This window comes from Camelus dromedarius, chromosome 32, assembly GCF_036321535.1.
Source record: "Camelus dromedarius isolate mCamDro1 chromosome 32, mCamDro1.pat, whole genome shotgun sequence".
Classification (NCBI taxonomy): domain Eukaryota; kingdom Metazoa; phylum Chordata; class Mammalia; order Artiodactyla; family Camelidae; genus Camelus; species Camelus dromedarius.
Window position 1 is genome coordinate 18,320,706 of NC_087467.1, and position 576,716 is coordinate 18,897,421.

General features: G+C 42.8%; 1 protein-coding gene across 14 annotated transcripts; it reads right to left on the reverse strand.

Annotated features, from left to right (window-relative positions):
• Window positions 1-24,961: 24,961 nt before the first annotated feature.
• Window positions 24,962-367,652, reverse strand: DLGAP1 (DLG associated protein 1). 14 transcript variants are annotated; one of them, XM_064481562.1, is made up of 14 exons: window positions 367,422-367,652; window positions 329,920-330,129; window positions 329,122-329,334; window positions 247,428-248,456; window positions 189,834-190,048; window positions 149,962-150,139; window positions 146,321-146,561; window positions 108,437-108,466; window positions 66,002-66,375; window positions 59,331-59,422; window positions 43,240-43,661; window positions 30,845-30,936; window positions 27,941-28,093; window positions 24,962-25,171 (listed from the first exon to the last, which is right to left on the reverse strand). In XM_064481562.1, exons 4-14 carry the CDS (start codon window positions 248,382-248,384, stop codon window positions 24,962-24,964), a joined length of 2,964 nt encoding a protein of 987 aa, XP_064337632.1. In that variant the 5' UTR covers window positions 248,385-248,456; window positions 329,122-329,334; window positions 329,920-330,129; window positions 367,422-367,652. The 14 variants fall into 14 exon arrangements, with proteins under 14 accessions (XP_064337632.1, XP_064337631.1, XP_010974681.3 ...); XM_064481561.1 differs by lacking the exon at window positions 367,422-367,652 and having other exon boundaries at window positions 329,920-330,219; XM_010976379.3 differs by lacking the exons at window positions 329,920-330,129; window positions 367,422-367,652 and having other exon boundaries at window positions 329,122-329,338.
• Window positions 367,653-576,716: the final 209,064 nt, after the last annotated feature.

Consider the following 576,716-nt stretch of genomic DNA (forward strand, 5'->3'; position numbering starts at 1 on the left):
ACCGCTGAATCCCTTGGTGAGCTGTCCTGCATATTTTAAGACACGACCGGTGTTGGAAAGGAAGTTCTCGGGCACCTGAGGATGGCTCAGGTTTGCAGGAGTAAGCAGTCCTCCTAGTGCTCCCGTGCATGTGACCCTCAAAATAATTTTTGTTTAGATGTACAGTTGGCCTTTACATTCAAAACCGTCTTTCAAAACACTTTCTAAAGTGATGAAAATAGTAGGGTTCTGTCTCCTGTGGGATTGTCGGCATCTTAGGTTTATTTTCTGAGGTTACCGTGTGTGAGAAGTGGTGCCACACACACATGTTGTCTGCCGGCTCGGACGATTTGCTGTGAAGCCGGGAATGCCGGGAGGGAACTGGTGGTGTTCCTTTCACTTACGTGGTTGAGCCAACATGTCACATGCCACAAAACCATTCTTTGTAGTCATGCTTAGTATGAGGTTTCGGTGTTATTACAGCCATGTTCTTTCCAGCCCTGCCCCAGCTACGATTTGTCTAAGTCTGAGGGAGCGTTAGAGCGTCACTATTGTTTAAAGAATATAGAAAAATTCTTCCAAACTTCAGTTTGTCTAATTTTGAAATCCTGTTTAGAAAGTCCCTGCTGTAGAAACAGCTAAACTCAAAAGATGTTTTAAATTGAAGAGAAAAACTGCTGAGGACAACCAAGAGGTGGAAGAAAGGCAAGGGAGGAGAATGTGGTGCTCTGGCCTGTGATGGGGCAACTTTGAAGGACCCGTCAGCCCCCGGTGGACTGGCCCCCCCTCAGAGTCACAGAAACAGACAAAACCAAAAATGAAATAAGGTGTATAAAAGGGCTAAAACAAAAATGAAAAAAAAAAGGTGATTAAGAATCATTACTTGCTTTAATAGCTGGATCAAAGGCTGGGGTTCTTTGAGGACAGATAAGGGAGGCCAGCAAACCCTGAAAGGCTTCGCTTGATACGACATTTCATTAATCATACTAGAAGTGGGGAGGAGGGAGCCATGAGTGATTTAAAAGAAAAATGTCAAGGATCGATGAAACCCAGAGGTTAAAAAAATAAAACACCTCAAATACATCCTGCTTGATGAATAACTGGTGTGTAATGAATATAATTGGAAAAGCGCATGTAAAATGTATTCAAATTGAAGTCAAATAGAAATAATTTTTATACTTAGTATTTGCACAGTGTATCTTTTTTCGTTTGTTTATTTTTAACTTAATTGGTGTTTAAAGTTCATCTCTTTAAGACAGCATGTAGTTGGGTCTTAAATTTTTATCTGGCCTAACAATCTCTGCCTTTTACTTGGTGTGTGACTTTCATTTAATGTAACTATTGATATGTTTGGATTCAGTTTACCGTTTGGGATTTTTCCTCCCTCGGTTCCTCTTTTCCTGCCTTCTTTCTGGTAAGTAGACTTTTTTAAATATTTAAAAAACTTTTTTCTATTGGCTTATAAACTATTGTTTTTAATGGTTGTTCTAGGGGATTAAAATATAGCCTCATACAAAATACAGAACCTTGCAACAGTATAGTATAGTTCCATTTACTCTCCTTTTTTTGTTTTTCGTATATAACAGCTATATACCTGATAAATCCAGCAGTACAATGTTAAAATTTTTGTTTTAAACAGGAATGTGTCTTTTTTTTAATCAAGAGAAAAGAAAATGTAAACAGGCATACCTTGGAGATACTGTGGATTTGGTTCCAGACCACCACAATGGAGTGAACATCGCAATAAAGTGAGTCACAAGTTTTTTGGTTTCACAGTGCATATAAAAATTATGTTTACATCATACTGTGTATATTAAGTGTACAAAAACCTGTACATACCTTAATTTAAAAATACTTTATTTGCAAAAAAAAATGCTACCCATCATCTGAGCCTTCAGCAAGTCATAATCTTTTTGCAATACTTAATAACATCAAAGATCACTGATTACAGATCACTGTAACAAATAAAAATAAAACAGACTGAAATACTGTGAGGATGTGACACGGAGACACGAAGTGAGCACGTGCTGTGACACAGGGCGGCCACAAACCTTCAATTTGTAAAAAACACATTTGCATAAAACAAAGTGCAATAAAACAAGATGCGCCTGCAGACAGTCTTTTACATTTGCTAGACATTTACCATTTCTGATGCTCTTCTTTCCCTGTGCATCCAAGAGGCAAGTCATTTCAGCTTGAATTTTCTTGAGCACTGTGCAGGCCTGCTGGGGACTACTCTATTCTGGGTCATTGAAAATGACTTATTTTACTTTCATCTCTGAAGGATAGTTTCACTAAAAATAGAATTCTGGGTTTTTCCTATCACTTGAAAGGCGTTCATTTATTGCCTGGCTTCCACTGTTCCTGATGAGACACCAGCGGTCACTTGCGTCACTGTTTTCCTACGTGCAGTGGCTTTCTCTGGCTCTTTCGTCTCTGTATTTCAGCAGTCTGGCTACGATGTGCCGAGGTAGACTTGTATTTATCCTGCCCGGGGTTTGTTGAGCTTGGATCTGTGGGTTTATGTTTTGTTTTGTTTTATACCAAGTTTGGGGAATTTTGGCCATTATTTCTTCAAAAAAATTTTTTTTCTGTTTTCTCCTCTCCCAGAACTCCAGTAGATTTATAGTACGTTACCTGAGATTGTCCTGCGTGTCTCTGAGGCCCTGTTTTTCTTTCATCTTGTTCCTTTCCTTCAGATTGGATAATTTGTCTTAATTTTTAATTCCCTAACTCTTGCTGTTTCTAAGGTGCCCTTGAGGCCATCTGGTGAATTTTGATATCAGTTAGAATATTTTTCATATGCAGAATTCCCAATTGGTTCTTTTTATATCATTGCTATTTCTCTGCTGAGATTCCCCTTCAGTTTAATAATTATGAGTATGTTTCCTTCTAAGCTATTTATAATAGCTTCCTTAAAGTATCTGACTGCATTTTGCTGCAACAGGCGTCACATATTGCCACTATTTTGCTTGTCTGGTGATTTTTTTACTATATGTTGGACATCATGGATGACACATTAATAAGGATCCTGGATTCTGCTACATTCCTCTGGAGAATGTTCATTTTTGTTCTGGCAGCCAGTTCATTCGGCCGGATTGGCCTCAGTTCCTGTCTCCGCTGAAGCAGAGAGGAGCTCAGATCTCTAGTCAGTTCTTCCCACCGCTGCCTTTCTGTGGACGCCCTGGGATCTCCCTGCGCAAGCTGACCAAGGATTTGGACAGAGTTTCAATTCTGAGTTTGAGGTTTGTTCCTTGTGCAGCTCCTTCCTTTCCAGGATTCCTCTCCTAACTTTCCATCTGCTCTGCCAGCCCCAACTCTGTCCTTGACATCTCAAGCCACTGAGCCTGTAGCTCTCTGCCACCCTTAGCCTTCCGAAGGATGAGAAGTGCTCCCAGGCATCAAGGCACAAACTTGCACATCTCACCCCCTTGAAGTTCCCTTCTTTTAGGCATGGATGACCAGCCCTCTAGTTACTTCTAAACTCTCAACCAGGAGTTCTCAGACATATCTGTACATTGGAATCACCTGGAAAGCATTACAAACAACAACTGTGGCTTGGGTTTAGGAATTTTTCTAAAGATCCCTTGGTGATTCTAACACACAAATTTGGGAACCACTGCTCTAAATTATTCTTTAAATTAACCATTGTTTCTCTTGTAAGTAGAACATCAGGAGTTGACAATTCATTCTCTTTCCAGACCTTAAAAAGTTTGTTTTGTAGCCTTTTTTGGAGGCATTCAACAATTTTTGTAAAAGAAGTGCAATTTGTCATAGAATTATCACCCAGTGCAACTTCGCCCATGAGAGTGTAATTTGGCACCGGGCTCATACTGTAGTAGACGAAGGGCTCGTACAACGGGTAAAAACCAAGCCACTCACAAACGACCTAACACTGCAGGAAGGCAAACATGCATTTGTATCAAGCCAAAAAAAAAAAAAAGAAGAAAAAAGTTTACCTCTGGAAACTGACCAGAGAGTGAAAAGCAGTGTCAGAGATCAAATTTTAAAGGTCTCATTAAGGGGAGAATGTGTCAGGTTTTGATCTCAAACTAAAAACAGACTGCCATCTGAGATGAGTTTTATTTATGATGCAAAGACTGAAAACAGAAAATATTCAACCTTGTGGCTGAAGGAAGAGCAGTAACCTAAGGTTGACAGTCACAATAGGACAGCTGACGATAAGGCGAACGTGATGAAGTGATGAAGACAGCAGCAGGGACCACAGGGGTTTCACCAAAAGTCAAGGAAGCAGGTTTTGAATGAAATGTTTTCTAGACACCAATAGAATGTACAACCTTCGAAGCACTGAGTCAGTGACTTACAAATGGAATGAAACCCCGTACTGGGAATTTACTCAGACTTGACGAGAACAGACATTTAACCAATAGCACACAGATAAGGAAAATGAAACCACAGAGAGGTTTTTCTAGAAGATAAGTTATTATCCTAGGAAGTTTGCTAGCTTCATTTTTTTGTTTTTTAATATTCCAAACTTGTCTTTATAAATAAAGTTACTGAAACTTGAACATGTTCGCATTTGATTGGATCACTTAAATGTATGATCTTAGGACAAATTCAGCTGTTCTATCTTGTTTCAAATTATATATATACTTAATACTCTAAAGGCATGTATTTTTCATATAAGTTTTAATATTAGAATAGGGCTTTTAGAGACTATAAATAGATTGAAATAATCATCTAACTTTTAACATAACCAATTAAGTAAGATTTTGTTACCTTTTGACTTGTTACCTAATCTGATCACTAATGTTTTGTTGCTTGAAAGTTCTTTCCAGTGATTTTCATTTTGAAATTTCATTTCTTCAGATGAGTCTGTGAAAAGCCGATGTGCACATTTACATGAGTTAACTTTTCTTTCCCCCCAGCACACTTGTGTAGTAAATCTCCACAACCTGGAACATCACTTATTTTAGATTCTCTCATCAACAGGTCTTCCAACTGTAACGTTTCTGGTAGCGTCTGTAAATTGTTAGCATTATCTGGAAAAGAAACAAGATAATTATTGAACACTGTTGTTTGTTATATCATGACTACAACAGTCATTGGACACTGTGGGTGCGTGTCTCACCCTGTCCCCACCACCCTGGTGAGAGACGTTATTCCCATTGTGTGGCTGAGGAAACTGGGCTCCTCCGAGTTCAGCCTGTGTGTGTCACCGGTCGGGACAGAGCCCACATTCCCTGCGTGATTTGGCAAGTTCACACTTTGCACACACTATGCCTGAAATGAAGCAACTTGGAACCGTCCCATTTTTATCAGACTGTTCGGTAAAGATTTGATGGTTGCTCTGGCAGATGATCACGCACACGTTTTATCTTTCAAGTACCTCCACTTAATTTTCTGCCATCAGTTCCTCCCCCTGCTTTTCTCTTCAGCCACATCTGCTTCTCAGGGAGACTGGCACAATTTGACACAACCTCCTGATTTCCTAAATCGTATGACCAGCCAGGTCCTGAAATAATGAGCTCTCCAATGCCAAGAACTCTGTGGTGTATCTTCTCTGTGTCTTAACACCTAATCTGTTCCTCAGTGCGTTTCACTCCCCTTTCTAAGTATCTGCTTTCCGAACCTGCGACCTTGGGCTGCTACCTTTTTTCAGGAAGTTTCTGTTTTTCATTTTGACTGTGAGCATCTTTAGACTTATTCTAGTGGCTACAGTTACTCCTTGTTGCTCCTTTCAATTTCCTCTGTATAAAATTTTGTTGAAATATGTCTTTTAAGCTCTATTTCCCCAAATAGAGATGAAGGACTGCTCTGGGATGAAGGTATAGCTTCAGCGAATAACACTTGAAGTTTTAAAAGACAAGCGAGGATTTATGCGATGCCTCCCCATTCCTCTCCTCCAGCCCCCAAAACGTCCACCTTTTGTGAAATGAGGCAGGCATGTTGATTAGAGCCAGAGGTTTTAATGGTATACACCGTGGGTCAAAGATCAGCTTTAAAATAAATGAATACCTCCATGGGAAGAAAATAAAGCAGAGCATGGTTTTCCCTTCAGAGACCTAAGATACAGCAAGAATAAACTTGGCCTGTGTACGTTTTCTAAAAGGACTGCCACCTCCGAGCTTGACTCAAAGATTAACTTGACTTGGTGAGATTTGCTGCTGCTGGCAGGCAGGTGCTGCCCTGATTCGCCAACACCCTGTAAATTGGAACCTGCAGAGGTACCTTTGATCAGCAATCAGAGCCTCACCGGCTTGGCTCGGGGAACATCAAAAGAACTGGAAAGCAGACTCTAATCTTAGCCTTCCTGATTCTACGGCTGTCCTCTGGGTTCTCACAGCTGCGTGTTTTCTTCCATTGAAGGGCGTGTTCCATGATAATACCTGGTGTCACAAACTCACAGGGACAGGTCGGGGTGTCCCTCTTCGTAACTCAGATCTCTGTGAATGGAAGGTCAGGGCTGTTAAGGCGCGTTTGGGAGGACATGTACACGAGTATGTAAATTAATGTCTCTGGCCTGATGCTGAAGGTAACCGGGAGAAACAGTTCAGTTTGGGGGAACTCTTGGCATGCAAAGCAGCTACCAAGTGCACTACATTCTGTTCATCACTCCGATAATAGGTATGAATGAGGTTAACTGGGAATCCAGCAATGGACTGGGAATTCTGAGTTACAGACGTGGCAATGTTCCTTACCAAGGCACACTTATATTGAAGGATGATACATTACATAACAGCCAGTCTTTTAAAGAATTTTTAATTAAAACAATTTTTTTATTGGCGTCTCATCCTCTCTACACTCAGTTACAAGTCAGTACTAGTCCTTGCGCTTTGTTTCCCTTTGAAGGCCCATACAGTTTTGGCCTCCAGGATATTAGGCATCTGTGTCCAGATTTTTTAAAAAATGCTTTATTTTATAACATTGCATCAGGAAGTATTGTAGAACTAGGGGCACAGATAAAAGTGATTTGAATTTATGGAGCCTCAAGCAAGTTATTTGATATCTCTATGCCTGGCTTTTTCGTCTCTAAGTTTGGTAAAGGTAAACCCTAAGTCTCAAGGTTGTTGAGAGGATTAAATAAAGTGACAAAGTGGAAACACTTTACAAGTTTTAGAGCAAAGCAGACGGAGCTGCAAATTGCTGCACCTTGGAATGAACCTGCCTGCACACACCCACCGTCACCTGGCCAGGTGCAGAGTCCTGCCTGGCATGGCCACCCAGCAGGTGAATGTCCCTAATCCAGGTTCAGCCTTTGATCTTGCCCTGCCGGGCCCTGGCCCTGTCTGTCCTTCCCTCGCTGCAGCCTGCCTTCAGGACAGCGGCTGTTCAGTGCCCTTCCCTGTCCTGAAGGCTGCCTCGGCTGCCTTCCCTCTGAGCGTGTTACACACAAAAAGGGAAGTGAAGGCTTCAGAAACGGGTTGTGGGTGGGAGAGGGTGGTGGCCATTAAGCTGAAGACTAGGTAATCATCATCTCAAATTAGCTGTTTGAATTTTTACCACTGGCATCATTCCTGCAAAGTGCAAAGTAACAGTGGTTCGTAGTTACTCCGGGGCCTCTGATGTGCTTTCTCCTCCGCCCTCTGGGCTCCCTTAAGAGGAATACTCTGAAGAGATCTCATTTTGCCTTTTGTGATATGTTTTTTCCCCTAGTTCTTCTGAAAGATGCTAACTTTATTATGACTGTGGAAATATTTTCATTTCTTCTTGGAGGTAGAAGGACTTTTAGGGGTCATTTAGATGGGAAGAGAAAACTGGATTTGTCTCTTAACATCTTCAAGGTACTTCTCCAAGCCTCAGTGTCCTCATCTGTCTTGTACTCCAGAGAATATTTATCGCATATCTCGTCTTTTACCAGAAACAATACCTGGTTGGCTAGAATCTCTTTGGTCTGTTCTTGGATATTTTGCTTCTGCTTCCTTCCTCAGCTACGCAAGGAAAATTCTTCTCCTTCAGCTTTCCTCTTCTGTCATGCTTTATTCTCCTCTTTTCTTTCTTTATCCTTTTGTATTCTTTTACCAGTTTATTATAAAGGAGATTATAAAGGATACAAATAAATAGCCAGATGAAGAAGTATGCTGGGCGAGGTCTGGGAGGGTCCCCGGGACAGCAGTGTCTGTCTCCGTGGAACTGGGGTGTTCCTCCCTCCCGCACGTGGATGCATTCCTGAACCCAGAAGCTTCCTGCCTTCTGTGATTTTGAGACACAGTCGAGCCCCCGAATCCCCAGATGCGAACCCCGCATGAGGAGGGCGCTCTCTACTCAGGGTACTATGGCCATTTTCCATAAGGGACTCGAGCATCCACAGGGTCCTGAAACCAATGCCCCCAAGTCCCCCAAGGACCCTGAGGGGTGACGGTGGGGGTCATTTAGTCTGTTTCACCTGCAACCTGCTTTCACTAGTCAAGTTTGCTTTGATTGTTGCTGCAAAAACCTTGCATGTCCCCTGAGGCCTGTGTAGCCCAAACAATGAGACGCATGCCCGAGTTGTTTTCCAGGAACCTGGAGTCAGCTGTGCCTAGTTGGAGCTGAACCAGTTATGACTGGATAGGACCACCGATCCTCCAAGTGGGCATGTGCTCCAGTGACCTTTTGACGTCAGAGGGCCAAAAACTCCACCCTCAGATCCATTTTGCAAGTGCAGAGGCCCGTGGCAGAGCTGCGCCTGCGCAGAAGGACCGTGACACACCTGTTTCCAATCGCCTTTCCGGCACTCGCCTCGCTCCCCTCGCCTGGGCCTCCAGCTCATCCCATAAATACCCCATCCCCTGCCTTCTGGGAGGGGGGCCTGTTTCTCTTTCTTTCTTTGTGTTTGATTGCTTTGTGCATAAACCCTCTCTCTGCTGTGGATTTTGGCATCTAGGCGTTTGGCTGGCTGGGTGTGGGGCAAAATAAACCTGGCTGGGTAGCAACTGTACAACCGAAGCTGGGGCCTGATGCGAGAGGGTAAGCTTTGAGCTTAATTTGGGAAGAACTGAGAGTGATACCCAGGCCAGCATCACACTAGCTTCTCCAAGCTGGTGTTCTCCCCTGTAAAGCTGGAGGGTTGGGGTAGATGATCTGTTCTGCCTCTAAAAGCTCTAACTTTCTAAGGACATAAATACTCATACCTATAGGTCTGATAGTGGTGTAGGTTGTTTGAAAGTCTCCTAAAATACTGATTGTCATAAGCCCAAGTTAAAAGTTTACTGAGTGACAGAATGCAAGTCAAAAGTTTAATATAGCAGTCTCAAAGTGATGAAATGACCCCTTTCTTTGGGCAAAACTTTCCAAAGAATGATTATAAACTTTAGGAATGATGCTTCAGCTCAGGGAAGAGTAGTCTGTGTTAAAATATTCAACTGGAGGGTGCAAGTGTTCTGTTTCAAGTAGAAGTAATGAGAGTTGAGAAGAGGTTGCAGGGTCAGGGAGGGGAAGGGGGAAGACGGATGAGTGGGCTCCAGGAGGAGACGGAGGCAGGAGGGGGTGCCAGCCAGTCCTGCCAGAGCCAAGTGTGATGTTCTTTGGAGACAAAACAGGGGAGCCCCTCAAGGGCCTCAGGGACTTGTTGAGGACAAACCCCTCCAGGAAAACCTGTCGGTGATCAGAAGTTGATTAGGAAATTGACTAATTGTAGATTTAGACGTCAGAGGGACGTTTAGAAAGCAATTAGGAAAGAAACTTCCAAAGAATAAGAATGTGGAGCCTCTGAAGTCAGGACATAGTGCTTTTAAAACTGCCCTTCTGAATAGCTGGGCAACTGTATGCCTAACACTGACGCCGCCGCCTGAAGAATAGCTGAAGTCTTCTTTGAGGGAGAAAGGCTATGCAAAGCAGATAACTTGTGCTCAGAGAATCTTTGTGCTCAGGACTCTGCTGGCAAAAGGGGAGAAGGGCAGGCTGGGGAGAGCCCTGGGCAGCCTTGTTGTCACTGTAACTCCTGGAGAGAGGCTTTCAAACTTGGGTGTCTAGGCTCTGCAATTCGAAGTCAGGGCTGCCTCTGACATTTTCAGAGCCTCATGCCAAGTAACACGGCGGGGGTTGGAGGGGGTGCTTCACAAACCAGGGGGAAAATCACTGCGAAAGACACTAAAACGGGAAGCCTTTTCCCTTCTGTTGAATGTCATGGTGTTTTCTACTTATTTACTGTTTAAAGGAAAACTACAATTTAAAATGAATAGCATGAATTTTTAGCATCCATCTTTGTACTGTGCAGTGCCAGTTTTAAACATCACAGCGTGGAACATGTACAAAACCACGCAAATCACACACTTTCTACCCCATGGCTTGTGCACGCACGCGTGTTTTGTTCTTCCTAGAGCAGTGGAAACACTGCATGAAAGTAAAATGTTTCCTTGCTTTTTTTCACTTCTTAGCGTGCCCACATCCTACCTACGTGCTCTGCCTTTAGCTCACCGAGTAGGGAGGGAGGGCCTGGAAGGAGGCGGGACCGTGGGCCGCCTTTCTGTCCCTTTCCTTCTGTCATCCTCGTCAGCATAAGCAGTTGGCTAATAGCGGGAAATAGCGAACAGCAGGAGAGAACCTGACGGGTTCCTTGTTCCTGTTTCTTAGAATGTCATTGCTTTCCTTCTGTTTCGGATGGAAAGCGGGGCTTCTCGGCGCGGTCAGCCCCTCTGATGACCGGTGGCCGGCCTCGCACGCCGCGTGGCGCGCGCTCAGGCTCGCTGATCCCCGGGGCGGCCCAGCGCGCGGGGCCCGGGGCCCGCCGACAGAGCGCAGGTTCCAAGGTGCAGTTGTTACAGTTGTCGGACGGCTCCCGCAGTGTTAGACCAAGCACGGGGCCCTTCTGGGCTTGGAGCCCTTGGGACCTCAGGTGACCCGTCCACGAACGGCCCTGGCCCGTCAGTATTTCCCAGCCCAGACTTGACTTCCCACCAGTAAATTCTCCCGGTATGTGCGCTTCGCCCCCACCTCCCCGCCACCAGGGCCTGGGAAATGGAGGCCGAGGGGTGAGGGAGAGCCAGGCCCCATCACTGCTGCCGGAAGGGCCGGGTGAAGAGACGGGAGGAAACGGAACCCTGGGTCGCCCTTTCTGTCCCCGCTGTCGCTGTCAGCCACGTCTGCGTGCTCACCACCGCCACGCTGCGCGCCCGCGCGGGACAAACCCCGACAGCTGCCCCGCGCTGTAACCCTGAGAGCAGGCGCCGGCTCCTGCGGCTCTGCTCGGCGCGCATCCTCCCTCCAAGGCGCCAGGACAGGAGCCAGGCTGAGGCTGGGGCTCGCCTACCAGAGCCCCCATGGGAACCCTGTCCTTTCCAGTCAGACCCAGCAGATAGGTCCCAACCCCCCTGGGGAGGCCGGGAGAACACTCCAGCCCTTCCTGCCGTCAAAGCTGGTGCGCACTGCAGCCTAGATTCAGACCCAGATGTGGGTTAGGTGGCGTCCGGACTAGTTTTTCCATAACCTTTTCTGAAAATGGAAATTTAAGATAGGAGAGTGGTTCACAGAAGTAGTACTGTCTGGAGAGGACGGCCTGCGGATGCTAACGGTTAACAAATGGCTTCCAGGGATGAGAGCATCGCATGGCTGGGGGACAAGGTCGGGGCGGGAACGCTTCCCTACCCTCTCCTGCTCCACAGACGTGGAAAGCGGTCACGTTTGTGCAGGGGATGGTGGCAGCTCGCGGCTGGAGAGCCGGCCTGGCCCTCAGCACACCTTGACCCCATAGCCCAGGGGCCGGTGCCCTGGGGGAAGCTCAGCAGTGCTCATACGTATCGCCCCCTCTCCACAGCCATCTCCCCCTCCCTCCTTTCCCATGGAGAATGTATTTTCCATTCCGGGAACTGTATGATGCTACCCCTGGTGCAGAGGTGACCACAGGACTTGGCTAAGCCAGTTGGTGCATCAACTTTGTTGTAAAACAAGTTCCGAAAAAATAGTCATAAGAAAAGAAAAGAAACAAAGACACTTTAAAAAATATGAAATGGAGAAAATCCTAAAACATGGCTATGAAGTTTGGGAGCATCACTCAAAACTAATGCCCCTTCCGGAAAATGCATGTACTGGTCAGTTTCCACATCTGTGAAACAAGAAGGGAGCTGGACTAAATGGTCCCCAATGTACCTTTTAGATCGAAATTCAGGGATTAAAAAATGTAAACAAACATTCAACTAATTAGTGACAGGTACGCTGAAGGAGTCAGAGGTGAATGCCTACAACTTTGAAATGCACAACAAAACAAGAAAGAAGGATGGTGGGAGGGAGGGATGGAGAACGAACTGGTAGGTGTTACGGCAAGTCCAGTAACATGTTGATGGTGGGAGCTGGGGTGGATCTATGTTGGGGTGTTCACTGTAGAAGACTTTCGATTTGGCCACAGGGTTGAAATTTTACAATGAGAAATGCTGGGGAAAAGAATGAGTGCTTTGACATCCACTCTTCATTGACTAATGCAGAAAAAATGAACAACACAAAGTAACCCGTTCAACTGGTTAAAAAGCTGTTAGATTTAATAGATAATCTAAGATGTTGTAACAGAACAATTTCAAGCCTTTGTGTAAGAAACAAAAATTCAAAACTTCTGCGATTGCAAAAATGTTAAGGTACCAATTATTGGGTGCTTGCTGCACATCAGGACTCTGCTAAGTGTTTTCAATGAAATGTCATCCAGTTGAATCCTCACAAGCATCTATGAAGCAGGTAAAAATAGGTATTGTCCTATGTCTTTGACAGACGGGAATCTGAGACTGGACGAGCTTCTTCAAGGCCATGGAGCTGGGACCTGACAGCTGGGATTTGAATTCTGGGCTGAAGCACCTCCCCGACGGCTCTTCACTGGTACTTGATCTGCTCCGCCTGCTGCTTCAGTCTTCCTGACAGTTAGACCTCAGGTCGACGGGAGAGGTAGGCTCATACACACGGCGGTGTACTAGCCAGTCTTGGCACCTGACGGAGCAAAAACTGCGGGTGGGGACCCAGTTCAGCCCCGAGTCCTGGGCTTGGCAGCGACCTTGCCCAAGACACTTGGCAATTCTGCACCTCAGCGTCTTCGTATGTAAATAGAAGTGAACTTCAGGCAGATTGCTCCATGAAGCACTTGCTAACATTTTGGCCACGTGGACAGGTTTGCTTTCTGCCTCGTGACATTTCTATCATCCTGTGCATTCTGCATACATCAGTTCTGGGTGCTTGGGGTGTGTCCCCCTTTCTGTGCAACCTCTAATTCCACATCTTCCTGCTTCAGTTATCTTTCTTTTAAAAGCTTTCTAAGAGTACGGTAGCCCCCATCTCATCCTGTGTGGGCAGTTTCGTACCCACCCCCGCCACTGCCCAATCCTTCTGAGAATTTCAGGGCACAGACTGACAGTCTCATCACTGTTTCTTATTCTGAATCAGCGATTTGACCCCACTGCCTCCTCATCTCCTGCAGTAAATGTCCTCTCTCCATCATGAGTCACCCCAGGCCCTTTTGATTTAATTCCTCTGTATCTAAACTACCAGGAAAACATGAACAACTGCAATGACTTTTCATAGAAGAAATGAGACTAGTGAGCGATTATTACAGAACAGGCGAGAGATAACTTCAAATGTCCTTCATCCATTCAGCTAAGATCTGTTGATGCCTTCTGGATGCCAGGCATTGTGCTGGTGCTGGAAATACCAAAATGCGTAAAACATTCAAGGAAAAAATAATCCTTCCCATCCTCAGGTTTACCTTCTAGTTGGGAGATGAGATGACGTTCTATTCGTGCATTTTGTTGGTTGTAGGTTAGTCAGTGATCAGAGGTGTGGAGAAAAACGAGGGGAGAGGGAGGAGTGTCTGTGGGCCAGGTGCGCGTGGGAGTGCGCGATTTTAAGTAGGAGGATGGGAAGGGACCCACTGAGAGGAGACCTGACGCCAGAGGAGCTGGTGCTGTGGGAATCTGTGGGAGGAAGGCTCAGCTCAGACAGACGCTTCTATCATTACAGAAATCTGTTAGTGCTGGGTGGAGAATATGAAGTGTAGAGTATCGTTATGAACTGGATTTTACATATTTGATGTGTTTTCATCCCTTGCAGTTATTTTCTTATTGGTGCTCATATTGTCTGTTTTTGGGCCAGTGAGAGCCTCTTCAGTATTTAGCGTGAGTGAGGAAGGAAAGTCAGTGCCACGACGCTGTCCCAGGCTCTCGGAGGAGGCGGGGTGGCTGAAGCAGGCACTGAGCAACCTGCTGCGCCTGAGGAACCATTTCATGCTGCGTGCTTTTTTGTGTGCGTGCTTTTGACAGCCACTCTGTCTCCTTGCACCCCACATCCTGAATTTATGAAGACTTTAGGATTTAGTGTATGTATAGAAATAGAAAGAGGGACTGAGTCTGAGGCCAGGTTATCATGATGTAGAATATAAGCACCACGTAGCAGGAACCCGAAGATCTAAAAAGAGCACAGAATTTAAGCTCCTACGTGAGCATTGGTAGACATCCTGGACAGCTACCTGGAACTCCCGTAGACAGGCAACTGGACTGGGGAGGAGGGGAAACTGAACGGATGGCTCAGTTGTTGAATTTCCAGGCCAGGGAAAGCCATGCAATCTCCATATTTATCTACATATTTAATAAACCCGACCAACAGGCTTGAGAGCTCTTTTAAAAGCAGGGAGGGAGCCGGGTGGATGACTCTGGAATCCAGTTAGATTTGCAAATTATCATCTGTAGAAAAGCCTGCCTAGGTTTCTGGGTGAGGGAGAAGGGCCCCTCAGTGATCTGCTGAAGGGGAGAACAGGATGCTTCTGGACCAAGTGTGAGGTGCACTTGGTCTTGCAAAGGACTTTATTTCTGATTTGTATATGCATCAGAGACATCCAGAGACAAAAATCTACAACATCCAAATTGTCCTGGAAAGTCCAGGCTCTGGGCTTTCGTCCTTGTAGCTCAAGTCTCATTCTTACATAAAACATCCAGAGAGAATTTCACCTTTACAGGAAATTCACTGCAGTAACGGTCGATTAAAATAAGGCTTCTGTTCACAGAGCGAAGCTTTGAGGATCTTTTTGTGGCACACATTGTCACTGTCTTCTTGTTGTGTAGGACCCTCACCAGACACTGAATTTACTGGTGCCTTGATTTTCAACTTCCCAGCATCCAAAAGTGTGAGAAGGAAATGTTTAAGCTGCAAAAACCTGTGGTTATTTTTGTTATAGCAGCTCAAATGGACTGAAACAGAAGGGAAAACTATCATTTGAAGTGATTCCTTATAAGATGCGATTGTCTTTGCTCGGTGACTTTGTGGGAAGGTCTCAGGTGCGTAGTAATTGATTCACATTTTATTACAATGTTTTGGAAGATAAACTGATGTGAGCTAGTCACTTCATAGAAATATGAATTATGATGTTGAACCTTCTGCCTTCTGTGTTCTAATTCTCGGAATAAGAGCCGGACTGACAGGTGTTTAACCTCAATGGGAAACCTCATGCTGGACGGCCGTAGTCCCTTATGCCCCATGCTCCCCTTAGATACAAATGGAGAAATTATTTGTGCTCCATTACCAAGTGGGTTATAAAATTCCTAGTAATAATTTAGGTAACGGTAGATTTTTCCCTCGTGCATAGCACACTAACTCTCGCTGGTCCTCACCCGGGCAGAGGAGGTAAGGTAAGGAACAACCCCCACGACATACCTGTCATCCTGGCCTTACCTGTGTACTTAGGTGGTGGACTCCTTGGCCATCACTGCTCCGCCGCTCCTCAGTGCCCTTGGGTCAACCCAACCATTCTGCTTAAAATGCCTGCTCGATGGGGGTGCTCAGCCTCTGCCGCACCAGAGCGCAGACGCCCTGGCCTCCCCTGCCTCCCTCAGTTCGCACGGAACAGATTTGCTGTGCTGATTCCTCAAAGCTCCCCAGGTTGAGGCTGCCGGACCTGCCTGTGGACTCTGGCGTTAAACTCACCTGGTGAGTTTGTGAGACGTGCAGAATGGCTCTCAGAGCAGACTACCAAGTCAGAATCTGCTTGGGGTGGGGTGGGGGGTCTTGGGGAGAGCTAAATGAATCCAACTTTAAGGCAGCCTTTTTCGGTATGGGGCTGAAACACTAACCAGGCCTTAGGACTCTGCTGTGTGAAGTCCTCCGTGTGTCCCCACACTGAGGAAGGGACAGCCACAGCCTTCCGGCCGCCGAGCCCACTGGGCTGAAAGGGCTGCAGCCTTTAGCGTGACAAAGGGTGGCGCTTGGGAAACGAGGAGTTCCTGCTGGCAAGCAGATAGGTCCCGACAGTCACACGCTCTGATATGGGCCTGTCTGAACAGGAAAAGGAGGACTTTTTACTTGTCAGGAGGTCTACTTGAAAAGAAAAGAGGGAAAAAACAAAGCAAAACAAAACACTGAAATATTGCTTACTTCCTCAAGGGGAGGACACGGGTTTTGGATTGGACTCCAAAGGATGTCGAGCTCAACACAGATGTCAGTTAACTCTGTCTCATTCTGGGGCCATTTGTTTGCCGAGAACCCAAAGTCGCTCAAACCACTTGAATGAAAAGAGGGTTGATTTTAAAGACACGGTCGTGATACTTCACCCTCTGGTCATTTGTCAGCGCTGTGATCTGCGGGGCAGCTGTGCCTCACACATTGGGTTTGCAATGTCTACACAATTGGTGTGAGCGTAGAAGGGAGGTTTTCAAGGTTTGTGTGGGTCTCTCCACACGGACCGAAGACGAACTGTAACAAAACGCTGAGCGCTCAGCCCTAACTGTCAGGAAGCCCAGAAGGGACTTCGGTGTTCGCGACTCAGGACCGTGGGAGTTTGTTTATCTAGCAAGTTTCTTCTTCTTTTTTCTTTTTTCTGTTTTTTAATTTTTAAAATTGTTCAGTGCTTTATGTTGGAGTTCCGCGGGTCATCTTAAAGCCTTTTGAGAAGTGGAAACGAGTTTAAAAAACGAGTAATTGAAACCCAGGACTACCACGCATAGGCGTTGGCATCCTGCTATGAACCTTCTGCCGCCAAGGTGCTTCCAGGGCCGAGCCCGGACCTGCCGCCGACCCGGCTGGGTTCTTAGGGGGCCGTCATCGGGGTAGGCACGCGGCCCCAGTTCCCGAAGGAGTCCATGCCCCGGGGCTGAGGTATGCTTCCTCCTTCCTTGAGCTCTGGCAGCTTTGTTCTGTGAGTTATAGAAAAGCCTGCGTTAAATCTGCCTCCAGACTTCTGGAGACTTTCTTTCCCTTCCTTGCTGCAAGTTGGAAGAGGCCTGATTTTGTTGTTGTCGCTTTAAGCCTGCCTCTGAATTTACCTTCTGAATGCTTTGTTTCCCTGTTTGCAAAGGTAGGTGTAAAACTGCTACATGTTTGAAGTGGACACCGAGGCAGCCTTTTGGGAGAGCAATATTTAAAACCAAAAGTTCACGTCCATTTGCCTAGGAATACAACCCTTAGATCCACTTCTACATGCACTACAGATCCGTTGTAAAACGATTTTCACCACAGATTTTGTCGTAGCAAATGGTGGAAACAGCCTAAATGTCCATCAATAGAAGGACTAAATAATATGTCATGGTTCATCCATGAATCAGAATGTTATGGAGCCATTAGAGAGAATGGGTGGATCAGAATGTTCTGAAATGGAACGTACGTTACTAAATGAAAAAAAAGCGAACAGGAAAGGAATGTGTGTAGTATGCACCCAGTTTGTGGGAAAAGAAAAAAAAACATTCTTGAAGGTGCATAGTTAAGTTTTGGAAGGACATACAAAAAAACTTTTCAAAGATATTGAACATTGAAGGAAAGAACTGCAGGGAGCAGTGGACTTACTTCATTATACACCCCTAGTTCTGTTTGAAATTTTCTTATGTGTACACTCTTCACCAGAAAAAAAAAAGACATAAGTTGCACAGATCTCACACATATGAACAAAGGATCTATAGTTAGACTGAATTCAAATATTAGCTGTCACTTAACCTGTGACCTTTGAGGTACTCTCATCGCTCTGTAATTTACTTGTAGTGACCGTCACGTGTGGCAACTGTGAGGTTTAAGTTACAGAATGCACATCAGATAGAGTTGGGGTGCAAGGTACTTTCTCTGTAAACATAAATATGTAGTAATGATGACAGTGAACGTTTGCTGGGTGCTCACCACATGCCAGGCTTTACGCTGTGTTAAGAGCTTTACATGCATTCATTCTTTGAATCTGTAGAACAACCCTAGGAAGTAGGTATAATTTTCATCCTGATTGTACAGATGGGGAAATGGAGGCACAGAGAGGCCAAGTAACTTGCCCAGGCAAACACAGCTAGTAAGTGGGAGAGCTAAGGATTCAAACCCAGGCTTCTGGCGCCATAGCCCAAGCTCTTTGCCATGTACACACCGGCCCTGTCCATGCTGGGCTGACAGGTCTACTCATGGCACAGTTTTGCGGCTCAGAAGAGGGTCCGTCCAAGTTTCTCAGGGGACTGCTAAGAATGTTCATAATGTCTTCTAACCACAGGGCGTGCTTTCCCGCCCACCCCACATCTGGATGCGACCATCAAAATGCCCCTGGGTGTTTTTGTGGGGACTTCTCCCTCTGCCTCTCTCTCCTCCCAGCTGGGCCCTCTCTGCCTGTGCTTCTGGAGTCACTCGCAAGAGCCCTGCTGGGAAACCTCTACTTCCAGGTGAAGCCAACAGGGACCCCACCTGTGGCAGGGGTGGGGACAGCAGTTTCTCCTGCATCTCTTATCCAGCAGGTGCCCTGAGATACTAGGAGCCGTGGAGGACCTGCTGTCTTCCGCAAGGACCATCAGGCGACACAGTTCGTCAGAATGACTTGTCTTGGGGTGGTACACCAAGTGTCTCAGGGCGTCGGTGTTTCCTTGATGTTTAACCCATGTTCTCTCAGTTGAATATTTAACCCGGCTGTCATGTGCTGCCTTTGCTAGAGGAATGGCCGGTCTTTGGCTTCCTCACCACCCGTCTTAAAACAAAGTGCCCTTAGGAATAAAAACATGATGACGTCAGCCACTGACAGATGTGTATCGTCTTAATACCAAAGCATCTTAGATCCCCATTAGTAGGGTGTTTTTCTTTCTTTGCCTCCAGAATTACTCAGAATCACCTGAGTAATCATTCCTCACTTCGCCACTATTTCCGCAGTGCTTAGCACGCGCACGTGTCCCGTTTGGAAATCCCCGCCGTCTTGTGCCAACATCCCTCCACTGTTCCGATTTTCCAAACCAGGGATCGATTTTTCACTCTCGATGTGAGATTTCTTTCTCTCTTTAAGATTTCATTTTGAACAACTGTCTAGTCAAGGGCTCCTTGGGGCACCAGTGCAAGATGGGAGCAAAGACCCCAGCTTCTTGGAAAGGATCACCCTGCGGTCATTGCAGACGCATCACCTTGCTTGACTAACCTGAGAAACAATTCAGGAGCCCTTGCGCTGCCTTTTCAAGTTTGTCGAGCTCACCGTTGGCGGTACCAGGCGCACCCTGAACTCCCAGGTCCTGCTCCTGCCGAGGGCCAGGCTGCTGCCTTGGAAGGCAGTAAAGGCAGCGAGGTTCCCTGGAAAGGAGTCTAAATTGTCCGACTTACCTCTGTCTCACCTTTATTCAGGCTCTGCCCTTGCAATCTGCCTCTTCGCACACGTAGGAATTACAAACAGACACTGGGTTTGCTAAGGTTGCAAAGTGCACCAGGTCTGATTCTAGAAAGGAAATGCTGTGACAAAGCTGGCATTGTAGAAACCGTCACTTACAGAAGCACACATTTTCTACAGCAAGAGGCTATTCCCTAAGACCAAAATCCCTCTAAAATAGACCCTCCCTTCTTCGGTGAGTAGAATATTTTCGTTTTAATCTGCAGAGATGCTTCCTTTATGGAGCCATCCACAGTATTATCTGACTCCTTAGATGTTCCTCCTCATTCTTCATAATAAAAATTGCTGGTAGGCATTGGACTTGGATGCCCTAGGAAGAAGGAAGGGTTCAGCAACTGATCACTATGTGCAGAGAGGTCAGAAGGCTGGCTCTGCAGGAACGTTTTCTGCCTGTAGAGCACTGGTCTTCAGAAGCAGTGAAAGCACCAGGATTTAAGGCTACAAAACCCATAATTGTTTACAGCCTCCTGTACTAGAGTTAATGGGAAGAATGCATAACAGGAGAGGAAACTTACTCTGTTTGCTTTCCCCTTCCTCCTGTCCGAAGTGAAAAGGGGAGTTTTTCTATGGAAGAAGCTCTTTATTGAGATCTTGATGGATGCTCCCTCCTGACGACACTGGTTTACCTCTCAGGTAATCTGGAAAGAGGACATTGGCACCTGCTTCTCCTAGAAGGCAGACTGGAAGCATGAGGTGGAAGCACGGCATCCTTCATCCACTTCATGGAAACACTAGGTGGATGGCACCAGCTCAGTCAGCAGTGTGGCGGAGCTTGACTGTGGGTGTTCAGTACAGTGTTTTCTTGTTTTCAGCCATGGTCTATAAATTCACGCTTGTACTCATTGACATGGGAGACGTAACGAAATAATCTGTTGACTGTTGCAGTGGGACTTCCCATTCCTATGAGTGTCTGACGATGCCCCCCTGGGCTAGCAGGAGACCCAGAGGGAAGCAAACGGGCCAGGAAGCACCACACTATTTCCTCTGTCGGCTTCAGGGGAGATACGTGACTTGCAGAGGAACTGAAGACCTATTCTGTGCACTGACACTAGTAGGTGAGTTAGGACCAGAGAGGGTTTTCAGACAAGGCCACTAGTTTCTGTTTGCAAAAGGAGTCAATCTGATCTTGGTTTAGGAGCTAAAAGTCCAGCAGCCTATTGAAGAAACCCAGGGTAGATTTTTGGCATCCTTTGGTAAAGGTGACATTGGAAAATGAACGCATTCAGACACTGGGATTTTCATATGTCATTTATTTAAACCAAAATCACTTTATATTTTCAAGGGGTGGATTTCAAAGATACAAAAGTAAATTCAAACCCTTTTGTTCAATATCTGTTAAAAAAAAAAGATTACAATTTTGTATGGGAGTGGACCCTGTTACGCGGGCAATTGCTTCAAATTTCTGCATGCAAAAACTGACTCATCTTGTTTTGGGATCGGCTAAAATGTTTAAGGAGCCCCAATGAAATACAAGAATTACTCTGATAAAAGACGAGAAGCATAATCACGGCTCAGTTAAGGTAAATGGATGGCGCGTGAGCCAAAGTAATGAGATCTTTGCAACCTCGCTGGGGTTCAGCAACTTGGAGCGCTGCTCTTTTGAAGCACTTTCAAAAGTACATTGTTTTATTTTAGTGACTGACACAGGTCTTGCTTATGTGTAAAAATCAGAAAAAGTGGCTTATCTGCTTAAAAATGTCCAAATTTGTTGCGTATACTTGGGCTTTGCCCAAGAACTTTGTAGGACAAAGTACTGTTGGATGCAGGTGTCGGAGTTGCAGGCGTTTTCAGATACGGCAAGTCTACTTCATAAAACATTCTAACTTACCTTTTTTTTGGGTAAGTCTATTTTGCTATATCAAGTAAGGGTTATGGATATGACCTAGATGAAAACCAGGGGGAATCAACAGTGGCAAATAAATACCAATTCTAAATGTGCGAAGAATTAGATAAAGACCTCACTGCAGACAAAGCTAAACGCAGTCTTGGATTTTGGACTCAAATCTGTCACTTAATGATTGTGTCACACTGAGCAGATTACTGAACGTCGAGGAGCAGTTTTTCATTAATGCGAGGGTGAAATGAAAACCATAAAGCATTATTCTGATTTTTCTTGCCCTGGAGGACCATGTAGGAAACAAAATTGAAATGTTTGTGAAGAAATCCAAGTGGGTAGAAATATATACAGATTTGCACATGTGTGAGAAGCTAATAACTTCTTTCATAAAACATACAGCTCCTGACATGAAACTTTCAGGTGTGTGTGATCATCACAGTAAAAGGACTTTTAGTTGTTGGCATTTAAATCCCTTGGATCGGGTACAAGTTCTACCCACCAGCTCACAGGGACTAGCCATATACGTTACAATGAAAGTTAGAATGACATACTTCTTAATTGCTTAATAATTGCCCCCAAAGACAATCACTTATATTTTGGAAGAAGCAGGACTCTAGTGAAAACACACAGACCTGAAAGCAGTGCATTAATTATTTTATTAATTTCTTCTTTTTACATTATGGGAAACATTCATCTATTTACAATTTTTTTTCCACACACAATCTAGGTAAATAAGCCTATGAAATTCCAATTCATAAAGCCATAAAAATGTTCCCCACCCCTCCATCTGAAGGCTTTCAAATGAATCTTTTTTTTTCCAAACCAAAATAATTTTTAAAAATTACATTTGGGAATTCAGATATGCTGGATTTACATTCCAGTTATTTAAAATATGCATCTAGACATGTTTTAAAAAAGAAATGGTAAATTCACAAGGATAAGGCTTAAATTAAAGTGGTAATGCACAGTAAAACATTAAGGAAACATCTATAAATAACAGAAATATATTACAAATAAATTAGTTCTATTTACCATTTCAAATATTAAAAATCTGTAATCCATTTCTTCATCTCTCTTTACAAAAAGGTTATGTGAATTGTATGGAAACATCTGCAAAAAATATAATAAAACTTAATTTCTTTGAATGTTTTTTGATGTGGGAGACAAGCTTCTCTTGTAATCCCCCCACCCCAAGAAAATGCCCAAACACCTTTATACCAAAGTTAAACAAAATAAGTAATTTTCAGGGTACATACATTTTCCATTATGAACTTAAAAAACATTTCTACAAATTACATCAAAAAGAACAATGTAACAAAGGTTATACTCATGGATGTCAGTTTAAGGGGGCAGGTGGTTAACAAGCAGCTTTATGTAGGGTCATGTCTTAACATCAATAATTAGCTTTCTATAAAGTGTTTGTACAATTTGTGTTTTGAAGGAAGGCAAAGGTCATGGTGCCTGTAGGCATTCAGCTAAAAGATTTAAAATTCTTACCAAAAATAGCTTATGAATATACAAATACCATTCACATAGACAAGATAAATAGGCCGTCTCTTGTCTCTCTTTAAAATATCCTGGGCTAAACCAGTTTCCAAAGACAATATTGTAGGATGATCTTGAACCGTATTAGAAATCTATTTCTTAATCCAAATCAGGGCACAGAGCTGTGGTTGGGAACATGGGTCTTCAAATAGATGCTGCCGCCTTCAGGTTAACCTGTGAGTTCCAAGCCATTTTCAGGACTGAATGGGACCATAGTCTACCCAACGTGGCAGTCGGCCTTACTTGTTGCCAACTCTGTGTGGCCTTCCTTGGCTGCTACAAAGTAAAGAAAAGGTGGATTCTTTTTAAAACCACCAAATACGTGAGCTCAAATTCTCTGCTCCAATTTTACAAAGCACTTGAGGCGCCTTGTTCTCCCTAGCTAAAAGTTGGTTGGTTGGTTTTTAAATAAGTTAGTAGCCCTTTTCTAGTAAACCACAGCAGTAAACGTTTGTGCCCTGTTTGTAAAGATAGCTCAAAGCATCAATGGCTCTGAGAGGTAGCGAATTCTCTAGTGGTTTTAGAATATGTCCACGAACCTAGTTGTTGCCAGAACCCATCACCTCTCTTAATTTCTTAAATTAAATTAAATTAGCACCTGGCTATGAGAGTGGTTTTTTTTTTGTTTTTTTTTTTTTGTTTTTAAAAGCTTCTCTGGTGCAAGTATACTTGATGTATGTTTTTAAAAGCCTGTCATTTTTCAATGGTAATTTCTAATGCTTTAGGGAGCTGGATAAAATGCCAGTGATCCTTTAAGATCACCTCACTCCAAATGTTTAAACTGCTTCGAGTAAGGGCATTTAAAGGTAACTTTAGCTGGATGCAAAAGTCATACTGCCCATCCAAAAAGACAGAAAAGTTAAATCAACATTCTTGGCCAAAAGCCTGGGTTTCTTTCAATGTTTAGGAATCCTCCCCCTCCACGTGGCTGCTGAAACTGGCAGGTCAAATGTCTTCTCGCTCTACCTGGGGCCTCAAGAGGATTGGCAGCTCTTTGGAATGAGACTACATGTCTGTTGGGACAAAAAGCCTATTTGATCAGTTGGACACGGGACAAGATCCTTATTCCGGGGTATATGATAGGACTCTGTGTAGCAGTGAGAGAAGACTGATGGAGAAAAACGTATGCCATGTGAACTACGGGGTTAAAAGAGACAGATGTGTAGCATTCAAAGGGATGATGGGAAAATCCAAACTCTTCTCAGAAAACAGCCCGGCTGCCATTTACAGCACTTTGTAAGCAGAGATGTACTTGTGTATGTGGAATTAGGTAGGCCCCCCGGGATGAACACGAACAAATTAATAGAACCAACACTTTCCCCTTTAAAGACCCGCCCCCCACCCCACCCCCCACCACAACAACAATATAATATACATAGTACAATAAAAGTTGATAAAACACTTCAGGTCTAAGTTTTCTTAGTACTAGGACCAAAAAAAAAAAAAAAAAATCCCTTATGTAGTATCTTAAACTCTCAGTGCTTCCTTTGCCTTGCCTATTCGTGTTATTGCCTTTCGGAATAGATTGATGTCCCTGAAAGATCGAATTGACAATCTTCTGCTGATTGAGACGTTTGAAGCCGTGACTGATGACGGACAGTGAGGCAGTTTGTGCAGCTGTGAGGGATGCAGCTACCCCCAGCACCCGCGATGTTGCTCCTCTTCCTCCCCCCACTACACGTCCTGGTCCCCCAGCCCCAGCCCATCTCCGTCCCCTCCCGGTGTGTCACTCGTGGCCTCCGCTGACAGGGTGTGACCTCTGAGGGTGGAGAGAAAGTGCTCCGTCGGCTCGTGTCGGGGACACGGAGGGGGTCGGAGCCCTCGTTCCTTTCCCGTGGAAGACCGCGAGGGCCCCGAGGGTCCCCCTGGGAGACTGGATTTCTGAAATACCCTATGGATTGATATTGCTGAACTCTAGGGACAGACTAGCTCGAGAGAACTGAGGATGGCGGGGACCTACAGGGGCCGCTGCTACGCGGATGGGCGGGCGGGCGAGCCGAGAACGGAAAGGGGGGCGCTCGGGAGGAGGCGGGGCGGCGGGGCGCGCGCGGGGGCGCGGGCGGGGCGGCGCGGCGCGGCGGCGGCGGCGGCGGCTGCGCTCAGAGCCGGGTCTGCGCCTCGGGGATGTAGATCTCGATGCTCTCGGCGCTCTCGGTGGCCGAGTTCTGGCGGACGGACGCGGCGCGCTTGGCGGCCATCAGGCGCTTGCGGGCCTCCTGGCGCTGCGAGCTCTCCAGCGAGCGCTCCCGGATCAGCGGCGCGGGGCCCTTCGCCGGCTTCTTTGGCACTGGAGGAGGGGCCCTTCTCTCCTGATCAAAGCAGAAGGTTCAGGACATTACACAGCTTCTCAGGACAAGCTTGGGAAAAACTGGGATAGGTCAGTAGTTAGCACACAGGTTTTGTTTTGTTTTGTTTTGTTTTTAACCTAATAGGTTAGTTCTGATCTGCACACTGTCTATTTTTATATATCATAGGTATATTTTCTTCTTCATTATTCTGGCTTAGGTATGCAAAAGATGCAGGAAATAAAAAACACCGATAAGCTTAAGGCCAAGGGTAAGGCTGGAAGGCAGAACTAGGTCTCTCCAAGGCAAGGATGTGGGTATTCAAAATGCCCCCTGCTGAAAGGCTGCCGCCCCCAGCACATTTAGTGTGCTTTCTCCCTGGAGGCTCCAGACTCTTCCGGCTGCCAGAGATGGGGCAGAGTGGAAGGGGCAGCCTCTTAGAACTGCATCCCCTCTAAGGAGGGAGGCAGCGGGTGCCAGCTGGTTCAGTTTAAAAGCATCACCGCCCGCTCCCTGGGCCCACCCAACCTTAAACAACCAAACGAGGAAGAAGAGATGATAAGACTGTGTTCGTTTAGCTTTGTTGATGCCACAGTGAGTTACACCCGTTTGCACATCACACACAGACACACAGCAATATACTCGGCAGGGTCACCCCGGAGGGAGGACTTGGACGGTTCCTACCCTCGGGGGTGGCGTCAGCTCCAAGATGGCCCCTAAAACATCCTGCTGGGACTGTACTCTTTAAGGGCCTTGGGGTGACTGGTGGCCCAAAAGGCAATTCCATCACAGGGACAGACACCGTGCCGTGAAAATTTACAACAAGACACAAAGAATTCACCCCCCCCCCCCAACAGCAGCAGCAAACTAGAAAACGGCTGGATATTTTTAAAAGCCACTGCAAACACAAAAGCCATTCATCAGTCGGGTGGGGAAAAAAGTATAGCGGGGGAAAAAAGGGAATCACACCACAAAGGAGTTTCAGGGAAAAGACGGTGAGTTTTCAGGCTACAAAAAGGTCCACGTGAATCTGATGTTTTCATTTTTAAAAATAAAATACCCTAAATTCTCATAAAACTAAAGGTGAGAAGTATCTTAAAATATGGATTCCATGATTCACCAAAGGGCATTCTTAACACTCAGGTTCTTCACAGCAGTTCGTCTTTGCCCAGGTGGGTGCAGTGCATCGTTAAACTTACCACCTTGGAGTTGCCCACGGGCTGTTTAAGGTGGAGTCTTGTGAGCACAGGGTGCAAACGCTATTCCACCAACTCTGATTGTGTTTGTTCATTTTTCCCCTCTAGTTCGTGGGGTGATGAAGACATAAAGTGAGTGAAGACTTTGAAATCAAGTTACCTAATGATTTACTGTGTAACTGTCACTGGGTTACAGATATCAATTCTTAGCTTCACTGCTTTTGGACATCTAAAATCTTCATTGTTGAGCAACTCAGTGGATACTTTTAAAAGTATGACTATTGGAAACATTTTAGTCATATTTTCCTTTCCTTGCACATTTTATTTTTTTTAAATAATTTTTTAAAAAATCAATGAATGAGAAATTAGATGGATCAGCTCCAAAATCTAAATAACCAGTATGTGTGCACATCTTAGTGTCTTCTTAAAATAAGACCAATTTAAGAGCTTATTTAGCAGAGAGTTTAAGACACAGATTAAATAAAAGTAGATTGAGTGCAAATGTCTGACTTCCCAAGTGAGAGGCCACCCAGACATCACTGGTACTTTGATGCTTAACACTAAACCCCCCAGGGTTGACGGTGATAGAACTGGAGATGAGGGACCCTGATGGTGACAGTGGTGGCCTCTTCGATTATGCACCGTCCCTTGGCACTGGGATTCTCCTGGCAGCCCACTGAGTCTGAGAACCCTTATATTATGATGGGTGGCGACAGAGTGGATTGGACCGCCCTTCGCTCTCTGGTAGGTGAAGGTATCAGAAAAGGGCATCACAGGAATAGCTGTGCCTAATTTTTAGAAGCTGAATCTCTTAGAAACATTTGACCTCAGGCCATAGGATAGCAAATCATTTTTTTAAAAAAAAGTCATGCATGCCAGGGCAGCCTGCGGAAGTGGACATTGGATACCTGTGAGAGCCTGCTGGAGCCACCATGATCAAGTGTAAAAACTGCAGTTTATTAATTCAAGTCAAAGAATTTGAGTCTTTATTTCTAAGCTCTTGCACGAGGAACTCAGGGAGCAATATTCCCCAAGGCAAATCCACCAAAAGTAAAACTCTTTAAAAAAAAAAAAAAACCCAACATTTATGATTACTGTGAAACTTTATGGTGTGTATATTTTTAGACTTGAACAGCAGTGGTTTCTTTATTACTATATTTATGAAATGATTATCAAAGTCGGTTAGTTTTTCAGGCTTCCTATTTTCTCGGAAACACATCCTAGGGTGTAAGGAAGTTGAACTCTTGCTCTATGTAATCATGCACTGAAGATGTCATTTATTTTAGTTTAAAAAGCAAAAGGGAGGCAGTTCCTTCCAGTGACTAAAATGGTTTAACTTAAAGTTTAATTAACAAAAAAGCCACATTCCCATTTTCCAATTCACAAAGACAAGTTTTTCTTTAAAAATATGCCTGAAACATATTACAGATAATATCCCAAATGATTACTATGTAAACATTGTCATTACAATGAAATTAATATGATATCAGCTCCATTTCACATTGTAAACAGCAAGACTGAAAGCAGAAGCCTATTTAGACTGTCCAGGGTTTGTGCAGGTTTTTAAATGAACCATACAAAATCTACATTGTTCTACCTTCTTGTCAAGAGGATCCATCTGTTTCCAATTATTGGCCTTTAACTGATGAAGTTCATCAAATTTCATACTAATATTTTCTATGGACAACTGCAGCATGTCCCAGAACCCCGCCAAATCCTGGTAGGTGGGCCTTGGATGAGCATTGAGATTCTGCACAAGAGAAAAAAAAAAAAAAATTCATGCTCTAGAGGTGATCTGTGACAACAAGCAGAGGACCAAAGTGGCATTCTCAAATATTTCAAATAACGTAAGGACGCTGAGTTCCTTTTGGTTTGCAGACAGGAGATAAAAGCAGGGCTACAAATGGTACTTTATTTAAAACGCTCTAGGTACATATGTTTTATGTGATATATATATTCACTTTTATTAAGGAATAACTGACGAAGAAAATTATAAGTCTAACTTGTGATGGTACAAATGGTACACTTGTAATTTAAAGTGTACAATGTGATGGTCTGATGGACACATACATTGTCTCCCATCGAGTTAACACATCATCACTTGACATATTTATCTTTCTGTGTGTGTGAGAACCTTTAGGTTCTACTGTCTTAGCAAAGTTCAATTATACGATACACCATTATCTGCTGCAGTTACCACGCTGTACGTTAGAGCCTCAGACCTTACTCATCTTAATCCTGAAACTCTGTACCATCTTACCAACCTCTCCCTATTCCCCTGGCCCTGAGCCCCAGGCAACCACTTTTATACTCTCTGTGAGTTTGACTTTTAAAAAGATTACACTTCAAATGATCATTTTACACATGTCTGACTCAGTGATTCTCAATGTCAAGGTTGTAAAACATTTCTTCTGTAAAACAACACCTATGGATAAGGGCTGGTGGGAGAGGCTAACCATGTGAAAAATCCCAGAATGTATGATCTGTGACAAAATGCATTTAAAACTAGATTTAAATGAAAATGCCATCTTAGAAAAAAAAGACAGTAGATTATTATTCAGTCAGTGTTTGACTCCATGACATCCAACATATTCCAGAGAACAGATAAGGAATCTGAAATAAGATTCATTTTAATACTCGTGTTGCATGAATTAGTAGGGCAAACAAATAAGTAATAAAAGAACTGGATTTTTCAAAGTACTATGTGTTTAACAATTAAGACATTACTAATAGAGGAAGTCACGTTATCATAAGCACTTGGACAAAATCATTTGGAAATGAATTAGCTTTAAATCAATTATAACACAATAGGACAAATGTGAGAACACATCTGAACATGCACATAGACGTCTGTAGTGATGCATCTGATAGATAATACGAGCTTTTCTTTGGTGGTTAAGGACTGACTCTCTTTGCCCTCATCCACACACCACCGTGTGGCTCCCCCTCAGCCCACCTCCAACCTGCTTGTCACACTTCACACCTCCGTTCCCTGGCGGCCAAGGAACGGGAGCCCAGCGGGAACTAGGAAACTTCAAAGCTGGCTTGAACGACGCTGACCTTCCCTAGAAAGTCTGCCAACTTTTCAAAACATTTTGCCTGCAGTTTCATCTCCCAAATCTGCATGGTGTTTGCCTTCTATTTCCTAATGTACCTGCTCCTTAGATAATTCCTTTAAAAGTGTGCTGTGTTTGCTCTGTAGCATGTACTTATTGGCCTCCACGTGCATATTTTGGCCAGTTTGAGAAATATAGCTTTATATGAACTTTCTGACATTTAAAGAGCAAAGAATCATTAGTTAAGATCAGTGACACATGAGCGAGTTTACAAATTAGCAAGAATTCTGTACCCGACACATAGCGAAGTTCAGTAAACTATTGGTTGAATCACATATCAATACACTTACTAATATATATTATCTCATGATCCACACTAGATTTTCTGAGAAGGTGAAAGAAAGGTCAATTAAGTTTTGCCAAAGGAGGGGCAGTGAACTCTAGATGTGGGAGGTGGGGATAAGGAGGAGGGAAAGGATAGCCCCAAAGGGAGGTTTCCAAAAGAAAAGCCTGGGAAGAGGGGTGGAAGGCACCACCTTTGTATACTTTATATTTTCTCTAGGGTGAGCCTCATCTAGATGAACCCCATTCTGTCTGTATTTGTCCTTGGTAACAAGACGATGTGGTTGAGACGCTAAAACCTTAGTTTGGGTTGGTTAGATTGCAAGTGATTATGGTTTCACCTTCCACAAGAAAAGCAAGTTGCTTTTTATTTTCTGTATTTTAGTTCCAGCTGGACCATTAATTAACTAAGAAAAGCCTTTTTTTTTTTTTTTTTGGTGGAATAGCACTTGTGGAGATGGTAGCATTAAAAAAAATTATGCGAGGAAGCTCTTGCCGTTGTGTTTTGCTGTCAGTGTTTTAAAATGTCTTTGATGCTGGGTTTTTTTGTTTTTGTTTTTGTTTTTTGTCTCTTTGTTCTGCTTTATTTAGTTTTCTGTATGTTCAAGAAGGATGAACAATTCATTTCTCTCATCTATATTTTTTGATGCCCTCCACCTCTGACTCTTAAATTAAAACAGAGACTCTGATAAGGGATTCAGATGGCTGAACCTGATGACTATTTCAGAAAGAAACTCATTATCCAAAATGATTTTTTCTGTAATATTGTTTTTGAAATATCAGGTTGTTCCATATTTTGGTAAGAATAATGAAATCAGAGATGTCTGTGCAGGCCAGGAAAATGGTAAGTTTTCAATTACAAAAAAAAAAAGGCAGGAAATGGAGTTTTAACTTGATTGAATTTTTCTTCCTAGATTAAGTATAAAATAAATAATTTTGAGAAAAGCAGGAAATACAATTCATCAGAAAATTCTCCATTCCAGGTAAGAGAGTCTGATGAGCTCTGACTTGGTTCAAGATCAGTTTTACTTTAGTTGGACCAAGCTTGCTGACATGTTTCTTCTCGTGATATGACCAGGGAAATGATGCGAAATGTTACCTACCAGGTTTTCTTCACACAGTTCTCTGAACTGGTAGAATTTCTGGGCCATAAGAAGTTGGGCACTGCCCACTGCAGTTCGGATTTTCCCTAGAACTGAAAAAAGCAAACATACAAAAGTTTACACACGATATCTCACTGCTGAGATTTAGTCTGGTAAAGCAAAGAGGAAGTTAAGCTGTAGTCATTAGGGGGCACCGTCATGCACGCTGCACGCGCAGGCGCACACTGCGCCGGCGGGGCGTCACTCCGCGGCTCTGTGTAACCGAGGCTCCCAGGTGAAAGCACAAAACCGACTTGGAAGAAAACACGTGGTCATCATGCATCTTAGGAATAACGGAGTTTTCCATCACAGCCCTGGATGTTACTAAGAGAGGAAGCAGTTTCTTTTTGTTTTGTTTCCCTTTTACTGCAGGATGAATCTCAAGTGTTTACCAGGATAGTTATGGATTTATTTGTGTTGGCAGTCACGAACTGCTAGCTTATTTTTCTAATTCTAATCCAAGCATAAGGAAAGCAGCCCTAACTTGGAGGGGGGTCTCTTGGCACTCACCATGTCCCATCCATAGCCTTCATTATTTTCCCGGAGCTCAGTCACTGGTACTGTCAGGAAAAAGCCATGGCCGGTTGAGAGATTTTCTAAGGAGTGAACATTTTCAGCCTGTTGCCTAGGGAACACCAGCACCGTCCCAGCTTTTCCACTCCACAGACGCACTTTATTGTTCATTTGGGTTTAATTCCCTATGCACTGTGCAGACATTCTTCCCCTTTGCGAACCTTTCAGCTGACTGACGTGCGGAGACGGGGCGGGGTCCTCCGCACAAAGTGGTCCCCAGCTCGGCATCGTCCCCGAGGCTCCCCCTCCTCCCGGTGGGGACGTGGCCCTGCTGCCACCGGGCAGGCCTCCGCACGCCCTCCAGGTCAGGAAGGATGGGGAGAAGGCGCCCACGGAGAAAGCCAGAGGGGAGGCTCCTCCGCGGGCGCCTGCCGGGTTGGAGATCTTGGGAAGGATTTTATGGGACTGAAGCAACATTTCTGCTGCTGCCGTTTTGTCCTGAATTCACCGAGTCTGAGAGTGGAACTAGGTCTCCCTTTCTTGACCTCATTCCCCACAAAGAAGAAAACAAAACGAAAAGCAACTTCATGTTGGCCCAGGGTTTCCCAGTCATCTGCTTCCCTGCTTAAAACTGCCAGGCTGGAGAGTCGTTTCGGATGTGCCCTCTACCCGGGCACTGCGCAAATGCTTCAGCTTTCCCGCGCTGGTAACGCAGGGCATCGCTTCGCTTTGTTTCGTTGGAGGAAGGGGGAGTAATTAGGTTTATTTATTACGATTATTTTTTTAATGGAGGTACACTAGGGATTGAACCCAGGACCTCGTGCGTGCTAAGCATGCGCTCTACCACTGAGCTCGCCCCTCGGGCAGGACCGCCCGTCACAGCACCCAGCTGAAGGGCAGAGACCTGCCTCCCCGCCGGTGGCCAGGGGCTCCCCCTTGAGAGCCGTCCGGCAGCAATTCTTCAGGCCTAGGTGTTTACATTTTTTCAATCTGCTTTTATGATCTTTCGGGATGGTTACCCTTTTCCTCTTTAACTGATCAGTCACGTGTGGGAGGCCTCCTCTCCCTTCCTCAACCCCCCAAAGCAGAAAGGACAGCATGTTGAGACACAGGGCACCATGGAAGTTAAGGGTTCAGGCCCTCAGCTGGCCAAAGGTCAACTGGAACACTGACCCTGGGCAGGTCACCTAATCTGGTTTTTTCCCCTTAACAGAGGCACTGGGGACTGAACCCAGGACCTGTGCGAGCTGAGCACTGCTCTACCGCTGAGCTGTACCCCTCTAATCTGTTTTCTTATATGTAAAATGGGGCTGAGGGTCGCTATTGGTAGGGTTGTTGTAAAGGTTAAAAGCGGCAACGCATGTGAATAGCTTAGACTGTATCTGATTATACAGCAAGCACTCAATAAGTGTCTGTTAATATCGAGGACCAAGACACCACACCATGGGTATGCGATCGTGGACCCCATGTTTGCTCTGCCCAGAAGAGGAAAAACCCCAAAGTCTGGATTATATTCAAGGGTGACCAGCATCCTTGGCTGTCTAGGACAGGTACGAGCTTTGGAAGACCTGTCCCAGACCAGAGACGGATCGGAGAAGGCACTTCCTAAGTGAACACTTGGCTTTAGGCAAACCCTGAGGTTTCTGGAAACCTCTCTAAATGATCTTGTCAAAGGGCAGGATGGACATCAGCAAATCTCAGAATGATCCCTGAAAGTTTAGACATAGAACCCAGGTCTCCAGCCTGGGTTTGCCTAGCTCCTGGGTTCTGTAGAGAAACTCAGGGTATCTGGGTAGACCTCAAGACTTTGAGCGGATGGTTCTCATTTACATCCAAATACCCAAGCTACATAATAGAACGTCAGAGCAAGACCAGCTGAGTAAGACAGTGATTCTCAAATGAGGAGGAAGCCCCGCTCTAAGCGTTCAGGGGCCAGCCAACCACTCAGGTAGGGGCTAGCTTGGAGGGCTTCCTGGAAGAAAAACAGGGGACTTCTGTCTTCCTTCAGCTTGGTCGGGTGGGAGTGAAAACACCGGGGGTGGAGTCGTGGTCCTTCTGTTTCCCGGGTTTTTACCATCTTGTTCTTTGAATGGAAATTCCCTGCTGGCTCCGGGATTCCTGGAATTTCCAGTGTCCACCCAGGTGAGCAGCTTCCCTAGGCCCAGGGTCGGGGAGATGAGGGTTTGGATTCAAGAGGGAAAGCATGAGACAGGAGGGCCTGGGACCCGCAGACAGTAACTCCCACCTCTGCGCCCTTCACGCTTGCTGTTCTGGAGAACTAAAAACTCCCTGCAGGAAAGAAACTCTGATAGCTCTTGTTTTGTTTTGTTTTTCCTTAGACACTCCCTTGGTGAGTGAAAGAACTCTTTCCTCCTGAAAGTAAATTTCATATTTGTCACACAGGCCTGGAGGAAGGTTAGTTCAAAACACAAAGCCAGGAAAGTCGGTTGGAAGGCCATCGCCATTTGGTTTTTGCAAAAATCTGCCTAGTTGTAATATTATTACCTTGTATTTCAAAGCACTTTCACATACACATTGAATCTGAGCTTCACAAGACCCTGGGAAGCAGGGCAGATAGCATCATTTCACTTGAAAAAAGTTGCCTTCCCTGGGGACCGGGTCCAGCTGTGCCCTTCCCTCCCAACATTTACTGAAAATCGGGTCTGAAACTACTTAACTGATGGCATGTCAGGGTGATGTCCTTCCTTTATCCACACTCTGTAGCCAGTGCCCATGGATAGGGAGGGGGGCAGCTGTACCAAGTCACTGGGGGAATCTGAAGAAGTTCAGCAAACCTGATCCCTGTCCTACATGGGGCTGGAGGGCGGAGCATATCTACAAGAAGTCATTGTCGCACGAAGACATCTCAGTCAGTTAAAGAACAGAGGAGCCGGGATCCCATGAAATAGACGGCGGGTGTAAGGTCCAAGTTTTGGTTTTTCTTTCAAAGACTGCATTGTAGTGAGAAGCAGAGAAAGACAAAATAGTCCTTTATGAAAACTGTGATTTCACAGCTCCTGGCCACAGTCAATCAAAACCCCAGACATCTAGAAAGGAGCACACCCCTTGCCTCCCATTGACCCCCACGGGGCATCATTTTTATCTGGGGAACAAGGAGGTGATATAAAAGGCATAGGGGTGAAGAGAAGGAACAATTTCTCTGAAGTGCTGTGGCTGCGAAGGAAAACAAAGGCCGTTTCCTTTGGGGATATGAATGAATTTTTGCTGAGTCAAAACCAGTGTTCCACATCTTGTGAGGAATTTGCTAAGGATCAAGCGACTCCTGGCTAAGAAACCAAAGCAGAATCATCCCATTCCCCGGTGGATCTGGATAAAAACTGGTAATAAAATCAGGTCCAGCTCCAGTCGGAGCCCCTGGAGAAGTCAGAGCCGATGTTACAAGGCACTCCACGGGAGATGGCGCACACAGGGATGCGGCCTCCCGGTCGCCAGCATCTCAGCGTATCGAGCTGGAAACATCACTATCTGGTCAGCTGGACATGTCTTACTGGGAAAACGACTTTTCTCTTTGTTTCTATGTTTCTGTGCCAGTAGGTTGGTTCGGTGACAAATATGTGTGGCCCTTTGGCTGAAAAAATCCGTAAGCATAACTAACACAAGCATTTAATGTTCCAAGAAGGGCTAGGGCCCCCGAGCTGAAAAGTCAGAAGCACTGGTTTCTTTGCTTCCAACTCTACCGCCTGAGCCAGCTCCATGGTCACCAGGCCCCCGTGGTGATCAAAGAGAAGAACTGGCACATTTCTTATATCCCCAGTGGCGCGTCCCTGAAACCTAGACACGGCATATCAACACAGCCAGTCCGTCTGGCTGTCCCACCACAGGTGAGGCTTCTACGGTGGACATGCTCGGTGGACACCTCCCAGGCCCCGCCTCCTACCGTAATTCACCTAGTATGCTCCCTCTCCTCTCTAGCTTTCTGCTTAACACACCGGAAAGAGTGCAGGCACTGGAGTCAGAAAAGCCACCTAGCAGCTGCGGATCTTGGGGAAATTTACTGTGTCACAGACTCTGTTTTCTTTATCTGTCCTGTGATCATCATATCTTCTTCATAAGATTGCCGATTATTTAATGAAATAATATATGGTTGGAGGCAGCAGGAATTGTAACTCCTCTGCCCTATCAACATTCTTTGGTTCTGGGTTTAGCTGGGAAGCTCAAAGGTAACATGATCCCACACGGGGAATTACTTCTCCTGCTCTCTCCCCTACAGTGTGCACTGAATGTCCTCTTTTTTGGTGGCTTTCATTCAGGCAGATTTAGACAAGCGTCAATGAGTGAGTGAATAATTTCCGGGGTCTGTATGGAGAAGGTATCCATAACACTGATTCAAGGCCCCAGATCCTCCTGCCTATCTGTACAGTCTGGCATAGTTCCCCCGCCTATCAGAGCTGGAACAGTGGCCAACAAACTGCTGGATGACCGGTACGCAGAGGAGGCAGGACCTTCTCCAAGGCTGGACACTTAGACCACCCGCCAGAGCCTGTGCGGAAAACAGACTCACTGCAAAGTGAGGGGTCAGACCCATCCCAGGAGCCGCCGCGGCCACGGCTACAGCACCGCTCGACAGGCCCCCTGTCTCCCCAAATCCCAGTTAGGCTATAAGGCCCCGTCACCCCACCCACAGTGTGAATGGTCTCTTTCCCTTGCTAATTTGGAGGTATGGTCTTATTAAGGGAACCGGAGGGTTTTCTGATCTCATATAATCCCCATGCTTAGATCTTTTCCACGATCCCTTACCATCCCAGGGATAAGCAGGGAAATGCGCTTCAGGGCCTGGCAAACGAGGCCCACCTGTCCAGCCTTACCTCCGCCTGCTCTCTCAGGACCCTGGGCCCCCAGTTTCCCAAATCCAGAAGCAGTCTCTCCTCAGTGAATTTGCTCAGGCTCAGCACTAAGCCGGGGGTGCCTCTCAACTTGGCGCCCACACGGCCCCACCCCTTGTGCTAGATGAGCCTCCTCCAGGAAGCCCTCCTGCCTTCCACCCCTCCCTCATGTGGCTCCTCAAATTCCCATGCACAGCTCTGTCTCTGCCCTCTCCACACTCTTTCCAGCACTATCTGTTCATATGTCTGACTTTCTAACCAGATCAGAGGCCCATTCGATAGCACAGACCATGACTATGTAACTCCTGACACCCCGCTGAAGGAATAGATTTTAAAATGCATTGACTCATCTACAAACTGTAAGGTAACCAGAAAACTAAATTAACCGCGACATTCCAGGCTTGAAGCATTCTGATTCTTTAAGGTTTGACCATGTTTAGCACCACTTTTTCCGTTACAGTTTTGATTAATTAATTAGCTAATAGAGTTTTGGTGGGGCTATTACTCCTCTGTCTTCTGTTTGTAATCCTAGTTCTGCTGACTCAGGCCGGAAGAGCCAAGCCATTTGGGATAAGTTGAACATGTTCGTGGGTGAATTAAACCTCCTTATTCTCAACTTTGGATTGCTTTTTACTCACTTGGCTTTTTTTTTTCTTCCGTTTTTCAATGTTATAGACTTTAGGAATGAGGAGGGGAAAGGAATTTTTAAAAATTGGATCCACTCACTTAGTCCAAAGGCATGTGGATTTGTGAGACCAAATCTGTGTGATTTCAAGTCAGGATTATCCATGTGGAGGCATTTTTATTTACGAGTGTGTTCTCATGGAAAAGAATTTCTCCAACCAACTGCCCCGCTGCTTCTCAAACACATTTGTGATCCAGGACTGTTGTCAATAAAAGTTCTCCCCAGAAAACACGGATGTGTTTCATTCCTGGCTGACAGTGGCTATTCTGAATTTAGTAAGAGTTTTTTTTTTTTTTTTAAAGAAGCTGAAGCTTACATGAATAAAGAATAATGAATTGATGAATATATTAAAGGCTAATGAATAAAGAATGTAATTTTCTGTAGAAATCATCCCATGGACTAAAACCAGAGCTTCCAAAGGGCTCAGCCGTGGGGGAAAATATGATTTTGTTTGTAAAAGAGTTTTCAAAAACTCAGCTGATTTTGGTTTTTTCCCCAGTCCATACTCCAAGAGTCTTACTTGTAAGAGGTGGTTCTGTTCCCAACCATATCTCCACTTACATCAGCCATGAGACAGTAACAGCATCGACATCACAGAGATAAATCTAGTGTCGGAGCCTTTGAAAGCTGAATGAGACGAAATGAGTTAACACTGCCCCTGGCAACATGGAAGGACTAAACGCCTCGTTTGAAGCCCATTGCAATGATCTTCTACAGAAACAGTTATTGTTAGAGAAAGCGAGCGGGGATCCTGCTCCACAAATGGGTCCCTCTCTGCAGTCTCTGCATCTCCACAGACGTGTCTGGAATGAGGGAACAGCACTGGCCCGGGGACCAGGAGAGATGCCTCCTTCCTGGCGTGGCTGTGCCTTCCCTCTGCCCCGTCTTCGCCCCTCTGTGCCTCCGTGCCCCCCCCCCCAGCCCCCGGCCACACCCAGGGAAACACACCTCCAAAAAGATGCTGGGGAATGTCCCTCTGGCCCCAACGCCTTCCTCCTAATGCCCAGTGCTGTGCAACACTGAGCCTTCTAGAAGGTTAAACGCAAGGCACGTTGCAGTTTTCATTACTGCCACTTCCTCTGTGGTCACTAATTTCAGGTTGGCCAGACCTTAAAAAGAGACTATGCACTGTGTGTGTGTAGGGGAGGTGCGGAGGGACCTTTTAAAGGTCACTTCAAAGGGAAGATGAGAATAAAACAGGGAGGAGCTCAGATGCACCCAACTCCCCGAGCTTAGAAATACAACAGGCTTGTGGCAGATGCGCTGCCAAAATCCCAGAGCGCTCCCTGGCCCGCTACCCACCGGTCCACAGGCTGTGGAGGCAGCACGGGCCACACAGAGCCGAGCACGCCTGGAGATGGCACCGATCGGCGGTCCCAGCAATGAGGGGGCGCGGCACCCGTAACCAGCCTGAAAGCAGGCAAACCCTGTACGGAGTTCTGTTACCCGCCCCACATTCGCTGCCAAGGCTCACAGGCCTTCTGGGGACTCCAGGCCAAGTCCCCCGACCATGGCTGCCGCTGTCACCAGGCAAAGTTAAAGTGGAACCAATCTGCGTACAGCATGCTCTTTGGGTTTTATCCGTTCGTTTCAGATCAAGCCTGAAAATGCCACACATCCGTTGTCCACAGTTCAGGAGGCAAAGATAGATATGCAAGGACAATCAACTAGGATTTTGTCCTGGGGCCGCTGAAACCCGAGCCCCTGTCTTTAGCCTGCATCCCAGTTAGAAGCACTCAGTTCCATCTGGGCTTTTGGTCTCAGTCAGATAACACCAGACGGATCTCTGTAACATGCAAGCCCCTGTCAGACAGCAGCGAGCACCTCCCCGAGACAGCTGTTTCACACAAGGCCCCATTGTCTGAGCAAAGCCTGGGTCGTCTTACTGTGGGAGCTGCGGGAACATTCTGTCAGCTGCCACGGCTGGGGAAGGGGGTGGGGGAGCCTTGCTCACTGCAGATTTCCCTCATTTTGTGATCGAGCCCTAACCCTACCATCCGTTCACAGCTAGGGAGGAAGTTTTAACACAAGAACTAAAGTCCTCGCTCTGTTTCATTTTAGCAGGGGAGAGAGCAGCGCCACACACCCAAAGAATCTGTAGTCTGACTTTTCTTGGGCAGCGGATTGGGGGCAGCCCTAAGGGCCTGTTTTCCCTCTGCCCTCCCATAAGCACGTTTCTCCAGTTTGAGGGACAGCAAGAAAGCGTTTTCCAGCCCTGGAAGGCTGAAAACAAGGTCCCTAGGAAGCAGTGGGTCAGAATTAGGATGATGGCATCATAACATAATTGATAACTGAATAATTATGAAATAAAATCAGACAGCTCCTTTTTCGTTCAACTCTCATAGAGAAAGGTGAACGCAGCCATCCCACACTCCAAATCTGTCCCCCAGGTTCCCATTGAGCAAACAGGTTCGTTTCCCAACTTCTTTTTAACCCCTTCCTGGACATGCTGTATTTTGAATTCAGGAAGATATTTCACAAAGTATCTTCTTAGAAGCAAGGCGGGCGACCATGGCTGTGATGATACCAAGCTTGACCCACTGCCGCTTTCAGCTGCTGCAGACTTTCTTGGGGGTTGGGAGGAGGAATCTCTTGTGCATGGTAAAATACGCATAAGTTCTATCACTTTAACCATTTTTAAGTGGACTGTTCAGAGGCATCAAGCTCATTCAGCAAACATTTAAAACTGTTTAAAATCTGGAATGATGTCGGTGGCCCACAAACTTAAATCAAGCAGGTGTGGTCAGCATCTTCCTTCCTGTTGCTCTGTCCTTTCTGTGCTGACGACAAAGACCCGCTCTCTTGGGAACCACCGCGACATGGAGCCACCTTTGTCATGACCTCTGAAGAGAGGCCCCCCCTGGTCTGGGACCCACGCAACACATAAGGCCGCTTGGCCAAGAAATAGATAGATCTGTGCTTGGCCCATTTATCAAAGCTATCTTTCTGGGTGCACAGAGATTGTTTTTAAGCTGGTTACTCAGACATTGGCTCTGCTGGCCAAATGGGATTGGCCCCTCTCCCTTACCACCCCTCTTATTAAAAAAAAAAAAGAAAAAAGAAAAGGTTAAATTAGAGAATTAGTAAAAACAAAGGCCCTCTGCAACCCCAGGCCCACTTATCGGAACAGAATTGTGGTTGCCAAGGAGTCAGGGACAGATACGGAGGGAGAGCACCGAGCAGCACAGAGCATCATTATCTCGTCAACTGTTATTCATGTTGTATCTCTTCCATCAGACAGTGCTGTGTTCTGTGACCTCAGACAAGACACTGCCCGAGAGCTGGTTTGAGGGCAAATAAAACAACACCTGTCAGAGCCCGAAGCCCACGGCCGGAGGGGCTGTGAGGACGAGATGCGTATTTTTCACCTTATATTCTCTCTTCCTCCCTGCTGGCTGGTCAGAACCTCACAGATTTCCATTTGCATCATTTTAAATTGGTGACCCTCTTGCCTGGGTGCGTGGGTGCACCTCTGTGCCGTTCAGAACTCTGGAATGCTAGCAGAGGGGTGCTCCTGTTCTGTTCCTCTCAGGGCATGAAAGTCAGAGCCTTCATGTCGGTGTGGCATGGAATCGCGTCCCAGGAGCTGGGGGGGACACAGGGGTTCATCTCGCCCATGCAGCTGTCCGCTGCACGAGTCCTTCCACCCCTTCTGTGGCAGGTGCTCCAGTCTCTCTGCAAATCCCCCCCCATCAGAGGGCTGAATGCCTTCCTCACAAGAAAGCTCCCCTTGCTGCGCTCGGCAACAATAGCCGCTACTTGTTGAGGATTTTGTAGCTGCTCAGGAAGAAGGCCTTTGCTAAGGAGAACAGAATTTCCAAAATATTTCCAGGACTCAAATACACATGCACTGATCACCTGCTGTTACCGAGTCCAAGCTCACCCTGCTGGCCGCACACCAGGCCAGTGAACCACGAGACCAGAAGTTGGGCCGGGGAATAGTGGCTTTACTCAGAAGGCCAGCAGGCCCAGAAGGTGGTGGGCTAGGGTCCCAAAGAACCGTCTCCCCTGAGTTAGCATTCAGACTTCGGTTATACTAAAAGGGGCTGGGGGGAGAGTGCTGGTTCCGGTCAGACTCCGGAGGGCACATTTTAATTTCTTCTTCCTGCAGCCATTCACAGGGCCTGGTCGGGGGGTTCCCGTGAGCCAAGCAACGGTATTTTAGCTGAAGGCTTATTACCTGGGAGGCAGGGCTCCCAGAGATGGGCTATTATGTATGATTTAAGTTTACAGGCCACATCCCTTTAGCAATTAACCTGTAACAGAATACGAAGTTTCTTCCTTACTCCACTACTGTGTGCCAGGAACCATCAGAGGGGCAGCGAATATGAAGACGGATGAGACAATAATAATTTCTGGCCTCAGACCTCACTTCTTGGTGAAGGAGAGAGTGTGCATTGATGCACTGAATGACTGAAATTTCCAAGACAGTCTGCCTAGGTGAGCAGCGCACAGAACAGAGGCCACGGCTCCTTAGACACTAGCATTTCCCCAGGGAAATCTGGAACTTGGGGTATGCCCACAGGGGGAAGGGGAAGTAGAAGGTGCGCCCGCTAAGACCTCACCGAAACCTCCCCGCCCCACGTTGCCGCCAGACAGTGCCGTCACCAGGGCACAAAGGGACCCTGCTTGTGAACCCACACCCAGGTGAGCACGCCGGGACACCAACCGTTGGGGCAAGTGTCGGGAGGTTTACTTTTCCACTGCTAAGCTGTTTGCACTCATGTTGAAAGAACAAAAGGAACGTTACAGGAACCCGTCAATGGATTTTCTAACTTGCTCAGAAAGGCAACAAATGAGCTAGTGAGCCAGTGGACCGGGGTCAGGAGGAGGAAAGAGCACAGAAAAGACACAGAGAGGAAATCCCACAACCTGCTAGCTGGGATTTTCCAGCCTCAGTTCTCACAGAAATACTTCCTTTACGGACAACCCGCTGCTCCCTGACACAATTACTTTGGTTCACTTAGTAAGTCAACTGAACATGACTTACAGTAAGCTCTAGGTCTAATTATTAAGAAATTATTACTGTTTTTTTGTAGGGGTGATAATGCACGATGGTTATATATTTTTAAAAAGTCTTGATCAGAGATACCTAGTGAAGTGACGTGATGCCTAAGATTTTAAGATCCTCTGGCAAAAATGATGACACCTGGGGGAAGGTGAGACTGGCTGGTGGTTGAGCTGGGTGATGGGTATGTGGGGGTTCATCACAGTAAACTCTCTACTTCTGCACATGTTTAAAATTTTTCATGATAAAAAAATTAAATGACAATTTAAAAAAAATAGGTCATGTCACAAGACTCTTCCAGGTGGTTCCCACACAAAAGTGAAGGCAGGTTTTAATATCTACCCCTAAATCTCTCTGACTCAAAATTATCATTGGCTGGAAGACCCACCATTCATTTACTAAGTGGTTTTCAGAGGGAAATAAGCATGCAACATTGAAACACACACTGATTATCACCTATATTCCACTTTCAGAGTGGTTGAAAATGCTAAAACGTGCCTCAGGACTGAGGTAATCTGGCAATTTCTTTGTGAATTGTTAGCAGGAATCGTTGCTAAGAGGGCAAGTTTGAAAATAACGGTGTGCAAGGCCCCCATTATTTAACTCATCCATCAGTTATTTGATCATCTATTTTAACCCGTTATGCTGGCATAAAGAGCATGATTTTTTGGAGAGGGGAGGTGATTAGGCCTCTACCTGCTTACCTGCTTTAGAGGAGGTGCTGGGGATTGAACCCAGGACCTTGTGCATGCTAAGCCTGTGCTCTGCCGCTGAGCTGGACCCTCCCCTCCGTTAACCCATTGAACTGGAGTTTGTGTTCATTGATTTAGCGGCTGAGGGTTTGCCTCCCTAAACCCTAAGAGGGAAAGTGTGTGCTCAACAGGTGTAAGAGTGTCAAGAGATCCTCCGGCCTCGACGTGCTCTAATCTTGTATGTTAAGGAAAGCGCTGTCAGGTTTTTTACACGCTCAGAGCACGGGTACCTGGGGGCCGTGGAACCAGCTAGAAGCCCTGGGGATTCCCTGAGGAGCAGCACCGCTGGCGGGACATCTTGGGGGAGAGGAAGCAGCTTAGGGGCGTAAGTCCGCCTCGCGTGGGTCTGGAGCTGGACACGCGGGCGCAGAGTTGCGGGGGGCGCGTGGACTCAGCCGGGGCGGCCCGGCTCTCCCGCGCGCTCTGGCCCGGGGTGGGGACGCGCCGCGCTGCAGCCCGCGCAGCCGCAGGAAGAAAGCACGCACGCGAGTCTCGGCCCGGGGACGCCGGGGACCCCGGGGACCCGACCCCGGGCGCGCGGCCGCCGTACTTACTGTCCTCGGGCAGGCTGTTCTCGCGCTCCTCTCTCTCCATCTGCTGGCACCAGCCTTCCATGCGGTCTCGCTCCGCCTGGAGAAGCTTCAGAAACCAGTGGCCGTCCCGGTGGCACACTGACCTTTGAACGGCCTCCAGCGGGTCTTCGGTGATGGAGTCGATCCAGGGATCCGGGGGAGGCAGAATCGAAGGGTCGAAATCCGCGTCGAAGTCCTCGTCGGCCGCGCAGGCGTGGTAGTGGTTTCCTGAGCCCTGGATGCTGACGGTGGAGGTGCTGGCGTCCCGGGAGAACTGTCTGGCCACCGGGCCCGGGCACGAAGTGTCCTCTAGAGACTCCAGGGAGTTTTCCAGGTTGTCGTGGAAGTCCAGGTCGGCCTGCACTGCCGTCGTCACGCTGTTGGATCGAGTGAACCTGCGGAAGCTTGGAGGGACAGAGAGACGGTTTAGCTCAAGGACATTTCTTGAAGCAGAGCCACAGTCTACTGCTCTTCGTGAGCGTCTAAGGGGGTCGCGTCTTCGCGGTCTGCGGAGGTGGCCCCTGACGCAAGCACGTGGATGGCCGGGGCTCTAAAACAGAGGACATAGGTCCCTCGTCTTTGTTCAAGACGGAATATTAGAGCACATCCAGAGGAATTTTAGAACTGGAGCAACAGGCACAGCTATGAAAGCCAGTGTGATGTCCAGTGTCCAGCCTCCTGCCCAGGTCAGGGGCGGCTTCAACCCTGAAACTCATGTTGATGAGGGGCAGGGAAACGGCTCAGTTACCTCTCAGTCTGTGTAATTTGCTTAGAAATAGGGACGTGGGGAAGGACCGACTCATCCTGGGTCAAGACGACCGACCGTGAGTCCTGCATAACCACATTTTTCCAGGGACAGCTTCTACCTGTAAACTAAAATGTCACTAGGCTCCTCCTAAAATGAAAGCTCCTCTCCTTGGTAAGGATTCACCTGTCTCTTGGTCTTACAGGTCACCGTTATAATTTGTTACAAAGTGTTTGGGGCAAAATGGGCTCCTGGTTCTAGAGTTCTCCAGCACAATCCTTCCCTGCACCTTTAATTTCCTTCCCCCCTAGTCCTCGTACCAAAGTGATAAAAGACACCTTGTTAACAGATTCTACTGGAGCATTTTATGTGAATATCCATGGGATCAGTGTTTCTCAAATGCCTCTGGACATCTCTGCTTGACCCCTACCGCAAGGGTGAGGTGGGGGCAGGGAGTGGAGGGTGGGTGAGAGCAGAGGACCAGTGAATTCCTTCTCAGACAAAAGGCAAGGGAAGGCGTGGGCCTGAGGTAATCTAACACACACCCCACAAAGCTTTGCTGGCTCCTGGAGCAGACAGGAAGCAGTGACATAAGAGGGTAAGTCCACTGAAGGCAGCATCAGGTGTCCGTTCCCCTGCTTCGTACTTATTTTTTTAAGATAACTTCTTGATCTAATATTTTATTTTTTTATTGTGAAAAAATATACATTACATAAAATTTACGATTGTAACCGTTTTTAAGTGTAGGGTTCAGCAGCATGAAGCACATTCACAGTGTTGTGCCACTGCCACCAGCATCCAGCGTTAGAACTTTCTCATCTTTCCCAGCTGAAACTCGGGACCCATTAAAAACTCCCCGTTCCCTCTTCCCTCCAGCCTCTGGCACTCACGGTGCCACTTGCTGTTTCTATGAATTTGACTATTTTGGGTCCCTCATGGAAGATGAATCAAGTATCTGTCCTTCCGTGACTGGCCTGTGTCACTTAGCATCATCCATATTGTGGCAGGGGTCAGAATCCCTTCCTATTTAGGGCTGAATAATATCCCATTGCACTGTACACTACATTTTGTTTATTTTTTTCATCCATCAATAGACACTTGGGTCGGTTCTACCTTTTGTCTATTGTGAATAATTCTACTCTGAACATGGGTGTACAAATATCTCTTCAAGACCCTGCTTTCAGTTCTTCTGGGTGTATACCCAGAAGGAGCATTGTTGAATTGTATGGTAATTTTGTTTTAATTTTATGAGGAATCTTTTTTGTCTCCTTAGCAGCTGTACCATTTTCTGTTCCTACCAACAATGCATGAGGTTTCCAGTTTCTCTACATCCTCGCCAACACTCATTTTCTGAGTTTTCCGATAGTAGCCATCCTGTGGGAGTGAGGTGGTGTATCTTCTTGACTGGCTCATGACGATGCCATGGTAAAGTGATTTATTGGCCGGCTGGTTTTCAATTAATGTTTCACATTCAGTAGCGCACCAAATGGTGTCCATGCAGCGTTGGATAAGCCAGATTATATGTTTTTTCCTTAACTCTTCTGGAACACTCTGTTAAAGCCAATTAGTACTAATACTCTGGTCCATCAAAAATAAAAAATGAGCAGAATATGGGTAAGTAGTTATTTTTAAGACTATAGAGACCAGAAGTCACAAAAAGGAGAGGGTACAATCATCTCAATCGGTCCATTTTTTTCCCCCCGGAGAATAAATGTCAAGGGAAAAACAGCAGCAGCACTGAACTGTGTTAATTATTAGGAAGATCAAAATTTTTTAAATGTTGCGGTTCTCGCCATGCATTTTATGAAGAGAAGCCAGCCAAAAAAAAAAAAAGCTGGCCCATCTCACTGTTTGCTGTTTTCAAGAAGTTATTTCTGCTTGAGGTATTGTATATATGTAGTCATTTTATAAGTTCTTTAACTCTCAAACGGGCCGGAGAAAAAAATCGCATGGTGTGAAAGTCTGAAAGAATGTTCCAGACCCCTCATCCTAGCAGTGAACGGAAGAGCAATTCTGCTAACGTGGTGCTTCCAACAGCTGCCCGCTTCCTGGCTGCAGGAAGCCTTTCCCGCTTTCTCGTTCACCCGCCAAAATGCTGCATGCCATCTGCAGCCGCGCTCTCCCTCCAGCGGCACATGTGTGGACCAGATGACTCTCCTTCAACAGTTGCCATTCTGGCTGTTCTACTAACACAAAATCCCCGCTATGGAAACACCAGGCTCCCCTGTCCAAGGCCATGGTTGCCAGAGGCGTAGCATTTCCAGTCTTAAAGAAGGACTAGCGCCTCATTGTTCCCACCGGAGCAAACGGGCCAGAGACGGAGCCCGAGCCGCGTCCTAAACACAATGGCCTGCTGCCCTGGTGCCTCGGCCCTCATCTGCACGCAGCTGTGCCACCGGCACTCCTGACAGACGGCCCTGGCCCTGCGTCTTCTAAAGCATCCACCTTCTTCAGAAAAACTACTTGGCAGTAGATTAGTAGAAGTTTGCAGTGTAATCACCCAGAAAGAAAGAAAAGTTAAGTAAAATTTGAAATGGTTTGGGATTAACAGCGGCGCCTTTGAACTCAGGCAGCCCTGCCCAGGCTGCACGCTCTCAGTTAAGTTCCTTAAGCAAGGGCTTTCTTCCACCCAGAGCTTTCAAAGAATGTTCTGCCCTCCAAACCGTTTTATGTCTCTCATGGGCAGAGTTCCTTCTGGGTGAAGGGCGCAATCAAGTTGTTACTGTTGTTTTAAAGTTTTGATAGAGACCCAGAAGGAGGCACTGGATTAATTTCTGTGTTTTCGAAAAGAATAGATCAGTGGCCGGTGGACAGTATAAACCTCAAAGCGAAACCCAGTGGCTTCTGTCTCCAAACCCACAATTTCCAGTCTGGAAGCTTCTTCGGTCCTTCATGCCCTAAAGGTGAAATGTGTAATAATTACAACTTCTGAAAAGGACTGGCCAGGATTCTGGCCTAAGGTGTAGAAAATCATGAAACCGAAAACTGGACCAACCAGCACGGGCCACAACACCTCGTCTGCTCCGAAGGCAAGTGGAAGGTCCCTTGGGAGCACTTGCCCCTGCTGTGGCTCTGTGCTCTTCCCGTGAAATAAGTTTATATTTCCAACGAGAGGGTTTTCTGCCCCCGTCCCACCACTTTTCTGTACATAGATGGTAAATCATGGAGGCCCTTTCTCGTCTCCCCAACCCCTGGCTGGTGGGGCTGTATTTGAACAAAATAAATTGCAAACAAAAACTAAGCACAGTGTGTAACTTTAGAAGGCACGTGCTTCGTTCCTGCGGGTTCAAATGAGACTCGAGTCACAGACTCCTCTCAGAAAGGCTCATGCAAGTCACACCCCTGACAGAGTCACCCGGCCCCTGGTTCTCATCCTCATCGCTCCCCTCCACCAGTGGCTGCTCTCCAGGGCTAACTCTAGTTGCACAGAGAGAAATGCTAGTCCTGTGTTGTCCTTTCCTTCTTGGGACGTTTTTCACTAAGCCTGCTGTCAAGGCTGAGTATGTGTGGAGTTTGAAAACGCCCTTCTTCAAAAGTGCACCGTATTGTTTTTTAATTAAATGGCACCTTTAACTGATGTTCAAAACCCAAGATGCCTCATTGTATTAAATAAAAAATAGATTAAAAAAAAAAAGGTGAGGGGGTGAGGAGATTGAGATTCACAATTGAAACTTCTAACAAAGAGGTTCATTCACTCTTTCTTGTCGAATCAGCTTCCTGGTTGGAGCAGAGCATGGAGGAGCCGATTCGTGATGCAACCCCTCTTCACCAGCTCAGCAGGACGGAACTCGCCTGTGCCCCACGTGGATGCCCTTAGCACTGTCCTATCGACAGATTTTAAAACTACCTCAACACAAGCACCCGCAGGTTGATTGAAATCCTCCATGTTCATCATTCTTTTGCCTGAAGCTGTGTTCAGGCAAAGGAAAACAAAGAGGTTTTCTACAAAAAGACTCTCTCTACTCCAAATGATTGTAATGCATTTGTCAAATAAGAGAAGCGGGGCAACCTGGAGGTAATGAGAGTGGGCTTGGTACCACCTGGCCGCTTCCGTGAGGGCCCAGCATGGTGCAACACTCCTTCCAGCATCAGCCGGGCAGGTGCTGGTACCCGTGATGGGCTGTCACTATAGGAACCTTGGTTGGGAGCCTCAACAGAACACCCTTGAGCCTACTGTGCCCCAGATGGAACTGCTTTCCCTCAGCAACCAGAACATGAGGTCACTCCTTGGCTACGGAGCCCAGGTAACAAACAAAGGCCCAGGAAATCTCAGTTACAAGTCTTTCTTACTATGTTTTGGTTTAGGGTCAAGTGGAGGCCTCAGGCTTGTGAGTCAGGTGTCATTTTTCTTTCTGCAAACTGAATTCTCTTGAAAAGCACGTAAGAAAGAAGAAAGAAAGGGAGGGAGGGAGAGAAAACAAAGACAAAAGGAAGAAAGGGAAAAGAGAGAAGGAGAGAGGGAGGGGAGGCGGGGAGAGAGAAAGTGAAGGAAAGAAAGAGAAGAAAGAGGGAGAGAAAGGAAAATGTATGAGGCATATCAGGAATGATGCCAAGTTCTGGGCTTTTGAAATTTGAAATGCATGAATGCCCCACCTTTAAAACTCTGGCGTACTGGAAGGAACTATGTGGCTAGGTCATGGTATTGTTAACTTGGCAAAGAAAAGAGATTGTTTGCCAAACGTACTGTTGAGGGTGGGTGCTAGGCCATGTACTACTCCCAGGGAGCTGTGAGGAGTGGGGACTGATCCAAAATTCCTGGGTTGGCAAAGGACGGATGCTTTTGACTGCCCAAGGTCTTGCCAAGTCTGTGGTCCCTGAACTGGCTGTCAGAAGATGCTGTCTCGATTTTGGCTTTTTGTTTTCACATCCTGTTTAGTTGAAAAGGCACAAATCACTACAAGCCCAAATGTTTACATATTTAAGTCACTCACGATCAAAGGGGACCTTTTGCAGCAGCTGACATTGTGCTAAAAGAGAAAACAATGCCCCTCCCACAGTCCGTGCTGCCCAGGGATGGGGCCGTGAGCTTTCTGTGCGAAGCAAGGGAGGCTTTTAAAACGCAGAATTTTGTGGAAATAGAAGGAATTTTGGTGAAAAAAGATTAATTAGGCACTTGTCTCTCTTAATGGATTGCTGGTGCTTCAACACCTGCGACTCAGTCTGCGTGTCCACAGACCCACTGGAATGGTGGCTGCCACTCACAAGCATATTTTGATGCCACCATTTCCCCCACTTGGCATTAAGAGCGTCCTGGAGGTCTGATATTGTTGTGTAACATAGTAGAACCATCTCCTTCTCTCCTGGCCGGGGATAAGAAAGGCCAGAGGCTATTATGCGAATCACCAGAATATCCGTCTGCTGAAGACTGATTAAAGAAATAGAGACGAAAAGATCTTGGCTTTCCCTTTGTGAACACACACCTCCAAATACACAGATCTGGCTCTAGACATTCACTGTTATCCAACTTCACCTGTTTGACAAAGGACGGGGTGGGGGTGGGGAAGCTGATGAGGAAGGAAAAGGCCAAAAAGGGACTTTCTACCCATTTACTCTAGGACAAGTTTTCTCCTCTAATTCCTTGGACGCTGAAGGTAAACTGTCCTAGCAGGAACAGTGACTCTCACTGGTACCGTCTCTGAATAAAGGTGCCAGCCAGTGAAGAAGTAGTTACTTAAGAAGAAGACACAGATGGAAATGTGAAAAACACACACACCGGGAAAATATCATTCTGGAGTTTTCTTGCCAGAAAACTGCTGTCAAACCAGTACCTTCTCTCTCTTATAACCACTAAAGACATATTGATTTGTCAATTTGACAATGTTAATAAATAACAGAAAAGGAGACAGTTTCAAAGCTTCCAGCTCTCCTTAATGCTTGCATTTGTGAAGACCAAAGACGATCGCTTTATAAATTGTTCCAAAATACAGCATGAATATCTACCTTTATGAAAGGCGGCTGAGTCGGGATGGGGACAGGAGGCCAGAACCTGTGTCCCACACACTTACCCACACTTATCTCTTGTTTCTGAACCCGAGATTATGACGGCAATATCGCAACCTGGAAAATATGGCGACAAGCAGAAAGGCAGGACCCAGGAGACTGGGACTACCCTTCAACTAAATGTTTCTGTCTACGCGTAATGCTACCTTAAAATTGAGGGAAGAGCTGGAATGTTGAATCAGAAAAACGTATACGTAGAAGAGGTTATTGGTGTTAATTATACCCAGCTCTCAAATTAAAAAAGTTTTTTTTTGGTGGGGGAGGTAATTAAAAGACTGATACAATTAATAATCCTCTAGCCAGAAAAAAAAAAAAAAAAAAAAAAAAGAGGAGACATATTACCAATATCCAAAATTAGAGAGGGGACATCACTACAGAGTCTATAGATATTAAAATGATATCAAAGGAATATTATGAATAACTTTTTACCAATAAATTGGATAACATGAAATAGACAAATTCCTTGAAAGACACAAAGCACCAAGGCTCAAGCAGGAAAAAAAATCAATGACCTGAATAGCCCTGAGTCTATTACAGACATTGAATTTGTCGTTTAAAACTTTCCCACAAAGTCAACTCCAGATCCAGTTTCACTAGTTAATTCAATTAAATATTTAATGAAAAGAATTCTGCCAATTCTACACAAACACTTTCAGAAAATTAAAGAGGGAAAAAATACCTCCCAACTCCTGTGAGGCTAGCATTACTCTGAGACCAAAGACAACGGAGACGTTATAAGAAAGCTGCACAGTAGCCCTGTGAATATAGATACAAAAGTATGAACTAAGCCTTGATCTTGGACTTCTCAGCCTCTAGGACTAAATTTTGCTTTTGCTTTGTTTTCTTCTCTTATTCTCTTCGTCCTTCACAGTTTTTCTCAAAACAAACAAACAAAAAAGTCCTTTGACTGCCACTTAGTTTCAGACGGTCTCAAATACAGATGTGTGTATTTTTCACCACCTTTAATCAAAAGCCAATGATGTGGATACTCAACAGGGGAAGAAAGGGGAAGCCAGTTATGGTCCACCCATATTCTTGAACACTGAGTAAGCATTAAAAGAAGTATTTGCCATGAGTTTTTAATAATGAGAAAGTTTTTGTTGTAACACTAGTTGATTTTTTAAATATTACTGTAGGTTATACACAGGATGATTTCAACAACTTTCAAGACATTCATGGAAAAAACATGGGTAAAAATATACCCCTTTATTAGTGCATGATTAATGGAAGGGATTATGGCAAATTTTATCTTCTTTCTGTAATTTATAAATTTCATTATGTATAAATACTATCTTACTTTTTAATTGTTAATTAGATTATTTAATAATACACAATTATTATAGGAAACTTAGAAAACAGTAAGTTATCTCTCTTACCTATCTATACACGCATATAATCATGGTTTTTTCAATTGCTCCGAAATCCATCAGAGAGTTATCAGTTGCCAACATGCTGCTGCTGTATCTTGTCCTCCAAGTAAATCTGCGTGCTATTTTTATAATGAAAAGAAGAATGTTCTTCCTCTTTGTGTCCACTGTTAAGAGTCTCAGAGTCACTAGTGGGCTAAGGTAAGAAAGTCTAGGTTGAACTACTGCTGAAATACAATTGTTCCTTGGGAAGAAAGGGAGGATCCCTTAGCTACCTCGCCTTAGCCAGTAGAAAGGGTTGGTTTACTAGATTTGCTATTTCTCAGCTTCAAAGGCAAGAAGACCTCATGCAAATTCCCGGGGAGCCGCCAAAAGGATGGGCGAGACTGGGGCAGGGAGCTCGAGGCCCTGGGGTGGGGCAGCAGCTGAGGCGAGCGTTCCTGGGGGAGGAGCCGGCAAGACTGGCCCGCTTCACTTAGGATCTGTCCTGCATAGCAGCAAAAATGTGCCACACGGAGCCTATCGAAGGATCCCACGAGGCAAGCTGGGAAACAGGAACTGGGGACAGAGAACTAATGTTTGATGGAGAGGAGGGGTGTCTTCATTGGCGTAAGAAAGCAACCTTGCTTCAAAACCATATGTATTCGTTGTCCCTGGCTTGATGCTGCTGTGGCATTTAAACTAGTGACCTTCAGACAGCATTCCTCTGTGCACAGTCCGCACCAGGAGGCAGCTCTGGAGAAGGGACCTGCCACATCCACCACCGATGGCTTTTTCAGGATGTGACAGCTGCTTGCAGGAAGACTGGTACCCCTCCATTCCCATTCCTTTTCTTGGAGTTGATGGGTTATCCAGGGCATTTTAGTTTTTTATTAACGAGCTATTAACTTTTCCTTTTGTTTGGAGAGGGAACACAGAAGAGCACCCTGAATTTACCAGTCTCCCTCTTAATACACGAACCCGCCAGATGGACTTTGCTATGTTAGATCTGGTTCCTAAACTGTGATGGTTCCAGAAGGTGACAATGAATCCCTTGGCCTCTTATAAAGTCTTTTCATCTTCCTCTCTCTGCTCTGTCTCTTGCTTTCTCTGGCTCTGTTTACTTTCTTTTTCTCACTTTTTGTTAGATTAATGTTGTTTATCAGTCTGTTTATTTGGGGAAGGAAGAGATGGATGGTAACGGCCATTCAATGTGAAAACAGCAATCTTGTCTTTATCGCTAGAAAATTAAAAAAAAAAAATCCTCCAGCTGTCCTTAGGAAGTCTTGTCTGCCCAATTTTATGTTTTAAGATCCTATCTAAATGAATAGCACCAGCAAAATTATAAAAATAATTATAATTAGAGACAGAAGATACAAGCAATCTTGGCCTGACAGTGGATCTCTTTTGGAAAGGTTGAAAACAATCCTTAACATCAATTTTAGTTGCTTGTTTACTTTATAGCGGTTAGCTACAAAGTGATCTTTGAAGATGGGTATGTTTTGGAAGGTTAATCACCAAAATTGGGTCTGCCAGCCTTTTGCGGGGATGAATTTAAAATAAATTACTCAGTTTACTAAAGAACTAAGCATCCTACAAACTTCAGTAATTTATTAAATGTTCAACTTTTTAACAACAGGATAAAAGTAGCTCATTTGAAGTGTGGGGGTTGCTCTTAGGTATGTCCAAATAATGTAATATTTACCATTCCTGTAGATAGACCTGTGTCAGGGTTATTACTTTGGTATATAGAGTAGTTGACTGCAGGGGAAACATTTGAAGTAAATTTGAAAAAATTAAGATGGTATTATCTTATTTTTTTTAAAAGATAACATTCTCTTTGGGGGGGGGGTAATTAGGTGTATTTATTTATTATTATTTTTAATGGAGGGACTGGGGATTGAACCCAGGACCTCATGCATGCTAGGCATGCACTCTACCACTGAGCTATATCCTCCCCTCAATATTCTCTTATTGCTTTCTTGGGACATCAATATTTAGAGAGATTCTATTTAGGTACCTAATAGAATAGGAAACACTTATATAGTGCTCCTATGTGTCAAGTATTACTAAAAGTTTTATTAATTAAACAAGGGTTTATTTACTCCTCTCTCCCTCCAAACACTTTTTTACTGTCTCTATAGTTCTGCCTTTTCCAGAATGTTGTATAGTTGGAATCATACAGTCTGTAGCCCTTTTAGAACGGCTTCTTTTACTTAGTAACATACATTCAAGTTTCCTCCATGTCTTTTTGTAGCTTGATAGCTTATTTCCTTTTTAACACTGAATAAAATTCCATTATCTGGATGTACCACAGTTGATTTATCCATTTGCCTACTAAAGGACATCTTGGTTGCTTCCAAGTTTCGGCAACTAGGAATAAAGCTGCTGCGAACATCTGTGTGCGTGTTTTTGCGTGGACTTAAGCTTTAACTCCTTTGGGTCAACACCAAGGAGCGCAGCTTCTGGATCGTATGGTAGGAGAATGTCTAGTTTTGTAAGAAACCGCCAAACTGTCTTTGAAAGCAGCTGTACCATTTTGCATCCCCACCAAAAATAAATGACAGTTAACGATGCTCCACATTCCGGGCAGCATTTGATGCTGTCACCGTTTTAGATTTTTGCTCATTTTGTGTGAGTAGCGGTATCTCATTGTTTCAATTGGCAGTTCCCAAATGACATATGACGTCGAGCATCTTTCCATGTATTTACTTGCCAGCTGCATCATCTTTGGTGAGGTGTATGTTAAGGTCATTTAGCCTTTTCTTAATCAGGTTGTTCATTTTTTTGTTGTTGAGTTTTAAGAGTTCTTTGTGTATTTTGCATAACAGTTCTTTATGAGATATGGCTTTGCAGGTATTTTCTTTCAATATGTGGCTTGTCTTCTCATTGTTGTGACATTGTCTTTTGCAGGAGTTTTCAGTTTTAATGAAATCCATCTTACCAATGATTTTTTTCATGGATCATGCCTTTGGCATTATATCTAAAAAGTCATCTCTATACCCAAGGTTACCTAGATTCTTCTTTGTTACCTTCAAGGAGTGTTATAGTTTTGTTTTTTACACTTAGGTCTGTGATCCATTTTGAGTTAATTTTTGTGAAGGGTATACAGTCTGTGTAGGTGCATATTTTGCATGTGAATGTCCAAGTGTTTCAACACCATTTGCTGGAAAGACCATCTTTTCTTCATTGTATTGTCTTTGCTCCTTTGTCCAAGATCAGTGGACTATTTTATGGGGTCTATTTCTGGGCTGTCTGTTTTGTTCCATTGATCTATTTGTTTAGTCTTTCACCAGCACCGCGTTGTTTTAATCGCCGTAGCATTATAGGAAGTGTAGACGTTGGGAGTGTTAGTCTGACTTTTCTTCTTCTTCAAAATTGTGTTAGCTATGCTGAGTCTTTTCTATCATCATGTAAACTTTAGAATCAATTTGTTAATATTCAAAAAATAACTTTCTGGGGTTTTGATTGGGATTACATTGAATCTATAAACCAAGTTAGCATTTGCTGTTTTCAGTTTCACTGATCTCTGCTCTAATTTTTATTGTTTCTTTTCTTCTGCTTACTTTGGATTTAATCGCTTTTCTTTTTTCTAGTTTGGTAAGGTGGAAACCTAGGTAATTGACTTTAGATCTTTCTTCCTTTCTAATATGTGTATTCAATACTATAAATTCCCCTCTAAGTACTATTTTTGCTGCATTCCACAGGTTTTGAGAAGTTCTATATTCATTCAGTTTAAAGTATTTTAGACTTTTTATGGAGAGATCATCTTTGTCATTTGGAAATGTGTTGTTTAACCTCCAAGTATTTTGGGGGAATTTCCAGCCATCTTTCTGTTATTGATTTCCAGTTTAATTCCAGTGTGGTCTGAGAGTAGACATTGTATAATTTTTATTCTTTAAAATTTATCAAGGTATGTTTCATAGCCCAGAATATGGTCAATTTTGGTGAACATTCCATGTGAATTTAAGAAGAAAGTGTCATCTGCTGTTGTTAGATGAAGTAGCTGAGAGATGCTGATTATACCCAGCGGACTGATGGTGCTGTTGAGTTCATTTATGTCTTTACTGATTTTTGGCTTTCTGGATCTGTCCATTTTTGACAGAGGGGGGTTGAACTCTTCCACCATTGTAGTGGCTTCATCTATTTTTCCTTGGAATTCTATCAGTTTTTGCCTCATGTATTTTGATACTCTTGTTAGGCACATAAACATTAAGGATTGCTATGTCTTTCTGGAGAACTGGCCCATTTATCATTATGTAATAGTGCTCTTTATCTCTGATAACTTTCCTTACTCTGAAATGTGCTCTGTCTGAAATTAACATAGCCATTCCTGCTTTCTTTTGATTAGTGTTATATGCTGTTATCTTTCTCCATTCCCTTACTTTTAATCTGTATGTGTCTTTATATTTAACATGGGTTTCTCGTAAAAACATATAGTTGGGTAATGTTCTTTATCTGCTCTGACAACCTCTGTCTTCTAACTGGGGTATTTAGACCATTGACTTTTACCATGATTATTGATATAGTTGGATTAGCATCTCCCATATTTGCTGCTGTTTTCTATTTGTTGCCCATATCCTTTGTTCCTACTTTTGTCTCCCACACATTACCCTCTTCTCTTGGCCTATGAGTTATACTTCCTTTTTAAAATCTTTTTAGTGGTTGCCCTGGAGTTCACACTATTCATGTTACAACTAATCCAAGTTCATTTTCAAATAAAGCTATACCACTTCAGGAGTGGTACAAATACCTTATAATAATTGAATAGCCCTAATTCTTACCTCTCATCTTTTGTATTATTGCTGTTTCTCAATTCACTTATACTCAAACGTTTAATATATTCATGTATATTGTTCCCATTATTATTTCAAATGTTAGATCCATTGAGAATAAGATAAATAAATGTTTTGATTTTATCTTCACTTATTCTTTCTCTGATGCTCTTTTTTCATGTTGATCCGAGTTTCTGACCAATATCGCTTTCCTTCTCTTTGAAGAACTTCTTTTAACATTTCTCACAAGTTGGGTCTACTGGCTACAAATCCCCTCAGTTTTTGTTTGTCTGAGGAAGTATTTTTCCCTTCTCTTTTGAAGGATAATTTCACAGAGGATAGTATTCTAGGTTGGTGTTTGTTTGTTTTTCTCTCTCAAATACTAAACATTTCACTCTATTCTTACTTGCCTGGTTCCTGAGAAAAAGTCACATGTAATTCTTATGTTTGCCCTTCAATAGGAAAGCTGTCTCTCCTTTCAAGATTTTTCTTTGGTTTTCTTTGACTATGACATGCCTAGTGTATTCCATTGGGCATTTATCCTGCTCGGTCTTCTATGAGCTTCCTGGATCTGTGGTTTGGTGTCTGACATTAATCTGGGGGCAATTCTCAGTCACTGTATCTTCAAATATTGCTTTTGTTCCTTTCTCTTTCTTTTCCTCCTGCTACTCTCATTGTACATATGTTATGCCTTCTATAATTGTCCTACAGGTTTTGGATATTCTGTTCTTTTTTTTCCAGGTTTTTTTTTTCTTAGCTTCCAGGTGTGGAAGTTCTATTGTTATATTCTTAAGCTCAGAGATTCCTTCCTCGGCCATGGCTCATCTGCTAATGAGCCCCTCAAATACATTCTTCATTTCTGGTACTGTTTTAGATCCCTAGCATTTTCTCCTTTATTCTTTTTTAGAATTTCCATCTCTCTGCTTACGTTATTCATCTATTTTTGTATGCTTTCTATGTTTTCCATTAAGGTCCTTAACATTTTAATCATAGTTTAAAAAATTCCCGATCTGGTACTGCCAGCATTCTTGTCATAGATGACTCTGGGTCGGATGCTTGTTCCATGTCTTCGAGCTGTGTTTTTACCTTTCAGAGTGCCTCATGAGTTATTGCCGAAAGATGGACATGATGTCTGGGTAAAGGGGACTGTGGTGAGTAGGGGTTTAGTACATGTGGTGGTGAGGTGGTGGGGAGGGAAGCATTCTGTGGTCCCTGATTAGGTCTCAGTCTTTCAGTGAGTCTGTGCCTTTGGACTGTGAACTTCAAGTGTTTCTCAGTTTCTCCCCGTGTGGGACAGAAGAGCTAAAGGGGCCTGGGATTGGGTATTTCCCTTCTGTCTGGTAGGCTAGGCTCTGATTAAAAACCCAGCAGATGAAGCTCTGGTAGGCAGACTGTGTTAAGAATAGGATGCTCTGGCATATTTCAGAATAGTTCCTTCCCCTCTCTCTCTGCCAGAAATACAGGGGAATTTTTCTCTGATATTCCCTGTGAGGACCTGGTAGAGCTTCTGCAGGGAAAACTCATGGAAGTGTGGAGACTCCCTTTAACTGGGCCCCCCTAAAAATTACAGCTCGTCCTCACTGAGTGGCCAGCTCAGTTTTTCAACCCTGGTGCTGGGTCCCTTGGGGGTTTCTCTTGGGGGTGTCTGCTCCAGGAAGTTGTGGTTCTCTGTGTCTGCCTGTCTATCCAGTATGGGGGGCAGTGATTTGCCCTGTGACCTCACTTCTCTGACTGACGTAGGAAAAGTTGCTGATTTTTCGGTTTGAACAGCTTTTTACTTGTTGTTAAAGACAGAGGAGTGACTTCTAAGCTCCCTACCTGCAGGGCCAGAGTCAGGACGATCTCCTTTTTACACATAAAGAAACCAAGGCACAAAGATATTTAGTAGTTTGATCAAGGCCAACCAGCCAGTACAGGGGCAGAGCCAGGATTTGAATCTAGGAGCGTTGGCCCAAGAGTCTGTGCTCTTAACCAAGACATCACTGAGGAAAATAAGGTGGGTTGGTGGGGGTACCACTATCAGTAAAATACAGTGCCATCCATCATGGTCCTCATAGTTTGGCTGGGAAACTCACATACCTCTCTGGATGAGATCCTCACTTGTAAAATAAATGTGCTGATCTCAGAAGTCCCTTCCAACTTCTGGATTCTGTGATCTTCTCAAATGCTAAATTTCCCACTTCTAGATACTAAGACTCTAAAGTAAGCTTATGTTGAAAAGCAATCTAAAGAAACCGGTGATTCGGGATGACGACGTGGAATCTTCTCTTCCTCCTACTCCTCATTCATTCATCGCTCACCAAACACATACTCAACATGAAACACTATTAAGTTCTAGAAATAAAGACAGGAATAAGTCCTCTTCTCTTAAAAAGTCTCTGGTCTAAAATAGGAAGGCGTTTTGAAGAGGAATAATTTGGCCGTACAACAGCGCTTCACACAGTGGTTTGCACGTGTGCACGTGACGGCTTCTTCCACCGTCAGGACGGGGAAACGCCCCTCCTCTCCTCTTGTGTTCTTGTGTCTGGGCCAGGAATACAACTGACACAAGACAGATTAACAAGAGAAAAAGCAGCGCATTTAATTTGTGTGCACAGAGGTCTCATAGAGACGGGACCTGAGAAGTGGCCAAAGCAGGTAGCGTTTATGCTTCTTAGACAAAGAAGCAATAAATTTGGGAGGAATTGACAGGACAAGGAAACTTAGGCGTGGGTGGTTAATTAGTAAGGGATTCAAGCAAACTTTGGGCTTGGGGAGTAAGTTAGTAAAGAAGTAACAAGTGTACAGGCTTCCTAGCCCTGAATTCCCTGCCTCTGGTGATAAGGATGCCCGCCTACCCCGCAGTACAAGGAGGGCACTTTTCTTTTGGGAGATTAATTTCCTGCTTTCAGGGAGAAGGAAAGGAGGGTAAAAGTGTCCCTCTTGCATTGACTGTTCCTTAAATAATTTTAATTCAAAGCAATCGACATGCCACTGAGGCATCTTTTGGGCCCCAGTACTACTATTCTAGCTGAAATTTAAATGGAGTGCTCTCCAGCATTAAAGTAGAGGAAGGTGTCTGCTAACACTGACACAGGCTTACGCTCTAAATGCTCCTAACAGTTAATGGAAAATATCAGGGAACCTTGAAGGTTTATTACGGGGGAAAGTGCTCGCACCATACTTGCCACCATCAAGACGGCAGAGGATGAGTGCCTGTGGACTCACCATTTCTCCTCTTCTACTTGAACTCCTACGGACTGGAACTTACTGGGCGCCTTATTTTCCCCTGGTTTGTCAGGTTCCTCAGCGTCATCCACCTGAAGAAATAAAAGCAGAGGTGCTCTGTTCTAGTTCTCCTGCTTGAAAAACAAAGTCACGTTTCATTACAAACATCTCTGGTATTACTGGAATGTTTGTGATGTGTAACCTTTCTGTTCACTATTTGTGTATTTGATGAGCCCCTCACTACATTGTTAGCATGCGTTTTGACCCTGATTCCAGTGAAGTGCAGTTTTGTTCACTCCCAAGCTGCCTGGTCAATGTCCATGGTTCCTCCGTAGACGTGTGAGGACGTACTTACCTGTGAGTGCTGTACTAGAAGGGAGCACCTCGTGGGATTGTGTTTTTGAAAGATTTGATTTTGCAGATAACAAAATACAAAAAAAGGAAGAAATTTCACTTTATCATAGTTAGAATTGTTGACATCAGGAGATTTAGCTATTAACCTTATTAAGATAAACTATAGAGTATCTTCATTTTGTTCCCCTTAAGTTAAGGAATTGGCTTGGATATCACTCCATCGCTTCTAAACAGCTTTGTAAATCTTATGGTTTACATGGAAAATGTGTTTATATATAACTGAGAGCTTATGTGACACATGAGGCCCAAACCCAAATTTAAAATAAATCTCAAGGGGGCAGGGGGTGGGAAGAGATAGACTGGGATTTCAAAATTATAGAACAGATAAACAAGATTATACTGTAGAGCACAGGGAAATATATACAAGATCTTATGGTAGCTCACAGAGAAAAAAATGTGACAATGAATATATATATGTTCATGTATAATTGAAAAATTGTGCTCTATACTGGAATTTGACACATTGTAAAATGATTACAAATCAATAAAAAATGTTGAAAAAATAAATAAATCTCATGACTCTTCAGAGCAATTAGATTTATTCCTCTTTTTCCTCTATGTTTTTAATAAATTATTTTTTTAAATATGAAAGCAATTTAATGTAAGTTTTATCATTTGTCTTTTAAATTTTGTCCTTCATTGCAGAGGATCTGAAATTACTCTGCAGTCAATCTAGCTTTGATAGTTTGGAAAGGCCTTCTTTTCCCTGAGCATATTTTTATTTAGTTTTTAAATTTCAGCTTTATTCCCCAAGGGGGTGCAAGGTCCACCTGCAATATCAAGTGGATGCGTGGAGTGAACGGAGCAGACTCCTGCTCCGATTCCCTGCTCCAAAAGTCCGTTTAATAGACTGTCCTCGGACAGAGAACGCGGAAAACTACTGACCACGCTTGCTAGAGAACGGGAAGGCAGCCTTGAGCCGGGGCACTGGCAGAGCGGGCACGGACACCACTGCAGCGAGGTTTTGGTGGCAGCAGAGAGACGGGCTCCCTCCCAAACACACCAGGGGCAAGCGGGCATTTACATCCGGGGGGCGAGGTAGGGGTCAGTGGGTAAAAAGCACTAAGAAAACACATCAAGATTAAGAGGGGGTTCTGGCTGGCCTGATGTAACATTTAGGTTAGGTCTGAAGGCAGGCCAGGGGGCTCAGACGTCACCTGAGGATGGTGGGGGAGTGAAGAACCCATCAGGTGCCGAGGGAGATGCGGTATCAGGGGCTGGGGATTCGGGTAAACTCAGTAAGACTCTCACTAAAACCAGGCGATGCAGGAGGGACACATAAACACACAAGCGGAGGTCTGGCTTGGAAGAGAATTTGGGAGCATGACTAGAGTGTGCTTAAGGAGAAACTCTGACAATACGATCTTCACAGTTTTTCTTTACTGTAAGTCAGCTGACTGTGAATCAGAGATGATGCGACCTTTTTATTTCTCAGATCCCTCTTTCAAATCATACTAACGATTCATTTTGTTTGCATCGTTCTAATTAGTTCACTCAGCTTGGCCGAGGCAAGTTTTGCCATTTGCAGCTGGACTTCTCTCTTCAGACAGGACATAGAATGTACCTCAGCATACCTGGGCATGTAGTAAAGGAAGTGCAGTCTCAAAGAGGTTTATCTTTAGCTCAGAGAATGCGGAAGCAATGGCATGCTACACGATATGAAAGAGTGAGCTTAAAGCTCTTTGCGGTTGTTTCGCAACGTGAATTAAATGGAAATAGATGGACGCCACAATCTAACATCTGGAGGAGTTATGGTCTGAAGCTGGTATGTGAAACTCATTTGTAGTTGAAATTACTCTTGAGAGACTAAAAGTTGGTGTAACCGACTGCTGCCACGGGCCACGGCGGGGGAGGGGGACAGGAGTCAGAGGTAGGAAGAAGGGGGAATTCATTCTTTGCTCTATGTACTTTTGTACTGTGTGAATCCTTTACAGCAATACTGTATGCATGTAACTTTAAGAAAAAAACCAAAAAAATTTACCATGAATGTTACCCTTGACTTTTTAGAAGACATAAAGCTTCGCTCTAAATCCAAAGCAGCTAGTTACCTGCACCATCCCAGGACTAGAACACCAGAAAAAAACACCAGATAAAGTAGTTGACTTGAGTTTTGGAGACATCTTCTTTAAAAATACATATTTTAAAATATTCTAGAATCATCTTTAGTGCTGTGAGAGGCTCCCACTAAAAGACCATGGTCGAGGAGAGCATAGCTTAGCATGCATGAGGTCCTGGGTTCAATCCCCAGTACCTCCATTAAATAAATAAAATAAAATAAAATAAAATAAAATAAAATAAAATAAAATAAAATAAAATAAAATAAAATAAAATAAAATAACTAAATCTAATTACCCCACCACCACCACCACCAAAAAAAGGAAAAAAAGGAACATGGGAGCCAAGACTTCACACCCACCACACCCATCTTGGGCTATTTACCGCACATGCTCAGTGGGGGAAATAGCACAGTATTTATTATTTGGATAAAGTGCCTTGTTCTGGTGACTTCCCCGTTGTCCAGAGGCTCCAGGCCCATCTTCTAGACCCAGCTGCTCTGTGGCACAGGGGCCGGGACTCTGCACACTGCCCTCCCCAGCCTTTCCTGCCGGCCCCCCTCCGGTTAGGGTCTAACAAAGGAGGGTAGGACGAGGGGCTTCCTTCCTGCTTCCACCCCCTGCTGGCAGCTGTGGCTCAGCTCGGCCCCCCGGACAGCCCGACAGCCGGTGCGCCAGCTGCTCCCTTGGACGTCCCGGCACCAGCTGGCCACGCTCATCTCAGCGGTGGGAGGCCACCACGGGTCTCTCCTCGGTGTTCCTGAATTCTGGTCACCCTGCCTTTCCCCTTCTGCTCCGTAGTCCGAGGCGGGTGACTGCGTACTGCGCACCTCCACGGCTCTCTCAGCCTTCCCATCCCTGGAGAACCAATTTTGTGCATTAAGCCACTTCTGTTTGAGAAACAAGTGTAGCTTCTGTTTTCTGGAATGGGATTCTAACCGATTCCATACGGCTTACATTCATGCAAGTTAAAAATGCTTGGGATGTCAACCAAAGGAGGAGGCTGACGCCTTCCACTCTGTGGTTTCAGAATTACCCAGGGAAGCTCTTTTTGAAAGCATGCCAGCTATTTCCCTTAAGAACTGCGATGCTCAAGGCACGGACAAAGGGAGAGAGAAAGGAAGTGGGGGTCACCAGGATGAGACTGGAGGGTGTTGTACTCTGTGCCAGGCCTGCCCCACACACCCAAACTCACAGTTTATTTGCATCAAGGTGTTGTCATCTTCTTAAGCTTTAGTCACTGCATGTAAATTTATCTCTGTGACTTTAACCTCCTGGTTAGACCCAAATAGTGACGAATGTCACCTCTCCTACATAGTAACGTAGGCTCATCTACTTAACTTTATGAAGAGGCATTCAAAAATTTTAAAGACGTTGCAGGGTTAATTCAATCTCTGTCCTGAAAACAATGGAGAAAGCCCTTGGCAGATGATACAGTTTTGGAGGTTTTGGCTAATCAGAATTTTAAAGGAGGCTAATGCTGACAGTAATAACGAAGCCCAATAGTTACGGGGCCCTCAGTGTGCCAGGCACTGTGCTTCGAAGCTCACACGCACTGCACCAGTCAGTTTTCATTACCGCCTCTAACGCACCCACTGAACAACAACTGTTATTGCTCCCATTTTCCAGGCGAGGAAACCAAGAACTACTAAGGACTTGGTCTAAGTTCACACAGGTTGGAAATCATTATCATATAAACTTTAGGTATGGGCTTAATTTTAAATGTTGGGAAAGACTTGGAAACTCTGACCCTAAAGAGGGAACGTGTGAGAAGGATTCCAGGGCCCTAGTATCACATATTTGGTGGATTAGGATCTAAATTAGATTATAGTGTAATGAATTTGATGACTATTTTGTATTCTAAATTTTAATTTACTTGTTATTTTCCATTGAAGAAGTAGCATAATGTGGTCACATTAGCTGTCAAAGTACAATCTGAGCTCTGTCAGCATAAGCTGTGTGACCTTGGGCAAGCTACCTAACTTCTCTGTGTCCTCATTTCTAGGGCAGGGATAATAACACCACCTATGAGGGTTGCTACGGGGACTGAATGAGTTAACAATAAGGCGTGCAGTGCGCTCATATAATTTCTGTAGCTGTGAACACTGATGGGAGGAGGATTAAGAACAATTCTTTTGCTCAGTAAAATAGCCAAATATCCAGAGAGTAGGGTGGTCTCTGAAACAAAGGCATTCTCCCCAGCTTGATTTGTGAATTTCAGAGTAGTTCCATCTTCCTGGGCGAAAATAATGATCATAAAAGTCGGACAGCACATAGTTTATGGATGCTTCATTCTAAGCACTATTTGGAGAGTAACCTGTAAGACCAACCAGCAGAGCTGGGAGGTGATTAAGGTAGATTCACAAAAGCTTTTAAATAAAACAAACAGTAAGACTGATAAATAATTACCTTGAAAATACATTGTTGAGTGGAAAAAGGCAAGATATAGAATATGTGAGTTATATGCTGCTAAAAAGGAAATAAATAAAATATATATTTGCTTGAATAGACACAAAATGTCCATGCTGGGAAATGCAAATATTGGTTACACAGATTCTTCTCCGGAAAGAGAACTAACTGGTTATTGACTAGCGAGTCACTGTCTACCTTTTTATAACTTTTGAATTTTGACCCATAGGAATATACATCCATTGAAAAAAATAACATACAGAAAAAATCCCAAATTGAATGTTAAGGAAATAGAAACTAACATGACTGGGTGCCAGGTAGGAAGGCGGATTTTTTGTGTAGGGGCGGGTAAAACAGACATAATATAAAATTCTCCACTTTAACCCTTTTAAAGTGTATGGTCCGAGGGGATTTAAGTACATCCACATTCTTGTGCTACCATCATCACTCTCCATCCCCAGAATTTTTTCATCTTCCCAAATTGAAACCCTACAGGAAGCTGGGTTATGAAAACTCAGTCTTCAAAACAATCCCGCGTAGGTTACACGAGAACACAGGCTCAGAAGGTTCAGTAATTTGCCAGGACAGCACAGAGGATCAACCTCTGCTCTTCCCCACTCCTCAAAGTCCTCTGGGAGGTGGGTGGGAATTAGCTTCTGGGAGAGGGGTCGGGGTGAGCGTGGGTGGGGGCTGGCTTCAGGCCCGTGCCTCCTGCTGGGTCACTTGGTCCCAAGTACCAGTGCTACAAGGTTTTAGGAAACTTTACAATTCATGCCGTGTTAACCCGTAGGTTATAAAAAAGCATTTGACTCATTGCTACTAGAGAAAGTTTAATTGCCTTTCAAAGTGGACTCCGCAGAGTGGACGGGGAACATAAATCATCGCTGTGAAAACGTACCCCGCACCTGGCTCTTAGCTGTGCCTCAGAGTTGGTTCAGCGTGGAGATATTTATTGGATGTCACATCAGGGAGTTATTATTCAAAGGGCACTGCAGGATGGTACAGCACAGCAAAGACGGGGGGTAAGAATGACTTCCCCACTCACGGAAGGAGGTTTGTGGCAGGGGAAGCCAAGCCGACCCGATGGAAAAACAAGCATCAGTTTGATCTTAGCTCCAGGCAGCAGAAAACAGGGTCCTGAACTGAGAAGCCTGCAGAATTATCTACCTCTTTTATGAAACGCACGATTAAATAGCCCACAGTTACGCAGAACCCGGTGCCCAGTCCTTGCTCAGGTTGCTGTGATGTGAGTTACTGCTCTCCACGCGGTCCGTCCCTCTGGTCTCACTCGCCCTCACTCCCACGTCCGTGAGAAGTGGTTCGCATTTTTGTTCTCATAAGATAACTCAATAGCGATGAACACACTATCATGCAACCCCAAACCCAGGCTATGCTTGGATGTCCACTCCTTTTGTGGGAATCAAAATGTGCTGTAGGAATTGAGAGCACTTTGTTTGATTGTGTCCACGTTTAATTACCCTCACCTTGTCTCACACATTCAGTTTTGAAAACAAAACTAAAAGCTGCTAATCAACTATACTTCAATTTTTAAAAAATGGAATCTTTGGGAAGAAAAAAGAGGCCAATAATGTCGATCGATAAAACACCTTCATAATTTTAAAAAATGACATGTAACAACATAGAGGAGTCCAGAGCCAGTAATCTGAGGATCTGGTCCTACAGTACCCACATTATCCAAAATGGCAAGATGACGAATCTTCCAGAAAAAACAAAAAAAGGTCCTGTTTCTTTGTTTGGGTTGCTATTTCAAATGGCAGAAAAGGAGGCTGTTACCTGTATCCCGATGGACAGGCATCGATTTTTCTTAAAGTGATCCTTCTTCCTGTCGTCTGTAGTGACGGTGGTGATGGCGGTCGTGGTGGTGACGGTGGCAGAGTTGTTGCCCACGTGTTGACTCGCAGGGCCATGGATCTGGGCGTTGGCGGCCTCGATGGCGGCTGTCAGAGCCTTCATACTGTCCAGGCTCTCCGTGGAGTTGCTCAGTCCAGACTGGCTGATAATATCGCCCCGCGGGCCCTGTCCGTCCATGTAAGCATCCTGGGCCGACTCTGTGCTACTCTGGGCTGTGATAGAAATGAAAGGTTTCGTGGTAGTTCTGGGTGGGACTGGAGGTGGTGTCTTCTTATATGTTGTAATGCAAGATGACACTGGAAGACAGCGAAAACAAAGACACTGATTTCTGCATGGGTTTTACCTTCCGATACCATAACTGACATCCACGGGAAATCAGGGCCCATGAAACACACCGAGACATTGAACGTGGAGACGGGTCTGTTGATAGACTCAGTGAGATCCCCGCCTGGGGGGAGGTTTGGGCCTTCTATCAGGTGACACCCCCCCAAGATTGAGGGGGAAGGAGACTGGGAAACACCAGTCTCTGAGATGGAATGTTCTGAAATGGAGATTAACGTGAAACGACTTAAGACAGGCGTGACCAGCCATGTGTGGGAAACTTCCCAGGCCATAGTGCACCCTGAGAGATAGTGTCTGACACGGATGAGCCCGGGGCGGGGCTCTCTGCCTTCTCAGGAAAATATTAACCATAGCTAATGTTGGACAAACTAACACACTGGAGAAGATTCTGGTGGTTGATAAAGAACATTGGAAAAAGAAGGACAGCAAAGAGGTGAGCTGTGTGTTATCATCCTAAGAGCAGCACAGAGTGCCTGGGGGGCGGGGCAGGGGGTCCTGCAGGGCAACTGGACCAGCCCGAGGGTCTGAATCTGCTCAGTGGGGCGTCCCTCTTGGGGACACCAGCTGGGGCAGCCTCCAGCCCCTCTCTCCAGCCTTCTGAGGATAACCCTAGGGTCTTGAAGAAGCTTTTACACACTGGTTTTCAGCTTTCCATTTGTGGAGCAAGACGTAGGAAAATACAGATCAAAAAGAATTAAGTTTCCAAGTGGGAACAGCTGGCTGGTAAAGAACAATTCCTTAACCAGCTTTCTAAAGACTCGTCTAGGGGAGGAGGGTATAGCTCAGTGGCGGAGTGCCTTGGTGTACACCAGGTCCTGAGTTCAACCCCCAGTGCCTCAGGTCATAAAAAATAATAATAATAAAGACTTTTGTTTAGTCCCCTTAAAATAATTCAAACTATTGTGTTTCCATCACTTTCTCCTCCGCCTCATTCCCCTCCCCATCCCCACCCCGTTCCCACTCACAGCTGCTGGGACTGTTAACACGGAACTAGCTAGTCCCGACCACGCGAGTCCAACTAGTTATCTACGGTTGGTTCTAGCTGCCACTGGGGCCATCTCGCTGAAGGAAATACTCGCTTCAATATTTAGGATGTTTCCTGAGGCCACTCTATAATGAACAATAAACAGGAGGGTCCTGTTTCACCGTCCTGTGATTTGGAGTGATTTCCTTAACCACAAAAGATACGAAACAGAAATGGACAGAAACGTCTGGCTGCTTCCCAGGGACTGGCGCAGACTTGGAGGAACAGAAAGGCACAGATGTCACAGGACAGTATCATAGGAGCTCCGGAGCTGGGGGCGCCGTAAACCACAGAAAAGTAGCCAACTCTCAGTTACCTGGGCTGGCCGAGGGCCGCCCCAGGAAAAACCTCCATCTCAGCTGTGTACGAATCACACATCTCTCAGCGTGAACAGAGCTCAGTCATACACACTCCAGCCTCCGCAGTTTTTAGCTCAGGCGCCTGAGAGTGGAGGCTCAAGGCTCCCATGGGAACAGAGCTGGGAGAGCGCCTGGCTCGGATTCTCCTACCAGCCACCGGGAAGCCTCTGGCTGAGGATGCAGACACGCTCAGGGGTGCTGCTTCACCTCACTCGACTGAGTTTCATGCACCGTAACCACTGCGGAGCTGCCCTCTGCTTCCCAGGAAGTTGTAAGGGGTGATGCCAGCCAGAGTGGGCGGGAGGCGGAGGGACCATCATTCGCATAGAATCAGTCTGTCTATTCAAATCTAAGAAACGAGGACATTTTAGGACTTGTCTCCTAAGACAAGTCTTTGTAGAGTGAACTCATTATTTTGTTCTAAATGGATTCTCAGGACGTTCGGCCCAACCATATTCCGAAGAACTTAATATTCTTCGTCAAACGCCTGATCTTTGGGGTTATTTACTGCTTGTTGTTAGCCACCCCTGAATTCCCCTTTCGGTGTGGAGAATCAAAGCTGGACAATATAGCCAAATATAGTATCATTCATTTGCTGTGATTTAGTTAAAATCCTGCCACGGTGAGATATATGTGGTATAGGCGGTAAGGACGAGGTTGTGGGGAGGAGGGGGTGTCACCATTATTTCCAGTGAAATGGCAGGATTGGCTACACACACCCCCTGGGGGCCAAGTGCAATTTGGCGCCATCTGGTGGCTGTTACCGCCTCTTCATTGTCAATAGGGATCATTCTGGGGACTGGGATCAGTGGGGACTTGGGAGACAGTAGCGCAATGCTAGGTTAGTCTGGGCAGGGAGGAGCCTGGGGACATGGCTTTCCCACTGGGCTGGCCCAGTCCCATGCCCAAAGGAGGTAAGAATTTGAGATGGCTCCAAATACAGGACAGGAACCACCTCCTTGTGGTTACATCACAGGGGCTTCACTCTGAGATTTTCCTGCTGTGTGGAGGGAGAGTGGCACAAGTTTGCCGGAGTCCTTGGAGTCAGACTCACAGCAGCACCCTTGTCAGTCATCAAACAAAATTTAAAAGGAATTCAGATCGTTAAGCTTGCCCTTTGGAGAAGAGAGGAGACCCAGCACACCGCGCACACTGCTCCCCACCCCTGCCGCCTCGCGCCCCAGGCCCCCGCCCCGGGGCCTGCGCAGAAACCCAGACAGCCCGGGCCCCCGGGCTCTCCCGGCACCACTTGTTCTAAGCTCAGAACACTTCCTTCTCTCTTAAAAAACATTTTTTTGAAGAAATTTCTACTCTCATGGTTCAGCACCATGACTGATTTAGAATCCACTAAGGATGGAGCCAGGAAGCATGGGGCAGGGTGAGGCCCAAGGTCAGCGAAACACGAGTTAATAAATCTTGTCTGGTCAAGACAGAAAGAGAAAACGAGGGCCTTCCATGCAGTAAGTGAAACACTTCACTTGTTCAAGAGGAACATTCTCCAAAAAGCTGATTTAAAAACACAAGTGCTCCTTTTATTCAAGTGGAAACTTGAAAAAGAAATGTTGTTTTAATCATGATAATCGCTTTCCTTTGTCTGATATGTTTATTTGTTCATTTCAAATACATTGATTTTTTTTTTTTCTCCTTCTTTGGGTCCTGGGCATGTGCCACCCCAGCTCAAAGTCGGCAGAAAAGACGCCTATCCATTTATAAAAAGAGTCAGCAAGCGCATGTTCCCAGATTTCAGTGTCATTACTTCCGTTCAGATAATACCGTCATGCATAGAGAGACCAGAGACCGGGCTTTTACGTTGGAGTTAAGACGTTATTTAAAAAGAGAAGACGAATGCATAGAGAAAAAAAATGAGAACAAGTTCCTAGCCTATTTCAGCTTCTAGCTGATGCTGCAATATTTTTTCTATTTGCATAGGAAGATAATGCTAGCGCTGAAAGCTCAGGAAACACTGGGCCAGGAGTTATTTTTTTCTGGAGTGCTGAAGACTTACTGGAAAAGCATCTAGACTCTCCTACTCTGGTTAGCCTTGGTATGTCAGGTGACATGCAGCAGATGTCGGTTCAAACCTACTTTTTATATCTTCTCATTAATATGCACTCCCTGGCTGAGCTGATGGGTCACGTACTATAAAGCTATGTTAAGGAGTACTTAGCAGTTCCTGGTTACTGAACTTTAGAAACGCTTTCAAATACGAGAACGAGCCTGTAAGGAACTACAAATAAAACCACGAAAGGACAATGAAAGAATTCCAAAATAGACACATCCACGGAGTCACGCAGTAGTCAAACACCGCCTTGCTGATGTAAACAAGTTGTCCTAGGTTGTTCTTAACCGCAAAGCAGGCTGTGATTTGATCCGCCTTCACTAGTGGCAGGAGTCTACACGGAAGTCACGGTCAGAGCAACCTTGGATTTGCAGTGAGTTGTAGCAGACGGTTTGCTCTCAGTCCAGACCACCAGAGACACAAGGGCTGCCTGCAATCATAGTCTAGTTTCTGTGAGGGTCAGAGGTCTCCTGATTTGAGTGAACTAGTCCAGCCGAACAGCAGTGTAACAAGCCCTCAAAAGGAAGTGCTTTACTCAAAAAGAGATTTAAAAGATGGACCGGGGTTAACAGTAGGATGCTGGAACTAGCTCTTATCAGCTTTCTGGAGTCAACTGTGCAAATCCCTTCCCAAGTCTGTGTTGGGTGACATTTCCTTGATAGCTTGAAACTGACCTCAACGTGTTTACACCATGGAAACTGGCAAATGCTGTGACTTAGTAGGGATCCCCTAGAAAGCGGTTGTTAAGCATTTCCAGCACACCCCTGCACAGAGACTGGTGCCATTCAAAACGTAATCCACAGACATGTGTCGATTCACAAAGTATCTGATGAGTGCATGTTGAGATATGCCATGATCACTCAGAGTTCGCTTTTAGAAACTATCACAATTCTACAGAGGTTCTGCTGGGTGGAAGGCAATAAAAAAGAAAACCATGGGCTTGTTTCTTACATGCCTCTGTTTTTTTAATTTCCTTCTAGTAATTCCTTTTTATTGCATTTTACCAAAATATTGATCCTCAACAGATTGGACATCAAATAAGCAAACAGAACTGGTCCACCACCAGAGGTAGTTTGAGAAGCACAGATACGGAACACTGGCGAATTAGGGGAAATGGGCAGAAAGGTATTGGACATAAAATTAAGGACAGATTAGAGAGGTAACTTGAAACTACAGGCAAAATGATGTGAAGAGGGCAAAATTTAAAAAAAAAAATGTGGAAGGACCTAAACTTGGGACCTAAAGGACATCAATACAGAATGGGAAGAGCGGACTTGTGGTTGTAGCACCAGCTAAGCTGTCTGCTTCCATGAAGGCATGTTTGTGTGGATGCATGATACCCAGAATGACCGACAGTCAGGCTGCCTTTCCTGCCCTCTCTGTGAGGGGAAATCGCAGGTCCTCCGTGGGGAGAAAAACCATGACTAATTAGGGATGGTTTAAGGAAGAGGATGTTTCGATTGCGAGAGAAGGAAGGCAGAAGGGTTTCCAATTATTTCGAAGACTATTGTGTACAGGATGGCATGGACTTGGGCCGTAAGAGCCTCCCCCCCCCCCGCCCCCCCACCACGGGAAACCATAAAAAGAAAAGCTCAGAGAGGCTCAAAGAATACTTTCCTAGGAGTCAATTGTCCAAAGATGGACTCGGCAGCCCTCCCTGGGGAGCGAGTTCTCAGTCCCTGGAGATGTGCAAGCACAGACAAGCTCATCTTTTTGGCTGGGAAGTCACTGCAACTGTACCACCATCTTACGGGGGCCTGAAGCAGGTGACAAGACTTCTTTCAAACTGGAGCTCTGGTGGCTTCATGAATATGAATAAAATCTAGAAAAGAATCAGAGTTGAGTTCAAAAAGGAGACGATAAAAGCACTGAAGAAAATCAGAGAGGCTGTCGACAGAAGTGCAGAATGCTGTAAAAAGAAACAGAAACTCTGAACAGGAGCGAACTAAAATCAGAAAACTCAACTGCCGAGATAAAAGCTGAGCTAAGGGCAATCAGTAGCAGACCAAATGATGCAGAGGGACAAGTAAGTGACTTAGAATAATGGAAATCACCCAATCAGAACAGTAGACAGAAAAACAAATGGAAAAAAAAAAATGAAAGCGGTATCAGAGACCTATGGGATAATATAAAGTGGGCCAATCTACGCAGAACGGAGGTCCCAGAAGGAGAAGAAGATAGAAATGGTGTTTGAAGAAATGATGACTGAAAGCTTCCCAAACCTAAAGAAGAAAACGGATATCCAAGTACAGGGAGCCACTGAGAGAGGTGCGAAAAAGCCTAAGAAGGAGGTCAGGAGAGGAGGCCAGGAGAGCTACCAACAGGCTCTTGGGAGCAGAGAGGAAAGTTCTGGCATCCTGGGAACGCATTTTGGCACAAGACAATGAAGACAAAAATCGCTCATGGAGAAGTTTGCGGCTGCTGCTTCCAGGCAAGCAGACCCCAACGTGCTGAATTTACCCTGACTTGTGGGGTCACGCTCCCCACAGCGATGTGCTCCCCAGGCTGGACTCCCCCAAAACGCCAGACAAATCGGTGGTCTGGCTGGAGCCCTTCGCAGGACACAAAAGCACAAGCCCAGGTGAAAACAGAGGATGAGATGGAGAGTGAGTCCCGACTCCTCGCCTGATCACCAAGGCGTCCATCCCTGTAACACACTGTGCTAGGAATTTAATAGACATGGTCACAGGACCCAGGAAGATCTCACTAAACCCATTTGTTTGATGGTACGACTGAGGCTCAGGACACGTAATTGACTTCTCTAAGTCATACAGCAATCAAGTGGTACAGTTCGTGTTCACACGGCTCCAAGTCCTAGCCGTTTCCCTCCCCCAAACGACCTGTATTCATCCGCCTAGAAAACCTTCCATTGAACACCTTGTCCAGTAAAGCGTGATGCCGTCCCTAAGAAACTCCAGGAAACCGCTCCGAGCGCAGTCCTCCGCACCCTGAAGGAACTCCTAAGACGTTTGGAGAATGAATGCATTGGCGTGGTCAGGAAGGAGAGGCGCACCAGCTGCAACTTTAAAAATGCTGCAAAAAAGGGAGAAACTCCACAAAGCAAAATACACATGGAAAAATCGCTCCCTTGTTTCCAAATATTTGCAGCTTAACATTCACAGGCCACCCAAAGTGCGGTGGTCAGCGGTCCGGCCCTGCGGGCCCCCCGATGAGAAGGCGGAGATCAGAGGGCCGTGGGGGCGGCGCGGGGCTGCGGGGAGGCCCAGGGCTTGGGGAGGGGGGCTGCTTCTCTCCCGCTTCGTTTTGGCTCCAGGGATGAGAGCGATTTTCACTAGAGCCATCCTCCACGGAAACCACAAAAACGAGCTAAACTTTCCTCCATGCAAGAAGAAAAAAGCACGCTTGTGTGAGCGCGTAGGGGAGGAGAGGGAATGTGGGCAGAGAGGGAGGGAGGGAGGGAGGGGTGGTGTCATAACTCTTGTAGTCATAAGACTTGCCAGTTGGTAGTTACCAGTATTCCAGACACTTCCTAATGCCAGACAAACGCCCCAAGTCTCGGCTTGTCTGGCTCAGAGATCTGTTCAACTGATAGCAGCCGGCTGGGGGTGGGGGTGGGGGGGGAGACACATCTTGCAGGGAGCAGCCCTCCGACGACGCACATCAAGCACAACATTGTTCTCGGAAGGAAGAATGGAAAGGTTTGTTTCAGAGTCACAACTTTTTTTTTTTAAGGCACCCGAGTTGTTTTAACAAGTTGCTACAAAACTTGGGTTTCCTGAGGCGAGGCTGTCAGGCACAGAGCAGATACTGTACCGAACTCCAGAGAGGGAGGGATCAGAAGGTTAGTCATTAAAAAAGAAAGAAAAAAAAAAAAAAAGCCCCAGGCACTTCATGCCTGGAAATGATGTAAGACGCGGCCGCTCCTCTGTTAGAACTACAAGCAAACAATGCTCCGGCAGCTGCTCTCCAAATGTCAGCGCCAACCCCGGCCAAAGGGCTGCAAAGCCACCCAGCGCAGGACTTTGTGCTCTACCTTTTTCGCCCACATTTTCCCCAGGCACTCGCAGGAACCTGGCAACACGTAACGGGGCAACCTTTGCCTTCTGAAATGGCGAGCGGCAGCATTTCAGAGAACAAAAGGATTTTTTGAAAGTCAGCTGCATCTCCATCCCCACCCCCACCCCACCCCCGACACCCCCGCCCCCTCCTTCCCTCCCAACTCCGAGTCTGAGAAAATAAAGTGGTGCTGCTGGCAGCCCCGCTCTCGAGTGCCCCCTTGTGACCAAGCCCGGAACATCACTGATGTACCTTGAAATCCGAGGCTCCGCTCCCAGGTAAGTCACGCTGGGGGAGGGGGACTTCTGGGCTACATTTGTCTTCTCCAAAAAACATGCGCAGAGTGGAAGTCAAGACTCAGAAGGTCTTGCTTTTTAACTTATCCCGTTAACAAAAATTTTACCCTTGCAGCAGGAGAAGATCTCTGGGTTGAGGTTGCTGATACATTATTTTCCTCCTAAGCAGACGCTAGGGCAATATTTTCTGTTTTGGCAAGCTGTAAAGCAAAAACTCTGGGGCTTAGGTGTATGGCAGTGAGCACGCATAGACAAGAAACTGAGGATTCCTGCTGGGTGGGACTTGCATTTTCCATTTTTATCTGAATTTGTTGGTTGTTTGTAGAAAACTTTCTCCCAGGTAAGAAGCATTTCCAATCCCCACTGCTGGTTTATTTGCAAGGATGACTTGGGATTTCCAAACTGCAATCCAGGCTTCCCAGAGCCTGCCTGGCGGCGCCACCTTAGCTGTTTTATCTCTGTGTGGGGCAGACACCCACGAAAATGCCACAAGCAGTATTTTTAACCAGTCTTCTTCCTCTCAGGGACTCCTCCCTCCAAGCTGTCTCTGATTTGAAGGACCGACTACAGTCGTGAGCTGCTGGTAGCTCCAGCCAGCAGTGAGGGCATCCGTCCTGGTTTGTCCCTCTCTGGAAATGTTAACTGGAAACTAAGAAGGAAGTTCAGATCAAAGTAACTGTTCTCTTCAGAAAGTTCCATTAATTAACTAAATTAAAGGAAGTTAAATGATGTTTGGAGGAAAGTCATTTTAGAAAGCCCAGGTCCAAGGGACCGAAGTCCAAAGCCTCTAATGTGAACCTTTAATGAAGCTTGGCAACAAGTTAAACAATATGAGAAATTGAGGGTTACCATATGTAAGACCAGTCGTTGCCTGAAATCAGTCATTTCAAAGGAACATGTTGAAAGTAGACAGACATTTCGCTCGTAGTTGCCTAGATCATTTAATGTTAAAGATGAAAAACCCAGGGCTCTGAGTAACAGTCATTTGACCTGCAGCTAAGGTGAGTCATGGCCTTCATAGAACTAGGCACAAAGGTGCACGTCAGGCTGTGGCGATCACCCGGCTTGCTCATTTGCAAGGCAGGGCTGTTGCTTCCAGTAGGGAATGCCACCAGGATTTCATGGCTCATTCTCGCAGCCTCTCCAACAGGTGCTGTTGAGTCATCCATGCACACAAGTGACTGCCCTGGCAGTTTCATCAGTTAGGATTAAATTTCCATTTGTTCCATGACTTTATGAAGTGATTTCTACCATTGAATCATATCTACCATTTCCTCTGGGACATAGGGATTTTTTTTTTTAATGTTTGTAACATTGTGTGTATTTTTCAAAATTTGTCCCAGCTGGGTCAGCAGGTCTTCCTGGGTTGAATGGACTATTTACGGGAGGGGAAAATTCAGGGCCCAAGGTCAGTGGTACAGAGTTAAATAAGGTTTCCTGTTTGGGCAGCTGGTCTACCACCTCCTCAGCCCAGGGCTGACTGGGTCTTTTAGAAGACAACATGGGGGTGGAATGATGCCAGGAGCGGGCAAGGAAATTTTTCTTTTAAGCTTCTCATCAACCAGCTTTCATTTCTTGTCAGATGTCACTTCTCAGCAATACTTGCCTATGTTCCCTGTTAGGTGATTTTTTTTTTTCTTCTCCTGACCAGACTGAGAGAAAGGAGTCAGTTAAGGATGTAGGAATCACAAGGTCAGGCATTGTTGTCCATTGTATTCACGATGACCACAGTACTTAGAACACGCATGACACACAGGAGAACCACGGTAAACACTGGTTACGTGAAGAGAGGAACAGAGATGAAAAGAGACTTCCTGGAGAAACAGAAGAAGGCACTAACCATCAGGAAGGAAAGGTCACCAGGGTAGAAGTAAAATGACTGCTCAGCAAAGCCCTTCTCTGCGACCTTGGATGTTGCAACTCAGGCTTCTGTCACCAATGCCCACTTCTGTTTGTCGTTGATAAAGTGCTGACCCAGTGCAGTTGTGGTCAGCCAGCTTCCGACGTGGAGCTGGTCTGTGAAGGTGCTACCTAGTGTCTGCCTGGGCCGGCGAGTCCTCTGGATTACCCACCTGACCTCCCCAGCGCCTCCGCTGGGCTGTGCCCATGGGCACCGAGCCCGTGGCTGGGTAGGGGCCCGCGGTGCTAACTGCCCTTTCCCCAGGCAGCTGCCTTTCTTGTCCTCGGTTCCTTTCACTCCTCCTCATCTGAATTCCTATGATTCCTGCAGAAGATGGGTATCTGAGAGCCCAGAACTTTCTTTACCTCCTGGTCCATTTTGTGAGAACTGGTGTCACCTGTGCCATGGGACCTGGAGCCTGGAAAGGGAGGGGGACCTGGGCTGAGATCACACCACCCAGCAGGACTCTCCTGCCACGTCTGGCGCCGTGTGTGGTTCACACGGCGGACCTCAGGGATCCCACCCCGAGGCTGTGTGGAGTGGCTGACAGTCTCCAGACGGGAGCTGGGTATCCTCGGGCACACACTGCCCACTGGTCTCCCTGGGGACAGTGAGATGGCCATGCCGAGTGAGCGGCCTGTGTTCAAATCTGGGGAGGTCACATCTCCTGAGGGTCCCTTGGGCTGAGTCCTCCCTGAATCTTCCAGCTGGATTGATCAGTGACCTCTGCTCACTGGCAAACTCTCTGGGCTTTGGAGAGAAGGTGGACCTTCACTCAAGCTGGCCTGGGTCTGCCCTGTGGACAGAGGGCCTGGCGGGAGGGCTCCGCCTGGAGCAGAAGCTATTGCTCCAGGAAAACCTGGGAAAACAGGACGTGTAGGAAGCAGAGAAGAAAGCCAAGGCATCCAGCATGCCTTCCTGTTGGAGCATGATGAGGAATAATTACCTGCTTCTGGAGCGCAGGGGTGTGGAGTCTACGGGGGTGGAGGGCCTGGTCCATGTAGTTGGGCAGTTAATTATCCATCTGTCTCCTTTCCTCTTTCTTCCCTGAAACCCTCCTCTTCAAAGGAAGAACTCTGGGGCGGGCGTTGACCTGTGGAATGCTGTCTGACAGCCCACCAGGCCCAGGGAGGACACCAGTCCCTACGATCTCAAGTGACAGAATCAGCGCTTTCAAATGACACCTTGTTATCCAGCTGTGTCCCTGACAGGTGAGGACACAGATCCAGAGAAGAACTTGGCTGGGGCCCGTGGGGCTCTTTGTGTCCACGCCATATCACAGACTCCATCAGTCTTTACAGTTAATTTGGAAAGAGCCACTTAAAGACCACACTGACAGTGCCACTTGGCAGTTAGGATTTTTTGTCGTTTTCCAAAATCAAATCGTCACCGAGGAAACGAGTGAAGCCGGCACTGAAATCTATCACTCTCCCTACCCCCGACCTTCATCCTGATTCACACTGTTTACGGATCCAGGCGCCTGTTCCTAGAATCCCAGTTCCACAAGGAGGCTGGAGAGTTTGGGTTGCCCACGTTCTCCAGCGTGGGGGCCTGTCGGAACCTGGATTCTCTCCATCTAAGCCTCCTTTCTCCTTTTTTAAACAGCTGCCTTCTGTTTCTGTCCTTAAGGTTCTCCTTTGAATCCTGTAAGAGCAACGTCCACGTCCAGAAACCCTTTTCTGAATCTCTTGATCAAACGTGCTTGGAATTCAGAACTTCTGCAGTTGTAGAAAGCCCGTGTGCGTGACACACCTGGGGGTCCGGGTGCTCTAAACTGTCTGTCTGCAGGACGGTGTGCAATGGCCACTCTGCAAGTGGTCACAAGGTCTGACTTTGGCCAATGGCTTTCAGGATAGCAGCTTCAGGTGCCTTGGGACCAGCACAGCTGCCATCCTGGGCTGCCTCCTCCAGAGCATCTCAGGTCCTGGGCGGGGCTCTGTCCCAGCCCAGCTCACAAAGAGGGTGGCAGATGGGTGGTGGACTTGGCATGGTGGGTGGACGAGGTTTCTGTATCTTTGAGGGAAAGAGGAATCCAAGATCAAATTCAGTAAAACTTAGGACTTTGTCTCTCTTTCCCTGACCGCGTTGGAGTTCTGGGTGTTCACGTGTTTATCGCGATGTGTGTTTCACAGGCTGTCCTCAGAAACATCTTTTTCTGGTTTTTGTTACAATGGTAATGGAGGTGCTTTTAAAAGTAGGGGCTTTTAACTGGCTTCTTCCCACAATATAGAAAGCTGTCTGTCAGAATTACAGCATGGAGTACTCTGGTGCGTCCTTGGAGATAAACACTTCATACGTGCAAGGCTGTGTGTGTGTGTGTGGTGTGTGCTTTAAGTCACCCCTTCCACCCTTCTCTTCCCCTTTCTTATTACCTACCCTCAAGCTATGGTCTGACCTCACAGCAGATAAAAGCAACATTATTCTCCGTGGCCCACAGTCATGTGTGCTGACGGGAGGGTGGTTCCCTGTGAGGTCCAGGCTGGGTGCCCTGCTCACGTGATGCAGTTCAGGACACTGGCCTAACAGTGTATCTGCAGGGACATTCTTAATTCATTAAAGCTCTGCTCAGCACACACTGAAAATAATTTTCAGAATGAAAGTTGTTATCCCACATTTCCTAAGAGTTAACTGAGGTTCTGTCAAACAGCTTGAGTTAAAGAGTAAACCATGTCGGTTAGACATAGGTGTCTGTGAACTGCAGACAGAAATGGATCAAGCAGTGGGAATTCTGTTTTGTTGTGCTTTTTGGGGGGGAGGGTAATTAGGTTTATTTACTTATTTATTTATTTCAATGGGGTGCTGGGGATTGAACCCAGGACCTCATGCATGCTAAGCACGCACTCTACCACCCAGCTATACCCTCCACACTAAATTTTTTTCTAAGACAAGCACAGCACTGCCTCCTGGTGTGGATTACATTTTATTTTTCAAAAGGAACCATGGATAGTAAAGGCAATACATTTTGATTATTTCAGATTTCTGCTGTCATCAATGAAAGATTTTATTAATCAGTTCTTTGAAAAAGCAGCTCTACCCACTGCCAACCTCGCAAGTGAGAGGATATTAAACTATCGGGTGGGTTGTCTGTCTGGCGCCCTGGTTGGAATTTCAGGCTGTTATGGGATTGGCTGCAGGTTGCCATTGACACCGCTCAGCGCAGGGATCGCTGAAGTGCGAAGGCGCAGGAAAGCGGGGCCACTGGCGGGAACCAGCGCTGCTCTTTGGATCAAAATTAACTTCCAATAAAGAGTTGGGCAATGGGTCGTCTGGAAGGGAAGCATCTTAATGGCCACCGCTCAAAGGTTCAGCTTGCTTCAGTTGCTGATAACCTTGTCAGGTCTCAGATAAAGGCAAGTCTTGTCACCCTCGGGCACCTGGCTGAGAGGTAATAAAACAGTTGCCTTATCTTCTAGGGGCGGAGTTAGTCCAACCTCAGCCTGCGGTAATTACAGTAAACTGAAGTTGCCTGTCGTTGAAAAAAGGGGGAGAGGGGAGGGAGGCAGGAGATGATGTTTGTTTCTCTCCTGGGATTGAAAAAAGAAGTGAGCAGAAAGAGCAGCCAGGAGTTTCCAGGGCCGACACCGCCAGCCCGGCTCTGCTGCCCTCTCCTGGGAGTGACGGCTGCTGACGGCTCGGGTCCGCGTGAGGATCCGAGGAAGAGGCTCAAGCAGATGGAAATCCCAGCGATCTTCTCAGGAGCTGTCCTTTCCAAATGTAAATGACCGCGTCGGAGCTCGGCTAGGGAGGGAAGGAGGTTGCAGGCGGGCCCAGTGCCTCACCCAGCGCTGTTAGCTCAGGCCATCGGATAAAAAGTTTTCGCCAAAGCAGCAGCAAATCTACTTTAAATACTAGCACAGTAAGGAAATTCCTCTCTTTCAGGCTGAATGCCATCCGCACAAAAGGGCGCCTGTTGACATCTCATTTACAATCTCCCCCGGGACCCAGACGGGTCCATTTCAATAAACCCGACTCAGAAACACCTATTGTTCAAAATCTTCCCCTAGCCACAGGCTACCACCCCGCCTGATTGTCTTGTAAAATAAAAGATTTGGAAGGAGCCGGATTGAGACTGGGGAAGCTATGAAAGAGGAAGCAGATAAGTTCCTTGACCCAATGCTGTCCGAGAGTGTGCGCTCACAATAAAGTTAATGGATTCTCATTTTTACGAGAAGTGTCTCTGAAATGCCCGCTGCCTTCCTGAACTGGTGGTTGGGAATTCTAAAAGTGGTGCCAACTTTGTTGCTAAAGAAGTTAACTCCTGCCAATGGGTTTGCTATGTGAAAAGGCAAAGGCTATACTTACCCGGCTCTCAGCCTTACAAAAGCCCTGTCGCAGCCGCAGCAAACACCAGGTGAGTCTGTGATCTGAGCCGTTTCCTCAGGATTTATAGCTTAACTGTCCTCTCTAAGGAGGATTGTGAGGCGCAGGGCAGAGCGCCCCAACCTCCGTGGATGGGTTCCTCCTTTCCAGCACCACTGTTTTTGCTCCCTCTTTTAGTAAAACTTGAACACTTTCTGGAATCAACTCATGTCGCCTTTAGATGGTTTTTCTTCAGAAAGGCCTCAAATTAAGGGCTACATTGGAACAAAATAGGCATTTCACAAACACGCAGTATCTTTCCCTTCCTATTATTAGATCTTCCAGTCAAGAATGTTGACTTAGCAAATGACTCCTTTTTCTAACCACAGTTCAAGCCAAAACTCTGGATGGTACCCCTCATTCCTTTGGGCCCTTCTCTTCTATCTTTTAAATCCTTCTGGAATCCTTCTGCCGCCTACAAGCCACCTTTCCACTTCCCCAGCCCCTCTCATGTCTTGAGGATGACAACGACTTCCTAATTCACGGTTCACCAGCTACCGCTTGGACTTATGAACGGGTCATGAACTCAGCTGAGGTGGTCCATGCAGCTTTGCTCTTTAAAAAAAAATGAAATGGATTAGAAAACATCAGAGTGCATCAAGCAAAAGAAAAGTAAGTTTGGTTTTGTGACACTGGTTTCGGTGCGTTCGTGTGCGTCCGGATCTGTGTTCATTCAAGGTAACTGGTCAAACGCATCTTGTTTGTCCGAACAGTTTGAGAGATACTTCTCTAACTGGTCTCACTGGGGCTGTCGTGTCCCTGCCTCCAAACTGTTGGACACACTCAGAGCAAGAAGGGAAGGTTCTGAATGGATCCACCTGACAGATCTGCCCTCCAGATAAAGACCTGCACTGGGGCTTCCGAGTCGACTTACCCAGCCCCTGCCCCTCTCTCAGGTCTCAGAACTCCTTGTCCTCCCGACCACCTTGACTTTTAGTGCTTCAAGCCATCAAGTTCCCTGGCCTGTGCAGATGGAATTCCCTTTAGGAACATTCTGTCCTCTTTCTCCTTTGGGTATCAGCTCAGGTGTCACCTCTTCCAGGAAGTCTTCCGGAAGTGCTTCTAAATGCCTCCTCTGAGTTCTCAAGAAAACACCTCACTTTTTATCTGACAGACCACTTACTACTTCCTTGCTTTGAAAACTCCTGTTCCTGCTTCAAGATTCACGTTTGTGTTCCGTTAGTGCCTCCTACTTATTTTTACTGTGGAACTCAGGACACTTGGTTTGTTCCGGTCCTACGCTGATCCTTTTGAGTGAAAGCAGAGGGAAATTTGTGATCGAGTAGATCTTTGTTTTCTACTTGTTTCCTTGTTGGATTAAGTGATTTTGTATGGCAAATGCTATTATACAAGATATCACCAAACCAGGTTGTCTCTCTCTCTCTCTTTTTTTTTTTTTAATGATGGCACTGGGGATTGAACCTGGGACCTCATGCCTGCTAAGCATGCGCTCTACCACTGAGCTACCCCCCCTACCCCCCCAACCCCGTCTCTATTTCAAAGAGATTCTCAGCCTTGGTGGCCCAGCTTCCTCCAGTGGTGACTAGAAAAGGCAGTGCCTTGAAGACAGACAGACCTGGTGCAAATCCTCAGCTGCCAATCACAGGCCGCATGAGCTCAGATGACTCAACTCTCTTATCTCCTGTTTTCTCCTCTGTTAAGTTAGGGTAACAGCACTGATGACCTACCAGTATAATGAGACAAGTGGCAAATACTGAGCCAAGTGACACGGTGAGTGGCACTTGCATCTGACACACAGGAAGGAGGCTCTTTAATGCTGCTTTCCTTGCTACGTTATCTGATACAACAAAACTCAGACATTACAAAAGCCGTCTTGAAAACTCCCAGGGGAGGTTTTCCTGGAGGCGGGGAGGTCCTGTCCTTTTCAGATGTTGGGGTTCGTGCAGCGTGCAGAGCCCACGTTCTGTGTGGGAGAGCACGTTTGAAGATGCCTGTCCTGAATGTTCAATATGAAAACTTCAGCTCATCCCTCTGGTCTCAATTCGTAGATCCTCTCCTTGGAGAGGCTCTTCTTGGCCATGCACCCGTCTTTGAGCCATCCCACACTGGGCCATCCCAGCCCTGAAGCCACCTTCCGAATGAGATGTGGAAAGAAAAGAAAATGCCCTGTGAAGGCTAGCGACGGCCCTTACCGTGGGTGGGGCGGTGTGGCTGTCTGCTCCGCTCTCCAGCTGCAGCCTTACCAGCTTTGGACCACTGTACCCCATCCCAGCCCTCTGCAGCCCCACCCCCTTCAGTCACACAGCATGACTGGCCCCAGCCTCTACTGTCTTGTACCTTGGAAGATGCAGAAACTGTCTTGAATTTCTGAGGTCCTGCAGGATGACTCCCTGTGGGTGATTTCAAACTTTTTTCATACTTTCTGTGTTACCATTCAGTACAGAAAAGACAAAAACAACCCAAAAAACCTCCCAAATATTTTCAAGTATGTTTTCCTTTGCCTTCATGGTCAGCACTAATGATGTCCAGCTAGAGAGGGTTGGAGGGCCGGGTGTGAACCGGATAAGCTCACTCTAAGTTCACGGACTTGAGAATTTAAAAGCACAGACCCTCTCCAAGCTCTGTTTAAGGCCTGTCAACAAAATCTCCCTAGCTTGCCAGAGTAACTAGGTAGGACACTAGCCCTAAAACGATCCAATTAAATTACTAAAACTCTCTCAAACTAACAGCAGTAACTTCGCTTTCTGTACCTGAGGGGCAATATTGCATGATGTTTCAGAATACAAGTTTTGGAGGCAGACCTAGAGAAGGCTGTTTAATTTCTTTAAACATCAGGGTGTTTTTCTGTTTGTTTGTTTGTTTGTTTTTAACTGTGTAAAATGAGGATTATAACCCTCACAGGACTGTTGGGAGGATAAAATGAAATAACATCTGAGAAATGCTCAGAATAGTACCTGACACATAGTAAGTGCTCAATAAATAGTACATGGTCACAAGCACAAGGATATCAACCCTTCCGAAAGGGCAATGCCTTGGTTTTGTTTCAGCAGCGACACCGCCGGGTACACCCGTGATCCTGTGCAAAAGGCCTGTGAAACTGAGGCTATGCTCGTACACAGACGTGGTCCGATGATGTCATCTCATCTCATCTCCACGGCAACCAGACATCTCAGTTATCTAGTCTGGTTGCCAGGTAGGTGATTGGTGATGAAACAATCTCGGGCCAACACTGTGTGGTTCAGTGCATCCTCTGGCAATGCTCCTGTTACAGACACACTCAAAATTCTGATTTCATGTGACTGATAAATTAACAAGTTTAGTCATAAAAGTACTGCTGAAACATTGACCATCCCTGACACGTTTTCATTTTTAATTATTCCCCATGTGTTTACCTGAGATAAAAATAAGCAAAACAGAGCAAGAGCAACTTTAAAAAATAGCTCGACTAAGACCTGAAGAGGTTTAAAAAATGTCAAAGTCACGCAAGAAGAAAGTGAACCTGTCAAGGTTCCAGTCCAGGTCTTTAACTCAAAGGTGAATACCGCTTACCAGAGGGAGGTTTCTGAGATCCTGGTAATGTTTTATATTTTGCTCTGGGTGGTGGTTAATTTTGTTTGTTTTGCAATTTATGCTTTTGTAAAAACTAATCAAGCTGCACATGTAAGTTGTGTAACTTTACAGGATATATATTTTATTTCATTAAAAAAAATTTTAAGGACCTGAAAAATAAGCAAAACAACCAAAGCTTTTCTACTAAACATATCTCAGAATCTGTCACTTTAGTTCATTTTCTATTGCTAACCTAAGAGGGGTTAGATTAGGAAGTCTGTTGTCAAAGAAACTTTTTTTGAGCTTAAGAGAAGTTGGCAGCACTTTATTTTATAAGTGATATTGGACATGAACAAACGCTTTCTGGAGAAAGGAGTAAAGGAAGCAACATTGGTAGAGAGGGCCCAGTGCCTGGTACACTTAGGAAGTATGAATTTATAAATGAATGGAGTGCCTGGATGAGCCAAAAGTCTTTGGAATTCCAGGTCCGTAAGTTAGTAGGTCTGTGACCTAGGGCAATGCATTAACTATTTGACGCTTCATTTTACAACAATCTGTAGAATGGGACAATAAGGATAAAATGGTCGTAACAGTGAACACTAAGGAGGTATGACGTGTGACAGCCCTTTGTAAACTGCAAAGTGCTGGGCACATGTCACAGGACTCGCCGAGCCCATGTAGTGGTAACTGTTGTTACTTTTTTGAGAGCCAGCTGGGTAATTTTTCCAAACCGCAATTCTTCCTGGAGCAGCATAAATTGAGTTGGCCTTTGGCTGAAACTGAGCCCGGGCTCTAGGGATACCACAAGATGTTTTATAAAATCTGCATAAAGTTGCAAATTTAAGCAAAATAGGAGGGGAAAATGCTGTAAAATTTAATAGGGCCAAAGGGAATGGTCTCTAATCAACCAGTTGCACACGTCCCCTCCCAACTGCCCCCAAAGCACTCATAATATTATTATAAAAATAATATGGTGACGGGGTGGGGGTGAGGGGGTGGGGGGTAGAGCTCAGTGGGAGAGCACATTCTTAGCATGCAGGAGGTCCTGGGTTCAATCCCCAGTACCTCCATTAAAATAAATAAATGCACTTAATTACCCTCCCCCTCTAAATAGATTTTAAAAGTGGTCAAAGTCAAACATAACTTGGAGAGGAGACAAAATAATTTTTGTTAAATGATGCTCAAATACAGTTGTTAATTTTGGTGGTTTTTGAGTAAATGAGTAGAAATGTTGGGACTGGCCGGTCTGACAGTAACCATAGCGAGTGCCTGTTGGGGGCCTCTATTTTCTTGGATGGAAGCGTGCTTCTAGGGAGAAAAGGTTCTGAATCACTGAAGACAGGCTCCAGGGGGGCCCTGTTTGAATTTGGAGCAGGGAGGAAAGCTGGTCACAAGCAGATTATCTCTCAGGGAGCTGCTGGAGGGTGGGCCTTGGAAACACCAGGGAGGGGTGAAAAAATCCAAGGGGGATCTTGGCAAGTGGAGGAGGCCCAGGCGGAGAGAGCGAGTCCGGGCAACGGAAAGGGAGGTGACGGGGAACGGGAGGCCCAGGAAGCATTTTTCATTGCTTTGTCTGAGGCTGAGGCGTCCCTGCGCACAACTGTGAAGTGGGTCAGATTTCATGAGTCTCTCTAGGAAACAGGAGAGCTGCAGGGCCCGTGCTGTACCCCCCACCCCCACCGCGCTCATTCCAGAGTTCCCAGATCCTCTTCAGTCCCTTAAGTACTTGCTCTTTGAAAGGTAAAAATCTAGCTAATCTGATAGAGGAATGCATTGGGAGATGGGGGTGGGGTGCATTTTTTAAAGAATTCTTGCAAACATTTCCTTCCTCCAGAGTAATAAATATTTAAAAAGGTCTGGCTGCGGGGAGGGGATAGCTCAGTGGTAGAGTGAGTGCTTAGCATGCCACAAGGTCCTCGGTTCAAACCTCAGTACCTCCATTAAAATAAATAAGTAAATAAACCTAATTACCTCCCCCCACCCCAAATAAAACTAAAATGACGGTCTGAACAACAAGGTCCTACTGTACAGCACAGGGAACTACATTCAATGTCTTGTAATAGCCTATAATGGAAAAGAATACGAAAAGGGATATGTATGTATAACTGAGTCACTGTGCTGTACAGCAGAAATTAACACAACACTGTAAACAGACTATACTTCAATTAAAAAACAAAACCAAAAAGAGAAGGTCTCTGTAAAATCTGCCTTAATTCCAAGGAACGTCTAAAACTGGGAATTTCCAGCTGCTGGTAGACCTGCAGTGGCAGTAAACACTTTTCTGTGACTCTCAAAGCATAACTAAGCCTGGAAAGGGAAGAACTAAATTGTATATTTTACCTGTTGTAGGCATGCAATTGCACTAAATACTTTTTACACATGATCGTCATTTTATTTTACAGACTCGGAGATGCAGGTAAAGTTCAGGGAGGCTTGTAGCCTGCTGTGGCCATGGCATATTCCAAAGGTGGCTAAAACAACATCTTCCGTGTTCCTCTAGAGCAGGGGTCAGGAAGCTTTTCTATAAAAAGCTGCATGGTAAATATTTGTGGCTTTGCAGACCACGCAGTCTCTGTCCCAAATGCTCGATTTTGATACTGCGACAAAGCCAAAACCGATATGTAACCAAACGGGCAGAGCTGTCTTGGAGAGGGGAGGCCGATTTGGTCCAGGGGCCATAATTTGCCAACCCTGCTCTAGAACTTTGCCACTTCCCACCTTGAGGTGGAGTTGAATTCCCCTCCCCTTGAATTTGCGGAAGTGTCTTATTTGCTTGTGACCAAGAGTGCGAAGGAGCTGGCCCTGCAGACCTGCGAGGCTCCTCAGAACAGGCGGTGCCCTTTACCCCCTTGTCCCCGGGACCGCTGCCTGCCTGGAGCCCTGGCCACCACAGAAGCACCCAGCTGCCCCGTGGCCGCCGTGCAGTAGGGGAGCCCAAGTCTGCTGCGGGGGAAGATCACACGCAGAGGCCTGGAGGCTCTAAGGGGGGAGAGAGCCCCTCAGCCAGCCCCCAGTGTCCCAGCCCCCCACCCAACTGCAGACTCGGGAGGGACGCTGAGCCAGAACTACCCAAATTCCTGCCCCGTAGAAACGGAGAAATAATAGCACGCTTGCTGGGTTTTTAAGACACTAAGCAAAAAACTTAGAACACTGTCCCGACACTAGTGAGTGGCCCATGTGGGACTCAAACCTGGGTTGGCCTGACCGCAGCCCTGTGCTTGTTCTATTACATGACTGCTTCCAGCAGCCTTAAAAAAAAATTGCTGCTAAAATACACGTAACATGAAACTCACCATGTTAATCCTTTTTGAGTACAGTTCAGTGAGTACTGTTGTGCATCCGTCTCCAGACCCTTTTCATCATGTAAAACTGAAATTCTCTCCTCATTAAACAAGAACTTCCCCAGCCCCTGGCAATCACCTTTCTACTTTCTGTCTCTATGGATTTGATGTGCGTGGAATCCTACAGCGTTTGTCCTTTTTGTGACTGGCTTATTTCACTAGTGTACACATGTGTGTATATACACGTTAAAGCCCACATCAGGTACAGTCAGACCAATGAGGAGCAAAGTTTTGTCAAGGAAAAATATCAGAGATTCCAGGCCTCCTGAGTCACAGATGCAAGGTCCCGAGCAGGACCTTGCAACCACAGTCACTCCAATGACAGCTCACAGCATCCTACCTCTAAAAGGCTTTGAAGAAAGAGGAACCCATGAATCAAGACTAAGATAAGGCTGTTTGGTTTGTTTCAACTTGTGGGCTGTTTGACTTCTTTCTTGGAGCCATGCCTTGAGAATGAAATCATTTTCCACCACACAGCCCCCTCCAAGGGCAGCGAACACCAGCCCTCACTGTCTGTTCCTTTATTTCCTCTGTGTCCAGGGTGAGTGTTGACTTGGTGGAATTTCTGTGACTCTCTGTGAATTGTGTATCAAGCAAAAAACCTTCTGCAGGGAATCAACTCTAGGGAGGGTGAGGCTTAAATGTTGCTTCTTGCTTAACACAGATTAGACTCAGCCTGGGGGCGTGTCACTGAACTACTTCGCCTTCCCCGCATCCCCCCAAACCCCCACATCCCTGACCGAAAGCACACACTTTGCTAGTCAATGGCTTGGCCTTCCCCTCCCCGCACACGCCCCAGTTCCACCAAGAGAGGACAGAAGCCTTCTGGGGTCCCAGCCCACTGTGATGAGTTGTGTGTGTCCCCTCCTCAGATTCACATATTCAAATCATCACTCTCAGTTCTTCCAGATGCAACTTCACTTGGAGATAAGGTCTTTAAAGAGGTGATTAATTTAAGCTGAGGTAAAATGAAGGTGGGCTGGAATGCAATATGACTGGGTTCTTAATAGAAGAGAGACACACCAGGAGGTGTGCAGACGCAGGGAAGACGGCCGCCTGCAAGGCAAGGGGAGAACTGGCCTTCCCCCACTGTGACCTTGGACGTCCAGGCCCCAGACTGTGAGAACATAGATTTCCAGATTTTGCGCTTGTCTGCAGCCCGAGCACATGAACACACTTGCCGACAGCAAGTTCACAGCCCAGAGGCTGGGATTTCAGCCCAGAAAAGTTCTGAAGGTCATAATCGGAAACTGAAAAGTCAGGCAAGCTTTTCTCACAGTTCCTCTTTCCTCGTCTGTGACCAGCGGCCCTCCGGCAGGTCTGGAAGGTGGGGCTGGTGGCAGAGTCTGGGGTGAGGGCTGACCTTCATGAGCCCAGTAGGGACACGGAGGCTCCCGGCTCAGAAGAGGAGGGACCCAGGCTCTAGGTTCTAGAAAGTCCAGCAAGTGCGGGGAGATTAGGAGGTGTTGTGGGCCTGGTCTAAGAGCCTCGCCTTGCAGGCCCTGCATGAGTGCCTCCTCTCTTCCCCTGGGCTCCCGAGGCCTGCCTTCCTCCGCTCCTGTTCCTCTGTCTCTGCAAGACTGCTTCATTTCCAGAAGAGTCTGAAGAAGGGGCTGCATCATGCATATCCTGGTACAGTTTCGGTTTCCCTTTGGTGGGAAGGGCACCAGGGGACAGGAGGGACCTCTGTGGGAGGGTGAGCAGCTGTCGGACAGCTGGGGTGGTAGATGGAACGAAGGCCCCTAAAGATGCCCACCTCCTGACCCTCAGAATCTGGTGCGATTAAGTCAAGGATCTTAAAATGGAAGGATTAGCCTGGATTACCCAGGCGGGCTCAGTTGGCGTGGGCCAGTGCCGTCACAAGGGTTCTCATAAGAGGGAAACAGTCAGAGGAGAGGTGACTCCAGAGACGGAGGAGTGTGTGAGAGGGAGGGAGGGAGAGGTTTGAAGATTCTCTGCCGCTGCTGTTTTGGAGGAGGGAGGAAGAGGCCACCGGGCAAGGAGATAGGCGTCCTCTAGAAGCTGGGAAAGCTGAGGAGCTGGACTCCCCCCAGCGCCTCCATCGCGGAGGGCAGCCCTTGCAGACCCATTTTCGACTCCTGATTTCCATAGAAAATGAAATAACAGACACAGCAAAAGCTCCCATGCCCTAAAATGGTGGTTCTCAAACGTGGTCCCCCAGCCAGCTGTGTCAGTAGCCCCGGGAACTTGTGGGTCGGATTCTCAGGCCGCACCTATAGTTCGGAAGCTCTGGGGGTGGGGCTGGGCCAGCTGCAGTTTAAAAAGCCCTTCAGGTGGTTCTGAGGCACATTAAGGTTTACCTTAAAAATCAGTGTCCTGGGTTGGTTCTTCAGGAATGAAAGGTACTTGTGGCCCCTTGGATATATGTGTGTGTTCCCGCTGAATCTACAGTTAAACCAGTTGTCTCATGGTTTATGCTCGGCTTGGAGTCTGGGACTGATTTGCTTAATAATCCCCACAGGATGAACTCTGCAGGGGAAATGGGGGAGAAAGGGGCCCAGAATCCAGTCTTCCCGTGTCTACAGGTCCCACCCCCCTCACAGCCTGTGCTAGAAGAGACCAGGAACAAGGCTAGACGGTGGTCACAGAGCCCCGCGCAGTCACGTGCGCTGGGGCCAGAAGGGGTGGCTATTTCCTCTCCCCTCTTCCTAACTCCTTTCCTGTCTGAGGCCGTCCTCAACATGCTAGTTGGAAAGATACTCACTGAAAACATGAGTGAGTCACCCCTTCCAGCCAGAGCCTCACGTTACGGAGTCACACGGCTGTAGATTTCAGTCCTGGCTCAGCCTCCTATGAGCCGGGCAATCTTGGGCGCTTAATTTCTCTGAGCCTCAGTGTCCTTGTCTGTCAAATGGGCATGCTCAAAGTACTTCTCTGATAGAGTTGTTGAGAGGTTAAGTGAGATAATACAGGTAAAGGTTGCAGTGCAGGACCGAGAACAAAGTAAACGCTTAATGCTGTTGTGATTAACTGTAGTTAATGCTGTTCATTGCATTAATAGCCGTTATTTCTGGCAGACCTAATAATAATCTCTTATTTTCACGTATATAGTGGCTTCACGTATATATAGCATATATAGTGGATCTAATACACAAGTTCACCTACATAAGGGGTTCAATCCATTTTAAATTCTGAGAGATAACCTCTCCTTGAGATTCTTCAAAAGGTTGTGAAAAGGAAGGTCTTCCTCTCCTATGAAATGAGGTGTCTCTCCCGCCTTGCCAACTGATGGAGCCGCTCCCACCGCCTGCGTCTCCAGCCCCGGGGTGCGGGTGGGGCGTCTGGGTGGATGTTCCCGCTTCCCTGCCCTGCTAGCTCTCCTCTGACCCGTTCAGTTCCATCTGGTACTTTTCCTCCGTCGTCCTCAGACCCAGTCTTCATCTGTCCCAGACAGCTGCTGCCACATCCCTCTGCTTCAGAAGCAGAAGCAAAGGGCGTTTTAGGACCTTTCCGGGTGAGTGACAGCATCTGAGATGAGACTGATAAAATCCCAGTGCTTAGGGCTACCGGACTCTCCCCCAGTCACCTCCGCCCAACCTCTCTCGCGACACCGAAACCTGGGTTGTCTGATGTTCCTCTGAGCAATCCCATTACATCAGCCTCTGCTGTGAGACTGGGGACGTTGGTGATCTAAGTGTAAACTGTCCCCTCGGAAGAGTGGGTCTGGGACACCCAGCACGCGCCCGGCCACTGTGGGACGAGCTCGGGCTCCATGGGGGCCACCCCGGGTATCTGTCCCTGATGGCAGACAGGGTATTATTCCAGCTCCCTGTGGATGCTGCAGGGTTTTTCCTCAGCCACCGCAGGGCACCGAGGGAAAGCACTCCAGGAAACCAGAAGGGCTGGGCTGGCCTCTGGAATTATGGAGGAAGCAGCTTGGTGTGCTGGCGACTGCTCCTTTCTGCTGATTTCTGCCGTGTCACTGTCTCTGAGCTGCAGGCGCATTGGAGCGCACTCACTAACCATCCAAATCCCACAAACGTTGAGCTCTACCTTTCTTAGAAGGGAAGAGCCTATTAATTTCTCCTTTACAGAAACAGTGCATGATAAGCAGGTCATGAAAAACACTATTCACAAGGACGGGGCAAACTAACAGATGGGAACACCCCACTCCCTTTTCATTCAGATATTTTCTGTTTATTCTGTTTAAAGGGAGGGATTTGTCTTAATATCACACCTGATCTAGACCTTATGCACCTGAGGGTACCTGTTAGGGACTGAATGTTTGTGTAAGCTCCCCCCTCCCCCAATTCATCTGTTGAAGCCTTAACGCCATCGTGCTGGGGGCTGGAGAGGTAATTAGGTTTAGAGTGGGGCCCCCTTGATGGGATCAGTGCCCTGATGGGAAGAGACACCCACGAGATTTCTCCCTGTCTGTCTTTCTCCGTCTTCACATGGAAAGGCCACGTGAAGACTCTGCAAGAAGGCAGCCCTCTGCCACCCAGGGTGAGACCTCCCACCAGACACCCACCCAGCTGGTGCTCTGAGCTTGGACTTTCCAGCCTCCAGAACACTGAGAAAACACATGCCTCTTGTTTAAGCCTCCCCGCCTGTGACGCTTTGTTAGGGCAACCCCATAAGACTAAGGTAGGACCTCAAGAGCAAAAGGATCTAAACTCCAAGAAACAGACCACAAAGGCCCAGACAAAATAGAGAATGGTCCCCCACAGGTGCTCCCAGAAGCAAAGTCTCCTCACCACTCACAGAACATGCAGAAGAGGAGAACCAAAGTGATGGGCCCTGAACCTGCCACCCGAGCCTCTGCCTTACCCAGTCGGGGGTCCTGGCGGAGATTTCCCCCAGCCTGCTTCCCAGAGGAGATGGCTCTTCATTCTTCTCTCCCAAGCAGGCTTCACCTCCCTCTTCATGGAAACCTTTACATCCCTTGCCTACTGATTTTGCGATGGTCAAATCCTACAACGATTCTCAGGTTAGACAAGGATTTGGGCACGCCCCACATACTAGCTTTGGTGGCCAAGACCTATGCGCAGTTCTGGTTACTGGGTCATCACACCTCTCAGAGGTTGTGTGTATATTTTTGGGGTGAGGGGGGTCACAGGGAAGAGGAGAGACCAACGGGTCAAGCACGTTGCCTTGGCGACGCTTGGCGGGTATAGTGCTACTTAAACAGCGCCCCAAACAGAACGGTCACAGGCTGAATTAGTGATTGTTTTCAGATTAGATCTGGGGCAATTTCAAGCATTCCTAATAGAAAATCGTTTGCTTCCAGGCAGTTAAACCAAAAGCATATATTTTCATTCTGAGGGACAGAAAGTAGATTCGTGGTTGTTTAGGTTTGGGGTTAGAGGGTGAAGAGCAGCTAACTGGGGTGACGACAGTGTTCCAAACGTAGATGTGGGTGATGGTTGCACAGCACTGTGAATATACTAAAATAAATAAATAAATAATTTTTAAAATCTATGTACTTTACATGGGTGAATTTCATGGTATGTGAATTCTATCTTCAAAGCTGTTAAAAATTTAATTCTGAAACAATGTCACAGCCTCATAAAAATAGCCCTCATATTTTATTAGTTTTTTTTTTTAACTGATTTCTGATGTGTGATTGATAAAACTTGAGGTTACATGTGTTCTTGAGAAGAACAGATGGGAGAAGTTACAGGGCTTCTGAGCTCAGGGAAGACACTGACCGAGTCCCAAGCACGCGAATGCGGGGAGCGGATTGGTTCTGTCTGAGTGATCCGCCCCGCCCCCGCCCGGACAGAGGGGACTGCTAAAGCATGCGCAGCTGCTCACACCCAGTCCCTACAGCCCTTCCTCTGCGCTCTACCGCCCTAAATGTCATCCAGCTGATTCTCCAACAGGAGGGCTTATCAGAATTTTGGGGGGCAGGGGGGCGCAGAATGTGGAGGGGGATGTAATTTGAAAAAGCATGGTTTGCCTTATAGTATTCTGTTAAAGGGCTCCCTTCTCTCTGTGTATATAATACGCTTAAAGCATTATTACAAAATGAACATCCTGTAACCACCATCCAGGGCAAGTTATGGAATGCTGTCAGCACCCCAGAAGCCCCCAGTTCACACCCCGTCTACATCTTTCCCCCGTTATAAACCCCTGCCCACCCTAGGAGTAACCACTTTTTCAAATCTCCTAGTCATTTTAAAACAGTTTTTGTTCCCTGCAGATCTTCTAAAGCTTATCTTTTATTTCTTTAAATGCAGAATGTCTCTTTGTAACAATTCTAATAATCTAAACATCTTAATCCTGGGAGGGTCTGTTCTTTTCTGGCTCATGGTGCCTTGTTTCCTTGTGTGCTTGATTCTTTTTGACAGTGAGCAGATCATTTTCCTTGGAAAATTATTTTGGAAAGCTGTATGTGGCCTAGAAAAATATTCCTTTTTCTTTAGAGGATCAGCATTTGAACTATTCATGGATCGAGTGAGGTCCTTTGAACCACCCAGTTGATGTGAATTCTGGCCAAGGACGTGACAGTACATGTAATGAATGGATTACAACTTGTAATGAATGGATAATCCCCTACCTTAGTACCAAGACAGAAATTTCTTTGTGTGTGTGTGTGTGTGTGTGTGTGTGTGTGTGTGTGTGTGTGTGTGTCTTGTTTTGTTTGGAGCTGAGGATGGGGAGTGGCTCATATAGGGATGATTACCTTCAGGTTCATCCTTACCTGTAGGGGATAATCTTTCGGGTTGCTAGTTTTCTGGGATGGGGTTTTTCTATTAGACTTCTTGGGCAGGCTCTGGGTTTTCATATCTGCCTGCTTCTTCCACCTCTAGGGGACAACCAAAATTACTGATTGATTATGAACCTGTGATCAACCTGATTCAGCAAATGCCCTCAGGGCAGAATCGTCACTATTTTGGTTACTCTTCAACTTTCTGCTTTGCAATAACTCGTTATTAACTCATTAGATCTTTGATTTAAAAAAAAAGTGTATGTATATATCCTGTTGTATTACTGGAAGTGAAACCCTATCAAAAGATAATTTGAAGTTTGGAAAATGAAATATCTGTCGGTTTTTATATTACAATGACTGCAAGTAGAACCTGACCAGGTCTTCTTGGCTCGAGGTGTTACTGCAAAGGGCTCTCAGTGTGACGGAGCGTGGAGGGGAGAGGGCAGAGAGGGACGGGGGTTGCTTTCCACATTTCCCTCAGGAGGATTTGTCCGAATTTCAGAGTGGAAGGAGGTCATTTATAGCAGGGATGACTATGTGTATGTATCTATAGCATATCAACAGGTGGTTTGGATCCTTTAAAAGCTTGGGAACACTGTTCCATAACTGTATTCAATCCTGTTCTCTAAAACTTCATTGAAATTGCAATTCCAGAAATTCTATAACGAAGAGGTTCTTTTACATCTTGGGTCATTGACTCCTTAGATTATCTGTTGTAAGCTACAGACCCTCTTCTCCAGAAATAATTCACCTATGCACACTCACACAGATTGTGATTATAACTTCAGATGGTGGAAGGGGCTCTCTAAGGTCCATTCATTGATCCAGATTAAGATCTTCAGCTCTAAAAATAGTGAATACTACTTGAATTTCCGTAAATAAAGGGATACTTAAGTAAACTAACACAGACATTAAAAAGGTGATTCTCTCTATATTAATATAGACAGATGCTAAAGCTACATCAAATGAAAAAAGCAAGTTGTAGAACAGATTGGAATGATTTTGTCTGTGTGTCTGTTGCGTAACTATGATTCCATTTGTGCACATGCATAGGAAATATGTGGAGGGGTATTCAAGAAATTTGTATGATGTGTTACGTATCGTGGACACTTTCTCTAAATCAAGTAATATTTGGACCTTCCTCCCTCCATAAACTGGTATTTTCTGTATATATTAAGACAAACTAAGTGGATTAAAAGACAAATCATTTTTCTACAATACAATGTTTATAATCTACTCCAAAAGCCCCAGACACTATGTATTTATTGCTCTCTAAATGAGATCTCTTCCTGTAACTGAGAACTTTGATCTCCTTTTCCTTCCTTGTTTTCCTAAAGGTTAAAAGACATCTTTGGACTTCCTTTCTTGACTCAACTCATCACGTCCAATGGTCTGGCTTTGCTTCTCAAGTTTTCACTTTCTTGTTTGTGTATAATGCCCTGGCCATCGCTTGAGTAAAATCCAGACCTATATAAGTTACATTGAGAATATTGCCTGAATTAATACACAGATCCCCTTATTTCATGACCTATTGTTACACATTATAATTTCTATACAGAATATTTCATGGATTATTAACTCAAATTCTGCTGTTAGAGTCAACCACGTGAGATGGGGTCATTACAAAGCTACCACCTTCTAACATAATGATCTCCGTCTCAAATCCTGAGAAACTTGCTCTGTCAGATATTTGCACAGATGGATTTCTTTGGGAGTGAATAAAAGGATTCTAATCTGTGCCCTCTATTAAATTTCTCACCTGCTATTTTGATTTAATTATATCCTTTGTTTGTTTTAAGCAGAGCACATTTTCTAACTTTATTATCTGATATAAGGCATTTGGGGTAACACTTTTCCTGGCTTCCATAAAAGCCAGGTTTGGAATGAAGAAGAGAAATGTGTATAATAATCACAGAAATCCTACAATACAAAATCTGACTATTTTAGCCAGTTGACCACAGAAAGTTTCATTTATGAACTAGTCAAGAGTCTGGTTGTCTGTCCCGTTTTTGTCAGTAAATAGAGACTCCACCTTCTTGGAAGTTTGCAGAGGTTTACCTCACTGATGAAGCCAACTCATTCAGTCACACCTGAGCTGTGGGCGTGGCCTCTCCCGTGTAGATGATTGGCTGAAGACAAACCCCCGTCCTCCCCCCTCCCACCAAGAGAAGCTGCTGGGATGTACCTTAACGGGGATTCCCTCCAGCAGATGGCCGCCCTCTTCATCTTGCAATTGGCTATTTGCTAACAATTTTCTTATGCTCCACACAACTCTTTCTTGCTTAATTGAACTCCCTTAAGCTTGATTCTAACATTCAAAAATAAAGAAGTTGGCAGTATCCAATTTGTAACCCCATGTTCCCTCCCTCATATGTATGTCTGCATAGGCATCAGGTCCATGAATCCAGTCGCCTTCATCCCACTGATTGCCTTGGTCTTAACAGGCCTTAGTAATAATTATGGGATTTTCTTCCTCCAGTCAAGACCTTTATTAATTCATTCCCTACACGGTCCTCTGAGTTATCGTTTGGAGAGACAAACCTCATTATTGCATCCCCTGGCTTTAAGCCCTTCAATGGCTCTTCCTCCCTGAAGGATGAAGTCCAAACTCCTTGCTGGGATTCTTATAACTTAGCCCCGTCTCTCCTGCTTCTTCCTTTTCCCTCCTCACACAGCTTTTGCTCCTTTCTCAGACATACAGATGTATGATATATATTTGAAATATATACATAGCATCTTAAATTCCCTGTCTGCCGTCACATCTCCTGTGAAAATCTCCTGAATTATCCACACTGTCCCTGTGCCCTCTTAACCCGTAGACGCTTCCTCACACACTTCTGATCACTGTGCCATAATTACAGATTTCTGTCTTCTCAAGAGATCAGACCCCTGTCTTGACCATCTGTAACCTAGTACCTTCACAGTATCTGGCTTCGTACGATTTTTTAAAAATTATACTCTTACATACCTTAAGCTAGTTCACGTGTCTTTCTAAGGACATATGATCTTTCCATAGAACAAAACTGGATTATCACAAAAAGAACCCCAGAATGAGCCTAATTACCTACTGGGCAGCTGGGTCCTTATTATTGTTTTGAATGTGTTTAGGTTTATGGATATGAAACAGCAACAAAGAGGCAAAGGCTAATCAAGGAATTTTGCGTCCTAATTTTAAGTGCCCCCTCCAGTAATGTAAGCATGGATGAGCTGCAGTTGCTAGCAAGGCCTCCAGCTGAGCCTCCCCGCCGTCCGCCTTACAGAAGTGGGCTGAGTGTACTGGGTAGAGGTAGCCGCACTTTGCTTCTGGGGCCACTTTCCTTTGTCTGTGATTTTGATTTTTCTTAAAAATGTGCACATAACGATAAAGCATCAGTTTGATGAATATAAGAAATATATCATTTGACTTAACTGCATAATTGCTGTTCATAGACTTGCCTTTTAAGTTAATTAGCCTAGTGAGATAGGTTTACAATGATTTTTTTTTTTTACTATATCTCTCACAGCTTCTAAGATAATGTCTTGTATGCAATAGACGCTTAGTAAGTATTTGTTGAGGGAAAAAACGGTATAGACAAAGAGAAACAGGGTAATTTGGCGTGAACTCCTGTTACAGGCCTGCTCTGGGCTAAAAGCCAGGCCATCCTGTTCTCAAAGCCACAAGCTCTTACTCCAAACCTCAAGCTGAAGTCCTTGATTTCTGGGCCAAGCAATGCAAAATAGCCCACTCCTAGGATCAAAACCAGAATTCTTTGTCACGTGCAGTAATAGAGTGTGATCTGCGAAAGCACTTCAAAGCATCCAGGAAAGTTAGGGCATGCCGTGGCAAGAAACAGAACGGCAGGCCCCTCAGCTCGGGGCTGAAACGAATCCTTGTTTGAACAAATTGTGGAAACTGACAAGGTTCCCAACCCAGCACATGGAGAGGCTGGTTGTTCAGCCGCCAGTCACGTCCCTGTCCTCCCTCCCCTGAGGACACAGGTGATGGAAGCTGGACCCTTGTCCACGCCACGTGTGGAAGTAAAAGACCTCTCCTAGTGGAGCCAAAAAGTGACTGCCGTTCACAGCTGAGCAGCCTTTACAGCAAGGCCTTCTGTCCAGAGTCGTTCTCAGCCCCCTCTTTTTCTCTAGGGCTCCTGTCACTACGCCGAGTGCTGTCCTCATTTACCGAGCGCGCACCATGGGACATGCAGTGTTCCACGGTCTGATCACATATCACACAACTGAATCATCAACTATTATGGTCATTCCAGTTTTGAGTGTGGCAGGAGAGGCCCAGAGAAGGTAGTTCACTTGCCCACCGTCACACAGCTAGTAAGCAGGAGAGCCAGGATTCAAACCTAGGCAGTCAGATCCTGGAACTGAACTGTTAACAGCTATGCTATAGTGAAACACAGCCTTCGTGAGGACCACAAACAGGACTACGGAGGTTTTCCAAAAAAGTAAGGTGATGTATTCCTGTATGATACTACTCTGTCTATATATACATATATATTTTACTAATTATATATAATAAGCATATTAATAAATAATGGTTAATTAATGTATATTACCAAAGATGCTAGGGGCAGGTAGTCCATAAAAATACATACACACTGTCCTCCACGGTATCAACACTGAATTGATTTTTCCATGCACAACAATACATTCATGATAACAAATAGTTATATTTCACTCTGGACTCAGAAGTGCTTTCGTTCCCCCACCCCCTTAACCCCACAGCCATCCCATGAGGGCAGGAACAGGTTACCATGACTGCATCCTAGGAGGTGCCAGGCCTCAGTTTATGAGCCTTTCAAGAGGATATAAAATATCTGAGGCTTGACAAAAGTTACTGGCGCTAAACTATGAATAAAAAACCTGCAAAGTCACAACTAATAAAAATTTAATTAAGTGCTGTGATAAACTAACATTCCCCTGGCATCACTAATTGTTAAACTGGCCTTTACAAAATTCTATTACATTTGAAAACACCTTCAGCCATACTAAATTTGTACGATTAGCAAGAAATCATAGCTGATCATAAACTGAATGAGTTTTACATACTTAATTGGAAACAAAATATGATAAAAGTTCTTAAAAAGTTTTTTTACAGAAAGCCAATGTATTTAAAGGGACTGTAGATCATTGTCATAGATTTGAAAGGATATAGGGTGAATTTTCTAAAGGAAGCTGAGCCCCAGGCCTGTCACCTGATTACCCCTGTGGCAGGATGAGGACAAGAGGTGCAGGGGACGTGATTTGCCCCAGGCCAGCCCTCAAGGGCGCAGGGGAGACCCGGCCTCGCCGCCAGGGCACAGGGCTGCTCTGTTCAGGGTCCTCCGGGAGCCGGTCCCGCTGACACCTAGTTCCCCTTCTTTAGTGGGAACATGTGGCCCGGAGCCCCTAACTGGAACACACATCCGGGGTGTGTTCACTTATGTGGGCTCTGTTGTAATTATCCACAGAAACTCACCGGCCGCTGCCTCCCGCAACCTCACGAGACCGTGCCTGGAAGCAGCCTCCACATCTGGTTCCCAGAGGCGCCGGGCGGCCTGTCTGCATGTGGGTTTGGTCCACCCGCAGTGAGCCGCACCTCCCTTCCGCTTGGTTTCTTTGTGTCTTTCAAGACCCAGATGTCTTCACAGGGGCTGCCTTCTGATCCCCAGACAGAGTTCCTAGGCCGCCTTCTATGTTAACATAACTCCTTTTCTATACGCCTACTTCTGCATGTTTATTCTCTCAAATTATAATGACCTGTTTGCCCAGATGCCGCCTTGCCCAGATAGCAGAACTGGGTCTGGTTCAGCTTTCTGTCCTCGGGGCCAGGTACAGGCCTGGGCATAACGCAGTATTTAATAGCTTCATCTATTAATTTTTTCTTAAATAGATTAAGAACAATAAAGCAATAAAATACATTTGGATATAAAGTCTTTCTCCGCCAGCTGCCACAGGCCTCCAGCAGGCTGAATTCTTTCCCTCGGTGTGCCTTGTAAGTACAATATTCTACATGTGCTAGGGTACTGAAAAGGCTCGTATGTTCTAAATCACGCTGGGGTGGTAGTTTTGAAAATGTTCTATTTTTAATTTGAGGAACATTTGCTAGAGTCATGTTATTTCCACAGCAGTATTAAAACAAAAGAAGTGAAAAATACTCCAAGCTTACACCAAATTAATAACCAGATAAAGAAAGGGGAACAGTTGAGTAAAGGATCTTTGGAGACATACATTTCTCTTAAGTACCGTGTGATTTTTGATTGTATCAATCCTCTTGGTTAGATTTCCATTAGGTTACATGGAATAAAGTTATATTCGATTTAGTTAAAAAAATTCATAATTACTCAGGCACATGATCATTATTCTTAAAAACTTACAACATCAAATCAAAAGGAGAAGCATCAATTTTGATAGTTTCATTTTTGAGCCAATGTGATAAAAATAAAAACAGTAACGAAACAATATAAATAAACCTCTAAAATATATCGAACGCCTACATGCCAAACACTTTACTAGGCGCTCCACTATGATCTCCTTTTGTGTAGGCCTCTTGATCACTCGGAGTGCCAAGTAGTTTTAACCCCATTTTACAGATGGAGAAAGTGTGGTCCAGAGGGAGTAACTTGCTTCAGATTACAACACAGCCAAGAAGGGATGGGGACAAAGTTTGAACCTAGGGAATGTCCTTTCTTCCAATAGAGTGTGTTCCCAACTCAGTGTTAGGAGTTTATATTTGAGGAAGCCATCTATAAGATCAACAGTGAGATACGGAAGACTGAAAAGGAAATTAAACTTGCCTCTATCTCCTAACAGGCATATGCTCGAGAAACGCTGTACTCAAGAGAGCTGTATCCAGTTGCTTTCTGTTTTCCCCTAAGCACACATGTTGGTTAAAACTAGGAAATACTTGAAAATCCATACATCTCTCTAAAACCATTTCAGATCCATAGAGCTTTTGGGAATGGTATCTGATGTTGCATTCCACTGATGTATAACTGTAAAAATGCTTTGGCTTTTTCCTCGGTGAAACCAAACTGAAGCCGCAGTGTCTGTTCTTCCAGTTTAAAGCGTCGATGGCTTCAACAAGCCTGTTGTACACACAGCTGTGGCAAGATTTAGGTAGGTCAGCATCTCGGCTGGATATCAAAGGCACACAGCACCAACATCAAGCTGATTTTACAGTTAACTTGAATGGTTGTGATGGATAATTTAAGAGGGTGTGGTTTCCAGGTTCAAACTCCAAACCACAGCATTAAGCGATTTTGGCAGTTGCCGAAATTATGGTGCGTTCCAAAACTAAGAGTAAGGTCAGACTACGATTTTGGATTGGAAATATCAAGCCTGCTTTCTAAGCTTGGAAGGAAACGCCAGAAGTGGCTTTGATATCCCTATTGAATTGGCGTCAGAGACTGTTAATCAGACTACGTCCTTAAAAGCTGCCTTCTTATGCAGCCTAATAGAGTTGGTTATTCTTTTAATGTAAGAGCTTTGTTTACGTTGAAAACTTCCAGAAGACTGTTAAAAATAATAAAAAACTAACACACAGGCATGGAAACTTACACCTTTGGAAAACAAAGAGAAAAGAAAGAAAATAAATCAGGGACGAAAGCTGGCAGGTTTTCTTTGACAACTTGCCTTTTGTTTGTGAATGTCCATTTCCTGCCCCAGGGAGGATGGCGCAGGGCAGGTCGTGGCGCTTTGGGTGCAGACTGTCTCCTGGTAGGCAAGTTTCATGCCAGGTGCTCCAGGCTGCTTATTCAGCACAGACTTTAGGAGTTTTTGGCTACAGACGGTCAGAGATTTCTAGGAGGCTGCTCTTTGGATACTGTGGTTGTCAGTACTTCCTTTTCCCTTATTCAGAAAGGTCCATATTCTTGATGAGTGTTGACAAATGGCTCACTCAGCAACGTCTGAACTTATGAACTAGTCAATGAGCAGATGACTGGATAAAGAAGATATGGCATATAGAGAGAGAGAATAGCGTACTACTCAGCCATAAAAAAGAAAGAAAGAATGCCATTTGCAGCAACATGAATGGACCTAGACATTATCATACTAAGTGAAGTAAGTCAGACAGAGGAAGACAAATATCACAGAATGTCGCTTATATGTGGAATCTAAACTAGTTCATAAGGAAACATTTTTAATATTGATAAAATCAGTGTTTATCTAATACTTTGTTTGCTGGACCAGCCTGAAACCTTTCCTCTTTTCCCCACCCCCCAGAACTGGAAGAGCAGGTAAGGGAAGGACCCCACCTCGTGGGAGTACCTCCATCTGGGGTTGCCTTTGGCCCGCAGCCCTGTTCACTTGGGCACAGAGCCGGCATGGCTCCCCCGAGGCGGTCAGGGGGCTCTGTTTCCATATGAGGAGCTGCATCCCTGTACATTGTCTCAAAGCAGGGAAGCAGGGGTTTCCCCTGGCTCTGTGTCTATGGCTTTGCCATAATGAACTCTCAGCGGTGTGCCTCCCTATAACCTAGTGGAAGTGACCACTTGTTGGTTGAACCTTTGGACACTGGAAAGAGGGGCTGCAGGGAGGCTCAGGAAGCTGGCAGACAGAGAAGGGGAGCCTGCAGACGGAGCACCTACTCTGTTCCACGCTCTGTGTTACATCCTTTCCCCATATCAGCTTGTTTGCTCTGTACAGCTGCCCCGGCCAATAGGGATCTCCGTCTTACTGGACAACAAGGCAAGTAGTTATTTGCCAAACCCATCCAGTTAATGGTTGGCTTTTCTTTGCCTGAAGAGGCTGTCCCCTTTGCTTTCTGTGACGCTGCAGAAATAGAGGTGCAGCTGCAGTAGAGGAGGGGGGAGAGGGAAGAAGAGAAGGGGAAAAAGAAAAGCAACACAAAACAAAAAGCTGACCATGGCAGAGCTCTGGAATGCTGCCAGTGGTCATTGGAGGTCGACTCTTCCAGAAGTGAGGGTCGTCCCACCAAAGACTGCACATCTGGCCAACCTCGTCTTCCAGCGGGGACACAAGGTGCCATCTCGGCCATTTCACTGGCAGCGGGGTCAGTCTGGGAGGGTTGTGGGGGCAGGTCCTAGTTTTTGGAAGCTCTTTGGTAAATTCTCAGCTCAATGCTCACCCATCCCACAGACATTGTTATCTAATAGTACAGTTTCACCCAAAGAGTAATAAGTCTCTGCAAAGTACATCTGAGAAGAGAGCACTGGTGCTCAGCAGGGCGCTCCGGCTTCAGGTGAGCCTGGCAGGCAGGAGGTCTGGGCTTCTTTGCAGAAACAGAAACAGTGCCCTTGAGGCTTGTTTTAGCTTCCTACTGTGTCCTGTTTTTAGACCCCTGCCGCCCTGCCGCCTTGCACTCTGGGAGAAGGGGGAGGAATTCTTTTCCCGAAGGCTGCCCTCCCCTAAATCTGTAGCTCTCCAACTCGAAAGTCTGCGAAGACGGTTTGACTTGATTTCCAGCAGTAAACACGTTGAATCTTCATTCTGGACTTGTTACTTGGCTATCCATCTGTTAATGGGTCTACCAAGGTCTGACCTGTGTGTGTGTGTGTGCTCAAAAAATAGAAAGTTACAGTGACAAGGACAAAATTCACCTAGGGAGGGAAGGCCATCATCAATACCTTTGGAATATTTTTTAAATGTTAAATTTGGGGTTGCTACAGACTTAACATTTGTGTCCCCCCAGAATTCATATGTTGAAATCTTAACCACCAAGGGGTTAACAAGTGGGGTCTTGGGGGGTGAAGAGGTTACGAAGGAGGAGCCCTCCTGAATGGGATTAGTGCCCTTGTAACAGGGACTGGGGAGAGCTCCTGCACCCCTGGCCCTGTGAGGACGGGGCAAGAAGCCTGCAGTCTGCAACCCAGAGGAGGGCCCTCAGCAGACACCACGTCTGCCAGTGACTGGGTCTTGGACTTCCGGCCTCCAGAACCGGGAGAAATAAATTGCTGTCGTTAACCACCCAATTTACGGTAACTTGTTAATACTATCAGCCCGAACATTCTGAGACGGGTATTTTTTGGAAACATTGCCTGTCATATTGTGGAAAATAGAATTTCTTAAGCAAAAGTATTTCGGTTCTCAGCACATATGTAAGGTCAGATTGGCCCTTCATAACGAAAAGCGGCTCTAATTTTTACAAATTCATGATACAGACGTGAAGCCTTGGGTGTTGTGAATTTTGAAAATGGGAACAAAGGTCAAGTTTTTCCTTATTTTATTTTTACCTGTTCTTGGGGCATCTTTCCATTTGCTGGGTCTGAGGCCTTGAGGCCACAGAGAACAGCACCTTGGGTATGACAGCAGTCCCACGTCCTCTGCTCTGTGAGGATTCTGACTGATGAGTCATTACCATGAAGAAATAAGACATTTATTTCTTAATAAGTATCTAGTGGTGACCGTTCTGTAAAGGGTAGAAATTTCGAATCACTATGTTGTGCACCAAGAATGAATACAGTAGGTCAATACAGTTGTAGGTCAACTCTACTTCAAAAACAAACAACAAGCTCATAGAAAAAGAGACCAGGTTTGTGGTTACCAGAGGCAGGAGCCTGGAGGGGTGGGGGTGTGGGGAGAGGGGGGAGGAGGGGTAAAGGATGAAGGTGGTCAAAAGGTACAAACTTCCGCTTGTAAGGTAAGTAAGTCCTAGAGAGGGCATGCAGAATGTGATGAATATAATGAATGCTGCTCTATGTTATAAATAAAAGTTAAGAGAGGAAGTCCTAAGAATTCTTGTCATAAGAAACATATTTTTTTTCCTTTATTATCTTACTCTATGAGTTGATGGACGTTCATTAAACTTACTGTGATCATTTCATGCTGTCTACCTGAAACTCACACAGAGCTATATGTCAATTATATCTCAAACTGGAAGGAAAAAAAAATTATCTAAATGAAATGAAGTGACAAGGAAAAAGGAAAACAAACGCTCCCCAAGCCCAGGAGAAGCTTTTGTGTAGGAGATCGAAGCTATTCACGGGGACACATGAGGTTGTGCCGTTCGCACCCCGCCTCAGCTCCAGTGTTAACGAGAACTCCAGCATCCCCTTGAAAGCAGCCCTTGAACGTGGGTGAGTGCTTGCAGCATCATCTCACCTCCTAGGTTTCTGCCCAGGGGCTCATCGGTTGCCATTTTTAAAGACACAGAACTTTCCTAAAGAAGCCAAATTTCATTCCCTCATCTGGGCTTTCAAAAGAACTTGACTTCATTTTGAAATTTCACATTGTCACCTACCTACAAGCGATAAACAAATCTCCTTTGAGGCAAGCCTCCCCACACAACAGGTATCAGTTGCAAAGGCCTGTCTTTCGCCTCCAGGCTCGTGGTCCCCGCATTGGAACACACTGTGTGAGTCTGAGTCGGATAAGGAGCATCGGCTGCAGATGCGGCCAGACCCTCCCTCCCCGGAAAGGACAGCTACTCCTGACACCAGGGCAGCTGGAACTCCGGCAAGACCCAGCTCTTCCATGACCTCTCTTCTCACTTCGCTGGGATGGGCTGGTGGAAACAGCTGCCCCTTCCTGCTCTGCCCGCTCCGATTTCCAGAGGGGAAAATCCCTTTTAAGAGGCATGTTTAGAGGATTCTGTAATGGATTTCCACCGTTGCCCCAACTGTCTCTCTTTCCCCCGTCTGCTGTCTGGATGTTTCTCTCTCAACCCAATTTTCTAACTTTGGGGTAATCAATCTAAAATTCGAGCCCAGACTTCATCAGTGTTATCCACAAAATTTTGCAATGATTTCTTTCAAACCTAAGGTTTTTTCCCCCATTCAAATATTTTTTCATTGTAAAATATTAATGTGTCTTTCCGTTTCAATATAATTTTAAGTCTTAAAAATGTGAAAGGACAATTCGCTGCAAACCTTACCATTTATGTGATGGAAAAACCTTTTTTTCTTTCTGCTGATTTTAAAAGCTTACACGAAGCTGCCAAATGCTGAAGAGGGCACCCCTGCTTCAGAAAAAGAGAACGAACACAGCTGTTGTGACAAAAATACTTGGTAGGAAGGAGCACATGGATCCTGGTTAATTTTCTCTTACGACTTTGACAATTGTTTTTCCTTTAAAAGAAGAGAAAAGAATAATCTACCTAAAACGTTAGTGCCACCTTCAGAGTTCTCGGATCGGCCAGAACAGAGGCACTGTCATTTTTTTAAATCTACTTGTTTTAATGGAGGAACTGGGACTTGAACCCAGGACCTTGTGCATGCTAAGCATGTGCTCTACCACTGAGCTATTACCCTCTCCCCACCAGAGTCATTTTTAAAGTAAAGGAAACAGGTTTCATTTCTGGCAGTGGATCTCCTCCACTGAGTTGCCTGTTTCTTCACACGAGAAGCTGTAGAAGCTGCCTTGAGTTCATCCCACAGACGGAAAAGAACAATTAAAGAGCCAAGCTTTCCCAAGGACCCCCACCTTGAGGTCTGGCTCCGCATCGAGTGTGTCCACCACCACATTCCCCAGAGCATGCTTGTCAAACTCTCCCGTTCCAGATGCACTGAGAACACGTGCGTGGAGCACACACCTCGCCCCCTCAACCCCAACGGCTGCACCCTGGGGGCCCCCTGGGCACACAGGTTCTAACACAGTCACAGCACAGCATGCTCCCAAGCCTTCAAGCTACTCCAGCCCCAGCCAATAAGCTGCCAAAAGGATGCTCAAGCAGCGGTTGAAGTAAACCTGATCTGTGGTGCCCGTGCCACTCCCCGTGAGCCCCAGCAACTCAGAGGAGCCGAGCGATGAGGAGGCTGCCTCTCAGGGTTACGTTCTGGGGGCTCAGATAGGCCGTGCTACCAGTAGTAGCCAGACTCACAGTGATGACCAGAGCAATACTTCTAGCAGAACAATGGTTTTTAAATTATCTAATGTTCTCTTGGCACTCTGGCTTTTTAAACAATTGATTTTGTTTTTCTATCCCTTTGTTGCAAGTGGAACACTGTGATTAAGCCAAGCAGGCAACATAAACTTGGACTTCAAAGCCATCCCTTGATAAAACATCAAAACAGCCCAGGGTGGACCAAGAGTTATCTGGAATTCTACAGATGATGAACTGAAACTCCAGTGTGACTCGCCGCTGGGAGTTTCTGCAGGCAGTCATTCTCGTGGTCCTTCGTGGTTTTGTTCTGTGTCCTCCATGTTTTTTTAGGCAGGGAGAGGTTTGGATGGCCTCTCAAGAAAATTCCATGTTACCTTGCAGAGGGAGCTCGAATTCCTGCTTGGCCTTGCAGAGGCCTGAGACATGTGCCTCGTTCCTTGAGGGGACGTCATTTTGCTCCTCTGTGACCCTGGAACACCGCTCCTGGTCCCTTTCTTACTGGAGGGCAGCAGCCCACACCCTGCCATGAATGTCAGAGTCACGCCCTTTCAACTGTGTTTTGCAAAATGTGATGGTACTAAGATCCACCAAAAGGACAGAGTCCCTCCCTTTGGATGTGTTAGTCCCACAGGGACATTCCCGAGTCCCCTTCATCTCCCAGCCTACAAACTGCAGCGCCCCCAGTCCCCGGGCTTGAGCCACGCCCACAGTCTCACCACCCCAAGCCCGCAGTCCGCGTCTCCATGCGTTGCCCATTCATCAAGCCACATCTCTTTTTAAGTTTGAAAACTCACCTTCGAGCCCACCACCTCTTCCAAGGAGCCCCCCTTGATTACGTGGGGAGGAGGCACCTTCCAAAGCACGACCGACAAACTCCCAGTAAACGAGAACGCACGCACACACACCCCAAAGCGAACACAGACGCTCACGAAGAGAGAAAACGGCACGTTCTCGACGTGGGAAGCGAATGCGCCGAGGAGGCAAGGGCGATCGATTTCATACCAATAACCAAGGAGTCACCACAGACCATGGGGTGTTTTTTAACATTCCTGGGGGTTACTCAGCAAAACACGGCTGTGCTTCTCATCCCCACAGACCCTCCTCTCTCTTTAAACCCCTCTTCCTTTTCTTCTCAGTGTCCTGAAGGCACAGTGACAGGGGCCTGGGTGAGAAGGATGCCACTAAGGGAGGCTGGTTCTCCCAGTAGCTCCTGGCGGTGCGTTGTGCTTTGAGGCTGGCCAATGCCGTAACCACTGAATTTTCTCATCAGGGGGCTTTAAGTACTCCATGCCTGCGTACCTCCTGGGCAGACATGTCTGCTACGTTGAGATAAGGGACCAAAACCCTCTAGAAAAGGTCCTACTGAGAAAAGGGAGGCAAGGTTCCTGACAAGACTCAAGGCCCAGCCTCGGACAAGGCATAGCCAGGGGTTCTCATAGGAGCCCCGGGTCTGAGGCCATCCCATCAGGAGACAGAACCAGACACGTGGGCTCCGTCAGGGCTGCCCCTCTGGGGTCAGTGTTAACGCCGCTCGTGGAGGGCTGAGAGACACGTGGCCTGAAAGGACCAGAACGAGGAGAAACACAGATGGGACGGCAGGAGCTGGCGATCCGGACAGGGCGTCAGACACCACAGCCACAGAAGCGGTCTAGCTATAAAGCCACGCTGCGCAACCTTGAAGCAAAACGTTACCGATGGTGTGGTTGTAAAAACGTACCTTCAACTGCAGAGCTCAGTTTTATGACACCTTGAATAAAAACAAAAAGTGGCAGTTATATAATGGACCCAAATTACCTTGGCCAGGCTTCTCACAACACACACATGCTTCAGGTCTGGAACTTTTTTTTTTAGGGGGGCTAGCATTCTGAGAATTTAACTAAACAAATATCAACTTCAAAAACTGAGTAATTTTCAGTCCTTGATTAAACTGCAGGAGTGTCTTTGTCTCCCCAAGAGAACCCTTTGGGAGAGTTTTTCACTATTTCACTTTGGGATGAAACAGGCCAAGTCACAACAGTGTGAAGCCTATTTCTGTGCATAAATCCGGCTGGATAATGGGCTGGTAAAACTTCTCACCAAAGGACACCGGTGCCTGCTGCTTCTGCTTAAACCGTGTATCGAGGTCGTGTGATGCATGTTGGGACAGGGCCGCGGCTGACATGTGTAACAGGTGGTTAAAAGCCGTGGTGTGACCTGGCAGCTTCCCTCTCTGGGGTCACTGGGCCAGAGGGTGTTTCTGGTCTGTTGTGTTCAGAGTTCCCGTTCCCTGGAGGTCAGGGAAAGGGCCAAGCTGGTCAAATCGTTCATGAGGCAAAGAGACGCTGCCCTTGGCTGGACATTCACGTGCCTTTTTGGTGAACTGAAAGGTGAAAATACTAAACTAAGGTAAGTTAGCCCTTGTCCAGTGATTTAATTAGAAGTATTTTTGTGTTTTGTTTTGGTAAGTCATAGTTATCTAAATAAACATTGTTCCCCAAAACTACATGATACTTTACAATGAGAAAAAAAAATGTCTACAGTTCCACTGGGTTGAGATTCTGGTTCTTATTCAGCCGAGAGGAGTTTCAAATGAAAAATGGGAACAAAACCTTTTTCAGTACTCACAAAGCAGACTGGTATCAGCACGAACACACATCGATCTTAGCAGATTATGTTCACGAAGAGACAAGCTCGCTCTTCTTTGCAACTTTCTGAAAAAGCTGCTTTTAAGTTACCAGTTGAATTTCATCTTTCCTGCTGAACCAGTGCTGTCTGGTCAATGTTTAACAAGGGACCCTCCAGAGGAAAAAGTGTGTCTGTCCGTGTGTGTGTGTGTGTGTGTGTGTGTGTTTGTGTGTGTGTGTGTGTGTGTGTGTGTATCAGGACTCTTACTGATATGAGTGATGTGTGGGGGACAATGCGCACGTAGTAACAAACTTGCAGCCTCCTTTACGGCAAGTTCCATTTAGTCCGTAGGTTCTTACAGAATACTCTGGTTGATTTGGGCCAAACCCTTGTATCCATAGCCAGCAAATCCATCGTGATTTGACAAAATCATGCACTGAATCCTCAGCTCTGCTCTTTTCCCAACAATTTCATTATCATTCTATCTTTTATTTGATCTCTACTCAACAGTTTTTCACTTTCACATAAATTATTTTCATTAAATTAAAAGTCTGTTAACTTTAATACTGTCAATACTCCCACCCTGGCCTGTTTCAAGCGGCAGCTTTGATGTCAGTGAACGTGGTGTTGGGAAGGGATGGCAAAACTACTGAGTCATATTTTAGCATAAAAGTGTAATAGACATAACCTCCGGGGTCTGGAGAGTAAAACGTAGTCAAATGATTAGGCGATGAAGAGCTTTAGGTGTTTAGCACCTTTGTTTTTAACATGATTATTTAATTGTGAGTTTATATAATTTAACTTGTAATAATGACTGGGTTCGTGATGGACTTGCAAAATGTAACGGATTGGCTCTTGCATGCTGGTAGGAACCAGATCGGACACACCATGGCTGTAACTCATGTTTCTTTCTACTCAGGCCCAGAAAAGAAAATCTTGACCTTCAGAATACTTCCTGAGATACTCACCAAAGGGGTTCTAATGTAACCAAACAAGACACACGTGCATAAGCTGAGCACTGACTATCATTTTGCCAGTAATTTCAAAAGCTCTGAAACCCGTCATGCCCCAGAACATACTGTATGTAGATCACCCTGGAAACAACAGTCAGTGACAATCAGCTAAGAATGCCGTCTAAATGGATTTGGCATTCTTGGGGCAGGCAACCATGCCAAGGGGTCTGAGCCATTGGCTTAATAAGCAATGATCCTGTCTTTTTTAAACTGTAGAATCTTTATGTGGGAAACCAGGTCAGAATATTGATGTTTTTTCCAGCCGTATTAATTTTTGTGCATAACCATGGAGTCACTCAGATGAAGGGACAGTAATATGCTCTAATCAGTGTGTAGAAACAGGCTCGATGCAAGGAAAGCAAGGGAGTTTAAAGACATTCTTACGGGGGATGTGGGCGGCGGTGGGTGGGAGCCCAGTAATTCACAGAGAGTCAGGGGGAAAAGATCAGTTTAAGAGAAAAAATCTGGCTTGAGAGCTCTGCTTATAAATGTGATTTTAACAAAAACACTGGTGATTTGTTACTCCATATGAACTCCTCCTATTTCTTTAAACCTCAAATCGAGGTTTTCCCTGCAGTGGGATAGGGTTTTACACTGCAAAGTAACGACGTTATAGTGAAAATCTAGCATTGGCTACCTCTGGTTACATAGCTAATGTTAACGTTATAGAAAAGTTTGTCGACTGAGAAGACATTGCTTTTATCTTAAGATAGAAATATTTTAAAAATTGAAATCTTTAAGCAATGATTGATGTTGATGCTGAAAAGCTACACGGAGCGCTGCTGACTTTTGGGACACACGAAAGACATTATCTGGTGACTGCTGACAGTGACATTGCCTGGAATTCGGGGTGAGCTGTAACACATACAGATATGTAGATATACACACAATGGCTCCTACCACTCCCCACGCCCCATTCAATGCGTCATCATCTGCCAAAATGTTTTTTCCACTGAATGACTCATTTCAAGTCATCTAAAATAATTCTTAGGAGAAAGGGTCAGGTTAAAATAATTCATGCTAAAGTGTGAATGACTAGAGCTCACTAATGCTCTCCAGTGACATCTCATTGTTTTTGAAATACTAATCACATTTTCAACCACGGCCATCAAGTCCCTAGGTGATGTATTACTGATTGTTTTCTTATTTCTTTTACTTCATTTCAGGTGACTTTCTCCCTTATTCAGAGGCTTTGGCCACTGCAGGTTTTATCTCTGTGCTTGGCGATGCTAATTCCTTTTTGCCTTCTCTCCCCGCAAAGCACTAGCTACTCCCTCTGGTTTGAATGCTTTCCCCCAACCTGCCCCGTCTTCCTCCAGCTAGCTCTTTGTATTCGTTCAGCTTGTGCTTCAAATGTCACTTCCTCTGAGAGGCCTTCCTTGATTACTCTATTTAGAGCAGCCCCAGTAATAACTCTCTAGCCCATTTCTCTTATTTATTTATTTTTTCAATAGCACTTCTCACCACTTGAAATTATCTCACTGATTTATCATTTGGTTCCTTGTTTAGGTCTGTCTTCTTCATTAGGACATAAGCATAATGAGAACAGGGACCTGGTCTGTCTTGCTGGCTGCTGGGACTCCCTAGATGAGAGCAGTGCCTGGCAGAGAGTAAATCCATGGAGAGTTAATCCACATTTATCGAACGAAGATAGGATCATTCCCAAGTGTTTCCAGGTGTCCTCAAAGAAAATCTGAGCAGTCCCAGAAAGTGTAATTCAAATGTGCTGTCTTAATTGTGGGTATCACTGAGCAGAGTCCTACATTGTTATTTTGACCACTATTTCTATTCAAAGGCTGGTCTTCAGGGAGCTTAATGAATGTTAACATGTAGAGTGAACATACATAAGTTACAGCAAAGATGTCGGGTTCAGGATAATAATGTAAACAGGTCCCAAGAAGCAAGTTTATTGATTAGTTGGAAACAAGATTATGCCCTAAGTGGACTTCAAGGAATATTAGCTAATTGAGTTTATATCCAAATAGCTCTAGAATCTGCAGTTTTCTCGCCTCTGCTGTCATTACCCCAGATCAAGCTATCAGAGCAATGTTCACATGAATCTGTGTGATACGATATGGATAGACAAAGAGGAACTAAGATGTTTTGACGAGAACTGTGTGTTTTGCCTAACACAGTGAATTCTAATAAGATTCAGAGGAAGCTCACAAAGATTTCAAAAGGAGTATATTAGTGGACACATTATCAGCTTGGACAAAAATGGGCAGAGGTAGTTCAAAGTGGAAGAGTCTTTAAAGTCCCCAACATCAATGGGCTGGAAATAGGCTGAGATTATTCAGTGGCAAATGCTATTTCTTACGTGCAATGGACTAAATTGCGTCCCCCTCCTCCTTGCCCCAAATTCATATGTTGAATTCCTAACTAATCCCCAACGTGACAGTATTGGAGATGGGGCCTTTGCCAGGTAATTAGGTTTAGAAGAGGTCATGAGGGTGGGGCCCCCATGATGGGATTAGTGCCTTAAAAGAAGAGGAAGAGGCATACATGGCTCCCTCTGTGCATATACACACCGAGGAACGGCCATGAGAACACACAGCAGAAAGACGTTCATCTGCCAGACAGGAACAGAGGCCTCACCAGAGCTTTCCTGTGCTGGCGCTCTGATCTCAGACCTCCAGCCTTCAGAACTGTCAGAAATAAATATCTGTTGTTTGAATCATCCAGTCTATGGTAGTTTGTTATGGCAGCTGGAGCTAAGACAGCATGGAAACAGGGTAACATAGAAGGTGTGACCGAGAGTTTTCAGGGTGGGTGACCAGAGCGGCAGAGAATCGTTCTCAGGGAGCAGAACTGGGCCCTCCAGTCAGGGCGCTGGGAACATGTGGACTTCAGGATTGCTGGGGCCAGTGACTGCTCTTGCCTCTCGTTCCTCCACGCTGTGAACGACAGCGCCCACTGCCTTGAGCTCACCTCTGTAGCGTCAGCATATGCTGAGTGTGTGTGTGGCGGTGGTGGTGGTGGTGGTGGCGGTGGCGGTGGCGGTGGCAGGGGGTGGAGGAGTACTTTTCATTTCAGTTTTCACAAGTCTTCGTGTTGAGAGCAACCGTACCAGAGAACTACATCAAAAGAGCATCATCAGCACCTGACCCTTATTTACCTGGACCTTGAACTTGAACTTAATGCCCTAGTGAGATGACATTTCTGGAGGGCTTTGGGAGTGAGTATATTTTGCCTTACAGAGGAATATAAACACTTCTGTGTACACATAATGAAAAATGGGCAGAACAGTGAGGACTGATATTTCCTTAAGTCTGCTCTGTTCAATTCAGCTGCCTCTCCTCTGCAGGGCTGCGTCTCTAACTGTACACAGCTCTGTGATGTCTAGGAGTCTGAAGTCTTTGCCCACTAATAAAAGTCACAAAGTTGGTTAAAAAAAAGGGTTTCTTTCTAAATGATTTTTTTGTTTTTGTTTTTTAAATCTTTTAATTTTTTATTTTACATATAGATACAAAATTTTAGCCTATGCAATTTATGTGAAGGATTTATAAAAATACCATGTGCTTTTTTATGGGGAAAGGGGAGAAATGATTGGCTCCATTTTAATCTGATTTTGCCTTGATCATACCAAATTTCAGATCAAGGTTCGAAGTATTATGGGTGGGAAGTCACACAGGCTGGTGTCCCTGGATAGAGCCACATGCCTGCAGCTCACAGAGGACTTAGTAAGAACTGGGATTCCTGCCTAGAGTTGTTCTTCTCCCAGATAAGGACCAAATGAGGTTGCCAGAGGGTGAATCGTGGCTAAGGATGGCCGTTCCCATTGAGAAGTGGCGTCTCTGTTGCTCTCCTTGACCTGGGTGGGCTCCGTGACTGCTTTGACCAGTAGAATGTGGTGGAAATGATGCTACCTGGGCCCAACCTTAACACTTCCTGTCTTCTGGGCACTCTCTCTGGGAGCTCTGATCTGCTACGTAAGAAGTCTTGAAGCTGCAATGCTGGGGTCACTTACTGGTGCTCCGTCCCACAGCCTCAGCTGAGCACACACTCCCGGACACTGAAACCAAGGTACCATGTGAATAACACCATCCTGGGTCTCCTAGACCTGCCCAGCCTCCCACTGAATGTGAAACAGAAGAGTCTCCCAGGGGAACCCTATCTATATTCATGACCCATAAGATCATAGGATGTAATAAAGTGGTTGTTCTTAAGTTCCTATTCTACACTTTGGAGTAATATGTTATCCGGCAACAGATAACTGAACAGCGCCCTGTGCCTGAATTCTCTGGCCCTACCTCGCGCCTCACCCCTTGGCATCTGTAACTCTGGTTAAATTAGCCGTCTGCTTCCCTGAATATCGCTTTGTGCCCTCCCCTCCCCTTCTTGATGTTTCAGCTGTTCGTTTATGGGGATTTTCCCAGTGAAGTTCTCCCTGACCTTCTAAACTAGCTCCTTTGTTGTAGTAGCTTCTCCTGCAAGAACTGTATTTCTTTCAGAGCAATGATCTCTGTGATTATCTCTCTAATGTCGGTCTCCACCTCCAGACTGTGAGCAAGACTCTTTGATCATCGGTGATTTTCAGAGTCAAGTAGTGCATCTGGATGTAGTTAGTGCCGGATAAACACTGAAGGAGCTGAATGGGAATGTCTGATGCAGCGGATAAGGGCTCCCTCCTCACCAGAGCCTTCAATAACTGTGCCCTGTGCTTCTCTCTCATGCGCTGTGAACATCTGGATTCAAAGCCCGCAAAACTGGGGAAAGACAGTGTGACTTAATGTCTGTCTGTGTGGGCAGCTCAGCACAGCTGAAGTTGCCGAAGTTCCTATTTGTCATCGCTGTGCAGAGTCGAGGAAGCTGCTGGTTGCTTCCGGGTGTGTGTGGACACAGAACGGAGAGGAAAAACAAAAACCAGTCAGTGTTCCCCCACATTTTTGTCTTTGCAGGAAATTAGGGAGCTCTCCTGAGAATCTAAAGAAAGTGGTGTGTGCTCAACTTTCTAAATGATTTCTAAATTTAAGTTTAGAAAAAATTTCTTACTAGATTTTGAGCTCTTTCCTAACTGACTCCTTCATCCAGAGCTGCAGCGGGAGAGAGTTGCAGCTCTCAGGAGGGCTGATGTGGAGGTAAAGAGTCCATCCCTTCTGTTACCACTGCTTCCAAAATGATTTTCTTAATATCTAATTTGCAGTCTACCATTTAAAAAAAATGTATTTCCCTACTTATTTAGTCCTCTGGGTGTGGAAAATAGGTAAACCATCAGAAATTGTCTTAAAATTTTCTGCTCTGTTTCTTTAAGTCCTTAGTCTGTCATTTTTGCTGTAAGTGAAATAAGTCCAAGTCTCTATAAAAGTCCTTAAAATTTCCATTTCATAATTTCAGAAGGATTTTCCTTTGCCTCGTTGTATTTCTCCCCCCAGTCTCCAAACGGGTCTGTGCACAGTATTTCCGTAAGAGGGCTTAGTGGGACCCCAGTTGGAGAAAAGGGGACCTCCATTTACCCATAGCATTCTCGTTCCTTTTAAGAGAAGACGGTCCCCGAGTGGCAGGGCTGCTTTGTGGACAGACATACTCCACGTCATTTTGGCGCGTTCACGCCCTCCGGGACGTTGCCCATTTCTCTCTCTCTGATGTGTGCCCGCTCCCGAAGTGCACAGCACTGCACTTGTCCCTTCTGAACGTGTAACAGATTAAAGAGCTGGGCAGGAGGCAGATGGAGACACACCTTTGATCCCTCATCCTTGAGGGTGAAGGGAGGGCAGACACCTGGCGGCTGCTGAGCCAGAAACAAAACACAGTTGGGCTTGGAATTACCCGAAAGGGAGGCGCAGTTCCGCCTGAGAGGCAGCTGGGTGCGGGGCACCTGCATGAAGGGCAGAGGACGCAGCAGAGTCCCAGCGATGTGAAATCGGGCTAGCGGGGGCGATTTAGATTTCTTAGGCAGAAGTTGGGAAAGATCGGGCACTTAGCTGCACTGAGAACGAATTTAAAGTCATTCTTCTGCAAATAGTATTGCAAAGCGTTCAGCTGTGAGCAAACGCACAAAGGCAGTTTTGCTGGCAATTCAGGAAGCTTTCCAAGAAAGGATTTTTAAACATTTCTTTTTCCTTGGCAGAACTCTCGTTTTTTTTAAGGATTTCACCTTTGCACCAGGATGCTGTAAATGGTCTTGGTCAAAACAGGATCTGGAGCGTTTCCCGTGATTTTTGGTGAACCCGCATTGCCCCCTGGCGTTTGCGTGCTGTTTTACACCATGGCACAGAAAGCCCCGAGATTGCCGGTCAAGCTGTGTAGGATGCCGCTTCCCGCCTTATCTGGGGAGTATGGTCGTGGTTTGACAATGCAGGGAATGACATTTTGAAATTAAGATTCTTTCCTTCTCCACCCTCCGCAGGATCTTCTACGATTTTCCGGTAGCTCGTAAAAGAAACTGATCAGATTCTCATCTGCCAATTTTTAACACAGAAAAGGTCCTGTGAGTGGCTGCCACACACTAACCCATTTTTCAGAACCGACTCAAATACCTGCTGTGTTTCACACTTCCCGACTTCTCCTTGGCATTTTGTACATACAGCCCTGGACTGTCCAGTGCTCTCTCTGATGGAAACATGAAAGCGAGGATTGTACCTGATTTATATTTGTATCCACCTTGACTAGCATGATGCCTGGCAGAGAGTCCGCGTACAACAAAAATTTATGGCTTTGCTGTTTGCATATAATGATGCTGTTCACAAAAGGATCAAGAACATTTACCAATCAGCAGCAGCTGAAAAGTCAACATCGCGACAGAATTGGAGGTGCGAGGACATGGTCCTTGGATGGGACTCGAGGGTCCTTAGGTACCTGAAACTCTCTGCAGGTACCATGCCCAATGATGGGGGAGAATGGTTAGAATCACCTAAAATTAGAATAGTTAACAAGCTAGGAATCTATAAAATTATCTGTTTCTTCCCCCAAATGAACCTCTTCTCTAGAGAGATGACGAGTCTATTCCTTACCACCAGTTCATTCACGAGTCCCTTTGGGGCAGACGTTTCTGGGAGTGAGTGTGAAGCGTCAAATGATGCTACGGAAGATACTGCGGCGCACGGCTCGAGGCCGTCGTCCCCGAGCTGAGTGACAATGCGTGTGAACCCTGGCGTCGAGCGTAGGTCGTGAGTTTCGTGGCAGAGTCTACAAAGGAAATGATGCTGTGACTCAAGAGTCAGGCTCGCCCGTGTGCAACGTGGACAGCGCTGCCCTGCTTTAGAGATTGTCTTAGGGCAGAAGAAATGACCAGATCCCAAGAAGTGACTGCATTACGGAGGGTCGGGAGGTTGCTATGATTAGCAAGACTGCTTTTTAGGTTATAATATTGTCACATTAATACTATCGATAAAAGCTCCTTGAAGCCATTTATTATGCTTTTATTTAGTTAAAATGAAACATTTCAAGGAAGAAGGCCCTTGGACTCAAAGACCGATTCATGATTGCTAAGGAGCTTACATTTTGGAGTCAAACTGAACTGGGACGAATATTGACTGGGTCACTGATCAGCCGTTTGACCTTGGAAAAGTCACTAAACTTTTCTGTGTCTCAGTTTCCTCGATGGTCAAAATGAGGATGCCACTGCTGGCGTCTACTGCTGGGCGCTGTATTCGCTGACGAGCCGTACCATGTGAGCTTCCCACTAGGCAAGACTAGGGGAGATTTTAAAAATCTGTCCTGTTGAAGGAGCCAGGCTCCTGGGCAGGTCCATTCTATGAGACATTATTAAAACTCCCCAATTACAAAGGAATGTTCTCAGTGGTGGGGCTTCTCCAGTGCCGATCTTGTCCCTGAGGGTGGCCTCAGTGCAAACCTGGACTTAAGCACATCTCTGATGCTTCCAGACCGGCATGTCTGGACCTCTGGGGGGTGCGGTGGGGGCTTGAGGAGGTCCATTCTTGTCTTATTCCAGTGCAGAGCTCCGCCTGCAGGGCTAGCCCAGAGCCTGAATGGCTGCTAGCAGTGGGGTCAAGGGCAGTCTTCTTTGGCCCCGGTTCCTTTAGAAGGCATCCAGAGTATGCCACTGTGATGTAAAGTTATTTTGAGCTGCTGGCATTTGAGAATGGGCTTTTTTTCTGAGCTCCTTTGTCTGTCTCAAAGCGGAGCCTCCCCACGGAAGAGCTCAATTTTCATACAGTCACTCCCCGGGGGTTTCTGCAACCAGGTATGATTGAGTCATCACCAGAGAGGAGAAATGTCACTACATTTAAACAGACATTGTCACAGAACTATCATGTCTCTCATCTGTCCTCCTGAGGGTCTGTTTACCTTTCCTGAGTCATTCGTTAAGTGCCTTTTCCTGCTCTTTCTCTATGAAAGTGGATATAAGCCTCAGATTCTACCTACCTCCGTGAGTCATGTTTTTCTGTGAATTCCCATATGTACATGAATTAAAATCTGCGTTTTCTCCTGCTAATCTGCCTTTTCTCAGTTTAATTCGCAGGCCCCTAAGACAGGAACATAGGAGGACAGAGGAAAAACATTTCCTCCCCAGCACATTCCTCTATGGCTTTGGCCAAATATTGGCCTCCACTATGCTAAATCTCTACTCGGGCCCTCAGAAGTGGCCTGGCACCTCGCATCAGGACAGCCTCAGTTTGAGGAGCTGTGGCAAACTGAAGTCCACCGTAAATAAGAAATAGAATGCCCTATTACTTTTAAAGTTTTGTTTATTTATTTATTTGAAGCTCAGGAATGCTCCCTTGCCCCTTCCTCCATGCGAAGCCATTTATGAACCAGGAAGCAGAAAACTGACCAGATACAACCTGACCACGTGGGCACCCTGACCTCAGAGCTCCAGCCACCAGGACCAGGAGAAACACATTTCTGTTGTTCACAGGCCCCTCGGGCTGTGATCTGTAGTTATAGCAGCCTGAACGGACTAAGACAGTGAGAAAACAGGAGCCCAGAGAGGTTAAGTAAAAGCCTGTGGCCACACAGCTCCCGGTGGAAGAGTCTGGGGTCTAAGTCGGGGCTCTCCGACCTCAGGGTCCGACTTCTTCATCCCCAGTCTTCTCCACTCCAGCGTCCGCGGAGGCAGGGGCCACGCATTTTACTTCCTTTGCAGCTCTTCTCTCAGTGCTTTTTGCGTGGTGAGAATGCAGTAAATGCTGAAATGCAACGCTGGGTGCAAAAGCTGGCAGCCTAGTTAACATCCAGCTCGCCTACTGAGTGTGCGTGCGTTTTAATTCCAAAGGCAGATCATACCATGAATAACTGACTTGGATATTCCGCATCAACTCTCTGTTTCAAAAATAGGAATCTGGCTTTTAATCTGGTTTGCTCCTCATATTAAATCCGAGATATTTAATTTTGGGTTTAAGAGATTGAAGCAAGGGAAAGGCTAATCTCGATGACCCCTGAGACCGCCTGTGTCTAAGAAGGTGATTAGGAAAGAAGACTAGAAGGGAGAGATGGAAAGTAAGGAAGGAGTTGAAGGGGAAATAATGGGTCTTGTACATGTCATCCAGTGCCTGGTAAATTGTGCAAAGTTACGCAAAAGGAGTCATACCGTGCTTTTGTTTTCGCTTAGAACTCTGGTGAGAAAATGTGTTGCGGAACAAGATCACCTGTCTCTACTTGACTCTCCAAGCTGCAAGCAAGGGACAGACAGTATTTAACATCAGGAAGGCAGATTTGCAGAGGCTTGCTCAACACACTAGCATTGGGCTAAAAATCAGCTCTTCCCTGTTACTGATAAGATCCTGCTGTCTACCTGGCAATTTCTCGTTTCCTCCATGCCTATGGTCTTTGCTCACTTCCATCCCCGCCGGCTGACTCATCCAGGCTCCTGCCCCCACCTCCCTCGGACCCACTCCATCGCCTACTTTCCCTTCCGCCTCTGCAGGAGGGTTCTGGTAAAGTTTAACCACAGGCTCTTTGAATGAAGGGAGGGGGCATCTGATTTGGAGCATTTGCTGGTTTCCATGGTGTAAATTCTGCCATATGGCTGTTTAGAAGCTACCAACTTGACCTTCACCAGCTGGAAAAACACTTGAAAGTTTCACAGTCAGTTCTCATGCACCAGTTATGAGCTGGCCCCGGCGCGGCCTCTGGAATCCCTCTCTCCACACCTCAGCCTTAAGGAAAATGACTTGTCCTTGATAATCCCATTGCCCTCAAGCCCTTTGAGGCCACTTCTCCTCCGCCTCTCATGAGAAGACATGGGAAGGCCAGCATCCAAAAACAGGACATTAATTAATTAATTAATGAGAAAAGGTGCCATATTTTCATGGTTTAGGGTTTGTCTTTTTGTGGGAAGAGGAAGGTAATTAGATTTATCTATTTATTTTAACGGGTGTACTGGGGATTGAACCCAGGACCTCATATATGCTAAGCATGCGCTCTACCTCTGAGCTCTACCCTCCCCCTATTTTCATGGTTTAAACTTCCAAATTCAGCAGGGTAGCCCCTGAAAACTTTCTTTCCTCCCATATTCCCAATTACCAGGTTTCTGTGCCCAAATGCGATCCAAGTTCTCAGTTTTCATGCGCCATTCCCACTGCCACATGGAGATCATTTTTCCATGACCATCACCCTACAGACACTCTTGTTTTGAGGCTAAATTCACTTAGACCATTTTCTCTGTCTATATAGACTAACTTCCAGGATAGTCCTCCTCTTCTTTAGTAACTTCTTCTGTAGCCTCTGTTTCACTGGCTTTTCCATCCCGTCCTCTGAGAGTTCAACATTCATGTTTACAGCCATACAAATCTCCCCAATTTTAAGGATCTCTGTCTCCCCTCCAGTTCCTCAACCACCTGCCCAGTCAGACCTCAGACATCAGTATTTCTCAAAACAACTTCACCTCTGAGTGCTTAACCGTGAAATTATCCCTTTGGACCCCACTATCTTCCCCCTGAATCAGCTCTTCGGTGCATCTGGACCTGCCCCTGGCCGTCTGTGAGCTCCAGCGCTTGCCTGTTTCTCCCCCGTGAATCAGCACCCTGCCGTTTTAGGCGATGTCCTTCTTGGCCCAGACTCGAATTCCACGAGAGAATTCTCTGTCCGCTGGCCCAGCTACCACCTGCACCTCTTCTAATACGGGTTTTAGTATCGGTTCAATCCCCAGTACCTCCATTAAAACAAACAAATAAATAAAAACCTAATCCCCACCCCCAGAAAAACCACAAAAAATAAACCAAAAGAAGGAACAGGGAAGGGAAGTGATTGATCTTTTGGTTTCCGCATTTCTTCCTCAAGTATTTCTTTTTTATGAAAATTTCCTTATAATGTCTATTCCCTTTTAGTTTCATATTTTTTCCCTTCACGTTTCCTAATTTATTCGTTTTCTTTTTTTTTTAACCATCATCAGAATTAGACTTTACATCTCATATCACTGTTCACTGGGACCAAGACTGATGGTTCAGATGTGCTGAAGGTCATTGGCTTCTAATAATGTGAGGAAGACACAAATAGGAAATTAGGAAAAAGGGTCCATGTTGGCATGCCGCACAAAGCAGAATTTGGTATAGACCAAAGTCATAAATGAGGGTCTGGTTTAGTAGGGACCCTCAAAAGCACCCTGATAAAGGAAGCTCCCTGTTATATTTGGGTCACGTGATTTCCACGGCTAACAGGTTACTTTGAGAAAATATGAGTCAGATGAACAAAATTTACTCTGAAACTTGATGTTAACCTGAGTGTGGCTTTAGCAAGGGAACTTTTCTTTTTCATCTTTAAATTTACTGGCCTGTACCCCCACAATATAGTGATAAAGTACTGGCCTAAAGAATTCCATAATCCCACTATACAGCAATATTTTGAAAAAGGGTTGAGGAATTAGTTCATTTCATATTTCACATAAGAAAAGATAAAGGGAAAAGGCTAAAAATGACATAATGGTGGTCCGTATTTTTCTCTGTCACTCACTGTTTTCCTTAGTTCATCTCAGCGTATAAGGAGTTAGCCTTAGGAGAGCTTGGAGAAATTTACTAATTATTTTTAACTTTATCATCAAAACTATATCAAGGGAAACAAATTCCTGGCTGCTTATAAGCTGCCTTGGGTAATTTAATTTAGATCAAGATCAAAGGTTAAGTGCCTCTCACCAGAGGAGAGAAGTCACCGTGTCCATTATGTGCATTTTTTGGAGTGGTTTTTATTGTTAATACGAAGAGAAATGGATGCCCTCCCACCTCCCCGCCCCAACTCCAAGCCGCTGAGACTCGTGCTTAGGCATCCAAAACACATTACAGGTCAGTTACAAAGTTCTCCTGGTCTCCAGAGTTCAAAAGCAATTTTATCATTTTAATTAGCAGTCTGTTCTTTTACCAGGCATCAGAGGACCCCGCGGCCCACCCTCACTCCAGTTTACAGTGAAATAGGAGGCATTAGCTCTCCAGGGCCATCGGTACCTTGCCCCATTTATTTACGTTGGCAGTGGTTCAGGCCCCCAGAAGCCAACCTTGCTTCTGGAAGCCAGAGCCAGATGACCCAGTGGGGCTGGGGTGTGCATGTGGGAGCTGTTTGCTAACTGCTCAGCACTTTAAAGTTTCCAAGTGCTCTCCTGTAACTGAGTTCTCCTGTTATCCTTGCAGGGAGATGGACATCAGCTCTGAATTACTGCCACCCAACAACCTTCTTTATTAACTTTTCTCCTCTGTTTGGACATCAGAAGCTCTGTCCCTGGAAATTGAACTGGCTTCTCTAGTGTTCCAGAATTAGCGAACGAGGAGGGCCTGCTGGCAGTGTGGGGCTAGGGTCTAAGTAGCTAATCCTGGGCTCACTCAGTTCAGTCAAAACTCATAGCCTGGCCACCACAAAGCCAGCCCCCAGATCACCATTAAAGGGGTTCAACTCTTCGCTTGAGGTGTTCAGGGTTTCTTAATATAAAATCCACTATATTTCTTCACTCTGCTGATCTCAAGGAGCAAACACAAGGCAAACTATATTTCCTAAGATTTAACTTCCTCTTGTCTGTCTATACTAATCTGCATGTTGAAGAAATGCAAAATATTTAATTATACCGCGCCCAGGCACAAACTTGTTGGAAAACCTATTTTGATAGGAAGGCCATCACCGCATAAGATGTATGCCAGTCAGATCAGCAGGGTAGCTCCTAGCTGACCATGATTCAGTGATGAGAAAAGGGAAACCCAGGCACCCAGGGTAACTGACTTGGCACAACTTGGTGTATGATTTACGCAGGGCCACGAACACTCTGTGATTGCCCAGCTCAAGTCAGAGTGTCCCAGTACATTTAAAATGGAAGTATCTTCCTCCACTGAAAATCTGTTTGTTTGGAAAGGACAGAAGGGAGCTGAGATTAGGCGAGGAGCCTGCGAGGGGGCGCACTTTGTCTCTGTGTCTCTACTGACTGGCATTCAGTGTTAGTAGTGCCTGTATCAGCTGCTGATGTAAGGGGACAATGGCTTTTTAGATGTACAAGTTGTCTGATCTCATCAAAGAGCTAAAACACTACGTGAAGCAGGGAGAGATAACTACCTGTCCTTGGGGTCTCCAGGGTGAAGGGATTCTGGACTTATCCTTCAGTCTGCGTGGCAGCATGTGGTGTCCTGGGATAGAGAAGAGGCCGGGGCTTGGGTTGACCAGTTGGACCTGGGGTAGAGAAGAGGCTGGTGCTGTGAAGCTGTGTGGGGCTGAGTCTGGGAGCAGTTGGGACAAAGGACAGCAAGGAGCATTTGGGCATCTTGGTCTGTGAATGCAGGATCCACCCCAAGGCTGCGGAGGTGAGGGGCCGCATGCCGCCAGCTGGTCACAAGACCATTCCGGGGAAAGAATGCTCAGGAAGGAGGATGGGGACTTTACTGCATCATGGTGCTAGAAATCTCTTATTCCGGAGTCTCTGAAACTCCGTGAAGGCTGTGACTCAGAATGAGCAGGAAGAGCTGGTCCCCGGGGTGGAAGTTTGGCACTGGCCTGACACGGAGTCAGAACTCCCCATCAGTGAGAGCCCTGGAATCCTATGCTCTGAAGTGAATCACGTTGACCTCAAGTGCTCTCGGGGCACTTGTGTGTTTATAAGTAGGTGGAGCGGGTGAGAAGGGAAGAAAACACGAGAAAGGTTATAAAGGGCAAACGGAGCTGGTAGTGACTAGTCAGAGACATCGGAGGACAGAAATTGCCAGAACTGCTGTAAGTGTGAGAGGATGGTGGTCCCCACCTCGGATGGAGAAATGGAAATGTGAGGAGGGTGTGTGTTCAGAGGAGAGGGAGTGGCTGTTTTCCACTTGTCGCCTTTTGGAAGATGAAGGGCTATTTGAAAGTTCACTGGATGTGCATCAATTCCCTGTTTCCTTGAAACTTTTTGGTTGCGCCAGCTTCCGGGGCCGCGTCGCAGGGGCGTTTGTTCTCCCTCCCGTGCGCGCACGTCTGCGGCCGCCAGGGGGAGGCGTCGCCCAGCAGCGCTTCGTGGACCATTCCCTTGGGGACTAATGCCCGCCCTTAGACCAGCTCCTCCCTGCTGCCTCGTCCAGGCTGCGCCTCTAACCCTGACAGTTCCCAGAGCGCCAGGAGTGGCTCTGTCTGGACAATTATACCACTGGGAACATTAAGACTGCTTTGTAAAACCATAAGCCCCTAGGAACAGATGCTTTAAAAGATGGAAACACAAGACGAGTGGCAGCGGATAGGATGGCGGAAGCTGAGGCACCTCTGTGCATCCACGTCCTATTCGGGAGGAACCCACCCGAGGGGCTGTGTGCGGGGTACCAGGGACCCGAGGGGCTGGCACGGTTGGCTTTGCACAGAGACCACTGGTTAGGGCAAGGTAATTGTCTTCTGCACTGAAGAAAAGAATTAAATCTCGACTGAATGAGAAACGGTTCTTTTGAGGGTACATTGCTGGATTTTTTTTCAAATCATTCAGACCAACTTTGAGCTAAAACTCCTGCGAGAACACGGGGGAGCCACACCTCTCCACTTCCCAGCTGTCCCACTGAGGGCCTGGCGGGGTCAGAGGAATCTTGTGGGAGGGAAGTATTTTTCATTTGAGCTTTATCTGTTTGTTCCTGAGCTGATGTCATGGAAACTGGCCGGATGCATGCCATCAGGGGAAGAAAGAACACCTCTAGGATGCATTAGTATTAACTGTCTTCGAGATATTTTTAATAGGAGGCTTGTGTCAAGAGAAAAGATGTGAATGCAAGGAAAAGCAAACGGAAAAAGTCAGCATTTATAACATATTTGGGGGAATTCGGTCATAAAGGAAAAACGTGCAGATCTTTAAGGAATTATTTCTGTAGTTCAATTCACAAAATGCTGAGTAGGGATAAGTTTAATAGCTAGAAATAAGAAACTCAGTTCTTTTTTTTTTTTTTATTACAGAGAAACGCAGATCATTTGGTAGGGTTATTTTAATTTTTTGAGCCAAACAGATTTTGTTGGTATGATGATTTCAGCAAACCATCTGCAAGGCTATCTGAGAGGTATCTAAAATAAATGAAGGGCTTATTTCAGTCTGCTTTTGGGAAAGAAATATTTTAAACTTCTCAGACAACTTCTCAGGAAACTTCAGTGGCATGGGGGGGGAGGGTGGAAATGCAGCTTTGTTTTGCTTTATTCACCTCCTGGGTAACCAGTGTTGGACTTGTGTAAGTACTAGAGCTTGAATGAGCTGCATCCTCCTCCTCATCCTCCCTGCGGAGTTCACGCATCAGCAGCTCCAGGGCAAGGACTGAAGAAGATGACGGAAAACATGATAAAAATCCTCTTACCCAAAGTGCTGGCAGGTGCAAGAACATTACTGGCCTCTGAAGATGTAAATGCTGATTTTCAGCGCATGTTGAACATTGAAGATAAGGCCCAGTGAAGGCCTGTACGGGTGACATCAGCAACTGGTCCAGCAATATCAATATCTGGATGCAGAGAGAAACTCCGGGGCTAATGGAATGATCTGATACAGAGCAGAGCCGGTACTCCCATCCCAGCAGAATGCTAACTTTCGAGGGGCAAGTAAGCAAGAAACACTGGGGAAGATGAAGCACTCAAGTAACATATCCTGGCAGAAAATGTCCCCCAGATGAGAACTTGACAGAGAGGTGCCCATATGTATCTAGAGCATGTTGGTACCACTGAGGTGGGAGTGGGGGGAGGAAAGGAATTTTGATATGAAATTTAAGAGAAGACCTGAGTTCAGAAAGGGAGAAACAAGGCCGAATGGATGATGTGGTGGGGTGGCTCTGTGGGACTGAAATGGAGAAAGAGGTTGCAAAAAGCCTGATGAATTAGTAAGCCAAGCTCTGGCATCTGTCTGCTGAGCTCTCACGGACGCACATGACCCCACTCTTCTGAATACGGTGAATATCTTAAAATGTCACGACTCTGCAAGTTCTCTCACTCTAAGTATGTGTCTGCCTGAGAAAAGAAGAGAAAAAAGACAGCAGTACTTGGGCTTTGGTCTTTGGAAGAGCACTTTGCCATTTGCTTTTGACAAAGGCAGAAGACAACAGATCCTTGTAAGTGTGTGTATTTTTATCATTGTGCTTATAATGATGCACTGTAGTCGCTGCCCTGCACTGGTTCCTGCATTTCTGGAAGGTGGGATTCGTATTTTCTGTGAAGGCAAGGACTGTGTGTGTCTGAACAAAAGGGACCCCTAAGAGCCCTTTGGTCATGCCAAAGAGGCACAGAAACCAAGTCCTTGGACAGAATGGACGCCGGGCCACCACGTGACCCACGGAGGTCTCAGAGGGCCCTCAGGGAGGGAACCTCCAGGGCCGCAAGCAATCCCTGTGAAATTCCAAATGGCCTTGCTCCCTCTTTGAGAAAATGGCAGAAATACCTTTCGCAACTCATCCTTTGTGATTCCTACGGGAGAGAGAGCAGAGCTCCGCCTTTGTTGTCAGAGCTGCGGACTCAACGACCTGCTGGCGGTTCGGGGTGGTCCTGGCTTGTTCAGGCTGAGAAGTGCTGGGAGCGGCCGCGTCCGAGCTCGTTCCCCGGGACCCGGGTTCCGCCGCAGCGCCCGGCGCTCCACCTCTCCACCTCCACGGATACCTTCAGGGAGGGCAGGGGGAAGGGGCCCTGTCTGTAACGGGCAACTGGACTCCAGTGGCTTTTAATCTTGCTGCCTGCTCTCCAACAAGAATTTACAAGTTTAAGCACATTTAACCATCAGGGATCTAAAGCTTGGGAATGGCGATGAAACAAAAGCATACAAAAGGCCTTGAGTGAGCCTTCCCAAAGGACAGGGAAAAAAACCTCAAGAGCACGCCAGACAGCACTTCCAAAGGGGACCTTTCACCCTGGACCTTTCATCAGTAGCTCAGACATGGCATTTTTCAGTTTCTTTTTCTGGTTTCTATCAGGTGGAAGGAAGAGGAGAGGGACCAGGTTTCTTTAAGTGTAGTAATGGGATCCCTGTCTTTGAGACCCTTTAAACCTCTTGCAAAGCCTTTAATCTGGTTGAATCCACTCTCCAAAGAGAATGGGAGGCAGAAGCTTTACAAAGTCTATTTGTTTTTAATTTATTCAACAAATTTCTATTAAGCATCGATTATATGCCTGGCACTGGGTATAAAATGATGGGAAAACAAATGTAGCATCTTCTCTCAAGGTGTCGATAGCAAACGTTGGTAAGTGCTATGAAGGAAATGCAACCACATATAAACTCAAATCCACGTCCTGGCTTAACTAAAATTAGAAAACTGCAGTGTGACCTGATATTTATGCCACCCCCCCCCATACCTTCCTTTACTCTGGCTGGCCCATTCAGCCTCCAGCCAGTCACCAAAGGACACCCCTTTAGAAGGCCTCCTGGACACTGAAGGATACATTTTAAGCATCCTTCCCTGTACATGGCTAAATCAACCACAGTCGCAGTATCGAGCCAGCTCCTCTGATATGAGAAGCTCCATTTGAGTGTAAGCTGTACCGTTAGCCCTTTTGAGCTGGAGTTGAGCTCCCAACGAGATGCCAATGGAGTTCAAGGTCGTTGCCCATGCCAACTGTGTAAAGTCCTGTAGTGATTCGGGGAGACAGAGCACACCAAGGCTTTCTGCCTCTTTTCAGTCTGCCGAGAACATGTGTATTTGCACTGGGTCCTAGAAAATTCTGCCACTGTAAAAGCAGGGAAAAGATTGGGCATTTAGCAAATGGCACTGGAATTCAAAGTGTCGGTTTCCACACTAGCCTGGGAACTCCTCTGGGCAGGGATGCTTTCTTATCATCTTGGTGTCCTAGTCCTGAACTCAGGTTTGGCACAGAGAAGTGCCTTCTGGACTGAAGGATTCGATGATACTAAGTATTCCTTATTTCTCTCTTTTTTTTTTCCAGGGTGAGTAATTAGGTTTACTTATTTTTTTAATAGAGGTACTAGGGATTGAACCCACGACCTCATGCATGCTAAGCAGGCACTCTACCACTGAGCTACACCCTCCCCCCTCCTCTTAGCTCTCCATTCCCACTGTTTTATGAATACAGAAGTCAGAGATAGGTTGAGTGAGAGCAGCATTTTTGCTGTCCTGCCTCTGAGATCATAGGGTACTGTCTCAAGACAGGCTCAGATCTGGTTTTCTTTGTAGATCAGCACACAAACTAAGGCTGAGGTCCTCTGATAGTGACTTGCTGCTACCCCTCCAGCCCAGGAGAGGCAGCACACATGTTTTACACAGGGAGCTGCTGTCTTCTGTAGGAGAGGGGGTGATTCTTCCTGCGCAGCTGAGTTTAGGACAGACAGCTTGGGGCATGGGTGGATCTGTGCTTCTCTGTGTGATGGGTTCTCTCCATGAACACCCTGTGGTCCTTTATTTCACACTAGGAGAGACTACCGACCATAAACGAAGACCATCTCCAGCTGTACCTTCCCCACTCTTACCGAAGCCCTGGTTGAGAGGATGTATATTTAGGAAGATGATTTGAAGGGTTTGTGGCTCGTGCTTCCTTCTGGTCATCTGGAAGCTCTCACCGGCCTCACCCCACCCTCTTCCACCACTGTACCCCGAGCTCCAGACCCTGCAAAGGGATATGAGCTGTTTCCCCCTCACTTTATCAAAAAAAGGCATGGGCTCAACAGGTTGAAAATTCTGGTCTGATGGGTTCACGTTGTTTCCAGAAATGCTCCCATGAGGGTCACGTCTATGGGGAGAAATATTCTCTGTCACATATTCATTCCACAGATGCTTTAAAGGCATCTATTGTAGATGTCACTGTTTTAAGAGCTGGGGACATCACAGTAAATAAGACAGAGAAATTCTGTCTAGAACTGAAAGATAAACATCCAAGTAAATATTTAATTTCATGACACCCAGCAGTAAGCTTCAGGAGGAAAGAGAAAGCATCCCGGCGGACAGAAGAGCGCCGTGGGGGTGGAGCAGGTGGGCAGGAGACGGAGCCCAGAGGCACGAGGACCATGGGTTGGGTGGGGGATAGGATTCCAGGTACACCCGGCTGGTTCGCAGCAGCATCCGGGCCTACGGCAGGAACGAGCTTGCCGCGGTTCAGGAGGTCAGAGGTGCCATCCTGTGGGGCGAAGTGCCCCGTGAGCAGCTAATAGGTTACAGGTGTCCTGGTGTCGGAGAAGGCGGCACACTCGGGCGGGAGGAGGCTGGGGCCAAGCCGGGAAGCGCCGTGGGGGAGGGGCGGCGGGCGGGCCACGCGCCTGGACTGGGGCGGGCAGAGGCGGGAGGGGCCACACGGGGCAAGGCCCGGGCTGTAGTACCCGGATCCTGGATCTCGCCTTGAGTGTAAGAGGGTAACACAGAGGAAGTAAGGGAAAAAGGAAAGAAAGAAAGAAAGAAAACAGAAGATTCAACACCCAACACCCCAACACCCCCCCCCCACCCCCGTCCAACCAGCGTCTCACTTTTTCTTTCAGGCACTGAGATCTGGTAAGAACAGATAACCTGGGGCTGATGGCGCCACAGCCTGGTGCCTCACATAAGGACATAAGTAATCGGTTCTTTCATCATAGAAGTAAATCAGATCAGATCACTATGAACGATAAAAATCGAGTTAAAGAAGAGTCGGGGTGAAAGTTTATGTCCAGTCGGTCTATTGGGACAGAAATACCATGTAAAACAAAGAAAGAGACCCAGCCAGCCAGGGGGAACACTGCAGGGCAACCGGCCGGAGGGTGGGGCGCGCAGCCACGCAGGTCCTCCGGGAGGCCTCGGTCCACCTGCGGGTGCTGAGCGGCGCCGAGGAGGCGGACGGAGGTGCTCGCTGCACGGGTCCGGGGAGGCTACTCCTGGCTGCGGGTCAGAAGCCCTTTTGGTGAGTTCACCTGGGGCCCAGGGGGAACAAAGGCATGAGGCTTAGTGCTTCATGGCTAGGAGTTTCCGTTTGTATTGTTCTGTCCTAAAGGCTGAGGTCGCAACGCCGAATGAGCGCTTACTACCTGCGGACTCTCACTGCTTTCTCGGTCCCTCTTAAGAAACGCGCCCCGCCCCCCTCCATCTCCGGACTGTTCAGAGTGTGGGTGACAGCGTGGGCTGGCGTGGGGCTCAGACCGGGGGCCTCGGGGCACCGAGCAGGCTGGACTTGGGGGGCAGGGGCCGTATTTGGTGTGGGGCTGGCCCGCCTTTCTGCGGTCTGTTTCGGGAGGAAGGAGCCTTCCATCTGCTGCCGACCCGGGGTTTCCCAACGGAACATCTTACCACGGGCTCTCCTTAGAGAAATATCTGACCCCTTACTCAGTCTCAGTTAAGAGCTGATAACTGCCCGAGGTGTTATTTCCTCCAAGTAACAAATAGGCTCTGATTTTGTGCAGGCGCATTGAAGAGAACTAAAGTTGGGTGTCTGGTGGCAAGTGGATGGGGAGCTAATTGTTGGCAGGAGCTTGCCAAGTCACAGACCTACCCTCTGCAGCTGAAATCGTAGGGCCCCCGAGCAGAGAAAATGGGCAGGCAAAGGAGGCAAGAAAAAGTTGGAGTTAAGACGTTTAAGTTGCCACTCTTTGCAGCTTGAAGAACTGCACCTTTGCGCACCAAAGACAGAAGCAACTCTGTCTACACTGGACCAGTCCTCTCTCAGTCAGTTCACCAGTTTGAAAGCCAAGCATAAGATAGCAATGTGGTCCTACTGATATTCTTTTCCTTCTGGAATTATCCTTCAGATGTGCTCACGTGGATGGGGGTGGGGAGAAGGTACAGGGAATATATGTGAAATTCATTACTGGCATTTAGAGCTGCTAGTAGCTTCAGTGAATCCTCATAAACCTGTGTCTCGGTGCAAAATCAGCCCCTGGCTATGAGGAGATCTGTATACACAGGGCAAAACCTGAACCACCACCAAGTGGAATCAGGGTTAATTCTGAATCAAGGCAAGCCTACCGGTCCCCCCTCCCCTGGCTTCTCCCCCAGCACCCAAGGCTTTATCCGCTGAGCTGGAGTTTGGCACAGCTGCAACCGATTGAACTTTCAATCACCTTTTCCAGGACATTTAGTAGGTACCCAAACTGACAAAAGCTGTTATTAACCATGCTAGTGAGAAGATAAGGAGGAAGGAGTGATAAGGATGAGGACGGGGTAAATCCAAGATGGATGGGGCGGGGAGCCTGCGGACTCATAACTCAGACAGTCGAGGCTTACACAGTAATTGGAAAGATTTGTCAAGCTGGAGGAGGCTCCAGTCAAAAAGGCGAGATGAGTAGCTTGTTAGTAGTGAGAAGCACGAGGATGTGCAAACTGCCTTTTGGGATAAAATTAAGGCATATGGTGTGGGGTAGAAACATGCTCTACGGAGGGAGAATTGAGCAGCAAATTGATAATTATGCTTTTGCTTATAGTTCTGGTCCCAAAACTCTGAGTTTGCTCTTAGACTTCCTCTGGATCATAACCTTCAGTGCATCCTAAGTGTCGGGTGGGTCTTCCTCTGATACGCAATGTAACAGGGCAGCATCGGGACAGCTGCCTGTGAAACAGAGCAGCAGGAAAGCCGGACGTCCTGCGGATCTTTGAGAGGCACCCCTGATTGGCAGACATGCAGAGGGACCCCCATTCGCTCCTGGCACTTTCCGAGGAAGTGCCCAGGAGGCGGAATTGATCAATACGCCTATTTCATTAATGCCTCAGCTATCTGCCTGTGGTTTTTCTTCAGCCTATTTGGAAAGAGTGAAAACTCACATATGGGAAATCCAAAAATAAAAGGTTTTGAGGATGCTTTACCATTTTGAGTTACATAGGAAAACATAGGCAAGCAAGCAGGGAGACTGTGAAGAGTCTGCCCTATTCTGAATTGTCCAAATGCTTCTGGAGGTGTGGTGGTAACATTTCGAAATAGCTCCTTAAGACAGAACTTTATCTGAGGACCGCAAGTTTCTTAATTCCCCTTAAAAAAAAAACCACACACATAATTTTGATTCAGAACCCATTTGAGGGGAGAGAAGTGTAGGAGTCTTGCTCCGTGATATTATCCTGGTAAGTCTTTCTTTGGAAGCAAAACAAAACCATGCATGAATTTCTAAGCTGCTTTGGGGGGCCCTGTTATGTAATTGAAACCAAGAGGGGTTGTATTTGGAAGGGACCATTACCAGCCGCACACAGGTTCAAAGGGGCAGTTAGTTTTCAAAGAGAACCAGAGGTTGTCAGTGAGTGGATGGAGGCACAACCCCAGAAGGCAGACTCAGAATTCACACGCACCGTCATTGTTAGGGTTCACGGTGAACCCATAAAGCACAGGCAGGAAGGAAGCTCCGTCAGCTCATCACCTGCTTGGCATCCTCCTGTGACACGTAATCAGCTCGAATGCTCTAGATCTGCTACCAGGTTGGAAAGTATGAACGAATGTATGTGGGTTTTAAAATTCAGTGGATGAGACAGCAGATGGACTGTCTTCCCCTCCTTAGATGAAGGCTTCACGATGCCTCTGAAGTAGCTAACGCATCCTACACAGTAACGACAGGAAACGCCAGCCCATCGTAGTTTTGTCCGAGGCCTGTGACCATGTGAACAAAAGGAATTCAACGCCTTGTTTCTCGGTCTCATTCGTGCCATGTCCTCAGAGTTTCAGGAAAACATAGGCTCGAAGAGAGAGCACTGGTTAGCATGGCAATTTTCACCTTTCCTGAAGTTTCCCCTTGAGCTGTCAGGATGGCTGAGAAAAGGCCAGGAATAATGGCTCTCTGGAAGTTTCTCTCTGGGAAAGAATCGTGAAAAGGGGAGGCAAAGAACAAGTCAGGACAAGGTTTGAGACAGGAAAAGGCGGATACTGTGACAGACACCACCCACGAGCCCAGCAGCACCCGTTCCAGCAAAGCCAGTGGGGTGCTGTGCGGAGGGTCCCGGGAGCTCGGAGAAGCACTCGCCTTTGTCTGGGTGCTTTGACACTTCTTAGGGAGCAAGAGTTCTTAAAACTTTTTGGGTGTAAATTTGTCCACATCACTTTCTCTCTTCACGAATAGCAATGATGAATGGCTTCCAGGAGGCTCCACCGTTCCATTCAGCCCTTTCGCCTTTCTAGAAGCTCAGATGGCCTGTGCTATTACATCAGCTGGCGGCTGGGGCAGAAACCTTTTCTCTCGGCATAATTGCCTGGGGAGCTTTTCGGGCTGGAACACAGGTGAAGGCTGACAGCATGCCTCTGAGGGCTCAGCTTTGTCAGCACGAGAACTACAAAGGCATGGATTTATGTTTTCAAAGATTCCATAAGCCGGTTTTATGTAGCTTTCTGCCTTTGTCTTAACGCCCTTCTCTCCGAAAACCACCTGCAACTGTCGTTGGCAAATTAACTGCCCCTGACATCAGAAGGCGAAAAAGAAAAACTGCAAAATCTACACGAGCTCACCTGCCACCACTGTGAGAGTCAGGGAAGACAAAGGAAAAGATCTTTAAAAAAAAATTAATTTTTTAAAGAATTTTTTTCCCAGAAGGAGTTACTATGTGCTTAGATAAATAAGGACCATCACAAAGCAACATCTTTCTAGAAATGATCTTCAATTCTCCAGTTTAATTACTGAACCCGAGAGGACTTCATTTAATCAAGACAATTTAAAAAGATGAAACTGAAGGATATGCTGATGTGAGATGTACTGTTGCTTCCAAATGGGACCCTGACCGCGCAGTGTCAGCTCATTCTGTTTTAAAAATAGAATTTCTTGTATGCACTCTTATGTACTTTAATGTACATAATTTCTTTATGAAAGTAAAACACGCCCACTACAGAATATTTGAAAAATAAAGAAAAGCCCAAACCCTCTTTGGTTCCATTACCGAGGGTCAGAGGTGACCACTGCTTAACATTCTAGTGCATTTATGTTCTCCTGGTTTTCTTTCTTTTTTCTAGGCACAATTTCCTAATGTAGTTCTGAACCATGTGAACACATCCACAAGCACAATTCTGGACAGTCCATCAACGTACCGTAGATTTCTATCTTGATGTAATACCAGAGGTTCTTCCCCCCAATATTATGATAAGCTCTTTCTAAATACAACTTGTGCAGTCGGCGTAACAGTTAACTGAAGTGGATATGTCATAACTTGCCTAACATTTCCCTACTGGTGGGTGGAGACTCGCCGCCAGCAAATGTGGTCTAGCTCTTTCAGCGTCATCAATAATGCCGTGGTGAACGTCCTGCTCAAGGAAGTTCTCTCCGTTTCGGATTATTTCTGTAGAGCAGGTTCACTGAAGGAAATTAGAGGCACAAAAATTACGAAGATTTGAAAAGCTTTTAGAGATTTCAGCACATGGCTTGGAATGTGCATGAAGTGGGAATTTTGCTGCTTTTTGGTTTTTGATAGAAATTCAAAATAGGGAAGAAATCCCATGTTCCCAGCACCTTTACCGCTTATCAGCATTTTTTCTGGGCTTTCACAGAACTCTAGTATTTTGGGGGTGACTCATAGGATGCGTTTTAAGAGAAAGCTAGAAAAAAAAATAGAAAAAATGTCGACACAAATCCTGCATAGATTTTTCTTGTATTTTGATATTCATTCTAGGGATGTGCTCAGCAATCCATGAAGACCCCTTAGTCAGATATTCACAAACTGAACGGAGATTTGAGACTAAGTCAGGATGGAGGCTACTGTCTACACAACTTTCAATTTACAGACAAGAGAGGGAAAGGTAGGGACGTAAACTCCACGGGGCTTGGACTGGGAGGAGTGGGGAGAAAGAACATAAAATAAAATCAGCAGCTAAGAATACGATGCAAGCCTTGATCAGCAGACGCTAGCACTGCCCAGTCTTCGTGATTCTCACCATCTTAGCCATTTTGAGACGTTCCTTCCCCGAATAAGAAATGATTGAAACTTTGTTCCTCAAGATCGTGAGGGGGAGACGTGACCATCCCACTCTTTCTAAAATGAAGTGGTTTATTTTCAGGTGCGTGAGAAAAAAGTAAAGAACTTTCCATTTTTGTGTGGTTGTTGGAGGCATCAGGGAAACTTCTAGAATTCAGTGAAATAGAAACTTTCCTAGGAAATCTTACATCTTCACCTATAGATTAACTCTCAACAAATATTCACTCGGCAAATCTTATGTGCAAGAACTGTAGGTTTGTGTTTCGAAGGCTAAACGTTGAATGGCTGCAAAGCTATAGATTAAGTGTATTTAAACTCTTTAAGCCATAGTTTGGGTCCCGAGGTACTGATAGAGACCTTACACTGCGTGAAAGCAGGGGAGACTTCAGCCGAAGTTCAGAGCATGCATTCTCTTGATTTAAGCAGTTTAAGATTTCAGAAAGTGTTCAGGACTCATGGCAACATAGGGATTTGATATTTTTATGCATTACAAAATGATCATCACGGTAAGCTTAGTTACCAGCTGTCGCCATATAAAGTTATTCCCATACTGCTGACTGTATTTCTGTGCTGTGCGTTACCTCCTGAGACTTACTTATTTTATAACTGGAAGTTTGTGCCTCTTAATCTCCCTCACCTATTTCACTCATCCCCTCACCCCTCTGGCAACCACCTGTTTGTTCTTTGTATCTGGAAATCTGTTTCTATTTTGTTATGTTTAATTTGCTTTTTTAGATCCCACATACAAGTGAAATTATACAATCTTTGTCTTTCTGTTTGACTTATTTCACTTAGTATAACACCCCCTAGGTCTGTCCATGTTGTTGCAAGTGGCAAGATTTCATTCTTTTTTATGGCTGAGTAATATTTCATTGTGTGTGTGTGTTTTCTTTATCCATTCATCTGTTGATGGACACTCGGTTTGATTCCCTATTTTAAATACTGCTGCAGTGAACATACAGATGTGCCTATATCTTTTCAAATCAGTGTTTTTGTTTTCTTTGGGAAAATATCCAGAAGTCAAATTGCTGGATCATATGATGGTTACGCTTTTCATTTTTTGAGGACCCTCCATGCTGTTTTCCATAGTGGCTGTATCAGGTCACTAAGCATTACATGAAAAGAAAGTCTCTTTAAACATTCTTTTTATTTAATGGGATACAGCAAACCTGCTGTCAGTAAAACTGGAAAAGATACTGTTGGAGCTGCCATCTGAACCAAACAAACACATGGCAATTTAAAGGCTAAGTAAACAGAAAATGTGTGGTGTTTGCATTACTTTTTTAAGATAAGTTGCTCTTTATTAAAATACCAGTGTGACTTGCTATGCCACTAAAGTCATCCTAGACGATATGAAAGACAAGGGGCACTGGTGTCCTTGGCAATTCTTCTTTCACTTTTTTTCTAAATCAAGATGGCTGAGTTTTTGTTTCGAGGAGTGGAGTATTTTTAAAGAGTGAATAATTTAGCCCATAGGTTACAGACTAGTGAGAAAAAGTACTTGGACAGGATTGGGAAGGAGGAGAATGAATTCTGACAGTAACAGGAGGCACTGAGTACAGGACACAGCAGGTAAATGCAATTTTGGGTGGTTGGCTATTTGTAAAAGTTGGGTCATGTTAGGTGGGGCATCTCGCATGGGAAGAATAGTTTTGGCGTTTGATAGGCAGAAGAACTCTGTGCAATGGGGATTTAAAAAGACACACACACCAAAACAGTGCCTGCCCGCCCACCCATGTCCTCTTTGAAGGAATCCCTGCTCAGACCACCCATGGAAGGACTTGTGGACACTGAGTCCCCAGAGAGCGACAAGACAGGGAGGGTGGGGACAAAAATGTTGTCATAGAAATAACGGCTGAAAATTTCCCGGATTTGGCAATTTGGCAAAACAATATGGGTAAATACAATAGACTTCCCTTCTCCTCTGAAATTTTCCACACCGTATTTGATGTTTGGAACAAAAAGTATACCATTGTGTGACATGGCTCTTGATGTAGGTGGATAAACTGTTCCAGATGATTGTAAGCAGGAGAGGGCAGAGAGGCTTGATGGGGGGTAAGGTTTCTCTACTTCATTCAAACTGGAAAAATGTGGACCAGAGTAGATCTGTGTTGCTACGGAATAGTTCTGTATCCTGACTGCAGTGGTGGTTGTAAGAATCTGCACGTGTGATGACCATGTACAACGCACCAATGTCGATCTCTTGGTTTTGATGTTAGGATGTGACCTGGGGTGTCTGTTGATCTTATCTAGAGTGTGACCACTGGGGGAGACTGGGTGGGGTATAAGGACCTCTGTACTATCTTTGTAATTTCCTGTAAATAATTACTTCTAAACAAAAATTTTAAAAATAAAAGATGATGGAGAGAAGTTCCTTGAAAATAATAAAAGCTAACGTTGAATATCACATCAGATTTCTGGCCATAATCAACATTTTAGAAGAGAAGAGGGTCCTTCAGAAGCAGAGCAGTGGCTGATATGGACTTACTAATTTTCCTAAATTATAAAATTTAATTATGGGGGAAAATGTAATGGGATAAGAATATCAGATGGAAAGAAAGTTCAAGGTCGGATTTTAAGAGAGAAAGGATGGTAATCTTACATTTAGAATGAGCTTCTTTCTTTATCAGATCTGATATTCCTTGTCAAGGATACACCTCTAAACTACAAAACTGGTTAAGCAAAGTTAATTTTAATAATATACATATCCCCTTGAAACCATAAAACTGAAAAATATTGTAGGGATAAAACCTAAATTAAATTTTGACAATTTGTCATATTTTTAGAGATAATTTAGACTTGTCATTTTCTTCTGTAGGTTAAGTGAGAAGTTATTAGACTTAATATTCTCAGTAATACTGATAATTAAAAAATTTTTTTAATACTGATAATTGACAGGGAAGGGTAAAAAGAAAAAAGGTATCCTGTATGTTGGTGGAATTTATATGTCAGTAGGACACCAGCAGATGGCAAAGAAAACTTTCAGAGTATTAATAGTTACATGATCATTGATTCATCATTATAACAAATATAAGACTTTTCTTATACAGTTGCTCGTCTAGTAAACTTATGGTACTTGGTACCATGGTATTAATTTGAGGCAACTCTCTTTTTAAATAAGGACACTTGGCAGCAGTAATGGGCTCCCTGAACGCTTGACAGAAAGTCAGAGGCAAAAGTAACAGAAATACAAAACCGTGGCTCTTGGATCTACCAGCTGGAGCTGGGAAGGGCTGTCCAGGTGCCAGCATAAATCGCATGTACAGTTTTCAATTGCTATTGTTTTGCTGTATTTGTTAACGTCCAACGTTAATTAGGTCAGCAATGTTGGACTTTGAAGTCTTTAAAAAATGTCAGTTTCTTCTACTATAAAATAGGGTCTATGGAGATATCAGATAAAAAAAGTGAATTTTTAGGTTCTGTGTTGTCATGTCATTAATTTTTTGAGAAATTTCCCATATAATAAATATTCACATTAAAGAAGTCTGATTTTCTGATTTGTGTTTTCTGATTGACCTTTGGAACTGGGTTATGAGTACGTAACCCAGCCAAGAGACCAGCCAGGTCAGGATTAAATTGTTGTAGTATTTTTTTACTTAGTCCACCTCTGATCATTTCATCGGCCACATGACAGAATTTACCACCTGCTTAGTTTACACGTGAGTTGGTAAGAATTCTTTTTTCCATTCAGTGCTGTCTGACAACACTATAATTTGATCAAGGGATTGGTTATTTGATACGTGAAATCCGCCATCATGTCAAAATGACAAGGGGTAATAGGAAATTTTAAACCCAAACAGTATTTTTTTAGAGGCTTTTTATCTATTCATTTCAATTTCCCTTAATTTTTTACATCTTTAATTTCACTTCAAACAGCTATTCCAGGGTTAGCCAAACCAACATTAAAAACCATGTCATTGGCAGGTGATCAAAACAGTTTCTCTTGGTGGGTAGGAAGGGACAGACTGGGATTTCAAAATGTAGAATAGATAAACAAGATTATACTGTATAGCACAGGGAAATATATACAGGATCTTGTGGTAGCTCACAGTGAAAAAATGTGACAATGAATATATATATGTTCATGTATAACTGAAAAGCTGCTCTACACTGGAATTTGACACAACATTGTAAAATGATTATAACTCAACAAAAATGTTAAAAAGAAAAAAAAACAGTTTCTCTTTAAAAGAGGGGTTTTCAGAAATTTTTACGGAAAACACAGGTTTCAAACATGGCTGGGGCTAAATGAGTATTTGTGGGAAGGAAAGTGAGAGAGAAGAGTTCCTGAGCCTCTCATTCTGTAGACAGATTGGAAGGAAATTATTTCAAGGTACACTACACTTGACTACGCATTTATCAATGAGAGGATTTAAGAGCCTGCTCTGTCACTAGCTGGGTCAAGCTGTATAAACTCTCTAAGCCTCACACTATTTTCCTGTATGATGAAACGGATGGTGTCCCATCCCATACGTGTCATGGAGTATTCGTTAGGATTACAAGATATTATCTATGCAGCTGGGTCATAATGCTTTATCAAATATTGCTGAAAGGTGAGCCATGAGCATTATTATTAAACTAAGCAGATGGAGAGATTGAACTCAAAGACAAGGTAGAGGCATTCTGTGTGATTTATTCAGCGCTTCCTCGATGACGATCTCATTTGAACTGCACAGCCACCCTAAAGGCCAGAGGCCCTGGAGCCCCATCACTTGGCTGCATGACAAGTGCTCAGATGGGCAAAGGCAGATTTGTGGGCTGTCTATGGAGCGTGGTCCCTCCAGGCTGGGCACTCTGGCCCCGAGAGGTGATTTATGTCCAGCAAAGCCACTGGAGGAGATCAAAGCAGAAGATACTCCTCAGACCCTTTATCTCCCTCGGTGTCTAACACGACCTGTGCATTTTATGACTTTGGAATATTTCTATTAGACTGCAAAAGAATGCCACCTTGAGGGCCCCAAAGAAAGAAAGATTATAATCAAAATTCTTCCAAAAGTCATCACTGTGAGTTTTCTCAGCTATCAAACACAGAGAAGGGTGTAGCTCAGTGGTAGAGTGTGTGCTTAGCATGAATGAGGTCCTGGGTTCAGTCCCCAGTAGATCCATTTAAAACAACAAGAGAAACCAAACAGTGATGCTACCTCGCAAGAAGCGTACGTAGGTTGCTTTTTTCTTGCCCTTTTTTCTTTTTTTTTTTCTTTTTTTGATCTAAGCCTCCTAAGATGGGAGGAAGTAGATGTCTCCAGTTCTACTTGGACATTTGGAGAAATTCAAGAAAGGGGACTCTCAAAAGCAGAGGGACAAGGAACCAGTCCACGCAAGATCAGAATATTTGTGACTTGATCTTATCTTGAATAGAAAAGAAGGGTTCTTTGTTTAAAAGACTTCTGACCGATGTCTGTCCTTTGGACTTCTAAACCTTCCCCTCATTGTTTTATAGAAATGACCTATTAATTAACTTAGTGTTTGTTAGAAAGAAGTGAGCTTTCCCGGACCTCTAAGGATTCTCCATTAATTTGTAGAGCTGGGGCCCAAACAAGCAAAGGGCTAGGGCTGGGTGCCCTGGGCTCTTATTCTGACCTTGCCTCCAGTGAGGGACCCAGCTCTGCACTTTGGGCCTTAGTTTTCCTACCTTAATATGGGTCCTGTGGATTAGATCAGGGGTGACAGCTTTTTCCAGTAAAGGGCTAGAGAGTAAATATTTTTGGCTTTCTGGACCACACGGTTTCTGTAGCAGCTGCTCAGTTCTGCTGTTAAAAGGCAAAAGCAGCCACAGACAATATGTGAACAGATGGGTGACTTTGTGCCAATAAAACTTTATTTACAAAGGTAGGCAGCAGGTTAGATTTGGCCCATAGGTGGTCATGAGCAACCCCGAATCTAAAAAAGCTGAACTCATAGAAACAGAGAGTAGAGTGGTGGCTCCCAGGGCTGGAGGGTGGGGAAAATGTGGAGACAGTGGTCAAAGGAACAAACCTCCAGTTAGAAGATGAGTAAGTTCTGGAGCTCAGATGCACAGAATCGTGATGACAGTCAACAATACTGTTTTACACTCAAGGTTGCTAAGAGACTAGATCTTAAATGTTCTCACCTCAAAAGAGAAATGATAATTATGTTACTGTGTGGAGGTGTTAGCTAGCACTATGGTGGTAATCACGTAGCAATACATAAATATGCAAAATCAACGCATCCCACACCTTGAACTTACTCGATGTAATCTGTCAATTACATCACAATAAAACAAGTATTTTCTGCATCTTTTCTCACCTTTTTGTCTTTCCATTATTGAATGTCTACTATGTGTATTGCAAATATAAATCATTGCCTTCACGTTACCCTGTTCAAGAGCTTGTGTGTTTAGGATTAGTTGGTGGTGGTGGTAGATGGGTGGGGAGCAGGGTGTAGGGGACTGGAGTGTAGGGTGATGAAGGTAGGTTTCATGTGATCTCCTAGATAGGATGGCTGCCTGGCTGTGATGACCCAAACCTGCGAGAACTCCTGGGATGTTAGCCCCGACCTCAGGCTATCTAAAAGGGTAGCTGCTTTTGCAAACGGAGCAAGCCTTGAGTAGGTGTGTCAGAGCTGGAAGAGCGTGTCTCTGTTTAAGTGAACATATGATCACTCTTGTAAGGAAAATCAGACTGAAAATAGGTGGTGTGAACCCCAAGGCCCCCAGACACACTCAAGAGGGCAAACGGTGTTGACTCCCACCCAGAGGGATGCCCTGTCCCACGCCCTCACTGCCCTGCCCGGGGGGTCCCAGAGACCAGTTCAACTCCATCCACTTCTAAGAGCTTCCCCTAATAAAAGAATATGGCACACAGGCAAAACTTCAAGAGCAACAGTGTGGCATAGCATTACTCTTTATAAAAATTATATTATGGCTACATAAAGCTTGTGATTTCAAAGTGAAAACTTTTCTTGAAAGACCAGAAAATCATCTATCATGATAGTTTGCCTATTTCTGTCAAAGAGTATTATTTTGATTCAGATATTATGCTGGCTTTTAAAATCACAAAAAGCAATAAATGCTTATTCAAAAAACCTCCCTCTTTCCATTCCACCTGACCCTCCCACCTACTACTTGCTGGGTGATCACGGCAAACGATTTATTCTGTGTCCTTCCTGACCACGTGCATGTCTGTGGATCTGTATGTGTGTGTCTACCGGCGAGACACAATGTTTTTGCTTATTTTGGCCCCTGGGATCACCAGATTCAAGTCTGTCTAAGCTGCAATGTGATAATGCTTTTGATAGACCCCAGATGCTTAGTGCAGGAAGTAAAAAGAACCCTCTTAAATGCGTACAACTGCACACAGATACTCTAAGGAGGCCAGTCCGATCTGCTACTCCGAAGCGGAGGTGTGGGTATATTGCTAGCAGCAAGCTCTACTTTTCCCTGAAATCTTCAGATGATTGAAGTAAGGGTATTTGTTTTCCCTTACTCACGAGGGTAACTGTCCACTTTAAATTTTTACTTTCCTGCGATAGTGCTAAATTCCTAGTCCCATGTGTAATGATTTACATAGAAACTTGTTGAATCTATTAGATGGAGAGATATCTGGGTGCTTGAAACAGATAAGCTGAGATAATATAAGATTCTGTCATAGTTAGATAAGCCAAAAAGGCAATAACCCAAAAGATGCATCACTATAAACCACTCCCTCACTCAGTTCCTGATTGGCCCCAATTTGTTAGGATAAATCTCTGTTAATCCTTGGTCCCATTACTGGGGGCTCCTTAGGGCCACTTAGAGCCAAGACCATCTTCATGACTCTCCCGTGTGGCAACAAGACACTTTTGTGGACTTTGCAGTTTCATTTTGCTAATGCGACAAAAGGACAAGGCTGGAAGAAAAGCTTACCTAGTATATTTTCTTGAAAATTTGAACAATTTAAAATGGGCTGACCCCAAAGTCAAAGCCTTAGAATGTGGACTGGGGTGGGGGAAAAGTTACAGCTAATCACTGCAGTTGACAAAAATGAAGAATTTTTTTTTCCGAGCAAAGGGAAGTTTAGGAAAAATGAAATCTGTTGTGAGTATCCAAGAACAATGAGCAAAGGAGAAATTGACGTCATGTCCTACTGAACACGGATGTAAATTTGACCTGTGTTCATGGGGGAAATGGTTAAAATTAGAGCAGTGATTTCCTGATTTCTATTCTTTCAAAAATTAGTAGGTCCTATGAGAAAGTAGATTTTCTGTGTTTTCTACAGGATATTATATTTGATTGGATGTCAGAAGGAAACCAGTAGAAGAAGAAAATTAATATGATAGCACTGAGATCATGTGAGAGAGAGAAGTAAAATTTGTGTGTTTGAGAGAGAGAGAGACGGTGGGGTGAGGAGGGAACATAGGATTTATGACAACAGTAGAATGAAGGGCACAGAATATCATAAAATAATGACTTTTTTTTTAAAGAACAAATCTGTGGAATAGAGAAACTATGAAAAGTGCTATTAGAACTTGGAAGGGCTTACTTAGAATCTACCATAATGTTTAGTCCTTAAATTGCTCATTCTTCCACGGCTGTGAAGGTGACATACCAGAAGGCTTAGGCTGATGACTAAGGGTGAAGTCGCCAGCTGCCCTGTACCGAGATCTGCTGTTTGATGCCTCACCAGTCCCAGCGACAAGCCCCATCTTCCTGCCCCAAACCCCCGCAGCTGCAGCCGAGCCTGGAGCCTTCCCGCCCAGACGGCAGCAGGGGGCCGGGTGGGGCTTAGGACCAGGCACAGGGAGCCCAAGGTGGAGAAGATGCAGTCACCTCCGCCCACAGAGGCCTCTGGCTAAAGCCCCTGCAATTTAATTTATATTCTAAATGGAACAGCAGAGGACTCCCTCCCAGGCTGCACCCACCTCCTTCTCTGATAGGCTTGTCAGCTTTATCAAACACTCCAAACACTACATTTAACTTCGTAGGTCCCATGTGCTATTCAGGAGATACTTATACTACAAAACGATCCACCATGTATCTGAAATTCACATTTAACAGGCAACCTGGATTTTATCTGATGACTTGATTGTTTGAATTCTGGGAACCCCCGGGGTATCTGGGAAGGCTCTTAGGGAGGTCAGAACACAGGTATGTGGAGTAAAGAGCATTGCACAAGAACTGATGCAGGAGGTATCAGACAATGTCTCTTAAATGACAAAACACAAAATCCTCTTCGCTGACCAGAAACCTGCCATCCCAGAGTCTCTTGTCACTTTACCCAAAACACTGCCCCCTGAGGAGGAGGAGGGAGTCGGAGGCCCTTTTCCTTCCTCTGGCCCTTCTGGGCAAGGATCTGCATTTTGTGTGTTTAAGGAGCAATTTCAGCACAGAAGAGCAGCGGGCAGGCGATGAGACCATTACACAGAGGAAGGGACCGAACACCGGGGAGGGCTGTGTGCGGGGTGCGGGCGGGGACACGGCAGACACCAAAGACGCAGTGACGCCAGAGAGGCACAGGCAGAGCTTCAAGCTACACTTACTGCACGGATGTAAACACACACAAATATGCCCATGAATGAATTAAAAATGCCTGCGTTTCCTGAATCAACCTTCCTTAATTTATTAACCTCACGCCTCGCCTGTGGCTGTTCTTTCAGAATTTCCTAGCGAGCAAGAATGCACATCCACCACCTCTGGTAGGTGACAGCCAGCCAGGGCCAGAGTTGCGGGGCCAGAGCAACGTCTAGAAGCATTTTTCCCCTTAATGCTGAGATCCTAATTTTCATTGGCCCAGAATGATTTCCTATGGTTTCACCTCTAATTTTTTTTTTCTCAAATTCCTCTCTCAGTCCTGTATTTCTAGTTAGTAGGATTTCAAATCAGGTTGAGGACCTATTAATATTAATTCTCAAACTTGTAAAAGTTCTAGGCCACGTGATAATGACTGACATTTGAGGCACTTAGAACGAAAATTGAATAATATTCTGGTACAGATTTTTCCTTCTCATTAATTCATTATTTATCTTGACTCTTGGTTTGACAGTCTCTTTGTAGAATTACTCTTTACTAGAGTTATGCTGAACTCAAAGTTAAGACTAGTTAAGGTGGAGGGGATATTCTTCTTGGACCCAAATTTTATTTGGGAAAAAAAAAAAACCCTGAAACTCAAAAAACAACACACACTCTGTCATACATAATCCATGATTCTATTCCTAGGCAGCTTCCAGGGCCGTGGAAACCAGTTAAGCGCTTCTGTGTCTCTCTGACTCAAATCTGATAAAAGTACAGTTTATGGGCACAAATCTAAATTCGGTTTAGAGGGAAAAGGAAGTGCTGTGTATGTATAGATAGGAGGTTTTGAAATCATGAAATAAATTTACCTTCTATTCTAATAGAAGGAAACTCATAAAATGTGCAATCAGTGTTACTAGAGCATCCATTTCTTCCTTATTTTTTCATAGTGACATTTCAGGTCTTGGGAGATATCTTGGGATTAAAAATGCATTCCAACTCCATTTATGCTCCACAATCAGGGGTCACACCCTTAGAAGTCAAGGCCAGATTATGGAGAGGAAGAGTTAGTGGGGACGAGCCTGCCGGCTCCAAGGATGCTGTGTCGGGGTCTTGGGAAGACCCCACCCCACCCCACCCCCTGGGCTGTCCCCTCTGGTCCCATAGTTGCAGTTTCCTCTGCTGACACCAGAGAAGGAGATGCAGAAAGAAGGGGGTGCGTGAATGTGGCCGGAGGCTGGGGATGGAGGCGGGCAGGGAGGCAAAGCCATCGCTCTGCGGGGCGCGGTGGAGTTCGGTTCCCCGGGACTGTGTGGTGACAGCGAGGACGCCACGTGCGGCGTCCCGGGACCGTCGTGCCGCAGCCGGCGCGCGGGGGCCAGGCGGTCGGCTGCGCGGGGACGGCTGCGCCCACTCACCGGTGCTGCTCTGGATGGTCCTCACGGTGGTGGTGGTGCGCGGCGGGGAGGAGGACCGCAGGGACACGCACTCGTCGTCCTGCGAGCAGCCCTTCTCGATGGCGCGCACGTAGCTGTGGCTCCGCATGCGGAAGCAGCCGGGCATCGGCAGGTCCAGGGCTTCCACCGCCTGCGACTCCAGCTCGCTGAACACCGACTCGCACACCGACTCGAACTGCCCGTTCACCTCCATCTCGCTCACCTGCCGGCGAGAAGGCTCCGGTGACGCCGCGCTCCCCCGCCGGGGAGAAGCCGCCTCGCCCCCAGCATCTCCAAACTTCATCCCCGGCAGAACGCCCCGTCCGTGACATTCAACTCAAATGCGTTTTACTTCCTCTATCTTACAGACCGCGACTGAATGGCAGCTAGTTTATCATCAAGCAGTCAGTTAAATTCTACAGAACAAGAGCTCTGTTTTCAGGACGCAAGGAAGTGTGGGGTTGGGAAGTCTTTCTCCACTGCACGCCCGAGGTGCTCATTCATTCCCCTCATTTAGAAATGCGAACCTAGGGGGCAATTCGGGGCCCGCGGTCAGAGCGTATGTATTTCAACGGAACCGTTTTTAGTACAAACGTTTAGAAACTAGTATTTTTATTGTGCTTCTGGAAGTGACTAGTTCGTGGAACCATTTCAGTGTCGACTGGTGCTTAATTTAGTGCAAAGTATGGAAACAGGCCCTATATTTTCTGGCAAGATACCCACATTCTGCACAAAAATAGGCCAAACCTAGATATGTCAAAACCTTGAAAAGCACTATTGGGATTTTCAAACTATCTACGTATGACCTAAAGGAGGTTCCACTCTTCATTATAAAAACCTGATATGGCCCACAGGTTGTTTATAAATGTGTTTTAAAAATCTTCCAAATGGGGTCTTCCTTTTTTGAGGAATTACTTTTTATTTTCTTATATTCCTCCAACATAACTTACATTGGGTTTGAGCACCACCTTAAAACAAAAAAACAAAAACAAAAACAAAAGCCAACAACTCCGACCAGATGTTTCAATCAGTTTCTCACTTTGCAGCTGACTTGATAGAGGTGTAGGAGCAGTCTTCAAATTTCTGCTACCTTCTAGAACTTCATGTGTCTAATTTCTTTAATACCAAACTCATGAGTAGTTGAAAATTTAACAGATAAAACTATAATTTAACTTAGAGCGTATACTGAAAATGATTGCAATTTTGACTCTCTTCATTTTGTGTTATCTGAAGATGCTCTCCAATAATGACTAATTTCTTTAAACTTCAGATAAAAAAGACTAATTATCTTAGGCATATCAAGTGGAAAAGAGGCATGTATTTCTTAATAATAATTCTTTGCACTCTAAAGTAGCATTTTATACTGAAGTATACTTTCTCTAATTTGGTATAAAACCCCCACATGTTTTCAAGGCTAATAGTTCTGTATGTCCATATTGTCTGAGTTCTCCCCCTTTTTATGTTGTTAGGAGTCATTTACACTCCATGCTTAGATGCATTCATTCATTAGGGGTTCCAAAATGGTTTTATCCCCCGCCGCTTTTATTGAAGTATAATTGATTTACAATGTTGTATTAGTTTCCGGTGTACAGCATAGTGATTCAGCTATACACATATGTATATACATATTCTTTTTCTTATTCTTTTTCATCATCGGTTACTACAAGCCACTGAATATAGTTCCCTGCTATACAGTAGGACCTTTTTTTTTTTTTTTAATCTATTCTGTACGTAGTAGTTTGTATCTGCCAATCCCAAACTCTCAATTTATCCCCCTTCCCCTCTTTCCTCCCTGGTAACCGTAAGTTTGTTTTCTGTGTCTGTGAGTCTCTTCCTGTTTTGTAAATAAGTTCTTTTGTGTCATTCTTTTTAGATTCCACATATAAGTGCTGTCATATGACATTTGTCTTTCTCTCACTGACTTCACTTAGTATGGTCATCTCTGGGTGCATCCATGTTGCTACAAATGACATTATTTCTTTCCTCTTTATGGCTGAGTAGTATTCCATTGTATAAATATACCACAGCTTCTTTATCCAGTCACCTATCAGTGGACACTTGGGTTGCTTCCATGTCTTAGTTATTGTAAATAGTGCTGCTATGAACATTGGGGTGCATGCATCTTTTCAAATTAAGAGTTTTCTCTGGATATAAGCCCAAGAGTGGGATTGCTGGATCATTCGGTAACTCTATTTTTAAGGAACCTCCATACTGTTCTCCATAGTGGCTGCAAAAATAGTGTTATTCTTAATTTCATCGACTTTTATAGTCACTAGTTGGAATATTTTTTATATAAAGAAATGCTTCCTTTTCTGTTATCTGGTTACTTAGTGGGTGTAGCTCATGTAGGTACAGCAGGGTGTTTGATTTTTTTTTCCTTTTATTTACTAATTTTTAAGACAATAAATTTGTTCTCTTGTATCTACCAAGTGTGATCAATTAATTTTTTAAAATATCAAAATGAACTCATAAATTTAAAAATATTTGGTGGTTTTAAAATTACTTCAATGGTTATTCTTACTGAACTCAAATTTGTCCCATCTTTGGCCAGTGGGAACCTCTTAGGTTGTCTCCTGAGTCCTTTTGACATGAGACAAGTGGCCCTGAGAGCTTCCTTAATATCTGGTGTGACAAGGTATTCAAAGCTCATCTTCTATCTTTCCTGCCCAGTCCTGAAATCAGTACTTTTCCCAAAAGCCTTTTCTTCCTTTAGTGGGAAATGGTATCTCAGGAATGCAATTTGGATGTCGCTGCTGGGTTGGCCATTGTTTCCAGGCCTCTCAGGGGGCAGGACTGTGGTATGAATACATCTAATGCAAATTTACACTGCGGTGTTTTTCTGTGGCTTCTTATATATTTTACTCGTATCTTCATTCCATATGAAAAACCCTGGTTTTCGAGGACACAGAAGATGACAGGACTGGGAAGCTCTACAGTTATTCATTTGCTTCCTGCCACAGTACATGCAGGAACCACATCCCAAGGCCACCACTGCCCATACCGTTACTGAAAACAGCTCACAATCCCTTTTCTTATTTTTTATTTTATTTTTGTTAGGAGGGATGTAATTCGGTTTATTTTTAGAGGAGGTACTGGGGATTGAACCCAGGACCTCACGCATGCTAAGCATGTGCTCTACCACTGAGCTATACACCCACACTCCCGCCCCCCATTATCAAGACCCAGTTGAAGTAAATAGGTCCTATGTGGTTTCCCCATGCCTGGGCCCCATCTTGCTGGCCTGCTGAATACTTGTACTTTTCTGACTAGACACTGCCTTGGTTTGGCCAGTGATGTCTACTACCCTGTCCTTCTATCCTTCAAACATCCTTACAGCTGAAGCCGCCTCCATCCAATGACAAATCTGCTGATGCTGACTGACAGCTAATGAATTTGGGCGGACTCCCCCACTATGTGCTTTCCCGTCTGCAGAGGGCCCCTTCCCTGCTGATCGACTGTTGGTTATCAGGTGCCTGTTGTGGCTGAACACATGTAGTGTTAACACCCGACCCCTGGCTGACCCATCAGTGCCACTCGGCGGGCGACAGCCCCCTCACGTCCCGCCCTCCGGGTTTCCGCCCACCCTCATGCAGACCCGACAGGTGGCACCCCCAGGGGCTCACCTGGCTGATGGTACTCATGGCTCGCATGTAGCTCTCGTTCCTGGAGCGGAACTTTGGGGACGTGAGCAGACCCGCAGGGTCAAGGCTGTCCAGGCTTCGGTTGATGGAGACTTCACTGACCGCCCTCAGGTAACTGTGACTCCGGATCTGGAGTTTGGGGGAGTGTTCATTGGAAATCCTGGAAGAGAACAAGGGAAAATGTGTGTTTAGTCATTTTACAAAATGCAGGCAGGAATAAGATCTGGCAGCCCTGTGATTGACGCGTCGCCCTGAATCCCGGGCAGCTGATGCCCTCCTGTGGCTGCTAAACTCCCTCATGGGGTCTTGGAAAGAAAACTTCTGCTGGGAAATCATTGAGATCCGATGACATTAGAAAGCAACTGTAAGTCTTTCAACGCATGAAATCATTGCTCCAGTCACATTTTCCTAGGCATCCTGGAAGTGAGGTTGTAGCTGTCACTGCCCTGCCCCAGAGTTCTGCCCCATGTAATTTGCAAGCTTTTCTTTTGTACCCATTTCTCTTCTGTGCCATTTGTCTGTTTTTGGAGTTTCTAATGACTATAAGCGAGTGTCTACCTAGAACTGTATTATTATCTCTAGCTCTCAATTAATATTTTTAAAAAATTCATTTTATTTTATTTTTTATTGAAGTATATGAGTTACAGTGTGTCAATTTCTGTAATGAATGCAGTAACCAAATGAATAAATTTGCATTACTAGCAATAACTAAACAATAATAACTAAAATGAAAAATTTACTCAAGGGGTTAATAGCAAGCCCCTTCTTGAAGAAGAATCAGTAAACCTGAAGAGAGATTATGCAGACTGAGAAACAGAAAGAAAGGGAATAATGAGAAATGAACAGAACTTCAAAGACTTGTGGGACACCATCAAATACACCAACATACACGTAACTGGAGTTCCAGAAGGAGAGGTAGACAATATATTTGAAGAATTGGGGATCAAAAACTCCCCAAATCTGATGAAAACTCTAATCTACATGTCCAAGAACCTTGAAAAACTCAAAATAATAAAAACTTAATGAGACCCACACCTGGCCATATCCTTGTCAAAGTGTCAAAATGCACAGACAATGAGAAAATCTTGAAAGCAGAAGGAGAAATGACTCATCGCTTGCAAGGAATCATCACTAAGATTAAAAACTGACTTATCAGAAACCATGGATGCTAGGGGGCATTGAGATGAAATAGTCTAAGTGCTGGGGGAAAAAAAAAGATTGTCAACAAAGAAGTCTACATACAGAAGAACTATCTTTCAAAAAAGAAGGGGAAGTTAAGACATTCCCAGAGAAATTGACTGAGAGATTCATTGCCACCACAGAGTCCTTTTTTCAAACTTTGCTTCTTTTGCAAGACTATGGAAGCATTCATTTTCCTTCTGTTTCTTAGAATTGTAACTTCATAAAGAGATCCACTTCACCAATGATCAGCCCCATCAGAACGCGGCTTAGACCCGGGGCAACTTCTACAGTTTAAGGTACAAACTGAAGGAACACACATCTATAGACCCCTTGCTATCGTCTGTGTTGGCCTTCCTCCAGAAATATCTGACATGGGCATGACTGGCAGCGTCACTGCTGGGAGACAGTGCGCTGTCAAGTGTCTCAGACCTTGCTGTCTCAGGGTTCAGGCTGGGGTAAAGGGGAGTTGAGGAAATAATATTGGGGCCTCTTCTTGGCTCCATTAACTTTGCTCTGTAGACAAAAAAACAAAAAACAAAAAAACTCTGCGATAGGTGGGGATTACTGACTACTCAACGAGAGAGACTACCAGAGAAGCACAGGCTTATTACCTGCAAGGCCATACACATGATAGAAGCAGGGATAATTCACGTGAGTTATGAAGTGGGCCTTGTCCAAAACAGAAGTGCAGCTCTTTTCACAATAATTCATCAGCCATGAAAATTTCAGCATAAAATGCAATTCTTCCAGTGTGCCAAATGTGTTTACCCATCCTATTTAGACTCTTCTGATCCTGGGAATTCAAACATTTTTTCCTCAAAGTCTCCAGACTGTGCAACGTTAAATGGAAAGTAAAACCAACCAGAGGCCGGCTCTTCGTGATGCTTGTGCCAAGTGCGATGGAGGACCCACGATTCCTGCCTCTGATAACGGCCGGCTCCAGGCTGAGGCAGACAGGCAGGGCTGACTTCAAGATAATCTGTGTTAACGCTTATGACAGACATTCACAAAAGCAGCAAGAAGAGGGTGGAAAAAGAAGAGGCTCCTTTGGCGCGGAGGCATCGGGAAGAGCTTCGGAGGGAAGATGGCTTGGGCTTAGACTCTGAATGGCAGACTGTCGCCAGGGGAAAGCGGGCCAGACCAAAGGCAGGCCAGACCCAGGGAGCGGAAGCTGGGGGGCACAGGGCGCAGGACAGGGCCCGGGATGGCGGGCAGCTCGGGGGCTGGTGTGTGCAGGGCTGAGCTTGCTGTCCTCAGAGGCTTATTGAAGTTACAATTGCCTGCTGACCAGCCTCCCCCGTGAAACAGTGAGTTCCTGGGGACGGCGGCCATCTGGGGTCACGAGAATCTATGGGCATCTCTCACTGCTCTCCCAAAGCTCAGCACAGTGGCCGGCGTATATTAAGCCTCCTTAAGTATTCGCTGAGAAAGTGTGAGAGGGGAGCGGTGATGGGGTCCGAAGGCCTCCAAGACATTGTGACAAGAGGCCCAGTGATATCCTGATGAAGACCTGAAAAGAATTACGGCGCTGCAGAAGGTGAAGAGCCAAGAGGCATTGTCGGGTGCTGAGAGATGACCTTAGGGTTCCATTCTTGGGTGATGGAGGGCAGGACGGTAATTCAGAGAAAATGTGACTTGCTGCTGGGGGGGCAGTTGCCTTTAGCACAGGTGGTTTCACAGTGGGGAGTTCGCTTTGCTGGACTTGGTCTGTATCCGATGAACCTAGCTTTTTTAAAAAAAAGTTTTAAATTGAAGTACAGTCCATTACGGTGTGCAATTTCTGGTGCACAGCACAATGTCCCAGTCATGCATATACATACATGTATTTGTTTTCATATTCTTTTTCATTAATGGTTATTACAAGATATTGAACGTAGTTGCCTGTGCTGTACAGAAGAAACTTTTTTAAAATCTATTTTTATATATAGTGACTAATGTTTGCAAACCTCAAACTCTCAAATTTATCCCTTCCCTCCCCCTTTTCCCAGTAACCATGTCTGTGAGCCTGTGTATTATTTTTACGACTACATGGGAATCTCCAATTACACCAAAATAAAAATTTAATAAAAAATAATTCTATCCTCTGACAACAGATGGGTTAGAATGTAGACAAAAGTTAATAATGTGACTCCTCACTTAGTCCAAAGGTGGATGCTAGAGCTGTGTTCATGCCTGAGAACAAGCAGAATGAAGTTAGTCCCCAAATTTTTAAACTTTGCCATGGTGATGCAGGGTCTGTGTGTGTGGCAGTGAGTAATGCATGCTTTACGAATAAAGAAGTTGTGAGATATATATATACACACACATTCACACACACACACACACTGGAATACTCCTCAGCCATAAAAAGAATAAAATAATGCCATTTGCAGCAACATGGATGGACCTGGAGATCATCATACTAAGTGGAGTAGGCCAGACAGAGAAAGAAAAATACCATATGATAATCACTTGTATGTGGAATCTGAAAAAAAAAAGGACACAAATGAACTTATTTACAAAATAGAGACAGATTCACAGACATAGAAAATAAACTTATGGTTACCAGCGGGGAAAGGGATTTGCAGATACTAACTACTGTATATAAAGAAAATAAAAACAAGGTCCTACTGTGCAGCACAGGGAACTATACTCAATCCCTTGTAATAGCCTATAATGAAAGAAAATATGAAAAGGAAAATATGTGTGCATAAATGAATCACTATGCTGTATACAAGGAATTAACATGGCAGTGTAAATTGACTCTACTTCAATAATAATAAAAAAGAATAATAAAGGGGAAAATGTAAGCACACAGACAGAAAAAACAATGCACTCATGAGCCAGCAAGTCCACTTCCAGGCATTTATCAGAACAAAATGAAAACACAAGTTTGGAAAAATATCTGCATTCCTGTGTTCACTGCAGCATTATCTGCAATACAACCTAAATGCCTCTCAATAAATGAATGGATAAAGAAGATGTGGCAGAGATACACACAATGGAATATTACTCAGCCATAAAAAGGGACGAACTCTTGCCACTTGCAACAACATGGTTGGATCCAGAGGGTATTGAAGTGAAATAAGTGAAATAAGTCAGACAGAGAAAGACAAATACCATCTGATTCCATTTGTATGGGGACTCTAAGAAACAAACAGACAAACAAAACAAAACAGAAACAGACTCAGATACAGAGAACAAACAGATGGTTGCCAGAGGGGAGGGGAGTGGGGTTTGGGCGATGAAAGTGAAGAGGATGAAGAGGTCCAAACCTCCAGTTATGAAATGCAAAGTCACCGGGAGGCAGGACTAGAGTCAGTAAAACTGTATGGGAACAGACAGTTACTAGGCTTACAATGGAGATCATTTTGTAATGTATATAAATATCAAATCACTGTGTTGTACACTGAAACAAATGTAATATTGTATGTCAACCATAATATTTAAAAAAGAATGTACCCATGGGTGTGGGCTTGAAGGCTTGGTTAGGCACTACTGTGTATGAGGCTTCTGGAATATTCCATCTCCCTGCCCAGTGGGTCAGCACTGTTGTCACTGGAAAGGCAAGCTGGAGCCCAGCGGTGGTGGGACTGGCCTCTTGTTCTCGATGCTCTGGGAAATGCAGGTAGTTTCTAGTGACTGGACTCTGCCCCCTGAATAGCACTCCTTGCCGACACATCACTGGCTACTACTGCTCCTTACAGCCACCCTGATGCCGTAATGAAGGTATGAAAGACGAGGTGACCGTGGGGAAAGGCATTTAACAATCTTGCTGTACCACGAAACACACAGGAATGCACATTTGTTGGCTCTGTGTTACATCAGCTTTTGCTGTAGAAATGCAGCAGTCGTAAAGCTCCTATTCAGAGAGAGAATAACTACCCACTCATCTGAACAAAAAGGGGGAAAAAAGGTTCTTCAGGAGGTGTGGAGAATCATTAACTTCACAGATTCTGAACGGGAAGGATAATTGCCTGCAATATAAGGCAGGAACACATTTTTAAAACGTTTGTGAGCAAAATGGAGCCATGCCCCATTAATCCATTATCACCAGAATCAAATAGCATTCAAATGACCACATGCACTCTGACTAAATCAATTAGGTGCAAAGATGGTAATAATTAGGACTGCTGGCAGTTAAAAGGCTTTTCCAGAAATGCGCTTAGATGTTGAAAAGACGACTTCTACCCACTTTTATTACCTTTGCACTGCAGTAAATTATAGTAATTTCTTATGCCTCGAGTGGGAAAGAATGGAAAGATAATATTCACCCTCCTGAGGATGGTTTAACTTTTCTATAGAGAAGCACTGAACAATCATTTACTAACACATAAAAAGGGATAAAAGCTTTCTGGTCAAAATGTACTGTGCTTGGTAGCCACATAATAAATTATACATAGTCTGCTGTGGAAAATCCCAAGATCCTGATAAATAATGTGTATGAAACACGGGCTGGGGAGCTGGGGATTAGGTAATAAATAAACAAAGCTCTCTTTTCATATGCTGCTGTCGGGAGAGCTAAGACTCGCCTCTTGTCCTTCCCTTTTCTAACCTCTGAATGCCCTTCCTCTTCTCTGGGTCTTTATTAATTGGCCTTTGTCGCTCCTCTAATGAAAAAGACATTTATGCTCTGCCCGGCTCTTTCCTGTGCCCAAAGGTCTACGTGGAGGAAAGCGTGAGTCCGTGTTGCCAAGGAGACGTGCCCGGACCGCCAGGCGAGGCAGTCCCGCGGAGCGCCTGCAGGGGGCGGCCGACACCGTGGAACGAGCAGAGAGCTCTGACTGTCCGGGGTTTCTGCACCTGTTGCAGGACAGGCACGAGGCAACTCTGCAAGAAAGGGGGCCTTCTAGGAAATCCAAGGTAATGCTCTCGAGTCGTTAAATATTCGCTCTTGGTGACTTAGTCAAAGAATCAAAGGCAGTCAGGGGCCTGGATTGATGGGACCATCTTTTCTAAGGCTCTTGTTTCCCAGACGCGGAATTGAGGCTCAGAGCAGGGAGGTCTGCGGTCTGACCAGCTAGTTAGCCACACAGCTGACGCTAGAACCGAAGTCTACCAACAGCCTGTCTTAGGCCCTTTGGAAAACTCAGGCGGCCCCTACCTGTTTTTGTTTACAAGATAAATATATAACGCTAGAAGAACATTCCTCACTTCTGAGTTAGCATTTCTGGGATTTAAGCGGGAAGTGGCGAGGCTCATGATGGGGGAGAAAAGCACAAATTTGAAACAAGGTAGAATTATGAATATATTGTAATATCTGACTATTTTCTAACAGCCGCAGACTCTGATGGTGAAAAGTTAACAAGCTAGGGTTTGGGGGGTTTGTTTTGAATCTAGTTGTATCTGCCTGTTTTCTTTAGATATATTTAAACAAGGGGTCTTTTCTGGTGACTTACACATGCAGGTGATCCTTCCGGGAGTTTTACTATTCTTCTCACCCCCTCCTCTGTGTCTGAGCCCCACCCCAGGACACTTAATTCAGGCTCTCAGGGTATTTGCAAAAGCGAGCTGCTCAAAATTTGGTTGTAGAACCAGCATCGCCTGGGAGCTTGTTAGAAATGTCAAATTACAGGTCCCATTTCAGGCCTCCTGAATCAGCGCCTGCATGTTAACAGGATTCCTGGGTGATTCTCGTATGCATAACAGTTTGGAGAGAACACCAGCTGGGGCTGGAATCACTCTATCACTCTGGTGATTCTGGCAGGACTCCCCCACTCTCCCTTTGCTCCTTATGCTGAGCTGGGCTTCTAGTTGTTACCTCGGTGTTCCTGCCAAGAAGGAACTTTAGCATCTTCCGTTTAAAAGGAAAGAACATTACTTGTGCTTTAAAATCGGGCTGGAGGAGTCCCTAACGAGTTCCCCATGGATTCTCTGCTGGGACTTTTTTTTTATGTGGAAGAGCACTATGTTGATATTATACACGGCAGGTTTGAAAGTTCTCCGATAAAGCTCGTGGAAGCTAACAAACCCGTTTCTTGGTGGGCTGTATTCCCAGTGCTTGACTCCCTCGCTGGTAAGGAGCTAGGGTCCTAAGAGTCACACGAACTCTACCCAAGCTGGAAGGGCACTCGGTGATAAACTAGTATTCACGGAGACCTCAGCTTCTCATTGGCTTTGTTTCTTTCCACCACCAAGTCTAAAATTGTGTTCTGTATGCAGCAGGTGCCTACCCGTCCTTGACAAGAGTAGCAGCAGGTAGATATTTACTGAGTAGCGCCTATGCATGAAGTGCCGTCTGGGACCAAAATGTTTTCCTAATTAGTTAAAGTAGTTGACTGTGTGTTTCTATCAGTACCAGGTTGTGGGTGAAGGACATTTTTGGATGAGCTGCTCTGAGGGGCCCATTCCACACAGAAACTCATGTGTCCATTTACTTCTTGGTGTATTTCCAGGTAGTTACCAATTTGGGGGACAAGTGAGTTGCTACATTATAGTGCTATTAAAGTTGAGCGTTTGGGGACTTGTGGTATTAAATGCATGCTTGTTTGTTTGTTGATCCTATGTTAAGAAAATTGATAATGTAAATGTTACTGTGCTTAGAAGAATATACTTTAGAAGTGTTTTTAGTGCATTACTTTATTCAAGTCTTAGCGTTTTGGCACTGGGGACTTTAGAAATGATCTGTCTAGAAGTTTCCAAATAGTAGAGTGAGAACCACTCCAATGCTCATTTGCCAGTTCTCTTGGTCGGTGGCCACTGCCAGTCCCTTATTCGGGGGGCTGGCTCCAGTGGGGAGGAGGGCCTGGAAAGCCCCTGTCACCAGCCCCGCCCATATACCGCAGTTATCTCCAGGTGCGGAGCACCAGTGCCCATCTGTTCAGGGTCCTTGCAGGCAGTGATGGAAGGAAGGTCCACCGCATCCTGCTCTAAAGTTGAGAGAGTCCGATGATACAGTGATGAATGAACCAATCTTAAATGCTGATGTTAAATTCTGGAATGCCCTGGTTCCTCAAACAAATAGCGTCTGCCTTGATGATGGCATTTCGCTATTCATTAAGATCTTCTCTAATGACTGTTTTAAGGTTGTGGTAGAAAAGTTTTCATGAAGCAGATCGATGGAGAAATAGATGTGAATAGAAGGTTCGGCCAAAGGTGAGTTTAGCAGAGCAGCTTTTTCAAAGATACCTCACAATGTAGACCTTGCTTTAAAGACCTAATATAAAACAACATGGTCTGATTAGGCATTCTGGACTCCAAGGTCATGTGACTGATTCTGATCAGGAGAAATTACAGTTTCTCCTTCAAGGGTTAAACGTGGCCACAGGAGGGACTGGGCGTATCCCATTGCCATAAATGGCATATTTAGCATCATACCCAGCGTTACAGTATCTTTTCTGTTTTTTGGCCTCTGCCAGCTTGCTGCTTCATTAAGATTGCAGATGACTTAAGATGGACTATTCTATTTTTTTTAACGCTATGATTATTTCAAAAATTTAACTCCAGATTCAGACCACTCTAGGCTATAAAGTTGGGCACCTGCTTTAAAATAGTCTAGAACTGGAAAGTTGGTTCCACCTTGGTTACCCACAGGGAGGAGAAACGGTCCTGGCCAGGAGCAGCTAACCTCAGGAGATGTGTTTGGAGAGAAGCCACACAGACATTACTTTTAAATGTGAAGGTCATACAGGACGTTGCTTTCCTGGCATTTCTGCAGCACAGACTAAGTAAGCAATGAATAATTTAGAGCTGGAATCAGTCCAGCTTCACGTATGCAGGTCTGACAACCTCTAACAACACCTTGGCAGGTCTTCATCCCTCCGCCAACCCTCAGCCAAGCATCAAAGTCAAGTGAGGTCTCTTCTGCCCCCCCTCTGCAGGGATGACTGCGAACAGGCAGAAAGAGATGGTCCTGGGACAAAGATTAAGATCTGCCCTCTAGGGGAGATTACCTCTGTGTAATGAATAGGCAAGGTTTCTTTTGAAATCAGCAGAAATATGAGAGGAAGCATCATTACCAGGAAGAACACTCCCCTGGGAACTAAGAGACTGACCTTCGGTTAGACTACTTAAACTGCTGGCTTCCATTTTGTCATCTGTTAGAGCAAAGTCATGTTCGTCTTAAGTGCTGGTGACCTTCCCTCTCAGCTACGGTCCTCTCTGTGCACCTGCCCCTGACGGGAGCTCTAAGAGGTGTGACTGGTACTGATGACGCCGAGAGCCTGCCCCAAGCTGGTTACAAGTCAAAGTCTTTGGCCAGTGCTTGGGCGCCTCTGCCTCCCCTGATGAGTGTCACTGCAGTCAGGACTGGGGCAAGGAATCTGTGGGTTCCCCCCCAGAGGCAAGGAGACCTACTTGAGATCATCAGAAGTGGCATCTTTGAAACAGAGAAAGCACTAACAACAAACCAATCAAGGCCTGAAAGGATATGAAGGACCTTAGATGCGTATCACTAAGTTGGAGAGGCCAGTCCAAAAAGGCTGCACACTGTAGGAGTCCGAGTCGGTGCCGTTCCGGGAAAGGCAGAACCACGGAGACGGGGAGAAGGTCCGCGGTGGCCAGGGGTTGGGCGGGAGGGGATGGGGAGGCAGAGACAGAAATGCAGAGGGTTTTCAGGGCAGAGAAGCTGCTCTGCATGGCACTGCAGTGCTGGGTTACTATAGCTTCGTCACACTCATAGATTGTGCAACACGAAGAGCAAACCTCGGTGTGAACTATGGACCTTGGGTGGTGAAGATGTGTCAGTGCATGTGCCTCTCTGACGGGGGGTGTTGAAAATGGGGGAGGCTGTGTGTGTGTGCGTAAGGAGGGAGAAGGGAAATCGAAGTATATCTAAAACTGCTCTGAAAAGACTAAGTCTGAAAAAGATGAGAAAGCCTGGGGCGGGGGTGGTTGGGTTCCGAGCCTTGGTGGAATTAGCTGCTGGGAGGTCCTGGGTCAGATGGGCTGAGGTGATCAGTGCGCACTGGCGTCCTCCCTCCATGACACCAGCCAGGCAAGGTTACCTGCTCATTCAGTGACATGTGTTGACTCCCAGCTGTAAACCGGGTTCTAAGCTAGAGCCTGTGACATGAAATCTTTGGCTTAAGGCAGCCCACGGTCATCAGGGGAAACAGACTAATAGTTGGACTGTAAAAATGCTGGGTGATTAATACTGAGATAAAGATTTCTGCCAGAAATTATTAAACTGAGTTTCTAGTACAATTCTATACTGATGATTCGGATGGATGGTTTCAGCTACCCTGTTTGCTTGCGGATTGGATGCCGGAGGTGAAGGCTGGACCTGGTGGTCCAAGTTCTGGGGTAACTGCCTGCAGAGCTCTTGAGTGACTTCTTCCCCTACTGATAAAAATCTAGCCAAATTCATGTTAATTGATTGCTAAATATTATTTATTTTTAACTGACTTTACATGCTATATATTAGTAAATATAGTCTGCTCTGTTCTGGAAATACCAAAGACTGGTTAACTCAAGCAGATTAGAGAAAGAAATAGATTCATGCTCTGCTAATAGTTCTGCATAGCCTGACAGATGTTAGAAGTTATAAACTGCCGAGTTAAAGAGTAAGCGGAAGCACCAAAATGTATGTTTCTGTTATTGGGACTCCGAGCTGAGAAATGAGACTTCTTTGCCAAGCCTCCTACCCCCATATCAGGCTGCTTACCTCCCCTGCTATCTCCTGGTAGCTGGCACCCCACCTCCAGCCTCCTACTTATTAGAAATAATTTGCCGCAGCTGTCTGAGGAAAGTTCTGCAGCGACAGCCAACTTCTGGGTTTCGGTCGCATCCATAAGCTGTTCCGATAACTCAGTGCCAGAAATTTCCTCTTGGCGAGGACTCAGGTCTCCTGTTTAAGCCTTAATAAAAGCCAGGGCCATGGCTCAAGTCTGCTGGGCACCCAAAGCCTCATCTGTCCTTCCCTCCTAGTGACAAGGTAATTAATCAGGAAGGCTGTGTAACGGTCAGGGAGAGAAGGACGCACGAGAGAGAACACATCTCGAGTGTCCCGGGGGCTCTCTGCCAATCACTACCTCCTCTCTGCGCCTAAGGTTGCTCCTCTCTTGGCTTCTAACACCATGGGCTGGTTTCACCTGCTTTTTAAAAAATTTGTATTTACACGTTTATTTTTCAGTGGACTCTAGTCAATTTACAATGTTGTGTTAGTTTCTGGTGTAGAGCATAGTGATTCACTTACACATATACGGCGTTTGGCCTGCTTTTAACTTTAGAGGGGTGGCATCATAAGGCACGTATCCTTTATCCTTTGTGTGTCTGGCTCCTCTCACTCAACGAGATGTTTAGGAGAGTGGTCCTGGTTGCTGGGTGTAGCTGTCATTTATTTAACTGGTAGAAGTATCCCACTGTATGCATACACTGTCATTCATGCATCCATTCTATTGTTGATGGATGTTTTAGTCGCTTCCACTTTGGGGCTCTTAAAAGTAACACGGCACCGTCCACTTGGCCAAGGCACCTCAACCCCTGACAGTTGTCACCTTGCCTGTGTTTCTAGTGGCACATGGTTTAACAGCCAGGGAAATGACCAGTGGTCAGGCAGAGAGAGGAGGGAGGGAGGGGAAAGGAGGGTTTGTGTCATTCTTGAACTGGATCGTCAGCCTCTGAGTAACAGATTGTGCCCAGAAGAGAAAATTACATTCAGAAGGGGAGTGTAAATCTTCGGAAATTGGGAAGAGTACGTGTGGCTGATTTTAAAGGAAAAGCTAACTTTTGCCTTTTCGAGGTTCCAGCCTCACACCCGCCACCGGAGCTCTCGTTTCCTGGGAGCACAGCTCTGGCAGGTCGGGACACAGCGCGCTAGTAGAGCTCAGTGGAGACGAATGCTCAGAAATTCAGATCTCGTGTTCTTCCGTCTCACGGTATGACCGTGGCCTCAACCTGCATGCAGGAGGCTGGCTCTCGGAGGAACAAATGCACGAGTAACTTTTCACATGGGCCCAGTCCTTGGCTTGGGGACCTTGGCCACTCTCGGGGCTACCTTGACTCTCCATCCTCTCCTAAAAGCAACAATGCTTTTCCTGCTCACCCCAATGCCCTGCCCTGCTCCAGTGCCAGCATGTTTCTTTGGGGACATCCGACTGGTTCTCTAACCCTGCATGTGTTGGGGGGGGATTATGCAACACTTGCTCGCTTGCCACTTCTGGAAGCCAATTCAGAGATTCTTGGGGAAATGATTTTATTTTATTTTTTAATTTTTGTTTTTTTTGGAAAATTATTTTATATGTGTGTTTATAAGACTATTTTGAAGGCCCTCTACATTTTAGAAACTTGTCTTTCTCTGATAGTTCACAGTTTCTCTTTAAATACCCATTCATAAATGTGGCTGGGGCGGACATTGGGTATAGGGGCTTGACATGGATGTTCAGAGGGAAATTCTCAGATATTGTCTAGTGACCACGAACCCCTCACTGGGGAGGGGCCATTTCAATATCAACCCATGAGATCCAAAGCGATCATTTCAGGGGATAAACTGGATGGAACACAGTGAAGAAAAAAGCAGATCATTTTATACAAGTGATGATGGAAAATACACCCACGTGGCTGGGGAGAGGGGCTAGCAGGGACTCCACAAGCTTGTGTCTCGTAAAATCCATGCCTTATAGTCCTGTTGGTTCTCATTTCATATTGAAAATAAGGAAAAGAAAGCAATTCTCAGCCTTTGTACTTGGAATTTTTCATACAGTATTGTTTTGGTCATCTCCCCTTATTTAAAAAAAAAAAGAAAGAAAGAAACCTAAATGTCATTCCAAGGATGTTTGGGTAGAAAATTTGTTTTGGTTTCAAAAGGTGCTTCAGATGGAATTTGAGTGGATTATCAAGACTGGGTCAGAAAAATGAGTTGCATTTGGATATTAAACACTGTTTCTTTCAACAGAATAGAACAATTAAGCCAATGATAGTTGGTCCCTTGGCCCTGGGTATTAAGAGGAAAAAGCTTACAAGAAGCGAATCTTCAGATCTGACCTAAGAGTCCTGGGGCAGGGGTGGGGAGATCCTGTTCTGAGATTGGGGGAGGGGTCTGTGTGTGTCTGTCTGCAGAACCCAAATGGAATGAATCCCCCGAAAGCAAGTCCATTCTTTTATTTTTGCTTTTTTGCCAGTCCCTCACTATTGACTTACTCGAGAAGAATTTCTTATGAAACACATAGTATCTATAAGAGAAAAATTTAATTGTGCATATTGGGGTCCTGAACTAACTACCTTTTAAGCTGCACATAAAAAGCAGGTCATGCCTCTTGTTTTAGCAGATGTGGGAAGAAAAGACCTTTCTGATGGCAGGATCGAGGCCAGTAGGGAAAGCGGGCTTCCTGACAGTGCGGCCTGGAGGCCCTGGTTTCTCAGGGCTGCTGGGGAATCTCTTGCTAGAATCTCAGCAGAGAGACCCGTGCATGGCAGCAGCGTGTGGAGACACACACCCGTCAGAGGAGGCCAGTGTGCAAGGCTCCCAGAGTCGAACGCTACATTTGTGAAACACAATGGCTAAGCGTGGCTCTGGGAAAAAGAAACAGATGACCACTGCACTGGGGATAAAAATCCGCTGGAGTGCGGGCAGGGAAGCACGTGGGTAAAGACAAGGTCCAAGGCTTTAGGCACCAGAAGGAGGTATGTCGCCTGGGCAGCTTCCTCCCCCGGTTCCCCAGGTGTTTGGTCTCTGTGGGATTATTCACCATCCTCTTCCCTGGTTTTCTGTTCTTTCTTTCTTTCTTTTTTTTTAAATTGAAGTACAGTTGATTTACAACGCTGTGTTAGTTTCCGGTGTACACCATAGTGATTCAGTTATACATATATATATTCCTTTTCATATTCTTTTTCATTAGAGGTTATTACAAGCTATTACTATAGTTCCCTCCGCTATACAGTAGGACCTTTTATCTATTTTCTGTATATGGTGTGTATCTGCTAATCCCATACTCCTAATTTATCCCTCCCCCATCCTTTCTCCTTGGGAACCATAGTTTGTTTCTCGGTCTGTGAGTCTATTTGTAAATAAGTTCAATTGTATAACATTTGTTAGATTCCGTATGTGAGTGACAGCATATGGTACTTGTCCCTGACTTACATCACTTAGTATGCTAATCTCTAGGTCCATCCAGTTGCTGCAAAAGGCATTACTTCATTCCTTTCCTAGTTCTCTTTTCTGTCAAAGTTTGTTTCCCATTTTCTTTTTTCCCCCTCAAGCTGTCTAGTCTCCGAAGAGATTCCGATCAGCCTCTGTGATGGTTGGTTGGTTGTTTGTATTTAAAACCCTGGGGATTCTGTTCCTGCTCCTCTGCTCAGGCGTCCAAACAATGAAGATACCTCCTCCCAGTCACCCGCAGCCCGCCACCTGGGTCAGTGTGCGCTGTGATGAGGCTTCATGTTTCTTACTCTCGTGCCGCCCCGGAGCCCACGTGAGCCGCTACTGACAAGGAAAATGTGTGATGCCCGGGTTGCGTCTGGAGCTGGCGCCCTGAGCCGGAGCCCCGAGAGGGGGCCTTCTGGACATCCTACCTTGCTGAAGACGAAATCAAGAAAGCAAATGGAGCGCTAGACTACTCTCAAGTGCGAAGCTCTCGGCAAAACCTGGGAACTCGGCACGTCCCGGGCTCCGCCGCCTCCTCGGCCTCCTCTCCCCTGCCGGCCCCGCGCCCACGCCCTGCCTCTCGCCCGCCCTCCTGCTGTTCCTCCCATCCCGCAGCCACACTCCTGCCCCCAGGCTTTTTCCAGATTTGTAACGAGGCCCCGCTTTTAACATCTGCCTCGCTTCATGGACTGAGAAAATAATGGCCACTGCCCTTCCCAGGATTTTTAGTAACCCAGGCAGCATTTGTGTTCACATCTTTCTTGCCTGTAAACACCCTCCCGCTGAAGGAAGGAGCTCTGAAGGAGAGGCGTGTTAGTTTCCTATCGCTGCTGTAACAAATGACCTCAAACGGAGTGGCTTAAACACACAGTTAGGATCCATCCCCAGTAGATCTGCTTTAAGACAAAAAAAAAAAAAAAAAAAAAAAGCTAGAGGCAGTCTTCCCATGGAAGAATAATGATACCAGAAGGAAAACTAGCACGTGAGGAACTCAGAAAAGAGCAACTGAAATGGTAAATGTCTGGCTAGAGAGACTATTTTTTACCTCTCAAGTTCTTTGAAAGCAAATGCAGAACATCATTTAATGGGACTGTTAGTCTGTGGAATGTAATATATACTATGATTATAACAAAAAGTGGGGAGAGGAAGTGGCCTTATGTTTTGGGGGGAAATAGTAACTCTAAGTAGAAAGTGGAGAGTTAGATGTGTAATAAGTAATCCTGAAAATAACCGTTCAACCATCTATACAAACAGAGTCACAAAGCCAGTAGACAAATTAAAAAGGAATACTAGTGCTGTTTGCATCATTCAAAGGAAGGAAGGAAAGAGGACACAGAGGAACAAAATCATGCAAACAGGATATCATGGTAACATTATAAATGTACGTCCAGTCATATGTATAACTGCATTAAATGTAAATGATCAACCCCCCCCCCAACACACACATTTATTATCTTACAGTTCTGGAGGTAGGAATCCAAAATGGGTCTATGGCCACGATCAAAGAGTCAGCAGGGCTGAGTTGCCTGTGGATGTTCTAGGGAAGAATCTGGTCCCCTGCCTTTCCCTTCGAGAGGCAGCCTGTATTCCTTGGCTAGCGGCCCCTCCCTTCAGCTTCAAAGCCAGCAATGTAGCATCCTCCAATCTCTCTCTCTGACCTTCCTGCCTCCCTTTTCACAGGCATATCTTGTGATTACATTTCCATCCCAAGATCCTTAACACATTTGCAAAGTCTTTCTGCCATGTCAGATAACACATGCACAGGACCACGGACAGTTTTGGGGGGTTATTTTTTTACTTTCCACAGAGGCTGAGAGCTAAGATGGTTCCCACGCATTATTTTGGGCCAAATACTTCCATTTGACTTTTCTGATGATAACTAGATAGTCCCATATTTAGTACCAGGAGAGGAAAAGCAGCTACAGATAATAGAAACAAACCCGGAAGTAATCTCAAGAACAAACGTCAGTGCTGATTTCCAGATACAGGAAAATGAATTTACATTTGTCTGGTAGGTTTTATGGGATGATAAAAGCCCGCGCTACTGACGTCTGATATGGCGCCTGTAACCTGAGGGTGTGGAAAAGTAGAGCATGGAGGGGACTCACTTTCAGAAGGTCATCCGGAGTTTGAGATCTTTTGACTCCAAAATTCCCCCTGAAATGGGTCACTCTGGAAGGGACATGGAGAAGCCAAGGGCGTGAGGACTTTAAAGTTGTCTAACTCTTCTAGACTCTCTTTTTCTAACTGAAACATGAGAGTTGGACTAGCGCTAAGTCCTCAGATTCCTTGCAGTGCTAAAATCTGATCATTTCAGGCAAAGATGATAGTATTATGGGAAGAAAACAGGGAGGAAGCTTTTTGAAAGATGAAACTAGGGGAACTAACTGCCAAACAACAGAGGAAGTTAAATGTCTCTGCCTGCTCTTCCCCGCTTAATCGTTTCCATCTTTGCTGTTCTGGAAAGATAGGTTATCATACCTGTTCTGCCTTCAAAGGGAAAGACAAAGGAAAGTGAGTTATTTCTAGCCTACAAACATATTTCAAGCCTGTAAGATGCTAAAAATAATTTCTACTTGTACAACACCCTTTCTTTATCTGAGGATTACAAACAACTCTAACTAGGGTTGTTTGGCAAATGGGAAATTTCAGGCTTTGAGTTAAAGAGTTTTTCAAAGTCAGTACACGTTGGCAGGCTCCTCTGGCACTGGGCGTTGTGTATCAGAAGTAATCCTCCCAGGGGTGGCTTGGCAATCCTATCGGCAACATTCTGGAACGACTTTTGTCATAGAATGTAGCCCTGACAAAGGATCACTACAAAGCCCATATGAGTACATGGAGAGAGGACAATGATTCAATGCTTGAGTGGAAAAAAGCAGAACACAAAATTATATGTCCACGATTGTAACTACCTAAAAAAGGATGCCTGTCCACAAAGCAGTAGGAAGACCTGCTAAACACAAACAATGGCAGCCAACCCACCCCAGCAACGTGCTGACACCACAGCTGGTTCTTCCACTCGGCGTCTTTCAATGTTGTAGGTTATTTATACATTCACTGGTTCCTTCATCCACACAGGGATGAATTTAACACCCATCTGATGTAGGTACCAATACCTACATCGCTGTCCCTGAAGAGACAGAGGGATACGGGAACCTAGTTCTCAATCTAGTCATAGCCCCGAGTCCAGTAGAGTCACGTGAAGACAAGTGGCTAAGATGTGGGGGGAGAAATCCTGTAACAAGGGCCTTTAAGAATCTGATGAAGAGAATTCATCAGAGAGAGATTTGGAAGGCATAATTAATAGACTTTAAAAACCTGCTGGAGTAGAGGCTGGGGCGAAAGGAGGTGACCAAGGGGGACCCAGGGAGCCAACTCAGGCAGTGCTTGGATGGTGATGTCACTGAAGTGGGAAATGGAGAAGAGGAAACAGGGAGGGGTCTGTGAAGGTGAAGAGCCCCGTTGTGACAATTTTCAAGACCAAAGTGCCAGGGAGTCAGAGGTAGCTGGAAACTTCTAGAAGACGTGGAGCTCAGGTGAAAGGCCTGGGCTGAAAGAGGTAGATTTGAGCATTAAAACCAAAGAGGCAGTAGTTGACTCTGCAAATGTGGCCGAGATTGCCTACAGAGGCAGCACTGACTGAGGAGAGACACACACCAAGGTAGGAACAGAGGTGTTTCAGTATCTAAAGAGATGGCGAAGGACGGGGACCCCCTAAAATAGTGAGAGGGGGGTGGTCCAATGTTTAGGAAGACAGCAAAGACAGAGGGGTGTCCCTTAAACCACAGGAGAGTTTCAGGAAGATAGTGGTCAACAGAGTCAAACATACAGAGAGGTCAACAAAGGTGGAAACTCAGAAATGCCCTTGGCTGTAGCATTTGGGGGGACATTCGCGTTGTTAATGAAAGTGTTAATGAAGAATAAAAGGAGGTGACCAGGTCACATTTGGTCAAAAGAAATTTAGGTTTGAAAGCATAAAAAATAACAATAAAAGGAAATATGAGAATGTAGGCACCACACAATAACAATACATAACAATTCAGGTAACCAACAAGAATAGTTTTAATGGTCAGAAGCTCTATTTTTGAAACTATTTGAAGCAGTAGATCTGGTACATAAATTATTTCAGAGTCAGAGAAGATTCTTTAGCTTAAATGTGGGCAAATGTTGCTAAGTTTTTCTTGGCTGTCAACAATCAACTAAGTACAGTTGATTTTCAGTTTGGGGAAAATGTATATTGGTCACCAGGTTTTACATCAGAATCAGTGGCAAATTAAAAAAAAATTCAGTCTCCAAGAAGATTTTAGAATGAGTTTCCTTCTTTGTTTAGTTGTGAAACAAGCAGACAGCGGAGAACGGAGCCACTTCACTGCACGGACAGCTTCAAAGTCTCCCTGGGTCTTAGTTTCTCTAATCTCTCCAGTGAGGAAGTTGTATTAGACTTTGATTTTCAGTATCTCGTTTATTCCAGAAAAGCCAGGAACAGACGCTAGATTTAACCAAAGGAAGAGTACTTGCTTATGTTGCTTTTAAAGATGATGTGTCCACGACAGAATTGGGAAAGAAGGAAAGAACTTGAGGCTTTTCGGCCAGTGGACCCCTTTTTTGGATTTGGGAAGTGGAAGGGTTCCCTCTGAGGGGGTTATTGTGTGGGTGCTTGGTGAGGCGCCAGCATCTGTCACAAGGATGTCGGTAGATTTATGTGCTTCCCAAGGAGGGCTCTGAGCTGGCTTCAGCCTGAGATGTATCACTGTCACTTTGCAGACAGTCGCAGACAAACATGGAGGCTACTCTGGCTTCATTAAAACGAGAGAACCAACCAGGCTCCCACAGATGTGGGTTCTGCCCCTGAGAAATGACAGGTGCAATTAGTGTAGGTTCACCTCCATAGGATGCCATGGGCATGACTTTTGGGCTGAGGCAATAAAGACCTGTCAACTAGGATGATGTTTCTGGAGAGCGGTGGGGACTAGGTGGCAGCTCATCAGGAGACGAAAAATGATACCCCTCAGAAAAGGAGGTGCGTTGTCATGATGTACTTGACAAACACCATGTCTCCTAGCAACTTTGCAAGGCATGATGATAATTACTAATCAAAATCGGCTCAGTTTATCATAGCAGTACTCCCCAGAACTAGGCAGAGGTGGGGAAGCTGTAAAAAAAAACAGTGGGTTTTTTCTTTCTTGTAATTTCATACATGTTTGTTACTACAATGGGGTCAGAAAACTCAAAGTGTATGGTAAGAACAATGCTCTCTGGATTCGTAAAGAGGGCTGGAATCCAGAGCTGTCGAAGTCTGTTCTGGGTTCCACGTGCCACTTACTGAAGGAAGGTGATGTGCGTGTGCCTGTGCACACGTACGCGTGTGTGTGTGTGAGAGAGAGGGAGAGGGAGGGAGGAATCTTACTCAGACAAAAACGCACAAAATATTTACTTAGGTGTCTTTGGTCATCATTATGTAATGCATATGGTATTATACATAGACAACCACGTGTTTTCTGTGAATATGTATTTTCCTAAAAAGTGTAACCATCAGCATTTCAAAGCCTGTTGCCCAGGATGAACAACTGAAACGGAGCACAATTAAAACAGGCAATGATACAATTCTCATTTTTAACGGCAAAGTCACGTGCGGATCCCTGTGTGCTCCCACCTCCGCGTGGCGGACCCTCCACCGCGGATCCGTGTCCCACCCGCATCCTCTCCCAGGAGCCCCCGCCGCACCCCCGCCCCACCCCCGCCGCGCGGCGGCCCCGCCCTGGGAGCGCGCGCGCATGCCCAGCAGCGCCACCTACCGAAGCGCCGCTAGGGGCACTTCGGCCGTCGTGAGGGGACCTCCTGCTTTGGTGTCTGAGCTCTCTGACGGAGCCCCTGACCTCTCGTGTCCCTCCTCGCCACCCCTCCACCCTGGCCGTGGGACCCCGCGCTCCACTGCAAGCCAGAAGGCGCGGGTGATTCCGCCGGCCTGGCGGCGCGGGTCCCTACCCCGGGCGGCTGCTTTGCCGCGCGCACCACGCAGACCGGGCTCCTCGGACGCGGGCGTCCGTGCAGACTGAGCCCGAGCGGGCCGAACCGCCCAGAGAAGGTGCCGGGTCCAGCTTATGCACCTCCCAGGTCCTTTTGGCCCTGCCTGAGCCCTCGGCACCCCCCCGCCTCCGGTAACCCGCTGGGTCTTGGAGCCTCGGGCTTTCTTACCGGGTGACTGGAGGGACCACATACCACAGCTCCGAAGTGGGGCCCAGTTAGCACCCCGTGGGAGCAAGTACTGACCGAGGAGAGACGGGACTGGAAGGACCTTGCAGGTAAGCTTGCTTGCTCTTTTACTCTTTGATAGAATGTTCTGGAATGCTGTGGTTCCATATGGTCTCCTGGGAGATGTCCCGCGTAACCAGATAACCAGCTGTGTTTCTCTGAAAAGCTCGGCCAGCCTGGTAGTGTCCTGCCTTGTCTCTGCTCTGCCTTCTGCCCAGCTTCACAGCCCGCTCCCTGTCATGGCTCCTTCTTTGGTGAGGAGCATGGAAGGTCTGTCTCGGGTGCCATTGCTGGGGAACTGGGTTGAGACAGACAGTGTGATCTGGACGCCGGGATGTCCTTGCAGGAGGGTCCACACACAGGTCAGGCAACCCAGGCTCCACTCCACCCATTCGTAAATTCTCTGATCTGTGGTTGAAGTTCAAACCTGTGTTCCACCTTGGCCAAGGACGTTCTGATAAAAATGGGGGGCTTCTTGTATATTTTGATAATTGTTCTGTGTGGCCATGTGTGGCCTGGACCCCAGAGAGGAGGCTTTGGCTTAATAGTTATAATTTTTAGCAGCCCCAAATAGGACACGTCCTGTCGGGTGGTAAGTTAGTGGCACCCTTGCACAGCTGCTCCGCCATGGGCCAGGTACCACACTTGGGAAGACAGTAAGAGGCAGCGATGTGCAGGCTTGAGTTTGCCTGAGGACCGACTCTGTGAAGATGTATTTACAGCATTTATTGTTTCTTAAATATTTATCAGTTCCTATTTTAAAGGTGGCTGTATTTTTCCTGTATATTAAAGGGACAATTTTGTGAAATACAAAGCATAGATGAAACCCTGTTCAAACGTCCCTTGGAGATCACCCTGCTCTTTGCCAGCAATGGGGATGTCTCTCCTCAACGTGCTGCATGTGGGTTCGGGGGCTCGTGGATTTCCTCTTAAGAATGCGCAGGGATGTGCTGTCTGGGGCCAGTGTTCATAGCTTCCATCAGCTCCTCACAAGGGCATGGGACCTAAATAAATAAAATACTTAAATAATCAGTCCTTGGCCTAATGAAAGAAATGTTTTAAATGTACTCGATAGGGAAGAAATTAACCTAAACATTCAGATCTCTAGAGAGGAGGGCAGTGGTTAGACCCACCCGTCCGCCTGCCCAGGTCACGGCAGAGGTGCAGGGAGCCGAGGTGCAGGGGGCCTTTATCAAGGATGCCTCAGGAAGCTTCTTTTTGGACTTCTGATTGTTTTTTTACACTTAAATATCTAGAAGGTCCTTCCTTCCCGTAACTGCTCCTCTCACACTCCTACCCCTCCTCAGCCAAAACCCTTGCCTCACTCTTTCCTTCAGATCGCACATCTGATGCCTTCACACGCCCATGGGCTCTGCTCTCAGAAGAGACGGCATCTGCCCCCCACCCTGAAGCTGCCACCTGTGCGTGCCCCCACTGCCACTCCCCTGGAAGGCTCCAGAGCTTCCTCCCCGCCTCCATCCTTGTTCCCCTGTGGTTTCTTCTCAAAAGAAGCAGCCAGAGTAATTCTCTTAAAAATGCCACTTCTCTACCTAAAAGCTTTCTAAAAGATTCTCACTCAGTAAAATCCAGACTCTTCACGTGGCCAACAAGCCCAGTGTCAAACTGGCTCCGGTCCCTCTGGGGCCCTTCCTGCTGCTCTCCCTGCGCCCACTCTGGCCACACAGGCCCTCCCGCTGGGTCTCCAACATACAGGTGACGCCAGGGATTTTGCACTTACGGCCCCCTGAAGCCGTAAGTGAAGCCCTGGAGCCCCTCCTTCGGACCGCTGCAGGGCTCACAGCCTCAACTCCTTTAGGACTTCTCCCAATATCCTCCCCTTGATGTGGCCTCCCCCTGCTTAATTTTGTCCCCATCTGACCTACTCTCTACCTCATTTATCCACTTTGCTTCTTTTTGTCTACTCTGCAAATTGCAAGTGCTCCACGAGGGCAGGGTGACTGTCCATCCTGTTCCCAGGGGAGCCCCCGGGGCCTAGAACAGTGCCTGGTATGCGACAAGCATCCAGTGTTTGTTGAGTAGATGGAAGAATGAATGAGCAAGGCTGTCGCATGTTTCATTTCTAACTGCACCCGTCTCCTCCCTCCTCCTTTGAAGGGTCGGATGTGGCTGGCCAGGTCCCAGGCGGCCTGTTAGTACTGGCTGCCCTCCCCCACTCCCATCTGGCTGTACCTCCTTCTCGGATCCATGACTACATGGACGGTGACAGCTCAGGACCCAGTGAGTGACAGGACAGAAAACTTGTTTGCGGGGATAAACGAGAGACTCAGTATAACTGATAGCACGCATTACTGTGATACATACTCGAAGTCCATCTCGGTTATAGGCAGCAATTCATTTTTCCTGACTTCAGAGTTTTCTCTGTAACTTGCTCCTAATTCCTTGCTGAACCTGCCCAGGGCAGTGGGAAGTGGTGCCCACGGAGGGCCCGTGAATAACCGGCCCAGCGCGCCCCCTGCTGGGCGCTCACATCATGCTGAATGCAGAAGGTTCCTCTGTGTGGAGAGGGCTTCTCCCACTTGGGGGTTTCATGTGGGGGCAGGAAAGGCTGACCTAGGACCACAGGGTAGAATCACCCACGCAGGCTCACGCACGGCCCCAAAGGCCTGGCTTGCCTCCTAGAGGGCAGATCGCTGAAGTTGGCAGGGACCCCACCTAATTATCAAAGGAGCTGCGTGGCCGTGAGCTACCGTCCAAGGTACCCAGCAGCAGAGGGAGCTCCGCCAACCCTCAGCACACAGGATCCGGCTAACGTGCTAACATGGGGGAGAGAAAGTGCGTCACCAGGCTTCTCTCCCCCCACAGCTGACTTCTGCAAGCTGCTGTCTCCCCGCCTCCCACTGTGAGGACTTGTGCGTTCGTCGGTGCAGTGGAATCGGTGTCTTACGGAAGACGAGGATGTCTTAAAGATTGTAGAAAGAGCCAATGAAAACTTATTTATTTTTAAGGGAGAAAGTAACTTTCCTTGTTACTTATTTGAGTAACACTTGAGTGGCCACTTATTTCCAAACTGGCGTGACCCTGTTACTCTGTGGACATAGACCACGATCTGTAGTAATTGACCACGATCAGGAAGGTCACAGAGCCACTTACTGGGTGTTGTAAGCAGCAGGGGAACTAGATGTCATGAGAAGCCAGGAAGAGGTCCCCAAATCACTTGCAACAGACAAAGGGCTTTTCTTATTGGAGGCTAAGCTAGGTACTCATTCAAAAATATTTTCTCCATCATCTGTACCTGTTTTCTTAGGGCTGCAAGGCTTACTAGGTGCAAATTACCCAAATAAAACACAAATGCTGTCCTGTACGTATTACCCAAACCCACAACACAGTTGATTATCCTCTCATTGTATGATCTTTTCGAGTCTGTGGCAGTGCTTAAAGGCTGAGAAAGTGGAGGGAGCAGACTACAGGTCTGGTCCATCACACAGAGAGATGGCATCTCATGGTAAGAAGGGTTAACATGATTAAGGAGGTAAGAATCAACACCTCCTACTGGGTGGTTTCCCCCAGAAAGCTCAGGCTAATATCACTGGGGTTGACTACCGACATCATTACTTTGCATCTGTCCTGAGTTCTAGTGGAGAGGGAAAGAGAGAGAGCAAGAGAGATTAATCTGTGATTAAGAGAGACACAGAACATAGAATTCTGGACTCAAGGTCATCTTGGGAAATTTCCCATAGTGAAGACTTGGAGCAAACAACTCTTGTTTTCTCTTCTTAAAAATTATATCCTTTACCCATTCCTCACTGGCATTTAGTTTTTTTTTTTTTTTTGGAGAACATTCTGGCTGAAGAGTAAGAAGTCTGGACCTGAACCCCAGTTCTTCTCATGACCTGCCACTGGTGGAGCAGGTCCCCCTGCAGAGAAGGGAGCCTGGTTACACATCACATGAGATGTACTGGCGAACTTTTCCAAATGTGAAAACTTCATAAGCAGAAAGACAACTCTCATTACCACTGCCTGTGATGAGTGTTTCTAATAGTCATAACCCTCGGGCGTAAGGATTCAGGTTGTGTGTTCTTCTGGGGAGCCCGGGAAAGAGAGACCTGCACTGAGTGACAGTCCAGCCCAAAGACCCTGGGATGGAGCCAAAATGCAGAGTGTACCCTGAGCTTGATCCGTGAATGTGCTGTGCACTGTCTGTCACAGACACTCGGCCGCTGACCTAAGGGCTGAAGTCACGCAGGAGATGGAAGTTGGTGGTGTCCAAGCAAGTTCCAGCAGCAGGAAATTTGTTGGTATAAATAATCACCAGGATTCATTTTTAATAACTTAGTTATTTTTCCTTCCTGCAGTGTATCACCACCCTTTCTTGAGCCATTGTTCTCAGAGACAGAAAATGATCTACACTGGCAGGTGCAGATCAAAGGATGAAAAATACAAAGAATAAGAGAAGAAAGAGAACTTTCAACCATTAAAGGCTAGTGAGCATGAAAACAGGGTATTCTTCACATTTTTAGCCATGGATCAGGTTGGTGACCCTGTACATTATCAGAGGGGCATGTTTCACCCAAGTTGGTCCAGTGAGTCAAGGAATTAGGGTATCATGAGGTTAAGCAAAAGGATCTGGTCCACTGCAACCCCTGCTCCCCAACCACTGATTTCCTGGAAACATAGGCAGAAACTACTGGTTTAGAACAATAAGTGAAATGCTTATGAGATTTCCCCAAACCACAGATGGATCTCCGCAACCTGCCGGTGACGTCTTCCGACAGAGGAGACGAATCAGGGAGGACGGATGAAGGACAGAGACAGGGCTTATAAGGATGCCACAGAGATGCACAGTCAGAGGGCAGAGCTAGAAGACGGATTGGTGGAAGCAGGTGTCTCCCTCAGCCAATGAGCCTTTCAGGTCCTCCAGGGAAGTATCCTCCTTCTGGGGACAGGGACCAGGGGGGAACCCACAGGGATCAAAGGCCAAAGGCAACTACGAAGCAGGAAAAAAAACACAGCCCAAGGCCAGCCCTGGGACCCACCTGGGGAGGAGACAAGGATTCCGGGTGTGTGAGGAAGGATCCCATGGGGGTCTGTCTGTCCGGTCGGATCGGCACATCCGGGTGGGGGTTGAGTCATCTATTCTCTGTAAATGTATCTGTTTCAATGGTTTTCCTGTTGTCTTTTTCCCTCTAGGTTGATTGTTTACTTTAAAGTAAGATTTATATCTTGCACATTGGAGACACTAAATACAGGCTTTCTGAATAAAGCCTTTGAGATTAGGGGCTTCCATACATTAGCTCATTTAATACTTACAGTATTCATTTAACTAGAAATAGAACCATTTAAAAAAAAAAAAACAAAAAACCAAAACCAAAAACAATCCTGCACTCAGAGAAGTTAAGTAACTGGTCTAAGGTTGCAAAGCAGTGAGCTGGGGATCTGTACTCAGGCCGGCCTTTTCTCCAGGTCTTGTGCCACATCTGCAGCACTGATGGGCCCTTGAGGAACAGGGACCACAATGGTGGGACAGGGATGAAGATGGAGTGGGTGGCCAAGGCTGCCGTCCCTTCTGCTGGGGTTTCTGCACAGCCTTCCTCTGCTCCTGAAAGTCTTCCACCTCTGACAGTGTCGAGGGCAGCGAGCAGACTCCAATGACAACTGTTACACTTGCAGGATTTTATCATGCCATTTAGCAAGTAGAGGGTTTTTTTTTTAAGGAGCACAGAAAACATTATTAATATATTTAAATTATCATTTAGATTTAACACAGTTACTTCCAGGGCACAGGAAGTGATCAGAGAAGTCCTATGGAGGCTCACCATGCTGTTTTCCGCAAGACTCAGCTCAGCTTCTTAAAGTGTGGGCGGTTGCTATGGGCAACCGCTTAACAAAACTCAGAGAAGGTCCAGGGGGTTGAGTAGTATAAGCATTTAATAGATTTACTTTATTTTGGGAAAACAAAACAAAGCAACCCAAGTTTTTTTCCCTAAGGGTCACTTCTCCTTCTCGCTAATACTAGGAATTTCCTCCATGTAAGATGATTGTTGTTTTTAAGACAGCCAGGGCAAAAGGACTAGGAGAGGAAGATCTTAAGTTATCTTCTAAACAGCTCAGCCAGTCTCCAAGTATTCAAAAGGAAAATAAGCTGGAGATCTCCAGCTTTTCATCAAAATATCACCGTGACTGTGAGTTAAAAACAGACGAAAAGCCCACTCATTCTGCCAATGGCCCCTGGATTGTTTTTCTAAGGGTAGGCTCTTTAGAGTCAACCCCTCAGTGGCACGACCTTAGAACTCACTCCTGCAGGCGCAGAATTGAGAAGACAGGCTTTATGGTTGTACCTTTCGATTCTAGGGGCTGGGAACGTACTGCACTTCACATCGTGCTTTTTGCCTTGTTTTCATTCTCTTCACGTAATCAGGTGCTTTGAGATCATAAGCCTTCATGTTTATTAAAGTTATTTTTAAACTCTGAGCTCATTCCTGCACTCTTGCCCAAGATTTAGAATCCAATAACCAAAGAGGAACAGCGCTTTTTCTTATTACTAAGCCCTTTTTTATCTTCTGTAGCTTCGCATAAAGAATGTTCCCCATCAAAGAGGGAAGTGGTGATCTAAATGACTGTACACACATACAGTGGGATACTGCGCAGCCGTTAAAAAGAATTTTTAAAAAAAGTGAATCTAGATGGACTTAGACAAAATAATGTTTAACAAATAATTTTTGGTGAAAAGAACAAATTGTAGAACAGCGTATGTGAAGAAGGAGCAGTGTATATGTAATATGTGCACAGGCCATTTCTGAAAGGATGCATAGGAAACGGTTAGAATTTGTACCTCCAACGAGGGGTATAAAGGGATTGGGGGGGTACTTTTACATATTTTGAAAACACTATTTGGTGCTGTCGAAATTTTAAATTATTTTTATAATAATAAAAGAGTGTATCTTCTCATTATAAACAGAAAGGTGATGTGTGTGGTGTGGCATTTGTTGTGGCAGAGGCTATCACCATAACAAGCAAGGAAAAATAGCTATAAGAAGGGAAATGACCCTTCCTGGTTGCCTTTTCATTTTAGGGTCTGTCTTTGTGTGACCTTTCTGGTATCACCTGATTTATGCAACTTCCTTTCGCTCATTTGTTTGTTTTCAAACTCTCTGCCTCCAGTTTGTCTCTGGATCCTATCCAGACAGCACAGGATCGCGGTTAATGGTAACGGCTCTGGATTCAAACCCTGACTGTGACGTGCCAGCTCTGCACCTGTAACAGGTCAGGTGACCCCCTGTGTCCCAGGTTCCTCGCTGGATACTGCAGGTTGACAATGATCCCCGTCTTGTAGGGGTCATTAGAATTATTACGTGTGCTGGCGTAGAGGGAGCGCTTCTAGGCTTCGGGCATTATTACTCTCTGAGATGATTTTTTGGGTTAAAATTAAATGTCATGGAGAAGAATCTGCAAAAGAATATCATTCGCAGACTGGATGAAAACAAGACTAATCCTCTGGATCTTGGACGATCTTGCTTCTAAAAGTCTTCACTATCTTTCCGAGGATAGTTTTCCGTTTTTAAATACTCCTCATGCACCTGTCAGCTTGGTTTATATTCAGACATAGTTCCCTTCCCCAGTCTGTTACCTCTGAATACTTATTCGAATTCCAGGTGGAATCCTGTCTCTTTTATGAAGCCATCCTTGCTATTTCTACTTTGTAATAACTTTCCTGTTTACTGAACAAATCTAGCACTTCCGGTCCGAGGTGACATACACAGTGTACTTTTGAAACTTACAAATAATTGTACAAAATAGTTTTCACTCTGGGTGGCACTTAATTGGATATCTGTAGTGGAGACAGAGCCTTATATTTCTCTTGTCTCCCTCAGGTAATGTAGCAGCAGAAAATTTTGGTGTCTCTGGAAAGAGTTCTTGGCTGAGCGTGGGAAGACCTGGGTCCTAAAACTTGCCCAGTAGGTTAAGCAGGGCACTGTTCTCTGGGCCTCCGTCTCCTCCTTTGTAATACAATCGGGTTGGAATCATCTCTAAACTTCCTTCCAGCTTTGCTTCTAAGATTTTTCTTTCATCTTATCTCAGAATCAAGACTACAGGGAAATAATGTGCCCTGGCATATAGGTACATGGAAAAAATCTCTGATTGGTAGGGTTTGCTCATTTCAGTGGTGTAAATATTCGCATCATGGCCAGTGCCAAGCCACCAGGATGACAAAACCGAGTGTGGCGTGGGGAGGAGGTGTCAGCCTTTGGCTCTCATTGGCCAGCTGGGCCGAGACCACACTGCTGAGTGGTTCAGGCTTGGAGGACACGGCTGGCCCTTCTCATCCTTAGCTTCTCTTATTCTAAAACTCTGACACAAGCCTTCTTCACCGAGTGGAAGAGCACAAGAGAAACCGGGAGGCAGTGCCGCCTAGCTTGGCTTTTTAATCGCCGGCTCTCCACACACGAGCCTGGGACCAGCCCGATCTTCTCAGCACCCACAGCCAAGTGTCTGTCTCCCTAAAGTCTGGCACAGGGATGATGACACTGAGGTGGGGACAGTTTCATTTGCAGTTGGTCACCTGGATCTATACCTCAAGCTCTCAGCCTTGCGTTTTCTGAGAAAGAGAAGTAGTCCAAAAAGCTAAAGGAAGTTTCTGGGCTAGAATTCAGGAAGGACGTCCAGATGTTGAGGACAGTCTTGTTTGGGGAAAAGTGACCAGAGTTCCACGAGGCAGAGGGAGGAAGAAACTTGGAGTGTAAGCAGAGCCGGGCTCTGTCTCATGAAGTTTGTAACTGTGCAAAGTCTTGGTTCATCTGTAAAGTAGTGTTTAAAATCAACTCTAAAATCCTTCTGAAGCCGTTGGGAGGATCAAATGAGATGTACCAAAAATACTCAGTAGACTGCTATCTACAATTATGTATCTTGAAAAATAGGCTTGGAAGCAAATGGAAATACTCCCAGTTATCAGGATGGATGATCAAGTGTATTTCCTCCTCATTGGTTTCTCTGGGTTCACAGAGAAGGTTGAAAGAGTGCTAAGGAGTTCATATGATCACTGAAGAGAACCCTTCTCCAATTCCGAAAGGAATAGTTAATGCTGGTTCGTTACAGCCACTCCCCTCCTCCCCCCAGACCTAGGAAGAACGGGACCCCCCGGGTGAACTGAGGGAAATATGCTAATGCTCGGAGCGGATGGCAATCCAAGACGTGGCTGCATCGATATTTTTAACGTGCTAACATGTACCTGCCAGACTGCGCTCTCAGCCTCCAGGTGGGCTGGCAGTGCTAAGCAGGGCTGAGAAGGAACAGGGAGCTTTCAGAGAACCACGGATGCGGAGGCAGACGGAGGGGGAGGGGTCTGAGCAAGCACAGACGGAGCCGGAGAGCCGCGGCCAGGCGTCAGGTGCCGGCGTGGCTCAGCAGCCACCGCTCACGGCTGCTCGTCAAGGCAGCACAAGCGTATAGGGGGTCGTGTGATGAGGAGTTAGCATCATTCAGCATCCCCTCTGGGTAGTGCCAAGGGCTTACAATCACTCCTTTGGGCAGCATTTGGACCCCCTTTGACACAGAAACAGAGAAAACAGGAAAGTATGTGAGAAGGCTGTAGCTGCCCTAAGAAGTGTCTCTGCACAGTGCGTCCAGGTTCTTAGGAGGGAAGAGCAACAGACAAGAGGGAGAGTTAAATTCGAGAGGAAGATTGAGAAGAACGGAGACTTTCTTCGACTTTTCACCGCTGGGGTGTGACTTCTGTTACCTGGGAGCCCTGACTGCCGACGCGCGTCAGTGCTTAGCGCCGAGGCGGCCGGCAGTGATGGGGTGGTGGTGACAGCCAACGAGTGCGGAGCGCTGACCGCGTGCCGGGCACGGGTCTCACACGGGCTGCCTTACTGACCTCACAGGTACTCTTGAGGTGGGACTGTCACCATCCCTGTGTGACTGATGAGGAAACTGAGACATGGAATGGCTAACTGTTGTTCCCACAGTCACACATCTGGTAGTGCCAGAGCTGTGGCTTTGAACCAGATGATCTCACCCCAGTGCCTGTGCTCCTGAGCAGCATGCCGTCCTAAGTCATTTTTGAAGAACTAAATGCAGAGGAGATGGCGTCCCTGGGGTCGAGGGTGGGGAAGGGTGTAAACAAAGGCTTTGCGGCACCATGACTGCAGTTCGCCAGCTATACCCTGCTCTCCGTGTCTGAGCGCCCGGCAATATTGCACTTCTCTGCCTCTGTGAAATTAGCGTGGCCATGTAGATGGGTTTAGTGATGAAATGTGAACAAAAGCACTTCTAGGAACTAGTGCCCAGTTCACCCCAATCCCTTCCTCTGATTCAGCGGCCACGGAAGCACCTGCTGAGATCCACCTCCTGTCTTTCTGGGTATCTGAATGAATACAGTGAATGGAACCTCCTGCCAATTTGTGATGGACACATATTGTGAGCGACAAATAAACCTTGGAGACTGCGGCTTGTTTATGAACAAAGCCTAACCTGGCCTATCCTAGCTCGTACATAAATTGGTACCAGAAATGGGGTGCTCATCTAACAGCAGTGACAAAATAACCTAAAATACGTGGCTGTGGTTTCAAGTTTTGGTGGCAGGAAGCAAGGTAATTATCAGAGGCTGGAAACACACAGATCCATTTCTGCAGTGATGAATCATTTGGTAAATTGTTGTCTGCAACAACTTGGAAGGTAGGTGACGTGACAGATGAACTCGTAACTCTAGGGGAAATAGTTGCAAAACACAGTGTTACTAGAATGTGTTGGTTTCTCTAGGAGCCTTCCACAAGGTGCTATGCAGTTTGAAATAAACTCAGAAAAGAACTGGTTACATTATAGTAGTAATGAAAGAGAATAAGCAGAGTCTGGGTGTTTGTGGATTGGGATCAGAAGAAACAACAGGTTTCAACCCAAATTGTAGAAGGTAAACCGAAGAAGGCCTCTGAGTGAGGAGGGCATGAGGAGAACTACCCCAGGTGCTGAGGTTCAGGTCAAGCGCATGCTCACCTCAGCCTGCGGTCCAAGCTTCTGAGTGGAGTCGGATGATTTAGAATGGAGATATAATTAAGTGAATCTTTTTGATGAGACAAAATGCTTCAGAGGAAAGCAGCCAGTAGGTTGATCAGCTGAGAGGATTTGAGATAGGAGAGGCCTAAGGGTAGGAAGGCAAACAAGTAGAACAGAAATGGCCTTTCATCTGCAGGGGCTCTGTGAGTGTGACGGCGGCTCATGGACCTCACTGGAAGCGATAGGTCAGAGGATGACTGCAGTCTTGAGAGAGCTATCCTGCCCCAAGGACCACAGCCCAAATGACAAGACACAGTCACGAGAGATGTTCCAGAATAGCTCTTGGCTCCAAGGAGCACGTGTTCCCCGATGTGTACTCTGGATACGGTCAAGGAGCATGATGGAAATGGGAGACTCTCCCAGGGAGCTGGGAGAGAACCAGGAGCAAGGAAGTTGCTCCGGGGAGCAGCAGTGCGGCCTCATCAAGAAACAGCGCCTCCCCCAGGGTGGCGAGCATCCTGCCCAGCGGGACTGCGGCGCTGCTGTGACCAGAACACGGCTCTCCCCCATCTTCTTTTTGAATGGGAGTGTTTACCGTGGGTGGCTAGTCCTGTCCTGCGTTACATATCAGGTCTGTGGGAGACAGAGCGCTTGTCCCTTTGAGTCTGCAAGTCTCCAGATGCAGGGGAGTCACATCTGGACCAGAGGTAGGTGTTGTCGGGTGTCACCCCCGGCTGTGTAGATGTCACACATCGCCCACCCACAGGTGGTCGGCTTTGTGGTTTATAGGGCTGTAATAGGGCCAGGACAGGGCTCTGGGTTTTCTCCCCTCAGTGGTAGTGGTGGGACATGAGTATATGTTGCTTGTGGGAGGGGAAGTGAGCCCAATATTTCGCGTCCAGACAGAGAGGCTTTGATAGCTGTTCGCACCGCTTGCCAGTGATTGTTTTGGGCCTCCACGTCCCCAGCACATGGTGAGATCGCCTCCTGTGCTCTCTTTGAAGATGGATATTGCCATGCCGCTAGCTCTTGTCCATAAACAAGAGGAACCATTAGGACCCTGTGCTCTCGCCCGGCCTTGGTGACTCTGGGCATCTTTGCTGATGTTGTGTATCCATGACGTGGTCCTGAGTGACCACGGTGAGCTGACCTGACCCAAGATGGACATGTAGCATGAGCAAGAAGTGAAGTTTTGTTGTTGGAAGCCTCTTTGACTTAGGGGTTGTTTTGAGCTCCCAGCAGAATCTAGTCTGTCCTGACCAGCATAGGCCTGAAGCTAGCAAAACAGATCCTAAGAGCAGTCAGGAGCTCCATTTGACCGAAGCACAGACTCCTTGTCCGGGGACAGCAGGGAAGAAGGTCTCAAAGGAGAGGGGAACTCTGAATGCTGCTGAGGACCACGTGTGTAGACAAAATGGGATTCAGAAGTGACTCCTCGGTGGCCTGGTAGAAAGTCTATGGAAAGAGTCGTTGCAGAGGGAGGCTTGGGGCAGTAAGACAGACGGGTCCGTTGCAGTCATTCGAGTGAGAGGAGGGAAGCCCTAAAGCTTGCAGGGGTGACAGGTGAGCCCCTATGTCTCAAGACTGAATTACGGAACGTGGTGGTTTGGTGGGTAGACATGGAAGAGTGAGGAAGAGAAGTGATGTCCTCAGGGAGCAGTGAATTACGTGGGTGCCTCGAAAACTCATCTTCCTGCATGTTCATCTTTTAAAAAAAAAAGAGTGACGAATCTTGGTTTCTAGAACCGTCCCCTGGGCCTTGCTCACACAGCCACGCCTCACCGGGTCACGTGAAGACAGCTCTGTTTATATACCGTACGCCACGCAACGGATGCGGGGACCGGACCTGCTGCTCCACTTGTCCCGACAGGGCTGAGCCCAGGCTCCTAAGGGGCCATCCCTTCTCCCTGTGACCTCCAGCACACAGTGCCTGCTCTGTCTCTAAATCGCCTCCGGCCTGTGGTCATGGGGCCCCTCCTTTCTTCACCCCAGGCCAGGCCTGAGTCAGGGTGCTCCCGGGGCCCCTCCTGTCCCCGCTGCGGGTCTGCCTGCCGGCACTGCTGGGTCCCAGCTCGCTGCGCCGCAGCCTCCGACGTCCCCTCAGATCCGCTCTGCGCTCTCTGAATCTGCTTTGAGCGGCTCCTTGTCCCGGGCGCCCAGTTCAATTTCCTTTTCTCTTCCATTTTGAACCCTCTTTCATGTCTTTTGCGAATCTCTGCGGCCTTGAGAAACCCATCACCCCAAATGGCTTTTTACTCTCTGCTTTCAACCCCTGGCCTCACGTCTTCGCTCCGACACTTAGTTGACATGTAACCCTGGACAAGTTACTTAATCTCCCTAAGACAGAGACTCCTCATTTGTAAAAGGGAGAAATCTCATGTACAGAGCTGTGTTGATTAAGCAAACAAAACAAAGAAACGTAAGCCCTGAGCCCTCCCTCCGTCAGGCCCGTAGAACCTCACTGAAACTTAACTCTCTCCCGTGTTTTAAACTTCCCATTCCTTCTCTCTAAAAGGCACCTGAGTTCCCTCTCATCCCTGCACCGCCCTCCAGGACACACAGGTGGTTTCTCCTCCCTGAGGTCATGATGCTGTTGGGGCCGCACACTCAGTGCAGGCTTCCTTTCAAAACAGCCTTTTCTAAAGAGCAGTTACATAGTAAGGGAGCAGGAGATGGGACAGGCTGTGACGCTCACATGCCCGTCTTGTGTGCAGAAGGGTATCCACACTCCAGAGAGAGACCTGTTTTTCAAAGCTGGGCATGGTGATGAGGGCTGGTTACACCAGGCGATTTCTTCTACAGGGTTTGTTTATTTTGTCTTTTAATCAGGCTTTTTTTTTTCCTAGTAAACCTAGTAAAGGTTTGAAAGGTATTTAGATAATTTGTCTACAAATAGGTCACTGAGTTTCCCTGTTTTAAATTTTCCCCATTTCTTCTTTTCTTTTTGTTGGGTGGGGGGAGTTGGGAGGAGAGAGGGGAACAGAAGAAAGTGGTCAGGGAAGGAGGGGACTATCCTGAGTTTATGTCACAGAGGATGTAAATACACCGTTTCGAGGTGTTGGGTTGCCTTATTCTGCTCATCCTCCCTTTAAGAGCATCTGCTCTTACGTGCTGCGGTTCCGGAGGGACTGGCAGGAGAGTGATGTGAAAGCGTTCGGAGAAAACAGACAGCAAAGGGACAGAGAGACATGTCATACCACTTAGTCCAAGGAAGGAACGATGTATTGGGCTGTGTTCTTAAATATGGTTCACATCCTTAGGAAAATACAGTCACCACGCTCCCATCTCGACAGCCTGTGCCCTCTCGCTTTTCTGAGGAGAGAAGGAACGTGAGGAGCTGTGGGTGGGTGGGAATGTGAAGAAATGGCAGAGGACATGGTGGGTCTAGAGCAGAAAAGAGGAGAAAGAAACTTAGACAAAGATAACCAAAACAAGAGGCTCCAGCAAGAGGCTGGATTTCAGGTTCCTGGTGGAGAACTGACTCACTGTAAATCTCCAGAATCAAAGCTGAAGAACACGCCACCTGTCTCTTCTCAGATTATTGTGTTTACCAATACTGCTTTCTTTTGTCTTTAAACTGTGACCTGCCGGTGTTTTGTGCATCATCCTTCTGACTATACTGTGCTGGCAGTGTCCTTGGAGACCACGGAGACAAGGGACAGCACCTCGTGGGGTGGCTGGTCAGTGAGAAGTGTGGGTGAAGCTCTGTGTGGAAGTCTGTGCTCAGGAGGAAGGATGCTGGGATCCATTAATGCTGGGATCAGCTAATGCTGTCTGCCACGGGCCTGGGGTGGGTCTGAGAGGAAGCCATTTAAGCGAAGAGCACAAGACCCTCATTTAAATCAGGAAGGCTGGCTCACAGATGTCAGGCCAGTTGCCAGAAGCCACAGAGCTATTTATTACTGCACCAGTTTATTTTTTAAAAAGTTTTGGGATCAGAAAAAAAATGATTTAGACGATTAACCATCCTGAGAATGAAAAACTATCTGCCTTCAAGACATTTAGGATTGAAAAGAAATCTTCCTGAAGCCTTTTGTTAGACACTTTCTCAGCACTGCTGGGAGCCCTGACTGGTCCTCTCCAGAGCCAGACAGGCGCAGAAGCCTGGGGCCCCTTCATAGCAGTTCCAGAGGCGTTTGAAAGTCTGTAATATTAGACATTATTTTTTCCAGGAGAAAATTTTCCTTCGTGCTTGGATGAAGGGATAAAGAACTATGAGGAGATTTTAAGGTGTTATTTGCCTAGGATTAATGGGCATTTATTCGAATTTAACTTTAGAATCTTTTAAATGACAGCTCACTTAATGCTGTAGATACATCTATTTTAAGTTCTTTTTACAGTCTATTGAAGAACAGTCCTAGGTAGGACTCGGACACGGCTTTAACTAATCATGGTAGCAGACAGTAGTCTCCTTTCCAGAATAAATAGCGTATTAAAGCGAATCCAAGAAAAAGACTTAAATCCTTCATCAGAGCCAAGCTCTGGAGACCTGCTTTGAGGGAACTCGAGACCCCACCCCTCGCCTACTTGCCTGAGAATTTACTATTAAATATTCAGAAGTTCTTTTTGAAAATACGAATATTCTTGGGTGTGATGCCATTTCAAGTTCCTTGTTAGTTAATAACAAAGCAAGAAGGAGAAGCTAGCGGTGAGGGGAGATTTGTTAGCAGCTGTAGAAGAGAAGGGGGTGAGAGAAACAATAGTCCTCAGGGAGTAGCTGCGGGAGTTCTGCAGCCCCAAGGCGGAGTTCCTTGTCGCCAGACTCCTCCTGACTCTAGAATGTTCCACTGACCCTAGGCCTTATAGATCTGAAGACCTAATCACTGGCATTAAAGAGCTGATGAAAACCAGCCTCAGAAAGAAGCCCTCAAGATACCTTTGGAAACTAGAAGAAGGAAAAGAAAAAGGAAAAACAATGTAAGAAAGTGTAGAGGAGCCTTCTCGCTACAACTTCAGCTAGAAGATGGGAGCTGAGAACCTCAAACAAAATGTTGGCCCCATCTCACTGGGCTAATTTTAGTTATCTCGGTTCATGGCTATGATTCATCCTTAAAGCTGTGAATTGCTGAGGAGGAAGGAGGAAGAAAAAATGACTTAAATGTCAAAGAAGTAGGAACAAAAATACAGTTTTCTTTTTTAAGGGAACTAGAGTTCCAGAATATGGGGATCTTTTTTCTCCTGAGGGATAGAATGCAGCAAACTTCTAGAAAAATAATGAATTCCAGTCAAAACATCGTCAAGAAATAAAAGACCTGATTACGTGTTATGGCATGTTTGACTCTTTGCCTTCATGGTGTAATTTTCCCTTGTCTCCTTGAATCCCATTGAACTAGAAATCGCTAATAATCATATGTAGTTGAGTATGATGGAGGCTTAGTATGTAGACTGTGATGAGAAATGGAACTTCTAAAGCAGATGAGGGAGAGATGAATGGAGACACACAGAAGGATGAGAAAGAAGTCTGGGGGTGGGATGGGAGCTCAGAGAAGAATGGTATGTTTGATGGTGAGATGCTGTCTTGCCTACTAAAGAAAAGAGGGCAGAGAGAGAGAGGAGAATACCATGCGATACCACTTACATGGAATCTAAAAAAATGATACAAGTGGACTTATTTACAAAACAGAAACAGACTCACAGACATAGAAAACAAACTTATGGTTACCAGAGGGGAAAGGAGAGGGGGGAGGGATAAATTGGGAGTCTGGGATTTGCAGATTCTAACTACTATATATAAAATAGATAAACAAGGTCCTGCTGTAGAGCACAGGGAACCATATTCAATATCCTGTAATAGCCTATAATGAAAAAGAATATGAAAGTATATATATACATGTATGACTGAATCACCATGCTGTACACCAGAAATTAACACAACATTGTAAACCGACTATACTTCAATTAAAAAAATTAATAGAGGGCAACAGAGATAGTTTGGTGAAATTTCATCCTTAGAAAAGAAAAAAGTTATTCAGTGTGGTAGGTGTCCCCTAGTAAACTGGTTACCCTTTGGCGTTTTCCATAGGTTTGGAGGAAGACAGTAGTGGTCACTGCTCCTGCACTCAGCTCGGGGGCTGATTTCCCTGCCCCAGGCACCCGACCCCTCTGCCATCAGTCTAGCTATTACCTATGTGTTTGCCTTTCTCTGCTCTTAAAACTTAAATATATATATATAATATATAATGGTTGTAAAAATAGGTTCCAGGACATTAAAGGAAGATAATACCATGTGGTCCAATGACTTCAGAGCTAATTCCTCACAGTCCTGAAGCTAATGAGGAGACTGGCCCCAGAAGTGACTGTGGATGTTGACTTTTGCATCTACCCTCGTCCACAGCTCCTCAGAGAGCTCTCTGCGCCCTCCTCACGGCTCTGCTCCTTTCTCGTCTCCTCATTCCTGGTTTGACTGTGAGCAGTGGGAGCCATTGAAGCTCATCACCCAAGACCCAAGTGTCATTCAGCTGATGTGACAAACTCATCCCCATAGAGGAACTAAGGGCAGACGCCGGGGGTGGGAGAGACTCTGGACGTGGCAGAGTCCCCACCGCTTGGTTTGCAGATGAGGAAACTGAGGTCTTGGAGGTCCAAGTGACTTTCTTGCCCAGAGCATTCCCCTTTTTGCATCTTCTGGAAGATGTCAATTATCCCCATGGCTGTGACTCCCTCTCTAGTGGAGAGAGGCTTCAAAGTCCATGGAAGACGTTTGCCAAATGGCCTTTGGCCACCCTTTTTTCACAGCTTCTTCACCCACTGCCTTTATTCCCAATCCAGTCCTTTTCAGACTTGGTATATTGAACTTCCTGAGCCCTTGTGAGGTGGGCCATCGTGCCGTGAAGACGTGTTACTTTTCATCCCTATGATCAGCTTGGACTTTGTGTGGCAGGGTTATGGGTTAAACTGTGCTGCCCACATAGACAGGTCCGAGTCCTAACGTCTGCTGGCCGTGCACATGACCGTATGTGGAAATAGGGTCTTTGCGGATTTAATCAAGTTAAAGACAGGTCGTTAGGGAGGGTCCTGACCCAACACGACTGATGCCAGAAGGAGACAGCCGTGTGGAGACACAGAAGGGAGAAGGCTGTGCGACAGCACGGGCGGGGGTGGAGGTGCTGCAGCGCGAGCCGAGGGGTGCGAGGACCGGCTGCCCGCCAGGGGCTGGGAAGAGGCGAGCGAGGCTGCTGCTCTCCAGGCTTCGCAAGGAGCCCGGCCCTGCCGACACTTTGAGTTCAGACTTCCACCTCCCAGAACGGTGAAAGAATACATTTGTACTGTTCCAAGTTCACAGGGCTTCGTTAGTTTCACTAGGACACTAACACCCACAGTAAGAAAGGTGAAGAGAAAGGGTGACTGGCAATCACTGAAGGAAAGAAAGGAAAGCTGCTTTCCACGGATTGGTTTGCTCATGTCATTGGTGCTCATTTTTCATTGAAATAATTCCAAGTGGTGCCACGTGACCCTTTGCAAAAAAATTCATGAGGGGACTTTCCCTGTCTTTAAAATATTATGTCGTTTGTTGTTTAAATAAATTTCCATCATAGAATAGGCAGCTGTGTTTTTAGTATCCTAGATCAATAATCTAGTTTGTTCTCCTTAATCCGGTCTTTTTCTATTTATTTTGTCTTATAATATCTTATTTTGTAATGTAATATAAATGCATGAATAGAAATATGTATTTCCTCAAACTATGGAATCAAAGACATTAAAAAAAATACAATTATCCATACTGTGTTCTTCAGTCCAAATGATGACCCACATGACAATCTGTTCTAAGGCTCTGATTTGCTCTCCATAAATAATGTTAAAAATTAAATCAGGCTTTACTTATGATAATCAATTTCAGTAGTTTTTTTTGTAATGCTGTTCTCTTTACAAATAGTGCAAAGGGAAGTAAGGACTGCTTAGAGTCATATTTTTCAAAGCAAAAAAAGATAATTTTTAAGGTCTCACAAATTATAATACACCTTGGGCGTCCAAATTTAAAAACATGTATCAAGAACTTTCACGTATTACCCAATTTTAAGTGTGTAGCCACATTCTGCAACCTTCTCCAGGATAATCTATTCTGTTTTATTACTCAATCATCTGGAAAATGCAAGACTTTTGTAAGGAAGCATTGCCTTGCAGATTTAGTGGCTAAACAAATGTCCCAGAGTAGGGATACAGAGATTGTCTCATTGATCAGAAATCTTAATTCTTTTCAGAAGCCATTCTGGAATGTTTCAGACTCTTCCTGGAGGTTGGAGGTTCAGTCTGTGCTCTATGCAGGGCACACCTGGATGCTCAGGTCTTTGCAGGCACTGGGGCAGAGGAGTCAGAACAATAGACCAATGTCAAAATCAGCAGACCACTCAGCACACCACCCTGCACCACCTGCAGGGTGTTTTCTGCCCTACTCACTCTAGGAGTGGCAGGCTTCCACCCTCGGAGGTAACACCAGGAACTGGACTAGCGGAAGGAGAGTGCTGGGAACACTTACTTGAGTGTGGTGAGCTCTGTAAGGGATGGCTGCGTGGCCTTGAGATAGCTTTCTCTCCGTGCAGCGACTTTGGGAGACGGCTTAGGACTCGTGTCTGAGTCGCCGCTGTCTTCATCCCCCATGGCCTTGATGTAGCTGCCGCTCCGCATTCTTCGGCAGGGAATTTCATCGTCTTTACCCCGAGGGGTGTACCCTGTCCACTCGTCCTGCGGGACCTGTGCAGATATAAAACAGATCGTTCCTTCATTGTAAAAGTCTACACCCTTCTTTGCTTTCCTGACTCTGAACGTGGGTAACACAGCTAATGCTCTAAAGCTTTAGATGTTCACTTTTTAATAATAGTGTTTTACTATAATCGGTTGGAAAGTATTTTGAATACATGCAAATCTATGTCTCAGTCTTTGAGAAAACCTGTGTACTAGGAAAAATTAGAACCATAAGCTCTGATTCACTTAGACTTCTCAGTTTTCTCATGCTGGAAAGAATTGTCAGGCATACGAATGCCCCTGGAGAGCAGTTTTAGTTGGGCTTTTCAATTATTTGTTTTCAATTGATATTTAAAATTCAAGAACGTTTCTGTTTTGTTGGTACACCTTCCCTGCACCTTCCACCTCAAGCATCTTTTATCCAGTCTTGCTTCCTCCTAAACCAGTGGTCTATACCTGCTGCAGTCACTTCGCGATCGCTTATTCTTTTTGAACCCCTCTTAATTTGGATCCAGCCTCCACAGATTGCTGAAAACACACTACCTGTTGAGACTTCCTCCCCTTTTGGCTTTCTGCTTCCTCTACTTACCTGACACAGGCACTCCTTATCTGAATTGTCCTTTTCTTCTTGCTTTGCTGGGTCCTGCTCCAAATCCCTAATTGTAGGTACCGCGCAAGGTACTGTTCTCTGTACACTGCTCATTTTTCTTTCTACAGTGGTTTCCTTTGAGTTCAGCAGGGTACCACCCTCTGCTATAGGGAGTTTCTTTCTGACCTGTTTTTTTCAGCCCTTAGATTTTCCCAGTTCAGTGTGGACTCAGCCTAGGATCTTGTTCCTTCTCCATTTGGTAAAAGAAATACAAAATAACAACCACTCTTTTGATCCACAAAAACACTGCACAGGGCTTAATTAAAAGAGACCAGAAAACGGAGGCTGGTTCTTGCCCTCATCAGGTTTAGAGATGAGAAGACAAAGCATAAATAGATCTGGGAAGAGTTCCCAGTCAGCATGTTAGTGAGTTTCAGATGTGCTGCTGTAAACGGAACATGCACTCAAGAGAAACTAGAAACAGGAGTTACGGGTCGTGGTGATGGGAAAGGAGGGTCTGGGAAGGGCTCCCTAGGACTGGCCAGGTTTGCAATGCGAAGGTAAAAAGGTATTTAATATTTTCATGATAACTGTTTACTGATTATCCATTAAGTAACACAGGGTTTCATTATTAACGTTTAGCTGTGCTAAGCAATTTGCTTATAGGCTCTTATTTCATCAATAAACAACTCTGTATTTTTCTGTATTTCTCAGATGAGAGGTGGAAGCTCAGAGAGCTTATGAAATCTGCCAGAGGACACACGGGGCTGATAAATGGCAGCACTGGGGTTCAAAGCATTTTTGGTTTCACTCAAAGATCAGTTTACTTAATCTAAACTTTATGATTTATAACATATGAATTTTGGGGGTGCGTACAGCTCAGTGGTAGAGCGCATGCTTAACTTGCATGAGGTCCTGGGTTCCGTCCCCAGTACGTCCATTAAAAAATGAAAATATGAATTTTAAATCCAAAGTGTTAATAAAACTGTCCATAATGACACAGAGTAGACTTAGATTCTAAACGTTAGAAACTCTAGGAACTGAGAATAGATATTCCACTAAAAAAAAAAAGCACTATTCTTTCCTCCTTAACTTGTAAATTTATCTAATTTGAGAGCAAATATCTAGAAGCATCAGACCAGAGAGATGCCCCTGAAAAGTGGGTTGTAGGTTTTAATACTGAAAACGACCAATCACGTTGGCTTAAGCTTCACTATGCAGCTTTTTAAATTTAACAAACTCTTCATTTGTCTCCTGTGTGCAGGCACTGTTCTCAAAGCATTAGAGATGTTAACTCATTTGATCCACACAGCTGAGGGGCAGTATTATTATTATGCCCATTTTACAAATGAGGAAACTGAGGTTATGTAACTCGCCCAAAGTCCCAGCTACAAAGGGGCACCGTTCCAACCCAGCAGCGCCTGGGGTCTGGCTGTGAGGCTGGTAGATGCTATCTCCCTTTCTAGGCTATGATCTTGTGGCACCTACAGAACTGAACACAGTCCCGCGACACCTTCGTAATCTATCACGTCTGATCCATTCGCCGTTTGTTAATTATGGTAGTAACAAGGTAGAGTTTTTGCTATTTTAGCTAAAAAGCATCAACATCACCATAGCAACAAGAGAGATTTCTTAGGGAAATTATAAATGTTGAGAACAGTCTTGTTTTCCTTCAGTTGGCTGGTGAGTCACTGCAAAGATATGATCGTGTTCAGAACCTCATTATTGGCTTAGCAATTTGATAAATTAAGTTGGTACCGCCAAGGGTCATGGCTGCTGCAGCCCACACCTGCCGTTTCTCAGTACTGATGCACAGTTCATAAGCGTTGCTCTCTGAAATATGGCAGACACTAATGACAGACTTATGAATTCGTGTCACTTGTGAAACAAAACATGGCAAATTTCTGTGTATTTTTCAGAGTTAATGGTAGCTACTTGGGCTTTTACTAGAAACAGGCTGCAACCGTTGCTAAGGGAACCAGCTGGGAAGTATTTAATTTGTATATGTTTCAACTGTATTTTTCAAATGATGGCAGCTAGGAGTTTATGGAAATGATTTACATTGGAATGGAATTTAAAAATTAATATGTTATTCATACATCTCAAAGTGGCTTACAATAAATGACCTGTAAAATAATATAGAAAATTTAAAGAAACAGAAAATCAAGACCTCAGAGAAGAAAAATACTGTTGCTGAACAGTAAGGGACAGCAAAGTCCCTGTAATAGAGCGCAATTTTTATTACCTTAAACTCAAGAAGGAGACATGGAGGTCGGTTACATCATTTTCAAATAATGCACACTGGCTTGTTCAGGGGCCAGAGTGTGAAATGTTCCTCCCTCTGGATTGGAAAGAAAGGAGACCATTCTGCAGCTGCTGCTGTGCTCTAGTCAAGGTTGCCGTGTCTTTCAGCATCAGTTGTACAGAGAGAAGAGATTTAGGGAAGTCCAAAGAAAAAATTATCCTCGCAGCTATCAGAGAAAGCCTTCATGTTAGTGGTCCTAGTGGCTTAAGGTGATGGACGTCTTAGCAAGAAAGGAGCAGACGGAAGACCAGCCTGGGCCCATGTTGATGACAGGCGGGCCAGATGTCCTGCTTGTCTGCACAAGCTTAGCAGGGCGGTGAGACCCAACAAGTGTTCAGGAAACAGCAAGAAAATCAGTCTAACAAGTCAGTTCAACAACAGTTATAGGTTAGAGAAAAGTGAGATTGTTTGCTTTTTGATGCAGACATTTAAGCACCAAAACTCCAATGGAGAACTTGATTTTTGAGAAGACGAAATGAGGATCAGTGTGTGTTTTTCTGTTTTGGAAATAGCCGGGCTCTGACTTAAATCACATGCGGTGGTTCAGGAGTACAGAGGGCCTACCTCCGACCAAGGAATGACCATCAGCAGGTGCCATCATCCTCTAAGTACAGGATGAGGATGCTTTCTGAGATGAAATGCTGCCGTGGGCACTGACTGATGGGCCGATCATGCCAGCTACAGTCTGCAGGCACTGAAGAGGAGAAAATTAAATGCCACCTGTGGAGGCATGCTTACGTGCTTGCATTCTGTGTGTCCCTCCCCACCTCTCTCCTGGTCTCCCTTCTTCCTTCACTTCTGCAAGTATTTTTGGCTTGCTCACTTTCCAGCCATGCTCTGGGTGCCAGGAATGTGCAGCAGGGAACAACACAAACACTGATCCCATGCTGTGGAGCGTACATTCCAGAAGGAGAGCCGGAAGAGATGGATGATAGACAACCATGCCCGTAAATGAACAAGACCGTTTCAGAAACCATAAATGCCATTAGGAAAGGAAGACGGGGTGATGTGACAAAGGAGTTGGAGGAGAACTCCTTTAGCCTGTGCCTCTGAGAAGCCACCAGCAAGAAGTAACGTCTAAGAGGAGATGACATCCGAGCAAAGGAGCTGGGGAAGAGCCTCAGGCAGAAAACTCAGCCAGTGCCCAGTGTCCAGAGTAGGGACGAGCTTCATGTGACTGAAGCCCAGGAAGGAAGATGCCCTGGTAGGGGGAGAGGACTGACCAAGAGGGAAGTAACAAGAGGAGAGGCTGGGGGCCGGGGCCAGGTCACGCAGGGTCTTGTATGCCCTTCTCAAGTCTTCCTTCAAGGCTGACCTCAACAATCCCAAAGCTCCCTCCGACCACTCCATCCTAAATCCATCTTCTTCATGAAATCTAGAGCATGTATCAGCTATGTAAGGGGTCAGCTGCACTGTAGTTCACAGGTGAAATCCAGCTTGCCCTCTGCATTTGTAAATAAAGTTTTATTGGCACACAGCCATGCCCGCACAGGAGGTACTGACGGTGACTAGTTTAGAGTTGTAAGGGCAGAGTTGTACACTTGTGATGGAGACTGGATGGCTCCAAACCCGATCCACACGTTCCTCCTGAGTACTTAATTTGCATAACCAGACAGCGGCATCTGCATACATGCCTGGTTTCAGGGGTCTCTGTGTCATCTCTCCAAGGACTCGGTAAGTGAGCTGAAACTGGGGAAAGGAGCAGAACTGCTGAAGGGCTGGGGGCGTGGGCTCTGCAGCTAGATTCCTGCTGGACCACTCAACAGGGATGTTTGGGGGCTGGTGAATTAAATTCTCTGTGCCTCCATTTCCTGGCCTGTTTCCTACCCCATGAAGTTGTGCCTGGATTCAATGAAGTGATGACCACAAGCACGCAGGACGTGCTCAGTAAAGGTCTGCTGCCTGGGAATTCTGCACTTGGCACTCCATGGAGCGCACAGACGCTGCCTGGTGATGGATGGCGTGGGCTTTCCAAGAAGACTCTCATGCCTGCTTTCAGTTTTCTGGTGACAGAAGGGCAGAAATAATTGAAATATATTAAGCAACAAACTCAAATTCCTTATATACTGCCTACTCCCTTCATTTTTAAGCGAGAGTGGCCCATGAGGAAATCCTCTACAGCCCTGCCCTGGGGACCCACTTCCATTCTGCATGACGGAGAGGGGAACCTGCTTGCTTGGGCCACCTGAAGCTTGGCTGGCTTCCCAGTGATCCACTCTCAAGTGACTCCTTTTTGGTCACAAAGCAGACGTCTTAGGGAAAAAGAAACCTCTGTGGGAACTATTTTTGTATTTGGAGTTTTTTGTTGTGTTTTAAAGAAACCTTGACCTGAGACCTATGCATTCCAGATGTATGAGAACTGCTGAGGCCAACAGCTGGCAGTCAGGGAGACTCCAGGCTGCATGAAGTCTCTGCTCTGTGCAGCTCTTGGTCACAGTGGTGGGGGGCAGGATGAAAAAGAAAAAGAGGGACAAGCTTTTTACTGTTTACCTCACTACCTCTAGGCCTGGTACAATGTCAGAAACATAATAGATTTCTGCGTAAACATGCCACTGAATGAGTTAATAAATTCCAACACAAATTTGCTTTCACCCTCTGTGTGTGACCTTGAATGAGTCACTTCACCTCTTTGACTCAGTTTTCCCATCTGTAAAATGGGGATAATAATAGATTGATCATGAATAGAGGTAATGTGTGTGAATATAGCTTGTGAATGTCAAAGCACCATAAAAATCTGAGACTAAAGTTTAAAAATCTGCTTCTTCATGGCTACTTTTGAAGTGTGGCCAGCTACAAGTATCTTGGGATTTAAAAGCAGTGATATTTTAACTAACATCCTTCTAAGCATTAAAGTAGATATTCTAGTATAAGAGTATAAAAATAAATGGAATATATATGTACCTCTATGTAAAAATAGAAAAGTCTCAAATATATGAAAATTAAAAATATTATACATTTTGGAATAATGAAATTTGTAAATAATACAAATTTTATAGTATATATATATATTCTGTAGTAAGAATTGGCTCTCCTAAATTGGCCCACAGACTCAAAAATGTATTTCTCTCTCTTCTAAGATCTTTAGAAGTGGGTATCTTCTCTTGCTGCCAATTTTTTTTTCCTTTTTAGCCTTCCCCAAACTCAATTGAAAGAGGGTCACACTAGTTCTGGGAGACCTAAAGCTGTAATAAGCTAGGAATCCACAGGGAACCTTTAAAATGGTGTGATTCAAGGTAATTCCTTCCATCTGAATGTCTCGAACACTTTGCTGATTTTTTTGTTGGGGGAGGTCCTATCCCCACTTGGTTAATAAAGTTTCCCATCTTCATCTTTCCCCTAAGATCCAAATGCCACATTTTATTCAGTCTAAGATGCCAGTGCAAACACCCCAATATTTTTTTGTACCACTAGGAAAGAAACAATCACCACCAATTAAATTCTGACACTCTGTAGATTATATGAGCCATTCCAGTATCAAAGACGCTACATGTGAAAAATATGGGTCTCAGGAATCCATCAAGAAGCCTTTTAAAGACTATGTGCAAAAATAAGAACAAGGATGGGTGTAATCCGGGATAGCAGTGCTGGCACCGTATGTTCCTGTTTCTTGGTGATCAAATTAATAACAGCATTCACCTCTGCTAGGCTTTTGCAAAAAACATAAGTTCACATAATGTCTCATGGTCCTTACAACTATTTCGAAGGATAAGAAGAGTAAGTGTTACCATCTCAGCTTGTTAAATAAAGAAACTGAAGTCCAGGGAGGTTAGTAGCAGGTCTAGGGTGACACTGCCCAAAGGAGGATCTGCCATGCACAGTCCAGGGAATTTTTCCCTCTGTATTTAGATCTTGGCTGTTTTGTAGCAACTGTCATCTTATGATCACCTAATGAACACATATTTCAGGTAGGACAATAACTTTTTAGAGTTTTAAAGTCTGTCTGGAGGAAAAAAAGTAGTAAAGAATTACATGCCTTGAAATTAATGTGATAAGAAATACTAATGCAGACATGGGAAGTCTTACTTTAAAAAGGCTCTTTCAAAGCACATGTGGTTTGAGTCTCTGCGTTGGCTTAACTGCTGTCACAAAGTGTAACTCAATGTAGATGGACACTCTGTGCCAATGATGGTCAGAGAGATGATGGCTGGGTGTCTGGGAGATGAAGCCATGTGTGAGTGACTCCTGGGGAGCGGATTATCTCAGGATGGGAACGTTGGATGGTGAGGTTTGGAGTAATGAAAATGCGTGAGATTTTGGGAAATCTGAGAGCCACAAAAGGAATGCAGACACTTAGAAAGCCGGGACAGCTGGAATGGAGCATGGGCCCTGACATCTCCCAGGGGAGGCCGGTGCAAATCTGTGAGCAGTCCTGGACCGCAGGGGTGTGGGAGGAGAACGCTGAAACCGAAGGCTGAGGTGAGATTTTTAAAGCAAAGTTCTATTTCATCAGGAACCAGAGAAGCTGGGAGAAATAACTGCGGCATTTGGTTGATTAGGTAGAAATAAAGATGATAACAGCAAGGAAGAGCTGTGGCTGAAACAGTGGGCATCAAAAATAGGTTTACATTTGCAAGGCGCCCCCTCGGCAGCTGGTGATTTCTTCAACAATTGGTTATTTCAAGTAAAACAACCAGGAAAACGAGGGCACTTGGCTCTGGCTGAGGGGGCTGACCTCTTTGGCCTTTCCTGTGCTTCACCCGGAAGGGAATTATGAGAAGGAAAACCTGAATGTACAAAAGGAGAGCTAGGGAGCTGAGATTTACAGAATAATCTCACGTTTATAGAATAATCTCAAAGGGCTGGAAGTGAAACCTACACTACTCCGTTTTAATCTGTCCAGCAGTGCTGTGAATTAGGCATTCCAGTTTCCATTCTCCAGCTGTAAAACTGAGACTCAGAAAGCTGGAATGACTTGCCCAAGGTCATCATAACCAGTAGGAGTCTGCATTTGTCTGATACCAAAGCTTGTAATGCTATCACCCTGCCTCTGATGAATGTACACTGATTGACTGCAGATAAACTTAAAAAAAAAAAACCAGAAACAAAAAACGGAGGGCATGCTCCCAAGCTCTGTGTTTTTTAAAAATGCTAACTATTGAAATAAGCATATGATCTTGTCCCTTATTTGCTAGCAGGGATGAAAGCGTTTAAAATCATAAAAACGGAAAGCAATCATGAGGTCAGACAGCGTTCGCTGGCTCGCCCTCTCCTGGCGCCTCGCCAACCGTGGTGGTTAGGTTTTGCGTAAACGCATGTGGGGTGTGAGGACACCTGTAGGGCAGCCACCCTCTCAAGGAAAAAACACCCCGGTGTTTTTTCGGCATTTGTGAGGCTTCACCCTGGGTATCGAGTTCCCGCCTATCTCTGTACAGAAATGGCTGCGATGTGCTGGCCTTCTAAGCACTTTTAGTGAGCTCTCAGATTCCCTACTCACTCGGCTCCTTCGCATCTTCTTTGCAGCTGGGAGGACTGCCTTTCTGCTCCACACAGCTTTCAACTTGACAAATGCGACTTGGCATAAATGTCCCTGTAGCCTTTTTAGCTTGCTCTTCTCATAGCAAAAGTGGAAAAAAAGAGCAAGAATAGGAAAATTACAATTACACGACGCGTAGATCCCAAGGCTTGATTGGTGTTTTGCAAGCAGATTTCCCTGGCAACCGCCCTCAAAGCCCGAAGCTGGTGTGAAACTTAATTTGCTTCAGATTGCTTAAAAATTACCTTTTAAGAACAAGAGTAAATACCTACCTCTTTTAAAATAAAGCTGATACCCTTTGCCACATCTTTCTCCAAAGGACATTGTTAAATACTCCTGAATAGAACTTTGTAAACAGTGCTATTAGATGGTGATTCACACTGTGACCCTATGGAATTACTCTCACCGGTGAGCCAGGTGCCTCACACCAGAGCAGGTGCTAGGGAGATACACCAAAAACATTTTATAAAACACAGCCTGGTCTCAAAGGGGGTTACACGTTTTAAGTGGATCAGGCAAGCCTTGGGGAATGGATGAAGGAAAAGAATAAAAAATAGCTTTAAAGCAAATCAAGCTGAGATGAGTATTAAATTTCAGTGCCTCCGATTTACCTACTGGGTTTGTAGTGTGTTCTTATAAATCCTCTTCCTTGGCGGTAAAACGGTTCCCCTGGACTTGAACATTATCTGTGCAAAGTCTTTGCCACTGAGAAAGGAGAAACGCAGGAGAAACACAGAGGCTTAGGGTCTGTGACCCCTGGAAGGCGGGGAAGGACCCACGGGCCTTTGGGGGCTGGTAGAAAATGTCACTGAGGCGATGATGATGTCATAGGGGCACCATCTGGTGGGAAGACAGCCTTCTGATACCACAGCAAGGAAGCAAAACTGAGGTACCAGACTGCCGTATGATGTGAGGGCAGGGGAGGAAGACGGATTCCTTTCACCGTCCACCCTGGGTTTTGATTGTAGTGGACCTCTGTGGGCTTTGCTACCCTGGTTCTACCTCTGATTCTTGCAGTCACATCACCACGATTCTGCTCTGGGGAAACCTTGCTCCCCCACAACTTGTCCATGTGTTTCAGGAATAGGGGAGGCGCTGGCTTATCACGCGCCCTGGCTCTCTTGTTTGGCTCTGGGCTGAGCGTGTGCTCCCAGCCTGTTCCATCAGCGAGCATCTCTGGACCCTTGCTCAGAGTGTTGGGACGCAGATAGCTCCTCTCATTCAGCATGTCTGTGGGGAAGCAGTCAGCCCCAGGGCCTGCTGGTACCCACTTTATCATCCCTTATACATCAGTATTATCTCAGGTCATGCAAAACCCCAGTGTTGCTATTCATCCCATTGCAGAGATGAGGAAATTGAGACTTAGTGCTATTAAATAACTGTAAAGTTTACAGCTAGTCAATCACAGTCAGAATGGAAAGGCAGGTTTGTCTCACTCAAGTTTCTGTGTTCCTCTTTCTCCTATCATTCTGCTGCCTGTAAGTTTCAAAACTTAGAAACTTTCCATTAAGCATGAAACACAAGCATTAAGTTGCTGGGAGACACAGTGCTAGCACATTTGAAGCCTGTAGCCAGTAGTGATGGTTAGCTGCTTGGAAGAACCAAAAGACTGTAAAAAACGATGTCCACAGATCGCCTGTCATCTGTCCAGCAGTTACACCTGGCTAGAAGTTTTAGTGAAATGTAAGCAAGAACACAAACATCCTAAAAGGTAGAAAGATAAAAACAACAAAGTCTAGGTCTATGGTAAATAGATTTATTTCCACTGACTATATAGAAGATAAGCTAATACAGAGCCCTTTTGTTCATCTTTCATGCAACTGTTCATTGCTACTGTGTCTTTCTGACATACTAGAGGCAGATCATTGTTGCAGTCACTGTCCACCGCATCCCCTGTGCTTTGTAACTATGATTCCAAAAATTGAACTCCCTGAAGCAAACTAGAATTCTGTGCCTGGTGTTCCGGAGCAGAGGTGTGGGTAGAAGGTTAGTGATCTTCCTCCCGGGGTCAGTAGAAGCCCAGGTGTAGAAATACCATCCATCAAAACTGAACTTCAGTGTTGGCTAAAATTTTATTAATCTCCCAGCACGAATGGAGAGCCAAGGGCTTGTCAAATGCTTATGATTATGGATCTTTTTCCTTAAAACTTAAAGTCTGATCATCTTATTATGAACAAATGGCACAGCTCATTTAGGGTCTGTGAAATATCAACTCAAGCATCTCCACTATTGATACTTAATTTCAAAACTATGAATTTTGAAATAAATTTCAGCAAGCATTTCCTTTAGTTTATCATTAGGGATAGTAAGTTCCTCCAATGAGGCTATAAATGATGACATTTGTGAATCATTAACTTAGATATTTGGTATCTATAAAAAAGTACCGAATAGATTTGAGATACAACTACTGGGCATATATCCAGAGAAAACTCTTAATTTGAAAAGACCCACACACCCCAGTGTTCACAGCAGCACTGTTTACAACAGCCAAGCCATGAAGCAACCTAACTGTCCATTGACAGATGACTGGGTAAAGAATATGTGGTATATTTACAGTGGAAAGTTACTCAGCCATAAAAAAATGAAATCATGCCATTTGCAGCAGCATGAATGGACCTAGAGATGATCATATTAAGTGACGTAAGTCAGACAGAGAAAGAGAAATAGCACATGATATCACTTACATGTGGAATCTAAAAAAATTACACAAATGAACTTATAAAATAGAAACCGACTCACAGACGTAGAAAACAAACTTATGGTTACCAAAGGCAGAGGGCTAAATTAGGAGTTTAGGATTAGCAGATACACACAACTATATATAAAATAGGTAAACAACAAGGTCCTACTGTATAACACAGGGAACTAGATTCAGTATCTTGTGATAACCTATAATGAAAAAGTATGAAAAATAATGCATACATAACTGAATCACTATGCTGTACACCAGAAACGAACACAACATTGTATTTCAACTATACTTCAATTAAAAAAAAAAGAAAAGAAGAAAAGGAGAGACAACTGAGAATTTCCTGCTTCTCATCACTGTCATCTGGTGACTCCTGCATCTTGGCGCTTGGACTTTTTATTTCAAGTTACACTCACAACCCCTGAAAGTGGGCCAAAGTAGAATCTTTCCTTCCTGAATGCTGTTCACTCTAATTCAATGATACCATCATCTATCAAATTACGTGAATCTGGAAAGAACCCATTTGGTCCGACCCCGGGGGCTGGGGAGCTGGGAGGGGACAAGCAGGGCAGTCTGAGAAGGCTCGGCGAGGTGTGTGTCCTCGGAGCCGAGTGAGGACGTTTGTCAAGGAGGAAGGAGTAATGAACTATTACGGTGAATTTTTGCTGGTCTTAATCCATCTAAGACACTAAATCAAGGCTCATGCTAGCCCTATCATTAGCTGCTTCATATAAAGGGTTCTGCTCTTCGTTAATTAGCTTGATCTTCCCAGCAGGATGCAAGCTTCTTGAGTCCAAGGCTCTTGTTTCCTCCTCCTCCTCTCTCTGTAGAGCTGGAGCGTGCAAGTCGGTTTGGACTGTTTCACAGTAAGGAATACATCTGACTTGGGAAGCCAGAGCCTGTGCACACACAACGGAAGGAAAGGAAGAACTGCTTAACCACTCTGCATGCCACGCACTCTCTCTTCTTTTCTATTTTCTTCTATTGTATTCTACCTAATGAAAAATAATGTTGTTTGTGACCTGCTGCATTGATTTCACGAACCACTAATTGGTTGTGGCCACTGGTTTGAAAAATGCTGCTTTTTGGGGCGTCCAGCGCGGAGTGCCGCCATGTTCATTGTTAATCAGAGAGACAATGTTATTCATCATCGTTTACTCCCGAGTGCCTTCTGTAAACTAAATGCTTAAGATGTGCGTGTTGAACGAATCCTTATGAGACCCTGAAGTAACACTCCTTGAACTGAGTGTTCTGGTGCTCAGTTATCTTTACATTTACTGATTGTATTTTTCTAGAAGAGTATTTCTTAACGGCTCTCTGTCTTCAGAACAAGGACAGACAGGAGTGTCTTTTGGAATGGGCTGGGACTCAGAGGTTGGAGATGCCCAACCAGATGGAGTGAGTCCACCAGCGGGGTCAGCACAACGTGTGTAAAGCAAGAGCAGGCAGCCTGACGCTTGAATGCATTTGCATGTTCTTTTCATTTTTAATTGACATTTACTTGACTTACAATATTATATTAGTTAGTATACAACGTAGTGATTAGGTGTACAACATAGTGATTCAATACTTTTATAGATTATACTCCATATAAAGTTATTATAAAATATTGGCTATATTCCCTGTGCCATACATTATACCCTTGTATCTTATTTATTTTATACCTAGTAGTTTGTACCTCTAAATGTGGCCCCTGAAACCATGAAACTCCTAGAAGAAAACATAGGTGGTACACTCTGGCATCCATCTTAGCAATAATTTTGTAGATCTGTCTCCTTAGGCAAGGGAAACGAACCCAAAAATAAACAAATGGGACCTAATCAAACTTAAAAGCTTTTGCACGGGGAAGGAAACCATTAGCAAAACGAAAAGGCACTTGCCTGTTCTTATAGATCAACCTCTGAGGGCCAGAGGCTGTGGGGTTCAAAACATTTTTCAGAACTAAAATGAGTAAATTAAAAGGCTTTCATTCATCTTAGAACAATCCTGTCTTTTTATCCTAATTGATATGGTATTTGATGTCAGTACAAAACCTCTGTCATTTAAGAACAAGGAAGAAAAAAATCCATTAAATATCTATGACCAAAATAGATGCAGCTGGAACAAAAAAGCTTTAGGAAGAACATACTTTAGAATCTTGAAGTGCCCAAGTACAGACATGATGTATCATTCAACCTAGACATTCCAGTCAAGGACTCTTTTAAAATCGGAGCCTGGCACATGGTTAGCCCTCAATCAATGTCAGGTGATTTCTACCTCCTTCCCCACACAGCACACCTACAAACATGGCACATAAGAAAATGGAATAGTTTCCCACCATTCCATTTTTAACCAGGCAGTTTTTTCACCTGTAGGGAAGGGGCATAGTGCAGTGAATATAGTAGAGTTTGGAATCTGGTAAACCTGATTTAAATTTGACTCTGTTACTTACTAGACGTGATTTTGGCCCAGTGACCTTAATCTCTTTTAACCTCAGAGTTCTTAAACATAAAATGAGGGCAGGGATACATACTCAGGGAATTACTGTAAGGATAAAGATGATATAAACGTATATATAAATATTATATATGTATATATAATATTGATTAAGTAAAAGTTTGTTTCTTGGAATTCAGAAGGTATGTTGGAAGTGATGGTTAAGTTCCCACGTGGGGCCAGCTCCTACAGCCTGCGACTTCGTACTAGAGCTGACCCGGAGTGGTCTGTGTAGTGGATCCAAGGCTCTTTTCTCCTAGGGGTTGGGGGCTGAGGGGTGGGGAAGATCAGTGTGCTGGGGGGAATCTGCAGTGGCCTGTGTGTAAGGGGTGGTGGGTTAGTCAGGCTTCTCAGTGCAGAACAGAATCAACAGAGGTTTCTTTTAAAGAATCAGCTTACATGGTTGTGGGGGTGGCAAGTGTGAAATCTGCCAGGCAGGCTGGTAGGCTGGACACTCAGGCAGGAGCTAAGGCTGCCACCTGCAGGCAGAGTTTCTTCTGCTCCTGGAAGCCCCAGCTCTGTTCTTAGGCCTCCACCTGACTGGCCCACCCGTATTTTCAGGAGTCAGCTCCTTTCTTTCAAGTCAGTTGATTGAAGATATTAACCATATCTACAAAATTCCTGCCCAGTGACACCTTGATTAGGGTTTGACTAAATAACTGGGTCCTCTAGCCTAGCCAGGTGGCCACCCAGAACCAACCATCACAGGTGGGAACTCGAGAGGCAGCTTCCAGGGTGGTAATCAGGTGCCCAGGGGCCCCACAAAGGCCATCCGAGCAGCGTGAGCCTCTGCTGTGCTGCCTTTGCGCCCAGCACCTGGGAGAGCGCCTGGCACGTGAATTTCATTGACAGGTTTTTAAGGGCAAGGGAGTCCTCTGCGAAATTGTTGTTTCTTGTTGACAACTGAAGAAGAAAATCTACACATCACACCGTACTAAATAAAAAGAAAGCTCAGAGACCAATCTTTTATGTAAGCCCTTCTACATTCTGAAAGACCAAGAATTCCATAATAACCCGCCTTTGTAAAGCAAATACAGAGCTAACCTAAAAAAATAAGGATTTACTCTAATACCCTGCACACCCTACCCATGGAAAACTGTCACAATACTTTAAAACCACTTGTTTACAAATCCTTCTCACTGTTCAGTCTGTAAGCAGCTTGAGACGAGGGATGATGTCATCCCTCTGGCAGGGACTGTGTCTTATTCCTGCTTATCTTCCCAGGTTCAAGCAGGTTCTCAGGTAAGATTTAAAACGTGTAGAATAAAATGAGATGAAATAAAAGTGCTCATGAAGTCTTTTACTACATCACCTGAGTTATACCTGATTTTTGGATCAGTGGGAAGTAAGTGTGGGAACCTTTGGTCCTGGATTTTCCTCTACCAATGGCGGGGAAAGTCTGCTCTCTGATGCGGAGCGGGAGGAGGGGGCATGTGTAGGCAAGAGCTGGTTGGGGGGGGCATAGTATCATGCGCGGTGAGTCTGGGGGATTGGACGCATAGCCAGCATCCGGAAGAGAGTCTTTGGTGGCCTCCAGGGAGCTGCAATTGGATGTTTCTGTGGAGGTCTTCAGCGAACCGCAACCACATTCCACAGTAGGGTCAAGAGAACGCCACTCAGCCCATGACCAAACCATGGCAGGACCAGCCAAGCAGATCTCCAAAACTGTCATCTCACCCAGTGTATTCCAAGGCATGTTCTGCGTATCACCCATTCTTAGAAATACTCTGTTGGAAGAGGGTTTCCCAGAATGGGAGAGATCTGAGGGGTGCTCTATATTTCATAGTTCTCTTAGAGAGTTGCCGTCCGTATTAGCATCTTAAAAATTGCAGAATGTCTGCCAATAAAGAAGCTTGAGTTTATCACTCAGTTTATCAAAGTCAATTCCTTTTCTTCAGATGAACATCTATTCATATCCTGCTTTGATAAATGTCATCATGAAAGAAAGAAGCTGACACCCCGAATGTAAATTACAGTGTATATGGCTAACACATGGCAGAACTGGGCTCGGATTCCCATCTCTTCTCTCTTGGACCGGTGTGCTTTCAGCTTCATCATACTGCAACTATTTATCCAGTGAACTCAACAAAATGAAAAAATGATTCACCTCCGTGAGTCCTTTTTACAATTTGTTGAACTGTTTTGATCTCCCTCTATGGGTACGTAGACAACAAAAATGGAGAGTGGCTTCTGTGTGTAGAAAGGAAAAACCACAACAAAACGCAGGCTTTGGGAACATACACTTTGCCTAAAGCTTATGGCGTTGTTTCCTTCCCTCAGGGAATCTGTGCAAACGACTTATAGCAAATAGAGAAATGAAAGTGGCATTAGCTTATAAAAATAGGTACGTGTCTCATGTCTTGTGTTGTTTATCACGAACTTAGACCGTGCCGACCTTTTATGGCAAAAGCTGTAATAAGGTAAGAGTGTCTTATTCAAGATGATGTACGATTATCTTTGGATGTAGAAAAATCTTTGCTAAGGGCACACCCCGCCCCCCTTCATTGTTCCTTCACTTGCCAGTTATTGACTGGAATTCAGTCTTTGGTTTTCTCTCCCTGACGCATACGTGACACGTACCCACGTTTCCTATTCAGTGATGCTGTTTTTCCCATTACAGAGGTTGTGAACTCCTACAGACAGCGACAATGCAGATATATTTCATTTGAGAAAGGCTTTTTTGGGTCCCCCCCTCTTTCTTTACCTTTTTGGTAATGAGTCAAACTGACCTGATTCTGGTTCTTCAGTAACAAGGCTGGCTTCCTGCAATTCATACACACCTCACTGCCTCTGGGTGAGTAGGCACTTAACCTCCCACTCAAGTTTGCCATTGTTTGTGCAGAGTAAAAAATTCTGAATTAATAGAGAACTGTTAAATTAAGCTCCACTTATGATATCCCACTTGGCAAAAAATAATTAGTTTCTTTTATCCTGAGATAGATTTGGCCAACATCCAGAAAATAAAACAAAATAAAACAAAACAAACCCTTTTGTGTCAGGATGTCCACAGGGGATTTTATTTGTTTAGGAGGACGTAGTTCTTAAATCAGAAAAAAATTAAGTGGCTTCCTAGTTTCTACCCAAACTAGGCAAATGTTCCGGTGTCACTGGAGGAGGTCCCAAACAGAGAATACTTTCTGGGGGTGGGTAAGACATTGTGGGGTAAAAGGAGGCAGGAAGCTGGGGGAGCGGGGAGGATGTCTTCTCTTCTTCCATCCTAAGTGCGTCTACATGTAAATTCGGACCTAATTTCAATTGAGATAAATATATGGGGCACAGAGGTAATAACAATTCAAAAGTGGTTTTTCTTATGTGGTGTTTTAGGGATGGCTTTTGGAACAAGGATCACATACAATTTTTCTGCGCAATTTTGTAGGAGGCATAATTTTCTTGAATTTTCTATGGAGAAATACATTTACTTGTTTCATTTTGATTTACAAAACATCTTTCCTTTGTTCTTATGTTATACAGAAACCAAAAGAAGACATAAAAATTGTGTCCAGGAAGCATCTAGGTGTCATGAAATGTTTAAATTAGAAGTTTCTAGCACACAGGATCAATAAAAGTAGAGGAAACCTGGGGCTTCTAACCTGCTTCCCTTTTGCAGCATAGGCTAGTCAAGGAGGATTCAATTCAGATAGAATTTTACTATCTTTATTTAGGTACTTGAGGATGTAGATTTCCAAAAGATAGATTAATGTGTAAAAATTCTGTTATGGCATTAGTTTAATTAACCATGAAAAACTCACAACCCATTTCTTAGTTGATGGCATAAAGAAAGCATTGATGGAAAGGCTGAAAATACAAAAATACTATCTGTAATTTATTCAACTGATGGATTGGTTTAAAGATTTAGTTACTGGGCATCTCTTGTAAAAAGCTAAAATCACTATAGTTAATGACGTTGCTCACTGGATTCTTACCATGCTAGTTCTTCAGTATGTAGAATACAATCTCCTTGAAGGCAGGGATTTTATTTTGTTCAATTCTGTATTCTCAGTGTCTGGAAGTGTGCCTGGCACTTGGTAGATGAGCATTAAGCATTTGCTAAATGAAGGAACACTCACTCCCATGTAATGAAGCACCTAATAGATACTTTAAAAAATTGGGTAGATCTGTGTACTGATGCAGAGAGAAGACCAATACGGCTGACCTTTGAACAATGCAGGTGTGAACTGCACTGGCCTACTTACATTTGAGTTTTCTTCGATAGTAAATGCTGCAGTACTACACGGTTGTGATTGGTTGAGTCCGAGGATTTGCAATCTCAGATCTGGAGGGACCCAGTATAAGGAGGCGACTATATATTACATGCAAATTTTCTACTGCGTGGAGGGTGGGTGCCCCAACCCCTGCATCTTCCAAGGTCAACTGTGTCTATTAGAAAGTCATAGGGGAACATGCTGAATAGTGTTTACAGTTTATATGCATTTTATACGTATATATTTTTCTGTTTAAATATATGCAAGAAATATCAGAAGGAAAATGTTAAAATGTTAATAGTGGTGCAGTGATGCAGAGGGCTTTTACTTCTAACTCTATACCATTTGTGTTTTTTTCAAAATTAACACGTCTCAATTTCATTAAAAAAGGAGCTCTGTGGAAAAAACTCCAAACCCACTTTTATTTAAAAAAAAAAATAAAATCTGCAGAAAGACTGAAAATTTACAGCCAGGATAGGTCTGTTTTTTTAGAATTTGTGTTGTCTTTACATGATCGCAATCTACAGATACTATTCTGTCTCTTGCAAAGAAAACCTAAGGAAGAGGTTTTAACTGGAAATTGATGAAAGTTGGGGAGGAGAATCAGAAAACAGAATCTTTTAAGAAGTATTATTGAAGATACTGTGCTTTCCTATTTTTTTCATCTCGGGTTAGAATTTTATATTTAAAGTTAATAATATTTGCATGTAATCATATGCAAAACCCCATATGTTCTGTATCAGTCTGTACCTCTTATTTTCAATGAGATAAAATAGCTTACTTAAAGTTGAATTTTCCCATTGGGTTTAGACGATTCAGCTGTTTATCCAGCAGCACTTTGCTTAAAAATAGATGGGATGACATTTGTGGGTGCTTTTGAAAAAATATCCTTTGGAGAAAGCAGCAGAACTCTAATGCCACGTTTACCATTTACATTATATAAGAAAGGCAAGTTTTGTGTAATGAGGATTTCATGTCATTTATTCTCCTAACATATAAACTATAGCTCTTTTGAAACCAGTCACAATCATTGGAGGTATAAGGATATCTCATCTTGGTTTTACTTGCTGGTGATGGTGATTAATTTCAGGGAAACCTTAAATATGGTTGGAAAGAGTTTCTTATGATCGTACATGGAAGTCTATTTCTTCACCCTTCTAATTATGTAATTTCCCCCCATAATTCTTCCATCAACTATTTATTGAGTGCCTGCTCTGTGGCAGGCACCATGGTTACAAAAATCAACATGGAGATGATTTTGAGTGCATTTTGCTTGACTTTATAGACCAATTTAATAATGTTTCTACCGACCTGCCAAAAAATGACGTGGTTAACCTGCTGTCATGTGTCCGTAGTGTCTAGGACAAGAATTAAAACAGATCGAGCTGAAAATGTACCGTCACCCCAAATTTCCAGCCAAGTCGACATCCAGGAGAATACAGTCAATTGAAGCCTGAAACACTGAAATCAGTGTTCCAATCTTGGTAGCCTTGCTGATGTGGCAAAGGATTATGACACACGGAGGAAATGAAACCAAATGCATCACTCTCCCACCCAGAAAAGCACTCCTATCTTAGCATCCTACCGATTTTATTTATTAAAAAATACACTTTCAGAGGAAATTGCATTTATTGGGTCATATGAAAGAGGAAATTAGGTCTATGTGAGGGCAGGGGCGTGTGGCATCACCATGCCACAGTCTTAGCCTCGGTTTTTATAGAACTTGTCTCTGAAGACTCAAAAAGTAATGGCATTAGATTCTCTCGTCCTTTGTCTGTGTTTCCCTGACCCGGAATGCTGTCACCCAGATGGCGGGTGAGCGGTATCTGCCCACTGAGGAGGAGGGGCGCACTTCACCCCGTCGTGCTACATGACTCGAATGCCTGGCTTGCTCCAGTGGACCTTGCCACCCGCCCCTGCTCTGAGGTGGCCTGCTGCCCCGAGCCATCGCAGGGGGCCGTCAGGTTAAGAGGGAGAAGGCAGCGTCCTTTCTGCCACAGCCCCAGGGAATTGATGTCTCCCAGGCAGCCCAAGTGCCTCTCCTCCCGGATGCATTGTTTCATCACGACTGTACTTTCTGTGAATGCCTTTAATGGTCTAGGTCACCCCCCAACTCCCCGCCGCCCCCTCCAAGTGCAGGGATTTTGTGTTTTCCTTTGAATAGCAAGGTATAGTTTAGAGTTCCCTATGGCGTTCTATAAAAGTGAGACATACTAACGAGGAACCGTGGAGCAGGCTCTCGAAGCCCTGGGGCTGGCTACAGGAGCACCCTGAATGCGGGGAAGGAAGTCAGTTTCCAGCACAAAGGCAAGCTGTAGCCTCTCATTAGGTCCAACCGCTGCACGTGAAAACACATGTTCATAGAACAGTGCTGGCGTTTGGGGCAGGGGGACCCGCGTCGTGTGGACTACGTTTTTAAGATGTGTTTTCCATCTTCTTCAAAATCCAAACATCTGTTATTTTCTTTCTTCTTTCCCTTTTATGTTGAAACCTCCATTATAACGAATTAGCTCTCCCTCCTCAGTAACTTCAAGAGTTTGTTTCCCTTCTCTAAAAAGGAAGCATGTAGACGTGGGCGACACTTCAGTTTATACCCCCTCACTCGTATGTGATTTTTGACTCTGGGTGACTACATTAGTTTGGTCAGGCAATGAACAGTATTAATCTTGTATCTTATACAAATGTGCCCTCTTTGTAAACAAAACTTTCAAAAATACCCAATTTTCAAAACCCTTAGACTTGATTTATAATTTTGTTTCGAGAAAGCCAAATTTCTCGGATTGTTAAAATCACGTGCAGTGATGAATGCAAATACTAAATGTGTTTCCTCTCTCCAGATTATAGGGTAGTTGGAAAAGAGACAAAAAAACCCCAGTACATTCCTAGTTGATGACATCTAATTTCTTGGTAATTTTAAAATAATGGAGATTGGGATGGAGTCATGGAATTAAAACCATAGAGAGGAGAGAGAGAAGGCAGGAACTGTGTTAGAATAATAGTCAACCATTTGTGGTAAGAAAGCTTCAAAGAGTGGGTACAAGAACTGAGTTTTCCTTCTGGTTGAGCCCGACAGAATTTTTCTTCGACTGTAAACACAGGGCTTGATCACAGAGTAATAAGAGTGAGTAAAAATGTAAGTAGTTGACTTGAAGTCAGGAAATATTAAAATGCTGGTTGTTCTTTTTTCAAGACAATTTTTTAAAAAATTTTAAGCAATTCATCAGTTTTTAGGCACGCTGATCAGGGTCTTTTAGGTGCTCAGGAACAGTCCATTTTGTGGTTGATCAAGAAATCGGACTAGAAACCCCCCGCAGCTGTGAAGCACAGCCGCTGGGCGTGGTTGGCACACATACTTGTACAGTCTGCCTGCGGTGCATGGCATCGTGCCTCGCACACGAAGGAAGTGTTCAAATTGTACACGTCTGGTGTAGGAGGGAAGCTGGGGTTTCCCCTTCCCCCCTCATTCCCCAGTCTGGTAAGAGCTGCAGCTTTCTCTGTTCACAGTAATGGAGAAACCCTTAGAGCCAGGTCGTTAACTGTGTAAGTCAACATTTACGAACTCCTTCAAAAGGATGTCGGAAGGGAATAAAGTGGTTTATAATTCGTTCCTGAGACTTTGACATATTAACTGAGCCTTTGGAACTGCTTGCTGCTTGTTGGGTAGATGGTATAGATGGTTAATCACTTGGTAATGTATTAGTGATGTTTTTATTTCATCGAAAATAATTTTTAAAATTGAAGTATAGTTGATTTATAATATTGGGTTAGTTTCAGGTGTACGGCATACTGATTCAGTATTTTTGCAGATTATAGTCCATTGTAGGTAACATCCTTGTTGCTTATCTATTTTCATAGTAGTTAGTACCTGTTAATCCCATGCCCCTAATTTGTCCCTCCCTCCTTCTCTCTTCCCTGTGGTAACCACAAGTTTATTTTCTGTATCTGTGAGTCTGTTCGTATAAGATAATTTTATTCCAGATGTGAACATGACATGTTGATTATTGCTCTTACTATTCACTGTTATATAAAAAAGATGATAGTAGCAACCATAAACAACAGTAGCATGCATCGAACAGGATCAGTTTATCTTTTTTAAGGAAAAAATTGTGACTTTGAGACAATGTTTCCTCACCTGTGAAGTGCAATAGGTAAAAACCCGCCTTGAAAATAGATCAGTGTGCAGTTACATGTTATTTCATTGTTTTATAGTTGCCTCGGTTAAAAAAAGACCTTGTCATCTGAGAGATGGCAGGTGAGATCTGGGCGTCAAGAAAGCCTGCTCTGAAATCCTAGCTCGGATTCCGAGTGGTGTTTTGAACGATCCAGGAGGGATGCATGCCTGCTGCACGCATGAAGCAAGGCTGGTGTTACTTGCTTTTATAATTCCTTGCTTTCGAGAGACTAGGATAGAAGGCCTTTGTTTTTCTAGACTGTGACTCTGGGGTTCATGAACTGTATGATTTTCTTTATTCTGCGATAACCCTGCCCATAGGATTCAATTAATGAATCCACTCATCCATCCATCCATTCACATTTATTTTTCGTTCTGGAAAATCTTTTCTTTTCTTTTCTTTTCTTTTCTTTTCTTTTCTTTTCTTTTCTTTTCTTTTCTTTTCTTTTCTTTTCTTTTCTTTTCTTTTCGTGTGTGTGCTCCTCCCAGCTTTACTGAACTATAACTGATATATAACATTGTGGTAATGTAAGGCATACAACCTGTTGATTTTACATGCTTATATATTGTAAAGTGACGACTGCCGTGGCTTCAGCTGTCACATCACCGCATCGCTTAAATGTTGTGTTGTATGTAGATAGGTGTGTGTGTGTATGTAGATAGGTGTGTGTGTGTCTGTGTGTGTGTGTGTGTGTGGTGAGAATGTTTAGGACTCACATTTGCTAAGTGCGTCCCTTGTCCTGCGGGAGCAGAAGGCACAGTGCTAGTAGACCGGTATTTGCCCGCAGGGATCTCAGTCTGCACTGGAGGTGGGGGTGGGACCCATGGGGGGTGCGCAGCAAGCCCTGCAGTGTGGTCTCAGCGAAGTGAGGCGCTCCTGAAGATTACCCACTAGACCGTGCGCTGAGCACGGAAACCGGCTTCAAGGACGTCGCGCTTGACTTGGGACTGGAGTGGTGGTCAGGACTGCCGGCTGGGCCCGGGGAAGAAGGCGGTATTAGAGGAGAGGAGGCAGCCTATGTGGAGGCATGGCCTTGAGAAAAGGCAGTGTGTTCAAATTAGGTGCAACACATGGAGAGTTCAAAAGACACAGACCTCACCTCGGCCCAAGGCCTCTGGGAGGTACTGCTTCATAGATTAAGCTGAAGACACTCAGTCTCCTGCTGATGGTCCTGACTTAGCTTAAAGCATAAAGGTCTTTCTCAAAATGCCTTTCCTTGGATTGTGTTTTTCCGTCAGTAAGAGGGCGCTGAGAACACTTGGACATGGCTGCTTTGGAGTCTGTGGATCATTTCTAAGCCGCGTTCCCTCCCCTCCTCCACACCCCGGGCGCCCAGTGAAGTCCCCCAAACCTGCGCTTCTTCTGAACTGGCCACTCCTTGCTGGACTGGGCACTCTGCCCTGCCAGCACACCTTCTCCCTCAGCCACACTCATCACCTCCCGCCACCACCAGACCTCACTTCTGTTTCTGCCCAAATCCCCACGCAGGCCTTACCCTCTCTCCTCCTGGACCTGCTCCGACACTCAGCACTCTGATGCCTCCCACTGTGTGCCAGGAGCACAGCCCATACTCAGAGGGCCTCTCCACCCCACACAGCAGCCTCTGTAATAGCTCCTTTCTTAGAGTATTAGCTCATTTGGAATCATCTTTCACTTCCTAAAATATCACCACTGTGTTAGTTCCTCTGGCTGCTGTATCAGATTATACACACTTAGTGGCTTAAAACAACTCACATTTCTTCTGGAAGCTAGAAGTCTCAGATTGCTTTCCTCGGCTGCAACCAACGATCTTGGGCAGTGTGGAGCTCCCTCTGGAAGCTCTCGGGGAGAGGCCACATCTTGGCCTTGTCCACTCTCCTCCACTTCAAAACCACAGCACGGCGTCCTCACGTCTCTGTTTCCATGGTCACTTGGCCTTCCTCTGTGCTCAGGTCTCCCCCTGCTTCCCTCTCACAGGGACACTTGTGATTACACGTAGGGCTCACCCAGAAAATCCAGGGTAACCTTCCCATCCCAAGGCCCTTAACTTAATCACACTGCATGGTCACATTTGCCATAAAGAGCAACACAATTTTCTAGGATTCGGACGGGCCCTATTCAGAGTCCTTTTCCCATACATGCCAACCACCGGCGCTGCCCACGCGGACGACTACTTACTCTGTGCCAGGCGGCGCTGTACGAGGTCGGCACGGTTCCTATCTCTGTTTTATAGATGGAGAAATTGAGGCACGGAAAGGTCAACTGACCTCTCAAGGCCACAGAAATACAGAAATGGTGGAAAGAGCTTCCACACCGAGGTCCGTCCGGTTCGAAAGCCTTTGCCCCTCACACAACGCTGTATACAACGCTGTGTGGGTTTAGATCCCAAGGACCCTAAAGACAGTCACTGTCAACCCCAAATGGATCCTTTCCCAAAAGTTGTGTATGTCCCTCTGCCAGCTGCGTTTCTAGATCTTTCTCCGGCAAGGAGCACTGCTAACTGGGCGGCAGCAGCAGCAGCCTGTCCTCCCCCCCACCCCGAGAGGCCAGTGGAAGCTTCCTCAGTAGCCGGACACCAGGCAGTCGGCTGCGCCCAGGCCAGGGCGCTGTGGGAAGGTGGTCAGAGAGCAGGACCGGGAGGAAAGGCACGCTGAAAAGGATAGTGGCAATGGAACAGACGTGTGAGGCCCAGCGACTGTCACCGCAGAGAGGGCCAGAAAGGTAGCACAGCCTGGTAGTCGCTGCGGCTGAGGAAGAAAGCTGGAAGAGAAAGAATACAGCCCAAAGAAGGGTGCTTTCAGGTTAACAAGAGGGGAAAGGTGCCCTTAGGTCAGACCTGGGGGGTCGGAAAGCAAACAGACAGGCCAGGCAGGGAAAAGTCAAGTTTTCTATGATCCACTATTTATTTTGAAGACTAAACACTCCCCTCCCTCTAAGGCGGCAGCGGCCCCGTGGAGGATGGCGACAATCCAACAGACCGAGGGGCCCATTGGTTAACATCAGGGTTACTCACGGCGACTTGAGCCCCAGTTCTCTCACTTATAAAACAGGAATAAGCATGAAGACTGAAGAATGTAAGGGACCTCCTTCGGCACAGCCCTTCGCAGGACTGGCTGACAGAGTCGTTGCATTCAGTTTCCACCGCCTCATCAAAGCAATGGGATAAAGCTCGCTGAGGGGTTGTTCAGGCGTCTGTCCATGCATTCAGATAGAATTTACTCTGCTCATGGCCACAACTGTGACCAAGGGATCGGACAGCTACCTTCATGGAACAAATCAGCTGTGGAATAGGCAACCCCACATAAAATAGAAGAAGCGTGAAAAGGAAACATGGATGCTATGAAAATTACTGGGAGAGACTGGACTCAAACTTGGCCAGTCAGAGGGCTTCCTGGAGGAAGTACCACCTCAGACAAGGCTAGAAACTTGAAAACAGGATAAGTAGGGAAGAGGGGAGCCCGGGGTGGATGGACAGAAGAGACGCAAGAGGAAGCAGCTCACGCAAAGGCCCCGGGCAGGAGAAGTGGTGCCGTGAGAAAGCGAGAAGCCCGTCAGGGCGGCTGACATGCAGAGTGGACTGAAGGGGTGTCGAGAAGTGGGGCTGTGAAGGAGGGAGGTCCCCAGTTAAGTCATACCATGTCGGTCACGGTGAGAAGCTTGGATTTTACTCCCGGGGGTAAGGAGGAGCCCTTGAAGGATTCACAAGCAGAAGGTTTACTGACTGCATTTGCATTTTAGACACGTCCTTTGGACTGTTACACAGAGTGAATCTAAGGGAAACCTGGGGGCAGGAAGACCATTTTGGAGGCATTTATCCTAGCCTTGGCGAGGAACGATGGAGGTTTAATGAGGACAGTGGCAGAGGGAGTGAAGAGAAGAGAACAAAAGTCAAATTTATAGGACACAAGTGATTTTCCCACTCACTCATTCATCCACCCAGCCAACTTCTAGGAGTCTACCTGAGAGATGTGGGGGTGAGGTAGAGGGGAAAATCAAGGTTTTTGCCTGTGTTTCTGGGTTAAAAAATGGGTGGACAGTGGTCCTATTAACAGGAGTAGGAAACGCAGATTAAGGAGGCCTGCGGGAAAGCTGGTGAGCAGTTTTAGTGATGATCGGTTTTGAGTAACGCCGTTAGGCCCATCCTGCGGATATCCTGGGGTCCTCCAGCCTGTAAGCATCAGGGAGGCATCCTTAACAGTAATAACCCAGTCTAGTGACATTCCAGTCCTCTCTCAGGTTTGTTCCTGTTCCTCTTGACTCTGACTGTCTTCAAGAACGGGCCTCATATGTCTTTGGGAACACAGCTGTTGGCTGCCTTCTGCTCAAGCCTCCTCACCATGTGCCAAGAAGTCCTGTGATGGCCCATCTGTGACAGTGCTGCTGCCTCCGCTGCCACTGTCCTCAGCTGACAGCTGCTCTGTGGTCTTTGCTGTGTGTGTGTGTGTGTGTGTGTGTGTGTGTAAAGAAGGCAGTAGTGTTACCTTCTCTAGATTTTCTCCAGTAATTAACTAATATGAGGAGTTAATGTGTGAGTCTGTAAGTCACACACGCCTTCATGTGGCATCACTGAGACTGCCTGGAAGGACTAGGAACTTGGCCTCTCATCTTGAAGAGGGAGTGGGTTGATCACTGTAGGAAACAAGCATCACGGAAAGGATGCTGGTCGAACACCTGGCCTATTTAAATCAGCAGGTTGGTTTCAGGTGGCGACAGTGGGTAAAAAGCCATGCTGGTGTGCACGTTTTCTTACTGTTCAAATGACAGGAGCACAAGACAAACACTTGGTGGTGAGGCAAGTTTGCTTTCTAGTTTGTTTGTTTCTCCCAACTTGAAAGTGGACACAGGGCAACGCAAATTGCTCTGGACCAGTGATGTGGGGGAGAAGGGAAATTGGGAGAAAAAATATCAGAATTTAAGAAGCAAAAAAAAAAATGCATGGGACAGGCAAGGATGGTCTGGAGTGATGAGTGTGAGAGGGATGGGGGGAAGAGGAAATGAAGATGGACACCTTACAGACCCCCAACAACCCACCATATTTGAGCTTCCAGCAATTTAACACACGGAGAATGGCCGTGAAGTTGAACATGTTTTAAAACCTTGAAGTATGAATAGGTAACACAGGTTCTTAAAAATGAGCTGAGCGAGACTAAAACACTGCGCTCCTACTTCTCATAGGTTTACTAGATTAGAGGGTTTTCAAGAGAAATGCCTAAAATTTGTAGGTGGACCATGGGTGATACGTAAGTGGAACGGGGTCGTTAATAGTAGCTAAGTCCTTGTGCTCAAGTTTAGCAGCCCGTTTATGCTTCTAGGAAAAGAAGATACTGCGAACGACTTGGGTGGGGGGCGGGCGGAGTTCTTCCTTTTCTGTGAGAGTCTGATTGCAATGTTTAAAGATGTCCACGAAATAAAAATATCTGGTGTCAGCTCATTTCCCACGCATAAAAACAAAATGGGAAGATTAGGTAGGACGGGGAGAAGCATTTCCTTTCCACTTCTCCAAAATTTCCCACATACTTCGGCTGTTTTGCATAGAGCTTCTGAAATACCTTTTGAGGTCACCTACTTTGAGAGAATAGAGTCTCTGATTTTCAGGTGACATAGCAGTGAGCTCGGAAAACATAAATGGTGTTTTTCATCTTTGCCATTCTTACAGAAGGGAAAGAGCCCCAATCCTTCCCCAGCTTGCGGAGCTTTTGCTAGTCTCAGGGGTTTGTGCTACGATCTGACTGAAATACGAATCCCTGTGTTTAACCCTGAAAAGCTAGACCACAGAGAGCAAAGCCACCCTGGCAGTGGTTTCATCGCTTCTTGTTTTTAAGAGATAGTAGCCAAGGTGGCCGTGAAAGCCGCGTAGAGGTCTGATGGGTTTTAATTCCCTGAACTTCAGCGGACAAACAAGTACATCTCCCACAGGAACTGAGATCATTGCAGCCACGGTAAATCAAGAAAGTAATGACGAAAATGCACGTTAGTGGCATGCTGCTATTTTAAACGCAATCTTACAAAATAAAACCCACCTAAACCGAAGCTGTGGAATAATTTTAGCAATTGAAAATTACTACCTTCTCTAGAATAACATGTACTTAGAAATGCAATGACTCAGAAACCAACATGATGTATGTATTCTGCTTTCCTTAGAGAACATTCAACATCAGTTTACAATACTTCATGCTAAATGCATTCAGTAATCAGTGCTTAAATAATTTTACCTGTCTTTGCTGTATCTGCATATTCTGCTGCTTAGCCAAACTCCCTTTGCACATAGATGATAACAATATTGTTACACGGATGCCGGTTTTACTTAAAAGCTGGACTTCTCCCCCCATCCCTCCGGTACCATAAGCAACCGAATCCAAGGAAAAGGGTGCACTGGGGGTACTCCTTATAAAATTGCTCATCCCAAACTCACAGACATCATGAAACATGCAATAAACTCCAGCATGTTAAAAGAAAAATTATGGATTAGCAGAGAAAGCAAACACAGAGAGACTGTTTATCTTCTTTTTCATAGCCCAGAATTACCAGGAGCTTACCTTATTAGCTGAAATGCCAAACAGAATGTCTTTATGGAAAATTAAGTTCATTATTCATCTCAGCTTTGATTTGGTACAATGCAGCTGAGAGCATTTAGCTTCTCCCTATGATTTGCCGATGCAAAGTGGGTGAGTGAGGCAGTAAACACAGAACTTGGGAGGCGGGGAGTGGCTGGCCCGGGCTCACAGCTCGAGACTCGCAACTTGACATTCTCATTCATATGAAGACGCTTAATGCAATCACATCTTACCACTGAAGAGTAGCACTTAAATGACCACTTAGTGGAGATCTTGTGGCCCGTGCAGTTTTGCAGGGCGGTTGCAGCTCTAACGTCCTGCCTGTTCGCGGCCCCAGCAAGATTACATTGCTGTCTTTCCTTATCTCGGTGGGTCCTTGGGCTAGTTTGCAGCATATTCGTGGATAATATATATTTTCCCACAAGGAGAAATCCACATGGGGGAGTGATCCCTGCAATTTTCTAAAAAATAAGAACCTGATGATCTCACCAGCAATGGAAAGACAGGTGCATTTACAATTTTGAATATAAGTGTGCAGACTCACAGAAATTGGATACAACATTCAGGTGGCTCATAAAGGGGAGACATCAGGGATCCGGGAGAAAAACAGCTAGAGAGATCTGCCCTCTGGATATCAGATTCTCTTTTAGAAAAAAAGTCATATTCTTTAATAATTCGTTAACTTTCTGCAAATGAATTAAACATGCTTTAGAAACTTCTGGACAAACACTTTTTTTCTTTCTTAAAAAGTGACCTCCATAGACAACATCCCAGAAGAACCTTATTTAAGGTGTCTCACTTCCAGACGGGAGAAGAGCGGCTGCAGCTTCCTCTCCCACGCGTGTTACTTCACAGAAGTTGAGCAGGCTGCATGTATTAAAATCCAGCTTTACCAAGTGAAACATGCAACACAAGTCCTCGATAATGAACAGACAAGGACAGCATTCCTGGGCAAAGCAGTTTTAGCTTAAACACTTTTTAAGCCTTTCTTGACTTTGTCATCACACAAAAATCAAACCCCACATTCTCCTCTCCTGAATTAATGACAGCGTGGCTGCCTCTGATGAGAAAAAAAACAATAATTATTGATTTGCCTCAAAAGGTTAAACACAGAGTTACTGTATGACTCAGCAATTCTGCTCTTAGACATCTGCCCAGGAGAAAGCAAAACATGTCCATACAAAAGCTTGCACACAAATGTTCATGCACCATTTTTCACAATAGCCCCAAAGTGGAAACAACCCTAATGTCCATCAGCTGATGAATGGATATAAAAATGTGATATAGCCATACAATGGGATATTATCTGGCATTAAAAATCAGGTATTGACACAAGCTATAACATGGATGAATTTTGAAAACAGTACGCTGATTGAAAGAAGCCAGTTACAAAAGATCACATCTTGTATGACTTCATTTGCATGAAATGTCCAGGTTAGACAGAATCTAGGGAGACAGAGAGTGGTGCAGTGAAAGGTAGAGAGAGAGAGAGGTGGGGAAAGTGGAAAGACAGTCCCATATGTGGAAAATCCTTGAGGAGTCATGAGCTGTAGACCGACCTACAGCACCATTTGTGCTGGTGTTTAATCAGGGCTAATTTTCAGTAAGAAAAAAACCCCAAATCAGAGGGAGTGAGAGCAAGAGGAAGAGGAAGAGGAGGAAGAAGAGAAGAAAGAGGAAGAGGAGGAAGAGAGGGAGAATAGGGGTGAGACTGGGTTGGATTAGATAACGCGGAAGGGCAGAGGACTCAGCGGGAGGGTAGGCTCACACACCTTAGTTCTGATGACATAATATCAAATGATCGAGGTGACAGTCAAAGGAGAAAGCCTTTCAAGAAGCCAAAAGAACTGAACTAGGAGAGTTCTGAAGTGCTCAAATTAAAGGAACTTTTTTCAAACAGGAGAAATGGGTTCACAATTGAGGAAGAATACAAGTAAGTGATGAGGGTCTACAAGAATGGCACCAAGAGGGCTAAAGCCCAGGATAAAACGAAGTCTGTGAACAAAATAAATAAGTAAATAACAGAAATTAAAAAGGCCAAGGAAAGTTAAAAAAAAAAAAGCCCTTTGTAAAAGGTATGAATTGGAACAAACAGAAGAAGAAGGACAACCCCCAGGCCTGGTCCAGATGGTGTGATGTGAACAGATGATGATGCAGGAGGAGGAAGGGGAGGAGGAGCAGCGGGGACGAGGGAGGAGGAGGGAGGAGGAGGAGGACAGAACATCAGACTCTCCGACTTCACCATTTTCTCCGTCAAAGAAAATGATCTTTAAATCAGAAAGGGTAGAAGAAGCATGGCGAAGAGAAATCTCAATTCCAGGAAGACCTCTTAAGTGCAAATGACTCATACATCTGTGTTTTCATTCCAGATCTCCCATATGAGCTCCAGGTACTTGACAACTTCACTTAGATTCTTCACTTAGCACTTCACATGCAGCATCTTCAAAATCAAACTCATTTTCCTCCCCTCTTCCCACCCCCCCACCCCACTGTAGCTCTTCTCCAATTTCCTGCTTCAGTGAGTGGAAACACCATCTTTCATGCATGTCAGAAACATAGGTACCATTCTGGACACTTGTTTCTTCCTGTACATCACCGATTTGGAATCTCTGCAAACGATCCACCTGCCTCGACATCACTGTCACCATCTGAGTCCCAGCTGCCTTTTTCTGTTACCTGGGCTGCTCTACTTGTCTTCTAACTGGTTCTCCTTTCATTTAATTTATCTTTTTACTTCCTGTAAAGGGATGTTTCCGAAGGCAAAGGGATGCAGGTGTTCAAATTTTAAACACAACCTGTTGGGCCGTGAATGATACAGTCCTGCGTATCTTCCAAGTCTCACTTTGCACCACCTTGGTGACCTATCCAGACTCGATTTCTGACCCTTTTCTTTCTTCCTGCCTTTGTATAATTTATTTTAAGGCTTCCTTCAGTCCTAATCCCAACCGTTGCTTCCTGAAAGGCTGGTTGCATCAATCTGCTGTTACAGTATCATAATCCTCTTTGTTTGTATTGAGCAAAGTGGTCAGTTGGGATAGGCTTGTCCTTATGAGTAAAACCTTCGGAAGGTGCATGGACCACTGCACTCTTGGCATCTTTGAAGACACGTGCTTGGGTTGTCTCTTAGAAGCATTGCATGGAGTGAAGGCAGGGAATAAACATTTTTGGTTCTGGGACCCAGCATTCTGCTCTTAGGTGCAAAATGTTTGGGGTAGTGCTAAGAAGTACCAGTTGCCCATCCCCTAGAATCCAAAAGGGCCTTAATCCTACGGGAGGCTGAAGGCATCCACAGATCCTCCCAGCAGAGAGAGGGACAGCCGAGACCGCAGGCAGAGAAGAGCTTCCAGCGTACTTCAACAGTAGCCTTTGCCACAGTAGGAAATTTGTGTGATTGATTTGAATAATGTTTATCTCCCCACTGACAATAAGACCAGTAAGAGTAGGAATCATGTCTGTTTCTGGTCATCATTGAGTCCTTTGCATCTGCAGAGGGCCTGGCAACAGCAGGCATTTAATAAATATTTTTTGAATGAATAAATGAAAGAGCTCTTAAATTGGCAGACTGTGGTGGGAGGGTAATGATGGCATAATTGCTGCTAGAGAAATAATTTAAAGCATGTGTTCTGTGTCGGATGTCAGGGCCAGTCTCCTTGTTTATGAAATCTGATCATTTTATGTTGTTCCCTCGTCAACCTGGCTGTGACATCACTGCTGCCCGAAGAGCCACTCTTAGTCAAACATGTACATTTTGCTTAGAAAATTAGCACGTGGGATGTTGACTTAAAATATCATAAGATTTATTAGATTCACAATTTAATTTTCCCGATGAAGACATTTTCCTTTTTAAAAGGAGGGCTCACCTAAAAACATTAAACTTAAGGTTTTGTGCTCAGGCAAATTACATCTTCAGGTACTCAAAGAGCTTTTGGTAGGACCCCAGGATGAAGGTGGGTGATTAAAAATTGTCAAAGTAAATGTGAGGGTGAAAGATGGAGATGGACAAGTCTTGAATCATCCAAAAGAGAACAGCTTGGTGGGCTGAGTTTACAAAGCAGCAGCATCCTGGAACAGGCTGTTAAAAGGAAGATCTCTGAGCACCGGAAAAAGCAGCTTGGGTTTATGAAGAAGCAGTATGCTAAGATGACTGTGTTTTATTTTTATTTTTGAAGATTTTAACTTGGTCGATAGGTAAACACATACCGCGAGCTTCCTTCTGCAAAGTCATCTTTATAGAAAGAAAACAGGAGGAAAATATTTCTAAACGTTACCAGGACTGATTTTCACAGGAACTGAATTTTCCCACTTCTCCTCCTGGAACCCATTCCAAACAACAAAAACAATAATGCAACAAAATGAAGAGAAATATCCACAAGGAACATTTTCAGCAGAATCAGCAGAAAATCCACAAGCTCCCAAGTCAGACCTAGGCTGGAAGCCAAGGAGAGAAGAGATGATAACGTGGTAGGTAAATGAGAGGTACGAACAGGACCCAGATGAAGCAGAGCTAAAAGCGCTGTCAAATGTACACTCCCCCGAAGTGAGGACCTCCATCCAAGAGGAGAGCGCTGTGGAAAAGGCTGGGACTAATGTAGGCGGTGGAGGGTGAGTGGGCAAATCTCACTGAGGGCCAGAAAAATTCTTTCTAAAAATGACTGTATCGGGGGCTGGTGGTCAAGATGGCAGAGTAGAAGGAGCTGGAGCTCACCTCCTCTCACAAACACACCAAAATCACAACTAACTGCAGAACAACCATCGGTAGAACTGGAACCTGCCAGAAAAGATCTTCCCTAACTGAAGACAAAGAAGGAGTCACAAGGAGATGGGTAGGAGGGGCTGACTCACAATGTAATCAAACCCCAATCAGAAAATGGACAGAAGACCTAAATAGACATTTATCCAAAGAAGTCAAACAGATGGCCAACAGAACATGAAAAGATGCTCAACATCACTAATTATTAGAGAAACGCAAATCAAAACTTCGATAAGGTAGCACCTCACACTGGTCAGAATGGCCATCGTTAAAAAGCCTACAAATAACAAATGCTGGAGAGGCTGTGGAGGAAAAGGGACCTACCTACACTGTTGGTGGGAATGTAGCCACCATGTAGTGGAGGTTCCTTCAAAACCTTAAAATAAAGTTACCATATGATCCAGCAATTCCATTCCTGCTTATACATCTGGAGAAAAACTCTAATTTGAAAAGATGCATGCACCCCCATGTTGACAGCGGCATTATTTACAATAGCCAAGACACAGAAACAATGTAAAGTCCACTGACAGATGACTGGATATAGAAGTTGTGGTATATATATACACATATATTTATATTCACAATGGAATACTACTCAGCCATAAAAAAGAATAAAATACTGCCCTTTGCAGCAACATGGATGGACCTAGAGGTTATCATACTAAGTGAAGTAAGTCAGACAGAGGAAGACAAATACAATATATCACTTATATGTGGAATCTTAAAAAATGATAAAATGAACTTATTTACAAACCAGAAATAGACTCAGAGACATAGAAAACAAGCTATGGCTACCAAAGGGGAAAGGGGGAAGGTTAAATCAAGAGTTTGGGATTAACAGATACACACTACCATATACAAAACAGATAAACAGCAAGGACCACAGTATAGCACAGGGAACTATATTTGATATCTTGTAATAATTTATAATGGAAAAGAATCTGAAACAATTTGTACTGAATCACTCTGCTGTACACCTGAAGCTAACACAACATTGTAAATCAACTATACTTCAATAAAAAATTTTTTAAAAAGCTACCAAAAAAGGGCTGTATCATTTCTGTCCCCATGTGACAGGCATCCTATGAGGTCATCCATGAAGTAATTGAGGAAGAAAAGAACTCGGTTTGGTCTGAGAGTCAGAAGATGTGTGAGTACTTAGGTGCATCATACTATAAGGAAACAGTTTATAACTGTAGCAGTGGCGAAGGAAACCCTTGATTCATGAATGCATAGAAAATGACAGCCCACCATTCCTGCCACAGGAACCCTCTTCTTATTCTCTAGGGAAATGTGACTTACTCAGATAGGAGTAACATTAAAGGAATATGCATGCAGGCACTACAGGGGATATGAAAAACAGCAGCCACAAATTTATTGTAAATAATGAAAATGCCCTGGAAAAATATGTTGCCACAAAGACGATTAAAGCATCACCCAAATTCAAAATGGTAACTAATGAAGCAATTACAGCTATAAAGGCAGACCCTAGAGCAGAATTATAAGAACTCGAGGAAGAAGTAAGAAAAAAAGAAGGGTTGCTGGTGGGCAGCCGAAGGATATGAAATAGCCACTGAGAGAATTGAGGGAAAAGAGGGTAAATGAAGAAACAAAAAGACAAAAATGAAAATAGTAAAGAAATGGTGCTGAGATAAAAAAGACAAAGAAGGATTAGAGAAACAAGGCAATATGGCCAACACACGCAGAGCTGTCATTCCAAAGAGGAAAGTCAAAGCAATGGAACAGAATCCTTATCTTAAAATATAACTCAAGAAAATTTTTCTGAAATAAAAAAGTCTTAAGTCTGTTTAATGAAAAGGCACCCATTGTATCAGTGACAAGTTATCCAGAATGGTCAAAATAAAGAAATGTCTCAGAAGTTTTGAAAAGAATCCTTTTAGGCAGTAAGACAACAAGATAAAAAGAGGTCAACTTCAGACTTACACGCAGAGACATTAAACCTTAGTGCATAGCAGACCAGCACCTGGGATATCAAGCCAAGAAAGTGGGAGCCAAAGATTTTTCTGTCTGGTTAAGCTCCCCTTCAAATGTAAAGACTCAAGTAAAAAGAGCTTTGGATATGCCAGAATTGGGGTAATATTCAAATTGGGGTGGGGGGAATACTAGGGGGATAGGCTGGAGACAGACATGACTTCAACAGAAAAATGTCATCAAAGAACCACTGGCCAACACCCCCATGTTCACTGCAGCATTATTTACAACAGCCAATATGGAAGCAACCTAACTGTCCATCAATGGCTGAGTGGATAAAGTTAAGATGTGGCATACGTATGTGTGTGTGTGTGTGTGTGTGTGCGCGCGCACGTGTTATACACACCACACACACATAGTGGAATATTACTCAGCCATAAAAATAATGAAATATTGCCAGTTGTGACAACATGGGTGGGCCTTGTTGGTATTATGCTAAGTGAAATAAGTCAGACAGAAAGACAAATACTATAAGATCTCACATGTGGAATCTAAAAAAAGTCACCTCATAGATACAGAGAACAGATGGATGGTTGCTAGAAGCAGGGGATGGGGGTTGGGTGAAATGGGTGAAGGGGGTCAAAAGGTATAAACTTCCATTTATAAAATAAATAACTCCTGGGGTGTAATGTACAGCATGGTGACATTAGCACTGTATTGTATACTTGAAAGCTGCCAAGAGTGTAGATCTTAAAAAGTTCTAATCACAAGAAAAAAAGATTTTTAACTGTGTATAGTGACAGATGTTAACTAGACTTGTGGTGGTGATCATTTTGCAATATATACAAATATCGAGTCATCATGCTATATGCCTGAAAGTAACATAATGTTCCATGCCAATTATACCTCAATAATAATAAACAAAGAGCTAGTAGCCAAAACCCATCTCAGTGCATTTTAGGAGAGGTTTGTCATCTTTATGAATTTAAAAGGAATACCTTTATGATCCAATATTAGATGAACTTTCTGTAGCTATATAGATGTAGATACACTTTAAGAATTTTTCTGTTGCTAATTTGTTACACTTTTTTTTTAATCTTTAATGGCTGTTGAATATTACAAAATGTCTTTAATGTGCATATTGAGATAGTCATATGTGTCTAGTCTCTTAATGCTGTGAATTATGTGAATATTTTTTCTAATGCTAAGGCTTCCTATCATTACCAAAGAAATTCCATCGGGTCATGTTATTTTACATTATTGATAATTACTTAATTTTACTGGAATATTTATTAAGAATTTTTTCATCGGGTTCATGAGAGAAGTTGCATTGAACTTTTCCTTTCTCAACTGACGAATTGGGCATCTTTCCTTCTGTTCAGATCTCTGGAGGAATTTTTTATATGACAGGGATTACCTTTTTCTTGTAGTTTTCATGAAACTATTTGGATCTGGTCTTTTTTTTTTCTGAGTAAATTTTAAATGAATGCATCAATTTCTTAAATTGTTATGGAGGTATTCAGGGTTCTTGTTTTCACTGAGTTTTGAAGAATTTATTTTTCTAAGAAATTATCCACTGAAGTTTTCAATATATTGGTATAAAATCTATTTATTTTCTATTCTTATGATAGATTTAATAGCTGTTGTACATTTATTCATGTTCCTTTCTTCATTCCTAATAATGTTTCTATGACGCTTTCTTTTTCTCTCTTTGGTAAGTTTGTTCGGAGGTTTCTTGACGTTACAGTATTTTCAAAGAACAGCAACAACACAAGAATCTTTACAGTGACTGCCTCTGGGTGACTCAGATTATCTTCTTTATTTTCTTATGTATTTAACAAAATTTCCCCATAAATGTATATTAAGTTTATGAACCTCCCCAATAGTGCCTGGAATAAAATGCTACACCTTTGCACAAAATAAAAAATGTGGACTGAATAGGAGATTTCATAACTGGTTGAACAGCTTTCCCTAGATGGTATATAAATAATTTCATGAAAAACCATGGAATGGTCTCTAGTGATATGCATAAGCCTTTCTTTTTGGCCCTATTTCTAAACATTTTATCACCAACTTTGATGGTGATGTATTAGACACATTATGAGATTTATACTATAATACATCTTGGGAAAATATTTAAAATACTGGATTTCAGATTTAGTGTTCCTCCAATTTTGACAGCAGAGCATTCTTTTTGGTAGTCCAAATGGCACTTTTAGGTGGGTGAATTAGAAACAAGCTGTCTGTTTCTTAAGATTCTACTGCCATTTGCTGGAAAATTTTGTTAATAAATAACCAACTAAGAGAACTGCTAATATAAATGGTGTTCCCTAGAATTAGAATGTGCCCAACCTGCCCAATAGGAAGGAGTGGCCCTGGGCTAGAAAGACATCATTGTATTTATAAGATAACATTTGATAAAGATTAGTATAATATTCCACATTATGTTAAGCCATCTAAGTGCACCGTACAAAGTAAGGGAAAGATGACCATATGATTTCACGTGAATGTGTGGCTCACAGTTTTTGTCTGGGTGGGGGACAGGTTGGCATGGCTGCCATACAAGCCGGTCCACTGATGGAAATAGGGTGTTCATATCCAAAGGTTTTCAATGGACACTGTGAAGTTCGAATTCAACCAAAATACTGTTTACACAATCATACCCTAAATTAAGAGAGATGCTGCTTGTCTTGGAACCAAATACAGTTTGTCCACTGTCAGCTAAGAGGGCTTGACGTCCTGCTCTTGGAGAACTGCTGAAGGAGCCAGGTCTGGTGAAGATGGAACAGTGAAGACTCTGGGACAAACAATAGTCTTCATCCAACATTTGCAGGGCTGCCTTGTGGAGGAAAAATGTGACTTACTTCACATAGCTCTACAACCCAGTTAAAGAGAGGTGGGCCTGGATTCATGGTTGAGAAGTATCTTCTAAAAAGGGTGTCAAGAATGGAAGCTGTTTCTGGGGTGAAAATTCAGGGACTCTCTCTAGAGGTTGTTTGGTAACATGTGCATAAAACCTTAACATGTGGCAATCCCATTGGCCCAGTGAGCCCAGGAATTTCTACTGAGAAAGTAATCAGATGCTTCTTGAGGCATGCGTAACAGTGAACGATCCGGATATGTTACTGAGTAAATAAAGGAAAAGAAAAGAAATGTGGAATAAAAAACAAACAAAGCAGAACGGGGGCAAAAAGAACTAGGGAAAGAGAATGAACTCAGTGGAACAGAAACTACTATTATAAGTACAGAGGTGGAAAGGAGCATGAGCTATTATTAGAAAGTCACCAGTCAAAATAGGCTTGAATGCAGGCCACTGAGGCAGCGGCCCAGTTTTTTTGTTAATTAGATGAGAGAATTGTGATTGCTAAAATAAAACTCAGATTGAGGATCTCTAGTGAAGTGAGGTCAACAAAAATAGCTAATAGATGGGAAATGCGTTGTCTGCAAGTGAAGAAACCTATTACTGATGGGTGTTAGATGGGTTGTAATGTAGAGAAAAGAAACAGATGCGTGTACGGATTATTATACACCGTAAGGCTACGTCAGTAGAGGGCTTCAGGACGCAGTCTGCCAAGGGGACGCTGGCTTGGGGAGCGTGCACCCCACGCTAGGCAGCGGGCCCGACGCTTGTGGTTGTCTCCATCTGACACTAACCAAAAGGGCAAACAAGCATCTGCAGAATAGTTATTCAAAATTAGAATATTTAAATTATTTGAAGATACTAAGATTTGCTTATACTTCTTCTTTTTTTGAATGGAAGAAGAGTGCAGAATATTTGGGAATACTAACCAGAAAACTTTTCCACATTTTATTGAAAAAGACATTTATGACCATTATTCCTAATGGTGAAAAATGGAAAAAATTTCGAATGCCAGATAATCGAGAAATGAGTATTCTCACCATGGTGTATTAGCACACTTGAATAGCCACACATATTTTCATTAAAATGATAGACATTAAAAATAATAAGCATTGATTAAAATGATAATCATATATATGCGTACAGAATGATTGCTCCATTATTTTATGAAACTACCAGCAAATTCAATAGTTCCTTCCTAACTGCCAGATTCATGGATAGACTTTGCTTTTTCATTCCATGTCTAACCTGACCCCTCTTTGGTAGTTGACCTCACTGAACGTTTCCTATTTCTTGAAGTCCTCTTCTTCCGTTGTTTCCATGCTGTTTTGATTTCCTTTCCGTCCTTCTGTCTTTCTGGCTCTTTAGCAATGTTTTCTTTTGCTTCCTGTCTGTGCTTTAACATCTTACAGCCCAGGAAGCCAGTCTGTGCTGCGTCATCTTCTAACTTACACACACCCCAATGTGATCTCACTCACGCTCAGACTTTCTTCTACCTTCTATGTGATAACTCCCAGCTGACCTGTCTCCAGCCCTAACATCTTCCTGAACTCCAGAATCAAAAAGTCAGTTGCCTTCCCTTCCCTCACCTGAGGATTTTTGACCAACCTGGCACCTTAAAGATATGGTAGAAAGATACCTTTTCTTCTCTCCATCTTTACTGTTTCTAGCCTCATCAAAAACCACAATCATCTCTTTTCTGAAATATTGTAAAACCTTCCAAGATAGTATTCAAACAAATGAATGCTCGCCGACGGGACATCTTCAACTGAATAGTCTATAGGCACATCAGAATACGTCTAGAACTAAACCATCTTCTCCATCCAAACTTATTTTTTCTCCCACATTACCTGTCTCATGTCATAGTACTGACATGCCCCCGATTTTTCAAACTATAAATTGGCCATCATTTCTACTCCTCTCTTTCCTGATAACTTAGTCATTTCATCTCCAAGCCTAGGCAATCTAACATATTTTAATCATGTTTTTTCCTTTTTAAAAATTCCTACCATCGGCATCCTTCCCTCCTTACACTGTAGTGAGAGATTCTTGAGGTCAGGAGCTGTGTTTTTCAACGTTGTATTCCCAGTCTTTAATAGAGTGTCTGACATGTGGTTAATGCACACAAGTGTTTGAATTTAAAATGATATTATGTACAACAAAAGGCAAAAATATATACAATAGATTAATTGCAAATGTGTAAAATGTATGTACTTAGATTTATAGATATTGGGAGGATATCTTCAAGTGATATAAAGAATGGGCATTTTAGTGTAAAGTTAAATGAATAAAAAACGAGCATCAAGTATATAATTAATAGGCAATAGTTTTAAATAGTTTAAAATGGCTTAAAATATAGGCTAACATAGTTTAAATGGTTGAGTAGTTTAAAATAATCTAACAAACACAGAAATTAGTCCAATTGCACATGAATGAAGTAGCCAGGGACCACTGCATGTATCTTTTTTAGCTGATGTGTGCTGGATGGATGATTTCACACACTCTTCATCCAAAGTTAAAAAAAAATGATTAGGTTTAAAAAATATATCACATATTGGGCGGTAGATTCTGTGGTAGGTAGAGTAATGGCTCCCCAAAGATGACCACGTGTTAATCCACAGAACCTGTGAATATGTTAGCTTACACGGCAAAAAGAGACTTTGCAGATGTGATGAAGTTAATGATTTTGAGATGCGGAGATTATCCTGGACTATCCAGATAAGCTCAGGGGAATCACAGGGGTCTTTGTAAGTGAAAGAGGGAGGCAGGAAAGTCAGAGAAGAAGACGTGACCATAGAAACTGAGTGATGTGACTGCTGGCTTTGAAGATGAAAGAAGGAGCCAGAGTCAGGGGATGCAGGCAGCCTCTAGAAGCTGGGAAACTGGCAAGGAAATAGGTTCTCCCTTAAATCCCCCAGAAGGAGCACAGCCCTGCTGAGGTTATGATTTTAGCTCAGTGAGAACCGTTTCAGACTTCTGAGCCCCACAACTGTAAGGTAATAAATGTGTGTTTTAAGCCACTAGATTTGGGGCAACTTGTTACAGCAGCAACAGGAAACTAGTACAGATGCTGTAGGGTTTCATTTCATCAAAGCCTAGTGAAATTGTGTTCTCTAACAGTAACTTGTGCAGCGTCTCTTAAATCTGCTCCCTTGTTTCAGTTCTCGTTGCTACCACCATGTTTTGAGTCTTAATAATAATAAGAGCGTTTACGGAGGCATTATGTGATGTCCCTGTCCAAGCAGTGTTCCACAGCTTTTACATGACAGCCGCCCAGTCAGTCCTCTCAGGACCCCTACGTGGTAGGGATTGTTACTATCTCCATAGTAAAAAGGAGGAGACCAAAGCAGAGGGAGGTTAAATAACTCACCAAGTTGCCTGATCAGTAGAACACAGGGTTTGAACACAGCTGTCTGGCTCCAAAGCTGCACTTGCTCTTTCTAGACCTAACTTCATGGCCATGGAACAGCATGGCTATCAATGAAGGGTCCTCCTCACCAATTTACTGTGGATGTACTGCGTGGCCGGCTCCTGGAGGGTCAGGGACAAAATGCAGAGTGGGAGCAGAGTAGGGCTCCCGGAGAGGACAGCACTGGGGTGGACGGGAACAGCAAGGAACCACCGGGCACCATGCCCCCAGCCGGATGCCCCCCGTGCACGGCAAGGACTGACAATGGTGGGTGAGAATCTGGGCAAAATCCCAGGTTAGTCCTTGTGCTTCTAGTGAAAAGTTGATTTTGCTTCTTGAACACTAGGTATTTTATAGAATTCCGTCTTCAAAATAACTCTGCAAGGTATTTTTGTAAAGGAAGGACTAGAAGGTAAGGGAGGTGACATGGTTCATTTAATGCCATGTGGTGAGGACGTAGAGGAGCAGGCATTCACACCAGCAGCCCTGCCTGTCACCTGGGTTCACAGGAAAGTACCAGTTGGTTCTGACATCCTCAAGAGCTAGGCCATCACAACAGGGCGTCTCCTTCTCAGGGCAAAGCCTAAATCTAGTGGAACTCAGTATATTCAAGTAAACAAGAGACAGCTGCAACCACGTGGTCCGACAGAGCTTTCTGCGATGACGGGCATGCTTTACGTGCTGTCCAGCGTGAACACCAGCCACCCGCGACCACTGAGCGCTAGAAGTGTGGCTGCTATGACTGAGGGGCTGAATTTTTAATGTCATTTCACTTTAATTAATGTAAATTTAAATAGCCACACGTGGCTGGTGGCTGCCATATTGGACAGCACGGAACTAGACTATTGTACTTAAAAGGAGCCCTAGGGGCCACCTGCCCTCATTTCCCCAAATAGGGAAATTTCCTTTGCTCCGTCCCTGACGTGTTCATCCAGCCTCTCGTGACACATTTTTAATAACAAGAAGCTCTTCGCCTTAACTTGGGATCTGATGCCTTTGTTAGGAAAAATCTTCCTGATCGAACAGGTACATCCCCAGGCATAGGATCTGGGGATACAGTTGGGTTTTGTGTAATAGACCCATTTGTTATTCCCTGGGGTTATTCCCCGATTTGCTCTCCCTCTGCTCTTCTCGTGCCTGTGAAATTTTAGGTCTCCCGGGGGACCCCAGCTGCTTCTCAGTTCTCTGGGTGCCCAGTGTGGTGCTGCCATCGCAGAACCCAGGCGACCCCATCCTGCCCGCCCGCTGCTGAGCGGAGCACAGGGTGCTGCGTGAACGCGGGGATGGTCTCCCTCCAGCAGTTCTTGCCGGCGGCCCAGATTTCTTCTCCAGGGCCTGGGCAGCCCTGCTGCCTCTGGGGGCAGAGCCTGGTGGTGGGGCTCAGCCTGGTTGTCGTCTGATACCTCCCGTGCCCTTCTGGGGAGTCTGCTCCCACTCTCATCCTCACACCATTGCTTGTCCCTAGAGATGCGGCCCAGAGAGTTAAACTGCTCGGGCTGGGCTTCCAGGCTACACCATCTCCGCCATCTTTGGGAAACTCAAGTATTTTAGAAAAAATATTCCTTCTCATCCTGTCAACTAGAGACTCAGTCCTGCCCTCCATTTACTTATTCTCATCATTGGGGTGGTTGCCTAGCCCGTCTGCTCTCTTCCTTTCCCTAGGCTGGTCTTTCCCTTTCCCAACGAGGAGTCGCTCTCCCAGAGTCCAGTCTGGGTCAGACAGGTGCTAAATGAGTCTTGGTTGAATGAAAGACTTGTTGAGAATGGCTGTCCTTGTACACCTTTAACAGGAGTTTTCATTACACACTCACGATCTAAATTAATGGAAAGGGACTACATATTATGACAGTTGGACGGATTCTTCTCTGGTTGAATCTAAGAAATACCGCGCTACATTCTGTTCATCCATTAATCTAATAGAAGGTTCAAAAACACCAACGAGGCTAACTTGACGTAGCTTAATTTTACTGAATTCTTTCATTCCTTAGTTACTGTCAAGTCTCTGTTAAGTGCATGATTAACATTTCATTCTTCTGCACGGGGGTCTTTTATGAAATGTTGAACCAAGAGAAAGTGGAGGCTGGGGAACATGTTAAGATTGTGTCCGTTACTTTAAAGGAACTTCATCTGGACTTAAAGAGAGAGGGGAGGGCATTCAGTAAGGGCTTGCCGGGACCCTGAGTTATGTGCGATGAGATACATGGACATGAGGAAAAATCCACAATGAGCCGAGAAGCAAGATACTAAAGACTGTGTGACTCCCAGGTTCATAACCGAGCATCTTACCTCTCATCCTAATGGATTTCAAAAGCCTGTCCATTCTGTACTATTATCTATTACAGGGATTTGCTTTAAACCCTGCTAGTACTCCCTAACAGCACGATTTTTTTTGATACATGCAGTCCCGTCCAACCTGACGGACGTGAGTGCTCTGCGCTGGGCATTGTATTGCTCACTCAGTTCAGTTATATAGGTGATTAAGAAGCCTTCTAGAGGTAGACCTTCAGGGAAACGGATCTTTTCCTTCAGACCTGTAGTAATTGAACAAATAGTAAAATTCGTGACCTTCCCAAATATTTAGTTTAACAATTTGGGATATGTGGAACTCATGCACTGAGCAGAATTCTAGCTCACAATATGCCTGAGAAATAAGGATCTGGTCTCCCCAAAGGACAAAAATACCAAGTCACGCTGACTTATAGAGAAATTGGGTCTGGGGATTCCTAGTTTACTTCCTCATCATTTCAGTAAAATTATTTCTTATAGAAGAAAACATCCCCAAATTAATCCAAGCAAAGGAAAGCAAATGGACAGACAGTCCCTATTTGGACGTAACCTTATAGTATTTTAACAATGTCATAACTACCATCAGGTCGGCAGTCTAAAAGGATAAATAGTTTCCTAAAAAACATAAGCACAACAGCCTTGAGTAATGGTTCCTGCATAGGGTGACATGCGATTTTCCAGTTACAGGAAATAACGTCGTTCTAGTCCAGTTTAACATCACATGTCTGAATTTGCAAATGAATTTCATGTTACTTGCTTTCTAACATGGCCACTTTCCAAACCAGACTTACTAACTTTACACCTAATCATAGAGGTAGAATCTGTTTTTTTAATCACAGTTAATCATTAAAAAAAAAACTGTCATTAAAATAAATTCTCATCCAGAAACAGCCCTTCAGGAAAAGATCAAAGGAAACATTTCCCAAGCAGAGGCAGCCTGCTCTGGTGGGGAGTGAACAGAGTCTGGAATCATGCAGATCGGGGTTTAACTCTCTGTTCCGTCATTTACCAGCTTGAGCAAATTAACTACCTTCATTCTGTGTAAAATGAGGTGTGGACAGCTGCCCCAGTGACTTCTAGAAATAAGACAATATATGTGAAGCATAGACCTGTCGAACTTTCTCAGTAAGTTACAGCCCTTCTTGTCTCCCTTTTCCCCCTCCTTCTTCTCCTTCATCGTGGTCTTATTATCATTGGCATCATCATGATGGCGTGGAAGCGCATCTAGCATGTGCTGAGAATGTGTTAGTGCCCCATGTGGGCAGAGCGCCAGCCTGGGAATTAAAGGGCCTGCCTGTTCTTAGAAAAGTCAGCCCCTCTCCCTGGGTCACAGCTGAGGAAAAGCAATGAAGGTGATGTAAGACAGTGTCTGTTCAAGCCGAGAAGTTCTTTTATAGAATGAGCCGATCAGGAACTCTTGGTGCCTGTGATCAATTGTCATTTTCATGAAAGGGCTGCTGGACTGCAGCCTGGGAGGGCTGCCAGTTCAATTTACCAAGCCTGGGACAGTTACTTGACCTTTGTTGGACTTTATCAGGGTTTTCTCATTTATCTGATTTTATCAAGAGTCAGTTTATCAAGAGTGGATACAGATTCCCCTCCTCCACCCCATCCTCATCCTTGCCGTCTCTGTGCACCGTCCTCACCCCACCATCAAACTCCTTAGCTTAGATCTGCTTAATGGGAAAGGAACGGGCAAAGATTTCAAACTGTGTTTCCAGAGCCCCCCCTTTAGGGAGACTTGGATGCTGGGCAGTGATGAGAGGGAAGGTGGTTTGGGTTTGAATTCTCCTGTGCTTGCTTCCATGTGAGTGTTACAGCCACTCCTTGTCCCTATCCAGGGACACTGGGGGCCCTCATATAAAAGGATATGGTGTTTGCATATAGCTAACACACATCTTCATGTACTTCACATCAGCTCTAGATTACTAATAATACCTAATGCAATGTAAACGCTCTGTAAGTAGTTGCAAATACAATGGAGATGCTGTGTCAATAGTTGCTGGCACACAGCAAATTCAAGTTTCCTCTTTAGAACTTTCTGAAATTTATTTATTTATTTATTTTCTGATATTTTCCACTTGCAGACCCCGTGGATATGGAGGGAGGACCGTTCCATGTTTAATATATTCTGCTTTGTATGAACAGGGAATTCCATGGTTTAAAGAGGTCAGAAGGTCTAACTGTCCTTTGAAGTTCTTTCCCATACTCAGACTGACGGTGCCTGTTCAGTCCGTAGAGAGGAAAGCCTTAACGAGATGCGCTTTCTAGAAACCTTAGCCGTAGACTAAGCCACAACAAAATGAGTCCCAGTGCCTAGAGTGCAAAAAGCAGGGGGTGGGGCCAGTGGCCGAATTCCTTGAGTATACAGAACCCCAGGATAAATGGGTGCCTCTGCTCCGTGACCGAGGGACGCTGACAGGCGGGCTAAGAGGAACTGGGGCGGGGGGGGTGGTGGCATCTACTGCTCTCTGCGGCCGGGGAGCCACGGGCACGCTGGTCTCTCCAGGCCGCCGTCTCCTCATCTGTAAGCACAGTTTTGGGAGAGTTTCCCATTCCAAGTTATGTAATGAAATAGCTAACCCTAATTCCATTCGCTTAGTAGGGTGCAGGGGGAGGGGGGTGAACACGGGAGGGAGTGTAGTTAACGTTATGTGTCTGAGGAAACGGAAAAAACTGTATTTACAGATGACGTGACTATACATACATATATACGTACATCTCAACAAATCCACCAGAACTGGCCAACGAATTAGCAAAGCTGCAGAGCACAAGACCAACACACAAAAATCAACTGCATCTCTACACGTCAACAACGAACAATCCAAAAAGAAAGTTAAGGGAAAAATTCAATTTACAGTAGCATATAAAAGAATAAAATACCCGGGAACAAACCCAACACAGGGGGCGAAAGACATGTTCATTGAAAACGTCACGTGTCTGCGTCCTAAGGGCTGTTTCACTGCCGTCAGGGGAGGCTGAGATTATGGCCTTGCCTTCCGGGAGCCTTCCGGGGAGTTCCGTGACGCCGCGCCGGGAGATGTGGGGGTGATGTGACGCGTGGCGTGGGAGACAGAGAGGAGACAGGCCAGGCAGTGAAACTCTCCATAAGCAAGGACAATTTGGAGGACAAATGAAGAAAGAGTTTCAAATTTCCTATGGTGGCATAGCTATAGGAATCGCTTTATCTACCCATCGAATCTAATAAATAACAGGTGATTCTGGGATTTAAAAAAAAGGCATTGTCCAAGTCAAAAATAAGCATTTTTTAAGAAAAATGAAAGCCCACAGGAGACATTTTTGATTGACTGTTCAGTTCATGAGATCACCTGGCATGAAACGAGATGCTTCTTTTTTGGGGCTGGGACTGTGTAAGTCAAGTATGGCAAAGCGACCTACACGACGATTTCCAGCCTGTGGGTCTGATTTTTCATCAGCATCGCCACACAGCCCTCACGGAGAGTTCTTGTTCCTGGTGGATTTGCTTCACCTCCTTTGTGAAAGCCTGAGAGAGAAGGCAGCAAGGGGGAAAACCACCTATTTATAGGCGCTTTTGACTAAAAGTGTCTGCGCAGCAGGCCGTGGAACACTTCCAAGAGGCGGGAGCACAGGAAACGATCTAAAACCAGGGAGAAGGCTGGAGGAGTGTGACGGGGGGTGACTTGACGTGGGACTCGTTTTCAGAAAGTTCATGTTTCATTTGCAAACAAATGACAGTTACTTTCACTGACACCCCCTGAGTTACTGAGAAACCAGCTAAACTTCTGCTAGTTAGGAGAGGAGGAGAAGGAAAAAGATGAATTCTCCAAGGATTACAAGTGGCTGGGGGCCTTTCAGGGACTTTAGGAGAGCGGCTTTCTCTGTACCTACTTACTGCTGGGGGCCGGCGCTCAGACTGACGCCGGTAGCGCAGCCTGGGCGAGCAGCTGGCCTGTGATGGAGCTGGCTTCCTAGGGCCGAGAGGAGTGATCAGGGACTTCGGTCATGAGCTAAAAAGAGTGATGGACAAGGGCCTGTTGTCCTCTTCCAGCCGTGGCGGAACTCCCACCCACTGAAGCTGTGCTGGTGGAAACACCCCTCAGAGAGCCCAGATGAAGCAGGACCAGGGGTGAGTGGGCCAGGTCCCCTTGCAGACAAGCTCTGCACCTGCCGCTGCTGATTAAACCTGCCCTGTGGGCTCACCAGAGCTGCCTGGAATAAGGCGGCAGGGTCTCGACAGACTTATGAAAAGAAAAGCAGGTTTTGTCTAAACAAAAGCCCGAGGAGGCTGGACGCGTTGCATTCCATCAGCACATACCGAGTCCTGGAGAAACCTGACCCACTGAGGCCGAGCTTTCAAAAGACTGACCCTTTGTGATCTTTCCATCTGCAAACAAAAGCTTTATGTGGTTAGTTGGCACATGGGGCGAGGAAGCCTGAAATCTGCGTTGTGATGAAGACCTGCTACCTGTCACGGGCAAGCTGTCCTTGGCCACGGAATCAGATATGGTCAGGCTAACCTTGGCTTAATGAAAGTTAGATCAAGCAAAATACAAAGGAAGAAGTGATCTATGAAACACTTGAAGAAACGGTGAAGCCTGACATCTGAGGATTTGTAAAGTCAAAACATTTCATACTACTTTTTTCATTTATTTCCCACATTTGAAGTGAAATATTTTTCTAAGACCTCAGCAAACCTAAGAGTTACATCATTATCCTTATTTTGCAGATAGAAACGGAAGTACTACGTAGAGAGAGCGCCAGGCTGTGTGGGGAAGTCAGTGGTGACAGGCAAGCCAATGTTGTCATCCGTTAGACTCTACTGCCCCCTTCAGTGAATACAGTGACAAATGTAGTCTGACAGTTCCCCAGCAGTGGGCTAGAGTGTGCTTCTTAGATTATCTCTGTACTGGAATCATCCCACATCTATAGAATCAGCATCTCTTGGGTTGATGCCCAAATCCTCATTTGATAAACATTCTCAGGGTGGTTCTTGTGCACACAAACTTAAGGAACCATTGCTCTAAATAGTCAACAATAGGTACATGACTTCCTCACAGTGAAACCACTGGGATGCAGCAGGGACTGACGGGGTAACAGGAGAAACATACCCATTTCTTTTTTTTTTTTTTAGAACTTAGAAATACTACCCTGCCGTTTGTAACCACAGAGTTACAGATTGCAGGTAATTTTTCAACAACAGCTGTCTTCCTCTCTTGTGAATCTTTTAAGCCACAGTCATGCTTCAAATCTAAGTTTCAGGTCAGTTCTTTGCCTCCTTGTGCCTTGACCCCCCTGCCTTAAAAGGATGGAGAAAGAAGGAATGAACTAGTCTTTGAAAAGAGCCTTAAAGGTTTTCAAAGATGTTTAAGACATAACAGGGGAAAGAACAGGGCTGTGGCTGGACAGTGATTGTGCTAGTCTCAGCCTGCTGCTGACCATCAGGGTATCTCTTTAGGGTATCTCCCATTTTTAGAAAGAGTGGGATGGACTGAATAATCTCAAATAATCCTTCCATAAGGGGGTTACTAGGGGAGAAACAGGTAGGGAGGAGGATGCTATGTCCACTGTGCAGGGAGGAGTTTGTGAATGAGGAGGTATACTAGATGGCCTTCCACTGAGAATGTTCTAGAATTCTAAAACTATCATTTTCCTGAAAAACAAAAAAACAAAAAACAAATCATGTACCTTAAAGTTTCAGAGCCCTGGAGAGTAGAATGAGTAAGGAGTGAGGCAATCCTGTGCATGTATGGTACACAGTGGTTAAAAAAATAAGGGGAACAGAGGTCATTTCCTGTCATTGTTGTCAAATGTCTCTTCATATAAAAGGGACTTAGCTTCGCACCAGGGGTGCAGGACACCTCTAACTGGCTTATACTAATGGTCTGAGATTTAATATAATCACTGTAAAAGCAAGGGAATGAGTTTTCTACCGGGATCTATGAAAAACCTGTTTCCTCACTTCACGGTCATTCTCGTTTCATGGACTGGGTAAATGGTACATTTGACATAGGTCTTATGTCATGAGTCAGAGGTCAAAGAAAGCATATGTATAAATGCACATCTGAGAAGTGTGGGCACAGAAATGCCCTTGGAGACGTAGCATGAGTATGTGACCCATCCACAAGCACCCAGCGTCCAGAACCCTGCCGTCTGCTTCGTAGACAGATCTGTGATAGCAGGAGCCTGAATTCTGTAGGAAGTTTCCCAGTTCTGTGAGAACAGTGACTTAGACGCGCCAACTGATAGAGAGGAGTGACTTGAAGTACTTGAAAGAAAAGATCTGTCCATCCAGAAAACCCATTCTGTGAATGTAATTCGAAGTCTATTTTAGAAATGGAAACCAGGCAGGGCATATTGCTAAACTTCAAGAAATGGAAAAAAATCCACTTTTTTTTTTTTTTAAAGATAGTCATGTATTTTCTTAAACTTAAAAGATCAGAGAGTCAGAAGAGGTCTCTCCTTGGTCATACGAGTGTCCCCAAGAAATAAAAGTGCTAAAAGTAGTGGAAGAGAAACCGGTCAGGGCCCATGCAGGAGTGAGGTGATGTGTATCCCCTTACCTTCTATTCCCTCCTTCACCTTTGTTAATTTTCTGACAGTAAGTAGCTCTTTATCTTTACCTTTTAGCTGCAAACAGGACTGAGTTAAAGGAGAATAAATCATTCACTGAAAAGAATGAAAGCACCCTCTTCCCGTGGTTTCAGTCTAAGAATTTATGAAAACACTTAAATATGCATTTACAGAAACAGAGTAAAAAAAGCACTTTCCCTGTGTCCTAATATGTCCCAAATGCCAGCTCCTAGGGATACAGCCTGAAGGTGCGGGATGAGCAAGATGGTTTTGAGCAGCAGATAAAGATCCCCTGATGTGAAGTTCCACATGCATGTTATTTTTATCCAACAGGAAGAGTTATGGGTTCAAAATTTCAAATGAGTAATAAAAATCATAGTATAGTCCTATAACTCCTCATGGGTTTCATTAATAGGAACCTGAGTTGACCTGTAAAGGCCAATTTTTATTTTTCTCTACCTAGCTATCCTGGCAAATGACAGAAAAAAATCTGCCTGGTAAGAGGTACTGTAGTTTGAACCAGATGAAGTTTCTGATTTCAGCTGTTTTGAGCTATGAAGACGGAATTTCTCCATGATTCAACTTCATGTCAAGGAGCACGGTCAGATACTAAGAGAGGTTGTTGCCTCTGAACCTAAAACCCAAATGGTAAAAACCTAAGCTAATCACCGAGTCAAAGCCAGCTTGGCAATATTGCATATATATTTTTAGTGGCTCCTCTAAAACCTCAGACCAAAGACCAGAGTGTTCTACCGTTCACAGCTCCCTGCGTCAGGTCGTGGAAAGCCGTGGTCCCAAGTGGACCGGAGATTATGGATGAATCTTCCTCCACAGCATGGGAAATGTTTACCCTGGGCTCCTGTATTTAATTTGCAACTAAGCAAACTGTCCTCGAAGGAGGATGGAGAAAGAGAAAATAAAGTCCACTGGCCACTAGGAAATCCAAAGCTGGTTTCCTCAGTCCTCTGTGCTAAGCAGTGCTGCACCTTCCATTAGGGGACTGGACTCTGTGGGGCCATAAAGCTTGTGCCGTGAAACCTCTGACTGTGGCTAACCAAGCACTTGCAGTGTTACTGAAACTGTCTTTAGAATAATGAAAATGCAGACCAAGAATAATAAAGTTATTTTAGCAACTTGCAGGAAGGATTTCCCATTTCTATTTGATCTTTCTTTTACCATCGCTGACTTTCTGGACCCCTGCTTTTCCAGTGTTTTGCCAGTTGTGTCCCCTGTCTCAGTGCTGGGATGTGAGCAGCAATGAAAACTCCAGAGAATCAGAGAGAGAATTACCAGAATCACCAATTCTACATTCAGAGTTAGGGTCAGTAACCTCATTATTCTATCAGCAAAGAAGGACATCTCTACTGAGACCAGGGAAAAAGAGGCAGAAGATTGTACAAGCCAGATAGGAAACACATTCAAGAATCTTGACACTTTTTGCTGGATTATTAAGGCAGTTTAAATTGAGAATGTACAAAACCATCAATGTGGTTGATGGTTTTTTTTAAAAGACAGCAAGGAAACATCGCGGTAACCTAAGTCACTAGCAGAACTGCTCAGCACTGCCACACATTTCATATAAAGTCGTTTTTAAAAACTGGCTTAACATAATTTAAATTGTTCTAAAACAAGAGGAAGGAAAATCTCAGCCTGGGAAAGGAACACCCCACTGGGCAAAGACTGACATAATCTTGAATGGAATTTTGAAAAACAGTTATACCTGCATTGAAAAATAATCCTGGGTTCATGCAAATTATGAATAATTCTCCAGTGATCTTTGGTGGGGTCTTACTTAACCAACAGGAAAACAAAACCACAAGAAAATCCACAAAGAAACCCCAACCATCCAGAAATTCTGATTTTGCAAAGCAACAGTAAGCACTCAGGATTCTTGTCATGGAAAACAACAGATCACATTTCAATCACTAGACACACGACGTCCTCCTGTAACACTCAGCACCTTAGATCACCTGTCAGTTAAAGATGTTATGAAGCCCCTTGGAGACACAGATGTGTAGGTATCTGATGTCTCTACCTGTTTTCTTACCATCTGTACACAAATTAGTTTTTAGCTCTTTCAGTCATACTAGCCATTATTTAGAGAAGAAATAAAATAGCAAAACTACCCCCCCCCCCCAAAAAAAACCCCCCACTTGAACCAACAACACATTATCACCAAATACAAAGTAATAAAAGAGTTGTTCCCAAACCTGGTCAGTCCTGCCATTTCTTGAAACTTGCACACACACTGAAGAAACCCACTCAGCCTTAAAAAGGTCGATCATTTTGCTCTCCTAAAATTTCATCTCTGAGTGCTTGCTTTCTCGGCTGCCTTGTGTGCGCTCGCCCTCCCTCCCTCTCTCTCTCTCTCTGTCTCTCTCTCTACTTCTACCGGAGAGCGTTTTCTTTCCTTTTTCCTGTTTCTGCTGCTGGATGAATGCAAAACACATGATTTCAAGAGGTTTTTTGTTGTTTGTTTTTTTTATGTTAACAGTTGGAAATCTAAAATCTTGCTCTTCCGAATGGCTTTCTATGCCAGTCACTCAACACACGACGTTTCCATAAAGAGGCACATACAGAAGCAAGAATCCTGCTTGCTTAAAGCAAAAACAAAACAACAACAAAAACTCTCTTTACTCCTCTGACCCCCTTTCTATTTTATTTACCTAACGGTTAGCACTTACCCTGAGATGTGCCATAAATGCTCTATTCCAAATGTACAGAAGCCAGCCACATCTCAGCTGAGAATTAAACAGTTTTAATGTCTTCAAATCCATGTCCCAGCTCCAAACCCTGATAGAGACAGTCACTGGCAGCCGTACAATAGTTCTAAACAGCAGACATCTGATTCTTGACATTTAAAAATAACAATATTGGGGGAAAAAAGGGAGTCTTTTTTAAATTAACTACAAACAGCTTGTGAGTGAGCACATAGCACCAACTGACTGTATTAACTGGAACTTGCAATGATTTCAGGCTACAGTATTTTACTTCTAAATCAATGTCAGAGGCCAAATACCCACAGACCTCTCTTTTCTATATGATCGTGGCAATGGCCTGAGCTAAATGATTTCTAAGTGATAATTCTAGAGAGAATCAGAACTGTGTTGGCATTTAGAACTCTATTATTGGTGAATATTAACTTATGTTCTGTCTTGAATCAAATTAGGGACATTTTGGTCATTCCATTGCTCACCTGAGATGGGTCACATTTCACATACATGCATTTTTAACTCCATGCACACAGGTGAGGGCAAGTGAATGCATACATTTGCTACAGAATAAAGCAAATATTAAAATGAATAAAATGCATTTATTTCTATTTCTGAAGCACATTATAGACTCAGACAAATCTGTGGTCAAGTCTTAGCTTTCCCACTTTCTATGCATGAGGTCTTGTGCAAATGGTTAAATCTTTTGTGCTTCAGTTTTGTCAGCCATAATATTGGAATAAATAGTAATGCTAATTTTACAAAGTTGTTTCAGGAAATAAATGGGATGCTCTGTGGTTTCTGGAGCATAATGGGTATATAATGTCGCTGCTTCCTCCTCTGTTTTATGTTTAGGAGGCGTAGGGACTGGGCACAGTAAATGGAGACATCCAGGCTGCGCGGGCAGACAAGTCAGCTTCGACCCGCTACATTGCCGTGTGTGAGCTGGGCGTCCTTGCGCAGGTGACTTAACCTCATTTACTAAATCTCAGTGTCTTCAACTGTAAACTACCTCACAGAGTTTTAGAGAGCAAATTAGATAACACTGGAAAAACGTCTACTTTAAGCATTTATTAAATGGGAGCTCTAGGGCTTACAACTCTTGAAAATGGCACTAATCAGTGCCCTGCATATGTGACTTAGGAGTTTAAAGATGTGGGCTGAGCTCACAGGCCTTCCAGACCAAGTGCCTTACTTTATAGTAGACGAAGGAGACCCAGAGAGCTGAAATGATGGTTCTAAGCCATTTCACTAGTCAGTGAGTGATCACCAACTTGTTGGTGGCAAACAGTGAATAAAACATAGACCTCTTATTTAAAGTTCAATGCCTTGTCCACTAAACTTTGTGATGTTGAAATCAAACACATTTGTACATCCAGTTTCAATATTAGTTGGTAATTGCAACAGTAACTGGGGAAAAAACCCTGTGTGTTCCTTAATTTGCCTCTAAGAATGAGCTTATAAATGAACTTATTTTATAGGGGGTGACAGGGGCTGGCTAACCCTATCTTCCTGAGAGGAGCTTCTACAGGACAGAGATTCTCTCTTCCCTATAAAGCAAGAAGAAAGCTGGAGAGGACGTCCAGTTCCCTGGAGTTTCCCACAGTCCTCCCTCCCCTTTTGAACGTCCAGCTCCTTCCCTTTCTTTATAGGAACTCTTCATCTCAGCACACTGATTGGGAAGAACACACTGCTCTACATTTAGTTTATTTATTAAACATACCATGTCCCCACATTGAAATATAGGTTTCTTTTTTCAGTTTGAAAGTCTTACACAGAATAGGAACTCAGTAAATGTCAATATTTGCTAAAGACGCTATGACTTTGAGCTCAGTTTATATTTTAGGTGTTGAACTAGCTTGTTTTAGGGTTAAGTTATTGCTCAGTGAAGAATAGAAAACATTACATTTTCTCAATCTTTCAGTAATTCCGGGATTATAGATAAAGGTGCTTTGGCTATCAAGTCAGATTAGCTATTGCTCTGGGGAGAAAGTGAAGGAAATGGGATTAAGGAGGGTACTCATGTGACCAGTGTAATTAATGTTTTATTTCTCTAGTTGGGTGAGGTGTAAATGGGTGTTTGTATTTTTTCTTGATACTTTTCTGTAAGCCTCAAATATTTCATTTAAAACACTGGCTTAAAAGAAGGCAAATAATTTGAAAATAGAATTTCCAAATCTTTATGAGATCCAATAGTGCTACTATATTAAATCCATACTTAAATCTTCAAGTTTTCATTCTCATTTTATTGAAGAACTTTAGTAATAGTATGTTTACTTTAAAGACTTTTTCCCTCCTTGCTTACAATTCCATGCCCTTTATTCCACTGTTGTGTTGGGGTGTACTGGTAAGAGCTATTTGGCATCAGATAGACCTAAATCTAATTCCCAGTTCTACAACTTACTGGCCGCATGGCATTAAGTCACTTGATATTTTTAAGCCTGTTTCTTTTCTTATAAAAACTGTATGTTATTATCTCCAGCTCTCAGGATTATTATGAGAATTAAATGAAACAAAAATGTGAAAACGTTTGCTACAGTATCTGGTACACAGTAGATTTTCAGTTAGTATCACTTTCCTTCTTTCTTTCCTTATCCTAGCACTTTTCACCACTACTTGAGATTTTTACTTCAAAAAGATATAAAAAGGAAAGGAAAATGAATTTAAGGTAGGAAGAAAGTAGGCAATTATGTGTCATGAAAGCATTTCGTTACTAACAAAGGCTGGTCCTAGATCCATGTACAGTATCCTTCTTTAATCTGATGTTTCTTACCTAATCTCATCACTACTTATTAAAGTTCAAGTTTTTTTTAAATTAAATTTGTTTTTGCCACTAATCACAGAACCTTCATAGATAAAATGTATCCTCTTCTAGGTTCTTCTAAGTTCACACATCCTTTCTTCAAATCAGATATCTTATCAAAATACTCTATTCTCAGGTTCAGATGAGAATTCAGGTGATGAGATCTAGGTGCTTAAAGAATTTATAAAGCTTTCAGCTGTAACCCTTATGATGGTCACTTCTGTAAGTTAAGAGGCTTGGGCTCTAGTCCTACCCCTGCCACGTACTAACTGTGTGACCCACTAGGCTTTTAGCTTTCTCTGAGTCTAGCTTCTCATATGCCAAACGAAGAGGGTGGCTTAGACGATTCCTTTAGCTCTAGCATTCTGTGAGTGGTTCTTGATGACTTATGCGTGAAACAGCCTTATAGTAAATTGAGCCATGCCACCTTCAGTAGGAAATATTGTGTTGTTTGTGAAAACTATCTGTGCATTGGTGGCCTGTTCTGAACTCTGGGGATGGGCTGTGGCACTATCCTTGCCCAGTGACTGTCGGCCTAGAATATTCTCTGGGCTTGGTGGAGGCATTTCCAAGAGAGTCGGGTTTGTCACAAGAAATCCAAAGAGAGCAACAAGATGAATGTTTTTGTGGAAGGCTTTCCTTTTTTCCTTGCATTTATTCTTAAGAGTGGGAAATGATTATGTCATGATTGTATAGTCCAGTAAAACTTTTTTTTTTTTTTTAAGATGACAGTAGCGAGGGAGGGCAGAGAAAAAAGACACTTTTAAAAAGAAAAATGTGAGGGTTCCTCTTATGGAAGGTTATGTCTTGGGAAAAATGACAATACTAAAGGGAGGCGTAGAAAAGAAAAAGACTCTTCCCCTGATATTTTTATCCAGGTGAAATCTGGTTTAAGTGGATTAGAGGGCAGCAGGAAAAACAGGAGGCTGTAGAAGAGGAGGAGCGGCCTGCCTTGGGCCGTATGTGTGTGGGATTTGCATGCTGATACTAATTGTATTTTATTGTTCAGATGCTTCCCCTTTCCCTCCTCTTCCCTGTTGTCCTGGATCTCTGCAGCTGTGCTTGTCAGGTCCCCACACTGGCTCCATCTCCACCTCCTCAAGGCACAGGGCATCACCCTGACTCCCTGTGCTCTGGGAAGGGGGAGGTTGGGTGGGAGTGTGGTTAGTGTTGGTAGTGGTGTGAAAAGTGCAATGGTGAAGATGTAGATCAACTTTCCCAAACTAATAGCTTCAGGCAGAATTAAATTAAAACAAAAAAACTGAGTAGATTTAATTAAACTCTTTCCAAAATTCCAAAGATCATCACTGACTTTTGTAAAAAGGTGGATTTATTTAAAAATACTCTGTATACTCCCCTTTTCTCTCCTCCCTGTCCCACGATACCTCAGACAAAAGAGGAACACAAAACATTAATAACTCCTTGCCTTTATTTAGGCGTGCTTTTATATTTAGTATCTCAGTATAACTGGATGAGGTTGCTAGCAGGCTTGTTTCCTGATATGAGCCCTCAGCCTCGGAAATGCTAAGTAATTCTTTCAGGTTCATACAGACAATTTATAGTAAGAGCCAAGACTAGGACCAGGAGAAAATACCACACAATCAGCAGGTAGACTTTTAAGCATTCATCCCTCAATATAAATGGTACCTGAAGGTACTGGCAGGAACGTTCTTGTTGACATGACTCTGACTTCACCATGGCCTGGTCCATGTTCACCGAGGCTTTCTGGTAAACCTCGCGGGCTCGGCTCACGGTCAGCGTGGAGGACCAGGCGCTCTTCTTTAGCAGCGGTGCATCCAGGGTGACGGGCAGGTTGGCGCAGGTGGAGCACTTGACGTCGTTGTTACTCCGAGAGGCCTTCACCGCCTGCTCGCTGATGGTGTTGTAGGCCTCCATGAAGTACTGCGAGGCTGAGCGGTCGGGGCACCGGCCCATGGTCATCACGCCGGAAGGGGCGTGGTAGATGCACATGTCGCCGTCGAGGTTGTCGTCGGAGCTCCACCAGCCCGGGGACGCGTTGGCGCGGGGCTTGGGCTCAGCGCGCCGCTCCTTGCTCTTGCTGCGCTTGCCGTACCTCACGGCCTGCGTCTCGTCGGGGCTCGCCTTGCCCCCGTTCACGCTGCCCTTGGACGGCCCCTCCAGGGAGTGCGATTTGGTGAAGAGTTTCTGGACCGAGTGGACCAGGTGGCGGATGCGGCCGGGGCTGTCGCTGCGGTGCTCCACGGCTGTGCGCTTGTACTGCAACGTGTGGTAGCCATCCCGGTTGAGAGGCAGCTGCCTCTCAAACTGGTCCAGGAGGTTGGCGGGGATGCGGTTGGCCTTGGTGGCCAGGTTGCGGGGCACCAGGGCGCCCTCGTCCTTGAGCTCTTGCTGCGAGGTGTAGTGCCGGCGCGGGAAGGTGCTGCTGGCCAGCGGGTCGCTGAAGGGGCCCACACACTCGGCCTGGAAGGAGGTGCGCTGAGTGTAGTAGGGGTGGTCGGCCGGGTGGGGCTCCACCGGGCTCAGCAGGTATGGCTTGCGGTCTGCGTGGTGCGACAGCGAGTCACAGGCGGAATCGCAGGTGACTCCGTGGTGATGGCTGCGGCTGCTGGATAACCCTTTCATCGCTGATGGGGCACAACCGCGGGGGTCATGGACACCCCGTGGTTAGGTTCCAGACCCGTCTCCCGCAAGGACCTGGGGGAATGAAGGAGAGAGGGACCATGGTTAACGCTTCCCGTGGTGAATGGCTATTGCTCTTTCGCGTGTGCAGGGTGCTACTGAGTTCGTTTTCTCACAGAACTCATGACTCTCCCTAAAAGCAGCTGTAATGCACTGTTGGAAGAGCCCTTTTACCTCTGTAGGGTGGGAAATCCCACTCCAATCATACAGGACAGACAGCAGGGGTGAAAGCTTCTAAACCCAGAAAAGAAACTATAAAAATGCTAAACTGTTCAAAAATGATTAGGAAGAAAAACTCCCTTCCCCTGCAGGATTCCAGTAACTGGCTGTGCCTTTCCCTTGCTGCTCTGGTTTTATTCTTAACTGTATGTTAATCCTCAAGCTAGCTGGCCAGAAGGGCTCAGTTTCCCTGGGAAGCTTTTGCTGCTCCCCGCTGCAGAGAGAACTGGTCCCCCCTGTGCTTTGCAGGGCGTCTGCCGCACATGCCCTGGCTGCTCTGGAATGCTTGAGCACCCTGCGGGCCAGCTTGCCGCTTCATCCTCTTTGCCTCTCCCTACATTGCGCCAGGCTGGCCGTGTAGACACAGAGTGAATAGTCCATAAATGTGAGTGGAAAACGTGAATAAAAGAGGCTTCTGGCACTTACAACTTTTGGATCTGCCTTTGTACCTTCTTTCGCATACTCTGCCTCTAGAAATCTGTGGGAGCAATCACAGCAAAAAATCCCCCACCCCAGGTGGTAATTGGAGTTGGAAAAACTAATGATGTGGCAAATAGATCAGAGCTGTAGAGAAAACCCGCCCGTGTGTTTCTGTCACCAGAGAATCAAGAGTTTCCTCTCGACACACCGAGAGCGGATGAAGAAACCAATAGGCTTGAATTGGCTAGTCTGAATGTCAGGGCATCCCCTTTTCCCGGTTTAAACGTCTCTGGTAAATATTTTCAAGCGATTGCAAGATGGCCAAAGAAAAGGCTCTTAAAACGGTCCTGAGGAGGCTGTGGCAAGGAGGAAGCAAAACCATGGCACAAACTAATTTAGATGGAAAAATCCATTGCATGAGGAAGTTTCTATGAAACAGGTCCTGTTGAAGACATTTTTGCCTTTTAAGTATAGACTTAAAAATAAAAAACAAAAACAGCAATCCAGTTGCATTAGTCACATAGTTAAGTCTTATGATTCTACGTAATACATCTCAGTATATAAAATATGAAATAATGCTTCAGCCTTTCCTTCTGAAGCAGTTGGGTCTTGGGTAGATATTTTTGGCTAAATAAAATGTGAAACTGGCAAGAGTTGAAAACATGAATTACACATATTTACTCCAAGATGTAGACGATTATTTGAAATCATGTATTCAATATTTACATAGATATCTTTAATTTGTGAATGGCATTTCATGTAAGATGATGTTACCTGCGCACACACAGAGCAAACAAAGAGCCTTTACGATGAACTTACCAAATGATGTAAGTGATGATAATTTCCGTAGATTAAACATACACAGTGTAATTTTTACTAAAATTTAAGTGGGCTATTTTCAGCCTAACGACAAGCACTTATATTTTCATAGAAGGTAATCAACTGCATCGTAAGTTAACTTTTGTCGTTCTTTACTTAGTATTTGTAAAAGGATACTGAGATCTTATTTATTTATTTATTTATGTGAGTGAGGAGGTAATTAGGTTTATTTATTTTAATGGAGGTACTGGGGATTGAACCCAGGACCTTATGCATGCTAAGTGCTCACTCTACCACTGAGCTGTACCTTCCCCTGGATATTGAGATCTTGATCCTTTTTCTCTGTGATATGGGCAAATGAAAAATAGCAATAAGTGATCATAAACATTTCTAAATTCTCCCTCTATCTTTCTGGTTAAGGCCAGATAAATGACTTAATACCTTGGTCCTTTTCTAGAGAAAATATTAGAGTCTCTTCTACTCTCTTGTCTTTTAAAAAGGAAAATAGATTAATTTGTGATAATAAATTCAAGCCACACACTCAGTGACTTCCTGGTGAGCAGGAGCGGATGATCTAAAAGCCTCAAAGGCTAAAGACTCGCTGTGGACCCCACCCCAGAAGACCTGCTCCTCCTTCCCTCCTCCTTTACTTTCCTCTTTCCTTACTCATGAACTCCCTTTCCAGCCTACTTCTGCCACTTCTATTTTCCCCTCCGCTAATTAATGTTCCTGAGTGGCATCCGTGGTCATCACTCGCTCTAGCCTGCGGTGTGACTAACAGCATCCCCAGAGAGAATTCACTGAACAGCCCTCCCATGCGGGGCTCAGTGTCCGCTGCCGCAGACAACCGAGTGCAACCAGCAGATCCCTCATGGCCAGAAGGGAGGCCTGACCTAGTCATGAAAAAAGATATATAACAATTCTCGTTATCTTTTGCATTCTTGGAAAAGGAAGCTGCTAGCCCCGGACTTAGGTTTTCAAATGGCCGTAAATTTATTTCTGAAAATAGAAAGGGAAATTGTCTTTCGTGCCTGCCTTTTTGAGCAGGGGTGGGGAGTGTGAGTCAACATGCCTTTGTAAGGGTTTCTATGACTACGGTGATCATCTCTCAGTTTTTCTTGTTCACGATGACTTCAAAATTATGTTATGTTGTCCTCCTGAATTCAATTTTACTGTCAGATCATGTGTCCTGACTCTTGGCTTGGGAAATTTGTTGACTCTGTTGGCTACTGTGAGGTGAGCTCTGAGTGTGAGAGTTCCCATACCTGGGCACACGCACTGCTGTCCAGACGATGGCTACAACAAGAGCCATTCAGCCCCGTAAAGAAAATGCTCGAGGCAGGTAATTTATTAGCACCAAGGAAAAGACACGCAAACCACATATTGGAAGATGCTGACAGGAAGGGAACTAGTCTTGCAAAGCTGGCAAGTTCTTATTTTGTTTTGATTTCTGGGCATGTCTTTATTTAGAGCTGCTGTTCTTGATTTTTCTTTACATGCAGAGAGAGGAGCCACCTGTAGGGTGTCCACTCTCTCCCACAGTGAGGACTGACAGCCAGGCGATCACGACTTGCTTTAGAAAGGACAGTGTGGGGGACCCTCAGGAGAACAGGGTGCATGCACTGTATTCTGGTTTGGGGAGATGTGGAGAAGAGGAAGTCTCCATGAATCTCTTCAGGGTCAAGTCACCTTTTTGGCTCCCCGCCATCTGCCTGTGACCTGCAGAAAAGATTCTCTTACTGAAGTGTATGAAGCATTCTCAGAACAACTGACTTGTTTCCCAGCCCCCCCTAAATGTGCACTGGTGACTAATTCAAGCTAATGGAGTATAATTGAAAATGGTGTGTGCAATTTCTGGAAAACATCTCTAAAGTGAAGGGCATACCCTATTTACCGGTTCCCTGACTGGAATTCAGACTTGAGAGCTGGCTGAGCAGTGATCTTGGACCATGAGGTAGAAGTTACGGTCTGAGGATGGAGCAGCCCAAGTTAAAGGACCCGGCTATGTGGCGTGCCCATCAGCCTGCACATGTTCCTCTGCATCTTGTTTGCGTGGGAGGAAGTGGACCTTTATCTTTGTCCACAGCTCTGTGATTTGTTTTCTGACCCTTGCATTTCAGCCGGGTCCTAAGTGAGATGGGCAGTCAAGCCTGAATCCTGGCGACCTTTTGTCAGCTTGCTAAACACAGGACTTGACTTTGGTGGTGGTGGTTCCCCACAAGAGCAATTTAAACCAGGCAGTGACACGGCCACGCTTAGACCAGAGATTTCTCTGGCTGTAGTTAAGAAAACAGGTTTGGGGGTGGGGAGGAGCAAGAAGATCTAAAAGACACAATCATTTCTTGCTTGGGCAGCTCACGAGAGAAGACTAAAAGGGGATTAGGAGTCATCCCCTAACGGGTGAGAATGTCCTCACCGGGGGGCAGTGCCCCCCACTTCCGGCCCTCTGCCCACGTGTGTGTTTCCATCACAGTCTAAACATACATGGCGCTTTTTCCAGACAGAACAAAATTCTATGCAACATGGATGCAGATTCTTTATTAGTAATTTTTTCCTCTACTAATAATAAATCCCAATTCTATGGAGACTGAGAATGAAGAGCTACATGAATCCTGAACAGGCTTATGTCTTTAAGTGAAAAAAATTTTTTAAAGGTAAGGGAACGGTTCTCCTTACAATGTGACTAACAGATGAAGCCATGCCATTTTATGGTAAAAGTAAACAGAAAATTTACCAAAAAGGCCCACTTTGGGGATATTTTTTCCCCTTCTAAATTTGTAGCTGCGGAAGATAACTGCCTGCTATTTTCTTTCACTTTTCCAGGCTTCCCCACCCAAGGATTTTCATGCATTGTGTGCTTAAAATCATACACATACCGTGAGAGCACCTTTGAATAAGCAGAGGCAGAATTACACCAGCTCTGCCTCACAGCGCCGCGCCGAGCCGCTTCACATACACAGAAAGCCTTTGGCGTTTCGCTCCCGCTAATTGTAGTCCTAGTCACCCGCAGTTTGATTTTGTTTGTGAATACCTCCTTCAGTCAGTCTGCTCCTACAAATAAATGCCTTTGCAGCATTGCCCTTTCAAGAGATACAGTATTATACAAAAAACAAAACCACCATCCAGATCTCCTCCAGTTTGGTCACAGGAAGTAGCACCATTACAATTGCCTTCGTCTTCACACAAAGCTTTAAAAAGCGGTTTCATTATGGTTGTTGAGAATAAAAAGACGGAGGGGGGAGAAGGGCTGAGCGATGGCTAGGAGGGCGTCGCTAGCACTGGTGTGTTGGGCGCGGGCACAGGACTTCAGGGAGGCCTTGGATGTGGAGATTGTGGAAGCAGTGCATGTAAGACTTCCTAACATTCTTTGGGGTTGACACAGGTAGGGAGGTAACTGTCCTGACTCTGTGACTTTAGAGATCTGCTCCCCATGGGATTACCTGCATTTGGATTTCTAGGAGAGGGCGTGATTATCTCAGCTAAACCTCCAGAGGGATTATCCCTGGGAGTCGCCAAGAGAATGCGGTCACCTTGACCGGCCATGACCAGCAGCTCTCCAGAAGGTACTGTGGGCAGGGGGACACCCTACCTCATGGGGGTAAAACAGAAGGCTGCAGAATTTTCACAGAGAAGAGTAAAAACCATCAGCGTCTACCTGTCCCCCCGAAGTTGAGAAAAACCTGCAAGCCGTGGACTAATCTAGGAGAAAGAGGAATGATGAGAGAAGGAACCTGTTTGATGGGCTATAGAGCCAGCCATGAGGGAAAATGGAAAAATGCAAAAACATAGCAGTCAATGCAACGCGACAGTGCCACGAAATAGCCTCTGATGAAAACGCAGTTACTTTTGTCTGCGTCTCTCATAACTAGATGAATAGTCCTGTGAACGTGTTGTGGCACATTCTAGACAATCTGCTTCACAGCCAGACTATCTGTCTGTCTGTCTGTCTGTCTATCTACTTACCTACCTACCTATCCATCCATCCATCCATCCATTTTTTTTTACCTGAATCAGCAGTTTTCTCACGTAAGTTCTCTGCTTTTATTTCTTTTTCTTTTTTTTAACTGAAGTATAGTCAGTTACAGCGTGTCAGTCTCTGGTGTACAGCTTCATGTCCCAGTCATGCGCACACATACATGTGAGTGGGTCAGATCGCCTGAGAGCTACGAACTTGACCTCATTGTTAAGGCCTCGCATTGGGATCCTTTCACAGAGCTTCTCTTTGCTTTGAAGCCTGTGGAAGGGAGTTATAAGGAACAAGTGTTTATACTTGTGTGGTTTTGGCTATTGAGACAACATCCACACCTGCAGAAAGCATCTCTTGAGTGAGGCCTGAGAGGGGAGTCCCTCTCTCGTCTTAGTATTAGCAGAACTGTGTTCAGCAGCCGACACTTCGTCCTGCAGGTACAGTTACTCTTAAGGTAAATTCGTTTCTGTCTATATTTAAATACTGGGATGTTTATCAGGAAATTTACAATAAAACAGTAATGGTTTTATGGCTTTTCTACTTTCATTCTACTTTTGTAGTTTCCTCTGGCTGTGTATCTTATGCCTTTTTAGGATATGTGTAATCTTGTAGACTGCTTCGATCTTTTGTGGAAACATGCTGCAGCGGGGGTGGCAAATCTATATCTGGGTATCTCTGTATTATGTGAAATATAAATACTTGGTTAATATGTTAATTTCCTTCCCTTGATACCATCAAAGTTGAGTGTGCAGCAGACTCAGCTGGGAGGGCTTGTGAAGACGCGGATCACTGGACCCAGTCCTCAGGGTTTCTGGGGGGGTCCCCAAGAATCTGCATTTCTAACAAATTCCCCGGCGATGTTGACGCCGGTTCAGGGATCACAGTAACTACCGAAATAGACTCTCTATTTCTTACACCCGTGATTCCTCCTGGGATACATACACATCATCCTTTCCTCCATTAGCCTAAACTCAAACCTTTCCTTCAAGCTCCAGCCCTGTTGTCACTTTTTTGGGTGGAGCTTTTGCTGAACCCAGTGGGCAGAGTTAACACCCGGCCCACGTGGTCTCTCCGGCACCTTATCCATACCTCCACCAGACACTGGGGATGTCTGTGGTCATTTAGTGCCTTATGTGTGGGTCTCTCCCAGGAGACCATGAGATTCCACTGGACAGAAGGGGTCTCGCCCATTTTCGTATAACCATTTCCTGGGAAAGCCCTCATCTCATGGGATGCACTCAGTAAGTGTTAGCCAAACAAATGCACGAATGGGAAGTCTCCTGCTTGGGAAACACAGCATTTTAATGTAAAAATAACGTGGTAATTTATAAATAAAATGACTGTCTTTGTCCTGGGAATTCATGTCTCTGTGTGGCACTATGCTCTTCGGCATGTGAGCGGAGTCTCAGGAAGACCCCTGACGGACCCTGGCTTTGCCGTCTGTCCTGCGGTTCAGGCATCTTCCTCAGCCTTCTCAGCAATTAGAGGCCCCTGAGCTACAGTGGCAATGACTGAGCAAACAGTTGGAGAAAACTCCATGTCCAGTTCTCTGCACACCTTGAAGACCGGGGAACATTCTGTTTAGAGTCGGGCTGCTGAAAAATCGGTGTCACGGCGGAAGATCTTTTCTCTTTCTCCCCAGGAGCTATGGAATGCCCTCACTGATATTTCTGAATCCAGGGAAGTACAAGCTGCACTTTATACGAGCCTATGATGTGCCAGGAACTCAATACTCATGCTTCACACCCTGGCAGGCTTGGTGTGGTTTCTCCCCTTTTCCATAGATGGAGAAACTGAGGTTCATAGAAGTTGTATAGCTTGGCCAGAGAGCCCAGCTAGTAAACAGCTAAGCTAAGACTTGAACCCAGAGCTCTGAGGCAAACACACGGGCTTCTTGCCCCATCAGTGGCGCCAAGAAATTTAAGATGCTGGAGGCAAGCACAGCAGGAACCAGCCTGCGATCGGTGGACCTCCACAGCTTTCAGACTTTCCTTTGAAGAAAGGTTTTACTGGTAAAAGAAAAAGTGAAAAAAAAAACACCGTACTGTCATACTTCATCATATCAACTCTTTCTGATATAAGAAGATTTATCCAACTTGAACATGTAATAAGCGTTTAATGAGCAGGAAACTGCTCCCCGGGAGAGCGCATCCTCTGGTGTGAGTGGGTGGCTCTGAGGGCTGGTTCAGGGCTCGGCGACCGTATTCAAGTCCAAGGCGTCAGCCTGTGAGCACTGCTGCGCCCGGGGACCCGGCCGCCCCTGCCCGCTTCCCCTCACCGCCCAGACCGTTCAGCCTCAGTACAGAGGTCGGCCAGTGTAGACAGTCACTTCCCAGCTGTTTACAGAAGCTAATGAAAGAGCTAATAGTCACGTATTCCTTTTTTCTCAACAAATATGTATTGAGCATCTACTAACTGACAGGTACACGTCTAGGAGCCAGGGATTGAGTTAGTAAACACAACTCAAAAGGGCTGTTTCTTCGTGGAAGGCACATTGTTGGGTTGGGAGACAATATATAATGTTTATAATGGTGATAATTGTATAATATAATCTGTCAGGCAATGACATATAAAATATTGGCTTATTCAGCACTATTTACAACAGCCAAGACATGGACGCCACCTACATGTCCATCGGCAGATGAATGGATAAAGAAGACGTGGTGTATAAATATAATGGAATACTACTCAGCCATAAAAAGAATGAAATAATGCCATTTGCAACAACATGATGGACCTAGAGATCGTCACGTTAAGTGAAGTCAGTCAGACAGAGAAAGACAAATATTACATGATATCACTTATATGTGGAATCTAAAAAAAAATGATACAAATGATCTTGTTTACAAAACAGAAACAGACTCACAGACATAGAAAACAAACTTATGGTTACCAAAAGGGTTAAGGGGTGAGAGAGGGATAAATTAGGAGCTTGCGGTTAGCAGATACTAACTACTATATATAAAATAGATAAACAACAAGGTCCTACTGTACAGCACCGGAAACTATATTCAATAGCTTATAATAACCTATAATGAAAAAGAATGTGAAAAAAATATATGTATAACTGAATCACTTTGCTGTACACTGGAAACTAACACAGCATTGTAAATCAACTATACTTCAATAGTAAAAAAAAAAAAGAAATTGTGGGCAAATAAGCTATAAAAATATTGGCTGATTTATTAGAGAGGAAGTTCAGTAAAGTTTATCCCTGTTAGTGTATTTCAGCCGACATTCGGCAGATAGATCTATGTGCCAGGTCCGAGGCACTTTGCAGGCATTATTCTACTTAATTAGCATCCATCCCTGTGAGGTAGCTACTCCTTTCATCGGTATTTCCCAGAGGAGGAAAATGAGGCACAGAGAGGTTAGACCATTTACTGAGTTAACCTAGCGCGCACCCTCTGCACCGCCAGGCTAATGACAGAGCTTGTCTTTGTCACTCAGCACAGCAATGGGATGTCACCAAGTCTGCAGCATATGGCCACACGCATTGTGCACAGCACACCCGCAGGGGGCAAACTGACGTCGTGTCGTGCGGCCACCCTGTGGCTCTGCTGATGTGCTGGTAAGCCATGTACTTTCATTTAAACATATAGTAACATCATATAATTAAAGAGAGGACCCTGGAGAGAAATCATGCATTCCAACATCAAATAGAAGTAGGAGTATTCATCTATTATTATCATTGTCTAATAAGAGAATAATCGAAACCATGGAAATTACATGCAGATTTCAGAGGCGTAGATGGATGCTTAACATATACCTTATCTATGTTTTTAAATAGGCCCTTGAAAGGGGAAAATGGGAGAGACCTCAAAGAATTTATGAACTTGTCCATTAAAAAATGCCTTTTTTCGTCTGCACATCTCTAAGCTTAACCTGGAAATTTTCAATTTCTGCATGGCTGCTTCTCCTCACCATCTGCTAAAGCTGGCACAGGGCGGGGGGCGGTAATTCCCATGCCTCAGGGAGGCAGCCTACGCCCCAGGGATAAGTAAAGACCTGTAAGATAAATGAAAGAAAGCAGAGTCGGGAGAGAACCCACAACGAACAGTGCATGGACTGGCATCCGTGAGCCGCCTGCACCAGGGGTCCCTGCTGTAACCACTGCCCCCGGCAGCTTTCCTCCTGACCGCCAACGGGTACTGTTTGCTCCACCTGAATCTGTGTCAAGACAAAATTCCACTGAAGGGGATTGTAAGTTTCATTTTCTAGCCAAATAAGTGGGCAGCCTAAAATTCCAGCCGAGCGGATCTGAGCATGAGCGAGTGGTGGCGAGTGTGAGAACCAAGTGTGTAAGTCGGACGAGAAGTGGCTTCACATGGGAACAGGAATGTTAAAAGGATGCTGTTTGCAGGAAAATCGTTCCTTTTAGATGCGAAGAAACCTTTTGGATGAAATGAGATTCAAAACGGGGCCGCTTTTGCCTTACTACTTATTCTCTGTGTGCAACATGTCCAGGTTTGGTCAGATTTCAGAAAATGTTGTTGCCGTTGCCTTGAACCTGGAGCACTTGGCATGCTTAACTGGAAACAGCATCCTCTCTTCCCATCCCAGTTTTTGTTTGTGTGGGATTAGCAATGTATTGTTTTCTTTCTGTCTCTCTTTCTTTCTTCCTTCTTTTCTTTTCTTCTCTTCTCTTTTCTTTTTTTCTCTTTTTCTTTCTCCTCTGGAAAAGCTATTTCAGGAAAAACCAGCTCTGTAAATTACAAGAGTTCACCTGTTAAGGTGCTGGGTATACAACTGGCAGCTACATCACTGGTTTTAAACATGGTCAACATCCTGTGTCCTTTCCATGAGGAAATCCCTCTAGGATTATTTCGAAGTTTTTTTTTTTTTATCAAGATTTATTTTTATTTTTAGACCCTAAGAATGACTCCAGATCACTTGAATGTATGTGAAAAAAATGACATCTAATAATATTAAATATTAAATAATTTTTCAAAGGAATGTTATTTATCATCTAGTCCAAATCTTTACATTTTAGAGGCAAGAAATTTGAGATAACACTGTAAATATAATGTATGGATGTATGTAAACTTATATATGACTAGCCCAGTGTTCACACTGCAAATGTACATGGGTTAAAATGGCCCTTTGGCTCTCTGCAGAATGTGTTTCAAACCTCCAAGGACTCACACCCTTAAAAATTCCCTTAACCTAGACAAAGCCGTAAACAGTGGGAGCCATGTTTGTGGTACATGGTCTGCTCTGCTGGCTGTGATGCCGTTGGCTGTTTATGGGAACACTGGAGAAAGCCGTCTATGGACTCATTAGGCTGACCATTCCTTCCAGGTGGAGGGAGATCATCATGGGACATGTTTCAAGGGAGACCTTTCTACAATAGCTGCCTCTAACCTTTAACCTTGTTGCCTACTGGATGTCTCATTAGAAAACCAGTCGTGCTAAAACAGCAGAGGTAACTTTTAAGTACCCTTAGGATGTCAAGGACTATTCGGCAAAAGACACACAGGACAAAAACAAAAGAGATTATTCTGTGGCTAACTGTTGGCCTTAGTGAAGTTTTATTTGCATCATCTCGCAGAGAGATGGGTCATCTTCTAAGGAAACACCAGTCACCAAGCCTACAACTCTGAGCTGGAGGAAAAGTTTTCCTTCCTGACCCTCATTTGGTGAGAATTCCCTCATGTTCCTCCTTACACCAACGACAGAATTGAGGTGGTCCTCTCAGGCACAGCGTTCAGGTTACGTGTGAACACATCCTCTCGGTAGCCGAACGCTGTGAAGGATTCCAGGTGAGATCAGTCTCCTTTTGCCGGGCGCTACCCGGACAGATGCTAAACAGGGCATCTTGCTCTGTAGCCCATGGTGCCAAGTGGTGCCAGCTAGGGTCCAGAACAGGTCTGGGTTGCTCTGGGGTCAACAGTGGTGATATGATACAGTCTGTGGCATTTTGTCTGGTGAAATCCACAAACACTGCAGCAATGCTGGCTTGGCTCCAGAATGACCTCAGCCTTTAAGGAAATCTAATTTTAGAAATTGTGTTTATTCTTCCGGGGTCCTCAGGCTTGCCAAGGGCAGGCTGGGCCTCAGAGGATGCTGCTAGCCAAATGGGAGTCCGCGGATCTGATCCGGTCCTGCCTCCAAACTTCAGTCTATCTGGTCATCCTGCAATGGCATCCATCCTAAGCATCTTGGAGTTGCCATTTGGTGGGTTTTCAGTGATGATTAAAGAATCCATTCAAACTGGGAGAAAATGCACTTGATCTTTTTATAGTTTAACTGCTTAATGAATCAGCACTTGACGAAGAGACAGACCTCATAATGAAAGCAAAGCTGTCAAGACTAAATATTTTGTTTTTACAAAGGACTGTAATTTATATAATTCTTAGCTGTTAATGCACTTAAATGTTATTCACTCCTTAAGAAGTCTTGAGATCATTCAAGCCTTTCAAGATACACTTTGGTTCTTGCTCACGTAAACCTTGCACATAAAAGACGAATAAAAACATGAACCCTACTCATTTGGGAGAGGTAAATACATTTTCTGGACTAATGAAAGTACATGCATTTGCAAGGCTTCTTGGTAGAAAGACCTGTGTTATTCATTATTCTTCTATTATTATTCTGTTATTATCATTCATTCTTAGTATCATCTTTTTTCCATTATAGTCAGTTACAATGTGTCAGTTTCTGGTGTTCAGCACAATGTCCCAGTCATGCAGATACATACATATATTAGTTTCCTAGTATTATCTTTCATCTCTGTTCTATATTCTCTATATGGTCTTTTCACTGACATTAGAAAAATAAATTAAGAGAGCTAAAATATATGTGCATAAAGGAAGGGATCAAAAACCTAATAAAGATCATTAGGAAGTCACTTCTACCAATAGCAATATTGTACACAATTGTTTTATTTAGAATGGCAAGTTTATTGGTGGTCATTACTTGGGGCTAAAGAAACCATCAAAAGAAGGTTCTGGTAAATTTCCACCCTCTTCCTGACTCTGTTCAAGATTTGGTCTTTTAAAAAGGATTCCCATTGCCTCTCTGGCCATTTTCAATTCCTCGTTTGTTAGAAGTCTCAATAAGCCAATGATACAGGCGAGTGAATTTGGAGCTAGAAAGGACCACAGAATTCGCTGGGCCAGAGTTTCCCCAAAGTGTGTTGTGTGCTCTCTAGTCCCGAGAAAGATTCTGTGAAAAGAAGAGATTTGGTGCAACTTGTTTGGGGGAAGCTGCCTCTTACATCCTCTCTTGAGAGAGTCACAAAACTAGCCTGTTACAGGCTGTGACGTTTTGCAGTAAAGAAACCTTTTGAACATTTTTATCCCAGCATTTTGTAAAAACTGGTCACTGAATCTCTTCAAGAATATCTCTTGCCATTTTTCAGAATGACTGCCCTGCAGAACACACCTGAGGAATCGCAGGTCAGTGCCAAGTCTCCCATTTCACAGATGAGAAAACTGAGCACCATTCACTCTTTTCACCCAAACCTCGTTTACCCACAAGAACCCTGGGTAAGTATGGAGAACAGAATTTGAAGCTGAAGAGAACTCAGTCTATCTCCAGAAAAGAAAGAAAAAGAAATCTAGGAAGTTGAATTGATTTGCCCCAAGTCACAAATTAAGCAGTATTTGTGCCTAAAATCTAGAATTTCCTCACTTCTGCTTTTTCCATCCCCCAACCCAAAAGTGATCTTTCTAATACCTGAGGACATTTTTCTGGAATCCTTACAGCTTGCATTTTGCTTTTATCTTATGTCAAGTCTTTTCTTCTCAGTGCAGAACAAGCCCTTCTCACCAAACTCCCAGCTTAATGGACACTCTCATTCTCTCTGGAAAAACAGCCAGGCTGCCCAAGGAACAGGGAACGCTCACAGTCCAGCTCCTCTGGAGCTTTTCTAGACTGTTCCTCAAATCAAGTGATGTTCATCTGACTTGGCATTGCAATCATGTAATGAAAGTTAAATATTACAAAGACTCTTGAAGTACCGATACCATTTGTGTAAAATCTCTTTTAAGAAGAGTTTAAGAAATTGTTTTCGTTTAGAAAGACTGAATAGGTAGAGAGTTGTTAAAAATTGCTGCCAACGTAGCTGTGGGTGAGACAAGTGTAAATAAAGAGAAAAACGACAATTTAGAAGGATTCTGCTTTCAGGTGGTTTCGCATGTCCCAACCTACAACTGAAACCAGAATTTATAGATAGTACGCTATGAATGTGGTTTATGTGAGAAAGACAGGTTGGAACTTCAGTCAGTAGATTCTTCTTTTTTTTTTTTTAAAGACCTTGATGCTTCACGAAAAGGTTAGTGAATGAATAAACATTTATGTTTTAAGTTAAAACTCAAGGTTTGAGGACAGTATTTTTAAATGACTTTTTAATCTAGCCTTTATAAACAGGTGACTACCAGTATAAACAAATCAGTTTAGAGGGATTGTTATCATGTGTCTAAACATTTTAAAAATACTTATTGCAAGTGCTAGAAAATGCCGCGTTCTTGTGTGGCGGTTTACAATTTTGAATTGCTGGCTATTGTATTTTACTTCTCTTGATTCACTGGGTCTTTGACCATTAAAACTAAACCTAAAGCTGATTGCCTCAGGGCAGGGAGGACCAAGGGTACACCCAGAGCGCAGGAATGAAGATGCCCCAGGCTCAGAGGCAGTCGTTAGGGACATCTTGACTTGAACTGGGAGGAGGATGTGACATAGGAGAGAAGAAACCCAGACCTCGGAGAGTCTGCAAGACCCAGAGTGTAGTTTACTGAAGAAACCGGAGAGCGGAGGGCTTTAAGGATGATTCCATGGGAGTATTTTCTTACTGGGAAAGCCAGAGATAGCAGAAGTAAAAGCTCTTATTGGGAGACCAGAAGAGTTCAGAGGGGACAGGATGAGAGACTAGGGTTTCTTTTTCGCCCAAAAGTACAGTAAGAAATAAAGAGTTTACTTCTTGATCCAGTATTTTAAAAAAAGGGATATAGCAATATGTCCCATTCTAGTTGCTCATTTCCAATCTGATCCTGTCGACTTTAAAAATGCAGGCCATGAGCGGTAAATTCTTTCTTGACCTACAGTTTAGAAAACTGTGTGTAAATTATGATCGCTGGGAAGTCAGGGAGTGCGACTCCTCCAGTTCTGTTCTTCTTCCGCGGGTCTTTTGTGTTTGCATACACATTTTAAAAGAAGGCTCATTTCTCACCCTATCAGCTCCTAGGGTGGGCACCTGGTGTGGGCACCTGGTGTGGGCTCAGGTCAGACAGGGCTGGCAGCGTCGCACATCTCTGCCTGCATCGCAAGCGCAGAGGGATGGCAAACCTACAGGGAAGCCGCATCTGTAGGCTTCATTGTCGCTGTCATTGGTGAGGGCCCAGGGCTGACTGGATGGACGGATGACCTCAAAGAGCCCCTCCCCCCTTGTCGGGGGAGGGGGGCGAGGAAAGAACAAGGGGCGTGGTCTGAGCAGTTGCGCAGGCGCTGAAAGAACCAGAGGCCCGAGGTTCTGGCGTGGAGGACGCAGGCGCGCCCCCTTCACGGTCAGTGGCTGCGGCGCGGACCGCAGGTGTCAGCAGCAGTCGGGAGCACGAGGGACCCGGGGGCCAGGCAGGTGCAGCTGCTTCCCAGCTGACGCCGAGGAGGAGGAGGAGGAGGGGAAAGGCCGGGAAAGGCAGGCTGGGAGCAGACAGCCTGGATCCGGACGCCCAGGGTCGAGAAAGAACGTCTAGTTTGACCAAACACCCCTCTAAGACAGAGCCTCCCCCGGAGTCCCTGCTGCCTTCGAGGCTCCGGCGTTCCGAGTTCTCCGTCTTGACTGCAGCTGGAGTCTCAAAAGGTAGGCTGAATTTACTTGTAGAAAATGAGAAAAAGTTCTCCTCCTGCACATGGGAATTGTAACTGCAGATTTTAAACCTGATATACCTGAAGGAAAGAATTCTGGGTCTGTGAAGGCAACAGGCAGCTCCTACTGGGTTTTTGTTTTTTGTTTTTTTTTTTTAAAAAACACTTACTCGCTGCCAATGTTCTAGACTCTGTACTGAACATTGAGTCAGACGTCATTCCCTGTTCACTTGGCTCTCGGACAAAAAGAACACAATATACTGAGAGCCAGTGTGATGGGAACAGGAAACTGCACTGTTCTGAATGTGACATATTGAGGAAATGGGAATAAAACATCTCAGGACGCCTTATTTAGTGGTAACTGGTTTATGGGACAAAAACTGTGAACTCATAAGCCATTGATCAGACATCTCAAAAATTGTGTGTAACTGTAGAATTTCGCCCATAACTCCATGTGGCCAGGATGGAGGTTCACTGGCACCCTTGAAAAATGATTTCTGGCCCCCACTTGTGACAACCCCGGGTTTGACCTGGCCGCTTGTGTTTTCAGAATGTTTCCTTGGTGATTCGGCTGTGCCGCTCCCGTTGGTAGCCTCTGTTACAGAAAGTTACCTGTTTTTTAATCAATTCTCTGTTTATGATGATTCTTTTATGCGGCATTCTGAAGAGGGGAGAAACCATCTAGGCTGTCTCACAAATATGTTTCCTCTGCGAAAATATCCTTGAACATAATATTACTACGTAAACATCCAATTGTGCATTAATTAGGATACAGGTTTAATAAACTGAAAAGTTACAAATGTGTGTTGGAAGCGTCACGCTAGGGGTGGCCTAGTCCTGAATCATAAATACTAAGTGTTGGTCTGGGGCAGAGACTGGCGTATTTCGATCTTTAAGATGCTTAGGCACAAGCACAGGTGCCTCGTGGGTCTTAACCCTCGTGGTTCTGGTGCCAGGTGTGTGTGTTTCGGGACTCCTGGCTTGGGTTGCTGAGATCAGTAGGTACAAAGTATACTGTCTAAAAACAGGGTGGTGGCATTTGGTTAGAATGTGAGCTTTTAAGTTAGAAGTGAACTTTTCTCTCCATGGAAGATCTTAAGTCACAGTGATAATTCTCTACTCGAAACCACCTGGTGTCTGTTTATTGCCACGATAGAGGTTTGCTGTGGGAGGCAAAGGGCAGTAAGAGCGGTTGTGTCTTCAATAGTTGAAAGCAAAAGCTGGAGATCTTTGCTAAGGGAGATTTTCAGTCGTTGGCAAGAAAGGCTTGCTGACAGGTTTTTAGCATCTACGTTTTCTCCCTCAAGACCTGAGATCACATAATGCAAGCAGCTGGGTGGAACTCGAGGCTTCTAGTCCTTGACTAGTCATCAAGTCTATCTGTACTTCTGTAGTAAATTCACGTAGTTGGGTACAGCCCCTTGATGGTCCATTAACAACTGCGACTTGTAATATTCTCAGGCTGTTTTAAAAGGGACCAGCTGTCCAGTGGTGATGCCTGACAACGCGGTATGCTGGTTTGCTCTTCCTGACCGTGGGTGTTCTCTTGCTTTTGAGTTACATTAGTGACAATGACCTCTATTTCACAGAGCAGTTGAATGAAAAGTTTTAAAAAACTGCTTGGAACTGTGTAACTTGATAAGTTTCTCTCTTCTTTAGTTCAAGTAAACAGTGTTAATTGTGGGTAAATTCCACTATGCTATGATCCACCGGTTATGCGTTTTCTAGAAGAAATACTTTTCCTTCGGTTTTTAAGCTAACAGGCTCAAGGTTTATCTAAATAAAGTGCAGCTTTTTTAACCCGGCATTATTGCTGACGGCTTTAATGAGGTTCTTGGGAATGCATTTCTGGTGCCATTGGAACAAGAGGGAGTCATCTGCTACTCTTTCGTGGTTAAAAACTTACAGGCTAGTAATGGGACTTTGAAAACGAATGCCCGCTGTCAGCTATCGAGCGTTCCCAGCTCATATTAAGGAGTGAGGAAAACATCTTTCCAGTGAACATGTGCCTTGTGTCATTACTCAAATGGTAAAGAGTTCCCAAAGCAGTAATTTGAAGATGTTATCTGTTAAGCACAGGACAGCTTTCTCCCTCACCCTCGTTTTCAAAAACAAGTGAAAATGTAGTAATCTGCTGGCAATGTCTATGTTGGTATTATCCGCTGCCGAAAGAGTACATTGAGGGAAACTTAGTGATTTAAGACAAGGCCTGCAGAGTTGGGTTTGGATTTAATAAAAAAACAAGTCAATTAGTTCTAGACTAAAATTTTCATCCATTAAAACCCTGCTGTTTCCTATAAGTCAAATTCAAGTTAGGTAACAACTTAGGACCAAACACAACCTTTAGGTTAAGTGACCTCAGGTGGACTGATGTTTTCCTGGCTTCTCAGTGGATTCTAATTAAAACTCTCTAGGTGACTGCTTGGAGATAAGGCAAAATCGGTGATTAGGAATCACCGCCATCTGCTGGTGCCCCCGCCCTGGCGGCACCTGGGGGTGTCATGGTGGAGCAGGATGTGCTGGGAGCTTCAGTGGAGTGACTCACCTCCTCTCCTGGATGGAAATAAAGGATTCAGGAGGGATACCTCATTTTCTAAATATATACAAATATTGAAGGCAGTTCGAATAGGAATCTTTCTGATGTCACCGGTAGTGTCTCAAAAGCATGGATGCTAACAAAAGGCTGGGCGGAGGTGGGCGAATTTCTGCAAAACCAGCAAGGATGATTCCTTGCTGGCGATTAGAAGGAGTCAGAGTTCTCATCCTGGTTCTGGCCCATGGGTTGCTTGAGGAGAAGACATTTAAACCCTCCAGAGTTGATTTTCTCCAGCTGTGGGTTGAGACAGCCCTGGCTTCATTAGATGAACACAAATAGAGCAGATCTGTGACTCCTATTAGAAAGTTCTAGATGGTCAGTGCCTGCCAGGTCAACTGGCTTTCTCTCTGAAGACAAAACAGTTTCCTGGGCACCTACTTTGAGTCCCATTTGGGCCACATTCCTTGCTTTCCAGGAACTACGCAGGCCCATAGGGCGAAGGCTGGGGATGACACCCATTTGATGGTTCTCAGCACAGCGGCTGGCTTAGCGGTACTCAGCAAATGCTTGTTGGACTTAATTGATCAATAATCTCAAGCAAAGTAAGGGGGAAAACCTTTTTACTTTTCAGATGGTGGGTGAAGGGGATGACAGTGGTAATCACACAAAGAGGTCAAGATTGGCTCTTTATGAAAAGGAAGGTTTTTCCCCCTTCTCATGCTGTGGTTGAGTTTCCCTTCATTTTGTATGGTTCTCAAGAGAAATGTATTCCCTACACTGTCAGTAGATGGACTTGAACTCTTAGAATAACCAGGACATTGCTACTTACTCACTTTCAAGATGTCCAGCGACTAGAGGGTTGTTCCTTGTGGGGTGTATGGTGACGTGGCGCGTGACAGCTGACTGATTGACCCGGCAAGGAAATTACATCAGTTTTCACCCCTACAACATGGCAAAGACAGGCAGTTTCCTCATGAGCTGAGTGATGGCTTCTCTGTGAAATACTGAGCAGGAATTGAAATGAGCCCTGATTCCTTTCACAGCACCTTCCTGACCGTGGCAGGCAGCTGCGAAAGGAGAGCTTAATTGATAGCATGCACTTGGCTCCTCCAGGCTCAGCACGTGAGGGCCGGGGGCGGGAACCCTAGTTAACGCCAGGTTAGAGCCTCGCCCTGTATGGTCAGTGGTAGTTTGTTCTCGAAGTGGTAGCTCTTTGCTTCCAGGGTCTCAGGATCAAGTGGGCATATGTACATACATAACAGGAAATAAATACACAGCATCAGACGAGTGACCTGGAGAAATGTAAAGCCAGGGAGGGGATGCGGATGAGCTCAGACAGAAACACGGCGGCAGGGGGCTGGTGCTGGGGGCGGCAGGGGAGCCTGGCCAAGCCAAGGCACGTCCCCGTTCTGTGCCCTTGTTTTCTTGCTTCTGAAATAGCCCGAGCTGAGGCTAGCCCTGGGATTTGGGAAGGCCCCTCCTTGCTGATTTTGAGGGGTTGGGAGTTGAGGGAAGCCAGGTTGGGGCAAGGCTATGTCTTCTGCTTCACCCAGAACAGCAATATCTGTCTGTCTGTCAGGCCCCCACGTCAGTTTTGTTCTGGGAAAAAAAGCTTCACAGCTAAAGAAAGAAATGATCGCTGGGCTGGTTCCCGGGCTGGTTCCCGCGGCCTCCTCTTCGTCGTATTCTGGGAACATGCGTTAGCGGGAAGCTGAATTACTTGCGGGGAGCCCTTAGGGAACTATGAGGTGAAGTAATAAACATTTCCTGTCAAACATAGCTTCTGCGTATTACTCAAAGTGGGGTATGAAATAGTGAATTCTTCAGTTTTCCTTAAGCATATAATTACCTTTTCTGCTTTCCATCCTGATTTAAGAACAGAACAGTTTCTCTGGTGGAGCTGAAATACAGGCCCTTTTAGACTTGGACCAAAATTTCAGAAGAGATCAAAATCTTAACTGAAAGAAGCAAAATCTGGTGTAGGTCAGGTTCTCATTATTATCACTTCTGAAACTAAATTCCCCTCTTCAGTTTTCTGTTTATGAAGAACCAGTGACTGCAGGCATGTCCCCTAATACGCCAGCATATGTCTGGCCAGCTTAAAAACGTTACAGTAAGGATGAGATTCCCCCTCCTCCACAAGCAGAAACCAAGAGAATAGTACTCAAATGATAAGTGGGAAACTCACAGCTAGGTTGGGCTGGAAAGTGACTGACTCTCAGCCTTAGTTAACCCCCCTCCAGTGGTCACTATGGCTTCCTTTAAAAAAGGATGGAAATAGTTTTCTTATAAGCTGTGATGAGCTCAGCTGTGACAGTCACGTACAGCAGGATTATGGGGAGGACCTCAGGCACACGAGTGAACTTGTTTTTGAAGTGAGCTTCAGGGACATTTAAAGTAGTGGGGGGACCTGGTAGAAAAATGACTCACTGCACCAGAGCTCAGGGAGTGAGTAGCCCAGTTAGGGTGCAAGGAGGTAATCAAGAAGACAAAAGAGGAATGAAGAAAGCTGGAAATAAAAAGAAGGATGGAAACTGCTAATGGCAACTCGCTGTGGCACCGAATCCCAAACAGAAGACATGATTGCTCCATGCCCGGGAGTTCTTTTGTAACTCGGAGAGTTTCAGAACCTTTCAAGCCCTTGCATTTTGAAAATGATGACCACAGGGGGAAGAAAAGGAAAAGAGTGCATCAGCCCAGCAACAGGCTATTTCTGAAATACCAGTTACCTTTGGATGCCAAATTTGCAGATTCTGTTGGGAAAGTGTTGTTACTGAAGACATCTTGCTTTATTATGAAATAGTGGGCTCTTACAGGGCTTAGACCTTCGATGAGAACAGAAGTCAGTGAAAACAGAAAGTTCTCTGCTCTCTATTATACCGAGATGCCCAACAGCCTGTAGAAAGGAGGCTACACCCAGCCGCATCACCCCTATTGAAACGAGCTAATTAAAAGCCCCAGAGCCGTCCACAGAATTGTAGCTGAACTTGTGAGAGCTTGACTTGCTCTCCGTGCTGTCTGCCCTAGAATATGTTCAGCTTGCTGGAAACCTGTCTGGTGCTAAATAGCCCGAGGACAGGGATGCTGCTCGTGAGACACCCACGGTCACGGTCGTACCAGCCAGATCTGCTCACATGCCCGTGCCTTCCCGGAGAACAGAGGAGCAGATGGAAGGTTTGGGCTCCTTGCCATCTGTCAAGAGTGGGCAGGACTGCACACGCAAACCCACTTGGCACCGATGCTCGGGAGACAATAATTGCCATGGTGAGGGGTCTCCTGCCCCCAGATGAGAACAGTTTTCAAATTGGGGCTATGAGGAGCCATGCCACAGAAACCACTCTGTCCTGTTCCTCTCAGATCCTCCCGGAGCGCCCCTGGGTTCCAACAGAACTTGGAGGGGAGAAAATCCTTACCCTCTTGGTTGGTCCTGAGCTTGCGCATTGATTCACGTGCTGTATAATACCATCATCATGCTTGTAAATAACAGCAGTGACACTTACACCATTGCTGCCCCGTCACTCTTCCCTTTAACTTCCAAGGACTCGGCGGTGCAACATCCTCACCAATGACACTGAGACCCAGGCACTCCTTCTACTTGTGTTCCTAACCAGTAAGGTATGAAAATGGCAGTGGGAATTAACTTTATTGACAAAAAGCCCCCCAGAATTCTGACCCTTCTAGCATCCCCCTTTATCATTCAGATCTTACCCTGTCTTCCAGCTTGGATCAGCGTCTATAAATGACTAAATGACATAATACAAAGCATAGAGGTGACATGAGTCCCCTGTGTAAGGGGTGGGGGTGGCCCAACAAGGTTACCATGACGGTTTCTGTTGAAACCTTGTTTAGACTTCTCACTGTGTACTTTGAAATTCCTGAGTTATTCCTCCAAAGCTCTGGCCAACAGGTTATTTATTGAGCAGACTATACTTCTACTTCCAATGCCCTGTTTAAGTTTTTTATGTTTTCCAACTCATCAGATCCTGTTAGGATTTCTGTAGTGTCACTTACTGTTAGTGGTCCCTTTTTACAAGTGAGGAAAGTGTAGTGCAAAGACAGAAGATAACTTAGTAATCCAGATGGTAAGTGGTGGGGACCAGGACACCAGGGGAGAAAGGCTAGCTCTGGAGTCTGCTTGGAACCATTAGGCATCACTGCCTCCCACCGAAGCTGCTTACAGAAGGGTGGGAGGAGCTGGCGGGTCGCTGTGGAAGGGAGGTGGATGGAGGAGATGGCAGGAAGGATGGAAGGAGCAGAGAGCACGTTTCAGGTGTGCTGTAGCGAACTGCAGGGGATGGCTGCGGCGTCATTAGAGGAGGCGGGGCTTGCATTCGGGGCTGAAGGACCTGCAGACAGGAGGCAGCAGCATCCTGCCTTTGCACCAATGGACGAGAACCAGAAGGCACTGGGGGTCAGTCCAAGAGTGGTGGCTGTGGTCCAAGGAGCCTAACATCCCTTTCTGAGTCAGTTATGTTATCTTTACATCCTCATTTCTGGAAGAGTCACCTAAAATACATTTTTTATCCTATGATGGAGTAATCAGCAACACTAATATTTGTAAATGTGGACGTTTGTCAAGTCATGAGACACATACCTGGCCAACATCAAGGGTCTGCCTCATTCACTGTCACTTGCTACTAAAGAAATGGCAGTGGAAGTAAGAGGATTTTGGCTTCGACAATGGTTGTGCATCTTTTGGGTGGTTCTTAATGCAGTCTTATGTATGTAAGGGTACGGAGTCCATATTCTGCTAGAGCAATGATAATCACACTAAACTTACATTGTGAAAATCGTGTATGCGGGGAAGTCAGTGCCTGGGGGAAAGGGGAAACGTCAGATAAAAACATCACAATGAGCAAGTTTTCCCTCAGACTGAGGGTAGAGGATGGTGGTGGTAGCACAGATGGAGGTTAAAAAAAAAAAAGTAAATCAAGATCAGGGAGCTTGCTTCCCCTCCCGCCTCTTTGAAGCTGCATTAAAGAGAAAGGCAACCATTTTACAGGCTTCCTCGTGTCTGATAATAGGGAGCGGGTCCAGGGGAGAAGGCAGTGCGAGGGTATTAACACTCTGAAGGATGCAGATGTTGCCGGCGCATCTGCCTGCCTTTGCTTCCTCGCAATCATCTCTGTTCAAGCTGAGCTGTGAAACATGCCTTACCTGTTATTGCCGGGCTCGTGGATGGGCTGTGCGCTTTCTTGTTGTTGTTTAAATGTCGTGTCTGTTGCTATGAACACGGAGCACTCTTGACAAAGGTTTGAAATATACAAACCGACCACGAGAGACACAGACATGCAGAGTAATTCTCGTTTTGAACGCATCTATGCCAAGTCAGTCATTTTGCCTCTCTGAGCCTCAGTTTCTTTGAAATAAGAAATGCTCTTAGATGGTTTCCAGGTTCTTTTTAGCCTTCAAGAGTTGGTGGGAAGTGACTTAACAACCAAGTGAATACAGGCCTTAGAGGGGGGCTTTTGGGGGGGCTGTCTTAGAACTTCCAACTCAGGAACTAGAGGTGCACCCCAGAGGGCCATTAAATATGTTTCTGGACACTTTCTCCAGGTTTTCTCTGCTGAGGGAGTGATTTTTACCAGTGTTACCATACAGGCTACTCCAGGGACCCCCCTTCCTGGGGGCACAAGGGCAGTAAGGGAACGTGGAAGGAGGGGAACTGGGACCCCCTATTGCAACAGAAAGAGCAGTGATGGGGCCTGAAACCGATGTGGCTGGTGGCGGAGGTGGAGGACTGGACAGGAAGGGGCAGAGGGAAGGAAAACTGGGAAGCTGAATTGAGGGGGCGGGCAGAACTCAGGAAGGATGTTGCAGGCACCGGTGAGGGGCAGCCCAGCCATCCGACACAGGTGCTGTACAGATTCCCAAGAGTTAACGCCCAGGCCAGCTAGGCAAAGGGATGGAGAAACGTCTGGATAATCTGTGACATGCACAGCCCAAGGAGAGCTTTGCCAAGATAGCACACGTGCCATATCAAAGATTTCTGAACATAGAGTTGATCTGCAAGAAAGGCTGGTGAAGGCATTGCCCTCTTCTCTGGGACTGGGTTTCACAGGCATCTGGAGTAACTTTAATCTCCTCAGTAGGCACTTGGGAAAGACTGAAATTCGCACATCTCATATACTTGGCTTTCTTTGAATGTTCCTGTTGGCAAATCTGTATCTCTTCCTTGGCAGTTATGAAGGGAACTTGATACCATCCACTGACGTTAACCAAGTTTTCACAGGCAAAGCTGGCTCAGGCCAGTGCAGGAGGGCAGACCATCGAGAGTCCCGATGGGTTGAATAGGGAGATGAGGCTGGAAAGCGAGGCTAAGGCTAGACTGTGAGTGACTTTGCATTTTCAATTTACTAGATTGGTAAGGGGGAGCTACTGATGGTTTTTGCACAAGCGGGTATCGTACTCATAGTATGGCTTTAGTTACTATGGCAACAGAGGAACAATGGATCTATCCAAGTAGGATTCTTGAGTCACACTGTCAACAAGGAAGCTGCTGAAATGCGCTAGGTAGAAGGTGATACGATTGTAACAGCCGCTGTGACATGCCAGGCACTGTGCTAAATAAAGCGCTTAACCTACATAGTCTCACTTAATCCTTACAGACACACTGCAGTGTTATCACTTTGATTTTACGGAAGAGTACACAGGGGCTCAGAAAATGTAGGGCAGTTGCCTAAGGCCACACGGCTAGTAAGTGACAAGGCCAGCTTTGAACAGACCTGTCCGACTTCAAACCTGTGCTCCTAACCGGTAAACTAAGAAAATGACAGCGATGAGGCAGCGGTAGGGCAGGGACACTGGAATACAGGGCGCAAAGAGCAAGCTGTCGGGGAGGCAAGAGTCCTCGCCAGCTGACTTCCTGCAGATGTTATAAGCCTGAGAAAAGAAATCTTCCTTTTTGCATCAATCCCTCAGAATGTAAGAAAGAAGTCAAAGATGCCTTGAGCCGGGACTAGTAGGAGGGGCTAGTCTGCCTGGCTGGTCCTCACCGTTCCTCCGATGCGCTGTGCGCCCGGCTACCCGAGTGTACTGAGATGGTCAGGCACCAGCGTGTGCCCCATTTCTTTTCTGGAGTGTATTCAGTGCTGCCGCCCTTGTGTACCTCACCCTTGTGATTTCCCGACAGCTGTGAGGTGGGTGTGGTCGCGCCGTGCTGGGTGTAGGGTGCTGGGCTCTCAGTCGGAGCACAGCTGGCTCTCCCAGCCCGTCCCACACCCCCACCCAAGGATGCACGTCAGGGTATCCGTGAAGCAAAGTCTGTTGATGTGAAAGCTCTGGTCGACCAGGTAGCGATCCATGGTCAGCTTCTTTCAAGGAAGAGCTCACATCTCGTCCACTGCTTTCCCTTCCCGAGAGTCTCACTGAACGCTGAGTGCTACCTTTTGATTCACAGGAGTGATTTTATTCCAGTTTTCTGCATTCCTCTTGCAAAAGTGAAGCTTTCAGCACTGATAACTGCGAGAAAGGATTATTAATTTTTTTGCCTTTTCAACAACAGCCTGACCCATTAAAAATACACCCAATATATCTACAGAACTGGAGTTCTGGTACATTTATGATCACTACATGGCAAAAGGGATCATTTCATGTCCCAACATACGCTGCAACGTGGGGTGATTCTGTAGCTCAGCTGGAGTAGAAAGCATGTTTCAGGGAAGCTTTCTTTTCCACAAATATAAAGAAAGAGCATTAAACTAGGAGCCCTTCACACCTGCTTTCTTGTTCTAGCTTTGCTGCTTTTTAATCTGGGGAATAGCAGGCAAAATAATTTAATATTCTGAGCCACAGTTTCCCCAGTTACAAAATGGGAAGACTACGTCAGAGTATTGTAAGGATTTGAGGGAAAAAAATGGGTGTGTGTGTGCACACATTGTTTCTCTGTGCAGGTGGTGACATCACCACCAGAGATGCTTAAATAGTGCCTGTCATTCCTACACAGTTGAAAAAGGATGTGGTGGGCAGAACATGGAGTTCAGACTCAGAAGATACAAGTTTGAGACTTGACTCTATCAGTTTCTATGAATGTGCATTTGAGAGTGTTGTTAAATTTGATGAATTTACCAATTTCTTGTTTTTAAAAAAAGAGCAAGGGGTTTGTAGGAAGGATTGCTGAGATAGTCAAGTAAAAATCTTTGTCAAACCACATTGTGAACTGGGAAGTAATACATATATGTCAGAATGAACAGAACAACTCCTGTACGCCTTTCTTAAGGATCACGTGTTGCTAGTAAATTCAATACATCGAAGAGTCGACTGCCTCCTTACCTAGTGTCTGAGCTGTGCTACAGAAATGAGCCGTCCCAGCTCCCTGGTCAGCATCAAAAGCGTTCACCTGCAACCAGTAATTAGACTGTAATAAAATCTACTTTGGACTTGGGGAGGTACCTAGAAAGAGGTAGGTGCCCAGTGTCCAGCTGGGTTGTGGTCCTGGAGTTGGGAAGACGGCTATTGAGAGATCTAGATTTGGAAATAGAGACATCTTGTTTTTGGTTTTTTTGTCTCATTGGCTTGTTTTGCCTGCCTTTTGATTAGACTATGAGATCATCTAAAATCTGTTCCTGAGTTGTAAATGGGAGTTCAGAATACATCATCCCTGTGTGAAGTGGCCTGGCAGCACTACTGTACCTAAGACCGTTTTTGTTGTATTTCTGTTTCATAACAGATTCACAGGACTGTTTTGTTTTGTTTTGACTTTTAAGATTCCAAAGAACGTGTCATCTGCAAATGTGGAAATTTTACTTTACACTACCTCTGTCACAAACCCTGACAGTTGTGCGTCTATGCTGAGAAGTGCCCATCTGTCTTAACTTAGACGTGAAGGCTGAGCACTGTTTTCAACCCTGAGCAAGTCACGTTCAGGCTCAGACTTCCGGGGCCCTGGCCCCTCCTGTTATAGTCCCGGTCTACCTGGCATTGTCGTAACTCAAATTTTAAGCTGCTCTTTTAAGGCAAATGTATAAGGGGAAAACAATTTTATGAGGACAACCTCTTGGTATAAGAAATTTAGCCAGAAAGTCACAGGCCAACAGGGCTGATACCCTTAAGGGCTTTTATATTCTAGGACATATGGACCAAAGTGAAACAGTTTGTTTTCAGGGATGCAGGTACTGAGAGGACAGGACCAGGAAACTGCATGTTGCTCTCTGGCGTTAGATTCAGGGAAAAGAACTCACCCCCAATGACTTGTGAACACAGTATTTTGACTATCTTTAGGCTAAAAACCAAAAAAGAAAAAAAAAGACAAAAAACCAAAACAAAAGGAATCTTATCTAAACAAACAGTGTTTCAGTAAGTCGGTTGGTTTGTCTGCAGAGCGATGAGACGGCCGCTTGGAGTGGCCGTTGGTGTGTGTGCGCGGGCGGCCTGTTGGGCCGCAATGCTCACTGTCGGGGGGACACGCAGGAGCCAGCCCTGGGGCCGGACCGACGTCTGAGCTAACAGCCCGAGGCAGGGTTCTCAGCCAGTGCCGTGGACATTCGGGGTCGGATAGTTCTCTGTGGGGGGCCGTCCTGTGCTTTGTAGGATAGTTAGTGGCATCTCTGGCTTCTGCTTATTAGCTGTGAATAGTAGCCCCCCTCCTCCCCAGCTCTGATAACACGAATTGTAGACGGTGCCAAATACCCCTTCAGGGCAGTCTCCCTGGTGGAGAACCAATGGTCTAAGTGAATGGCTTTTCATTAGACACAGAGGTGTGCGTGAGTGTGCGCGTGTGCACATACGTGTGTTTCCTGGTTCTCTTGAGAGGGCTTGGAAGCAATGACACGTTGTGGCCATGAGTACCTCTAGCACCCAGGTCTTGGGTTCTAACTGCCTTAATTAAAAGGAATCAACACTCCTTCGGGAAAATAGCTTCTCTCATATCCAGGGCTGGGAAAATACAAGATCTTGTTACGTCACAAAGTAAGGAAAAGCTCAAAAAACATGGGGAAATATGGAAATGACACAGGAGTCGGCTTGAAGGTCCTCCCCCTTCTAACTCTGGGGCAAGAGATTCAGCTGCAGAATCTGAGCTGCAAAATAAATAATCATCGAGTAAACTAAGAACACAGTGCACACTAAATACGTAAGAGAGAGAGCTCTTTTTCACAGTAGAGTCAGCTAAAGAATTTAGACTCCATCATTAGGAGATCACATAGGCTGGTTAGTAATTGATTCGGGCAAGAATAATTAATGGATGCTAAAACTGGGGGGCAAGAATGGAAGAGTAACAGTGTGTTTACATCTTAAAATGTTTAGAAAATCAATGGCTTGATAGAAGGGCATGCTGTTCTTGTATAAATGCCTTTATTGAAAGATTGAAAGGAATCTAAATTATGGTACATTTCATATCCAAATGAATGCATATAGTTATATTTATTGGCATGAATGCCTAGAAAAATAAACATTTGTTGAGCGAATAATGGATCCCCAATAAATACGATACATGGCTGTGGCATCAGTATGAGGATCATAAATGTGTCATTGTGACATATGAGGGAAGTAGCCAGTTTCAATTTTCTTAGCCTAAATAAATTTTTATCCACCATCAGAGAAGTTTTAAATGTTAGGACTTCAGCCATGCATATGATTTAGTTTTGCTGCTGGAAAAAAAAATTCCTTCTAGTGGGATAAAGGAGGCAAATTTGAATTATTCTTCTATATTCTTTTACTACGAAGCCCACTGGAGTAAATTGATGGGGATACCAGCCAGCGAACTTGTTAAGGAACGCAAATTGTGAAATGTACATTGTACATTCGATGGTTAAGGATGAATATATTACAAAATGTAATGTTAGAATCATTTAGGGTTTTCGTACTCGTACACCAATAGGAGTTTCCTCACCGTCATGGTATTTTCACAAAGCTGAGGTGATCTGACTTGCAAACCAGTTACATAAGGACTAGGACCTTGGAGACAGACCTGCTTAGGGATTTCCCCTCCCGCATGGGTTCCCCACCATGGGCAGTTTCTCTGCATCCTAATCTACCAGCTCACGGTTCTTTGGGTGAAGTTTGTGGATCTCCCTTCCCTCCCTCCTACCCCAGCCTCACCCACATCACTGTTTTCCCTGCTTCTTCATGGCACCTGTCTGTCTCATCTTTTTTTTTTTTTTTTTTTTTTTTTGACCCTGGAGGGATTTGAATGTATTGTCTTCTATCTGAACTGTATCCAGCACAGCATCTGGTTCCCAAGAGGTCTGCTGAACTTATCTGACCATAAGGACACAATGCGGTTTTCCATCGTTATTATTATGATAGCATTAAGCTTGACACCCGGTTTTTGGAATGAGTCCTTTGGACAGCCCTTCGGCAGTGAAGCTGCGGGACGAGCGTTTCTCCCTGGAGGGGCGTTTGGACCAGAGGCGTGTTTCTCACATCAGTCGTGTACTGAAGGTCCCGCCCGTTGTGCTCCTTGGAAGTGTTCTCAAAGAGGTTGGAATTAAGTGCTCTAATTGATTGTTTTCATCAAAATGAATAGACAGGTGAAGGGGTATTTAATAGCGATGATGCTAGTGGGCTTGTTTACTGACCTTACTATGCGCCGGGCCTGGTTCCAAGTCCTCACGGGACCTCGACAAGAAACCATGGGAGTAGGTACAGTGACCGCCCCCCACCCCGCGCCCGCTTGCAGATGAAGAAATGGAGCTCCAGAGAGGTTAAATACTTTGTTCAGGGTATGAAAGTTGGTAAGTCATGGAACTAGGGCCAAATTCAAGGCTCTGGCGCCAGGGTGTGGGCCCCCCCACCCCACTCTGCTCTGTGCCTTCCGATTTCCTTGCGTGATTTTGTTTTCCCGCCCTTTTGGGTGGCATCACTGTTAGATGGAAGGAACTCAGGAGTCAAGCCAGGTCCTTACCTAACTGAATTGCACCCTGAGCCAAGACCTTGATGTCTGAGGTTAGCAAGGCGCAGCGTGGTCTCCCTGTGGACTTGCAAGAGAACGTGAAATGAGGAAGTCGGCAAAGCAAGTCCCACAGCGCCGACCATTCTGGCGACAGCTTTGGGTCACTGCCTCTGTGTCGGGAGAGAGGCGCCCTGCAGGGCCGAGGTGCGGGGTTCATCTAAGTCCAAGCTCCATTGGGGGGTTTCTGCTAAGTGCGAACACTGGTGGCGATGTTGGGGAGAGCTCTCATAACTGCTTCGTGAGCCATTGTGACATTCAGGGGCAGCAAAGGACATCACTGCATGTCACTTGGAGGTCACCTCCAGAACTGCCTGGGCTGAGGTGTGTGCTGAGAGGTGACTCCACAGATGTGTCCGTGAGGGCAGAGGAACCCTTCTATCCCCGTGATATGTGCATTTTAGCAGAAGCAGCAGTAATTCAGACTAAACGCATTTCTCTCCACTGAACTTTAAATTCTATGCTGTGGATTTTTGCTGTCAACTTGTTGTAAAACTGCTTTTCTGTGTTGATCAAAGTTTTTTGCAAGAGGAGGCGTCCAGCTGGGGGACAGGGAGCCTCAACGAGTGCCCGGGATGGAAAGTCGCTTTAAAACAAAAGAAACAAACTAAAGAGCCCCAGGAAACACGGTACAGAACAGTGCAGGGGGGCGGGGCACAAATCGTGCGGCTTTTAATGAATCAGGATACTTTCCACAGGCTGACAAGTAACAAGATTTCTCCTCAGACGTGGGGAGGCACTTTAGGACAATAATCCTGAATGGAACGGGAGTGGGGGCAGTGTTACCTGAATTGAGCCCAGACACTGGGATCTGCAGGAAGTTAGAAGGATAACGGAAGATGAGCAGCATCTTCCACTGACCTGATGAAAACTCGTGTCTTTCAAGGACAAATCCGTGCAGGCAGAACTAGAGCCAGTGACCCACCGAGTCGTGGAGAGGTGGGGAGAGCAGGCTCCCTGACCCTGGTCCTGCTGGCTTTAGGCTCCTAGCCCACATGGCAAGGAACATTTCCATAGAGCAAATCTCACCCAGAGTCCAATTCAGAGCGCTCGGCACAAGTTACAAAGCCTCCTGCCTCTGACTCCAGTTCCCCTCTGCTACATCTCTGCCCCCTCCCCACATCCCAGCTCATCTAACTTGGGTCCTTTGTACTGGGGCTCTCTTAGTGAACTCTCTGCCTGTGCTATTCCTTCTGCCAGCAACACGGCCCCTTCTTTTCCCTTAGCAGCCCCCTTGACTTAGACTGTAATTACCTCTTCCTCCAGGAAGCCCTCCCTTCTCTGCCCCGAAGTCTGGGTTAGTGACCTCTTCCATATCTCCCTCTGCTCAAACATACTGCGCTGCAATGACTTTTTTTTTTTTTTATCTCTACACTCACTCCCCTAATAATAACCATACTGATCTGGACTCTAGTACCAATGCTGATAATAATGCTAATAGTTAAACAAGTACAAGCCAGTAGCTAACCGCTAACATACATGCTTTTATTTCCAGCACCAGCCGAGTCTGGCACCTAAGTTCTCTATAAATATTAGTGGGATGAGGGAAGGATCCCAGTTCAGACATGCATTTAGGTCTGGGACTCTGTCCCCAAATCTTAAAAGTCAAAATTGCTTATTGCTTTTCTTAATATAGAAGCATTGTTTATGTACTACATAAAAATTATAAAATGCGGTTAAGCAGAACAAAACGATAAAAAATGTGTAATTCCCCCACACATAGGCAACGCATGGTTAACACACATTATACTTTTCTGCACCTTCATTCAGGTTTTGTAAGTTCCTTTCCCCAACACTGGCTGTCCTGAGCATCTCTGCATGATACCAGAAAGACGGTCTGCAACATCGTATGTAGGTCTGAATAGCTTCGCACTGTATAGTATTATTTTCAAACCTCTTTTGTTATTTAGATTAACACCTACCTTTTTTTTGCGTTAATAAACAACAGGGTGAGGAACATTCTATAGACGAGTGTTTGCACATGTTCTATATTTTTCTTTGAATGAATTCCCTACACATGTAATTATTGCTTCAAAGTGCATACAAACGTTTCCAAAGTTTGTGATCTTGTAAAAGGAACTGGCAGGTCACTCTGCGGGAAGGCTGTGAGTGTCAGGCTGCAAGGAACTGCTGGCTATTACCTTAAACAGAACGAATAGAAAAGCAGATCTTCCCAATTCAATGCACGGGGAAAAGGTGTTTTATTAATTTATTATTTGATTTTTAATGAGGATGGTATTTTATACACTTTGTGGGCCACTGGGACCTCGTCTTTTGCGAACTGTCTGCTGGGGACACGTTCTTGTTGTTGGATGGACTTGCAGAAAGCGCTGTTTTAACGATGACGTAAGAACAAGGACTTACTGAGAAGTTACTGTGCCCGGCACTGGGCCGAGCTCACTGCTGTCAAATACACAGCAAGTCTTTTCGCAGGCGGTTTGTGTTTTAAAATACTCTTCTGATGGAATCATCAATCCTGTTTCTCGAGGCGGTCTTTGCAGTTTTAGAAGTTGGCATCACTTCATCTTTAGCATTTAACTTCTTGAGTTGGGGACTGAGGCCCAGGGCCTGTGTAGGCTGCCCCCCCCCACCCCGGGTTTTACAGCTCTGACTCCGTCCTTCATTACAAAGGCCCTGGCCTGACGGAGTGTCCATGTGGTCACTCCCCCAGATGCTCTGGCCTGTGTCTCTGGGTGGTGACCTCAGAATTAGGTAACTAGGGCTCTGGGGATCTCTCTGTGCCCTCTCTTTCCACAGATTCCCAAGGGGCAGAACCAAGGAGAGTGGGTGTGATGGAGTGACAGTGAGACTAAAATGTGGGGGTGGGACAGCCCAGAGAGCTCCTGGGCACCTGTGCAATCACCTGTAGGAACCACACAGCATTCGGATCGAGGAAGAACAGTGACGACCCACTGGCCCCTGAAATTTCCTGAGATGGCTGCTCAAATGTGTCCCTTCTATGGGTTGGAATTTGTCTACCTTGTTGTCATGGTTACAGGAAATACAGCAACAGACATACATTGAAAACAGGCTGTGGCGTGTCCATTTCAGGAAGACAAAGGCCGAGGGCGCAAGCCCACGTACGTAGATTGAAGAATAACCGTGAAGCCTTGTGTGTCCTAGAGGGACACAGATACTCATACGTGTATATCCAGGGATAAACGCCAGCGCCATTTGCTCTGACACTTCCTGGGGGGAGGGGAATGGGAGTTTTCCATTTCGAGAACAATGGAATCATAAAGAAAACAGGCTGTGCCAGAGCCAGTGGTGGCGGTGTGTCTTGAATCAAGACACAAGCCTAACTCAGCCAAGCAAACGGGCTCGGCTCCTGAGGCTCAAACACGGATGACGCCCTCGGCCTCCGCGCACTAGCGACCAGCATGCCTTCAGAGCCAGGGCACTGACGGCGTCCTCTTACCTCTGTGGTGCCTGTGGTCCCCGGGGTCCCAGCTGGCCCTCCGCCATCGCCATTCTCATGCCCTTTAGTCCTTTCTCACATGAAACAGGGTTGACCTGGGAACCCGTGGGAGGGGACAGGAGTTCCCTGGCTGCTTGTGACTTCCGGGGCTCTTTGTGTTTTGGGCTTTTTTCCCCCTTGAGGGCAGAAATTGATTTTGTGGAGTCCCTGACACATAGTAGATCATTAATGTTTCTTACATTGAACTCACTGGTTTTCAGAATTTTTAAGAAAAATTCTTCGGTTTGTCGAAATCATGAAAAAAGTGAATTTTTTCCTATACCTACTGTACCCTCTGGGGGTCAGATGCAGGGCTAGTGGCTCGGGTAGAACTGGGGGCTGGGGCACCTGGTGGGGAGCAGTCAGCCTAGGATGGGAGCCAGGACACTCACATCTTCAGGCTTTTCCCTGAGGCCCCTCTCGAGGCGGCTACTAGAAAAACAGGGAGCGGTCTCCCTGTCGGCCTTCCTTACCATGTGCTTCCAAAGGAAATTGGTTATTTACCACTTTCTTTCTTGCTCTCCATCCAGTTCCCTATTTCACATCTCTTTTCTGGTAATTTAGTTTTCTGGGATCAATCTTCTATCTTCATTTTACTCTGTCCTACGGTCTTCCGCCCTGGAATCTGCCCACCTCTGTCATTTTCCAAGGATCAAAAAGGTTAAATTGATAAATACCTATTTCAGGAGCAAAGAAGGAAAAAAAGAAAAACAAACTTGACTTGGATGTTTAAAAATCTGGCTTCATAAATGGCCAGGCTTCATTCTCTTAATTATGAAACACTATTTGGATTTTAGCATCTTCGGAGAACTTACTCATGTCAAAGTTTTGAAGGTGATAAACTACAAAGACAGAGGATTATCTATTGTAAAAGATTTTCTTTTTTCTGGCCTGAGGGAAAGAACATCGTGGCCAGGAGGTGGTCCAGGCTTAACAGGGCTCCCCCCCCCCCCCCCCCCCCCCCCCCGTGAACGTGCAAATCAGTAGGACTCGTCAGCCTTTGGGAAGAGGAATTAGCCCGGAGACTGCAAACCATCCCTAAGAAGAACTGGCATTAAAACTAAACCCAAATTCCAGTAATGTCACCCATCTCCCAGTTTTCTTCTTTCTAACTGATTCCATCTACTTACTATAATAAAGCAGTTACAGTGGCGTTGTACGCTTGTGTGTCTGCGTTGCTACGCACTCACTGACATGTCGCAGTTCTTGGATTGAGGTCTCTGTTGTGGGCCAGACTGCATCCCTGTCAAAGCACATGCTGAGGCCCGAACCCCGGTACCTCAGGAGGGGACTATTTTTTTGGAGATGGCGGTCTTTAAAGTGGTGACAGGTAAAATGAGGTCACTAGGGTGGACTCTAATTCAGTCTGATTGATGTCCTTGTAAGAAGAGAACACACACACCCACACACACCCCCGTGTGAAGTCACCTGCAGCCCAAGGAGTGAGGCCTCGGGAGAAACCAAACCTGCCAGTACCGTAACCTTGTGGCTTCCGGAACTGTGAGAAGGGAAGACTGCTGTTAAAGCCGCCCTGTGAGTGCTTTCTTCTGGCGGCCCTGGGGCTGACATAGTCTTTCATGCCTACTTCATCACTTTTATACCCATTATGCACACGCGCTCACACGTGTGTGCAGAGCGACTGGGGAAGACGGAAGAAAGATGTTTTTACCTTTCTTCCTGCTCAGTATGCCCTAAAATGAAAGTACAGAAAAGTGCAAGGGCAGTGATTTAGGCCGCCCTGAAAATCAGCTGGGCCCCCCACCCCCACCCCAACACTGACCCACAGCCACCCCAGCCACCCTTCTGCTGAGGGCGTGAGCAGGGGCCCAGGCCCCGTCAGACTGTCGGATGTGGCACCTCCAGGGGGCACGTGCATCTCTGGCTTAAGGATTGCTTCCTGTAATGAACCCCGTTACGGAGGAAAGTTTATCTTCTCTCAGAATGACGTGGAGGCAGCAAGAAGTTAAGAGTCACCTTTTCCTAGAGAGGGCCCCTGGTCTGCTTCCACACTACGCCTTTAGGCTGGACAGACGGACACACCTGTTGAAGGAGCGACTCACCGAGCCCTTTGCCGAGGCACAGTGGCATTGGAACCTGTCCACAGTGTTCCCGGAGGAAACTGAAAGTGGCTCTTGTTCTAACAACGGAGTTTGGTGCTTTTGACAAACAGCGGGGTGGCCTTTTATGATAGGAACTTTGTTTTCTTTTTAAAAACCCTTAGAGTTCCTCACCTCGAGGGTGAGAGTCTCAGAGGCAGCATAGCCCTTGAAAGCCAGGCTCTGGGGCCAGAGAGCCCAGGTGTGAATCCTGCATGCCTTTAACTGACCTCTCTGACTTTCAGGTTCCCAAACTCTAACAGGGGAATAACAGGAATATTTACATCGTCAGATTGATGTGAAGATAAAGCGAGTTGATACATGTAAAACCTTTAACGGCGCCTGGTGTGCGAGCCCAGCGTCCTGACCTACTAGAGTATCTCCGGGCGCACCTGACCGTGCACTTCAGGAAGAAAACAGGACTTAACAACCGAGCGTGAGCCACTTTAGGAGAAAGAATCAGACTGGAAGTAATAAGCGTATTCCACTCTGGTCTCTTCCTGCCTCATGATTTTGGAATATCCAAGACTATTTTAAACATAGTTTTGTTTGGAGCAGGCTGTAAGGCTTGGAAGTATCACTGAGTGCTGTGTTTGGTTCTAATGTTCAAGCAGAAGTAAAGAATGTCAAGGTGAAGTTTTCAAAAAGAAAACCACCACCAGGAATTCTTAGACACACTTGTTCAGTATCTTTCATATAAAAGAAAGATGATAGCATCTTACTGGATTTTAGAAGTTGATAAGTTCTATAAAGCAATGGTTTCAAGTAATGAGGTTTCCATCAAATAGAATGAAAATACTAACATATGGTCCCAAGAATAGATGCCCAAGATAATTCTAGGTTACATATTTAGCATCTCTGTGGATGAAAATTATTAGATAAGCCAAGACAAGGGAAGATATTCTTGGCAACCTCATCTTGTAGGAAATTGCATCTCAAAACTTTGATCTTAATGCCGAATAATGGGGTTGATTCTGGTAGAAATCTACAGCAGGTACCCTTAACATCAGTGTTTGTCTGATGAGGGATTTTAAAGCTTTGATTACTTTATTCCCATTTTTTTCCCTTAAATATTTTAGTTGCACAAATAACTGTATTTTTTGTGTGTGAATACTTTCTAATTCTTTTTTTTAGTTGAAGTAAAGTCAGTTATAATGTGTCTATCTCTGGTGCACAGCACAATGTCCCAGTCATGCACATACATACATACATGTATTGATTTCCATGTTCTTTTTCATTAAAGGTTATTACTAGATATTGAATATAGTTCCCTGTGCTAATCAGAAGCAGCTTTTAAAAAAATTATTCTTATATATAGTGGCTACCGTTTATATATAGTGGCTCCCAAATGTATCCCTTCCCACCCCCTTTCCCGGCAGCCATGAGCTTGTTGACTGTGTCTGTGAGTCTGTTTCTGTTTTGTAGATGGGCTCATAATGTCCTTTTTGTTTTTTTGTTTTTTTTTAGATTCCACATATGAGTGATAATATCATATGGTATTTTTCTTTCTCTTTCTGGCTGACTTCACTTAGAATGACCATCTCTAGGTCCATCCACGTTGCTGCAAATGGCGTTATGTGATTCTTTTTTATGGCTGAGTCACTGTGGTTTTCTAACTGTAGTATTACAATACGGCAGACAGGGAATTTTGATAGGTCTACATTTTAAAAGAAAAGCATGGATGTATCAAGGTGGATGAGTGGGATGACAGTTACCCATGTTCAAGGAATGGGAAGACCGGAGGGAAATCCAAACCTGGGAGAAAAGGTGAGAAAGAGTTCCTTACACAGCAGCTCATGAAGGTGAATGATTCAAGTAACAAGTTACCTTATCCGCCCTTCTTATTAAAAAAAAAAAATTTCAAGTGTTTTAGAGTCAGCAGACCCTAGACGGCAGCTGAAGAAAGCTCATTTGGTTTCCTCATGTGTGCCCCACCCTATAAGACTCATGTTATTTCTCTACAGCCTATTCAGACATCAACACTCTAGTCAGAACAAAATGAGTGAATTAGAATGTGATTGCCAGTGGTTTTGCCAAAGTGGTTTTAATTTCAGTGCTAAAATTAAAAGCATAAAATATACACATATACAAATATATACATAAAAATCTTTCTGGGGAGGAAGTCACTATACTGTGGTGGAAACGGACATCTAGTACACTTAAGCTGGTATTCTATGATTCCTAAATGGATGTTTTTTAAACTTTAGTGTAAAAACGTGTCTTTGATGAGTATGTTTAGAAAACTTGGAGAGTAGTTGTCAAAGTGTCTTGAAATTGGTACACTCATTTTTGTTTTCATGTTGTTTATTGGTTTACTGTTTGGTCTGACTCTAACTGCCTTTAATTTTAAATGTAGCCACTGAAATCTTTTGTAATTCCAAAACCTCTTTGTTTACAAAGAAGAAAAGTTGACTTATTAACTGAATGTTAATTTTCTTGAAGATTTAGGTTATTAGAATTATTGAGAGATTTTGTGGGAAATGCAGGATAGTAGAAAAACGTAGGGAAATTGCTACACTGGAGGGAGACAGTCACCCATGACATGTTACATCCTTGTTAGTGATTTGTTGGCTTTTAAGATGGGTTCCAGTGCCATTTGAAGAGCATTTGAGCAAAGCCAACTAATGTTGAACTCAGACCTTGGGAAGAAAAAGTTTCCCCTTTCAGAGATGCCTTTTCCTGATTATATTTCAGTGCTAGATGGAAGACTATCAGCGGAACTTCCTTGAAAGTCCTTGGCTCTGTAACATGACGTATCAAATACTGGTGCTCTGGCATCATGACCAAGCCTACATACACCCTTGGGGCAGGGTTTCCCATCGGTGGCCAAGGCCCTTCTGAGCCAGCGTCACACCACTGACCAGTCCCCCTCATGAGACGCGTTAACCAGCTACTCGAACGGAGATAACCGGGTGGCTTCTGACCATGGCAAAGGGTTGACTTCCTCCCTGTGGCTGACTTCCTCCCTGTGGCTGACCCTGGCCACCCACCTGCAACCTTGACCCCAGTAGCCTTGTTTCAACTGATTGAGCCAGGTGAGAGGTGACACATAAGAGCACCCAGAGGACAGAAACAAAATCACTGTAAATGTTCATGGAGAAGAGGATAAATTGACATGGATCATTTAACTGAACATATACTCATTTATCAATTTCAATGAGATTGTCCTACAGAAAGAAAGGTGGTTATCAGGTGAATAATTACCCTTTTCAGTCTATGAAGGATTTTGGAGGGTGCTGTGCAATTTATCTTTATTGCCACAGAATAGCAGGGAATGGGACAAAATTACAGGAAAGGGAGAGTTTACAATAAGTTGATAAGCACTTGGAATCTCTTTAAACCATTCAGGACAGATTGTGACATGTCACTCTCTTGATGTCTGAGGCCATTTTTCTCCTTAACCACAGAAGGATTCATCTCTGTATTTTACTGTGTTCCTACTGAGGTTAGACTCTGTGTTGAGCCCTTATAAGTCTGAAGGTCTTCTCCAAGTCTATTATAAACCAAATATACAGCATAAAAATAAGCTACTTCTCTAAAAACTTAGTCCTAAGACGGTGCTTTATCTCAGATATGAGTAAACAACCCTTTAAACATCATTAGCTCTTGCACTGGCATGTCCCAGGGTTCTGCTCTGTTTTCCAATCAGAAGTATTTTAATGATCTAAACATTGATGCTTAAATGGTGACAGTAAGATAGCTGACATTTCAGTCAGTATAATACACACACCAAGCTTTTATGTCATTGTGGTACCGTGATTTATAATGAGAAATGTGTATTTGGTCTTCATCTCTGGGGCACAGAGCTTCCAAAGCTCTTAGAGTTTCCTAAGTGATAAGAGTGACAAAGGGCTTTTTTACATTACTAAGGTGACTTTGGGATTGCACCTAAGGATGGCGGCTGGCTGACAGGAAAACTCACCATGACGTTACAGGGTTGGAACTTTCAGTCCCACCTCCTGACCTCTGGGGAGGGGAGAAGGCTGGAGGTTGAGTTTAGTCACCAATGGCCAATGTTTTGACCAGTCGTGTCTATGTAACGAAGCCCCCATAAAACCCCAGAAGAACAGGTTTGGAGAGCTTCTGGGTTGTGAACACGTGGAGATCTGGGGAGAGAGGTGTGCCTGGGATGGCCCAGAAGCGCTATGCCCTGTCCCCGCACCCTGATGTCACATCATCTGACTAGTGACTGGTCTTCTTTACAGCCTTTGTAATATATCAGCAGTCTAGCGAGTAAACTGGTTTCCTGACTTCTGTGAGCCTCTCTGCCAAACTGACTGAACTCAAGGGAGGGGCGTGGGAGCCTGATTTATAGTTGCTCAGAAGGACAGGTGACTGGGGTCTGAAGTGAGGGAGGGGTGGGAAGCAGTCTTGTCGGACCGAGCGCTTACCCTGTGCGGTCTGACTCCAGCTTCAGCTAGACAGCGTCAGAGCTGAGTTAGACTGTCAGACGCTGAGCTGCTGGTGGAGAACTGCTTGGTGGTGCGGGGAAGCACCTGCACCCTGACCCCTTGGGACTGGGAGCAGAACTCTTTTTAGTTATCTCTTTGGAATTCTCGCAAACTAGGCTCCAATAAGAAGGGGTGAAAATGGCTGAGGGGACTCCGGGGCTCAGATGAAGTTAACTTCATCCAAGACTTTTTGCTTAGAACTTTCTATCTCTGCCCCTGTTGGAGAGTACTGAAGAAGGACAACTATTTTAAACATTATTATTATGAGAAGACAATTCATCTTCTGCTCTTAATATTAGGTGAATATTTTTTCTCAATATATGAAGGTTATAGGCAATTGTTTATCATTTGAAAATGCATAGGATTTTCAGAAATTATCAAAGACTTTGATCTTTTGGTTCTCTATCTTTTCAAACATATTTTAGAATAAAGCTGTCTTCCTAAAAGGATATTATCTTAAAAACATTTCCTCTCTCATCATAAATTAGAACCACGTATATGTGATGCCACTCCGGGGATGGGAACAAAGGCCCTGCAGGGCACAGGCTCTACTCAAAAGCCTGCGATACTGAACTGTCAAAACACAATTTTTGATGTTAAGTGGTGTGAACAGATTTTATTTTATTTGACACGTTGGAAGATAAGAAATAGGATGTGTGGAAGATAAAACAGTGAATGTATTTCAATGAAAGTTAAACAATATTCTTACTAATAAGCAAAATCGTAAAACTGTTTTGCACTATAAAGTTCCAGTCACACTTCATGATTTTAACGCTAAAAGTGATGTGACTTCTCTCTAGTGCCACAGTGCTGTGTTCAAGTAGCTGGAACGCCTCAGAACTGTGTGTGAGAAACATGTGAAGGAGCTTTTTGAGATGAGATCGTGATAAACACAAGCTTAGGAAATTCTCAAAGGGTCATAAATTGCTAAAAGGATGAGGTGCTTCTGCCCGAGATAGAATTACAAGGGACCACATTTACCTCCAACCTGAAACAATCAAAAACCATGGGCAAAGGAGGAAATAGATCAGTTTTCTAAGCACTGGACATCAGACAATGAAAAACACTGATTCCTGAGAGATGGAAAAGAAAGTAGGAAAACTTATTAGTTGCCCTCACTTAATCCAAAGAGAATTTCTAGGTTACTGTGCAGAGAGAGGAAGTCCAGGCAGAGCCCAGCTGACTCCGAGTGTAGGGGACAGAAAGTCCAGGGAGACCAAGGCAGATGGAGTTCTCGGGACAGAGCTGCAGAGGGTCTGACCAGCAAATGCATCTGAAGGAATACACGAGGCTGGGGGAAAACACATCCAAAAAGACTTGCAGAGAGCGTGTGGTGCTCACTTGGGGCTGGGAATAGTGCTTGCTCTTGCCGGGCAGACTGGAACGGGTCAGAATTCATGGGACACTGGCTGGAGTCCTCAGGAAGTCTTGCTTCAGTAGTGCAAAGAACTAGACTTGTACTGAGCACTGCTCTGGACCCATTTAACAAGTTGTACAAGCAAGACACGAAACAGTCAAGCTGTTTCCACGTAACTTATCAAAGAACAAAATTCAAGAACACAGAACTATCCAGCACCCAATAAGGTAAAATTCAATGTCTGGTAACCAATCTTGAAGTTAAGTAGAGACTCAGAAGATATAAAAGAGACTCCCAGATGAATTTATAGAGAGAACAAATATGTGTGAGATGAAAAATACACTGGATGGGATTAGTGGAAGATTAGACATGGCAGAAGGAAAGATTAGTGAATTTGAAGGCACAGAAACTATCCAAAATGAAACAAAGAAAAAAGAATCCCTCAAAAGCAAAGATTTGGTGAGCTGGGACTAAGTTGAGCAGAGTAATATTTGTGTAACTGGAGCCCCTGGAGGGATGACTGAAGAAATAATGGCTGAAATTTGATGGAAACTAGCAATCTGCTAATCTAAGGAGTGTAATGAATTCCAAACATGAGAAATGTGAGGACAGCGACACCAAGGCACATCATAATGAAATCGTATAGAGCCAGAGGTAAAAAGAAATCTTAGAAGCAGACAAAAGAAAGAGGACATTATTTACAGAGGAATAAAAACAAAGATGGGGGCAGGTTTCCCACAGAAGCAATGTACCCAGAAAGAGCTCTCTTCAGAGTACAGAAAGGACAAAACAGTCCTTTCAGCCTAGAAATCTATACTCAGAGAAGATAACCTCTCAAAAGTGAAGGTAACATATGAACGTTTCCTTCTGACGGAATTCCTCTGACACTTTGTCTGGACTCATCTCTTCTCTAGAAAGTGAAGTTGCTAGAGTCCTACTGTACAGGCAGAAAAATGGCCCCCAGAGGTGTCCTGATGCCTGGGGTCTGTGAGTATGGTGCGGCCCGTTCACGCTGCTACAACACAGAGCACCACAGAGTGGGTGGCTTAAACAGCACAGAGGTATTTCTCACCGTTTTGGAGAACAGAAGTCAGGCCAGCGTGCCAGGGTGGCTGGGTCGTGGTGCGGGCAGGCTGTCCGCTCACCCTCGCACCCTCACGTGATGGAAGGAGGGCTGGAGAGCTCTATGGGGTCCGCTGTACGAGGCACTAATCCCACCCATCAGGGCCCCACTTTCACCATGTAGGCACCCCCCAAAGGCCTCATCTCCCAATACCACCACCTTGGGGGTTAGGATTTCAACATAGGAATTTTGGGAGGACACAAGCATTCAGTCCATAACGTACCTTGCAGGAGTGATTAAGCTAAAAATCTTGAGATCAGGAGATTATCCTGGGTAGGCCCAATGTAATGACAAGGATCCTTATAAATGAGGGGAAAACAGGGAATCAGAACCAGAGATGGAATTGAGGATGCTGTGCTGCCGGCTTTGAAGACAGAGGAAGGGGCCGTGAGCCAGGGAATGCGGGGGTCCTCTGGAAGCTGGAAAAGGCAAGGGAAATCCTCTCCCCTAGAGCCTCCAGAAGGAACTCAGCCCCGCTAACACCTTGACTTTAGCCCAGTAAGACCCATTTTGGACCTTTGACTTCCAGAAATGTAGGATAACAAATGTGTGTGTTTTAAGCCCCTGCATTTGTGGGATTTGTTACAGCAGCGATAGGAATTTAATCTCCTTACATTCAGGGGATGCGTCTGCTTGCACTGAGCAACTGGGTTGATTTTACATGTGCTGGAGATTTTCAAAACCTTTACTGCTGTGTTAGTAATCATACTGATGATTCCTTTCTGTTTTTTCACCCTTGAAAATGTATTCACCGTTTTCTGCTTCAAAAGTATTTCAGACATGGGTTTCTTGAAAGTTTAAAACCTCTGATTGTTAAAAGCTTTTGCCATTGTAAGCAAAGCACTCACATCCATAGTTCTCTCCCTAATGATGGTCTTTTTATGACTGTAGCCATTTATCTGGCAGAATCCAGTATGGGAATCTTAAAGTCTACATGTGATGGGAGCACATTCTCCAGTGGGGGCCATTTTTACATTCTTCTCCATTTCACGTTTTTTTAAAAAGCAATAGAAAGTCTGGTGGTGTGGCTGGGACTTCAGCGCTGTCATTAGGAGAGAATGCAGTTTGGGAGGCGAAACAAAACAAAACAAAACAAAACAAAACTTGCAGAATGAACAGGAGCAGTTTCCTGGCCAGGTCAAGTACTTAGGATCGGCCAGGAAAACATGAAAATTGAGAAAAAGGAATTAAGAGAGTTACAGTTTGAGAAACAGAAGACCTAAGACCGTTTAATCCTCTTAAAAAAAAAAAAAAGCCTTTGTGGAACGGGGAATATGGAGTTAGAAATGGGATATTTTCTAGAGCATCTTCTCTCTCACCTGTGTGACCTCCAGGCATTGAGAGGAATTTGAGTGACAGCTTTTCATGAGGCAACGTGCTGCCTTTTCAGAAAGCCCCAGTGAAAACTCTCTTCCCATTTGCTTCAGTTACTGGTACCAGACTCTTCCTAAGCAAGTCCTGCGTTGAGGTATTTGAGGCATTTCTGAGATGAACTTGCCAAAATGCACGTCAGACATCTTACTCTTCCACCTTGATCTTTCCATTAAGCGTGAACCCAGAACAAGGGAGGATGTTTGGTCTTTTTTTCCTTCCTTCACCCACCAGTAGTTTCATTCAACCTGCTAGCTGAAGATTTCTTTCAAACACAGAAGAAACTTCACCAAATTACATCCTCATTCAATGAGCTCAGCTCCTCCCTGACAGCTTTCAGTGAGGAGCCAGTCTTTCACAGGTTAACCTGTGTATCTTTATGACCTCCTTAGGGTTTTTGGTTTCTTTTTAAGAGGCAAAACATTTCTCTCTCAATACTGTAAGACAATTTAATATGAGAAGGATCTTGAGACAACTGTGCATGGTGGTATATTGAGGCTCTTACGTTGACCTGAAACTTGTGAACTTTTTCCTCCATTTTTTTTTTAAACCCCCAAGCATATTAGACTTCCTTTTGCTCTAGGCCAGAGCTCTGCATCAGAAACATCACGTGAGCCAGAATGTGAGTGAAAATTCTAGCAGCCTTATTAAAAAAAGAAAAAGAGGTGACATTAATTTTAATAATAAATTTTATTTAACCCAGTATATCAAAAAGTAGTAGTATTTTGACATATAAGTGATACAAAATAAGTAATGGGTTCTCGTCCACATTCTCTTTTTTATACTATGGCTTGGAATCCAGTGTGTGCTGTACATTGAAGGGCAAGTTTCCATTCAGATGAGCCTCATTCCAAAGGCTCAGCAGTCACCCGGGGCAGAAGGTTACCTGTGGAGGAACATGGCTGGGATTTCTCTTCCTTCGCCGCCGCCGGGAGAACCCTCCCTCGAGCGCGGCTGTGTTTCCGGCGTCTCCGCCTTTCCGTTGGCTCCTTTCAGCCGCACAGGGGCCCTGGAAGCCCCTCACTTGACTTGCAGCGGCTCCAGGTTCCACTGGTCAATTTCCTGTCCTCAGGAAGCTCCACCGTAAAACCCAGGGCCTCTTCGTGGCCTTAGCCTTGCTGACAACTCTCTCCGTCCACCTTGGTCGCTTTCGCAGGTGCCCGCTTGTCCCCATCTTACTTCTCCGTGGATTCATCCCAATAGCAGGGGATGGGGACAGGCAGTGGTTCTCAAATGTGGGACCCTCGGAACCCCTGGAGGATGTGGTAAAATGCTGCTGGGCCACTTGCAGGGTTTCTGATTCTGGAGATCTGGGGGGAAGTTGGAGAGTGTGCATTTCCAATCAGTTCCCAGGGGATGCTGTTGGTCTGGAGCCCCCACTTGGAGAACATCTGCTCTCAGTTTCAGTCCTTGGTGCTCTGGGCTTTCCTCCAGGAGGTGCTGAGGAAGCCCCGAGTCGGTTCCAGGGTCCAGGTGGCCTGTGCTTCAGGGTCCTGATTAGCCCGAGTTGGTCCTGACCGATGGTAAAGGCACTTGCTCTGGCCAGGGATGGCTTCCAGCAAATGAGACCTGGGGATGGGGGAGCTTCTAGGAGCTTTCCTTCCTGTGAAAGGGCCCCGAGACAGGCTTGCTCTTCTGCTTCTGGACGCTGCTGCGTCGGTTCACCCCTCAGGGCCACGGTCATCATCCTGGGTCCCGGGGGGAAATGGCCAAGAGGCCGCGCCTGGCACTGACCACAGACACAGGAAAGATGGACAGAGACGGATGACAGGATTTCACGGAACTGCTGAAGGAAACCTGCCTGGGGTGTGCTGTGTGCAGTAACAAGTATGCATGTGGTTCAGGCCACTTTGAACTGAGCTTTCTGCCACTTGGTGCAGAAAACCTCCCCATCCTGAGAGCTTTTCTCTCTTCCCTGTCCAGTTGCTCTGTCTGATTTGAGTTTTCCTTAAGTCAGCTTTCAGCCCCGCGTCTTCCTCTCCTGAATCCTCTCTCCCCTCGCTGTCTTTCTTGCTCTGACAAAGAGGAGGAGAGGCCAGTCCTGAACATCCTGGGGGCTCAGAACAGAAACCCAAGGGCAGGTCCCGAAGCTTCTCTCTTCCCACCCCTGGATGCATTCTGCGTCGTGAGCGGGATGCAGGTGGGCACCCGCGGGTGTGTGGGGCTTTGCCGTGCCTCCCCACCTACCATGAGCTGCCCCCTTCGCCCCCTTCGGCTGAGGTGTGTGTGCACTGGTGCCTGGCCTGCCACTGGAGCGGGGCAGACCTGGGGAAGAGCTGGGCAGGCGCTGGAAGGAGGCTGAGGACCACCTGACTGGGAAGCGCGGCAGCCCGGCCCGGGGGCTGAGACCTGGGTGAGGGGTGCCCACGCGACCGGGCAGGTTCTTGGACTCTGCGCGCACATGGTAGAGGCTCCCATGGCTGCAGAGTAACACGTCCTGTCTAGTACTCGGGTCCTCCTCTGGAACAAGATACTAGCCTAGGGTATTGCTTGTGTGAAAAGACCTGGGAATTTTGGCGATTTTCTTTTCTGTTGTATTAGGTGCAGTCAGGCATTTAAACCCTAGTAGTAAGATTTTTTTGTATTGCGTCATCTGTGACACCATTAGTCCTTCTTCCTTGGACTCATTTTCTGAAATACATTCTCTAGTTATTTTTTCAGAAAAGAGCTTATTTGGTAAACTTTGTTCAAGACAGTTCTCTGTTTCCCACATGAAAACTGAGTATCAACTAGATAGAAACTCATATGCATTTCTGCTCAGCACTGGGGAAACGTGGCCCTCACACCATCCCTTGTGGCATCTCTGGGCCGTCTGCTCCTCACGCTTTCTGTGAGTAATCTGTGTCCACCCCTTCCTCTGCTGGGAAGATTTTATATATGCATATATTTATTTATATCTGAATATTCTGCAGGGGAACCACGCCTGCCCTTCAGTTCAGGGAAATGTTCTTGATGGTTCTCAGTATTTTCCCTCCTCCAGTTTCTGCTCTTCTAACACTCCTGCTAGATGCTAAAGACTTGGCTCTATTTTCTATCCTTACGTGTCCTGACTCGTCCATCTATCCATCCGTATGTTTGTTGACATGATATGTTAGGGACTCCTGAAACATTCGTTGTTTTAGCTGGATTCACTCTGCTCTCCAGCCTTTAGACTGAGAATATTCATTAGTTTTTTTGGGGGGGGGGGTTACATGGTTAACTCTCAGGCATTTTAAAAAGAGTAGCTTGTTCTTATTTTATTAAATATTACTGAATATTTGAGGAGGGTGATCTTTTTCATACTTCTTTTTGAGGTGCCTTCACTTTCTATGGACTCTTGTTTCCTTGCCGTGAGGTCTGCAGTGTGTTGAATTCCATGTTTTTCTCTGAAGTGTTTTCTTCTCGCAGTTGATGACTCTTGGTTTTCTGTTCACACTTAACGTTTGAGAACAAGATGCAAGACTGAATGTCCTCAGCTGAAGTAAGAAACCCTATTAACTCTCTTCTGTTACTGTCAGTTCTGATCTCAGCGGTCTGCCTTCTGTCATCATGGGGAGGGCAGGATGGGTGAGCCCGCCTTGTTTTGGCAGCTAAGTCCAGCTCAGAATCCACACTCGGTGCCCTCCCCCTGGGGCCAACACCAGCCTCCCTGGCCCTGCTCCCTTCCCCCAGGTTCTAGTTGCTTCTCTTAAACACCAGCAGAAGTGCTCTCATGCAGTGGAGACAGGAGCTGGTGAGCCGTTCAGCCTGCAGGGGAGAAGCTCAGCGCGGGGCTCGTGCACGTCGGGACCCGCTGCCCTGCTCCTCCAGGGCCGCCTCTTCATCGCTCCCTCACCTGCCCCAGGGCCCTTGCTAGTGCTTGGTACAACGTGCCTCCAGCTCTCTGTGGGATTCTTTTTTTTTTTTTTTAACCTTTATTCTTGAAGGTCCATTCTCTTCTGTGTGTTTTGTGGTTGCAGCAGTGGAGATGGTACAAAGGTGTTGGTCTAGAAAGAGTTTGGAAGCAAAAGCTGATCCAGGGGGTTTGTGGAAAATTTAGCCCATGAAAGAAATCCAAGTTGGCGCCCAAGATCTCGGCTGGAGCCACTGATACATGGGGGTAACATCTACTGAAAGAAGGCTGGGGAGAAGGAGGTTTCAGGCAGATGGGGATTCTGTTTTGGACCTGTTACATGTGAGGTGCTTATGAGGTATTCAAGTGGAGGTGCCCTGCTGACAGTTGGATGAGTGAGGGCGGGTTTGCGAGGAGATGTTGAGGCTGGAGATGCAGGTCTGGGTGACGTCAGCATGCTAGTAGTGTCTATGCCTGGGGACTGGATGAGATCATCATGGGACAGAGGAGAAGGCAGTCAGGACAAGAGCGCCTAGGGACATTCCAGTGTCCCAGGGTCCAGGAGAGGATGAGAAACTTGAGTTTCTGGAAGAATCAGAAGGGAAAGCAAGCGGCACAGGACCGGTCGGCTGGCTCAGCCTGCCGACTGGCTAAGATGCGATGCAGAGGAAACTGGCCCCAGGACCAGGCCAGACGTAGGTCAGTGGTGACTCCATGAGAATTAAGAGACTGTGGCCCTAGTTTTCTTCTAGTTCTCTGCACAAGTTTCTTAAGATTTTCCCAAAAATGGGGATTACTTACTAAATATAATATCTCGCTTAGAGGGGCAAAGGAGCAATAATACACTTTTTGAAAGTTAGTGGTTTTCAAAGATGTACACCTTTAGTGAGTGACCTGCTTGTGTCTTTATTACAGCACTAAGGTTGTATTCTGAAATAAATGCTATCCGTGGAGGTGCTTAGGGTAAGTCACTAACCTGGCGTTTTACCCCGTTGCCAGAGAGCTGGATCAGCCAGTTCATATTCGGTGTGCGCGGGAGGGCCTCTCTGCACCCACAGAGGGCAGTGCCGGCCATGTTCGTGGAGGGTGTTTGTGAGATGCTGGCTTGCCTGCCTTCCTCACACCAGCTGCTGGGGTCGGTTATTTGCCAGGCACCGTGGTCAGCACGGGGAGAAGCCGCAGCGAATGAGAACCAGACCCTGATCGCCGGCGCTCCCGCACCTGAAACCACCGCCGGTCTCCGACCCGCTGCAGACTGACTTAGAGCAGTGACCCTCACGGCGTGGCGTCTTCCCCACCAGCCCGGCAGCGCCCGGAACTTCCTAGACGTGCACGCTGTAGCCCCCACCCCTAGGCCTAGCTGGGCAGTCCGCGTTGTAATGCGCCCTCCAGGTGACTCTTACACACGCTCAGTTAGAGAACTGCTGGGTAGAAGGGAGGCAGGTTACCACCTGGGACGTTCACGCATCTAAGCTCCTCTTGAAAATGACAGTATCTAAAGAGGAGACACTAAACACAGCCCGCCCTCCGTGCCCAGGCGTTCCGCTTCCATGGAGTCAACCAACCGCAGAGCAAATATATTCTTTAAAAATTAAATTCCAGAAAGTTCCAAAAAGCAAAACTTGAATTTGCCACATGTTGGCAACTCTTTAGCATTTATGTTGTGTTAGTTATTATAAATAATATAGAGATGATTTAAAGTCCATGGGAGGATGTGCGTAGGTTACATGCAAAGACTAGGCCGTTTTATATAAGGGACGTGAGCATCCGTGCATTTGGGTATCTGCCAGGGTCCTGGAACCAATCCCTCGTGCCTAACGAGGGATGACTACATCGAGGTAATGGTGGTAATTATCACAATCTGTTTCATTTCTGAAGCCCGTCCTCGCTTATTTTGGCCTAAGGCATGTTTGAGTCTACTTTTGGCTTCCGACAACGTGGAGCTATTTAAAAATTGGGGGGTTTATTTCCATTATGTAAGGAAAAATGTTGAGAGCTCTGAGCAAATCACCCAATGGTACAGACTGGTCCCAGTATAAACGTGCAGTTCTCGGCTGCACTGGACACTGGCTGCCGGGCGGAGGCCCACATCTCCCTTGTCGCTGCTCCCTCGTGTCTCCCAGGAGCTGCTTCCAGCGTTCTGCCCGCCTCCTTGTTGATCATTTTCAACAGATAATCTTACGTCTTACTCTTCACAGGTAAAATAACTCATTGGAAAAACTTCTTGACGCTTGTTCTGAAGATTTATGTAACTCCATCACATCTTTCTTCCTTTGATCATGCTCAGAGGAAGGAGCTGTAATTGCTTTAATATAAGCATGAGTTCCTCATGTCCCCACCCCCGCCTCTCCTCCTGGACCGTAAACCCTTCACTCTCCATCAATATCTTTCTATCATCATTTAATCATGGTTAAGAGACTCTTACATCTTAAAAGGAAAAGCTAAGTCTTTCTCAGTTTCATATCCCTTTCAAGCTATTGATCTCAGTCTTTTATTTCGTGCAGCAAAATTTCCAGTACTTGTCTGTCTGATTCACTTATTGTCCCGTCAACCAGCATGTGATGTTTCATGGCAGTCAGTCCACTAACATTTGATGAATAAAGTGGCTGAATGAAAACCTTAAAGGAGACTTGAAAATGCAGAAAGTTAACAAAAAATACACCTCATGTAGCATCTCTTTACCTAAATAAAACCCTCATGGAAGTTTTAAGTAGTTAACATCTTTATATTCTTGGTCTTCAAAAGTCAAACAATCGTCTTAGTAAGTTTTAGAAAGAGCACACAGTAATGTTTGCAGGCTGACTTAGAGCTGGCATTCAGTTATTTGTGCAAATATTACCCAGAAAAAGTAGCAATACTTAAAATGCAACAAAAACACCTTTTCTTACTACTTTAAATCATCATACCCAATCCGACCTTTATTGGAAAAGTTAATAAGTAACACCATGTAAAGGCGCTTTTTTATTTCTCCTTCTTCCTGCCTAAGTTTATGAAGAGAATAATCAGAACAACAAACAACAAATAATAAACAAAACAACTGATTCTGGGGGAAGACTCTTACTCTAGCTTTCTTTTAAAAGACATCTGTTGCAGGTGTTAACAGGCCAACAAGACAAGAAGGGGAAAGACGCTAACTAATCACTGAACGGCACTGGGAAGAGAGGAGTGCATTCTCAAAGAGAAAGACGATTTTCCCTAGTAATATTCAGGGAAAATGATGGTTATTGGTTTTGTTGCTATGAAACAGTTTATGGAGGAAGAAAACGGAAGATTAAGATAGTTTATCTCTCTAGGTCAAAACACATTAATTGACATGTATGACATTTTACAGTACCCTAATGTTATGGAACTGTATTTGAAATCACACTAAGTATCAGTTGGTCAACCAACACATCCAGTAACTTTTTTTTATTGACGTATAGTTAATTGACAACATTGTGCTAGTCTCTGGTGTACAGCATAGTGATTCAGTTATATATACACATAAATACATACTTTTTCATTATATGTTATTACAAGCTACTGAATATAGTTCCCTGTGCTCTACAGTAGGACCTTGTTATTTTATCTCTTTTATGTATAGTAGTTTGTATCTGCAAATCCCAAACTCCCAATTTATTCCTTCCCCTACACCATTTCCCCCTAGTAATCATAAGTTTGTCTTCTGTGTCTTTGCATCTGTTTTATAAATAAGTTCATTTATGTCATTTTAAAAGATTCCACATATAAGTGACATCATATGGTATTTGTCTTTCTCTTTCTGACTGACTTAGTATGTATGATAATCTCTAGGTTCATCTGTGTTGCTGCAAATGACATTATTTCATTCTTTTTTATGGCTGAGTAGTATTCCATTGTGCGTGTGTATGTATGTGTATATACACATCTTTATCCAGTCATCTGTCGATGGACATTTAGATTGCTTCCATGTCTTGGCTATTGTAAACAGTGCTGTTATGAACACTGGGGTACATGTATCTTTTCAAATTAGAGTTCCCTCTGCATATATACCCAGACGTGCGATTGCTGGATCATATGGTCAGTCTATTTTTAGTCTTTTGAGGACTCTCCATACTGTTTTCCGTAACAGCTGCACTGGACTACATTCCCATCAGCAGTGTAGGAGGGCTCCCTTTTCTCCATAGCTTCTCCAGCATTTATTGTTAACACACCCAATAATTCTTTAAATTCGTCTTTAGTCGTTTCTCCTTCAAGGCTAACTGGCAGGGCAGCATGATGAGGCCCCCTATTCTATAGCGACTACTGGTTTTCACACAATACCCTGCATACTCCAGTCCATGTGTTATATCACTGACACACTCCAGCTGGAGAAAAAGATCAGAGAAGGGTGCATGCTCTCCAAAAAACAGGTGTACAGAAAACAGTGACCTAGGACCTCGTGGATAAAGGAGATCCGGAATAAAGTACAGATCCCCATCCTTACAGAGAGGGAGTGCCACAGCCCGAGTACAGAAGTTTGACAATTTCGGTCTATTCTTAAAAAGAATTGTAACAAAGAAATGAGAAAAGTTTAGCTGTGAATATCCATAAAACTATGAAAAAAATAAAAATTTCTGCCTTTAGAGGGCCAACTTCCTTCTGCCAACTCACCTATGGCAGTCAGCCTGCGGCTAGGGAGGCGCTACCAAAGCTGGTGTTTATTTAATGCTTGAATGTGCCTTGTCTGCAGGGCCTTCTGTGTACAGACTATGTAAAGGAAGACTCCAGTATTAAATCTCTCTGATAGAAGGCCCTCTTGTCTGTCTGCCTTGTCTGTGCTCACGTGGAAGGCACACGCAGGGGAGCTAGCAGAATTGTGTTAGGATGTGGGCGTATAATCGGCACTTGTTAATAACGGTAACTTTGATTACTGTTTGCCACTGTAGGTAGAACAACAGAACACAGGGTTTCAGAGCAGGAGGAGGCAAACCGATCACAAAAGTGAAAATGCAGCATTTAAGATGATTTGAATTCCACTGTACTCAAGCAATTTATCCCTCCCTTATTTCATATAAAAACATGATTGCACTGAACTTTATTTTGGCTAAATGATCAGAGATTTAGTTTTAAATCTCACAGAGGATATATGCCATGACTTGTTTGCATTTTTCAAACCCCAGGGCTCTAGGATAATACGGTAACTAAAAAGGGATTTCAGTCTGGTTTTCTCATTGCTACATGATTTGGTCCTAATGGCTCCAATAACACTAACAGCTCCTGCAAAGAAAGAGTGCCTTGGGGATGAGCATGCTTTGTACTTTAATTCAGGTGCAACTGCCAGATGCTGTTTTACAGACAACGTCATTGCCACAAATCATAGCAAATACGTATATGAGGGAGAAATGCTGGACAACCAGTGCAACAGGTGACACGCCTTTCAGAGAACATAAAAAGAAGGAAAAAGCATCTTGACCTGTTACAAGGTTGTGAAATAGTAATAGTTTTCACTCTCCAGTAATCCTCAAATAGTTACAGAGTCTAGAACCAAGGATTTATTATTATTAAATCATATTCCAGGTGTCTTGGTATTAATATTAAAGATAAGCAAACCAAAGTTTTTCCCCCAGTGTAACTAAAATCCACTTTAACATCAAGTGAGGTTCAGGAAGTGAACGCAGGCCTGCTTTCTGGCTCTGAGGACCCCACAGGAGCCCCAGCCCTGGGGCCTGCGAGCTCTCCAGTCCCCAGTCTAGCCGTTGTACGTTTACTTCCTGAAGCCAGGAATGCTGGAACGCAGGCTTAAGGCCTCATTGCGCATCGAGGCAGCTGTATTAGCCTCGGGTCCCACACCTGCCCCCTGCAGCACCCCGCACCTCTCCCAGAGAACAGCCTCCCCACCTGCCTGCCTGTGGTAGCTGGAGCCTAGCCGTGTGGTCACTCCTCCACCCAGATTTCAGTCCGTAGCACTGATCCAGGATCAGAGCCAGACTCGGGGCCTCTCTAATAATTCGGCTTGGTGCTCCAAAAAGAACCACCAAAAGCATGATTGGAAGGAAGCAAAGGCTTTTGCCATAGGCTTGTCATGTCGCACTGTTCATTTAAAAAGTCTCAACGAATCACTGCCCAGGAAGACTTAATTTGGACTGTATTAAGATATTACTTATCACACTAAGTAATCAAATCCTTACTGAATACCTACTACACACTAAGCACTTTTCTAGATTCTGTAAGGAGTGCACAGGAACACAGTACTGAGTCCAGCCTCCAAGCTGCCTCTATCTGGTAAGATAAAACAACTTTTCAGGAAAAGAGAACAGCACAGCAGAAAGAGACTTACTGACAATTATCTGGCTTTTCTTGCTGGCATTATTCAGGGTTCTCCACAAAATGGAACCAATAAGGGGTGTGTGTGTGTGTGTGGGTGTGTGTCTCTCTCTCAGAGAGGAAGAGACTTAAGAAATTGGATCATGTGATTGTTGGGGGTGAGAAGTCCCAAATCTGTAGGATAGGCTAGCAGGCTGGAGAGCAGGCAGTGTTGCAGCTTGAGTCTGAAAGCAGTCTGGATGCTGAATTCCCTCTTCCTCTGGGGACCTCCATCTTTTTTCTCTTAAAGACTGCACCTGATTAGATGAGGCCCACCCACAGGGACAGTAGTCTGCTTTACTCAGTGTCTGCTGGTTTAAATGTTAATCTCATCTGAAAAATACATTTCACAGCATCATTTAGGCTGGGGTTTGACCAAATACCTAGATAACCACCACCTAGCCACACTGACATAACAGATTAACGATTACATCACCCTTTGCAAAAAAAAAAAAAGAAAAAAAAAGTCACTACATTTGTTTTTAATTAGGCTGTAAGATTTTTCTAGATCCAATAACAAATACTAACAAGCTACTAGATTTTCACTCCTGGAAGCTGTAGTTCATCTCAGTCAGGATGAGCTCTGTTACCTTTGTGCCCCTTTTACTGGTGATCAGATAGCCTGGTTTGGGAATTGACCCCTCTTTTGGGAGAGGGACTGATGGTGCAAGAGCCGCCATGGCCCTGGCTCGGGTATCAGGAGCCCTCGGCGTCCCTGGTTGGCCCGTGGCCTCCTGAGTGGGCATCTCCGGGGGAGCACGCCTCTGATTCTCCAGCATTTCCTTCTGCTGGTGGTGTTAGCGGACCAACTCTGAGCTTTGGCCAAAGGGCCTGCTAGTTTTTTTGCTCTATTTTAGATAATTTTGTTCTTTCTGAAACCTGGAAAAGTGGATCTAGGCTGGAAAATTCCAGGGAAGGCCCAGGAGTTCACAGGAGAGGACAGAAAATAATGTATTAGGATCTTTCAGTTCAGGACTTTTAAGTATGTTCTGAAGAACCTTTCAGCTTTGTAAGGGGAGCTTCAGATTTCAATATCCTTCAGCCCAGTAAGACCTCACTGTAGGAGGAGAGAAAAAGGCAGCCTCTCCCGGGATACGTCAGGTGTCTCCCTCCCAGCACAGCTTCTCTATGGGGCTGTCCCAGGGCTCCTGCTTTGGTTTAAAAATGAGACGTAAAGAACTTACTGTGAAGCAGTTAAATGAGAATGTGACCCTGAATAAAATTCAGTGTCAAAGGCCTGCTGTAGAAAAGAGGCTTTAGGCAGTTGAACCGAAAAGAGGTCAGTATGAGATTCATATGGGTTGGTAAAATTTTAAAATTGATAAGCAAGAAATACAAAAGCATTACCGTACATGGAGTAGAATATAGCATTAAAAAGGGAGGAGACCCCGTCACGTGCTGTAGCATGAGCGAGCGCCGAGGACGTGAAACGAGCTGGTCGCAGAAAGGCGGATGTCTGATTGCACCTGTATGAGGTGACCCAGGTCTACTCAGGCAGACAGGAAGCAGAGCGGTCCCTGCTGGGGACCAGGGAGTCAAGTGTTTAATGCATGCGGAGTTTCAGTTTTGCAAGATGAAAAAGTTCTGGAGATCTGTTACACAAGTGTGAATGTACTTGCTGCCACTGAACTGTGCACTTCATGGTTAAGTTAGTAAAGTTTATATTACATTTATCTATCACAATGGAAAAAATGCATTATAGGAAATTTCGAGAATAGAAACAATGAAATCAGCATCACCCATAATTCCTCCCACCCCAGCACACTACTGCCCTAAGGTGTCTTATTTCTGGTGTTTTCTTCTCCGTGTATATTTTTATATATCATTTATTTTCATCATGGCATTGGGAGGTCTTTAAACTTTTTAAAGTATTCCTATAATATCAGAAAAGTGCTTTTGTTCACTTCGTTTAATTGAAGTATAATTGACATAAAACATCCCATTAGTTTCAGGTGTACAACACAGTGACTCAGCATTTGTGTACATTGTGAAATGATCACCACAATGCGTCTGTTACCATCTGCCACCAAGTTACAAAATGTTTTTTCTTGGGATGAGAGCAACTTTCCAGTGTGCAATAAAATATTATTGACTGTAGTCGCCATGCTGTATAGTACATTCCTGTGACCTATTTATAACTGGAAGTTTGTACCTTTCACTTCCCTTCACCCATTTTATCCACTGCCCAGCCCCCCTTCCCCTCTGGCAACTCTGTATCTGGGCATTTTGTTTTGTTTTTCAGATTTTTTACTGAAGTGAAATCATGTGGTATTTGTTTTTCTCTGACTTACTTTACTTATTAGCATGATACCCTCAAGGTCTTTCCATGTTGTCACAAAGGCAAGATTTCATCCTTTTTCATGGCTCAGTAGTACTCCATTGTGTATATATACACCACATCTTCTTTATCCATTCAGCCAGCAGTGGACATTTAGGTTGTTTCTATGTCTTGGCTATTGTAAATAATGCTGCAGTAAACATAGGATATATCTTTTTAAATTAGTGTTTTTATTTTCTTTGGAAAATACCCAGAAATAGAATTGTTGGATCATAAGACAGTTATGTTTTTAATTTTTTGAGGAATCTCTATACTGTTTTTAATAATGGCTTCACCAATTTACATTCACATCAGCAGTGCACAAGGGTTCTCTTTTCTCCAGATCCTCCCTAGCACTTAAAATTTTTTGTTGTTTTGGTAACAGCCATTCTAACAGGTGTGAGGTGATATGTCATTGTGGTTTTGATTTGCATTTTCCTGATGATTTGTGATATTGAGCATCTTTTCATGTGCCTGTTGGCCATCTGGGTGTCGTCTTTGGAAAAATGTCTCTTCAGATCTTCCCATTTTTTAATTTGTTTGTTTCTTTGTTTTTGCTATCGAGTAGTATGAGTTTATTATAAATTTTTGCTGTTAGCTTCCTAGCAAATACATGATATGCAAACATTTTTTTCTGACTCCATAGGCTGTCTGGCACTTTGCTGGTTTCCTTTGCTCCGCAGAAGCTTTTACTTTAATGTAGTCCCACTTATCTATTTTTGCTTTCGTTGCTTTGCTTCTGGTATTAAATCCAACAGGTCAAAATCAGTCTTAGACTGATGTCTAAGAGCTTACCCCTTGTGTTTTCTTCTAGGAGTTTTATGGCTTCAGGTCTCAGGTTCTGTGGTTCAAGTCCTTAGTCCACTCTGATGACCCTGTGTGGGGTACAGGACACTGGTCCAGTGTCATCCGTTTGCGTGCTGCTATCCTGTTTTCCCCACACCACTTATTGAAGAGACTACATAGTGTTGTGAGGGTAAATTCTTGTAATGGAGTCACTGAATCAAAGGCACGAATCTATTCTTAGCATTTAATATATGATCAAATTTGCTTTTCAAGAGATCTGTGTTAAATGACAGTACTATCAACAAAATATAAAAGCGCTATTATCATCGTGGCCTAATCTCTGATGAAATATTAAAATGTTAATTTAATAGAAAGAACTTGCATCTCATAATTTAGAGTTGCATTTCAAAAAATTACTGGTGATGCTGAATCATTAATACTCCTATATGACCCCTTAGTAGTTATATTTGCTCTTTTTGTAACTGTCTTGACACACATATATTGAGATTTCTATATAGCTTTTTGTCAGTGGTTTTCATTTTATTTATTTGTGAGCCATACTGAAATATTACAGTGTTAGATAATCAATTGTGTTGATTCTTAAGGTTTCTTTTATTCCAAAGCTTAAAAGTTCTTCCCATTTGAGAACTTTTAAAGACCATGCCACTCTTTTCCCCCTAGGTTTCTTACGGTTTGATTTTGCACAATTGGTTCCTCTTCCATTTAGCATTTTCTGCAGGCGTACAGGACAGATTTTGACCCTCAACGAGGCAGAAGAGGGCATATAAACTACGGCAACAGCAGATCAAAATTTTAGAAGTAGAATTAAATGCAGAGTATGTAGAAAGCACAAGAATAATCCACTTGTCTGTGTAAGGTCCTTGCACTGAGTCACGGAGATAAAACGAGGGGTAGAAACGGCAAGAAGGGAGGAGCGGAGTGGCCATAGGACGTGGCTGGGTGCCCCAGGGCTGCTGCGGCGCCGCGCACGCCGCCTCAGTGGGGCTTGGCGCTGTCAGCTGGAGGTGGGAGGACCCGGGGGCGGTGGCCCCGCTTTTAATGGGAACGTCCTCTGATAAGAGACTCTGCCAAGTGAGGGGCAGCAGGGTGTGGAGTCGTGCTCGGCAGGCAGGAAGCACTCGTGGGCTTACTGATAATTTCTGTCCAAAGTGAGGTGGGGTTTTCATCTTTTCCCATGGCAGTTTTGTTCAGTATGATTTAAATTGTGCAATAGGAAGGAGTTTTGCTAATTTGTAGCAGAAATAATTGAGCCTTGCATTAGATGTGCAGGTGCGACTGCCGCATATCTTTCTCACCCTTCTCCAGAAAGAAGACAAAGTCTTTAATTTTCATTGCATTGTTCTTTCTCTGGGGTCCGTATAATATCACCATATGCTCACTACCCACCATTTTCTGAGGTTATTTTTTTTAAAGATGAGATCGTAGTTCATTTTTATATGGATTTCTATTTTAAAGGATGCTCAAAAAAAAAAAAAAAGCTAATGCACTGGGGAAAGACATCAGTATGCTGCTGTAAAGTCTCTATCCTTTTCTGAAGGGAGGACGCCGTCGGCAGGAAGGGCACGGCGGGGCGGGTGTCCAGCAGACAGCCCCTAGGGTGACAGGGAACACGGAGGTGCTCCCACCGCCTGGAACCCCGACTCGAGGGGGAGAGATGAAAAGCCAGGTGATGTGAAATTCTGAATGGAAAAAAAAGGCACAGAGAGCCCTATTTGGTAAGAAATATTGTAAAGGAGAGAAGGCCCCTGTGGACAGGCAGAAGGAAAGCAACACCCTCACTGAGCAGGGAAGCTGAGGAGGCTTCTCTAGTTTGTAGTCTATTGAAAGGGAAAAAAAAGGAGAAATTATAAGATAAAAATGTACAGAGTATACAGTTTCATGGATGTAAGAAATCAGCTCCACCTAGACATCATTTGGGCCTCTCGGCTGACCCGGCTTACACAGGAGTGCGCTTTAGGTCATTTTTGACTCAATCCAGGCACCGTGCTCTCGGGTACGAGCGCTGAAAAGTTGCGATGTTAAACATGAACTTTGCAGTGTTCCTGTGACACAGGAGATGTTTGGGCAAAACCTCAGAGGCGGCCAGTCCTGGGACCAGCTAACAGGCAGAAAGAGGAGGGTGTAATTCTCCAGTCTGCTTCTGTTGACACTTTAATGCTCCTCCTCTTCCACTTTTGTGAGTTTTCTTACTTTCTGTTCTGGGCTGAACTGTGTCCCTTCAAAATTCATACGTGCGAGCTCTGTATCTGCTATATCTCCGGATGTGACTGCATTGGGACATAGGATCTTTAAATAAGCTGTTAAGCTTAAAATGAGGTCCTGTGGTTTGGGCCCTAATCCAGCATGCCTGGTTTCCTTCTAAGAGGAGGAGGCTAGGACACAGACGTGTGGGGCTGACCACGTGAGGGCCCAGGGGGAAGACAGCCGTCCGCAGGCCAAGGAGACAACTCAGGGGAAACGGACACCTTGGTCTTGATCTCCCAGCCTCCAAAAGCTGTGAGCAGGTAACTTCTATCCTTAAACCACCCAGTCTGGGATCCTCTGTCACATCAATCCAGCAAACTATATGCCTCTTAGCGCGGGTGACCTTCAGCTGTCCCCTCCCCCCCAGTCGGGGCACGTTTTTCTCATTTTTCTCTGAGATCGCATCCCTCAGTCACCGAGTGGCACCGCACTTGATGGTTCAGAAAGCCCTGGGGTTCACTCAGCTCCTGGCTGCATGTGCCCGCGTTTTAGATGCTGGTGAGACTGGTTTCACATGTCCATCACTAGTGTGAGCTCAGCCCGCACTCTCAGCGCAGGGCTGTGTCTAAAACCTTGTCTGCTGGGCCAGGTTTAGTCTTGTCACTCTCAGCCACCCCCCCAGGCTTCAGCCCCTACAGCCCTCTTTAATTCTCTTTTCTCAGCCTCGTGGTCCTCCCCTCCCTTGTCTGCTGCTCCCTGTTCTCCCGTTGGGATCCTCTCCCCTAGCAGCATCCTGCACGTCTCCCCAAGGCCAGCCCACGGCCCGCTCCTGCTCAGATTCCCGCGTCCAGCCTCGGCACCATGCGTGTGGCGCTCAGTCCAGAAGGCTCCTCCTGCTGCTAGTCCGTTTCAGTCTTGAGCCTTGCTCCTGCCCTGAAGGCGTAGCCTTTGATTCCCGACCACTCCTGCCACCCTCTGTTTCCCACGTGTGCCCTCCCCTCCAGTCCATTTTCTTTACTGATCAGAGCACGGCTGTGCTCGGCAGCAGTGACTGCTCCAGGTCTGCCTTGTTCTTTTTACTCAAACCATTTTCCTGCTCGGAAATCCCTCCCATTGACTGACTCTTCCCCATGTTTCAAGGCAAGTTCAGACCTAATTCCTGGGTGAACCCTGATTCAAAGACACCAGCTGCACAATCCGCTTCCTTGAGCTTCTGGAACGCAGCCCACTTCTTTCTATCTTGATAAGCAAGTATCTCTGAGCCGAGTAGGATGCTCCAACCCAACCAGCCACCCCTCATCTCCGGCCAGTCTCCCTTCCCTCCATCTCCTCTCAAGGTGATGTATGCCATTTTAGTCCACTTTTAAACTCTCTTTGGAACACATGCTTTTCTCACAGGAGGCCTCAAATGCACAGTGCCTGGCTCACAGTAGGCTCTCAACAAATATCAACTATTCACACCTATGCAGTAATGTTACATTCATGTATGTAATATGCTTATGTAGGTTTCTATATTAATAATATGTTAATATAATTGATACATAACACTATAATTACATAACATATAATAAGTGTATATAACTAATATATAACACACAATTATTAAAAGCAAATAAGAGGTTATGCCAGTTACAGCCCACAGCCCTCATGTTGTCATTAAAAAGATCACTTTCCATTATTAGTCATTTTACGGGAATGTAATATTCCTATTAGACTTTACTCCTTGAAGGCTGGGACCTGTGTCTTACTTTTTTTTTTTGCACAGAACAACGCTTGGCATAAAATAAGGTTTCTGTAGATTCTCTGTTCACTGAAAATAAATGTAGTGTTTCTTAAGACACACGTGTTGTCACAGATCAATTGATGGACCCAGAGAAAGAGCCGACCGTTCAGGACGCTTCTCTCATAAACACGGAAGCATCTGCTTTGGGATCTTAGGGAGGCCTTTTTCCCCTTAATATTTTTACAGGCTTGAAAAATAGTTGTGCTCCGTAAATATCCCAGAATGAGTCATCTTCTTAAACCAAACAGCTGCTTACTCATTAGCCAAATGCTCCCTGCTCTAAGTCCTCCACTTAAACAAATTTCCTCCCCTCCCTCCCTCCTTCCCCCAGAAGCCAGAAAAGGGACGCACAGATATTTTTTCTTGAATACTAAAGAGGTACAGATCTGCCTTTGACATGGGGGAGTCTGAACCTCAAGTCGCAGGAAGCCATCCTGTACCAGTGGTGGCTGTCCCGTCTCGCCCCTTCCGCCCCGACATCCCTTCCCGTTCAGCCCAGCCTCCCAGCTCTCCCGTCTGGGGCGCCCTGCCGGCCTCTGTTCTTTCTTGCGTCTTGTCACCATTACCTGCCTATTACGTAGGTCATTGTCTGTGTCCAGAACCACCGGCAAAAGTCACTTATTTCAAAAGTACCAAAAAATGACAAGTGTTTTTGTCAATTCTTTTGTAACGATGGATCCACTCCTATAATTAGTAGCTTTCAGCCATCACTTTGGATCATGTAGTGTCTTTTGAATGATGAGTACAAAGCAATCACTGCTGAGCTCTGTCCCAGACAATTACTGTTCCGTTTCTGCAATGACCTGGGTTTAAGAATTTTAACTTCACACTACTTCCTTATTACAGACAGAAAAAAAGTTTCAAGAATTGTTATGTGGCTGTCTGGTTCACATTACTGTCTCCCATCTCAGAGAGAGGATTTATACTGTTAACTTTAAAATTGGTGAACATGGTCAGCCATTCCTTCTTTTGGAAAACAAGAAATGCCTAAATGTTTTGGAGAAGTCCAGAAGAGAACACAACCTTAAGTTCTAGAAAGACCACATGGGAGGAAACACTGCTCTCTAGTCTGCATTTACAGAAGAGCTATTTGCAGCAGGGTTCCCATCCGATGTGGGGTTCTTCCAGCCTGCAGAGGGCGTCTCCCACACCCGGAGCTGACCTTTAGCGGGTGTGCATTCTCTGTGACTGTGCCTCATTGAAGTTACCAGTTGTTAAAATCACTTTTATACTGAAGACCGGAGCCCCCCGGCCCCCCCAGCCCTTCCACGGTGCCATCCTGCTGTCCACAAAACGCCCTACCATTCAGTAACTAACGAGTGAATGCCTGGTCACCAGAGAAATGAGCAGCACCAGGCTTCAGTTAGGCAGAAAATATTCTGGTGGGTTACTGGTTAAATATTTGGCGTATCGCCCTGCGAAAAGCACTTGTTTTCAGGTAGATGAGCTGTTCGTTGTTTTTCTGGGAAGCAATCTGAATGTGCTGGCTTGGCGGCTGAGGGCCTTTACCTCCCCGGGACTTACTTTCCTCGTCAGTGAAATGGGAGGGGGGTGGCTGGGCTTTGTTCGCAGACTGGGGTCCAGGGTTGCTTCAGGGGAGACGGTGATGCTGGGAACCGGGGCCCCACTTCAAGCACAGGCTCCCGTTGCCTGGCCAACTGCTTACTGGGGTCCACTCGACCTTTTCTGTTTGCCAAAAGGATGTTTGAAAAATAGATTCTGTTGCTTAAAAAAAAAGTTGAAAACCACTGACTCAACTGAAGGGTATTCTTTCATCCTTTTTAAAATTTCTAAAATTCAGTTAAAACCCAGAAATGCTTAAAAAATGATATAATAATCGCAAGGACTTCCACTGGGCCTGCTCTGCCGGGAACCGTTGCAGATGCTTTACAGATTCAAACCCACTGAGCCAGCAGAACAGCCTGTGCACTGGTGTCTTAATTACCATTACAACTATTGAAGCTTAAAAAGGGGATGTTCAGATACATGAATTTTCACCTTTTATAATTTTCTTAAATACATTTGTGGTCATAATTTATTCAAAGGCAGTAATCCTACAATGACTATTTAGTGGAATGTGAATCACAGTATTTGCCTGCCTTGACAGACTTTCTATATGGAAGACCATGGAAAAATGCACTTCTTTGTGATATTTCTCAAGACGAGGAATTGAAGAGAAATTGGATGTGGGGTGGGGCTTCTGTGTCAGAGGACTCCGCCCTGCTGTTGGCTCACCCAATCCTGTGGTCCCACAATAGACAGGATGAATCTAGCTAAATTCACAAGCCAGTGTATGCAGAAAAACCCTTCAACTCTGCAATTTCTGTGTGCTGTGAATGAAAAATACTCCCTGCTGTATCAGTAAACAAAGGATGCTGTGGCCATCAAGTCGTCAGCCACTACTGCCGCCCCCGACTCAGTGGTGAGCGGAGGGAACTCAGGATGCAGACAGGCAGGCAGTCCGCCTCTGCCGCCACCCCCAGCGGTGCCCCCCCCCCCCGAGGGGACTCAGGATGGGAAAGAACAGGACACTGGCCCTAGACTGCTAGGTGCACATCAAAGGAATGATGTCAATGAGCCCAAACCTTTGTGCCTTCCCATCCATAGGAAAGTGCTAAATTCCTTGAGATGTCTGGTTTTCCTTAATTAGCAGTAATCTTTTAATGTTCCAACTGCCTGGTCTTTACTGCAAAAACTCCTACGTACCCTGGCTCCTCCCTTGCCGCTTCCGAGCAGATCCTTAGAGCGATCTGCAGGGTCATCATCCCAGGGTTAAGTCCTCAGAGAAATCCGCCAAACAAAACATAACTTTTAGGTTGTGCATTTATCATTCAACAGTGCCTAAAAAAATGTTCATTTAAAAGTTCCTACTTTATTGTTTTATCTTTTTGGATTTGTTCTATTTTTTTTTTAATGATTTAAAGCATTAAAAAAATTTCTTGTTTGAAACACCCTTGGCCAAACGGCTGTTTTGTAAAGCAGGGAAGTCTCACGGCCCTACTCACTCTTTTGAACTGAAATTAAAAGATCAGTATTTTTAAGGCACAGGTCTGTTATATTTTCTCTTCATCCCCCCATTCACGTAAAAACTCCCTATTTAAATTAAAGCTCTCATTGTGAGTAACTTGTACAGCCTGTAGAAATTAACTATAAATATTGGTATTGATAAATGCACAAATATTAAAAAGACAATTAAAATTGCTTTGTAATAACTCTCAAGGTTGTGTAGCTAACAGTGGTTCCTGGCAGATCTGTAAGACCTGTTTGCAAGGTGTGAGAAGATGTACCCACCCCGTAACCACATGAGAACCTGGCAATATTAAATCTGCTCCAGCGTAGGTAATAGGTTTGTGACTGGATTGCATATAGGAAGACCTCACCCCTGGCAGAAAGGTACAAACTCATTTCATTTGCCTGCATTTCTTCCAAGTATTTATCTTCAGAAGCAAGTGGATGGTAAGACAAAACTTGTCCGTGTGAAGCCCACTCGGCCAGGCCCACCTGGTACACTAGCGATGCAAGCGGGAATAGGTTAGGGGCCAGCAGTGCATGAGAGAGGAGAAGGAGTTTAGAAATAAAATAATACCAGGCTTCTTTTGGATAAGGCAGAGGACTCTTAGAAAAGAGAAAAATAACAGAATGACTTTTTATTCACTGGTTAAATTTCAAACTGTGCCTTTTGAAAGAAAGTCCTTGGCTTTAATCAGTTGCTTTCTTACAGAGCTTCGTCCAGACTTCTGTGACAAAATCATCGCTCATTTAATGACAGTGTAGTCAGAATGAAACCATCACGACTTCCTTTTCTTTCATCCCATCAGTAAGTCAGGAAGTGGAGGTCGGGTGAGGTGGGGGTCGGACACAATCAGAGCAATAGCTGATGAAAGTGACAACATGTTTTGCATTGGCATTTTTTTTTCTTGCTGGCATTTCCAATAGGTGATAAAGAAGGGGAAAGCTACAAACGAGCCAAACAAGGAGAGATTCCAGTGGTCCAGGCTGGGCTTGAGGAGCTGTGCTGGGGTTTTCATGGGAACCCCTTAGATACACAGGAGAGAATGAAGCCAGTCTCCCTTTTCAATGGCTCACTGATTCAGCTCCAAACTCAAGGAGCAGTGAGTCCATCAAATCCAGCACAAGCTCATCCTGTTGAGATGTGGAGAGGAAACAGTTCTAGAATTCCCTATCACAGAAAATGCTTCCTCTTGAATCACACAAGACAAGATGCATGAGGTAGGGGATAAAAAGTTGCATCTAAAAGCCTTGACACATGTCAGGGAGCACTTCCTTTTTCTTTTTCTTTTAATTGAAATTTAGTCAGTTATGTGTCAATTTCTGGTGTCAGCACAATGTCCCAGAGCATGAATATATATATATATATATATATTTGTATTTCCTTAAAATACCGTTTCTGCTTTGGTGTGGTGAGAATGTGGTGAGTGAAGTAAAAATCTAAGAAAGGAACTATACAGGCAAGTTTCAATGGTGAGACTTTATTTATTGAGTCAGTCCATTCAGTGGTCCTGTTTCTTCTCCATCTGCTGTGGCCAGTCCTCCCCCTGTTGGCCACCCTTCCCTGCTGAGCTCCGGGCGGTTAGGAGAGCAGAGGCTGGAAGGGCAGGCAGGTCTGGGTCCGTCTCAGCATGCCTGGGTCAGTAGTGGTCCCTCGAGGATGGCAGCTCCTCTAACACTTCATTCCTCATGGGCTCTGGAAACACTGTTTCTTCCCCTCTTCTGTCCCTTCATGCCTAGCATGGGGACCACTTCCCACTGTGCTTATTTCTGGGTAATTCAACCTCTCTGGCTGTATTCTCTTCACCCTGCCCACTGCTCTGTAAACAGCTGCTGCTTGAAATCCTCATTTCAACCCTTTGAAGTGGGGTCTCTCTGCAGTGGCATTCTGACTGATAAAGCAAGACTAAAAATGCCTCAGCAAGACTGAAAATGCCTCGAATCTGATAGAAACCACGGTGACCTGCAATGCTGAGTTGCAAAAAAGCTAGATGATTGCCATTATGTGGAGGGGAGCAGAAACACTCATTGTTCACAAGAACCCAGGGCAAAGAGGCTATAGAAATTCTAGGCACAATTTCCAAGCCAAAAAGATCTGAAGAAGTGAATCAAGATCAACTGGGATTAAGTCTGTTAACCGTGCACTTTTATAATCACCCGAACCACCTGCTGTTAAATGACGTATTCCAGACAGATTTCAAGAACTGTACAAAACTAAATAATACAAACTCTTTAGAATAGTTTATTGAAATAGAAGTCAAACCCATAATTCAAAGTATAGCTTATGTAATACTGAGATTCTAATATTCTAGATGAAAGAGAAAAGAATTGATTTGTTGCTTGAATATTGGAAAATTCGCCTCATATTAAAAGGCACTGGAACTTGGCATCTGCCCGTTCTTCCTCTGACATGTCACCTCCTGATCACAGGCTGCAAGCTGTAGACTGTGTCCAATACTCTGCAAAAATGTACCGTCAAGTAACTGCTCAAAGGTTTTATGCCCTTAGAAAAGACAAAAATAAAATCTTAGAAAATGTAAAAAGGCTTTCGTAGTTTTGGATTTTTAAATTTGACCCTATTTCTGTAGGTAGTGAGTGGCATTATGAGCTAATGACCACTTTAAATCTTAGGCAAAAGGCAGGGAAATGATAGGGTTACTTAGTTACTAAGCTTTTGTTTACTTGGAATTCAGCGGAATTGAACTGAATTGAGGATGTCGCCAGAAAATTGTCTCCAAGCTCAAGGGCTCAAGCTTTCAGCAAAGTGTCTCTTCCAAGAGGTTGTGATTAATTTTCATAGGACCCATGTAACTTCAGAAAGGGAAGTGTAAACAAACACATGCTTTTGTTGCTATTTATAACATTAGCAGTTGGTAGCTGGATCTGAAGCTGTCCTTTCCAATCCTCGTGAGATCTTTGCCCTAACAGCACTGCCCCCTCGTGGTCTCTTGCTTTGGTGCAGTGTGAGTAAAGGGAAAAAAACCAAGGTTTTCTATATATATACATACTGTATTTATCAGTGTATTGCTGTATGAGTGTGTAAGGTATCTTTTTGTGAGCTGGCTAAACATTTTCTCATACTTATCTGTCCTGATAAAATATTAAAGCAGGCTAAACTTGCATAGTTTTTTCCATAAATGAGTAAAAACAGGAGGAAAAGTTTAGATACCATTAAATGATTTCTGTTTTAATAAGCTGATAGACTAAATAATCTCTGATTTAATAAACAGACAAATTACATAATACTTTTGGGTGCCTCTTACATTAGGTATGTAAAAAATGTCAGTGAAATATGAGTAAACTTAATACCTAATTTTTAAAGTTTCTAACATTTTATAATATGTATTCATTTGATCTCTACTTTGGGAGAAATGGTAAAGTTGGAAGACAGAATGGCGAGGATTTAAAACCTTCACATGTCTAATTTGGTTTTGTGTTCTGTTTTAATCAAGAAAATCATTTTACATTAAGTTCACTCTCACGAGAGGTAGGACTGCTGTTTGGAGATTTAAGGACATGGTGAATTTTAAACAAAGGCTCCAATAGGATAGAGATAATAACTATTTATATATCTGACAAAACAGATTAACAAAGTCTTCAGGTTATGTAAAAATTAATTCCAGGAGGGACACATTGTATGTCAGTGTTTTCCATAGTGCAGTTCACATATCACTGGTAATAGATCACTTTAGGTAATGCAAAGATACGAGTTTTCAGTTGTTATGTACTGATCTGTATGAGCAGCAGTGAAAATATACCTGAGAAATCCAATCTCTTGATTTCATTGATGTGAATATTTAGGACAACTCCTACATGAATTAAAATGCTGAGGCACACATATTTCTGTTAACTCTGACTCCCATTAAAATGGACTGGAAATAGGAACTGTGGGGTTTCTAAAAGCCTGGATTTTGCTGTTTCCATTCTTCTGGTGCCAGGGCACTTGTTCCTCTGTCCAGGGTACTTCCTGTGAGCCATAGTTCCAGCTAGAGCAGGGCTGGCCAAGTAGAAATATAATATTAACTATAAATTTACTTTTTATACATTTATTTTAAAGTATTTAAATATACTTTAAAAATTGAAGTATAGTTGATTTACAGCGTTGTTAGTTTCTGGTGTACAGCACGGTGACTCAGTTATACATATACATTCTTTTTCATGTTCTTTTTCATTATAGGTTATTACAAGATTTGAAAACAGTTCCCTGTGCTACACAGTAGGACCCTGTTGTTTGTTTTATATGTAATAGTTAGCATTTACAAATCCCAAATTCCTAATTTATCCCTCTCCCTTTCCCCTTTGGCAACCACAACTTTTAAATTTTTTAACAAGACATTTTAAAAAGACAAGAAATAGCTGAAATTCACTTTAATGAGATAATTAAAAAATCTAATATATACAAATATTATTTTAGCTTATAGTCGACATTAAATATTATTGAGGTAGTTCACTTTTTTTTGCATACTAAGTTTTGGCCATTTGGTTGTGTTTTACATTTCGGCACATCTTAGTTTGGCCTAGCCACATTTCAAATGCCCAGTAACTGTATGTAGCCAGGATTGAATAGGGATCTCATAAGATTAAGGCTCAGTTTTTGTCAAAAATACCCATAGTAGGTGGTGTGTGTCTCCATCCAGAAGCACATGCCTGATGGCTTTTTGGTGATACCGGCTGTCATTTGACTACCATTGTCTAAATCGAATAATTCATTAAAGGTTGTCAGATGGTGACACTGAAATTTTGAAATTCCTTCTTCATTTATTAGATGAAACATTTCTACAAGAAGCAACATCACATCAACTACTTGGTTACTTGGAGTAGATTGTACAGAGAGAAAGCAAAATAGACGTATGATCTCTCTCTTTATTTGCTGGTTTGTAATGATCTTGGTTTCCTGAACTCAGGGATGATCAGTAGTGCATTATTTTCATGGTACCATCAGGAACTCGGGAACTGTAACATACCCGATGCCTTTCAGCTTATTGCAGTTACTATCTTCATTATTCAAGTCTTCTCATCTGTGGCTGCTGGGAGCCTCTTTAACTTATTATTGGTGTTCTGATATCGTCAAAGCTGCCTTTGATATTCGGGGATCATCTTGTGCATTTCCTGCCACAGGACTGTAATCAGCTATTTCTTCAAGGAGCCCTTGATTCCTTTTAGTGGAAAATGGGATGTGGAGACATGATCTCAGTGCACGGGACTGAGCACTTGTTTCTGTCTTTCCAGAGGACGAAGCTAGGAATCGTTTAGTTTAATAATGTGCATTATAGGATATTTCTTATTCAAACTCAATAGTAGAGGATTTTTTTCCCCCTACAGCATCCTTTTCTCATGTCAAATATTCAGGTTTTCAATGATATGAGTATAATTACTCATTTGCTTTTATTCAGGACACACACACACACGGTTTCGGAATAAGTATTAAGACCACCACCAGGAAAATAATGTAAACATCATTGTAAGCTTCTCTGAAGTGGTTCTTGTCCTTCCAGTAATAATCCACCGAGGACAACAGTCAACTCACTGTTTTTAAAGACACTTGGAGGAGTCCGCCTGGTGGTGGTGTGCCCCCTGCTGGATACTCAGGCTCAGCTGTCTCATTGTGATGTTCAGAGATTGCTTTATTTTAAATTTAATTTTATTTGATCATTATGTAAAGTTTTATGCGACTCTGAAGTCAAATTTACAAAAACAAATCTAGTTTCTATCATCCTCTCTTCCCCTCTGTCCTATTTTCCTTTTGGTAACTATTTCATTTGTAAATGCTGTGATTAATCATTAATGTTAATATTTACTTATATATGTACTCTATATATTCATATATATAATATATACTTTTTACCCCCTTCCTCTTTGTTGGACCAATAGCAACATAATTTTGCAGACTTGTCTCCATCTGAAATAATTATATGTGCATTACTTTAAGTGGAGAAAAGTATACATATATATAACATAACATCAACATATTAACCTGGAGTGCTGGATTTTGCCTTCTTAGCTAACCTGAAAATCCTTTTAAAAAAATAGCTAAATTAAACTCTTTTACACTTAATAATAGGATCTAAATGTTTGACATGTTAAATGATAAACTGAGGTATATTTTTAAAAATTAAGATTTTACTTGAGCAAAAATGGATTCAGACTGGGCAATGCCAAGCTGGAAGCTGCTCACTGACAGCCTGGGTAGAGACTCACAGAGAAAAGGTGGAAGCGAATTACTGATGGGCTGTAGCTTATTTCTATATTTTTAATTATCTTTTTTTGGTGGAGGCACTGGGGATTGAACCCAGGACCTCATGCATGCTAAGCATGCGCTCTACCAGTTCACATGCGTAGGTTTGGGTTTGCTTACATAGGCTGTGGAGGCATTAGGGCATGAGTCTGCTTTTTTTTTCCCCAAGGTGGAATAATTTTTTTTTAATTTAAGTGTAATCAGTTACAGTGTGTCAATTTCTGGCATGTAGAATAATATCCTAGTCATGCATATATATACATGTATTCATTTTCATATTCTTTTTCATTAAAGGTTATTAGAAGATATTGTATATAGTTTCCTGTGCTATACAGAAGGAAACAGAAGGAATTTGTTTTTTTATCTATTTTTATATATAGTGGTTAACATTTGCAAATCTCAAACTCCCAAATTTATCCCTTCCCACCCCCTTTCCCCCGGTAACCATAGGATTGTTTTCTATGCCTGTGAGTCTACTTCTGTTTTGTAGATGAGTTCATTAGTGTCCTTTTTTTTTTTTTTTTTTTTTTAGATTCCACATATGAGTGATGTCATATAGTATCTTTCTTTTTCTGGCTTACTTCAGTTAGAATGACGATCTCCAGGTCCAACCATGTTGCTGCAAATGGCAGTATTTTATTCTTTTTTATGGCTGAATAGTATTCTATTGTACAAATATACCGCAACTTCTTTATCCAGTCATCTGCTGATGGACATTTAGGTTGGTTCCAAGTCTTGGCTATTGTAAAAATAGTGCTGCTGTGAACACTGGGGTGCACGTATCTTTTTGAATTAAGAGTTCTCTTTGGAGAGATACCCAGGAGTGGGATTGCTGGATCATATAGTAAGTCTATTTTCAGTCTTTTGAGGAATCTCCATACTGCTTTCCATAATGGCTGCACCAAACTACATTCCCACCAGCAGTGTAGGAGGGTTCCCTTTTCTCCACAGCCTCTCCATCATTTATCATTTATGGACTTTTGAATGATGGCCATTCTGACTGGTGTGAGGTGATACCTCATTATAGTTTTGACTTGCATTTCTCTGATAATCAGTGATAGCATTTTTTCATGTGCCTATTGGACATTTGTATGTTTTAATAGGAGAACTGCTCATTTAGGTCTTCTGCCCGTTTTTGGATTGAGCTGTTTGTTTTTTTCTTATTAAGTTGTCTGAGCTGCTTATATATTCTGGAAATAAAACCTTTGTCAGTCATATCATTTGCAAATATTTTCTCCTATTCTGTAGGTTGTCCTTTTTTTTTTTTTTTTTGCTTATGGTTCCCTTTGTTGTGCAAAAGCTTGTAAGTTTAATTAAGACCCATTTGTTAATTTTTGCTGTTGTTTCTACTGCCTGGGTAGACTGCCCTAGGAGAACACTGAGATTTATATCAGGGAATGTTTTGTCTGTTTCCTTCTAGGAGATTTATTGTATCTTGTCTTATATGTAAGTCTTTAAGCCATTTTGAGTTTACTTTTGTGTATGGAGTGAGGGAGTATTATAACTTACATGCTGCTGTCTGGTTTTCCCAACACCACTTGCTGAAGAGACTGTCTTTTCTTCATTGTATATTCTTGCCTCCTTTGTCGAAGGTTAATTGACCATAGGTCTATGGGTTTATTTCTGGGCTCTCTATTCTGTTCCATTGATCCATATGTCTGTTTTTATGCCAATATCATGCTGTTTTGATTACCATAGCTCTGTAGTATTGTCTGAAGACTGGGATTGTTATTCCTCCAGCTTCATTCTTTTTATCTATATTGCTTTGGCAATTCTGGGTCTTTTGTGGTTCCATGTAAATTTTAGAACTGTTCTAGTTCTGTGAAAAATGTCCTGGGTAATTTGATAGGGATCATATTAAATCGGTAGACTGCCTTGGGTAGTATGGCCATTTTAATGATATTGATTCTTCCAATCCAAGAGCGTGGGCTATCTTTCCATTTCTTCAAGTCATCTTTAATTTCATTATTCAGTGTTTTGTAGTTTTCCATGTATGAGTCTTTCACCTCTTGGTCAGATTTATTCCAAAGTATTTTATTGTTTTGGAGGCAATTTTAGAAAGCACTGTTTCTTTACTTTCCCTTCCTGCTAGTTTGTTGTTAGTGTAAACAAATGCAGCTGATTTTATCCCTGTCTTTCCTTCCCCAGCAGAAGATGCTCTCACCCTTTAGGTACTGCTCTTGGAATGCATCTTGCTACTCCCACATCCCAGCGCCCTTATGGTACTGCTCCTTCATTTTATCAAGTATCCGTGACTTGCTATTTTAATAAGAGAAAAATAGCAACTATTAGGGACCGGCCAGCACCCTATTTGTCTTCTAGAGTCAGCGCAGGGCTAAACTGTATTTGAAAAGACAGAAAGTGAGTTACTTCAATTTTCTATTACAGAAGGTCTAGGAGGCACTTGAAATCCTAGCATTTTCTTCTTCCTATGGGAATGAGCCTTATTATTTCTTAAGTTTTCATTAACGCTCTCCCTCTGCCCCCTTGAAACCTGCTATTTTAGTCCCACCAGCTAGTATGAAGTGGAGAATGGAAGCTTTGCTGAACGTTTATGGTCACAGCTGTAGGAGTAGTTGTCATAGTACAGTCATCGATATCCTAACCTATCAAAACTCTTGAATTACATGTCCCTGGAAAAATCAGTGCTTCTGGTATATATATATATATATATATATATATATGTGTGTGTGTGTGTATATATACATATGTGTGTGTGTGTTTTACTGAGATATAACTGACATATAGCACTGTATTACTTTCAGTTGTACAACAATGATTTGATATTTTTCTATAATGTGACATGATCAGTGTTTTAATTAACAACCATCATCACAGAGGTAGAAATTTCTGTCTTGTGGTGAGAACTTCTCTGTAGCACCTTTCAGTATGTTTCAGTATTACTAACTGTTACCATGCTGTACATTAGGTCATCAGGGCTACTTATTTTATAACTGGAAGTTTGTACCTTCTGTCAATTTCAACCATTTTGTACAACCCTCGGACTCTGATAACCACCAATCTGTTTCTTTTTATCTACAAGTTCTTTTGGTGGGGGGGGGGGCGGGGGGAATTCCACATGTAGTGAGATCATATGTTATTTGTCTTTCTCTGACTGATTTCACTTAGCAGTAATGCCCTCAAGGTCCATTCATGTTGTCACTAATAGCAAGATTTCTTTGTTTTTATGATTGAATGAAAAATATTGGGGAGGGGTGTATAACATTTTCTTTATTCACCTGTCAGCAGACATGCAGGCTGCTTCCATGTCTTGACTATTTAAATAATACTGCAATGAATATGGGGGTGCGGATTTTTTTTGAGTTAGCTGAGTTAGTTTCTGTTTTCTTCCCATAAATACCCAGAGAATTTCTGGATCATACAGTAATTCTAATTTTTAAAGCAAACTCTACCCTACTTTCCATAGTGATGGCATCAGTTTACGTTTCCACCAACCACGCACAGAGGTTCTCTTTTCTCCACATCCTCACCAGTAACTGACTTCTGGGCTTTCTGATGATAATAGCTATTCTCATACAGGTGAAGTGGTATGTCACTGTGGTTTGGTTTGCATTTCCCTGATTAGTGATGTTGGGCATCTTTTCATGAATCTGTTGGCCCTAAGTGTCTTCTTCAGAACAATACCTATTGAAGTCCTCTGCTCGTTTTGAAATTGGATTGTCTGTTTTTTGGCTGAGTTGTATGGCTTACTAGTGTGTTTTTAGTATTAATCCAGCATCAGGTATATGTGATTTGCAAATATTTTTCCCCATTCCGTTGGTGAACTTGACCTTCTGTTGATGATTTCTGTGCAGAAGTGTTTCAGTTTGATGATGTCCCCCTAGTTTACTTTTGCATTTGTTGCCATTGCTTCGTGTCCAATCCGAAAAATCACTGCCGAGAACGCTGCCAGAAAGCATACTGCCTGTTCTCTTCTAGGAGCTGTATGGTTTCAGGTCTCGTGTTCAAGTCTTTAATCCACTTTGAGTTGAATTTCATCCATTCTTTTGCAGGTGGCTGTCCAGTTTAGTAACACTGTCTACTGAAGTGAAAGTCCTTTCCCCATTGTATATTCTTGGCTCTCTGGTCATAAATTAGCGATATATGTGCAGGTTTATTTCTGGGCTCTATTCTGTTCCACTGATCTGTGTGTCTGTTTGACACTAGTACCACACAGGTTTGATTACTGTGGCTTTTAATATTGAAATCAGGGAGCATAATGCCTCCAGTTTTGTTCTTCTTCCTCAAGGCGGCTTTGCCTCTTCAGGGTCTTTATGATTCCACACAGATTTCAGGATTGTTCTATTTCTGTGAAAAATGCCATTGGAATTTTGATGGGAATGCATGGGCTCTCTGGACTGCTGTGGTTAGTACGAATATTTAACATTAATTCTTCCAATCCATGAGCATGGAATATTTTTCCATTTCTTTGTCTTCAGTTTCTTTCATCAAGTTCTTAGAGTTTTCAGTGTACAGGTCTTGCACTTCCTTGGTTAAATTTATTCTTATGTTATTCTTTTTGATGCAATTGTAAATGACAGTTTCCTTAATTTATTAATGCAAAGAAATGCAACACATTTTTGTACACTGATTTTGTATCCTGCAACTTTACCAAAAATCTTTTAGAACTAATAAACCTTTTAGAACTAATAAACCTTTTAGAACTAATAATATAAAAATAGTATTTTTATATATGTAATATTTATTTTTCTTGCCTAATTGTTCTGGCTAGGACTCCCTAACTATGTCAACTGTAAGTGGTGAGAGTGGGCACCCTTGTCTCTTCCTGATCTTAGAGAAAAAGCATCCAGCTTTTCGCTGTTCATTTATGACACGAGCTGTGGGCTTCATGATGCTGAGGTACCTTCCCTCTGTACCCACTGTGTTGAGTGTTTTTGTAAGTGGGTGTTGAATTTCTGCACTGTTCTGTGAAGAGTGTTTTATTCTCGTGCTGTGATGAGGCAGACAGACCAACACCAGTGACGGGGCAAACATAATGATCACCATTTCTATACAATCACAAGAGCGTTTTATTTAAGTAGCACAGGTGCTCAGTGTGCTGCTCGGGGCGGGGGGGGCGCTATATTTAACTTTTCTCACATTTGAACCAGTGTACAAAAGGGGGAAGTAGGTAATTCAAAGGCAGGTGTAGAACATACTGACGAAGCCTTGGGAGAGGAAGGGAGTGAGATTATCTGCCAGTGCTTTTTCAATTTGACTTACGCTCCAAACTCCTCCTAACCTTGGCCCCTTCCCATGAAGGAGTCGATGCAGACGACCAGCTTACTGCTTTACCATCTGGCTTTAGTCATCCTTTATGAACAGTATTAACCAAACATTAATTGAAATTCATCATTTTTTCCTGTGCTGCAGCTGATGCTGGGACAACCATCATGCCAGCACCAAACGTGGGGCTAGTCATTACATATTCATTCACCAAATTAATAATAAAGTGGTAAGCACATGCATGGTATCCTCATCAAGACTGCAGATAAACAGCAACAGAGCAGAGGCCACACAGACAGTGCCATGCCCCAGGCACGGTAGGGTTCTCCCTTCCCTCCTCTCTCTATTGGAAATGGAAATTTTAGCATAATAATATGTGGAAGTTATGCTCTGAGTGAGATAAATGTTGGGGGAATGTAAATTGGCACAGCCATGATGGAAAACAGTATGGAGGTACCTCAGATAAAAATATAACTCTTCTGTGGTCCAGCAACCCCACGTCTGGGTGTGTACTGGAAGGGAATGAAATCTATCTTGAAGCAGTAATGCTACATGGAAACAATCTAAGGGTCTATGATGGAATATTATTCAGCCGTAATAAGGACACCTTGCTTTTTGCAAAAGACGTAGATGGACCTTGAGGGCATTATGCTACTACATGAAACAAGTCAGATACAGACATTCTGAATGAGCTCGCTTGTAAGTGGAGTCTAAAAAAGCTGAACTCACAGAGAAAGAGGAAGTGAATGATGGGTGTGAGAGGCCAGGAAATGGAAAAATGTTAGTCAAAGCAGCTACAAGATGAAGAACTTCTGGGGATGTAAGGTATAGCAAGGTGGCTAGAGGTAACTATACTGTATACTTGAAAGTTGCCGAAAGAGTAAAATACTAAATGTTCTCACCATGCACACAAGGTAACTGTGAGGTGATGAGCGTGTTAACTCAGCCTGATCATCTGCAGTGTAGATAATCACCATGTGGTACCCCCAGCACCCGCACCGTGCAAGCAGATCTCAGTACAGCTTGGGGGTGGGGCGACAGAGCAACCCCCTCCACCGTCACCCTCCCAGAAACCTGTGGTGAACGAGTCCCCCAAGGCGGGAGTGGGGTGAGCTGGGGTACGGGGGTAGGACGGGGCTGTCAGACAGGCTCGCTAAACACTGAAGATGGAGAGAAGGCGAGAGGACCCGCACCACGTCTAGAACGTGAGTGTTTCGTACGACTGCATGGTTTTGTGTAACGGATTCTAAATGCTGTGTTACCCACCGTTCCTTTAATTTTCTCGCTGAGACAAAAGCTTGTCCTCTCCTGAGCAGACACTACAGTCAACTGTGCGCAAGTCGCAGTGAAACTAGGCACTAGGGGGAAGCCGGGCTAGATGGTATGAAGTCTGGCCATGCCTGCGTTTGGTCCTTTGCATTCAGGAGGGGCGAGGACGTGGAAGGGAGAGAGACAGGGCACAGGAGAAGCAAGAGGTGATGTGGGCAGAAAGACAGTTCAGGAACTTTCTAGATTGTCAAGGGGGTGGTGGTGCATAGTCCAGACAGAAAACAGCCCCAGAAAGCCAGGGCTAAACCCAGTCTAGTTACTTTGTGTCAGAATGTTATGAAAACATGGGCCGCCACATGTCAGGTAAGATGCCTTTGCCAAACCTAGGCATCAGGAAAAATCTTTGTATGTTGTAGCGTTCAGCCTTTCTCCTGAAAGTCTAGTGTCGTCTATTAAAGCAGTTTTCCTTCTTGCGCCAGCTTTTAGGAACAATGGAGCATATATATAAATAAGCAAGTACCATATTTTCCAGGGAAGAAACTCTCCTTTGGTTTCTAATGTTACAACTTCAGGACTGAAGGGTAAAACACAAGTACGACTTATGCACTTAAACTCGTATAGAGCAGGTGTCTTCCTCTTGCCTGCTCTCTCTCTCCAGTGTGACTAAACTTTTTTTTTTTTGCCTACAGACAGATATTTACAGAAGCATCAACACAGAGTAGACTATTAAAAATTTACAACATATAAAACCAATGTAAATTTAGAATGATTTTCAGTTTGTTTTTGACAGAAACAAATCATCAGTGCAAATAACTTCTGCAAACAAGTTTTACTCAATAAGGATGGGGGTGGAGGTGCCTCATTCACTCTTCACTGCGGGGGTGGGGGGTAATGTCTCTTTCTAATGGAGGAGGTGGAGGCTAGTTCTCTGTCTGTGTCTGTCTTTGTGTCTGTCTTTCTAATGGAAGAGCAGGAGGAGGTGCGTTCCCACTCACCTCAGGATGACAACAGGCTGTGAGAGCTGCGGCACTGGGAGCGCCAGCATACACCGCTCAGGGAGGAGATGGAGAAGGCGGAGGTCACCTGGCACCGTCAGGCTCCACAGGAGGGGACACACTGGAACAGCCTAGCACCAAATCTGGTTTCCTGTTTCAACTTATTACGTTCTTTAAAGAACTTATTTGGCATTTTCTACTTAAAAGTACACATGTGGGGACAAGCGTCGGTGTGTGTACACGTCGATGTGAAAGTGTATACTTTGTAAAACTCATGAGTTTCTCTCCCCTTCGGCATTTATCTCCATGCAGCTGATGTGAAGTTTCTGGTCTTAGTACATCTCGCAACTTTTCTAAGCATTTCATACAACCTTAATCTAACCTGGAAGTGCAAAATTACAGGTCAGGCTCTAGGAGATACTCTAATTCCTGGCCCTCGTCATCTCTGAGATGCTATACACAGACGTCATCTCACTCGCTCTGACTCTGGCGGTGGCTCTGCTCCTCAGGAACACACTGATCGCTTGTCTGTGGATTAAGCAGCAGCACCAGAAGGTCTCTCTCCATTTTAGGACTGGGAGGGAAAGTTGTGGTTGAGGCTGGAGCCCCGACCTCGGGTCCTGGTGGCCCCCCAGCTCCCCTGACGAGGCCTGGCCAACAGGAAGCAACCTCGCGGGGCAGGATCCCAGGATCCATGACTTGGATCCAGTGAGTGTCACCCCCGGCCGTGCCAGCACGAGGGCTCTTACTAGGAACGCGCTGCCGTGTTTACTAAGCAGGGAAAGTAACGTGCCCAGCCCCCTCCGTCTCTAAATGCTTGTGCCCAGAAGCGACACCGCCATTACCTCTCAGGGATCATTGGCCACGGCTGCCTAGAAGGGCCAGGGGAGTGCAGACACACCCCATGAGGGAGCACCACCGCCTGCCGCCTTCTGAGAGCTGCCCTGGGGGAGGGGGGACGACTAGTAATCACACCGCCTCCTTTTCCTTGTAGAGTATCACCGAGTCTCATCAGAGGGTGCCCACGGGACACCTTCCAAGGAGCATGGACTTGACCTTGGGCTGTTATGTCCAAGACCCAGATGGCTGATCAACGAGACAACAATCCAGGAGAGAAACAGAAATTGAGAACCAGGCAGGCAGCGCTATCGGGTCGCCAACATACTGGGACAGGCAGAGAGCGTAAGACAGGGGTACCAGGAGACTCAGGGATGAGCATCAGCCAGCCCGCCCACCCACCCGGCACAAACACCTCTTGTCCACTGACCAAGCGCCAAGTACAGTTCTACGTTCTGGGGATTCAGCAGGAAATAAGACTGAAGGCTGAACGACAGTGATTTAAGGACACCTGAGCCTGGAGTGTCTGCACAAGTCGCGTCTGATACCTGTGGGATCTCAGCCAGGTGAGTGTCCTACCAACGTGGAGATGGCTCTTCCAGGCGGTAAAGGATTGACATATGTCACGATTCTCTGACTCCACAGCCCCTTTACTTTTGGACTGCCATTCTCAACAGAACAAATATCAAATTAAATGTTCCCTGAGTATAGATCTCTACTTTCTAAGGCCGACATTTTGCACCCAAGTCCTATGTACTGCTATCATTACAAATTTAAAAAAAAGTATTAATAAAACCATAGATAGAGGACCCTTCTTAGATTTTTCCCATGACCCTCAAGGAATTACTCCAACTGACATTTTACGTTGCTGAGGAAATCTATCAAGTATTTTAAGAAAATGGTTACTTTGATCTGAAACAATTTCTTGCTAGGATACTAAGAGTCTTATCTCTACAACAGCTGAATACACAAGACGAGGGGGTCTAAATCTGCTTCCTCGGGGTGTGAAAACGGCGCCTGCTCTTTCCTGACTTTCAATGTCGACAGCATTGTTGAAATGTGCTGTCAGGTGTGTGTGGTCACACACGTGCTTACCTTTGTAAAAGACAAAGGGGGTCCCAAGTCGATTCCTCTCGACCTCGGCCATCCCTCCACACACACCAGTTAGGTTAAGTTGTCCTTATTTTAAGAAGTGCTAGAAAAAGACTTTGTAAAACCATTTAAAGCCATTCTGGGTCCAAAGCATTAGTAGTCTTTTGAATTAAAGACTCACACAAGTGGTCCTCACTCTTTCACCGTGAGGCTCAGAGCCTCACATGTCATTCTGCACCGAAAGGAAGAAGGATGAGAACGCGCTGCCTCAGGAAAAGCACGAGACCACATTCTTCTTGTCTCGTTTAGACTTGCTTTTTGCACTTTTCAGGGCAGACTACGGAAACCTCAGAATATACTGGGTAATAAATACACAGGGGTTGGGTGTTACTGGAGGATTAAAGATGTCCCAAAGGATAACAGTTACGAGCATAGGATTCCTGAGTCTACAGGGCTCTGGTTCTCAGCAGTCATCTCTGGTTCCGGAGATGAGAAGCAGCATCTGTACTCTGAGCTGGACAGTTGGCCACTCAGTAGCGGCCACTTCGTAGAGACTTTCCAGGCTACAATAGAAACTCCTCACTGAGATGACCTGTCTGAAAGGGGGTACCAAAATCTTTCCCCTGGTCTTAGCTCTGGAATAGCTCCCCAAAGAAACATACCCGTTGGCATTAGGTCTTGTAAGTCAGTCTGAGGGTTTGGTTATTTCCCAAGGTTCAGGAGCTGTTGTTATTACAATATGGATTCTAGGGAGGTTGGCTCAGCCCCACGTGAGACAGCCTGAATCAGTGCTGCCCCAGCCGGGCACAGGTCGAGAGCATCCATGGGGAGACAGACAGCTGCCCACTCCCCGGAGCCCCCCTGTGTCTGGGGCAGCCGCGGTGCTGCTCTGGGGTCTGATGTCAGGCAGACACTGCACCCCCGCAGCCAATCAGGGCTGGATAATCAGAGCTGGCGTGCTTTTTTGGGGGAAAGGTAAGAAGAACTTGGAATTTTTTTTACTAGGTACTGATTATATGATTTGTCTGAGTCTCAGTTTCCCTATTTAAAAATCAGAATCACAATGTACTGTACTAAGGTTAAAAGAAATGGCATATTTAACCACGTGCCCAGGTTCTGCAGCACAGTAAGTATCACAAAGAAGCTAGTTCCCTCCCGTCTCCACAGCAGGAGGCGAGTTCTACGCTTCTTGTCCACAGAACCACTTACTGTGTAAAGTTAAGTTCTTTTGTTTGAGGTCAATTTAGAATATAGTTCTTACAGAAACAGAAGACGTAGCAAAATAGAAGATATGAAACATACCTCTCTTTATGGTGACCCGGGTAATGACTCTGCTGCTCGGCAGCCCTGGGCAGAGCTTGAGGAATCAGTGTCCTTGAATCTGATTTACTTCCCTTAGAGCTGAAATCTACAACTATTCTCTGTGGCGCCTTCCTGATGGTTTTGCTTAAATAGCTCATGATGGCGACGCCTTCCCTAAATGGCCCTTGGGAAGCCAATCAGTTTCAGTCTCATCTATTTCAATAAAAATGAAAATGAAAAAAAAAAAGACATCAAACTGGAGAAGAATAAAATGTGTGTCTTTCCTAGAAACAGCTGTAAAGCAGACCCAAATAGAAAAATCTAGAAATAAACCCAAGGCTGCCGGGAAGATTCTAAAAATTCAGCTCGTCCTTTCCCTGATGAGGTGCTGTTTGTGCCAAGACTATCTGAGGCATGTGAATTTTTGGTCACCAAAGGTCACCCAAAGCATAGAAATACACAGGGACCCATCCCTCTGAGTGAGTATCTCTCACACAGAGCTAGCTAGTACTTTCATCTGGGGGCCTACGCAAGGTGTATTTTTAAAGAAAAATAAAAGCACATGAGAAATCATAAAATTAACATTTGAGAAGGGCACTGCCTTGATCTGTTCCATGAGATGTCAGCCTTGTAACTTGCTTGGGGACTTAAACTGGCAGCAGATAAATAACCATCAGACCTTGGACAGGTTTCAAAATGCAGGGACCAAGCGCACGACGTGTTGAAGTGACGCTTTGTATCAAACTAAACAGGAACGTTCAGGAGACTAATAATGTTCGCAGAGGTGAAATGTGTTACCTTTTATCCCCATCTCTCCAAGTAGCCCCACAGTGATGAGCGGCAGGGAATGAGCTGTTGCTGGTGCTGATTTCCAGGTTACTGAAGTTCAGCTTGTAAGCACTGAACTGTTATCACTGGAAGCATTTGTGATGCAGAGTTTTCATAAATGCGTCCTGCGTTTCCCTGCCTTGTGAGTTAGACGTGCCATCTAACCTCTTGATGACTCAGCTGTGAATGAACAAATAGTTATAGAATTTTAGAGGAGGGAAGGAACTCAGAAGTGATTCCATGCCCCAAGTCCATCCCCAGAGCTTGTATCAGAACTTCAGAGATACTGAGTGACCTGCTAATTAACGGCCACGTAGGCAGGTATTACAGGAGCTCACCCTCAAGTCTAGGTTTCCTGATTCCAAATTTCAGTGCTCCTTCTCGCATACAGTAAATCCCAGTAATACTGGATTATTTCCTATGTGCTGTTTCTCTGGCCTGCCGTATTTTACCCTTAGATTTACGTACCCCTCACTCTCACCTACTTCACGGTTTGTCCTCAATTGTCACCCCTTTTAGTAGGGTCCTCCCTGGTGGCTCTGTTTACATTTGCAACCCTCCCTCTGTTGCCTGGCCTTATCTTCACCTTCTCTGATTTATTTATTTTTTGTCTACAGCTGTCACCTTGTCTTTCTCCTCCCACTAGAATAAGAACGCTGTAAAGAAAAGATGTTTCTCTGTTTTGTTCATGACTGTATTCTAGTGCTAAAGCAGTGCCTGCCCAGTGACAGCTGCTCGGTGAATATTTGTTGAGTAAATCACTCCTTTGAATGACGAAAACTTCACAGAAGTTTGATATCTGAGTAAGTCTGGTGTCGTAATATTCAATAATTTGGAGTTTGTCAAATAATTATTTGTGAAAACCCTAGGGGTTGCTGGGTAGTTTAAAGAGTAATTTTCAAGAAGGAACATAAAAGAGCTTTATAACAGTGAATTTCAAAGGAAGATGGGTCTTTAAGGATTCTTTCTAAAAACAATGCAAAATATAATGAATGTTACGACATTCTTTGTAGTTTTATCGTAGGGGGATGATTGGAAGGAACTTAACCCTTTAACAGTAAGAAATAATTAAGTCCACCGCTGACTAGAAAAGGGTGCTTCTAAAGACCACAGAGCAACTTAGAAAAACCTTACAAAATAACGTTCAGTTCTTTACGTATTAGAAACCACATGTGGTGACTGCAGTCGTGTAGAAATACGCCTGTGGACAAACGTGAAGGTGCCGTTATGAGTAATAAGCGAAATAATTTCTTTTCTCTATTTTCACAGCTAATACCTTGTATTATAACTAATAGAATAATGATGGGGCATGAGCGACAGCAGTTCCTAAGGTAATTAAGGAAAAGCTGGTTTACAAGGAAGGCAATTAGTATAGTTTCAGACTGACATTTGAAAGGGATTTCCCAAAGTGTGTCTACAGAATTTTCCAGATAACACAGTGATAGCTGTGTCACCCACACATGAAAGGGATGTGAGTTAAGTAAGATTTTACCCCTGTTGGAGGTTCATGATACAACTGTTCCTTAAAGGCTCTGAAAATTTCTGTAGTAAAACAAATGATTCAGTTATACTTAATTTTGCCCTAAATTGACCAAATGTCACTTTTTGCTGGTCTACCTACGGACGTCCTGGGAAGGACCACTGTTTTGCGAGCACATTCAGCACATGAGTTCCTTGGTTTCTCTCCAGTAGAAGTTTCAAACGTAAGACAAAATGTAAGAAATCAGAAAAACAAATACAAGGTGGAGTAGTTGGGTCCAGGCTGCTTTCTAAGACTGGCCTTACATCTAAGTGTTGGAGTTGGAAGGCAAAGAGAAAACTTTCCTCTTTCCCTCTGAAAAAAAAAGCAGCCAAATGAAAGTCTGTCCACAGATGCCTTGTACAGCAGGGCTGAGTCAGTGCCAGAGGCAAACGACCACATCACACCGCTGGGAATGAGCTGCTCAGAACCAGTCTTAGAGATTATAGAACAGAACGAGGAGCTGCCAGGAAGGTTCCAGAACCCGTGTGCCCTGTCATAGTCTGCACTGATCACGATGACAGCATTATTAATTTTCTTAGGGGCTGTTCTCAATAAGCCCCTTCCTCCCTTTCTCACCCACCACCCCCGTATGTTCACAACAGCAACTTTAGAGTCACCTTTGTAACCACAGTGGCTGGGACTTCGTGGAATTAACAGAAAAAGTGAATGAATGAGTGTTGTGTGCCCTACAGAATACTGGACCAGGTGAACTCAAAATTAATAAAGCAGTCCTTAACAAGATTTCCATATTTTAGATTAGAAAGTACTAGAATAGTTCTTAAGCTTTCCCTAATTTCTGCTCTGCTCATTAGTTTAAAATTCATATTTATTTTGTTAAAAAAGAATAGCTCGGCAAGGGAATAAAAAATAAATGTAGAGTGTATGCATATTCTATACTTGTACCAAAATATTTTTATCCAGTGACATTTTTTCCCTAATAAGTTGGGTGAAAATTGGTATCTTATTTTGCACTTCTCAGCTTACTGCTTAAGCTTAGCAAGTTTAGTTTCTATAATACTCACCACTGTATTATGTTCAGTTAATATATTTTTAATCATTAAAAGTACAAAAACCACGTCATCGCTATAAATTATCTAGCCCTGTTGCCTTCTTGTAAGCAAACCTGAACCTTCAAACTATTCACAAATACACAGTTACCTCCTCACGTGGCTCCTGCAAGATCTCTAGCACCCCAGGTTTTACAGCCTTCCTCAGGCGGAGGCTGCTGTCCTTCAGCGCCTTGCAGCACAGCTGGGCGCCTTCCTGGACGAACAGTTCTGACTTCAAGGAAACATCAGTTCCTCCACTTTCCCAGGGACCCTTCCCTCGCCCCGGTTACCATCCTGTGGGCAGATGCTGCGTGCTTATTTCAGCCTTTGTGCCGAGCACGGTGTTCCGTACGTTGGGAGCAGATAGAATTGTAATAGGTTTAGCAACCCAGGCATAGTGAAAACTTTCAAACGCTGGCAACCACAGTCTCTCCCTAATTCTGCTGTCAGCTGGGGACGAAGACAGTCTTCCTGTGCTATTAAGTAGCGAGATCATAATCACAAATTGAAACGACTGTTAGGATCAAACAGTGAAAAGTTATCAACTGAATTAACTGACGATTACAGCACGTAAAAGTCTGTCTCTTTTATAAGCAAAACTGAATAGTGTAGACAGTGCTTGGGTTTAAGAACATAAAGGAATCTGTTAATCCCAAACTCCTAATTTATCCCTCCCCTGCCCTTTCCCCTTTGATAACCATCATTTGTTTTCTATGTCTGTGAGGCTGTTTTTGGTTTGTAAACAGAATTTGTATTTTTTTTTTCAAGATTACAGATATAAGTGATTAGCAGATACACATTACTATATATAAAGTAGTTAAACAACAGGGACCTACTGGACAGTGCAGGGAACTATATTGCATTTTTTGTAATGACAATGAAAAAGAATCTGAAAAGAAAATGAATATATATAAGTGAATCGCTTTACTGTACACCTCAAACTAACATTGTAAATTAACTACACTTCAGTAAAAAATAAAATAAAAAAAAAATAAAGAGCATAAATGGAGACGTAAAGGTACTAGTTAAAATATTCTAAACACGCACGCACGCACTCACACACCCTGAATGGTAGTCAGATGGTATCATGCTGGATATTTTTTTGAACTAATGTTTTAGAAAAGGGATTGTTATGGTCAGAAAATTATTACAAAAGGAGAAACTTACAGTTCTTAATTTTTGAAACTATAGTTGTCCAAAACAATTCTCTAATTTTTTAAAAGTGGGTTTAATTTGAATAAAAGGTCACTGATAAGGAGAACGCAGATTCCCATTGCACTAACTGCATGTTTAGGCTCTGAAGCCTTGCTTCCTGCTTATGTGCAGTCAAGGTAACTTGTTAACTGCCAAGTGTGAAAAAAAATTTTCAGTCTGTATCACTCGTTCTTCACTGATTTGTGGAAAATTATTGAGATAGTGTCAGGAAAATTTGTTTTAAGTGCTTCAGATATTTTTACAGAACTCTATTTCACTTTAGTTCAACAAATAACCTAAAGTTCTTCCAGCCTCCTTCACTCATCAGCAACCTTCCTGAATGTCACAGTCATGTGTGGAAGAGCTTAAACTGAGAGTCAGGAGACTACATTCAGATCTGGGCTCTGACCCACAACATCCACGTGACAGTGGGCAATTCTTGTGATTCTTTTTCTGAACTTTCCAAACTTATTGAGCAAAAGAAGGAATTTATCTAGCTTGAAGCACACCAACTCAATTTCCTTGATTTGTCTTCTAACACTGAAAAAACACCCAGAGGTTCCATACAAAGACAAGGATATCAAGTGCTTCTTGAAATCCTGTGTGATCCAGCAACGCGGGTCCATCAGTCCTGCGTCTCAGCTGCCAGCTGTAACTGTCCACCGGGGGCACAGACTCCCCAGTTCACCTAGCTTCACGTGGCCTTTTTTTTTTTTTTTTTTGCACTGTATACCCTACACATTCATTTGAAGTTCCAACTAAAGGCTGGAGGAAAGTCTTTAGGACCTCCATGTTCTAAAAACCCCCACGGTTGAGGTCCCACAGGAATTACAGGTGAGGCACCAGTGAAGACTCATGACTGATGGGTCCCGATCAGCTCAGCATCCTCATGTCTCCCCATCTCTCCCAGAGACTCACCTAAAGGCTTCACTGGACAGCATCTGCCTCCCACCTCCCCAGATGTCTCACAGGTTCCCCTTTGATTTCATTTTTGTTCTTCGCCTTCCTGGTGGACTTGGTATTTCTGTAGTTTTTTTCTCTACAAGGATGCTTTCCTAACAAGCACAGAGAGTCTGGGTTCCTCTCGGCGCCCACAGGCAGCTGGGGACCAGTGCTGTCCAGGTCCCCAGCCCGCTGCTAAGGGGGCCCCACGGGGAGGCACTACTGTGCAGGGGAGTTTGGAGCCCGTCCCTGGGACTCCTTTTATGAAACTCCATTTTACATAAATGACACAGAGATCCAGAAAAACTGACTGAAAAAAGGATTAAAAAAAAATCTTGACAAGAGGCAAAAGGAAAACTTGAGCATTGAAAGCAGGATGACAGCTTCAAAGCAGGTGAAAAGTCAGGTAAATGAAGGAACAGGATGTGTGGGTAAGAATGCAGGAGGGAGGGCTGGGGGTCAAGAAATCTGCACCAACTGATAACAGTGCCTTTATACCCACTTGAAGAAGTTTATGTTATGTTTACTAGGTATTAATAGAGACCTGTAAAATTCTCATCAGTTTTTATCACTTAAATAAGGAAAAGTGACTTAAAAACATCAGTTGCCAGAAAGAAACAGCCTTAACATATTTGAGATGGGGCAAGAAGGAGCACCACGTGTCTATTAGCACGTGTATTAGCAAGTCAAGCTCCCACTCAGGGAATTTTTAGCATGATCACAGAAATACGTACTTGAATAACATATCTGTTATTTTTTAGTAACCATTTAATATTTTCTAGTCTCAGATTTTGAAGTATGTTGGCTCTTGGAAGCCAGTTTTTAACCCCAACATCTATGGACAGGAATTCTGCTCTACCATTACATCCACCGTGCCACCCTCACTCACTTGGGATTCTGAAATACCCCGTACCACCAAATAGCCACCCTCGGAGTTGTTCCTACAATATCCATAAGGTAATTGGAACAAGACTATTTCTGTTCTCTGTATAAGTTTCTCATAGCTGTCTTACTCGACTGGATAAAAATTTACTTCCTTTACAACTACAGAGACGAGAATACTTGTTAAATTACAGGTTGCACGGTATCTGAGTCAGTGTTAAGAAATCTGAAATGTCAGTAAGTGAAAGAAGATAAGTCAAATGCTCTGTTCCAAGGGCGTTTCATAGTTTATGCTAGTGATGAAAAAAAATTAAAAATTTCCAGGGATGGAAAGACACAAAAATTGATCATGCACGCCACAGAAAATAATAGATATCTGAGGGGAGAGAACAAACCTTTACCTCACCAGGTTTTAGGCCATAGGAATGTTCTCGAAATAAATCCTTTGAGCTGAGAACAACAGGAAATTGCCACTTACTTAAAAAGCTTTCTTCCTGCCACAGAGCCACCTACTCACGTCACACTGTATCAGTTACTAATGGTTTCTGGCAAATGGCTTTCTTTGTCTTAATCACCAAGGGATCACCTCTTTCCAAATCCATCCCAGTCCACGTGCTAATCTGATTCTAAAGTGCCACACTCAGTTTTATCCTGCTGTGAAAATTCTTAAGCACACGGTCAAACGTCAATGTTTACAACTCATGTCCACTTCTTGGACACACTGCCAGGCAAGCCTGAAGGTGTCATTAACATGTCCTTTGGGGAAGGTTATTTTTTAGTTATGGAAAAACAGGCCAGACACCTTTAACCATCATTGTTTCCAATGACAGCTTTGAAAGATCTGTATTAAGTCGATCAGCTACTATCGTACAAACCCAGTCCCTGGTGTGAGGTGATGCAAGAAGGAACGCAGCTGGCCCCCCATGGAGGCATCTTTTAAAAGCAGATGTGTTAAAAGCCAGAGAGCAGGTGTGAGAAGAACTTGAGAATCAGCCTTGGTGGAAAAGCACTGCATCTCCAAGTGCAGCAGGTGGGAAGGGTCCTGGGAGAGACAATCAGTCCTGACGTGATTACAGAGACACCTGCTGTAGGGGCCGCTCCCCGAGACCTGACAGCCCATTTAACTTGAGTAGACTCTCTCTCGCTTCCCTACCAGCATTTCTCTCTCAAGAACCCACAGAGAAGACAGGAGGATGTGATGTCATCTCAGATTCTTCACCAAAAAAGAAACTTTGGAGAGAGCTTTGTAACAGAGAACGCAGAGAACGCAGACTGAACTTACTTTGTAGTGGAGGGGGAAAGACGTGACTGTCACATCTGTCAGTTAGCTTTTGCTTCTTTTGGCGACAAAAATGGCCAGCTGTGGATATATAATTAAGCAATGTAGGCGTAACTCGCCATAGAAAGCCACAGTTACAAAGAAGCGAGTCTATCCACTAACAGAGCAAGAGACTTGATAGCACATTTTAAGCAACGCTAAGTATGGTTTAGATGTGTATTAACTCTAACTCACGAGGCACTCGGTTGATCCAGCTGGCTGCCTCACGCCTTGGTAAACACACCTCGTACACGGCGCTGAGGTCGGGGACGTAGCACGCTCCTTGGGCCTGGAGTCGTTATCAAGGACTTGCTGCTTTCTCTGTCCTCCCTTACCTCCTGCTGTTGACTCGCCTGTGCTCACCAGCCCCGCTAGGGAGGCCAGCCTGGTTACGAGTTGGTACCAAGTTGCCCTGCTTGGGCTCCAACTATATGCTTGCTTACCACTTGGATTTCTGGACACTCAAGTACTTGTGATTGATTGATTGATTGATTGATTGATTTTAAGGAGTGGTTTTGAGCCATTCTTTCAGCCAGTGTTGATAACTTTGAGGAACTTATTTTCATAGAAACTCACATAAACACACCCCCTTAAAGGCATATGTACAGGCCTGCCTTCTACAGGGCTTATGAATAACTCAGTTACCATTTCACAGCCGATAGCAGGAGCCTGTAAGAGGGCAGTAGCAGAAGGGAAGGAATGAAAAAGTCTGCAGATAGTTCTGTTCTAATTTTTATCTCCATTTCAAATCTTGTTTTATAAATTTTCATCTTCTCATTCTCTTTAATAAGCTCTAAAATAGACAAAAATTGAGTATGATAAGAGAGGGAAGGAGTAATGAACGGTCTAGGTAGTTTGCAAATAGTAACTAACATTGACCCACTAACCAAACACGACATAGAAAATGGTTTTGCAATGCTAGGTACTTCTTCCTCCTGGTAATGTATTCCCCCACCTTTTCCCTTCCCACCAACAGGCGCATTACTAGACACTGTTCCATGGTGAGTCTTCTAACTTCTTAGAGTACGACCCTTCAAATGTAGAATGGTGATGGGGATAACTCCACCTAATGTATTGATCTGTTGAGATGATTCTATACTATACAAAAGAAGCGATGACAGAACAGTAAGAACCAATACCCTTAACCTCTGTGCTGTCTTGCACGCACTTAATACTGCAACTCCCATAGGACTTACGGGATTAGACGCAAACCCTCTTTGTACAATGTTGCAAATGTTATTTATAAATATTTAAGATATACTGCTTTTGTGTCAGTTCCATGTATTTACATGTTGAGGACCTAATAAAAATTTGGAAAAAAGCCTTCCTCCACGCTAGCTCCTTTGCCTTGAGCTAGAGAAGAGCTCTGCACTCCAGGACTCCCACCTGGGGCAAATGAGTACCCACTCCTGTTCTAAAGACATTTAAAATAGTACGCCTTTCTGAACAGAGCATAGTGGTTAAGAGTTTAGACTCTCTGGGCTCAAACCACATGTTTACCACTAGCCAGCTGTGTGTCCTTGGGCAAGTTCCTTAATCTCTGTGTGCCTCAGTTTCCTCATCTACCAAATGAGGATGATGACATTATCTCGTATGTAGTCGTGAGGATTACATAAGGTAGTATAAGAGCTTAGATCGGTATGCCAGTAAACACACACTATCGGCTGTTAGAATTGTAGTCATTATAAAGCATAGCTGGATTTTAGATACAGTCAACCGACCCTCCACAAAGGTGCCGAGAATACAGTCAGGAAAGGACAGTCTCTTCCACAAGTGGTGCTGAGTAGCAGAATCAATTGGACACTTGTGCTGTGCGCAGAGGCAAATTCAAGATGGATTGAAGACCTGAATGTTAAGACCTGAAACTACAAAACTTGTAGAAGAAAACGCAGGGGGGAAAGCCTTCACGGCACTGATCTTGGGTGTCACACACATGACACCAGAAGCACGGGACACAGAGACAGCAGACCTTCTCAAACTAAAATTTCTGCACAGCAAAGGAAGCAACAGAGTGAAAAGGCCACCTACAGAATGGGGTAAAATATTTGCAAACGATATATCTGATAAGAGGTGATTCTCTAAAATATATGAGGAACTCACACAACTTAGTGACAACCAAAAAAAAAAAAAAAAAAAACCTAGTAACACAATTTTTAAGAAATGTGCTAAGGACTTGAATAAACATTTCTCTGAAGAACTACTGGAGGAGACCATGGTGAGGATGTGACTACGAGTTGGCCTGTGAACGGGACCTGGCCCCTTCCCCATCCTTGGAACGGACATCCTGCCCACTGCTCCCACACTGGGAGCCACTTCAAGGGTGCCACCTTGGAAAACTAACGTAACTTGAGACCATCTGACTGTATACGTGACTGAACCCCTTTAAGGCCTCTATGTATACTCTTTAAGTCCTGGCTGGTGGGTGTGGAGGTCTACAAATCTCAAGACCACCCCAAACAAGTCACCTAAGTAAACTCCTTGCAGGTTACAACTGCCACTTGCCAACCTGGAGCCTTTCCTCAATCTCTGCCCGTCTTCAGTCTCTCCTTGCCTCCGTGTACAGGGCACAGTCCCGACTTTCCCTCAGGGAACTCCTGAAGTTGTGAATCAACAACAAAACATACAAGTGGTATACAGAAAAAATGCTTGTCATCACTAATCATCAGGGAAATGCAAATCAGAACCACAGTGGGATGTCACCTGCAACCTGGCAGAAGGGCTGTTATCAAAATACAAAAGGCGCCAAGTGTTGGCAAGGATGTGCAGAAATCGGAACTTTTGCACACTGTTGGTGGGAATTTAAATTGGTGCAACCACTATGGAAAACAGCAAAAAAGGTTTCTCTAAAAATTAAAATTGGAACCACTGTATGACCCAGAAATTCCACTCCTGGGTACATATAAGAAAAAAATTGAAATGAAGATTTGGAAGAGATGTTGGCACCCATGTTCACTGCAGCACTATTCGTAATAGCCAAACAACCGAAATCCTTACCGACAGATGAAAGGATGAAGAAAATGTGAATACCTACAATGGAATATGATTCAGCCTTAAAAAAAGAAATTCTGCAATATGTGACAACAAGGATGGACAAGGTTTCAACACTGTATTCTTTCTGGCAAGTTTCAACAAGATAAGGTACCACTTAGCTCCCTACTATGCCTACAAGTACCCAGGCGTATTTGAGCTAGCCACCCCAGACCTAGTCTCGCGAGACCAGGCGTTAACAGCACGACAGTGTAAATCTCAGAGCCCCACATTTTCGCCTCCTGGACTGAACCCAATTTCTTACTCCACAGCAGTAGCCGACAGAGGAGCTTTTACAGGCGATAGAGCAATGCCTGCATGGGCAGGAGATCCCCGTTTCCACTGCCCATGGTTCATATTCACAAGCAGCAGCTAGAACAGGGAACCCGAAAGGTTCCTCTGACCCTAGAGGAATCTGGCTTTGCAATAAACTTGTACTGGGGAGACATCACTGGAAAATATGTTCTGTCTCCCTGTGGTCTGTTGATACAATGACTCACTTTAGGGAAGGGAACGGAGACATCCAGTGGGTTTTGTTAAGATGCTTATCAATATTCATCATGATAACATGTTACACTGTGTTTATTAATCCTCTTCCATCTGAAGGATGAAGGACAATCCACGACTGTCATACCAGTTCCTGGAACACCTTTTACAGATGAGAAATAATCTGGGAAGTCTTCCTCCTCAGGCTACAGTTACAGAAGTCAAACTGTTACAGGACTAAGAAACATTCTCAGTGTCAACATGTGGCATCCTCAGGGAATCCCTGGCCGTGGTGTCTTCTTTATGCAGTGGCCCATGTTTATTTTGAGCAATGTTCTCTTACAATTGGCTGATTTCTAACTTGAAAGTATCTCCTGTAGTTTTACTGACACTGCCCAAATTCTCAGATAATATTCTCAGATTAGCACAGCCATTATGACAAAACAGAACTAAAGAATAAATAAGATAAATAAGGGTGGGGCTATCCTGACTTCCCACTCAGGCAACCGTCCTTTCTTTAACGTCTCACCACTGCACCTGGACCAGTAGCAGTAGAGAAGCCACCAGTTCCACTGCTGACAGGGTCCTACTCGTGGGAAAGATTTTTTTTCTCTAGGTGCCGTCTACAAAGGATGGTGATCAGTTGCTCTTCAGCTCTGTTAGGGGTTTAAGCAATAAGTTCTTACCATATTAAAAGAGTATACAAGAAGGTTAACAATAAAGGTCTTAAAGTCTCATTTTCTTTTAAAAGAAAATTCTGCAAATCCCAGGTTGATCTCACTGTGGCCTTGGGTACAGGTGTTAAATGGCACAAACTGATCTTTATAGAATACATGTGTATTTTTTTTCATTCCATTGTGTTATATAAACATCTTGATGAGACCTGCATTTCTAACAATCGTGTGTCCTTTTAAAGAACAATAGAGGAAATAAATGTTCCAAGAATTGATGTGCCAAGTTTTTAAAAACAGATTTGCTATTCTTCCCATAACACTAGATTGGACAGTTTTGGGTTGGTGAATTTCAGAATGTATTATTATAATCATTCAAGTCACTTGGAAAGGTTGCAAAAATCAAATGCCTTAAAAGTCCTGGTTAACCAAAAGCCATATTCTCTTTCTTCTTCATCCCTTAGAAGATAACTTCTTTTACATTCGTGGTTTAATAATAAAAAAAAATCAAACTTTTCTAAGTTCCTTTTTAATATTGTATTGCATGATATTTGCTTAAACTCTGAAGTCTGTATCTGCAAGATTAGAATTCACAGGCAGTTTCACTTTTCACCAGCATGGAGAGCCTTCAGTAGTTACATTACAAGAATTCCATGGTAGGCAGAATTCTATGATGGCCCAAGGTTCCAATCCAATCAATTAACAATCTAGGTGCTGCTATAAAAAAAACAAATTAGGCAGTAGTAATTACGAGGTGACCTTAAGCTGTAAGTATTATCATTGTGACTTGATTTAACTACACGAGCCCTTTAAAAGGCAGAAGAGGTAGGCAGAAGGGGGAGTCAGGGAGACAAGGAGGATTCAACATGCCACTGCTACCTCTGAAGATGAAGGGGGCTGGGAGCCAAGGCCTACAGTCGTCTAGAAGCAAAGAAGACTCCCGGCCAACAGCTAGCAAGGAGGCAGACACCTCAGTCCTGAAACCGCATGGAACGAAATTATGCCAATGACCTTAATAAGCCTGGAAGCCAATTCTTCCCCAGTGAATGCAGATAAAAGCCCAGGCCAGGTGCTGCCTTGGCTTCAACCCTTTGGTTCCCTAAGCAAAGAACCTAGCCAAGCTGCTTGGACTTCTGACCGACAGAACTCTGAGATATAAATGTAACTTTAAGCCACTAAATTCGTGGTAACTTGTTATGTAGCTAACAGAACACCAATACAGGTTCTGACACCCCTACAATTGTGAGTTAACTTATTTTAATAAAATTCAAGGCAGCACTGCAGAAAACTTTTAATTTTTAATACTTTTATGGACTAAAGCATCCCAGTTCCCCCAAAGATCATCCTTATCAGCTAAACAAATACCCTAGAACATTCAGCGCTTATATATGATCAATAGTTCACAGGAGAACAGAGGGTACTTCTTTCTTCTAAAAGATTTATTCATAACGTTTCAAACCCATTTGACATAAAATGTATCATTTTATATCCCAACCACTGAAAAATATGTTTATACCTCTACCCACCAAAAAAGTTCAACTTTAACTTTTCTCTTAATCTTTTCCATTGGAAGCAGAAGGAAGAGTGGACCTGCTCATGTGATTTTCATTGCTGTAGTCACATCTGCACACATTTAATTTCTATTAGAAACATTTACTGTAAATATAATTTTTATACCATACACAATACAATGAAATTTAATTAAAGTATTTGCATAGTTGCTCTGGCTAGACCTTATGCAAATATAGAAAATGACAAACCTGAAATTAATCACCAAATGTCTGACATTAAAACAAATTTGTCAAAGGCAAGACTGAGTGAGTCATAACAATAACTAATTCCATGGTTCTTGGGCAGATCCCTTTCTGTACTCTGATGAAATTTGCGTTTATTTATATTAAAAGCCTCCAGCAGACCGTATCTTATATTTAGCTCGGTCATGTAAAATCTCTATGTGGAACATTTTCTAGGTGGAAGATTTTAGAAGAATGATCAGTTTAGATATAACCTACTTCTTATTTTTTCCCTTTCATATCTGAAGATCGTCTTGGAAAGCCAGACCCATTTTGTCTTTTCTACTTCAAGACGTTCAGCCTGATTTAATAAGTTAGAGCAGCCAAGTACACAAAACCTTTATGGACCAATACACTGATTTTAAATATCTGCAGAAGCAGTTTGTTTTTCCTTTGTTCGTCTATCTTTCAAGAGCAACAGGACTATCAAATCTCAGGAGAAACTTACTGAGAAAAGGCCAAGTCAGAAACTTGGTGGTGAGATTCTAATTTATCTCAAGTGTTAGTAAATGAGACCAGAGTGTGGATGTGGGAAAATCAATACTAGTTTTGAGCACTGCCTTACCAGTGAATAATGGAGACTGCCAAATGTCATAGCTGTACATTTAAAAAGCATTATCAATTAGCACAAAATATCAACTGAGTAATGCAGACTATTTCTTCTATACTGTGTGCCCAATGCAGAAACTACCAATAACCACCAGGACATTCAACTGATGGTGACAGGGCAGAAAATGGGATGAATGAGTAAGAAAAGAGAAGAAATGGAGAGCTCACCTCTGGCAAACCAGAATTCTTCCAAAAAATTTAAAATCAAAGGACAGCAAATTTCTTACAAGAGGCAAGGGCAAAGCACAAAGGACAAGTGCTACTTCTTTTATAGAACTGACTGACGTCTGATTTCCCTTTCCTCAGAAGTCAGCCACTCCACCTAATGCCTGGTTTGGGGCACATGCATCTTTGGGCCACCCCAGAGTGAATGGGCTCTGTCTGAACACTGTTCAGGGCCTCACATAAAAGGGAGTAACTTCCAACGAAAGGAAAGCTGTGAAGACCATCCCTGCACAGCCCTGCTGGGACACAGCAATCAGGCAGCACACAATTCAACAAGCAGACATGGCCCCAGGTGGGCCAGTGCTGACCACCACCAAGCACACTTGTTGGAAATGGAAAGCCCCTGTCCCGACCTCGGGTAAAATGAGGAGCGTCTCCAGGACGGAATCCTGGTAACTGCCTGAGCACCAGGGGCTGGGTGAGTCCCGGCACTGGGAAGCCTCAGGAAACAGTGCACATTGCCCCCTCCCTTCCCCACAAAGGAACCAGGCAGCAACAGACATGATGGGAGATGAGGTAACTTTATCCAGAAGAAATGAGTAACTGAAGCCAGGTTATTAGGACTGACCCAAACTGATTTCCCAAGTCCACATTCCTTGTTCATCCGTTCTAAGGATGGGTCTGTTCCAGCGGGCAGCGCTATTCAAGGCCAGCCACTCTCCTCTCGCTGACCCAGCTTAGGTGCCTAGTCCCTCCTCACCACCAGGTCTTTGCCTCTCAGTCACACTCCAGGGACCCCTCTTCCCATCACCTCCCTTCCATTGGAAAAACTAGCTTAGTTTCATATGTGTCCAAAATAAAGGGGGAAAAAAAAGGAACTGCTAACTCCTTTGTATCTTTGAACAACTCACAACTCTTGATCCTTGGCTGTCTATGTTTAGAGTCATCCACATTTTGAGTTTCCAGGAAATAGTGATCCAACTGTAGTACATATGACATAATTTTTAAAAGCATTTTTTAAAATCATAATCTGATTACATTTCCCACCATTTAATTAATACAAGGCAAACTAGAATGTCTTTGGTTGATCATGCCATGTATTGGCATTGTTTGTTTAAAAAGGCTAACCTTTTAAGATTCATTCTGGATCTTTTAAACCCTTTTTAGTATGTATAAATCAGACACTGCCTTCTTTATTTAAAAAAAAATTTATTGATGTGTTGATTTACAATGTCAGTTTCAGGTGTACAGCAAAGTGATTCAGTTATACATACACATACGTATATTTTCTTTTCAGATTCTTTTCCATTAGATGTTGTTACAAGAAATTGAATATCATTCCCTGAGCTCTAAGTAGGTCCTTGTTGTTTACCTATTTTATATATAGTAATGCAGACACTACTTCAGATAGTTACTAACAATAACAGTTATCTCACAGGAGCCAAATTTACGTTACAGCACTGAAACCACAAGATTCCACAAGAACACACTCACTGGAACAGATCTGACCTATAAGCTGATTATTTTTAAATTATATTAAAAAACACATACAGGTTTTTTGTGTACATGCAAACTTTACTTCTCATGGTCACTTGCACAATTGCTGACTTACTGGCAGGGCTTCTCAAGATTGCACATAATCTACTACCTGAGCCTCAGTAATAGTACTTATCTAATTACAGATCCAAAGTGAAGAGCATCATTTGCAGTGAGTAAGGTGATAAATAACTTAAGAGGCCTACTAGTCCTAGCTTAGGAAATTTTTTTTCCCCATATCATCTTAGCATTCAATAAATGTTGATTGAATAATTCTTAGGGCATTCAAAAGTGAAGTTTTAAAATGTGCCCGGGGGCTCACAGTCTCATGAGAACTCATGTCACTCAGTCAATAATTGTAAAGCGTTAAAATACCAGTCTGTGCACCAGGCTTGGATCGAAGGAAAGGAAATGCTTAACTCTGTGTATTGGGGCATTATCTCTTTGCATCTCCAGCGAGCACTCAGGACAGTGTCTGAAGTGTCTCAGTAAATGTTTCTCAAAAGCAAAAAAAAAAAAAAACAAAAAAAAACATTAAATAACCTTACATAAATACTAATCACAAGAACGCATGGGGACTCTCCAGCCTTGGTGGATGTGGGGTTGACAGAAAGTACTTCCTTGAAGAGGCTGAGTTCAGAGTAGCTGTGGAATGTACAGCTGGAGCCATTTGGATTTATGGACCTAAAGTTCAAGTCTGAGGAAGACAACAGGGCCTTCCCCTCTGCCCAGAAACCAGAATTGCAAGGGGGGCTACAAACTTTGAATGTAAGACTGAAAGAGCCGGCTGAGAGTCTGATGGCCTTTACTCCTTGCCTGCGGGTGACTGACCTTGGAGCAAGGGATTTCTGCTATAGCATTACAGGCAAGCATACTTCCCAGCCTCTGCTAGTAACTTATTCCAGTGTGCGATTTCCAGAGGAAAACTGATGTCACCTCTTCCTTCACCCTCCTCTGAAACAATGCAGAACGAACATTTATGTCATTAGTGTTAACTGTATCTAAATTCTCCTCTAGGAGCTCTCTGTCTTAATAAATGCTCAAGCAATCTTTTAGAGAAATAAAGTAGTTTATCACAACACATGCATAATTAGCATATTAATCTGCATATGGATAATAGTAGAATAAGGAGCTGCAGATTATCTACACTTTTTTATTTGGAAAGACATTTTATAAATATTACTGAGGTGACTATAATGAGACTTCTCAGTGACATCCCCAAATTTTGTTTGCTTGCATTGTGATCAGGCATTATGCATAGGAGTTAACAGCAGAAATGGATCTAAGAAACAGATCAGATCTCATTTAGGAAGACAACTCAGCTACCAAACCTGCTTCAGAGGTTGTAGATAAGAGAACTTGACAAACTAGAAACCAAGCCCACGTGTATTGGATGTTGGTAGCTAGGGGTGGATGCAGTGTCACTAATTTTGTCCATTTGTATCAGATGTCTCAAGACAGACACTCCTACCCTGAGGAAGAAGCCTTGCCTAGTGTCTCCATCCAAATCAAGAACTGAGCTGCTCTGTGGCCGGTGCGTCTGTTCATCACCTGTCAAATAGCTTCTCCCATTAGCTTGCTGAGGTTTGGTGAGGAACAAATCCTTCTATCTGAATTAGAAGCAGACTGTCCATCCCAACGATCCTGTGTTCATGTGAATATATTAGAAAACCTGCATATTATGTTATCCCAGAGAGTATGTACAAACTCTGACCAGCCATTCTGAAGAAATACGTTCATTTCTGAAGAAATCCAATTGCTCAGATTTAGAAGAAGAACTGAAACACTAATCTAAGCCATCAAAGCCCATTCTTGACATTTTAAAGTAATGAAATTCAGATTTTGCCCTTTATACTTACCTTGTGCCATATTGATTCTAAATTATGGGCAGTTTTTCACAGCATGACAAAGCAGGAGGCATGCAGTTGGCCAAATCTTTTTTTTGGTTAGAAGTAGCATTTATCTTGAGTCTTGTCAGTCATGCAGGGCCCACTCACCCCTACAGTCCAATAATCTAAGTTAGATTTAAAACGGATTTTGATAATTTTATTCTTTTCTTCTCTTTACAAATAAATCTTAAGAGTGTGCAGGGACCAACAGAAACTGGAAATTATGCCCTAATGCATTTTTGGTCTCTGCTAGGGCAATCCTACCCCAAAGCAGGAGAGAGTGTGGGGATAATTAGGACTGTAAGTGCCAAGAATTATGGAAAATCTGAGAATTAGTTGCCAAGGCAGAAGCTGCAATCTCGGGATTAAAAAAGGGCTGGCATTTGTCACTCTCTCTAGAAAAACACCCTGCTCAGGGGAAGGCACACTCTGTAACCCGTGAACTACTTCCATACACAGTTCTGTAAAATGTTTCTATCCTTCGCAAGCCACTGGTCTGCACGTAGCCTGTAATCTCACATCAGAATTAAGACAAATATCATGATACTACTTATATGTGGAATATTAGACAATGACACAAATTCTGTTTACAAACCAGAAAAAGATTCACGAACACAGAACACAAACTATAGTTACCAAAGGGGAAAGGGCGGGGAGGGATAGATTAGGGGTTGGGAATAACAGATACACATTACTGTATATAACATAGGTAAATGACAAGGACCTACTGTACAGCACAGGGAACTGCATTCCGTTTCTGTAATAATGTATAATGGGAAAGAATCTGAAAAGAAAAATTATGTATGTATGTATAATCACTTTATTGTACACCTGAAACGAACACTGAAAATCAACTACACTTCAATACAAAATTTTAAAAAAGAACTTGATACATGCAGGGGCAGATGATAACAGGCAGATGGCAGCCACTGCCTGGGCGACATTTAGCCGAGTGTAGCTCACTCATGCTGTTCTCTTGTCAACTCAGCTCTGCCCCAATTCCAAGGTCAGTCCTGGCTGGGTGGCTTCAGGTCTCCTCTTCCTATTTGGCCAAGACACTCATGCTGGTTGTCACATCTCTGCTCCCAAAATGACTCTTCTGGTCCAGCCTCTCATCATTTCCCCTGTTCTTAAAATGATGCTCTTGCTTGGCCCAAACCCGACTTCCCTCTGGGCTTTAATTCCTAAGTCTGAGATTTTGTCTCAGGCCCCTATGGAATTCCTTTTTTTTTTTGGGTAAACTGATAAGCATTCCAAGTCCATTCTGGGAGCTGGGATGTCGGCCTTAGTTCCATTTCTGAGTTTGATTTCTGCTCACCTATGTTCTGTCTGCCTTGCTCTTGTCACCCCCTGCCTTCAGTGTGTTACCCCAAAACAGACTCCCCAGATGTGGGCTACCAGGTGGGCCACACTACTGACTGCCAGCCCTGTACTCTCTTTTAGGATATCCCATTACGTTCACGGGTTTGGACTGGGTTTTGACTTTTCCCCTTGACTGCAGACATAATTGCCTCTGGGAATATCTATCCATCCATTCATCTACCCATCCACCCACTCATCCATCCATCCATCCTTTCATTCAGTTTTGATTCTTACATATTAACGGCTTACCTTAAGCCAGACCGTATACCTAGTTCCTAAGATAGACGTTCTCCTTGCTCTTGCACAAGAGACAGATAACTAGACAAACAGTATCAGTAAAATGTCATAAGCTGCTCTCCACACACCTTCCTGGGTTTCTGGGGCCAATGCCAAGTGCCCAGATGCTCTTTATTGCACTGTGAGCACACAGCTATACCCTGCTGAGACCAAACAGGCTAATATTTTCAGTTCCCTAATTGAGAACTTGAGGGGGAAATATTATTTCAAGTCAGGAGAGCAGGCATTAATATTATATGCTTACTTATACAAGAAACCCTGTGCATCTGCATGAAGTTTTAGAATATGCAAATTATTGTATTTATAGATCTCATTTGATCTTTAGAGCATACCTGTGAGGTCCAGTCAGACCAGGCATTATTTTCATCCTCATTTTATAGAAAAGAAACTAAGGTTCCTAGAAGTTAAAATAGTTTTGGTAAAATTTAGAGCTGAAGCTGAAGACAAACCTTAGTATTGCTCTTATGAAATTCTATCCACTTTGCTAATAATTCAATAGTAACTTGTACAGTTTCTAACATCTCAGTACTGGCTGTTCCAGGTACTACTGTCTACATTTTTGAGCAGGTTAATGTTCACGGGATAGCTTTGTACGCCATCTGTTCTAGAAAAGTGACGTAAGATAATTTATAGAGCTCCAACGTGTTGCTTTATCTTCCATTACATTTTTATTGCTTTTATCTGAGAACCTGAGTGGGGAGAGGGAGAGATGAAATCACTTGTCTCATACCTTTGAAAGATGTGAAATCATCACCACACCCTCAAAGAAACGGCAGGTAGCTCGTGAGACCTTTTCCCAAAGGACACGGGGAGACTCTGACTCATGGCTGAAGTCGCACTGTGACATCTTCCTCTCCATCACCCCTTTTTGGTGAAATCTCATTCTTTTATGATATGTTGTCATGTTTAAATAGAGTCATCAGAATGTACTGTGACATGTTGTTTGTTTCTTCTTTGCATGTTCCCCCCTTCATATGCCAACAGTCCTTTCTCCAAACTGCCTATGCTCTTGAAACTTCAGTTAAAATTAGGGTCAGCTTCCTTCCATCCACCGAAGTCAGTAAGTTTTTAAGATGCCAAGCTACTGGGCAAAATTCAGAGACATCCTACACCACCACGTTTTGGCTCATCCATTTTTTTTTTTATTTATTTCTGGAGTGATGGTAAAAAGCCTGGCATTTAACATCATATAATTAAAATATGGAATTTTAAGTTTTGAGGTGGAATCTGTATACTTAGATAAAACTTCAAGTGACTTTATAATGTCGTGATTACTTTGAAGCAAGAATATATTGTAGAAATTTTAAAAGTCCTTTTATAACTCTTTAATTCTCTTAAGCAGAGAGCAACCTGACAACCACTGGGGTGAAATCAAAGAAGTGTGACTGTCATCCTGTTAATTCTATGCCATTTGCCCTCAGGTGATTTTGTCATTTGGTTTTGTAGAATGGAGAACATTCTCTTGATGGTTCTCACTTGCTTTCTGACCCTTTAGGTATAAATACCCATTCTCTGAAGACTTTCTGAATGGTACTATTATGAAATTGTCATCATAGGAGTCCCATGACTGATACCAAATTGACAGAGAGGGGAAAAAATAAAAATCTCTCATGATGTGGGCTATTTTAAAATTAATTTCTTTCTCAAGGCATTTAATCAAAAGCCTTATCAGGATGGCAAAGTAAGCCACTGGTCTGTCTTACTGGTCTGTATTTCTTCCGCATTGAAAAGAATCCCTATTCTGTACGGATTAGATCAGTTCATAGAACAGCTCCATGTAAATAACTATGGAAAATCAGTAAGTATAAGTCATAACTATCCAACAGTATACACAGGCTACAGGGATGTACCATTCCTTTAGGAAGAGATGCAAACACTGATTTAAGTATTAGCAGGAATTTAACAAAACAAAAATTCCCTGTAACTTTACTTTTTGTTTCCTCAACTATTGGACTAAAAGTATCAGAAAACCCAAACACACACAAAATGAAAATGCTTGATGATGACAATCTGAACTAAGGTTGTTCATGTTTGGTAGCATTGCAAATTTAGCTCAGTTTTCGGTCCATATCACATCCTTCATAATAGCTCTTCTTTAGTAACATTTTATTCAAAGAAAATGAACATTATTTTCATTATTCAAGAAGGAACTGGATCCAACGGCCGGTCTTTGATCTGTACTGCCATCTGCTGTGTGTTGGTAAAACAGCAGCAAACATGTCAAGTATCTAAAACCAGAGAGCTCAGATGGACCTAAGAAACCATCCAAACCAATGTCTGTACTTACAGGTGAGAAAACAGAGTCATGAAAAAGTAAGTGACTTGCACGTCTGTTGTAAGTAGCAGAGCTGAATGAGGACGTGGTGCCACTGAGTGGCAAAAACAGGAGTTCTGGAGTCAGACCGACTTGGTTTTAGCATTTCAGCTGCATGGCCTTAGGCAAGTTACTAAGACTCTCTGAGTCTTAATGTTGGCTGTCCTTTTGGGATGAATAATATTTACATGAGAATTATATTTATGTGAGAATTAAATATGATAGCAATCTATCCATTCATCTCTGTGGTACCTGACACACACACACACATGACTGTACTTAAGAACCAGTCATTATTATCGTGCCTGTAGGTAAATTCTTCCATAACAAAGGATTTTATCTTTCAGTTTCCGGTGAGGTCAAGTGTCTGAAGCACTTCGTTCCTAAGCACTTAATAAATATTTCTTGACTAAATGAACAAGAGGTCACTTACGCCTCATTACAAATTACACTGAAAATCATCTTTGGAGGATGGATGAGTCTCTGTTGGGAAGTCCAGGTACTGCTTCTTTTCTTTCTTCTTTTGCTTTCCATGAACTGCCCTGGCCCGTGAATGTGTTTGTTTCATGTGAATTGCAACTTCTAGTTCTCGTGTTTCAGAATATTTATGGTCTTTATTGTTTGACTGAAACAGTTTACAGACAAATGCCTAATCCTGCATTTTCCACCCTGACTTCTTTCACAACAGTTCAACGTCAGACTTAGAACGTCCACAGAACTAAGGTTATGACGAGCCCCATCTCTGAAAGGACGGGATCAGCCCTGGAAAGTTCTGTGATTCAGGTACAAAGAAGTTACATGAAAGTTGCTTACAGAGATGAATATTTTTACATGGCAATTTTTCCAAAGTACGATGGATACGAAACAGTTCATGTTCTGAAATCTAAACTAAGAGAAAGAGCCGTCAGAAAAACCAACTAAACTCTGAGTAACAATCAGCAACTAACACTCTCGTGTTTAAAATCCTTGTCAACGGCAAGAAAGCGGTGAGCAAGTCGACACTGGGACGGAGGTGAATGAATGCAACAGAGTCGTTTAATCTTAAACGCAGTATTTGTCACTTCCTGTTGCTGCTGCTTTAGGGGTAATACACACAGTATTATTTTGTAACCCCTCCTGTGGGCTCCTTATGGATTCTAAATGAAATCTGATCAAGTATCTAAGAGCAGAACACACAGAGGAGTGTGTATTAAACGGAGAGTAAGTGGGTAGATAAGAATAATAAATGAGATTAAGGTTTAAAAATTCAGAATTTATGCCCTTCAGAGTAAATTGGTGAAGTGTGTCAGGAGTGGGTAGGAAACGGCTTATTTATGGGAACTCTGTCACATTTGTCTACCATCTCTTTTTACTCCAAACCCGTATTTTGGTGCTCAGTACATTTTAGGAAACAGTATTTTTTAACCACCTCATAAAAATCACCAAAAAAAAAAAAAAAAAAAAAAAAAAAGACTACCAGCAGCAGAAAAGTCAATTTAAGAAATTTCTGAGTGTTGTAAAATAAAGCACAAGCAATCGGAGGAGTCAGACTGGAAGAGAAACCAGGCTGGATGCATCACATCCCCAGAGCTACCTGCTGGAGAGGTGAGGGTGGTGCTGGGGCTTGCTGACTTGGCAGGGCAGCAAGGACTCAGGATGAAGTGCTCACACTGATGAACTGGGACACCATTTACATGGTGACTAAGAGGCTCAACAGAAGCATGTTTGCCCCCAGGATAAAGCAGCGGATGCAGCACCGGGGATGGACAGGACCCAGGTAACCAGTGCTACCTGGAAGGTGAGGTCTTGGCACACTGACTGGCAGCACGCCTGGGTCTGCTTCCCCTAAGCCGGAGCTCATAATCAGAACCTACATCCTTAGGGATGCAAACAGACATCTGCAAACATGAACATAAGCAGACAGCCAAGGATAATCGAACAGTTGCTAAAAGTCAATACCATCAAAAGAGAAAGACAAAACCCAGCAATTAAGAGAATACCCTAGGAGCCACGTATAAAAGGGCAAACAAAAGGCTCTATTAAATGAGTATAATTCATATCCTTATGCAAACTAGAGTATTACATGTGCTCAGCAATAATACATTGATTAGACAGATAGCTTAGAAATCTAAATCCTGAGTATTAAACAAAACATGTAGGTTGGCTGAACATTACATCTTATATCTTAAATCTGAGGTGTAAGAGAAATAGTGCATTAATGAGCTGGAAGGTGGAAGGGAAGAAAATCTCCCCAAATATAACATTAGTGAACAATGAGATTTAAAAGTACAAGAAAAAGGGAAGAGATTTGGGAATAATTTTACAAGTTCCAACATCTGTTTTATGGAATTATGTAAAAGAAGACAGTGGATGAGAAAAGGAAAGAACTTACTCCACAGCTTAGGAGTCCCAAGTCTTGAGGTGGAAAGGACGCTCTAAGTGCCACGAAGACCGGGGAAGCTCAGATTGTGCACTACGCTGTGATTTCAGAAGGCAAGGGGAAATATGACCTCCTACCGGCTTCCAGGGAGAACAGACAGGAGACTCACAAAGGAAGAGAATCCGTCTGACAGGATTTCTTTCTTCAAGAGCCCTGAATATAATGGAGTAAGATCTTAAAAACTCACATTGAAACTGTTCTTAAAACTGTAATTTTATGCCTAGCTAAACTAGCCTTTTTTTTTCTTGAAAGAGGCACGGGTTTGTACTCCGGCAAAACAGCAAAGAAAAAGAAAGCTGACTACGAAAAACAGTGGTAATCGGTTAGACATACATACCTGTAAGTAACTGATGTACAATGTAAAAAAAAAGTACTACCACTGAAGTGACCTCAGTGTGGGATGAAGCAGGAACGGGGCGTGATGAAGGAGGCAGAAACATACTAATGTTCTTATCTTAACTGGGGAAGGGAACGGACACTGACAAATCAATACATGGATCAGTATGCTGAAGGTCTAAGTGGAACTCCTCTGGGGCTAGAAATAAGATGCTTGACACTAAGAAGGAAAAAAAGAAAAGAGAATGGGTGAAAACAATAAAAAGAAGAAAGGGGAAAAGACTTATAAATAATGATTCCAAACACAGGGTATTACAATAAATTGAAATGGATAAAAACTCTTGCTTAAAAGAGAGACTTGCATAATGTGAAACAAACTGCCTGCTTATAACAGATGTATCTAAAACCAAATCACACAGAAAGGTTGATACACACAGTGGACTTTAAAAGATAAACCAGATTAATTATAGTGAGAAGAAAGAAGGTGAAGAAACATTAACAGGAGATAAAATTGTATTTGTGGCAAAAAGCATTAAACAGGACTGAAAGAGATACTTCCATATAGATAACAATGTTTAATCCACCAATCATCATAAACATGTAAAAGAACATAGCTTTCCAAATTCCTCAGTAGGTTTAAGGAGTCAAAAATCAGGTCTGGACACTTTGCTACATGCTCCTCAGAAATCTATTTACTAAGTGATTTACACATGTTTTTAAAGTGAAGACTAGGGCACTGTGTCAGACGTGAGTCACCAGGAGAATCATCAGACACTAGTCCTCCATAAAAGCCTGCTGCTATTCTAAGGCCATAGTCTTTATCCTCATCGCTACTCAACCAACATGTGCTTCTTCAGGAACCCCTAGTCATTTACGAAGAATGTATTTTTTTTTTTTTTATATCAGAGATAGCCCAAGCTAATGTGGGAGACTGACTAAATGATTATTTGGTCTATCTTAGGTATTTCAAAATTCTACTATTATACCTAGTTCTGTAACTGTGAACATAAATATCTGACTTATTTTCTTAGGAATGATTTTTAGAAATGGAAAAATAGTTAATTTAAAGCCTAAAAGGTAAAGATAACTATATACAAATGTATACATGTGTATATGCATATTTTATATGTGTATCAAATGCATAGTTTATATTTGAATATATATCTGTGTATATATTCAGACACCTGATTAAAATATTTCTTGGAAAAGCAAAATTACTGAGAAATCCTTGGCCCTTATTTGAATCTTTCCTTGGGACAACTTAAATATTAGGGAGATAATACATACATCAAAATGATAAACGGATAAATCTCATATGTGTTTAAATTTCTTCTGGTCAGTTGTCCACTTGCTATTTAATATGCTTTCTAATTTAATGATTGAAAGCAGCGTTCACCAAATCTCAGACCACACAGCACAGGGCTCATTCTCATACCTCCCAAGAAATGTGTGTCAGCATTCTTTCAGGAAAACGATGTGGCTATCATTCTAAGGTAGGATTTGGAGGGAGAATTACCTCTAGTAATAGTCCCACTATTTTAGTGATTCCTATTTCACAAAGTATAGCAATTACACTACTTTGAAATCCCCTGCTACAAAAGAGTTCTCCTCTGACACTATAATAAGGTCCAGAAGGATGGGTCTGCTTGTCTGAGCTGTCTTGAAGGAGGAGGGCAGGAGACAATGACAGTCTTCTTACTTGCAGGCTGTCAGGATGATTTCTCTAACTCTGTTCAAATATCCATTCATGCTACAGAGAGGATGCCAACTCTGTAATTCAAAATTCCCATTGTTCCTAAAGTATACGGCCGGCCCTGCAGCTGTATTGAGAGAGAAGTTTCAGTCTGACTTAAGGTCATTTCCTTTTCTTCCATAATGGATGTGCTCACATATGTGTGTCTAAATTTCAATTATCTCTCGGTTCCCGCAGCTGCTGTGGAAGGACTAAGGGCATATGCTGTGCCCGGCTGTGTTACACGCCCCAGGACAATGGATGCTGAATACCAAACACGTAACATCAGTTCTGGGTAGACATTCCGCATCGTGGAGCAAAGACTACAAATCTAAGTTTTCCCCCCGACCTTTTCTTTACAATTCTTTGAGCCCAGGTAGTTTAGAGGCACAAAGCAAGAGACCCCTGCTGCATTTTTAGTTGAAATCTGACTCCACTGGGAAAAGGAAACATTTTTTTTATAGACTGAGACTGCCTTCTCTCAGACGTGATCTGTCCTACATAGTCAGTGAAGCAATCGTATTAAAAATCAATGGTCTTCATCTTCATTGTCATCACCAGCATCATCATTTTCATCACTTTCATCTTTGTAGTTATTTCTACTGTTGTGAGTTACATGCAAGTGTTAGTTAGCTGACTTAGCTCTCTCAGCTCCACAAGGTGGGTATCATTATTACACTTTGGACAGAAGAAGAGCCTAAGGCAAGGGAATTTCAGTAAGTTGCATGTGGTCACCGTTAGTAACGCTGGAGTCAGAATTTGAGCTCTGGAGTAAGTCTGCTTGAATTCAAAATGTGGCTTTCCCACTACAAATAGTGTGACTGAAGAGGTTTCTTAACTCCCCTGGGAAGTTTCCTCATCTGGAAAAGGGGTGTATAAAAATGGACATAAACCATGGAGATGCAGATGGGATGGAGAATAGGAAGAGTGCGACCTGGAGAAAGAGGGACGACTGGGCAGACCGGGTGGCGGGAGCCCGTGGAGCTGAGCATCACCTGTCATGTTTACACTCTTACCTGTGCATGTCTGAGGAACCTGGCTTTTAACCCTTAACCAAATTATAAAAATAAAGAGTAGGGTTGGTTGGGTAAATGCTAGTTTCGGATGCAAAATAGATTTGAAGGTAAAAATCTATACAAACCCTACAAGACACAGCTGTTTATCAAAGAGGAAATGGAATTAAGTGTTCACACTTTGGTGAGGAGTGAACTAAGATATTAAAATGTCCTCTCATCACTAATATAGCCCGTTTTTCTGGAAAGATGAATTCATTTTAATCCTCCAACTTCACACTTTCAAATCAGCAAAGTCACCTTCAGGAAGTGCTATCTGAGGATAATGAAGGGGGAAAAAAAAGAAGCAAATCTAAAAATTCTGACACAACTGTTTTACTGCATAAATCAAAGTGACCTTATTTTAGTGTTAGCCAGAAACAAACTAAATAAGCAAGGAGGTTCTTTATATACAGTAAACTAAGACAGAAACTCTAGTAACTTCCTATGAATGATTTTCTTTCAACATCAGCTGCTTAATAAGAAATAGAAAAAAAACCTCTCTCCCAACACTGGGAGGAAATGGTGTTTAGATACTAACACGCACCCTGTTTTGGAGCTCCTGAGTCAGGCGGGTCGGTGAGGGTCGGACTATTTATAGGGAAGGTCTTCTTAGTTCACAGCTTAAACTCTGATAATTGAAACATGACAAACAACAAACCCCATAAAGCTTTCTGAAGATAACATGGAGATAAAAGGAATGAAAGTCAGTGTTTTCAACCAACAGACAAAAGATGACAGCGAAGGCACTGAAGGACAAGGAAGTTCTTTCTACCGGATTTATGCGTCAGTACCGTTATTGACAGGAATAGATTGTTTTGAAGAAAACAAATGAAGAGACGGAGAGGATGGCGGAGTAGAAGGACGCTCACAGGTCACCCTCTCCCACAAATACACCAAGACCCACATCTACAGACCCACTCAGCCAACCAGAGCACCTGTGGAACTCCGACAGAACATCGCCCTCTTCAAAAGATAAAGACGCCAAAAATCTGGTAGGAGAAAAGGAAAAAAGAACAAAAGGCAAAGCGGCTCGGGACGGGTCCCGCGGGGAGGGAGCGGCAGGGGAGGACTGGCGCTCGCTCGCTGGGTCTCCCCTCTCCCACTGAGAGGCCAGCGGGACGGAGGGGGAGCCTCCGAGGCTCGGATCTGTACAGAGCAGCCCTTGACTAACAGAACTAAGTTAAACGGGCACAGCGCGTCCCCCCGGCACCCAGCCTGAGACGCGGGCAGGCAGCGGCGGGCAGGGCCAGGCTGCACAAGCCGGGCGGAGGACGGGGGCGGCTGCACGGAGGCAGCCCCGGGGGAACGCAAGGGGCTGCGCACCGTGGCTGTGGGTGCACAGGGCAGAACAACCTGGGCCCTCCATAAAACAGCAAGGTTGATGTGCTCTCGGGGGAAGGGTGCACACCCCCATCTCTGAAATCCCACGGAAAGTTTTTGGGGGAAGAGAGGCGGGGCTCAGGCACAGCCGCCATATGCCCCGGCGCTGAGCACCCAGGCGGGGGCGGGGGCGAAACCTGCATCCGCACGGAAGGGCTTAGCAGCCGCAAAGGCCAGACTGAGACTGGCCTGCAGCCCGGGGCAGATAGGATCCTCCATCCTGGTCCCTCAGAGAACTTGCTCCACAAAGACAAACAAGGAGCTGGGTTCTGGCTTGGAGCAGGGACAAGGCTGTCCCTCCGTCTTCCCTGAGACCACCCGCGGAGCGCCAACCAGGGCGGAGCGCCGACCAGGGCGGAGGCGCAGCCGCACAGAGAGCAGAGCTACCGGCCGCGCAGGTAGAGCGAGAGAGGCCCCCCGCCTTTCGGGCAGGAACACAGCCCCTGACCGAGGTGCTGGGAGGGGGCACCACCCGCCCTCCTACCCGGCCAGTCTGCAACATCTGACTGCGGCATCCGGAGGGGCAGCGACCCGCCCGCCCACAGCAGAGAGCTGAACCTGACCCAGTGTTAGGAGGAGGCGCGATCTGCTTGCCGACAGGTGCTGGGAGCAGCACGGAAGAGGGCGCCAACGGAGGGCCTCTGAAAACAGCAAGCTGAGCTTCCAAAACAGGACGAAGACAAAAAGACTTCACATTAAAAGCACACAGACTCCAGGAGAACACCGACAAACCCCACCCCCCCCCCCTTTTTTTTAAATCTGTTTTTACCTGTTCTATTTTCTATTACTCTCTTAATCTTTACTTCTTAATTCATTTCTATTTCTCTTGGGTTTGATGTCCTGCTATTGATTAGACACAGGTTTCAAATACATCTATTCATCTCCCCCCCCTTTTTTTGTAAAGGTTTCAAAAGGACGTCTCAACCCGATTAATACTCCGCTTCAACTCACTCTTCTATTATTCATTATACACTGTTTTTAAACCCTCTTTCTCTCTTCTTTTAAAATTCTTTCTCTCTCTTATTTTTTTTTCTCTTTTTTCCTAAGTTCTATTCCTAAATAGGCATTAGATAGATAAAATCCTTAAGGACCAAAATAAACAACTGATACTCCATAAACCACAGTGCCAGAGAGGTATGAGCAAGATGAAGAAGCAGAAACACCTTTCCCAATTAAAAGAACAAGAGAAATCCCCTGAAAGGAAGATCAACGAAATAGACATCGATAGCCTACTAGATCAAGATTTCAAAAAAGGAGTGATCGAATTGCTGAAGGAATTAAAAGAGATAGTGTTTAGAGATATAAAATATGTCAAAAATGAAACTGAAGCTATAAAGAAGAGCCAAGTAGAATGGGTAAACTCATTGACAGAGATGAGGAATGATCTAATAGCTGTGCAAAGCCGACTAGAAAATGCAGAGGAACGAATTAGTGATCTAGAAGACAGGGCAATAGAAAGCACCCATTCAGAAGAACTACAAGAGAAGCAAATAAAAAATAATGAAAATAGCATAAGGGACCTATGGGATAATATAAAGCGTCCCAATCTTCGCATAATAGGGGTCCCAGAAGGAGAAGAAAGATCAAAGGGGATTGAAAAGGTTTTTGAAGAAATCATGACTGAAAACTTCCCAAACTTAAAGAAGGAATCAGATATCCAAGTACAGGAAGCTCAAAGGGTCCCAAACAGGAAGAACCCAAATAGACCCACACCAAGACATATCATAATCAAGATGGCCAGAGTCAAGGATAAAGAAATGATTCTAAAGGCAGCAAGAGAAAAGCAAAGAATAAGTTACAAGGGAACCCCCATAAGGCTCTCAGCTGATTTCTCTACACAAACACTACAGGCCAGAAGGGAGTGGCAAGATATATTCAAAGCCCTGAATGAAAAAAAGATGCAGCCTAGGATCCTTTATCCAGCAAGGCTATCCTTGAGGATAGAAGGAGAAATAAAGAGTTTTACAGACCAAAAAAAGCTGCAGGAGTTTAGCAACACTAAACCCATGCTGAAAGAAATACTGAAAGGGCTATTCTAAATAGAAAAGCAGCAGGATGCTACAGAAATGAGAAACACACAACTGGAAAGGTGATTACTCATGAATTACAAATAAAGTAAACATGAAATTATAAAAGAAGACATACAAATCACTGAGAGTGGGAGAGGGAGGCAGGGAAATATAGAATTTTTTTTTTCTTTTTTAAATTTTTTTAACAGTAGGATGGGTTTGAGATCATGTTACTATCAGTTTAATAAAAACAGTTATAGTAATGGGTTGATAGATTTACAAAAAAGGGTAACCACAAGCCAAAAATTTACAAAGGAGTCACAAAAATTAAATAAAATCCATGATAATACAAAGGAAAATTACCAAACCACAAAAGGAAGAAGAAAGGAACAAAGAGGATATACCAATTCAACTGCAAAGATAAGTTCAAAATGGCAATAAACACACATCTATCATTAATTACTGTAAATGTTAATGGACTAAATGCTCCAGTCAAAAGACACAGAGTGGCAGACTGGATAATAAAGCAAGAACCTCCAATATGCTGCATACAAGAGACCCACTTTAGGGAGAAGGACACATATAGATTGAGAGTGAAAGGATGGAAGAGGATATTCCATGCAAATGGAAAAGCCAAAAAAGCAGGTGTTGCAGTACTGATTTCAGACAAAATAGACTTTAAAACAAAGGCCATAAAGAAAGATAAAGAAGGACATTTTATAATGATTAAAGGAGTGATACAAGATGAGGATATTACACTCGTTAATATATATGCACCCAATATAGGAGCACCGAAGTACATACAAGAATTACTAACAGAGATAAAGGGGGATATTGATGGGAATACAATCACAGTTGGAGATTTTAACACTGCATTAACATCACTAGATAGATCTTCCAGACAGAAAATAAACAAGGCAACAGAGAAATTAAATACTACAATAGAAAAACTAGATTTGGTGGATATTTTCAGAGCATTACACCCCCCAAAAATAGGATATACATTCTTTTCAAGTGCACATGGAACATTTTCCAGGATCGATCATGTACTTGGGCACAAAAGAAACCTCAACAATTTTAAGAAGATAGAAATTATCTCAAGCATCTTTACTGACCACAATGCCATGAAACTGGAAATCAACAACAGAGAAACAAAGGAGAAAAAAAGGAAAGCATGGAGATTAAACAATATGTTATTGAAAAAACAATGGATCAATGAGGAGATCAAAGCTGAAATTAAAAAATACCTTGAGACAAATGATAATGAAAGCACAACCACTCAAAACCTATGGGACACAGCAAAGGCAGTGCTAAGAGGGAAGTTTATAGCGATACAGGCCTTCCTCAAAAAAGAAGAACAATCTCAAAGAAACAATTTAACCCACCACCTGAATGAATTAGAAAAAGAAGAACAAAAAGCCCCAAAAAGCAGCAGAAGGAAGGAAATAATAAAGATCAGAGAGGAATTAAATACAATAGAGATTAACAAGACCATAGAAAAAATCACCAAACCAAAAGCTGGTTTTTTGAAAAAGTAAATAAAATCGACAAACCTCTGGCCAAACTCACAAAGAAGAAAAAAGAGAGAGCACAAATTAGCAAAATAAGAAATGAAAATGGAGAAATTACAACAAACAAAATAGAAATACAGAATATCATACGAGAATATTATGAAAAACTATATGGAACCAAACTGGATAACCTAGAGGAGATGGACAAGTTTCTGGAAACATACTGTCCACCAAGACTGAATCAAGAAGAATCTGAACACTTGAACAATCCGATCACTAGAAAGGAAATAGAAATAGCAATTAAAAACCTCCCTACAAATAAAAGTCCAGGACCGGACGGCTTCACCGGGGAATTCTACAAAATATACAAAGAAGAAGTCATGCCAGTCCTTCTCAAACTCTTCCAGACAAATGAAAAGGAGGGAATACTCCCAAACTCATTCTATGAAGCCACCATCACCCTGATACCAAAACCAGGCAAAGACACTACAAAAAAAGAGAATTATAGGCCAATATCACTGATGAACATAGATGCCAAAATCCTCACCAAAATTTTAGCAAATAGAATCCAACAACACATAAAAAAGATTATACATCATGACCAAGTGGGGTTCATCCCAGGGACACAAGGCTTGTTCAACATACGCAAATCAATCACTGTAATACATCACATCAACAAGAGAAAGGACAAAAACCACATGATCATCTCAATCGATGCAGAAAAAGCATTTGATAAAATTCAACACCCATTTATGATAAAAACTCTCGCCAAAGTGGGTATAGAGGGAACATATCTCAACATAATAAAAGCTATATATGACAAACCTACAGCCAGCATAGTACTCAACGGTGAAAAACTCAAAAGCTTCCCACTAAAATCTGGGACAAGACAAGGATGCCCACTATCACCACTCCTATTCAACATAGTCCTGGAAGTCCTAGCCACAGCAGTCAGGTAAGAGAAAGAAATAAAAGGGATCCAAATTGGAAAAGAGGAGGTAAAAGTGTCATTATATGCTGATGACATGTTACTATATATAGAAAACCCTAAAAGGTCCACACAAAAGCTACTAGAGCTGATTGAAGAATTCAGCAAGGTAGCAGGTTACAAAATTAACGTTCAAAAATCAGTTGCATTTCTTTACACTAACAATAAATCAACAGAAGAAGAAAGTAAAGAAACAATCCCCTTTAAAATAGCACCCAAAGTAATAAAATATCTGGGAATAAATATAACCAAGGAGGTAAAAGAATTATACACAGAAAACTATAAACCATTGATGAAGGAAATTAAAGAAGACTTTAAAAAATGGAAAGATATTCCATGCTCTTGGACTGGAAGAATCAATATTGTTAAAATGGTCACACTGCCCAAGGCAATCTACAGATTTAATGCAATCCCTATCCAATTACCCAGGACATATTTCACAGAACTAGAACAAATCATAAAATTCATATGGAACCATCAAAGACCTAGAATTGCCAAAGCATTACTGAAGAGAAAGAAAGAGGCTGGAGGAATAACTCTCCCAGACTTCAGACAATACTACAGAGCTACAGTCATCAAGACAGCATGGTATTGGTACCAAAACAGACATACAGACCAATGGAACAGAATAGAGAGCCCAGAAATGAACCCGCAAACTTTTGGTCAACTCATCTTCGACAAAGGAGGCAAGAGTATACAATGGAATAAAGACAGTCTCTTCAGCAAATGGTGTTGGGAAAACTGGACAGCAGCATGTAAAACAATGAAGCTAGAACACTCCCTTACACCATATACAAAAGTCAACTCAAAATGGATTAAAGACTTAAACATAAGACAAGATACAATAAACCTCCTAGAGGAAAACATAGGCAAAACATTATCTGACATACATCTCAAAAATTTTCTCCTAGAAGAAATAAAAGCAAGAATAAACAAATGGGACCTAATGAAACTTACAAGCTTCTGCACAGCAAAGGAAACCAGAAGTAAAACAAGAAGAAAACCTACGGAATGGGAGAAAATTTTTGCAAGTGAAACCGACAAAGGCTTGATCTCCAGAATATATAAGCAGCTCATACGACTCAATAAGAAAAAAGTAAACAACCCTATCCAAAAATGGGCAGAAGACCTAAACAAGCAATTCTCCAAGGAAGACATACAAATGATCAAAAAGCACATGAAAAAATGCTCAATATCACTAATTATCAGAGAAATGCACATCAAAACTACAATGAGGTATCACCTCACACCAGTCAGAATGGCCGTCATTCAAAAATCCACAAATGACAAATGCTGGAGAGGCTGTGGAGAAAGGGGAACCCTCCTACACTGCTGGTGGGAATGCAGTTTGGTGCAGCCACTATGGAAAACAGTGTGGAGATTCCTCAAAAGACTAGGAATAGACTTACCATATGACCCAGGAATCCCACTCCTGGGCTTGTATCCAGAAGGAAATCTACTTCAGGATGACACCTGCACCCCAATGTTCATAGCAGCACTATTTACAATAGCCAAAACATGGAAACAGCCTAGATGTCCATCAACAGGTGACTGGATAAAGAAGATGAGGTATATTTATACAATGGAATACTACTCAGCCATAAAAACCGACAACATAATGCCATTTGCAGCAACATGGATGCTCCTGGAGAATGTCATTCTAAGTGAAGTAAGCCAGAAAGAGAAAGAAAAATACCATATGAGATCGCTCATATGTGGAATCTAAAAAACAAAAACAAAAACAAACAAACAAACAAAAACAAAGCGTAAATAAAGGACAGAAATAGACTCACAGACAGAGAATACAGACTTGTGGTTACCAGGGGGGTGGAGGGTGGGAAGGGATAGACTGGGATTTCAAAACTGTAGAACAGACTACACTGTATAGCACAGGGAAATATACACAAAATGTTATGATAACACAGAGAAAAAAATGTGACAATGAGTGTGTATATGTCCATGAATAACTGAAAAATTGTGAACACTGGAATTTGACACAACATTGTAAAATGATTATAAATCAATAAAAAATGTTAAAAAATAAATAAATAAAAGAAAATAAATGAAATCCATCTTTCACTTACAACCAATACTTATAAAGCTTGAAATCCTCATCGAGAGATATGCAAAGGAAACAAAAGCAAAAATAAACAAATGAGACCTACTTAAACCTAAAAGCTTTTGCACAGCAAAGGAAACCATCAACAAAATGAAAAGACAACCCACTGAATGGGAGAAACTGTCTGCAAATGATGTGACCAGTATGGGGTTAATATCCAAATATATAGTCAGCGCGTCTACCTCAACATCAAAAAAACAAACAAACAAACAAACAAACAAAAAAAACAATTGAAAGTGAAAAGAAGACCAGAACAGAAAATTTTCCAAGGAAGATATACAGATGGCCAACAGGGACACGGAAAACTGCTCAACATTGCTAATCGTCAGGGAAATGCAAATCAGAGCCACAGTGAGACATTACCTCACACCTGTCAGAACGGCCATCATAAAAAAAGACAACAACAAATGCTGGCAAGGATGCGGAGAAAGGGAACTCTCGAACACTGTTTGTAGGAATGTTAGTGGTGCAGCCACCATGAAAAACAGTATGAAGTTTCCTTAAAAAAGCTAAAACTAGAACTACCATATGACCCAGAAATTCCACTTCAGTATATATCTGAAGAAAGCAAAAACACTAATTCAAAGAGATAAATACACCCCAATGTTCACAGCAGCATTATTTACAACAGCCAAGATATGGAAGCAACCTAAGTGTCCATAAACAGATGAATGAAGAGGATGTGTTTTATATATATATATATATATATATATATATATATATATATATATATATATACATATACATATATACACATACACACACACACACAATAAAATGTTACTCAGCCATAAAGAATGAAATCTTGCTATTTGCAGCAACATGGATGGATTTGGAGGGTATTCTACTTAGCGACTTAAGTCAGAGAAAGACAAATACTGTATATCACTTACATGTGGAATCTAAAGAATACAACAAACTAGTGAATATATAACAAGAAAGAAGCAGACTCACAGATACAGAGAACCAATCAGTGGTTACTAGTGGGCAGAGGGAGAGGGCCAAGATAGGGGTAAGGGATTAAGAGGTACAAACTGTTAAGTATAAAGTAAGTAAGTGGGGGCGGGGTATAGCTCAGTGGTAGCGTGCGTGCTTAGCATGCCAAGGTCCTGGGTCCAATCCTCAGTACCTCCATTAAAAAATACAGTATTCTTAAAAATAAAATTAAATAAAATAAATAAGCTATAAGGGTATGTTGTACAGCACAGGGAATATACCCAGTATGTTGTAATAACTATAAGTGGAGTATACCCTTTAAAATTGGTGACTCAACAATGTTATATACCAGAAACTTATACAGTATCATACATCAACTATACCTCAATTAAAAAAAAGACACAGGCACAGAGAAGACATGAGAATGCTTCATGTAAAACAAAGAGCTTTGAACTAGGAGCCAAGAGATGTGGATTCCAGATCTGCTTCTGCTAAATGCCCAGCCTGGGAAAGGTTTATTCAGGGCTCTGTGCACCAGTGACCCTTCTGGGGGCCAGACTGCTGGATGGATACATCGTTTCGAAGGAGAAACACTTCTGTCTCTGTCTACTCTCTGCCTTCTACTTCTAATACTCCAGCTAGACAGACTGTTTAATTGTGTAGTGTTATCTCAGAGGTTGATGGGATTTAGCAAGTTTCTCTCACTCGAATTTTCATAAAAATGTCTGAAAGGAGGAAGAATCTGTTTCACAGAAGTAAATATATTCTAAAGTCTCAACGTTGTCCATTTTCTATCATTTCAGCATGACCTCCGGAAACTCATTTAACGTTAGTCTTAATTGTGAAAGGCAGATCAATGGCCCGAATTAAAAAACATTAAAAGATGATTTCAAAATAGTCCAGCCACTTGCATTACCATGTCAGATGTCTTCTCTTCCAGGGCCCAGGGGGTTTTATGGGCTTTTTTTTTTTTTTACATTTTATTTAAAGTATCAAATCATAGCTAATTTGTTCTCCAAGCTTCACCAACATCATAAACTCCTAACTGAACAAATACAGTAGTATTCTGAAAACCTCAAAGACCATTTGTGTTTTCAAATTTGTTACCCTTTTTTTGTCCTGTAAAGGTAAGCAGAACTTTTCAATGAGTGCATCTCATGAAGGGGCCCTGTGGACGCTCAGAAAACATTCCCTGAGTAAGTAGATGTGTCACCATCCCTAATACACACTGGACAAATTCGAGTATTAAAACTTTCAAAAATAATAAATACATACATAAACCTAATTACCTCCCTCCTCAAAAAAAACCCTCTCAGCTATTGCTAATAAACTTTGCTTCCTGCTCTCAACATTTTCCTTCTTTTTCCATCCATCTCACTTTTTGAAGGTCAAATCTTTATCTTGATAGTAAAATAACTTAAACCTTTTCCATTTCAGAATCGTCCAAATTTACCAATGGAAATTTCCCTCTTGGTTACTTTGAGGGGGCAGCCAGTTGACATTCAGTTCCTTTCTCTGCATCACTACACTAAAAACAACAACAACAAAAACCCCCAAACACCCCCCCCCAACAAAAAACACCCAGTGGCGGCAGTTTCCCCAGATGCGCTTCCCTGTCCCAGCACCGTGTGGAGCTGGGAACTCGCAGCAAGAAGGCTTCCGACACTGTAATATGACTGCTGGTTCCAGACGTCTGAGCTGTGCCCAAGTCAGCCTTTCTTCACTGCGTGGAAGGAAACAAGGAAACAAAGAAAAATACTTTCTTCTTCTTTTCTTAAACATAACAACCTAAAAATCATTCAGCCAAGTGGAATAGAAAATGACCTGAATCTCAAATAACTAGAGGAATTGTTGGCAGCTCCGCTCTGCACACACCCACACTTCCTCACAGCTGTGCTTAGCTGGGAAAATGGGACTGGGGTGCCAGTTACCTTGATTATTTCAGGTACAGGTACCTGCTCCCCAAATACAGACAGTAAGTGACGAGTGACAAGGATCCCACTGGACACAGTGAACGGCAGTTGGCTCTGCCCAGGGTCGCTGGTCTGAGAAATGGCAGCGAGCCCGGAATGCTCTTCAGTGATCCAGACGTGAGTATTCACGAGTCAGCAAGTCAAGCACTGTTTCTGTCATCACAAGCAACTTTGTTCAGCTGTATTTAAAAGCAGCGTGGCAGAGGGGAGGGGACAGCTCAGTGGCAGAGCGCGTGCTTAGCATGCATCAGGTCCTGGGTTCAATCCCCAGTACTTCTATTAAATAAGTAAGTAAATAAACCTAATTACCACCCCCCCAAAAAAACCCCAAGAAAACAAAAGCCAAAAAATAAATATTAAAAAATGCAACATGAATTTGTAATACCTTACAAGAGACATGCTGATTTTCTAAAAAGATTGTAAAGAGTTAAAAAAACAAAACAAAACAAAACCCCAAACCCCAGAATCTCTTGTCTGTAACTGAAGAAGGGAGCTTCTTGTTAGATCTGAACTCCCTGGAATGCTGGGGCTTCTCCCAGTTGGCCCTCAATACCTCACCTTACCTCATCTCTCCTCTCCCCCCCCCACCCCCCAACCCCGCTGTGTGTCTGTGAGACTCCTGTTCTCTGAAGACCCCCTCCTCGCCAGCACACTCCAGCCCTTTGCTCCCTCCTTTCCTGCAGCATTTCCTTCAGAAACGAGCATCCACCTCAGTGCAGTGAAGCCTAGTGAACACTCATGAGCTATGGTTCGATACTTTAAAAAAGATGTTAAAAAAGAAAAAAAAAAAAACAGCCTGGGGCCCTGGGGGAGAAGTTAGGCATGAGAACATAAGTGGCTGAACCACCCTGAAAACATCTATTAATGGTTTCTAATTTGGGCAACTGATTTGCCTTTCACAATTAAGACCAACATCAAAATGAGCTTCTGGAGGTCATGCTGAAGAACAGGAAACGGCAAGTTAACCACCGGCCGAGGCGCAGGGAGAGCCAGCTGAGCGTCGCTCTGCAGTCCTCAGCTCGGTGTCACTTCCCCCACCTGTGCTGGTTTTCTTGCCTCCTTAGAACGAGATCAGATATTTTATTTTCCAGAAATTATGCATAATGGGAAGAGCTCACTGTAGCTGGCACATCCGACTGGATCTGGTGTCAACTTGCTAGAGCTCAGAGTTAGCCAAGGCACAGGAGGGGCCCCATCGGCCTCCTTCCACACCTTGTGACTGCTGACACTGTATTTTCATGTATAGGTTCGACTCAAAATGGCGAATGAGCACGACGAAGGAGAGAAAAGCAAAAGAAAAACCCCTAATCCGAAAAGAGCTCGCTTTGGAAAGTGACGGTGTGCCCGGAGGCACCACCGCAGGCCCCGTGCCTCAACATGCTGCTCTGCCCTCTCCGCTTCTGTTCAACTGTCCTCCCATTTCTTCTCTCCCACACCCCATTTTCTTTCTTTCATCATCGTGTTTACTACCACTTGTGATGACACAGTGAGTGCCTGTTTGCTTGATATCTGCTTCCTTCACGGGACTGCAGGAGGCCCCACGGGCAGGAAGCCATTCCGCTCAGGGCAGGTCTCCAGGACACTGGCTGAGCTCATTTGCAATGAGCCACCTTCAGGCTGTGCTATCTGAAGGATCATGGTTAAAGAATTCGACTCTGTCTTTTGAGTATTTTATTTTCTAAATGCATAATTAATGCAAAAATGTTAAGGAAATGGATTAAACAAATAGGTTAAATATCCAATTTTTTGTGTGTGACGTTAATTTCCAAGGTATTCAACTAAACAGGAAAGAGCCATGTTTGAAATCAACACTCCCATTGGTGTGTTTAACCTCCTTAATCTTAAAAAAAACGATGCCAGGAGAAGTAAGCTGTCTTAGAAGTTTAAAGGTCCCAAAGCCCCACGTAAATGCAGACTGCCTGTCAGATCGTCGCTGCAGGTCACTTAGGCGTCCTGTGCAGGACAGTGTTTGGTCCTCAGGAGCTCTGAGCCACAGAAGTGACAGGTTCACCTAACAGGAATTCAGACAGGCCACGTCAACAGGCAGAATGTGGAAGAGGCCTTGAGCCAGCGATCTGACTGCTGTGAAAAACGTCATGGGCTTTTCAACAACAGGATCTTCCAATATATCGAAAACAACAGATCCTCCCCAGGAGCCTTTTTAGTTCTCAAAGTGTAAGGTAAGCTGGACCTTTTTTTTTGGCAAGTGAGTTATTTAAAGCTTAAGAGATTTGACAGAGTTACAACAGGGTCTGTTTCATATCCTCCCATATAGGCTTCAAGAAAGGCTACCCTGAGTGACTAGTAAATTAGCTCTGAAATATTGAAAGATTAAAGCACCTACAATAAAAAGCTGGGCCAAGCAGGACCAGTGTCAGATCGTTGATCTGACTCATAAGACGCTGCAGGACACATTTTCAAAGGGACATCCACTTATATTTAAAAGAAGTCACTGAAGAGCTGGCCTACTTTAAGACAAGGGGCCGTAAAGGACACTCAGGGTCTTGGGGAGGGACAGAGTTCCCCGTGACCACTCCCACGGAATCCGGGCTGACAGCCTCCAGCGTGAAGTGAAGCCCTCACTAGGTGTTTCACACACCGGATTGGATGAAATCCTCAAAGTCTCCATTTTTCAAATGAAAAAATGGTGAACAAAGAGGTTCTATAAATGCATCTGGCATCAGGAGTGCCATAATTTTCCAAACACCAAGAGTCTTTCTCACTTTGCAGTAGCTTTATCTAACCTGGAAACCTAATATTCAACAGTGTTTCTTGGGTGGGAAAAAGAAGGGTCTGAGGGAGGAAGGTGAAGCTCTGGGTGAATGTAAAATAGGTTCGTGTTTCCTTAAAACCTGAGGACTCTCAGGTAACAGTTTGCCAAGCCCAGGTTTGTAAGCCTTGTGGTTCAGTTCCTGTGTGGACTAGTTAGCCATTCTCTATTTTATGGCCACATTTTCAGTTTTTATTTTTATTTTTCCAGATCCAGGACTGGTAACTGGTTTAGAGGAAAAGAAATCCCGTGTACATAGCAGAGTCACAGGGGCAGAGGGAGCTCTGTCCTGAGCAGGGGAGCGAAAACAAGCAGACAGGAAGCTGGGCTTCTGACGACCACGCACCGGGGCCCTTGGCTGCATCGCCCACCCATTCCCACGTGAACGGGAGGTTGGCTGAGTGTGTCTGTCCACCTTCAACGTGCAAGAGTCACTAGCTTGTTAACAGCGATTCCTGAGGCTTAACACCAGAGTCTCTGATTCAGTAAATCTAGAGGAAAGCCAGGAATCTCCACTTTACGCAGCCTCCCCCCAGTGAGCCTTACACGTAACCCCTGAGGAAACAGTGGCCCGAACCAACCACCAGCCAGCACGTGCACCTCTCACAACACACTCCTGTCATAGTTCATTTCAGGATAGTAAACTGCGTGTTCATCAAATTCTTCTCGGTTAAGGATGTTCAGAAACAAGGCAACAACAAAACTGGTATCATAAACCGCCCAGGAGTCATTGCTTCTCCCCTCGCTAGGCAATTTCCAAGTTTAAGGACAATTTCAAGTTCAAGTTTGTCTATTAAAAACGCTTTATGACATTTAGTCAAAGACCCACATTCCTATTTACCAAGAATGTGGAGTGAGGGAACAATAGATCCAAAGTTGTTCTTTATGCCTAAAATTAGACACAGTCTAGTGCTCTCCTCTGTACTGTTTGCTTTTCAGGAACCAGGATTTAACTTCAAGTCCTATTTCACAGTGCTGCACCATCACTCTTCATGAAATTTCTCATTTTTGGTAACTGGAGTTATCCGAAGTAAAATGTCAATGAGGGAAATGAACAGGACTTTTCTGGGGGGCTGTCTGCCTCTGTGGAAGGGGAGGAGCCTAATTTCAGTCAGCACAGGCAGCAAACCAGACGGGGTCACGTGGACCACCTCTTCCCTTTCTGCTTTTTGTAAATTTTCACTTCCTTGACTCTACGAAACCCCAGCTTGCCCCTTCCAACACTGTCTCATCATCCCTTTAAAATGACCAGTCACCTGGGTACAAACTGAAGTTGAGTTTAGTTACATGGGGCTCTTGTCCCTACAGCAGTGACCTACTGAATAAAACCTGTCCTTACCACTTTACCTAGCAGCTGGCTTTGTGCATCTTGGACACCAGGCATCGCACCCGATCTTTTACGCAGGAGACCCCTGCGGAGGGTCCTCATTTTCGCAGAAGGGGGAAATGAGGCTGGAAAGACAGCTGGTGTCAGGACAAGATTCCAACTAAGATCTGTCTTCCTCCAGAGCATGTATTTTGGGGCTGGCTTCCCTGTAGGGGCAACTTGCAGGGTCACATAGGACCCAGTGCCTAGAAGGGCCCCAAGTTTGGTCTAATGCTCTGCTGTAGCTGCCTCGAAATTCTTAATAATTTTTGAACACAGGGATCCAGATTTTATTGTGCACAGGGCCCTGCAAATTATGTAGCTCCATTTCTATGACCCGCTTCAGGCTGGGATTCCCCCAAACGTTTCAAACCTGGAGTTAAAAGTTCTGATCAAGTTCTACTAAGAAGGAATACATCCGATCCCCACCATAAATGGGGCGGGGGGCAGAGGGCAGAGGGCGGAGTGTGGAGTTGCTCAGGGTAAGAAGGCCTGCAATATTCCACTTAGGTATCTGTAAGGATTTATCACTAATAGGGATTTGATCTCTCTATAAATTCTGCTGTTTAGGTATCTGGCCAAATGCCTTAGTTCTAATTTTTATTTTGTTTCACAATACTGTCTTTTAAAAAAAACTCACTTTCCAATTCTTACATCTTTTCTTTTTCTTAGTGCACCAAACTAGGATCTTCAACTTCTAATTTAAATCAAAGTGGTGATGGACATCCTTCTCTCTTTCTTTTTTTTTTTTTTGGAGGTACTGGGGGTTGAACCCAGGACTTCATGCATGCTAAGCCTGCACTCTACTGCTGAGCCATTACACAGCCCACCCCCGCTCAGGAAACACTGTCTTAATTTCTTCTGGTTACATTAGGGACAAAGCATTCCTGCTGGGGGCTTGTAGTCTTCCTCTTTCTGTAAAAACACTATCAGTTTTTGATAATAAAAGTAATGCATATATCTTGTAGGAAATACAAAGAAAACAAAAATTATCCATAATTAGCTAAGTGGGGGAAATACCGTTACACATCTTTTCTTATGCATTCATATATGTCTAGACACGCATTTTTGTTTTTACTGATGTTCATCTATTGATCGACTGACTGATGGCTCAATCTACTATCTGTCCATCTGGAATCACTGAATTTATGATTTGAATTTGAATCCCGTGGTTTTCGTTTTTCATTTATTCTAAGGATTTCCCTATGGGAAAAAGGATTCTTTATAAGAACCTGTTTAACCATCTCTCCATCATTAAAAATTAGATTTGTCCTCTTCTTTTTTTTAAAACTTGCTTTTTATAACTGACTCTAAATGCAAGGAGCGGGCATCAGTTACATTCAGGACAGTTAACGGGGAACACGCTGCACACTCCAAACTGCAGGTTACAAGTCTGTGAAAAAGGAGGCTTTTCTGTACTTACAGGACATCAGTTTAGAGCAATCATTCTACACTGTTCTATATATACCAGAAGAAAATTACTGAGGCAGGCCAGGCCGTCTTGGTGCAACTGAATGGTAGAATTAAGTGGGTAAACGAAAAGGAGAGGGAAAGTACTATTTGCAGACTCTTTCCAAATGTCAGCCGCTTCAAATCAAGAAGCTAATTATTTACTGCACAGACAAGTCACCAAGGCAGAAAAACAAATGTGGGCAGTCTTGGGGTTTGACGCGCTCCCGAGCAGTGATTATACGCACCAGTATTCGGCTCACTTGTTAATTAGAGACTTCATCTTCATTGAAGAATCTGCTTCCTTTGTTTAATTCAGCAAAACCAGCTTAAAAAAGAAGTCTGCTACTTAGGAAACCTTTATCTTCTCTTTATCACAGGAAAACCTCCTTCACAGCTAGAACATGACCGTCAGTTAACATCTAGTCCAGAGCTAGAGTTGTCAGGCAGGGTTCTTACACATCCATTTAACAACATACGGCAGTAGTCTGAGAGCAAAACTTTGTCAGTTATTGTTTTACCAAATTGACATGGTTGTGTTACTTTGATGCAGCTTTGAAATCACAAGGCTTTGTACTAGGAACTCACCCTGTCTGATCTCAGTCCCCGTCCCTAAAAAAAACGAGATGTATTTTTCCACTTTAAACACCAAGGGATTTCCTTACTAACTCTGAATCTAATTACCTGGTCCAGTCAAACAATCTGAAATTAAGTTCTGCAAATCTCTCTGATCTGGCTCCTCCTTCCTTCCATGTTTCAAAGGTCTTTTTATTTTCGTTCTCTTTTGAATTCTCAATTATCTCTATTTTGCTCACTGTGGGAACTTCTCTTCAAAGTGATTATTGACTTTGCCATCACCTTGGTTTGACTGAATAATTTGAAACTTAGGCTGGGCAGAAATGGGAAGAGAAGGTCATGTGGGCCAAATAATTAGTTTTCACTTATTTGAAAGGTGGCGATTACAGAACACTCAGCTCTGCTTCTCACTGGTGGGGACTGTCTAAGCTATGGGCAGTTTAGACTGGGAGCCAGTGCAGGAGTAGCACGCGATGCTACAAGGGTGGGCTGGGCAAGGACCTGGGGAAGCTGCTCGATTACACTTCAGAAAAAGAAGGCTGAGAAGGCATTCCAACGGGCACTGGGATCTGAAGGAAGTGTCTGCCATTCACTACATCTCGTTTGGATTTAATCATTTCATGTCTTAGTCTCATCAAAGCAAAGACCAAACAAGTATGAATCCAGTTGCCCGCTAAGTACGCGGTGCGGGACAAAAGGGACCTCCTTCCTAATTAGCTTAGTTGCCTAAGTTAACCAATGACTTAGTCATTCACTACTAATTAACTCAGTTAACCAATCACTTAATCATTCAGTTAATAATGCTATAAATGTTCCTGGAAGTACAGCTTTAAATGCACCCCACAAGCTTTGGTATGTATTGCTTTTCATTTGCTTACCATTCAAAATGTTTTAAAATTTCCCTGTAACATTTCCTTTGACCTACGGGTTATTTAGCTGCGGGTGTTTTCTATTCCAGCTCTGAGATACAACAGACATGTAACACTGCGGAAGTTTAAGGTGTACCCGGCGATGACTCCGTATACGCATAGACTGCAAGTGATTACCACTGTAAGCACTGTGAGTCAACACATTCACGACCTCACCAAGTTACTTTTTTGTGTGCTGAGAACTTTAAAGATGTACTCTCTCAGCAACTTTCAAATATACAATACAGTGTTGTTAACTGCAGTCACCATGCACATGACATCCCCGGAACCCATTCAGCTTTCAACTGCAGGTTTGTACCTTTTGACCACCCTTCACCCATCCTTGCCCCGATCTCTGCCACAAATCCACTCTCTTCTATCAGGTCTGATTTTTAGAGGATTCACATATAAGTGAGGCCATATAGTACCTGTCATCTCCTGTCTGACTTGTTTCACTTAGCATAACACCCTCAAGGTTCATCCATGGTGTTGAAAATAGCAATATTTCTTGCTTTTTCAGCTGAATAATATTCCTGTATATTCACACACACACACAGACACACACACACATATATATATATTCACACAAATTCACATATACTTTATATACATGTATATATTCATATATTAACATTCTAATTCTGAAGTCTACTTATGTGGGTGTTTACATGTGTGTGTCTGTGTGTGTATAACCATTCCAGGTTTTCTGATTAGTCTTCAATGAGGATTTATTTCCATGGTATATATTTTCCATTCATTTACATTTTACCTGCTTCTTTACATTTCAAGTGGGTTTTCATGAGCAAAATAAAACCACCTATGGAATGGGAGAAAATATTTTCAAATGATGTGGCTGACAAAGGCTTAACTTCCAGAATATATAAGCAGTTTATACAACTTGATAACAAAAAATCAAACAGCCCAATCCAAAAATGGGCAGAAAACATAAACAAGCAATTCTCCAATGAAGAGACAAATGGCCAATAGGCACATGAAAAAATGCTCAATATCACTAATTATCAGAGAAATGCAAATCAAAACTACAATGAGGTATCACCTCACACCAGTCAGAATGGACATCATTCAAAAGTCCATAAATGATAAATGCCGGAGAGGGCGTGGAGAAAAGGGAGCCCTCTCACACTGCTGGGGGGAATGCAGTTTGGTGCAGCTGTTACGGAAAACAGTATGGAGATGCCTCAAAAGACCAAAAATAGACTGACCATATGATCCAGCAATCCCACTCCTGGGTATATATCTGGAGGGAACTCTAATTTGTAAAAAATACATGCACCCCAATATTCACAGCAGCACTATATACAATAGCCAACACATGGAAGCAACCTAAATGTCCATCAACAAATGACTGGATAAAGAAGATGTGGTATATTTATACAATGGAATACTACTCAGCTGTAAAAAAGAATAACATAATGCCATTTGCAGCAACATAGATGGACCTAGAGATTATCATTCTAAGTGAAGTAAGTAAGAAAGAGAAAGAAAAATACCATATGATACCATTCATACGTTGAATCTAAAAAAAAAAAGGAAAAAAAAAGGACACTATGAACTCATCTACAAAACAGAAACAGACTGGCACACAGAGTCAACAATCTTATGGTTACCAGGGAAAAGGGGTGGGAAGGGATAAATTTGGGAGTTTGAGATTTACAAATGCTAGCCATTATATATAAAAATATATTTTAAAAAAGTTTCTGCTTTATAGCACAGAGAGCTATGTTCAATATCTTGTAATAATTTTTAATGAAAAAGAATATGAAAATGAATATATGTATGTATATGCATGACTAGGACTTCGTGCTGTACACCAGGAATTGACACATTGTAACTGATTATACTTCAATAAAAAAAATAAAGTGGGTTTTGTGTAGACTTCGTAGAGTTAGACTTTGCTTTTTTAAGTTGACAGTATCTATCCTTATTTGATATACTGAGGCCACTTATATTTGTGTAATTACAGTTATTTTTAGAATAAAATCTACTATTTTGCTAGTTATTTTTTCTGTTTTTGTTTTTTCCTTCCCTTTCCTTCTTTTTCTGCCAATTTTTCAATTAATTTTCATGGTTCTTACTTTTCCCAACTATTGACTTGTTATTTATATCTCATAGAAATTTATTTTAGTTGTTTCCCATAGAGCTTATAATATAATTTTAAATTTTGTTGTAATTTAATTTTAAATATTTTTATTCTGCTTTATACACAGTATAAAAGATTTATAGCAACATACGTCCAATTTCTCCCTCTGGCCATTTGTGCTGCTGTCACATATCTCACCCTTGTGGTATAAATCCTGTAACACTGCTACTATGTTTCCTTTAGACAGCAAACTGTCTCAAAGAGTGATTACACAGAAGAAAATGTGCCAATTACATTCACCTCCATTATACAGCATTATACAAATATGCTTCATCAATTTTAGCATTGCTTTTTGAGGATCCAAGTTTCTCTATTATCAGATTCCTTCTGCCTGACAAACCACCTTTAACAGTGCTGGGAGTACAGGTCTGCTGGCAACAAACGTTTGTCTGAAAAAGGTCACCATTTGCCTTGGACTTTGACAGGTATTTTAATTTGATATAGAATTCTGAGCTGACCATCCCCATGTGCTTGAAAGATGCCATTTCATTCTTTTCCAGTTTATTTTCTGGTGAGAAGTCTACTGTATTTCTAATCTTTGGTCTTCTTGATCTGAGGTGCTCCCCCCACAACTGCCTGCCATCATGATTTTGTCTTTATCTTTGGATTTCAACAGTATGAATATGATGTGTAGGCAGGTATATGGATTAAAATTTTTTTATACTTGTATTGCTTGAGGTTTTCTGAGCTTATTAGATTCTTGCTTTGTGCCTTCCATCATATATGGAAAATTGACAGTTTCATCCATAAAATACTTCTGCCCCATTTTCTCTTTTTTTCTTTCTCAGATTTTAATGATACATATGTTCAATCATTTGATGTTGTCCAACCGCTCCTGGATACTCTGTTCTTTCTTTACCTTTCTTTCCCTTTGTTTTTCAGTTGGTTAATATCTACCATTTTATTGTCAAGTTCACGGATTCTTTCTATGGCTGCATTGAGTTACTGGTGAGCCCATCAGGGTCATTATTCACTTCTGTTACCATGTTGTTTATTTCTATCATTTCTAATTGATTCTTTCCTACAGTTTCCATCTCTCTGCTGAAACTCCCTACCTGCTCATGCCTGTTACTCACCTTTTCCAGGACTTCTTTAACATATTAATCATAGTCATTTTGAATTCTGATAGTTCCAGCATTAGGTCATATCTGAGTCTGGTTATGTTGATTATTTTGTCTCTTGATCATGCTTTTTCTTCCTTTGCTGTTTTATGTGTCTCATCATTTTTTAGCAAATCTCTAATATCACGTGTGGAGCAGTACAGACTGAGTTAAACAGCATTTATGCCCGGAGTGGCATACTTCTAGTAGGCCTTTAGGGTGAGGCGTGAGTCACTCTAGTTAGGAGTCCAGCCGGGTTTGAGTTTTACTGTTGCTGTGGTTAACTTCAGTGCTGTTAGCTTCAAACTCCTCTAGCGTTACCTTGTGCTTCAGACGGGGCTGGAGTGTTGGAGCATCTGTCCCAATATTCCTGCTCCACTCTCAGCTTTCATCTCTCCCTGTGTTACTGCGACCAACAGTGGGTTTCTCTTTGGTCCCGTCACTCAGAAGTGGATTGCTACTGCTTGTTACCGTGTGCTCACGAGACTGACGCAGGGTGGGGCGGGGGGGCTTCTCTGTTCTCCTGGTCCACCCTCAGCTTTAGGAAGCTCTGAGCCTTAGGGGCGGGGCTTTCTCTGTGCTCCCGCCTCCCCCCTCAGCGTCAGCCAGACTCTGTTGTATCTGGGAGACAGGTCCCTGCTTTTCCCTAGGGGTAGGAGACGTGTACTGGTATTGGTGGAGAATCTTGGGCTCAGGACTCTTTCCAGTCCCTTCTTCAGGGTATTTTTCCTTTGATCTTTCCCCGACTGAAGTGGGTCACAGGTGAGATTGGGACAACCTAGTTTGCTGCACCTTCTCCAGCAGCTAATGCTCCTGTTCCACAGCAGCCAGGGGCCCGGGGGGGCTTCAGATCTTCCCTGAAGTGCTCGCTGCTCAGCCCGCCTAGGCCTGTCCCACTGCGGGGGGCCTCCCCTGCCTCCAGTCCTGTCTCCCAGTCTTATGAGCCCCCGAGAAAGGTCTGTGGGAGAGAGGCCCTGACCGGGCAGGAGCTTCCTTTGTGTCTGCAGTTTCCACAGGTTCTACACCCAAACTCTAGCCTAGGTTTGGTCTTTAGCAATTTGTTAAAAAATTTTGGCTAAATTCTTCTCTCATTGTTCAGAGCTTGGTATTTTTCCCTCCTGTGCTCACAGTCCACATCTCCTTGGTGAGTCTGTCTGTCGTAGGACTGCAGCTTGCTGGGTTTGTGTGTAACTTAGCTATCTGACGGGTTTAAGAAAATTTATGTCTTGGTAGTTTATCCTGACTTTTTCTGTTAGGGAAGGAGCCATGTTCTTTCCAGCTAACCTTCTACATCCTAGGTTTACTTAATCTTCTTTCCTTCTTTGGCATTAACTCCCAGCAAAAGAAGTCATGAAACAGATGATTGAAATGTCTAGCACTTGGTCACATCAACTCATTCAATGAACCATTACTGAAACACATACATACATATCCTGGGGTGCTGGGGACACACTGGAGAGAAAAATAGTATCACTGCATACAAGGTCCTCCAGTGGCATGGGGGAGGAGGACACACACGGCATGTAACCCCAAGACTGCTTCAGTCAATGAGCATCCTCAGTGTGCTGCAGCCACACTACCTACTAGACATAAGACAGATAAACAGCACGGTCCTGCTGTAGCGCACAGGGGACTACATTAAGTACCTTGGAATAGCCTACAATGAAAAAGAATATGAAACGGAATATATACATATGTATAAGTGAATCACTGTGCTGTACACCAGAATTTAATCCAACATTGTAAACTGACTGTACATCAATTAAAAAAAAAAAAAAGCTGTCAGGATGGATGTTTAGGAAGCGCCATTAGCCCTGAGTGACCGATGGGTGCACGAAACAAAGATCAGGCACAGAAGGGACCCTCAGACACTCGGCCTCAGTTCATAACCACACTTAGCTTTCCTCCAGTTTTGACAGGACACAGCTCTGAAAGTTAGTGGCAAAGTCCCCAGTGTCACATGTGCTTGTGAACTTTAGATGCCATTTCCTGGGGGAGAGGAGAACCAATAATCATGAAGAATATACAATAGGAAATGAAAGTCTGATTTCAGAGGTCGAAAGACTATTTTAAATTAAACTGTAAATCTGGTCTAAATCTCAAGTTTTAAATTATCTTACTGATATCACCTAAAATCATATTATAGTCATTTATCATTAAGTTTATGAATGAAATGTATTTAATTCAACTAGCAACTTTGATTCAGATTTGGACTTCGGGGTTAATCCACAGAAACACGTAGATGACAGGAATGCACTGCTATTTAAAATAATTTAAGTACAATCTAGTTCTAAAAACGTTCATTGCTGCTTTAACTCCAGTCTTCAAGTATCAAAGGAAAGGAGGATTTAAAAGCAAAAATTAAACATAATACTGCTTAACTTAATAAAAAAACAATTTTTTAAAGCAGCAGCAGTGTACTCACTGTCTCTAGTTTAGAGATAATACACATCAGAGAGCAGAGACAGACTTCTCATGTCCTGAACTCAGAACAGGCATATTCAGTGCCAAAATACCGACAATATTGTAAAATAATTAACATAGCATAGGTCATACGGGGTCCTGGACCCTTCCTAAGAACTGCCCCCGCGCCAGACCTCCTCCTCTGGAACGCACTGCTTTTTACAACCACTACTTGACTGTCTCATTGACTGAAACAAGGATGTCCTTCCAGCTGTCAGGTCCCCAAGCCCTGCTTGGACCACCTTTCCAGGATTTCAGGGCTTAGGAAGGAACCTGGAAGAGGAGAGGGTAGAAGAAATTTCATTTGCCTTTGGAGATTTTAATATTGACTACTGCATTTCATTTCGCTTTTTTAATTGTAGCCGACCAGAAAAAGCGCTCCCAGGCTTGGAAAAATAAAAGCCCATGGGTGCCGGTAGTACTTCTTCTCAGCCAGCAGAGGGAGTAGAGGAGCAGAACTACAGAGACCTAGTAATACGCTATCTTTTAAAAAAAATTTTGGGTGGGGGTGCTGGTGATTAGATTTCTCTCTATTTTAATGGAGGTGCTGGGGATGGAACCCAGGACATTGTGCCTGCTTAGCATGTGCTCTGCTACTGAGCTATGTGCCCTCCCCGCTCCCCTGCTTAACAGATAAAAACACAAAACCAACAACTCTGTTTCCTCTTCCTTTCTTTAGAAATATAGTATATAGAAAAAGAGCATTTTTTTGGAAGAAGGATGTTTACCAGGGCTTTTAATATCAGGACAGTATCTAATTTAGGACTTGGTGTTTCTGATGTGAAAACTTCCAGATACACCCACACTGGGTCTGGGATGGGGTAAAACAGGATAAACAGCCAGCGCTGCTCGCATTCAGATTTCAGTCCATTCTTAGTCCGATACGGAGCATCCAACCCTCAGCAAGGAAAAAGCGCCTGCATTTTGTTACAGCTGTTGGCCATTAATGAACATTCTGATCACATTCTGATAATTTAAAAATAAAATGCTCTAGATTGTCCTTAACACTCTGGTCCCTGGCACTTAAAAAGAAAGGAAGAAAACGAAAGGAAATCACACAGGCCTTCCCCAAAGGAACCCAGCACAAGTATTTGTTTTTAAACTGCCCGAACTGTGAAAACACAGCCCCACTTGATGACAGTTGCCTCTCTGCTGAGGCAAAACACACACTGTGCTCAGCTTCTACTCGAGCCTGAACCCCTTTGGAAAGGGAAGGGGGAGCCCGGTGGCGGGGAGTGTAACTCACAATGCAGCCTTTGTCCTGGCCCTGATCCTCCCACTAGGGTGAAATGGAATCACACAGCGAATTTTCCACAAGCTAAATTTCCCAGGCACGGCTCCTGCGAAGATGTCTGCCTTCCAGCAAAGCACAGGAGCCCCGGCGATGTTCGGAGAAAACAGACATTCCTGTATCCATCTCTTGTTTTCTTTTTCCCCCTTATGTTCCCAACTTTCTTGCTTCCCTTGACCCTAAATGGATGGCCATGCCTTCTTCCTCACCATGATGGATAAACGGGGTTTATGGGTTTTTTTCTGGGGTGATGAAACATTCTAACATTACATTATGGTGATGGTTACATAACATTGGGAATAAATATACTAAAAGCTATTGAAGCAGACACTTTACGTGGGTGAACTGTATGATATGTGAATTATTTCTCCATAAAGCTGTTAAAAAAGGGGGGGATTTCTCTAAATAATGAATTTAGACAGCAATGTCCAGTCTTTCTTGCTTTTCAACTAAAATGAGAGTCAAAGTAACATAATTCAGCTACTGGATTCAATTTCCTTCTCATTTTGCTATGTTATCAAGTGGGGAGTTGTGTGTGTATGTGTGATCATCTTTCTAGATTTCCCTCTGAATATTTCTGGTCTGACTTAAAGTCAGTCTTGTTTGTTTCTTCACATGCAAAGACTTGAAAACATATTACACAATCAGAGAAAGACTCTTATCACCATCTTGAATTTGTTTTAAAACTTTAGTAACGAATGCCATTTATTACGTGTCTATACACAAAACAAGGTTGGGGATCACTTTCTGGGACATGAAAACGAGCTCATCGTCTGATGCAGCAGCACAGTATCTTAAAACCATTTTAGGCAGCATTTATTAAAGAAAAGGCGCTCAGACTGAGGAAGGACATGGCCCTGTCCTTGGTGCTGACCAGACACATCTGGGCTTTGTGTTCAGTCTCAGCGACACTGTGGCCTGGAACAGTTTGAGAGGAGCAAGAACCCAGGGGAAACTCAGGAGAAACCCAAGTGCAGCCTCAGCACGCACACAGCCCTTCAGGCTGCCAGTGGTGGGGGTGACCTTGTTTTTAAGTCTGCTTTCCTAGTTTTGCCTCTGGGTCAAGGCAGATTGATCTTCAGCCAGTTTTTGGTAAAACCCCTAGTGCCAGTGTGGCTTCTGCCCTTTGCTTATTAATCTATGGATAGTTTAGGGGACGGTTTCAGGTCTGGCCACATCTAGTTCTGACTGCTCCTGAGTGAGTGCAGCCCAGCACTTGTACACAACCTTCTGACCACCATGATCTCAGGAGGGCTCTTCTCGGCTCTTCCCATTGTTTCTGTTAGAACTCCTGACCACTCTGCCATTTTGCTTGCTGTTGCCTGTATCATGGAGCTATGAGCTCCTCCTTAACTGCTAACACTGCTTTTGACAGCGTCCTTAGGCATGCAATTCTCTGTGCTCTCCAGTCCCAATAAAGCCCGCTCCCTCAGGCACAGCTGTGAGTTCACCATCCTTGGGTTCTCGTCTTCCCCAGCTGGAGCCTCTGTACCACCACACACGAGCTGGGGGCAGAGACGGCTCCTCTTTGTGCCTTGCCTTTCCCCACGCGGAACCTTGGGCTCACAAGTCAGGTGGAATTAGACTGACTGGGCACTCATATTCCAAGCTTGCTATGCCTGGGGGAGAGTTTGTCCCACAAATGGGGGTTAAGTGAAGGAAAGGAGTCCTGGACCTCTTCATCATACCTGCCTGGAATAGCGTTTTTGTAAAATGGGGAGAAATGAGAAAGCTAGCAGCCTGTCCACCCCTGAGTGAAACTGCGGCTCCAGACTGGGAGCTGGGAGATGAGGGAGCCCCCATCTTCCTGGTAGCATCTGCCTCGATTAGAGCACCTGGAACTTGGGGTGGGAGGTGTGGTCATAGTTCAAATGCTACAGGCTCTTGCCTAAAAGGAGACTGAGTATATTTTCTCATTTTCTTCAATAAGTCTTTATTGGCTATAAGCCCTTAGGACAAATCTCTTTAAATGATTCATTTTGAGAAATAACTGTATCCAGTTACGTGATGGCTACTTGGGAAGAGAATCTACGGTGGTCCTCACTCCCCATCCTGGAACTCATCTTTTCCTCTGCATTATAAATAATAATCATAAATGCAAACACAAATGACTCCTTTTGGATAATCTTTTTCTTTTCATGACAAAGATGTTATCTTCTATTGCTTTTATCCACATTTTCATATACCAATAACTTTATCGCAGTATTTCAAATGGTAGAGCTCCCAATAATTAGTGCATTAGAGACAGAGAAAGCCTCATGCCCTCTCAAATTGGTTTACACTGAAATGGCATTTCTTGCTACTGAAATTATAAAAGCACTTTGTACTCGCTGGAAAATTCTTATCAATATGGACAGACAGGGAGGAAACTTGCTTAAGGGCACAGAAGTGATTGCTGGCAGAGCTAGACTAGAGTCCAGGGTCCCCGACTTGGACTCTCCATTCCTCTCATTAGAAAATGTGCTCTTTAAAAAGAAATCTGTTTATTTTCTGTCTGCTCATCTACCCACAAAGATTTAGATCATTATGAAACTGGAAATGTTCTCTTTCCATATTTTAATTCAGTAACAATGTGATGAACTTGTGCTTTTGACAAGATTGCCTGGGAAAGGAGACAGCATTTGGGTACATGAATACTCTCGCTGCTGAAATCACCTGACACACGCACCTGTTCTTTATTTGATACAATGGCTGAATTTTAAATGTCTTTTTGAGGTAAAGCTACTGAAAATGAAAAAAAAATACCTTTAACAGTAGAGGGGGCTGGCTGAGTTAATACAGAGAATGTGCTGAATTATAGTTCATATTTAACTAGAGGATTCTTTTCCACACAATCACTATCTTGGAAATGAGTATTTACCTTTACTGAAAACTAATGAAGACTACTTCTAATGCTATTTTTTCAAAGACCTTTAAAATCCATCACTTGTTTGAATAACACCCGTAAAATTAAGCCCCTAGTTGTTCAGACAATGTCAGCAGTTGTGAAAAAGAGCAGCAAGCGGTTCCTCAGTGTATCAGCATGCCCGATCCAACTGCTACAGGGCATCAGATGGTGTCGCTGACCGATGGAAAGGCTGAGGTTAAAGGCTTCATTGTGAAGGAAGCAATCAGACAATACAGGTTCTGTGTGTGACCATGTTAGGACAGAAAGCCAGTAGGGAAGGTGAATTTTACATCACTCCTGACTTTTCACAGCCATTGTCCACAGCTTAATCTTGAAGTGAACCACTGAAAGGTAACCTGTCATTCTAAGACAGGCAGTGTTAGTTGAGCAATGAGAGTTAAGAACAAGACGTGTGCTCAAAGCAGCTAGGGAGGGCTGCAGGGTCCTCCTGACAAGAGACCAAAAAATGGCAGAGTAACTGGCCACCATTTCCACAGGGCCCTTTTCTTCCCAATACAAAATCCTCAGTCATGCAAACAAACCATTCAAAATTCCTTCCTTCCTCTCTCCCTCCTTCTCATGCCCTACCCCCGCTATTTTTCTTTCTTTTATTCATTCAGTAAGTATGTATGGAATGGTTACCACAGGCTGGGCACTTTGACAGAAACTGGAGAGAGCGAAGAAAACAGGATAAACAGCTCCCCGTTCTCGACACTCACACTCTAATGGTGGCAGCTGGAGGACATGCGACAATTAACAAGGAAACACGAGATGATGTCACATTGTACGTGTTAAGAAAGAAGCAAGCAGGTTGGTGTGTTTCATGTGTCAACTGCAGGGCTGGTGTGAGATGGGGTGGAGACTGGGGGCACTTGAGTTGAGCCATTAGAGAAAGCTTTTTTGGAGACATACACCTGAGACCTGAGAGTGAGAAAGTTGACAAGGAGAACATTCTGGACTGAGGAAACAGTGAGAATCCCTGAAATGGACTGAATGAAAAATGAGTGGATTTTATTAGAATAAACTCAGAATTTGGGCAAGAAACAATGTTCTGGCAGGAACATATCAAAATGATAATCTCAAGTCATCACCAAAACATCCCAAGTGCCCAGATGGGCGGAGCAATTAGAAACGGTGATCCTTCTCTTTAACCTTGAAGGAAATAACTAGCGGCAATGACTGAACAGATTATGACTTAAGAGGAACCTTAAGTTCCTCGTCAGCCACTGGAACCTTGTCAGCCACTGCTCTGTGAGTACAGAAAGTAAAGTGAAGGTTACTCTCTCCTTTCATTGGTGTCTTTACCTAAGAGCTTCTCACAGAGATTTTGGGCAAAATCCCAACAGAATTCTGGGTGCAAGGGGAGGTTCCTGATGATTTACTGTGTGGGTTGATTTGGTTCCCAAAATGAATAGTCAAAATATGTTATTACTAAGAAAAAATGTTTGAACACTGTCTCTCAAAGTAGTCCCATTTCTCACCAACTATCAATAGCTTGGGATGCTGAATTTTGGCGTGGCTGAGGAGAGAAAGATCACCAGTATTTGGGGCTCCAGATCTGGAAGCAATGACAGAGCAGAGTCTCAGTCTCACAGGATCCAAAACAGCTTTTGACCCCAGGGAGAGCCTGGGTCTCAGGTGACATCCTCACTCACTTTAACAGTCCTGAATTTTCAGAAACTATTTGCCCCCAAATATTCTGCTAGTTCATTAATCATCATTACAAATGTTAATGGTGATTTATTCAAGACTTGTTATTTTCTGATTAAGGAGGAAGGTCTGGGGCTTGGCAAGTTCTCTCAAGGGTTCAGAATTCATAAGCATCACATTAACTTGATGGGGATTATTTCCCAGCCTGAGAAAGCATCTGTCCCAGGTTTGGGCCTTTGTTAAGGGAAGTAGAAACTTCAAAAGACCTTCCTGGAGACCACCCACAATGAGCCAGAAGGGAGAAGACAAGGGACATAGGAATCAAGTCACAGGGTACCACCAAGCAAGCATGTGGTCCAGGTTGCTGATCAAGTGTCCCAGTTCAAGTACACTGGCCAGCAGAGGTCAGTGATAGCTGGATGAAGCTTGGGGGTCAATATTTAAGAGCAAGGCAAAGGGTCAGTTATTGTAATATCGACTTAGCACACCCAACACACACTGAAGATTTATTCCTTCACTCAAGGAACATTTAAAAATCACCTCCTTGTACTGGCACCAGGAGACACACAGACCAGTATGTGTGGCAGGGAAGTGACAAATAAGTAAATAAATAATTATAATATAAACCAAAGCCTATGTTTGACACGCACAGGCCACCCAGGAGGAGAGCACAGAGAAAGAGCCTGTAGCCCAGCCTAGCAGTGGGGGTGTGCGGTGTGGAGGGAGGCCAGAGATGGCTTCATGAATAGATGCAGAGCAACTGACCAGACCAAAGGAAGGAACATTCCCAGGCATGAGGGACAACAGGCTGGTCTCAAATTGTGTTCCTATGGATTAGAGACACCCAAACAATATTAGCCAAAACCCAGACGCTGTATCTGGCTGTGCAGAAATAGGGCTGGAATACTGGAGATTCAAGGGGAAGGACTGCAGGACCATGGACAGAGCCAGAGAAGCGTGGTGACCACAAGAAGGCAGAGCCGTGGACTCTAAACAAAGTTAACAATCCCAGGGCCTGAACTCTTATCACAGACAACACTGAGCAGCATTGAAGAAACTCGATTCCAGTTGACAAGAGAGTGAAAATAGATACAGAGTGACTTGTTTACTGCTTTTTATGTCTTGGTCTGGCGCCAGGAACTTGTCCCAAAGTCAGAGCATGGAGCTGGGTCCACCGGAGGGTGACACCACTTCTACAGGACCAGGGTGCCAGGAGCCACAGCATCAGGGAACCACAAAGACCAAGAGACAAGGCAGCAGCAGCCGAGGAAAGAAGGGCACAAGCCAGAGTCAGCGACCTGATGAGTGAGGCAGCTTCCTGACCTAGTTCAGGCTTTCTCTTCAGTTTCCCGCGGTGGAGGAATCGATCCCCGCACAGCTGGGCTCAGGCTTCTAGCTGGGAGCTTGCGATTACCAGCACCTGGCCAGGACAGTGCGCGGGGGGCTGGGGTGCAGCTGTAGCTTTTTGTAAGTGAGTCTGCTCGTGGCTGGGGGAGGGGAATCACGTTAAAAAAATAAATAAAACCTACTGCAAAGATGGATACGGCCGATCTCTCTACCATTATTAAACACGTTGTCTCTGAGCTGACTTTGTACTGCCTTTAAGTGCACAGATTGCAATAGAAATCTCTGCTGTGCACAAACTCAGTTGCTCACAATTACAAAGGGACAACTATGATCATCTCTCTCTAAAATACATAGCTCATACAAGCCCAGGGTTAACCTGTTAAACACCATGTGCAAAAACAAACTACTTGCAATAGCGTATTTTAAACCACCTCTATACCTATCTGCTTTGATTATATAGTTGTTCAAATACATATACACTACACATGCCTAAACATATACACAGATAGTGTAAATACACAGCATATTTATATGCGTCTATTAATTTGAGCTATGCATTTATACCTCTAAAAACACAGATGTCTATCTTTTTGGAAGATCCTTTTAAAGACACATAAGCAGCTTAAAGCCATAACATGTCTTTTTCCCTGACCTGCCACGAGTCTGTTTTGCAGCCTCTCAGCGAGCAAGCCCATTACTCTAACAGTGGTTACATATGGTGCTGAAACATTTTTTTTAAGTCATAGAAACCCAAACACATAGATATCAAAGAAACGTTTCAAAAGCAACCTCTAAAAAAAGGATAAAACCTCTACAGACAGCTGTCCCGAATTAATGAAGTATTTTCCCCTCAAGGGAAAATGGGAAGCTCCCACAAGACACAGCAAGAGGTAAGCCTAACAGTATGTCCAGAAGATGGATTTTCTTCACGTGATTTCTCTATACATTTATAGCAGTGGCCTCTTGGCTCCCCTTTAAAGATGAAGATTTGCATAATAATATTTTGGTATTCCTAGTCATTTGACCCAGAATACTGAAATACCAGCTGAAATGTCTAGGAGCAATTATATCATTTCAGAAAAGGAACTAGAAAGAGTTCTCTGAGTTGAAAATATACAGGTGGAAGTTCTGATCATCAATACGGGATACCAGGTTTGCTCAAGGTTGTTCAAAACTCATGCACCCACCCTCATACACTTTGTGCAAAGTAGGATGTGGTAGTGTGGAGCTCAGAACACAGATCTGTAGTCACTAGGACATTTTCAAAAGAATAGATTTTGTCCAAAAGGAAAGAAAAACACTTAATTGCTTCTTTGATCTTCTAGGACGTTGACTATTGACACCCTTCTTGTAATTGTTAGTCAAATTTTACTGCAAAAATGGTGGGGTAAAGAAACGCAACAGGCAAAAGAGGGAGCTGGAAAAGGAGGTAAAAGCAAGATCTCAGATTCACGAAATGATAGTAGAGGAAACACGTGGAAGCATTTATTTGGCTTCTTCATCGATGAAAAAATGCCAACTGATGTCAAGGAGCAGAATCGGTATCACTCCATTAGTGTTCTCACCAGCAAACAACCTGATAATGGTTCTGGAGAACAAAAATGTATTATCTGAAAAGCGTAACTGAGCACAATTTTGAGGATCACATACTTGCTATAAAACAGAAAAACAAATATTAAAATACTATTTTATTGCTAATTTCTCTCCAAACATAAGAGTAAACTAAGACCTCAAAAATTAAGACTAGAAAAGGCTTTTAAAGATATTAATTCCAGGTCTGGCACAAGCTGGGGTTAAGTTTTCAATGTAATTTACTGGCTTGTTGACTTAAATCATCTAAAGAAACACATCTAGAAAATTTATTTGACATGGCTTAAGACTGTATAAAGTAAGTTCAAGCCTCAAAAGAAATCATCACGCAACAGGTCACAGCGGGACCAAGCTGCTTCAGAAGCAGCCCGAGCCAGAGAGGAACCTTATTTTGAATGGGAATTGTTCTCCTTCGTTAGCTACACAGTACCCACCCCAGACCACCACTGGCGTCCCCACAACCATGGCATTCTCGGTCACTAGAGGCAGTTAGGTATCTCCTGGAACTGCGATTTCACACATGAAAAAGCGATTATGCCCACTTATATCATAACCATTTATGTCACTTTCTGTTTTCTAAATGCTTTACCATCTCGTGTGATTCAAATGAGCAGAGAGGAGGGAAGGAAGGTATGATAGGTGGGAACAGGAGAAATGGCTGAGTCCTTGCAAACATAAGCAGGTCCTACAAAGGTAATCCTGCTGCAGAGAAAGATGGAAACAGCATCTGGTCAATGGAAATCCCAGGTAATTCACAAAAGCCCTGTGACCAGGCAAATTTGCTAAAATGGAGGGCAAAATATATGCCCAAGGTCGACGATGATGCCAGAAACAAATGCAAGAGAGCTCCAGACCCTGAGTGTGCCATTTTTGAGCCACAGAACATGATGTCACTCCAGTGACCCCAATAAACTTCTAAGTGGAGGTGAAAACTGGAAATGAAGCCTTCTTTTTGCCCTTAGTTTTCCCCAAACGCCTGCAGATTTTCCATCTAAAGGTTATGCTCGGTATGCCAGAATAAATTAAGGCTCCATTCAGAACAATTAAAGAGCCTACGGCATCAGCAGAAGTTTCCTGGCCCGGCAGGAAAGAGGAGGGAGAGGAGAGGCATTTGCTGTCAAAGGCCATCCTTCAGCACAGTTGTGCTTTCCAAACCTAACTAGTAAGATCACACCAGAAGGGTCATAGAAATGTGCATGCATGCAGCTGACCGGAAGAGCACCGCTTCCAGTACATGACACCTCAGGTGTTCGTCTCTGTACGGGCTATAAGAATCGTACTAGGCCACATTGGGCAACCCTTCTCCTTTTCCCTAATCGCGAAGAAGAAGGTGGGAAATAGTGGCGCATCCTGGAATGAGAGTTGTCAGGTACATTGGCTCATCACCCTCACAGGCCAGTCCGTATCCTCAGAGACACACCGCTCTGCATGACCACGAGGATGCGGCAGGCTTCCCTGAGACATCCGGCTTACAGGAAGGGGGGTGGGGGGGGAGGTCAACGGGAGGAAGTGGGCTGTGCGAACTGCCTCTGACCACTCTGCCTGATGAACATTCTTCCCGATGCCAACTTTGGCACTGGCTTAACAAGGAGTGTTAGGACTACAGGGCTCAGTCTACAGCAATTCCATGAACAGATGCAATTCCTTAAGCAAATCATCTCTTTCTGAAATAGTGACTGGAAGGAATGATGTAAGAAGCTAGAAAGTCATGTTTCAAAGTGTTTTGACCACCAGGTAAATAATTATTTCCAACAATGAATGACACAACATCATCAGGACCACCCTGAACTACTCATTACATATCTGAATAGACGTTCTGCACACAGTCCAGAGGGTGCTGACCAGATGCATCAACATATTTGCTTGAGAAAGCTTAATCACACAGTTGTTCAGCTGCCTTTCTAGCAGGTCCACTCATTCACCACCACTGGGATTTCAACTATTAGCGTCCATTTGATTTCATTACAAGAATGGCAGGCACCTTCCCTCCCTGCTGGTCTTTCCGGTGGCTCTTAAAGTTCCATGAAATCTCAAAAACCTCTCTCAGTTATATAGACAGACGATTGTTTTGTATTTCCCAAATTTTCTGAGTAAATTTCAGAGGCATCACTGATACAAATACATCCACATCACCACCCATGAAGAAGGAAAGGGACCTACGTACACAGACAGCACCTGGAATAATGATTATTCAATAAGTGATCAATTAACAAGTGAATGAGTAAATGGTATCAGCAAAATTGGGTCAAGATCCCAATGACATTTGAATGTGCATTAATCTCTAATCATTTCAACACTTATAATTTCTGGACATTCCTTTATTTGGTATTTATTTATTGAGCACCTACTTGATGAGAAACTAGAAAGAGTTATGAACAAGACAGTTTCTGTCCTTGACTTTGTGAAGTTTACATTCCAGCAGAAAGGGCTGGGACAACCCTTGCACACATGCACACACACACACATGCAACATACACAACACGTATGTGGGCAACGGGCTGACTGCAAATTGTGATGAGTGTCACCAAAGTCAATAAAAAAGGAGTAGAAGGGGACATGAAAGAGTGGTCAGGGCAGGCTACCTGGAGACGATGACATTTTAACAGAGACCTTAAGGAGGCCACTGGATGCAGGAAAAAGACCAGGGAGTGTGTGGGCAGGAGGTGTAGCAGAAAGGGGCCTTTGGCAAAACCTGTAGGGAAACTGTCCACCTCAGTTAGTTGCGGAGGATCTGAGAAAGGCGGCGAGAGGTCAGGAACCCCGTGGAGAAGGATTTACTGAAGGAGGGACTATTTATATCTGATTCCATTAAAAAATCATAGTTACAAACATATGTGATACTAATAAACTGTCTTTGAATGATTATAAACATTACTATGTCTTTTTCTGGAAATACATTCTGGAACATTGTTTGTATCTCAGGGCAACCGCCAACCTTCAGGTATTGCACAGAAAGACTAGCACTGCGCCCAGTTCATCAGCTTCAGGAAAAAGTGAGAGAGAGACTATTACTTATCAGACATGATGGGAAGAAAGTCAAACCATCTGTAGGCTCTTTGAGCTTCTGTTGGCTAGCCTGTCACTATCATTTTACTCCACATGACAAATGAAAGAAGAAATAACGAGACTTCAAAACAAAATGTATACCGAGCTGCAGTACTTTAGGAAAAGAGTAGCAAGTTTCTCCTCCAAGGGCCAGATGGAGGCCTGGGAAAGCCTCCGGACAGAGTGACAAGCGACCCTGCTGGACTGGACTGACTAATATTTTCCTGGCCATAGGCACAAAGTCATGTCCTACTAGAGTCAACACCTTGAAGTAATCTATAATGAAAAGAACAGGAAAGGGAATACATGTATGTGTATGTATGACTGAAACATTACATGGTCCACCAGAAACTGACACATTGTAACTGACACACTGTAACTGACTATATTTCAATTTATAAAAATATACAAAGATTCCTTAACTGCTTCTATCGACTCTGTATAAATGCTAGAGGAATATTTATCCAATTGTCTTACTTTTTAGATGTGTGTGAGCACTTCTGGCATTAAGTTGAAAGTTGGCACAGATGACCCCAAAGTTCCTGGACAACTCTAAAATTCTCTGATTTCCAAATTTAAATTATAATACAATTGCTAATATGTGGCAGAATTTCAAAAGCAGTTAAAATAGTGTTTGATGACTTCTTTCTCTTGGCTTACCATTTTTGCCATTTCTAGAATGTTAATTCCTGAAGCTTGGCAGCTTGAACAATAATTGACTATTTCCTGGTCACTCTGCAATTGCTTTCTTTTAATTGAGGATGGATCGGTCCAGCATGTAAAATTTGAAAACGAGAAACGGATGCTTTAGATAAATCTTTTCTTTTTCACTGAAATAAGTCTACCACCAGCTAAATAATAATCCTATTTTTATACGTCAGTCAGTGAATACCCTCGGCCAGACCTCATACAACCATTAAGAACACATTCACTGACCACCTACTAGAGCCTGCAATCAAGACTGATGTATTCTAGGGTATGTAAATACTTTATTAGCAATATTTAAAAATTAAGGTATATACATTTTTATCCAGACATAATGCCATTGTCCACTTAATAGACTACACTATAGTGTAAACATAACTTCTGTGTGCACTCTTGTGGTCACTTTCCCACGATATCTTCTTTACTGTGGTAGTTTGGAACCAAACCCTCAGTAGCTCTGAGGTCTGCCCATAACATAAGATGAAGACCTGTTACCATAAGTAAATCACGTACTTTCATTTCATTTGTGCAATACACTTCATATTAAGAGGTATTTTGAGGGATACAACAGCATGGAAAAGATCATTCTTGTTATCTAGGAGTTTAAATTTTTTAAATAAAATAAAATCTATAAGCAGAAGGAGGTAAATGATGTACTCATGACATATTTATTGAGCACTGACAAGGTCTCAGGCACTGGTGACACAAAGATGATGTGGCTATAATCTGGTGAGGTAAGGTGCATGAACGCTGGGAGCCTTCCTCCCCACCTTTGAGACGGAATTAGAAACACCTCGACAAGATCTCGTGAAAATCAAACGTGAATCGCCACAGTCATCTGAAATAACAGGGTCTCAACATCCTAAGAGCTTTGAGTAGACGGTATAAAATATGGAGGAGAGACATACTCCTCCAGGAGGGTGACACCAGAGGAGTGTCTAGAAGAATTGTGAGGCAGAGAAATTCAGTAAGAACATCTCATACAGAGACGACAGGAGATGCCACTCAGTCAGGGCTCATACAGGCGACAGTCCATCCCCCAGGTTCAAATCCCTCTAACCCACTCACCAACCGATCATGTTCTCCTCGTCTCCTGCTTAAACACCTCACATCGGCTTTTGTCCACTGGGTGAGATCCACGGGCTCTTTCAGAATCGAGCCCCAGTTTACCCAGCTGTACTTCTGGCGCCTGGTCGCCATCATCTCTTTTACACGTGGCCACAGAAGACACGTGCGCCAACGGTGAAGGGCTCACGTTTTGGAGTCAGATAGACTTTTCTACTTGGTTACTGTGACCTTGCGGGAGTTATTCAAACTTTCTAAAGATCCATTTTCTCACTTGCAAAGGAGGAATAACACTAGCACCTACTGTTTAAAACTGGTTAGAGGAATCCAGTGAAACAGCACGCTCCACATAGTGCCTGGTACGTAGGGACTCAACGAACACTATTAGAAGGATATCAGAAATGGTATTTGGAGCTTAATCTAAGGACAGCGTGCAAAATGGAATTTTGGAAGGAGGTCAGCATGAGGCACAAACGGCAGCCGCTGGGCTGTGAGGCAGACTGGTGATTGTGGAAAGGATGTTAGGAAGGGAAGGACTTGACAAAACAACTGAGGAAAAACAACCAGGAGCTAGGGCTGGGCTGGGCTAAGCAGGCGTGGAGTAAGGGAAGAGTCAAAGATGACCCCAAGATTTTGACACTGAGCTCATGGTGGTCCTATTTTTTTTTAATGGAGAAATCAGTGAGACGGGCTGACTGAGTTTATAACTTCACAACTTATAACTATACCAGCTTAAAAACAGACGCCATATTGCACAGAAATGGCTAAATTTCAAATTAGGACATGACCACATTAACTACATTTGCTCTGAATCCTGGAGCGGACTTTTCAGCCTTCGTGATGAAAACCATCCCCACTGTCCTGGTTCTCCTTGCACCCTTCTGACCAAGACTCTCCCTGACTAAGAAGCCAGGATCCCCTGAGCCTTGAGCCTTCCCCTTAGGCTCCGTGCCCGTCCCGACTGGGCTTGCGTCACGCAGTCACAGCAAGTATCTTGGTAAGTCAGTTAGACAGAGTCCCCGCCCTCTGTAACTGAGCCCCCTGATACCTGGTCAGATTCCTCACCTTCCAGCCCTGGTACCTGATCGCCTGGTCCGCCTGCAGCGAGAGTCCGGCTAGGTCTGCGTGACCACAATCTTCTCTCACTCCTGACGTTTCCCGCTTGGTAGTTTCCATCCACCAACGCCCACCTGCTCCTTGGCCATAAATCCCTACTTGTCCATGTTTTATTTGAAAGTGAAACCAGTTCTCTGCTGAGGTCTGTTCCTCCCAATTGCAATAGCACTGAATAAAACCTGTTTTGAACTGCTTTGCCCACTGTCTAGCTCTGATTTTTTTCAACTTCCCAGCTAGTTCTTCCTCTTCTCCTCCCTCTGAAATGAGGGCCCACCCTGGAGTTCCGTCCATAATTCTATTCTTTTACTGTAAACTGTCTCCCTGGGATGGGAGGCTAGGAGTCAGTGTTCATCTTAGTGTAAAAATCCTATTGGAATTCAGGCCTCCAGTTTACCTGCCTTAGACACCTTCCTTCATATTCTAACTATGCAAAATTTCCCATACCTAGAAACAGGTTCAAGTGAAAAATCATGACCATAAAATTATCAGGTAAGAAGTCATTTATAGGTTAAGGAAGAGAAATTATTCAAGCTTTTAATACAACACACATGTTATTTTATCAGTAACTTCCCTTAAATAAAAATAGATCAAAATATATGAAACCATCCATGTGTCCCCCATGAAATATTTTATCTGTAACATTTAGAGTTTCCTGATCCCCAAAGGAGATTAAAATACATGCCTAATTAAGTCCCACTATACGTTTCAGTTTGAAACATTTGAGTTTCTTGTTACTTAAGACCCAGGAAGTCTTTGATTAGGAAAGCTGCCTTGCCAGGAAACGGATTTTTTTTTCCCAGGGGACATAATTAAAGAGGGCAATCCTGCTGAGAGCTGTGCGTGCCAGGGGCCATACAATGTATTTGTCAACAAACACAGTACTTCCTGGTGAGGACAGAGCATCTCAGCTGCTCTACCCGGGATCTTCCCTGAGCGGATTACAGGGCACACCAACAGCACACCACCACTGACGACCAAATGCAGAAAACCAAAGCAGACTACACACGGGAACTGAATGGTATGGCCAGAAACCCAAACGCATTAGAGGATAACAGAACAGAAGGTCTGAGCTCCGCTCCCTGACTGTCATCAACCGACCAGGCGGCACTGATGGATTAGGTGGGTGACACGGAACTTCATTCAACAAATTCATTCACATTTAACAAAGGTGGTCGGGGGAAGAGATTTCATCAATGACTCCATGTTTCCAACTTAGCAATTAGTTGTGTGGGTCATGGTGACATAGATGAGGACAGAGAACAGTGGAAGAGCGAGGAGCAGGTGGGAGGGGCGTTTATGGGTTTGGTGTTGGAAACAATGAGTTTGACGGGACCATGAAACACCAGCCAATGTCCTCCTATTTCATACACAGGAACCTAAACAGGATCAATAATGCAGGGCTGGATTATCAAAGGGAGTTAAGTTCATGTAATAATTCAAACTGTATCATTCTTGCTTTGCTTTTTAAACATTAAGCAAATATTTATAACTACTTTAATTAATGGTTTGAATTTTCTTCTAAATCTAGTGCCACAGAATACTCCAGTTGGTTCATCTCAAGTTGGCCCCATTCCTTGCTTTCAAATATAATCTTAAAAATTGCATAATCCTAGCCTCTTTTCCTGATATCTAAGTTTAAATTACCTGTTCCAGACCAGCTCTGTGCCCTTCACCTGTATGACAATTAGTAATGACAGAGGACACCAGAGTCAGCCAGCTGTCTGGGTTTGTGCCTTTCTCTGCCACGTCCTAGCTGTGTTCTTTGGCAAACTCGTTAGTTTATTCACATTTCAGTTTCTTCATCTGTGAAATGGAGAGTCCATAGATTTTGGTCTTGATTTATGGCTCAGTATATATTTAAATATTACACATGAACTGAAGAACAATTAGTATTCCCCAACTTTTGAATAAAAGAGTCCACTGATAATGATTAAGTGAAATTTCTTAGTATACGTTCATATCTTCTATGTCTTCAGTGAGTTTTCTGTGAGTTTTCTCTATCAGAAAAATAGCTTGAAATCTGTTACTATGATGGTGGATTTGGTCATTTCTCTCTGAAGTTACATAAAATGTCCTCGTAGGCTATAGTAAAGATTGAGTGAGGCAACTTGGGTAAAGTGCTTAAAGCAATGCTTGGAGGGTTTCAGAACACACCGCCCCAAAATGTGCCACTTCGGCAGAAGGGTTATTTAGAGCCAAAGGCACTTGAAAAATAATGGATGAAAGTAGAACACTGTGTTCTGAACTCCCCTTGGCTTCCTAAAAGCAGGAGATAAAACCCCACGTGAAAGACGTCCTCCCTGTCCCAGGAGGAAAGAAACATCCTTATCACCCGAGGCAGGGAGTGGAGGGTGCGAGAATTCTGTACAAGTAGACCTTGAAAAATAACTCATCTTCCTTTAGCCTACCTGTGTGTTTTAGTTACATTTCCACAAATTCCATCTCTTTGGGTCTTTATATATTAGGTTGAACAAAGAAGCAGCAAAACCTAAGTGTTTATTTCCTTATGAAGACCCACCCCCATGTCATGTAAAACTGATTCTTCTCCTGCTGACTTATCTTATGTCAATTTAATTCTCAGGCCCAACCTAAGACCCTAAGAGGGTAGATTAAAATTCTGTCTCCTTTCTACTGGCATATACCTGAGCACTTATTGTATGTTTGCTATTATGTTTTTAATCATAAATAAAAACCAACAAAGGCCTCAAATTTTTGATGAGCCAGAGAGAAAGGCATTGTGTATCACTGTAATTATTTTGTCACATCGGTACTTTATTTGATGTACAATTCCAAGATTGTATTAGAATGGTAAAAAAAAAAAAAAAAAAAACCCAGCACAAACACTGGTTGTTTAAAATGGTATCTTCTTTTCCCTAAATGTAGCTTTTAAATAAATATTTTAGGTGAACATTTCTAGCACGTGATGAGAAGAGAGCAGGAATGAAATAAACGCAGCCAACATGCCTTTTTGTTTTCTTATAATTCTCAACAAGCTACATCTTTTTACTACGTAGTAAACACGGTCCTTGGCTATTCTTACGGGGTCAACAAATACTAAAAGAAATGTGAGTTGTGATAAACTCTATCATCCATTCTGTTTTAAAGAAATTATTCTATCATACAACAAAACACCTGTTTCTTTCAGAGAGTAAGTATAGAGCTTTTCATTACAAAGGCCAATTTCACTTATAACTGGTCTATGGAGAAAAAACTCTGCTGTGACTGAGTTGTCGAGGTGTAAATATCACACCATCACCCCCACCACTGCCATCACCAGCGCTGTGTCTGTGTGCATATGTATGTATGCGTACGTGCCATACATATCTTTCCTAGAACTTTAAACAGCCTCATCTGTATGATTTTCCTCCTGACGGTGAGATGTCTGTGAGACATGACAAATAAACACACCATCCCACAATTAGATTTTAGTGACTTTACATGTCTGAAATAATCAGTGTACACAAACAGCACCAGCAGTTCTTGGCTGTAAATTATTTCTGATGTTAAATATGGAAGAATTAAATACAGTAAGCCTTATCTCAAAAGACATTAACTTGCAGAGGATTTACAGGATACTGAAACAGAAAAAAAATGCCAGGAGGATTAAATCCTCTGCTAAGATTGATGAAACAGTCCACCAAAACTTTATTGGTCTATTCCTATTAGGTAGGAAGTTCTAGATCTCTGCTGAGGAAGGACTGGGGTTAACCAATACCAAATGATAATTCAACCTCAAAAAATAACAGAAAAACATTCAATATTTGCATGATTCCTGTCGTAAATGAATCATCTATTGACCAAAATTTAATTTCTTCTACCTCTGGGGATAAGGCTGCATCAGGCAAATTGGCTATAAACATAAATTTCAGAGGACAAGAAAGAAAAAAAGAGGGATATCTTTGAACTTACTGGAAGCAGAAATAAATCAAGAGCACAGGGATATTTACTCAGACTGAACATACGTCTTGAAGAATCTTTCTATCCAGAGTGTGGTTACGTAACAAGACAGAGACAGAATGCAATTTGCAGACTTTACGCTCTGACACTGAAGGAGTCGGTCCTGATGGAAGGGGTCTTGCGCGCTCCGCACAGTCCTCTGTGATGCATGGGACCAGATATCCCGTCTGGCTGGAAAACTCTGTTGACTTTTCCCATTAGTCTTGCCAGGCTCAGATGACTTAATTATGGCTACATTTCCCCAACTGTGTTCATCTTCTAGTCACAAATAAACATTTCTTAGCTTTGTAGAATTGCAGTGGAGAAGAAAAGTGGCATCTCCGTTAACCTCTAAAGCCACGGTGTGGGCCCTGGTCAGCTGAGAGGCCTGCAGAGGTCCTGAGAGCCAGCTGGGGCTTTCAGGTCAGCCCTCATCTTTAAAGCAGCCTCGCAGACAGTAACGTTGCCCCCCCTCCCCCATTTTAGAGATGAAGATCCTAGGTACACAGGCCGGTTCAGTGACTTCTCCCAGCTCGTGCTGTTAACACGTGGAAGAGCCAGGCTCTGAATGCAGATCTTTCTGCACCCAAAACCCTGCTCCTTCAACTTTACCGCCAAGCAGGTGCCATGTTAGCTGATGAACTGACTCACTCAATGCTGTGCCTGGTTTTATGAAGCATTTCATATGACCTGCATCCTGAGACCGCAAGAAAAGGACGGGAATTAATCCCTTACGGATGTTTATCCTAAATTCTTTCTTTTTTTTAAATAATGGAGATAGCTGAGGCCTCAAGACTCAGCCAAGGACATACACTAAGGTAATCACCAAGTTGGAACTAGCATCTTTCCTTTAAGTTTAATATCAGGCATGCCATAGCAGGGCGTGAAAATTTCAACTTTCTACTGTTAAAGTGACTTATGAAAAAAATTTTCATTATAAAATGTCAAGATTTGTGGTTTTATCCATTATTATTTACACTAATCCACAATTATAACAGGTTTCCAAGGGTGCATTTTGAAGCAGATGCCACTACAGAGCCCATAAGAGGGAAAAAATATGTAGGAACTCGGTTTAAAAACATACAGAATAAATTTCACACTGAGCTCTAAAAGTAGGCATTGAGCCCAATTTCTGGAATAAATCAAAGAGTAGGCAGAAAACAGACAGCAGGAACAGTTATTTTAGCAAGAAAAGTAGGATAAATTTACCGAGCCAATCACGGGATGATGTATGCAGATAAAGGATGTGGAGAGAAATGTGCAGCACTGATGCATGAGCACATTTGGATGCAAGAAAGCAAAAAACCAGAAAGCACAATTGTCCTAAATGTGAATAAACATTCAAATGATGCTGCAGCTGCAAAATTTAAACTCAAGGAAGAGACGTTTGCAAAGGAATTTATTAACTAGATGTGATTTCCTGGTTTCACATACCCAGTGGCTCTTTTATAAAGCAAAATGTACAATTTGTCTTGATACAAATGACACGTCCCCCTTGGTGTACTCAATAGCAAAAAGTCCTTTGCGAAAACCCCTGCTTATTAAAGAGCACAGTACTGTTGACACCCGGACACTCAGGCTCTGAACGCAGTCACTCCTCCCGATCAATCTGATACGGCGAGTGCGGTCTTACACGGTAAGGAGGGCGCCGCGTGATGACAGTTGGTTCTTCCCTAATGGCATATGCCAGGGCAGTTTCTTTGCAGGCATTAAGTTTCCTACTAAAACCAACCCTTGGCTGCCAAACCTGTCCATCTGTTACTCCTTCCCTCTCCCTCCCGTCCTCTCTTCCTTCCACCCATCTATATTCATCAATCTATCCAGCCAGTCAGCCAGCCGTCGTCCATCCAACAAATATTTATGGGTCCATAACACAGTGGAGGATATAAAAATGTATCAAAAAGCTCACTATTGGGGGTTTTACGGTATTACGATGGTATTTGACCAGAAAGCAGAACCTATTCTTAAACTCATACACCTCTCCACAATGGTGATGTTGGCAAGTGAATGATCAGTCTTTGACCCAAACTGCAATGTAGAAATCATACTGCCAGCCTAGATCATTTGTTTTACAGAGTGGTTCTCAAGGTAAGGCTCCTGGGCCAGCAGTAGCAACAGAGCCTGGGAACTTCTTAGCAACGCAAATTCTTGGGCCTCGTCCTTGACCAACCTATGTTTGAGAACGAAAATGCATCAAAATCACTTGGAAGACTTGATACATCACAGAATTTGCATCACTAATCAATGGTCTAGACCACCAGTGAGTGAAGTCAAGGAATAAGAAACAGGTCTGAAAACTTTGAGAGGCAGGTTTTAAATGTTTGATTAAGAAGTTTGGACAAGGATGACTTGGTAAATCAGGGAATGTCTTCTGAGCAAAGAGCAGACATGATTGGAACTCTTATCTGGGAGGACGCTGGAGCCACATGAGACCGCCGAGAGGCAAAGGAGAGGCCAAGGCGCTGTTCAGGTGAGAAGACGCAATAATCGAATCTTTCTGTGTGATGATGCAGGAACTTACCAGGCCTCAGATGAAGTATGACCATTCACCCACCTGCAGCCTATACTCGGGGTGGGGTTCGCTCTAAGAGGCATCTCTGCTCTGTCGTGGGGGTTCCCTTCACTCTGTAGTTTGCTTCCGCCCACCGTGGGGACTTCCGCCTGCCACCTGTCACTGCTTCCTTGGCCCCCCAGCCTGCCACTTTCTGCTGCCCTTTCTCCTCTTGCCCCCACTCACTTCCAGTTGCTTCATCAGAAATTCACATGTCGGTGTTCATCAGCTGAAATGCTTGCTTGTTCATCTGTTTTAACAGCTGCTCCTTAGAGAGCTCACCAACTACGTTCCTCCCTGAACAAAGGATCTTCGAGGTCAAAACACAACCACAGCCTTGACCTGGCTTTGCTTTAATCTGTTGAATGTCCTCATGTAGGAAAAAAAGACCTGATTCACTTCACTGCGTTAAATTTATTTTGCCAGCTGACTGTCCTTGTAACTTTGTATTTGAACTTGCACAATTTAAATCACGCTTTCCACACAAAGAATGACACTAACCAAGTTGTTTCCAAATAGGAAACACAACTATATTTTTGTGCATCCACAGACACCTTCTTGTATGTAAATCAATATACAGTGAGTAATAAGTTCAGGTATAATAAAATGTTATTATCTTTTCTCTGTTTCAACATTGTGGTCGCACTTCAAATCTTACTATATAATGTGGACCAAGATGTACTTCTCACTCTAACATAGACAATTTATTGATGAAGAAATTAGATCCAAAATAGAGTTCGCTTTGGTTTGATGCCATTTGGATGTAACTCTTTGATGACTATGCCATTTGGGTAGAACTCTTTAATGTCTTTAAAACACAAAACATTTTCTTCCTGGAGATAGTTCATTTAAGAGAATAATGGGATGTATTTCATGATTGAAAATAAAGTAAAACTATAATGGACACTTCTGGTTCCCTGCAACACACCCGCTTGGCCCACCTCTGATTTCAGCCACAGCTGCACAGACAGATGATTCTGTGCCTCTCAGACTGTCGGTGCCTTTATAGTGTCTACCACAAGGGGCAAGTGCCAGAACGGCCCAGAAATGGAGGACTTAATGCCCAGGGAGCAACACATAACCAAGGGGAAAAAGCCAGTGGGTCAACCTTTTGCCACCCACCTTTCAGGCAGAAATTCCAGGAGGGGTTCCGGACCCTCCCACGCTCCCACATACATGGTGAACTCATTCATCTGCTTTTATGTTGGTCTTTGCTTCTTCCTCCCATTCATTCTCCCTGATCAGCAGGGTCAGCTTCCTGGTACATGACCGTGTCCCAGTCACTCAGGCAAGCAACCAATAAAGATGATCGATTACCAATACATTGAGCAATAACCACGCCCTTTTGATCTGCTGCCATGCATGTAGTACTTTTGATTTTTACATCCTGAAGACCTTTCCTTTTTCTTTCCATAAACTATATAATGAAAGGAGTGGAGACCACAGTATCACCTCACGTGTTCCCACTGCCTGTCTCATCTCACACGGATCGAGGTGATCAGGTTTGTGCTGATGAATTCCAATCTGTGCAGCAGTCTAAGAAAAAGAAGCTGCTGCTACGCCATCTCCTCCCACGGTCCCATGCCTGAGTACAACCTTGCGGCCCACAGATTGACGAAGACAGCATTTGCCCGATCTGCCGCTCTAGACCAACACTGAGAATGGAGATTCAACATATAAAACACAGCCGATTCAGATTCTGAACAGGCCACCAAGGAGTTAAAACAAACACAGACTTCAAGAAGTCTCAGCCTATTAATACACCTGGAATTACAAGCCAGAACTGCTTATATTCAACTATACCACGCGATCAAAAAAGAAAAAAGAAGTCGCTTCATGTAGGGTGACTGAAGAGGAAGCTGGAGGGATATGTTGTTTTAGAGGAAAGGAGACGGTTTTACCTTTGAAGATCAATCTTCCATTTTTCTTGCTTCTAAGGCAGAAAAGATCCAAACTTTGCAGGTTCTTTTCAACCCGCTGTCACTCTTGCTTTGTGACACTTGACTGTTCTGAAACATAACAAAACGCAACAATTAGACACAGTAACAAGCCTGAAACAAAAAGGCACTTAAGAAGATCACACAAGAACCACTCTGGAAGCCTTCAAATTTAATGTGTGAGAGGAGACTCATAGAAAATCTGCATGGCAGGGTTCTGGCCTGATGCTATGCTTTGTATTCTTATGCTTTTCAGAAAAGGACATCAACCATAAAAAGTGAAAAACAATGTCACCATAATAAATAGGTTTGATATTCTACAATCTACTCTTCAACTATTAACATTTATATCCTCTTTAAAAAGCAGTAAAATGCAAGCACTTATCGTTTGCTTTCGTAAGATGCACACACAAGACTGTGTCCACTTGCTGTGCATTGTTTATCAACGCTGCAGCTCACAGCTGGGGCTTAAAAAAGGGGTTAACAAGAATTCTTTCCAGGGTAGTTCTTTTGATAACACAAGAGGACACCAATCACAGCAGAATCTTCCCAAGAGCACTGCTAGGTGCTGGCTAATGCCTACGCCAAGCCATTACACCCCAGCCCGCCCCGATCCCAACCCGTAACAGCGGCTGCTCGTGAAAGTGACGCAGTGGAACTTGCAGCTGGAGCCAAACTCAGAGCGGGGTGCCTATCATGACCACATCCCATGCTTCATGCGGAGCTGTGGTCTTCCTTTCTGAAAGGTCACAGAGCCAAGGACTTGTGTCTCACACACACAGATGACCTGGAGTTGAAAAATGAAGGTCTCAGCAGAGTTCCGTTTCTGTTTGCTCCTAAGCAGTATGATTTTGTGGCCCTCGGTAGCACATTCAAACAGTGTCCACAGGGAATGAGAAGACTAGTTCATCTAAGTAGTAAGCAGAGATGTAGGGAGGTTCAGAACTGAATCCAGGAGTGAATAATTTCTTACCTCCTAATTATTTACAAGAATTATAGTGCCCGAATAAATGGCAGACATCATTTCACAGAAGAAGAATTAGAGGCCAGAAGAGGCGACGGGGCTTGCCTAATTTTACTCAACTAATAGACACAAAAATAGAAGGACATCTCAGAATCTTTGCCTCAAAGTTTGATCCCGTTAGAAACCGATAGCACAGTATTTGTTTCCAAAAAGAACACTAGTCATTCAAGAAGTTTAGGGCTAATACAATTTTCTGCAGAATTTGTTCAAGCAAGATTTTGAGACTGGCAAAGCTGACAGGTCAAGAATTAGAATTACGACGCCAGGAGAGGTAACAACGCAAGAACAGCGCCAGCACAGCAGTCTCATTTATTTCCACAGCACATAAAGCATGTTGGGAATACCTGATTTTTACGTATCTTTCACTTACCCATTTCGTAAAAGATAAAAATGATCTTTCATGAGCAAAAATTTGCAGGTATAACCACAATTACAAGCCCTGGTTTATATGTAATTATTGTATTAAACATTCTTAATACTGAAGTAGACCACATGAACTCTGAAAGTTTTCCCTACATATGAGAAATAGGCTACTCAAGGAGATAATAAAAATTGCTAACTTTTTAAATATGTTGAACTGACCATTTATTCATTCATCAATATTTATGGACAATCTGTTTTGTGTTAGATACTGTTCTTAATTTTCTGTAGGAAAAATGAAAAGGTTATGCGATTTCTGACAAAGACACCCAGATACACAGTGAAAGTCAATTTCATTACAACTGGAATGTTTTCCAAGTTAACTACGATTTAGGTAAACAAGGATCTTAAACAATGGGAGATGTCTTACATGTCATCTAGTCTATGGCTTCTCAAGTGTGGCTGATAATCAAAATCTGGAAAGCTACTGAAAACACAAACTAGAGAATTTCAGACGAGCGCTAGAAGTCAGACTCCTCACGGGTGGAGTCCAGGGGAACGCGCACTTTGCAGACGCTCCCCAGTTCACCCTCCTGATCAAGCAGGTCTGGCAAACTTAGATTCTTGCGTGATGCCGTCATTACACAGACGAGGGAACTGAGACCAGGGAATGACTTGCCCGAGGCATGTGTCCTTGGTGACAGAACTGAGATGAGAATGCAGAATTCTTGATTCTTTGGTATTTTTTTCCTTCCTCTTCCCCTAAGAGTCCCTCTTTTATTCTTTTCTTCCTCTTTCCTATCACTATGTAACTAATATATAGTCTCCATATCTGAGAAAGAACAAGAGTAAAAGAAAGATTAAAAAGAAAAAAAGAAAAACTACACACACAGAGGAATCTGAACTTGAGCTGTCTGATTCAGTAGTGTGCTTTCCACTACCCCACCAGGTTTTTCCGGAGTGCCCGACTTCGGGGGATCTGCGCAGAACTCCACAGTCCCCGCCCTTCAAAGGTGCCCTCCAGCCTCTGTCTGTCATTGAATCCTCACCCCTGGCCATCAGTGACGGCGGTTGGGGGGTGGCAAGGGAGCCTAAGAAAGTGAGTGTGCCAAACCTTGAACGATGTGAAAGAGTTAGTCACATGCCAGAGAAGGGTGCTGCAGGCAGAGGGGATGGCCAAGGTCAAGCCCTAAGGTGGGAGCGCTCCCAGGGGCTGTCCCTGGAGTTGCTGGGTCAGTTGGGATTGAGGGAGTTGGAAGGGGAGATTAGCAGATCAATGGAGGGGCAGCTGGGTGGGGGGCAGGGGCGACTGTGGGGGGTGGAGGGAGGGATGGGTCAAGGCTGGCTCAAAGTTTTGGGGCTTTTACTCTGAGAGTGAAATGGGGGCCACCGCAGGAGCCTGAGCTCAGAACGGACAACAGGCTCATCAGGGCTGCCCTCTGGGAACAGCACAGGGGAGGCCAGGACAGACGCAGGTGGGAAGCGCGTGTTCTCGGGGAGAGGGGACGCAGGCCCAGACTCACGCAGCCCTGGCCAGGAGCGGTCAGAGCCGGCCTGCGTTTCTTCCAAAGCAAGAGTCAAAAGGGCCTGCTGATGGATTGAGTGGAGGGAGTAAGGGAAGAGGGAGGTCAAGGATGACCCCGAGGCTTCGGGCCCACACAATGGGAAGAGCTGTCGTCATCACAAAGACGAGGGCGGCCGTGGCCAGACGGAGCTGTGGGCGAGGAGGGGGAGCCCATCTGCATGCTGAACCTGAGAGGTCAGCGCCGGTGGGCTTGTCGCGCGGGTGGCTGGACATGCAATACTGGAACACGGGGGAGGGAGTCTGCGCTGGAGTCTGTATTCAGATCTCCCAGAAGACTTCCTGGCCTCGCACGGTAACGGGCAGCATTCTTATTTTCACCTACCAGAGATGACCATGTGGGTGACATTACACCGACTAATACATGTAAAGCCCAGTAATCGGTACACAACAGAACTCAGTAAATTTTAATTCCTTTTATTTCCTGCTTTTATTTCCAAATATGTATTTCTCTGTTGACTAGAAGATTAAGTCTATCTCAGTGTGAAAAAATCAATTTTCCACAAGACATAATAAAAACCACGCTTGACACTCTGGCAGTTCTTTATAAAATACAGTGAAAATAATCTCCTGATAAAATATTAATGATAGTACTCCATAAGCCATGAAGCAGAACTTTCAAGGGAGCGAGGGAAACTTTGATTCGGGCACAAGCTGAAATATCTAAACTAAAAATAAAAACAGACCTGAAATAAATCTAGGGACCTGAAGTCATCAACTTCTCTCCAGTGTCCCTTGATTTTTATTAATGGTTAACAGTCCTTTGGGACAAAGAAGATACAGACACGTGGGGGAGGGCTCATTCGGCCTGAGGCCCCCGCGCACAGCTGGGAGCTCCGGAGATGCTGGAAAGAATTTTACCGTCTACAACTGTATCTTTAACATGGGCTTCTTGATTTATAAAATGCCTCTTCAACTGAACACATTTAACTAGAAGCCATCTCAGTTCAAACCCGGTTTTACAGACGAGGTTAATGAGGGCGGAAGAGGAGATGTATTTTATCCAAAGCCACAGTCAGTCGACAGCAGAGCCAGAACTAGACCCAACACCTCCTAACTTTCAGTATAGATGTCTCTCCACTCAGTTTCTCTTAATTGTTTTTTCTTTACCCAATTACCGCTTTTACCAAATAAGCATAGCCATTTTCTGAAATCTCAGGTTTTATCATAAAATTTTACTCAGATTTTTAATATAAAATTTTACTCAAAATTTTATATATAAATTATATATAAATAATGTATATAATATATTATGAATTTTTCTATATAAAATTTTACTCAAATTTTCTATATAAAATATTACTCAAACTACAGAGCCTACAGGTTTGAAGACAAAGTTAAACCATCTCTCTGCTCCCTGGTCCTCTCATCCCTGCAGGCCTCAGAGTAAGAATTAATTTCAGGACACGGGCTGCGGTTAATGTGTGAGTCCCCAAATGTCTGAGGCAGCCTTAGATGAAGTAAAAAGGAAAAAAGGAAGACTAGGCAGTTTCCACTTCCTTCGCAAACCTCTCTGCTAAATGATTCCTCATTTGTGGGCAAGAGACTTCAAGACCGGGCTGGATGCCTGGGTGGGCCACCGGGGCAGCTCTGCAGGAACAAGCCCTGTGCTCTGTTTAATGCTTTTACATCTGAACCAGCGTTCTGTGGGTGAAGTCCAACGGGACGACGGAGTCTGTGTGTGAGCTGGGGGTGTCTGCACAACGTGCCTGTCCGCAGACACTCCTGCTGTCTCGTCTGCTTATAGTGCATGTGATGACTTCCGGTAGACCCACGATTCCTGGGCGTTTACTGAGGTTCCCGGGACAGCGAGGCTGAATATTCCACGTCTGTGGCCAGGTAAGTGAGGAAGCTACAGTCCCAAGGGCCACGCTTTCCACGGGAATCAGAATTTGCTTCAAACTTTGCGAGAAGGCAGTGATGTTCTAAGAAACACAGATGACCAAGAAACCCTCTCACGTTCTTTACTTCCAAAACTGTTCCCCTTACACTAGCCAATTGCAGATGCTAAGAATGGTTCACTAAAAGAGAAAGGACGGGCAATCCACGTTTTTTTCAATTCATACTTCTTTTTCTCTCAGTCCTTCCTTTCTCATCAGTAAGCCCAAGGGCAAGTGTTCGTAGAATGTGATGTATCAACAAGTGAAATAAATGGCATAAAATAATGCCATTTGCAGCAACATGGATGGACATGAAGAATGTCATTCTAAGTGAAGTGAGCCAGAAAGAGAGAAATGCCACACGATATCACTTACATGAGGAATATTAAAAAAAAAAAAAGACAAACGAACTTATTTACAAAACAGAAACAGACTCACAGACATAGAAAACAAACTTATGGTTACAAGGGGCAGGAAGGAGGTGGGAAGTGATAAATTGGGAGTTGGAGACTTACAGATTCTAACTAATATATATATAACAGATAAACAACAAGTTTACACTGTACAGCACAGGGAACTAAATTCACTATCTTGTAGTAACTTATGGTGAAAAAGAATATGAAAATGTATATATGTATGTTCATGTATGACTGAAGCACTGTGCTGCACACCAGAAATTGACAGAACATTGTAAACTGACTATGCTTCAATAAAAATGTATATAAACAAACAAAACAAGTGAAATGAAAATGGCAGAATAAGTTTTGTGTAGAGCTACCACTGTTCTGGTAAGAATAACAGACACAGGCAGCATCTCTGACATATAAATTGGGTGATTTTGGTGACTTGGCTGCAACTTAGATATTCTTCGCGTGTGTGTGGGGAGGAGGTAATTAGGTTTGTTTATTTTTAGAGGCGGCACTGGGGACTGAACCCAGGACCTTGTGCGTGCTAGGCATGCGCTCTACCACTTGAGCTATACCCTCCCCACCAAGTTGGAAATTCTTCTGTTTGCATCGCACTGTATAAAGTTGGATGATTACATTCACGCTAATAATTTAAGCTTTTGCTTTTCTTTACTTGGAACCACATTCAATAGCCAATAAAAAAAACTAGAACACGCTGAGAGAGAGGTGGAAGAAAGGAAATGGTTTGATATTTTTGCACATTTAACAGTCCTCTGTCCTGATTTTTGAACAATGGGCCTGCGCTTCCTTTTGCCCTGGGCTCTGCTAATTCCATGTTTATTCACCTTCCTCCTGTTGCAATGAACTGACACAGACGCGAGCAAGAGCTTTAAGCATTATTAAAATTCCAATTTAACCACTGTACACAGAACTTTGGAACTCGACCACCAACTTCTGAAAACCCTAGTACAAATGCAAAGCAAATGAAACTGGCCTCTGTTGTCCTCAAATGGCCCCAGGTCTTCTCCTTTACCAGTTGACTCCTTGAACATTTGACCAAAGTTCCTAATTTGAGCCAACTCACCCCAAAAGTCCCTCAAGTTTTTAAATTTAATTTCTAATTTAATTTAATCTCCCATTTGAAACTACTGCTTTCATGGTCAAATCCTCAGTTGGGGAAGAGAAAAAAGTGATAAAAGTGGTTTACCTTAAAGTGGAACAGTGTAGACACGTGACACTTTCGAGGGATATTTACATTTTAAAGGTGCACTCACATACTGTCTAGATGCCCTTCATGTGTAAGAACAATGCTTCTAAGAGAGGAAACTTTCCATTATATACTTACAGGTGCACAATATAGTGATTCACGATTTTTAAAGGTTATACCCCATTTATAGTTATAAAATATTCCCTGTGTTGTACAATATATCCTTGTAGCTTATTTTATACCCAAGTTTGTACCTCTTAATCTAAGACATTAAGATGAACAGTACTTAAACTGAAATGTAATAATGCTTAAGCTCCTACCCCTCTACTGGCCCCCTTTCCCTCTCCCCACTGATAACCACTAGTTTGTTCTCTGTAGCTGAGTCTACTTCTTTGTTATACTCAGTAGTTTGCTGTGTTTTTTAGATTCCACATATAAGTGACATCATACAGTATCTGTCATTCTCTGACTGATTTCAAGTAGCTTAATGCCCTCCAAGTCCACCTATGCTGCTGCAAATGGCAACACTTTGTTCTTTTTTATGGCTGAGTAGTATTCTATTGTATATATACATAGTAGCTTCTTTATCCAGTCATCTGATGATGGACTCTTAGGTTGCTTCCATGTCTTGTCTATTGTAAATACTGCTGCTATGAACACTGGAGTGCATGCATCTTTTTGAATCAGTGCTGTTTGTTTGTTTGTTTGTTTTTGGATATATACCCAGGAGTGGAATTGCTGGGTCATATGCTAGCTCTATTTTCAGTTTTTTGAGAAACCTCCACACTGTTTTTCCAGAGTGGCTGCACCAATTTCCATTCCCACCAGCAGTGTGCAAGGGTTCCCTTTCCTCCACGTCCTCCCAAACATTTGTTATTTGTGTTCTTTTGGCTGACAGCCATTCTGACAGGTGTGAGGGGATACCTCATTGTGATTTTGATTTGCATTTTCCTGATGACCAGCGATGCTGAGCATCTTTTCATGTGCCTTTGTACATCAGCATATTCTCTTTGGAAAAATGTCTGCTCAGTTCTTCCCATTTTTTAATTGGGTTGTTTGTTTTGGCACATAATTTTTTTTTTTAACGAGGTAATGTGTACTCGTACAGAATCAAAATTTCCCCCAAACAATTGAAAAAGGCTTCGTAGCCTTAAAATACACAGGCTTAGTTCATTTGTCTTTAAAGCTTGCCACAAAGAAATGCATATTAAAATTTGCAGTGCTAGGTGGAAACTGAGGCTCTGTTTTACTGTCTTTATGTATTTGGCCGATATTCTTTCCACCCTGTTTTCATATCTCAGTTCATCTGTGGCAGCTCTGCAGGTCCAGGAGTTTGGTTAAAGGACTTTCTGTGCTGGAATTTTAAGCTGCTGCCCCCACCACCTGACTCGCTTCTCTACTGACAAAACCAATCTTGGGCTCTCTGGTGGACAGAGAGGATGTAATGACTTGCTGTGATGTCACAGCTGTTGCCCTGTTACAAAAAGACGGACAATCTATTTACAACTCTTAGAGCACAATTTAGCAACATCTTTTAGTCCACGTGGCAGAAGACCACAAGACCTTTCCCTGCGCGGATTTCTTCACAGACAGGTTCATCACCCAGGAATAAACTGGAGACTTTGTGGTATTTACTGTCAGTGACTTAAGTGGGACTCAATGTTGTGAATGTGAACATCCTTTCTTTCCCCATATCTCAAAGTTGAATATGTTTGTAAGTAGTTTTCTAAAACACAAACAAAAATGGGCAGAAGACCTAAACAAGCAATTCTCCAAGGAAGACATACAAATGATCAAAAAGCACATGAAAAAATGCTCAATATCACTAATTATCAGAGAAATGCACATCAAAACTACAATGAGGTATCACCTCACACCAGTCAGAATGGCCGTCATTCAAAAATCCACAAATGACAAATGCTGGAGAGGCTGTGGAGAAAGGGGAACCCTCCTACACTGCTGGTGGGAATGCAGTTTGGTGCAGCCACTATGGAAAACAGTGTGGAGATTCCTCAAAAGACTAGGAATAGACTTACCATATGACCCAGGAATCCCACTCCTGGGCTTGTATCCAGAAGGAAATCTACTTCAGGATGACACCTGCACCCCAATGTTCATAGCAGCACTATTTACAATAGCCAAAACATGGAAACAGCCTAGATGTCCATCAACAGGTGACTGGATAAAGAAGATGAGGTATATTTATACAATGGAATACTACTCAGCCATAAAAACCGACAACATAATGCCATTTGCAGCAACATGGATGCTCCTGGAGAATGTCATTCTAAGTGAAGTAAGCCAGAAAGAGAAAGAAAAATACCATATGAGATCACTCATATGTGGAATCTAAAAAACAAAAACAAAAACAAACAAACAAAAACAAAGCGTAAATAAAGGACAGAAATAGACTCACAGACAGAGAATACAGACTTGTGGTTACCAGGGGGGTGGAGGGTGGGAAGGGATAGACTGGGATTTCAAAATTGTAGAATAGACTACACTGTATAGCACAGGGAAATATACACAAAATGTTATGATAACTCAGAGAAAAAAATGTGACAATGAGTGTGTATATGTCCATGAATAACTGAAAAATTGTGCTGAACACTGGAATTTGACACAACATTGTAAAATGATTATAAATCAATAAAAAATGTTAAAAAAAAAAACAAACTTAAAACACAAACAAAAACCCCAAACCCAACAGACTCTGGTGATTGATCTGGTCCTACTGAACTCCCAGCAGTCACTGGGCTGGCACTCAGCTACATCCCTTTCAATTCCCCCTCTCTGGATGAGCTTACTGTAATATAATCAGAACAATGACACTTACCAAGTGGTTACTAGGCACCACATACGGTTCTAAGCATGTTTCATTGAAAATTCACAATAACCCAATGAGGGAGGTACTGCTATTATCACCATTTTACAGATGAGAACACTGAGATGCAGAGATGGTAAAAAGCAGGCCAAATGATTAATGCTGGTGAGTGGGGGTAAAGCTTTATTTATATCAAATCTAGACAGTCTGATCTCAGCCATGCACTCAACCACTATTCAGCCTCTCAGGGTTTGCCTCAAGCCAGACAGTTATCTTTCAGGAATTCCCCTGCCCCCACCTACCTTACTCCTTTACATCAGCCTGGCTGTAAGGCTTCAAAGCTTACCACGTTCCAGAATCTCTAAAGAAATTACTTCATTTAGATACTAGCATTATTCCATCTTACAGGTGCCAACACGGAGGCACAGCAATTCAGTTACTTGGCCAAGGTCACTGCAACGCTGGGGCTAGGATTTAAACCCCACTCTTACCACTGTGCTACATTTTACTTTTCTGTGTCAGATGTATTTGCCTTATTCTTAAAAATCAATTTTCCATGCCAGAGTAGAGAAAAGCCTTTGATTTTTTCTCTCTTTTTTTAAAAATCAAGTTGATTAGTTCAATTGTTAGAGCCAAAATTTAAGAAGCCAGAGACCAAAGTCTTAGTTCCAAGTCCTGATATGCCAAGTTGGCAACACGAGTCCCGTGGCCACGAATTGTAACTTTGTTTCCAGGCAGTCACTCCCCAAAGGCAAGCTGCTAATTGTGAATCAGGGAATTATGCACTTTTAAACAGACTGGACTTTATCGTTCATAAAGTCTAATTTGTTCATTTCATAGACAAGAAAGGCACAGAGAGGTTAGGTCTGATAATCACACAGCAAGGGAGCAGCAGAGCTGAGACAATAATTCAGATTTCCTGACATGAAAACTGGGGTCTTCATCTCATCCAGCAAAGGCAGCCTACTTAGCTATTTTTCCCAGTGTCTTACAAAATACATTCATACATTCAACAGCTACTGAAGGGCTACTACATGCCACACACTGTTCCAGGTACCGGGGATGGAGGAGTCAACAAAAAAGAAATTCCTGCCCTTACGGAGCTTTACAACCTGGCATTGTTATGGTACAATGTACAGCATTCTAAAATGATAAAATATTATACCATTTAAGTTACTTTGAATTTGATTGCTGGTAAAAAAAAAAAAGTGATTTGAGAAGGAGCAGCTGAAATATGGATAGTCCAAAGCTATAATAGATGGACCAGTTTATTGTTATATCTATTGCTTTGCATATATAATCAAAGCCCAGTCATTGCACAGAAGTAGGGGTGGTGTAGGCTTTGCGGTACCAACAGGGAGATGGGGAAGATAAGGTCCCTGCCTTCGAGTTTAAGGATAAAGCATGAGTCACATAGATTAGAGGAGACTGTTTCCCCTCAAATCAAATCTCTTTAAGCAAATTGCATAACATTTAAAAAGTATCTTTTACTCTGCAACAATTAAAAATCATTCTTTATAGCTGCTGAGAAGTACAAGTATAATTAAGCGAATAATCCGAAATTCCCAAGCCCCAGTTAAATTTTCTGAAACTGATCTGTTTAAAGTCTTTTCACACGAAGTACACCCTTATTTCGTGTCAACTGGCCCATGAGCAGAGAGAGAACAATAACAAAATGTAAATGTGCCTTGCAATCAACATACAACCTCTTCCTCTTGCCAGTAATTATTACAATGAAGTGACAAAAGCGAGCTCTTGGTCACAAAGGCTGGCTGCATTTGCTATTAGTCCGAGAAGAACGGCCACCCTAAAGCTATTTCATAATGGAAACCAGAAAGCAGCGGTTTAAAGCACTGGACTAAGCCTATTCGTTAATTACAAAATTTTGTAATGTCAGTACACACCATTATCTGCAGTAACCAGGGATTAGACAAATATAATACAGTGCTGGTTTGCTCATGAACTACACTTTAGTTGTCTTCTGAGAGCTGAAATGCTTCAGACTGACTCTCCCACTTACTAAAGTACGTTGAGTAGATGTGGCTGATATCATGTTCCCCTGAAGTCGCTGCCACAGAGGGTCAGCATGAAAACATCCTGATTAAAGCCCAGCGACAGAAAGCCCCGAGGAGCCAGTGTCTCATTACTGTTCCACACGCACAGCCGTGTCTGCACCTGAGCTTGCGTACGGGCTGGACTGCAGAGGGCGCTCCACTCACAAGTGCATTTTCATGCTTCATGAACTCCTTACTAGCTACATCTGAGGGTAAATATATAAGAATTCACACCCAGAAAACATCCTGAATGGCAACTTTTAGGAAAAAACCTAAAGGGTTGGCAAGTGTTGTTGAACTAACTTTTATGATTCATTCCTACATTTCTCACGGTGCCTTTAGGAGACCCAGTGAGGAGGGAAGAACGTTCCAAGTGGCAAGGCTGGAGCATCTGTGCGAAAGCACATTCTAACTGTGAAAGTGCTCAAACAACGCAGTGTGTGGTAACTTAACTTCTCTAGTTCCCTCTAGTTCACACTGGGCAGCAGATTCAGTAGAAGTAAATTATGTGCTCACCCCAGCCAATGACATCACAAGAAACTGTCTGCCAAAACAGAGGACAAGGTGCTACACTCCATTCCAGAGGCAAACATGGTGAGCGGAAAGACAGGCCGCCTTTTGCTATTCCCTTTTCTTCCATCACAAATGGGAAGTACGCAAGGTCACCTCTAAAAATGCTGTGAAGGAGACTCCTTGTGTCTTCAGCACAGTTCTATGTCCATTTTCTGGGTACTTTACCAATTGTTTTTTTTCAGATCCTGTTTTTCCAGTTTCCCATCATTAAAACGGCTATGCCTGACAACACACAGTCCAGCCCAGACAGCCTCTTGTCTCTGCAGACTCAGGACACTTCTCTCTCACTGAGCAGCAATCAGATATGTGGCCATCGTTGCCCATTCTGCTCCCTCAGGCAGCACCAGCAGGGACCAGTGAAAAATCCACCAGATCAAAGTAACAATGGAAAAGCACTGAAAACTCAACTGCCCCTGGAACCACGGCCCAGATAAGTAGGTCAGGACTGCCTGCCAAACGTGAACAGTGTGACTGCTGCGGCAACAAAAGGATTAAATAGGGTCCAAGGCTCGTAAGTTCACAGATGAAATGCCCAGGGTACAACAGAAAAATGCCCATCATTCTAAAACTCAAGGGAAAGCACAACTTAAAGACAATCAACCAACTGATGGCAACACTGAGATGAGTCAGGTGGTGGAATTATCTAACAAGGACTTTATTTTTAATTTTTTTAAATTTTATTTTATATTGAAGTGTAGTTGATTTACAAGGTTAGTTCCCAGTGTACAGCAAAGTGATTCAGTTATACATTTGCATACATACATACGTATTTTTTCCAATTCTTTTCCATTATATGTTACAACAAAAAAACTGATAGTTCTCTGTGCTATAAATAGGTCCTTGTTGCTTATCTACTTTATATACAGTAATGTCTATCTTCTCACAAGGATTTTGAACAGCCATCAATGTTCCAATAATCAACTGCAAATTCTTCTGGAACATATGAAACAGTAGAAACTTCAGCAAAGAAACAGAAGTAATAAAAAAGGGTCAAATGGAAATCAATAGAACTGAAAAATGTAACAGAAATGATAGTACAAGCAAGCAACTTGCTGGGCAGATGGAAAAGCAGAGCGGAGAAGACAGAAGATCCATGATGGAATTCACCCCATCCCAACAACAGGGAGGAAACAGTATTCTTTAAAGAACAGAAAGTTCAGGGGTGGTGCCAGACAATTACCAAAGATCCAAATGCCACTTCATCGGAATCCCAGCAAGGGAAAAGGAGTGGGCCTGAAAGAACAGTCAAAGAAATAGTGGCCGAACACTTCTCAAATTTGGTAAAATACACACATTTGCAGATTTAAGGACCTGAGAAAAAGCCAAACAGGATAAACCAAAGAAGCAGACACCAAGACATTATAATTAAACTTTTAAAATAAAAGACAAAGAAAAAATCTGAAGGCAGCCAGAGAGATACAAACGTTTCTACAGAGGAACATGAATGTGATAAACAGAGGATGTCTCACTTGTAACTATGCAGGCCAGAAGGACGTGGCAAAACATTTCAAATAATGAAAGAAAAAGTAACTACCAATTGAAAATTTAATATTCAGCAAAAATGATCCTTCAGGAATGAAGAAGAAATAAAAACATTCTTATAGAAAGAAAAATTAAAAGAATACGTCACTGGCAAACCAAACCTTAAAGATTGGCTAAAGATAGTTCTTCAAACAGAAAGGAAATTAAAAAAGAAAGAATCACGGAGCAGGAGGAAAGGAACAAGGAAAAGAGCAAAAAGACAGAATGATCTTTTAACTTAATGAGTTTCATAAATTATATTTGATGAAGGAAAAAACAGAATGCAATCTAGTACTTAAGACAATGATATTTAAAAGTGTGGACGGTAAAGGGATCTAATGGAAGTGTGGTTTCCAAGCTTTACTTAATATGATAAACGTTGGCACCAGTACACTGTGATAAGAAACGTATGTACACTGTAATACAGAGCGGCCACTATGAAAACTATGCAAAAAGATATTCTGAAAATCACTACTGGGGAAAATATTTCAAATCTTCTATCTGAGAAAGGATTTATATTTACCACATAGGAAGAACTCCCACAACTCAACAATGACAAAAAAAAAAAAAACCCTATTAAAAATAGGGCAAAGGACTTGAATAGACGTTTCTTGAACGTATATATACAAATAGCACTTAAAAGAGGATCAACATCACTAATCATCAGGGAAATGAAAATAAAAGCCACAGTCAGATGCCATTAGGTTGGCCATTACAAACAAAAGGAAACAAACCCCCCCAAAATGACAAGTGTTGGTGACAATGTGGAGAAACCGGAACTATTGTATATGGTCAGTAGGACTCGATAGCAAAAAACAAGTCATCTGATTAAAAATGGGCAGAGGAACTGAATATACATTTTTCCAAAGAAGACATACAGATGGCAACAGGCACATGAAAAAGGTGATCAACATCACTAGTTATCAGGGAAATGCAAATCAAAATCACAATATTACCTCACACCTATTAGAATGGCAATCATCAAAATACAAGAGCTACGAGTTGGTGAGGATATGGAGGAAAGGAAACCCCTGTGCACTGCTGATGGGAATATAAACTGATGCAGTATTAGGGCCATAGTAACCATGCTGTACATTGGGTCTCCAGAACTTATGCATCTTCTAACTGGGAATTTGTACTCTTTGACCAGCATCTCCCCATCTTCCCCACCCCTGAGACCATGGCAGCTACCAATCTACTTTTGTTTCTGTAAGTTTTGGTTTTTCAGATTCCCCATATAAGTGATATCATGCAGTATTTGTCTTTCTTTGTCTGATTTCCTTCACTTAGCATAAAGTCCTCAAGGTCATCTATGTTGTCACTAATGGTAAGATTTTCTTCTCATGGCTGAATAACATTCCATTTTGTGTGTGTGTGTGTGTGTTTATCCATTCATCCACTGATGGGTATTAGGTTGTTTTCATATTTTGGCTATTGTGATAAATGCTTCAGTGAAAATGGGAGTGCAGCTCTCTCTCTGAGATCCTGTTCTCATTTCTTTTGCATATATACCCAGAAGTGGGACTCCTGGATCATAGGGAAGTTCTGTGTTTCATATTTTCGGGAATCTTCATACTAGGTTTGCAATGTCTGTGCAATACGACATTAAGCAGATTGCTTATTCCTGTTTTTAATTCCACAAGTGTTATTCTGCCATCTTACACATCTCATACTTCAGGCCATCTAAAAGCATTTCTAGAGGTAAATAAGAATTACATTATGCATTGCCCTTCCAAATATTGTCTCCCCAAAAGAATAATCCACGTATTTTGCAAATCTTGAAATAGAATACTAGCGTTCATTCAGGTTTTGCATTTCTTTGTTTGCTTTTGGAGGGCGGGGCGATGGAAGGGGGATGAGGACACAGCTTGAGACCAACATATGCTTCTGGTTCTTATTCTCTGAGCTCCATTTCTAAACATATCATAATTTTAAGACTTAAATATGCAGAAGAATAAATGTATTATACCATCATAAACTGGACATGGGAATTATTCATGTTGTGAAGGACTCCAGTTATTTTCTATCTACAATAAAAAACTTACCTTTTATTCAAGAATACAGTATTTTATTATAAAAATTTTATACATATTTAGATATACACATATGTCTCACTAGTTTCAAAAGACCCATATGTATTTTTAAAATCCTTGAAATTAATGTTAAATTGTGTTCTCTGCAACCCAAATGTATACAGCCTCTTTGACTGTTAAAGATGAAGTATTTTTAGGAGAACTATTGAGAGAAAAAATCCACTCAGCAGTTGAGAATCAGTGCTTTCAGGAAATGATTTAAAGGATTTGCTAAAATACATTTTATTTTGGAAATGTCAAATTCACTCATAAAACTAGCTTCCAGTGTTCTCTAATAATAAAGAGGAAAAATGCCATAGAAAAAAAACATTATAAAATATGGCCATTTTATGCTTCCAAGTAGTAAAATGTTGATTCCTCAGCATGAAGACAACTTACTTATATCCCTTTTATGAGCCTCCTTGTGAATATGTATTTAGAAAAGTTGCAAATTCAGGTCTTGTCCTGTTTAAATAAGCAGACTAGTGACTAAGCAACCAGGCTGCAAAACCTCCTAGATCTTGTTTTCCAAAGGTTCTTTCTCCTGGCACTTGAGATAGAGAGGATCAAAAAAGGAGACAATCAGCATGAGAAGTTTCTTTCTTTTTTTTTTTTTTTTTGTTTCAAAGAGTTTCAGATTTTGACAGGGTCAAGTCTGGCACCTGTCTGAAATAGTCAATTAAGGTTACTGTATCACCGAGACAGGAACAGCTCATTAGAATGTTGATCCGATACTAGAGAAGATTGCCCAAGGATGCAAATACCTAGAAGGCAGAGAGTGGAGAACCACACTTACAGAGAATGAATCCCCAAGTGCAGTGATTATATTGACTTGGACATTTGTCAATGAAGTTGGCAGGATGTGGTCATCTCCCATTTGAAATAACTTCTCTGTTCAAGGTAACTGCAGGAACGCCAACGTTCAGCCCTTCTCATCTCTCGGAATCTCATGACTTAAGAGTCACTTGTCTTGCATGCAGGCGAGTTTCTAAGGATACCACCGTTTCGTGTTGTGTGTGCATGTACGTGCCTGGGTCCTTCGTACACCGCCAGAATTCGTCGTAAGTTTTCTGAGCAGAGAAACAGTCTGATTCTTTATACCTAACTTCAGTTCTTTCAAAGCTGATCAACATTATTGAGCCTACCCATCGAATTAAGATAAAATGGCATGATTCAACACAGAAAAATGTCAACCGCTGAACATAAGGGTGCTGAAATAACCAATCCCACTCTGGCCAACACCCAAGGCATCCCCCATAGCAACAGAGCTGATGGCATAGCAACAGCAGCTGCCTCCCCACAAAAAAAATCAGAAGAAACATTCTTGGGAAAAAAAGCATAATCCACGTTAAAGTCAAGTATGACATTTTTCTTCAACAACAAAAAAACCCAGGGAGAGTGCATGTGTTAAATGGTACTATTTCTTAGCAGCTGTAAAAGCCCCAGTGCAGGGTGAAAGCCACTTTGATTCCAGCACTCAAGCAAGCAAGGCCAAGGGCTTTGAAGTGAAAACTTCTAGATTGTTCTCAAACTGCTATGCTCCTTGAAAAGTTAGCAAATGATCTTTTATTTATCTTGCTAAAAGGTTTACCAGAATTCTGAGGATGTATCATATGAAAGAAAAACTGACTACAGTTACAAATGTACTTCATCAGCACTTAAGGAATATTGAGATCAAAAATGAGATATAGTGAGTGAAAGAAATATTCTCAGATTGAAGTAACTGGTAGAATTAGAGTTTGCAGGCCTCTGAGCTGAACATTTGCACACAGGCTGGGCACATTTCACAGAAGACTTTGATCACTGGACATCTGCAGAGGGTGGGAGAGTCTGATCCCACTCTGTGACTCAGACACCGAGGCAGCCATCCATAGTAAGCCTGAATCGTGGAAGGACCAACTCCCAGAAACACCAATTCTGTTCTGAGTTTTGGCAGGGGGGTCACCCTGAAGGATCCAAGGAGTCCGAGGGGAAAACAACTACAGCTGGAAGAGTCAAGAACAGAACGAGCCTGACACTTGGACGGGGAATCACGTCAGCTTGGGGCGTGTGCAATTCAAGGCTTCCTGCAGAGCCTCAACCGCAGGATGCGGCTAGGTATATAGACCCTCCAGGCGTTCCCTGCTGGTTTCCTCTGGAATCCCATGTGACCAGAGAGAGTCGAGGTAGACTTCTGAACCTGTCTCCGAGTAGATCAAGTCCTTTCTGACTGCTAGAGGTGATGTGACCATGCAATGCCTTTCCTCCCAGAGTTCATAAGTCTACGGCCTTCGATCTACGTCTATATTATTAGAGGTGGAAGATGGGAAGACGTCCAACCATTTCAGGCATTGTTATTTTAATCAACTAATTTTCCTTGTTTCCTATCAAAATTAATACACCCAAGTTCTACTTACGAAAATTAGAAGCAGGAGGATCTCAAGGACTCCTGCTGTGAGGTGTGACCCTGCAGCCTGACCCAGTCATGGACTAAAAGGTCTCAATCAAAAGGAGGCAAAGGCGGCACGCATGAGCCCGGGGAGCCTGAGCCTGGAGGCCCTCCTGCAGCCTGGTCAAAGGCACGGCAGGGAAGTGAGCAGACCCGCGGGCACAGGGAGTGTGTGGCGCTGCTCAGGGTTCTCTCCCTGACAAACAGAGAATTTCCAATACGCGGTCCTTTCCCTCCCTTCTCCTATTTTTTGCACCCAATAGGATCCACTCATGGCTTCTTCCTCAGCTTCCAGGAAGTCTCTAGTTCCTTCGTGCATGGAGGAAAATCTATGCCAATATTTGCATAAATTCCACTTTATTTTCTGCACCCCAACCTCTGTCTGACCTCCATTCTCCCCACCTCCCACCCTGAAAGGCACAAATAAGTTGTTCTTTCAGAACCAGGATTCACCTAATCTCTACTCTCAACCCCAGTCGTCTTTGGATCAACCAGACTTTTGAGTCAGTGTCCCCAGGGTGCTAGTCCTAGGTACCTGGGAGTACTCATGGCTCTTCTAACCATCTTAACCCTAACTGTACCCCACCCCAACCCAGGGACACGTCTTTCTCCCGGGAAGAGGCTTCCGGTCTGTGCCTGGAATTCCAGTCCTCAGGGACTAAAGCGTGCTCTGAGCTGCCTGGCCCCACTCTTTCATTTTGCCAGTCCCTAGGTTCTCCAGGTAAACCTGGGTCTGAACCTTGCACTACGTGACCTTCCCTCTCACTACATGTTCTTTTTTTTTTTTTTTCCTTTTAAACTGAAGTATAGTTGGGAGTTCAAGATTTGCAAGTATTAACTACTACACATAAAACAGATAAAAAAACAAACTTTTTCTGTATAGCACACGGAACTATACTCACTATCAAGTAATAACCCACAATGAGAAAGACTACGGAAACTCCATGTTCCTCTAAACAGACAATGACATTCTCCACGAATGACCTTCAAGTCTCCGTCTTTACCGTCCTGGTCCTTCATTTCCAGCTTCTATTTCACGCACCGCTTCACTTGTTACACAGCACTGGCCCACACCTACACCCAAGTAATTTCCATCCAAACCAGCAGCCACTCACGAGTTCTCTATTTTTAGTGGACCGACACATTCCTATCACACAAATCCAAAGCCCCAGGGCTCATGCCTATTTCTTGTTCTCTCTTATCTGCCCCTTTCTAGAAGCCGCCTTTATTTCTACTGCTATGAACCGTCACTCAGATCCTAATTATAATCATTTGTGACACTGGAGAAGTCTTTTTTCTTTCCTCCCCACCCCTCTCCATTTTCAGCCTACAAATCGCTGACATCAACACTACAAAAGGACAGTGTTGGCTGTGCTCTGGGTTATAAGGTGCAGACACGGCTAAGTCTAGGAGTTACTTTCCCCAGAATCTCCTCTTCCTCTAAGGCTCTGAGTCAGGCCGGTCAAAAGAGGAACTTGTGCAAGATGTGGAAGGCGGTACGGGGCAGCCAGCCACTGCTCTGGGAAGGATATCATGGTGAGACGTGGTGATGGATGAAGAGACGCCCAGCAGGGTCCAGCTGGTCCCTGCTCTCCTGCACAGTGCGCCCAGCTTCTCCTCCTGACCAGCCCCAGGCTCAAGGATGCCAATCCTCAGAGACAGGAGCTGCTGGGGTCTGCAGCTCCTCCAGAGGTGGCAGTACCCTCTGAGGTCACAGGTCTGTGGCAGCACGTGCTCGGATCCCTGGATTTTCCTGCAGCCCTCACCCTCAGACGGTCGAGGCAGTGACGTTTTCTGACCCTCCAACAACCTCCCTTCCAGATCTTCTCTCTCCGGCTGCCGCCTACATTTGTGCAAGTCACTTGGGCAGATATAAGTCATTTATTCCCACAATACTTACCGAGTTTTCCTGCTTGAAACCTGACAAGTGTATGACCTTGCCTTTGTTTAAACACACACAAACATACACGCAGACGTACACACTTCCTTGGCTTGCTACTGACTACAAGTTTGGTTGCAAATCTTTACTTGGAAACTCTACATTTTATCCTTAACTTTCCAGATATAACTCTCCAACACTTCCACTCAAATCCTATTCTTAGGCCAGAATATACTGCTGTTTACTTCTGACAGTCAGATTGTATCACTGTGGAGTCTCACTCTCTCTTCCTTAACTCTACCCAGAGAAGTCCCACAGGTTCCAGAAAACCTGGTCTCCACGACAGCCGTCGGAGGTCCTTTATTACTCTCATCAGTAAGTGCCTTTTTGATCTCTGCCTACCTTGAGTCCAAAACATGTTGTTTAAGAACACATCACAGTTTATCTAACGCTATAGGTATTTTTTGCATATTTTCCTTACTTTCTAATAGGAATAATCTTAAGATTTATCTTTGTGTATCCCATAGGACCCATCATGGTCCCTCAGAAATAGAACTAGGTGCTCACTAAGTGTCGGCTTAGCACATGGACAAATACAAATTTTCGTCCTACTCATTTCCTTGACACATCAGTGACACTCGCCATTTTATAATTAAACAAAGTTCAGAGTGACATTATTTTATACTGGCTACCTAGAGGGAACTTCTTTTATAATATTTTACATTATGAAAAATTCACTAAAAGATTTGGTTGTGAAAGAATCTTAACATGTACAGAATTTAATACACCTCATGTAACTTAATAAAAAGTATCAAACAAAATGTATTTTCATACTACTGTTTACCACAGTTGTGAGCACAGTTAAGTCCACTCAACACAGAAATGCCTAAATTAAAAATAATGAAAATGATTATGTGATGACAGATAATCTTGAAATAGAATTTTTTTCATAATTTTTTTTTACAATAAATTCACTCACTGCAAGGGAAAAAAAGACATCATGAAAAATCATGGAATGTTATAAACCTGGTTCCTATCACTAAAACACTAAAATATTCACATATTCAGAGTGATCTGTGTAAAGGTGACTCCTTTGATGTTTTTATTTTATTTTATTTTATTTTTTATTGAAGTGTAATTGATCTACAACGTTAGTTTCAGGTGTACAGCAAAGTGATTCAGTTATACATAGACATATGCGTAAATATACACACATATTTTCAGATTCTTTTCCATTATAGCTTATTATAAGAAACTGGATATGGTTCCCTGTGCTATACAGTAGGTCCTTGTTGTTGATCTATTTTATATATAGTTGTGTGTCTGTTAATCATAAACCCCTAATTCATCCTTCCTCCCATTTCCCCTCTTTTGAGTTTACCTTTGCTAACAGTCAAGCAGCAGGCAGCAAAGCACAGACTAACAAGCAACCCCTCAAGTTTTTTTTTTTATCAGCTACACTTTTTTTTTGTTTTCGTTTTTTTTTTTTTTTAACCTTCAAGCTGATAGGGATTATGGAACACAAAAATGTCACCATGCAGTAAGTGAGGCTGTCACTGTTCCTAGGAACTGTCTGCGAGTGCCCTGCACTCTGCTAAATGACACTGGCAGCTGTAACAGCTGTCAGAAGTAATGGCCTTGAGGATGCTTCACAAAGCAGTGACGCTCCCTGTTCATCAGATCCAGCCAGTGTGTGTGGAAGTTAGAACTGCTAGGTCATTCCTTTCACATTCCAACAGTCCTGACTGCTTTGTCCCGCTGCTCTCCGTGACTTAGTGCCGCCTGCCCACCGGACGCTGTGGTGAATGCCTTATACTCCTTATAGGAAGGGCTACCACCATTCCATGGACGTCAAGGAGCGCCGAACACACGGTCATTTCTTCAAGGCCACACAGCTGGCAGGACTGGCTCTTTTGCCTCGAACGACCCAAGGCCCAAGCTCTAACTCCTTGAAGCCTTGCTCTGCCTGTGTGGCTTCAATGGCTTGATAATTTTATCTTTAATAATATCAAAATTAATGAAAGCTCTGTCCCACCTCCTTTCAGAACATGAACCTTACACTCACATCTTCACACATATTGAATTTTTCCCCCAGTGGCCTCACTAAACACATAGCTAACCATTTATTAAATCACATTTATTCTTTCCAAAGTATCTTTCTTCATTTCTGCTACAAGGCACCACCCTATATAAATCCTTCTTTTACTTATTAAACACTCATTGAGCACCTTACATGTTCAAAACAGGGCTTGGGATCAAAGAAGGAAAGAAAATGCAAGAGGAATTTTTGCCCTTAACAGCTTTAAAATTTCATTGGTGGCACTGGTCAGATCCTATATTAAATTATCTTTCTATACACTTGTTATTTTTTAGAGCAATCCTGTAAATAATGTCAAACTGTATAGATGTTACATAAGAGAAACTGAACGCTCAAACAGCACAAAGTCTGAGAACAAGGCCACACACTGCCTGTAATGGTGTAGATCCTGAATTTAACCTAGACGTCCTCAGAAAATACAGTCCAGACTCTCTAATCAATTACAGTTCTTCAAGTAACTGTCCAAAAGGGAAGGACTCTGTGAATGATACAAACAAAAGATGCTTGGTGTTCAAGGAAAGAAATCATTTCTAGCTGGATCAGTATCAGAGAAAAGGGAACCCTCCTACACTGTTGGTGGGAATGTAAATTGGTGCAGCCATTATGGAAAACAGTATGGAGGCTCCTCAAAAAACTAAAGCTAGACTTACCGTATGATCCAGTAATTCCACTCCTGGGCATGTATCTGGAGGGGACTCTAAATGAAAAGATACATGCACCCTAATGTTGATAGCAGCACTATTTTACAATAGCCAAGACATGGAAGTAACCTAAACGTCCATTGACAGATGACTGGATAAATAAAGTTGTGTTATATTGATACAATGGAATACTCCTCAGCCATAAAAAGAATAAAATGCCACTTGCAGCAACATAGATGGACCTAGAGATTATCGTTCTAAGTGAAGTAAGTCAGACAGAGAAAGACAAATACCATACGATATCACTTATGTGTGGAATCTAAAAAAATGACACAAATGAATGTATTTACAAAACAAACAGACTCACATAGAAAACAAACTTATGGTTGCCAGGGTGTGGGTGGAGGGATAAATTGGAAGTTCAAGATTTGCAGATACAAACTACAATATATAAAATAGATAAACAAAAAGGTCCTACTGTACAGCACAGGGAACTATAGTCAATATCCTGTAATAACCTATAACGAAAAAGAGCATGAAAAGGAGTATGTATAACTGAAACATTGTGCTGTACGCCAGAAATTGACACAACATTGCAAAGCAACTGTACTTCAATTAAAAAAACCCCAAAAACAAAGATTCATTCTCCTTTAGTACAATTCACACTTCCTCTAACATAACTCTCCCCTGTTGTAGTTCAAGGTGGTTTGATCCGCACTGTGTATGAAGCAGAAACACCTTCGCTTGGAATTTAAGGTTCTGCTCAAGCCATGTCTCCCAGTTCTCCTGACACTGGATTTTGGCATCAGCTACATTCATCCATTCAGAGCCCCTAATAGGGTTACCGACTCACCCAGTTTGCCGGCGCCTGCCCACTTTCAGTGCTCAAAGTCTCGTCCCTGGGAAAACCCCTCTGTCCTAAGGCAACTGGGCGAGTTGGTCACCCTCTCTCACAGGCGGTCCACTTCCCCAAATTTCCACGTTTTTTATTTAACTTTTCAGCAACATTGCTCTATCGTGAAGGGCACACCCTGTAAAACTTAGTGCAAACAACACCGCGCTCACCTGATCACCTGGTGTAACGGGAGCAGATGGACCCAACAGAATTACCACTGGGTTTGACAGGTTGGGATCAGATATTGAAGACTTTTTAAAAGCTATTTACTTGGAAATACAATTGAAATACAAAAAACTTGGAAGAATAAGTGCAGTAATCCCCTGGTATATAAGGGGGAATTGGCTCCAGGACCCCCACAAAAACCCATGGACACTCAAGTCCCTCATATAAAATGGCACAGTTATTTGCACACAACCTATGCTAAATGCACTTTAAGTCATTTCCAGATTACTTATAATACCTATATAATGTAAATACTATGTAAATAGATATAAACACAATATAAATGATATGTAAATACAGTTGACCCTTTTAAGGTGTGAACTTCGAGGGTTACATGACGACTTTCCCACTGAATACCGCGTGCCGCTCCGCCATGCCACAGCATCTGCAGGTGGCTGATATGCAGACACAGAGCTGTGGAGTGCGGGGGGTCAGGGGGAGGCGACTGTAAAGTTATACTTGGATTTTTGACTTCGAGAGGGGTTAGTGCCCTTAACGCAGGCATTGTTCAAGGCTAAACTGTCCTTGTAAACACAATGTTTATGTAAATAGCTGCAAATACTATATTAATACTTATAAATACAACATAAATGATACGTAAATAGTTGCCAGTGCAGCAAGTTCAAGTTTTGCTTTTTGGAACTTCCTGGAATTTTTTTCCCTGAATATTTTCCATCAGTTGGTAACTGTCAATGCAGAAACTGCAGATATGGGGGGACTGACTGTACAAAGAACATGCACTTACCTATTACTCAGATTCACCTGGATAAATGTGTTATCATTTATGTTCTGGCACATTTTTTTTTTTTTAGATTTTTCTTTTTACATCAAGGTTCAAAAGATTTTTTAATATGGTGTAGTTATTTTCAGAGGCAGGAGAAGTCACTTCTAACCAGGAAGAAATAATGGAGGAACTGGCCACAAGCAAAGAGTTACTGTGAGGTTAAAACTTCCGAGTTCTGCTTCAGGAAAATACTAAGTGCAAGGGTGTCTAGTAAGATCTAGAAGGAAGAGCAGTCTGGAGACAGAGGGACTGCTCAGCAGAGGACCCCGCAGCTCCCGCACCAAGAGCCTGTGCTGATGGACAGTATCTACTGATGGGCTGCAGTAAAACTCAAGTAATATTCTCTCACTGTCCAAGGTGGATAATAGCGCCTCAAATTTTCCTGACTCTTTGACCTGACTTAAGATGATTTATGTCTAAGTTTTTTTTTTTTTTCACATTTCTCTTAAGAAACAGAGACCCATTTATCACATCCATTTTCTCACTCTGGTTATTGATAAATACAGTGGCAAAACTAAGGACCACAGAAAAAAGTGGGTCTTGTTATTTCATGTGATGGGCTAGTTTTCTGGCAGGATTACACTGGATGAGTTCAGTAGTAACTGAAAATATTCTTCACTCCTGAAATGCTGGGATTCTGCTTTTAATTATCATTGAAATGCCACCAGAGATACATTTAAAGTTTTTGATCGGATACAAACTAACAAACTGTATCCAACTGCTACAGGGAGAATTTTTTAATTTCACAGTTGGTTGAAAAATATACTGTCATGGCATAAGGGAGAAAATTCAGCAACGGCTACCTGTGATTCAAGAATATACAGCAACAAATGAGAGGAAGCACTAGCAATCTGGTTGAAAACACTTTTACACATGACAAAACCTCAAGCGTCTCTATCTGATCTCATAAGACTTCAAAGATCTGCTCTGTATTTTCTTTACTATTATATTTGGACAAAAACCAAACTTTCATTTAGTTTATTGCTCCCTTGTTAAAATCCCATTGGAATTCTCTCCTTTTATTTTTGAAGTGTCTAGTATCTGACACTTTCACTTCTCACGTGGGCATTCTCTATGCGTTGTTCTAATAAACATACCTACAGCTGACACTTTGGGTTGATACTGTTCTGTCTGCTCCAGGGCAAGAAATTAGGGGAGTTTTTACTGAGAAAATAGTAGTTCTGATAAATACAGCGTTGTTTTCCTCCATGAGAAGAAGCACCAATAGCAACACGTGCGTTTCAATCTGCAACACTACATGCAGCCACTTTAAGAGACGACGATGTAGGAATCTGCAGAACCTCGTTCTTGGGATTATTTCACAGGGTTGTGCTGGGGTCAGTCAGGACTTGCCAGTAGCTTGAAGTTGGCCACAGAGACAGCAGACACACCACAGAAACGACGAATACGATACAACTTACTCTGAAAGCTGGGTATGAAACGTCACCAGCACACCACTGCCTACCCAGGATCTTTGGGTTGTAATTCTGGTTTTAAAACTACCAGACCATGGACAGACAGGTAGAATTAAATGCAAGAAAAATGGGTTGAGTTAACTTGGGATAGTCTGTCAATAGCTGGTAACTCGAATTCACCTTGTAAAGGCAAAGAATTAGAACAATGTTTGGAGAGGACTGTGGACAAGGAAGGAAAATCTTTTCAAAGATGATCCCAGTTGGGCTCCTTAGAAATCACAAATATAAACAAATCTCTTCTATGTCACAGATAGGCTAATGGCTGATGGCTACAGAAACATGAGCTCCCAAGACAGACTAAAACAAGAACAAACAAATCTTAGAAATAAAGGCATTAAATAAAATTCTCAGCATCCTGATTAGGTAAGAAAGTTGAACACACAACACATGCTGAAAGCTGTCCCTTCCTTTTGTGCATAACTTAGTGTCTATGGAGCAAATTACAGACCAAGTTCAATTCTAGCACAAACTGAATGATTTAACTGATTTCATGTGAAAGGCCAATTGAGGAAATAAATATTTAGGAAGAAGAGGGATATATCAAGACTTCATAGATGGTGTGAGACTAGACAGAGCAAAGAGAAGATTTATATATATATATATATATATATATATATATATATATATAAAATAAACTATATGTTTATCAAAAGTAGGCAGTTTAGAGAAATGAAAAATTATTCCACAGTAAAAGCCACATTATCAACAAAAGTCTTATCTTGTTATTCTCTGTAAGTTATGTGGCTACTTTCAGGGAGTCCAGTCTCTTTTCTTCAGAAAGTAAGATGGATGGATTTCAACCTTCCTTCTAAAAGCCAAGATGAACCAAGTTCCATGTAGGTTCCCTTGAAAGACCATCAAAGAATCTTTACATGAGTTTCAAGTAGAATCATTTCTTTAACAATGCAAAGTGTCAGTCACACCTACAAACTCATTCTGCTTCGTAGTCCCCTACTAAGATGGAAAAACACTTTTTTTCCCTCCCCATCAAATATGGTCTAAGTAGCTTTTCATTTTACTTTTCCAGAAAACTTTCACAGTAAAAAAGAGACCTGAGGGTATTTTCTCTTCTTGTTGCAGACGGTAACAGTACAAAATGTGCACACACGCCCACACGAGGAAGTTAATAATACTCTATGTGGAGTCTATTTTTGGACTAATAGAACTCCTTTACGCAGAGCATCTGTACTGCGAAAAAATCTTTAAATGTTGGAAATAATTCTGGATAAAACATTAAGAAAAAAGTAATCTTTGCTTTTCCCACACTGGATCTAAATAATTAAATGAAGTAAAAGGCTTGGCCACTTTACAAAGATGTTCTAATTGCTCGTATCGATCATGATCTAAATTTGCTTCTGCGCAGTTTACAGAGCTGCATTGTGTACCGGAACCAAAATCCTGGGGGAGAGAGACTCTACAGCCATCCCACTGGTACCAAACGGCAGGAGAACGGTTTACACTTATCAGTATGGAGATGAAGACCGTTTTGAGGGACACTAGATAACTAGCTCTCTACTGGCTAACGCTGTATTAAAATTTACTGTTTCAGAAGCCAAGAATTCTCCCTTTGGGTTTTGGCAACCCCATCATTTTACTTTATCCAGAAGAGACAAATCTCTCAGAGTGGAGGTAGGGTTTTAGAATAAACTGTATAATCAGAATTTATATCTGATGGGCAGTGGTCCCTGATTATCTTTCCTTCCTAGTTTTGAATGATCAGATACTTCTAGTAATTTTTTGCAGATTTATGTTATACCTTTTTCTGTTCTTATTTCTGTATTGTTTTCATCTTAAAACTCTGTCAGTACTTTCCCTTTGGCCCTATTTACTTGTTAAAATTTATTCACTTAAAATGTAGTCCTTTATTCAAGTTTAAAAAAAAATGTACTGAACACTATTCACATGATAGGTAATATTCTCCAAGTGGATTCATTCGCTTACGTTACCTCAGGTTCTCTTTCAAACACAGCAAAACCTCATTTAAAGTCATGGACAGATTAAGTTAAATCAAATAAATAGACCTTTTGATCACTGAAGTTCGTCGCAGGTGTTATTCCTGAATGACAGCATCAATGGCTTATTATTTCATACTTAGTCATCTTAAAGTTCATCTGTCTCAGGGTGAAGACTCTCAAGAATTATAAACTATTACTTTGGGGTTCTCTAATTTGTAGGGGCAAACATTATAAATGTCCAGGAATCGCAGCACCAGAAACAGAACCTGTCCTCTCTGCGCAGTGAGCGCAGTACCACTACCACCTCGTCATCAGTGAAAGATTATTGAAGAAATTGTTTCTTGTTAATTCCCAGTTAATGAAATCAAAGTAAAACCTGTATGAGTAAGACCTCCCAAGTGCTGCAACTTTTGGTTCAATGACTAGAAAATATTATTTTAAAATCTTGGTAGTTTACAAGTCTTAGAAATTTTCAACCTAAATGTGACATCAATTTATTAACTCCCATATCATATTCACAAAGTAAGCCCAGAACTACAAAACTCTAAAGATATCAAAAGATCTAAATAAATGGCAAGAGACATTATTATTCAGGTGTCAATTCTTCTCAACTTAAGCTATAGATTCAATAGAATCCCCATCAAAGTATCAACAAATTATTTTATGGAAATTGACAAACTGATTTTAAAGTGTATAAGGAAAGGCAAAGACTGAGGTAGCCCACACAATACTGAATAAGAACAAAGCAGAAGGGCTGACACTATCTGACTTCAAGTTTACCAGGAAACTACAGTGATCAAGACGGCACAGTCCACGTGAAAGAGAAGAAAAGCATGTGAACTGAACAGACGAGAGAGCCCGGAAATAGACCAGCAAGGGAGTCAACTGATTTCTGACAAACAGCAAAGGCAATTCAATGAAAAGACAGACTTCTCAACAAATGGTGCTGGGACAACTGAACATCCACATGCAAAAAAATCAATCTAGACACAAACCTTATTGAGTAACAGGAACTCTCATTCCTTGTTAGTAGGAATGCCAAATGGCACAGCCACTGGGAACACAGTCTAGCAGTTTTTTTTTTTTTTTTTTACAAAGCTTAATATAGGCTTATAATACAATCCAGCAAATGCACTCCTAGGTATTTACCCAAATTAGCTGAAACCTTATGTCCATAGAAACTGCATACAAATACTTACATTAGCTTTATTCATAACTGCCCAAATTGAAAGCAACATGCATGTGTATGTGTGTATACATGTGTACACATGTATGTGTGTATATATACATGTGTGTATGTTTTTTTAATGGAGGTACTGGGGATCAAAGCCAGGACCTCATACATGTTAAGCATTTGCTCTACCACTGAGCTATACCCACCCCACCAAGATGTATTCAATAGGTGAACGGATAAACAAATGTGATGCATTTACACAATGGAGTATCACTCAGCAGTGTACAAAGTGAACCATCAAGCTACGGGGGGGGGGGGGGAGGAAGACATGCAGGAACTTTAAATACACACTGCTAAATGAAAGAAGCCGGTCTTAAAAAGCAACTATGATTCCAATTATATGACATTCTGGAAAAGGCATAAACTGTGGAGATAGTAAGATGAGCAGTGGTTGCCAGGGATTCCAGGGGTGAGGAGGGAGGGGTAAAGGGCAGACGACAGCACATTTTAGGGCAGTGCAACTACTTCGCACGATACTGTAACAATGGATGCATAACATTTTATATTTGTCAAAACTCATCGGATGTACAATACGGAGAGTGACCCCTAATGTAAACTACAGACTTTTGGTAATGTATCAATACTGGTTCTTCAATTGTGAAAAAACGCACCACACTAGTGCAAGATGTTAATAACAAAATCAACTGCGTGCAGAAGGAAAGGGGGTATATGGGAACTTTCTGTATTTTCTGTGTAATGTTGTAAGTATCAAAGTTCTCCAAGAAAATAAAGTCTATTTAAATATTGCTGCCTCTTCATATGTCATGAATTTTCAGTAAAACCTTGTCTGTAGACTGGAGGCTGAGAAGAAACAGCAGTCAATTTCCTGTCACGTAAGTTCTAAGGACTGGAGTTTTCTTCTCTTTACAAGTAGAGTTCAAAAGTTTTTTTCCCAGAATATGCAATTATTCTTGGAATAGAGAAATTTTATTTGAGAATAGTTATTTTCATTTGAAATATTTCAAAGTATATTATTAAATAAGAAACTAATGGCTTAAAATATTCTTTTTTATTAACTCTCTAACAGAATTATCAACAAAGAATCTACTTCATATTTACCCTATCAAATATTAAAATTTTTCCTTCATAGAGGTATATTTGAAATTGATACTTTTCCTTTAAACCACTATGTTGTTACACTTAGCACATCAAATACAATTGCCACGACAGATAAAAATGACATTTTCCTACAATTTTACTTTTATTTCCATACCTTCTCTGACTGCATCATGAATTTTTGATTACTCTATGAGATCTGATAAAAAAATCAAACCTATTTCTAAATTTCAATCTAACAATTCATACCAGTCTTATACAAATTTCACTTTACATAAAGCCTGAATGCTAGACAATGAAAACCACAGATCTACTATGACACAGAATTCTTCAAGGCCCCAAGTAGTACTTACGTAAGATTTAATTACAACTCAAAAATACGTCTACTGTCTCCGCCTTCAGTGCCCTCACCTCCTCTCAGCCACGGCTCTCGCTTTCACGGGCAACTTTAACGGGAGCCTCCTAACGGTTCTCTCTTCTCATTCGCCTCCCCTAATCCACTCTCCAGGGGACCCGTGGCGATCTCGCGTGTGTAAGTGTAATCCGATCACATTACATTTATGCTTCAAATCCTTCACAGGCTCCGAGCACAAGGTTTACTCTTTCCTCCCCTTGTCTGTGGCTGACTGCCTCTCCTTCCTCAGGACTCAGCTCACATGAACACGGTTAGGAGGTGCGTTCTGAGCTCCAGGGCAGGTTTGGACACCTCTTATGGTCTCCTAAGCTGATGCTATGTGTCTCCCCCACAGTACCCGTCCAACCACAGCGATACAGCGACCTGTATAACTATACACTTGCTGCTCATCTCTGCCCATGGAAAGGAAGCTCCACAGGTGCACAAGACCTGTAGTTATCCCCCAGGTCCAGCACACAGTCCAACACATGTGTGCCCAATACACAGTTCTTGAGTAACTAACTCATCATGAGAAACAAAAAGCAACCCAATGATTCACTGTAAAGAGATGACAGAACATTTAGATACCAGAATTAGCCAAGCGGGGAAAGAACCTTCAACAATTCATTTGGTTTAGGACATCATTTCTTTCCTGTCCACCAAAAGCTCCTATTTGTAAGATTTCTGAAGGATGAGGGAAGGGGATTCAATTTGTCACAACCTGTCTCCCATTATCCTCAGAACAACATTCAAAAACCAAAAACCAAAAACCCTGGTTGGAATTTCTGTTCTGTTCTAAAGTGCCCAATGAGACAACCGACTGAGTGAAAGAACAGAGCGGCCCTCAGAGAGAACAATCAGGGACTGCACAGGTGAGGCCCTCGGCGAAGGACGCGGCTCCTGGGAGCACAGCGTTTGAAAACGACCGCAACATATTCTCCCCACACAGCCAGTCCTCAGAAGCGCTACTGGAGCAGAATTAAGTAATTTAATCCTTAACAGCAGAAGCTCTCGGGGAAACCTATTTACCCATTAACTTCAAGTCATGTGAACTTTGCTCTCCGCACAGTTCTTTAAGACATCCTATCACAACTTACAGACTTTGTAAAGGTAGAATCTGTTGATCCTACTTCTCTGATTATATAACAATATTACATACCTCTCAGTGGAAAAACTTTGAAGCCAAGAGGAGACAGCCAAGGCAAGATCTTCAGGAAGCAAATTCCAGGCAAAGAGCAAGTGTTTCTTAAGGTGGGAAAACGGAACCACACGGGACCAATGAGGCTGCCGCAGACTGAGGGATGAGGTGAAGCTGCGGGGAGGTCAAGCCATGGGTCCTACAGGCGACGCTTCAGATCAAGAGTCGCAACACGCTGTTGATGAACTGGATGCGAGAAGAAAGGGGAAACGAGGAAACAACTGCTTATTGAAGGAAGGCACTGACAGTCCCGATTCCAGAAGACACCTTAACCAGCTCCCCCTGGAAGGGCGACACAACTACTGAGCGGGGCGGATTTGCGTGCCTCCCTGATGGGTGTTCGCTTTCCATTTCTGATGTGCATCATCTGTGCTGTGCCGAACACGGAACAGGACCGAAGTCAGTGCCCCCAAACTCGTCCCCTAATGCTCAGGGGAGAGGTACCCGGGACTCTGCTGTCCCCACGGCCTCTGCGGTGACAACACGGCTTCTCTAGAACATGCTGCAGAGACAAGGCTGCGCTGGACGCAGGTCTGCCCTGGATCTCAGGGCTGGGAAACAGCCAGCTCTGGCGAGGAGCCACTTTTGATCTCTCTTTTTTATATGTTTTCTTTATATTTTCAAATTACGCGTAAGTTACTGAAACCAGGGCAAACAGGAAACCATTAACTGAGTGAACGATTCACTTTTGCTATCTGCCCCGTGCAAGTGTGGAGGCTCGGGGAGGTCTGCCGTTGTACTACAGTGAAGCCAACATCACAACTTTGTGAAATTGCCCAAAAACAACAACTCTGGGGGAAAAAAAAAGAGTCAAACCCTGGACTACCAGAATACCACCAATTTCAATCCCGGAATCTATGAAGAGATTAATTTAACAATAAATCAAATGAAATGGCTTTATGATTTTTGATTAAAAAAAGATGATTATAGCAACAACTCTATCTTGTAGGACTTTATAAATGGATGTTTTGATGAGGTTTGGAAAAAAATATGTCTCTTGTTAATGTTTTATAAATATTGATTAAGTGAAATAATGAATAAATGTGAGGCAGGAAATTAAGAGAAATAAAGCTAAAAGCCAGAGTTTTGTATATTCTCTAAACTGGCTCCTTGACTTTTCTGAGTGTATTTTCAAAGAACAGGTGAATTCAATAACACTCCCAGCAATAAAGGAGATTTTCAATGACTCAGATCCAAACGCTCACGTAAAGAAAACCTGGAAGGCTCCTGTGCTAATGTCAGTGCAGCAAAGGGGCTGGGAGGTGGGACCAGTGCCCTTTGTTCAGTGTTCTGCTCACTCTTGGACCACCGTGTACTGAACACTGACATCTATCAAGTGCCCAGTGAGGCAGTGGAAAAGGAACAGACTGGTGTCTGTTCTCCTGGACGTTACAGGAAAGGAGACAGATATCAAAGAGTCACGCTCATGCATCAATTATTACGAACCAGAAATGGGCCATAGAGAAATGGTCTGCAAGAGAACCGAAGGAAGAAAATTGATCTTGCCTGGTTACAGGCAAAGCTTCTACAGACGCTGTATGTAAGGAATAAAAGCAAAGTTCTTTGCTCCCAACTTAAAAAAATAAAAACCAGAGAACAAAACGCTGTTTACCACGTGGATTCTCCTCGGGGATTATGCACGTTTTACTCATTTATAAAAGCACAATGTCGGTAACACAAGCGTGAATGTGACGTAACTTTTGCTCCCCATACACTCCCTGACCACTCGGACAGGAAGACGTACCACGCCGCACACGGCAGAACGTGCTGAAAGGCAGAGTTGCAAGTAAAAGCCGACAGGGGCCAGGGGCAGGTGAAAGCTGTTTAGGAGGACGCTGCCTCAGCCAGTGTGGGGAACCTCTGGTCATTCTGTTATTTTTCAACCAAACAGATTTCTGGTTTTGTGCTACATGCCTACATTTATTTCATTTTTCTCATCACTTCATTTCGTGTAATTTCACAGTATTGTGTACATGCATTTTTGCGTGATGTCTTATTAAAACCGTTTGCAAAGGGAGGCACAAATAAATGGATATTAAAGGGAAATGAGGAAAAAAACAGAAGCCACAGCAACCCTTCCTGGGCAAGGCTTTCCAAACTGGGAGAAGTACTGAAACAGGGAGGGAAGCAGAGAGACGGGAAACAGAAAGGCTGCGCTGGAGGCGGGGGAGAAGGCTCGCTGGTGAACTGGATTACAGGTACTTGGGAGGATATGGGGCAGAAATCTTGCAGAAAGAGGAGGGATTCGAAGTACAGAGGACCTAAGAGTTTAGAAATGAGTCGGGCAATTCCTGGACAGAGAGGATGCATTTGTATTGGAGGAAGGTAATTCTGGCAGCAGCACGAAGTGTTCGAACATGATCAGGTGGACAGGATTTGCAATTAACTAAATGTGGGGAACCAGAAAGAGCAAAGTTAAGGAAGGTCTTAATGTTTCCAGCCTGGATTACTGAAAAGATAGTCATATTTTCCACGAGCTGCAAAGGAGAGGAAGGACAGGCAGGGAGAGGGATGGTGGGCTCCACTTTAGACACACAGAGTTCAAGCTATGAGCAAGGTATCTACGCCCAGAACTTTCAGGAGAGACTAGGACGCCAAGATGGGAAATTAGCTACATTCAGGTGTCAGCTGAAACCTCTCAAACGCTGCAGATTAAGTAGGGAGGACGTATCAACCAAGAAGAGCAGGAAGCCAACACTTCTTTCCCAGAGCCCTTAAAGTGGCTTCAATACACAGGAAGCTGAAAGGCTTGTGGAGAAAGACACTGAAACGGATTCTTAGATCCCTAAGAGGGTCACGACCTATCTGAGAGGCACCCCACAGCTGGAGACAAAACCAGACCCCAGCAGGATCTCAAATCAAGGTTTTATCCATGCAAGCAGTGAGCTTCTGTCCCCACAAATGCCATGACAATGTTTCTTTCTTTCCCCAGGTGCTAAAACAACCAGCGTGCCCACTAAACAATCAGATGCCATCAGATAACATATTCAAATATAATGCGTATTTAAATAATGCGGCAGAAAGATGTCACCGCTTCTAATCTTTAAAAAATCTACTTAGATTTTCATTGATGACATTATAAAAACTCTCTAACCTCGGAAAAGAAGTGCACCAAGTTTAATGAAAAGAGAGTTCCCAGGTACGTCAGCCAATTGGTAGACTCTGAAGTTACCATATTGTAGGAAAAGCCTCTAATTTTGCAGCTTTTCTTTTCTTAATTACCTCTTTAACATGACCACATGAATCAGGACAAGGTATTTATGGTGTTCGGCCTCAAGCTACAATTCACCTTTCTCCCCAAACTCCTTGTAAGTACCTATCAAGCAATGTTACACACTGAATTTTTTCAGTGATATACTTAAAATCAATTAAGATACAGTCACTGTGACCCTTGTAACCAGGCCACCCACACTTACTTGTACTGGAGGAATGGGCAAACACCAAGGCATCTTGTGGCTCAAGCACAAAGCAGGCACTGCCGCGAGGAAGGAGGGCAGGGAACTAAGTAGGGGATCAGTGAGAGGGAAGCTCCACCCCCACGTGCTCACCGTCCGCGCAGGCGCAGCCCTCAGAGGCGGCGGCTCTCCACCAGGGACCCCTATTCCCACCTGTCCTGATTTTTATTTGCAATGAATGGTGATGGGGCATTTTAAAATGGAAAAACGTGAGAAAGCAATCCAAGCCTGTGCGCAGACTGCTCTGGGAAGCAGCACAGGAGCTCTGATAACCCTCCCCAGACCTACCCTTAGGGAGGTCCGCAGCCTGCGCACCCTGGAGGCAAACATCTTTGGCTTCTCTTACTTGCATTCAGACATTTTTCCCGGGTCGGGGAAAGGAGTGACTGTCAGCAAGGCAGAATCACTGTTTTCATCACCTTCAATGTGCCTTTTAGAAACATTTTAACATCTATGAAATAGGATGCTTCTTACAATCAACGACATGTCATAGTTTAAATAGAAACTTTTTCCCCCCTGACTCATACAGTACATATGGTGTGGTCTACAACTGGTATCAGATGTGGTGAATTAAGATAATTATGAATAATCCTGATCATGCCAACAGGAATGTGTCTGTCATTTGTGCTAATATTATCTGGCATTTGTGAACTGGGGGAAAATGTTCTCCGACTGAACCACTTAATTATATTTATCACATGGAAATCTCTGATTTCTGGGTTTGCCTTTAGGAATGAAACCATTTTTGGAAAACTGCTTTATGGGAAAACCATCTTAACAGGCCACCTTTATTAGGACGATGGAAAAATGGGGGAGCAGGGTATTTTGATTCTTAGAGGTAGTTCTTGCTCCTGATAATGCTGGCATCCTCGACGTTACAGAGTTGTAAGGGTCTCGTCAGGGTTAAAACACATTTCCCCAAGAGCCTTCCAGGAGATTGTGCTGCATAATGATAATCTGACTACTTAGAGAGACCACCTCGTTCTTCAAAAGGCCCTTCATTTCAGTATGTTTGCCATTAACGTTATAAAATCAGAGTCTCATCATTCAAACACAACTGTTTAATATGACGGATATATTTCCTTCTGGTCTTTTTTCATAATCATATTTTACAAAATTATACATACATACAGTAACAGCGCATCTTGTGTCTATTTAGCTAAAACTAGATTACAAGCATTTACTGAATGGTATCTAGGCTGTGTTACAGGCCATCTTTAATTAAACAATCTTTAATTGTTTCTTGAACGAATGTACTGTATCTTACATTTGATTTTCCCTACTGTTTCCAGGAAGCTTTAAGATTCATGTATTTTGAAATATTTAGGGAGAGTTTAAGAAACAAGCTTTAGGATGTCAAGGGGAACACATTTTATTACGACTTTTGTATAAGATGCTAGTTACTTGTGTACTGTTTATGATAGCGCAGATACTGCACCATACTCTAGTGATACTAGCTTTACTTTTATTGTGGGCTTCTTTTAATAGATGAGAAATTAAACCTAATTTCATTTCTTTAATTAATTAGAAAGCTGAATAACTTTCCATGTGTTTGACCATCATCGTTTCTGTTTGGGAATTGTCTGACCCTGTCTGTGACCATTTATATATTAAGTTACTTTAGTTTTCTCATTCAATTGTTATAATCTTTTTGCATAATAAATATATTACAGAACATTCTGCTAAATGTCCTTTTTATAAAAGGATTTTTGACACCCAGAAGTTGAAGAATTTTTATATTAAACATACTATTTTTTCGTGACTTTTTCAAGGCATAAGAATTTTCTTTACCATTTAGCAAGCTGATAAACATTAAAGCAAGCTTTCTTCAAACACTCTATTAAAAAAACTTTTTTATTCTTTAGGATCCATTTTACTGCATTATATGAGATGAGGGTTTATGTTAATTTCATTTTGTTTGTAGCCAATTATCCTAATACCAATATTGAATAATTTTTCTCTTCCTCACAGATTTATCATCACCCTAGTAATATATTAAATTTCTAGACATTACAGAGTCTATTTCTGGGCCAACTAATCTATCTGTCCATTCTCAAGATAACAACACATGACTTTAATTATTGTTGGGCAATTGTCTTGCAATGCTCACTAGTGACCTCCTTATTCATTTTTATGTTTATATTTCCTCCTCAATATTTTTTGATGAACTTTGGAAGTATTTCGTTACTTGTTTTAAAGGGTTTGAAGTTTCACTAGCACTGCGGCAAACCTACCAAACTAGAGAACTGAAATACCTACAGTATGTATCATTCTCCCTTAGAAGTGTCTTCTCTTGTGACTGTTTCCATTTATTCACAGCAATTATATGTAATTCTTATTAAAGTGACTACTACCTGTGTATATAATTTTGTCACTATAAATGAAATATTTTCATTTTCTGCAAAGTATGTTCACAAAAATTACAACTGATTATTGAGTAACTTATATTTTGCCAAGTTACCAACATTTTATTAATGATAAAATTTTCCAGTTGATTTCTTTTGATCTATAAGATATACAAGAATATCACTTATAAAGAATCACTATTCGGTTTTCTAATATTTACACCTCTAACTTTATTTTTCTTACTGCATTGGCCAGAACTTGCAAAGCAATAGTAAATAATTTTGGTGATACTAAACACCATTGTTATATTTCTTATTTTAAGACAAACGTCTCCAGTAGCTTATGGGTAAAATTATAATCGACTAGCTCAGTATATGTTGAAACTCAATTTTTGCCTTAAATTTCCACATATAATAAGGCAAGTGATTGGTCACACTCCCTACAACGGTGTTAACCATCTTAACTGCGTGGTAGAGTTACACATGGTAATTCTATGTGTCTGGGATGTAGGATTTACTCCAGAATTCTAGAGAGCTACCTCTCTAGCAGGTCCTAAACAAATCATCAGTGTCACCTCGTTATCGTCATCAGAGCTTCATGATGAGAACTTGCTCTATTCTTTTATTAGACTTTTAGTAAAATTTGATTAGAAAGATAGATTGTATCCCAGCAGAAGCATGAAATCTAGTTAAAACCAACAGTGATCAGAACAATACATGATGCAAGCCAAGAAAAATTTAGAAAATATTTCTAAAATACAAAAGAAAAAAATCAAGGACAAATTTTGTACTGGACGGTAACGAAAGGTGAAAGTCTGTCATCACACTAATGCTGGCAAATATTCTTACAATATTTTCAATCTATGTGGCTTTATGAACGTCTTACACAATTCATGGCATTTTAGATACTTACTTCTGTTTGGCAGGAGAAAGACAAGTGGTTTTGTAATAAGATTTTACCACTTCTGATCAGAAAGTTTTATAGGCATACTTTGTTTTAGGGCACTTCGTAGATATTGCCTTTTTTTTTTTTTTTTTAAACAAATTGAAGGTTTGTGGCAACCCGGCATCAAGCAAGTCTACCGGTGCCATTTTTCCAACAGCATTTGCTCACTTCGTCTGTGTCACATTTTGATAATTCTCATGGTATTTAAAACTTTTTTTATTATTGTATTTGTTATGGTGATCTGCGATCAGTGATCTTTGATGTTATTAAGTATTGCAAAAAGATTAGGACTTGCTGAAGGCTCGGATGATGGTTAGAACCTTCTAGCAAAATATTTTTACAGATTTATTTATATTTATTTACCCCTTAATGGAGGCACTGGGGATTAAACCTAGGGCCTCGTGCATGTCAAGCATGCACTCTACCACTGAGCTATACGCCCCCAGCGTATGTATTTTAAATTAAGGTATGTACATTGTTTTTTGAAGCAGAATACTATTGTACACTTAATAAACTACAGTATAGTGTAAGCCTAGCTTTTATACGCCCTGGGAAACCAAAATATTCGTGTGACTTGCTTTATTGCAATATGTGCTTCATTGCTGTGGTCTGGAACAGAACTCGCAGGATCTCTGAGGGGTGCCTGTACTCCACTCTTTCGCTTGGTGAAACAAACAGGCGGGGATGTTTCAGAACAGAACCTGCAGAATGAAGTTGGATTTTCAGATGACCGAGCTTTGAGATATACAGCACAAAAGCAGCTTGATGGAACAGCAGGGGGAGTGGGGGAATCTGGTGATGGAGAGAGCAGAACACAGGGGCGTGTGAGGCAAGGGGTCAAGGGGACAGTGCTGGTCAAGGGGACGGTGTCTGAGGTCCCTGCACAGTCAAGGGTTGCACGTGACAGTCAAAAAGTTAGTTTTCTTAAGGAAATTGGCAACAGGTGTCCCGAGATGCAAAATTAGCCTAAGCCTTTTCAGAAATCATCTTTTAATCTCTAAAAATAGTAATTAAACAATTAATGGTGATTTTGTGGGTAACTATTCCAAAGCCCCAATTGTAAACAAACTCATCAAATTAGAACATAATTGTCTAATAAACACACTCAGTATGGTCAGAGGTGTGTCACTCAGGGTCAGATTACCAAAGCAGATGAGAACGTAAGTGAATTATATTAAGACCCACTAGCCGAGGAGGCCCTGGGATGCAGCTTTCGGGTATGAATAAAACATAACAAGGACACAGCAAACAAATATTATCTGTTAGAGAAACAATCATTTCAATCATGCTGCATTTTAGGTGGTACACATGGACACAGGCAGATTTTCTCTCCAAATTAGTCTTTAAATCACTCTATTAAAATATGAAACTCTTTTTTTTTAAAGGTGTTATCTTAAGCATAAATATAGTATAAAACATTCCTTAGTTGCAAGAATGCATCCTTCAAATAGCCATTAAATATTTTCAAAGGACTCAAATTTGTCACAGGGAAATACTTTAGGAATGGATAGACTCGTGCCATTTTTCAGATCTTTAATATAGAAGCAATTATCAATCAGTTAAAATAAGTTTGTTTTGCCATGAGTTTTCATTTGGGTTTTTACTTTGACACACTTTCAGGCTTTTAGGTCTCATATAGTTGCATGAGAATATTTTCATCATTCATTTTGCCCTGAAAACCACCTCATCTTTCCCCTCTTCTTCGTCTTCTCCCTCCCACTGCCGGCACATTTACTGAGTCCCTATCTAGTTTAAGGCAGCGTGCTCTGGGGGACGCAGTGGTGACTAGCGGAACATGGTGCTGTTCTTACAGAGGTTCACAGGCCAGTGGGGACGCAGAAATACAGACATCTAATTCCAATATACCTGGTAAATTCAGTGATACATATACAACTGCACAGGATGCTTGGAGTAGAGAAAAAAGTGTTCCCACTGAGACTGAGGAGGTCAGAAAGGACTAAAAAGAGGAGGTAGCTGGGTTAACACAAAGGGTTTTTCTCAAAACTCATTCCTGATACACTACTCCTGCAAAAACAAGACATTTAGGATTACCAGCATTTCTAAATTCAATTGTCAATCCAGAAATGGCTCATCATTTTAAACCTGGCTGACTGAAACTCTTCATCATAAAAATAGGAAGTAACAGAAACCCAGTCATTATATATTCATTTTCTATAATATTCAACTCTGCTTAATAGCCATAATTCTTTTGACTGTCTGTACATAATAGTGTTGATAAACTAGCATAGTTTGAATTGGTACCAAGGAACAGGTTCTTTCAAATCCTCATTTATTTTAAATGGTAATAACAGCATTCTCAGAAACACAGCGATTGCTTTGCTTTCCACAGAATCAGGACAAGAAGGATGCTCTTCTCTTCACCCTCCAGTGAGCTCAAAAGGTGGGAATGTTGCCAAGATAATTCAATGAGCAGGAAGTCATTTTCCCAGGAAATTTCAAAAATATCATTAATTCACTTTGATTTTTTTTTTACAATGATTATAAAACATTTATAAGGCTGGCTGATTGTAGCAGTTTAACTGGCAGGATTGTTTTTTCTCTCCTACTGCAATGCATCACTTTAAAAATATCCTCCCTCCCCATCCCCCCCAACCCCATCAATTTCACAATGGAAAATCCAGGCAAAGTGCTTCATTCTTGCTTAACCTTGAAAGACATATGGTGTACTCAATGGAAAATCTATCACTTAATTCGCTTTTAGAGATTTGACATCAAGCAGGAACACATTTGAAATATAGACGAAGTAAGAAGTAAAAGAATACAGTTGGGAATTGTAAAGGAAAATGTTAGACATTCTACGAAGGTCAAAGCCAACTTCTTCCCTTAGATTCCCTCAAAAGACTGTATGGCACAGGGAACTATAGTCACTATCTTGTAATAACCTACAATGAAAAAGACTATGAAAAGGGATGTGTATGTATGTACATGTATGACTGCAACATGATGCTGCACACCAGAATTGACACAACACTGTAAACTGACTACACTTCAATCAAAAAAGGAAAATAAATAAATTTAAAAAAGACTCATACGCTTCGGTATATGCCGTGGTGGTCACTGTGGTAATCCTCTTCCCACTTTACTTCTCATTGTTCTCTTTCATAATTCATTTGAAATTTAGCTTGACTCTTTCCTTCAACATATTAGTCATCTATCATAGATAATAATTTTAAAAACTGCTTTCTAACTGACTGCTTAAGGGGAAAATGAAATGTAGGACAACAGCTAAGGAGACAAATTGCCAGTCAGTATGTTAAACACTTTATTTGGGAATCTATAAATTCTTATTGGAAACCTGGTATAAGCTGGCCCAGGCCCTGTTTGAAAGTTCTGGTGGTAAATCACTATTCCCTTCATTTGGCCCAGAAATACTAGCCATCACTGAATATGCTTCTGCAGAGAAGCAACGATCAACATCGTCCTTTCCTCTCTCAAGACAAGGACAAAGCAGCGTGTCACCATGCGAGATGCCGGAAGCAACCACAGGTGAGCGATGGGACGCTAGCTCTGCAATGGCAACGTAAGTTACTGTACTGATGAGGCTTTTCTGAATTATATTTTAGCTTCACTTCCTACCCATTCTTTTTTGGTCATTCTTTCCCAGTTCATTCACCTAGTTAAGGAGAGGATGCAAGCATGTTTTCATGTTGTCGGCAGTTCTAAGAACGTCTTTTTACAAATACAAATGTATATGTGCTTTGTGGACATTGTTGAAAGTTATTCATTTCCCACACTTGGCACTAGACTGCTTCTCTCCTGTGTTTCTTTTTGCAAAAGCAGACACTCCCAATAGGAAGGCATTTTCCCTGCAGTCTTAGAATCTCCACAGGTCTCGTCGTTCATCACCTAACTCTGTGACGGGAAGGCAGGCGGCTCGGGCCTAATGAGTGGTACTGACAGGAAGGACGGGGACACCTGACTCCAAATGTCATCCAACATGATGACTCTGAGATGGTCTTGCTGGGTCGGGATGCTGCCTGAGTCATTGAGTCCTTAGCACATATCAGCTATGTCAGCAACTCCCAAGCCGACTGATTCCGCTATTAATCTGGACAGGGAAGAGAAGGGAATGGGGTGCTCTGTTCTTTAAAGAGGGGTAATAATTACACCACGTTCACAGGACCTTTATGAAAATTATATAGTCTAATGGGTGTGTCATATGCTTTTAATAATATCATTAATAATACAGATATTCTGGTTAATAGGATCTACATCATATATGGATCATTAATTTTAAAAGAGTATTAAAAAAAACACCCTGTCCCTGTAATCATACTTTATATAACTTAATTTCTAACCATTCAAGAAGTTATTCAGGAAGTTTCCCTCCGTAATTCAGCATTTTTACCATGAACACTTATATTTCTCATAGGTGAGGGAAACCAAGTTACAAGAACTCTATGGACGATAAAGTGGCAAATAAATTATACTAACGTTATTTCATAAAGCATCTTCTCTCCCATATACTAAAGCACACTGGTAACACTTACTTGTATTTTCATCTCCATGCTTATGTATTAAGCAAATATGTTCTGGGCACTCATTAAGTACAAGCCACGAAGCTAGACTTTTGAGGGTTTACACATGAATGAGACACAATCCCTGCCCTTCCCTAGAGCAGACTCTGCAGTAAGCAGGAGCTGAACCTGTGTGTTGACCTTGAGGGGCTCCATCTTTACACGGAGGGCAACGGGCCGCTGATGAAGGGCTTGGAGGAGGGGAGGGGCACGACCAGCTCTGAACTGAGACTGGCATGGGAAGTGCCTGGAGAGGACCAGCCAGAAGGCCACCACAGTGATTTGAGCAGCATCGGAGTCAGTGGGGAAAGTGGAGAGAAGGATATGGACTGGAAAGACATGAAGGGCATAAAATCCACTAGTTTGAAGGTTAATGAGGTGGAGGTTATTCCCAAACTTCAATGTGGGCTTCTGGAGAGATGATGGTGCCACTTGCAGAGATGTGAAACACAGGAAGAATGCAGGTGTAATCTTGGCGGAAATGATGAGGTGCATTTGGGGCATTTTATATGGGAAATGTCAACAGGGAATTCCAATAGCAATGGCTTCCTTAGAAGCTCAGGGCAGATTTTTAGGTGGGAGGTGTAGATAGCCACACACACACACACACACACACACACACACACACACACACACACACACACACACACACACAGAGGCATCAATATTCTAACAGCTACTGATAACCACAGGCAGCCTCCTGCCCTATCCAGAGAACATTTTCTCAGAGTAACAAGACAAAGACCAAGAACACGTCTTGGGCTCCCAAGATTTAGGTAGTAATCACCCTGACAAGAAGATCAGAGATTAGCCAGACCAGGGGGAGGAAAATCAAAGTAGTGAGTGGAGGGAATGTCCTGGAAACCAAAGGGGAACAAAGACGACATGGTGCAGGGTGATTCAGAGTCCAGGTAGGAAGACCTCTCGATTTAGCACCGAAGAGTCTTCTGGGTCTTTGGACAGAGACGTTTCAGTGGAGGCCAGAGAGCCGTGGCACGAGAAGCAGCTGACGCGGAAGTGAGGAGGAGGAGGAGACGTTACGTGAAGACACACCTCCAAGAAGCTCCGCCAACTCCGAGGTCACGAAGCAGCACGCAGACGGACGAGCGGTCAAGAGGGGGCTTTGATCTGTGGGTGTTTGAAGCCACAAATGCCTCAAGAGCCGAGAGAGAGAAGTATCTCAGACCCAAGAGAAAATGAGAGGAACAGATGAAGTGGTCAAGAGACAGGTGGAGACGGGGAACAGAGTGCTGGACCACTGACAACTCAGAGCATACAGACAGTGGTTCAGGAGGCGGCGTTTTCCTTTACTTTTTTTTCATTTGGGAAAGCATTCAGTATAAAACCCCATGTGTGACTCTGACTTCATCCACAGAATCGTTCACTTTTCCTATTCATTTAATAAGATTTATCGAAGGTCTGTCTTGTCCAGATGCTGTGTTAGGCACACAGAGGATATAGGAAAATCAAACAAGGTCCCTGACCACAAGGAACTCACTCCCTTAGGGGAGGGGTGGAGGCGGCGGGTACACAGAGACATCTGCAATTCCAAGGCAATCTGAGGCATTTTAGCAGTGCTTTATAGTTTGCAGTGAGTACAGAAAAGCCCTACGTACCTCTCTATCTCTTAGTCCACCTTCTCTAACGGCAAACCACAGTCTCATAAATGTTGACCACTGGATGGCGAGATTACTTATTAATCTAGCAGGGGACTGGAATTAATTAACCTTAGCAGTGAACTGCATTTTGACCTTGTCTAATCAGGCCAATTTTCCACTCCAGAGAACATGATTAATTATCTGGTTCATTCCGGGAAGGAACCCCGAAAGAACAAAACATACCAACACACACCAGAATTTTAACCTTAATTATTAGGATTATAGTATATCTCTCTTTCCTCTGATAAGAAAATGCACAATGAAATAAAGACAATACTTCAGACCTATAAATAGTTAAGGGAAGTGGAAAATTCAGGCTAATTTGTCAGGAAAGCTGAGATTTATTTTGCTATAATATCAACTGTATTCTTTTTATTCACTTTATGTCATTGCATTTTGCTCCAGCTATGCTTTTTATAAGATGCAAGATACCGTTGTGCTACTAACATCCTAAATACCTAATAGAGAAGAATGTGAGAAACTCTTCTGAAATATGTCAAAATTCTGCCATGTGCATAAATTATTCTTATTGTGTACATTTAAACAGCACTCTTGATTATTAAAAAAAAAACCCTTCAATGTGAAAACACAATGATACCTAGATGTACATCAACTGAGAGAGATCACAGTGAAATATTGTAAAATAAATGCTAAGGACAAGGTTCTACTTTATGTAGCACTTATGACCTATGTCAGCAATTAAAGATAGATTTACACAACTTCCAAGATTTTCAAGAGAAAGAGTGACCATGTTAAGAGATGCTGACAGGGGGAAAGACTTTCATTCCTTGTATAGTACAGTCAGACCGCCCAGGTTCCTGCCGGCTGCACTGCTGTGCTCTCACTCACTCGACTTACCAAATGAACCTTCAAAGGAAATGCTCTCAGAAACACAGCCACCATTCTGATACTTCAGACAGTATTTCTGGTTCTATGTGACAAGTAAAAGAGTATTTCTCCTCAGTCCCTTCATTAAAACAGATTGGCTCATTTACTGGCCAAAAGGGAAGAGGTTCAGCTTTAATTCGGAGCATCCTCTCTCTGCCAAGGACGTTGGCAGATATTAAATACACACAAGTATTGGTTTGGTGTGTTTTTAAAAGAGGCACTAATGCAGTTTCCACAGCAAAGGTAAAACATCGCAGCACTGGCAGGGCGGCTTCTCTTTAAGGTCAGTGTAGCTTTTCCTCGCCCAGAGCATGAACAGGAACTGATTTTGGAAGGAGGAGGGCCACTGAGAGTTCACCAGAACAGGTCAAGGTTTGTACCAAAGAAGCCCAGACAAAAAGGAATAAGCACGCTGCAATTTTAGATCATGTTGCTTCCTGCAGATTCACTGCCTCGTATTAAATTAGTTACTCTGCCTTTAATTTTCTTCCTTATTATCTTTTAACCATATTCACAAACCACCCATGGACATGGAATACCCAGGTATCTCGATCTTCTAGGATTTCTCTCATCAGAGCTTATTCCTCATATAGATCCTATCCATACTTTTTTCGATTTATATCTAAGTATTTTCACCTTTGGTGCTAATGTAAATGTTATTTTTAGTTCAAATACCAATTGTTCATTGTTGGTATATAAAAAATTGACTTTTGTATATTAACTTTGTATCCTTTAAACTTGATGTAATTGCTTATTAGTTCCACTAGTGTTTCTGTCAATTTCTCTGTCGTTTTCTACATAAACAATCATGTCTTCTGCGGACAGGCAGCTTTATTTCATCTTCCTTAATCTGTGTAATTTTTATTTCTCTTTGGTCTTACTGCATTAGTAGGTCTTCCAGGACAATGTTGAATGGGGCTGGTGACAGGGGACATCCTTGGCTTGGTCTCAATCTTAGGGGGGAAAAGTCTGGTTTCTCAGCATTAAGTATGTTAGACATAGGATGTTCGTAGACGTTCTTCATCAAGTTGAAGTTCTCTGTATTCCTAGCTTGCTGAGAGCTTTTACCATGAATGGCTGTTGGATTTTGTTAAATGCTTTTTCTGAGGATTAGACGTGCTTGTTCTCTGTTTCTATCTACAATTACTCCTCCTAGTCGCATGGGAGAAAAGAACTATTCATTGAGACACATGATATTTTGGTAGGCCACCGTCTCTCTCTCCTTGTCACCAGAGGCTAAAGATAACCAGATGACTCCTTATTCATCAGAGCTGTTGGCACCAGCATACAAGCTCTCCTTCCTTCTGTGACAATGGATGTCTTCATCACACAAATGGAGAGCCCACCCAGCCTCTCAGCCCCTTTCTCCAAGTCGCCTAATCTACCTACTTCCACACTCACATTCCAAAGTGTGAAACCTCTTCAAATCCCAAATCATTAACTCTGAAACCACTTGTTACCTAGGCCTCCTCTCCTTTGAGCTTGTGTGTCCAATGGCGTCCTCTGCTCCATCATCAAAACCTCCACTTTGATCTAGCCTCACCTCAGTACATCAGATCTTTCTTACCTTCACTTCATTCTTTTTCCAGCTTAGATTCCGTGGGTCAGAGCTTTAGTTTCTCTCTTGCCAAGAACTTAGTATCCTTTGTCCTTATTTCTTCACTTCCATCTGGCAAAACCCCAACTGTGGATGAATACAACTCAACTGCTTTATTTTGCCTACATCTGAGCAAATTCAGCTAGAGAAATCACAAGAGGGAAGACGATGACACTGTAAATTTAAAATCAGAAAAATCAAATTTGCCCTCAGGACTGTTTAGCAATTTGACTATATTTTTTGTTCCATTCTCTCTACTCTTTTCCTTGGTGAACGTTTCAAAACCTCTCCACTCTCCTCGACCTAAGGCACCTTCCTTAATTTTCTCCATTGTCCAGGAGATTTCTTGTGTTCTATGTCACAAAGAGAAACCATCATACATTTTGAAATTCCATCCAGTACCCTCTAACAAACCTCCCAATCTATCTAGATGAGCTCTTACCAGTTTTTTCCTCTAATTTTTATTTCATTAGTGAGGGAGAAGTTCTTCCTCTCTATGAGGCCACCCTCATACTTGGATCCTATTCCTTAGAAACCTAAAAATATCAACCAGACCTTATTTCCCCAATATATTCAATAATTCTCTTACAGTTAGATTCTTCCCCATCATAGTTAACCATCATCAATTATCTCCCTCTAAAAAGAAAACCTCAACTCATATGGCCTTCCATTTCCCATTCTCCTCATTAACAATGAAAACAATGAAAAAAATCAAAGCTTAGCCATACTACATTATATATTTAATTAAAACATTTCCCCCACCCATTGCTACCCCCATTCACATTAGATTTGGTCATGTGACTTTCTTTAGTTAATGAAATACATGTGAAAGTGGTAAGTACCACTTCTAAGAAGCTTTTAGAGTCACTGCATGATCTTGCCACTTACTTTTTTTCTTCCACTGTGGGACCAATAATGTCACAGATAGTGGCTGACATTTCATTCTGGTTCTGAATAATTCAGGACATCAGCCCTGCTGATGGGTAATGGTTGAGGAAGAAATCAACCTTTGTGATCAGATGCCCACTGAAATTTCAAGGGTGCTTTTTTTATTACCTCATACTTTAGCCTGCATTGACTTGTACATGACTTCCTGCCTCCATTTTCTCCCCCTCCATTTCTATTCAGCCCACTAAATCTGACTTAAATCTGTCTCATTTAAACAGTCCATTGCAATCTGTGAACACAGGCTATTCCTGACTTCTCTCTAACTCCTTGTTGCTTACTCGTAGTGCTTGTTCCTCATTTCCTTGGCCATTAAATACTAGACTTTCTCAAGATCCATCCTAAGACTTCATCCCTTCTCATTCTACATTATGATCTTAATAAATCTAAACAAACTTATGATTTTATTTTCTTCCTTTATTTTTTACGAAGTCCAAACTTAAATGTTCAATCCAAACTTATCTGCATTTCTGACATACATATGTATCAAAATGTCTTTTTATCTCCACTTCAGTATCTTAAATACACATTGTATTCAATATCTCCAAAACTGGGTTTGTTTCCAGTGTTTATTTCATTTTCTCTCGTTTCCTCATAAGCTTCATGAGACAGAGCCCATGCCTGTTTTTGGCTTTTATCGTACCTTTGAGAAGGTACAAAAATTCCAAGCATGATAAATTTAAAAAACAAACAATTACACATGTCAGGGTGAAACTGCAGATAAAGATGTAACTTTAAAAGTGAAAAGAAAAGGTAGTTTGTCATTAGAGGATTATCAGACTATAGTCAGACAGCTGATTCCCCAGTGGAAGCCAGAAGTAAGTGGAATAATATATTTAAGAGGCTGCAAGAAAATACTCTCAACTTAGAATTGTATATTCAGTCAAAATAGCTTTCAAGAATAAAACAGAATTACAGACTTTTTCATATAAATCAAAACTTGAAGAGTAGGTAGGGCTACTGGCTCCTCTCTAAAAGGAATTTCAGAAGATGTATTTAAGGCAGAAGGAAAGTGACACCAGATGGAAGTCTGAGATGCAAGAATAATGAGGGAGAGGAAAGCGGCAAATATGTGGGTAAATCTATACAAACATTTACTGAATAAAACTGTAATGTCCAATTTGGAGGAGTTAAAATACAGAAGGAAAACGAAAGGACATAATTCAAGATGGGAATGACAAAGAATACTGAGGGAAGGATATACGTTCAGGATACTGTCACCATTTACTTTTAAAACTGTGTGTAGGTTACATGTATGTTTAGTGTATTGTCTTTCTTTTTATCTTATAGATGTTTTACAAATATTGCTTTCATTAACTAATTTTTAATAAAAATATAAAAATGCATTTCCTTATTGTCAGCTGAGTATGAAACATATTTACGGAGAAGTAAAATTTATAATTCATCAGAGAGTAAGACCAACCTATTTTACTCTTCCTCATATATCCTAAATTGTAGAAGTATTCCAATAACTGGTCCATGTTTTAAAACCCTGCAGGTTAGTGGCTTAGTCTGTAAAAATTTCTGCACCAAAATAGTTGCAGCCTTTTATGTTGTGCTCTGTGGTATTAGCGGGTGCTTCTGACATCTGGACAAGATGTGCTAACTGCAAAAAACACAGTACTACTTTTTTTTTTTGTTTTAAAGGAAATGATCGAGTTGACATAGTTAGAAAAATGTGGTAAGTGAGGTCATCTGGAATTACATTACCTATAATGATCTTAATAAATCTCAAGATTATGTAACAACAGCTGAAGGTCACTAGCTATGTAAAGGCATTACTATAATTCTAAAAACTACTCCAAATTATTATATTTCTCTGCCAGAAATGCAAATTTTCTTGAAGCTGTAATAGAGACAAACTTTTTCCAGCATCCAGTGGTATAACACAAAACATCACCATTCCCAGCCACAGAGGACAAACAATTTGTCTTAAGGGTGTCATCACGACAGTTGCTCAGAGGTCCTGCCATAGAAGAGAAGATGCCCACAACAAAGAGCCTAATCATTTGAACTAAGTTTTTAGCTGTAATCTCATAACATCTTTATGAGACAATAGTTTCCATCATTTCAGTACAACGTGGGAAATTTTAGCTAGAGAAAGGGGAAAAGCACAATGCACTGTTGAAAACTAGAGCAGCGGCATGAAATCTGTCCATGGTCCTGAAGAGGCCACCCACTGGGGTTATTGCATGGTCAACACATATAAGTTAATTTCAAGATTACTTATCAGGCACTTTTTCTTGTATTATTTACTGTCTGATATGTTACCTTTTGAGAAGAAACACATGCCGCATCCAGGGATATTGAAATTATTTCAATTTATATTAATATTTGAATAAAATCTCAAACAACTACAAATTTTTCCTCATATTAAGTACAATTAAAGTATGATTTAAGATCAGAATGCCTGCTACCAACGAAGCATTTTCCTATGAAAGTAGGCTGGTGTTTCCCCATTATTCCCTATCCAAGATCCCTTCTGCACACTTCTCAGCCCCGCTCTGGAAGCCTGGGTGGCTGATCTCTGGGACGTATTGTCACACCGGCTGAGACTTCTGACTGCATTTTGTCTGTAAGGAGCATCTGCAGGAGAGGAGATCAGTGGGCAGGCTGAGAGAACAGGAGACTGAGGCATCTCCTCTCTGCATATTTACGGCAGTGGCAGACTTTGTCAGAACAATTATAACCTTTGAAAGCTACTGCTTCCACTGAGTGAGCTTTCTTTCAGAGCTCTAGCTCTCTCTGGGCTCATCCCCCTGCTTCGCAGTTTTTAACAGATATAACTTTTCCCTACCATTGCTATTCTCTGGGTACTTCAACATCTTTCATTTCCTTGGTCTTGCCAACCACTGTGTAAGCAGACTGTTCTTTTAAAAAGTTTCTTCGTTTTAAACTATCTGAGTGCCGGGACCATGAGTGATACGGAAAGTATTTGAACCATAACTAGTATATCCAATTGGGAAGACAGAATATTAGTAGACAAGAAGTGAACATTAAATCCCCATACAATATACATGCTAGTAGGGAACAGGCTACAAGCACTATGAAAACAAATACATGGCTACTTTTCTACATAATTCAAGACTAGCTCATGCATCCATCATTAATGGCAGGTACCAATAAATATTTTTTAAAATATTTGGAGTTTACTAAGAAGTTAGCTCAAAATTTTAGAATAAGCTTAAAATTTTAAATTTTAGAATTTTAGAATAATTTTAAAATCAAGGATTCCTTTAGTCATACTTAGGCTTATTTATTTCACCCACTAGTTTCACAAAGAGGAAAAATTGGGTATAAAACCCAAAGACTGCCCCCAGAATTCCTGCCACCCAACACATAAACAGATGCCATTGGTCAAGAATGCAACATTAGTTACAGAAAAAAATTATCTGACCTCTTACTCTATGGATAGGTGGTTAACATTAAAAAAATTCTTCATACTTGAAAGTAGCTAAACTTGAGTTTAAATGTGGCTTAAGGTATTCATACTTACATAGAAGATATAATTATACTAATTGATGGGTTATAGCATATGGAAAAGAAAAATTATAAATGGTTAGACTTGTCTTCTCAATAATGACCTTCCTGAAATAAATCAGCATGCTGAAGATCTGCTGGTTGATCTAATACATACTCCATTTTATGAATGAAGGCATAAAGATGGTAATAGTGCAACAGAATTAATAAGACAAGGTTGTTGTAAAGGCCATTTTTGCAGAAATAGTTCAAGAGCCTGGAACTTACTACCAACTTTAAAATTCAGACATTTAGGGTAGGAGAGCAATGTTTAAGACATTGTAACAAATCTGAGAAATTCTGCAATTTCTGGTTTTTGGACTTTAAGAGAGTTACTCAATGCAATGGAAAAGTCAAGGATAAATTCCTGATATAGTTCATTGAAAAATATATAACAGCCAATACATTTGAAATAATCATCAAAAAAAAGTGACACTAAACATAATGGATGATGTGTGAAACTGGTATGAGTTTTCTTTGGAGGGTGAATCTTCAGCAGATCTACAGTCTTAGCTTTAGCCAAGTTTTGCTTTTTCAAAAAATAGGAATGTATCTCATTCATAGTACTATGGAAGATAATAGAAGTAGTTTCAAATAGGGGTAAATATAAGAAAAATGAGTATTTAAAGTTTAATCATCATTCAGTTTGGTAGATTTCGGTCTCCATTAGCTAGCGTACTCTAACTAATCTCTAGGATATAAGCTCATGTTTCATTAACCATTAAACTCCAAATTCTGTAGCAATTGATATTGCTGATCATCCAATGTAAGTTCTAAAACATCCTAAGTAACATTAAAGGGGTACAATAGTTGTCTATTGTATGTAGTATCATCTCCTTGGTCAGAATGGCATTTGATGAAATTATATGTTACAATTTAAGTAACTGTATTGATATCAATTGATAACACATAACCAATCACTCTAAACCTTAATAGCTTACGACAATAATCATCATCAGTTTGGTATTTTTGGTGCAAGGTCTCTCACGAGATTGAAGTCAGGTGTTAGCTGGGCTATGGCCATCGGAAGGTCTAACTGAGGCTAGAAAATCAATTTACTAGAAGGTTCACGTACATGCTTAGTAGTTGGTGCTGACTGTTAGCCAGAGGTCTCACTCCTTTCCAAGTGGGACTCTCCCCCATACCACCATCTGCATGAAGAGTCCTCACAGCATGGAGGCCAACTTGCTCCCAGGGCAAGTGACCCAAGAGGCCAAGGTGAAAACCACAACAGCCTTGGAGGACTTAGTCTCAGAAAGCACAAGCCATCCCTTTTGCAGTATTCTGGTACACAGGTCAATCCTGACTCAATGTGAAAGAGACACACACAAGTATGGGAATATAAAAGGCAAGGATCACAGGAGACCATGTTGTAGCTCGTCTGCCAGAGTAACTAATTATGGGAACCATGAATTCTCATGAACTATGTCATTATTTAAAAAAAATTTATTTTGAAAACCTTTGAGATTTACAAAAGAGTTATTACAGAGAGTTTCCTATATATACCCTTCACCTTGTTTCCCTAAAGGTATCCTACATAACCACAGAACAAAAACTAAGAAATGCTGGTACAATAACATGACCTAAACTAAAAATTTCCCCAGTTTTTCACTACTATTCTCTTTCTTGTCCTGATCTATGCCAGAAAAAGCACACTGAATTTTGTTGTCTTCTTAGTTACACTCTGTGAGTTCCTGGGTCTTTCCCTGTCTTTCCAGATCTTGAAAATTTTGAAAAGTACTGGTCAGATATTTTGCACAATATCCCTTCATTTGGAATTTTCTGATATTTTCCTCACAAATACTGGGGTTATGGGTTTGAGAGAAGGTGAAATACCCTTTTTAGCACATAGTATTAGGGTGTCTGATACCAACACAGTGTGATAAGTCATTAACCGTAACCTGGTTAAGAAGATGTAGGCCAGTTCTCTGTGCTGTAGTTACAATTCTCCCCTTCCCATACTCTCTTTGTCATTAAGTCCTGCCCACATTCAAGGGAAAAGGAGTTAAGCACCACTGCCCAGAGGGAGTATCACCGAAGAATTTATGTACATATATGTTAAACCCACCACAATGACTAATTAGTGTGTGACTGGCAATAGAAGATAGTTTTCAGTGGGGACAGAGCATCGCAGAGGAAACAGAAAACACCACAGGATATCTGGGAAAAGATTTCTACTTCATTTTGACTACTTGTAGTCTGTCACCACTTCTTTATTCCCATTCTTATTTGAATATGAGTAAACCACATGAATTATATCTTCCTTTTGTCATGACTATATTTCACCAAATTTTTAAAAAATGTTTTGACAAGTAGTGTTTCAAAGCCTAAATATCTCTGCTTTCACCCCCGATTCAATTTGAGAAGAATTCAATATATCAATAAACAATTACACCAAAAAGACTGTTCTCCAAACCCAAGATATGTAAAGTTTCTTGTTTTGCTTTGTTTTTTCTTTCTTGGACGGAAGGTCAACTAGATAAAACTATAATGGTCCCAGATGAATACTAATAGCAGTACCAGGAACATTTCGATGAAGTACTGGAGAGGTTCCCAGGTCACAGATTCTTAAGATTGCAAATTATATTAGCAGCACTAAAATTCAATTTTAATTAGCCATGACACTCATATATACTTTAGAATTGATGAAGTGCTCTTCAGACTAACAATTCTTAACAAGCTCTGCTTAAATTTAATTTCTATTCCCATTTGACAGTAACCAAGGAAAACTGGTGATTCAATACAACGATAATGTCGCCCAGTTCAAGGGCTGTAAGTTTTCAGTTTGCTCTTATTCACCCAGCCAATTTAATTTCCAAATCACAAACTCTTCCACCCTCCCTTCTGGGAAAAGTAACTTCCTGTGAAAGATTTCTTTACATTTTAAACTTTGATTGATAGACTGACTATATCAAATGGAAAACATCTTATATAATCCAGTCCTTCCGTTTTATAAATTATCAAAAGTTGCACTTCTTTGAATCACATTTTAGCAAATATATATTCCTTTTGAGGAATTATGATAAGTGAATGATTTTACTGCTGCTCTGATAACTAGTGAGTACATAAGAAGGAGAGACAGTCTCAGCCTCTGCTCTCACTATGCTTCCTATTTGTGATCTGAATACATCTTGACATGGTTTGTCTTCTTTCTTACTGATTAAAAAAAATGAATCTAAAAGAAGAGTTAGGACGTTTACTGAAGAATTAACAGAAAAGCATGTTATCCTAGGACTTATTCTTTAAAGTCTTCTTTTTCAGGGGAGGGGTGGTAATGAGATGAAAAAGAACATTTCAGAGCCTATTTGACCTCTTTTGCCAACGATATCCTGGCTTTTGCCCAGATCAATGTTGTTCCCTTTCCTGAGCTCACCGAGGGCATCTTTGTCCCTCTTTTCTAACACTCATTTTACTCAAGCCTATTTTCCAGTTCAATGGAAGCACATCATCTTCTGCCATTTGATGAAGTGCTCCTTAAAATCAGAGGACACAGCACAATCATCCTGCATCCTCACAGTGTCCAAAACACGGTGGGCATCCATTAAATATGTGTTACATTGAGTTTTTAAAACATCTTTTGTTTTAACAATTCAAAATCAAATATAGTTTAATGAAGAAATCCACAAAAGTATTGTAAGGAAAAAAAAGTCGACCTATAAGGTGGGTGAAAGTGTTATCCTTATTTACAGACGTGTAAATTGAGGCTTAGAGATGGTAAGTGACCCAAGGATGTGGCTCCAGTGTCATATCCTCAACCACCATGTGATACTGTAAAAGGTTGTAAGCGTTGCTTGCTGATGGGTATTCATGAACCATCTAAGGTTGAAAATGTGTGACAGCCAATTAGGAGAGATACTGTATTTTCTCATGCATTTATTGACTCGTTTAACATATGTTTAATATCTCCCTGGCAAATATTAGGAATTGTATATGTTTGACAACATCTAACTGTTTAAAAACAGAAGTAGAAGGGAAAATTCAGTTGGATTCAAGATTGGGATGAGGACATGTCAAGCCCAGTGACTTTGGGGTGAAGGAACTGAAGGCATTGATGCAAAACTTAATGAAATGATTGGCTGGTCAGGAAGGAAATGCAATTATCCAGGAGAGACTAAGAATCCAGAAAAACTAGAATCTGAGTGATGAGGTGGAGGAGGTCTCAGTTAAATTTTAGAGGAACAATAAGAATAAAGGAGAGAACTGATATAAGAATGGCTTACTGTCAATTAAAAAATTCACACATGGAGTCGTCTGGGTAATGGCAGGCTCAAAGCGCACCAGGAGGAGCAAATTGCTAACATGAGGTGAGAATGAAGGGAACGTTAACTGCAAAACTATCACTGATGATAGTCACCCATTAGGGGAGGAAATGAGCCTGGTGCATTTCCCTCCATCCCCAAATGTGAGGAAGTAACCCGGAGGCCAGGGGTAACATCGTGATACTAACATGAAATTAACAGCATGTGGCACAAAATTGTTCATGTTTGTAGGTGAAAACAGCAATTATCCCAGTTATGGAACGATCATCCATGAAATGATCTAAGCCTTTTTTGAAACTGCTGGTATTTTATTACTAGCATTATTTGTAATAATGTATGAAATAATTTTTTTTAGTTAATTTTTTGCCTGTACTATCTAAAGTAACGCTTCCTCTTACTTGTCTGAACATACAATCTATTTTCAGTACTTTGATAAACAAAGGGCAAATCCAAGTACAGACTCGGCATGGTTTACTGTTTTCTACACGTCTGTAATACTTTTTCTCTGCCTTCCACATCCCTGAACAGAGTATGTGATGTTCCCTGTTTAGTGTTATCAGTAAGAGCATGGATTTTAGGATCAGATTTCCTGGGTGCACATCTTGCACCAGCCATTTACTAGTTGTCTGACGTGGGTGTGTCACTTAAATTCTCTGATCTTTGGTAACCTTACCTGTAAAATGGGCATAAAGTGCTATTACTTGCTCCATAGGATTTTGCGAGGATTCAATCTGTAAATACGTGCAAAGGAACTCCCACACAGACTGAACTGGCGTGCAGTAAGAACTGAAGCAGTGTTGGATATACTTATAATTATTTTTAACAGAGGTGCCATAATTCCTCTAGTTTCTTAGCTTTCCATTCTCTGGATTTTCATCAAGTCCATGAGGTCTCTTAAAGGAACAGTGTGCAAACTGCACATAACATACATGTTGGCGAAGCTTGGCATGGTATAAGAACCTTGCAGGATTCCCACTTCTGCTTTCCTATCTCTCCCTAATGAGGATCACACGATACAGCAATCCACTGAGCTGATGTTTTCAAAGGCCAGTTCAAAATGACTCCGAGTCCCAAGCTGCATTTTGTAGCTCAGACCCTCTAAGGTTTATAAATCATTGTGGCATGTTATTTCCCGTAAATGAATTATCTTAACACTTTAATGCAATGTTGTTTATTTTCCATGTTGAGCTGTTTTCATTGATATTTATCCTAGAGGAGATGACATCTATGACATAGAAGTAAATAATACTGTCTGCACAGTTGTCTGGTCTAGCTGATTTATAAAACTGGAAGACTTAGGTCCCTACCAATCTTTAGAATACTGAATAACAACTGTTTGCAGATAACTCCTTTATTCTCTTCCCTTCATTTTTATTTAGTCAACACTTATCGAGAAGTTCTAAGAAATGTGCTTAGTGGTCCACTTGAGCATGAGAAGCCAATGCATAAGGAGTTTTCCTTTCTGGAAAACTCAGTTAACCATGTCTACTGCTCCTCCTGGTTGAGACATATTTGCTCCCACGTGGGACAAGTCAAGACCATGCTAACTCCACTCTATTTCCCAGAGGACAAGGTCAGTCAATGGGCATGGAGTGGCTCAGGCGTAGGATAAAGGAAGCCCTAATGAGAGAAATGCTGAGGGTGACTTTGTTACTAGTCCTGAACTCACCAATTACCAAGTAAATCCATGATCCTCCCCCATTTATAATCCAGTGTGGTTGCTGCGCTGGAAACTCTTTCAGTCCACACTACAATTAACAGTTTGCTCTAGCTTCTCCCTTGAAACCTGACTTCGCCAGTGTAGCCTAGTGGCAAGCTGGGCAGGCTCTAGCATGGTTCTCACATTCTCTAGCTCTGTGTCCCTAGGAAACTGCTTCCTCTCTTTGCTTTAAATGATTATACACTCTGCTTGGCTGATCTGTAATAAAGATAGATAAAATTACAAATGCAAAGCATCGTAATGGCCACTGTTTTTGGACTTCTGACTAGCAGCTTGGTATCTCTTCCAGGTATGAGTGAGGAATCAGGGTTTCTTTCCTTTATTCTTCCATATTCTGAAATGTATATTGCAGTGGTGAGTTCCAATTCAATATAATTTTTTTTTAAGTTTGGAAGCACGGGAAGTAGACTAGAGGAGGAGCGCTGATCCTCAGAACTGTTATCTGAGGAATGAACATGATAATTGTTGCAAGACTCGTTGCAGAATTACGTTATACAATATAGGTGGACTATCGAGCATATGTTATGTGCTGTGAAATTGTAATTTCCGTATAATATCAAGGTGTTGCTTTTTACTTAAGTTTTAGGGGGTGTGTGGAATGTCTAGGGTCTGGCATAGACATACTTCACTTACATTTTTCCATCCTTACTTTCTTCCTCTGTGGAACTGAGGTCCTGGACAAGTGGTCTCTAGGTAAGTAGACAGACAACTCTGCTATTGTGCTGATGATATGGAGTCATTGTGCCTGGTATCTGCGCTCATCTGCAGAGTTTCTGTCTCAGGACAAAAGCAGCATCTCTTAAAGCAGATCAGTAATCATCCTTGGAAACTCGATAGGTTCCTCCTATTTACTACTGGTCCCACCAGCAGTCCTCAACAGATGGTAAAATACTGTTATTAAATGCTCTGCAAAAAAACCATGCACAAAGCATAGTTAAGGATTAATTCTTAAGTGTTCATGTATGTGTTAAGATGTGTGTTAAAATATAAGTAAAGAGGCGAGGGTATGGCTATGTACGTAAATGTCTGAAATGAAAGCAGCATGAGCATCAAATATTAAGTGTTTTTTGGGGGGTGGTAGTCTTAGGAGGAAGTTTAATTTTGTTATTTGTACCTCTACTGATTTGATTTTTACACGGTGCAAGAATTATCTTTATGATACAGAAATTAAATAATGGACATTGTTTGATGGGTGGACCCAAATTCCCTGACTTCGTGTTTTTGTGAAAAGACTTCTGCTAGAAGAATAACCTCTGGTCTTTTGAAGCACGTCTCCCCACGGCAAAAGGGATGACATGTTAGCAGGTGATGTGTGGGAAGGAATAGAGCATGCTCAGATTGGCATCTGCCCCTTCTTCCTTCTTTCTTAGGGTTTGTGTGCCAAAGAAAAGGCCATGTTCTGGTCTGCATGCTGCCATTTGGTCCAGGGCCTCCCTGGGGGACCAGGAGGTCACAGCTGCACCAGTGCCCATGTGTGAGTCTGTCTCATTAAGAGGGGAAGTCTGGCAAGCCCGCTGGCTGCAGCTCTAACACCTCATTCTCCAGTCAGCTTTACTGTGACTTAAAGAGGGGCCACTGTCACCTCTGATCTCTATTTATGTGTGTGCTTATGTGTATACATTCATACATGTGTGTGCATGTATGTGTGTGTGTGCGTGTGTGCACATGTGCTCGAAGACCAGGGGAGTAACAAGGAGGTTATTTATTACTGCTTCCCCCGAGAGAGCTTTTCTCTCTTGCCGTTGTTTGCCTAATATTCATTCATCTTCTCATCAGTACCCCATTCCCCTTTGGAGAATTTCTCCACCTCCAGTGGGTCTAGTCTTGGGGAGATGGTAAGTTCTGGGAGGCAGAAGTGTCCCTGGAACCCTCCTGTTAGGAATCAGAATGGAGCAGAGAAACTGAGGACAGAAGGCATGGCTAGAGTTAACGCCTTGATTCTGGGAGAGTGGGGTGCTGGGGGCTTCAGTCGCACTGTCCCTGCCACCAAGACCCCTGGAGTGTACAGGTTCCTGCCTCTTCCTTACACTGGCTCTGTGTCTTCTCTGCAGACTTGTTAGTTCCCCCCAAGATCCCTCTAATGAATTCCTGCTGTGCTTCTGTCAGAGCTACTTTCTGCTTACAGCAAGACACTCTTACAGACACCACTTTGAGAGGAAAAAAGGATGCAGTTGTTGCCTGAGTTGTGAAAAAATGAAATTCAGTATGTACGAACGGCTCCAGTGACAACATAAATGATTAAACTTGAAGTTATGGGAGCATGAATCACCGTATAATTACTTCCCATCGCTGATCGCGACTAGTGCCAAATGAGTTACAATGAATTGTAAAGCTGTAAGGAAAATATTACGATGCAATATTATTCTTACATACGCAAACTGAAAAACTCATTACAATTCCTTCCCTGCAAAACAATCTGTAGAGGACAAATACCACTTAAAGTACTTCAGGTATGTAACACCTCTACTGCTAGAAGGTAGATTTTCTCTTGGTCTGTTTCGGCATTTGTAAAAGAGAATGCCACCTTCCTCAAAGTATCATGAATTAAATGAGATTATATCTATAAAAGTTCTTAATAGACCCTCCATAAATCATGACCTAAATCTAAATAGCAATTCTAACTATTTTCTATTGATAACCAAAGATTAAGCTTATGCCTTTAAGCAGAAAAAAAAAGGGGTTGACATCTGAAGTTACCAAGATCATAAAAAAGAATAAAACTAGCTTTTTAATTTAAGTCAATTTGACAAATTTCAGACAACGTTTTGATGGATTGTGTTTTCTTTTAATTAAACAGAAGCAGAAAAGCCTTCTCAGCACTGAAGAAACAATTTGTTTTTCAACTGCTCAAATATACAGTAGAAGTTTGAGAAATCACATCCACTCCCTCTTCATTTTTGGCATGCTTCCCTCAAAAACCATAGTCAGTCACTACTGCGAAGGTTTATTTAGTGAAAAAAAAAAAGGACATGATGATACAAGATAATGATGAATTATACATTAGTAGCGCCATTAATTCTAATCAAAATACGTAACTGCCCTTTTGGGCTAGTGAAAGCAAATGCGCTGGCAGTGGAGGCTGTTTAATGTTTTCAGATCATCAGAAATGGGTAACCTTTGGATAAAGATCTCTCTGTGAGTCATCCATGGACCACCTGCATCCAAATTATTTGCAGTAACTTTTTAAAAATTGAAATATAGTTGATTTATGTTTTAGGTGTACAGCAAAGTCATTCAGTTATGCATGTATATCTACATATTCTTTTTCAGATTCTTTGCCATTTTAGGTTATTATAAGAAATTGAATATAGTTCCCTGTGCTATATAGTAGGTCCTTGTCATTTACCTATTTTATATATAATAGTGTGTATCTGTTAGTCTCAAATTCCTAATTTATCCCTCACCCCCCTTTCCCTTTTGGTAGCCATAAGTTTGTTTTCTATGTCTGTGAGTGTTTCTGTCTTGTAAATAGTTCATTTGTTATCATTTTTTTAAGATTCCAAATATAAGTGATATGATACGGTATTTATCTCTGTCTGACTTACTTCACTTAGTATGATAATCTCTAGGTCCATCTGTGTTGCTGCAAATGGCATTATTTCATTCTTTTTTATGGCTGAGTAGTAGTCCACTGTGTGTGTGTATCATCTTCTTTACCCAGTCATCTGTTGATGGACACTTATGTTGTTTCCATGTGTTGGTTGTTGTAAATAGTGTTGCTATGAACATTGGGGTGCTCATATCTTTTCAAATTAGAGTTTTCATCTTTTCTATATATATGCCCAGGAGTGGGATTGCTGGATCATATGGTAACTCTATTTTTAGTTTTTGAAGGAACTTCCATACTGTCTTCCATAGTGTCTGCAACAATTTACATTCCCATCAACAGTGCAGGAAGGTTCCCTTTTCTCCACATCCTCTCCAGCATTTATTATTTGTTTATTTTTTTTAATGATGGCCATTCTGACTAGTGTGAGGTGCTATCTCATTGTAGTTCTGATTTGCATTCCTCAAATAATTAGTGATGTTGAGCACCTTTTCATGTGCCTGTTGGCCACCTTGGAGGAACTTTTTAACAGAGTAGATATCTGAAATGTCCTCCACCCCTCTGATTTACTGAATTGCAATCTCTTGAGGAGTAGAAAACAGGAATGAACATTGATAATAAATGATTCATGTATTTTCACGAACATCGAAATTCCGTAACTATAGCGTAGGTCGGGTGGGATAGACTCTACCACTGAGAAGACACAAAGCAAAGTAGGGCGACGATGTGATGCTGGGAGAGTTGCACACGGAATAGCTCTGGGGGGGGGGTACTGCTGACATTGCAGCCACAGTACAGCAGCTCTGGCTGCAAGACTTAACTCATAAGTAATAACTGCCAAGGAGTAGTGACCAAAACAGCAACTGAGAGAGTCCATCCCAACTGCACTTTCCAAAACCTCAGTTATCAACGTCATTCATTATGAAATGTAGGAAGGGTTGTATTTTGATCCTTTGTACACTCTACATATTCAGTAAATTATTGACATAATTTGGAAAGTTCAGCTTGTTTTATCATTTATTTGATGGAGTCACAGTTAAAACAAGAAGCTACAGAAGAAAAATTACATTGTTAGAAAATCCTGACCACTACAGTATTGGTTAAGCAATTTTACCTAATGGGAATTATTGGTCTTTAGACTGTAGTTAACTTAGAAGATCCCTGAAGACAAAAAAATTTATATTTTAAAAATGCATTTCTCCTTTTGGAAATAGTGCCAAACATGATTTACTTCTTTAAAAAGACAGTCTCAAATTATAAAAATTAGCCAATGGTAAAGTTAAGTGAGAATCAGGGTCAGTGGCTCTAAGACCTACAATCAGAACTGGAGCCTCTCAACACCTGTTCTTCTCAAATCAAATGGTAAGAAATGTGTCTTGGATTTAAAATCAAACTACACAAGCCTTCTTGGTTATCTGCAAGTTCATGGCTATTTTCAATAATAGAGTCTATATAATATTTCTTTAGCCGGTTAAAAGGTAAGATTACCACCATTCTCAGCGCAGGTCATCCAAGTTGGTCCAACTTCAAGAATGTGCTGTTCAGCCTGGATGTAGTTCAGCAAATCAACACTGAATCTGTTAGGACCTCCTTAATATCATTTCCTCACTCACGTCTTTTACCCTCTTTTCCATCCTCTGTTTATTTAAATGTCTTCTTACTTCTTAGTCCTTCAAGCATGTCAGATTTGCCCTCCAAAGAGACACTTGCTTTATCTTATAATTTACTTGTGTTAGAAATGCTCAGTTAACCAAACAGTCCTTTACTGAAATGCAGTACGAGTTTCAGATACAAGTTATTGTTTTTAATAGGCGAGGAAATCCTAGTGAACGATTAACTGTTTTCTTGGCTTCCACAGTATTTATTTATATATAATTTATATATTTATTTATATATACTTTTCATTTAAAAAGTGTACTTTTCCCCCTTATAGCCCTGGCAGTGTATTTTTATCACATGGTTATTTATGCATTAAACCCTAGCTGGTATATTTTCTCAGTGAGAACGAGCACCATGATGCTGAAACTTTATTACACACTATCACCAATAAGCTACTGGATTTAAGTATTACTATATTTAAATATTACTTGATTTAAATATACTATTACAGAAACAATAGTTACAATAAAATATTATCTTAGAAAAAATTAAGAACTGAGAGAAAAGGGATTTAGGATCCTCAGAAAATAATACTTCTAATGATAGTAGTTTCTAGAAAATCAGTATCAGAGTAATAATAAATATCAGACCAATAATCCTTTAATCAGATTTTCTAATGAAAGAAGAACTTGTGTAAAACCAGACTGAAAATCTAAAGGAGAAAGGATTAAGCTGCACAATAATTTTCCCTTCTTATATACAGATAAACGTGAAAATGAAACAGTCAGAATTAAGTGTTCTAACATGACTCAGAATCAGAGACTTCTGGATAATTCCAGTTATGATCCATAAAAGTAACTTTATCTTTTATGACATACACTGAGTTGCTCAGAGCACTGTAAAAAGTATTTCATCAGATATTGGCAAAATTTTTGGATCTATTTCAAGGCATACTACACTCCTACTGAAAAGATCAGCAATTGATGGGCCTCTCCTAAGTCCCACGTGGTTTCCAGGCAATCATACAAACTTAATTTCATTTTGCCTCAGTTATGATGGATCCGAAATGTACCATAAGACGCACATGGCCTCTGATCTCACTGTTGATGGGGCCATCATTCACTATCACTTATTCCCCATTTTAATGGAGATGCTGAGAACTAGAGGGAAAAAAAAACAATGGCCTTTTCACCTCTTTTCTTGGTTAACTTGAGAAATTCATTTTTGTTCTATTAAAAGCCAAAGCAATAAGTCACCAGGCCACGGGTCACGTCTTTCAGCACTGTTCAGAACTTCCCTGTTACTAGCTGTTTCTGTTAGGATTCCTGCGGCTAGGGCTAAGCGCTGTGTGCCTGAGCACACCTCCGGGGACTCTGACGCACAGTGGTTCTTCAAATACTGATCACCGATGCCCAATTCAGTGGGTCTGGGGCTAGGCCCCCAAATGTGCCCTTCTAACAAGTTTCTATGTTGTGCTGATGCCACTGCTGAGAGGCACACTCTGGCTGCAGCATCAGAGAGTGAAACAAGTCTGAGAATTTTCCTAGAGTGGCTTTCATTTGCATTACATTATTATGATGAACTCTTACCATAAATCTACAGATACAGTTAGATACACCACATCAGCTTAAAATACAACTCTCAGAAATAATGGTTTTATTTCATTTCAATCCTACTACACTGTTGGTGGAAATATAAACTGGCGAAGCCACTATGGAAAAGAGTATGAAGGTTCCTTAAAAAACTAAAAATAGAACTATCATACAATCCAGCAATTCTACTCCTGGGCAACTATCTGAAGAAAACAAAAACACTAATTGCATAAGATATGTGCACCCCAATGTTCACAGGAACACTATTTACAATAGCCAAGACATGGAAACAACAGAAATGTCCATCAACAGATGATTGGATAAAGAAGAATACACACACACACACACATACACACAAAATGGAACACTACTCAGCCACTTAGCCATAAAAGAGAAAAAAATAATACTATTTACAACAACATGGATGGACCAGGAGATCATCATTCTAAGTGAAGTAAGCCAGAAAGAGAAAAAAATACCATATGATATCACTTACATGTTGAATCTAAAAAAAGATACAAATGAACTTATTTACAAAACAAACAGATTTACAGATATAGAAAATAAACTAACAGTTACCAGTGGGGTGGAAAGGGATAAAAGGAGTTCAGGATTTGCAGACACTAACTACTATATATAAAACAGATAAGGAACAAGTTTCTACTGTATAGCACTGGGAACTCTATTAAAAATCTTGTAGTAACCTATAATGAAAAAGAATATAAAAAGGAATATATGTATGTATATGAATGACTGAAACATTATGCTGTACACCAGAAACTGACACATCATAAACTGATTATACTCCAACAAAAAAAGAAAGAAAACAAAGTCAATATAAAATCAATAAATAACAAGAATCTACTGTATAGCACAGGTAACTACATTCAGTATTTTGTAATAACCTATAATGAAAAAATATGAAAAGGAATATATACACACACACACACATATATATATAAACTGAAACATTATGCTGTACACCAGAAATTAACACAATATTATAAACTGACTTTACTTCAATAAAAAGAAAAAAAATTTTAAAGTCAGTCTTGGACACTTAAAAAAATTGTTTATTGAACCACATTACTTAAAATCTTCATAAATTTTAATTTCTCCATCTGCAAAATGGACACAATAATAGTTCCTTCCTCATAGGAAGTGTCTGTGCCTAGTATGGTGCCTGGCTTAGAGTGTTCCTTAGCTAACAGTGACAGAAGTGACAAGGAGCATCTCTGTGGTCCTCTCTCAGGAATGTGGAGGCAGACTGACACATGATGGGCACAGAAGACTAGGACACTCTTGTCCCAGTTTTGCTTCAGAGAACTTCCTGTCAGGTCCTCCCAAACCTTGGCATTCCCAGAGTGCCATGAGAAGAGAATTACTCCCCGTGACAGGAGATATTCTTCATCATCAATGGGCTCATCAAGAGCTAATTCAAGGTCAGGTCAGAGTACATCATGACATGTTTTAGATCGCACTATGAACCCCACGATAATATACACAAAGCTGAATAGCGAACGTAACAGTTTCACAGCCATGTGCTATTCCATGATACCCCATGCCCCACAGCGCTTACTTCTCAGTCCACTTACTGGGATGATACATATTATCATTCGGGGATTTTTCCTGCGCACCAGAAGAGTTCACTGTGTTTTGTGAAAAAGAAAACTGGGATATTTCCTTCAGGTGGGCAGCTTTACAACAATGGAAACCCGCTTTTCTTTCTTCCTTCCTAGATGGGCTACCCTATCCTGTGTCTAAAAGGTAAGCCGCATCCAAATGGACTTCAAAAAGGGACTTGAGGGCACGTGTAGTTTGGAATATTTTCTCTCTACATTTCTATTTCCAAATTGTTCAGACCTTCAGAAAAGTTAATAGTCCTACAATAAACACCTATGTGCCCCTCATCTAGTTTCATCAGTTGTTATTTTTTTTGTTCATTCTTGTTACCTTTTTCTTTTTTGCTGTGCCATCTGAAGTTATCATATTTTAATCCTAAATACATCAGCATGCATGTCTTAAGAACTAAGATGTTCTAGAGAATCATCTAAACCTTAAATACACCAAAAATGTCACTTTCATACATTAATATTACCTAATACGCAGTCCATTCTATCAGGACCGTAATTGGGAATGTATTTGCACAGGTGAGAGTGCCAACAGCACATCTGGGTAACGAAGTCCTGCTCCCACCTCCAAGTCCCCGTAGGAGGGGAAGGTATTTAAGGTGGCCATGCTTTAATCAGATTAATGTGCCCCTTCTTAAGAATTTAACAAATGACTTTAACTTTCTTATATTTAAAAAAAGTACAGCTTAAACAACATCTCTTTTTCTAGATTTTGAGGTGTTTTTTAGATTTTCACCATCACCATAACATGCTCATCTCTTGAAAAGAGCGTAATAATGCACACAATTTAGCTAACAGAGACTCACGTGCTGCCTATTTTGGAGTCAATACCGCTTGAAATGTGACACAGGGATCAAACCTACATGAGTCACCAAGTTAGTGAAAGGAGAAATGGCAATGACAATAAATAAATATTGTCGGTTATTTCTTTGTTGATTCTGTAGCAAAGGCTGTCCCCTTCCCAAGCCAAAATATTTAAGTGACTACAGATAAGTCTCTGGATCTATGTCCCATTGTCTTCAACCATAAAATAAGAAGGATCATATCACTATCAACATCACAAGGATATTTAAGGGGCCAAAGAATGGAGGATGAAATTGCTTTTAGTTCGCAGGCAACAGGGCATAATCCAAACTCCCAGCTATCTGCATTTCAATGACACTTGCTGTAATCCAGCGTTAACAGAATGGGTCTCCCCCAAGAACACTGATCACGTACCGTATTGGTACAACTTTTCTTATAATGTAGCAAATGTCTGGTCATACATTTTCGGAACAGTTAATAAAATTTCATAAACGTTCAGCTCTCCTTCATTCTTATAACCACAGTAATGTTAAGTTACACGAAATTACCACTTGGTAGGTTTAAAATGATCTTGCATTAGCAATTTCATATCGTTCAACCTGGCAGTTGCGAGAGCTATGGTCTACTAATCTTTCAAGGACTACTGCTATTACTCAGAACAGCATCCTGATATTCAGACTGTATAAGCGCCTGCAGGGGCTTAGGAGAATGCCTGGCACATTCAGGAGGGCCAGGACTCTGGCTACTAATTCTGTCAAGTCCAAGTACTTCCATATTAATTACTACTGATGCTCCAACACCTTCTGCATACCCCTTCTTCCATCAGTATTACAAATACGTATATTGTGATGAGTACAAACGTGACTCGACATCCCCAAAAGACACATGCTCATGTTCAGAAAGCTTAGGTTACAAAGAGATTTTCCAGCACATTTCTTCAATAAAGTAAGGCATTTCAGGGGGAAAAAAGCAGAGCTTGCTGTTTTGGCAGCTTTATTGCTAAGTTTTTTAAAATGCAGTAAAACAAACATTCCAATCTCTTAAAAGTCTTAATCCTAGCAAAGCTATTTTTCTTCCTAAGCAATAGGTCTGCACTGCAAAATGAGCAGCTAGTTCCAGACAGCAGCAGGGCAGAGATGACACACTGAGTCCCAGAGCAGTTCACTGACCTTACAGCAGGAAATTATGGTGTATCATCAGAATCCGCCTGGGCAGTATCACTTTGCCAAGAAGCATTAGGCTTCCTTTGAAAGTCAGATTTGATTTTGCTGCTATTTCTAGAGAGCTGGAGAGCATTTATATCAATGAAATGCAAGCATGCTCTTTATTCACCTAACATGATCACACCTCCATGCTGAAGAGAAAGCAAAGGGACTGGGAGTAGAGCTCAGATTCACCATTTTTGTCACATGCAAGGCTCCACTTTAAATTATCGTTATGGAATGGGGAACCTTTTCATAAAAATCCAGTGCCTTAAGTACATATTCAAACATTCATACTGAAAACCTGTAAATTTTAGCACTGCTTGCTGATGAGAAAGAAACCCTCCCTGTGCAATTCTGTCTTAGGTATTACTGAAGAGTTTACGAGCGTGAGTTTGTTATTATTGCAGAGAGGGAGGCAGAGCTGGGGGGAGAGAAAGAGAGCACATGCATCTTATAGCTGTTTATCTGATATTCCCCAGAAGGAGCAGAGCATGACAAACTTATAAAATAGAATAAAGCATAATTCAGTTTTATGAAGTTAACATAGATACTGTTAAAAACAAGGCAACGGGCTGAAAATGGAGTCACTTGTGCTAAGGCCCCCCATCACCAAACCCAGACTTAACTTAATTACAGTTCTGCTTCTCCCAGAAATTGAATCTTAAACCAGTCACTCAGAAATCACCTGATTAACACAAGCGAGGCCATCTGCGGGACAGAGCCCTGCCATCCCCTACAGGAAATTGACCCTGCCGTGAGCAGCCCACTGTTTGCTAGCGTAACTACCTGGTTTCTGCTCCCTTCTGCCTATGAAAGTCCTTATTTTTCACAGCTCCTTGGAACTCCCCTTTATTTACTACATGCGATGTTGCCTGACTCATAAGTCATTGAAAACAGCCAATAAGCTCTTTAAAATTCACTGCTGAACTTTGTTTTTTTTTTTTAACAATATTAAGGAAATGGTCCAAATGATTTTTTTTCACTTTCTTGATTTAAAAAAGAAAAAAGAAAAAAAAAGCCATGGCAGGTATTAGTTCAGAAGGCTGAACAAATTTTATTCAGAATTTCTACAACAAGGGGTTTATGTGTGCTAGTCTTTGGCCTTTTATTTTGTCGAAATCTAGCTGATCTACAACGCTGTGTTAGTCTCTAGTGCGCAGCACAGCGGCTCAGTTGTACATGTATATTCTGTTTCGCATTCTCAGCCATTACAGGCTATTATAAGATACGGAATGCAGTCCCCTGTGCTGCACATCAGAACTGGTTCATCTGCTTTATACACAGCAGTGTGTATCCACTGGTCCCAAACTTCTACTTCATCTGTCCTCCTATGTCTACTAGTTTTTGATGCAACCAAACTGGATGACTTGGCAACAACAGAGAGGAACAAACTAACTGTACTGTTAGCACTTACATGTAGACAGGTTCTCCATAAAATGTACACTCAACTTTAACTAAGTATTACACATCTACAGACCTTTCAGACTATTCCACCCTTGTTCTATGTTGCTCACTGACATAGAAGGCCTCGGTTCGGGGGTGGCGCTTGCTTTTCAGAAACTTGTTTTAAGGTGGGCGGTGTTCCCTAAGCGCTGCCAGCCTGAGAGCACTTGCACCGACGGGGCACAGAAGCAACACCCGGGTCGCACCTCTCAGTCCACCTTCCTCCACCGCGAGTCCACTGTGCACGATGCGCTCCTGGGCGCTCAGCTCACAACCTCCTGCCCCAGCGAGGAGCCGGCCATCCGCCCTGGGCTAGTGTGAGCCCCAACGGTCCACAGCGTAAGTCCCCCCCACTTCCACCCCCAACTTGCCGGTCCCACATCTCCCTGCTTACCAAGACTTCAGCCTTAAGGGTAATTCTTTAGAATGGAAAACAAGTTTCTTCTAGTTTATCACAGAATGAAAAGAGAAACAAAGACAACAGAGGTTGTCTGAGAGTTCTAGCCTACACAACGGGCGACAGCATCACGCCGATTTTCCTGATGTGCAACGAGGAGGCTCCCAGTTAGGCTTCTTTTCAATTCCTTGTGACACGTGTTCACTCATTTTACCTTCATTTCTCCACTCAGGAAAAAGAGAGAGAGAGAGAGAGACCAATTCTTTCATCATAATATCTTATTTCAAAGCAGTGAAGCCCAATGAGATAAAGTCTCCTATCTTATTTCAAAATAACGTCTTGGGACCCCGGTAGCGCAGCAGCTCTGCGGGCTTTAGGACCCCACCTCCAGCAGAGGGGGGTGGGTGCAGGAAGAGGAAGGCACCGGGGCTGCAGGGCCCCGGCAGTCACAGGAGTGGCGCTCACTGTAAACCCCTGCTGCGTGCGCTCGTCAGGCTGGTGCACTGTAAGCGTTTCTAATGGATTGAGGTATTTAATCTTCAGAACTGCCTACGAGATGACACATAATACTCAGTCTCTTTTTTCAGATGAGGAAACTGAAAAAGAAGTTAAGAAACCTGGCCCAGTTCACCTGGCTAGTAAGAACAGAGCCCAAACTTGAACCTGCACAGTCCAGCCTCAGCTTTCAGTCAATGAGTAACATAGAACGAGGTTTCGACGACTACAATAAACTGCCTCATTCTTGTGCCCCTGTTACCGGGCAAGGCCTCTGGAGAAACGTTATCCTGTATGTTTTTCACAGCAAAGTTTTAATAGATAAAGATACTACAGTTGAGAGGACTGAAGCCCTTCCCAAGGTCACTAAGGTGGAGCTATGGGAGTGTAACTTAAGTTTTCACTCTTGTTTCTACTACATAATTAAGTCCCTATGGATCCAAGAACTCGGTATATACTGAGATCTAAAATGCAATACACCACTGACAGACACAGCAAAATTATTTTAATTCCTTGGGTATTAACAGGGCACCGGGGGATGGAGAGGTAAACCCAACTTCCGTGATTTTGCTCAAAGTCACCCTCAGATGACAGTTAGATGTGGCCTTCTGCCTCCCTGGCCTGTCCCGGGGGAGCCCCAGCCGCAGACCCCCACATGCTAATCTCTACAAGCCTGTCCGGAGGTTCCTATATAATGGCATTAATTAGCTTAATAGGAAAAAACAAACAAACAAACCTGGAGAAGCAAGCATGGATGTTGATTTGAAAATACAAAGGAAACAGTTTAACAATGACCTTCATGGTGAAATAAGGAACACAACGCACAAACTCTAACCCTACTTTCACCCCTTCAGGATAGTTCCTCCTTGGAGTCTGCACCATTTGTGAAGATTTCACTGCATAAAGATTTATTTTATCCTGGAATCAAACATTCTTTTCAACTCTATTATTCTCCTGCCAATCAGCCTCACGAATGGCTCTCTACTTTAATTAACTGCCTTTTATATCATTTTCTTGTAGAAGCTGCTGAATCTGGCTAATTATTCAAGGGGGCAGAGGGAAGACACATAGACGCATTACCACTGAATGTAGAAAAAGGAGAGATGGAAATATCAACCAGCCGTTCTCCTGAGCCCCAGGTTCATCCACCAGGCTGCCCAGCCTTCCCCGGATGTATGCTCTGCTTCTCAAGCTTACAAAAGACCTGATTTCTCCCTCTCAGGCTAGTCTCAGCCCAACAGCCAGAGTAATCCTCTTAAGAAGTCAGTCAATTACACCAGAAATGAGTATCATCTTATATGTCAATTACATCTCAAAGAAAATAAAGTCAAATCTACAGTTTGATGGACGTACACACTAATTTTGAATTGAAAAGTTGTCTTTTAAAAGGCTTTGCATTATGTCCAAATCTTGAAGTATAAACGCTACACTGCTTTTGTGAGTATGATCACATCCCAGTGTCGTGTCTGTCTGGTCTGTCACATAGTACCAGGCATTGATGGTGAATGACTCACTACATAATATCATTCTTAGACATTGAACATAATTTAAATTTTTAATTAGTATTTTTATATAAAATAAAAATTATGAGGGGATTAAGAAAAAAAGGCAAATCACATTATTCTTTTCTCAAAACCTGTCAAGTGGCTGCCTTTTTCTCTCTCAGAGTAAAGGTGAAGTCATCACAGTGGAGTCTAAGTCCTGCATGATGTTTGGACCCCTCTGGCCACAGCCTCCTCCATCACCCCTGGGCTACACACAGTTCCTCAAATTCATGGGCACCCTCCCACCTCAGTGCCCTGGGCGCCGTCTTCGTCTGGAACATCCCGAGATCCATGCAGCCCTCGCCTGCTTCCCATTTTACCCAAACGTGACCTACTCAGTGGGGCACTTTCCTACCCTCCTCTATTGAAAAAGGCAGCTTTGTCCCCCGCCACTCCGCTCACCTCCGGCTTTACGTCTCTCCCCAGCGCCCGTCCCAGGGTCACACACTCTCTCTCGTTGTATAGATACTCCCTCTGCCGTCTGAACGGCAAAAAGAACAAGCCTGCATCTATTCTGTCCGCGCTCTCTCTGTGCAGAGAACAGCGCCTGGCTCTAGTAAGTGCTCAGTGTGTATTTCTTGAATTAATGAATAAAGGAATGAATGAATCACCAAGAGAACTTCACTTTGCTGAATAAGGGAAAGAGACTAGATGGAAATGACCGACCGTGTCCCTGGCTACGTGGGAGCACCAAGGAGCCCATCACATTCATGGCATGATATGGTCAGACGTTCTGGTGAAAATAAGTAACAGTGAAACTGGTTCTAGATATGCTGGCGCAAAGGAGCCAGGCAGGACATGCACCTGGAGAGAGTGCAGCAGCCACGCAGTAATGACGGGCTGTGGTTTTTGTTTCTCAGCTTTCAATTTCCCCAGATCCCTAGGCCACGCTTCAACTTTCCTATTTCCATCCTTCTATTCCACTGTCGTTACGTCAACGGTCTCTCAGGTCATACCCATCAGCCGGGTGACCACGGGCGGGTACCTTCACTACTCGTGCCTCTTTACAGAGAAAAGGATTTGGGTTCCACCAAGCAAAGGGCACTGCCAAGGTCCAGCAGGCGTTCCCCGGGAACCTCACTGGAGACGGGGGGAGCCTGCAGATGTCGGGGCGGAGAGGAACCCCTCTTTTCCTTTCTACTCCAAGACACATTCTTCGCCCTTGGCCCCCAGCCATTTCAAAGGGAAAGTTCTCCTTGGAAGAAACTGGAGTCCTTGTTATCCGAGAAGGCACAATATTCAGGTGGGAGAAGTCATCACAACATTCACCTTGGTATTTGTAACCACTTCTGCTTTTAGGTCCCACACTCACGGCTACCACCTCCCCGGTCGTCAACAGGAACAACAGAAAAATAAACTCATCAGTTTCAGCGTCACACGGTCTCTCTGTACCTGAGGAAGTTCCGATGCCAACAATTTTGAAGATCACCATTCAACAGTATTTTGCTACTGTTTTATAGTTCATGTTTAATTAGATTGCCGAGGGGCTAGTTTTTTTTCCAGCTCAGGAACATTTGTTCTTATAAATTCATGTTTTAATAATTAGTAACACTGCACCTTCTCATGCCTGTCACCGTCATTCTCAAGCAGGATCTTTACTGAGAAACCTCACTTTATGGAAAAAAGCTGAGTCTTTTCGATGTGACTTCCTAGTACAAAGTAAAGTGACAACGTATCACTTCTGTCTATAGACTTTCATGTAGAGTTGACTATACAACAAGACTTTTAAAAAAATGATTGCTTAAATAATTTATCAAAGCAGATCCACATAATACTGAAAAAAGAAAACCAAACCCTAAAGTATGGATTTAGGAAGAATATCACCAGATAAGTTGACTCAGGTACTGTATCCAGTACAGTCAATACCAAAAACCCAAAAAAGCCTGCAATGCCCCAGGAAATCAAGTAAAAGGGAATGTTAGTGCACTGAACGCTTGTAGAAGCTCAGAAGCAAAAGGGACTCTGAGAGAAATCCAGCCTCCGGCAAAATACACTCAGATGCACTGAGAAAGAGAGACAGGGAGGCGTGTTTATCTTTCTCTTACATCTTAGAAATTGTTTATCTTTTAAGAAAGTTTTTCAGACGTGGGATTATGTAACTTTTAAAGCTGGAAGGTCTGTCAAGTTCATTTATTCCAAGAACTTGACCTTACAGATGCGAGAGCGCTGGGCTCCGAGGAAAAATGGAAACTCATGGTCAAGCAGACAGGACCACGGGGGCCCTGATGTGTTTTTCTTAGTAACCAATTTGGAGACAGCCCGCCTTATCACAGTCTCTTTGGAGAATGACAGAGTCTGCTCAATGTTGAAAAAGACAAAGAATTCAATGTTTCATTCTGAGACTGTGGATGTGCAAAGGGTATCTATTCATTTAGGCCACTGTAAATAGGAGCCAGACACGGGAGCAATTGGTGGGGGGGTGCTAATATTATTATGAAAATAGATAAAACTCCTTTTAGTATTAATAGGAGGATCTGGGAAGAGTAGTATTTGAAGTTGGCACTGGCAATGGCTTCATTGTATCCATTGAAAATAAACTCTAGGATCACTGACATTAAGGAGAGTCAGAAAAGAAGAAAGAAAAAAAATCAGCAAAACTCCCATGCAGCGCTGTATTCTAGACTCCTTTATTTCGCACAAAAGAGCACTCGTAGCCCTCTTGCAGCAGTGGGCTTTTAAAACGTTTGTGCTTTCCCTGTACACCAACAGCTGAGAAAGGGGAAGCTGAATATTCAAAACAAAACAAAGGAGTTAGGTTTACCTCCAAATTCAAAAATAATAGCTCTTGCAGAATTCAAAGGCAGCCACCAGGGATAAAACATTTGCCGCTGATGGGCTGGGAACACTGCCCCAGATGTCACCGTTAATTATCACCATCCAGCTGAGTATCAGACACCAATTCACATCTCACAATGGCTGTGCCACTAATCATAAGCTACCTTTTTTTTTTTTCTGAAACAAAGTCACATTTTTCTTACTTTCAAGAAGTTTTGAGGCTGAATGCTTTCAAGACACTCGGAGACTGATCTTCAGATTTGAAGCACCATAGCAGTTAAAGCCCAGCACTGGTGGCTGGCACCTGACATCCCTGGGCGAGGATAAACACAGACAAGTGCCCCAGTAAGCATTGCATGTAGTTACACAGCGGCACACTCAACTTGTTCTCCTTCCAGGGAACAGCAGAGGACTGTTCATTAACTCAGTAAAGTCTCATGAAGAGAAAATCCTAGGAAATATGGTAATGCACTGTGCAATAGGATTTTATGCCCATTCAACTCCATTCATCCAGCCCTAACTAATCTTTTCCAGGATGCTCTGAAGAGTTACAGAAGAATAAGCAGGAGGAGGATGCTTGACCCAAAAGATAAGTTTTAGTGAGGAAAGGAAAATAATATTCTGAAATGTTCAAACATGGCAAACAAAACAGATATTTCTAAGAACTATTACGATCAAAAGACATTACCTTCACTTCTAAGGTGACCACAATTTAGACACTAATAACCTTGGACCAGAATAAGCATAAATACCTATCCCAACCCTGGTAGCTTTTGCTAAAGACAAGCCTCAGTTCCCTTGGAATTCAACTCGATTCCAGCGAGTCCCTCCATTTATAATTGTACTTTCTATGCTGTTCCTACCTTCCTTTGTTCTCAGGTTTGGCACTCTGTCTACCACCTCTGGTCAGGCTCTCCCTTTTTCCATTCCTTTTCTAAAATTTGTATGCTTCAGAGAAGACAAAAGTAAGTCTCTGGTAGGTAACATCTCATACTTTATCCTGCCTCCCCTTCTTTCTTGCTCGTTGATGGACAACAGCTTTGAAGATCAGCACATATTTCTTGTGTCCACGTTGTCCTACGTAAGGCAGAGATCGGTGATAGGAAAGGGAAGGTTTATCCATGGCCACTGTTGTCCACAAGATTCCTTTTTCTCAAGACCTGGAATTTGGAAGCCTAATTCCTAGAAATGGCTGTTCTCTCTAAGTGCCAGGATACACAGGGACCCTACTTTGCATAAAGTGGTGCTTTTGTTAATGACCCCAGTTATCAACAATTAAATGGAAACCAAAACTTCGGAGCTGCAAGGCTGATTAGAGGTAGATCAACTAGTCCAGGCTGCCTTGAAGGCGAGGATGTTCATACTCAGAGAAGGTGAATACCACGCCCAAGATCATCCAGATTGTTGCGAAAAAACTGACAGCTCAAGATGTTAATTCTGAGATTCCCAACAAGTGGTAACTGACTTAGATCTAACAGCTGCATTATTTAGACTCAATCGTGACCCATCCAAGACCTCACTCGTACCTCAGGTAAGCTTGTCCTGCATTTGGGTGCACACTCAGAATCTAAAGTCATACTGACTGTCAGCCACGTTGTTTATATTTTCCAGAAGACAATGAGACCACATTCTGAGATTAACAATCAAGAAAGTATACAAATTTTAGCATATTTTAACATAAATATGCACATATTGGCCTATTTCAGTTTTTTAAAATTGGAGAACAATTGAAGTTAAAACCATTTTTTCCCATCTGACTCTATTGGTTAGTTCTCACAGAAACACCTTGAATTAAGAAATGTTGTGCACTGGTCCTTGATTCTTTGACAGCTGTAGAAACACAGATGAGAAAGACACGACCTGGAGCAGCTTACTTGCAGGAAAATATTAACATGCAAAAGCATGAATCATGATAGTCTACAGTCAGGCGCTAACCTTCCAGGAACAGAACGCAGTTCAATGGGCCAAAATAGAGGAAGACATGCAGAGCCTTCAAAAGGCAGAGAGGGAGAAACCAGAAACAAAAGCACAGAATTAGCAGGAGGGCCCAGTGAAGAAATCAAACCAACCCAGAGATCGAGAAGAAGAGGTGCTGGGGTGTGGTGGGAAACAATGTGGGAATTTGTTTGAAGCACGCCAGATAAAAACCCCTGCCCAGGGACTGAGATTTAATGCATTATGGAACAGAGTACACATTCAAGTTCATCCACCCTTTAGATTGCCTTTTGCCACAATTTACCAAACCTGTCTGGGAAGGAGGTGGAAACCAGAGGGTTTTGCAAATGAACATGGAAACGTGTTTGCATGAGTCCTAAACTGCAAATTCCTGAGTTCTCTATGCTTTTATTCAACAAAATATTTCTCCTGCATCATCTCACCAAGGAAATTGTTTTTCCTCAACCTTTGTTCTGACTTTCTTTCAAACTGACTTTACATATGTATACATATATATTTTATTTTTAAAACTGAACTCATTACTGAGCATAGTTTTCCCTATTCTGCAAACTGCCAGCTTTGAGCGTGGAATGAAGAGCATCACCAATGAAACTCAGAATCTTTCCACCATAATTTGATCTACCCTGAAGTCTGGGCCACTTCGTATAAATCATTTCCACATGCCTCAGGACTAAAACCAAGGCTGAGCGATGTTACTACTTAAATCTCAGTTCAAGTGATATATATTAAGCTTTCTCCAAGATAAACTAAAGATAAGATCAACTTTTTTTTGATTTTTGCAAAAGAAAAAGAAAATACAAAGGCCATCATGTTGAACGTAAAATGCTGCAGACCTTTTATCTACAAAGTTCAACTAATCCTAAGGAAATCCAGGATCAATAGTTCTTTTATTCGGTTTCTTTGGCAAAAGCATTAAAAATTAGATTTTACTACGTCACCCAATAAATTACCTTAATGCCCACTTCGGAACAAGGCGTGGAGGGACGCACAGAACGCTCCGACAACTCAAGGCAACAAACAAGCACGGAGACGCTAATCCAAGCTGACCCCCTGACTTCCCGCCGTCGCTCCAGCAAGTCATCCGATGCTCTGCCCTTCCGGCCAGCCCCGTGGCAACGCCTAGTCAAAAGCAATACTGGTGATAAAATCATACTTCCTCACGCAAGTTCTGCTGCTTCAAAAGAATTCCTTTTACTTCAGTGTGTTTTGTAAAATTTACTCTGACTTATTCAATTTAGAATTCTTAGAAGTGTGTGTGTCTGCACGCACGCACCATAATTGAAGTTTTCATTTTACAACTATGTGAATGTCTTTTATGCCAAAGCTTTGAAAAAGGTATTCTGGATTGTTCTAATCTCTCTTGACAGAACTTTAAGCAGTGAAACTACACACACACACACACACACACACACACACACATCTCACTGAAAATATACTCGAAAAGTAGAATGTGCAGTGGACACAATCGGGTTGTTCTTGCTCTGTAAGCAAGGCTTCCTCAATAGCTCAAGGACACAAGGACATGTGATGTGACCAAAAAAGAAGGATGAAGATGGCTGAGGAGGAGGGGGAATGCCAGGTCTGGGTCCTTTCCCCAGCAGAGAGCAAATGTGAGGAGCACGGTCACAGCTCCCACAAGGGGACTCTGGCATTGATTCTGGCCGAGAGAAAGAGTAGAAATAACCCACTGCCAAGGACTGGGAAGGTGACGTGTTTATTCTCACTTCAAAGGGAAGGGAAGCACGCAGGGAGCACAGTAATGAGGTGAGTTATGTTTACACTTTGAAAATCTTGAAAGTACAGGATACTGACTGCCAGGGTAAGCTGAAAGGTGTTCTGATCCATAATAAAGAGATGAGAGAAATACTGACTGAAATGTCAGAATGGTGTGTGGGATGCCGAAAGCATCACCAGGGCCAGATGGACCATGATCTGATTTAGGGGCTGGAGGAGGGACCTCAGCTGAAGTCCTCTTGGTCTGAAGGGGAAATGCAGACTGATGCCAACTTGTTAGGTTGTTAAATCTAAAATTTGGGGTTTATAATCGAGGTTAATGTAAATCTCATCTTACTTGGTGGGATCTGGCTAAAGATAACTCCTTGAAAGATGAAAACAATTTTATATAATAACAAGGACATGATCTCAAAAACCAACGAAACAGAAAGTGCAATTTCAGGATCATGGAAGCTGAAAAACAGAGCACTTATTTTGGTGTTAAATATTTAATAATGCCTCTGCCTTTGTCTGAAATAGTAAATAAATTAACATTATCTTCTATAGAGACTTGTGTTCCAGTTTACTCTGCTATCCATAGACATGTTTAATAGAAATGAAGCTTTGATACAGTTACGTTGCTTCTGTTCCTTAATAGTCATATTTTGAGATATATATCAATATGCGTTTTATGTGAGGGAGGTGAGGGAAAGTCCTTCTCATGCCTTTTACAAAGCATCAAATTCTCAGCAGCAAACAGATCTACACTGCTTTGCCCGAAGATACAATAGTATGCTCACTAGGTAGGTAAACAGCAAAAGCTAAATTTGTGATTTCACGAGAGACAAAAGTCTGGATTCCAGTGATCTCACCAAGAAGTAATGATGAGGCTTAGTGAGCAGGGTGAAATCTAATAGCACAAAGAAATGCACAGAGATGAAGCAAACTAAAAAGGCTTCAAGAAAGGACTGGAGAGTCTTGGCTACAAAGTAGCCATCTGAAACACAAACAAAAACCAGCTAGCATTTTAAATGGCTACACGCTCAAATGCATCAGCAGTGTGACGGGGCTCACCAAACAGGTAGCGCAACAGGTGGGGGTAATGCAGTTAGAGCGTGGAGGGGGGGCACACCCATCTCTTAGTATCCTTAATTTGCCAGGAAACTAGCTAACTAGAATATTCAGTTCCGTGTTTGGACCCCCGTTTCAAGTGGTGCACTGATATCGAGAAGACATTCAGAGGGTGTGTGTGATGGAACAGGACTGGAAACCTGTCATTCGGGGTGAGGAAGACAGGGAGTAGCTTCTTGGTCTGAAAAGGAGCCGAAGTCAAGAAAATGGAATAGTGTCCAAGTGTGGCTGTGCCTCCCTTTGTCCCCAGCTCCCACAAACACAGAAGGAGCACACACAGTCCTCATGGCCATCAGGGACCTTACTTCCCCCCTCCCCTCCAGCTCAGCGCTCTGCATATGGCGCGTACACACACACACACACACGCACACGCACACACCAGGCTGTCTCCCGCCTTTGTGCCACTATTCCTTTTCTGAAGGTGCCCTTTCACCCCTGCTTTCCTTCATCATGAGGTAACATCTCCTCATCTTTAAGACTCAGATCAAACTCATTTACTCCTGAAAACATCTTTGACCTCCTCCTCTACTCTCCACCTCTGCCCCATCGAAAGCCTCTCTTCCTCTCTGGTTCTGTAGCATCCTGTGCCCATTTTATACATGTACAAAATGACTTGAAATGACTCATGCATAACTCTTGTCTCTTGTAGCAGGTGAACCGGTAGGCAGAGACTCGATCTAACTTTCAGTGGCTGTGAATAGACATTAGCTGATCCATAAATTACATTCTTTCCCATCAAACTTTTCATTCTCAGGGTAAGTACCTACCTCATTAGGATAATTAGAGGAGTTACTAATGACAAAGAGCTTAGCTGCTATTATTATTACTCCCACGTATCAAACATGCAAGACACATATGTAATACTGTATGTAAAGTTAATGTCTTCTGCATCTGCCAATGACTGAGTCTGAGTGCAATGATGGCTTCTGAAGGTGAACTCTTTTCGAGTGGAAAAGAATGATGGAGACTGACTCCCAGGGCTGCAGAGGAGTGTGAAAGGGCTCAAACAGTGCAAGGTGGGCTTTAGATTATGCACAGGGAACCAGGAACATGCTGATAAATACTGCAACGGGTAAGTCAAAGAGACACAGGGATCTCCTCCTGAAGAGGACGGACATGGGCTCGGCTGGACCGGGCGCTCACTTGCCCTGACAGCAGACATGGTTGGCAGGATCACGGTGTTAAAGACGCCCATGTCCCAGTGCTCAGAGACTGTGCATGTTTTAGGTCACACAGCAAAGGGAAACTAAGGTTGCAAATGGAATTGAGGGTACTAATAAGCCGATCTCAACACAGGGAGATTATTCTAGATTATCCAGGTCGGATCAGTGTCACCACCAAGGTCCTGAAAAGCGGAAGAGGGACAGAAGAGCACCAGAGAGATGGCAGCTGGAGAACTCAGAAAATGGAGGAAGGAACCATGAGCCAAGAAATGAGGGGGGCTTCTAGAAGGTGAAGAAGGAAATGGATTCTCTCTTAGACCTTCCAGAAGGGTACACAACCCTGCTGACATGACATCTTTATTTTAGCCCAGTGAGACTCATGTTGGAATTCTGACCTCCTGAACCGGATGGTAATTTGTATCGTATTAAGCCGCTCAATTTGTGGCTGTTTGTTACAACAGCGAAAGAAAGCCCAGTGGGCATGGCATCTGTCTACACTGCTTTAATCATCTCAAGCGCAGTGATGCTCCACGTGAGATCTAATAAATCCTTCCATTCGTTTGAATGAGTTCTTATTAAAATGTGTTTTAAATGTTATATTTAAATAATACCTAAATAAAATCAATATGAAATACAATGCAAAATTAAAGAAAACTATGAAGAATGATTTTATAAAAGGTTGTAAAATCTGACCGAGTGCAAAACATATGGCCTGATGACAAGAAAAATTTAGATAAAAAATACTTCCATTTCCATTGGAATCCTAAGTTCAATAAAGGCAGGATGCGACTCATTTTTGCCCATTTTATCTTGGTATCTGATGCCTAGAATGTTAGTATTTACAAAACGAATGAATGGATGTACAATGAATCAATCCTGGTTTATCTCAACATATACTGTGAATAGGAGGTTGCTATCAAATTTGAAAGGTTTTTTTGTACATTGTCTTTTGTATTTTTTAATGATTTTTTTTCTTTTAAATAGACTGCAGTTACTTTAGAACACTAAACTACATAAACAAGGTGACATGTTTCATAAACATGAACAACTCCCTGCTCAGTAAAAATAGTTTGGTTAATACTGCCTGAATCCATTATTGTGCTAAACGTTTTTATCTGCCCCGAATTCTCATGTTGAGACCTAATCTCCAATGTGATGGTATTTAATGATGGAGCCTTTCGGGGGCGATTAGGACATGAGGGTGGAGCCCTCAAGAATGAGATCAGCGCCTTTATGACAGAGGCCCCACAGAGCCCCATCACCCCGTCTGCCATGTGAGGACACGCGTGCTGGAAAGCGGGTCCCCACCAGACATGGAATCTGCCAGCACCGTGGTCTTGGACTTCTCGGCCTTCAAAATAATGAAAAGTGAACTGCTGTTTATAAGCCGCCCTGTTTGCGGTGCTCTGTGACTGCAGAACAGCCTAAGACATGCTGCGTCAGAGTGAAAGCTAATCGGCATTTTCTAATGAAAGTTTCTTTACACAGTATCCACGCAGATCCTTTCCCACAACTTCTCATACATATGAATCAGTCATTCGTGCTTCGTGAAGTCACATTCTGGAGGGCAGGTTTACGGTGGGCCAACTCAATTACAAAACGCAAAATCTGTAAAGTCCGTCCAGCAGGCTCTTGTGTTTTGGGGGAAAGGTGTTAAGGCTCCCTGGATCCAGGGAAATCCTTATAACATTGAACTAAAAATAAAAAGGGGGAGAGAAGCAGCAGGGAGTCCATGTATACGCTATAATCACCCCTCATCCCCTACTCAGACCGCCTCCAAGACGTCAAGTGTCTGTGCCCCGCAATGAGCTCATGTTCTGAGACCCAGTCCACCGAGAAGAAGGGATCTCAGCTGCACTGCTCTCCGGTCAGTACTGGGTAAGCCTCGGTCTTGGGCCCTGATGATCAGGGGATGGATGACTGCCCTTGTATCCATAACTGGTTCATGAGCTCACTTCCCACCTGCATTTACACTTGACCTCTGTACTCTACCTCCGCCTCCCCCGGTCAGGACTTCTGCCCAGGCTGTCCACCACCTGGCGCCTCAGAATCCCTGCCTCGGACCAAACCCTGATACTACTCGTTGCTTCTACTTGCTCTTTTTCCCTTTTGCTTTCGGCAGTGAAGGAGAGAACACTCAGGGGAATGCAGGTGGGTCTGGTGACATGCTGGTCCTTGGGGACTTTGAGCTGAATTGTTAGAACCTTAGTTCTCAGTCTTCCCGACCTGTTCCGGACACTCCCCCCTCCTGCAGAGGCAAACTAGAAGCAGTGGGAAGGCAGCAGATGGCAGGGTTGCTTTTTTTTTTTTTTTTTTTTCCTCCAGGAACACCAACTGCCATCATGGCCCTAGGCAAAACCATGTAGAAGGCAGAAGTTATCTATGGAATCTTCCAGTCTCAACTCTGAATTTCTTTCTGCTTTTGACTTACTTTCCAATGCTCGTCGAGCTGTGCTCGTCTAGAACTTAGATTGCTCTTCCTTTTCCCGGTACATCAATCAGCTGAAAGCCCTTCTCTCCAAGAATGCCAGATTTTGTTGGTAAGTCTTACTCCAGCAGTTAGTACAATTAACACTAAATTGTTCTGTATGTGGAACTCTCCTGTTCAAAGTATCCTTTGCTTCCTAAAATGTGATTACTAATCTCAATGACTTAATGGAATGTGAAATTTGCAGAATACAGGAGAGACCATTCTGACCAAGATGCTAATTTTTCTTTTAGCTGATTTTCTAAAATAAATTTCACTGACGGTAACTACCCTATTAGCACCAACCCCCAGCACTTCTCTCTCTAAGTAACTCTACACTCCATCGAATCATACAACAAACAGCCCTCAGTGTCAGAAAGAATGAGAATTTGAGTTTGCCCAGATAAAGCATAAAAAGATTACACAAGTTGCTTGCTTGGATAATCAAGAAAACAATGACCCAGAGGTAGAGAGCACAGAAAGTCAATACACTGGCAATGAAGGTACAAATGCTCACCTTACAAACTGGAAGACTCCTGGTGGGCTAAGTCCTTTCTGAGTGTTTGACTAGATGGTCGGCACAGAACGACTCAGGGATGACTGCACCGGAGTCCCGGTGTCTGCTTTAGTGTGCATGCTTTACTTGGTGTTTCACTGGCCATGGGCCTGTCTACGAAGGCTAGAGCAAGGGGAGAATCATGATGTCAAGATAATTATTTCAACTGCTTTTTCAATGTGGGGAGAAAACGAAAACTAAAAACTATTTGATGACAGCCATCCTGACCGGTGAGAGGTGACACCTCACTGTAGTTCTGATTTTCATTTCTCTAATGATCAGCGAAGTTGAGCATATTTTCATGTGCCTGTTGGCCACCTGCATGTCTTCTTTGGAGAAATGTCTGTTTAGGTCTTCTGCCCAATTTTTGGATTGGGTTGTGTTTTTTTGATACTGAGTAGTATGAACTGTTTGTGTATTTTAGAAATTAAGCCCTTTTGAAATTTATGATAGTTTTACTGTTGGTGGTAAATGCAAATTGATACAGCCACTATGGAGAACACCATGGAGGTTCCTTCAAATACTAGAAATAGAGTTACCGTATGATCCAGCAATCCCATTCCCAGGCATATATCCAGAAAAGATGAAAACTCTAATTTGAAAAGATACATGTACCCCAATCTTCATAGCAGCACTATTTACAGTTGCCAAGACAAGGAAACAACCTAAATTGATTGATAAATGAATAAAGAAGACGTGATATATATATAAACACACACACACATATATACACACACACATACACATATACATACATATATATACATACATACTATGGGCTATTACCCAGCCATAAAAAAGAATAAAATAATGCCATTTCCAGCAACATGGATGGACCTACAGATTATCACACTAAGTGAAGTAAGTCAGACAGAGAAGTACAAATATATGATATCACTTATATGTGGAATTTAAAAAAAGACACAGATGAACTTATTTACAAAACAGAAGTAGACTCACAGACACAGAAAACAAACTTATGGTTACCAAAGGAGGAAAAGAGGGTAGGGATGAATTAGGAGTGTGAGATTAACAGGCACACACTACAAATATAAAATAGCATTTGCCAAATAGCACAGAGAACTATATTCAGTATCTTGTAATAACCTATAATGGAAGAGAATCTGAAAAATAATATATATGTATTCTTTCTTGTCCACCTGAAACTAACACAACATTGTAAATCAACTATACTTCAATAAAATTTTTAAAAAACCTCACTTGGAATGACATTCTCCAGGGACATCCATGTTGCTGCAAATGGCATTATGTTGTCATTTTTATGGCTGAATAGTATTCCACTATATAAATATACCCCATCTTCTTTATCCAGTCATCTACTGATGGTTATTTAGGCTCTTTCCGTGTCTTGGCTATTGTAAATAGTGCTGCTATGAACACTGGGGTGCAGGTGTCTTTTTGAAGTAGGGTTCCTTCTGGATATATGACCAGGAGTGGGATTCCTGGGTCATATGGTAAGTATATCTTTAGCTTTTTGAGGAATCTCCATACTGTTTTCCCCAGTGGCTGCTTGTGGTAGCTCACAGTGAAAAAGTATGTGACAATGAAAATAATGTGTATATTCATGTATAACTGAAAAATTGTGGTCTACACTGGAAATTAACACAACATTGTAAACTGACTATAACTCAATAAAATAAAATTAAAAAAATAAATTGAAAAAATTGATGTGATTTACCATGTTAAGAAAAAGTATAATCATACTGATAAATAAAAAATAATTTGATAGAAAAAATATTTTTTTAAAAACCGAAAAACCAAATGATACTGCGATGAATTTCATAAGAGTACATTTACGTATCACAACAACAGTGATCAAGAGTCAGTTGCCTTTCATGCAAACAAGCATTCTGTGACATTTTTCAATGAAGACTTCTGACATCAACGTGTGGGCTATACGTATAACCTTTAGTAATTTATTAGGCAATATAAACAACACAAGGAGTCAACTTCACACAAATTTGACGTTCTGGGTGAGTCTGGTACCTACGGACTCACGTCAGCCGTGGGTTTGCTAACGGGCTCACTCACTCACTGAGCTAGCTGAGCAAGCCTCCCTCCCTTACTTACCCTGTTGCAGCTATTCTTTTTCCTTTTTGCTTGAATTTTTCTTATGTTTACAGATTGATTTGGGAAGTTTTATGGTAATAGCTTTTCACAAACACAGAACTCCTAGTGCGATAGTCAGGAGAGCAGTATTTGTTTCCATGACTGCAAGTGTGTGTGTGTGTGTGTGTGTGTGTGTGTGTGTGTGTGTGTGTGTGTGTGTGTCTCATGAACCTGCTATTTCAGTCAGCTGCTGTCCGAATACTATGCTTAATGCCCATGCTCCCTGCACACTAGCTCTCCTAACCCTTGGAACGCCTCATCTGTAGCAGTGATAGGTTATCCCCAGGAAACTAGAAAGATTTCTCGCTGTCCATCTTTCCCTCTCAGAAACACTTCAGTGCCTAGGTAATTATTTCAGCTAAACCCTATGGTGACATCAGCTCTGCTTAGTGTTTAATGAGAAACTTCTTCCTACTTACATTTTTTTTAAACAAATACTAGAGTTGTAAAAGATACCGGCAGTCATAAACCCCAAATCTCTGCGCCCCGAGGAGTATTCGTGCTAAGTGGTGAGTTGCTTATTGATACTCAGAACAAAAGGCTTCAAAACTCAGCAGCTTAAACAACAAACATTCATTATCTCCCATAGTTTCTGAGGTTCTGGAATCGGGAAGCCGCTTGGCCAGGATCTCATGAGGTTCCAGTCAAGCTGTCCACTGGGGACGCAGTCATCTGAAGGCTAGACTGGGGCACGAAGACCCACTTCTAAGCTCACTCAGATGGCTCCTGGGAAAACGCTCAGTTCCTCACCACACTCATGCCCTCATAGGCAGCTGGGTTTTCTTCAAAGGCAATCAACACAGAATTTTCAAGCACATTTATTCTATAGCCATAGTTAAATAGAAAGTATAGCAGGGAAGAAAAAATAGTGAATGAAGGAGAGAGGAACATGAAAGAGAACAGAGCACATGCTTATTTGATGCTACAGCAGGTGTCAGGATGCTAATTTCGCCACCACCAGAGTTCCTCTCTCCTCCCTCCCTTCCTCATGCTACCAGATTAATCTTTTATTTTCTAGTCTTAGAAGTTAGGAATGTGAGTTGGAGCTCTTCTAATGTCCTGTGACTACAGTTCTATTTATGTCACTTGTACCAAAATATGGCAGACTTGTTTGGCATCTGTAAGAATTTTTGAGATACTAAATGTAATTATGTTGAGAAGCAATACCATCGAACTTGAAACACTCCATTAAACACCTCTTCCCATTGTAAAGATGACACGTTTCGCATGTCTGCTTCTTGCCTAAAAACATGTAAGAACTAATGGACTAAAATCTATGTATTTAATACATATTTAGGTTGTTACAAGGTCAATTTTAAGAAATTATACATTACAGAGGAATCAGTGAAAACTAAGAATGATGCAAATATTGATTTTTTTTAAGGAGTTCTTTCACTAAGTGCAGTGAAACATTTTTCTTGCTTAGTGATTGGCAGTTGTTTGGAGATTATTTGAACAAAGTTTTTAAGTAATGCCAAAAATATGTATGTCAGAATGATGAATTATTAAAAACTGATAAATTAGGGTATCCATAATGAGTATTAACTATGTTACAATATTAGGAAATCATTTTTATAAATCTGTTGCTATTTATTGAATTTCTGTCAAACTACAGTAAGATATCATAGCAAGCATATCCAAGAATTACCAGCTTGACCTTTCCACACTTCTATTTCATTTTCACATGACGTTGACTATAATATTGACTCTCTGTAAGTAGAAATAAGTTCCCTTTGGGAAATAAAATGACGTCATTCCTATTCTAATACTATTTCATTTTCACCCAGAAATAAAAACATTGGAAAAGGAGCATTGGAATGGTCTATAACTACTACAACCAGAAGTCAGATGATAAGTTCAGTTCATAGTCACTGAACACCATGCACATGCTACAAACGTGTACATTCATCTAGGAAATTCTAAGTCTGACCACAAAGACTAGTTGGAAACTTGACCTCCAAAATAATTTCACCCTGAGCTTCTGTTTACATAAATTGTTTCTAATGTTCTCTAACTCTTTAGAAACCATTTCCATGTTACGGCTTGTCTCACTTTAGCAAACTAATGATTAAAATGCAAACTCACGCTATTCGTGACAGAACCCTCCCCAGTTTATAGTAACCCTGTTTTCATTGCTCAGAAGCTCTGGGAGAGCTTCTCTTACTGGGGGAACCAGATCTCATTCTCTGAGAGAGTCAGCTTTGCATATGGGACAGACATGCTGCTGTAGTACTCGAGAGTCTGAGGGAATGACTAACACGGGGTAGATTCATTACATGTGGCCACTTTGCAGCGATCTTATTTCTTTGTGTCCTTTTAATGGCTGCAGCCTATGTAAAGTAAAATGCAAAGCCAAGCCCCATTCTGCTAGTGCCTTGGAACGTGTGCTGTCAGAAGCATCCTTCCCCCTTGTGGTCCCTTGTGTCAGGGCCACTTTGGGGGAACACAAAGTATTTAGCATAAGACAAGTGATCTCTTAATTTAAAACATCAGGAATAACTTTTTAATGCTAATAATGCATTTAGTGATAGATTAATATTCCACCAACATGGACTACTATTTTGGTAGTTTGATCACATAAAAGTAGTAATTTTTAAATGTTTGGAATATATGTTTCTTAAGAGGAGCTCTTATTGAAAATGAAGGGCATTAAAAAAAATCCACCCCACAGAAAGGGAATCACTATTTTTCCTTTATAATAAAAGAAATATCTTTCAGATTCTTTATTATATTTGGGAGGTGGAAACTCCTATCTCTCTACCTGACCACCTCCCCTAAATTAATATCCCAAACCTTTGACTGGCATCTTATAGTTACTTCTAGTCAGTTCAGTTTTTTATTCAGTAATCAGATGCTTTTTTGTAAGCTTACTTTCCAAAAGTGAAGTCCCAAGAACAATTTTCTGCAGAACAACAGTCATGCATTTTGTCTCAGACGCTGTTCTCAGTGGATGACCTACACCTTACATAGTTTTCATGGTGAATAATATTCCTTATTCACCAAGTCCTTTTACTGTTTGATCCAATCACTCCAACATTTAAGAAGTAACAGTTTTCATAAGGGAATTTTCCTTCCCCTATGAATTATTTTCTACAATGCTGACATAGGATTTCAAGGGCAACTCTCCTCCTGACTCAAAGGCCAACTGACTCAAAACCTCGCCTATAAATGGGGAGATCCCTGATTTAGAAAGTGGTCAAAGATTCTTGGGGTACAGGAAGGTTTCTATTCATGTGGAATAGAGTGTCTCCAAACTGGCTGCACCTTAGAATCATTTGGGAAAATTTTACAAAGAGCTCAAGCCCAGACCCAAAAGCAAGAGATCCTGGGGTGAAGCCCAGGGGCCAGTATTTTAGAGATCGCCAGGTGTTTCTAGGAGGCAACTATGGCTGAAAACCTCCAATTAGAACAACACTTACAAAGACTTTATACCATGATGACCTTGCCTTGAATAATACTACATAATTCCCCATACATGACTGACCAAGAATAAGGCAATCTTAGAGACACACGTCATTTATCTGCTATCCCTTGAGAACAGCTACTAGGAATGAAAAACTCTCTAGATAATAGAAATCTAGTCTGTCAATGCTGAGATAGTAAAATATTTAACCATTTTTGTTGGAAATCTTGCTAAGAAGTCTGCAATTCTTTGCCTTGAAGAAAGGGTACCATGCATACACCGCATTTGCCCAGTGGTGTCAGCATCAGCACTGCAGACGTCTGCAGTTGTACTACTTGCTTTTGTGATATTTAGGTACCCTCACTTTTATTTTTATTATTTCATTTAAAACATTTTTAAACAACTTTATTGTGGTATAACTTCAGTACAGTGAACTACACAATTTCAGATGGACGCAGTTTTGAAAGTTTTGGGGGTAATGATTCTTACCATGCCTCAGTCTCAATTATTACATCTCAGTATTTTTAACTGTCTGACCTCATCCCCCTCCATCTCTCTTTGTTCTTGCCCTTCCTGCTTCTAATCGAATGATGCCAATACTGATCAGGTTGAAATGCCGAATATACCTTGAGAAGCCCTTAAAGCCTGAGAGAGCAGGCAGCCATGCCTATTTGTATCAAGCACCTTTGCTGGCACCCTGAGACGGCGGTTGGTAGGCTCTGCCGTGAAGACATACGGATGTCTCTTCTCCTGCCTGGAAAGCACGTGAACCCTGTGACCAAATTTCCCCTTGAAATTCTTCAACCCGGTTTGCCTTTCATGACTGCATTCAGGACAATGGAAGCTGGCAGAAATTTGACTGCCAGATAAATGGGATAGTTTTCTACTAAAATCTACATTATTTAGAAAAAGAGCCTTGATCTGAATGAGGGATGGCTGGAGGTTTCACACAGCGAGAGATGTTCCTGTTTCTGAGTTTGCATCATAATGACCCTCCCCAAAAACACACTCCTCTAACAAAGAACCCTCATGCCTGACGAAGGGGCCGGAAAACTGCCTGATACACAATCCAGCTGATGGCAAAATGATCCAAAGAAATGTCTAGAAATGTAAAGACAGAGATGACATTTCATAAAATATAGTTAACTGAACAACTCTTCCAAGTAGAGGTTCCAGAATTGGTCAGAATAATAATACCAAAAGCAGCTACCAAACGCACTGTCCATACTGACCTCAGCTTGTTCTACTCGTCTTCTCTCTGCTGTAATTTCTAATCATAATTTCATCCCAATCAGAGGACCTAATTTGTAATTTGGAAAAGCCCAGAGGTGTCAGATTGGACTGCACAAAATATTTATCATTAGTACTTAAATCTAGCTCCAACGCCCAAATTGGGGTGAATGAACAATAACTGGCCAGAAGCCACACAGCCTTATGTAAAGAAAAGTCATGTGAATTACTTGAAAATACATATAATTAACAGTTCCTTGGCTTTTTCACCTTTGGGATTCGTAATCTTTGTAGACTACATTCCAGTTTCCCATGGGTATAATAATCATAAAGTGAGTAATATTAATAATATTAAATGGTATCTGCTCTCCTTTGAGAACAATTCCTGGGAATGAAATGCAGTATTAACATACTAGAAATAGATATGCATCTCATGTCCTAGACCTGCATGATTTGTTGTGCACTTCTGTCATTAGAACTGACTCTGAAACACTGCTGCCCACAGCCTACGTAAGATGTCCTCCTCTGTAACTCTGGAGAAGATTCCATCAAAAAGTCCCAGTACAAGGAATGGTGTGATTTCAGTTTGTTCTGCATTTTTGTGTTACTTAGGGTAAAGTCAGTAGAGATTCTGTATATGAAATATACCTGTAATATAAGGTGCATACGACTCCTCACCACTTCTTTATCCAGTCATCTGTCGATGGACATTTAGGCTGTTTCCATGTCTTGTCTACTGTGAACAGTGCTGCTGTGAACATTGGGGTGTACGTATCTTTTCAAATTAAGAGTTCCCTCCAGACAAATGCCTTGGAATGGGATTGCTAGATCATATGGTAAGTCAATTTTTAGTTTTTTCACGAGTCCCCATACTGTGGAAATAGGGTCTTTGTGGAGATGATTAGTTAAGATGAGACTAGGCTGGATTAGGGTAGTCCCTCATAAGAAGAGAAGATACGCAAAGATACATAAAGAGAAGAAGGCCATGCAAAGATAAAAGAAGAGGTTGCAGCTGCAAAGCAAGGGACCAGAAAGATTGTCAGGAGCCACAAGAAGCCAGGAAGAGTCAAAGAAGTCTTCAGAGAGAGAGTGTGGTCTTGTTCAATACCCCAATTTTGATTTTGATTGTGATTTTGAACTTCTAGCCTCCAGAAAATGAGAGAATAAACCTGTTGTTTCAAGCTCCCCAGTTGGTGGTGCTGTGCTATTGGCAGCCCTAGGAAACCGATACGGCGCAAAACAAAAACTTCCCATTCTAACAAACCTGGGAGTGGAGAAGACGAGCTGTCACCGCTAACCTCTCACCATGCTGGGAAATGACTTGCTCTCTTCAACCATCCAGCCTAGACCAGCTTTCTCCTCCTGCCTCCCCCTCACCCACAGGTCTGTTCCTGGTGCTCACTTTTCCTAGTTTTGATTGAACCAAGAAATCCCGCCAACACCTCACTCAGTACCACCAGTTATGACCTGACACAGAAGTTCAAAAGCAAAGCCTTGTAATCATGCTATGCATGCTCTTCTTATAGTTTACAGGTTTTTTTCCCCAGAAAAAGAGATCCTTTGGTGATAATAAAAGTCATCTGGAAGTCTTATGAGAGATTCTGCATTTTGTAATTTTTAAATAAAAGTGTTGCCAACAGACAATTTTAGTTTTCTGAGATTGGCCGTTACATAGAGAAAGACTGCCCACCAACGTGGGATGAACAGAGACTTCCCTTTGGGGCAGGCCTGGCCCCCAACTGTATGAGGAGTTTCTTTTGAGACCACGGATCTTCCATATAGTACATCTTTTCACACAAAGTTATGCTAACGGCTATTAAGAATATACTCCTTAAGAAAGATGTGAGAATTCAGAAGAGGTTTACCAAAGACACACACACTTACTTGGTTGAACTGAGATGGGATGGGTGTTACCCAGCTGGTTAGTAACCTGATCGTCCCCTGTGATTCACTACAGGCGACGTCGTCCGCAAGACCACGCGGTCCTTGATCAGAGGAGACAGGCCCGTGCTCACTGTGCACAGACAACCGACAACCGTGCTGAACTGACGGGGACTGGAAGACCCTCTCTTCTTTCCTTCTACATCTACTGACTGACTGTTTCTCCTTTACTCTGTTCTTTAGATTACCTTTCAGAGAGTGAAATTCAGACACAAAGATTTTAGCAGCAGCCCCCAATGTAACACTGAAATAGATGCTGGCTAAGCTAAGATGTGCAGCTGTTTGGTGGATTCAGTTTATCTATGTTAATCCTTTTCCCCATCACTGAAAAAAAAAACACAAAAACCCAGTGACCTCAAGATATACTTTACATACCATGCAATTCACTCAAACTGTAAAACTCAATGATTTTTAGCATATTCACAGACTTGTCCAACTGTTACCACAGTCAAATTTAGAACATTTTCATCACTTCTAAAAATAACCCTGCACCCTTTAGCTAGCACCCCAGTCCATCCTCCGGTCACCCCACGCCCCCAGCCCTAAGCAACTGCTAACCTGTCTCTACAGATTTCTCTATTCTGGACATTTCATATGAATGGAGTCATAAAATGCGTGGTCTTCTGTGATTGGCATCTTTCACTTAGCATAATGTTTATAATGTTCTTCCATGTTTTAGCGGGTATCAGTTCTCCATTCTTTTCTATGGCCAAATAACACGCCATTCTTTGGATATACCATATTTTTTCTTTATCCTTTTGTTAGCTGATAGACATTTGAGTTGGTCCCCCTTTTGGCTATTATGGATAACGTGTCCATAAATATAAGCAAATGCGTTTTTATGCAAACATGTTTTTGTTTCTCTTGGATTTATAGATAGGAGTGGAGTTCCTAGATCATACGGTAACTCTATGTTTAATCATTTGTGCAATCATCAGGCTATTTTTCAAAGCAGCTACACCATTTCACACCCCCATCAGCAGTTCATGACAGTTAAGATCTCTCCACATCCTAGCTTATACTTGTTAATATCTGACTTGCTATTTACCTGATATCCCAGAGAAAAGGAAGTAGTATGTGCTTGGCTTGTGATTTGCATTTCCCTGATGACAAATGATACTGAGCATCTTTTCATGTGCTTATTGGTCATTTGTAAACCTACCTCGAAGACATCCTTTGCCTAATACTTACTTGGGTGGTCTTTATGTTATTGAGTGCTAAGAGTTCTTTAGATATTCTAGACACAAGTTGCTTGTCAGATACATGGTTTGCAATTTTTTTCCATTTCGTAGGTTGTCTTTTCTTAATTTACGGTATCCACTGAAGCACAAAAGTTTCTCATTTTGAAAAGTCTAATTTATCTATCTTGTTGTTGTTATTGTTTATGATTTCAGTGTCAATGTGCAGTGTTTAGCTATAATTCCAAGTCTGAACATTTTAGGATGTCATGGTGACTTTGAACCCAAGGCACGTCAGTATTCTTAAAGTTAAGAATAGTCTGTGTGGATTTCACGTGGGGGAAGACACACGTCATGCGTTCCGTGAAGGCTGTCTAGAAGATTAGTCTATGAACCATAGACTATTTTTCGCATCTTAAAAGAAAACTGCTGAGAGCTAGCTTTGTGTAAAAAGCCATTTTGTAATTGCACTTGCTGTAACTATCTTTTTTTGGGTGATATGGTGCTAATTATGCTTCGTGGATTGTTACCACGTGTGACTACAACCCGGACAGCTTCCAGAGACACTACTGTGACAGACTCAGCAGGGGTAGCACAAAGCTATCTTGTCCTCTCGCTTTATGTATTTTGGCTCCCTGAATTTTTATTTGCCCCAGTATCAATATTATTGGCATTAAAGTCTATTATTCATGGAGTTGGACATAGAATGCCTGCCCTCACTCTGCGCCCAGCTCTCTAAAAGCCTCCTTCCCCACCTTCCTTCTCTTACAAACCTACCACTGAACAGCCCTGTAGTTAGGGGTCTTGACAGTGGGAAGAGAGTTTTTGATTTTTTTGGACTCTGGACATGTTCAAACTGTTTTAGGTGCTAAACAAAAGGCCATCCTTACCTTTGGTTCTTTGTTAGCCTTTTGTTGTGGCTGTTGTTCAGTAGTTGGTAACGATATCCTCATTGCAGACTACAGTTTATACAATAGGGCACATTGTATAAGCAAATATTCATGTGAGAGGGCTATTCCTACATTGATACAGTACTTCCGTTCCCAGAATAATGATCTGAAAGAGCGCTCCAGTTCTTTTCAGTGAACAACGATGTGGAAAATCTTCAGCTCTTCTCCCCAAACATCAAAGTATTCCTTGGCGTTGGATGCAGACGTAAGCACTAGCACAGTTCGTCCATCTGCTGGCTCAGACAAGCTAGCATCCTACCGGAAGCTGTCACATGTGAAGGCAATGATGATGTGGGCCATGGTGACATGGGCCATGGTGACGTGGGCCATGGTGATGTGGACCATGGTGACATGAGGAACAAGGAGGAAACAGACCTGGATTTAAGTTCTTAGTGGTTCCTTTTAGCTGTGTAACACTCCTTAGGTCATTTAAATTTTCTGTGTTTCTTCTTTCATGAAATAGAAATAATAACACTTCACAGAGTAACCTTAGTAACATTTATGAAAATATATTATAAAATGAAACCCTTTAAACATCCATAAAATTTTTGTCTTTTGCCAACATTAAGTACAAAAGAAGCACTGGCATTTACTAATTTTTATTTGGACATATCCCTTGTCTGGGGCATTTTAGATCCACTAAGTAATGTGTTTTTATAGTGACTGCAAGAGGCTGTATTTATTTATTTTCCCCCAGTTTTATTGAAATTTAATTGATATATGACATTGTGCAAGTTTAAGGTGTACAAGATGATGATCTGATATATGTAAATGTGGTGAAATGTTTACATTGTAAGTTTAGTTAACACAAGAGGTTGTAAACTACTTAGACTAAATTTAAGGTATTAATGACAGGGCCATTTTATTTGGAAAAGACTACATGGGCTTCAAATATAAAATGTTGATTGAATCTTGGTCCTAGTGATGAAGTGCACGGTGGGTAAAATTCAGACACAACTGTAGGTAAACAAACTATCTGGTCTCCCAGTAGTCCAACAAATATTTGAATACTTATATCAATAATTTAAAAAAATGACTCAAATGTGTTTGACATTCTAAATATTAAGAAAACTATAAAAATTAGCCTTTTTTCTTAACTACAATTAGTATTTCTTATAAACCAGACAGACCTATTGTTTTATATTAAATTTACTAATACTAAAACTCATTTTTCAACTGTCTGAAGATTAATAAAACATAAGTACATAGTCTCAAAATCATGGTTTTAATTAATGGTATATTTTATATGTTCCACTAACCATGCCAGATAACTTTGTTGATATCAATTCATCTCGCTGTAACAAAAATCAAGGTACACCTGTGACTGTTTTTTAACCACAAATTTGATTTTTCATAAAAAAGTCACTATGTCATAGTTTGCCCAATTTCTTTTCAATTACAATGACTAAAAATAAGCTATCACTTTATAACTGCCAGATACTGTTCTTAGATCTTATTTTCTTGCAATATTGCTATAATTTTTCTGACATTTACATTCTTTTTCATTCATATTATCAAATAAGGAACACCAGCTTTTGGTTGCTATTTAACTTCAACATGAACTTCACATTTCTGATACTGAATAAAATCCTAATACCTGTAAAAGTTCGTTTTAAGATTTTTTTTTATCGTGTAAGTCCTGGCGACCCTTCAAGGTAAAAATTAATTAAAGTTATAATGTTCATCAGTCTATGCATTCATTCATTCATCTAGCCAAAAATATTTATGAATAAATAATCTTGCCAGGCACTGCTCCTAGTTCTTGGAATACATCCATGAACAACCCCCCCCCAATTCCACACTGTTTCCCATCTCTTTCCACCGCATCAACCCCTCATTGGTGTATACTAAGTTTTAAGCAGTAATTTATCAAATGTTGACATCCATTCTTCCACAGTTTGATAAAAGCAATACAGCTTTTAGCATCTGCAGGGACATATTTCCCTGCAGAGCTCTTTCTATGGAGCAGGCTCCCCGTGTCTTCCTTCCCAATGACGAAGTAAAGCACGGATCACGTCTTACACTTGCGAGGCTGGCGCTGCTGGGCACAGAACTGACAGGAAATACTCAGTCACTAATTACTTCTGGAATAGAATTATCAGGACAATTTTAAGCTATCATTACTAATTCCATCCTTTGTAGTCTTCTAAAATAAGCCTCATTTTCTTTTTATGATCTTATAGAAACATAAACTTCTCTTTAATCCTAAAATTGTCTTTGGTTAAACCGTGACCTGTCCTACCAGAAATACATGAATCCCACCTGCTAATTTTGAAATAAACTATCCACTTAATTCTAGTTTCAAGTTTTATCATTTGAAATTTCAAAAAGGAGTACCTGTTAGGTGTCAACATTTATTTCTATGCTGTAACAATGGCCTAAAGGCAGCTGCTTCTGAGATATGTAAAAGTTGGAGAAATGTTAGAGTCACATAGCTGTATTTTTTTTATTTGCCTGCTTTCAAATTTTTAAAAATGTGGCCCATCTGTAGATGTAGCTTGCATTCATACTGGTTATATCTCCCATAACTGACTTTCATTCATTTCTATGTACATATTATTTTCTACTATTTCCCACATCACAACAATTTTTCTGTAAAATAAGTATTCAGGGTTTCTCTGGAAAACACAAAGTTAAGCTCACATCTAAATTTCCTTAGGCTCATACAAACACACACACACACACACACACACACACGCTACATATAAATAAAAATATAAATATTGATAAATGCATATACATAGATATAAACAAACATGACATATAAATAAATATATATACTTCCTATATTTACGATTTCGTATATCATAGATTTTCTCTGAGTGAAACTCCTGTAAAAATAGTCAAGCTAATGAACCCTAAACATCATTCTGCTTTGTCATGAGCACTTGTGCCACTAAGAAATGTCTAAAATGTTTTGTTAATAATCCACACAATCAGTATTCCTAGTTGCTATAAATGTCTATGATAACGTTTTTGACCAAAGAATAAACACGGTAGATTTCTCTGACGGTGAGACAAAACGATTTGTGAGTAGAGCTGTTACAGATGAGGTATCTGATAGTAACATACACTCTGATAAATTAGTCCCTTGGAGAAACGAAAATAGTGTGTACAAAGCCAGAAATTCATCTTCACCACACTCTTCAATTTTAATTGCAGTCTAACTAAAGGAATAGATTTGATGTATGTTCACCATTGCCAGCATTTCAGAAAACAGTAAAATACTTTAGACTTGAAAAAAGGGGTTTACCATGGGAGTGGCTAACGTCGTAGTTATAGTGTTAACAAATCTTTAACTGTATTTGTTAAGAAAGGAAAGTCTCCCTAAATTTATGCACTGAGAAAGCAGAAGCAGTGTGAGCTGTGGTCATACGACTGGTCCAGCACTGAAAGGAAGGGGCACTCTCTTCAGTTCTGCCGCGGCAGCTGCCCCTGACTTAAATTGTACAGAACACGGATACGAACACAGCAAATCATTACAGGAAGCATGTCATCAAGCAGCGGGCACTAAACTGTCTTGACTATTTTGTCTCAGTTGTGTCATTTTATAATATGTAATTTCAAAAATTGTAATGAGTTAGTTCACTGCGTCAGTCTTTGCCACATAGGCTGGGGAAAACTTCTTTCGCAGGGGATCATGTGAGAAATGAGAAAATGAATGGGACAAGGAACAGGAAGTGACTCTTAGGGCTCAATATGGATCTATTGCAAACAAGGCTGTCAAAAGAAGCTAATGAAACACGGCTGCAGAACAAGCAGTAAACATAGGAAGAAAGCGAGCATCGCAGTGGACTTCTGCACAGATCAGACCCCAGTGATGTCTAATGCTGGTTTCTGGGAGTCATTTTTCAAAAAGGACAGTGATGCATTCAAGTGCTTTTTGAATTAAGTAAATGCTCCTGAAACCTTACAATACGAGTGACAGCTAAAGAAAATGAGCATGTAAGATGGGATGGTGAGAAACTATTTGTGTCTTTGAATACTTTAGGGGACATTATGTAGCAGAAGGATTAGATTTCCTTCGGCTTCCTGAACCAGTACTAACACCTAAATATCTTAGTTACTACCTATGGGTAAAGGGCCCTCCAAAGTCAATTTGAGAATTAAAACAAAAACTGACAGGGATTGCCAATTCTGGAGAAAATCATTCCATTACATTTCACTGTACACAGCCTTTCCTTCAAGACACCTTGTGTGCAACTTTAAACAACAGAATAGGAAAAACTTGACCATCAGGAGAGCTTGTAAAGTACGTTTTCAAAAGATGAAGCCTTAGTGTAAAGGCAGGAGAGGCTAAGCTACGGCGTTTAGGAGGTGAGATGTATTAAATGCATTTTCAACTTAGGGTGTTTTCAGCTTACAATGGGTGTGCTGGGATACAATCCCATCGTAAGTTCCAAGGAACAGTGACGTACTGGCTGAGCGTGTACGTGGGCAGCTGTTCCTTGCTGTGCGCTCTTACGTGTGTGTTTGGGGGAGGGTAGGAGAATCATGTATTTTAATGTGATAGACTCACAGCATCCTGCAAAGGGTAACCGATTCTCTGCCTAGGTGTGCACCAAGAACCAGGAACATGTAAGGAAAGGGAGGTAACAAGATGGAAAAGCTCGTGCAGCCTCAGAGCAACATCAAAGTCACATCCCTGGCAGTCCCCCAATTTGAGGAAGGCCAGGAGTTGTTTGAAATCAGAAAAGCAAAATGTGATGGAAATGCTGCTTAATAAACAGTAAAAATCACAGATTGTTCCGTGGACTCCACGGCCGTGTTGAGTCTGCTCAACATCCACGTGACTACCTAAGGGGCCAAGGTGGACTCCACTGCTGTCGAAACATTCTTCACAACAAGTGCAGGGATTACGGAGGTGGGGTGGTGGTGGGAGGGGGGAAAGGTGTCTCCTTCAATAGATTTTTAAAGTATGAAAGTTTTCGGGAAGAACGATTTAAGGAAAGCTTCCCAGGAAGAAGAATTTTTAAAGATTTCTATTAGAAACCAAGAGAAGGAAATGAGTAAACCTAACTTTAAAAGTCCTGTTAGATTCCACATGTGAGTGATATCATACGGTATTTGTCTTCCTCTTTCTGGCTTACTTCACTCAGTATGATAAAATGAAATTATTTACAAAGCAGAAAACAGACTCACAGACATAGAAAACAAACTCACGATTACCAGGGGGAAATGGGGGAGCGAGGGATAAACTGGGAGTTTGGGATTTGCAGATACTAACTACTATGTATAAAATACATAAACAACAAGGTCCTACTGCACAGCACTGGGAGCTACAGTCAATATTCCTAATAACTTATAATGAAAAAGAATGAATGTGTGTGTGTGTGTGTGTGTGTGTGTCACTATAATGTACACAGGAGGTGTTATGCCCATAGGTGTGGTCTTTATCATGAAAGACTATTAGTCACTTAAGGAGACTGTTTTAAGAATCTGCCAACCAGATGGCCCAGTGAATTTGGAACTTTCCAAATTCCAGCTGTTGCCACGTGAAACACACATTTTTTTTTTTAAAAGAATACAGTTTGGATTATTTCTCAGATACATACACACATATTTAACGCCAACCATAGGTCATGGTCACAGTCAGTACAATGAAGTAGGTACAGTTGTATCTACCACGAGACACATAGTATGGTGCTAGGTAACACGGTGTCTCACTATTGATTTATATTGAGTTGGCTGGTGAAAACTTTACCTGGCAAAATGAACCCTAATAAGGTACTAGCCCCACACGTACTTAGAAATTTAATGAATATTGGTAATTATAGATATGAGAAGAATTATAAAGCACTGATCTTAAAGGAAGGGTATCACAAACAAAAAAAAGTTCAAACTGCATAAAAATAAAAGTAGACATTTTGTCCAAGCTGCCTCTAGACCAGCAGTTCCCCAAGTGGGGCTGCACGTTAGACCTGACCGTGTAAGCACATCTGTCAGAGCCCCACGTCCAGACACTGATTCCGTACGTGGCAAACATATCCATCCAAATCTCAGCAATGCACAGAAATCACTGCTAGATGGCTTTTATCTAAAACATTATAAATAGATGTTTTCGATCCATTTCTGGCTATTAATGAACTCAATGTTTAAAGTTGAATAGCGTTAAGTCATATGGAATTGCCCTAATTAAGTAGCGTGAGCAACCATAGAAATGGGCCAGAGTAAAGAAAAACAAAGCCTTTTTATGGAAATTATTACTTTTTCCTCATTACTTAATTTTTCAATTACATAAACAATATATGGCTGGTTTTGGAAAACAGAAATAAAAACAAAAATCCTAACTTCCCATTATCAAAATGGTCAGTAACTGTCACTGCTGTAAAAGGTGTTTTTTTTGATGTGTGAATGTATATATTTTAAAATCAGATCATTACACTTACTTGAGTGTGAGTTCTTTGCAGCAACATCTGAACAATTTGCATGTTGTCTGTCTTATAACACATTTTCATGATGTATCTTTGCTCATACCACAAAACAGATTATGAGCTTCTCATTACTTAAAATGTTGGAAGAAAAATATCCACTCTGAATATGGCTCTTGGATTGCATACTTAGGATAAGTTTTTCCCTACATCTTTTAAATTAATATATTTCCAGGAATGGGCTTGGAGGTTAAACACACACACACACACATGCACACACACACACTTTTGTATCATATTTTCTTGCAAGTAGAAATTAGGCCAGGTAGACGTTCTAAGACAATCTTTCACCCCCACACAGAAGCTGCAGAGTGGAGAAACAGGCTGGAAAGACGGTGAAGAATGGTGCAGGACAGGACCAAGCACCTGGCAGAACAGACCCAGCCTTGCTCTTCCCTGTCCCCATCTTCCTAGGGACTGTCAGTGGCCTGAGTGAGCAGAGGAGATCCCTGGAGCCCACTTACAGTTTTCTACGGAAGGGACAGCTCTGAAATGTTGAACACTATCACTTACTCAAACAGGTAAAGCTGTGATTACAACACACACAGTTCCAAAGAACACAGGGAAAAGGGGACAGAGTCTCTGGCGGGTCCAGGTGCTACTTAAGGACAAAAGTAATCAGGATTCTAATGTCTGGAAGTTACCATGTAAATTTCTTCCTTCTCTGTCTAGACTGGGATGACAGATGTGAACAGGGAAAGGTAGGGACTGGCTCCAATAATGAAGCATGTGGTTATCACACACAGGCACTTGGGAACAGAGAGAACACTACCCGCAGGCGTACCTCTGAAAGACGCCTGCAGCAGAGTCAGTCAGCAGACAGTCTCCTCTGGCTCAGAAACGAGCCTCCTAGTTTTTAGGAGCAGGGGTGGGTAAGATCCAGTCTACAAGCTAAATTCAGTAATATTAATAGAGATCATACCCACAACAATTAAGATCTGGCAAAATCAGATTAAACAAACACTCCAAAACAACACAGAATCATTTAAAAGCACAGTGTCCTCATGGAGGTTTCCACATGCGAAGACAAAACCATTAGGTCACAGAACACCAAATCCTCTAGACCATACGTCATAATATTGAGGCTCATTTTTATTCAGACAGGGACAAGATCACCTGGCATTTGTTAAAGACGTTATGTTTGCACGTGCTTTCCTGAATACGGAATCAATACCTTTATGACAAGAAGCTTTACCTCAGAAAAACCCTTACAGCATTTAAAGTCAGGAACGTACCATTCCAATGGTTTTCTGCAGCCATTCCCCCTCACCCGACCTGTACCCCTATTCCCTGCCAAAGAGGGGAGGCCAAGGTTTTAAGCATAAGTCTGGTCACTTTAAAAACACATTCCTACTTCATTTCCTTAATTTAATACACGTTTAGGAGACTTCTCTCCCAGGAGAGGACAGACTTAAAACTTAATGCATAAAAGTTATGATGTCATTACAGTGGGTGAACCTGTAAAACTAATAGTCCATCTTCAAGGATAGGTCAAGGACAAACTTCTCAAGGGCCTAGTCCACTTCAGGAATACTGGTTGAACAAATCATCGTTTGCTTTAAAATTATAATAATTATATACCCTTATTCTACCAAATGTCCAAAATAAGAGTGTGTCAGATCCATGAGGCACCCTCTCAGGCTACAGGATAATTTGATTTGGGGAGTATGCCAAAAACACGTGTCTTTTAAACTGGGTCTCTTCTATTTCTTTGTCTCCATCCTGTTCCCTCCTATCCCAAACAACAAGCAAATCAGTGAGTAATAAATTCCAAGGGCTTAAACTGAGCCAAATGTTGGAATATCTCATACCAACAATTTTTTATCCTCTGAGACATGCCTTTTTTTTCCACTTGGGAGTCAAGAATCCTCCTTGGCATGACATTCAAAGCCTTTTATCAGTTGATATTGATTCTAAACAACTTTCCTCACCTCACTTCCTGCTCATCCTTCTGAAAATATCCTATTTTATAATCAGGCCAAACTACACATTCTTCCTAGATGGACCACACCTGGTATATTCAATTCCCAGCTAAGATACCTTCCCAAATGTATCACACTTATCCTTCTAGACACAGATCAAACGTCCCAGTCTCCCTGATGGCATCCTGGATTCCACAGAGTAAGAGTCGGGTTTAGTGGGAAGACCATACATGTCCTCTGGGAGCGTTCAGAGGCGCTATAAGGGACGGGCGGCTGAGGCACACGTGGCCTCCATCACGGTGCCAAGGCTGAACTACTTCCGTTTCTGTACTCCTTCTGCCCCTGTGGCCGCAAAGGAGCCCACGCTCACCGCACCACGCTCATCTGCCTGGTCGTCTGGCTTCCCCTCTGGCCTCGTGGTGGCCCAGTGACTGATTCTTAGATGGGTGTCAATAGCCATTTGGTGAGTTGTGCTGTATTATGTTCCCAAAAGACAGGTCGGCCTTCTGCCCCAGAACGCAATGTCTAACGCTTAGTAGGAGCACTCCGAATTGCTGAGAGAGTGAATGAATGTTGAGAGAGTGAATAAATACGATACCCCAAAGACTGATTTTTCTAGCAGCGCTCAAGGGTGGGGACATCGAGTAAGATGACAGACAGGTGATAAAGAGACAAATGCGTGGACAGACAGACAGACAAAGGAATGAATGGCTGGAGGTCAAGAGACCGCAACGCTTGGTGAGCTGGCACCCTCCGCCTGGCTCTAGCGCTTACTGCGCTTTGTGAAAATTTACACAAACTGTCTAATCTTCTACTTCATTATCTGCAAAGTGGGGGTAAGAAAGGCACTTACTCTTAGTCTATCCATGAACCTAAATAAAGGTAAGTAAAGTACTCAGCAAGCGCCTGAAACGTACATTCCTGCTTATGAAATTTTAGGTATTATCATCACACAGGTTTCTGAGAGTCCTCCTCCTGTACTCAGAAAGGCTCTTACTAACTGCGTTTAAAGACGCTGACGATTACAGCAAGAGAATCAAGTGAGCCAGTGCGCACTGAGAGCTCCCCACGCGCCAGCCGTCCGTCGCCTCACCAGTCTTCGCTGCATTCTGCAAGCGTAGCAACGAGGAAACAGGACAGAAGGACCACAGCCAGCCCAAGGTTAATCAGGAAGAGAGAGGAGAAAGTGAGATTCTCACTTCATCATCTGGGCTCTCAGCAAACAGGAAACACTCAAGCCAACTTTTGTGAAGACAGTCACATTATGGCCCAGTCACCCCTTACCTTGATTTTGCTAAGACTTTACCTTATGATCATTTTAGGTAACACCTTCCTTTCCATTCCTTGTCATTTGTAAATTCACTGAGGACAGAGTGTGTGTCACTCACCATTATAGCTCTCCTAAAACTGGAGTACACACGTGTTCACACACGCAACACACAAATGTAGAGAAGGCAAAAAAACTCGCTCCATTTTGATGGAAAAACCACAGGCCAGAAACATGCTAGCAAAGAGCAAATAAACGAGACCACGCAAACGGAACACATGCTCACACACTCACAGAGGTACACACTCCCTGGCATAATGACTTGAACTTCTAAAATCGGTAATTCAGTTCGTTCTTACACCTTCCATCTTAAATTATTTTACAGTTTAATTCCAGTTTTCCTCTCTCCTAAATCCTGCAGTTATCACCACTTCCAGCTTGGCTGCCTTAATTAATAGCTCTGGCATGTCTGCATTCTCTGTTGGATGGACCATTTCGTGCACCAAAGGCATTCTTTACCACTAGACGCTGGCAACCTCAGCTTCAGGAGAATACATAACTACCTGGAACTACCTTCCTGAGGCCAGGCTGCAGCCCTGAGGGGCCCTATTCTGCTATCTTCTCCCATCAGCTGTGAACTAATGGGTAGAATGGGTGACTTCCACCCGGGCAGCTCCCTGGTGCCTGGCAAAGCACCACTTCCTGCTCAGACAATGGACGGATTTAAACCTCCAACATCTTCAGTCACAAACAGCTCTTCACCATAAGTGATGAATCACCTGGAGTTACTCTCCTGGTAATGGCACGCCTACATACTTGACCTAAGCTGGGCGTGGGCTAGGTCTGTGCATTAGTTTGGATTAGCCGGGGACTCTGGCTACTGCACACCGAATAATAACTATAATTACAATTTCCAAACACCATCTGTGCAGGAAGTGCTATACGAAGCACTAGTTCTCTATTATTTTTATCTTCTAACAATAGAAGAAGAAATGTATGTCCATTTTACAAGTGAGGAATCTGGGGCTCAGACAGGTTAGGTAAGGTTTACATCAAGAGAAAATGTTACCAAGTGGCAAAGGAGGGATTCCCAGGCAGGTGACCTTGACCCTGAGGCTCCCATCTCTTTCTATCATGCAGCCTCCTGAGCTGGTGGAATTGCAGCTCCACCTAAGAACACCTGCCTTGGGCAAAAGTTACGGATGTCTAATATACAAGTGGGAAAATGAGCAACTCCTTATTAATGAAACTTATTCATGAAGGAAAAATTTAAAAGGTATTTAATTAGACATTTTAAATAGCTATCATTTTCACATATCCTCCATACCCACTGTCTGCTTATTTTATTAGCCCTGGTCATTTTCACACTTCCACAGGGTCCCAAGCCTTCTGCACAAAGGGTACTGAGGATCTTTGCATCTCAGAGAGCTGGAGAGTCATCCCCATTAGGCTGGAGCGCACTGAAACAAAGCTCTCTTCTTCCAAAGACTCTGGAAGAGATCTGCTTATATCTTCCAGGATGATGGCAAATCTCTCTCTCCCCCCATTTTTCTCTCTCTCTCTGTAACAGAGGGCAGGCAGATGTGCCAGCAGCCAGTACAAGCTCAGAGTCTCCTAACTGTGCCACTCCTCTCCCACAATGCAAACTGACTGCAAGCGCAGGTAAACATCCGGCCTCATAGCATTGTCCTGTGGGGGCTGGGGTCGGGGAGTGGGCACCAGACAGCTCTCTGGCTGCTGCTCTTACTCTAATAATCCATCCGTGTCTCTAACCTAGGGCTTGGGGGTCTTCTGTTAGTATATGTGTATGAAACTGTGGCTGGCAAAATTGTTAGCTTGCAAGCAGGGAACTTTGACAGCCTTCCCTGTTTCAGAATTAATCCCAGAGGTTTTCAAAGTGGGTTCCTAGAGCAGCTGCATTTAACATCACGTGGAAACTTGTTAGAGAAGCGAATGATTGGGTCTCAGCCCAGATCTACTCAATCAGTAACTCTGGGGTTGAAGCTCAGCAATTTCTTCAACTAATTCTGAAACACAAAATTTATGACCCAGTGAAATATACTTTATTCATATATTTCAAGTCATCATAATTCCATTTGACAGTGCCCTGTTCACATAAATTTATTTTGAAAGAACACCCAATAGATCTCTCTCTAAAGCATTTTGGATTCCTTGGAAGACATTACTCCTACGTATAAATCAGTCCTATGTGTTTGGAGTTGCTATTTTAAAATTCTCTAATGTCGTACAAACTCTACATTTATGATCATGATTTAGCACTTGTCAAAGATTCTAAATATTATATTACTTAGTTGAGCCCCCAAAAATCTGTCTTGAGCATCTATGAAAATGAGAAGTCCATTTTGTTATACTGTCTCTAAGTAGAAATGTATCTTGATTTTTTTAAATATAGGTATTAAATTTTTAAAATTATGATTATTCATCTATAAAAAACTCAGGGTATATTAAAAAGAATGAAAAACTCAACACTATTAACATCTGTTAATTCTTCCAGAATATTATTGCCAAAAATAAAAAATTACCTTAGGATATATGAGATATCAGGTATAATGGCTGCACAGTATTCTTCTCAGCTATAATTTGTTTGTATCCAATTCATCCTCTATTTTCCGATACAAAAACTTGTATTTTTTAAAATTTTATTGCAAAAAATACTACCCAGTTGTGTAAGTAATTTCTTAGGTTAACTTCAATTGGAAAACGATTAAAACCAGTAAGAGATGAGTAAATGTTTGATTATAAGCAACAGCCTGGCTATGTTCCAAGAAAGGCACTTGAACATTCAAAAGAAAAACGGTCTGGTCTGTAATAACAAAGTTTCTTCCCGATTTGTATGATAAAGCTTTGCTCATGTCTTAATTTGCAAAGAAGTGGTAACTTCCGTTTAGATGAGATTTTAATACCAAGTATTTAGATAAATACTGCTTTCTGACTCATTCTAAAAGGGTTTGTTTCTTAACAGAGGATTTAATCCACATCAGTAACAGTATCTGATCACACTCTTCCATCTCATTTACGGCTTGATGCTATTATTGTATCACTTTTTGCCCCACTTTGCTAAAATAATAGTTTCTAAAAAGTCCTCAACCACTAGTAAGTTACGCCTACCAATTGTCTTCTACTCTGGTTTCTCTGCCAACTTTGAAATGCTTGGATACTCTACCAATACCACATGCAAGACAAGGCCCGGAGCAGAATTTCCCAAACACTCCTCCCACCCTGCATACAAACACACCCACAAGCACATACTCCAGTTCTCTCCTCCTGATTTTACAATTCAAAAAATCCCGTATTTTTCCTCCAGAAACGCTTTTTTATATTTGCACCAAACCTCACAGCCGTATTAACAACAACAGCCTAGACTTGATTCTGAGCTCTGATGTTATCACTGCTTACCACTACTTCTTGGCACAAATCGAGGAGCCAGGCACTATTATTACTCACATACACACAGCAGGAAACGGGCTTAGCGAGACTAAGTACCTTGAGGAAGACTGTGCATCTGACAAGTTGCCAAGTGGGCACGTGACCCCCAGACTGTCCAGTCCTGAGCCCGAGTTCCTCCCTCCTGGGTGGTAGCCTTTGCTCCGTGTTTGCTCCGTCTTTGCCGACTAAATAACCTGTCGCCACACAGAGGTACCCCGTATCTGTGTGCTGACTTCTACTAAGCACTTGGTAAATATACATTTATTTAGAACCACTTAAAAGTAGCTAATAAATATGCCAAGGCTACTGTATCTAACAGCTGCTCTTTGAAGTCATTCACACACTGTGTGCTGTAACAGTTACCTCCAGTGACCTCTGCTATTTCATGGAAGATAAATGGAACTAGAAAACCCTAAGTAAAAAGAGAATTCTCTACTTTGGTACTATATATATAACTTTAAACATCCTTTTTTTTTTTCCAGGAGTAGGAAAATCATAAAACCCTTCCATCAGAAAAAAAGACATAAATAAACTTACTTACGAGACAGAGACAGACTCACAAAGATAGGAAACAAACCTATTATTACCGGTGGGTAAAGGAAGTGGGAAGGGATAAACTGGGAATTCGAGATTTGCAGATACTAACCACTATATATAAAATAGATGAACAACAAGTTTCTACTGTACAGCACAGGGAACTATATTCAATATCTTGCAGTAACCTATAATGAAAAAGAATATGAAAAGGAATATATATGTGTGTGTGCATGACTGAAGCATATGTTGTACACCAGAAATCGACACAATGTAACTGACTATACTTCAATTAAAAGAAAAACAAAATCCTTTCCATCAGGTTAACAATAAAACTGCAGGGGCTGCCCTTGCACTTACCTGACAAAGAATTCCAAAGAACGATCAGGCTGTGCTCACAAATGAAAAGGTTTAAGTTTGTACAAATGGTAACAGATCTGTTATTGAACCTCAAGTCAGGAAAGAAAAAAGCTAAAGGACAACTTCAATTTCTATGTTAAAAGCTGGCAGCAAATCTAATTAACAAAAACACGAAGCCTCAGGCAAAGGAACTGCTATCACATTCTTTGCTAAATAAGATGAACTTCACCTTTAAAAGCTCCAACCAAGCTAAAATAAGTTATTAAACAGGGGAAAAAAAAAAAAAGAGAGAGAGAGAGAAACCAATAAGACACATGAAATCCAAGCCTCTTAATGCTACAGAAATCAGATCAAGGTGACAGCTTCACTCATTAGCAAGCATGTTGAAAAGTAAACACCTCCTGGTCATTGCGATGATGAAGTCCTTTAAATATGTGATGCAGTGTAAAATAACACCGTGCGTGTGGAAATACTCCATAAACTACGGCCCTGCACGTGATTAGGTCAGATGCCGCTGGCAAAATATGACAACATATATGGTTCCAATTTTCAATTCAGGGCTTGGTTACCAGAACACTTTCTGATGAGAGCTTTCATTGAAAATGCCCAGTGTGATCCACATTATGCTCTGGGTCTTAAGGAGAAAGTTCTAGCATCATCCCCATACAATGGGCCTTAAACCATGTAGGGAAATGAAATTATGCACACAGAAATAAAAATGTATGGGAGGATATAAGCCAGAGCTGAACGGTGTAGGTCAGGAGAGAAAAGTTTTAGCACGCTGAGGTAGGTTTCAGAAGCAAGAGAGAACCAGGGAATTTTTTTTTTTTTTTTTTAAAGAATGAGGGAATTTGCAGTGAGTTTTGAAGTTTGGATGGGATTTGAAAAGGAACCAGAGCAGGTGTGGATGAAGAGGTCAACTCTGAAAGGTGCAGAGTCCGCATAAACTAGGCAACTCCTTCTAAACAGTAGCCTGTGCCTTCTCTAAAATTTTAACCAGAACTGAGCTCAACAAGACATAAAAGAATTTCATTTAGCTCATTCTTTCTTGGTCAGTATCATCAAGACTCATGGAGAAGGGAAGACAATTATGAAAGCCAAGGAGGCAACATGGTAGATCAGAAAAACCACTAGCTTTGACTCCATAGGAATGAAGGCAAATTCTCACTTTTATGACCTCCAAGGAGTTAGCATTTCTCAATCTCAGTTTTTTTTTTAACATTTTTTTTATTGAGTTACAGTCATTTTACAGTGTTGTGTCAAATTCCAGTGTAGATCAACCTCAGTTTTCTTATCCATATCATGGGAGCAATGAGACTCCATTCATAAAACTTTCTGAAAATTAAATTTTTATGGTAAAGTTTCGCTCCTTTCTCCTCACACCACTTCTCATATTCTAAAGAAGACCTGAGGGTTTGCTCTGAGATAGTCTGAGTGGTTTCTTGGACTTCTGTAATGAAAATGAAGTCAGACTTCTTTTCCTCCAAGCTACCCTTGGGAGCTAAATATTTTGTGATCTATCCAAGTTCAACAATCTGATTAAATGGTAGGAGAAATGGGAAACCTTCCATTGAGGTGTTTTGCCATTTTGGGTAGAATCCCTGGGCTCTGTCCTCACTTACAAGACACTCCGCTAAGACTCTGACACCAAGGTTCGGTCTGTCTAGAGTCATCCCTGTGGGCAAGGGCAGTCCGCCTGCAGAAGATACTCCGCCTTTCCTTGGCCATCAGTTTCTTTCAATTGAATTCAATTATACACTGTCTTTTTTGTTTTCAATCTCTTTTTAAGATTGCTGTGTGTCTTTGTGTGTGTGTAACGTCTGTGCACATGCAGGTGTTGCTCATTTGGTGTTTTCCAAGTTAGAAATCTACGAAGAAGTGTCAACTGTCATCTCAACCAGGAAGTTTCCCATGTTATTCTTTGTGAGGTCATCTGTCCCAACTTCAAGGTCTCCCTAACCCACTCCTCTCCTCTACTTAGATTAATTTCCCTTTCATTTCATGATACCCTGAACACACCTTGAAGCACTGTGCTTCCCACAGCATCTTGGTTTTTATATTCTTTCCTACATTGGCTGTGAGTTCTTGGAGGGCAGGAACCACCTGGTCCCTCTTTGTATCCTAGGTTTACTGCCTGGCATGTAACCAGGCACTCATAAGGTAAGAACACAAGATGCCATCTAGAAGCTAAAAAAAAGGGGGGGGGGTGTTACCTTTTCCTTTCCTGTTTAAATAGGGAATATTATTCCATAGATCAAAAAGGACAGGTTTCCTTTACCCCTGAATCCATGTTCTCCAAGTCACTGTGGAATAGAAGATGCCCATCCTAGCTCTTCACAAACGGGGGCAGTTCTCCAATCCTGTGCCCAACAGACCATGTGAGTAATTCTCTCTTGGATTCAGTTCTTTCAAGTCCTCCTTTCCTTAGGCCATGAAGGGCACACTGACTCTATGCTCGCCTGTAAACCTCGCCAACGTACTTCTCCCTGTGGCATCTAGGTCTCAGGAGAAAAACAACCCCAAAATTCCGCAGCGCTGAACAAAGGAAGCCTAGATGCCAGTCAAGGTACAATTCAAAGCGTTAGGCCCACGCATCCTGTTTGAGTAAGGACGTGTTCTCCCTCCGGGCAAAGCCCACCTGCATCTGGGCTCCTGGGCATGAACTTGAGTAGAACTATTCAGCATTTTATTGCATCAGCACAACCTTGGCAAAGGCAAAATCTTTTTACCCTCTAATTCATAAAACCTCCTAATTTACACATCAGCCCTACTTTTTAAGAGTGCCCACTGGGATAATCACAGGGGCTGTTTCACTTCCGTCTGCTTTATTTAGATAATAAGCCCCAAAGGCCAGGGACGCCCTTCCAGTTTCTATCTATAGCCTTGAATACAATATGCGTGAACAACATTTGTGAAATAATAATACTAGGTTTTACTATCTTTCAGTAACAAATCCTTTTTAACAGTCCAGGGATCAGATTAGAGTCGAGTTCTGTTTATTTTCTTCTTGAGATTTCTGTATAGATTCCCACACGACAAATTATAGGCCATTAGTACATCATTTAGAAATTTTTCTTCTTGAATATTTCTAACAGTGCACTAACGGTACTTAATTCTACATTTAAACTACACAGATGGTTTCCTCTAGATCCAATGCCAGGAACTTCATTGCATTTTTTTCGAAGGGACACTCAGCCATAAGGTCTTCGTGCTTACACTGCACCAGGCACTGTGTTAAGTGCTTTACATACAAAAAAATCGAGAAGTATTTTAAAATACTTAAGCTGTGAAGCATTTCACAACTAAGTATTTTAAAATACTTCACAACTAAGAAGATACAACTCTAGGATTTGAACACAGATTGACTCGAGTCCCTGGTCTTTACCACTGCGTCCTGTATGAAGTTTATACTCTACTGAGTGAGGAGGAACGCTTTTTGAAAAATGGGAGTTGGATCATAAAATTCCTGAAAAAAATTATTAAACTCAATTGTACTATTTTTAGTCTAAGACTTATCTGTCAGTTTTATTTGAACACTTATTACTAATCTCTTCTAATCTCAATAATTTCATGATATAATAAATCTTATACCAACACATAGCATTTTGTCATATGTCTATCTTTCATTAAAATTTAATGCTTTTAAAGTATAATGATGTCCTTGAAAAATCTGTTTAGGAAAAAAAAAAGTAAAAATAATTGATTATCTCAAGCTCCATAGTCACCTCTTGGCATTAAGTCCACACGCACGCGTGCCTGTCCTCGCACACACAAACTCACGTACGCCTTGCTTGTCCACACCACTTCTTCACTTCCCTGCCTTCCTAGATTTCTAAAGGTTATTAAAAAATGGCCTACTAGTTTTTCTACTGAAGAATGATGCTTGTAATGTCTTCTGCATGTTATATTCAACCATCCAGCGAGCATTTGTTGATTGCAATGTTAATGGTGCTTGATACCTGTCAGTAAACAAACAGAAAACACTGGCATCAGACGACAGACAGGAAACAACTGCTGTAGTAAAAATGTAACCGCATAGTAGGTTAGGAGGTACGATAAGCAATGGAATAAAGAAAAAAGACAGAGCGGGTTAGCTGACAGAAAGCACCTGGGAATGGGCACGGAGTGGCTGGGGCATCGCAGAGGGCGTCCCAGCAGGTATCGTGGAGAAAGGCCTATCTGAGGAGAAGACAAGGGTAAGAGAAGGAGTGAGTCACGCAGCTCTATGACGGAAGTGCATCCTGGCTAGTTGAGGATATCCCCTTTACTCAAAACTGGCTGTAAAAGCTTACTCCTGGGAGTCAGAACACCCACACACGGTGTTAGAGAAAACCTTGGCAGTACGGTGAGAGTGAAAACTCGAACCGTAAAGGACTCAACTGAGCGCTTAGCAGCCTGAGACAATCATCATCTCTCTCCTAAAAATGGTCTCTGGCTTAGAAGCAGCTCTGACATAAGCAAGGAAAATTCACCGTGCTTTCCTCTGAAGAAAAAGAGAGGTAACTGACTCGCAACCATGAGAGCAAGAAGACAGCCAGCAAGCAGGACCCTAGAATGGAAGCATGTAGTATTGTAACACTTTTTAAAAGAATCAGTAGCAATTTGGATTCACCAAAGACTAGGGCTAAGTTATATTTGTGAGTCTCAGAAGCCAGCTTCAAAACCTGCAGTCCTCGGTAACAGTGCGGAGAGACGAGAAATCGGTGGGCTCGAGAAAGACCTACCTCACTCACGCATCTGTCTATGGGGCAAATTTAGATCTGCATCTAGAAGAACTTTGGATGCTGATTTTTCAAATACCCAAGCTTTAGCCACATTCTGAGCAAGCTGGCATCAAACTTGCTGACTCAGAGTGGAGTAAGCAGATTGTTTCTAGAAACCACGCCTAGATGACACCACACACTACATAGTAAGGCACCGTGATCTGAGAAAGGACATCTGGAAGTAGAAATGAAGCAATAACTACTCCAAAGATTTAAAAAAATTTCCTGAACCCCTGTCATTTCCCAAATTGCAAATTTCTAATTTTTGTTATTCTCATTTTTCAATTCGAGTATTACTTTCTCAAAGGCGTCACAAATCCCCTACTAGTAAAGCTGCCCTGGCTTTATAATCTCATAGGACTTCTACCATTGTAATGAAACAGCTGATCACATAATTGTGATTTACAGCGCATCTCTCCCTCTAAAACATAAGCTGCATAAGACCAAGAATCAGCGTTGCTGGTCTTATGCCCCACTGTTTCCCCAGCACCTAAGCCCCCTCGCTGGATAAACAAAATACACGATACATGTTCCTCAGAGGAATGAATGATGACATCCACAAAACAGAGCTTCGAGAGCGACTATGACATTGTCAACCGAAATAAAATGCACAACCTAAACATTGAGCTATGCTTTATTCGGCGGACTTTCTGAAAACTTGAGCCCGGGAGGAAGCCTCTCAGATCTAAGAGACTGTTTTGTCAAGGCAAGGGAGAAGCCAGGATATACAGGAGTTTTGCAACAAAGCTCAGGTAGTAAGAATAACAAAAGATAACTGTCAATTAAAGAAAAAGATATCCCAAGTTAAGGAATTTAGTACTTTTCCGTGTGTGGGAAGGTGCAAAGATCTGAGCTCACTGAAATCACTCCTTTGATGTGCACCTAGCTATGTAGGGCCAGCGTCCTGTTCTTTCCCATCCTGAGTCCCCCCGGGGGGGGCTCCGCTGAGGGTGGCAGCAGGGGCCGGGCTGCCTGCTCGTCTGCATCCCAAGTTCCCTCCACTCACTGGCCAGCATGGCTTAGCAGCTGATGACTTGATGGCCCAGCATCCTTTGTTTACTGATACGGCTGGTGATATTTTTCATTCACAACATAAAATGTAGTCACTTACTTTAGTGCAATGGAGCACAGGCATATGGTGAAGAAAGAAGGAAAAAAAGAGGTTTGACAAGCCAGTTGGTAAGAGAGAGTGAAATACCCAGAGTCTACAGAAATAAAGATAACGTGCTGATTTCAATACTTTACAGAGGGACAATAGAAAAAACACTTATCTGAAGAACTGTATCTTAATTTTTCCCCAAAATTAAATTTTACGAATTAAAATTTATTATCCATAATATTTTAAAAAGTAGCCATAATATAGGTGCTAACTTAATCATTTAAGGGAGGGTTTCTGAGCACAGACCCTGAGATCAAACTGTTACGGTGGTGTCCCAGCCATGCCCCTTACTAGATGGGCAAGTTTCTTAATTTCAGTTTCCTCATCTGCAAAATTGGGTTAGTTACCATAAACTGAACCTTCGAGTTGTACAAACATAATTACATATGTAAAATGCTTACATCAGTGCCTGCCATATGGTAAGTGGGGTGTACATCTATTATTGTTGTTATTAAGTATATTCTCTTAGCTAATAATGTGAACTACACAGGCTACCATGTTAATATTTAGACATTTTACCATGAATGAAATGCTTATTTGCCATAAAAAAATCCCTGGTACTTGGAAATTTTTTCCCCTGTTAATCAGCTTTTGATGTATCCTTTGAACACTCTCTAATTATGTTGATTTAGAGGCATTTTAAAACAGTAAATCACCTCAAATTCTTTGCAGAGGTAGACAAGGGAAAAGTTATCTTTTAGGTATTATGCATTGAATGCTATTTATTATGCTTATAATTACCAAATCCATTGCAATTTTATCTTTTAAATTAGGTCATCTAATTTTAAAATAAAGTGATTTTCTTTGTGTTAAATTACTAAATTACTAAAAGTTAAATTACTAAAAGTTAATTCAGCCCCCAGCGACCAGTTATTAAAGAAAAAAGTAATAAAAATACAGAAATCTTTTAAATATACTTTATAATATTCAGATTATTTCTAAGATCTTCATGGTATGTCACGGTCATTGTTTTACTCTGAACCAGGAAGGACTAAAAAAGCACAAAATTGAGCACATAGTAAGCACGCAAAAAATGTTGACTGAATGAATAAAGGGCTGAACTAGTGAGATTTCATATGTAATAGGCCAAGGAGCTCACAGAATGATTGCAGTCTGTCACCGCTAAGCTTGTAACCAATAACTGTACCGCGGCACTTGGCATGAACACGTAAAGAAAGACACGGAAGAAACGACAGAAGTAAAAATCATTTAAAAAATCTCCCATTGCAATCTACAACTTCTACTAGGTGAAAATATAGTGAATTAAAAGGAAACCAGAAGCAGCACGTTTCCTTCATCCAACTGGATCCACCATATTGATTTTCTCATCTAAATATGCTTCATCAACTTCGGACTGCTAATGCTTGTCTACGTATTTATTACATAGTGTGGCGCCCTCTGAAAGCAATCACAACAACCTCACAGGGGTATCATAAGCAATAATGATGTGCTGTTAAAACTCTGCACTGGATATGAAAATGGCACAAGTTCTGTTTACTATGCACAGGTGCACAATCTGGAAAACAAGCGGCTTTTATCTCTAACCTCATTCTGTGCTACAGTCCTGGTACAGGGTGGATGGAAGGGGGAACTGCACGAGACTAGGGTGGCAGTTCTGGAACTGCTCTGCCCTAGCTGTGATGAAATTCTCAGGATCAGCCTTTCCTAACACTTGCTCTCCTGGCACCGCAACCTAGGCGCTAGATGCACGACTCTCATCATGCCTACGTCCCTGTAGATGCGAACTCCCAGTTTGTTTAGGACAAGGAGCTTGTTACTACACCCTCTTCCAGGGACTCAATGTTTTGTTTCTTTGCTTTTTTTCCTGCATTTTCTACCCTCTCCTAACCCCACCCATCTCACTGCAAGACCGACACCCAAGTCTACTGGCTAGGTCCACATGAGAGATATCCTAGACGTGAAATATCCAACCAAAACAGGTGGATGGATGGATTTTGAAATCTGGCCATGTTTTAATATTTCCATACAAAAGAGTGTAGGGGATAAAGATAACTCTGTATGCTTTCCTGTCTTTTGTACACAGGATCACAGTCATATTGCGGACCACAGATTCCTCCCTCCTCCGTCCTCCCTCCTGCTGGGAGACCTACTCATGACCTACTGCTGGATTTCTGCTATTGCCATACAACTCAATCTGTTACCATCTTTTCTGAATTATATGGTCCTCTCACTGGGCTAAATTTATTAGCGTGCTTATTCTGCTCTAATAACATTTACCAGACCATGACCAATCACTAACATGACAGAAAAAGATACACAGTTACTGTTTTAAAGTGGTGGTTTAATTTTTCAGGTATGAGGGCATGGAATTACCTTTGTAGTTTTACTCCATGTAGTTTCCTGTGTACTGTAACCATAAAGGAGCCTAGTTCTCATTCTATTTTCTGCTCCTGTGATTGAGAGTAAAGGGCTCTAAGGAAAACAGGTTTTCCAGGGCTCTTAAGTCATTATTTCATGAATAATTCTTTAGCTGAATTCACTCATACTGAAAAGTCTGCAAGTTACAAGCTCCCAAAAGTGAGCTGCCTACTCCCTATTCGTCCATGATTTTGTTTCTATTTAAGGATGTCTCTCGTTTCCCTTCAGAATCTCAAGTACAGATACAGGATGGAGGAGAAAGACGGCTAAAGAATAATTAGAATTCAGTTCCCCAAATGATCAAACACAAACTTTAGCAGCTGTTGCAACAGGGAATGTACAGAGGAGTGACTAAAATATATTAAAATAACAAAAAATTGTCTCTATAATATGGATATTACTGTGCTTATGAGACAGTGATATTAACAAGGAAGACCTAGTTAAAAAGAAAGACACAGCATAGCATCCAAATACGGCAACTGGTTCACACACTTCCTGGGATTCATTTGTTTCAGACATCATTAAAGGAAGAACATTCCACTTACGGTTTCACCATTCTTAATCTGAAGGAAAATTCAGTGTATTTCTATAGCTTGACATAGCAAAATTTGCAAATCTTTATAAAGAATGAAGATTATTAAGATGTGAACTGTTGGACTATCAGAGGAAATCTGAAAGTTGTAACATAAGCTCAAAGGCCAATTCAAGTGCAGGCAAAATCTCAGCCAATGGGTTAGGCCAATCCCTTAACCAACGTGAGTCTTCACTTATCCGGTGTGGAACTGCTTTCCACGCACGAGAGACAGGTCAGGGGACAGTACTGGTAGAACTCACTCTCCAAGGCTTTCCAGAGGATACTGGAGTTCCATCTTGAGGCAAACAAAATTGGATGAGATAGGTCTCTCTTCTTTATTTTCTAAAAATATCATTTTCAGTTTGCAAGTTCATTAAGAACTTAGTGCCAGCTGAAGGCACCATATTTCAAGCTTTTTAAAAAGTGTATTCACCTGCCTAAGTGAGAACATTACACTGAAGATAATCTTTGTATTTAAACCTTGAAGTGCCTTATGTATGTTATTATTATTATCAAAAATAGTTTACAGGACTTCTGATAAGATAATATAGAATTTTTCATCTCAAAACATGCTGGAATCTTTATGTTTGTTTTTCACAAAATTTCTCCTTGTTTTACTAATACTTACCTCTGTCATAAAAGTTTAAAAGGTTAGAAATGCATCATCTCAAGAACAGCAAAGAACAGGAAGAGTATCTTAACACAGTCTTAATGATGTTTTGTGGTTTTCTAAACATGATGAACATATAGTCTTAAATTATTTTGTTCTCTATATTGAAATTTAAACATTGAGTGAGTGTCTAATCACGCTATATGACAAATACCAAGGATGCAAAGACAAAAAGATAAAGTAGTACATAATCCAGTCTGGGATGAGCTCTTTGATAGGTACACTAACAAACCAGATGGAAGGTCCCAGAAGAGACATTAATTTTACCTCTTGCAGGGCGCTATAGAATATTATGAAAGGTGGAACCAATAGGAACACAACATAAGGAAAGATGTTCTTGAAAAGACTCAAATCTTCTTGGGGGCATGCAGGATGCAGCATTTCAAGAGGCAGGATTAGACTGCGATTGAGGAAAAGCTGATGAGAGATGAGACTGGCCACGTGTGTCCCATCTGGTCTACATACGACAGGCAGTAGCCAGCGAACGTTTCTGAGTAGGAAAATAACAACTGAACTTTAGAAACAGAACTTGGCAGCACCTGGAGCAACTTCGAGCACCTCCCACTCCTTAACTTACATCTTTGCCTTTTTCCTCTTCAATCTGAGGCCACTCCATCCACCCTGTCTCAGGTCTCAGCCCTCCCATTCCCAGAGGGAACCTGACCCATCACTGGGCTCCTCTCTCTTCTAACTTCACCCTGATCTTTGCCATTCCATTAACACTTTCTTATAAGAATTTCATTATCAAGTGTTCATCAAATTCCAAAACAATCACTTTCAAAAACTTCATAGGCACAAAGTAGAAGGTCCTAGGGGCATTTTTTCCCCTAAACACAGAACGCTTTTGAAAGGAGGCAGTTGTGGGAAAGACAGAATGAGATATTGCATAACTGCTCATATTTTCCCTGTTTGTTCCTTGTTCCTCCCACGTTTTTAGCGGCTCGTGTCATTTTAGCTGGTGGGCTATGGAAAGGGACCATAACAACTCCAAATATGGAAGAAGCTATTTGATGAGCTATGTTTTTCTTTCCAGATGCTTTCAAGCTGAAGAGCTAAACTGGATGTATATGTTAAAGTTTTGGGTTGAAGAAAAAAAATATATATATATATTTAATTTTAGCTCAATAAGTGGTATATTCTGTCACAGTCTGGAGAGTTGTAATTCTCTTGTTCTCTTGAACACACCCCCACAGTACACTGTGACTCTCCTCTTAGCCAAAGCAGTAGCAAAAGCGAGTAGGAGGCAAATACATAAAACCAACAAGAAATCTGTCAGATGCGGGTTTGCATACTCAATGGGCCACAGTCCCCCCACCTCTCTTCTGTAAACACTATCAAAAGTTATGATTTTAATTAATTCTTGCTCTCATTTATAATGGATTAAATTTCCCACTTCCACACTTTTAATAAATCTGTGGTGGAAACCCTAATTATAACTTTACACACACACACACACACACACACACACACACAGAGTCAACAAACTCAGAAGACTGAAAAAGAAGACTCCTGATTCTCGAACGCTACTTAAAGGAAGTGAAAAACGACCAGAGACCACTACCCGCCTTGTATCTAATACGCATTATGAAATCTAATGAAGTCTTTTTGGGGGCTAACATTTAAGTTACCTAATACTTTTAATTTCAGAAGTTCAGGATGGAAAAGGGAGATATTTTTGAATAAATTAGATACAACTGCAAAAAAATGTTATTTATATTGTCATCATTCATAAAAAACAGTATTTTAAGAAGCAATGTCATCAATACTGTTTTTCTCAACTCTTAGTCTGAGGACTATGCTGTTGAATACAGAGAACAATGCTATTTTCAATATGGAGAACCTAGTCTTCAGTACTGTCAGCATTTATATTCACTATAAATTTACAAACACATGGGATTATTGTTAAGATAAAATGAATTGGTGGAAATAATTTACACAGGATCAACCTGTGCTAGCCATATAAAATATTACATAATTATAAGTATTATGATGTATAATCATGGACATGTTCCCAGTTACTGGGCTTCGTGGCCGTGACTGAAAGCACGCGGTCATTGACAAGGAAAACAACTACAGCAAAATTCTCAGCACCTCCCCCCATCTGGGGCGGGGACGATTTGTCACTGACCCTTTAATCATGATGAAAAAAGTGAAGATGCTTCACGTAGTACTTGAAAGTTTATCTGTAGCAACTTCCAACTTAAAGAAGACTCTACCCAGTATACCAAGCTCTCCTTAAAAGCAGCCTCTAAGGACACTAATGACCACTAAACAGGGTCTATCCACAGAGACCCTGAGAACAGTTTTTGAGCCCTCCAAGAAAAGCCAGAGTAGAGGAAAAGATCCTCATCTGGGAAAGTAAACCAATTCAATTTCATAACTGAAAATAATGGTAATAATTTAGAAAACTCTTGCAAAAACATTTTGTACTTTACACATACGACATTCCTTGAGTCTGCATGTTATGTAACAAAATGAGGGGTGGCAGGGACTGAAGTGGACACCAAGAAACAATTTTTAATGAAGATATTCTTCATGCATGCAGCCCAGTGTTGCTTTAAGCAATTCGATTTGGTCAACAGTTTTCACTCTTTGAAGTTTTAGGTAATCTGAGCTTTTAAATTCTTAAGTTTTAGATTCAATCTAGAAATCCAGTAATAGATTTAGAAATTACCCAAGATTGTAAATATAGTGGATCATCCCTAAGGTCTCTGTAGAATAAACATTTCTATATGTGCCTTACTGAAATTTAATTTACATGCAATAAAATTCATCAACAACTCAAGTACAACTTTATAATATCTGTAATGTACATGTTCTTGTCTAAACACCATTTCAATCAGGATATAAAGTATTTCTGCATCCCAGAAAGTTCCCTTGTGGCCACCGGTAGGCAATCCTCTCACCTCGTCCCCAGTTTCTGGAAACCATTGTTCTGCTCTCTGGCATGGTTAACACAACGAATTACATTGACTTCTGAATGCTAAACATATCTTCCATCCTTGGAATGAAACTCAGTCGCTCTTTGTCTTTCCCAATAATAACCTGCTTATTCTCTGTTGACCAGTCTAGCTAAAGATTTGCCAGTTTGACTATTATTTTAAAAAATATGCCTTTTGGTTTTAATTTGTTTTCTATTTCTATTTCACTGAGTTTTTGATTAATGCTTATTATCTCCTTCCTTCTGCTTGCTTTGGGTTTAATTTTCTCATATTGCTACAGTCTCTTTAAGCAGTAGCTTAACCCATCAATTTGATATTTTTTAATATAAGCACTTAATACAAAAAAGAATTCCCTCTAATTATTGCTTAGCTGCATTTTACCCATTTTGCTCTGCAGTGATTTTATTTTCAGTCAGTTCAAAATATTTTCAAATTCCCCTTGTGATTTTATCTTTGAAAGATGAATTATTTATAAGTGTGTTGTTTGATCTCCAAATATTTACCAGATCTTAAGATACTCTTCTATTACTAAGACCCAGTTTAATTCCTTTGTGTTCAGAGACCATTCTTTGCATGATTTCAATCCTCTTCCATTTGTTGAGACCTGTTTTACGGCCCCACATGTGGTCTCTCCTGGTGAATGTTCTGCGTGTATATTCCCTGTTGTTGTGTGAAATATTCAAGCAGGTCATGGAAAATGTCAGTTTTGTCCAAGTCTTCTACCCCTACCTGTCTCCTCGACTTGCTTTATCAGTTACAGACAGTGGAGTGTTAAAATACCCAAGTATAGTTGGGACTTGTCTATTCCTCCTTTCAGTTCCATCCAGCGTTGCATCTTCTGATGTGAGGCTCTGTCATCAGGCGTAGATGCATTTACGACTCAGTGATCACTGTGAAATATCCCTGTTTTCCCTGGTAATACTCCTTGTTCTAAAAATCTATTTGTTTGACATTAATAAAGCCATCCAAGCATTCTTTTGATTAATGCCTGCATGGGATGTCGATTTCCATCTTTTTACTTTAACATCTCACAGGATTGTGTTTCCTCCACCCCTCCACCAACGCATCCACGTCCCATCCACAGACTTTCTGTGTGTCCGTGAGTGAAACAGCAGCCACTCACTCAGCTGCTCAGGACAGAAGCCTGGGAATGATCTTAATTCCTCTTTTATCTGTCAAACACATCCTAATGATTCTTCAGAAAGCAGCACAGATTCACCCACTTTTCTCCACATGCTAAGCATGAACCTAAAGGCGGTCCAAGTCCTCACAACATTAGAGCTTCTCACTCCCTCCTAAGCTCCCATTCTTAGCACCCCCACTCCACTTCCCGCACAGCAGCAAGGGTGATCTTAGCATCCTTTACATTTCCAGCCTGGTTTAAATCCTGCAGTCTCTCCCACTGCTCTTAAAACAAAACCCAGACTCTTACCATGACCTGGAAGGCCCTGTGTAATTGGTGCCCTGACTCCCTCTCTAAACCCATCTCTCCCTGTGGCCACCAGCTTTGGTTCTGCCTGCTCTTCCTGCTTCTTGATTCTATTAAACTCTTTTCCATTTAGGACTTTGGCTGTTGCCTCTAGCTAGAGGAAATTCATCTCAGCATTTTCCATCATTAGCATTTAAACTGAGACCTTATAGACACGAAAGAGCTCTCTCTCCACTAACACAGTCTTTCAATAAATATTTGTTCAGCGCCTACTAGATGCCAGACACTGATTGCTGAGAATAAAGCAGTAAATCTAGAGGTATCTGGTTACTGCTCTAGAGGAACTTATAATTCAGTGGAGAAGACCAACATCGTTCAATGAAAGTGCAAATAAACATTGGAAGAAATCCCTTAAAGAAAGTGAGCACAGCTCTACAGACTGAAACAGACGGAATCTGCAAACAAGGCTTCTGCGAGGCGGGGTTCTTTGGCCATGATCTGAAGGAGAATTAAGAGTTAAATAGCATATTGTGAATTCAGTAGAGATAAAAAGCATATTAATTGAAATTTTAGCTCATATACATGTACTGTTAACAAGATTTATTATGACAATTTTGATTAGACACACCATGATAAGTAATTAGTTACAACAACTCTCAATTTGGCACAATCTTGTCATATATCTAAAAGCAAAATTACGGGTTTTTAAATTTCAAATGGAGAGAAATGGTATTTTGTGCATGGTGAGACAGAAAAGCCTAGAAAAAAGTAAATAGAGTATTTTTAATAAACTTTTGTTTCCTAATTTGTAAACTGAGTAAAATGGCATGACTTACAGGGAAGTGCTTGCTTTTCCAAAAACACATGTTTTAGACCTCATCTGAATATCTCAACCCAGTTCAATCCTTCTTTTGATCTGGGCCTAAAGAGAGAGGCACAATGGACAAGTACAAGGGACAGAGACATCAGAGTATTTCAGATTTGTTTCCGGAGCTGTCCTCTCAAATGGCCTGGGCCGGAGGTAAAGCTAGTGCTCTTCCAGAGGTCTGACATCACTGGATATATGCCATCAAAGTGGCTGAAAAGTAAGATCTTAAGTCCCATTTTCTTTCTGGCCTCTCAGCTGTGTCTCCTCATCTGTAACGTCCTTTCTGCTTACTTACATTTACCCAAATCCTCCTTTTGTTCTAAAGCTGACCTTGAAACTAAACTCCTCTTCCCTAACTCCCGCCATCTTTATAAAAGTTTCTCTGGCGGCAAATTCTAGCACTCTACGCTTGGCGATATTTAGTCATCTGTTACCCTGCCGTCCAATGCAGCTGTTTTAAAGGCGTATTACTTTCATATCCTGTGTCCGTTAACCCTTGCTGTTTACTAAATCACGCCCAAAATTCAATGGGTGAAGACAACCGCCATTTATTTGGCTCAAAATTCTGTTGGTCTGGGCCAGGTCTGACTGATCTCAGCTAGGTTAGCTCATGCATTTGAGATCAGTTTGAGGGTCAGCTGGCCCTAGGTGTCCTCACTCCCAGGTCTGCCAGTTGATAAGCCAAGTGCTTCTCACGCCCTGCGCTTCTTCCCACGGATACCAAGCACTAGAAGCATCAAGAGGCAAGCTCTACAGTGCAAGCGCTTTCCAAGGCTCTGTTTGCATCCTGTTTGCTGATGTCCCAGGGCCAGAGCAACCCACTTTCAGATGGGAACATGGTTTGAAGTGGCTCTGGAAAAGGAAGGGGATGTAAGAAGGCTCTGTCTGGAGAAATAAGGTACTTTGCTGAGCAATGTGGTGAATTCCACGTCTGGACATCAGCACTTACATATTAAATCTGAGGATGTAGAAAAGCTAAATTACCCTAATCCTGTTTGAAATCTTCAGAAACCTAATATTCTAGATTTTTGGTGCAAAATGTCTTTTAAAGGAGCAATCAGCAACGTGACAGAATTGAAATCTATGGTGTTAGAAAAAGTGTGAACTCCATTGGGCTTTTAAATTAAAAATTCTACCAGTAATTTATCACACTCAGGTATTTAAAGTTTGCATATTAATTATATATCATGAATCACTTGTGACATTTATATAATGTAGAAATCTATGATTACTAGGCGGTTTCCACTGCTATTTGGGTACAAACTGATTGATCAAAATATATGCTTTCTGTTTATCACATAAGAAGCACCAAAATAAATCATAAATACCAGTCTGCCTAGAATCACTATTAACACATGTGGTTCATCTATTACTGTACAGAGCCAGCCTATCCCCTCATTCCATTCTTGGGTCCTTTTGCTGCCCACTGGCATAGAAGGAGCTTACAGATGCACCATGCAGCCCCTTCCTTCTAACTACTGCTTATTGGGTTTAAATAAGTAACTGATGAAAACGGACCAATTCTACTCAAGAAATAGAATCTGGTCCACAGGGATGGACTCAGCTCTAGATAGTTGAGCTGAGAATTCTATGAAAAGAACACTCTGGGGACCACTGCACTGGCTACATGCAAGTGTGGAGGGAGCCGTCTGAAGGTAGAAAGATGGCAATAAAGTAGATTTAAAGAAAGAACAAAAGAGGAGAGGCCATGAGGCCCACAAAGACGGTCAGCCAAAGAGAGAGATGGCTGCCTAGACGCCAGGCTGGACTCCTAAAGCTTACCTACATAAAATCCTCCTCAGGTCTCACCCCAGTAAATCCCCTTCATCTAAGCTAGCTAGAAAGAGATTATGCTCCTTACAAGGAAATGATCCTATGACATCCAATCTTCTTTTTACTCATGAAACGGGTTGGTTCAATGGCTAATTCAAAGAATAATATCCACTCTATTTTAGGTTGATTTTTTTTTTTTTGGAGGGGAGGTGATTAGGGGGTCATTTACTTATTTATTTTAATGAAGTACTGGAGACCCAGGACCTCGTGCATGCCAAGCACGCACTCTAACACTCAGTTACATCTTCCCCCTAATTTACACTGATTTTTATATTAACATTTGAGGGTTGTGTGTCAGGAGCTGAGTGTCACTTCTAATTAATAGAGAGTTATCAGCCAGTCCAAACCAAAAATTAAACAAAAACATAAGTAATCAGCTCACAGACATCACTAGAGCATCACTGATGGTACTGGAACATTTGAGTCAATCTGCCACTCTTTCTTTCACCGGAGCAATCTTAGTAGCTTAACTTACCCTTTCATGGCTAAAATGAAAATCTACTTTGATGCTGTATTTAACAGCATTCCTTTCCCAGTGTCCTTTGACACTCGTCCCATTTCCCCCTTTATCTCAATATTTCTGTATTTATTTTTTAAATTATTAGTGGTACTCAAAACATCACCATATTTAAAAACAGTTGGAAACTATATAATAAAACATAGTTTCTATCTCTCTGTGGAACATCTTAAGATAATGAATGCTGACTAGTGATCTAATCTTCTCACTACTTTTAACATTGTTTAAAAACCCAATCAGTCTTAATTCATGGACTACTGAATACTTTGTGAAACCTTGCATTTATTTGCCACTGTGAAGACAATCCCTTTCAAAATTATAATCATACATAATTTCTTGAGAAAATTATGTTTTTATTTTTATAAAAGATTTAAAACTTTGACCAAGTGCACTTTTATTAGCAAGAATGTAAGGTCCATAAAAGTAGGACTTTTTCTCAATTTTGCTTATTAATGTTATGTTCGGTATCCACAGAAGTGCTGAGCACACGGCACATGTCTAATACACACTTCATGAGTAAACAAATGAGTCACAGAAAGCATCAATAGATGAAAAATAAAAAACATCAGACTTCCATGATCCACTGTAAGTCTAACTTATTACACGACCCTGGCATGTGCTACATTATTTTTATCCATCACTCATTACCTAAACATTTATTGAGTGTCTCTTATTTGTCAGAAACTACAGCGGAGAGCAAGGATATCAAGATGACTACATTACAGACAGTTCTCTCTAGCAGCACACCATGTCAATTGTTGAGTATATATTCTTCGCATGACAAGATAATAAGTAGGACAGAGGTTGAATAAATAAAGTGTTCAATGAACTTAGAGCAGGGTGCTGCCCAATTCTTAGAATAAGATTATGCAAAAAAAAAATTTCCCTACGTAGTCATCTATCAATCATTCTACAGGTCACCAAGGTACCAATCAGACATTACAAGGATTGTGTATTAAATGTAAATGGCCTAAAATTGGTAGCAGAGAATCAGAAACATCTTTCTTGCCCATGTTGGAAAATACAATCCAATGAAAGGCAAGATTAAATATCTGGTAATGAACAATACCCCAAAAGTGATACTCTTCTCTGACCACCTAAACTTGGCAGTGAAGTGTTTCTAGTAATACTGAGATTACCTGAAAAAAATTCTTTGCACTTGTTAATGTTCAGAATTTAATGGTAGGCAATGAGATTTTTTTTGAATTTCTTATTTTTGGACTACAAAATGTTCAAAGATATGAGTAGAAAAATACACTAAATGTTTGCATAAATACTCTCAAAGGTCTTATGTTTTTAAATTAGGAAGAAAATATTTTATTTCACTAAGACTAAATGGCTTTAAAATTTTGTTTTCTTTTCAATAAAAACAGTTTCTAACTTTTATATATATTTGCCTGATAAGTCCTTTTTTCTATCCAGATACTTTAAGTGGCAAATTTAAAAGTTATAAAATTTATTCAAAGGGTCTAATGTTACCTTGTTGCCCACTCTGAAAGCTCTCATGATAAACTTACTTGTAAAAACTTACATGAAATAATTTAATTAAATTGCTCTTGTCAAAAATCTGGCTTAGGCCCCAATTACATAAAAAGGTAAATTAGCTCTACTGAAAATTTACTTTATTGGTTAATTCTACATACACCATAAACCTTTAGATTCATATTGAAACATCTGACATATTCTTACTCCTGCTTGTTCAAACAATTAACTTATTTAAAAATTTTTAGAAATAAACCAGAAAACTAAAGAGAATAAAATGGAGAGAAAAATCTTAAAAGTTTTGATTTTTATCTTTTACAACAATTTATAGAGAACATTATCATCACTGCTGGTACATAGCTTTGTACGGTCAGTATCAGATCTCAGTATGAAAGGAGTCACATTTTTCAGTTTCCTAGAATTCACTGGTTATTTCACATCCAGTACTGCACTATGGCAAATATCTGAGTCAGAGTTGGGAACTGAGGTTGGATTACGGGATCAAGATCTAAACATTCAGAACTATGGAGAGAAGACAGAGTACAAAGTCAGATGGAGTAGGAAGTAAAGAGGATTCTGATTACCTGGCATTTCCTGTACGACTGATTGTATGGTTTTTATAGACTCAGTAGGTTGGGTCAATAGTATAAAGTTAAGGATGAAAAGTTAAGGGTGAAACAGTCAAACTCTGATATTAAGAATCTTCAAAAGGTAAAGCAATTTCAAATGCAGGTTATATAACTGTCTCTAGAAAGGCTCAATTTTGGGGAATTTTAAAACCAGCTGTCCCCAGAGATAATTTAGGGACATGATGAAATGAGATTTGTGTTGAAAGGAAATAGACTGCATTTGGAAGTTACAGAATGATGATCGCGAATCATGCTTTCAAAAGTTAAAAAGCGGCAAAAGAATTTGCATATATTAGTATTTGACAAAAACCTGTAGAATATCCTGTTTCAAGCTCCATAAATTAAAGACTAATAACATTAGCAATCATACTAGAGGTATAGCAGAATATATTTAAGAAGAATCATTTTAACAATAATGGTAGTAATATTCAGAGGAGCTCCCATGTATTATTTCCATATCATGCACCATATCTTCATCATAAAAATTCTCACATTCCAAGGTTCCCATTTCAAAGATGAGACTATTCAGAAAAGTTCGGTAATCCACCCTATATTAAGATGTCAGAAAGTGGCCTATTTGATATCATAAAACTTAAAAGACCAAAGACCAATGATCTTCAGAAATATAACACCTGCCAGATTTGAAAGCCAATAATCTACTCTTGAAAAATATAGTAATGTCTTCCCAACTATGGTTGGCTTGGTGAGACTGAGGAAAATTCAACATAGTGGGAGGGTTTACAGATGAGAAATGTTAAGTTCTCACAGAGAAAATGGCATTAAGATCAAGAACTGGTAAAACTACAAATATTTGCATCATCACTTAACATAATCATACCTGTTTTAGAACACTTATTGTGAGCTAATTTACAAATTTACAAGTTGTGAATTTTCACAACTACCACAGGAGTCGTGGCCAAAGATGGCAGAATCAGGATTCAAAGCAGAGACACTGATCTGTCCCCAAAGCCCCTGTCTTCACCCACCATGCTATGACCGGGGCCTTTACACACCTCCAGCCCTCCTAGCTCCCACTGGGCAGGCTTTGTAAACTAGGGAATTTTTGGAAGATTTCCTACCCTGCATACATTGCATATGAAATACTTGAAAAGTTCTTATACATTGTGTATGAGTATGTATTCCAAGAGGTCTACCCTCCAACTGAGTATCTTTCTATTTATGTCTCAGAGATACCAAGTCACCTTGAATCTCAGATGTTTGAGATGCTGAGTAACTTGTATCCTTGAGAAGAAAAACCTTTACTTCTCAACACCTATCCATCCAAGACAATTTCATGTCATGGGCAAAGCGCCTACTTTCATCCTTTAGTCTGTGCCCCTTTGTAGCCACGGGAGCATTCTTCGAAGTGATGCAGACTCACCTGCTCATCCTTCAACTCCCCCCAGTAAGTACTCCCTTGGTAACTACTCCTATTCTGCCATCAGATTCAATTTTACTGTCTTTCCCCGGCCTCAATTCTGTCTCGATAACTAACCCCGCATGGAGTGACTGGCCATTTAGTATACTGGAACAGAAAATTTCACCGTTGAGGAGAACATATGCAGAAGTAAAATTATATGCATTAGAAGTACAGGTAAGGGAAGCTGACGGTCAGGGCAGGACTTGCAGAGAGGTAATCCTAACAGGTACCTTTTCATCATCACCAATTTCAAGGAGCTAGCCTCTCCATCCCACAGTGACTGATTTTACAGCAGCAGAGACAACACTGATTACAGGTTTCATAAAACTGTACTGCAGTTATATTTTTAAAAAAGAACACGTCTCATGAAATCCCCCGTGATGGTGTTAACGCATCATGCTTTACGCAAGTAATAAAAATTCCTTCAAATACATCAGCATCTGCTTAACTAATAATAAACATAACAAGCAATAGACCAAGGCCTTTTCAGTGTAGCTTATTTTTTCCCCTCCACCAGGCGTCTACTTGGTTATTCTAACCTTCCGATTTATAACAAGGAAAAAATACTTCCAAACGTATCATGACATCAAACATCACCCACCACAGTAAAAGTATTTCCAAACTCTTACCCAGTCTTAGTGAGACGAGAGTAATCTGCTCTGCATCAAATCCATGAATCTGGGATTATGTCTGAGTCCACTGGGGGTTTGGGGGTCCTTTTAAGGGAGTGCCCAGGAGAGGGAGTGAGCAGTAATCACAGGAGGCGCTCAGAACACCATTCACTGTGCGCTGAAACACAGGAAGGGTAAGAAAGAAATGCCAGTCTGTTACCTGAGCTGCGGAGTTACTTTTCCAAGACTACTTATACGTATTAAGCCACACGAAAGCAGCCTTACTTTTATATTTACACTAATAGTTCAGAGGGTCTAGTCTAGTCATTACAGCGTGGGCTCTGGGTCAGAGCAAGGGACTTCACAACACAGCTCAGCCACCCACCTTACCTCCTTGGAAAGCTATGTATGCCCTCCGCAGAGGGCTATGAAAACGGTAATTAAATTAATACAAATAAAGTGCTGCTAACTATGCTCAGCAAACAGTAGATATTTTATTCCTTCTTTCTTTTTTTCTGCTCTTGGTTAAAACTTAGGAAGGTAGAATGTCCATTTGCTGAGCACACAACATAGAGCACTGGGTTGGCACTTTGTAGAAATATCTCACTTCAACCTCAGAAGAGATGCTATTACTTCTGTTTTACAAATAAGGAAACTGAGATTCAGGGAATTAGCAATTTGCTGAAGTTAGACAGTAAAAATCTAGTAGAGCTGGGACCTAACTCATGTCTGTCTGCTCTTCCAAGTCCTTCCACCTGAATCCTTTCATATTTGAGGAGCTACCTGTCAAATTTTGACGCCATCCCCAGCAAACCAGACAATATCTTAAGTCTAACTCTATTTGTTTAATATAAAATACGATTTTGAATAAACTTCTCCTAAGTGTACATACACTAAGTTTTAGGAGCTAGAATGACTGAGAATGAAATTAGCTAGTAAAATTTGGCACATGAAACAAACACATTAAAACAATATTCAGAGAAATTTCTGTTGACCTCTATCATGCGGGACTGGTTTATAGCAGAATTTATCACATGAAAAGATAGCAAAAGGCAGCTTTTTCAAAGTGCTTATAGTCAATTTACAGAACAATTAAGACTACATACTACAGTCAATTAGATAAAAGTGCTTTTTCATTACAAAGTTAGTACCTTCATTAAAAATCTGCAGAGTATAAAATCAAAATATTTAATCATAATTCCACCACATCGTCAAAGTCATTGCTAACAATATGGTACATCTTCTTCTAGACTATTTTTCTACAGTTAGCTTTTTTTCCTAGATATATAACACAACACTTGATCTCGTTTATTGTCTTAATAGAACATAAACAGTTCAAGGTTTCAATAGTTTGTAAATATTTTCTTATTAAATAGTGCAACTATGTACATTTTATATAAAATTTTCACTTTTAGTATTTTTATTATTATGGAATACAGACCCATAAACCCTTACTGACACTGCAAAACTCCAGAGAAGTTTTTGAAGATAAAGTGTCCTGTGTCCTATTTGGCAGGAAACCCAGATCTGACCTGAACTGACGTCAGGCTACTTAACATCTACGACACTTAGTATGAATATTCTTACATTTCTCAGTAGAAATTCTAAGGGGTTTGATTACGGGGTCCTGCCCCAGAACTCCTGGGGGGCATCATACAATATATCTACATGGTCCGTATTACCATTCTTAACACTGAAAAAGGTCTGAATTCTGTTTTTTTGTTTATTTTTTGTTATTTGAGGGGGGGAGTAATTACGTTTATTTACTTATTTATTTTTGATAAAGGTACTGGGGATTGAGCCCAGGACCTCACGCATGCTGAGCATGTGTTCTACCATTGCACTCTACCCTCCCCCTGGTCTGATTTCTGAAACCCTTAGAATTTTGGACAAGTAGTTGTGGACCTGCACAACTATATACGTGTGTGTGTGTGTGTGTGTGTGTGTGTGTGTGTTGTGTACACACACACACACATATGAAAGGCAAATACACACCTATGAGACATTTATGATCCCTTCTTCTCAGCTTTGGGCTTTTAAGAAAACATTAAGGCAACGAGAACAATCTCATTACTCCTATCATACTTCCTTCCCTCCAAGGCTCGGTCACATGCGCTGCTCTCCTTGCCTAAAATACTTTGGCCCTCCCCCAATTCTGATCCACTGCACAAATGAGCTAACTGCTGTTCATCGTCTAGGATGCCTAGCAGAAGTCACCTCAGGAAGCTTTCCCTGCCATCTCAGGATCACTAGGTGCCCCTACTTCCGACTTTCCCCCCGCCCCCAAAGCACCTGCTGTTTCCCTCACTCACGGCTATGCCCACGACATCAGCACATCATCTGTCACGGAGGGAGCACTCAATGAATGCTTGCTGAACTGATTTGAATGCAAAATGTTAAAATACTCTGAAGCCAAATGTATTACTCTTGGATGACTGATAGTACATTTAAGCAGCATGCCCTTTCTACAAATCTAATCGTATCTAATATTCGTTTTCCCCTGATTTTAATGAGTCATGCTTCTTATGGGCTAAATAATGTTCCCCCTAAATTCATATGTTGAAGTCCTAACCCCCAATGTGAAGGTATTTGGAGATGGGGACCTTGGGAGGTAATTAGGTTTAAATGAGCTCATGAGGGTGGGGCCCCACGACGGGGTTAGTGCTCTTAGAAGAAAAGGAAGAACCAGAGCTCCCTCTCTCAGACATCTGAGGACACAGCAAGAAGACAGATGTCTGCAGGCCAGGAAGAGGGTCCTCACCAAGAACTGAACCTGCCACCACGCTGATCTTGGACTTCCCAGCCTCCATAACTGTGAGAAATAACTGTCTGCTGTTTAAGCCAGCCAGGCTATGGCATTTTGTTACAGCATCCCAAGCTAAGACAAGGCTTACCTTTTAAAACACATTAATATACAGTGTGAAACCCAGGAAACTTAATTCTCTTTCACATTGGCAGTCATTAATACAATATCTTTTCCTATGTATTAAATTCTTAAATATATTTGTCATTCTTGAATACATTAGTTATATTTCCAATTTCAAGTTACTATTTGTTCTAATGTTTCATCTTCTCTTTTGCAGGTGTAACACTCTTATTTACTGATGATTTAAATTATGTTAAATATCTGACAGGACATTTAACCTACAGATCATCTCCATTGTTTTTCTGTTTCATATTTTCATCATTATGCTCACACACTTATTTTTCTGATTGAACTTAATAGTTTTTCCACTTTCTCAAAATATCCCAAAGAAGTTCAGCTGGAAATTTTATCAAAAAAGAATTTGCAAAGAAGATACATCTTTATGAAGTTTTCTTTCTTTCTATCCAAGAACACATTATCTCTACTCAATTTCTTGCCCTTTTATTGCTCTCATTTTCCACTAATTTGAAAAGACACATGGCAACACATCAATATTCACAGTGGCATTACTTGCAATAGCCAACATATGGAAGCAGCCTAAGTGTCCACCAACAGATGAACAGATAAAGAAGATCTGGTATACACATATACAGTGGAATACTATTAAGCCAGTAAAAATGAAATAATGCCATTTGTAACACTATAGATGGATTTGGAGGGTGAAATAAGTCAGACAGAGAAAGACAATTACTGCATGTTATAACTCGAATGTGGAATCTAAAAAATAAAACTAGTGAATACAACAAAAAAAGAAACAGATTCACAGATATAGAGGACAAATTAGTGGTTACCTTGGGGAGAGAAAGGGGGGAGGGGAAAGATAGGGGTAGGAGATTAAGAGGATGGGGGAAATTAAGATTAAACTACTATGTGTAAAATTAAAAAGACACAAGGATAAGTTGTACAGCACAGGAAAATATAGTCTTTATTTTATAATAAGTTTAAATGGAGTAAAATCTATAAAAATGTTGAATCACTATGCTGTACACCTCAAACTAATATAATACTGTAAATCAATTATATCTCAATAAAGATACAATTTTCTTCATAAAGCATATTCCTCATAAAAATTATTTTGATGAATATAAAAGTTGTCTTGAATGGAATTTCTTTTTTTTTCCATTAGCATTTCCTCTCTCTTTCCTTCCCTTCTCTCCTCCCTCTCTCCCTCCCTTCATCTCCTCCTTCTCCCCTCTGTCTCCCTCTCTTTCTGCTTTTCTTTATTTCTCCTTAGGTATACTTAAACATAGTGTAACATACATACAGAAAGTCAGAAATTGCAAGTATTTATTATGTTGAAACTTTACACTGAACACAACCTTGTAACCAGTACCCAGATCAAGAAACAGGATGTTACTAGTCACGCCCCCCCCCCCTTTCCAGTCTCTACTCTCCAAGAACTGGAGTAACCAATATCTTCTCCTAACACCACAGGCAAGTCTTGCCTATTTTTGAAATTTATATGAAAGAAATCATTCAGTTTGTATCTTTGGGGGGGTCTGTCCTCTATGACATCGTGATTTATAATAAGAAATATACATTTGGTCCTCCTTCCAATCCCGGCACAGAGCTTCTAAAACTCTTGAAGTTTTCTAAGCAATAAGAACAATAGGATAATCCTTTGTGATGTTTGGTCTTTTGTCCCCCAAAAGCTCCAGTTCCTGAAACAGCTCCAAAGTGATGAAGGTTAACAGTGTCTTATGGTTCAAAATAAGCCCCTTTCAGTCACATCTGAGTTTCTGTTAATGAGATAACTTTTAGAAAGTCCCCAAGGAGAGGCTGTTTGCCAGGGGAACCAGCCATGTGATTAGATTACTAGAACTTTCAGCCCCACGTCCCAGCCTCCGGGGAAAGAAGGGGGCTGGAAGTTGAATCAATCACTAATGGCCAATGACTTAGCCAATCGTGCTTATGAAATGAGGCATCCAAAAAACCCAAAAGATGGGTTTCAGAGAGCTCCCAGGTTGGTGAACAAGAACACAACCACATGCTGGGAGGGTGGTGCACTCCAAATTCCACAAGGAGAGAAACTTCCGTGCTTTGGATCCTTTCATACCTTGCCCTATGCACCTCTTCATCTGTCTGTTCATTCATATTCCTTTAATATGCTTTGTCATAAACTGGTGATCTAGTAAGTAAACTGTTCTCCTGAGTTCTGGGAGCCACCTTAACAAATTAATCAAACCCAAGGTGGAGGTCATGGGAACATCCAAATCATAGCCAGCTGGCCAGGTAACACCCTGGACTTGCAACTGGTGTCTGAAGGGCTTGGGGCAGTCTTGTGAGACTGAGCCCTTAACCTGGAGGGTCTGATGCTATAACATCAAAACTAAGCTAAATTGTAGAACATTCAGCTGGTGTCCAGAGAATCTGAGAACTGCTTGAGATGGGAAAACCTCTACACTCTTGAAGCACTAAGAATAATAGTATTATTTTAAAAATTGAGAGTCAGTGAGCAAAGGAAACAAGTCTTTTAGCTCCTAATGGCCAGACCTAGAATAAAGTGAACAACAAACTAAATAATATAATGATTAATTTTTATCTCTTGGAATAAAACAAATATCCTTGAGCTCATATTAGAAATAGGTGATTGAATGAATGATGAATGAATGAATGAATAGGCTGAGACAGCTCATCTTTAAAGTAGAATTCAGACCACTAAATACAGAAGGAATGATGCAAATAGAAAATCACCATCTTGCAACTATCACTGTAGTAACTTTTGCAAAGGCATGAATCACTGGTGGAGGCTATAGTTAGTGGTCAAAGGTATATGAGAGAACAGGGTATCTGCATCATCTCAGACTGTCTGCCTAAGATACTTATTAACTACAAAGAAAGAAAATATAAATTTATAGTGGAGAAAACTGACGGACTCCACCTCAATCAAGTGATCAAAATTGACATCACCAGGAAAGAGACATGTCAACATCGTTTACATCCTTGCATGACTCACTGAGGTTACATCATTGCTTCTGGGGTATTCTTGCCAAAAAATGAGTAATCTAAAGTTAAGTATGAAGAAACATCAGAAAAATCCAAATTGAGGGACATTCCCCAAACTAACTGGCTAGCACTCTTCAAAAACATCAAGGCCATGAAAATAGACAAAATCTAAAGCAGTTCCCCAAGTCAAAGGAAAATAAAGAGACGTATACGACAAATGAATACAATGTGTCATCCTGAATTTGATCCTGAACCAGGAAAAAGATATTTGTGGCACAACTGGCAAAGTTTGAAGAAGGTTTATAGACAGTACCAATTTTTATAGGTAATATTAATTTCATGATTTTAAAATTATACAATTGTTACATAAGATGTCAACATTTAATGGAGCTGGATGATAGGTTTATGGGAACTTTGTAATATTTTTGCATTTTGTAACTCAAATTACTTCCAAATGAAAGTTTAAAAACATTTCAAAAATACCTAGAAAAAGACTAGCAAATTAAATTCAAAGATAATAGATGATAAAAATGAGTATGGAAATCAACTGAGTTGAAATAAGATACATAACGGAAAAACTCAACTATGCTGAAAGTTGTTTCTATAAACTCTTAATAAGACTTTAAGGGAAAAAAACGAAATTTAGCAATATGTCATGAAAATGAGGGCATCTCTACAGTAAATAAAAGGGTGTTAGAAATAACTTTATGCCAGTGACTTACAAACAACAAAAAGTCAAGAATCACCCCCCACCACACACATGGCCATCTAATTAATGACAAAGGTACCATCTCAGTAAGCAGGGAAAACAACGAATTGGGTCTTTTCCATAAACAGTGCTTGATAAACTGAAAATGCATGTGGAAAAACACGAGTCTTGACCACTTTCTCACAGTGTATCCAAAACATAAAAATCATCCCAGATGGACTGTTGACTAGTAGGAAAGGTAAAACAAGACAGCTTCTAGAAAAATGGCTAAAATTGCAAAAAAAAACAATACCCCGTATTGGCAAAGGTCTAGAGAAAGTGGAATTTGTATGTGACTGGTCCAAGTGTAAATTGGTTCCATCATTTTGAAAGACTGTGTGGCTAAAGTTGAACAAATACAGAGCCTTTGACCAACACCCCACTCCTAGGAATATAACCAAGGGAATGAGTAGGTATGTGCACCAAAAGATATGGACCAGAATCATGATACCGCTTTTATTCACAAAAGCCAAAATCCAGCAACAAGGTAACGTCCATCAATAATAGAACTGAGTAATAAATTATGCCATATTTATAAAACTGACAGCTGTACAGTCACAAAGAAGATCAGACAACTGTTGCCTGCAACATGAATCAACCCCACAGAGACAATATCAAGGGAAAAAAAAAATCAAGAGAACATAATGCATCGTTCCATTTATATAAAACTCAAAAAATTGATAACACTAATTTATAGTAAACAATGTATTATAGTGATTACCCCTGGAGGGTATTATTTAGGAAGTGAGACAAGGGAGTTCTTTGGGATGAAGTAATTGCAACAACTGTAATGCAATACTTGTAAAATTTCTAGAATTTTCCATCTCTACCAATTTCAACTAATATCAACTTTGTATCATGGGGTTTATACTGGTGTACTCAGCCTCACGTTCATTAAGCTGTACACTTAAGATTCATGTCCTACATTGTATGTAGATTATAATTCAATGGAAATTAAGAGAAAAAATATTTTTTCTTGAATGAATTCTTTTCTCTTCATTTCATAGTTTAAATATTCCATCTTATCAGAGAGAGCTTTCCAAGGGATGCAATTAAAAGAAAGTATTCATTTCTGAGAATGCAGTTCTCCATAAAATAACAGAAAAAAGGAAAAGAACAGCTTTTATCTCCAATTCTTTTGCTGAAAATGGGTGCTTTAGCTCTGTTCATTACAGTATAGAGTGAGAAAAGATAATATCTTGGCTTTTACAATAAATGCTGATTATTCAAAGTGTTCACTTCTCAAAAGATGGAGGGAAATGTTAGTTATTGGTTACTATCCAGTTCAGTACTCTGGGACATCTTAGAAAAATATTTTAATTAAGTGTACCAACCCTGAATGTTTAAGAAAAAACAAATTTAAAATGAGGCATTATAAAATAAAGTAAGGCATTATAGTTTTCTAAACTAACCAAATACTTTCAGCTATATAAAAGCACTAATACCAAACAACATATTTTCAATTTTTCTCAACATTAAAAGTAAATATAATATGATCATATTATGATGACAAAATATAATCACAATTTTCCTCAATAATTGCATAATTCCTAGAATTTTCCATGTTTAGCAATTCAAATTAACTAAAATCAACTAACGTTAGTTTGAAATTTCTTAAAACTGCAATCTTCCGTGATTTTTCTCTCTGAAAGTTCTGCTTTTAAAAAAATGAGCAATACACAGTCCCTTTCCTTCAGGATTTCACATTCTCTCATGGAAGGCAGAAATTATGATATAAAGAAATCTACACTTGACAGGTGAAATGTGAGGACTAGTCCACAAGTATTGACTCTACCAATAGCCTGTGAGATGTTCAGGGTCTGTATCAGCCTCTGCATTACTCACAGGGACTACAATACAGTGTCTTGAACACGGCTAGTATCAATATATTATTTTTCTACATCCATACAATAAATTCTTTACACAAAAAGGAATAGTTCAATTATGACTATCTTCTGTTAAGAGAAGGCTGGGAAACACATATACATTCAATTATAAAAAGCAAAATAATACGGTAAGTTAAATCTGGCATTTGGGATATGTTCCAATTATCTAGGAATTTACTACCCTTCTGCTCAACACAACTGCCAGGTAAATGACGTATTACTGTGCACATATAAAACATCATTTACAGAGTTGGGGGGGAAAAGGAGCTTTAGGAGCACCATTTGGATAATCTTATTCCCCCTGGAACTTTTGATAGTTTTATAACATATTATTTTATAACAAATATTTTTGTCCATTATACTGTAGAGGTACTCTTTTTTTAACTTTATTTTTCTTGAAGTCTAGTTGTTTACAATGTTGTGTTAGTTTCAGGTGTACAGCATAGTGATTCAGTTATACATACACATATACATATATTCTTTTTCAGATTCTTTTCCATCACAGGTTATTACGAGATACTGAATATGGTTCCTTGTGCTCTACAGTAGGTCCTTGTTGTTTATCTATTTTATATACAGTAGTATGTAAGTTAATCCCAAACTCCTAATTTACCCCTCTTCCCTCACCATTTCTCCTTTGGTAACCAGAGTTTGTTTTCTACGTCTGAGAGTCTGTTTCTGGTTAAGTTCATTTGCATCATTTATTTTAGTGCCCACAAAGAAGTGGTATCATACGACATTTGTCTTTCTCTGCCTGACTTACTTCACTTCGATAGTTTCATAACATACAAATATTTTTGTTCATGATACCACAGGGGTCCTCCTTTGACTTTTATTCTACTCTACTCATATAATACGGTTTCTCAGTTCCTCTGAATTTAACTCTTCCTACTGTCATTAGCCATGTTTCCATTTGTAAGCTGGATCTAATTACTGAAGCATTTATCAGAACCCAGGTCGCAGCATGTTATTATCTTGCTAATTAATGCTCCCCAGGAGACACTGGAATTAACATAAACCAATCTGCAAAAATAATGACCACTGAAATCACAGCCCTAAACACACGTGTTAAGTCAGCACACTCAAATATGGTCCATTTCATTAGGAGTTTAGCAAAGGATGGAGAAGTTAACCCAAATGCCCTACAGAGAAGCATCAAGATCATACGGGCTCATGGCTGTTAGAAAATGCTTCCTTAGCAGACAGGCACCAGTTTTGCCTTGATGATTCTATTTGACAGTGATGCAAACACCACAGAAAGGAATATTAAAGAAGTATTACATAATCCTTTCTTGACCAATTGTTGGATTGTTTGCTGGAGATTTAAACACTGCCCCAGGCATCTAGTGGTTGGCAATTCAGGCTGTGGAAAATGTCACTGGGTTTTGCCCTCCTACTAACTGTGCTCCACAGAGCAGAAAATTAAGCCTGACATATTTGAGGGAGGAGTTTTCTGGTTTGTAAGAACTTATAAAAATAGCCACACTTACTTATTTCAGGGTCACATTTGTAAGTTCTTAGTAGCTCTCAGATAAATAACTTTCTTACACGCGCTAGATTCTTAGGTCACTCTCTTAGGTGAACAGACTTCTGTTTCTAACTTTAAAAGACACACATATATACAGCACCATGAAAGACTTTTAAATCTATAGCATCTGAAGATAAACAGAAAAAAAAATCAATACCTAAAACTATGTATTTCTGCTTTGGTTTATTCTGACTCCTTCTGAATACAGATAAGTCTGAATAACTATTTATCAAAATATCAGAATTTTATCATGAATAATCTAGAATTGATGTACAAAAGAACCATGAATTTAAGTCATACTGGACTCAAATGTATTTTGTTTGTTTTATACATTTTGTTTGAACTATGGTAAAAATTTAAACTAATGATCCTTCACTGGTTAGAAGTGTGTTTTGGCATATTTGAAACATTTAAATGAATTTTTTTCTCTCTGTCATAGGCAATGCGTAGGTTTGCCGTAAGAACCATACCTCACAGATTGCCCGCGACACTTAATTTACAGATCCGGACTAAAACTATGAGGTACTGAAATGTGCCAGAGTAAGATCGTCATTGAAGAAAACTATTCAGAAAGACCTGTTTCTAGAGAGGTTTGCACAATTTCTGCAATAACATCAAATCCCTTTTTTAATCACCCCAAGGCATTTGCCAACTTCATCAAAACAAGGATACACCTCCCTATCTCTTGCCAAATTTCTTTCTTCCCTTTCTTTTTTTTTTTTTAATTAAAGTATAGTCAGTTATAACGTGTCAACTTCTGGTGTACAGCATAATGTCCCAGTCATATATATATGTGTATACACACACACACACACATAATCGTTTTCATGTTCGTTTTCATTAAAGGCTATTATAATATATTGAATACAGTTCCCTGTGCTATACAGAAGAAATTTGTTTTTTTATCTATTATCTTGCCTTTGTTCTTCAAAGCACCCTAAAAGAAAGGAATTGTATCAGACTTCTAGATTCTATGCACAAAACAACAGGCCCATTTCACTATACATTTCAAGAACTCTGGTCTTCAGAGAAAAATGATCCCAAATCTCTCCTTTTCCTCAGCACCTTTTCCGCTGTATTTGTGCAAAGTTAGAACTTACATAACACTGCTTTCTCTCACTGTGGCTGGGAAAGGCTTCCTTTCTGCCTTTTTAAAGTCCTATTGATCAGGCTAATGACATTTACTCAGCACTTGCTAAGTCAAAGGCACAGTTCCACTTGCTGTGAGGACACACATACACAAAGGCCATGGCATGGCTTTCCTTCAACAGAGGTAAGTGTCCTGTGATTCCTGTTTGTTTTACAAAGTAGCCCCCTGATGCCTGAAGAGTCCTCCACGTCTGAGCAGAAGAACCACCTCTCACCCACTTACCCAACCTGTCATTTGGTCTTGTCCATAAGCGTTTCCATTCGAATTAAGAAAAGCCAGTACCCTCTACCCGAACCACCACCCAGAGTTCTGTGCACACCCTTCCCTTGAAACATACACTCATGACAGTATTGTTTTTGGAAAAGTCAAAGCCTTTATTCTTATCTGACTTAATGTCCTTTTACTGATGATTCTCTGTACGTGACTCTCCACTACTTTTGCATGTGTGGTTGTAAATTCCTACAGAAGAGAGATGGCTTGTGACATTTTGAGCCCTCAGCACAATTAAACACCGATGTGCTCTGAGATTACGATGATTATCAACCAAGAATTATACATGCGCCTTCACTCACTCCCGGAGAGGCTTCCAGGCAGAATCACAGGCCAAAAGGCTATCTATCAAGTCCAGTAACCAAATGCAAGAAAGCCAGCATTTGGGGGACAATTCTGGCTCTCAGAAAACTCTTTTGTTTTAAATCAAAAGTCAAGAGTTTATTGCATTTAAAATACAAATCACCACATCCCGAAGTTCCTGGTTTTTAAGCTGTTCACTTGCTGCCTGCGTATCACGGGCTGTTCATCTCCTATTTTGTTTTGCTTTGTTTTGTTTTGTCTTGTTCCTGTCTTCTCTCTGGGTCTCAGGTGATGCCGTGAATCCATAAAGGCTTCCCCTGAGCACAGGGCAGCAAGTCACACACCTTGTCCATCACCCTTCCCCAGCTGACACATTTCAAATGATCTGAAGTGGCTACATCTGTTCAGTCGAGTTATTACAAGCTGCTTGGAGAGGTGGCCCCACTTGGAGCCAAACAACCACAGCACAGCCTCCTCCGGGTCCTCGAGAGGCTGCAGCCCCAGCCATCTGTGCTCCGCCGGTCCTGCTCACTCCGTCACAGGACAACCTCTCCTCCTTGTAAAAGACTTTCTGCTGCCTTTTTGCTTTTTGGTGATATTTTTTATGATGAGCCAATTTGGCTCAGAGAAAACATTATTTTCAGGTGGAGAATGAAAAGCATTTTGTGTCCTTAAACATGAGGAAACCTTGAACCTATGTATGTATATACACTTCATTTACACAGATATCCCTCCAGGATATTGTGGGTCTGGTTCCAGACCACTGCCATGAAGCGAGTATCACAATAAAGCAAGTCACACACTTTTTGGTTTTCCAGTGCATATAACAGTTACGTTCATGCTGTACAGCAGACTATTACGTGTGCAATAGCATTTTGTCTAGAAAAACAATGTATCTATCTTAATTAAAAACACATTATCGCTTAAAAAAATGCTAACCATCAATTGAGCCGTCAGCAAGTTATCTTTTTTGCAATAGTAACATCAGAGATCCTGATCACAGATCACTGTAACAAATAGATTAATAATGAAAAAGCTTGAAGTATTGTGAGAATTGCCACAATGTGCACAGAGACATGAAGTGAGCAAACGCTGCTGGGAAAACGGCGCGGACAGACGTGCTCAACGCAGGGTTGCCCCAGACTGTCAATTTGTTTAAAAATTCAGTATCTGTGATGCACAAGGAAGCCAAGCACAATAAAATGAGGTTTGCCTGTATATTAATGTATATTTACATAGAGATTTCCCTCATTCTGTTTTCAAGTTTTTTAAAAAAATTTGTTCTTTGACGTACCAGTGTCTAATAAGGTTAAATCAACATTTAGGCACTTTGAAGTTACATATTCTCTGTCCCTCTGGCAAACAATAGATTAAAAAAATACAAGAACTCAAATTTACAATTCTCAGGTTGTTGAAAACTACCATAAATTAAAAAAAAAATTTTATTGAAGTATACTGTATTTAAATATTGTGTTAATTTCTGGTGTACAGCAAAGGGATTCAGTTATACATGTATATACATAATCTTTTTCATATTCTTTTCCATATGACTTATTTCAGGATATTCAATATAGTTCTCTGTGCTCTACAGTACATCCTTGTTGTTTATCTATTTTATTTTTTCCGTTTTTTAAATTGAAGTATAGTCAATTTACAGTGTTGTGTCAATTTCTGGTGTACAAAATAATGTTTCAGTCATACATATACATACATTCCTTTCCATATTCTTTTTGCATTACAGGTTACTACAAGATACTGAATATAGTTCCCTGATCTATACAGTAAAAACTTGCTGTTCATCTATTTTGTATATAGTAATTAGTATCTACAAATCTCGAACTTCCAATTTAGCCCTTCCCACCTCCTTTCCCCACTGGTAACTGTAAGTTTGTTTTCTGGGTCTATAAATCTGTTTCTGTTTTGTAAATAAGTTCATTTGTGTCTTATTTTTAGATTCCACATTAAGTGATATCATATTGTATTTTTCTTTCTCTTTCTGGCTTACTTCACTTAGAATCATGATCTCCTGGTCCACCCATGTTGCTGTAAATGGCATTATTTTATTCTTTTTTAAGACTGAGTGGCTGAGTAGCATTCCATTGTATATATGTACCACAACTTCTTTATCCAATCTTCTGTCGATGGACATTTAGGTTGTTTCCATGTCTTGGCTATTGTAAATAGTGCCGCTACGAACACTGGAGTGCATGCGTCTTTTTGAATTAGAGTTCCCTCCGAATATATACCCAGGAGTGGGACTGCTGGATCAGAGGGTAAGTCTATTTGTAGTTTTTTAAGGAACCCCCCATAATTTGTTTTCCATAGTGGCTGCACCAAACTGCATTCCCACCAACAGTAAAACTAATGTAAATTTCCTCCTAGGGCCCAGATGTGTATGACTGGGATGAGTCAGCTTCCAGACTGGGGCACAAGTCAAAACACTCTCTGGCTATTGCTCCCCCAAGTGACAGGTGTAGGGGGCCTTGCAAAGAACAGGCTCCCTGCTCTTCATGCCATAGATGGAGATGATCTCCACTCCTCCATGCCTACAAGATCTTCTTTCAAACAAACATCACATGTGTGGTCATACATGTCACAACAATATTTTATTGCATTATTTTAAAATATGGGCTAGATTGTTAAGTCTTCAAGCTACCTAAGAAGAGATTGGAGGTACAGGTAAGTCTCCCGACTCTTCCAAAATTACTGTCTTCTTATAAAGAAATTTCCCCCTATGCACATATCAGAATGGCATCAATAAAAAAAAGACAACACAAGATGCGGGACAGGATGCAGGAGGCCTGGGTCACACGTACGCTCCTGGTGGGAATGCAAGATGCAGCAGCCACTCTGGAGAACAGTCTGGTGGTGTCGCAGACCAGTCAGTGTGCATGGAACACGCAACCCAGCAACTGCCCTCTTGGGCGTTTGGTCCCAGAGAAGCGAAAACTTAAGTTAACATAAAACCCTGTGCACAACTCTTCACAGAAATAAAATAGGATGATAAATAGAGAAAGTGTTTCCTTTAAATTGGGTGATCATGTTATTACTCTGGGGTGACATGTGGGCACAAATGTGGATAATTAAAAAGAACTAGCCATGTAGGAGCTGCAGGCAGAATGCTTCTAAAAGAAGGAAAAGAAAGTTAAAAGGCCTTCAGGGACTAACTAGTGTGACGTGTTTGAGAAGTAAACAATGAAAGTCAGAATGTTTGCTGCGTAGGGAGAGGGAAGGAGGGTTCTAGAAAGCTGAAGGTGGAGAAGTGACCCCGGGAATGGAGGCTCTGGTTTTTCCCCAGCTTTACTGAGGTCTAATTGTCAAATAAAAATTGTGTATCTTTAAGGTACACAGTGTGGTGATTTGACCTATGTATACATTGTGAAATGATTACCGCAGTCAAGCTAATTAACACACCCATCACCACATAGTTACCATTTGTGTGTGTGTGTGTGGGGGGATGCATGTGTCTTTTTGAATTAGAGCTCCCTCTGGACATATGCCCAGGAGTGGGATTGCTGGATCACAGGGTAAGTCTACTTTTAGTTTCTTGAGGAATCACCATACTGTTTTCCATAATGGCTGCACCGAACTTTAGCAACTTTCAAGTGTACAATTCATTACACTAACTGTGATCACCACGCTGTGCATTAGATCCTCAGAACTTACTCATAACTGGAAGTGTGTGCCCTGTGACCACCATCGCTCCACCTCCCCTATATTCTACCCCTTGGCAACCACTAGTCTACCTGCTGCCTCTGCGAGTTCTACCTTTTGAGGTTCTCTATGTGAGATCATGCAGCATTTGTCTTCCTGTGACCGGCTTACTTCCCCCATCATAATGTCCCCCAGGCTCATCTATGTCATTGCAAGTGGCAGAAGGACCAGGTGACTCCACAGATGTTCTTTAAATCGCTGAACTACAGACTAAAATGAAGGAATTTCACTGTAGGAACTGTGTACCTCAATAAAGCTATTAAAATACAAATGGCCTGATTGGCAGGGGAAAATATGCATAAGAACTTCATAAACAAATGAAGTCTCGTATGACTAAATCGAGCTCTGCAGTGCTGATCACAGGCGGGGATTTAGCAATAAAAAGGAACTGATTCAATTATGTTCTTTATAATTTTATAGTCAATAAAACATCATCTTCTATTTCATCCGTTAGAAAGGAAATATTTAAATAAACTATTTGGCTGTTGTCTTAACTTGTGAAATTTATATTTACTATTAAGTCAAAAGCTATTATCTCTATTCTAACAAAAATGTGGATAGCTTATAATTAGTTCAAGATACTTTTTACATCAGTATAAATATATCTTATTCTTCTTTAGCAAGATACTTTGATTTTTTTCAAGTGGAATTACATTAAGATTGCAATAAATTATGACAATTTTGGCCAAAAACCTATAAACATACAGATACTGTCAAAACAATTCATAAACTCAATCGGATGATGCAGCCAGGGGCCACGTTCTCCACTGAAGCTCCCCAAATCTGGATCCCACTGGGCCAAGTTCTCATGTAAAATGAATTTAAATCATCCTGAAATCTGAAAAAGTTTATCTGGGTCCCAAACAATCATCTCTTAAGATATTCTTAGCCGTAAATAAATCTATGTTAAATCAAACTATGAAAAATGGAAAACTTTGAGCCATTTTAAGGGAGGTTGGAGAACTGAATTTTTCTTGGAAAACTGGGGTTCTGAGAAAAAATCTTAGTCCCTTTAGTGTAAAAGTTTTGTTTCTAAATCTGATAGAGAAGAAGTAATGAAGAGGAAGTCATGTATTCTCAACACGAGGGCTGTTTCTTTTTTCTTTCAAAAAACTTTTATTTTTCTTACTCATTTTTTTCTATATATTTTTTCTTTTTTTTAAAGCCCAGTGTTTTATCATTTTTTGAGGGGGGAGAGGGAGGTCATTAGGTTGGTTTATTTATTTATCATGATTATTTATTAATGGAGGTACTAGGGAATGAACCCAGGACCTCATGCATACTAAGCACGTGCTCTACCACTGAGCTGTACCCTCCCCTCTCACAAGGACTGTTTCTTGTAGCAAACGAAAAATCTTAGAAATTACCATGATCATGTGCCAAGGACCAGAGTACATAAATGGAATATAGTACATATCCACGTAGTAAAGTTTCAAGGAGGAGTGATTAGAGGAAAAACAAGTCCATACAGGGCCCTGAATGGGGTAATCATGCAAAGAAGCTGGGAAGCACTGGTGTAGATGATACTTACATGGATAATTTCAAAATAATTTATTTGGCTTCCTCCTCTCTCATCATTTTTCAAGATTCTTGCTATAGTAAGAACCTGTCAATCACCCTTCCAAAAGCAAGCGTGAGATAACATTAATACCAAAGCACTTTGCATGCATATTTTTAGAGGCACTATCCAAAAAGTTAATGGTGTTACTGATCTTTCACGCCACAAATCAAACACAATATAGACAAACCTACAGAGAGACAGCAAAGTAATTTCGTAAAAAATTGATTTTTTGCATTTCACTTTCACGATCTGCAAATGCTATGGAATAACTGAGCACACTGCTCTGGCAGTGGGGGAGGGAAGGAATCTTGTGCTCAAGTTTCCTTACCCTGCAGCTGCTGAACAAAAACAGCGACAACTCTGCTCATCCAGTACACTGGCATTTTCTTTGCTGACCTAAATTATAAAGCACTTGCTTCAAGACAATCAAGCACACTAATTTTAAACACCCATTATGTCTAACACATGATGGAGTTAGTTATTCAGAAGTAGCAATGTAGATGGGAGGAACTGGCATCGCATCATTTCAGAAAAAGGAGCGGCATGTGGATTTCAGAAAAAGGAGCGGCATGTGGCTTTCAGAACTCTTTGAAAAATAAATTGGTCAATGATTTGATTCAATATTTTTAGATTCAAAAATGTATCTGTGATGATGACTTTCCCAATTTTCTCTTCTTTAAATTGCTTTCACTTCATCTTACCAAATAAGCTTTTAGAACAAAAAAAACTTGCAAACTTCCTAATTAAATTCAATGTATCTACTTCTTGCAGAAGTACTAAGAAACCAAATTATTCCTTAAGAAATTCAGCAATTCTACCAAATGTGGTACAAAAATAAAAATGATTTAGAGGGATAGAGGGAACACTCAGAAATAGTAAATCAGCTTCTTCAGAATTTAAAAAGGTATTTAGTTGGTCACATACTTTTCTCAAAATGCTAAAAAAAACTTAATGAATCTTGTTTTATCAACATATATTTGTACAAAGGACATAAGCAATGTACTCATTTTGATGACCTTTAAAACAAAGAGCAATACACGGCATGGTGTGACTACACTGGGCTAAGTCATGATTCTCAGGAGAAAACGCTTTAAAGACATTACCCAAGACAGAGTTTTCGTGATGATTGTAAACCAGAGGCACTACCATAGTTCAAGCTATTTTAAGCATTTTCTAACACATTTTTCCTTCCTATTCACCACAATTTCTCTCCCAATTTGGCCAAGGGTATTTCATTTTTTTAAGGTTTAGATATCCTGAGGGTGAATTTTATGTGTCAACTTGGCGAGGCCACAGTGTCCAGTATTTGGTCAAACACCAAATGGATGTTGCCTTGAAGGTATTTTGAGACATAATTAACATATAAAGTAGATTCTCCTCCGTAAGAGGGTGGGCCTCATCCAGCCAGTTGAGCGTCTTTAGAAAGAGACCGACTTGCCCCAAGGAAGAAGGAATTCTGCCAGTTGACCACCTTCAAACCCGAACAGCAACGTTAACGCTTCCCTGGGTCTCCAGGTTGCTGGCCATCCCTGCGGATTTGGGACTTGCTAGCCCCCACAATTTTGCCTAAGTCTTTAAAATAAATCTTTCTCTTGCTCGATAGATAGTGTCTATCAATCAACTGATCGATCTATTGATCTATGTCTATCTATCTTTATCTATCTACCTATATATCAATAGGTAGATAGATCCATCAATCGATTGATAGATTTTATATCCTATTGGTTGTAATTCCCAGGAGCACCTGCACAACTACAGATTTATAATGCTTTCTTAATTTTAAAGGTGGTAGAATATTACTTTAATGTTTTTTAATAGAGAAATGATTAACTTCCCCATGTAATGCTATTTAAAATGAAGCTGTTATTAAAATTCAGACCTCTCTCAGTTGACAAGAAGGAGAGAGCAGAGGGCAGAAAAGTGATTTCTCTCCCATTTTCTTCTATTTCTCTATTGCCAACACTAGTGAAGCAGTGACTATGGAATAAAGCAAGTTAAAGACTACAAATTTTTAAAGAATTCAGCTGACCTCCATCCTACACTGCATCAGAGATATGCAGTTTTTTCCCCAATGTAAGGAAACAGGTTCAGATAAGCAAAGACAGATTTCTAAGGTCAGAAAATCATCTGATGGGAGAACCAGAAATAGAACTGCCTCTCCCTATATCTGAGATGTACTTGTCAGCTGGAATAATTCTAATTTTTTTGTGTACGGATGTGTGCGTGTGTGTTTCACTAAGAAAAAATATTGGTTATTCTACCTTGTCCCCAGCTGACCAGAACTCCCCCATCTTATCTTCTGATTCTAATTATAATCCAGAACCTCAATCCTTATGCAGTTTTTAGTGACCCACAACTTACCTTCTTTCCTGATTCAAAGAATTTAACACTGTCTGTTTTCCCAGAACTTTGATACCCATCTAAGGGCCCGGGCTTAGTCTTTCTACAGTCAAATTAAAATACCTCCTGAATAGCCAGGTATCATGTTGGGCCACAGAAACAAACACATCACTTTGATGCCACAGTGAGTGTGTAACAGAGAAGAGCCCAGGCTCTCAGGGAACAGAGAGGACAGGATTTGTCCCCAGAGTGAAAGGGAACAGTAGTGTGTGGTTGGGGTCAGGAGATTGGCAAATGGGATTAGAGAAAAAATCTTAGAGGAAGTAAAATCTGGTATAATTCTTGGCTAAGTTAAAAGAGAGAGAGAGAGAGAGGTGAAAAGGAGAATGGTGCTCCTGGCAATAGGATGACAGCAATTCAGTGACATGGAGACACAAAGGACCAGACAGGTGATCAAGCTGGAGCAGCCTTGGGTCAGGGAGGGATATAGTTATGAATGCACTGTTGTAACAATTATTGTTACAGGAGTGGAAGCAGGGAGCATGACTGGAAACCAGAAACTATAGCCATTCCTTGGTATCTGCAGAGGATTGGCTCCAGCACTCCCCATGGGTACCAAAGGGACTCCCCACAGGTACTAAAATCCACAGATGCAGAACCTGAGGGTACCATGACTCGACTGTGATTAGGCAGCCAGCACCACAGTCCACGTAAGAAAGGCAAAGGCAAGGACTTCAGTCTCAGGGAAAAGGTATTAAGACTTAAAGGGAGGGGGTGGATTTGAACAACTACTCAGGAGGCAAAAATCAGCAGGACCTACTAAATGTTTAGCATGTGGAAGAGAAAGATACTGGAGCAAAGAATGATCTAAAGACTTCAGCTCCACTAGAGAAGGTAGACAGAAACACAGATCTAGGGGAGAAGGGAAAGAAGGAGGGAGATGATAACACTGTGAATACGAAGTTCCTGGGGGATATTCACATGGAGACGTTCACTTCTCAGTTGAAGGTGCAGGCTCGTGAAAGAAGTCGGGGTGGACGAGGGAGCTGAGAATCAACGGTGCACCAGTCGTTAAGACCACAGCCTTTAGTGAGATGGCTCAGGCGAAGCACCACCTTTAAAGCGGAATGGCTTCTCGTTGATTTTTCCTCCTGTCCTTGATATTTTTAATTAACACCATCCATCTAATCTTGCTTTAGATTTTAATGGCACCGACAACTAATTCCAGTCTCATGCCTCTGGATGGAAAAATTAAGCAAAGCTTGGGTTCTTAATCTCCCCTAGAAACACATGAATGGTAGAACTGCCAGTGACCCTTAGAGAGGAAGGTGAGAAGAAGGCTCTGAGTGTTAAGCTTTCACTGCCTACCCCACCTCCTCTGCATCTCCGTTCCCTAATTCTGCTGTGTGTGTATGTGCACGTGGATTTTTGATCTTTTCCAAAACTAAGCATGCTTGAGATATCCACCTAAAACAACACAAAAAAATTTAAGAAAACACTTATCATCTCCCCTTTATCCTCCATGGGAGGTAATCACTTACTTCTATTTAATAACATATTATTAGCCTACAGTTAGCCTAGCATACTCTTTAAGCCAAAAATAACAACCTAGTAATACAGTATACCGCGTGCGCACACACACACACAAAATCACACTCAACAAAAAATAAAACAGATTCAGGAAACATCAAAGATGGCACAGCACTTGTCCCACTCATTCATTCAAAATCAATTTGTTGTACGAGATACAACGCTAGGTACAGAGGTGGAGAGATGTGTGGGTAAGACTGACGGTGTCCTTCAGGAGTTTACAGTCTAGCAAGGGAAACAGACAAATAAATAAGAAATTAAAATAGACTCTGTTACATAAATGTGTATGGCTAAGTGCAGGGCAGGGAGGGGGAGGCAGAGGAAGAGAGAAGAATGAGAAAACTCTATTACCTCTGCTACACAAAAGCATAGCACTAAGAAAGCCTGCACTTCAGCATCTTGACTTTGAAACTTGCATTTTTTCCCCTTATCCATGTAACACTTATTAGCACAGATCACATCACATGCATTTGTGACTTAAACAGTCAGCCCTCTTCAGCCCTAAAGACTGGGATGACTCAAACCCCACCTCACTTCTTACGTTATTATGCTCTTCTTTCTATTTCACTGCTCTAAGCTTTTTAAATCAACTTCTAGTTGTAATTACTGAGACTTTAATCATTGTCTGTTCAGACTGAGCTTTAAGCATCTGTCTCAGCTAGGAATACAAAGTGCAGGGGAATTACACACATATGAAGTGTTCACTCTGAGAGCACATATCCTGGTGTTTGGGATGAGCCTAGAGCCAAATGGCCAAGCAGGCCACATCCGGCCTGCGACTTTCTCTGTCCCTGCAGCGAGCCCCGCCCTCGCACGTGGGGTTCTTCTCGATACTCCCAAGCCCCTGACAGGCCAGCTGTGATCAAGGTGCTGCTGTTTTAGTCTCCTACCATGAAGGAGGACACAAGAACACGAGCTGTTCATTCTCAGCCTGAAACAATGCATCTCTCTAGATGGCATTTTAAGACCAGGCTGCTGTTCTCAGGTGCAGAAAATAATCTCTTCCTTTAAATCAGACCACAGCACACACCGCTACCAAGAGTCCAAGCTGGAGATGAACAGTGTGTTCGAAAGCCATATCACTTCAATGTGCTTAATAAACAGAAAATGTGATGGAATGGGGGTGGGCACTGTTGGATAGAAATTCAGTATGTGGTTTGTTTCCTGAGGAGTGAGGCTTGCTGGGCCACAAGGCATACTCGATCAGACACGAAGCAGCTAGGACAACATGACCATCTCACAAATAACATGCAAATTAATACAACACTTCCCAATCAGCATTTCATTACTTCAACAAGCATCTACCATGTGTAACTTACACGGCACTATGGAAAGTCCTGGCAACAGAGAGCCAGGATGTGGCCTTGGAAGCAGTTCAAGTGAGTGATCTCAGGAACTGATACTCAATAAATACGTGCTGAAGGAATGAGTTCAAAACAGCACGTGCTGTAGATACACACAGGATGCAGAGGACCACAGGAGAGTCATCTCTCCTGGACTGGAGGTACTTGGTGGTGGAGGGAGGGGCCCGATGTGTGTGTCGCTTTGAAGGATAGACTCCCGTGTGGCTAAGATTGAGTCTTGAAGAAACAGGAACTGAGACTGGGAGGGAGGGAGGGGGAGGCAGAGAGAAATGTCACTTGAAAAGGTACAGATCAAAGAAAGAACAGATATATGAAATAGGAAAATAAGGCATGCCATTGTGCCTGGCTGGAGCATCTGGAGCGTACGGGAGATGCTCAGAAAAGAACCTGCCGTCAGGTCCCGTGCCACGCTCAGGAGGCAGAGCTTTGTCCTGTTTAGTACAGACAGCAGGGAGCCACCAAGAAAACTTAATTAGGAGAAAGGTGCATTTGAATTTCGGCAGGATCACTCTAATAACAGTGTTAAAAACTGATTACAGAGGAAGAGGAAATAAAATGGCCACAGTAACTAACAACCTAAGGGGACAGGATAAAGGTCTAGCTAAAGCGGGAACTGAAGCCCAGCAGTGGTGATGGACAGCAAGTCCAGTTCAGAAGCAGAATCAATGCATAATGGACACTAATATTCGTGGGACAGCAGAGGTGGGAAAGTAAGACGAGGAAACAGGAGGAATTCAAGGAGCCTCCCAGGTTCCAACTTGGGTGAGAAAGGGAATCCAAGTACCTATGAGTGAGAGGTAAGGGGCCATCTCCTGGCTCCTCTGCTCACACGCGGCACCATCTCCAGGCCAGCCTCGCCCATCCCTGCATCAGTGTGCGAGTATGGGCGCGCTCGCGTGTATGCACACACACACACAATGCACGCACATACATACACCTGCACTGTCCATCTGTCTCTCTCTCCCTTCCTCTCCTGTGTTATCTTCTCCTTTTCTTCTTTAAAGCTCTCCACCACACACTTGGGAATTTTCTATTTACCTTTTTCTTATGTAGAGTGATTTATTAGCCTTTTTTTCTTTTCCTCAATTTGTCTGTCATCACCCCCGCCCATCCAAAGACCAGATCCTCCTTAGACTTGGACATCTTGCACATCTGGGGACTAGAGAAGTCAGTGTAAATACTTGACTTGACACATTTATCTTGTCAAGTAAGTGGAGGTAGAAAGGAACAAAGGAGGTTTGTAAGGAAAGATAAGTATTCCTGTTTAGGCTGTTTTGTTCCAAGTAGGCAATAATTAGAATCCCTTAAAAAAAAAAAAAAAAACAGAAACAAAAAGAACCAGAAAGTATTTAACAATATAATTCTAGGAAAATTTTAAAAGCACCATTTGGTTCCGTAGGTTCAAAGAGCACAGTCTTTTCTCAGGAAACTACTCACGGAAGAGGCCAGCCCTGAGACATGGCCTTAAAGAGCTACTTAAAACTGGGAAACTCTAAAATATAAACATACAGGCTATCAACATAAAAATAACCAAGATACAGTGAAAAGAGTATTTGGGAGGCCAGGCAGAAAGACTTCTAAGGGAAAACATGGTGAGGCTGCCACTGACTGCTCTGTAACACTGTCCAGAGGACAACAGAACAATGCTTGCAAAATTCAAAAGCAAACGGTTTTCTAAGTATTGTTTATTTTATAAGAGCCCCCAAGAGTGATTTAATTCAACATTACATGAAAAAAAACGGGGCAGTGGCACTCCATGGTGAGTCTCAGGTATGACGCCAGCCTGCACACGCTGTGACGACCGGGGTCCTAGCCGTCCGCGTCCGGCCCAGCACCGAGCACACTACGTACCCCGGCAGAGTCCAGGCTGGAGAAGACGCAATACAAGCACGTCCTTTGGATTAAATTACGACTTGAGAGTTGAATTTTACCGCACCGAGTGCTTTCCTCCAACAGAGCAAACCCGCAGCGCCAGTTAATATTTACGAGTCTGTACAAGTCCTACTGCTTATAACCCTACAAAACCAACTTTTTTTCTCTTCATCAGCTTAAACCCACAATTTACACATATTGAGAGAACTTTGGCAAACACAAGTGGTTTTAATTTATAAAACACGTACATGTGATGTATCAATATAAAAAGGAAAATCTGTAGATTCTAAAATAAGGAAAACCTTTCAGAAGAGTATGGAAACAAACTGAAAACACTGAATCATATTTCATCACAGCAAATATCAGACAGCTCCCTAAAACCACCGCAAGCATACATAATACTGGGCATACATAACGGCATTATTTCAAATCCTGCATGTGGTCCAAGGCCGCAACCAGCTGTTAATGGCACTGGACTCGCCTAGCAACTTACTACAATTATTTTTCAGTATATCCAGGAATGACTTTTGGCATGTACTCCAGTTCCATAACTTGTTGTCCTCTAGCTCAAGAGCTTTCAGTCTGATTACATTCTCCACGAGGTAAAACCACAGCTCCCTTATTGGAATCCACGGAGCAACTGCTGAATTCTATATCCTTTCTCCCTCTGCTGCTTCTCATTCCACCTGACACTGACATAATGCTTACTTGAATTTCAGTGGAAACCGAAATTATGTATCTTTACCACAAACACAGTCAATAGGAATCTACCACTCCTATCTGAGGATTTGTGATCTTGGTCATCTCATATGAAGGAAAACCCATCAATTTAGGGAACACTGGTTTTAGCCAGGATAGAACTTTCCTATACAGCAGGAAACTTTCTAAGTCAGAAGAATAAATGGTCTTCAGTCTTATAAGGACAGTCTTATAACAAAGTCAGGGTTTATTTGAAGAAAGATTCTGAGCACTTCATGCATTTTAAGGCCCTCAGAGGGCTACTCTGGGTGCCTGTTACTCTCCGTTCACGAGCGCGCACACGTGCATGCATGGAGATCAGGCATGATGGCTGCACTGGTAGACGACACTTCCTCTAGGTCTGAACACAGACGAGGCTAAGGGCAGGTGAATGGAACTTTCCAGCCTTGAGTGACTTGGATTACTATCGTTCCAGTCATCTCAGGAAGAGAATCAAGCTTAGAATGGAAAAGAACTGGCGTATTCCTCTAAATTCATTATTCCCAGACATCGAGCTAATTTTTCTCATGCAAAACACATTGCTTGAAAATGTCAAGTATTTATAAAAGCTCTAAAACCTTTAGTCATTGGCCATGTTTTCCTTGTTTGAGAAAATATGAAGCATATTTTGATCTCAATGAGTTGGGTGTAATAAATATTTTCTTTTAAAGGATAAACAAGTTTTACTGAAGAGATTACACACCTTAGGATTTTAAAATTAATTTCAGCTTCAATCACACTTAAAAGTTCTCTTACACTGTCCTTATGTGGTGACATGTACATTATTACTTTCTTATAAAATTTAGAATCCACACCACTAAGGTAACACGAATACAATCATGATTCCCTTTGAAAGGAGACCAAGAAAACATCCTTCATAAAACTTGTGAGGGAACAGAAGACAGGTCATCTCACACACTGTTGGTGAGAGTGCTAAGTTACTGCAGCTTTTTTGGAAGGCAATTTGGTTGTATCAAAATTTAAAGAGTGCCTATGCTTAGATCCAAAAATTCTACAATCTGGACTCCATCATAGTATAATTACATATGCACAGCAATACATATAAGACTGCTTATTAATGCAGTAACATTAATAGGATAAGCCCTTCACTTTTATTGGGCACGAACTTAGGAAACGACTAAGTTAAATCCCTATTATGGAATAGATGCAGCAGTTAAATATACTGAAGCAGAGCCGCAAGCACTGAACATGGAAAGATGCACTGGTGAGTGAAAAATGAAAGGCCAGGTTAAAAAATAATGTATCCAACATCTCATGTCCATAAAATCTGAAAGCCTGTATCTATTTATCCAGCCACCCATCCATCCATCTATGTGTTTGTGTGGGTGAGTGTGTATGTGAGAACAAAGTCTGAAAGGATACTGCAAACGAGGATTACCTACAGAGTAGACAGGAGATTAGGGAAAAGTGGGGTATGGGAAGGCCAGGAAGGAGGTCAGATCAGGGACTTTTACATTTTACATCTTCTATTTCACATTTAGCTCTGCATCATTTCAACGTTTTACAATAAACATGGACCCTATAAGACTTTTCAATTCAAAACTCAAAAGGCCAGTTAACAGGAGCAATGCTATAAATGATAACATAAAATCATGTGGTATAATTAAACTCAAACATGTAAATAATATGCTCAGGGAACGGAATTAACACCTATACTGAAGTGAGCGGTAGTCCTATAGTGTTGGTAAGTTAGTCTGATACCTGTAGACAAAATGAAGATTTCTTTCTATGAATCTACAGTCTGAATTATAATTAAAAACAAAGGAAAAACTAAACAAAAAACCAAAACCAGCTTCTCACATGACTATGGACTGAGCAGGTGAGGAAGCCCACTATACAATATGGAAGCGCCTACAATTTTACATAATATGCATTTTGTAAGTGTGAGTAGCCTGTCCTCTTGTGTACTTTAACTTGCTATTTACTGTGAACTCATTTTATCTATGTTTATTTCCTGCTCTTCCCAAAGACAGAGCCTCCCTTCTAGCATCTCAGTTACCTCACAATTTCATCAACATCATGCCGTAACTTCCCACGCACCCCTGTATGGGATGCCTTCTCAGCCAACCTTCCCTATTCTGAGAATCTTTGACAACTACACATTCATCACTTCCCTCCAGAGAGGGTGGGCTCCTGCTTCCATGTTCATAGCACGTGATCTCCTGTCCCGCCTCATCACAGTTCATTGGACTGAGTCCACTCCCTACTCATCATCTAAGCTGGGTGAACAGGTCCTCTCTTTCTTAAGAATCTCACCAAGGATCAGGAGCCATGGAAGCTCCTGGGGCCACTTGTGCTAACTACTAAACAGAGAGAGTCAGACTGCAGGCACTCAGAAGCAGAAACAAGAACCAAATGATGAACAGTGAAAACAAGAACAGAGTGACAAGGGAAAGAACAGAGTAGAAGGAACAGCATAGCTGTGCTCTTCCCATGGGCTTCTTAATTCTACCCTGAGACAACTCAGTGGTTCTTAATCTCCTTTGGTTCTAGGACACCACTCCAATCTTCTAAAACATGTTTTCTTAGTGAAACTAACTTAATTGGGTCCTGCCTTTGTCACTTGATAGAGAATGTCCCTTGGACTGTCCCATTACCTCTAGGGCAGAGGTAAAGTGCTCCATGTCTCTGATAGTTTCTGTATTTAAGCACTCAGTAGGCATTCAAGAAATAGGTTATGTTGCTGAGAGCCTAGCTTCCAAAAATACAAGTGAAGCTCATTCAAATAAGTAATTAAGATACATATTCTACCATTGAGATCTAATGAAAATACTTAAATGAAAGAAGGCTATAAAGAGATATTATATACTAGAAAATGGGAGTCATTTTTTGAAAAAAATGAATAAACCAATATATACTGCTTCCACATTTAGAGTTAGTTTAAGTACATATACAAGCACCAGTTTCATGTTCCAAACCCAGGAGAAAACTCCTGGAAAAAGAAAGAAGGCAAATAAAATATTATTGTCGATGTGTTGCATCCCTTATACATGCATATCCCTCTAGGAACAGAATAAATGAGATACAGGAAAATCTTAAGTAGAATTACACTCATGACTATTAAAAGGAGTTAGAGTCTACTGGCTAATACCATGCATCACAAACATACAATCCTTCATAATTTCCTAAATATTATCACTAGAAAATAAAAGGAATACACTTAAATTTTGATAATTACTCTTGTTCTACAATACAATAAAATAACTACCCCCTCCAAATTAGAACAACCTTTAAAAAAATCTGCCAGTTCAACCAACAGAATAGGAGGATGAGCATTTGCTCTTGGCTGCAGAAAAGAAGTCTACCGATAGAATAAAAATGGAGGGTAAGGAGTCACAGAAGAAAGAAAATAAGATAAAGATCAACACATCTTCTCCATCTTCCTTTCCTTCCTTCCTCTCCCAAAGCACTCCCTCTTCCCATTCACTAAAGATGATCCACGTGCATGTCACAGACCCGCGCCCGGTCCCAGAGGCGCACCACGCTCAGCATTAAGGGATGTCACTGAGGGTAGAGTCTCATCTAACAGATACTCAGTATCAACTCTCTCTTAACCTTTATGAACCTCTGACTTTGTTTGTCCAGCCCATTTAAGCTTTGCCTTATCATTAATATGTCCCTCAGGATCTCACTGCTTGCATACAGGTTTACCAGTCTCACCTCATCTGCTCAGACACCGCGCTAGTGAGATTGGTCTTTGTCTTCTGACCTATTGTTCTGGCACCAGGACTCAGCCTCTCCTGAGAAATCTTCCAGAAGGCAACTTAATGACGCAGTCACCAGTTCTGCTCTCCTCTGCTACACACACACAACTCCCCTCACCGCTGACCTGATTCAAGCACGTGACTCCAGAGTGAGGCACACCCCCATTTAATCTTTAAGGAGCTTTAGCCAACAATCCAGAATACTAAGTTATTTCCTTGATCAATTTCCAACAAATAATCATTAATTTCCAACCAGCCTATCAGGTAGCATTTCCCAGGTTGCAAATACTAGTCAGGTATTACTCAGATATACCACACACACACACACACCCCCGAAATGGCCGGCACGCGGCTGACTGAGAAGTTTTTCACGTTACACTCACTATGCTTGTACTCTCCGAGGCCTAGAATTTTGAGCCCTTGTATGGCCGTTATTGTAGCTAGTGGAGTCGGCCTACGCTTATTTTCAGAGATGGGTAGACAGACATAAAAAATGAAAGACTAATCTTATAAATATTCAGAGACACATTTCTAAAGGCAAATACAATCACAATGACATCCAATTGCCAGAAACCATAGGGAGCTTATTTTGAAAGTGTCAGTCTCCTGGGAATATTTGATGAGCCTGATGCTTCCCTCCCCACCTTCAAAAAGGGATCTTTCATGGAGTAAAGTGGAAGTATCTGGTGCTATGGCATTATTAAACCTTTTATTTCATACTTAAGGTCATCCTCAATATGTTTCTCATCTTCTTTCTAAAAATCTGTCTCGATTTTCATTTCACGTTCTAACAGATAGGAACCCGTTGGATTGGAGCCTCCATTTCCTATTCTTTTGGCATTTCACCTTCTCCACTCACTTGGGTTAAGATAAAATGCAGATCTGGCCTGAGACTCCCCTACAAAAGCAGTTAAGTCACGTAAGCAAAACCTAACCTAGCTTATTCTGCAACGCAAGCAATATTTAGGTCATTTCTGGTAAAGGCCGCCACTCACCATAAACAAAACTTAAATCATTATCCTGAAATGGTATAAGATAAATCACTTTTCACCAGTCCCCCGGCATCTGGAAAACCCCACTGTTGGGACGAGTCATTGTAAATGTTAAACAGCGTCCGCAGTTTTGCTTTATAAGCTGACTTTTACGACGATGCACCTTTGAGCTTCACTCCTCTTTCAGTTTGAACACACGAGTTGTTCTTTTATGCACATAAACTCTTAATGACAATTTTAATTGAGCTGATGTTATTCTTCAACACTAGCATGTGTGTGTTCAGTTATCCTCTCAAGTCCCACTAAAGCACCGCCGTTTCTATGAAGTCTTTCTCGATTCCTTTATACTTCCTATTCTAAACTTCCAGGCGCTAGTTTCCACCTTTCTGACTGGTTTTACTTCACATAGTGCATGTAGTGACTCAGCCCCAGAGCTACAGTCAAATTCACCTGGACTCTATTTCCCAGCACACGTCGCTGAACTTTCATTCATATATATATGAATGTTTATATATGATATAAACTTAATAAATATTTATACATAAATTTTATTTTTGTTTATATAAAATTCTTAATATAAATTTAAAAATAAATTTTATTTATATAAATTTATTCATATTTATATAAAATTTTATTCTTATATTTTATGTAGATAAATATATAAATTTTTATCTATATGCAAGTTGTACTTATATATATATAAGGATAATTATAGGCATCATCTCTTAGGCTCGTAGCACTTTTGAAATATTAAGCACTAAATTAATGTCAATATTAAATAATTATTTTTATTTTGCATTAGTGATTTCATTAGTAATGCAATTATTATTATTTTCATTATTCTTCTCATGGTCAATAGATTTTCCTGGTAGGCAAAATTTCAGGACACAGGAATCAGATTTAACACCTCTGGGAACAGTAAAAACATAGCACTGTTCTATTTTTGAAACGAAAGATTCCATTTTGATATGAAATTGTTTTTGAAAAATTTCTTCATATATGAGGAATACAAGCATAGCACCTGCATGGAGGAGAATCAATTACTGTACAATTTAAATCTCTTTTGTAGATTTCTGGTCTTTAGCTCCTGGGTTTAAATAAAATATTGACTTGCTTACCTTCAAGGATAGGAAAGCTAACCCATTTTTTAAAAAAGGTTACATAAAAAAATCAAAGCTTTCCCATATCATCGGTTTTCTATTTTCTGCTTTCTCACACACGCCCAGTTCTCATCTCAGCCCAGTACTTAAGGCAGCAAGAATTTAATACAGATGGTTGACTGGCTCCCTGATGTTCCTTGAATGAAACATCCCTTTGACACAACATTCCAGCCCTGTGGCTTAAACAGCTACATGCAGAATTCTTTCAAAGCCAGGGTAACTATATGCCTTGGAAAACAAGTAAATATATACAGGGCCAGCCAGCATTTCAGTAACAGTATTTAGAATTAGCAGATGATTTCTAGCTATGTCTTTCCCTCACATAATTTTTGCCCAGTAGAGGTCAAAGGCTAACAGACTTTAGCAAAGAAATCGAAGTTAATCAGCTTCACTTCTTCATTTTAACAAAGGCTAAATGTCATAAGAATTACTGCATCACCTTCCAGAAAGTACAAAAGCACAAACAAAACATTAAAAAATTACCTGGGGAAGAATGTTCTAATATTCATCTAATTGAAAGGGCATTATCTTTGGAGTTTTAATTTTTAAAATTCAACTACTGTGCAAACATATTTATTAACGGGTAAATTTTATGGACTTAAACCCCAAATATTCAGTACATTAGGGAGATTTTCATTAGCATTCTCTTTTTTCCCTTATACAATTAAATTGTGAAAATATAATTCTAGTAAAATAGAAGGTAAGATATCTCTTTCTGGTTTAAGGGCAGGAGGCTATGCTAGAAATAACGCTAGACTGGCACTTAAGAGATCTGAGTTCTGAACTGATTAGTCACTAGAATTTGTATGGTTCTGTACAAAATCAAGCATCCTCAGACACCAAACAAGGAAACTATATACTTCAGAGGAATACTCAGTCTTGAAGATCAGGTGGGATGCTTTGGGACTATGCTATGTCAAATGTGAAGTGCTCAAATATAATGGATTGTTGTACTGTGTTCTTTTTAATCCAACTAATGTGACCATGTGGTCTCCATAAGTAACCAAATGAAGAAAACTCACGTATGTTTACAGTGAAGGGAAGAAGCAAAGTGCTTCCATTTCTATTTGAACCTACATCACCTTTACAACCAACCTGCAAATTTAAGGTTAACTGAGATTGTTTCAGTGGCTCCTACCTACACAATAAAATGGCTCTGGATCAGTTCTCTGAAATTCAGTGAGTCAGAAAAGATTAGTGCAAAATGCTCTCTCACTCTGCTAATAAAATGGGCAAAAGTCAAAAAAGCTTCCCAACACTATGCTATAAAATGGCAAATTATTCCTTGAAGCAACAAGCAATTTGCACTCCTCCCAACAACAACAGAAAAACCTCAGCTTCAGCCCATAGTTGCTGAGGCGCTTCCTCCTAAGATGAGTATTAATAATGGAATCAAATGTGTGATTCAATATTGTCTCTGACAAACGATGAGAAGTAAATATCTAACCTGCCTATGATCAGCTTGATCGGGGTTTCTTGGGGTCCAGTGAGGACATTTTAAGGCTAAATTTTCATTTTAAGGATAATCACACACACTGAATAGGATTTCAAAAGATCTTCATCAGAGAAGTAAGACTGAAATTGATTAGAGCAGTGCCTGGAATTTAGTTAGGTGCTCAAGAAGCTGAGATCCTTAGGGTTATTACTACGGATCTGTCAACTATTTTGCTTTCCTGTGGAAATACCACAGTCCACTCTGGTGACAGAATGGGCTGGCAGGGGTTAACCTACTTTCATATACCATATCTTGTTCATCAGAATAATTTTATTCCTTCACCTCCAGAAGACAGGTTGAACCTCAACAGCATAGTGGGAATATATTTTTTAATATCAGGGCTGCTTCCTGATCAAGTACTCTCTATCTATTCCCTCTTTCTGACGTAGTTAAAATTAGCCCATCACTGTTGATGATTTGGATGCCCATAAAGAGATAAGAGTGATGGTCAAATCAAGAAAGACTACCTAATAAATCAATAAAAAATGTTTAAAAAAAAAAAAGACTACCTATTGATGTCTGGAGGTTAGATCTTGCAATATCATCAGCAATATTATCTCAGAAAATATTCTTTCTTTTTTTTTTTTTTACTATTAGAAACATAAAAATCTACTTTATTTGCTCGCCTTAGTCAACACGAAGCAAAATTTTCCATTAACTGACATTTGAAATTAGAATATTTTTGGTGCTTATCCAGGTCCATCCTACATCTTTGCCCTCAAAGTTCTTCGCACCCCCACTCCTTTCCTCTCCACTCCCTTTATCTCTGCTGATTCCCAAGTCCATGGTGGCTGTCATGCCTCTCTGATGCCTGGAACAGTGCCTCGTTGCTATGGAAATAATCACTTTAAAAAATAATACAATAAAATAAGTAATAATGAAAGCTTCCGCAGCGTGCACTGTAGCCAGGAAGGCAGGGCAGAGCCAGAAATAGAACTCAGCCCTCCTGACACTAACAATTACTGCCTTAGACCTTAGATCTGGCCATGAGTCCACGAGATTTCCCCTTCCCCTTATCACTCTCATTTTCACACATGCACTTCCAGATGATATCAGGCAGCATGCAGATTTTGAATCAAGAAAACGCCAAAGTAAGAGTGAGACAATGAAGCTTGTTCTATGATTACTTGAGATTATTATCTCGTGTACAACTACCTTATTTAGGATGCAAGCTCCTAAAATGCCTTCCCCAACCCCCCAAATCTGGGTCAAACTGGTGTGAAGGAGATTGGATATTTACTTTTCATCCTTTTTCACTTAGATATTGACACACATTCATTGTGTCACTGGTCCATACCTCAGCAGAAAGCCCTTCTGTTACTAATCACATCTGATTTGAGAGATGCAGACTGCTTGTCGCTGCAAGGAGTAATTTACCACATTATATAAATAAATAAGAGCCATGGGAATTAGCATATGGACCTTAAAAACCACAGGGTATCATACAATTGACAGGCTGTTCCAGTAAAAGAAATCTGCATATTCAGGGTTTTTGCCATCCAGAGACTTCTAAAACAAGATATACAATAAAAATATACAAATATACATAGACATAATAAAAAGCAGATTTATTTTTCACATTTTACTTTTTATCACTTCAGTTTTGAATGATCCCATATTACTTGTGGCATAATGTTAGAATAGTTAGGGTAAACATGCCCTTAAAGTGACAATAACATTACACTGTTGTGCAAATCATTTTTGTAGAGAATAGGAAATTTTTGTAGGTTTTTAGAGTAAATCCAATAGAAAATCACAAAGAACTGTGCAGAATACAAACCAATAATAAGTGCTGGAGAGGGTGTGGAGAGAGGGAGCCAGCCTACACTGCTGGTGGGAATGGAGTTGGTGCAGCCACTATGGAGAATAGTATGGAGATGCCTCAAAAAAATAAAAATAGACCTACCTTATGATCTAGCAATCCCAGTCCTGGACATATATCCAGAGAAAACTCTAATTCAAAAAGACACATGCACCCCAATGTTAACAGCAGCACTATTACAACAGCCAAGACATGGAAATAACCTAAATGTCCATCTACAGATGAATGGATAAGTAAGTTCTCGTATATTTATATAATGGAATACTACTCAGTCATAAAAAACAGTAAAACAATGCCATTTGTGGCAACATGGAAGGATCTGGAGATTGACACTCTAAGTGAAGTAAGACAAAGATAAAGAAAAATACTACATGATATCATTTATATGTGGAATCTAACAAAAGACACAAATGAACTTATTCACAAAACAGAAACAGACTCACAGACACAGAGAACAAACTTACGGTTACCAGGGAAGAAAGGAGGTGGGAAGGGATAAACTGGAAGTTTGAGATTTGCAGATACTACCTACTATATATAAAATAGATAAATAAGGTGTCTACTGTATAGCACAGGGAGCTAAATTCAGTATCTTGCAGTAACCTATAATGAAGAATATGAAAAGGAATACATGTATGTATATATATGATTGAAACATGCTGTACACCAGAAACTGACACAACATTGTAAACTGACTATACTTCAATTTAAAAAATAAAAATAAAAAAAATTTTAAGTAAAAAAAAATGTGTAGAATACAAACCACAACTTAAAAAAGACTGCCACAAGGATTCAGAATACATACTGACGTGGGCTGTAGTAGTGTAGTGTTCTAAGGGCCACTTACTAAAAAAATGTAAATGCATTTGTGACCATGGGAGGGGTATAGAGTGATTACAGTGGTAGCTACGACATTCTTTGACAACTTAAGCATCCCTTCAGGAGCTTGGAGTCCACTGGATACGGCCAGTTACCAAACCTAACTACAGTTCATCATAATTAATGCTACATTAGCGATATGCAGAAGAGTTACAGTTACCTGTTTTTAAGTTAGCCACACCTGGGTGGGCCAGTACACCTGTCCAAGGTCAAAGAGTCAGGTAAGAGTTAACACAGGTATGTACACTTGTAATTTACATAATACTATACATAAACTACACTTCAATAAAAGAAAACAATTTTAAAGTTAACACAGGCGGTAATGGGAAAACATAGGCAGGAGTCTTCCCAGGTCGTGGTATTAATGAGAAGGATCATATGTACTACAGCGTTTGGAGGAAATGCAGTAGCAGCAGTAACTATTTTAGAGGCCATTAAAAGATGCCTAACTGGGAGAGCAACACTGTAAGACCTAGAAACGCAAGAATGAAAAGAAGAACATAGAGTACGGCTACGTTTAGAAAGGAGGAGATGCCAGTTACCACAAAGCAAATGAGGCAAAGAAAGAAAAACAGTGAAGCATCACAGTTGCGTACAAGGTCTAATTAGGGTATAAAGTCTGTGGGGCAAGAGTGTCTGGGGTAAGAGAGAAGCGCAGCCTCGGAGGGACTCGGAGATAAACAGTAAAAGTACCTGCTCTAGCGTGCCTTGTAAATGAAGGAAGATTTAAGTCAAAATGGGAAGCATGGGGTTCTTCCTGTTATTTACTAAACCCCCTCAGTGTTCTAACTACTCAAACCCTCTTTGGAATGATAATAAAACCCATGGGAATGGATGAAAAGGCTAGAAAGAAGAAATGATGGGTCTGGTGGAGTGAAAGGTACATGGTATCAACCAGCTGAAAGATACTTACTGAGTCTTCACGACAAACACACCTACAAGGTATTTTGTTTGATGATTTGGAAACTGAAAAAGAACATAATAGCCTAACTGGGAAATAAGAGACATGTGGATTAAAATATATGCAAGGCCATTATTTTATAAATTTACATGATAAAGATTAAAGCAAGGCCATATTATTGACCAGATGATGCTTTAAAAATGTTATTTAGAGTAACTGTGATGGAAATTTATTTCATAAGTGAAATAAATGTATTTTATTTTAAATTAATTTCATGAATGTTATACTGTTTATTCTAGGGGAGACTTCTCTGACTTGAATGAGCAAAATATATGACTTTGCTTTAAAAGTAATACATTTTACAGCAGGAGGGAAATGAAGAGAGTGTCTAATTTTCAGATGATAAAACTGAGTCCCTGAGGGGTTAAGCCAGACATACAAGGTCACACAGTTATTTCATGGCAAAACACTGGACTCGCATCCAGACCTTCAACTCTTCTCAAGCAGTTTCCACCACCTGTCACTGTCGCTCCTCTGGGTCAAGTTCTGTGAGCTCTGTTTCTAACCTTGCAATTGTTTTCAATTAGGTCATAAAAATGTCTCATTACAGCCAGATATGGAGAAATCAAGCCAAGCGCCAACTTCATACAGGTTTTGAGTTATGACTTGAAAAGGGTTGAGGAAAGTAACTTTTTCCTTGCTAATGTGCTATCTCAAGTTAATGCAGATCTTGCTTAAGAAAAAAACTGGCGATCTTTTCTGTGACTGTCTCAGTATCTCATTATTCCTTCTTACATTTCCCCACTATCTCTTCTGCCTTTGCCCAGCCCTGAAACGCTACTGACCCCACAGTCCTGCTCCTGAACCACGTGCTCGCACAAGGCAAGCTCATCCTTCCTCGGGTCTCCTATAACCGTCTCTCCATGGGAGACTCCCAGCTCTCAATCTCCAGGTCAAGCAGCCCAGGGTCCCCAGCTGCACACTCACCCACCTCCCGTACATCTCTCAGTGGATGTTCCATGTATACTTGTCCAAGATGGAGGCCATTTTCTTTCCTCCAAAATCCTCTCCTCCTTCTCGGTTATCAGCCTCACTATCCCTGATCAGAACTGTGGAAGTCATTCTAGAATTCTCTTTCTCCCCATCCTACTTCTCCTCATCCTGCCCATTCCACTTTGTAATGACTCCTTAGCACTGCTGTGACCCTAACACACAACCTCATTTCTCTCCTGAAAAACTGCAAAGACCTGCAAACTCATCTTAATGTTTGTAGCTAGTCTCCAGTCCATCTTCTATATTGTTTCCCCCAGTACTTACTGCTAAAGCCACTCAGTCCCTATAGAAAAAGGTCCAGTCTTCAGAACTTGGCACAAGAAACACTCCATTATCTAGTTCTTTCCTTAATTAAACTCCTCACTCTCACCTCTTCTTGACTCTCATCTCCTACTCTATAATAATCGCATTCTTGAAAGCTGTGACCTCCCCCGAAACATCCTGCTTTTTTTTTTTCATGAGAGAAGGCAACAGATATGGACACAGGGCAAAGACAACTCATTCCTGTGAGCAGCAGCCAGCACAGTGATGATTCCAACATTCAAAACTTATAAGAAGTTGACAAGCTATTTCAGAGAAGACATTTGCTAGCTAGCTAGTGACAGCTAGCAAATATCACAGGAACAGTGCCTGACTCAGAACCCAGAGATAAAAATATTTATTAATCTCACCAATAACTGACACTGGTGAAAAATCTTTGCATAAGATGTTGGATAACTGTAAATTTCCTCTTGCAGAATAATAAGATTTCATGGTCTAATACAGTCAGTATATTTATTTGCGGGCCAATCAGCTCATACGAGGTAAAACTGGGATTTAAACCCTGATGTTCCTAACTCTACAACACATTCTGCTCCCTGACAAGAGCGTCTCTTAAAGAGTATTCCCTGAAACATCGGTTCCATAGATCATTCACATTATCTGTACAATGAATTAAAACAGGGCTTTCCAATGCAGCAATTCTCAAAAATGTAATGTGCAATTCCTTCAAAATACTTACCCTAAACTGTTTCAGTAAATTTGAATGGAAGTTATACATTACCTGCAGCCAAAGACATTTTAACTACTAAAGAATTTAAGGTATTTTTACAATGACTTCATATATCAAAATTATCTCAAAAATGTATCTCAATGAGGTATTACCACATACCCATCAGGATGTTTAGTATATAAAAACAAACAAACAAACAAACAAAAAACAGAAAATAAGCACAGGTGAGGATGGAGAAAAACTGCACTGGTGGGAATGCAAAATGGTGCAGCGACTATGGGTAACGATACTGCAGTTCTTCAAAAAATTAAAAATGAATCACCATATGATATGGTCATTCCACTTCTGGATATGTACCCAAAAGATTTGAAAGCAGGGTCTCAAAGATATTTGTACACCCCTGTACATAGCCACAGGATTCATAATAGCCAAAAGCTGGAAGCAACCCAAGTGTCCATCCACAGATGAATGGATAAACAAAATGTGGTATAGCACACAATGGAATATCATGTAGCCTTAAAAAGGAAGGAAATTCTCACACATGCTACCACATGGATACACCTTGAGCACGATATGCCAAATTGAAATAAACCAGTCACAAAAGGGCAAATACTGCATCAGTCCACCTAGATGAGGTACCTGGAGTCGTCAGATTCACAGAAACAGAAGGCAGAATGGTGGTTACCAGGGACTGAGGGGGACAAAGAAATGGGGAGCTGTTGTTTAATGGGGACCAAGTTTCCATTTTGCAAGATGAGAAAAATTCCCAGAGATTGGCTATACGGCAGTTGAAAGTACTTAGCACTGCTGATCCTCACTGACCCATTATACCAGCCTCTAAAGCTGAGTCACTGGTTATTTTGCTGCAGCTTTGATGCTGAGTGACATCAGCCCCAACCAATAAACAGGCTGCCATTTTTGATGACTTCTATGGCACTAACCAAAGAGCCCCTTAGCTCGAAGGTAAGTGAAGACACAACCACAATGGCCACAGCAGCACCTCTGAATGATGTCTTGAAACTTATGTCAACTGGTCTGTCCCAGTAACAGCATCCTTCAGAGCTGCTCAAGTAGAAATGCTGGCTGTCATGTTATCTGGCTGTCAAACGGATGTACAGCCTTTGTTAAAGGACGCTCCCACCAACAGGCGTTCTCAAGCACAACAACCATTTCAGCAGCACCAAGGGGCTCTGTGAGCATCACCAGAGCGCAGTCCACTGAGATGGAGACGTAGTCCGGCCGTGATCCTACCACATTTCTGTATTGCTTGGATACCAGGCCCTCCTTATCTGATCTAAAAATAACTCGAAAAAAACGTGTATGGAAAAAGAGATCGAGGTCATTGGATTTTGTTGTTGTTACAGATTTACTGTTGTTTGCCTGTTTGTTTGGGGCTAGAAACTCTTAAGGGGAGAAACTGACCTATTGCTTCAGGAGGAGACGCTGACCAACAGATTTATTCTTTCGGCAAGTGCAGGTCAAGAGATAAAGAGAATGCTGGTAGCTATCTCATCCTGGCTGATGTGTCTGACTACATGTGAAAGGCTAATAGAAGCAGGAGATTTTATCATCAACTGATCACTCTCCAATGACCATACAGTCTAAGGTGGCCTTACCCAGGCCCATGGATTTAAACACCGCCTTTATGTTTTAGGATTCCCATCTTTACATCCCCAGGCCAAGTCTCATTTCTGAGGCCCAGCCTCATGTTTCAGACTGCCCATCTGGCATCTCAACTTTGGTATTTCAAACTCAGAACCACCGAGATAAAACACTGGAGTCCTGATGTCTCTGTTCCCAACTCCAAGTTTCTCCCTCTCAGGATAAAGACACCAGCAGGCAACTGTGCAACCAGCAACAGAAAGATGCCCTTGTTTCCACCCTCCCCTTCACCTCTCACCCTTAATCCATCAGCAAGTCACGGCTACTCAATCTCCAAAACCCTATGGAACTGATTTACTTTTCTGCGGGTTGTCCATTACCACCTTGAGCCAGGCGTTCAGCACCTCTTACAACTTAGGGCACATCCCAAAACGATGGTCAGATTCCCCTGGGTGGGGTTTCCTTGAAGTAACAGAAACAATCTTAAGACATAAAATAGATTTTGTCATTTGCACACTCAAACAATTTGGCTGAAGGCGCTTTGCACTTAAAATCCTAACTCCTTCGTGGCCTTGGAAAAACTACGCCTAGATTCCTGTTAATTTGCATACAGACTTGTCAACCTCATCCCATGTCCTTCTGTCACTCTGCTTCAAGCCACAGCAGTCTTTCCTCCCCATTTCCTGAACACGCCAATCTCTTTTCGTCCCTTTTGCACATATTTGCACATACCTAGGACGTACTGCCTCCGATGTTACATGTGGCTGATTCTTTCTCAACATCAGGTCTCATGTCAAACGCTATTTCCTTAATGAGCTTCCTTGACCACTCTCCTTAAACCACTCCCCCTCCCATTCCTCTTCACCTCAATCTACATATCAATTACCTAGTGACACCTTCTGAATGAAATGTCTGTGTATATTTGATTGTTTTTGTCCCTCTCTCGCGATGGCTCGTGAACTCTCTAAGGGTAAACTCGATGGTTTACATACCCTTGCATCTCCAAGTCCTAGTACAACCAATGTATGCTGATGTGCAGTAAATATTTATCAAATAAGCAAATAAAGGTAGCTATGTGGCTGAATAGGGAAATGGGACAAGAAAGTTTCTGCATATACAAAGAAAATCAGAAAAAGAGGAAAGCTACAGTAAGGCCTATTATGGGCCCCAGGAACCTCAAAAATTCATTTTTTAAGTAAAATCCATTTACTAGATGACATGGGTTTGCTGCTGCTAATTAATTGCTGTAATTTTAATAAGGATCAGTTATCAAAAGTCTACTGTTCTTTTTTTTTTTTAATTGAAGTATAGCCATTTACAATGTGTCAGTTTCTGGTGAACAGCTTAATGTACCAGTCATGCATACACATACATATATTCCTTTTTTATATTCTGTTTCATTATAGGTTACTACAAGTTACTGAATGTAGTAGCTCCTTGTGCTATACGGAAGGAACATGTTCTTTATCTATTTTATATATACTAGTTAATTTGCAAATCTTGAACTCCCAATTTATCCCTTCCTACTCTTTTTCTCCCCGGAAGTCATAAGTTTAAATGTCTACCGTTCTTAATCAAGAGGAAACAAGTAGCTATTCAAGGCGTGAGATAAAAATTTTAAATTAATTTCCTTTTTCTTCACTCACTATCTCATTAGCATTTCGAAAAAAACTTACTTCAGTCTAAGTATGACAACAGCTAAACAATAAAGCAACAGAACAGAAAGATGCACTTATAAATGGAGAAGAATTAAAGAAAAACAAATACCTATGACAGAAAGCCCAAATCTCTGCCTTCAATTGCTTTCTGAAAGAATTAGTTTAATTATTCATGAAAATGTAGCTCCTAAATGAAAACTTCAGTTTTATGGTTAAAATACTTCTCTGTAATATAAATTCCTCTCCCAGTGAATCAGATGATCTTAAGCAGGTGGGAACAAATCTATTTTTAGAAACCAAGATTTTGATGATCAGAGAAATTCCTAAGGTTCTGATGTCAACAGGGACATTTTAAGACTTCTTTGTTCTTCAAGGATTTTAGAAATGGCTTCATGGGGGGCTGAGTTCTCATCTGTCGAGGAGAAAGAGTGCTCAGTTCCAGCCAGGGAACATGAGACACACTTGGGAAATGTCTTCATTCTGGCCAGTAATGCTGAAATGAGCCATTAGTTAGAAATTCAATCTTCCTCAGAACAGTCAAAGAATAATATTAAATAGTATGAAAGAAAAAAAGAAAGAGTCCTATTTACTTACTGAGAAACCCCAATGTTAAATTTCCAGTTTCTGATTTTCAGCCTTTGAGATTTATGTAAAATTTTGAAGGATTTCAATGCAAACCCATGTGTTGTAAAATAGTATGCTGCATTTGGAATTCCTGATCTAAGCTCACATTTTCCCCTGTCAACATATAAATTAAAAAGCAGGAGGTAACATTCCAAATGAGCACTAACTTCTATTTAATCTTTTTTTTTTAATTCAAGTACAGTTTACAGTCAATATCTAGGGTACAGCATAATGTTTCAGTCACATACATATATATACACATATTCATTTCATATTCTTTTTCATTATAGTTTACTACAAGATACTGAATTTAGTTCTCTGTGCTATACGGCAGAAACTTCTTGTTTATTTATTTTATATAAAGCAGTTAGTATCTGCAAATCTGGAACTCCCAATTTATCATTTCCCACCACCTTTCCCCTCTGGTAACCAAGTTTGTTTTCTATGTCTGTGAGTCTGTTTCTGTTTTTTAAATAAGTTCATTTGTGTCTTTTTTTTTTTAAGATTCCATATCGCTATTTGATCTTTTTTTTTCTTTTTATATTGCTGTTACTGGCTCTAAAAACTTAGGGCAGTACTAGTGCAGTCTCTTGGGTCCAAAGAAATGAAGATAAACTCATTTGGAATCAAGGAGCAAGTTGGAAATAAAATGAAGATTTTGGTCTCATTTTTAAAATTATGATTTTTAAATAATAATGTCTATGTCAATGAGAGAACTCAGCACGTTACCTCCAGCTAGGATGCTGATGGTTTCTTAACCTAGTAAATCTACAGGCATAGGGTAGGCATTCTCTAAATGTCTGCAATTAATTAGAAGTAGGATGGAAACAGATGCAAGAAAGATAGAAAATGGAATTATTCTGGTAAATGTAAATACCATGAATAATTTGATGGCCAAACAGCATTTTTTACAACCTAATGATTTCTGAATACTAGAAGAGTTAATAACAAACTGCTTAAGTCAATACCTGTTGAATTATAAACCTCCTAATTTGCAGGGGAGAGAGTTCACTCTGCAGCTTCTCCTGGATACCAAAATGGAATATAAAAACACTCGGTAGTCAACTGCCCAGCTAACTCTGAATGTGTGAGCTGGAACTAGTGTAATGCCTCTAAACCCTGGGATAAAGACAAATTCATGATCCCCTGCACTTTCGCCCCAGACCACAGGAAAAGCAACAGACTCTGAGGGAGACTCAGGCTCTATTCGACCCAAAAAACATGCCTCCTGCATAGCAGGAATATAGAGAAGTCATCCTGAGCTTAACTTAGACGTATGTACAGGAGTTTGCACCCCAGAGGTTTCAGGCAAGGAGAGAGGCTGAGTAACTGGCTATAATCATGTGAAAGAAGGTGAGCTAGTCTCTTCTAGATGATTTTTGTCTCTACACCTCAGTAAAAGGAAATAAAAATTTAACACGTGATTTCAAGTCTGAGGAAAATAGAGAATAAAGAAAGGAAGACCGGAAACAGGGAACGTCCACACCCAAAGTCTGCTCTACAAAGATGCAAAGGCATGAAGACGATGCCATGGAACAGCCAGCAGGAGACCCCACACGGAATTCCGTCACCAGCCCTAGCGCAGGGCAGGCGCACCTGTGCAGAGGAGGCGTCCTTCGCGATGGTGAGGACCAAGAATTTCTCCAAAAGAGCCAAATGAAGTGAGATGGTATTATTCTCCGTAATTCTGCTCTGCTGTTCTGAGGCCTGAGGGACAGTGAGGAAGAGCCTGTACCACGAATGAGAGCAGGTGGGTTTCCACACAAGCACAGCAGATGT

Coding starts and splice junctions, on each gene's coding strand:
- DLGAP1 (XM_064481562.1), bottom strand. CDS start 248,384: ATGAAAGGGTTATCCAGCAGCCGCAGCCATCACCACGGAGTCACCTGC. Junction 108,467..146,320: donor GACCATCCAGAGCAGCACCG/GTGAGTGGGCGC, acceptor TTTTTATTCAAG/GTGTCATAAAACTGAGCTCT. Junction 28,094..30,844: donor AACTGTGTGAAGAAAACCTG/GTAGGTAACATT, acceptor TCTCTTGTGCAG/AATCTCAATGCTCATCCAAG.